Below are 564,756 nucleotides of genomic sequence, written 5' to 3' on the forward strand. Positions count from 1 at the left end.
TTTACCATGCAATCATACTAAAAAAAGCAACAAGACACATAACTACATAAAAGTTAACATTAAAATCCACCATAGCGGATTCCCCACATTCCTCACCGTGATGGAAGGCAATAAAGTATAATCTTCTTCACTCTTTATTCTCCTGCGGTCGGGGCAGCCAAACCATCCGCAGTTGTGGCGATCGAAGCTCGCGGAGCCCGCGATCGAAGCCCACGCTTCTATGGGGCGATCGAAGCTCCTGCGATCGGGGCGGTTAAAGCTCTTGTGGTTGGAGTTCCCGAAGTTGATCCCTAACCAAGGGACCGTGAGCTCTACGATGTTAAAGTCCGCAGGCTCCCGTTGTTGGAGCTCCAAGGTCGATCCCTGACACTGACCGCCAGCTCCACAATTGTAAGTCCTGCAGGCTCCCATGGTTGGAGCTCCCAAAGTCGATCCCCAGCAAGAGGCCACCAGCTCCTCGATGTTAGGTTGCAATGTGGACGGAGATATGATACGGAAAAAAATTGCATCTCCGTCGAGGTAAGAGATTAAAAAAAAAGTTTCCCCCAATCCCTCCCCCACCCCCACCCCCACATAAAACAAAGCTAAAGAACACTAAATCATACATTTAACACACTAAAAAACAGTAGAGAGAAAAGGGCGAGACAGACTGTTGGTGAGGCAGCCGTTACGGCGCCACCCGGTGGTCAGTTTGTGGTGTCTTCAGTAATTTTACTAAATTTGGTGTGACTATGTAAATTTCCAAATAGAGAGCAATAAATGTTGCTCACACTGCATGGGCAAATACTAATTTGATAGGGAAATACATAAAAGCTGGATTTTATGTGGCCATTTCTGATATTTCAGCCATGTTATTCAGTCATTATAACTGTTGGAATGCCATGGCTGAAATATCAGAGAGGGTATGAAAAGCACGAGAAAATACTTGGAGCAGCAAAGTAACCTCAGCAAATAATTGACAGAGTTTGCTGCATTATTCATCACTCAATGTTGTTTGAGAGACACATCAATATGCCTAGAGGTTAGGTTTGTGGGAAACCCCATCAGATCACTGAGGCATTGGAAACTTGGATAACTTCATATGCCACAATCAAAGATTATCACCATTTTGAAGAGGAAGAACTTTTTAACATCCGGTATGCTCATCTTAAATTGGCAGGTACTTATTCTTACCGACCACATAACCCTTTCATTTTACTTTTGAACATTGTTGATTAGTATTTTCTGCAGCAATATTCCTTACATATGTGATACTTTACATTAAAATCTTATAGATCACTACTACTTTGCAAGTTATATGATGAAAATGAGATGATGATTGTTGATAACGCTACTTAACATTGAACATTTTGAAATGTATGTTGACTTCAAAAATGGCACTTGCATGAGTTCTGCAAGTGAATCAGAAGGTGGCACAGCTGGTGAAGCTAGTGATCTCCCTGTAATCAATGGGTTTTCTCTAGATGCTCTGGCTTCCTCCCACTCTCAAAAAAAGTGCAGGTGGTAGTCAATTGGTCACGGCATTCACCTCTAATGCGTAATAAGTGGTAGAATCTCATTTGTACCTGTTGAGAATGTGGGAGAGTAAAATGGGCTAGGGTAGGAATAGTTTAAAAATTAATATTTAATGGTTGGTGTGGACTCACTGAGCCAAAGGACTTGTTTCTATATTGCATCTGTAGTGCTTCTTTGCCCTCTACATGAGCTGCGCCCCAGATTCATAAACTTTAATTCCCTTATAGGTGTTAGTTAACCCTTAATTTAAGTATTTATGCACTCTTTTAATTTGGACAATAGGGCACTTTTAATACAATATTAAATGGTATACCTTACTGTAGAAACAGTTAAAATAAATCAACTGACAACTATGTTCCAATGAATTACCTTCACATTTATTCTATTAATTTAAATAAATGATATGTTGGTCAGGGAAATACAAAATAAAATATCAATAACCAAAAATATGGTGTTTTACGGGTGTTTCTCACACAGATATTCAAACAACACCACTCAATAAATCAATCTTTTATAGTACCTTTAAGTACTAATTACTATGTGGGCCCACACACTCACTCACACAAGCCGGCAACATTAAAAACAAAACAAGAATAACCCCACGTTGCAGGCCTGGTCGAAGCTGGAGAGCGTCGCGGCCAAATACAGTGGAAGCCGACAAGTGCACAGTGCAGAAGCTCACAAGATGGCGGGGAGTTGGCTGACCAGAGAGGACCCCATGTGGCAGAAATCTTCCTTCTCCCTCGTTGTCTCCAGGGCTCAGCTAACCGCTGCTCTCACTCTCCTCGTAAGCACAAAGTCCAAACAGCGACAGTCTTTAATCCACACCTCCGAGCTGAAGGGGTAGCAGTTAGCCTAGGCTTCTTCTGTCTTCTTCTGGACTTCTTCTCTCTCTCTCCTGGACTTCGATTACCCACCATTCCCAGCTCCCGCCCCCAAACCAATCACCACACAGGAAAAATGATCTAACTCATTAACAACAAATCAAAATGCAGAACACATATTCACAGCAAAACTTATATAAATTTCTTAATAAGAAAAACTAATATGAAGTTACACAGGGCTACACATCTCTCTATGATTTTGTGATGGCTTATTAATGGTCACTCTGAGGGTAATGGCTATAACTTAGCAGTGCAGGTTGAATATCAGTGAAAGCACCTGGACCTGATGGTATACCCGGTCATGTTCTAAACACCTGTGCAGTTTTACAGACATTCTAAACACCTGTGCAGTTTTACGGACATTTTCAACCTCTCACTTCTGAGGTTCCCGCCTGCTTTAAAAGGGCATCAATTATATCAATGCCCAAGCAGAGCAAGGTGACGTGCCTCAATGACTATATCGACCAGTGGCACTAACATTGGTGGTGATGAAGTGCTTTGAGAGGTTGTTCATGAAGCAAATCAACTCCTACCTCGACCAAAACCTGGACCCACTGCAGTTCGCCTACCGCCACAACAGATCAACGGTGGATGCAATCTCGTTGGCTCTCAACTCTGCTCTGGACCACTTGGACAACAAAAACTCATATGTCAGGCTGTTATTCATTGATTACAGCTCAGCATTTAATACAATCATCCCCTCCAAGCTGGTTACCAAACTCGCAGAACTGGGTCTCTGTGCAGACATAGAAACATATAAAATTATAAAAGGACTGGACAAGCTAGATGCAGGAAAAATGTTCCCAATGTTGGGTGTCCAGAACCAGGGGCCACAGTCTTAGAATAAAGGGGAGGCCATTTTATGACTGAGATGAGAAAAAACTTTTTCACGCAGAGAGTTGTGAATTTGTGGAATTCCCTGGCACAAAGGGCAGTGGAGGCCAAATCACTGGATGGATTTAAGAGAGAGTTAGATAGAGCTCTAGGGGCTAGTGGAATCAAGGGATGTAGGGAGAAGGCAAGCACGGGTTATTGATTGGGGACGATCAGCCATGATTGCAATGAATGGCGGTGCTGGCTCGAAGGGCCGAATGGCCTCCTACACCTATTTTCTATGTTTCTATGTTCTATGACACTTCTGGATGTTCACATACATTTGCTGGGAATATGTAATTCATATGAATGGTCTAAAAACGTCTGGAGACCGAGAACCCCGATACCAAAATTGGTGAACTCTGTTCAAGGCACAGGTACCCTCATTATTAATGGACATGTAAATGTGGCAATAGTGATGTTTCATGTGCCAAAGGACAAAATAACTGGTCTAGAAGCTTCCTTCATTTCTAATACAATGGTGTGAAATAACTTAAGGTGAACATTTCTCGTTTGATGTAGGCCAATTAATATGCCCGATTGTCTTGCATCCAGCTGATCCATCCAAGAACGAGTCATGATCATGTGAGAAGACAGTCTGTACGTTTGCAAAGATGTCTTTTTAATTTCCAAATTGATTCCTGCTTTCAATGTAAAATAGAACAGATATTCTGAAGACTGGTGCTTGTTTTGAATTAATGGCTCCTACTTCCACATATAGTAAATAACTTCTGAATAATCCCTAACAGCCATCAACAGTGTCGTGGGCATTGAGTCTGGGGTCTTCAGCTCATTGATCTGAATTGTTCCTGCATCCCACCTAAAACCCCTGTCCCACGGTACGAGTTCATTCAAAGAGTTCTCCCGAGTTTTCCCCGATTCGAACTTGGAGATTTACGGTAATGGCCACTCGTCGGTACTCGGGGCTCTCGTGGACATTTTTCATCATGTTGAAAAATCTTCACGAGTCTTCCCGTGCTTACCTGCCGTTAGCGAGTCTTCCTGAGTACCTGCCGCTAGCGCTAAGAGACGTCCCCGAGCCCCGACGTACCCGCTTCATTCATTCTCCGTGCTTACCACGAGTTTGATTTTTTTTAAACTCGGGAGAGCTCTTGGAATGAACTCATACCGTGGGACAGGGCTTTAAAACCAAAAATCCACATCTTCAAATGGCCAAACCATTTTCGTAGAACAGATCTATAAGGCACAAGCATTTGCAATCTCACATTTGAAATGATTAATATATTCTTCTGCAAGAGAAATTATGGCTATGGACATCAGGTATTGTTTATATTTGGGCTACAGAGCAACTATTTGTCAGCTGTGAGGTTCTATTCATTCCTTCCCAGTATAATAACATGCCTCAGTTTTCAGCCATATCAATCTATTTAAAAAAACATGGTAAAGATTTATATTGCATTCATATGTATACTTTCTATATGTTTCCAGAAGCTTCCACAGCTCTTATCTTTTTTCTGGAAGTCTAAATATGAGTTATTCTTGATGATCAGGTGTATTCTTTACAAAAACAAATGTTTAAACATTCTGTTAACTTTAATCTGTGCACTGTATGAGTGAGGCACGATGAAGGATCCATTCCCCACCTTTAATCATTTTATACACACCTGCCAGGAAATTCAAATTTCTTCCTGCCAAAATTCCATTATTTTGTGGAAGGTGCTGATTGAATGTAAAAATAATGGTACTTATGTTGGAGCAGAAGTGTGCATGCTTCACTGGTTTAATTTAGCTAAATCTACATATTTTCCAACATATTCCATTTTCACAGCCATTATGTCAGCATTCTAATTTGACAATACATTATTAAAAATAGACTTTACAGAATAATGTATAGGCCGGTTGAATGTTTGAATGATGAATCTTAAGAAACAAATGGAAGAACAGTTTAAATCCTCTCAATCTCATTCACCTGCCTTCTCCCCTGACACCCTGGATGTTGAATTCTCCAATTTTAGGTAACAACAGAACCCTCCCCTTCTCCCCCCCCCCCCCATATAATCTCTATTATTACCCCCCCCCCCCCCCCCCCCTCCTCAAATGCTTTACCTGGACTTGCACCTATTTCTCCCCTCCCCTTGCCTTTCTATCTACATTCCCACCTCTAGCTTTACAACTCACAACTCTTCAATCCTTTTGTCTCACACCTTCTATTTTTGTCATCTCAGGTTTTTGTTTAACCATCAGTCTATCAAAACACCCTCCTAATCTGTATCAACCTATTACCTACCAGGGTTTGTTTTTCCAGCTTTCTACCCCTACCCCCCGTCCTTACAATCAGTCTGAAGAAGGATCCTGATCCGAAATGGTACCTATCCATATTCTCCAGAGATACTATCTGACCCACTGTGTTACTCCAGCACTTTGTGTCTTCCTGATTAATTCAGTGAAAGCCTTTCTTCACAGAATCGTGTTAAATTTTAGAGAGAGTTGTAGTTGAACTTGACATACATTTGCAAATGTTATAAATCAGGACATTGTGTGGATGTGACTTGTTCGTTAAAACTGTCCTTGGACAAGCTGCCATAGTTCTATGCTTTAATTCTCTGGGACTAAAGAAGAATCATCATCAGCAAATTATAGTGAGGTGATTTAATTGTAGCTTTTAGGGTTTGATAGAGGGAAAAAAAATTTCTGTTGGTGTGGTGGTGATAAAATTAAAGCCAGGGCATTCAGATGAGAAATTAGTAAAAACATGTTCTTATTTAAGGGGTGATAGATGTTTCCAGAAAAAATAGATACCAGCCTAATTAATAATTTTAAATGTGAGATCAATATTTTTTTGTTAATATGGCTAAAAAATGGAAATATACTCAAAGTGAGTGGAAAGAGCTTAGGATACACACAGGTCAGCCATAATCCACCATTGGCAGGACAGGTTCAAGTTGCCAAATGGCCAACAAAGAATGGGTCAACTGGGCTTATATTCACTGGAATTTAGAAGGATGAGAGGGTATCTTAAAAAAAACATATAACATTCTTAAGGGATTAGACAGGCTAGATGCAGGAAAAATGGTCCCCATGTTGGGGAAGTCTAGAACCAGGTGTCACAGTTTAAGAATAATGGATAGGCCATTTTGGACTGAGATAAGGAAAAACATTTTCTCCCAGATAGTTGTGAATCTGTGGAATTCTCTGCCACTGGGGGCCAGCAAATGCACTGGATGTATTCAAGAGTGGCAGTGGAAGCCAATTCACTGGATATATTCAAGAGAGTTAGATATAGCTCTTAGGGCTAACGGAATCAAGGGATATGGGGGAGAAAGCAGGTCTAGAGTACTGGTTCTGGATGATCAACCATGATCATATTGAATGGCAGTGCTGGCTCGAAGGGCCAATTGGCCTACTCCTGCACCTATTTTTTTATGTATGTTTCTATGTTTTCTCCAGTTCCTGACTCCCTATGTTTCTTGGTCCTGGTCCCTCCTGCACATAGAAACATAGAAAATAGGTGCAGGAGGAGGCCATTCAGCCCTTCAAGCCCATTCATTGTGGCCATGGCTGATCAATAACCCGTCCCTGCCTTCTCCCCATATCCCTTGACTCCATTAGCCCCTAGAGCTCTATCTAACCCTCTTAAATCCATCCAGTGACTTGGCCTCCACTGCCCTCTGTGGCAAGGAATTCCATAAATTCACAACTCTCTGGGTGAAAAAGTTTTTCTCACCTCAGTCTTAAATGACCTCCCCTTTATTCTAAGACTGTGGCCCCTGGTTCTGGACTTGCCCAACATTGGGAACATTTTTCCTGTATCTAGCTTGTCCAGTCCTTTTATAATTTTATATGTCTCTATAAGATCCCCCTCATCCTTCTAAACTCCAGTGAATACAAGCCTAGTCTTTTCAATCTTTCCTCATATGACAGTCCCACCATCCCAGGGATCAATCTCGTGAACATACGCTGCACTACCTCAATCACAAGGGTGTCCTTCCTTAAATTCGGAGACCAAAACTGTACACAATACTCCAGATGTTGTCTCACCAGAGCCCCATATAACTGCAGAAGAACCTCTTTACTCCTATACTGAAATCCTCTTGTTATGAAGACCAACATTTGATTAGCTTTCTTCACTGCCTGCTGTACCTGTAAGCCAACTTTCAGTGACTGATGTACAACGACGCCCAGGTCTCGCTGCACCTCCCCCTTACCTAACCTAACCCCATCGAGATAATAATCTACCCGCTTGTTTTTGCCGTCAAAATGGATAACCTCACATTTATCTTTATTATACTGCATCTGCCACGCATCTGCCCACTCACTCAACCGGTCCAGGTCAATCTGCAACCTTCACAAATGCATTCACACTGTCACCCGGCTTTGTGTCATCCGCAAACTTGCTAGTGTTGCTCCTAATTCCCTCTTCCAAATCATTAGTATATATGGTAAACAGTTGCGGCTCCAACACCGAGCCTTGCGGCACTCCACTCGCCACTGCCTACCATTCTGAAAGGACCCGTTCACTACTCTTTGCTTCTGGTCTGCCAACCAATTTTATATCTCTGTCAACACCCTACCCCCAATACCATGTGCTATCATTTTAGTCACAGTCTCCCGTGCGGGATCTTATCAAAGTATTTCTGAAAGTCTAGATACACTACATCCACTGGCACCCTTTCATCCATTTTACTTGTCACATCCTCAGAAAATTCCAGAAGATTAGTCAAGCATGATTTCCCTTTCATAAATCCATGTTGACTTGGACTAATCCGATTACTGCTATCCAAATGCCCCATTATTACCTCTTTAATAATTGACTCCAGCATCTTTCCCACCACCGAAGTCAGGCTAACTGGTCTGTAATTCCCCGTTTTCTCTCTCGCTCCTTTCGTGAAAAGTGGGATAACATTAGCTATCCTCCAATCCACAGGAGATAATCCTGAATCTATTGAACATTGGGAAATGATCACAAATGCGTCCACTATTTCTAGAGCCACCTCCCTGAGGACGCTGGGATGCAGACCATCAGGCCCAGGGGATTTATCATCCTTCAGTCTCATTAGCCTACCCAATACTATTTCTCGCCTAATGAAATAGGGTCACATAAGGAAGAATGGTCTGGTATGATATACATTGTCTATGATTCTAAATAAAAGATGTGACTAAATCTCTACCCACCATTTGAATTCTCTATTAAAAGTCAAGTTCACATGATTCATTTTGTATAACAACATTCACATGATATTAAAGAATGGACATTTTTTTCAGGAGATAACTTTCACAATATTTTAAATAAATATTATATGGCGACATTTTATTTTTATACATAGCAAACTCTGCAAATTAACATTTGTCCTTTTAATGTTTAATAGTGTTTAATTTCTCAGTGTTCAGCAATGTATTATAAATACATGGAATATGTGCTATGCTTTTCAGTTCAATAAACTGAGAATATATTTATTTCAGTTTTGTAGACTCGTACAACTTGGAAAGAGGCCCTTCAATCATCAAGCACCCATCTTACACTTATAGCATTTCATTCTCCCCACGTTCCTATCAACTCCCAAATTCTCACCCCAAATTCTACCACTCATTCGGGCAATTTACAGTGACCAATCAACTTAAGTAAGTAAGTAAGTTTATTGGCCAAGTATTCACATACAAGAAATTTGCCTTGGTGCTTCGCCCACAAGTAACAACATGACATACAGTGACAGTTACGAATGACTCAGAAAACACTAAACATTAATAATAATAAAACATTAATGATAAAACACCATTGATCATGCATGTGAACCAACAAAATTCCAGATCAAAGGGAGGCTACAGATTTGTGGCTGTTGAGTAGAGCAACTACCATTGGATGAAGAAGGGTTTCGGCCCGAAATGTTGCCTATTCCTTCGCTCCATAGATGCTGCTGCACCCACTGAGTTTCTCCAGCACTTTTGTCTACTCGTGGATAAAAACTGTTTTTATGTCTGGCTGTGCCAGCTTTGACAATCCGGAGTCGCCTTCCAGAGGGAAGTAATTCAAAGACTTTGTGGCCAGGGTGAGAGGGGTCAGAGATGATCTTGCCTGCTCGCTTCCTGGCCGTTGCAGTGTACTGATCAACATTTGTGTAGTTAGTGCATCTCCATTACACAGACAGTTTCCTCTGCGTACTCTAGTTTTTTTCTACTATCCCAAAGATGTGCAACTTACCAATATGCACATCTTTGGGATAGGAGAAAAAACTAGAGTACGCAGAGGAAACTGTCCGCGTAATGGAAATGCACTAACTACACAAATACAGCACCAGAGGACAGGATTGAAGCTAGGTTGCTCGAGCTGTGAGGCAACAAATCTACCAGCTCTGCCACAGGCACTGCTGGTCCTTATCTATGAACTGTTGCAGATTTGGTGAACAAAGTGCTACATCTATGTTTGGTTGGAATTTCAGAGTATTGACCCAATAAAAAGAGAGAACTTAAACCTTAAAGTCAAATCTGAATTGTTTCTGGATTCACAGAAATAATAGTTTTCCACTGCATTGCTCTTATCATCCACAATGGTAGAGACTGCGATGAAAGGTCCTGCGAGTAAACGTAATTCCACATCTGACATTGTCACCCCAACTCCAATTTAACGCAGTGTATTACTTGTTACCTTTGCACTGTGCCCACTTTACTCAACTACATTATTTATGTTGCTTTGTTAAATGTCATGGGCACAGACATGCCATTCCCATATTAACTAAGATAGAAGGGTTTTTCCTTACTTTCCAAGCTCACATCTTCCGATATAACAAGGAGCTTTGTTTTTCCATTGCTGGTCAGGTAAGTTGGTACTGAGCATTGAAACTCCTTTCAGAGTTTTCCTCAGATGTAGCTCCATCCTTAACGCTGCCTTCGGATCACGATACAATACTGTGCCAGTAGCTGTGTTGAAAGCATATCTGGAGTATGATACTACCGGTGCACTAGATTTAGACATGTATCATGCTGGATAGGCAAATCTTACTTTAAATGCCTGTCCTGATCTCAAGTGATGGTATCGGTGTACCTGGAGTATTGCCATTTCAGTCACAGAAAATATAATATTCATTACAAGTTTTGATGATTGTTTTTCATGTCTGTACAGAACTCTTTGGTTATATTGAACAAGGCAATTGCTGGATTTGTGGTGATGTCTGAAGAGGTAGAAAAGGTGTACAGCAGCTTCCTGAACAACCATGTTCCATCTTTGTGGTCTGATGCAGCTTATCCATCACTCAAGCCCTTGGCATCGTGGGTGAAAGACTTCATATTGAGAACAGAGTTTATAGCGGTGAGACATAATGTAATATCAAATTAGAGCTCATTTATTTGTAGTTGTGAAAATCTGATTTTTTTCTAGCTTGTTTTCCATGAGAATTGACTAATGTTATGGAATTTTATGGGTGAGGTAAGATCTGTGGAAGTAAGAGCATATTTTATCATTCTATGTGATCATTAAGCACTTGTTTCAACTTTATTTAGTATCAAATATGACTTACTGTGTAGCACAATTATTGAGTAATAGGCCTGTCCCACTTAGGCGATTTTTCAGGCGACTGCTGGCGACTGACAAGTTGCCGGCAGTAGCCTGAAAAACCGGCAACTAGAATGGCGACTGTCAGAGTGGAACACACACACATTGCTTCCTCCACCAACCTGTTATGCAGACGGGGGACAGGGCAAGCGGGGTGAGCGCTGTCTGAGTGAAATTCACACGGTGCAAAGCCTAGGTAATACAGACACACGCCGCGATGAACAGGAAGGTTGGCGCTGTAATTACGACGGCTAAAGCACGTTGTACGGTAAGTCCTTTAAAAGAGTGGGGGAGAGGGGGAGGAGAAGGGGGGAGAAGGAGTGGAGACAACATTTAAGAAGCCAGAGATACACGGCAGTGAAGTTCGGCGGACATTTAACATTACCGGTTATCCTTGGTTCTGAAAACTACTGCTTACGTTTTTTTTTCACAATGAGCGAATTCCACACATCTAATTACTATGATGATACAGCAGTGCTTGTTTAACAATTAGCTTCAAACCATATTTGATTGCGTTAGGCAAGTGACTGATTACTTTGAACATCACTGCACATTTTGTCAAATCTTCTGCACTTTTGGTAATTTCAGTTCTCCATTATTAAACAATTTTATTAAACAGTAATAAACCATTACCAATAAATCTCAAAATTTACTTATATTTTATCCACGGTATTTCACTGCCAAAAAATGACAGTCATTAATTTAAGTGAAGAGACAAAATAGTCTCTTAATTAATAGATGAGTTTGGTTCAGTTAAATATAATAGAAAGATTAAACGAGAACTTACCGTTTGAAGTTTGATCTTTATTTTATGAGAAGTTGAAGTGAGAGACTACGTGAAGAACCCGCCAGCCCGCATGCGCGCCAATCTTCAAAGGAACTGTATGAAACCACAGACCACTTGCACCAACTTAAACTATAGAAAGATTGATAACGCTTGACTTACCGAATGATCTTTATGGGATTCAGGGTTGGGAATGGAGGGCAGTCCTTGCCGAACACTTACTCTCACCTAGTCCCATCTACCAGCACTCAGACCATAACCCTCCATTCCTTTCCTGTCCATATACCTATCCAATTTATTTTTAAATTATAAAATCGAACCAGCCTCCACCACTTCCACTGGAAGCTCATTCCACACAGCCACCACTCTCTTGAGTAAAGAAGTTCCCCCTCATGTTACCCATAAACTTATGTCCCTTAATTCACAAATCAGACATCCAGACATGTTCAACAAAATTTTATAACTTCTGAAAGTGCGCTTATCTGAGCCTCCTGCTGTTGCAAGAAGATGATCAAAGGGGAAATCCATTCTATTGGCTGCTAACGAGCCAGCCACCCCCCCTCTGGTAGAGTGAGACTTGAAATTATTTGAATTCACTCCCACTTTTAGATTCTTACACTCTGTCCATATTGAAATTGTCTACACCAACAATTTCTTGTGAAACTATTAAATAACTATGAAGAAACTATCCTTCATCTCACAGGCACTTAGTAATCTCAGTGTACCTTTTTACAGCACCAATCTCCTATCTGGTGGGTATGCTGTCAAACTTGTACCCAACCATGCCCGATTTGCTTTATGAGTTAACTCCCATTCTGTCAGATATGAGTGAGAGATCCAGGCAGCGATTGTGTAAAGACTGTGCTCTTTGTGCTGAAATCAGTTGTCATAAGCATAACTAACTTAAAAGATACTGCTTCAGCATTAGGAATACAGTTGATGATAATCCGCATAATAATATATACTGTTACGTATTACACACTACTTTGTATCTAGGCTTTAGAGTGTTCATATAAAAGACCCATCCATAACCTTAGTCAACAGTGGGTGAATAACCAATCATTTATTGTCCCACTTATAGTACTAGATACAATGACAAAGCAGCACGAGCAGTATCAATTGCGCTATAACATAGTCGTGTCTCTTAACCCCAAACTGATAGAAGCCACAAACCTCTTCTACCTTTGTTTAAAAGAGACATGTGTCTCTTCACAAAACTTCCATACCACCATGCAGTGATAGATGCACGAGACATAGGCTGAACCGCTCATGTCTTCGAGCAATTATAGGAGCTTTCAGCAGACATATTTACAACGGAAGCCCTGGTTTAGTAGGCCAATTTGGCACTACTATAATCATGTTGCCTCATCTTGAATTATCGTAGGAGGCATCTACTGATAAAACCCCTGAGTCCTATCTGTGGGTAGGGTGCGAGTCAAAACCCCTAAATATGTAATAGATAATGCCAGATCCAGAATGGACTTCCTGAATGAATAACAAAACCTAGAAATTGTAGGAGAGCCTTGGTTGCTGAAACAGCTAACTCTGGGACACCTGATCTCCTTCCTACAATAATCATGTCGTCTATAAACTCCATAACAAAATGCCCTTTATATCTGAGTAGGGCAGCATTCACTCTCGTGTATTGATATGGAAAAGAATGCTTCTTCAAGATCAATTGAGGCCCTAAATCCTCTGTAATCAGCAGCATTGCTGAATGACAATTATCCATCTTAAACTGGTTAAACCAAGTACATGATCAGACTAGCTAAATCCTAGACTGATTTGGCATCCTCCACTTCCTTCAACTTTGAGAAAATATTAGAAATATACCCCTCTTGGGCAGACTGCTCATCCTTTGTGAGATGTCTCTGTTTCAACTTGGATAGCCATAGATTCCTCTTTTAACCATAAGTACGGAAATCTTGGCTTCTCCACCGCGGAGGAAATAATCAGCCAGAAACTGAGTCTTGTAACCGTTTACGATTTGTAAAATGGAAAAATTGGAGGTTATCTGTCCCCACCTGTTTGTTGAACCGTCTCACCTATCTCCGACTTGACTATCGACAGCACCTGTCATGCGACTGATGATAAACATTTGCATACCTCAACCGCCTCCACCTCATTGTCGCTTTGCTGTCCATGACGAGACAGACGGTGACTGTAGATGTGATCAAGGCAGTTTCTGAGAAAGCACTTGCTATAAATACCACCAAGGCTGCCAATATAATAATAGACAAAAGGTGATTATCACCCCCGCCACCAAGATGCAGCAATCGCTGAGACTGACACCACCACAAATGGCCTCAGATGGATGACTAATAGTCAACTGATCCTAGACTTGCTCTGTCCCCTTGCTCAGGCATCATGGCCAGCTGGGGACGATACTGAATATGTGGAGAGCGCTGCATCCATGTTGAGCGCTGAAACCTGCGATTAAAAAGCCCTCTGTCTTGGTTAATTGTGTAGGCCTGGTGCTCCAACCAGCCTCAGTGTAGCGGTATCTGCCACTCAATTGGTACAGATGATATGTATGCAGGTAAACGGGAGTCTTACCCACAAAGGGTGCATTTACCGCACCCACCGCATCCTTGAAATTCTCTTGTGAGTCTTAACTTACTAGCCCAAGTCTTTTCCCAAAAGATATTAGCAGACTGCACATGCTAACCTAGCACAAAACTAGCATAAATTGGGTTGACCTCAGGCCTATACCCTCCTAACACAATTGAGTTTAGGCTGCGCATAACACAAAAGTGCTAAGACGTCTACTGAAATTCAGACAACTGAATTCCCTCTACTGACCTTGCAAAGCCGAATCCTTCTCTTAGGATCTCTGACTTTCTGGGGGTTAAAGCCTTTTGACTTTGGTTTGCCCTTCATATAGCCTCAACTGGTAGCATTAACCTACGAACCTCCAGTGTCTGGCAGAATCAGAACATACATAGTATCCAGCAGTGTCCTGCATGATCTTTTCAATCAACTGATGAAAAGTCAAATAACCAATGCTACTTGCCAGTTTTATCTCTAACAATTCTCCTATCCCCGAAGGGATGGTAAATTTAGTCACAAGTGCCAGCAGATCCCTTATGGCGCTTTTGCTTTTATTATTTATATATATATATATATTTTTTTTTAAAAACTTTTTACAACCTGAACCTGCAAGTCAGGTAAAAAATGCTACATGCCCGATTGGCCTTTTGCTAGTTAGTTACCTATCCCCAGAGGATGGCAAATGATGTTCCAGCGAGCTGGCAAGTCTTTAGCCAATCTGAAAGAATAAGCATGTGTTGAGGGAATCCTCAAACTACCTCACTCTACTGAGCAGCCTGATAACCTCAATCATAGATGTTGAGCCAGTGCTTCCCTGGCCAATATGATCTAATGGACGGCTAGTTTCAAATTGGTCTACCTTGAACCAGGTCAGACAAGCTGTTCCTTCTTGGAACTTACAGAGATTGCTGTGCAAGGCACCCTGCCAGTGTCTCTGCATCAACCTGCTCTTCTCCAGAGGTAGTGAAGAGTATTAGACAGACTATGCTGCCAGTTTTTCCAAACCCGGGTCGACAGGGGACAGAGCTTTTACAGGGGTTAGTAAGGGGACCTTACCTGCCAGCGTCTCCAAGCCCAGGTCGACCTCCTTGTTGGAGCTTCAGCGAAGTTCCTTTTCAGGCCATGTCTGGCCACATCTTCAGCCCCACACTTGCCAAACAATGGAGACGGCATTAATGTTAAATTACATGTAAACTACTGTGATTTTTGACCTACTGCGATGCCAAATATATCTTTCCTTGAAGGAGTCCCATCAATCTTGAATTATTTATATTTAGAAAAAAATAATATTCAAAAGTTTATTATTTGTTGGCTTCAAGGATCAGGGTAAAAATTACACACAGCTTGCTCCTTTCATTTTGCCATCTCTCCGCAGAGTCATTAAACAGAGACTCAATTGACATCTCAGGTGGCTATAAAGAATCTTACAGCACTGCAGCAAAATCTGACGGTCCTCTCACTGTTTGGTGGGAATTGCTTTGTGCAAATTCATTGGAGAAATCCCTACAATTCAAATACATTTAATTGGCTGTAAAGTATTTTGAAAGAACTATGAAAGGGGTAGACATAAGGAACCGCAGATACTTAAAAAAACCCAACACAAGGTGCTGGAGTAATTGAATAGGTCAAGGCAGCATCTCTAGAGGACAAGGATAGTTGATAATTCTGGTTGTGACCCTTCTTCAGACTGAAATATGTTATATAAATGTTATCTATTCGTCATCTATTTCATTTAAAGCAGTTGCCCTCTATGGCATTTCCTATTCCATTCCAGCTTTTTCCCCCCAGATTTTTCCCCCAGATTCCCCCAGATGGAAGCACAGAGTGCTCCTGGATTGCAACTTTGTAAGGAAGTTTGATGTAAGCCTGGCAGCAACGATTTAACAGTGAAAATATTTTTAAAGTTGGCTTTTTTAAACCTATAACTATCAATAACTTGTGAAATATAACATCAAGTCTGAAGGAAACTTGATAAGGGCAACAACGGGAAAAAGCTGAGTAACGTTGTAAATTTTTTTAGCGCTACCATGCACCGTTTTGGCATAGATCCGATCACAATCACAGACACACACATAAATAGAAACAAGACAAGGCTTTTAATAATATACTAGACCAACTGCAGACCCGTTGGGTCTGTTCCCCGAACGTGCGGTTGAGAGGGGGGAGGGGAAGGAGGGGGGGAGAGGGGGGGGGGAGAGCGAGGGGGGAGGTGTGGAGAGGGAGGGGGGGGGGGGGGGAGAAGGAGGGGGGGAGGGAGGGAGGGAGGGAGGGAGAGGGGAGGAGGGGGGACAGGGAGGGGGGATGGTGTGGAGAGAGGGGGGGGGGCATGGAAGGGGAGAGGTGTGGGGAAGGGAGAGGAGAGGTGGGGGAAGGGAGGGTGAGAGGTGGGAGAGGGGGAGGCGGGGGGGGGAGAGGGAGGAGGGAGAGAGGGAAGGGGGACAGGGAGGGGGGACAGGGGGACAGAGAGGGGGGCATGGAAGGGGAGAGGTGGGGGGGGGAGGGGAGAGGTGGGGGGGGAAGGGAGGGTGAGAGGTGGGAGAGGGGGAGGGGGGGGTGAGAGGTGGGAGGGGGTGAGAGGGTTATGGGATGGGGGAGGGGAGGGGAAAGGGGGGGAGGGGAGAAGGGGGGGAGGGGGAGGGGGGGAAGGGAGCAGGGGGGGAAGAAGGGGATGGGGGGGGGGGGGTTGGGGTTGTTACCAAACTGAACTCACTGTGGAATGAATCCATTAACGGAGCCACTCTGCTGCTGGATTCGGTTGTCCCTGCCTTCCCTCTGGAAGCCTCGGGGGGGGGGGGGGGGGGGGGGGGGGGGGGGGGGGGTGGTGGCTTGGACAGAGGACGGCAAAAAGCAGCGGGGGGGAACAGCTGATCTTTGGCTTAAGCCAGCGTGATAGACACACACACACACACCCCCTCCTCCTAGCAGAGAAGGTCCAAAAGCATTAAGTACTAACTCAAAACAAAAGCAGAAAATGCAGGAAGAACTCAGCATCTCGCTACATCATAGAAACAGAAACATAGAAAATAGGTGCAGGAGTAGGCTATTTGGCCCTTCGAGCCTGCACCGCCATTCAATATGATCATGGCTGTGGAAAAAGAGACATTATTGCTCTGTGGCCCTTCAGCAAAACTGGGAAAGAGAGAGATGCAAGTTACTTTTCAGAAGGCGGAAGGTTGGGGAGGGATGTATTGAGTAAATGGAGTGTCTATAATAAAATTAATCAAAATGTCTTGATGGGGATGTTAAATTATGCATGTTAATGATAAGGTGGTAGTATTTGCACAGCAGGCTTGGTAACCTCCATAAAGGTAACTCACCTGTCTGCACTGGAAGCAAGGATTAGACCAAGTTACATAAAATGAAATAAAGAGTGATGATAAATAAATTTGATTTTCCTCTCCAGGGTAGAAAAATGCCTTTATGTTAAATGAAATAAAAAGAGCTGCAGTTTAAAATTGGAAACATCAATTGTCTTTATTAATTACAGTAATTTTATATGTGCAGCTTAATGATTTAATGTGAATTGCAATTTAATAGATTAAAGCAATTTCTTCATAAGCATATCCTTCTTTATTGTTTTTAGACTTGGATCAAAATTGGTGTACCGAAGTCCTTCTGGATTTCAGGATTCTTCTTCCCTCAGGGATTTTTGACAGGTACAACAGTTTCTGAAAACATTTTACTTAAATTATTTTGCAATAATCTTGATGTTTATTAGTCTGTGGCCTCTCACAGTCATAGTTCATAGTTATTTGATCTCAGGGTGATTTAAAGTAAGGGTATTTGCAGAAAGATTTTGAATTAAAGAATGAGTTATGATGAGTAATTTAAATTTAGAATGAAAAAATATTGAGTGCAGGCATTACTGATTTATTAAGAACATATAAAGATGTAATACAGCCTGCCCTCAAATCTGCAAGACAAAGAATAATTAAATTGGATATCACCCATTATTTATTTAAATACTGTTGGAATTTTCAGAGCCATATTGTGCTGTTGGAAGTGCAACAGATCTAAACTCATCAGGTAGCTCAAAGCAATTTTTATTCAGTCAGATGACTCCACCAAGGTAACAAATACAATATATACAGTATATGATTAGAATTTAAGCCAAAAAAAAACAACCTTCCATTAATTGTGTATGCTTTGTGTCTTGGGAGCCCTAGGCCTACACTTTTTTAAGATTTTAATTCCGAACCAGGTTGACATCTCCAATTCGTGCTGTAGCTACTTTCTGACCTCTACAAATGATACGGTAATGCCTTGAGAGATGTTTAAATTCTTTAAAAGCTTTCCTGCCTTTTTGTTTATATCTGAAAGAGAGGGTTCGATTTAGCTCATAGGACTAAAGGAATCAAGGGATATGGGGAAAAAGCAGGAACGGGGTACTGATTTTGGATGATCAGCCATGATCATATTGAATGCAGGTGTTGGCTCAAAGGACCGAATGGCCTACTCCTACAGCCATGTTTCTATGTTTCTATGAAATAAAATATTGTTAAGTATTTCTATCCAAATACGTTAAAATTTACACCCAAGATTTATCATTTTAGTATTGATTGCTTTCCGAATGTGCATCTAAAATTATGTCCCTCGATTATTACTCTTTAAATTTCATTATTGGTAAATTATCAGGCCAATCCATTCATGGAACATAATGTTTCCCAGCACAGCACGTTTTGAGAATTTAAATATGCTTCTCCAGAAATCAATGGTTTTCACTGGAATACCTTTACATAGTTAGCTGCAGGAATTTTATATGATGGCTTCATTTATACAAGGTGTATTTGCTTAAGTGTTTTTTTCCTGATGTTGTAAAGTTCTATCTCTAATTGTACTGCAATTAGTGGATAGTCTGACATGATTTATCCATCTTCATATGCATATTCACAATAGAAGTGCTTTTCATTTTTAAAAATTATAATCTGCGTGTGTATCTTACAACGCAATGGTATGAACATTGAACTCCAATTTCAAGTAATACCCTCCTACCTAATCTCTCTTCTCCCTGCACCCTCCCCTTTCCACCACAATGCGCACTAATTTCTTTCCCCACTCTTATCACCCAGCCCTTCTCCCCCACATCATGTGCTCATCTCCCATCTCCGTTTCCCGTATCCCATCCACTTTCTCCTTCCACCTATAACCCTTCCTCTGGCTTTACATTTCAATCCACCTCGTTTTTCCTTATATGACATCCTTTTCACCTCTAGCCTTTATCATTTTATCCATTGGACAAACACTCCCCCCTCACCTCGATCCATCAATCCTTTCCCATTTTCTCTCCCCTTCTCAAATCAGTGAAGAAGGGTCCCCACCCAAAATGCCATCTACCCATTCCCTCCACAGATGCCTGACCCACCAGCACTTTGTTTTATGCTTAAGATTCCTGCATCTGCAGTTTCATCTATCACCTCTTTATCATAGATTTTCTATTTGCATTTCAATCCCTGTGAAAATAAACCCAAAGTTTTGGTTTACATTTTTAGTTATCTTGCTAACCTACATCGCTACTATTAATATAAAACAAGAAAATGCTGGGACTACAATTCTTCATTATTTTTAGTGTTGTGTGTTTTTGCACTTTTATAATGCTATTGCTCTTCTGCTTCTTTTAAATCTTGATTTTCAAATGTTATTTAATAAAGATATGATGCCTCATTCTTATCTGTGTTAAGTTCATTTGTTAATTTTCTGCTTATTCTTCAAATTGTTATTAAAGTCTTGTAATTTGGTCTAGCCCTCAGTATTGAGTGCCCATTCTAATGTTATTAAATCCACCCATCATAAGTTTTAGAGTATTGCACAAAATGCACTCCAATCTTAGAATTAGATTCCTTTATTGTCATTCAGACCTTTCAGTCTGAACGAAATTATGTTGCCTGCAGTCATACACAGAATCAATAGTAACAAAACATACAATAAACACAAATTAAACATCCACCACAGTGAGTTCACCAAGCACATCCTCACTGTGATGGAGGCAAAGTCTTAGTCTCCGTCTCTTCCCTCCTTGTTCTCCCTCTGCGCTGAGGTGATTGATCCAGGCTGAAGATGCCGTCCTCCAGTCCAGCGGACCTCCGCGGTGATGTCGCCGCCGCCGAAAGTCGGAACGCCACCCCAGCTCCGGGTCCCGCAGTCCCCGCTCCGGGCCGCCGCCCCAGCTCCGGGTCCCGCAGTCGCCACTCCAGGTCCCGCAGTCTCCGCTCTGGGCCACCACCCCAGCTCCGGGCAGCCACCCCAGCTCCAGGCCGCTGCCCCAGCTCCAGTTCCCGCAGTCTCATCTCCGAGCCCCGCTGCATCAGCTCCAGGCCGCCGCCGAAAGCCAGAAAGCCGCACCAGCAAGTCGGGCCACCGCTGCCTTAGCCCCGAAGATGGCCAGCCTCTCGTTGGTAAGTCCTGACTGGCTCTGCCTCTGGAGCCTCAGGGTCGGTCGCAGGGTGGAGTGCGCCAGCTCCGCCATTAGGCCTCAGCGCAGACGGAGGCAGAGAAGGGGGATATGACATGAAAAAGTCGCATTCCCCCAAAGGAAGAGGCAGAGAACATGTTTCACCCCCTCAACACAACCCAACAAACTAAAACTCAACCAAAACAAGACAAAAAAAAACAACAGAAAAAAGTAAAGACAGACAGACTGCAGGCGAGCCGCAGCTGTTAACAGCGCCGCCACTTCCGGAATCTTCTTTCCTAATTCACATTTGCTATGTACTGCTGGTCATTGGCATGGAAAGGTATCTTTTTCTGCAATCTTTTCCAAGGTCAGTTTCTCAAGCCTGAGATAACTTGGTTGTTATGTGAAAACATTATATTTTACGTGGGCACTTCTGATATAACATAGTCTAAAAAAATAGCTCTTCTCTCACCTCCTTTCAAAGAACCACCTCAATTTATCTTGACTTCCAGTTACTTCAATAAGAATAGATTAAAAGCTAGCAAATGATGTTGTGCAGTAATTGGATATATATAAATTTCAGAAGTGAGGAAATTCAAAAATTTCCATGAGTGAAAACTGAAAGCATCATTAAACGGGTAGATACAGAGGTAAAATAAAATTACTTTAGGCATTTGATAGCCATCGCATTTGGAAGGGAAATCTTATATGCAGGCATATTATTTCTATACCTGATAGGTTAGAAATCTTGGCTTTAATCATTCGCTTCATACCCCACAAAGACAAATTAAATCTCTACTTGCTGTAAGAAGAGCTAAGATCTTTTAAGAAGTGATAAACCAAACAAGTTACATGTCTCATCCAACTCCTTCTCCCAATTGTTACAGCTTTTTTTTTTTTCAGGAACACTTCAGAACCATGCTAGGAAATATAACCTACCCATTGATGAACTTAGCTTTCGTTACAACATCATTCCTATTTATCGGGATGCAGTGGAAGTCGCAGAAGCTTCCCGAAATTTAAAATATGGAGAGATTCTTCAAATGGATGTTATGGTAATTTCAACATTTCAATTAAAAAATATTCCAACACTATAATATGTTTAATATTATTTGTCTATTTTCAGAGGATCTGGGCATTGCTGGTAAAACCAGCATTAATTGCCCATCTATAATGTCAGAGAAGGTGGTGGTGCACCCCTCCTTTATCCAATGCTGTTTTTGTGGTGAAGATGCATCTCCAAAGCCATTGGGAATGTTGAGGAACGAACACCATTTTTTATTCCCTCATTAAGATTGTGTGTTATATAACAGAAGCCAGGTGTGTCCATATGCCTATTGCCCTTGCCCTTCGTAGTGTAAAGGTTACATGTTTAGGAGGTGCTTTCAGAGTAGTTTGGCTGAATAACCAGGATGCTTATCACTCCATCTCTCGCCATCATTTTGGGAAATCTGACCACCTGGCTGTGCTCCTTCTTCCTGCGTATGAGGAGCACAGCCCCAGTGGTGAGGACTGCACAGAGAATGATTTCAGGCATGGCAAACTGGGCAATGTTCAAGGACGGGTGGCACAGTGGCGCAGCGGTAGTGTTACTGCATTACAGTGCCAGAGACCCGGGTTCGATCCTGATTACGGGGCTATCTCTGTGGCATTTAGATGTCAGTCCCTGTGACCCCACCATTCAATATGGTCAGCCCAGGCCACCAGTGGAAACATCTCAACATCTGCTCTGTTATGTCCCTTAAGGCTCATATATGTTTCAAAAAGTTCACCCCTCAAGAGTTAGCTGAGTGAATCTCTTCTGGACTGAGGCCAATTCTAATACATCACATCACAAATAAGGGAACCAAAGAAGCCAAGAACAAAATAAAATGGGGGCCTGAGTAGGCCAGCAGGTACTTCAGGCCTACTCCACCATTCATTATGATCATGGTTGATGAATGCTTGCCTCAACTCCTCTTCTGTACCAGTTCCCAGTCATTTCCAGCAGATGCAATCAACAGAAATGTATGCAATAATAATGATCTGAAATTGTCAAATTCTCTGTTGAGTCTAAAAGAACAAATCTGAGAGGGTGTTTTTGGAATATCTAGCTACATTAGAACAGTGTTGGAGGTTAAGCAGAGAGGTGTCAGAGAGGGAGTGAAACGGAGAATTAAAACCATTGGAAACAGGATGGGATCACATTCATGGATTGAACAGAAGCATCGTGCTATCCAATCAGCATCAGGCCTTCCCCAAAAAAGAGAAAACTTAAGAAGGGGGAAGTCAGTACTGTACAATTCCACAAAATACAATTTCTGTTTCAGGGTTATTTGGTAACCTGAAGGAAGCATAATTGCAGGCACTGCCTCTCCTGTGGTTGCACAGGAAGGTGCTGTGTGAAGGGAACTGGATATAGATCCAATGACAAATAGACCTAAATGTCAGGGATGGACTCCTAATAGAAGAAAAGACAGGAATAAATCTATTGATTTACACATAGTCTACGGTAAAAGATTGGGAAGATATCCCCAAATCTATAAATCCAATTTGTAAATTAAATGCACAAATCAGTTAAAAATACCCAATTTTGTGGCAAAACATCATAATTAAGTTAAAAGTAAATCTTGTATTTTAAAATGATGTTCAATCTGTTATCTGCATCTCTATTTTCTCTTTCCATTAGCTACCTTCCCCCAAAGATGGGGTCATAGTCCATGGAATGTTCATGGATGCTTTTCGCTGGGATGATAAACAAATGGTGATAGAAGATTCCTTTCCCAAGGTGATGAATTCTGTTTTGCCGGTTATACACTTTGAGCCTGTACAGAATTATGAACCAAGTCCATTACTGTACCAGGCACCGCTTTACAAGACAGCCACCAGAGCAGGAACTCTCTCAACAACAGGTAATGTACTCAAATTATTGCAGTTTGAATTTGGTGTCAGTTGTATATTTCATACCTAATTGCATAGTGGGTCAGTTCCTAAGTCTTCTACCTCTAAGGCATGTCTAAAACCAATCCAATAGCTCTTCTCCGGAAATTGTATTGGGGAAATATCAACCTACTGCACAGTGACTTCAAACCCTTTAAAACATTGATACCACGCTTGTTGGTTTGTTAAGCTGCCTCTGTCTTTGAAATCATTGCTTGCATGCACATTATTTAAAATGCACTAATGTGTGTTGATTATGACTGCATGCTTTATGGAAAATCACTATGGAAAATCAACAGGAAAAGAAAAAATGACTACATTTTGTTGAATATTACAGCATGCATAATCTAAATTCTCCATAATTGGAAATGTAAAAATGTATTCTTCCTTCCAACACTAGTTGCTATGTATAAAGTCATGTCCATCATAAATGCCATGCATTGCAGATTGTATAACACAGGTATCCATGCAGCATGGAGTTTGAAACATCAATCTGATATTTCTTAATCAGAAATAAGCACGACACAACAATATCACAAATGAAGAAGTAGGGCTGTATCATACAAATATAAGTAATTAACCTGAAAGAAAACTATCAATAAACTACCCCAAAGGTTTAACAATTGCATTTCCCCTCCAAATAACAATACCAAGATCATAAGATCATGTGATAGGAGCATAAGTGATCATAACTGATATTCCGCCACAGACCATGGCTGATCTATCTCTCCCTTCTAATCCCATTCTCCTGCCTTCTCCCGAACAAGGTGAGAAGAACACAAATGGCTAAATAAAATATGAAATTAGTTTGTTGGCATTTTTGCTTATGTTAATATTTATAACAAGGTCCAATGTTAAATGTAAATGGTTATTGTTATTAGCAATATTCTCTATGTAGTAATATGAAATTATGAAATTTTGTTTAAGGAAGGGAAGCCTTTTTTAAGCCTGAGATTCATTTTGGAGTTCTTGGCAAAAGTTTATCCTAATTATCAAACAGGACTTTCCTGGGCTTTATAACATGTGGGGTTATGTCACCTTCGCAAGAGCACTACCTAAACTCAGTGACCCAATAGATATGGTAGCTTGGTTAGTTGGACTATGTATAAATAGATGATCTGGAACCCATAATAATCAGTATTTTTAAAGTGTTAATCTGCCTCCTACATTTTTGGCTGGAAAAGATATGGTTTCAGGGAGAGATGGGTCAAGTGAGGTGGGATTGGCCAAAGGTTGTTGAACCACTTGATCAATATCTCAATGCAAGCAATTCCCAGCTGCTATGCTTCATAGAAACATGGAAATGCATTTCGTTGTCTCTGTACTGTACACTGACAATGACAATTAACATTGAATCTGAATTTGAATCTGAAAATATATGCAGGAGGAGGCCATTTTGCCCTTCGACCCTGCACCGCCATTCATTGTGACCATGGCTGATCATCCATAATCAGTAACCCGTGCCTGCCTGCTCCCCATATTCCTTGATTCCTCCAGCCCCTAGAGCTCTATCTAACTCTCTTTTCGTTTTCATCCAGTGAATTGGCCTCTGCTACATTCTGTGGCAGAGAATTCCACAAATTCACAACTCTGGGTGAATTTATTTTAAATTTATCTCAGTTTTAAATGGCCTCCCCTTTATTCTTGGACTGTGGCCCCTGGTTCTGGACTCCCCCCATCATTGGGAACATTTTTCCTGCATCTAGCTCATCCCTTTTATCATTTTATACGTTTCTATAAGATCCCCTCTCATCACTTCTTAGCATTTGAGTAATTAGTTGGTAGGTCAAGCAACTTTAATCAGCTTGAATATTTTCTGAACCATCTACTTTTCTTTAAATTATCTATTATCAGTACAAGAATAGCAGGGTGTTCAATAATTTACCTTTTTCTCCTGCCATATTCTACATCTTCCTGGGTTTTCCATGTTTTCTCTCTCTGTTATTTTACTTTAGAAAAAAACTGGTGGCACAGTGACAGCACAGTGGCAGAGCGGTAGAGCTGCTGCCTTAAACTCCTGTCCCACAGTACGAGTTCATTCCAAGAGCTCTCCCGGGTTTGCCCTGATTCGAACTGGGAGATTTACGGTAATGGCCACTCGTCGGTACTCGGGGCTCTCGTGGGCATTTTTCAACATGTTGAAAAATCTTCACGAGTCTTCCCGTGCTTACCTGCCATTAGCGATTCTTCCCGAGTGCCTGCTGTTAGCGTTACAAGCCGCTAAGAGACCTCCCCGAGCTCTGACGTGCTCGCTACATTAATTCTCCGTCCTTACCCCAAGTTTGATTTTTTTTTAAACTCGGGAGAGCTCTTGGAATGAACTCATACCGTGGGACAGGACTATTACAGTGCCAGAGACCTGGATTCAATCCTGACTATGAATGCTGTCCAAAAGGAGCGTATATTTTCTCTGTGGCCGCGTGGGTTTTCTCCGGGTGCACCACTTTCCTCTCAAACTCCAAAGACGTACAGATTTGTGGGTTAATTGGCTTTGGTAAAATCGTAAGTTGGCCCTAATGTGTGGAGGATAGTATCAGTGTACAAGGTGATCGCTGGTCTGCACAGACTCGGTGGGGTGAAGAGCATGTTTCTGCTCAGTACCTCCAAAGTCTAAAGTCTAAAATCATTAAAATAATGCCCTCTGTCAGCCTGTTATAACTTTTATTCTCTTATCTCTGCCATTGTTGCTTTGGGGTCTTGCAGGATTATTATTTCTGCCTTTAAATCATCAACAGGCCAACCTAAACGTTTCTTTTGTTTTTCCTCCTTCAGACCTATTTAACCTTAACATTTAGAGGTCTAAGTGAAGTCAAATAGCCCAGCCATCCCAAGTAGCTCTGATGTACCCCTCCTAAGTACTCTTTACTGATTTACTTTTCTTGGAAATAGGTGATGATGCAACCCTGGAATTATCAATCCAAATCTATTTGACATGAGTCTTAGTATAAAAACTGAGTTTTTACAATATTTTATATTTTTTTAGATTTTTGAGCATTCTCAGCAATTTCCTCAGATAATAGATATTTCATACCCTTTGCCATAAATGGTTTCAGTTATTGTCTAATTTCTGTTGACAGATTGAAAACTGTTGGTGGCTTGTAGCTGTTTCAGTTGATTGCGCTGTGGCAAAATTGCAGTGTCATGTTTTAGGATTTTAGTGTCTAACTCAACCAAGTGGGACCCATTGGGCCCTGTTCCCCCAATGCAATATTCCATCACTCACTCCTTCCCCCAATGCAACCTATTCCACCTCTCACCCATGCAGGCACAACTCATTTCCCCTCATCCTCCACCACTACCTCCCCCTCGTCTTCACACTCCCCCTTCTATCCCTCTCCTCTTCCCCTCCCCCACTCTTTTGCTCACCTTTCTCTCCCTCTCCTTTCCCCTACCATCAGTCACTCTCTCTCCCCTCCCTACCTCCTCCTCTCCCTCTATCTCCCTACTCCCCACTCCTCACCTCCCCTATCCCATTCCCCCACTAAACACAATGGCATTAAACAACAATCCTCCCTTCCCCCATTCCATCCCTCTGCGTACAGCAATGTAACACATCTCTATTTGCATTGGGAGTTCTGTCTCCCCTCCCCCATTCCATCCCTCTCCTTACAACAATATAACAAATCTCTCACTGGATTTCTGTCATTTGGTAACATTGTAACAGGCAGGGCAAGTTTTAAAGTGAAAAGTTGATTTTTTTAAAGTTTAAAATACAACATAAATCTGAGTGGAATGCTGCTGTGTTTTTTTTTAATATGAAATGTTTTTTTAATGTAAATGAGATCCCATTGTGATATCATTGTGGAGTGGGACTGCTGACGGGAAGTTTATGTAAATTAGATCCCCCTGTGACATCCTAGCTGCTAACTGCCAGTGCATGTTCAAGGGAGTTTTCTCAAACTGGATTTTGTAAAGTTTAAAATGTGAATAACTTGTAAAATATGTCATAAATCTGAACAAAACTTTGTACACCACACACCAGGACATTGGTGAGTAAGGTGGGCCAAATATTGTAGCGCTATCGTGTACCGTTTTGGCATAGTTCTGGGAGCACAGCTCGACAGACACAAAGACAGACATAATAACAAACATGATGTGAGTATTAGTAACATATAGATTATCATTATAAGAAAGCATACATTTCTCATACATATCTGTTTTGTGTGATTGCAGGTCACTCTACGAATTTTGTTGTAACTGTCCTATTGCCATCAAAAAAAGACAGTGACTATTGGATCTCAAAAGGATCCGCTTTGCTTTGTCAGCTGAGTGACTGAATCTGTGACATTTTGCAGATCAGGTTGTGTGTTTCTAACATATTTTTAACTATGTAAATAACTTTGGAATATGGCAAATTTGGAAAAATTACAAAACAATAAGATAATAGGGTAGAATTTTCATTGTGATTTGAACTGCATTATAATTTTGGATAGATTCTTAAATGCCTTCCATCTTATTTTACAGTTACTCTTTTACTCTGTGCCTATTTGAGTATTCATTTGTGATGGGTTTTCTTTTAGTTATATCATTATAGTGTTCCTTTGAGAACTAATTTCAGCTTATCTAAACTCTTAAATTGCATTGCTATAAAGATAAGCCATATCTCTTCATATTGATAATCTGTGCCAACATTTATTGGATAAAATATAGATAAACTGATTATTAATGTAATTTCAATATATTTCTTATAATTAAATACATTTGGTTTTCTGAATTTGTTAATTATATAATTGTTTGAAATCATTATTTATTTCCAGTTAGTTATTGTTCTGTTACCAAAGTATGTAATGGTAATTATCTTCCCTCTTTACAATTCATTTCATGATTCACAATAAAATTTGAAGATGATCCAGGTGGACTATTTTGAATGTCTCGCTGATGGAGCAATTTCTTTATCATTTTTATCATGACATATGTCTTCTGGAAAGCTGTTGAAAGCTGGAAAGCCACCTTGCAGGCTGTCACCCACAATTTTTAACTTGTCTCAGTGTGCTTTCACATTCCTAAAATTAGGTTGCTGTGTGAGAATCCCAAGATCCTTCATCCATTCACCTGCTACTGTATGCTTATAATGAAATCAATGAATATGAATGATGGGGAGATGCCACTTTAGGGTATTGCGGATGAAGGCATTTGACCCTAGCCGTAACAATGTATTATGCATTAAATGTCCTGCACCCATAATAACGTGCTTGCAGCTGGAGACATCAAACAATGAGAAAACACCACCAGGTAAGAGGGATTCATCTGGTTATCAGAGGTGAGTATCTATTAAGGATAGACACAAATGCTAGTGTAGCTTAGCAAATCAGGCAGCATCTCTGGAGGACATGGATAGATGACATTTTGGGTTGTGCTCTTTCTTCAGACTGTGTATTGGGGAGAGAAAGCTAGAATAAAGATTGGAATGGGTCAGAGCCAGACGAGTGATAGCTGGATACTGGGAAGGGAGGGCTTGATTGGCAGATAGGTGGACAAAGGCTTGGGATGAAAAGAAGACAAAAGGATGTATGATAAGAAGAGAAGTGGCTTGAAATGTGAATCCAAAGGAAGGAATATAAGGATCTGGGGATCCTCACACAACAACCTAATATAAGGAAGGTAGTGGGGAAAGGGGGAAAGCAGTTGGGGTTATAGGAGAAATGGGGGCACCTCTAAGAGGGACACAAGGGAAATGGGGTGAGTTGGGGGAAGGTGGGGTGGTTATTGGTCACTTATCTAAAATTGGCTAATTTAATGTTCACACCATTGGATTTAGATTAGTTTAGAGATACAATGTGAAACAGGCCCTTTAGCCCACCGAGTCCGCAACGACCAGCGATCTGCACACAGTAACACTACCCTACACACACTAGGGACAATTTTACATTTTTACCAAGCCAATTAACCTACAAACGTGTATTTATTTCTTTGGCGTGTGGGATAAAACTGAAGATATTGGAGAAAACCCACGCAGGTCACTGGGAGAAAGTACAAACTCTGTACAGAAGGCACCAGCAGTCAGGATCAAACACGGGTCTCGAACCCGGGTCTACCGCTATGCCCACACACCGCCCTGCCCGGGTTGTAAGCTACCCAAGCAAAATATGAGGTGCTGTTGCTTCAGAGTGTGTGTGGCCTCACTCTGACAATAGAGGAGACCCATTACAGAAAGGTTGGTTTGGGAATGGGAAGGGGATGGTTAGTAGCCAAGAGATCCAGCAGGCTTTGGTGGACTGGGTGCAAGTGTTTGGCGAAATGATTACCTATCATTACTTGGTGTCAGTGAGGTAAAGGAGGCCACGTAGGGAGCACTGAATGCAGTAAATGATGTTAGAGGAGGTGTATGTGACCCTCTATCTCAACTGGAAGGGCTGCTGGGGTCCCCAGATCAATGTGATGGAGGAGGTGTAGGAGCAGATGTTACAGCTCCTGTTGCTGAAGGGGAAAGTACCTAGGGAAGGGCTGGTTTGGGTGGGAAGGGATAAATGAACCAAAGGGTTGCAGAGGGATTTTTCTCTGTAGAAAGCTATCATTCTCCTTCACCACAGTTGGGACAAGAATAGAGTTCCCCTAGTCCTTATCTTTCTCCCCACTAGCTCTGCATCCAACACATCATTCTCTGACATCTTCATCACTTTCAACATGATCCGAGCACCAGTCACATCTTCCTATTTCCAACCCTTTCTGTTTTCCACAGAGACCACTCCCTTCAATACTCCTTGGTTCACTCATCCCTTCTCACCCAAAATATCTCCTCCCAAAGTACTTTCCCCTGCAACCACAGGAGATGTAACACTTGTCCCTATACCTCCTCCCTCACCTCCATCCTGGGTACCTGCAGCCCTTCCAGGTGAAATACAGGTTCACATGCACCTCCTCTAAATTCATCTACTTCATTCAGTGCCCACAATGTAGTCTCATTTACATTGGTGAGACCAGGTTTCGCCAAGCAGTTACACTGAGTCCACCAAGGCCTGTTGGATCTCTCAGTTGCACACCATTTTAACTCCGCTTCTCATTCCCACATCAACCTTTCTGTCCTGGGCCTCCTCCATTGCCAGAGTGAGGTCAGATGCATTGCAGAGCCCTGGTAAAACTGAAGTCAATGGGCTTCAAAAGAAAAACATCCTATGGTTGAAGTCATTCTTTGCTACAGAAAAATAATTGTGGTCCAGGACATTGTTCCAGGAGTTTTTCAGGCAGTGTCCTGACCCCAGCCTCGCTAGATTGTTCATTAATAAGCTTATATCATTTTTTTTAACTGGGTGATTTTTGCAATGCTTTATGCCAGACATGAATGTGCACCCTGTTGGTGTCATTTTAGAACTCTAAGTAGTTTGGTGGCACCAACAGGACCAATGTGTGATTTAGCAAATAAGAATCCAATAATCCAAGGATACCAATAATCATTGCTCACCAACTTACCAGATCCTTCAGCACCAAGTAAAATATAACTTGAGACATTTATTATACATGCTAACTGTTAATGAGACAGCGCGATTCCTGTTGAAATCAATATCTAATTTGCAGTTAGCTTAATTCATTTTAAATTCCAGTGGTCCAGAATTGACCGTTATTGTTATTATGCTTTCAGCATATTTTGTACTGATCAATTTTTGTCCAGGTTTATGCAATGGAACGTAGCTTCAGTCAATCCTACTTTAAATGGTTTCTGTCTGGACAGACTACCTCACACTGAGAAGCTTGAGTATTCACTTCAGATCCATTAATTTGAGCTGCGTTCAATCTTTCAATATTTGCAAAGCACCTTTACCTACAGGCATTGCAGCCCAATAGAGGAGAGCAAAGTAATTGGCCCGCAGTGTCTGATTCATCACACAAGGAAGAACGAGTGAAAGAACATGAGCATTTGAAATAAACAGATCATTTAAATCTCTTTCATTTTGCAATCAGAATGGATTTTTTTTGGACATATCCAGTTAATTTTAAACTAAATTACGGAAATTTCAGCTGGTAGTAAAGACACGAATAACTAGCAAAAATTGGTCGAGAATTTTGCCAATGGAATGTAGGTGAGGCAAATATGATTGGCAGGGGTATGAGTCTGATTGAATGTTTTACAATAAAGAAAGAAGAAAGAATAAGAAAAACTTCTGGTATCTTTAGTATTATTCTTCTAACATCCCAAAGTACCAAAACTAGATGAACTCTTTGTTCTTTCTGTTACTGTTTGAAGGTATTTAGTTTAGTTTAGTTTCAAGGTACAGCGCAGCCTATCGGCCCACCGAGTCCACACCGACCATCGATTCCCATACATTAACACTATCCTACACACACTAGGGACAATTTACAATTATACCAGGCCAATCAATCTACAAACCTGTATGCCTTTGGAGTGTGGGAGGAAACCGGAGGTCCCAGAGAAAACCCATACAGGTCACAGGGAGAACGTACAAACCATACTATTTGCAAAATAATTAAGAATTTTCAAATGCCCATGTGCACTTCAGTAATTTATTTCATGCAAACCTCTTCGAAATCTCTCTGGAAAAAAAGAGCATTGGTAAATATTAGGCTCTTTTGATCCAAATAGTGGGGGAAAGTAATGCAGACACAATAGGAAAGACAAAAGAAGGATAATGATTTTAATGTACTTCAGTTTTCTGTAAGCACATCCCACTCTAGGCTGTGATCAAAGTTGGAACTCTTTTGATGTATTTGAGTTTTAGATCCTCTGACAGATTAGTCATGAAAAGCAGGCAAATCGATAGATTTATCTCAGATCTGAAAATGAAGTGGTGAAGGTGAACAGAATAGCTTAGTTCAGTTTGATTTAGAGATACAGCGTGGAAACATGCCCTTTGGCCCACCGAGTCCGCGTCCAACATCAATCAGTCCACTAGGACTGTCTTACACACTATCCTTAGCATTTGTGGAAAGTGCTAATGACCTATTCAGGTCTCAAATTGTCACTGACAAAAAAACAGGGTGAGATGATACGTTATCAATAAGGTGGCACTGGTGGCCTATGTGTTTTTAATGATATTAATACAATCTATCTGCAATGGAGATAAATAAATAAGAAATGGAGAAGGAAAATCAGAGATGGACCAATGAAAAGTGAGAGGTTGGAGGAATTTAACAGGCAGCACGGTGGCCTTACAGTGACGTGGACCTTACTGCCTTACAGTGACGTGGACCTGGGTTCGATCCTGACTATGGGTACTGTCTGTACGGAGTTTGTACGTTCTCCCCGTGATCTGCGTGGGTTTTCTATGAGATCTTTGGTATCCTCCCACACTCCAAAGGCTTACAGGTCTGTAGGCTAATTGGCTTGGTATAAATGTTTTTAAAAATTGTCCCTAGTGTGTGTAGAATTGTGTTAATGTGCACGAATCGGCTAGTCGGCACTGACTCGGTGGGCCAAAGGGCCTGTTTCCATGCTGTATCCCCAAATTAAACTAAACTAAAAGAAAATAAACTAGAGCAAAGGTGATGAAACTTTTGTATTCTGTTTAAGAGGGGAAAAAACAGTCATGAATGCACTGGAAAAGAGGTGCATTTTTCTGCGTGTGTATGTGTGTGTAAGTGTGTGGGGGGTGCAGGGGTGCCTGAATAGGACTCAAAAGAATGTTGTGCCATGTATCCCACAATGAAAAAGGCAAAACTCGGACCCATCCAGGTTACTTTTGCCACACCTTTGATTTGGACGAAACAAGTGGCATTAGAAGCGAAGTTATCCTACACCTCTAATGGACACAAAATGCTGGAGTAACTCAGCGGGTCAAAATGGACAGGAAATCTTCGGGTCATGAACCTTCTTCAGACTCAGATTGTTCCGCACCTCCATTATCTCCATTATGTCTGCAGCTTCGCTGCTCCAAGTGAAGGAATGTGGAGATTGGGGAATAATGGAAATGTAGAGCAATTGGATGGTAATGGTAAACATGAGCTGGTTGGGACTAGGAATCTGAAAATTGTGAATGTGCTGGAGTACTTCAGACCATTTATTTCAAGACGGCTTGTGTTTAAAAACAGGGATGTAATGCTGAGGCTCAATAAGGCGCTGGTAAATCCGCATTTGGAATATTGTGAACAATTTTGGGCACCATATCTGTGCTGGCTCTGGAAAGGTTCCAGAGGAGGTTTACAAGAATGATCCCAGGAATGAGTATGGTTAACCAATGATGAGCATTTGTCAGCACTGGGCCTGTACCTGCTGGAGTTTAGAAGAATGTGGGAGGACCGCATTGAAACATACAGAATAAGGCAGTTGGATAGATTCTCGATTAGTACAGGTGTCAGAGGCTATGGCGAGAAGGCAAGAGAGTGGGGTTAGGAGGGAGAGATAGATCAGCCATGATTGAATGGCAGAGTATACTTGGTAGGCCAAATGGCCTAATTCTGCTCCTATCACTTATGATCTTATAACTAATTGGAAAGAGAATGTGCAAGGGAAGAAGGAAAAAAGGGTGAGACAACAACTATTCAGTGTACTCTTGCCTTTGGATCTTGGGGAAGAGGTAGTGAACAGTGTGTGTTTAAATTCTGTGGAGGACTAATCTCCCAAGGAAATGAGGCACATCAATGTACCTTTTTTCAGGCTCCCTAAGCCACGGACTGAATAATAATCTCAGTCACAGAGGCCAAGTCAGAATGTCCGTCTTCAAGGTGGAAGATTTGCAACTCTTCAATCATCTCACACCTTCTGCTTTTATCCCTAGCCTCTGTTCCAACTATCAGAACCCCCCTTATCTGTGTGCACCTATTACCTGTGACACTTTGTCCTGCCTCTCCTCTCTTTCAGCTTTCTTCTTCTCCCCCCAACAATCAGTCTGAAGTCTCGATTTGAAACATCACCTATCTATGTTCTCTAGAGAAGGATGAGATGGGATTATTGAAACATATAAGATTTTTAAGGGTTTGGACACGCTAGAAGCAGGAAAATGTTCCCGATGTTGAGGGAGTCCAGAACCAGGGGCCACAGTTTAAGAATAAGGGTAAGCCATTTAGAACGGAGATGAGGAAACACTTTTTCACACGGAGAGTTGTGAGTCTATGGAATTCTCTGCCTCAGAGACTGGTAAAGGCCGATTCTCTGGATACCTTCAAGAGAGAGCTAGATAGGGCTCTTAAAGATAGTGGAGTCAGGGGATATGGGGAAAAGGCTGGAACATGGTACTGATTGTGGATGATCAGCCATGATCACATTGAATGGTGGTGCTGGCTCAAAGGGCCGAATGGCCTACTCCTGCATCTATTGTCTATTGTCTATTGCCTGACCTGCTGAGTTACTCCAACACTTTGTGAGCTTTTGTTTATAAACCAGCATCTTCAGTTCCTTGTTTCTACATTAAATTCAGTCAACTGGGTCTCTGCTGGTCTCCATGCAATTGGATGCTCAATTTCCTCAGCGGCCAACCACAATAAATATGAATTGACAACAACACTTCCTCCACAATGACCATCAGCACAGGAACACCACTAGGCTACATGCTCAGTTCCCTGCCTACTTTCTTCCTACATATGACGGTTTAGCCAAACACTTTAAGTTGCAGAGGTGGGAAGAGATAGATAGGACAAAGGAGAATACCTCTGGTGCAATGAAGCCAAGGTTGCTGTGATAATTCCACTGTTTGTGGAGCAAGGTGGTTAATTGCTTATGCAGAAAGTTAGAGTGAGTAAAAACAAAAGAACATGTAAAACATGTCAGATTTGTTGGAGGAACCTAAAACCAAAAGGAAAGTGCTCTCATTTTTCAGCAGATCAGCTCTCAGTTATATGGAAAATTAGCTCCCTGATTTTGTTGAATTTGATATTGTGTCCCAGAGACTGCCATGTGGAAATGTAAATTTGCAGCAAATTAATTTAAATTCCATAATTACTGTTCACCATCACATTATTTTGACCACCCACTACATTAGCAGGGAAGGTACATGAAAATGGGAATAACTCTTGTAATTAAAAAAAAAAAAAAAATTGATTTTCTTTTGGAACTTGTTCTGGCTGGTGTCTTCATTTATCCAGTTGTGCCTGTTATTACCCTGTTTTTCATGTGTAAACTGGACGATCAATACTGCAAACTCATTGATGAATGTTCGTCAGTTAGTTACTGATCATCTATATTACTAAAAAGTAAGATCTTGACCACTTCCTGTTTTTCTGTTTCATGCATTTTGAAAAAACGCTGCCACTTACGGCTGTGATATTTGGCCAGCTTACTCTGAGTCCCCCTCTGCTGCGCAGGACAAGAAGATTTTTCTCATTGATTAAAAATAAAAGAGTTACTAATGTTTAAAGAATGTTGACATTCTTTCTGCTGCCCTTGCTGGTGCGAGGGACTATAAAACCCGGAAGTGTTGTGCCTCACTCAGTCTCTGCAAGATGGAGGAAGCGAGAGGCTCACGTCTCTCTGAGCTGTGAACAACACTGAACACATGTCTACTCAACTGTGAGTGCATTTAATGTGGTTTGAAAATGAAAATGTGGTTGCTTTGAAATGCTGCACTGCAAATGGTTGTTGGTGGTGGTAACTGCTTTGAAATGCTGCACTGCAAATGCTTGTTGGTCGTGGTAAATTGACAACTTCCTGTTCGCACTGTATATTGATTTTAGATAAAACATTACCACTTACGGCTGTGATTTTTGGCCATCTTACTCAGTCCCCCTCTGCTCATCAGGTGTAGAGGATTATTTCCATCAATGAAAAATATAGGTGTTATTAAAAAAATGTTTAAAAAAATGTTGATAATCTCTCTCCTCTCAATCATGCCATGAAGGCCACACCCCTTCCGGTGGGAGGGGGAAGGATTATAAAACCCAGAAGTGTGGGTGTGGCTCAGTCTCTGCAAGATGGGGGAGGGAGATGTCATGACTCTCTGAGCTGTGAATCAACTGGACACACTGAATGTCTACTGAACTGTGAGCGTGGTGATTATGTGGTGTGTTATGGTGGTTTCACCCTGCTTGAAATTGTATGAAACTGCATTTGAATGTGGTGGCCTTGCACTCTGCATTAAATGGTATGAAACTGCATTTGACTTTGGTGGCCTTGCACCCTGCATGAAATGGTATGAAACTGCACTTGAATTTGGTGGCCTTGCACCCTGCTTTAAATGGTATGAAACTGCACTTCAATTTGGTTGTCTTGCACCCTGCTTGAAATAACATTAAACAGCTCTAGCATTTGGTGGCCTTGCACCCTGCTTGAAGTGGTCAAAACTGCACTTGAGTTTGGTGGCCCTGCACCCTGCTTGAAGTGGTATGAAACTGCACTTGAATTCGGTGGCCTTGCACCCAGCTTGAAGTGGTCGGAAACTGCACTTGAATTTGGTGGCCTTGCACCCTGCTTGAAGTGGTAGGAAACTGCATCTGAATTTGGTGACCTTGCACCCTGCTTGAAGTGGTAAGAAACTGCACTTGAATTTGGTGGCCTTGCACCCTGCTTGAAATGGTAGAAAACTGCATTTGTATTTGGTGGCTTGCACCCTGCTTGAAATGGAATTTCAAGGAAAACCCGTGAGTCAACTGCTCGCCCACCAGCCGTGAGTGAGCTGTCACCCCAATAATCCATTTGGCCCACAATGTCCATACTAGCCCTCTGGAAACCAGCCCCTTCAGCCCACAATATACATACTAGCGCTCCAGAAAGCCCCCCCACTGGCCACCATTATTGGAATTGGTGGAGAGGTAGAATATTGCGTTGGGGGACCAGCCCTCCCATGTGAACATGGGACCCAACGGGTCCCACTTAGTCTAGTATTGTATATATCTAATACTGTATGGTTTCATATACAATGTTTCAAGTAAATAATAACAAAAATGTGCTGATATTTCACATCACAGTTCCATTGGTTGAATCAGTGTCAGAGCAGCAGCGGGAGATTTCTAAAGACAATAAATATATTAGTTAGGAAGGAACTGGAGATGCTGGTTTAAACCGAAGATAGACACAAAATGCTGCAGTAAGTTGGCGGGACATCAGCATCTCTGGAGAGAAGGAATGGATGAACTTCTTCAGATTGGTTCGAATAGATTGGTTAAGTGAGTCTATTTCAGTATCTGCCTTATCTTCTGAGTTGTTGGAGGCGGATTCCGGTTTTTGAACCTTTGGGATCTCTTCTGGCGCAGAGGTGACTTATACAAGAGGGATGGGTTGCACCTGAACTGGAGGAGAGCCAATACCCTGGCAGGAAGGTATAGGCAGGGGGCGGGATGTATTGCAAGACTGAGGCAGCTTAGAAGCTGGAAGCCGTTATGTCAAGTGATGAAAGAAAGTTCAGTCGACAGAATAGGCAGGAGCATGGCAGCATGCAAGGAGGGACTGTTTGATTTGACTATCTGAGATGATATTACTGATGGTTCATCCAGTGTGGCTATATGGTGGAGCTGAGAAATAAAAAGGGGGTGGTCACATAGTTGGGAGTGACTATAGGCCCCCAAATAGTCAACTGGAATTAGAAGAGCAAATATGCCAGGAGATTGCAGGCAACTGCAGAACTATTATGGTTATCAGAGTCGTGGATCTTAACTTTCCCAATATAGACTGGGACTAAAATGGTTTTCGAGGAGATACGTTTCACATGCAAAATAACACACACACATCCACACACACATACACACAGAGTTTTAAAAGTATATAGATATATATGATGGATACAGGCAGGGTGGGCTCACAAATTAAAATGCTGAATTGGCACAAGACCAACTTTGATGGTATTAGATACAAACTTGCTCTGGTTGAATGGAGTAGGTTTGCGGGCCAAGGAAATTCCGGAAAGTGGGATTTTTATTTAAGTGTGATTACAAGAGCTCAGAGCATGCATGTTCCTGTTAGAGTGAAGGCCAAGGCAGGTGGGAGTAAGGAAGCTTGGATGATGAGAGAAATTGAAGCTCTGACCAGAAAAAGAGGCATGGGACAGGTAGAGGCAGTTGGGATCAAGTGTATCTCTGGAGGAGTTCGAGAACTGAGAAGCATATTTAAGAAGGAAACAGGAGGGCTAAAAGGGGGCAAGAAATAGCTCTGGCAGGTAATATTAAGGGAAATCCAAAGAAATATCTACATTAAAGGGAAAGAGGGTGACAAGAGAGAGAATAGAGTCCCACAGAAACCAAAGTGGCCATCTCTATGTGGAGCCACAGGAGATGGGCAAGATCCTCAACGAGTATTTGTCTTCTGTTTTTACTGTGGAAAAAGACATGAAGACTGGGGAACTTGGGACACTTACTTAATAGGAATGTCTTGAGGAAAGCCTGCATCATGGTTGAGGAAGTGCGGAATTTCTTATGGCATGTGAAGGTAGATAAATCCCCTGGGCCTGATCAGATCTCTCCGAGGATACTGTGGGAAGCCAGTGTGTGAGAAGAGATTTCAGGCACTCTGCCTGATGTACATGAATCATCATTCGATATGAGTGAGGTGCCGAAAGATTGGAGGGTGGTTAACGTGTCTCTATTTAAAAAAGGCTGCAAGGAAATGCTTGGGAACTATAGATCAGTGAGCCTGACATATGTGGTAGGCAAGGTACTGGAGAGGACTCTGAGGGTTCAAGTATATATGCATTTGGATAGATAGGGGATGATTAGGAATAGTCAGCATGGTTTTGCATGTGGGTGATCATGTCTTAGGAATCTCTCTCTACAATAGGGTTCCCTAAACCTACTAGCCTTACCTTACACCCGATAAAGAACCCACTGCTTTTTGCAGGGTGAAAAATAAAATACTTACTTTTGAAAGTCACGCATCTGCCTCTCATCCCCTTACCTGCAAACAGAATTTCCCAGTTGACCTCTACAAGTTCCCACCTCATGCCTCTAAAATAGGCCTTGCCCCATTTTAGGATCTAACATGGGTCAGTCATATCTTTCTCCGTAATTACTTTAAAGCGAATAGAATTATGGCCACTTCTCCCAAAGTGCTCCCCACTGTCACCTCAGTCACTTGCCTAAGCTTGTTCCCCAAGAGGAGATTCGGTGTTGCACCCTCTCTAGCGGAGCCCTTTATATATTGATTTATGAAGCTTTCTTTGGCACATTTGTCAAATTCCATCATTTTCAAGTCCTTTGCACAATGGGAGACCACTATAGTGCATCTAATATTTTATATAATATTTTTCTTGTATTTTTCCAGATATAAATATCTAGCATTTTTCACATTCGCATTAATAAATTGGCAATAGAAGAAGTTCACAGAACAATGATAGATTTTCGTTATAGCTTGTGTTTCTCAATCTTATATTATAGTTGTAAAATAATTTGTCTTATAGTTCACACAAAGTTATTCCTATATTTGAGAAATCATTTTTACTTTTACTATCATGCTTTGAATGCTGCGGACATACAATTCTTCCAGGAGATGTACACAACCTGGGATTAAACAAGCAACAATTTGTCCGCTTGGAGGAATTGGCTTGATGGGATAAATCATATTTTGGCAATATATCGTTCATCAAATTAATGAAGCATCATTTCTCCATTATAAAGTCATGACCACCGGGTGGGTGGTGCCAGCAATGGCTGCCTCGCCACCAGTCTGTCTGTCCCTTCCTTCTTTGTTGTTTTATAGTACAGGTGCACAACCTTTTATCCGACGATCCAAATAACGAAAACCTCCGAATAGCGACATTTTTTCGGTCCTTGAAGAAAGGTCCTTGAAAACGTTCACCGAGGGCGGCCCGCAGAGGTGACAGCGGAACCTCCGGTCGGTCCTCGAAGAAAGGGGAACTAAATCCCCATTCATAAAAGAGAAGATGAGGGTATATTGCGCGGGAGGGTTAATAATTGACAATATGCTGCTACCTGCCAGCTGCGTTAAAAAGTTCCCACGGTAGACTCACGATACACAGTGTATCGTGAGTCTTGCGTGGTAACTTTTTAACTCAGCGTGCAGGCAGCAGTAGATTGTCGCTCCCTTCAGTTTCACCCCACCTACACCCCTCTGCTTCCCGGCCATGTGTGTGACCCCTTCCCTCCCCTCTCCAGCTCCCCGCTCATTGCACCGGCGCGGGGGCTTTGTACTGTCTTCACGTCGCGATGCTAGCAGCACAGTGCCAGTCACCGGAGACGTCAGGACCAACGGAACACCGACCCCCAGGCCCACTGCAAGCACGGAGATCCCAGATCAGCAACTCCAGCCCAGCCCCGTTCCAACTCCAGAAGAACACGCTCCCCGTATGGGCAGAAGCTGATGGTGTGCAAGAATAACGTCTTGTTCTTGGGTCGCGCAGCTCGGGCTGTGGGCGAACTGCCACTTGTCGCCATAGCGGCCCATCGGGGAGCGGATTCCTCTGGAGTTGGAGGGGGGTATTGTGCTGTTTGATCGCCCCCTACTATTCCAGGGACAGGGAGACAGGACGTTCACCGAGGGCGGCCCGCAGAGGTGACAGCGGAACCTCCGGTCGGTCCTCGAAGAAAGGGGAACTAAATCCCCATCCATAAAAGAGGTGAGGGTATATTGCGCGGGAGGGTTAATTGACAATATGCTGCTGTCTGCCCGCTGAGTTAAAAGTTCCCACGGTAGACACGATACACAGTGTAGGCAGCAGCAGATTGTCGCTCCCTTCAGTTTCACCCCACCTACACCCCTCTGCTCCCCGGCCATGTGTGTGACCCTTCCCTCCCCTCTCCAGCTCCCCGCTCATTGCACCGGCGCGGGGGCTTTGCACTGTCTTCAAGTCGGTGATGGCTGCAGGTCAGTGCAGTCACCGGAGACGTCAGGATCAATTGGACGTCGACCACCCGGCCCACCGCAAGCACGGAGATCCCAGAGACCCACAGCCAACAGCAGCCCAGCCCAGCCCCGCTCCAACTAGAGGGGAACCTGGGTTGCGGATGACGAGGCGCAGCTCGGGGCGTCGTAGGGGCCCATCGGGGAGCGGGTTCCTGTTGGTCCATTCCGAAGACCGACAAATTCTGAATTACAAAAAGTGTCTGATCCCAAGGCTTTCGGATAAAAGGTTGTGCACCTGTATGTGTTAAATGTATGTTTTTTGTATTTTTTAGCTTGTTTTATGTGGGGGGTGGGGTGGGGGGGTAGTTGGGGGAAACATTTTTTAATCTCTTTCCTCGACAGAGATGTGATTATTTTCCATATCGTGTCTCAGTCCACACTGCGGCCTAACATCGAGGATTTGGCGGTCTTTGCTGTAGACCGACTCCGGGAGCTCCAACTGTGGGAGCCTGCAGGACTTAACATCATGGAGCTTGCGATCCCTGTCGGGGGGAATCACCTTTGAGTTCCAACCGCGGGAGCCTGTGGAATTTAACATCATGGAGCTCGTGGTCCCTGGTTAGAGGCTGACTTCGGGAGCTCCAAGCCGCGGGAACTTCGATCTCCCCTACGCGGGAGGTTCGTTCGCCCTGACACGGGAGCTTCAATCGCCCCGACGCGGGAGCTTCAGTCACCCGCTGCGGGAGCTTCAATTGCGGCTGCGGGAGCTTCGATCACCCAGACTGCGGATGGTTCGACTGCCCCGACCGCGGGAGAATAAAGAGGAAGAAGAACATGCTTTATTACCTTCCATCACAGTGGGGGAATGTGCTGTGGTGGATGTTTATGTTAACTTTTAAGTAGTTGTGTGTCTTGTTCCTTTTTTTGTATGGCTGTATGGTAATTCGAGTTTCACTGTACCGTAATTGGTACGTGACAATAAACTGACCTTGAATCCTTGAAACCTTGCAACCTTGAAAAGCTGTGGGATATTACATGCACCGATGAACTCATTTATTATGGGACAGGTCCCCAGAGCTCTCAGATTTCATGTCCCGTGAGATTCCCAATGGTACATGTGACAATAAACTGCATCTTAATACCTACCTAAACTTTTCTTTGATGCCTGGACATTAAGCAACTAAAGTGGATTATTATTATTTTTTCATTTGCAAAGAAACTTCAGGCAGGCTATAAGTGCATACTCTTGTAAACTTTAATTAAATATTGGAACAATGACATACCAGATACAAATGAAATTTACAACTACTTTTAGCTTCTTACTTGACGGATGAGGCACTCATCAAATATTGGATATCCTTTGTCAGATACTACAGCCAGTCTTCTTTTTTAAAAGTCTACCTGAGACTAAGTGAAAACTTTAAGTGTTTTTTTAATTATACGCATAATACATGAACGTACATTTTTAAAGCCAAGTAATATGAATAGAAACAAAGACCAACAAGCATTAATTATGCACATATTTATAGTCAGCTAGTTTATCAAATATAGCCTTTGCATATACGGTCACGTTAATTGATAAAGTGGACAGAAGGACATCTCCAAGTACATGTAAACTCCAGTAGAATCACCAGAATTTCAAACAACACCAACGATTATGCAGTTCATTTTGAGTTAATCAACATAGTATACTGTAGAGGATAAGCATTGAAGTAAGTGAAATCTCACATTAAGGGTTAGGCTGGGGCCATGGACACAATGAGTAAAAATGTCTAAAGATAAGAAACGTGGATGACAACACAATTTCAGAAGCTACTGTGTGCTAAAGTCATCTTAGTTCCAGTGCAAGATTTACTATAAAATGAATGAACACCAAAGGATTCCCTAGTGCATTGTTTCTTTGGGCCATTTCATGGAATCAATGCACTTTGTGGGAGAACCCCATTTTAATACTTTGTAACAGTATGGATTTTGACAGGTGTGAGACTAAGCTAGATGAATTACTGAAGTAATAACAGGTTTATTGATCAGTGGCCTGAACAGGGAACATTAATCAACCTTTGAAATGCTCACTTGGCCCTCTCCATATATACTTACTTGTTTAGTGTATTATTTCATGAAAACACCAAAATATGAATTCATGTTCTTATCGAAGCATCATGGTTGCAGAAATGCACAAAATTGGTGTAATTGCACCACAAACTAGCTTCAAGATCAGTTACTATTAATCAGTTGAAAAATAAATTCTGCAACCAGAAAGGGGACAGCTGTGAAAACTAATATAATGTGCCTTACAAGTTGTGCCCATTTCTTTCATTCATCTGTAACAAAGGCACATTTTTTAAATTTAATGTTGCAATGTCTTAGAAAGACACAAAAGAACCAATTTGTCGGCTCAATGCAGAAATGGAAAAAGGAGAATAGGTGCATATAATTGTTCAAATTAAGCAGTATAACATTGTATGCAGAAGATATGTAGAATGTGGAATTTGCTATGCATGCACTCGTTAAGGTGAATAACACATACCTTGAGCATGAGGGAAAAGTAAAAGTGAGATATGCAATTAGGGATAAATGGAGTAAAATCTCATGTAGAGCAGAAACACCAACAAAGAGCAGTTCAGACAAATGGTCTGTTTTCATGCTATAAATTCTACGTAATGATAAAAAGTGAACAGGATGAATACTTTCATTTATATGGAGCCTCTCAGGACTCAGGATGCATGTATTAGTCAAAAAACTACCAATGCTGGAAATTTGAAATTATAATTAAAAAAAGCTGGAGACATTCAGCATGATGAAAGTTAATTTCATAACAGTTTATTCACCTGGAACGCTTACTTTCCACAGATACTGCCTGTCCCTGTGTAAATTGCCAGTACGTTCTGTTTTTATTTCAGGATTTATTAATATTTGTTACAGCAAAATTAGTTTTTTGTTTAAATGCAGCATTTCCTGCAACGTTGGAAGTATATATATATGAACAGCATTAAAATAGATTATCAACAAATGTTTTTGTGATTTGACTGTATCTTTACCTGTACCTAGTTATCAAGAGAAGCTATATTTTCCTCTTTGAAAACTGTTGTAATACACCTTGGGGTGGACATCTCATTATATGTACAAGAATTGAATGGATGTACAAATTACATTCTGATTCGATCATCAATTGATTTGACCTTCTTCTACAGATTATTTGCCAGTTTTTATAGATTCTTTCTCTGCAAGATTATTCTAATCTAGTCACTCAATTCAATAGCAACATTCTTAACAGTCACATTAACCTACCAATAGCTTAAACAGATCTGCAACTTTGTTACCCAGCTGATCCATATGCATAGGAAAGCTCTAATCTCTTTATGAATGATTGGTCATTAACAAAGGAAAGATATCTTGGGAATTTGGCTATATATATTAGAGAGCACCACATGCAATTATTGTACATCATAAGTGCTGACTTTTAAAAGAAATGCAAAATGCTTTGATGATCATATAAAAAAACAATATGACAGGTGAAAAAACAATATACTGTATGTTGGGTTTTGTGTTGAATGACTTTATATCCATTGATCAGTAAGGGTCACCCAGCTTTACATTTTTGTAAGTTTCACCTTAGCTGACCTGTGATAATTTGCTGAGAAACTCGTCTCACTGATATAAATCAAGTTTCATGCAAAATCTTTAGAAATAGCTTCTATGAAATTCGGAGCTGACATCAAAATGGCAAATGTACAAACTATAGAAAATACAGTAAAGGCTACCAGGCAGAGTCTGTCAACCACCGCGGCAGCAAACTTCCATTCACTGCAGATGGCTTCACCCTCATCATGGTCCCGGAAGCGCCTGGTGATGAACTGCAGCTCCTCCAGAATCTTGCTCATTTCAGGGGGGCTGCCTACCAGGAGCCCATTCTGTGCATTGTCCTCAGTGTGTGTGCAAGTGATCCGACCACACGTAACGCCCGAGTCATTGCATGGAGGGCAGCAGGGGTTCTCCATGGTGTGATAGCCAACGTAGATCACGCTACCATTGCTGGAACGCTGCCTGGGTATTCTGTTCATCTCCACACTGCTGATGATGTCTTGCCGCTGTTGATTGTACCTGTAAGGTATGCCAGTCTTTCCTTCCCCAGGCTTCTTCATTCGGAGAAACCATGCACACCAGTTCAACAGTACCACTCGCACCTGTCAGAAAGTTAGGAGAAATATATTTCAGAAGGAGAAACAAATTTACATTTAGATAGAGCCTTTTACAATCACACTAGAGGAAAACTCTGATTATGTGACACACTCAGTGCCTTGGTAGGCCAACATATGTTCTGTTGGATATTCTTTTAATATCTCACCTCACATTTAATTCATTTTTAGAACTTGTTACGCAGTGGTCTGAAGAAGGGTCCCGACCCGAAACGTCACCCATTCCTTCTCTCCAGAGATGCTGCCTATCCCGCTGAGTTACTCCAGCATTTCGTGTCGACACAGTGGTCTAATATTTTGGACACTCTACAGGCTGCTTTTCACACACTGAAATAGCTCCATTGATGAAGATGAGAACCCCGTTAACAATGCCTGTTGGCAATTTCCAAGTCCCTGGATGCAGAGTCGGGCTGCTTTCTGATTGATGAATTGGCTCATTTTGAAAAAGTAATGAATTATTAATTAATTGCTTTGTCACTGATTAAAAATTATTAAGTTTCAAAAAACGGATTTTTGTGATTTTCAAATTAAAACTCATTCTTTCACGGCAAATTTACCTTTATTTCACAAACGTAGACCAGGGATTCCCAACCTTTTTCGTCCCATTTACACCTAGCAACTTTAATAGCACATAACAATGTTATTTCACTTATTTATGAACAACTAATGATGAACAGATACCGGTGTACCATAACCAAACACTGTCAGTCAATGAGAAAAAATATGTACAAATACAGAATCAACAAATTTATCCCTTGTGGACAAAAATGCTGGAGGAACTCAGCAGATTAGGCAGCATCTATGGAGTAGAGGAAATAGGCAACGTTTCGGGTCGAAAGGGTTTCGACCCGAAACGTTGCCTATTTCCTCCGCTCCATAGATACTGCCTAACCCGCTGAGTTTCTCCAGCATTTTTGTCTACCTTCAATTTTCCAGCATCTGCAGTTCCTTCTTAAACATGTATCCCTTGGGTAGGCAAAATTTACCCCCTGGGGTAAATTTACCCCACGTTAGGAACCCTTGGTTTAGACTCTCTTTGGTGAGATCTTAAAAAACATGAGGTGGCAATGGTCTCATCACTCAATGACGTGTGCAATTTTGTATCAAAGAGACCAGCAGCACTAAAACATATTTCAAGTTCAACTGAGCTAGAAGAAATTGTCCTGACAGCTATGTACACTTTTTTCCAGTGTGTTTAGCCATTTCAACATGCTTTCCAGGACAATATCTTCAAAATGTCTTGCTGGTTTGAATATGACTCCATCGGCTTTGGCTTCTTGACATTCTTTGTGGAGAGAATGGCATTGAGCTTTTCTGAATTACTTTGCTTCGCAATGTGCTCAAATTAATCATTATGTTCTTGACCATTATCAAATAATTCATCATTGTGGTTTGTGAAAAGCCGCATGTAAACGTCTCTCACAATTTTGGCAAGATCATTTGTCGGTCGGAATGCAAGTTGGAAGTTCCAGGCAGAGTCATAATCTATTGTATCATCCAAGTATCTGAGGACTCCCGAAATGTGTTGGAAAGAGCTGCAGATGCTGGTTTAAATCGAAGGCAGACATAAAATGCTGGAGTAACCCAGCGGGACAGGCAGCATCTCTGGAGAGAAGGAATGGGTGACGTTTCAGGTCAAGTCTGAAGAAGGGTCTCGACCCGAAATGTCACCCATTCCTTCTCTCTAGAGATGCTGCCTGTCCCGCTGAGTTACTCCAGCATTTTGTGTCTACCTTCGATTTAAACCAGCATCCTGTCCTGCTGAGTCCTGAAATGCCTGGTTTCTTCTCTGCTCAATCCTGGAACAAACAGTTTCATACAGTCAGATAGGTCAGCATGAAATCAAATATTTTTTCAGCTTTTACTAAGTTGCAATCACATCATCCAAGAGCAAGGATGCTAATTTCAATCAAATGAAACTTTCAGCTAACTCAGATGCAGCTGAAATTAAATTTTAAATGGGAAAAATGTCTGGATGAAAGCTTACTATGACATCTTTCAGTTCCAAAAATCACCTCATTATAGGCAGCATTGAATTCCAATGATGTCGACACGTTTGGTGAAAGTTGCAAATGAAATTCTGTCTAAAGCTGTCAAACATGCAATAACAAGCAGGGACCTCTGAGGATTTCTTCTTGAAATGTGAAAGAATTGTCCCTATTTGTGCAGGATGAAATGCCAACTGACTTGTTTGAAGACACTGGGTCAAATTTGAAGCTATGTTTGTGTTCCAGATGATATTTGAATGACGACAGGGATGGCTGATATTTGAACATTCTTTTCACGATGATTGCACGTCTGTAAATTCCTATTGATTTTGATGATAAGAAAGTTGTGCCAAACGTCTAACTTTTTACCTTGAAAATTCAGTTATTCAACATGTTGCTGTTCAAAATGTTCTGAACGCATTTTACTGCATGATAATGTTTACGTTTTTGCTTAGCTTAAAGGCCTGTCCCACAAGCATGCGACTCCATGCGGCAAGCGCGACCGAAAGGGCCGGTCCCACCAGCATGCGACTCCATGCGGCAAGCGCGACCTAACGTGGTCGCTTGAGCTGTACGGCCTTGCGGGGCCAGTCCCACTTCGATCGCCGGAGCCGTATGGAATTGTGAGGACCTGGTCCCGACATTGCGCGGGGCTCTGAAAAACTGACCGGGTTCAAAAATTCTGTGTGGCAACGGCCTGCCGGCCCGCAGCCACCTCAACGCCGTACGCACCGTCTCGACGCCGTACGCCCGTCGGACTTCGCTCGAACTTCACGTCACTCACTCGACCTCTGTGCGTACAGCGTCAAGACGGCTGCGGGCTTTAGGTCGTGCTTGCCGCATGGAGTCGCATGCTCGTGGGACAGGCCCTTTACTGGATCGACTGGCTGAAAAGTTACCAAACATTTATTTACAAAACAAGGCACTCTCGAACCATCCTATTCTGACATTAGCTTTAGAAAAGAGAGTTTTGAAATGTTATTACATTGATCGATTAATCATAATTAATCATGGATGATTAATTGCTAATCTTTTTTTTCCAAAAAACTGCTTAATCAGTGCAGCGTTAGTGCAGAGCTGAAGAACCTTGAGTTGACTCCCATGAGATTTGCCTCTGCCATCTATCATCACCTGGTCTAGATTCCCCTCAAATATGCTTCCTGTTTCAATTGCAGGTTTTAAAACAATTATTAATAAAACACTGCACAGTGATGTATTGGGGAACTATGGTTGGCGTGGAATATTAATGCTCTGGTCAGGAAAAAAAGGGTCAGATATCAAGCACAGCCAGCTGGGATCATGGAAATTACGATATATATCCGGGATGTAGGAGCACATTTAAAAAGGAAATCAGCAGGAAAAAAGAAAAGGACATGATACACACTTAGCTGATGGAATCCTTGGAGAAAATCCTTAGCATTTTTAGAAGTATATTAAGAACAAAGGGTGAACTAGTGTGGCCATCTACATGTAGAGCCATTGGGCTTAAATGAATGTTTGAGTTTGAGTTTAGTTTATTGTCGCGTGTATCTAGTACAGTGAAAGGCTTTTGTTGTGTGTTAACCAGTCAGCATAAAAACAATACATTACTACAATCGAGCCATCCACAGTGTACAGTTACATGATAATAATAACAACTTTATTTTTATAGCTCTTTTCATACAGTTGAATGCAACCCAAAGTGCTTTCCACAAAACACAGATTTAAACAAAAATACAATTTAAAACAGTAAGGAAATAGGCAGTTAATAGCACAGATTTATATAATAATATAAACACAGATTTATATAAAGATATAAAATATAAAATTGAGAGTGTAAAAGGACAAAGGAAGTAAAGTCAGTTAAAAAGTTTAAAAATATGTTTTTAGCTGCCGTTAGAAAATGTCAACTGAGTGGGTGCCTCTCATAGCCCTGGTCATAGCCTTGGGGGCGTAATTGAAAAAGGCTGCTTCACCAATTTTCTTATTGCTGCGGCATTGAGATGCTAACAGGACAGCATCAGAAGACCTGTGCGCTCGAGTAGGGGCATAGGGAAGGAGGGAGTCTGTAAAATATGCTGTTCCTTAGCCATTTAGGGCTTTATAGACAAGAAGGAGGACTTTATAGTCTATCATGGATCTCACAGGGAGCCAATAATGGGAGTATAATACTGGGGTGATATGTTCCCTTTTCTTGGTATTTGTTAAAAGCCAGGCTGCAGCATTTTGAATGAGCTGTTACTCGTTGATGGATTTTGAAGGCATTACAATAGCAATGTTACAAAATTTTGAGATTTTAAAAATCAAGTCTGCAATTTATCCCATCAGATAAAGCATACCAATAAGTTTAATTTGACACCAAATTCACTTTCATATCTCAAGTATTAAAAAAGTTATGGCCATTTACATACTGGGAAATTAGCATATTGTTCCCTATTGATTTTCAATGGACATTACAAAAAGCTGTGATCTTGGATAGTCAAAAGCCCATTTCTTAAGGAAAGATTAACATTTTTAAATAGCCTAAGTGTCCAAAGATTATTCACAAATAATTCACAATATAACATGATTTTTATATCTAATTTACATTAATTTATAGGCCAAATGGAAGGAATTTAGTGTTCAATTGCTGTAAATAAATGCCCATTTAAATCGGCTTTCTAGTGGGTTCCTGTGAACGCGCTGGTTTAGAACGTTCACATCGCGCTGGATTAGTGCCCTCAACTGCCGAGAAAAATACTGCGGGATATAAAAAGCCCAAAATGAACTACTCGCTATAGGTAACTTTATATACAGGGTTATATACATGCCCCATTTAATGTAAAAATAAGGTACATACCTTTAATTGTTTGCTTTATAAAACCCTGGGGCTGCGAGAGGTTGCAGAGTGAGACAGTAATTTTAAAACTATTATAACTATTATTCGAGGCCTATAAAACTAATAATACCTTTTGCGACCGGGTCTTGCAGCGATTTTTCGTTAATGATTTACTAGGCTGAACATCTGCGATTGGAACAGCCTAATAAAAATCGCGTTTTAAACCCGCCCCCTCCAAACAGCGCCAAAATCGCGGACATGGCTTTGGGCAGATTCCCAATGACGATTCAGGTAGGTTTTGTAACATACCTAATTACAATAATCAAGTCTGCTTGATATGAAAGCATGTATGAGTTTTTTACAGTCATGTTGAGTTAAGAAAGGACGTGCTTAGCAATATTTCTGAGGTTATAGAAAGCACACTTTGTTACCTTATTTATGTAAAGTTTCCCAGTTTACCATAACATCTCTCTCTTGGGTTTTGATCCAAGAAATAAAATTTCTGTCTTGTCATCGTTGAGTTTAAGAAAGTTAGCATTCATTCATTTTGTAACAGGAAATAGGCAGGAGGTCAAAGAACTTAAGGCATTTGCATCAGTGGGTTCGACAGAGAGGTATAACCGAGTGTCATCGGCATAACTTAGAAAATTTACATTATGCTGTCTGATAACTCCTCCTAGTGGCAGCATATACAAGGAAAAGAGTAACGGGCCAAGGCAGCTACCTTGTGCTACACCAAAGGACATATCATGCAGCTGTGACACATAGTCCCCAAGGCGAACAAAGTACTTCCTTCCACTTATATATGATTGGAACCAATTTAGTACCTGATCTTACATGCGCTCTATAGGAATACTGTGATCTATGGTGACAAAAGTTCCTGTGAGGTCTAAGAGGATCAGCACTGAGACTTTGTCTCATCAGTACTAACTCTAAGGTCACTGACTATTTTTTATCAGGGTAGTCTCAGTGCTGTAATTTGCTCTGAAACCAGATTGAAATTTCTCTAAAATGGCATTTTGATTCAGAAAATGTTGTATTTGGTTGAATCCCGCTATCTCCAGTACCTTACAGATAAAGGGTAGATTTGATATGGGTCTGTAATTAGTCAATAGCCCACTGTCTAAATTTGGTTTCTTTAACAGAGGCTTTACGGCAGCAGTTTTATAAGTATCTGGGAAAATTCCAGTCACAAGGGAGATGTTTATCATTGTAAGAACAAAACTGGATAAACTGTTAAAAACATTTTTTTTTAAACTTTGTAGGAACCGCGTTGAAATGACAGGTAGTGGATTTACCCTCAGCCACAATTTTACAAAGTCCTGAGGTAGAAATACTTATGATTTTTGCTTTGCCTTGCTAGGTCGGCAGCAGAGGACTGTAGAATCTAAATGGATACCAGCTCTGATAGAATGAACCTTATCTTTAAAATAATCGGCAAACAGCTCACATTTTTCAGCAGAAGCTTGGTTTAAAAAATCATAATATATCTGCAAACGTGTGGAAATGTAAAATCCTTTTAAAGCGACGATTAAAAGTCGGAAATGGTCCTGAGACAAAATTACGTTTCTCTGAGTCCTTCAATGAGTTTAAGATGGAGAAGAAATTGCGTTTCAGTTGCTTGGATTGTTCCTGGGATGTGTCATTTGTGCTCACATGGATAATGCCAATTTTCACATCTGGATATTTATCAAGAAGACTTGGAATCTGCGCTAAGACGTCTGGGGAAAGAGTAAGTTAAGGGCCTGTCCCACTATATGAGTTTACCCAAGAGCTCTCCTGAGTTAAATAAAAAAATCAAACTCGTGGTACATACGTAGAATGTACGTAGCGGGTACGTCGGAGCTCAGGACGTCCATTAGCAGCTCGTAACGCTGACGGCAGATGCTCGGGAAACGCGGTAAGCTTGTGAAGTTTTTTCATCACATTGCAAAATGTCCACGAGAGCCCCGAGTACCTACGGGCGGCTATTACCGTAATTCTCCGAGTTTGAATCGGGGGAAATGCGGGAGAACTCTTGAATTATCTCGTACAGTGAGACAGGCCCTTTACAGCTGAATTCACCCTCACACTTTTCATAATGTAGTCACCTATTATAAGCGACATCGGAGGAGGATGCGAGGGACTCGGGCCCACTGCTGCTGAAATTGCCATTGGATAACCCCTCTTCATGGGGAGTGGTCGTCTCTTGAGTCCTGCTGGAACTGCAACCTGATAGGCACCCTGTGTGGGAGGGGGTGGACTCCTCTGGGCCTTTGCTGGAGCTACAACGTGGGAGGCTGAAGCCATGGCGCGGAAGAGACTACCCGGGACCGCCACTGAGGCTACAGGTTGGAATGCAGTAGACAGCTCCGGATGGGAAGGGCCAGTGAGAGGCACCGGAGCATAATCGGCAGGTGGTGATGCATGCCTGATCGCAGTTGACGGATTCAGGAGAGATGAGCTAGGAGAAACAGTATGGCGTAGCAGTGACGGGAATTAATGTTCATCCAGGATGTTAAATCTATCGCTTAGTCAGAGAGTTTGCGATGGTGGGAGGCGAGAGGGCCGTCAGCCATGTTGCTTTCCTCTATGGACTACAGACCATAGCTCTGATGAACAAAGTGTAGAGCTGGTCATAGCTCTGGGTCTGGCTCTATGCTGTGTCCAGGGACAAGGGGCTTTGTTCTGGGATGGTGCAATAGAATATGGGACAATAGAGTCTGACTCCTCAGCAACAGTAGTGGGTCCAGCAGGACCTAAGGCCACCAGGGAGTCGAGGAATTTTTCATCCACTTGGATTGTGTGTGACGGATAGTCTGCCTTCCAACTCCGCAAGGTTCGTACTCAGGCAGACACAGCTGTCACATCCAGATGTAGAGGTGAGGGAGGGCACGGTGAAGTGGAGTGATCCGTTGATATCTGGCTCGGCCTCCACACCTCTCCTGCTCACTCTCTGGATCCGCAGGTTCACCTTGGGCAACGGAGCCTCAACGAACGCCATCCTGCCGACGCTGGCTGCCCGTGGCTTCTCGGCGCCATCCCCGGCCTGCCCAGGCCCGGCGTCTGGCCCAGGCTATGCTGCCAGCCGGGGCTCGGTGTGCCGCCCTCACCAGCGGGGGCCGGCTTCCTCCACAAGTCCACTTCAGGCGGCGGCGCTGCCATCAGGCACTTGGTAGTGCCCTGCGTGTCAGTGGGCTCTGGGGCCGGACTGATGGCGTGGTGATGCGGCGGCAGACTCCACGCCTGCTGCACTTGTTGTCGAGAGCGGAGCTGCCCGAGGATGATGTCTGACATTTTTCTTAGAGATGCAGTGCAGAAACAGGGCTTTGGACCACTATGTCCGTGCCGACCCGTGATCACCCCACACACTGATAAAGCGAATAACGTGAATAAAATTTAGTGCAAGAAGTCCATTAAAGTCTGATCAAAAGTAGGCCGAGGGTCTCCACTGAGGTAGATAGTGGCTCAGGACTGCTCTCTAGTTGTTGGTAGGATGGTTCAGTAATCTGATAACAGCTGGGAAGAAACAGTCCCTGAACCTGGATGTGTGCGTTTTCACACTTCTATGTCTCTTGCCTTATGGGAGAGGGGAGAACTTGCCTTATGGGAGAGGGGAGAACTTGCCTTATGGCCGAGTTGCGACGTCCTTGATTATGCTGGGTGTACTGATATCCAAGGCAGTGGGAGGTTTAAATGGAGTCACATTTGTATTTACCACAGAGGAGGTCATGGAAGCCACGGGGTTCAGGGAGGAGAACAGTGAAATACTGAAACTTATCAACATTGTGAAACAGGTTGATGGTGGTTTTAAAGCACTTAACAATAGATACATTCCCAGGGCCTGATCACGTGTATCCCAGAATGTTGTGGGAAACTGGGGAAAAAAGTGCTGGAGCTCTGGCGGAGATTTTTACATCTTCCTTAGTAATAGGTGGGTAGTGCAGCTGAAGATTCGAGAGTGTCTCATGTTGTGCCTTTATTTAACAAGAGCTGCAAGGACCAACCAGTAGTCTACAGACCAGTGAGCATAAGATCAGTGGTGGGAAGATTATTGGAGAGGATTCAGTGAGACAGAATTTATTTGCATTTGGAAAGACAAAGAGTGATTAGAGAAAATTAGCATACGTTTCTGCTTGGGAATCTTATCTCACTAGATTGATTGAGTTTTTTTTGAAGATGTGAGGTGATCAGTGGATTTTATAGGGGTTGTAATATGATCTAGATCAACTGAGAACATGGGCAAAGGAATGGAAGATGGAATTTAACTTTGGCAATTGCGAGGTATTGCATATTGGTAGATTAAACCAGGGCAGGACTTAGACAGTAAATAGAAAGGACCTGGGGAGTGTTGTAGAACAGAGAGGGGTACAAATATTTGGTTCTCTAAAAGTAGCCACATAGGTAGACAGTTTGGTGAAGAAGACATATGGCATGCTTGTCTTCATTGGTCAGGGCACTGAGTACAAGACTTGTGCATTCATGTTGCATTTGTATAAGAGATTGGTGACACTGCAACTGGAGTATTGTGTGCACTTCTGGTCATCGTACCACAGGAAAGATACGATTAAACTGGAGAGACTGCAGAAAAGATTCACAAGGATGTTGCCAGGATTAGGGGGGCATGAATAGTAAGGTGGAACTGAATAGGCTAGGAATGTTTTCCCTGCAGTGAAGGCTGAGGAGTGAATTTGTAAAAGTATATAATATCATGAGGTGCATAGGTAAGGTGGGTGGATGATCATAGTATTTCCTTTACATTCTCAGTGCATGCAGGGACTCAGCCTGAAACATGATCCCTTTGCCTCCATAGATGCTGCTTAAACCATTGAGTTCCTCCAGCAGTTTATTTCTGCTGAGTTACTCCAGCATTTTATGTCCATCTTTGGTTTAAACCAGCAACTGCAGTTCCTTCCTACACAATATTATTTTTGCTCCAGGTTCCAGTACGTGCAATCACTTATGCTTCTTTATTGAAAGGCTTATTATTTTCTTGTTAGCAGTCTCTGGTGCCTTTCTTTTGACAAGAGCTGTCAAAGTGATATCAGTTTCCATTGCAAAAACTGAACCACTTAAAATGAAAACCAATGGGAATCATTTTGAAGAATCAGTCAATCAAGTTGATCCACTTATTTTGGTTTTGGTTATTTATGGTTCAGTAATAGGAAATGAACTGGCTGGATTAGCTATAATTTACAAACATTTACCCTGTGGTAATGCCTCCACAGGGTAATTCGTAGCCCACTGAACAATTCAATATTTAAGGCTGAAAATAGTTTGAGGCACATTATTTTATGAAAATAACTCAAATTGCATTATATGTGTGTAATCCGATTTAATGTATTTTACAGGGGGATCATTTTTTCACGTTACTTTTTTCCCTGTGGCAAATTTCTACACAGTATTTTCTGGTACAAATCCAGCTTTAATCTGCTGGCTTGCAAGTGTTCCATTATTTTCCCACCTACATTTGTGGTCTAAATATTGAAAAAGAACAAAAAGCATAACATTCATATCTGATGAACTGTGTTCAAATGCGTTACCGATGCAATCAAATATAAACATGACATTGTTTTTCAATTCAGTTCAGTTAACCCATGGCAGAATAATTAGGATTGAAATATCTCACCAGACAAATGTTAAATATGGAAATGAGAAAACAATGACAGATCATTTCTGTGAAATTCTATGATACATAGATTTGCAATGACATTGCAATGAAACTACCTCAAATTGAAGATGATGGAATTACACTCTGATAATATATAGAAAGGGCTAACTACAATGATATATTGAGAGGCTTAAAATTACTATGTAAAATTATATAGTTACAAGCCTAAATGATGAGAAAGCCTTGACATCCAAACCCCAAAACTATATACACAACAATCCAAATGTACAAAGATCGATTGAGCACTAATGGCAAAAACCTGTATTCATATAAATCAGGAACAGTATCAGGCTATTTTGCCTGTTTTGTCTGTTCTGCCACAGTAAGATAATGGCTGTTGTGATTGTAACCTCAATTCTACATTCCACCTTACTCTCACTTAGCAATCACCCTCTTGCTGATAAAGTATCTATTTATATCTGCTTTATAAATATATAAATAAATATTATATATATAATATATATATATATATATTTGAGGAGGAGGAGGAGGAGGAGGAGAAGAAGGCCTTGAGGTGTCAATGAGACTAGCAGCTCCTAGTGGGGGTGAGTTATAAAAGGAGTGCCAATGAGAGTGGGAGTGGCCATCTTGGAGCTGCCATTTTGAGAGGGGCTGTGAGGTTGAAATGCTGCTCTTGAAAGTGCTTTGAGGAGCATCAGGTTTCCATGAGGAAGATGAATAGTGATCAGATAAGTTATAGATAGTCATGCAGCGTGCAAACAGGCCCACCGGCCCAACTTGCAGAAACCAACCAACTAGTCCTATCTACACTAGTCCCACCTGCCTGCATTTGGCCCATATCCCTCTAAACCGATCCTATCCATGTACCTGTCTAAACATGTGTTAAACATTGTGATAGTACTACCTCCTCCGGCAGCATGTTCCATATACTCATCACCCTTTGTTTAATAAAAGTAACCCCTCAGATTCTTATTAAATCTTTTCCCCCTGACCTTAAACCTCAGGTTCTTGATTCCCCTGCTCTGCGCATCAGACTCTGTGTGTTTACCTGATCCATTCCGCTCATGATTTTGTACACTTCTATAAGACCATCCTCATCCTCCTGCACTTCAAGGAATAGAGTCCTCAACCGCTCCCTGTAGCTCAGGCCCTTGAGACCTGGCAACATTCTCATAAATCTCTGCACTCTTTCCAGCTTGACATCTTTCTTATAACATGGTGTCCAAAACTGAAAACAATGCTCTAAATGAGGCTTCACCAACGTCTTATATAACTGCAACATGACCTCCCAACCCCCCCCCCCCCCCCCCCATGTATGAATACTGCCTGATGAAGGCCAAAGTGCCAAAAGCCTTTTTGACCACCCTATCTACCTGAGACGCCACTTTCAAAGAAATATGTATCTGCACTCCTAGATCCGTCTCCTCTCTAATGCTCCCCTGAGCCCTACCATTCACTTTATAGGCCCTGCTCATGTTGGACTTACTAAAATGCAACGCCTCAAATTTCACTGTATTAAATTCCATCAGCCATTCCTCAGCCCAACTGTCCAAGTGACAGTTGCAATTTTTGATCCTGCTGCAATTTTTGACAATCATCTTCACTATCTACAATACCATCCATTTTGTGTTGTTTTTCTTTTCTCTCCTTAGCAGAGGGAACTGGGGAAAATGGATATGGAAGCTTGCCCTTTCTCCAAGATGTGGGAGGTCAAGGACTATACCTGTGGGACGTGTATCCAGCTGAAGCTCCTGGCAGACTGCACAGGGCAGATGGAGCCATGGACGGACTCACTATGGAGAATGCTGGGCATAGAATTTGGCTTGTTACAGGTACAAAAGGAGAATGTGGGTGAACATCAGGAAAGGTACTAAGGGCAGTTAGGTAGCGCAGGAGTCTCCTGTACTTCAGTATCAGTGAGGTGCTGTGTGAGGGAGCTTCATTTTGCAGGCTCCTTTAAATCTTCAGTGTTGATTATCACGTGGTATAGTTTCTGTAATTTTTGTTTTGGGGACAGGTAACTGAAGATAATATATTATAATATATACGCTGCAGTGAAAACAATCAAGACTGTTTAATTGTCATATGCACTGACTACAGAACAATGAAATTCTTACTTGCAGCTGTATAATTGGCCAGTAAACATGCTATTTTTCGTGAGCACTTTTTGTAATCTGCTTCACTTCGAGTCGCCAAACCAGGCTACGATATAACTAACAATATGCTCGCCACCGTACATCTTTCGAAGTTGAAGAAAGTATTTGAACTCTCTAAACCAATTCAAGTTTGGCCAAACAAACTCATTATACCTAATATTCTCCAATTCAGACAATAGACAATAGGTGTAGTAGGCCATTCAAGCCAGCACCGCCATTCAATGTGATCATGGCTGATCATCCACAATCAGTACCCCGTTCTTGCCTTATCACAATATCCCTTGACTCCGCTATCTTTAAGAGTTTTATCTAACTCTCTCTTGAAAACATCCAGAGAATTGGTCTCCACTGCCTTCTGAGGCAGAGAATTCCATAGATTCACAATTTTCTGGGTGAAAAGGTTTTTCCTCACCTCCATTCTAAATGGCCTTCCCTTTATTCTTGAACTGTGGCTCCTGGTTCTGGACTCCGCCAACATGTTTCCTGCCTCTAGCGTGTCCAATCCCTAATAATCTTATACGTTTCAATAAGATACCCTCTCATCCTTCTAAATTCCAGAGTATACAAGCCCAGTCACTCCAATCTATCAACATATGACAGTCCCGCCATTCCGGGAATTAACCTCGTGAACCTACTCCCTCATTTGATTCTAAACCTGAATATGCAACTGCCTTGAAGAGTTTAATGCAAAACAAGATTCAAATAACCTGATTAGAGCTGCAAGGGCAAGTTGAAGACTTCAGAAAACTGTGTCCTTGCCTACACCCCATACTAATATTTGCCCAGCTCTTGTTGACTTAGCAGGTCTGACAGCATCTATTGAAAGAGAAACAGAGTTATTGTTTCAGATCTAATACCTGAAATATTAGCTCTGTCTGTCTGTCTGCAGAGTCTGCCTGACCTACTGAGTATTTCCAGCATAAAAGCTTCTTCTTATGAAGGTATGTGGTCTCGTAACATGTGTGTCGTGATCAATGAACCAGAGTTTCTCTGTAAGCCAGGCAGAGAATGGTCAAAGCTTGAACTGGAATTTGAAATCTCTGCTAATGATCCGGCAATCAAGCAAAACATCGCAGTGAATGTCATTGTTAACGATTCGTCAAACCACACAAACAATTTAATTACCCATTTTTCATCATGGAATAAGTTGATGACTATGGTGGCTTGGTTTCTTAAAGCCAAAACACGATTAATGCTGTTTGCTCGAAAAAAGGAAAGAGATAGCTGAAAGTATTTCTGGAGAAGATCCTGAAAAACTAAAGGAAAAGGTTGAAAAGAATATGCAAGCCTTCAAGGCATCATACCACGTACAGGGATGACATCTTGAGGATCTTCTCAGAGCAGAAAACGCAATCATTTATTTCTGTCAAAGACAAAAATACAACGAAGAAATATTGACGTTAGAAGCTGGAGTACATGGTGTCAAAAGAGACAATCACTTGTGCAAGCTTGATCCGGTATTGGAAGAAGGACTTCAGAGAGTAGGTAGATAAGTATGTGAGAGAGTAGGTGGTCACCTGAATAGATTGGCAATGCCTGAAGAGGCTAAGCATCCTATCTCAAAGGACTTTCATATTTCAACATTATTGTTACAACATATCCATGAACAGATCGGACATGGAGGAAGAAATTATATGTTGTCAAAGCTTCGTAAGAAATATTAGATTATCAAAGCTGACTCTGCTGCATGAAAGATAATTTTAAAAATGGGTTGAATGTAAACGACAGCGTGGAAAAGTTGGAGAACAGAAGATGACGGATTTACCTCTGGAGAGGTTTCAACCTAATAATCCTTCATTTAAAGATGTAGGAGTAGATTACTGCGGTCCTATAGAGGTTAAGAGAAGACAAATCTTCACTTGCGTGGCAAGCAGAGCAGTGCATCTTGAAGTTGCATCTACACTTGACACCGATTCCTGTATTCATGCATTACGGAGATTTATCTGTCGATGAGGTCAAGTTTTATCGTTAAGATCAGATAATGGCACGAATTTTGTTGGAGCGGAAAGATAATTGAGAGAAGCACTTAAAAGCTTAAATCAGAAGAAAATCCAGAGTGTTAGGCATCAGGATGGGATAAAATGGAATTCCAATCCTCCTGCGGGTTCTCATCACGGCGGTGTTTGGGAACGGTTGATCTGCATGGTTAGAAATGTGCTACATTCTGTTCTTAAACAACAAGTTCTGGACGATGAAGGACTGCAATCTTTATTTTGTGAACTTGCAACAATTTTAAATGATCGACCCATTACTAAGAGTTCTGATGATCTGAATGACCTGGAAAACGCTTACACCAAATCATATCCTTCTGTTGAAGACCAATCCAATGCTACCACCTGGGCTCTTTGTGAAAGAAGATTTGTATATGAGACGCAGGTGGAAACAAGTGCAATATACGGCAGATCTTTTTTGGAAAAGGTGGACACAAGAATATTTGCCTCTAATCCAAGAACGACAACAATGGTTGAAAGTAAGAAGAAATTTTATTCCAGGTGATATTGTTTTAGTGGTTGATTCTATTGCACCATGAGGTTCTTGGTTGATGGGAAGGATACTGGAAATCATGCCGGATGTTAAAGGTTTGGTGCGTACAGTACGACTTCAGATTAAGAACAATGTCTTGGTAAGACCAATAACTAAGATATGTTTGCTTCTAAAAGGTGAAGGTGAAGATGGAAGAATTGCTAAGAAGTCTGAATGCTAATGTATAATGCATATTACTTTTGTTTTTGATATATGTTAAACTTTTATAGCTCCTTTTTTAATGCCTATTAGTAATTGCTTTGTTATATACTCAGAACAATTAGGGGCTGGTATGTAGGAGCCATTAGGCTTAAGTCAGTATTATTATCATGTCTGATATTTTTAGTTTTACCTATTTGCCTGTGCTTTTGTAGGTGGGATTTGATACGTAGTAGGGGTGTGTTCTTTTGTTAGAGGAGTCTCGCTCAGACTCGCAGATTAGAAGTTTTAGTTTTGTGTCGGAGTATGAGAGGAAATAGTTTTCTACCATGATCATGACACACATGTCTTTATAAGAAGAAGCTTTTATGTGATTTATATGACGTGAATGGAACAGCGATTAAGAACAGAAAGTTATGAGTTACTTCTTTGTTTTTTATTATTTCAATAAATGACTAATTAATCAAGAAACAATGTCTGGAAAATTCATCTTTGCTGTCTTCTGTGTGTCGTGAGTGCGTTAGGCTATACCTTCAAAACATCCCAGATGATTAATGGCTATCGAAATTGGATTTTGAGAAGGTTTTAAAAAACTGCTATTATAACATATTTATGAAGAGACTTTAAATGTACACGTATTGTAATACACATAGTTGATTTTTTGTATAGTGTACATGGCTTTTAACTCCACAACAGTTAACCATAATGGGGCGGGGTGGTGGGAGGAGAGGGGGGTTGAATTCAAATTAAATAATCTGTTTACACAGGATTTTGAACAGAATGACTTGTCTTTTCATGAGGTACTTATTGCTGTCAAAATACCAAGACAACCTTCTATTCTTTGTGATTGCATTGCGAATGAATGTACTTATTCCTTTTGGTTGATTAAATCCTCAACAAATTCCAGCTGCTACCTGCTTATTTGCAGAGAAGCATTATGATGCAGATGGAATTGTGGCTGCTTGTTATCAGAATTCTCTCTTCACGACAGCCAAGAGATTTAGAAATATTGGAAACCAGTTTTAGATTTAACATAAATAAGAATGTTTGCAGTAATCTCTGTGTCTCTCCCATATTCTGTATCACTGCCATACAGCCAGAATCCCAACACCAAATCTCTTACTGAGCCTAAACATAATACAAATCTTTGAGGCTACTAATCAATTCTACATTAATCTACTTTCAATTCAGAGACCCGTGGCCAGTTTAGCAATCCAAATGCAGCAAAAATACTAAAATTAGAATTTTATTTTTGTGATAATCAATAATCACTTTTATCCTAAAGGCTAGAATTTCACCGTATATCATACTGTGCAGAAGGCAGATTACTGATATGTCTCAACATAGATCACAGGACAGCACAGGACTGGAACAAACCCTTTGCCCCACAATATTTGTGCTCAACATGATGCAAAATTAAACAAATCTCATTGGCCTCTACATGATCCATATCCCTCTATTCCCTGCACTTCTATGTATCTATCTAAAAGCCTCTTGCCAGCCACTATCATATCTGCCTCCACCACCACCCTGGGCAATGTGATCCAGCCCCACTACTCTCTGTGCAAAAAAAAACATTTGCCCACGCATCTCCATTAAACGTTCTCCCTCTCACCTTAGAGCTATGCCCTCTAGTGTTGGACATTTCCATCCTGGGAAAAAGGTTCTAATTGTCTACCTTATCTATGCCTCTCATAATTTTATATGTTTCTACTGTTTCCCCTCAACCTCTGATATTCCAGCAGAAACAGACCCATATCTATCCAATACCCCATAGCTGAAACTCTCTAATCCAGGCAGCTTTCTGGTAAACCTCTTCTGCACCCACTCCAAAGCCTTCAATTCTTTCCTGGAATGGGGTGACCAAAACTGCACACATTAGTCCAAATGCGGCCTAACAGAATTCTATAGAGCTGCACCATGACTTCCTGACACTTATATTCGCTGTCCCTAGCAAAGAAGGCAAGCATTCCATACACCTTCTTCACCACTGCACTATGAACTTGAACTCTAAGATCTTTCTGCACGTCAATGCTGTTAATGGTCTTGCCATTAACTGTAAAATCTCCCCTTACATTTAATCACCCAAAGTGCAACACATCACACTTGCTCCATCTGCCATTTCAACACCCATTTCTGCAGCTGATCTATATCCCACTGTTTCTTCTTACAACATTCATTACTGTCTGCAACTCCTCCAATATTGGTGTTGTCAGCAAACTTACTCATCACCCATTTACATCCAGGTCATATATGTATGTATGTATATATATATATATATATATGTGTGTGTGTGTATATATATGTATGTGTGTGTGTATATGTATATATATGTATATGTGTGTGTGTGGGTATATATATATATATATATATATATATATATATATATATATATATATATATATATATATATATTACTGAAAATCCACGTGTACACCATCCACAGCCCAACCTTCATCAATCTCCTTTGTTAGCTCCTCAAAAACTCTATTAAGTTTAGTGAGGCAGGACCTGTCTCGTATAATTAGTGAGACAAGACTGCCGTGTACAAAGCTGTGCTGGCTGTCCCTATTTAATTTGACTTGTCTTTCTTTTAATTTGCATGGGAGTGTGCTGAGTTGGATCCTTCATGGTGTGGGAAGGCATGAAAATAATCCACACACAAACCTCTTGGAAAAAATCCTTTGAAAGCTACGGTCCACTTTTTCCAAAGGTTCAGTGAGGAATGTGGCAATTCTCACCAAGATATTGCCAGATCGATGATTCAAATGAGCTTGACAGAGAAACTCCAAGGATTTTTTTACAAGGTTTATATAATATCCAAGGTATTATATGGTTATATGGTTATATGGTTATTTTAAGTTAAAGTGGGATTAAAATAGACACTTCTAGATTGAAATTATTCCTTTTAGGCCTAAATATTTTTTGATATTAATATCAAGTATTAGTAAAGAAAATTCTGCTAAGCAAGAGATGACTGGACATTGTCTGGTGTGAAAAATGTGAAATAAAATCCTGGGATAAGATATTCATTGGAAGGAGCAAACAACAAGGCAGTGGTGAATAAAATCTGTGAATAAATACCAGTGTTATTTATTTAAGAGAGTTGAGCACAACTGCTGTTGCACAAATTCAGAGCCAAAAAAATTCATTCTGCATTTTAAATTCTGGGATTGCTACATTCTGTTAGCAGCAGAAAAAAATACTGACATTTTCAGACCAAATTTTGCAGGAAATATGGATTAATTATTCCGTTATAAAATGTAGAGATCTTGCTATAATATCTTTTAAATATATGTCTGAAGAAGGGGTGTAGGTCTTTCACGGGTGTACTACAAACCCCCAAATAGTCAACGGCAATTATAAGAACAAATATGCCATGAGATTGCAGACAGCTGCAGGTCAAATAAGGATGGTGTAGTTGAGGATTTTAACTATCCCAATATTGACTGGGAAAAGCATAGTGTGAAAGGTTTGGATGGGGTGCAATTTCTTAAAAGTGTTCAGGAGAGCTTTCTCCAGAATTATGTAGAGGGCCCCAAATATGAGAGGGCAACACTTAAACTAGTCAAAATCTAAATAAGGTTGGTGGGGGCGATGCAAGACGGCTCCTATGCCAGCAGCATGTTCGTCATTTCTACTTTTTTTGTTGTTTTTGTGCCCAAATGTGTGTTTTAATGTCTCTTGGTGTGTCTTGTGTGGGGGGTGGTGAGGGACGGTAAGGGGAGAACTGCTTTTGGTCGCCTCCTCCACGGAGAGGTGACTTTTCCATGTCGCCTCTCTCGCAGCCTAACACCATCGATAGGTGCGGCCTTTCCCGGAGTCGGGCCCGGAATGTCAGCAGCGGGCGCAGAGTGGACTTTTCTTCGGGGAGCGGGCGATCCCTTGCCGGGGTCGCCAGAAGGGAGTGCTCCGAACGCTGGCCCGCGGACTGTTACAGCCTGAAACCGCCGTCTGCGGAGCTTCTAGCCGCGGGTGCGGCATCCAGAGCCTGGGACCCCTTGCTAGGGATCACTGGAGAAGAGCTCAGACCGCTGGCCCACAGCTGATAACATCCTGAAGCTGCGGTCTCCGGTAGGGAAACGCCGATTTGGGACTTAACGTCCCGACGAGAAGGCCTGTACATCTGACCCCCGCAGCGGCGACTGTGGAGGTTTATGGCCACGACCCCGGGGGAGCAAAGGACTGACTGTACTTTGTGCCTTCCACCACAGTGAAGAATGCTGTGGTGGATGTTTGTGTTAAATTTGTATTGTGTATTGTGTGTTCCTTTTTGATTGTACCGACACTGGCAAATTTCATTTCACTGCACTTTATTGTTGTATGTTATGAATAAAACTGATTGATTGATTGATTGATTGATTGGTTGATTGATTGATTGATTGATTGATTGATTGATTGATTGATTGATTGATTGATTGATTGATTAAGCCTTGGGAAATTGAGAAGGGCAAGTGAATGAAGTGTTTGTGGAGAAGCCTATTGGGACCTGACCACTGTTTGATGGGGTTTAAGATCATTATGGATAGGGGCAGGGAGAACCCACGTGTTAAAATGCTAAATTGGGGTAAGGCCAAGTTTGAGGGAATGAGAGAAGGTCTCGCTCAAGTTGATTGGAACAGGTTGTTTGAGGAGAAAGGAACATCAGCCAAGTGGAACATGTTGGTCGTCGTGGGCACGTTGGGCAGAATGGCATGTTTCATGCTATATAACTCCATGACTATGACACAAAAATACCAGAAACCTGCCACTTGGAGCAGTTTAAGATCACTGAGCAGAGAGGTATCATTCATGAGCTGATTGCTGCTATCAATAGGGATGAGCAGCAGCAGAATCTGCTATGCCTCATCTGGAAAGGTTACTCATGAAACCCATTGAATTAATATTCCAGCAGCTAAATCTTGGGCAAGGACTCCCCAGTGTTTATAGCGTACTCTCTGGACTTTGGATGGTGAATAGAAAGTGCAATGGGTTTTTGAAGGTGACCAGTCAGATCCCCCAAGTGAATATATCAACAAAGAATTTTCTTTAAATAGTATGAATTGTGCAATGTATTGTAATGTGCTCCAAGTTGTACTAAGACAGTTAGTTCCATGTTGGTTGTATGTTCTGCCATCCAGTTGCAATTTAACTCAGAAAATGGGAATCCTGCAAATGGCATTGTACTGAGGTGTCTGTTTGTTGCTGGTCCATCATCTGGATTGTGCACAGTTGTGTCTGATCTAATTTCATAATGTGTACAGGTTCACAGGAAAATCATCACTAGTGAAACATTGAGCAAATTAAATTGATACTTGTAAATGTTGGAATAAATAATTGATCTGATTTCAAGGTTAATAGATTTGAAAAAGAAAATCCTGAAGGCAAGAGGTTGTTGAAACAGGGTTTTTCCTGAAACAAAAACAGAACGCTGGAAGAATTCATGGGTCAGATAGCATTTGTGAAAATAATAGGTGTGAGTTGATGCTTCAGATTGCAACCCTGCGCCAGGACTCTTCCCACACACACTCACCTTTCCACCTAGTTTATTCCTTCCTTTATTCATCCCACCCATCTCCTCCTCCCACCTGATTATATCACCCTACCATCTCATCCCCACCTGGCTTCACCTGTCCCCTACCAGTCTCCGTCCCAACACTCCCCCTCTCCATTAGGCTCTTACCCACTCCCTTTCATATGGATATTTACTGGGAATCTCCCTCAGTCCTGATGAACATCCAACACCTTGACTTGAATGTTTTGCCTGCACTGGTGCTGCTTGACCCACTGAGTTCTTAGAGTTTTCTGTTTCTGAAAATAGTACTGCTTTGACTTTTTAACAGACTTTACATCGTATCCCTATGTTCCGATCTTCAGATCTGTGTAAAGTACAAATGTGTTAGCTAAAATGTTTAAAACAGTAGCTGCAACAGAAACATTAGCTTTCTTCAAGGTCAGAAATAAGTGCCCTCACTTCATCACTGACAGTAAAATTTAGGCCTCTGTAATTATTTTGAAGAAGATAGTAGGAACCAAAGGGACGCTGATAAGAATGAAAGAGAATAAAAAGATTTCAAATGGAATTGAATGCCTGTGAATGCCATTATCTCCTGCATTGAAGCAAGTACTTATTATGGGATTTGCGATGAAGGGTTTACAGTCCATTAAAAGTAATTCTTCTAATCGATAAAGTTGTAAAATAAAGCTGATGGAATTCTAGGTTTTATTACAACAGTTATAGAATCTAAATCCACTTGCAATGGTAATCCCACCATTGCAGGGTGTTCCTAGTGCTTTGCAACCAAATAAGTATTTCAAGGCAAGAAGTTTAACTGGAAAAACAGATATTAAGGCTGATTCACAAAAATTAATATCATACTTTTATAATAATATATTAAATAGAGAATCACCCTCAACAGAAGCATTAAGGGAAGATTGGGAACAAGAGCTAATGATAAAGATCTCGAAGGATAGATGGGAAAAGTATTTGATGAATACACATAACTGTTCTATTAATGCAAGACATAATTTAATTCAATTCAAATTATTACATAGACTATATTATTCAAAAACGAGGTTGAATAAATTTTATCCAAACGTCTCTCCCAGATGCGATAAATGTTTGTTTCAAAACGCTAATATAACACACTCATTTGTTGGATGTACAAAGTTGAATAAATTTTGGAGTGATATATTTGATATATTTACAAAGATTTTCAAGTCAAGAATAGAACCCAAAACGGAATGGATTATATTTGGAATAATAGGAGAAGATACCAATTTAAATAAAGATCAAAATGTTTTTTTTAATTATGGGTTAATAATTGGAAAGAAATTGATACTTAAATTTTGGAAAAATACAACCACACCAACTGTTAAAATGTGGATTAGGAATATGATGGACATAGCACGCCTTGAAGAAATGAGACTCCGACTAATAGATAAATATGACCAATTCTTAAGGAGTTGGTCTCCTTTCATCGACTTTTTGGAATCATGTGATGCAGCGGTACCGTAAGGATTGCTGATTTCAGTTAATGACGCGGATAGAGCTACATCTCCGAATACAGATTTGAAAAATTCTCTTTTAAGGGGCCTTCTCTTCTATTTCTACTTTCCACTTTCTCTCTTCCTTTTTTTATTTTTTATATACACACTTCACGTTTTTCTACTCTCTACCATCTATTTTTCCACTTTTTCCCCTTTCTATTGTTTTCTTTTTCTTGTCCTGCTTACTTTCTTCTTATAACATAAAACTAGAGGTTGTACATGGAATGGATTACGGTATTACATAGTTGGCACCTAAAATTAGGTGCCACTGTACTGTTTTGTGCTGTATTCACTTCTAATAAAAAAAACAAAAAAAAAAAAACAAAAAAAAAAAAACTGGAAAAACAGATGAACTGGGCATAGATTTTTGCAGAGAACTTGAATGTTGTAGCCATAAATCAAATACAGATGAGAGAACGACAGCACTGGCAGATCAGTGTTCCATGGTATACAGGCGTCATGGAAATGCATGCAAGAGAGATGGGGGATTGTCTTTTTGATCAGGGAGAACATGGTGACAGTGCTTAAAGAGGCTATTCTTGGGGAATCATTGAGTGAGCCTTAAAAACAGGAAAGGAATGATCAAAAATCACAAAGTGCTGGAGTAACTCAGTGGGTCAGGCAGCATTTCTGGAGATCATGGATAGGTGACGGTTTGGGTGAGGACCCTACTTCTGACTAATTGTGGGGGGAGGGAGAATGCTGGAAGGGAGGAAAGGCCATCTGTACAGTGAATTCACCAATTTTATATAACTTCTAACAACCCCCCCCCCCCCTTACCTCTCTCCTTTCTCCCGCACACCCCCTTTTCCTTTTCCCAACCAAACCCCCATCCCATCCTGCCACTCCCCCATGCCCCAGCTAAACTTGCACCTATTTCTCTCCTTCCCCTCCTGCTTTCCTTCCTCTGGCTTCACAATTTGCATCTCTCCAAAACTTATTTTTCACACCTCTGGCCTTTCTTCCAAACATCTGCCTATCTTAAAAAACCCTCATACCTGTATCCACCTATTAGCTGCCACGCTTTGTCCTGCCTCTCTTTTCTTCAAGCTTTCTCCCACCTCCCCAAATTTATCTTACAAGGGGTCACGACCCAAAACATCACCTATCCATATTCCCCAGTGATGCTCCCTGACCCATTGAGTTACTCTAGCACTTGTGTGCCCTTTTGTGGAAACCAACATCTGCAGTTCATTGTTTCTATATAAAATGGACATTATTACAGTATATGGCAGCCACATAACATACTTGCAGCTACCACATAGAGGCACTGGGGTGCAAAGCATAGAAGCAGGTCATTTGGCCCACTGCATCTATGCTAATCATCATGCTTACCTATACTAATCCCACTTGCCTGCATCAATTCCACATCCATCTATGCCCTGCTTATTCAAATACCTATTAGGACGCATCTTGAATGTTATTTCTGTTCCTGCCTCCACCACCACCAACTTTCGCAGCTCATTCCAACAGAATGTGTGAAAAAAGCATCTCTCATATTTGCTTTAAACCTCCTCTCTGCCACCTTAAACCTTTGCCCTCTAGTATTAGACATGCCTACCCTGGGACACTGACACTGGCTATTCGCCACATCAATGCCTCTCACAATTTTATTTACCTCCGTCACCTTACTTCCTTTGCTCCAGACAATAAAGATCAAGCCAATCCAATCTCTCCTGATAACTTGAGTCACTCCAATCTAGGCAACGTCATTGTGAATCTTTCTGCACCCTCTCTAGTTTACTCACATTCTTCCAATGGTGTGATGACTATAATGCACATAATACTCCGTGCAGCCTAATGAACTTCTAGTGTAACTGTAACATGATATTCCAAGTATCCTGCCCAATGGATAAATAGTCAGCAGATGATGGAATCTGGAGCAACAACCAATCTGCTGGAGGAACTCATTGGGTTAAACAGCATCTGTGGGTGGAAAGGAATGTCAGGGTTTCGGGTTGAAATCCTGTATCTGGATTCATCTGAGGAAGATGATATAGGGTCTTGACCTGAAGCATCAACCCTTCCTCTCCACCCACAGATGCTGCTTGACCCTTACGTTCCTTGACCCTTATGCAGATTGTTTGTTGCTCTTGTAATCAATGGCTCAGTTGATGAAGCAAACATGCCATCTGCCATCCTCAACACCTTTTCTACCGGTGTGCTAATTTTCAGGGATCTATATATTGGTACCCCAAGGTAATTTGGTTCAACCACACCTCCTAAGACCCTGCCATTCACTATGGATACTACTTTGGTTTAACTTCCCAAAATACATTACTTGGTACTTGTTAATTTACATCTGCTATTCCCTTGCCCATTTTCCTATTGATCTAGATCTTGTTGTAATCTTAGACAACCTTTCTCACTGTCCACTGAACACCAATTGTTCACTGTCCACTGTCCACTATACACCATCCACAAAGTTACTAATCATACCACCTGCATTCTCTTCCAACTCATTAATATATATGTCAAATAATAACGAGCTCAAAACCATGAAGTGCACTGGCCTTGTCAAATCTCTTGGTCACCACTTCATAAGCTTCAGTACTGTCCAATTGACCTCTTCTCATCGTGGACATTGGACTTTGTATAAGGAACTGATGTGTTACAATTCTGATCTCTGCATCTTCTCTTTTGATCTACCTATTGTACTTAAGTTTGATTTGATTGTGTTTATGTATATTGCAGGTGCACAACCTTTTATCCGGTGTTCTGGAAACCGAAAAACTCCGAAAACTGGCCATTTTTTCCAGGATGTCGTCTGCACACCAAAGCTCGCGTTTGGCGCCAAACTTGACCCGAAATGACCCACGGTCAACCCAGGTCTGTACTACTGTAGTGGCTGCCTCCTCCCCGGAGACCGGGGAGACACTTAAACATCTGTAAATCATTGCTTAAATGTTAGTCAGTTAGTTTGGAGGACTTTTATGTGAAGGGGGGGGGGGGGGTTGAAGGGGTAAACTTTAATTCTTAGTCCCCTACCTGGTCGGAGAGGCGGGGAGCGGTCAATGCCTTACTGGGTCGCCGTGCAGTAAGCTCCGCAGCGCTGTGGCCGCCAATTCCCAGCTGGGGCTGCGGGCGGCGCCGGTTGTAGCTCCGAACCCGGCAACTCTACCCCTGGCTGCGTGGCGCTCCAAATCCAGCGCCGCCCGCGACCGGACGCCCGCAGCCCCAGCTCCGCAAATGTTGGGAGTTGGCGGCGTCGCAGCGCTGGGATACCTGCGGGAAGCGGGCAATGCCTTACCGGGTCACTGTGCGGTAAGCTCCAGGGCGCTGAGGCCGCCTTCTCCCAACGTTCGCGGAGCTGGGACTGCGGGCATCCGGCCGCGGGGGGCGCTGGATTTGGAGCGCCTCACAGCCAGGGGTCGAGTTGCCGGGGTCGGAGCTCCAACCGGCGCCGCCCGCGGCCGGACGGAGCCCCCAGCTCCGCGATGTTGGGAGTCACCGACCAGGTAGGGGACTAAGAATTAAAGTTTACCCCTTCACCCCCCACCACCACCACATAAAATCCCTCCAAACTAACTGACTAACATTTATGCAATGATTTACAATGATTCCCCGGTCTCCGGGGAGGAGGCAGTCGCTCCAGACTTTTCAAGCCGCCCGCGCTACCTACCTAATCTACGCTAAAAATCTTCCATTCGGAAATCCGAAAATGTCCGAAATCCGACAAGTGTCTGGTCCCAAGGCTTTCGGATAAAAGGTTGTGCACCATACTGTATATCTGATTTGTATGGATAGCATGTAAAACAAAGCTTTTCACTGTACCTCACTACAGATGACTAATAAACCTAAACCTACAAAAAACTCAGTCAAATTTATGATATGATTTCCCACGCACAAAGCCATACTGAACCTTAAATGTCCTTGCCTTTTCAAATGCAAATAAACTTGCCACTAAGAATCCCTTCCTGTAGTTCCCTGCTTCCCATCTAAAATAAATACACAATATCCACAACCTTACTAATCATGTCACCTACATTTTCATTCAAATCAATTATATTTTTGACAAATTATCCAGAATCAATCCACATGGCACAGCACTGGTCACAAGCCTCCAATCTGAAAAACCAGCCTCCACCACAGATGACGTATTCATTTAAGGCTATGCTCAGTTCTTGTTGTTATATGCATAGATCACCACACTGATCCTCAAGGAGACCTACTCTCTCCCTAGCTGTCCTTTTGTTTTGAATATACTTATTGAATCTCTTAGGATACCACTTTCTCTTGGTCTGCCAAGGATATCTCATGCCCCTTTGTGCCTTCCTAATATCTTGAATGTCTTGAATATGCTCGTCTTGAAAACTGTCCCTTTACCTGCACATAAGCTCATCTAATCAATTCTTGCAAATTTTCCTCTGATGCCTTCGAGAAAGAACATTATGGATGTTAAAAGCTAAAAGCACTTACTATTACAATATTATTCTTCCCTCCCCTCCTGTGATGGCATTGGGGGCCTTTAACATGAAAATGGTCCCCCGCTACTAATTTCAAAATTCTACCCTCATGACCTTTCCGGACATTCCCCCCGGGATATCCTCTCTAAGTACTGCCATGATGCTCTCTCTCGTCAAGAGTGTAACTTACCCCTACTCTCTTACCTCCACCTCTGTCATGCCAGTAAAACCGATACCCCAGAACATTGAGTAGCAAGTCCTGCCCATCCAATAGCAGTTATACTTCACTTTCACTAGGAAGAGGAGAGCTCTTCAGCGGGTCGTCCACAGAGCGCAGAGGATTATTGGGACACAACTACCAGCCTTGGAGGGCATCTACCACACACGGTGCCTCAGGAAGGCCGTCAGCATCCATAAAGTTTCCTCACACCCTTGTTAAGGACTGTTCGAACTACTTCCCTCCGGCAGACATTACAAGGCCTTCTACGCCCGAACCTCCAGACTCAGAAACAGCTTTATTCCAAGAGCAATAGCAGCTCTGAACCGGCCATGCTGAGTGCCCCCCATCCCCCCTGGACTGTCTCCCTCGGATGGTCACGTTGCACAGCTTATTTATTTAAGTTATTTAAGTTAAGTTATTTCAGTTGGAAGCTGCATACTAAATCTCGTTGCACTGATGTGCAATGACAATAAAATATATTATTATTATTATTATTATTATTATAAAACAATAATAACGAGATGACCATAGTGCAACTTGAGCAGTATCCATCGGTTCAGCACTGTTGATAATTCCTCTGCATTTCTTCATAGAATCATGGTACCTTTTAGGTCCACTGGAAATGGTAGATGAGACTTTGGCTTAACATCTCAATGAAAAGCCATCACAATGGGGCAGCACGGTGGCACAGTGGTAGTGTTGCTGCCTTACAGTGCTTGCAGTGCCAGAGACCCGGGTTCGATGCCGACTATGGGTGCTGGTTATATGGAGTTTATACGTTCTCCCTGTGACCGCGTGGGTTTTCTCCGAGATCTTTGGTTTCCTCCCACACTCCAAAGATGTAAAGGTTTGTAGGTTAATTGGCTTGGTATAAGTGCAAATTGTCCCTAGTGCATGAAGGATGGTGTTAATGTGTGGGGATCGCTGGTCGGTGCAGACTCGGTGGGCCGAACGAAGCACCTGTTTAAACTAAACTAAACTAAATCTCTAAACTAAACAACAGACAATGCAGCACTCATTAGTTTTTACCATGAATTTAAGCTTTGAAGTGGGGAATGGACCCACATATTTCAGTCGCCGAGACCAGAGCTGACACTGAGTGTAATTAAAACAAAGGAGTTGACTTTGGAAGTTGTTATGTCAGCATAGTGGAGTTTATTCTAAGGATGTGCCGACAGTGCTCGAAGCAATATTTAACAGTACAAGTACACTAAAATAGATTATCTGATTGCTTCATTGAGTGCGTCATGAAGGGATCTCTGATCATTAATATGCAGTTGATTGTCAGAAGATTTATGAGACCTCTGGTTTAAGCAGTCAATATTGTAATGGAGCTTAATGATTTTATCAAGTCTCACCTCATTTGTTGTGTCTCTAAAGTTACATCAGAAGATTAAGAAATTCATTAACATTTCAACCTCCACTTAATTAAATTTAAGAGCATAGGAATGTTCCCATGACAAGTCACGCGTATTCAACACACAATGAATGTCACCCAACATATGTTTTGGGCAACGACCTCTTGTTAGGAAAACATGCAGCGAGATCTGGAATCTAACGTGTAGTTAGCTGAAAGTGGGTCAGGTGGACAGGATGGTGAAGAAGGTGTGTGGCACATTTGTCTTCAATGGGATGGGAATTGAATATTAAAGTTGGGACATCATGCTACAGCTACACAAGTCACTGGTGAGATCACACGTGGTACCGTGTGCAATTCTGGCTGCCCAGCTGTAGGAAGAATGCCATTAATTTGGAAAGTAATTGGAAGAATTAATCAGAATATTACCTCGACACAGGCTTGAATTATAGAGAGAGGTTGGATATGCTGGGGCGCAGGAGGTTCGGGGGTGACCATATTGAGGTGTAGAAAATCCTGAGGGGCATAGATAAAGTGAATGCTCCTAGATTTCTTCACATGGTAGAGGATGCAAAAATGAGGAGACATGGGCTTAAGTTCAGAGGGGAGAGACTTAAGAGGGAACTCAGGGCCAACTTTATCACTAGGACAACAGCCCGTATTTGCAATGAGTACCAGACAAAGCTATAGATCGGATACAATTATCATTTACACAAGACATTTGGCCAGATATATGGACAGGCAGGGTTTGGAAGAATATGGGCCAAATGCAAATTATATGACTTGCCCAGAATGCCAGCTTAGTCGGCATGGACCAGTGGGCCGAAAGGCCTATTTCTTTGTTGTATAACGCCATGACTATGCATCCTGCATGATCAACCATGATTTGCATATTTAACATCCTTGCAACATTCCATTGTGGATCGCGTGGAGGAAATAGGTTGCGGGTCAGTCGGCAGATCTTTGAAGATCTGGACAACTGTGTACAATTGTGTAGAATGCAAGAGTGCTGAAGTAACTCATTGGATCAGGCAGAATCCCTAAAGGACATGGATATGTGTGCAAGATGCATGTGAGGATAGGTGAACAGGACTCCGAGGGTTGAGTTGGGGCAATCTTGCAGAGGGGGAATAAGGAGAGGAATATTAGGTGGGGTGAAGTAGGAAAAGGGTAAACTCATGGTGGGGGAGGGGGGGTGGGTGGTTGTTGTTGGGGTCACAGTCAAAGGATGGGTACTCAAGGACGAACAACAGTAGGGGTAACCTTTTATGCAATCTTTAAACACTGAAAGATAAACCTCCTGCAGTGAGTTTCTAGTGCTGGACTACAGCAAATGTAGTTCAGCCTCTGGGTGAGTGACCCAGGTAGCCTGCAGGTCATTCATTTGTTGTAAGATAGCCAGAAGCACCACCCAGCCTTCTAATGCATGCCATATTATGGTACAGCTCACATCTGGACAACTGTGTACAATTGTACAGAACACAAGAGTGCTGGAGTAACTCATCGGGTCTGGCAGAGTCCCCAAAGGACATGGATAGGTGACATTATCAGTCAGGACCCTTCTTCAGACTGTATTCTTGTGCGTTTGGAATACACAGCAGGAAAATCACAAACCTCGATAAATTATGTAATCATTCAACAAATGGTGTACAATAACATCTAACATAAGAACATTAATAATGGTTGTAGTAGGAGGTAATCCATGCCTTGAACCTGCTCTGCCATTCACTAGAATCATTGCTCATCCTTCCACCGCAAACATTTTCCTGTCTTACACCCATGTTCCTCGATTCATCCAATATCCAAAAATTTAGCAATCTCTGTTTTGAATGCGGTCATTAACCAGGCCTTCACTGCCTTCTAGGATGGCGGATTATGAAGATTCACCATCCTCTGCACAAAGAAATGTCTCCCCAGCTCAATCCTACACGAGTTGCCCCATATTTTCAGACTGAGCTCCATAACTGTGTGCTTCTCAGCAAGGGAGATGCCCTCCCTTTATCCACCCTCATTGAAGCCACTGAGAATTTTGTGCATCTCTGTGAGGTCACCTCTCATTCTTCTAATCTCAAGAGGACACTTGCCTGACATATGTGGGAGTTGTGAAATATAGACACATTTCTTGGTAACATGGTTAGAACATTCTGCCAACTGACAGTGGGCATTGTTGTTCATCGATTTTCACTTCTGAGCCTCACTTTATTCCAGCAAGATCATCCTTGAGAAGGAGCTATTGTGCCTCAAGTTATTTTGCACAATACAATACCGCACACATTTTAAAGGCAATCAAGCAGCCTTTGATAACTGCAGGTGTTCAGGATGAGGACCTCTGGGACCCTGCCAATGATCATGAACTATTGACTGATGTCAACTATTTGGCACAATAATAAATCAAAGTTACTGACTCCACTGTAGCAAACAGAACAGAATACAAATGCAGACAAGAGCTTTGCAGATTACACACAAGGTGCAACAGTTTAGCAATGAATTTTACTTTAGAATTCTGTTAAGAACAGTGGTAATAAACAGACCGCAGCACCGATCCTCGAAGAATATCAGCGTGGATATTCACAAAGCCCCAATCTGCTGTTTTTCACGTCATTATATTTATCATAACCGTATCAACACTGTCTTTGTGAGCCACAAAGCAGATAGTATATGTGCAATAGTGATAACTTGTATCATTTTATTACTGTGTATATACTATCCATTGCTATAGGACCCTTGGTGTATATGACAACAAAATAATCCAAATCCAAATCTACAAAAACCTTCACAGAGATGTACAACTTGGGAACAAGTCCTATTTGTCCACAGCATCCATGCCAACCTTGAACTACCGATGTCCAAATGCATATCCAATTTTATTCTTCGTACATCCCTTCAGCTCATTCCCCCCATCCCTCCAGGTATAACACTTACTCACACATGAGGGGCAATTTACATTGGCCAAATAACCTACCAACCTTTCCCACTTCACTTAAATTCCTGATGCTAAAACATCAATTATTTTTCCTGCAACATATGCTGTTCTGATCTGCCACATGTTTTTGGCATTTCCTGTTTATATTTCCATAATCTGCAGATTAAAAAAAAAAAATCATTTTACTAACTTATTTACATTTAAATTGTGTTTGCAATCCTAACCCTCTGCCGGTGAACCACAGTGTTGCCATGAGGAATTTCTCAGGAGGGGAAAGAGGAAGCAAAACAAATCAGGAGGTAAATAATTCCAACCTTAATTTGCCTCAGTGGAGAGCACTTGAGAGCCGAATGATCTGTCAGATCCCAACAATTTACAGCCAGAACATAGAACATAGAACAGCATAGGAATAGGCCCTTCGACCCATAATGTCCATGCTGAACATGATGCTGTTAAAATCATCTTCTCTGCCTGAAAACAATCCATATCCCTCCATTCCCTGTCTGTGATGTGGCCATCCAAAAGCCCCCAAAATGCCACTATCGTATCTGCCTCCACCACCACCCCAAGCAGCATGGTCAAAGCACGTGCAGTCTTTGCGTGAAAAGCTTTCCCTGCACTTTTCCTTGGACCTGCCCCTTAAAGCTATGCCCTCAAATGCAGGAACGCAGGACTAAGGTTTATGAGGCATCTTGTTTGGCATGGGCAAGTTTGGTCGAACGGCCTCCTTCCATGCTATATGGCTCCATGACTCTATTTCCACCCAGGGCAAAGGTTCTGACTATCTACCCTATCTATACCTCTAATCATTTTATATACTCCAATCAAGTCTCCCCTCAGCCCCCAATGCTCCAGAGAAAGCAATCCAAGTTTGTCCACCCTCTCCTTTTAGCTAATACACTCTAATCCAGGCAACAATCTGGCGAATCTCTTCTGCACTCTCTCCAAACCCCACACATCCATCATGTAATGGGACAACTAGAATACTCCATGATACTGCACACAATATTCCAAATGTGGCCTAACCAAAGTTGCAACCTTACTTTTATACTCAATGAAGACTGATGAAGGCAAGGTTACCATGTGCTTTATACACCATACTATGAACTGCCATTTGTCCGCCCATTTTTCCAGCTAATCTATATCCCGCTGTATACTTTGACAGCCTTGCTCACTCTTTGCAACTCCTCCAATTTAAGTGTCATCTGAAAACCTACCAACCAACCCATCTACATTTAAGTACAAGTTGTTTATATATCACAAACAAAACAGTTTGCAACCCAGATCCCTGCAGAATTTCACTGGTCATAGATCTCTGTGAGTATAGTACCCTTCCACCACAACTATCTGTTGTCTTTGAATAAACCAGTTATGAATCTAAATATCCAAATTCAAACAAGTCACCAAGGATCCCAGATATCTCATCTTCTGGATCAGCTACTGTGAAGGATTTTGTCATTTGTCTCTACAAAAATCCATGTTGACAACATCCAATGCCCGACACTTATCATTCACCTTCATCATCCCCTCAAATAACTCAGTCAAGTTTGTAAGACATGATCTGCCATGGACAAAGCCTAATTGGTCCATTATATTAATTGGTTGGACTAGGGTGCTGTTGTTGGGGAGTGCAAGAAGGCTGACAATTGATTAGCACCAACTTCTTTCATGTCAGTAAAAATCCTAATGAAACTTTTACAATGATTAGATTGGAGAAATCTTGAGGACTGAAAGAGTTCTCCTTCTCCATTCTTTCACATGATGTGTCTATCACTGTCAAGGCCACCATTAATGATCCTTTCGCAAACATCAATGAATTGAATCTCAAAGGCCATTCCAGAGGAGAATTGCAAGTGAAATGGATTGTTGTGTGGGCTACACTTGCATACAAGCCAGACTGGAACCTTCCCTAATGAATGTCAGTGAGTCCGATGGATATTTATGTCAGCTCCAGTACTAGTTCCTTTGAATTATATCTAACTCTAATGAGGTGGTGACACAGTGGCATAGCAGTAGAGTGCCAGAGATCCAGGATAGATCCTGACTATGGGCACTTGTCTATTCGGAGCTTGTACATTCTCCCCGTAACTAGCATGTGTTTTCTCAGGGTGCTCCAGTTTCCTCCCACAACCCAGACATACAGCTTTGTAGGTTAATTGGCATGGTATAACATGTTTTTTAAAAAATGTCCCTTGTGTGTGTAGGGTAGTGTTAATGTGCGGGGATCACTGGTTAGTGCGGACTCGGTGGGCCGAAGGGCTTGATTCCGAGCTGCATCAGAACTAAACTGAAAATTAAGGAACTAAGCTGTAAACTAAACTAAATGGAAACTTCTTTTGAACTTGCATTTCTATGTCACTACATCACTATGTCACTTTGTTAGGATTCACATTAACGGCAATTACTTCCCTATGTGGGGATAGTTTAAGCTTTGCTACATTTAAAGCATTGCTACATGTGATAAACAGAACCACTTCCTCTAGTACAGAACATCAAATCAGAGAAGTTGGGAGCAGGAGTAGGCCATTCAGCCTTTGAGACTGCTCCCCCATTAGATATGATCATGGATGATCATCCAAATTAATTTCCCTTTGCTTGTTTTAGCCCATTAGCTTTTGACCCCTTTAGCATTAAGAACATTTCCTAGTTCCTTCTCAAACATTTGGCTTTAATTGCTTACTATGGTAAAGAGTTCCATAGTTCATCATGTTTAAGAAGGAACTGCAGATGCTGGAAAATCGGTAGACTTCGAACTGCTCTACATCGGTGAGACTAAGTGTAGGTTTGGCGATCGCTTTGCCCAACACCTCCGCTCGGTTCGCAATAACAAACCTGATCTCCCGGTGGCTCAGCACTTCAACTCCCCCTCCCATTCCGAATCCGACCTTTCTGTCCTAGGCCTCCTCCATGGCCAGAGTGAGGTCCACCGTGAATTTTAGGACCAGCACCTCACATTTCACTTGGGCACTACACCTCAGTGGTATGAACACTGACTTCTCCAATTTCAGGTAGTCCCTGCTTTCTCCTCCCCTTCCCAGCTCTCCCGCAGCCCACTGTCTCCGCCTCTTCCTTTCTTCTTCCCGCCCCTCCACCCCCCCACCCTCACATCAGTCTGAAGAAGGGTCTCGAACCGAGACGTCGCCTATTTCCTTCGCTCCATAGATACTGCCCCACCCGCTGAGTTTCTCCAGCATTTTTCTCTATCATAATTCATCATCGTCAGGGTGAAGAAGTCTCTTCTTATCTCATCTCACTCCTATGTTGCTTACCGTTTAACCCTTTTGACCCCTGCTCCTGAACCGTCCCACCATAAGAAACACCCTTCCTGCATCTGGTCTGATTGGTACTGTTCGGATTTTATAGGTTTCTATGAGATCTCTCATTCTTCTGAACTCTAGTAACACAGGCCTAATCAGCTGGTCTCCTTTAATGCATTGGTCCTACCATCTCAGAAACCTTTGCTGTACTTTCTCCATTACAAGAACATCTTTTCTCCGGTGAAGAGGCAGTCAACGGTACTCAAGGTGTGGTCTCACCAAGGCCTTGTCAGATTTCTGGATGTCGTTTTTTTAAATACATTTTTATTTCCTAAATAAACATCACAGGACATTGCTGCTCCTCAACCTGAGTCCTCTCATTACAAAGGTCAACATGTGACTTCCCTTCTTAACTGTCTGCAGCATTTCTAATCTTACTTGCAGTGAATGGTTGATTTCCCCTCTTTCCCAATCTATCATCATTCAGACAATAATCTGTCTTCCTCTTTCTGCTTCTAAATTGGATAACCACATTCATCCACATTGTGGTGCATCTGCCATTTTTTTTCCAACACACTAACCTGTGTGTATCATAGTGGAGTTTCTCTGTATTCTCCACAAGGCTCACACCTCCACCCAGTCATGTGGCATCTGCAGACCTGAAAATATGACACCTAATTCTCTCATCCAAATCATTAGTATTGGGAGTGACTCACAATCATTGATCTTTGTGATGATGTTGTTAACTTACCCACTTGGGCATTTTTCCAGCATGAGGATCATGGTGATGAAACTGAAGAACCAGCACGGTGACGACCACAGACAGGCCCACGATGAACATTGTGCTCGCAAAGTACTGAGCTGAAACAATAATACAATGTATATCAGTGACACACTAGTTTAATTGCTTCACACTAGTGTAATTGTTCATTCCCCAACTCCTCACTCCCCTCCTGAAAGGTTTCCCTTGCAGTGTGGTTAAGGGTCTACTTACAACATCGATTCACTCAATGGTATCATGTGAGATGCTGAACAGATCTTTCAACATATAAACACAATTACAGCCAAGCCCAGGCCTATTCTTACTGAGTCAGGATTCCCAAAAGGCGTCATGAGATATAGATCCATGGGCTGAGCTCCAAAGGATGGTTTAGTTTAGTTTATTATTGTCATGTGCGCTGAAATACAGTGAAAAGCTTTTTTGTTGTGTGCTATACATTCAGCAAAATGACTATACATGTTTACAATCAAATTGTCCACAATGTACAGATACAGGATAAAGGGAATAATGTTTAGTGCAAGATAAAGTCCAGTAAAGTCCCATTAAACATAATTCAAAGTCTCAAAGAGGTAGAGGGTAGGCCAGGACCACTCTCTAGTAGTTGATAGGGTTGTTCAGTTGCCTGATAACAGCTGGGAAGAAACTGTTCCTGAATCTGGAGATATGTGTTTCAATCTTCTATACCTTGTGTCTGATGGGATAAGGGAGAAGAGGAAGTTGTCCTTTATTCTGCTGCTGCTGGCCTTGCCCCGGGAGAGTGAAGTGTAGATGGAGTCATAGGAAGAAAGGTTGGTCTGTGTGATGGTCTGGGCTACGTCCACACACTCTGTAATTTCTTGTGGTTTTCAATGGAGCTGTTCCCAAACCATGCTGTGATACATCCTCATAAAATGCTTTCTATGGCACATCTGTAGAAGTTATTGAGGGTTGTTGAGGACATGCTAAACTTCCAAAGCCTTCAAAGGAAGTTGAGGTGTTGGTGTGCTTTCCTGGCCATTGCTGGTCCAGGAGAAATTGCTGGTGATACTCCTATGAACTTGAAGCTTTCAATCATTTCTACTTCAGCCTATCAATGTATATAGGGATATATGTACCGTTTCACTTAATGAAGTCTCATTCTTAAGCCTTGGGTGAATATTGCTTTACCATCCAATCAATCTAATTGCAGCGGTAGAGTTGCTGCCTTTCAGCGAATGCAGCACCGGAGACCCAGGTTTGATCCCGACGACAGATCTGTACGGAGTTTGTAGGTTCTCCTCGTGGGTTTTCTCCAAGATCATTGGTTTCTCCCACACTCCAAAGACGTACAGTTTTGTAGGTTAATTGGCTTGGTAAATGTAAAAATTGTCCCTAATGGGTGTAGGATCGCGTTAATGTGCGGGGATCGCTGGTCGGCATGGACTCGGAGAGCTGAAGGGCCGGTTTCCTCACTGTATCTCTAAACTAAACTAAACTAAAGGCCAGCAACTGAATTGAAAAGTTTGTATGTCTGAGTATTATTCTCTGTGAAGCCATTACCAACTCACCAACATGAGGTGAAGTTAATCATTCTGGTCTTTGCTAAAATATACTTGCATCTCACTGAACTAGCATGCAAGCATGATCTTGATTATTAACTAGTGAGTATTGTACATTTATTCATTTCCAAAGCAATGATAATGAAAAAAACTTGTTTCCCCATTCCCCTTTAACACCGCTGCAGTGGAGAAATGAGTACTTAGTAAGAAGCAGCATGGGCACATTCAGCCAAGAACTGTGAAAACTCACTGCTCCCATAGCATTTATTTAGTGGATGTGTTCATTGCCTTATGGTTGGGTCTGATATAGACTAATTGGATAATCAGCAGACAACAACTGCATCCAGGTATGATCAATGAACAAGGCTGAGGTGGCCTTTTTCCTACTCGCAGTTCCTTTCCATTGCCTTTAGATTTGTAATGCAGCAGAAAATACAAGCTTTTGTGTTTTGGATTTTGGATCAAAAAGTCCTCGATCATCCTTATGGCATAATTATAGTTCAAAATATTTATGTATATGGCACCACAGCATGGTGACTCTTAGTGTGCTGGTCCCAGAGGAAGGTTAACTATCATCCGATACAACTGCCTGCTCTTTTAAATCTCCGTAAATCTATACAGTGCTGAGACCTATATTCTGCACTTTGTATCTTTCCCTTCACTATTTATTGCACTTGAGTTCAGTTTGATTGTATTTTATTGTATTATCTGATTTGATTTAATAGCATGCCAAAACAAAAGTTTTCACCGTATCTTGGTGTACATGACAATAATAAACCTAAATCTAAAATCCAGGTTTGCTTCAAGCATAATGGCTACTTAGTCCCACTCAATTAAGTATTGGCTTTGATTAGGAGAAAGCTACGTGTGGTTCTAAATTTTTTTGCCGTAACGGGCCATGCTTGTAGATCTCTTCATGCTGTGTGGGCCAGATCTATGTAACTCACTACCCACCCACCCAAAATACATTGTATAGAGATGTTCCATAGGCTGCAGCAGTGTGCTTCCCAGTGGCAATTAGTTCAAGGTCGTTGTTCTACATTATGCAGCTTTTCCATTAACATAGTTGACATCCCATACGAATGCATCCTCGTATAATTTGCTCATTTACATTACTTCAATAATTTTTTTCCATGGATTTGCATAAGTATGAAAGTGAAATTATTAAGTATTAATGTAAAAGTTAATAAAATATGTGATTTGCAATTATTTCAGGAAGTCTGTTCTTTCAAGGCTCTTGTCATCACAGCAGCTGAACAAACATTATAAGACTGTAATCATTTTTGAACAATGTACCTTTTTCAGAGGCCACAGGAGAAATTCTTCAATTAATGCCCTGGTAGATTCATTCATTTAAACATTGAATTACGATTAAAATAGACACTCAGCAGGGCAATTTACTATAAAATATGATGCAGTGAAACAGGTTGCTAGCCAATCCACAGGTGAAACATATGACTGTCAACGAGAGATCACTGCTGCTTGGGACTTTGTAAATAACCATAGGATTCAATGGCATTGTATATCAATTTGAACCCAAGTTATATTGCATTTCAGATTAAATAATCATGGTTGCTTTTTGTATTATCTCATGGGATGAGGAGTCCTTGACAAAGCCAGCATTTTTTTCCCTGCTCTAGTTTCCCTTGAGATTGGCACAGATTGTGACAGGTATATCCTACCAGGGAATGTCTGTTGACAGTCCCTGTCCCAAAAGTGGTTGCAGCCACATTTGGTGATGAGAATGGAGACAGCAACAGAGAGCAACATATATGCTACTGCTAAAACAAATACATTAAGCGTGAGCTACATCATTGTCAACATAAAACACATTTTGCAATTGGGCTTCCTGGTAGAAAAAATCTCTTCATATAGAATATGAATTTATCATGGGCTGCCAAGATTCATCACCATGGAAACAGAATAACTCAAATGTAAATGTTCTATTTAATTAGCATAGTGGAAACACAGGGACAATTAAAACAAGGCACTTCATATTCAAATATTCTCAAGGCACACATGTATGGAAAGGCTTTGAGTAAACGCTTATTTGTTTTCGAACATTGCTTATGTGTAAGTTGCATTCAGAAAGTATTCAGATCCCTTCACATTTTCCACATTTTGTTACGTTACAAACTTATTTTAAAATTCATTATTTTTATAATTAATCTATGCACAATACCCCAGAATGAAAAGAAAAAAACATGTGTTTAGAAATTTTCCCAAAGTAATTGAAAAGAAATAACTGAAATATCATATTTACATAAGTATTCAGACCCTTTGCTATGACACTCAAAATTGATTTAGGTTCATCCTGTTTCCATTGATTATTCTTGAGATGTTTCTATAACTTGATTGGAGTACCAGTGGTAAATTGAACTGATTGGACTTGATTTGGGAAAGACACACACCTGTCTATATAAGGTCCCACAGTTGACAGAGCATGTCAGAGCAAAAACAAAGCCACGAAGACGAAGGAATTGTCTGTAGACCTCCGAGACAAGATTTTGTCAAGACACAGATCTGGGGAAGAGTATAAAACAATTTCTGCAGCATTGCAGGTCTCGAAGAGCACAATGGCCTCCGTCATTCTTAAATGGAAGAACTTTGGAACCACCATGACTCTTCATAGAGCTGGCCGCCCGGCCAAACTGAGCAATCGGGGGAGAAGGGCCTTGGTCAGGGAGGTGACCAAGAACCTGATGGTCACTCTGACAGAGCTCCAGAGTTCCTCTGTGGAGATGGGAGAACTTTCCAGAAGGTCAACTATATCTGCAGCACTCGACCAATCAAACCTTTATGGTAGAGTGGCCAGATGGAAGCCACTCCTCAGTAAAATACACAGGACAGCGCACTTGGAGTTTGCCAAAAGGCACCTAAAGGACTCTCAGACCATGAGAAACAAGATTCTCTGTTCTGATGAAACCGAAATTGAACTATTTGGCCTGAATGCCAAATTTAATGTCTGGAAAAAACAGGCACCGCTCATCACCTGGCCAATGCCATACCTACAGTGAAGCATGGTGATGGCAGCTTCATGCTGTGGGGATGTTTTTCAGTGGCAGGAACTGGGAGACTAGTCAGGATTTAGGGAAAGTTGAACGGAGCAAAGCACAGTGAGATCCTTGATGAAAACCAGTTCAGACCTCAGACTGGGGCGGAGGTTCACCTTCCAACAGGTCAACGACCCTAAGCACACAGCCATGACAATGCAGGAGTGGCTTCGTGACAAGTCTGTGAATGTCCTTGAGTGACTCAGCCAGAGCCCGGCCTGGAACCCGAACGAACATCTCTGGACGGACCTGAAAATAACTGCATTGATGCTCCCCACCCAACCTGACAGAGCTTGAGAGGATCTGTAGAGAAGAACGGGGGACATTACCCAAATACAGGTGTGCCAAGCTTGTAGTCTCATACCCAATAAGACTTGAGGCTGTAATCGCTGCCAAAGGTTCCTCAATAAAGTACTAAGTAAAAGGTCTGAATACTTATGTCAATGTGATACTTCAGTTATTTATTTTTAATTACTTTGCAAAAATTTCTAAACACCTGTTTTCACTTTTTTTAATTATGTGGTATTGTGTGTAGATTGAAGATAAAAAAAAATGAATGTAATCTATTTTAGAATAAGGCTATAAAGTAACAAAATGTGGAGAAAGTGAAGGGGTCTGAATACTTTCTGAATGCACTGTAACAACCTGGAGCTGGAGAAACAATGTGTTCAGAAGAAATAAAGTGTTCTACTATAATTATGTGGAAAATTGTCTATCTCTCTTACATAGAAACATAGAAATTAAGTGCAGGAGTAGGCCATTCTGCCCTTCGAGCCTGCACCGCCATTCAATATGATCATGGCTGATCATCCAACTCAGTATCCTGTACCTGCCTTCTCTCCATACCACCTGATCCCTTTAGCCACAAGGACCACATCTAACTCCCTCTTAAATATAGTCAATGAACTGGCCTCAACTACCTTCTGCGGGAGAGAATTCCAGAGATTCACCACTCTCTGTGTGAAAAATGTTTTCCTCATCTCGGTCCTAAAAGATTTCCTCCTTATCCTTAAACTGTGACCCCTTGTTCTGGACTTTCCCAACATCGGGAACAATCTTCCCGCATCTAGCCTGTCCAACCCCTTAAGAATTTTGTAAGTTTTTATAAGATCCCTCCTCAATCTTCTAAATTCTAGCGAGTACAAACCGAGTCTATCCAGTCTTTCTTCATATGAAAGTCCTGACATCCCAGGAATCAGTCTGGTGAACCTTCTCTGTACTCCCTCTATGGCAAGAATGTCTTTCCTCAGATTAGGAGACCAAAACTGTACGCAATACTCCAAGTGTGGTCTCACCAAGACCCTGTACAGCTGCAGTAGAACCTCCCTGCTCCTATACTCAAATCCTTTTGCTATGAATGCCAACATACCATTCGCTTTCTTCACTGCCTGCTGCACCTGCATGCCTATTTTTAATGACTGGTGTAGCATGACACCCAGGTCTCGCTGCATCTCCCCCTTTCCTAATCGGCCACCATTTAGATAATAATCTACTTTCCTGTTTTTGCCACCAAAGTGGATAACCTCACATAAATGTAAGAGAACTGTAAGGGCGGCATGGTGGCATTGGGTTGCCACCAGTTGCTGACTTACGGTGCCCGATACCTGAGTTTGATCCTGACTGAATGCTTGTCTGTAAGGACTTTGTGTGTTCTTGCCATGACCAGCATGTCCGGGATCTCCGGTTTCCTCCCACACACCAAAGATGTACATGTTTATATGCTAATTGGCTTGGTATAATTGTAAATTATCTCTACTGTGCGTAAGATAATATAAGTGTGTAGGGATTACTCATCAGCGTGGACTTGGTGGGCTAAAAGGCCTGTTTCCACACTATATTAAACTATACTGCAACAAAATTGGAGATGCTTTATAAATGGACCAGACATTTCCTTCCATCCCTTTACATGCAGCCTTCAGGAAAGGCTTCTTTGCATTCTGCAGTCCCACAAACAGCTTCACGAAGTAATCAAACAAGCAGCAATGATCGCTCCAATGTTGTACACTGATGCCGTATTCGATCACAGGCTGAAGATTATTTGTAATATTTAATTAGTTATCGTGATGGTTACTATTCCTTTATACATCGATTGTCCAATAAAATTTGGTGAACCATTTTAAGCTCTTTTTAATAAATTTGTCATAAAGTCAAAACAAAACATTGCAGGTGAAATGCTGAATGGGTCAGGAAGCATCTGTGGACAGGACTAACGTTTCAGATCAAAGCTTGCATCATAAATATTGCAGCCACTTTACCAGTTCTGATGAAAAATCAACTAAATTGAAGCATTAATTGTTGCTCTCATGTCTGTCTACTCTGCTGAGTACTACTGTAAATGTCCATTTTCATGCATTTTTTAGGACTGGTGATAAAAGCTCTGGTCAAAGGATAACATTTAAGCAGAGCCTTCTAATAAGAGCTATATCAAAAAGAAGGGAGGTTTATGATTGGAATTCTGGAGCTCAGGGCCCTGACCTCAAAAGACAACAATGTGGTGATTGTTTTCTCATGAATGGTAGCCTTTCATATTGCTCAGCTAGTTTTACATAAGAAGACAATTGAGTTAAGAAAGTAGGTGACAATACATTCAGGTATTAAACATTTAGGGATTTTTGGATGGAAGGTTGACTAAGTGGAATTCTGCTCTGCTTGACAGCACTGAACATTTGTGAGTGTTGATTATTCTCACCTCTGTGCAGTCTGTTCAACAGAGTGAATTTAATTTTTCCTACTCCTTCCTGACCTTTTCTGTCCTAATTCATGGTGAAGCACATCCCCAGAGAGTGTTAGTAGGTTGACTGAGGGCATCTGTGTATTTTTGCCAGACTAATCCAGCCAACTCTGTCCCCTGAGACTTTGGATTAGTGAAAGGAGTCAATCTTATGTTTCTCTCGTCTTGTTCAAGAGAGGTCAGTCAGAGGTTGCTTGGACTTAGTTATTTTATGGATCTCCAAAACACATGAGACTGCAGTGGAAGAGGCTGGGGATACTGGGAAGGGAAGCCCACTGCTAGATTCCCACCCAGTTTAAACAGGATGACAGCAGAATGCATTCCTTTATTTCAGTGGCATACTTCAATGATCTTGCAATCTGCATGGTTGCCAGCACTAAAGTGTTCAGACTCAAAAACCATCATGGGAAAGGCAGTATCATTTAAGTAACAAACACAATGATAGTTATGCAATCATGCCCAGAACAATGCTAGGCAGCACCCATCGACCCATTATGATAACCAGTGTATTAGCTACCCCCACCTCCACCCTCTCTCCCTCCACCATTTACTCTAGCCTTAGTCACTTAAGGGCCTGTCCCACGACCATGCGACTCCATGCGGCAAGCGTGACCTAACGTGGTCGCTTGAGTCATACGGCTTCGCGGGGCTGGTCCCACTTCGATCGCCGGAGCTGTATTGAGTTGTGCGGAGGTGGTCCCGACATCACGCGGGGGTCCGAAAAATTGACCGTGTTCAAAAATTCCACGCAGCAACGGCCCGCCGGCCCACAGCCGCCTCGACGCCATATGCACCGCCTCGACGAGCATGCACAGCATCTTGACGCCGGACGAAGCATCTTGACGTCGTACGTCACGCGCAAACTTCTCGTGGACTTCGCTCGAATTTCATGTCACTCACTCGACCTCCGCGCGGCCCCCGCTTCCGGTTTGCTCACGCTTCTCGCATGCAGGTCGCATGCTGGTGGGACCGGCCCTGTACAGGGATCACTCAACCTCCGCGCGGCCCCCGCTTCTGGTTTGGTCGCGCTCGCCACATGCAGGTCGCATGCTGGTGGGACCGGCCCTGTACAGGGATCACTCAACCTCCGCGCGGCCCCCGCTTCCGGTTTGGTCACGCTTCTCGCATGCAGGTCGCATGCTCGTGGGACAGGCCCTTTACTATGGTTCAGTTTGCGATGTTTAGTGAAGGGAATAATCACTCTTCTGTGTGTTTGTCTCCCTTTGAACTGATCCTCCTCTCCTGCCACTTCATGTCAAGTCCAAGGAGTGGAAATCACAGTGAAGCTAAACTGACCTCACCATCTTATACTAGAGTCCTGCTTACTTCCCGACTTACTACTACCTCACTCAAACTTACCGACTGGATTACCACGTCCAGAGGTATCACCACATGCGGTCAGAAACACAGAAATATGAATATGAACTTTGGAGCAAGTAATGTGCGCACATTGATGGATAATGCAACCGGCAACAGACCAGAGAGGAGAACCGTGATCATCGCAAGAGAACTGAGAAGATTCCAGATTGATATAGCTGCCCTTTCTGAAACCCAGCGGGCAGACAAAGGACAATTGAAGGAGGAGAACGGTGGCTACACTTTCTTCTGGAAAGGAAAAGCTGCTGATGAGCCCAGGATCCATGGTGTTGGGTTTGCCATCAAGAACCAGCTCATCGGCCACATCTCTGAACTTCCTGTGGGAATCAGTGAGCGTCTCATGACCATCTGTCTGGTGGTTGCCAACAACCAGATGGCAACAGTTGTGAGTGTCTATGCCCCTAGTTTAGACTCTGAAGAGGAAGTAAAATAAACCTTCTTCGCCTGCTTGGATGAGACACTGTCTAAAATCTCCAAGGAGGATAAGACTATTCTCCTAGGAGACTTCAACGCCTGGGTCGGCCAGGACCAACACCTCTAGAAGGGTACCATAGGAAAGGAAGGCATTGGGAACATCAACTCCGATGGAGTTCTGCTTCTCAGCAAATGTGCTCAGCACCAGCTCATTATCACCAACACCCTCTTTCACTAGAAAAATTAATTTAAGGCATCTTGGAGACACCCACGCTCCAAACAGTGGCATCTCATTGACTATGTCATTGTACGAGCCAGGGATCGCCATGACGTGAACATCACAAGGGCCATGATCGATGCAGATGACTGCTGGACATATCATTGCCACATCTGCTCCATGAGGTCCATCAAACGCAAGAGGAAGAGGAGGATTCAAAGGAAGCAGATCCGGCCAAGGCTGAACCTTGAAAGCCTGGAGGAAACCGCCACCCAGCGGCGAATTCTGCCATCTCTTGGGGAAAGCCTCCAACAGGAATATCCTGATGATATTGAAGGGCACTGGAGCTGGTTCAAATCCACCATCCTTGATACCTGTAAAATCATCCTTGGGTGCAAGTTCAGAAAACACCAGGACTGGTTTGACGAGAACAACACAGAGATAGAACAGCTCATCTCCAAGAAAAGGAAAGCCTTTTGTGCCTAGAAAATGATGTAACCTGCAAGGCCAAAAGAGTGGCTGTGGAGGTACTTCCAGAATCACAGTGTGGCTTCCACCCATCCAGTGGTACAGCAGACATGATATTCACAGCACGCCAACTCCAGAAAAATGCCATGAACAAAGGCAGCCTTTGTACATGACCTTCATAGACCTGACAAAGGCTTTTGACTCGATAGACCGCCAGGCTCTTTGGAGCATACTATCAAGGTACGGTTGTCACGACAAGTACATCAGAATATTGAGGCTTCTACATGATGGCATGTTGGTCACAGTGCTCAGCAACTGCAGCTCCAAGTCCGAGCCCTTCACTGTGGAAATGAGGGTCAAACAGGGATGCATCATCACTGCCTTACCTCATCTCATTGGTGAAGAGCTGCCACAGGTGATCCCAATCCTCTACAGAATTGATGGTCGGCTCTTTAACCTTAATAGGTTGAAGGCCAAGAGCAAAGTCAATAACATTGCCATCATGAAGCTTCAGTACACTCTGTAGAAAACCTTCAGGGCATCCTGAATGCCTTTGCCAAGGCATACAGAACCATGGGCCTAGCCTTAAATATCAAGAAAACCCAGGTCTTACATCAACCTCCACCCAACCAGCTGTCTACCCAGCCCACTGTAAAAGTGGATGACACCACTCTTGAAAACGTTGATCGCTTCCCCTACCTTGGCAGCATTCTTTCCTCAAAAGCTGACACCGACTCTGAGGTCAACCATCGCCTGAGTTGTGCCAGAGGAGCCTTTGTCAGACTCAGGAAATTAGTCTTTGAAGGCCGAGACCTAAAGGCTCAAATAAAACTGCTGGTCTACAGAGCAGTTGTCCTCTGCACCCTGTTGTATGGAGCCGAGTCATGGACCACCTACACCAGGCACCTGAGAGCCCTGGAACAATACCATCAAAGATCCTTACAAAAGATTCTGAGGATCAGCTGGGAGGACAAATGCACCAACATCATTGTTTTGGAGGAAGCCAACATGACCAGCATCACCACCTCAATAATGCTGCACTAACTTCGATGGACTGGCCATGTCATCCACATGTCCAACACACATCTCCCTAAACAAATCCTGTACTCTCAATTGAAGGAAGGTCGGCGAGCCCCCGGCCGGCCAAAGAAACGCTTCAAAGACAACATCAAGAACAGTCTGAAGAAATTCCATATCACATCGAGCAACTGGGAGCACATTGCACTGGACAGGCGCTCCTGGAGGAAATCCATGCAGGAAGGAGCTGCACTTCACAAAATGGAACTACGCCGTGTCGGAGAGACAATGCGACAGCACCGTAAAGAGGGAGAGAAGGGGGCTCGACGACCACAAACCACCGCCAGTCTCCATTGCCCACGTTGCACCATGGTGTGTCGATCGCAAATCGGCCTCTGCAGACATCTGCAGACCCACAAGTAGACGACCCTATGGAGAGGAGAGGACAGTCATTCTCGTTTCGAGTGACCGCCGATGATGATGATGATGATGATACTAGAGCCTGCTCTCTGCACCAGCTCAATTCATTTCCCAACTTTGGAACACTCGACACATCATGAGAGGTTCCATTCATTGCCTTCACTTTCTACACTGTACATTTAGGACAGATTCGAATTGAGTTGTAGCTAAGACGCATAACAAATAAGTCGATGTACTTTCATTAGTACATTAGTTTCTCATTTACATGGCACCATGGGAGGTAATGAGCAGACTGCTGAAAGCACAAAACTATTCAGTGGATTACTAGACAATATTGACTATGGAAAATCACCCACAATAGCAATTGAGAGTGTTTGCAATGTGATGTCCACCATTTATTCTTTTTCATATGTTCTATGTAGCTTCAACTGTTAGAACCATTATAGTGCAAATACCAATCCCATGAAGTTGGATTTGGTTCATCACTACAGTATCTTCAGTTTAGAGGGATATGGGCCAAACACAGGCAAGTTGGATGAGTGTGAATGGGGCATGTTGGTCGGCCTTCAGCAAATTGGGCTGAAGGATCTGTTTCCATGCAATATGACTATGATTCTATATACCTGCTGCCCTTAGGTCCATCATTTTTATGTCAGTTCTCAGAGCAATCCTATCAATCACATTTCTCACTAATTTCTCTGTAACCTACGTATTCTCTCACACATGCCCATTAACACTCCACTCATTCAGCCATCATCCGTTTACACTAGGGGTAAACGTGACAAAACTTTTATCTCTATCCTTCACTAATCCTATATTGCCGGACTCACTTGATACTTAAGAATGTATCAAGCCCTTTCTTGAACATACTCAGTGACTGAGACTCCACAACCCTTTAGGTTAAAGAATTCCCAGGATTCACTACCCTCATTGAAGTATACCAGTGAAATGAAGGAATATATTCTGCTGTCATCCTGTGTGCCTCCCTTCCCACTTATCTCAGTCCTGAAAGGCCAACCTCTTACTTTGAATCAGTGACTCTTTGCTCTATAAACACCAGCCATGCGAAACATCAACTTAACACTGACCCTACCAACTTCACAAGAATGTTTTAAATTGTAATGTGGTCACTCGTATTCCTCTACCCTTCCAGGTTAACTATTTATTCTTCTCAGATTGTAAAGGACCTGGGATTTCTAATCCTCTTATTCCAGTTCATTGAGAACATTGGATAAATCAGCTCCAAATTATGTTTCTCTTGGCAGAAAAGAGACAGCATCCACCTTATATATCTACTTCCCACTGTACCCTTCAATTTCCTCTACTGAAATTTATCAAATGGACATGAAACCAATTCCATTAAATACCTCGGTGGTTTTTTGCTGTTACCTTATTCTGCCAGTGAAAGGTTCCATCAAATCTCTAAGGCCAATAGAAAAAGATTAATCAAAATCTAGGAAACCATTCAATCCCTTGCAGCTCTTTTGAACAGAAACATGGTAGCTCTCATCCTCACTTTTTTTTCCTTTAATTACATTTCTTTCCAACAATTATTTACTCAGGTCCTTTGGAATGTAATTGTCATTTAGGTGATCTTACTGTTTGTAAAAATGCTCGTGCTTGTGCAAGTGACAGGTACAAAATGCAATTTGCTTCAAATGGTTTCAAGTGGATTCCTTAATTATCTTTTAGCAGATGAATTAGTCAAAATAGTGTACCTTCATTGTTCTTTATCTTTTATCATTTACTAAATGGAAATTCCTGAAAATTCCTTCTTAAATAATTTAATATCACAGGATCCACAGTCTTACCTGCAGATGACATTAGTAAGAGCAGATCATTTTTTACTGTTGAATTTTTTAAAGTACAATTCCTTGATGGAAAATCTTTGCAAATAAATATGCACACGATCGATGTTTGGCATTTTAGAACATTCTTTTACTCTCCCCTCATCTGTAGCCAACTGTCCACAGACTGGCATTTCCAAGGGAAACTCCAGGAAGGATTCTATTAAAGCAGCCCATTTTATTCCATGAGGGAAAATCCACTGCTCCCATCTTCTCTATGGAAACTGTGCTTAAAGCTGGTGGGATTCTAGTATAACACACTCCTTTGAAGTCTGAGATTGGGAAATTTGCCCTTACAGTTTCAATTTATATCTCCATCTCTATCTACCCTCCGATCAAAGAAAATTGGAGTTTGAATAATGTTTTTGTTTTAATGGCATTGATGGCAATATTCGACCAAGCTGCCTCTTGGGAACTGAAGTTTCGTGATAGTACATGCTACATTTCCGTTGTAAATTATACCACAATCCCTGGTGAATTGCAAGCAAAGGGTGCCCTTTATCCAAGTCTTGAACCAATATTCATTATGTTAGTAGCCTGCTAATAGAAATATAGAAAATAGGTGCAGGAGTAGGCCATTCTGCCCTTTGAACCTGCACCGCCATTCAATATGATCATGGCTGCTCATCCAACTCAGTATCCTGTACCTGCCCTCTTTCCATACCTCCTGATCCCTTCAGCCACATGGGCCACATCTAACTCACTCTTAAATATAGCCAATGAACTGGCCTCAACTACCTTATGTGGCAGAGAATTCCAGAGATTCACCACTCTCTGTGTGAAAAATGTTCTTCTCATCTCGGTCCTAAAGGATTTCCCCTTTATCCTTAAACTGTGACTCCTTGTCCTGGACCTCCCCAACATCGGGAACAATCTTCCTGCATCTAGCCTGTCCAACCCCTTAAGAATTTTGTAAGTTTCTATAAAATCCCCCCTGAATCTTCTAAATTCTAGCGAGTACAAGCCGAGTCTATCCAGTCTTTCTTCATATGAAAGTCCTGACATCCAGTAATCAGTCTGGTGAACCTTCTCTGTACTCCCAATATGGCAAGAATGTCTTTCCTCAGATTTGGAGACAAAAACTGTACGCAATACTCCAGGTGTGGTCTCACCAAGACCCTGTACAACTGCAGTAGAACCTCCCTGCTCCTATACTCAAATCCTTTTGCTATGAATGCCAACATACCATTTGCTTTCTTCACTGCCTGCTGCACCTGCATGCCTACTTTCAATGACTGGTGTACCATGACACCCAGGTCTCGTTGCATCTCCCCTTTTCCTAATCGGCCACCATTCAGATAATAGTCTACTTTCCTGTTTTTGCCACCAATTTGTCACATTTATCCACATTACACTGCATCTGCCATGCATTTACCCACTCACCCAGCCTATCCAAGTCACCTTGCAGCCTCCTAGCATCCTCCTCACAGCTAACACTGCCCCCCAGCTTCGTGCCATCCGCAAATGTTTCACTTTGAATGGCCCGAGGATGCTCATACCCTCCAAGGAAACCCAAATCCCACTTTCATAAAATTGGGAAGTATTTACAGTAAACAACCATGCTTCCATTCATGAAACCACCAAATGCGCTCCCAACCTTTATCCAAACCCACACCTACTAGCCTGGCTACTAAACTACCTGGCAGCACTCCTGACCTGGCAACAATACTCATGGATACTGAGCTTCTCCTACCCGACCTCTCAATCATATTTTCGAATCTTGTGTCTTTTCTATTTGCCAATAATTCTCTCAGGCCTAATATTCCTATCTATGTCAACAATTGTGAGGACCCGAACCACATTATTTTTCTACCCTTTTCCCCTCTTCTACCCTCACGATTTGGTCCAGTGCTCTTCGTACTAGTGCTCACACCAGCGGCAATTTCTTATCTGACCTTTAAACATGTCACAAGACCCTCTTAAAATATTTCTTATTATAAAAGCCCACAACATTCTTATCTGTGTCTGCAATATGCTTAGAATCAGATGTAATAAATAAAAATGGTGATACTGGACCCTGTATATGAAGTGCATATGACTATATTTTGATTACCATTATTTCATGTGCTGGGCAAATATATTGCAGGAGAATCTGTTCATGTTTCTGAAATCTGTTCCAAATACTGGAAAGACTATGCAACAGCTGAACTGAAGGTGAAAAGTGACTGTGTCATCAATTTAAACTTAGAGTGCATAAACAGACCTCAACTAATGGTTGGATGAAGTGTTCTGAGCTGTGTGCATGCTTCATCTGTGATACTTGTTTTCTAGCTCAGTGAACATTTAAAACGTTCTTGTTCAATGAATGTTAAACATATCAACACGTCACTTTAATGTTCATAGAGGGGTGGAAGATTGCAACCTTCACGTGGTCCGCCTTGTTTCGATGAATGCAATCAACTTGGCGTGCACAATCGAATAAGATCAAATGGAACAAGTTGTCCTACACTTTAGGCTGTGCACGCTATACGCAAGAAGAAGAATGTTCATAGAGAGACTGTGAGAGTTGAGGTTAAGGGCTATAAGGACTACAAGGGCTCTGCACAATGTCCAACCATTTTATCTACTGCATTTTATAAGGATGTACAGAAAGTAATTGAATAAAACCACTGCTGCTCATGCCCTTAAATCATGCCAAGTCACGCACACACACTATTGCTGTGTCCTCTTGACCTGCACTGGATCCTGGAGCAGCACTGCCTCGATTTTAAAATTTTCATCCTTGCTCTCAATCTTCCATCATCTCATACGCCCACCCCCAGCTTTGCAACCTCCTTATAAACCTCTGAGAATTCTGCACTCTCACAATTCCTACTACTTCCTTAATCATCATTGTATTACTGCCAGCACCTGGTTGGATCCCAACTCTTGCTCTTTTCCAGTGCAAACAAATCTCCATAGTCATATATTGGTAAAAAAAAAAATACTCCTCTTAAATGCCCTGTCATATTTTTGGCACATTGAAGGCACTATGTATATGCAAGTTTTTATTGTCTTGGTCAACTAAATTGGGTTAATCCTGAATTCAATTAAATGCTGAAACTATTCCTAAAGGTACACTGATAAAATGATTCAAATATAGTCTAACAACCTCTCAATATTGCTGAAAACAATTGTAAACTGAGTTTAATTGAGTATCTTAAAAATTATCTTATGCTATTATCCACTCTCAATGTCAGTTCCTGGATGCTTCCCTCAATAAATTCCAGTTGTTTTTACTTAATTGGGGAGCCAAGTTTTAAAATGATACTACACATTTCAAGCATAGGCTGTTTTCACACTTTCATATACTTTTATTAATTTATAGATCTCCTATTTCACAAATCATATTGGCAACTGTGCCGCAATCGAAAGTTGTGGGTTTAAATTCCAAGATAGGGACTAAAACAAATAATCGGAGCTGCAATCCAGTGGAATGCCAATGGAGCATTTTGCTTTTAGTGGTATCATCTTTTGAATGCCATCTGACCTTTCAAATGAATGTAAAAGATCCTGTAATCTTGTGAATTTATTTTGAAGTACAGGCAGAATAGATGGTTAACCCCCGTGCTGTAAAGATACATTAATCAAACCACCTGCTATTCAATCAATATCACAAACAGACTATCTGGGCATTATCACATTGTGTTTTATGGCAGTCTGCCACATTTCCCACATTATGAAATTGACAATGCTTCAAGAAGTGGATTGATCTGTGCATATAAAAAAGCCATAGCATGGCCTGACCAGCCAGACATTTTATCCAGCACAACATTTCACTACCTTTATATTCCTTTCCAGAGGTATACGTGGAACTGTTCTTAGTGAATGGTGGATCGAACTCGAGGAGTCTAATGGCCTACTCTTGCTACAATTTTCTTGTGATTTCTTCTTGTATAAATTCGCTCTCTATCTGGGTACTTTTCTGGACTCAATGTTGAATTCAATGACTTCAAATAACTCACGTTCACTGTTTTCGTATGAAATGGCCAGTTCTGCTGAAGGCCATTCATTCATCTGTAATATTGGCTCATTCTCTTTCCACTAGCATAGCCTGACCTGCTGCGCATTTTTTTCTGAGATCTGTATGTTTTTGCTTGTTCATCTTTACTCTCTCAAATCTCCTTCATTAACCCCTCAAGCAAATCAATTCATATAAAACATATTACCATAGCAACACAGGTCTCACCCCATAAGAAATATCCCCTTTGTCCCAGCCATCTCTTCCCCCACCCTATTTGCAACTTGAAATAAATGTGTTTTCTTATTCCCAGTTCTCAGTGTAATCTTTGATCTGAAATGTTAATTATGTTTCTCTTTGCATGAGTGCTTCCAGTGTTTTCGAACATGATTCATATAAAAAAATGATGCAATTGTAAGTTATTTTTCCCTTTCATAGATTGAATCAAACATCATTGAAGATTGATCTCAAATCCTACTGCAGACGAAACACGTCAATAGTTTGTTCATTATCAAAATGCAGTAATTTAATTGAAATAAATGTATCTAGCAATGGACAGAAATTAAATGTAGTCCAGCAAAAGACACAGACTTCACAAATGGCATTTGAAATAATAATGCCCAAAAGATAATCGCTCAGTTGGGACTCAGATTATGGCCATCTAGCTTTCGATCTGATGTTTCACCCCAGAGGCTTAAGTACAAATTCTGCAGTCACCCTCCTTTATAATATTCAACAAACACAATCTTGTCAGTGCTGGTGTCCTGGAAGCTGTAAACTGTCCACAAAAATACAGGAAAGCAGGACTAACTGGCACACTTTTTAATTTTCAAAATGTTCAATTGTACAGTTCACCCAAACTTTGGGAAAGAAATAGCTTTTGGAGAGGATGCAATTGTTGGGAATTGAAGAAAAGTTATGAGGAGGCCGCTTGATTGATCACGTCTACATTGGTTAATGAAGAGCTCTGTTGGTCAAGTCTACCATAACCCTAAAGATTATAACTCTGCAAGTACACATCCAAATTATATCTGGGATTGGTGAAATTGTCAGTATCGCAGGCAACGAGTTCCAGAACCAATACAACTCTCCAGTGAAAATACATTCCTTGATGTTTGGATTGGATAAAATATGGTAAAGTGAGGGTATTAGAAAGATAAAGGTGGAATGCGTCCTACATAGCCGAGAGAAGTAAGGGAGACAATTACAGAGGTCTTGAATGCAATCTTCCAAACATCTGTAGATTACAGGGAATTACTGGTGGAAATGTTGCACTCTTGTTTGAAAAATCACATTGGTATAAATCCAATGTTAGTTTAACCCTGGTAGTGGGGAAGGTTCAAGAAGCAATTATCAGTCAGAATTATCAGTCAATTGAATGACTGTGGATGGATTATAGACACCAGAGTGGATTTGTTAAAGACGTCATTTCCATCCAAACTGATAGTGGTTTTGATGTGCAACAGAGGAAGTTGATAAGGAAATATGGTTAACACATTAAATTTGGATTTAGAAAGTAAGGAACCATGTAATAATGCTGATGTGTGATTAAAAGCATGGAACAAAAGATGCTGTAGCAGAATTAGCTACTGGAGGGAAGTCTACATTGGAGTTCCAGGCATTAATGCTAGGTCATAAGGAATAGGAGTAAAATTAGGCCTGTCGGACCATCAAGTCTACTCCACCATTCAATCATGGCTGATCTATTTCTCCTTCCTAACCCCATTCTCCTGCCTTCTCCTCATAACCTCTGACACCTGTACTAATCATGAATCTATCTATCTCTGCTTTAAAATTATCCACTGACTTGGACTCTATAGTCTTCTGTGGCAAAGAATTCCACAGATTCACCACCCTCTGACGAAATAAATTTCTCCTCATCTCCTTCCTAAAATAATATCCTTTAATTCTGATGCTATGACATGTAGTTCTCACCAATGGAAACATCCTCTCCACATCCACTCTATCCAAGCCATTCACTATTCGGTCTGTTTCAATGTGGTCCCCCCTCATTCTGCTAAACTCCAGTGAGTACATGCCCAGTGCCAACATACACTCATCATAGGTTAACCTACTCAGTCCTGGAATCATTCTTGTAAATCTTATCTGGACCCTCTGCAGTGCCAGCACGTCCTTCCTCAGATATGGTGCCCAAAATTGCTCACAATATTCCAAATGCAGCCTTACCAGCTCCTTATAACATTATAAGCTGCAACATTACATCCTTATTTTTGTACGCAAGCCCTCTTGAAATAAATGCTAGGACCACCACCTTTCTTCATATACAGTAGAACCATGATTTCAGTTTAGTTTATTGCTATGTATACCGAGGTCTAGTGAAAAGTTTTTGTTGCTTGCTATCCAGTCAGTGGAAAGACAATACATGATTACAATCAGACCATTTACAGTGTATAGATACATGATAAGGGAATAACGTTTAGTGCAAGGTAAAGCCAGCTAAGTCCGATCAATGATAGGCCGAGGGTCACCAATGAGGTAGATAGAAGTTCAGGACTGCTTTCTGGTTGTGGTAGGATGATTTACTGTAGTTGCCTGAAAACAGCTGGGAAATTACTATCCCTGAATCGGGAGGTGTGCGTTTTCACACATATACCTTTTGCCTGATAGAATAGAGGGGAAGAGGAAGTGGCCAGTTGCGACTCATCCTTGATTATGCTGCTGGCCTTGCTGAGGCAGTGCGAGCAATACATGGAGTCAGTTGAAGGGATGTTGGTTTATGTGATGGTCTGGGTTGCATCGGCAATTATGATTTGGGTAAACAGGATACAAATCAGGAGGTGATGCAAAACTTGAAAGGATAGTAAATATTCAGGATAGTAAAATACATCAAACAGATGTAAACAGGCTGTTGGAATAGGTTGCAAGTGAAATTTAATGTTGAGAAAAGTATTATGTTGTAGTGGCGCCTGCTAGCGCATGCAAATATCGAACCCGGCGTTTGGAAGCTGCGGTCACGTGACTCGGGTGGGGCTGCTGGTTTCACGCGGGTTTTCCCTTGCGCGTGTTAGTTCAGCGCTGACCACCATTGTGGGCAGACGTGTCTGAAAAGTCTGTATGCTGGTTATTGGACTTTCGAATAAAGATCTGTTGAAAACTCCAGTAGTCGTTTCTCAGACCACTAAAATGTTACATATTGATAACAGGAAAAAGGATGCACTATGAAGTACAGGGTGCAATTTTAAAAGCACCAGAGGAACGAAAATATCTGGGTGTATATGTACATTGTGCACTGAACATGGCAAGGCAGGTTGAGGACGTAGTTTGAAGAAACTGCATCTGGGGCTGTATGAAAAAAGGTATGTCATGCAAGAGCAAGGAAGTACTGAAGAACCATTGTAAAACATTGATTTGGCCTTAACTTTAGCATGTAGAGTTCCAGGCACCGCACTTTACGAAAGATGATAAGGTTCAAGGGAGGGTGCATAAATGTATTGAAATGATTCCAAAGAATGAGGGACTTTAGTTATACGGATAGACTGGAGAACCTAGAGTGACGATAATAGGATCAGATGTTTAAATATGATAGAGTAGGGAGTAATAGTTTCTGTTAATGGAAGTGCTGGTGAGGTTCTGGGTGGATGGGAATTTGGGGACATAGAATGCAGGTGATTGACTAAAGAGATGAATGGGACGTGAGAGAAAACATACAGAGAGTATTTAGTGTAATGGGATGTACCATCAGGGGTAACCATAGTGGCAAATTTAAGTGTACGATTGAAGAGGTCGGGGAGCTTGTGTGTCTCAGTGACCCCTAGAGCTATGCCAGTGGGAGATTCATCCCCTGTCAGGGTCTCCCATGCTGGACAGGTCGAAGGGTAGAGGCGAGACGAAGAGCGATCCACTGGTCCTCCAGGTTGGAGGTTGATCACAGGGCCCTGTCTCGTAAAACAAATATGTTATGGAAACAGCAACTGAAAGAATCAACACTACTGAGTGGAGGACCTTCGTTGCTGCCCTACATGCCAGGAGGAATAATAGGCAGTAAGTAAGTAATCGAAGCGAGCTGGATATATATTTGAAAGGAAGGGATTTGGCTGGCCGTGGGAGAGTGCAAGGAAGAGGGGAGAGCTGTTTTTCTCATACAAAGGACTGGTTTGGACTTGATGGACCAAATCTCTTCATTTACTACGTAGACAAAAGTGCTGGAGAAACTCAGCGGGTGCGGCAGCATCTGTGGAGCCAAGGAAATAGGCAAGGTTTCAGGCCAAAACCCTTCTTCAGACGGATGGGGGGGGGGGGGTGAAGAAAGGAAGAGGAGGAACCAGAGGGCTGAGGGAGAGCTGGGAAGGGGAGGTGACAGCAAGGGCTACTGGAAATTGGAGGTCAATGTTCAAGCCACTGGGGTGCAGCCTGCCCAAGCGGAATATGAGGTGCTGCTCCTCCAATTTGCGGTAGGATTCACTCGGGCCATAGAGGTGGCCCAGGACAGAAAGGTCAGATTCGGAATGGGAGTTGAAGTGCTGAGCCACTGGGAGATCAGGTTGTTAATGCTTCATTTACATCTTCATTTACTATGTGACTTTGATTTTTCCTTTATTCTTTCAACAAATTACTCAAAATTGTCATATCTAGTTAATTGACCCATTTCCTAATGGCTTTGTTCCTCATGGCACCTTATTTATTCAATGCAATAAGCCTACGTACTCTCCCTACATAAATCTTCCCCTCAGCAGCTCACTCCAAAGAAAAACATACAGTTTCCTTCCTGAATCTCGAGCCAATCTTTGACATATGGCAAATTGACACTGTATCTTTTCTATATCTACATCTTGGATGTGAAATCCTGGAGTCGTTTTTTTTAATCTAAGAAAAGCTACGCTATTCTCCTTAGAGCCCTGGTGAAAATTTAAATTCTCAGATGACACACAGAGAGTGGTGAATCTCTGGAATTCTCTGCCACAGAAGGTAGTTGAGGCCAGTTCATTGGCTATATTTAAGAGGTGGCCCTTGTGGCTAAAGGTATCGGGGGTATGGAGAGAAGGCAGGTACAGGATACTGAGTTGGATGATCAGCCATGATCATATTGAATGGCAGTGCAGGCTCAAAGGGCCGAATGGCCTACTCCTGCACCTATTTTCTATGTTTCTATGACCTCAGAGAAATAGTTCATTTAGTGTAGATCATGGTGCAGATTGTGTATCACATTTATTTCATTCCCACGCCTGCAATGTGCTTGTTGATTGTGAAATACATCAGGTTGTTCTGAGATTGGAAGAGTTTGGCTATAGAAATGTCATTCTTATTTTGCCCCTCGCTCATGTTTAGGTTTAGGATTATTATCAATACCTGCATCAAGATACAGTGAATAGCTTTTGTTTGTGTGCTATCCCTCAAACAGATAAAACTCTAGATGGATACAATCATGCCAAACACGTACAACAGGTAGAATTAAGAGAAAAATAGCAGAGCGCAGAGTATAGTTTCTCAGCAGTCTAGCGTAGCAGTCCCAGAGAAAATATCCAATGTCCGCAATGAGGTAAGTTGTAAAATAGGGACTGTACCCTAGCTTATTGAAAGACCATTCAGAATGATAACCAATTGAGAAAATACTAAGGCTCACCAGACTATTTGCTGGGTTGGCAGTAATGCTTTGGTTTTGAAGATCTCATTAAAATGCGAAGAACTCTGATGAGTGGTAGTGGTAACTCCTCTGCCTGGGCTAAGTCTAGAACCAGGGTCACCCTTTTGTGGATATAGGTGAGGAATTAAAATGAAAATAAATCTCTGTAAGCAGAATTACCCCACTGCTATAAAAGCACTAAATGTAGCCGCCAAGGAACGCAGGGGCGATACAGACTAAGGGACTGTGGTAACGGTGAAATCGACAGAAGGATGGAGGGTTGGGTGTGTATGCGTGCTTTGTCTGTGATATTTATTTATTTGCTTATCTTTATTATTTTACCGTGGTTGTTTCGTTAGCTTTAGAAATGTTTGAATGCTGCACTGACTGGCTGACATTTTAAATTTCGTTGTACATGGCCCATGTTACAATGACAATAAAGAAACTATTCTATTCTATTCTATGTGGAATTTGCTATCTCAGAGGGATATAGTGGCCACATAATTGCATATGTAAGAGATAGATCTTTCTTTAGATAAAAGTGCCTGAAGAGCAATTGGGAAAGATTGTGTCAATGAGATAGTTGCAGGTGTTAAAGTTGTTGCCTCACAGCTTCGATCCTGAGCTCCTGTTTTGTCCCACATCCCAAAAAACACGTGGTTTGGTCAGCCAATGCTAAATGTCCTCAGGTCCATGAGTAGGATAGGTGGACAGATGATGAGAATGTGTGGAGATATTGAAACAATGAACAGCAGATGCTGGTTTACACAAAAGGACATAAAGTGCTGGAGTAACTCAACAGGCCAAGCAGAATCCCTGGACAATATGGATAGGCAACATTTTGGGTCGGGACCCTTCTTCAGACTGAAAATATAATGATATTACTATTGTATTAGTGTGAATTGGTGCTTGATGGCTTGTGCAGACCTAATAGTCAGAAGGACCTGTTTCTGTGCTGTACGTCTCTCTGACTATGACTTTATGATCACCAATGATCATAATGAATAGCGCAGGCTCAAAGATCAATTGTCTCTGCATATTTAATTAATTATTCAGTATATTTTAAATTATTTTCCACACTGCCTGCACTATGTACATTTTATCTGCTCATATGTGACAAGATGTACCCTGAGAATTGTAGTTTCATATCAGCAAATTTAAAACACTCAGATTCTATGATGCATCTCCCTACCTACAGTACCTCCTTGCTCTGTCAGCCACTCTCACTCACAAGTACCAGACACACACGTAAGCACACAAACACACACAGATCTATTTTTACCATTGATGAGATATGCAAGGAAAATAATCATTACAAGTTTACTAGGAACCGCTCTATTGTATATCTGTTTTGGAGCTCTTTTACATTCACTGCGATTTGATTTCTAATCAAATAGATTTATACAAAGATAGACAAAAATGCTAGCGAAACTCAGCGGGTGAGGCAGCAAGTATGGAGCGAAGGAATAGGCAACGTTTCGGGTCGAGACCCTTCTCATTTATACATGTTATTCATTTTAAACTTCCACTACTTGTTGTGATTGTTTGTTTTATGGGTAACTCTGGCTTTCAAAATGCTGGCAATCTTGATAGACGTACATTAGCATCAGAAGACAAAGACCCTGCACAAACTTTTTCCCATGGGTGCAGAATCCCCTGAATTTCATGCATGGTCTTTATTTAGCCATAACTTATGTATAGGGACTATCTTCCGTTATCAGGGCATTGGTGAGTATGGGGCACTCACAATTTGCAACTACACATGCAGTCTATTATATCAAATGCACAAATTCCACTAGACACAAGTGAGGGCCCACTTACCAATCAATGGGACCGAGTCAGATGTTGCTGGCATTATCTCAGCCACTAGCAGCATGAATACAGTTAGGGACAACAGCACAGTGATCCCTGTAAGAGATAGAAAGAGACAAAATAGCACAAGGTATGAAAGTTACACACTACACTCTAAAACCCAGCATCAGCAGTGTTTGATTAAAATAACAACTGAAACAAAAACTTATTTGGTTATCCTTTTGTGCTAATTTGACGGGCCAATGGAATCTGAGGACTTTTCAAGGGGGCGCTGGGCTTCAGTACTTCCATGCTACTAGTGTTTTTTATGTGGTATTACTGGACTGGTGTTGGACTTCTCTGGGAGGACTGAGTTAGGCCAACTCTATACCAAATGATACAAACCAGGTTTTGCCTCAACTGCCGCAATGTAATCTCAATGTGCATCCATAAACTGATCATGCCCATCCTGGAACTATGTTTATACTCCATACATGTTCAATTTCACTCCTTGAACTGTGTTGACTCCAGTTCAAAAGTCAACATTGCAAACTGTAGGACAGAGTGTACAAAGGGAGAGATGTCTGGTGTTCAGTTCAAGGTAATGCTTTGGGGAGATTGATCATTCTGGCCGCTGAATAGGAAATTATTAAGATTGGATTAGCAGTCCAGTGTTGCACATCACTGGAATTCCATTTCCATTGTGCTCTGACTTTTCCTGATAGTTCTCTGAGGATCGGTTGAGCCAGTTAGGAGTTTGAAAGATTGAAATGTGATCTTTCTGAAACATATAAGACATTAAAAGGTTTAATAGGGTAGCGGGCTAAGAGAATGTTTTGTTTTCCCTTGAGGACGAATCGAGAACCTAGGGTGTAGTTTCAGGACAAGAGGTGACCCACTTGGACAGGGATTAGACAGATTTTCTTCACATGGAGTGCTTTGACTCAGTAATCTTGGAAGTTCTCTGTCGCAGAGTGCTATGGAAGTAGAATTAATTTTATATTGAAGACACAGACAGTAATTTGGTCCATGGGTGATTAAAATTGGTTGGAATCAGGCAGGAAATTGAGCCTCAACTTCTCATTGATGTTTAATCTTATAAATGGCAGTCCAAGCATCAAATGGTCTACTCAGATCCTTTTATTTTTAAATATTCTGGTGTGTTGGACCATTTAGAACCAGAGAATGATAGAGCAGAAAATAAAGCTATTTTGTCCATTATATCGATGCCGACTCTTTAAACTAGTTAGCTCAAGGTCCCTGATCTTTCCCGACTACCTTGCTATTTTCTTCCCCTCAAATATTTATGCTGTTTGGAGTGTGGCAATAGGCAGCAAGGGCATCGCTTGTTGCTCAGTTCCAATATAATCTGCACAGTTGGTGGTGTCCCTGTGTGTCTGCTGTCCATGGAAAGTTTGTCTTGAATCTGATTTCACTGCATGTTCATATAATACAACCAGCTCCAAGCCTGCTGTGTAATTGTTATATTATTTTCTATCTGTTTGTTTTGTCCATTAATTCTAATTGCCTACCTCCTGTGCAGGAAATGGTTTCCCTCTCCTTATTACCACCCCTCATAATTTTCAGCCCACTTGACCTTCTTCTGCTCCGAGGTGCATAATTTCACTTTCCCTCGAGTCACTGCATAGCTTTGGGAAGTTATTTACAGAAATTCATGCAAGGGCACTGATGTACATTGCCAATGTACATCATATTATATGTAAGCAGGAACTGGAGACGCTGGTTTACACCAAACACAGACACAAAATGCTGGAGTAACTCAGCGGGTCAGGCAGCTTCTCTGGAGAAAAGTAATAGGTAACGCTTTGGATCGAGATACCAGTATAGCATATTAACAAAGTGCAAGATGCAGGAGTTATAGGAAGCACACACCAAGTAGATGCTGGAAGTTTGTACATTGATAAGTATTAGTAATGCCGTAAGACACATGAGCAGAATTATGTCTTGGAGTCTACTGCACACAAAAGCTGCAACATAAATACTGCTCTACTGAATTAAATCATAAAATGGTTAGAATCCCAAACACGGCAACTAATATGATCTACTTTTGTTTACTATGCGAATTTAATACAGAAAGGATTTACAGAAAAGAATTGAACAAATATAAAATGTCGCGCAAATTCTTGCATGACCCATTTGATCATAGTCTGCCAATCCAAAATGAAGAAAGGTATCAACCTAAATCATCTTTTATCCATGTTTATCAGAGACGCTGGCTGGCCTGCTGATTTACTCCCGCAATTTGTGTCCTTTTGCATATTAACCAGCATCTGCAGTTCTTTGTTTCTACTGTGAGGTATTAAGTATAAAAGCAAGGACATAAAGTCCCTGTCCCACTTAGGAAACCTGAACGGAAACCTCTGGAGACCTGGCGCCCCACCCAAGGTTTCCGTGAGGTTCCCGGAGGTTTTGGTCACTCTCCCTAATGGTGAAAAGTGGTTTCCGCGTAGTCATAGAAACATAGAAAATAGGTGCAGGAGTAGGCCATTCAGCCCTTCGAGCCTGCACCGCCATACAATATGATCATGGCTGATCCTCCAACTCAGTATCCTGTACCTGCCTTCACCCCATACCCCCTGATCCCTTTAGCCACAAGGGCCACATCCAACTCCCTCTTAAATATAGCCAATGAACTGGCCTCAACTACCTTCGGTGGCAGAGAATTCCAGAGATTTACCACTCTGTGTGAATTTTTTGTTCTCATCTCGGTCCTAAAACTTATCCTTAAACTGTGACCCCTTGTTCTGGACTTCCCTAACATCAGGAACAATCTTCCTGCATCTAGCCTGTCCAACCCCTTAAGAATTTTGTAAGTTTTTATAAGATCCCCCCTCAATCTCCTAAATTCTAGCGAGTACAAGCTGAGTGTATCCAATCTTTTTTCGATGCTTCTTCTATTTCAAAAAAACAAAAAACGGCCTCGACTAAAAATAGGTTGCCATTTGGTCTAAGCCAGTGGAGTAGGGTTATTATTTGGTTACAGGCAGTTGAAGGAAATCTCCTTTGATGACCGGCTATTTTGATTGGCTTATTGGAGTTTTCAGCGAAGATCCTGTCGGATCTTTGGTTTTCAGGACCTACAAGATCCGCCGGAAGGTAAAATGCCCGCTAACTTTATTAAACTTCTTAAAACTGTCTCCACTCCTTCTCCCCCCCCCCTCCCCCTCCACTTCTCTCCCCTTCTCTCTCCACTTCTCCTTCTCTCTCCACTTCTCCTTCTCTCTCCACTTCTCTCTCCACTTCTCTCCCCCTTTCTCTACCCCCTGTACCTGCACGGCAACTTTCAGTGACCAGTGTACAAGGACACCCAGGTCTCGCTGCAACCTCCCCCTTACCTGACCTAACCCCATTGAGATAATAATCTGCCCCCTTGTTTTTGCCGCCGAAGTGGATAACCTCACATTTATCTACATTATACTGCATCTGCCACGCATCTGCCCACTCACTCAACCTGTCCAGGTCACCCTGCAACCTCCTAACATCCTCTTCACAGTTCACACTGCCACCCAGCTTTATGTCATCCGCAAACTTGCTAGTGTTGCTCCTATTTCCCTCTTCCAAATCATTAATATATATGGTAAACAGTTGCGGCCACAGCACCGAGCCTTGCGGCACTCCACTCGCCACTGCCTGCCATTCTGAAAAGGACCTGTTCACTCCTACTCTTTGCTTCCGGTCTGCCAACCAATTGTCTATCCATGTTAACACACTACCCCCAATACCATGTGCTCTAATTTTAGTCACCAGTCTCCCGTGCGGGACCTTATCAAAGGCTTTCTGAAAGTCTAGATACACAACATCCACTGGCACCCCTTCATCCATTTTACTTGTCACATCCTCAAAAAAATCCAGAAAATTAGTCAAGAATGATTTCCCTTTCATAAATCCATGTTGACTTGGAATAATCCTTTTACTGCTATCCAAATGCCCCATTATTACCTCTTTAATAATTGACTCCAGCATCTTTCCCACCACCGACGTCAGGCTAACTGGTCTGTAATTCCCCGTTTTCTCTCTCGATCCTTTCTTGAAAAGTGGGATAACATTAGCTATACTCTAATCCCCAGGAATTGATTCTGAATCTATTGAACATTGGGAAATGATCACCAATGCGTTCACTATTTCTAGAGCCACCTCCCCGAGGACCCTGGGATGCAGACCATCAGGTCCAGAGGGTTTATCATCCTTCAGTCCCATTAGCCTACCCAATACTATTTCTCGCCAATGAAAATTTCTTTCAGTTCCTCTACCCCCTTAGATCCTCTGTCCTCCAGTACAACTGGGAGATTGTTTGTGTCTTCCTTAGTGAAGATAGATCCGAAGTACCTATTCAACTCTTCTGCCATTTCCTTGTTGCCCATAATAATTTCACCCATGTCTGCCTTCAAGAGACCAACATTTGACTTTGCTGCTCTTTTTCCCTTAACATATCTAAAGAAGCTTTTACTGTCCTTCTTTATATTCCTGGCCAGCTTCCCCTCGTACTTCATCTTTTCAGCCTGTGTTGCCCGTTTTGTTTCCTTCTGTTGTCACATGAAAGTTTCCCAATCCTCTGGTTTTCGGATACTCTTTGCTGTGTTATACATCTTTTCTTTTAGTTTGATTCTAGCCCTAATGTCTCTTGTCAGCCACAGTTGCCTCCTACTCCCCTTAGAATCTTTCTTCCTTTTTGGAATGATATGATCTTGCGTCTCCCGGATTATGCCCAGAAATTCCTGCCATTGCTGTTCCACCATCTTTCCTGCTAAGATCCCTTTCCGGTCTATCTTGGCCAGCTCCCCTCTCATGCCTTCATAGTCCCCTTTGTTCAACTGCATCACTGACACTTCTGATTTAATCTTCTCCTTCTCAAATTGCAGATTAAAACTAATCATATTATGATCACTACCTCCAAGCGGTTCCTTTATCTCAAGTGCTTTTATCATATCTGGTTCATTGGACAACACTAAATCCAGAATTGCCTTTTCTCTGGTCGGCTCCATTACAAGCTGCTCTAAGAATCCATCTCAGAGGCATTCTACAAACTCTCTTTCTTGGGGTCCTGAACCAACCTGATTTTCCCAGTCTACCTGCATATTGAAATCCCCACATCACCACAGTGGCATTATTTTTGTTACATGCCAGTTTTAACTCCTGTAGGATGTTTGGTCAGTAGATGCAGGTCACGAGACTTTCCAGGCAAGTGACCAAAACCTCTGGCGATTCATGGAAACCTTGGGTGGGGTGCAAGATCACCAGAGGTTTCCGTTCAGGTTTCCTAAGTGGTACAGGGGCTTAATGATGCAGCTGTACAAATCATTGATGAGATCATACTTGAGTACAGTGTGCATGTTTAGTTGCCCAGCTACAGGAAGAATGTCATTCAGTTGGACAGGGTGAAGAAGAGATCCTTTATGTTGTTACCTGGGCTTGCAGTGCTTCAGTTCTCGGGATATGTTAGATAGGTTGGGTCTTTTTTGTTGGAGGGTTAGAGGCTGAGGGGTGACCTTACACGAGTTTTTAAGGTCATAAGGGGCATGGATAAAGTAAATGCTCACAGTCATTTCCCCAGGATAGAGGATTCAAAAGCTAGAGGGCAACAACTTAAGGTGAGGGAGAAGAGATTAAGAGGGACCTCAAGATCAACTTTTACTTTCAGTGGGTAGTCCCATATCTGAAATTAGCTGCCAGAGCGACCTGTACTAGCAGATACAATTATAACCTTTAAAATATATTATGACAGATATATGGATAGGAAGGGTTGAGAGGTTATGGGTCAAATGGAACTAACCCGATATATTAACTTGGTCAGCCTGGACAAGGTGGATCAAAGGGCCTGTTTCTATATTGTGTCACCTTATGATGCTGACTTACCAGAATTTCAAAGGTATCTGATGTAGAGCCATTAGTTTTATTCTAATAGCCCTATGGATAAATTCTCCAGATCTCCTTAAGGTGGAAAAAGGAGGGTAATACATTAAAATTCTAAAACAGTGCTGCACATACAGTAAAAATCTTGGCCTGTACAATCCTCTTTTGCAATTTTTTTGTACATTAAACATGTACAGTAAAAAAATAGGTTATACACAAAAGGAGACCCGAGATAATACGCAGGAGCGCTGAAACAGTGAAAATAAACTATTTCAAGACATTCTCCCCTTTATCCTGCATTTGCCTGCAATATTCGTTTGATTTGAATAAAACTCTGATTCCTTGCTTCCATTGTCTATGCTTCTTGAAGACTGTTCCCACTGATCAGATACACCCCTTGAGAGCTAATGTTAATCCTCCAGTCTATCACTTAGCTATTGAAATCGTGTGGACTTGAAAACAGCATCAATCAGGCACAGGAATATCTATTTTAAATAAGTTTTTTTAAACTTTTAGCATCTTAGAGATATATCAACCGGTGGGACGGCCCCTGACATCCGTGGACTCCCACTTCGCACGGATCTTGGCCGCGTTCCCAGACATTCTGACCCCACAGTTTCGATCATCGACCCCCAGCCACGGAGTGGTGCATTTTATCCAGACTACCGGCCCTCCATGCACGAGCACGCCGACTGCCGCCAGATAAACTGCGTCTGGCACGGCGGGAATTCCGCACAATGGAGACCTTGGGGATCGTCCGCCCTTCGAGCAGCCCTTGGGCGTCCCCACTCCACATGGTCCTTAAGTCGAGCGGGGGCTGGCGACCTTGTGGGGATTACCGACGGCTGAACGCCGCAACAACAGCGGATCGATACCCCGTACCCCACATCCAGGACTTCACTGCCCATTTGGCTGGGGCCACAATTTTTTCAAAAGTGGATCTGGTACGGGGTTATAATCAGATCCCGGTTCACCCGGATGATGTACCCAAGACGGCGATCATCACGCCATTCGGACTTTACGAGTTCACTCGGATGCCGTTCGGCCTCAAGAACGCTGCGCAGGCCTTTCAGCGCCTCATGGACGGGGTTTGTCGCGACCTCGATTTCGTGTTTGTGTATCTGGATGACATCCTGGTGGCCAGCCGCTCGCAGCAGGAGCACTGCGCCCACCTTTGGCAGCTCTGTCAGCGGCTCAGCGAGCATGGTTTGGCCATCAACCTAGACAAGTGCCGTTTTGGGGTCAACCGAGATTGACTTCCTCAGCCACCGCGTGACTGCGCAAGGCGCGGTTCCCATGCCTGACATGGTCGACGCCATCCATCGGTTTCCCCGCACACGCACGGTGCGTGGCCTGCAGGAGTTTGTTGGCATGGTGGCGTTTTATCATCGTTTCATGTCAGCCGCGGCCCACATCATGCGGCCTCTGCGCAGTATCAACTCCTGGCGGGTGGGCAGAACAAGAACGTTGAATGGACCCACGAGGCGGGGGCAGCTTTTGACGGCGCGAAGGATGCCCTTACTCGGGCCGTACTGCTGGTGCACCCGCGGGAAGATGCCCCGACTGCTCTCACGGTGGGCGCCTCGGAGTCGGCGGTTGGTGCTGTGCTGGAGCAACTGGCGGGCGGAGGTTGGCGGCCCCTGACCTTCTTCAGCCGGCACCTCAACCGTGCGCAGACAAAATTCAGCGCGTTCGATCGCGAGCGAGTTGGCAGGCTCGCACCCGTCCCGATGTCCCGCCATGGGGCATTTCGCCCACACGTGCCATCAGCCCCCAGGGACTGCCCTTACATCTTCCTGCACCGTGATGCCCACTGGACGCCACTCCAGAGGCCGTATGAGGGCCCGTTCCGAGTGCTGGAACACGGGCAGTCGACTTTTGTCCTGGACATGGGGGGCCGGCCGGAGGCCGTGTCGATTGACCGTTTGAAGCCGGCGCACCTGGACATTGACCAGCTGGTGCTGGTTGCCCAACCTCAGCCTCGAGGGCGCCCCCCCTCACGACTCCCTCCACCTGTCACTCCACCTGTCCTCCCACCGGTCCCTCGACCTGTCCCTCCACCTATGCCTCCGCAAGCCCCATGAGCGGCTGACCTCCGCACGCGGGCCGGCCGGGTCATGCACCCGCCGGTGCGTTTCATGCCTCTAGTTCTGGGGGTGGGGGGGGTCCTGTGGCGGCTCCCAAGGGTCGTGCCATCATAGTGTCGAACCCCTCAGCACAGGAGTGGTTCAGTCCGGAGACGGCCCTTAGCCAGAGGGTTGAAAGGCAGGGGTTTGGGTGCCACCTTGCTCTCGTTTGGTCTTCCCTACAACCGGGAGGAACATATTAAAAGGTGCCTCTCAAAACACTGGACGTCGTGCTTCCTTTTGAGTCATTGAGTATTTTTAAAGTGGAGATTGACAGATTTTTGATTAGTATAAGTGTCAAAGGTTTTGGGCAGATGGCAGCAAATTGAGGTTGAGAGAGAAAGATAGTTCAGCCATGACTGAATGGCAGAATAGTCTTGATGGGCCGAATGACCTAATTCTGCTCCTATGGCTTATGAACCGATATGATTTTTCCAAAAATAAAAATTGTGCCAAAAAAGGGAGTGTTAATGATGCCAAGGAATAGTAATGTGCAAATTAGTGAGTGGGTTTTGAATAGTTAAAGAACCATTTTGTAGTTCTGAATTTCTAGATCCTTAGGACTGAATACAACTGATATTGATTGATATTGATATTGATAGTGTCACTAATGCAATACCCTACATGTAACCTCTGTTTCTTCAAAAATAATCTGAACTGTTAATCAAATTAAAAATCCATAATTTATGGAGAGGACAATTATGAATCAAGTCTATTTTTGTAGACTTTTGTAAACAAAAATAAACTTGATTCATGTCACATGTAGATAATATTCAATAAAATCCACAAATGCCATAATGGGAAATCCATGTTATATTAAATAGGGAATTAGAAGGAATAACATTTTATATTTAAGTACCATGTGAGTCAAGATTAACTGGACTTTATTTCAGGTTACATCCAATAAAACGTTGAAATAAACTGAGATATTTTTTATCAGTGTATAGCATAATCATTCTTGGTGCACTTAGAGCATCTACAATCATCCTTTTAGGTATGTAATTACATTTCATAACTCTGTTAAAATTGTATTCATGAGTTGTTGTCATTAAATAGCACATCTATTCATGGCTATGATGTAGGAACATTTGCCTAAATCTATATTTCCTCGAGTCCCAGTGTGATACGATATACATTGAATGATTGCACAGTAAGGGTGAAGGATTCTTTTATTTAATGTATTTATTGATCATTCTCAATTGCTTTTAAAATGGGAGGACAATGATGAATTGTTGTAAATTCAAAGTCACATGTAGATAATATTCGATAAGGTTGTTTAAGCATGGGTTTCATATGAAAGTCAGAATTAGTAAATTAATTGTGTAGAAAGAAACTGCAGATGCTGATTTATACCGAAGGTGGACACAAAGTGCTGGAACAATTCAACGGGCCAGGCAACATCTCTGGAGTAATGGAACAGGTGACATTTCGGGTCAGAAACCTTCTTCAAAATTAACGTAGAATTGAGGGAACTGGAGGGAGGAAAAGGCCAGAACTAATCAGGGCCGGCAACAGCTGACCAAGCAAGGGTGGAGCCTATAATGGGCCATTGTTGGCTGGGGAAGAGGTGATAACAAAGGCGTACAGGGATGCGAATAGTGATACTGGTAGGATGACTAGGGTGAGGGGGGGAGGGAGAGAAAAGGAACGCAGGTGTTACTTGAAATTATATAAATCAATATTCATATAGCTGCCCAAGCAAAATATGAGGTGCTGTTCCTCCAATGTACGTGTGGCCTCACTCTGACAATAGAGGAGACCCAGAACAGAAAGGTTAGTGTGGGAAGGGGAATTAAAATGTTTGGTAAACAGGAGATTGCATAGACCAAGGCGGACTGAGTGTAAGTGTTCAGTGAAACGATCGTCCAGTCTGTGCTAGGTCTCGCCGATATATAGGAGCCCACACCAAGATCAACGGCATAGTAGATGTGGTTGGAGGAGGTGCAAGTGAACCTCTGCCTCACCTGAAAGAACTGTCAGGCTCCCTGGATGGACTCGAGGGAGGACGCATAAGTGCATGTTTTGCATATCCTGGGGTTGCAAGGGAATGTTCCTGGGGAGGGAGTAGTTTGTGTGAGAAGGGATGAGTGAACCAGAGAGTTGGGAAGGGAACTGGAGTCCCAGTGAGTAGACATGATGCACAGGAAGCTGGGTTCTGGTAAGTCAGAAAAAAACACAGGAACTGGGTTCCCAGGCATTGTGCATTGTCACCCTTGACCGCCAGACCCCGGTTTGCAGTCGGTTGAGACATGTTCAGTTCAGCCAGTGTTCATCAGCACCTGGTGGTAAACGCTCTGCTGCTAATATGCCCATCATGGTGGAAATAGGGACAGATTTACATTATGTCTCCTCCTGCACATACCTGCTCAGTTCATTCTGTAAAAAATGGTTAACGGTTTGAGAAATATACAAGGTGGAATTGTGGAGTGAGTGAGTGAATGTCTTGGAAGCTAGGACCAGAGTAATTTACTTGGTTGGAATATTGTCAGCTTCTTTCTGCATTGATCTGTGTTGTGACTGATGATATAGTTTAACTTAGACCATTGTATTGGAAATGGAAAGCATTGATGTGTCAATACAGATACAATTGCTTCGTGAAGTGCAAAAGTTCAAAAGAAAATGAAAAAGAGTGCACTGCACAGAATATCACAGTTGCTATTTATAAGACAATCTGTTGTATTTTCATTACTCTCACTGGTTTATGTCCAAATGCCTCAAAATATCAACAAATAATAGATGCATAGAACAAATAAAAGAATAAATATTAATTCACACTCTACCTAATGAAATTTTCTCTCCCGAATCTGCTGGCAATAAGAATACCAGAAGTGCCAGCCCAGAGATTAGGACACATGGAATCAGAAGGTTTAGTCCATAATATAGTGTACGTCTGCGCATCATCACCGTGTAGGTCACGTCAGGGTAGGGTTCATCACAGCACTCATAGTGGAGTTCATTCCTTTTCCCTGGTACTCCTGCAATAAAATAATAACAGGCATTTTGCTCTTCTAGTGAAAGCACAATTCATCACTTTACACAGAGCATTGTCTACACAAGCAGGCAGAGGAAATTTCATGTGTTGCCATGGGGCAGTGATGCTTAATTTCTATTTTTGATGGGACAACATGAGCATGTTTTTAAAATGCCTAGTTACTCCAAACCAATACAATAATTGGAGGGATGTATGATGTCCTATGGATTGTTGGAAGCCAGATTTACACTTTCAGAGAGTCGCATATTTCACATTTGAAATTGTGTCAAATTAATTGGTTACAACAGGGCAGAAATGTATCCATACAGTAAGTATTTGTCACAAGCAACTACAGATTGCCATACAGAAAGTACTTCCCTTTTGAATGTCTGCCTGAGTTTTCTTTGTGGCCAGTCATCTGGAGTTAAGACAGTAAAGTACATCCGTTCCACATTTAATGCCCATTCTTCCTCTAACCATCCAACAGCCACCAAAGAAGGAAAGTCTCTCACTATAATGCCACTTACAACCTTAGAATGCTCTTGTGACAATTAGATGTTTTGAAAGTCTCCTAAAATAGGAGATGAGAGAGTCGATTGCATATACAAAAATCCCATGAATTTCAAAGTGAAAATGATAGATAATTTATTTTAGCATTTTTGATCCTGGGATATATATAGTTGGCCAGGTGAAAACCCCTGATCATTTTGAGCTGGTTATTTCAGTAGACAGGTGGATCCTTGGTTTAAAGAATCAAAGATCTAAACAGCATCACCTCCACGTCTATAACATTTGCCCAGCACAGCAATGAATTTTGAGTCTAGACATTGTTCAATCTCTGGAGTGGGAATGCCTTATGTTGTATCACAATTAAACCACAACAGCTAGAGGGAACAAAATGATGTCCGTTTACTTCTCCTGCTCCAATTCTATTCCATGATCAAAAATGTAATAAAATAATCTTGGACCTATGGTTAGATTCCAAAGTTTTTAATTAGTGAACTTAAATCTTTGACACTTACAATATTGGTTATGCAGTTGCACTGACATCAAATGTCTTGACTTGTCTTGATCCTCAATTTTCCAGTCACCGGTACACCATTGTACACTCTTGTACATAACCAAATAAAATGTCTGATGTACAAATACTTGATCAAGGAAACCCTCATTGCTATAAATGATCTCATCAGATCAAATTCAATAATGTAGAATCGAAGAATCATAGATTTGTTATAACGCAGTCAACCATTGAGTCTATGCCAGCTCCTAATAGATCAATCTCATTAATCCCGTTCTCCCACTTTTTCACCACAATTGCCTTGATGTTGAAATCTCTTGACCCTGCAGCCATTCTAGTAAATCTCTCCTGCACCCTCTCTAGAACCTTTGTATCACTCTTGAAGTGCGGTGACCAAAATTGGATGTAATATTCCGATTGCAAAATAGGTTCAACTTAATTTTCCTGTTTTAAAACATAGTGACTTTATGAATCCCGGTCTTGTAAATATTTTCATCTCTGCTCTCCTAATATGTGCATCCACTATCAAGGATTTATAAACATTCACATTCTGATCTCACTTTACAAAAATGCCATTTAGTCCATATTGTCATATTTTTTCTGCCAAAGTGCACCACTTCACTGTTCTCTGAATTAAATTTCATTTGTTGAAACGATCCACTCACCCAGCCTTTCATATCTTCTTCCAGTTTATGACCATCCTCTTCACTGTCATCACACTTCTTATCCCTCTAAACCTATGCTACCCATGTACGTGTCTAAATATTTCTTAAATGTTGCGATAGTACTTGATTCAGCTACCTCCTGCGGTAGCTTGTTCGATACACCCACCACCCTTTCTGTATAAAATGTTACCACTCAGGTTCAATCTTTCTCCCCCTCACATTAAACGTATGTCTTCCGGTTCATGAACCCCCTGCTCTGGGCAAAAAGACTGTGCATTTACCCGATCTATTCCTTTAGTTATTTTGTACACCTCTATAAGGTCATCCATTATTCACCTTCCCACCAAGGAATAAAGCCCAAGTCTTCTCAGCCTCTCCCGATAGTGCAGTCCCTCAAGTCCTGACCATATTCTGGTAATTCTTCTCTGAACTGTTTCAAGGTTGACGACATCTTTCCTATAACAAGGTGACCAAAACTGAACACAATATTCTAAATATGGCCGCACTAACGTCTTATATAACTGTAACATTAATTTCCAACTCCTATACTCATTTATTTATTTATTTTTATCTCTTTCTGTCTGTCTGTCTGTCTGTCTGTCTGTCTGTCATGATACTTCACTCAGTTATTCATGTAGATTAAAAAACTTGGTCCCAGCTCTGACCTTGTGGTAACATCTCTTTACTTCCTCTGCTCTGAACAACAACTGTTTCCCACTTCTTAAATGTTGCGATAGTACTTGATTCAGCTACCTCCTGCAGTAGCTTGTTCCATACACCCACCACCCTTTCTGTAAAAAAAGTTACCACTCAGGTTCAATCTTTCTCCCCCTCACATTAAACGCATGTCCTCCGGCTGTTTCCCACTGCTCTCTCCCGTTAAGCATTTTTCCACCTCTGCTGCAACTGATGCTTTGGGTCCATGTCCACAGTTGTATTGCCAACTCTATTGTAAGAGATTTTATCAAATGTGTCCTGAGAATCTAGATAGATGGCATCCACTGCATTCTATTCAGCCATCTTCTCTGTAATCTCATCAACAATTATGGCAAGTTTGTCAATTATGATTTGCTGTTACCAAATGCCGACGGGTCTCTTTTACAAATCCAAACATTGCCATATGCCCATCAGCTTTTCACTGCTTGTGATTTCAAGAACCTGCTCCATATCTGAGGTTAAACAAATTCCTCTGTAGTTGCCAAGCATGTTCTTATGATGAATGAATGGATGAATTAATGAATTCATTAATAAGTTTATTGGCCAAGTATGTGCACATATAAGGAATTTGCCTTTAGTGCTTCGCTCGTAAGTAACAACACGACAAACAGTAAACAATTAAGAATAAAACATAAACCATTAAAACATTAAGAATAAAATATTATAGTTTAACATGTGAATGAAATAAAATACCAGAGCAAAAGGAGGCTACAGACTTTTGGTTATTAAGTAAAGCTACTGCTCGTGGATAAAAGCTGTTTTTATGTCTGGCTGTGGCAGCTTTGACAGTCTGGATTTGCCTTCCAGAGTGAAGTGCTTCAAAGAGTTTGTGGCCAGGGTGAGGGGGGTCAAAGATGATCTTACCCGCTCGCTTCCTGGCCCTTGCAGTGTACAGTTCGTCAATGGAGGGAAGGTTGCATTCAACAACCTTCTCGGCTTATGTTACGATTCGCTGCAGCCTCCGGATGTCACGCTTGCTGGCTGAGCCAAATTAGACCATGATGGAGAAAGTGAGGACAGACTCTACGATGGCTGTATAGAATTGGACCATCATTGCCTGTGGCAGATTGTGTTTCCTCAGCTACCGCAGGAAGGACACCCTCTGTTGGGCCTTTTTGACTGTGGAGTCGATGGTGGCCCCCCATTTAAGGTCCTTGGAGATGATGGTTCCCAGGAACTTAAAAGACTCCACAGATGTGACTGTGGTGTTGTTGATGGTGAGTGGGGGGAGGGAAGAGGCTCTCATAAAGTCTTCAATCAATTCCACTGTCTTAAGAGCAATGAGCTCCAGGTTGTTGTGATGGAACCAGGATGCCAGCTGTGACACTTCCTGTCTGCAGCCAGATTCCTCCGCATCCTGGATCAGTCTAATCAGGGTTGTGTCGTCCACAAACTTGAGAAGCTTGACAGAGGAGTCTGTGGAGGTCCAGTCGTGATGTAGAGAGAGTAAAGGAGAGGGGAGTGTACGCAGCCTTGCGGTGCTCCCATGCCGAGATGTGCTTTCCCAGCCTCGCATGCTGCTTCCTGTCTGTCAGGAAGTTGGTGATCCACTGACAGATGGGTTCAGGCACAAAATTCACAAACAAAATCCTTGCATAGGTCCCCTGGTGGTCCAGGTGCTGGAGGATGAAGTGCAGCTAGATGACTGCGTCATCCACTAATCTATTGGCCCAGTATGCAAACTGCTGAGGGTCCAGCAGGGGGTTTGTGATTTTTTTTTTCAGCTGGGCCAGCACAAGTCAGTGTGACAGGCCTGTAGTCATTAAGACCAGTAATTCTTGTCTTTTTGGGCACAGGGATAATAGTGGAGACTTTGAAGCAGACAGGGTCAGTACAGGTTTCCAGGGACTGGTTGAAAATAGCTTAGTATGACACCAGTGCCAGTTGTTCGGCACAGAGCTTGAGGGTAGAGGGGGAAACATTGTCCGGCCCTGAAAATTTCCAGCTTTTCTGTCTTCTGAATAGGCTCTCGACCTCCTCAAATTCTATTGTTGGTGCTGGAGAAGTGGACAGACTGATGTTGAGCAGCAAGGAAGGGGCGGGTAGTGGACAAGGGCCCAGTCTTTGCAAACTGGAGTCAGGCTGTAAGTGGGTGTTAAAATGGTGATTGGAGAGGGGTGAGTGGGAAAGGGCCCAGTCTTTGCAGACTGGAGTCAGGCTGTGAGCAGGTGTGAAGTGGTGATTGGGGAGGAGGTACCAGGGTGAACCAAGATAGTAACCTTTGTTATCTTCCAGTCTTCTTGCACCTTCCCCATTTATGGAGGACAGGAAGAGTATTGAAGCTTGCCTGCAACCTCCACGCTTCCCCCCTAAGAAACTGAGGATATGTTCATACTACGCTCTGTGATTTGTTTATCTGAAGCATAGTCAGGCTTTCCAGTACCTCCTGTTTATCAATTTTCACCACTCATAATCACTCCTATCTTTCCATTCAATGAGATTAAGATAACGTTCGTCCTCTTTGGCATATGCCAATACTAAGTACTCATTTAGTATTCCAGCCGACCTTCTGCCTTTGCAAAGGCACCACCTTTATCCTAATTTACTCCACATCTCTACAGTTTACTATTGAGAGCCTTTCTAAAACTATTAGGTTCTTACGTTAAAAATCTTTCTTTCTCTTTCTCTCTTCTGGCCTGAGTTTTCATAGCATCATAGAATTATAATGCAGCAAAATGAGTCCTATCAATCCACCTTGTCTCTGCTGACCCTGATGCCAATCTATGCTGAACGCATTTGCTCACAATAGGTCCTTATCCCTCTACACCATCTAAGTTCCTGTCCAGAAATATTTTAAATATAATTGTATCTGCTGTCCAAATGCAATATACACATTGCAATTGTTTTCTTCTTACTTATTATGTAAAAGAATATGTGTGTTATGATTGTGTTTATAATTTGTTTGGTTGTTTTGTTGTTCCGCGAGCATTGCCACTTTTATTTCACTGCACATCTCGTATGTGTATGTGACAAATAAACTTGACTTGACTTGACTTGACTTCTTGGCTCAGTTTACTATATTCAGAATGGTTCTCACTGAAATTATTAACTGGTACCTTGCACCATGATACTACTCGCATTTCTTGGCACTGATGTATTATTCTCATGTGTACCGAGATACAGTGAGAAACATTGGTTGCATGCTATCCGTTCAGATCAAATCATATGTATACAATCAAATCGTACACAAGTACAAAGACAAATACTAGTGTAGAATGTTGTCTTACAGCGTTACAACCTTACATTTGGAGAGAAAAGGTCAAACAGCTGCATGAGGTAGTTTGGAAGAGTGGGACTACACCCTATCTTATGGGAGAACCATTCAATAGGCTTATAACTTATAACTAAAGGGAAGGAGCTGTTCCTGAATCTGGTGGTATGTGTTTTCAACTTCTGCCTGAAGTGGGGAGAAGAGGGAATGAGTGGGATGAGGGAATGATCAAACTACATGTACAACTCTATGCAATTTATTGCAGTCTTGAGCAGGGCTGTTCCCAAACTAAATTTTCATACAACCCGATAGTATGCTTTCTACTGTGTTCTAAAGAAGTTGGCAAGAGTTGTATGAAATTTGGCAAAAGTTCATCTCCTGTAGTTATAGAGGCATTGGTGTGCTTTTTGGCTATAACTTCAACATGGTTGGTCCAGGACAAATATTTACACCACAGAACTTGAAACTCTCAAGCACTTCCACTTTGGCACCATTGACACTGATTGGGGCATGTACTCCATCATGCTTTCTGAAGTGAATAATTAGCTCTTTCAGCTTGCTGACATTGAAGAAGAGGTTGTTATCTTGACACCATGTTACTAAGTTCTCCATATCCTTCCTGTACTCTGTTACATCATTGTTCATGACCCAGCCCACTGCATGGATATAATCTGGAAACTTGTTGATGGAGTTAGCCTAAAATTTACACACAGTCGTGAGACCCTTGTCTTCCAGGATACTGTTGTGGATTCCTTTCCTTTTCATTCGTGGAATGTACCTGGACTGTACCTGATACAACTAGTCCTCATAGATGACTCATGTGCTCCCTGTATGGAGTTTGCATGTTCTTCTTGTAACTCTATGGGTTCCTACCATCTCATCACCTGGGGGTTTCAGTTTCTTTCAACATCCTGAAGGTCCATTTCTTGGTAATCCTTATCTATCTTTTCTATTACTGAACACTCTTGCCCCAAAAATGTGTGTTGGGCAGTGTTTAGCTGAATGATTAGATAATCATTCAGCTAAACACTGCCCAACACACATTTTTGAAGTAAAAATAAGTCTTGAGTTTATATAGCACTTGCCACAGCCTCAGGGCATCCCAAATGTCTTTTCTCTCAATGCAGTGCTTTTGAATTGTAGCCACTATAATGCAGTGAACAAGACAGCCAATCTGCCCATGGCAAGCTTCATGGAAAACATTGCAACAATTACCAGAACAACTGTTTCTGTGATGATACCTAGGAGTAAATATTAGCCAGCCCACTAACTGAGATTTGTGGAATGTTTTACATATGAACAACAAGGTAAATTGGGCCTCGTTAACATCTTATGCCAAGGAAGTCACCTCTGGTAATATCGTATACCCTAGTAATGGACAAACGTCGACCTGGAGTCTTGTGTGCAAGCCCTTAGAGTGGGATAGGAAGCTTTAGTACCCTGAGTCAAAGATCAACTGAACCATGGTTAACATTTATAAATCAAATGAAATTTTGTAAGGGTCAGAAAACTAAATTTGCAGCCAAAGGAAGAAAGTAATTAAAATCAAAATCTCAGTAATTTTCAACATTAAGCCAAATGGTCTTTTTGGATGATTGATTAAAGGGCCTGTCCCACTTTCACGCCCTAATTCACGACCTCTGATGAGTTTGCCCTTGACTCATACTCGCAGCATGGTCATCACGAGGTCGTAGGAGGTCATGCGTAGGTTGTGATGCTAGTCGTTGGTACTCGTGGCATCAACTAGGTTGAGGCATTTTTCTAGCGATGAAAAATGTCCAAGAGTAAAAATGTCGTGAATTCGGTCGTGAAAGTGGGACAGGCCCTTAAGCCTTCTGGGATACTAAGATCAGAAAATTAAGTTAATTATGTCCTTATCACTATCAGTTCATTATTGCAGGAGATGTTTAAAAATACATTAGGGATCAAAATGTATTCAAATTAGTTGTTGCGATGCAATTGAAATATCAGAGTACATTTTAACTTGCTCCATAGCTGTTAAACTGCTGCTGCAAATTGGCCACTTATTACAAAAACTACTGTAAACCCCTTATACTGAATTCTGCTGAATGACTCCTACTCCATGCTATGTCCCATTCACCCATGTGATTGCTAATTGACACCAACTGCCCTTTGGCAATGCCTCGAATATGAAACTTTCATTCTTCTCTTTGAATTACATTGTCACCTCTCCTCCCTCTCACGGAGCCTCATCTACTCTTAAAATCCACTGAGAGTTCTCTATTTTAATTCTAGTCTTTGGTGCATTGACTATTTTATTCATTTCACTAATGCTGGCTGTAGAGTTTCCAATGCCCATTCTCTATCTGACTTTTTTGTCTTTCTCCTTCATCGTCCTCTAGGATACCTAAATATTCACTTTGACCTGGTATTTGTCCTATTTTCTCTTTGTGTCAGATTTTGTCACGGCCCTCTTTTAAATTACTTCTGATATTTTTCCATGAGACAAATGCCATATCAATATTGTTGCTGAGATTAAGTCTTGAAGCTTTGTTCTTCTTTGTTCTTCTTTGTTCTTATTTGTTCTTATTTGTTCTAATTTTTGGGTTGCTTAATTTAGGATGGCAGCCAAGGCTAAGAGACTTTCACACTCGGCTCTTGGGACAGAGTACATATTGTGATGTGACTTTAATCCATATATTTACAGTACAAAGAGTTAAAGATTACTTTGACTAATGTGCACAGTTAAAACACAACCTCATGTGTTGCCACTGTGTGATACCTATTTTTGCAGGAGCACACCTCAGTGTACCTCTGCAATGATTGCATTGGTCACCAAGCTAGTCTCACACCCAATCAATGTGATCAGGATTGCTGTTCCCTCAGCCAGAGTATTTAGCTTGATAAGGCAACTTCACCACCACTGAAGTAAACCATTTTCGTGCAGTGTTTGAAAGGAAAACCAATTAATATTTTTTGCATATTGTTTTTTCATATCTTTCATTCATTGTTCTTTATCTCTCTACATCAGCGTCTATATCTCTCATTTCCCTTTTCCCTGACTGGTCTGAAGTAGGTTCTCGACCCAAAATATCACCCATCCCTTCGCTCCATAGATGCTGCCTGTCCCGTTGAGTTACTCCAGATTTTTGTGCCTATCTTTAATTTATATTTACTTGGGATCAAGCAGTTAGCATGTGGCAGCCTCCACTCAGCAGTTCAAAGGCATTAAAGTTCTGTGACTGGGATTACAGTGTAACTGAGATACCAACATCTGGTGATGTAGCTGCCATCATGGATTAGAATAAAGAAAAGTGCAGCACAGAAACAGGTACTTCGTGCCGCAATGTCTGTGCTAAGCATAATGCCAAACTAAACTAATCTCTTCTGCACTTTTAATCTCTTAAAGCTACTTAAACACACTCGCTCAATATATCTGCTTTTATCACCACCCCTGGCTGCATATTCCATGTAGCTATCACTCTCAGTGTAAACAACGTGGTCCGAACATCAGATTGTGGAGGAATTCAAAATAATAACTGAAATTCCTACCAAAAGTGAGTCCTGTATCTAAATGATAAATGATAAGAGACATTTTCTTCTCCGTTTCGGATGCTAGAATGGAAAAGTGATATATAATGGCATTATCTCACCTCCAGCACCATTAAGTCCAACGCACAGCCTCACGCTTGTTGAAATTGCCATTTTTCTTACTCGGGTGTGTGTGATAAACATGATTAATGTGGTTTTTGTTAACCTTCAAAAGTAGTAAAAGTCATCTTCTGATTAATCCTGATCTCACCAAATTCCATTTACTTTCAAATCACAGATAACAAAGCCAGCCGTGTGCAAATAGGCAGCTGACCTGACGCTTCTTCACAATTAATTGCAGCCATTCGATTCCATTGCCCTGTCAGATGTCTTTAGTCACACAAGCATTGTCTGATGTCTTGACCAATCTCCACAGTTTACATAAAATACCCCTTTCTCTCTTCTGTGCTTACACTAGGGAATAAACATGCCAACTATAACAAGGTATTACTTGCAAAGAGGATTTGTGACAAGCCACGAAATGTCTGACTTTTGGTCATGCTGCAATATTAACTCATAAATCTTCTGATACGTGCACCGGCTTCGTATTGTTTGTATTTAAAAAGATTCTCTAATGTGGGCTACAAATGTTTACCCTCCTCCTAATGTATGTTGTTGAAAATCCTCAGAAACATTCTTTGACAATAAATAAGAAGAGATTGCTGTTTTAGGACTTCTTCTGGTGCTGCATTTGTGGTGTGAACCTACAGAGGGAGTCCAAGTCTACCTCAAGTTGACTGCATGGAGCAATTGAACCTTTAAACTTGCGTCTACCACCAAATGGGCAACAGAACATCTCCTGGACCACCCATATTGATGTGATGACTAAGAAAGCATACCAATGCCTTCACTTACTGAGAAGGATTAGGAAGTTTGGCATGTCCATAACAACTCTCACCAGCTTCTACAGATGCGCCAAGAAATTACAACGAATTGTGGACTCGTTGAGCCCAGACCATCACACAAACCAACCTCCCTTCCATTGGCCCTATTTACAGTATACCTCACGCTGCCCTGACAAGGTCAGCAGCATAATCAAGGAGGAGTCGTACCCTGGACACACCCCTCAACTCCCCTCTACCATCGGGCAAAAAGTAAAGAAGTGTGAGAATGCACACCACCAGATTCAGGAACAGTCAAATGAACCATCCTACCAACAATTGGAGAACAGCCCTGGGCAGCTATCTATTTCATTGGAGACCCTCGGACTAACTTTAATTGGAATGTACTGGATTTGCACTAATTTCCTTTATCGTGTATCTGTACACTATGGATGGCTCAATTGTAATTATGCATTGTCTTTCCGCTGATTGGTTAGCACGCAACAAAAGCTTTTCACTGTACCTCAGTACACGTAACAATAAACTAAACTAAACTAAACCTCCTGACTGAATACATCAACAAAGCCACTAATTAGCAACGTCATCAACATTATAGGAAAGGGCCTCAAGTTAGATATACTTCTCAGTCCAGGCGAAGGCTTGGAACCCATGGGAAAGTTGTTGTGCAAGAACAGGTCTTTAGATTTGTTTAGATAACGAGAACAGAATCCACTGCAGCTCCATCCATTCGAGATCTTGTCATGGATTTCAACAATAAAATGAAGCTTGATTGGGGTGAATGCTTGTTAGAAATCTCTCTTCCTGACAGAGGGTCAGGACCTATTTATTGAGAATCCTTCAGTCATCTAAAACATGACCTAATAAGCTGTCAGTTGTTCCTTTGAGGGGCATTAATGACTCCGTGACAAACTGTGTCAATCATGTTCTGTGTCTTATGGAGCTAATTTGTAGGGAGAGACCAGAGAACTGCTTCTCTGTAACTAGACATTAGATTGTATGGCTGTACTGGAGTTCACCAGAATATGAATTTCTTTCATAATCTTGCAATTCCACAAGCTGTGAGATGCCATACAAGATTTATTTTCTATCAGTCTGATTATACCTGCCTGTTTTCATTCAAGCAAATTTATTGTTACATTTATGTTTGCCATGCTGCAAGCCAAGAATAAAATGTTTTATTTTTCTATCCAATTCTACTAGATGGGAAGTCTAACAGATCTACCTTAGGTGTGTGTGTAAAATGCAAAGTGCTGGAGTAACAATCAGGTCAGGTAGCATCATTGGAGGACATGATAGGCAATGGTTCCCTTTAAAATGGGAGTAGGGAGGTGAAAGCTGGAAAAAAGTTGGGGGCGGGCAAAGCATAGCAATTGATAGGTGGATATAGATGGGGGGGGGGTTTGATTGGCTGATGGGTGGACGAATGATGGTGGACCCGATGGTGTATCTGTTCTCAAAACCAATGCGGACCAACTGGCTGGAGTTTTTGTCGACATCTCCAACCTCTCATTACTGAGGTCAGTTCCCACTTGCTTCAAGAGGGCGTCAATTATACCATTGCCCAATAAGAGTAAGGTGACATGCCTCAATGACTACCAACCGGCACTAATACACATGGTCATGAAGTGATTTAAGAGGTTGGTTATGGAGCATCTCTATTCCTAGCTAAGCAAGAACCTGGACACATTCAATTTGCCCACTGCCACAATATATTAACGAAGGATTGAATCTCGCTGGCTCTCCACTCTGCACTGGACCACTTTGGCAATAAAAACACTAATGTCAGGCTGTTATTCATGGACTACAGCTCAGCATTCAACACCATCATTCCCTCCAACATGATTACCAAGCTCAGAGAATTGGACCTTTGTGCATCCCTCTGCAACTGGATCCCCAGCTTGCTCATCCACAGAACATAATTGGTTTTAATTGGTGGAAACACTTCCTTCTTGATAACTGTGAGCAGAGAGGAGCACTGCTCGACTCACTATATACGCACGACTGTGTAGCCAGGCATAGTTCCAACTCCATCTTTAAATTCACCAATGACTCCACCATTGTTGGACGAATTACGAATGATGATGAATCAGGGTATAGGTGGGAGATCGATCGTCTGGCTGCATGGTGCCAGACCAACAACCTTGTTCTCAACATCAGTAAATCCAAGGAACTGATTGTTAACTTTAGAAGAAGATCCACAAACCTATCTTCATTGATGGGTTGGTGGTGGAGAGAGTCAAAGACATACCTTCCTGGGTGTTCATATTCCGAAGATCTGTCCTGGACCCAGGACATTGATTCAGTCATAAGGAAAGCCTGACAGTGTCTCTACTTCCTTAGAAGGTTGAGTGGATTCGGGATGTTGACAAATACTCTCTTGAACTTCTACAGGTTTACAGAAGTGATCACATTAATTGGCTGTTTAAGAAAGAACTGCAGATGCTGGAAAAATCGAAGGTAGACAAATTACTGAAGAAGCTCATCGGGTGAGGCAGCATCGATGGAGCGAAGGAATAGGTGATGTTTCAGGTCGAGACCCTTCTTCAGACTGGCTGCATCGCGAATACCCAGGAATGAAGATGATTGCAAAAATTGGTGAACACTGTTCAGGGTGGCATTAAAGGAAGCCTTTTCTGGTCAGCTGCCAGTGACTGCCGCAGTTCCTGCTGGGGTTGCTGCTGGAGCCGATACTCTTCACGATGAGTATTGTTTTGTGTTTGGATTGTTTTGTTTTAAAAAATATATATTTTACTAGACTAAGTGGGACCCGTTGGGTCCCAGCATCACATGGGAGGGCTGGTCACCAACGCAATATTTCATCTCTCCACCAATTCCAATATTGCTCACCAGTGGGGGGTCTGTCTGTTGCGCTAGTGTGGGTGTTGCAGGCCAAAGGTACTGGTTTCCAGAGGGCTAGTATAGACATTGTGGGCCGAGTGGATTCTTGGGGTGGCATCCAACTGTTGCAATGATTTTAAAAGCCAAGCCGACGCAAACAATTGGGCTGCAGCCACCTGACAACCAAAATTCATTTTGTGAACACAAACTTGTTAAAAAGGCAAAGCATACAATTGGGCTACAGCCACCCGACAACCAAAATTCATTTTGTGAACACAAACTTGTTAAAAAGTCGAGGCACATTTATTTAACGTCAGTTAAATAAATCTTTTGGATTTTGGCAAGTGGAGAAGAAGTTGGACATTTTTTTAATTTTCCCTCCTCATTTTATGTTGTTGCATAGCATTTAGCTATTTTCAGGAATGTAAGCTTACCAATGAGGTCCCATTCTCCATTGGGTATATAAGTGGAAATATCAGCTTCCATCATCTGCAGATCTAATAGCCAGCCGTCATGTGTCCAAGAGCCAAACTTTAAATCACATCTCTGGACATCAAATGGGAACCAGCGGACATCAATGTAGCATGTGCTCTTCAGGATACCTACAGAGTTCAAAGATATTAAAATTAATTATTGAAATTGTTTTTTTTGCATAGCTCTGTTTTATTTTAAATTCTTAACATTGATTTGTTTGGAAAGGTAAGACTAATTGAGGCTCTGTTAGTCTCACTGGTCTGTAGTTCCCTGGTTTTTCTTTGCAGTCTTTCTTAAAAAGAGGCACACCTTTAGAAGGCCTCCAATTTTCCAGAACCTGGCTCGTGACTATCGGTGAAACAAATATCTCTGCTGCTGTCCCTCTATTTTCATTCCTAACTTCTCACTAGGTCCTGGGGAGATGGTGCAAGGTTGCATGTGACCTAACTTTGGTATAGGAGGAGGCTGAGCCTACAGATAAGAATAGGAATGGGAAGGGGAATTTAAGTGGTTAGTAACTGGAAGCTTCAGTTGTTCCTAGTGGTCTGAGTGACGTGCTGTGTGGGCTTGGTCTCCGGTTAATTGCAGCCCAAAGGCATAAACATAGAAGTCTCCAATTTCAGGTAACTGGCACCCCCTCCTCCACCCTTCCCCTGATCCATCTGGGTTGCCTCATGCACTCCTTTCTTCCCATTAACCTGCCCTCCCCCATCACCCAGATCCTTTCCCCTCCATCTCCTCCTCCACTCCTCTTTCTTCAAATCTAACCAACATCACTCCCTCTGGTTCTGCATTTGAAAACACACTGATGATTCCAATCAGAGATTTATAAAAATCTTCATGTATGGTTACTTCAATACCATCTATTATGAATTCCACCAGACAGCCGTATCTGGCCTTCATTCCTTTATCTTTCAGTCAGAACAGACAAAAAATCCCAAGTGTGCATTACATGCTTATATCGCATTGCGAATGCTTTTAGAAACTAAGCATTTGATTGTTCAAGTTCCTTCTTTCATGGGTTGGTGTCAAGCTGTGCTTCATGACACTCAGTGAGTAATCTTGGGACATTTTACTACAATAGTTACTATTTGTGTATGGATGATGGGTCCCGGCCCATAACATCACGAGATGAGAAAATCATTGTTTACTGAGTGGTGAATCTGTGGAACTCTCTGCCACAGAAGGTAGTTGAGGCCAGTTCATTGGCTATATTTAAGAGGGAGTTAGATGTGGCCCTTGTGGCTAAAGGGATCGGGGTATGGAGAAAAGGCAGGGATGGGATACTGAGTTGGATGATCAGCCATGATCATATCGAATGGCGGTGCAGGCTCGAAGGGCGAATGGCCTACTCCTGCACCTAATTTCTATGTTTCGATGTTTCTATCACCTCTCCATGTTCTCCAGAGATGCTGCTTGACCCTCTGAGTTATTCCAGTACTTAGTGTCTTTTTCCTACCTATAATTGCAATAGTAGACGATTGGGCAGCTGCCTTATTAAGCAGTTAAAATATATATTTAAGGAACAGTTGGCATGTGGAACAGGATGTTCTGTTTTTTTGTTTATATTTTGATGAAATAAAACTCCAGCGAATAACAAACTGGAAGGAACAAGACACATCTTAAAACACTTTCCAAACTGAACTGAATGAGGTTTACGTTATTGAAGGAATTACATTTCTCACTTTCATTTCTCTTTATTCTGGGTTTCCCTCAGCATTGCTGAAGCCATCAGGTGACTGACAGAGAACAGAAGTTATTTGTCGTATGTTTATTTTTTATTATTTGCTTCCCCTCTGCATACACCTGAACATCTTTGTTCATGTACTAACATTGTCCATGGTCCAGGACTGACACGTGCTAATCTGATTCCAGCAGTTCATGCCTCAATGAGTTGAAAAATCAACCCCTTGTATGACAACACCACTGGAAAAAACTATATTATGCAGAATTTACAGAGCATGGCCCTGCAGGCAATGGACTGACATAAAAATAGCTATAAAAATAGAATGTATATTAACTAAAGTGGATCCATTGGAAACTCTTACACAACAGTGTTCAAAGATAATTGAGAGGGGACATAATTGCAGAAGAGAGCAGGAAACAGGTGAGGGAAACAACCTAAGGACTACATAAGTCAATTTCATTGAGATGGGTCCATTACTGGTTACAGCATTGAGGATTGATCCCAAAAGAGATATTGTTATCATGTCCTTCAATTCATGCCTGCAAGTGCAATGCTATTTGTGGCAAATGATGCTCTGGACATTATTAGTTTTTATGATGATTACATTTGGAAGGGGACTACAATGCAGCATTTGTTTCAAGGCTGCTATGGCAGCTTCTCAGTGCTGTGAATATGTCCATCATGGAATGAGGAAAAAGTACAGCCAAACAAAGGGCAGATTAGCCCTTAAAGGAAACACATGTGACAAGATTCAATTTCTAATGACAGAAACAAACAATATGTCATTTGCTGAGTGAGTTGATCAGGGTCTGAGGGGGGGAAAGGAATAGTTGACATTTTTGGTCAAACACGTACATCAGGACCGAAAGTGAAGAGGGAAGATAACCGATATAAAGGCCAGGGTTGATAAGAGAACAAGTGTGAGATAAAGACTTAAGAATAGAGGAGGCATGAAATGTGAAGCCAGAGGAAGGAATGTAGGTGGAAGTGGACAGGGGGGGAGTGGAAAGGGAGAAATGGATGCACATGAAACTGGCGCACAAGGATGAGAGGGGGAAACCGAGGGCGAGAGCGTGTGTTTGTAGGTTAGTTACTTGGATAATCAGAAAATTGGATAATCGGAAGAATTTGATATTCATACCATTGGGTTATAAGCTACCCATGTAGAATATGAGGTGCTGTTCTCCTAGTTTGCATGTGGCCTCACTCTGGCAATGGAGAAGGCCCGGGACAGGAAGGTCAATATCAGTCTGAAGAATGATCTCGATCCGAAACGTCACCCATTCCTTCTATCCTGAGATGCTGCCTGACCCACTGAGTTACTCCAGAACTTTGTGCATTTTTGGTAAAATAACATCAGCAGTTCCTTGTGCCTAAATAGCTTAATTATTTGGTTGCTTAAGGTCCTGTCCCACTTGCATGCCAAACGGAAGTGGAGTTCACGCGAAGTTCGCGCTAAGTACGCGCTAGGTTCGCACGTGACGTCATTTGCGTCATGCTTACCAATCAGCTGGGCAGGAGGCGGGCCAACTGAATTTGGGCGTCGCACGGCGCAGGCAGTGACGTCATCACGCAAAGCCATGCCAGGCGGTGACGTCATCGCGCAACACCATGCGCCAGGCATATGCCGTCAAGACGCTGCGTACACCGTCAAGATGCTGCTACAACGTCAAGGCGCTGCGTACGACCGCAATGCGCCTGCGTGTCGACAGGCCATTGGCGCGCAAAGATTTAGGCCACTGCAAGAATTTCGGAGCCCCGAGCAATGTCGGGACCAGCTCCGCACAACTCCGCACTTCTAAGTGGGATCGGCCCCGCTCGGTCATATGCCTCAAGCGACCACGAGGTCGCGTAATTTGCGAGCCAAGGTCGCGTAAGTGGGACTGGTCCTTAACAACCCAATCGTATGCACATTGAATTCTCTAATTGTAGACAACTACATAACCCTCGCCCTCTCCCTACTTCCCCCATATAACCCTACCTCTTACCCCTCCCCCTTCCTCTGTGCCCCTCCTGTACATGCATCTATTTCTCCTCTCTCACCTACATTCATACACCCCTTCCTCTAGTTTCACAATTTGCAACTCTTCAACCCTTTTGTCTTTTCATCTCTGTCCAACCATCTGCCTATAAAATAATCCTCCTCACCTTTGTTGGCCTATCACCTGTCAGTTTGGCCTGCCTCTCCACTCTTCCAGCTTTCTTACCCCCCCCCCCCCCCCCCCCCCATGCACAATTAGACTGAAGAAGAGTCCTAAGCCGAAATGTCACCTATCCACGTTCTCCAGATATACTGCCTAACCCATTGAGTAAAGGGGCTGTCCCACTGCAGCAACCTAATCAGCGAAGGTTACACAAAAAAGCTGGAGAAACTCAGCGGGTGCAGCAGCATCTACGGAGCGAAGGAAATAGGCAACGTTTCGGGCCGAAACCCTTCTTCAGACTGATCGGGGGCGGGGGTGGGTGGGGACAAGAAAGGGAAAAGGAGGAGGAGCCCGAAGGCTGGGGGATGGGAGGAGACAGCAGGGGGGCTGAGGAAGGGGAGGAGACAGCAAGGACTAACAAAATTGGGAGAATTCGATGTTCATGCCCCCGGGGTGCAGACTCCCCAAACGGAATATGAGGTGCTGTTCCTCCAATTTCCGGTGCTGCTCGCTGTGGCCATGGAGGAGACCCAGGACAGAGAGGTCGGAGACGGAGTGGGAGGGGGAGTTGAAGTGCTGAGCCACCGGGAGGTCAGCTTGGTTATTGCGGACCGAGCGGAGGTGTTCGGCGAAACGATCGCCCAACCTCCGCTTGGTCTCACCGATATAGATCTGCTGACATCTAGAGCAGCGGACGCAATAGATGAGGTTGGACGAGATGCAGGTAAACCTCTGTCGCACCTGGAACGATTGCTTGGGTCCTTGAACGGAGTCGAGGGGGGAGGTAAAGGGACAAGTGTTGCATCTCTTGTGGTTGCAAGGGAAAGTGCCCGGGGAGGGGTGGGCCGAGAGGGATGGGAAGAATTGACAAGGGAGTTATGGAGGGAGCGGTCTTGGCGGATCTAATCTAATCTAACCTAATCAGCGAGTTCAGACGAGTTTGCCCTCGACTCCTAATCGCAGCATGGTCGACATGAGGGCCTAGGAAGTCTTTGTAACTCTCCTTCATGCTTGAGAGTAGTCCCTGCGTACTCGAGGCCTCAACTAGGTCGCTGCATATTTTTCAACGTTGAAAAATGCCCATGAGTAAAAAAATGTTGCCATGGAAAAAATCTAAATTTTTTCACTCGTAGGTTTAGTCGAAGTAGGTCCTAGTAGGTCAACATGTTATTCACAGGAAATCGAGGGTAGTCGAAGGTAATCGAAGGTTGTCGAAGGTAGTTGTAGATAGTCTTCATCATGGTCGAAGGGAGGTCGAAGGAGGTCGTTTTCCACTATTCGGTGTCCAATTTTCTCAAAGCTAGTCGAAGCTAGTCTTCAACATAGTCAAAGGAGGTCAAAGGAGGTCTTCAACATGACATTTTTTCAAACTCTCCTAAACTCTTCTAAACTCGCCAACTAGGTGACCGCAGTGGGACAGCCCCTTTACTCCAGCACATTGTGCTGTCTTTAACTGCCAGTCTGGTTGGAAGTCAATTTTAAACATGCTGTTGTCTACTAGTTGTTGTTTTGGGAAATCAATAATTCACCTGTTCCTGCTGATTTCTGCACTGCTATGTGACATTCCTCAAATGTGATGTTCATCTCACAAGTACTGATGATTTGCATAATAAATTGTTCCAAATTAACCTGAAGAAGTATGATCAGGGAAGTGAAGATATTAAGGATTAAAATATATTGAAAACATAAGTAGAACCTCCTACTATCAAATCCAGACCATATTTGAAAATAGCAGACGTATTGAAATTACATGAACCAGGCATATTAAAGATGCATATATGAATGAGAGCTCCGTACATTAAGTTTTAAACTTGCTTTATTAAGCTGTCTGCTATTGATCACTAAAATGAGGTAATGGTTATTAAATAATGAATGCCTTTGTTATAATAAATTGGACAGGGGATGGGAGGAAATTAAATTAATCCACCACCACACAATTTGCAGCATGCAGTATTATTTTAAACCTAAATTATTTAAATGGAGATGGGGGACAAGTTGATCCAGTGTGTTGGCCAGTTCTCTCCCTCAATAAAATCAATAACAGTGGTCACTTCCATTGATGAAGCATCTTTGATGTTATGACATATCCCACTTAATTTAACAAGGGCAATATAGAACAAAAATTAGCTTGTATCACAGGGAAAGTTATTAAGACGTATGACCAAAAGCTTGTTGGTGAGATAATTTTGCGCAGTCTCTTAAAGTAGTAGAGAGAGGTGGACGCAGAAGATAAACAGGAAATATTAATGGCACGGCTATTAAATCCATGGACGCCAATGGTGGAATGATTCATGTTAAAAGAGTGCAAGAATCAAAGTTGTAGAAACAGTGATCTAGAAGTTTGAATTACAATTGGAGATGGGTTGGGTGCGATTGGCAGTGGTGTAGCATATGCCTTTCAGTGCATCCTTAAAAATAGGACGAGGAATTTGAAATTAAGGCATGGGAGAGTCATAGTCTGAATGGAGTAAACAGCACAAGAAATGTTGGTGATTGTAATGGGCAAGCTGAGATCTCAACAAAGTGGGCGATTTGTTTATCCTTATGCTGTCCTGTGGATCAGTAAATCAGCTGTCACATTGCATGCTGTTTGTATTTTTGATGTTATTTATGCACTACATTGGGACTGAGCTAAATTGAAAACCATTTTTCAAATCAGTTGTATTTATTGAGTACCAGAAGGGTTTGGTCTTGCCTAAATTTAATGTTTATAACATATTTCAAGTGATGCCAATGAGGCAGCACACAAGTGTATCATGTACTATATTATGGAATGATTGACAAAACAAGTACCAGAAATTCCTAAAGTATCTTTTCCTTCAGATATATTTTTCTCTCCCCTTGTATTTCACCTTCTCACCCTCCCTTTTCTCCCTTTTTTGTATCTTCCTCTCTTTCCTCTCCCTCTTCCCTCTCCCTCCATATGTCAGGCATGCATTAAGGAGAAAATAAACAAATAAGATTTAAAACAATTAAAATTGGTAAGGGTTTTACGCTTTGGATTAAACAGCTTGACGAGATTTGTTATTAAGAACATTAAACAACACATACTGACAGTGTTCCAACAATATGAGCACACATGAATAATTTGCTAATCTTTATTAAGCATGGTACTGCTGAAAACAACTTTAATTCTCCACAGAAAATATTAACAGCAAAAATAATCTAACACAAGGTACAGATGGTTGTTTACTACTTCATGGCGATCTAAATGAAATATGTAACTGAACAGTTACTGATGTACGGAGATGCATAATTTTGCTGAAATTCATTTCTTATTACCAGAGATTCTGTAACTTTAATCATTAAGCTTCACACATTCTATTTTTTATTATCAAAGTTTTAAGGCTTGCCAGCAGCTGCAAATCAAAAGAAGTCTTTCTGAAATGTTACACATTTCATTTATATTGCTGGGCATGTTAGTGTTTATCAGCGACCCATATGAAAAACACACACATGGTGAAATCCAACTTTATACCATTAAGTAAACAGGAACCTTACAAACAGCCAGCTGCTCACATCTGGCTTCACTGACTAGTGTGCCTGAGTGAGAACGAGAGAGAGAGAGAGAGAGTCTGTGTAGTACCATAATACCATGTAAAGGGTGGCCTGCACATATATGTGGGGAAGGTTATGAATGGCATGAATTAATAAGGGTTAATCTACAATTAGTTTGTTCTTTAGCACTATTAACCTCCTCTATTAAGGGGAACAATTCTCTGGAATAGGATATTAATGACAACTTTTTGAGACAGAAGGAAAAAAGCTAAAAACTGAGGCATGTCTCAACAGTAACAAACTCTGTTCAGGGACAATGCTGTTTTGGGGCATAGATAGCTTCTGACGCAGCACTGATTTGGGCAGTAAAGGTGTTCAGAAATTATCAGTGTGTTGTGAGAATAGCCTCACACTAATTTCATACATTGAATGCTTTGATGATCAATTAACAGCACTCACCTGGTGGGATGTATTGACTATATCCATTTGATTTTACAAGAACATTGGTGTGAAACGTTGCATCAAATCTTTCATCAGCACTGCAAAATAAATGGGGTGAAAACATTATAACATTCCAATAACTACTTACACTTAGTTTATTCAAATTGAGTGGTACCAAGTTTTAAATAGTCACTAATAGATCTAATAAAGAGTTCACCAGAAATAGCTTTGCAAGTGTAAGCCATTTCAGGGTGGGTTGTCTTATTTACAAATAAACCATTTTTCAAAGAAGGAAGGTGGAGCAGGTACAGCGCCGAATATAGCCTGGACATAGAGTAGCAATGAAACCATGAAGCTAATCAGTTGATAACTTGAAAATAACCATTTCCTAAATTGAATGCCAATTATCCGCACCTTCAAATCAGACCCTTAAGAATTATAAAGTTGAATGTGGTGTTAGGTCCTTCACTTTGATTCTGGTTCATTACCATCCCATTTCTCAGCTTCTTTCATGTCTGATTAATGAATGAATAAGTTTATTGGCCAAGTATTCACATGCAAGGAGTTTGGCTTGAAATCCTCGTCATACGTTGACAATCCTATCACATTTCCTCAATCCCAAGACAGCTTTCCCGACCTTGTCTTGTAAAATGCAAGTACACACACATATTTCTGGGTAGAGTGGCACAGACAGACCCTTGCAAAAGACTGAAATAAATCAGGTTAATGGTGCTTAGACATGGGATATTAATTAGCCTGAACATCTCATCAAGAGGCAGACTGCACTGGATCCAGTCAGCTGCATAGCAATGTGAGCATAATTCCTGACTGAAATATTCTGAGAGCCACATCTGCTATAACCCCCATCCCTCCCTCCACCCCCAGCTGAAACATCTCAAAAATATGTAACTTCTGAACATTCAAAAACATCTTCTAAAAATTAGAAATATATACATAATTTTTAAGATTAAAAATGAAGTATTGAAGAGAAATCAAAAAGCATAGTTAAATTAACACAATTAAATCATAAATTATTTAACTTTTGTACTTAACCTCATGCTGACAAGTGGAAATGCCAGCTTTTATTTTAATTGCCACTGTTAACCTGGCTAAGTCGGCAGCTTTCCCAGCATATGTTCAGAGGTGTGAAACTTAGTAATGCAATTGGGAGCACCCTTGCAATCAGCTGTTTGTAGATTTGACACTTCCACATCTGCACATAATTCCTGAACTTCCCTCACATTACATAGCTAAATGCCACTACCTCCATGCAGAACCATGGTATTCAGCAGAGATGTGGGCCCTGTCACCTTTATGGTGCTCCTAATAATGGTAATTTTTGTATTCTTCTGTTATACCATTGGGAATGGATTGTCAAATAGAGAGTGATATTCCATTTGGTGACATTTGTAGTTAATCGATAAAGAGATGTGGGTGATAGCAGCTGTTCGGTAATAAAAAGCAGAATTGTCAACATGCACACTTACAGTGTGTAAGCACTAGTGGGCATAGATATGAACAATGGAAAGCATAGATACATCTTAGGCCAATTACAAAGAGCTCAGATGAAATTCCATACGTAATAGAATCTATAGAAGGAGTGGTGGTGGAAGTACCTCACAGGAATGAAGGGTTTGTTGTATGAAGGGACATTAAGCAAACTGAGCCTATACTCTCTTGCAAAATTTTGAAAGGGTTTACAAAGTTCATGTTGAGCTAATGCTTCCTCTGGCTAGGTTGTTTAGAATTAGGGGTCACAGTCTCAAAATAGGAGGCAGCCATTCAAATTTGTATCTAGGGAATAAACCTTTTGAAATATCTGCCCTAGTGGGCTGTGAAGGCACAGATAACAATGATATTTAAGTCATTAATCGACAGATTGTTGGTTATTCAGAGAGTGAATGAGAGTGGTCCTGAGGTACAGGTCAGTCATGGTCTTAATGGATGGCGAAGCAGGCACAGGGACCAAGTGGCCTATGCCAGCTTTTATTTATTATCTTCTTGTAATGTGCTGGTGACCAAATGTATACCGGTAGTAAGAGAAGAGCAGAAGATGCTTTTGAGATGCCCTCTAGATGCAAAGTCACAGAGTCATGGAGTGGTTCATTTTTCACTTTACAGTAATCTATGCCAAGACAAATTTATCAGTATTAAACAGGTATAGAATGGTCCGTATTTTCTTAATTTAAAACTGTGCATGAAATTCGGTTTGCACTATCGGTGAATCTATAACAATTTCCCTACGGGCAAAGAAGCTATCAGCTATTCCCAAATTCCTATTCTCTGCGTGACTGACAGGATTGAAGAAAACAATTTATGCACAGTCTCCAGGCTATAAGCTTTAGAGAAGGCTAGGATAAGTCCCAAGGCAGGTTTGCAACACCTGATTACAGAGTTCATTTCCAATCTGTCAGGCCAACAACCAAGTTCATTTTTCAACTTCTGAAATCAAGCCGCTATTGGAGCACAGCTCAGAGTCATCAGTCGGAAAATGAAGCCAAACTATTGACAAAAGTCAAAGTGTTGCACATAGACCAAGTTGCTGCACATGTTATTGGACGCAGATTTTATATTTCACTTTCTTGTGTTTGGCAACGATTAGGAATCGACAAATAATGAGAAATAGCAGCTTAGGAAGTGAAGCAGCCCAGTTCAAACCTTGTTCCTCCTCGGCAGTGATAAGAATTCACCATCACATTCCTGGCACAGAAAGGCTGAAGAAACCAGTGGAAGTCAGTAAAAGGTCAGATAAATAATTGTAACCACTAGAATAACCATTATAACCAGGAGGATAATCAGTAGAATAATTATCCATATTTGATGAATTAAGTCTGTTCTTGTATATTTCATTGTTGTGGCTCTTGTTTCATTGTGAAAGTGGAGTTGAAAAACAGGGTGCCATTCTAGTAAACCCAATGTTTTCATTTCACTGCCCGAACTTAATTACTTCTGCAGTTGGAAGCCTCTATATTGGTTTATTACAAATGGCTACTGTGGAATACTCTGCCACGGAAGGCAGAGGAGGCCAATTCACTGGATGTATTCAAGAGAGAGTTGGATATAGTTCTTAGGGCTAACGGAATCAAGGGATATGGGGAAAAAGCAGGAATAGGATACCAATTCTAGATGATCAGCCATGATCATATTGAACGTGCGGTGCTGGCTCGAAGGGCCGAATGGCCTACTCCTGCGCCTACTTTCTATGTTTCTATGTTTTACTCTTTAAATAAAAAGGGAATTTATTTCAAATATGATACATAATTCAAAGAAGATATATAAAAAGATAAGCAGAATATCAGGAAAATATTAGGAAAATGTTAGCAAATACAGACATAGATGGGCTGAATGTACTTCAGCTCAGATTCAGATTCAGATTCAATTTTAATTGTCATTGTCAGTGTACAGTACAGAGACAATGAAATGCATTTAGCATCTCCCTTGAAGAGCGACATAGCAAACGATTTGAATAAAAAAAAAATAATAAGTGTCCGGGGGGGGGGATGATTGGCAGTCACCGAGGTACGTTGTTTAGTAGAGTGACAGCCGCCGGAAAGAAGCTGTTCCTCGACCTGCTGGTTCGGCAACGGAGAGACCTGTAGCGCCTCCCGGATGGTAGGAGGGTAAACAGTCCATGGTTGGGGTGAGAGCAGTCCTTGGCGATGCTGAGCGCCCTCCGCAGACAGCGCTTGCTTTGGACAGACTCAATGGAGGGGAGCGTGGAACCGGCGATGCGTTGGGCAATTTTCACCACCCTCTGCAATGCCTTCCGGTCGGAGACAGAGCAGTTGCCATACCATACTGTGATGCAGTTGGTAAGGATGCTCTCGATGGTGCAGCGGTAGAAGTTCACCAGGATCTGAGGAGACAGATGGACCTTCTTCAGTCTCCTCAGGAAGAAGAGACGCTGATGAGCCTTCTTGATCAGAGTAGAGGTATTGTGGGTCCAAGAGAGGTCATCGGAGATGTTGATTCCCAGGAACCTGAAGCTAGAAACACGTTCCACCTCCGTCTGTTACAATTTATGTGATAATTAATTTTTTACTGTAGATAGAAGGATGACAAATCTTTTTAAGTTAAAATGTACTGAGCTCTGTCTTATTCGACAGCAAAAAGAATGTTCATGTCAAATTTAATGATAAATAATTTGACAAACTGTAATTCTGATTTACAGCTAATTTGGCCTTGTTCAAGGATACGGTTTTCTGCACAGTGCAATGTGCTTTGTGGTTTAACAGTTGGCCCTACAGCCGAATAACTTGTGAAAGGTGGAAATGCAAAGCAGAATTCCTTAGCTGTCACGTTCATGAGTGAACTATTTTAATATATGATAATATATGAACATCAAAGGATACAACAAAGGTGGCAATTAAACCCATCTATCTTCTATGATTGGGATCAGCCCTTTTAATAAACTGTTCAACCAATTCTCTATCCATTATGCCATTGACAACTCCTAAATATTGTAATTTTATTATTTTCAAGCAGCATATATGGACCATTGCCAAAAAAGGCCATTGGAAAAATGAATAATATCTATATAGTTATTTATTTATTATGATTATTGGTTTAATCATTTCCTCAAGGTTCAACTGATGAAATGAGACACATTCTGTACTTCTTAAACCCATGTTGAATAGCCACAACTATAGATTGCATACTGACAAAGTGTTCCCTGGTAGTTTCTTACTTTTCAGCACATTTCTCATATCTTGTTACAACATAGAAGGAGGGCAGCCCAATATCTATGGTGACTCCCAGACCAATTCCATCAACCTCTTGGCCTCACTTATTTCCACTCAATCTATTCTATTTCTTGTGACTTTCAACTCCAAGCTAATTCTCCAACATGAGTGGTAATGAGTGGTAATCCTTTGGGTTATGGGAGGAAACTGGAGCACCAGGGGAAACACAAGTGGTCACCAGGGAGTGTGCAAGTAACACAAAGGCAGCACTCAGTGTTAGGATTGAATCAGATTGCAGGAGCTGTGAAACAACATCAAAACCTGCTGAGGCTCTCCGCCACCTCATATCTTTCCCAAAGGTCTAGTTACGTTTTTTCACAGTTCCTGCCTGTGGACCAGCTTTATGTAGCAGAGCCATGACCAACTTCCAAAGCTTTGTAATAATCCAGACATGAACAAGCCTTGGGTGCAACCATAACCCACCCTCTTGCTTTCACTCTTCCGTTTTTACAAAACACCCTGGAATAAGGTGGACAGGGTTCTGCAGATCTATAGATCTTAGTTCTACTGAATTTGCTTCCAATTCTAATCATACCTAATTTAATAATTTTCCTAATCAGGTGTGATGTAAATTGAGTTCGAATCCAGGATGAATTCCGATATAGTAACCTGATTTCATTATACTGACTGTTCTTCATTGTCTCTATTTATATGCCAATCTTCCCGCTTGAATTTTCATACTTATTTCTTCACTCATCTAACAAAGCTGCAACTTAGTTCAATTTTCCCCCCAGTTCAAATAATTTTATGTGGTAGCCCAACTGAAATGTTAACTGTTTCTCTTTTCAAAGATGCTCTTTAGCTTCCTGAGTATATCAAGCATCTTTTATTTTGATACAATGTCCTTGCCTATCCTGGTAACTATTCCTGACCTTCATATACTGTACTATTTAACATTAATTTACCGATTTTCTTCATTTGTGTTTTCCAATGTAATTAATATGATAATGTTCATTGCTTTTACTGAAATCTACTATCCTTTATCCAATGTCATATTTCATATACATACTCCTGGCAATTTGACTCTTCAATTTTGGCACTTGTTTTATTTTAGAGGTTTAGTTTTTATTAGTTTAGAGATACAGCGTGGAATCAGGTCCGTCAGCCCACCAATGCCGGCTAACAATCACCCATACACTAGTTTTATATTATCACAGTTTTACATCCAACACAGTAGGGGCAATTTACAGAAGCTAATTAACCTATAAACTTGTATGGCTTTGGAATGTGGAAGGAAACCGGAGCACCCGGAGAAAACCCATGCGGTCACAGGGAGAACGTGCAAACTCCAAACAGACTGCACCCAGAGACAGAATCAAACCCTGCTCTCTGGTGCTGTAAGGCAGTAACTCTACCGTTGTGTCACTGTGCTGCCACACATTTTCTAACTCAGCAAATGACACTTTTACCTCACAACTTCATTATCTTCAGGTAATATATAAGAATACCTTACTCTCTCAAGAAACATGTTTTTAAAAACTGTTCTTTGCAACTATCTTGCAAGAATTTATAAAATTACAATGCAGTTACCTGTTCTTCACTCATCATGTCTTCAGATGTTATTCCGCTAACTAGGATATGCAATTCCCTACTATGATGAAGGTCATTGGTCATAAATTTAAACACAGTCCCACTCGCCACAGATCTTGCTTGAACAGTTGATTCCAGCATTATCCAAATTTATTCTGGAGTTACAGCGTATGCTAATTTTATTTTTGTGTTCTTTTGAAATAATAATTGAAATTTAATGATGCTTCTATAACCAAACCTAATCACATTAATTAGCGATATTACAATACTTACCTTCAGCGGTACTGCAGTTCTGCCACTGGCCGTGTGCGCCTTTGGGGGGGGGGGGGGGGGGGGGGTGGCGGGATTAAAATGGTACTGCCTGTCGGAGGCAAACTTCCTCGGGCTGCTAGCTGATGAAGAAAATTCGATCGGACTTCCTTCCCGGTAAATAAAAAAAAAAAATTTGCTGGACAATTTAATATTTGGATTAAAATAAAAAGCGACTTTGAATGCCCTCAACGCCTACAACGTGACAGATCGCAAGAATGGGACAAAACAAAGGGTAAATCATATATTTTACATATAATCTTGCTTCTTGGGATGGCTTTAATCTAATTTTACATTGCGAAAATGTTATTTGGGTCTCATACGAACCACCAGTGTTTTTCCTGCCGATATGAAGTTCAAATTCATCGCAAATGCAACGTTCCAATCAATTGCGTTCCAGAAAAACCCACTCGCAAGATGATTAAAATGCTAATTTTATTTGGACAATCATGTTCTAAGCAGTCTAGATTGTCTATATTTTGTGTTATTCTCTCTCCATGATCATTATTTTTAAACTAAATATTCACAACAGTTTGAGTCACATGTATTGTGCGAAAAACAATAATTTTGATTATATTTTGAGTGGATGTTTCTGGATTAATTTATGGGAATTAAACATTAAATTCCTTCCATCTGGCATATGTTCATGACAGTGAGATTTAAAAATCATGTTATATTGTGAATTCTTGTGTGAATGGGATTAGTTTGTTATTTGGATACTTAGGCTATTAAAAAAAAAAAAATCCTTTTCTTAAAAAATGGAATCTACAGGACATTCTTAATGGGAAAGTAGTGGGCAGAAAGGCATGTCATGCGTGGTTTGAAGAGCAAAAAACAGTAGTTTACAATGCCAAAATTGAAAAGTTGATGAAAAATAAGGTGTACTGAGTAGCTTATTGGTTACAATCTGAGGAGTATGATGATGCTACTGATTATGATATGCCAATGTACCAGCTAGCAACTGATCTTCTCCATAAGGACTTGGTCTATTGCTAGAAATTATAATTTATTTACCTATCTGTTACGGACATACAGCATATTATACAATAATATTAAAGTTATGATCTTGAGAATATCACATTTTTGAATTTTCAAGGCAGTCTGGGTGTTTATTACTATTTCCGTCACAACGGAAAATTTTGGAATTAGCTACAATTAGATAATTAACTAATTATATGCTTTAATTTCATTTCATCAAAGTAAGATGTTTTATATTTGTTTCAGAATGCTTCAATCTACAATAACTGAAAAATTTCATTCAGTTCCCTCAATTTTTAAGAAAGTTATGGGCTTTTGACTGTCCTCGATCACAGCTTTGGTGCTAAATCAATGGAAAAGCAATAAGGAACAAGATGCTAATTTCCGAATATGAAAATGGCCATAACTTTTTTAATACTGAAGATATGAATGTGAATTAGGTGTCAAATTAAACTTATTTTTGAGCCTTATCTGATGGGATGAATTGCAGACTTGATTTTTAAAATGCCAAAATGTTGTAACATTATCTATATGAATGCACTAAAAGTTATTCGCTTATCATGTGTCTAATCACTATAAATGGCTTGATTGTAATCATGTATTTTCTTTCTGCTGACTGGATAGCATGCAACTAAAGCTTATCACTGTACCTTGGTACACATGACAATAAACTAAACTAACTGTTAATATCTTGCCTCCATGCTGATTTCCATATGTAATACAGAAGCGCATTCCAAAAACAGCAGAAACTGCAGATGCTGGGGTCGTTAGCAAGAAGCAAACAGTTGGAGGAACTCTACGGTTCAGACAATGGACAGGCAATGTTTTTTGGTCTCACAATGTGGCCTTCTTTACGTTGTCGAAACCAAGAGTAGAATGAGTGACCGTGTCGATTAACACCTGCACTCACTCACCAAGACTTGTAGGATTTCTGGTTGCTAAACATTTTAACTTCCCTTCCCATTCCCATACTGACCTTCCTGTCCTTGGCCTCCTCCATTGCCACAGTGAGGCCACACAAACTGGAGGAACCGCACCTCATATTCCACTTCAGTCGCCTACAACCTTATGGTACAAATTGTAAATTCTCCCATTTCAACTGACCCCCCTACCCCATCACTCCTGCCAGTGGTCACCCCACACCAATTTATTTGACTATTTCCCACCCCATCAGCCATCCTGTTTCTTTCCCCTCTTTCTTACATTCATTTCCAATAGGGTGATTTCACTAAAGGTCACTGGAGCGTAGATCCGCACCCACGTGACCAAAATTCTCAAGTGGAGGACACTCGAGGGTTCGGTACATGTTAGTGGATGGGAAAAAACGCATTTTCCCACCCGTTAAAAACATAGAAAACGGCGAGGTTGTGAGCTGCAATTTACTGTGCCAGTCGGGGTGACCGTGAGGCACAGCTACCTAGATTTACAGGGGAAAAAAAAGATAGCAAGTAAGGTAAATTCAAGAGGGAACTGAAGGTGCCAAACCGGCGGAAATGAACAGCCGACATTTGCCGTGGATATTTACAGGTCCAAAATATCGGGAATTATCGCGTTTGCTCGCTGAATTTCATCAAAAGTAAGTTAATAATGCCTTACTTTTGATGAAATTCAGCGAGCAAACGCGATAATTCCCGATATTTTGGACCTGTAAATATCCACGGCAAATGTCGGCTGTTCATTTCCGCCGGTTTGGCACCTTCAGTTCCCTCTTGAATTTACCTTACTTGCTATCTTTTTTTTCCCCTGTAAATCTAGGTAGCTGTGCCTCACGGTCACCCTGACTGGCACAGTAAATTGCAGCTCACAACCTCGCCGTTTTCTATGTTTTTAACGGGTGGGAAAATGCGTTTTTTCCCATCCACTAACATGTACCGAACCCTCGAGTGTCCTCCACTTGAGAATTTTGGTCACGTGGGTGCGGATCTACGCTCCAGTGACCTTTAGTGAAATCACCCTATACCCGAGTTCCCCATTTCCCTTTAACCTGCCATTTTTCCCTCCCTCTGTCCGCTTCTACCCATATCCATCCTCCCTGCTTTACAATTCACTCATTTTCTCTACTTATCTAACACCCTTTTGTCTCCTTTTCACTTATTCCACTCATCTTCCAATCAACCCCCCCCCCCCCCCCCCCCCCATCTGCATCCACCTATCACTTGCAGGCTTTGTCCTGGCTCCATCTGTCTTTTCCAGCTTTCTTTCCTCTACACCAATCAGTTTAAAATAAGATCGTGACTCGAGACATCGCCTGTACATTTCTTCCACAAATGCTGCCTGACCTGCTGAGGTCTCCAGTATTTTTCACTCTACATTCCAAAAACCATCAGCAAACCATTGTCTGCAATTTCAGGACAAAATTGCTCATATTTTGCAGGGAAATGTTTGCACTTGGGTGTGAATAAACCAAGCAAAAGGCAGGGAGGAAATCCATTTCTGGTACATAGAATATAGAACAGTACAGGACCAAGCAGACTCCTTGGTCCACAATGTCTATTCGAGCATGATTCCAAGTTAAATTAACCAACTCTGCCTGCACACAATCTGTGATCAGTCTGAAGAAGGGTTTCTGCCCGAAACGTCGCCCATTTCCTTCGCTCCATAGATGCTGATGCACCCGCTGAGTTTCTCCAGCAATTTTGTGTACCTTCGATCTTCCAGCATCTGCAGTTCGTTCTTGAACATCTAAATTACTCAATTCAATGGCACTATAATGCCTGCTTCCACCACCACGCCATGCATGGCATTCCAGGCATCTGCAACACTCTGTGTATAAAAAAAAATTGCCCTGGACATCTCCTTTCAAATTTGACCTTTGTGCTTAAAGTTATGCTCTCTAGTCATTGACATTTCCACTCTGGGAAAAATACTCTGAGTGTCTATCCTTTCTGTGCCTTTCATAATTTTGTATATATCTATGAAGTCTCCTCTGAACCACTAACACACAAAAGAGAAAATAATCCAAGTTGGACCTCTCCTCACACCTGATATCTTCTAATCCAGGCATCATTCTGGTATACTGTACCTTTTCTTCATCCTCTAAAATACATTAGAATTTTGGTAGAATTTATTCCCTTCAGTGTGTTTACAAAGTTAATATCCTAAGGGAACTGTATGCAATAATGTGTTTTCATTTTAAGCAGCACCATGCTTCATCATACAGATAATTAAATTATTTTACACTGGGAACTACCAGCATGTTTTGCTGACACCAATGCATTGAAAGTCAAGTCAGCACTTAATGATGCAAATCTGTACAGCAATTCTGCTTCGGTGGTGCCATACCTATTTTTCCTGAATCAAGTTAATTCTTTCAATATCTGCTGCCTTACCTGTTAGATAGCCTCGGACCTATTTGATGCAAAAATAGAATTTCTCATAAAAGGAGACTATCACCTTCAGGGAATTTTAAACACATTTATATTGCTGCAACAAATTTTGACTAAAATTTGCATTTTTCCTGCATCTGAGTTATTTCTTTTCTCTGGCTTATTATTAATCTTGTTGATGGGAGACTGATTTTTCTAATTTTCTTTTTGTCAATATTCTTCTTCTGTTCTGATGGGGTAAAGATATATACTGCCACAGTTCCTCTAGCCAGATGTTGTTTAACATTGATGTTCCCTTGACATTTACACATTTTAAAGGAGGGTTTGTTTTGGAATTGCATGGAATGCTGTCACTACCCTCTTCAATGCCAACAACTAGCCGTGCTGATAAAATGGAACCGGTTTAAGATGCTGTCATGAATATTATCAGCAGATCGCTTAATAGAGCTATATTCACATACATAAGACTGAAAAGGGAAGGAAGGTTCCTTTCCCCATGTGATATTGCAGGACCAAGTATGTTTTTGTAATAAAATATAAGCATCCAAAGATCACACGGGCCTTTGTGTCACTACCAGCTATATGATCAAGCATCAAGGTGGTCTACCTGCCTAACCTTTCCCTCCAGTTCAACTATCAATCCAACATTGAAGGAATCTAGCAGCACCTATAGCAAGAGAACGTTATGATCCTTCATTCAAATATCCCATGCTATAATATTGTCATTACCACATTTTTTAATCACAACAGCAACAAAGGTCTCCCTCAGAGATATTCACTTTGTCTTATCCATCTCTCCCCCACCATCTCTGCAATTTAAAATCATCCTGTTTTCTCTCATTCTCAACTGTGATAAAAAGTATTTGATCAGAAATATTAGCACTCAGATGCTGTCTAACATGCTGAATATTTTCTGATTGTATCCCATTCGAAAAATGCTGTTTAATTTATTCGCATCCTTCAGTGAATCTATTTTTGATCATAACAACTGATAGCTAACAGAAATTCTCCTAATTAATTCATAAATTAAGTAATTTATGCAAGATAAATTAGTCAATAATAAGTTTGCTGTTGTAAGTATCAAGCATGCTATCACCCAGTTTATACTATTCATTATATCGCTGCTTTGGTCAAATCTACCATTTGTTCAACAGATAAAAATATATCTCGTGGATTTGTTTATATACTGTGCTTCATTTGTGCTGGTATGCAGAGCAAGACATTGGCACAGGGTTGTCCATTAACATGACTGCATAATATTGCAACATTGCTTGTCTCTGCACTGATGTGTCAACTTTTCCATGGGTTCCAAGAATTCGCCTGGAATGAGAAGTACGCCTAACTTGTGGTATTTTCCAATAATGTCACCGAGGTTGCTAATTATTGCCTTTGTTGATATATTCAGTCAGGACGTTCAGTTTAGTTTATTGTTAAGTGTACAGTGAAAAGCTTTTGTTGCAGCCAGTGGAAAAACAATGCACAATTATAATTGACCCATCCACAGTGCACAGATACATGATGAAGGGAATAATGTGTAGTGCACTACATGTCCAATAAATTCTGATTAAAGATAGTCTGAGGGTCTCCAATGAGGTAGATAGCAGCTCAGGACTGTTCTCTAGTTGTTGGTAGGATGGTTAAATTGCGTGATAACAGCTGGGAGGAACCTTTCTCTGAATCTGGAGGTGTACATTTCACACTTGCCTGATGGGAGAGGGGAGAAGAGAGAGTTGCTGAGCTGCCCATATCCCTGGGTTTAAAGAACATTGATTGATTACTGTTTGAGAAAAATCTTGACAACTGCAGATGCTACAGATCTCAAATAAAAACAGAAGGTTCTGGAAACACAGCGGGACCAAATGCCTGATTTATTTTGTGTTTCAAACAGCTTCTGTTCTAAGTTGAGATTTTCTAGTGACCTTCCTTCATCAATTTTGAGTTATCACCCTCTAAAGAAAATCAGATTTGTCTGACAGGATCTCCCCAGGTCAATCTCCTCCTAATAAATCCATTCCATCCCAAGTGAACAGAAATCCTACCCCTTTGAATCTTTTCCAACAACTTCCCTATCACTAATGCAAGGTCCATGAGCCTGGAGTTTTGAGGTTGTTTTTATCATCGTTTTTGAACGGATGACAATATTAGCTATGGCCCTATGTTCTGCCGCCTCACCCAGAACTAACAAAGATGCAAACATCTCTGACAGATACCACCATTCTCTTCCCTTGCTTCCTTTAACACCTTGGGATGAATCCCCTCAGTCCTTAATACGCCTATATTTCCAACACTTCCTCCTTCTACAGAATATCAGGATACCATCCCCTTAACTTTCCAAGCTCCACATCCTTCTCCCTGGTGAATACTTTAGTTTAGTTTAGTTTAGAGATACAGTGCAGAAACAGGCCCTTCGGTCTACGGAGCTCACGTCGACCAGCGATCCCCGCACATCAACATTACCCTACACACACTAGGGACAATTTACAATTTTACCAATCCAATTAACCTACAAACCTGCAAGTCTTTGGAGTGTGGGAGGAAACCAAAGATCTCGGAGAAAACCCACGCAGGTCATGGGGAGAACGTACAAACTCTGTAGTGACAAGCATCCCATAGTCAGGATCGAACCCGGGTCCCTGGCGCTGTAAGGCAGCAACTCTACCTCTGCACCACCATATAAAAGGTATAAAGTCATCAATACTGATGAGATGTATTCATATTCCCTGGCTGTACACAGGGATTTCCATTTTTATACCCGAGGGACCTCCCATATTCTTTGCTTTCCTCGTGCTTTTGATATACTTACGATAGGTTCAAGGATCCTCCAATGTAATTTCTTGCCCCCTTTAACTTGTCTTAATTATATTCTTAAGTTCTCTCATATTTCCCCTTCAACTGCAAATAACGTGCCTGATACTAATTTCCTATGCCACATACATTTCCTTATTTTTCCTGATCATAACTTTAGTATCCTTTGTTAACAGATATAAATTATTAAATTACTGTATGGAATGTCATTATACATAGTTTGCTACAACATTGTCATCTGTTCAAATGCATTCCACAAGGATATGCTTTACAATTCTCAAATGCATGATATAAATGCAAAACCATTCACTCTAAGTTATACTGGATTTGGTCCTATTTTTCCAGATATCAGAATTCCTGATTCAGATGTTTTCTGACACCGTACAAATGAAGGAACTGTTTCAGGATAATGTAATTCCCATGATGCAGTCTCTCGTATAGCTGGCCACAATGGGTTTGAATCATGCAGACATAAGAGACTGCAGATGGTATAATCTGGAGAGAGAGAAAAATAAAACTGCTGGAGGAACTCATCAGGCTGAATCGCATCTGTAGAGAGAAAGGAATTGGGTTGATGTCCTATATATTTGCTCCTCTAATTTCAGCTGACTATTGGGGGCCTATAATAGAAACCCATCAAAGTGATCATCCCCTTCTTATTTTGAAGTTCTACCCACATATACAGCTCACCCCCTTTACGGCACACTGGTCAACCTGAGGAGTACCCTCAGCAACAGACTGGTTCCACCAAGATGCATGACAGGACGCCACAGGAGATCCTTCTTCCCCGTGGCTATCAAACTTTAGAACTCCTCCCCCTTCTGTCGTGGGGTAGACTGAGACTGACTGGCTCCCCTCCCTCCCCCCCCCACCCTCCCAAATCTTGGCACATCCCCCAAGCCTTTCCACTCGTCACTTTAATTTAATGTTTCATGTATTTTGTGTTTTTTATGACTGTTGGCAGATCAACTTCGCTCATGGGATAATTAGAGTTCTATCGTATCATACATAACCTCACTGGACATTTCACTTGGAATGAATGCCCTCTCTAGTACTGCAGTTATGCTTTCCCCAGTCAATATAGCAACTCCCCTCCTCACTTACTCCACCTCTATTATGCCGGTGGCCACAGTACACTGAAATTTGGACTGATAATTCTGTTCATCCCTCAACTATTTTCTGCCATGGCTGTAATATCATAATCTCATGTGCCAATCTATGCCCTGAGTTAATCTGTTTAACTTATTAGGCTATTGCATTAAAATAAATGGTTAGTCTATCAGACCTTTCTCAATCCCTGTCCCTACCCTTGGTTGTCTTGCCTACAAGATTTACTCACTTTAACTATCTCATTTGATACACCAGCACTTTAGGTTACATCTCCTTGCCAGATTTATTTAATCCTCCTAAAGTAGTTCCAGCATGTCTCTCGATCAGAAAATTTAATCAGATAATCAGAGCATAGATTTTGTCTAACTTCAGAGACTATGTCAAGAAAAAGATGTTTTCTCAAAGACACTGAACAGGGCATGAAGTGAGAGCAAAAATAATTGAATGAAACCATAATTTTCTGTCAAAGCAGACTGTGCAAATTGGGGTAAGCATATTGCAATATGGATTTGATTCAGAATAGAAGTTACAACAAACATCGGAAAACATCTAGCTATATTTTTATGATGCAAAAAATTTCGCAATTTATCGACGAAGTGTCATCATACATCATGACAGTGTGTCCCAGAAAAAGGCTATGTAACACAACAGTACAATACTGCAGATGTTGAAATCTGCAATAAAAACAGTAGAAACACCCTATAGTTCAGGAACTATCAGTGAACAGAGTAACAGAGCACATATTTCAGAAGGATGACAGTTTAGAATATCAACAGTCGGATGTTGGATGATCAGCCATGATCATATTGAATGGTGGTGCAGGCTCGAAGGGCCGAATGGCCTACTCCTGCACCTATTTTCTATGTTTCTATGTTTCTATGTAACAGTCCTGAAATGTTAACCCTGTTTCGCACTCCATAGGTGCTGCACTTTCAACATTTTCTGTTCTTAATCTTGACAAGCACATTCATTGCCATGTTACCCTACATATTAACAATGAATAATGTGTTTTGTATTTTAAGAACATCTTAACTCTGACTGAAGAAATTCCTCCTCATCGCTTTCCTAAAGGAATGTCCTTTATTTCTGAAGCTATGACCTCTAGTCCTAATCTCTCCACAACCACTCTATCCAAGCCTTTCACTATTCGATAAGTTTCAATGAGGCCCCCCCTTATCCTTCCAAACTCTAGCGAGTACAGGCCCAGTGCCGACAAACGCTCACATTTATGTTATCCCACTCATTCCGATTTTCCCATCAACAGTACCGTGCATCAGTTACACTATGCAACAATTTATCTGTATTAATAGTAAATACATTTGTACATACGAGTACAACATACAAGATGCAGGATTTATTTTTTAGAATGCAATGCCCTGGATTTGTTAAGAACAACTTACAGACCATCCTCAATAAACACCACACAGTAACAGGTCAAATCCCTGCACTGTTGCCTTTGGGGATGAATTGCCAGGCAATATGCTGTTGAACATCCAGAGAGAGGTAATTATTACACTGGGCAAAGGTAAATCATCTCACCTGTTGTACAGGAGAATATCCGGGACCCACACATGATCTGAAGGAAAGCGTACTGTTCGAATGCCACCATATTCAGTAATATTCCACTTCAAATAGCAGTCTGTCCAATGCTAGATAATGTAATATACATGTTATAATATCTGTACACGTAACAAAATAAAAATAACATCTTGTAAAAACAGCTGTACAAATTCAATATTGCCAATTGTTATTCCTTTCCTTTCCACCCTTTTCTCTTTGTTTTCCATCTCAACTCTCTCTCAAGAGTCAAGAGTCAAGAGTATATTTAATTGTCATTTGGACCCCTGGAGGTCCAAATGAAATGCCGTTTCTGCAGCCATACATTACACACAAATAGACCCCAGACACAACATAATTACATTTTACATAAACATCCATCACATAGCTGTGATGGAAGGCCAAATAAACTTATCTCTCCACTGCACTCTCTCCCCCCCGATGTCAGAGTCAAAGTCAAAGCCCCCGGCTGGCGATGGCGATTGTCCCGCGGCCATTAAAGCCACGCCGGGTGGTGCGAGGTCGCACACCGGGTCTTGATGTTGGAGCCCCCGGTGTGCGCTCGCAAAGTCCCGCATTCCAAGCCGCGCGGGGCAGTGGTGCTAAGCCCCGCTCCAGGAGCTCTTCGACCCCGCAACTCGGGCGGGAGAAGTCGCCGTTGCAGGAGCCCCGAAAAGCGGTCTCCCCCCAGGGAGCCGCGGGCTCCCGGCGCCGCCGTCCGCAGACCCGCAGCAGCAGCCTCCGACTCAGCAGCAGCAGCAGCAGCGGCAGCGGCAACGCTCCTCCACCGCTCCACCCGCTCCGGTCTCGGCCAGCTCCGCGACGGTGAGGTGAGTCGGCACCTGAGTCCCCGGCTTCTTCCTGTTGGAGGCCGCTCCTCGTTGCGGCCCCAACGACAGCTGAGACCCGACGAGAAAAGGTCGGGTCTCCAGTGCAGGGAGAGATTCAAAAGTTTCCCACAAAAATGCTGGAGAAACTCAGCGGGTGCAGCAGCATCTATGGAGCGAAGGAAATAGGCAACGTTTCGGGCCAAAAACCTTCTTCAGACTGATCTTCTCTGTACCCTCTCCAGCTTGCCATCCTTTGATTATTTTGCAGGTTGGCTACTCACAGTAGTTAATTTATCTACCTGCCTTTGAGATAGGCAATAAACTAATACACCTAAACTAAAGGGGCTGCACGGTGGCACAGCGGTACAGCCTTACAGCACTTTCAGTGCCAGAGATGTGGGTTTGATCCAGACTACAGGTGCAGTCTGTATGAAGTTTGTATGTTCTCCCGTGACCCCGTGGGTTTTTCTCAGAGATATTCAGTTTCCTCTCACACGTCCAAAGATGTACAGGTTTGCAGATTAATTGGCTTGATATAAATGTAAAATTGTCCCTCGTGTGTGCATAGTAGTGTCAATGTAGGGTATCGCTGGGGATCGCTGGTTGGTGCGGACTCGGTGGGCCGAAGGGCCTGTTTCCACACGGTACCTCTAAACTAAACTAAACTAAACTAAACTAAATCTGGGGGAAACACACATTGTCATGATCAAATGCCACACAAAGAGCGTCCACGATCATGATAGATCCAGTTTGCCTATGAAAATGTGGCAGCAACTACTGCACCACCGCACCTGCTTCAAGGATGGTGACCTTTCAGCATAATAGGTTGAAGCACCAATGGAGTTTACTAAAGCATTATGTACATCATTGAAGACATACAGATTAATACAGAGTTGCACACTCAAACTAGAAGCTGGATTCATAGAGATATCTAGCACGGAAACAGGCCCTCAGTCCAACTTGCCCATGATGACCAAATTGCCCCATCTACAATAGTCCTTCCCGCCTGCATATGCCCCATGTCCCTTTAAACCTTTCCCATTCATGTACCTGTCCAAATGTTTTTTTTAATTTTATAATAGTACCTGTCTCAACTACCTCCACTGAGAGCTCATTCCATATACCCATACCCTGTGTATGAAAAAGTTGACCCTCAGGTTTCTATTAAATCTTTCCCCTCTCACCTTAAACCTATGTCTCCTTATTCTTGATTCCCCTATTCTGGGTAAAAGACTCTGTGCATTTATACTATCTGTTCCCCTATTGTGATCTTATCACCCCTCATCCTCTTGTGTTCCAATGAATATAGTCCAATGACACCATCTCTGTGACGTTCAGCTGCACATTCATTGCTGGCACTCGGTATGCGCTCATCGTGTGGAAGCAAGTCTTCATGACAGATGTGCCTTCTCAAGCCTCAAACTAAAGGAAAGCTGGCTGGGCAGTCCCTGGGCTATGGGCACTCATTTGAAGTAGAAATAGTCATCCAGTTAACATCTTAATTTGAATTATGGTTTCCTCTTGGGGCTCACAATACTCCATTAGCTCAATCCCAACACTCATTCACTACCACCCCAGCACCTGATTCAGATCGTAAACCAAACCCCATCCCAATTCCCACCAATATCTGGACTCATCCCTCCAGGATCATTCTGCCTGATTGATGAAAGGAACTCTGCAAAGGAGGGGACATATCAGAAGGAACTGCAGATGTGGGTTAAACTGAAGGTAAACACAAAATGTTGGAGTAACTCAGCAGGACGGACAGGTCTTGATCCAAAACGTTACCTATTCCTTTTCTACAGAGATGCTGTCTAACCCGGTGAGTTACTCCAGCTTTTTGTGTCTATCTAAGAAGAGGACTTTCCTTGCATCACGTGAATCACAGATTGAATTTTATTGTGGTTGGTGCTCGAGTAGGTAATTGTTAACCCATTGCACTCCTCCAAATGCTGAAAATAGTCTTTGCCCCTGTTATACTTTAGTATGAAGCTCCCACGAGGGCCACTCGGAATTGCTATAAAGTACTCATATTGTACTGCAACTAACCTTAGATTTGACATCTTAGAAATTACATCAATATGGTTAAAGGATGCAGAGGACATTTGCCAGGATATGTGGAGGCATTATAGAAATTGAGTTTGTTCTCTTTCCAGCAGTGAAAATTAAGAGTGGTTTTAATTATAGTTTTAACAGAGTAATGCGAGAGAAATAATTTCCACTGGAGAGAGGGTCAGCTAAAGATAATTGTCAATTGAAGCAGTGCGCAGAACATTTCAATGATGTAAAATGCAAGGGCTGAAATGTGAATTCATTGATAAATGAATCAGACATGGGGTTGAACAATGCTCATTTGTGGGGAAAAGTAGGTGACTGAGATGAACTGGGTAGCTCTTTTAAAAGAGACACAACACGGCAAATGATAGTTCTGTGAGATTCAACAATTTAATGACTTTTGTGTTCACAACAGCTGAGTGCATTCGGAGACAGGGTTGTCCACTATAAACTGTGGTCTATATTAGTCATGTGCATTGATTTTGAATACTCAAACATGGCAATTTTTTCTTCTAATGTGGTCTCAAACACTTCACATGTGAATATTCACACAATAAACACATTTCACTATGCAATAACTAAGGAGTTAAAATAAGTCACTAACTAGTTTCCACATTCTGCATTTATGTGCAGTTGTGCGGTTTGTTCCGATGTTTACTGATGATGTTTATTTCTTAAAGTATTATTTATTAAAAATACCTGTATTCAGCCTACCAGAAATTGCTAGTGACTGCACTTATGCCAATGTTGATTGTCACTATTAAAACAATATGGCTTTGCAGGATTTTTAATTTCTAATTTGCAATTTTGAGGCTAAATTGACCAGCAATTTCTGGAATCTGCAGCTCATACACCAGCATGGAAGATCATAACCTGTTCGCTGAAGGAGGGTTTAAAGTCATAGTAGGAAATCACAGAATAGTACAGCACGGAAGCGGACCCTTCGACCCAATTCATCCTTGTCTACCAAATCCATCTAAGCCATTTGCCTGTGTTTGACCCATATCCCTTGAAAATGTTCCTATCTGTGTACCTGTTCATTGCGGAGCCCACCAATTAGTTTATTAAAATGTTGATGAGATTGTGGGGTATGTCTGGTAACATCTATAATTGCAGCTTTCCATAAAGCATGTTGAATTTAGACTCAATATTAAATTAAACAATTTCAGGTAACTTACCTTTTCTGCTTTATTGGATTTGGCTAGAGCTGCTGCAAAGCTATCCATCTGTTATATTAGCTATTTTTTCTATCCCCAGATCTGCTGGGGACTTCCAACATGCTCCTTTTAATTTCAATTTCCATCAGTGTCTCTAACCCACATTTCACAACTTTAACCTCAGATTCAAGATTCAATTTTAATTGTCATTGTCAGTGTACAGTACAGAGACAACGAAATGCATTTAGCATCTCCTTTGAAGAGCGACATAGCAAACGATTTTGAATAAAAAAAATAAATAATAAGTGTCCGGGGGGGGGGGGCCTACTCCTGCACCTGTTTGAGGGAGGTGACACACACCCGGGGGGGGGTGATTGGCAGTCACCGAGGTACGTTGTTTAGTAGAGTGACAGCCGCCGGAAAGAAGCTGTTCCTCGACCTGCTGGTTCGGCAACGGAGAGACCTGTAGCGCCTCCCGGATGGTAGGAGGGTAAACAGTCCATGGTTGGGGTGAGAGCAGTCCTTGGCGATGCTGAGCGCCCTCCGCAGACAGCGCTTGCTTTGGACAGACTCAATGGAGGGGAGCGTGGAACCGGTGATGCGTTGGGCAATTTTCACCACCCTCTGCAATGCCTTCCGGTCGGAGACAGAGCAGTTGCCATACCATACTGTGATGCAGTTGGTAAGGATGCTCTCGATGGTGCAGCGGTAGAAGTTCACCAGGATCTGAGGAGACAGATGGACCTTCTTCAGTCTTCTCAGGAAGAAGAGACGCTGATGAGCCTTCTTGATCAGAGTAGAGGTATTGTGGGTCCAAGAGAGGTCATCGGAGATGTTGACTCCCAGGAACCTGAAGCTAGAAACACGTTCCACCTCCGTCCCGTTAATGTGGATGGGGGTGTGCGTGCCGCCTCTGGACTTCCTGAAGTCTACAATGAGCTCCTTGGTCTTCTTGGAGTTAAGGGCCAGGTTGTTGTCAGCGCACCATGCTGCTAAGTGCTGGACCTCCTCCCTGTAGGCCAGCTCATCATTGTTGCTGATGAGGCCAATCACCGTTGTATCATCTGCATACTTGATGATGGTGTTAGTACCATGTACAGGTGTGCAGTCATAGGTGAAGAGGGAGTAGAGGAGGGGGCTCAGCACACAGCCCTGAGGAACGCCGGTGTTCAGGGTGAGAGTTGAAGAGGTGTGCTTGTCTAACCTCACAGACTGGGGTCTGTTGGTTAGAAAGTCCAGTATCCAGTTGCAGAGGGAAGGGTCGATGCCCAGGTTACCGAGTTTGGTGATCAGTTTTGATGGAATAATGGTGTTGAATGCTGAGCTGTAATCGATGAACAGCATTCTTACATAAGTGTCTCTGTTGTCAAGGTGGGAGAGGGCGGAGTGAAGTGCCGTTGAGATGGCATCCTCCGTACTCCTGTTCTTGCGGTAGGCAAACTGATAGGGATCCAGTGTGGGGGGTAGGCAGCTTTTGAGGTGTGCCAGGACCAGCCTCTCGAAGCACTTGGTGATGATGGGGGGAAGTGCAACTGGGCGGAAGTCGTTGAGGCTTGCCGCAGTGGAGTGTTTTGGCACTGGCACGATGGAGGTGGCTTTAAGGCAAGTGGGGACAACTGCTTGGGCAAGTGACAGGTTGAAGATGTCAGTCCAGACGTCTGTCAGCTGCGCAGCACAGGCACTGAGCACGCGCCCGGGGATGCCGTCAGGGCCAACAGCCTTACGTGCATTAGTCCTACGCAGTGCCACGTACACGTCGTAGGGGGTGAGTGTGAGGGGTTGGTGATCGGCAGGTAGCACAGCCTTGATGGCTGTCTCTAGATTGTCCCTGTCGAAGCGGCCATAGAAGCGATTCAGCTCCTCAAGGAAGGAGGCGTCGCTGGATGTGGGGGTGATGTTGGAGGGTCTGTAGTCCGTGATGGCCTGGATGCCTTGCCACATGCGTCGGGGGTCGGAGTTGTTGTTGAAGTGCTCCTCAATCCTGAGCTTATGGCAGTGCTTGGCCTTCCTGATGCCCCTCTTCAGGTTAGCCCTGGATGAACTGTAGGCTCGAGCATCGCCTGACCTGAAAGCGGTGTCCCGTGCTTTCAGCAGTAGCCTGACCTCGCTGTTCATCCATGGCTTCTGATTCGGGTATATGGTCACCTGTTTGAGGGAGGTGACACTATTGATGGTGGAGTTTATAAAGTCCAGAACAGAGGATGTATAGGAATCAATGTCCGTGTGAGAGTCAAGGGTGGCCTGGGCTGCAAACGCCTTCCAGTCAGTGTTTCCAAAACACTGCTGAAGTGTGAAGTCCGCTTCCTCTGACCAGACTTTAACTGTCCTTACAGTTGGTTTAACCCGTCTGATGAGTGGGGAGTACTTAGGGAGCAGGAACAATGAGACGTGATCAGACTGACCAAGGTGGGGGAGGGGGATGGCTTTGTAAGCTTCAGCCATATTGGTGTAGACTTTGTCCAGTGTCTTGTCTACTCTAGTGGGGAAGGATACATGTTGGTGGAATTTGGGGAGTACAGTCTTCAGGTTGGAGTGATTGAAGTCACCCGCAACAATGAAGGCTGCCTCGGGGTTGTGCGTCTGTTGTTTGCTAATGGAACCTGTCCTCCTGTTTGGTTTCTCTCCCTCGAATCTCACTTATGAACCTATTAACCAGTTGGCTCTGTAAACATTGGGATCACCTGTCTAATCCTGGGCACACCCTATCCATTTTCATATCCATCCATCCCTCCTCCTTCTCCTAATACAATGTACAACTTATCTTCCCACCTTCGCGGTTTTGATGAAGGATCATCAACCTCAAATGTTATCTCAAGCTTCCTGTCGAACCGAAGTGTTTCCAGCACATTCTCTTTTTATTTCATGTATTTTTGCTTGCCTACACCACTGTAGTTTTAGTTCCTTAAGCAACATATGGGAAACCCACTGGAACTACATCCTTTGGAGAACATTGCGATGGAGCGACCGTGTTATTTACCTGAGTGATATCATTTAGTGATGCCTTGTGACTCCTGTATACAAGATGATAACAATTGTGGATATTGATAAAGGCAGGATGAGGTAGACATGGAGTTTAACAAAACTTCTAATAATGTCCTGCATGGTAGACTAGTCCTGAAGGTTACAGCGTATGGGGCCTAACACGTGTGAGCAAACTGAATCTAAAATTAACTTGGTGATGGAAGGCAGAGAATTGCTGTGGGGAGTTGTTCACTGACTGCAAGTCTATAATTAATGGTAATCTGAAGGGATTGGTGCAAGGACATTTGTTGTTTGTCAAGTATATAAATGATTTGCATGAAAATGCAAGTGGTCTGATGAATAAATTTGCTGATATCACGAAAATTGGTGGAGTTGTAAATAGTTAAGAAGATTGTGTAATTTACAAAGGGACATAAATCAGTTGGACAGCTGGGTGGAGCAGTGGCAAATGGAAATTAATCCAGCCAACTGTGAGGCAATGCATTTGCAGATATTCAAGGTAAATACAAAAAGCTGGAGTAACTCAGCACGTCCGGCAACATCTCAGAAAAGGAATAGGGTCTAGACCCTTCTTCAGACAGAGTCAGGGGAGAGGGAACTGAGAGATATGAAAAGGTACATGGAACAATTTGATGAAAGATATACAAAAAGACAGATCAAAACCAGCAATGATAATTTAGGAAAGGTGGAGCCCACAATGGTCCATTGTTGGCTGTGGGAAAGGTGGCTACGAGTAATACAAACAGTGAAGCTCAGCAGGATGACAGTGAAACTAGTACAATGACTAGGGTGGGGGAGGGCTGGAGAGAGAGGGGATGCAAGGGTTAGTTGAAATTAGAGAAATCAATATTCCTACCGCTGGGTTGTAAGCTGACCAAGCGAAATATAATGTGATGTTCCTCCAATTTGCGTGTGGCATCACTCTGACTGTGGAGGAGGCCCAGGATAGAAAGGTCAGTATGGGAATGGGAAGGGGAGTTAAAATGTTCGGCAACTGGGAGATTGGCCAAGGAGGACTGAGAGGAGGTAACAGCAGGCTTTAGTTACAAGGAGAGATTGGATAGACTGGATCTAGAGGAGACTGAGGGGTGACCTTATTGAGGTCTATAAATTCTGAGAGGCATAAATAAGATAGATCGTCATTTATTTTCCTGGGGGGGGGGGGGGGGGGGGGGGGGGGTAGGGGAGTAAGGGGGGGGAGTCTAAAAACTAAAGTCCACAGGTTGAAGTTGAGAGGGGAGGAATGTGATGGAGATCTGAAGGGGTCGTGTTTCACAATGAGGTTGTTGATTACATGGAGCCAGAGGAGATGGGAGAGGCAAAAACAATTGGAAAGTTGACGAGGCATTTAAATGGGTACATGGATGTGAAAGAAGTAGAGGTATTTAGGCCTAATGTGGGCAATGGGATTAGTATAGACAGACATTGTGGATGAGCTTGTTGGAAGAGGCTATTTCTGTGTTGTGCACCTCTGTGGCTCTGACCTGCTTCTTTCTGTTTATCCATCCAGTGAGATTCCAATCCTCACTTTCTCTTCCTTTGCAAAATCCAATTCTTTCTTTGCGAGTTCAAAGTGTTTCTCACTCCCTCGACCGTTTTAAGGTTTATACCTCGGATTGATTACTTTCCATGTTAAACAACACTTGCCGTTTATTCCATAAGTATCTTCAGATAGCTTTGAAACACTGTCTGATAGATCCTCCACCATTCGTATTTTAAGCAATTATTTAAATGAGTTAAGTTTGCACCTTGAGAAATAATGTACCACTGTAAGAATATTTCCCAGATGGCTTGTTTATTGGACTTTGGGTATCACTGGGGCTTACTCGTAACTTATTGGTAATTCTCTTCACAATTTCATACTATAGTCAGCACTGGAATGGGCTTACAGTTTAGTAAAACTGGATGTAGGTTCATATAAATGGTTGTGGTTTGATCTATACTTTCGCTCAGATCTATACTTTTTCTCTGATTTACTGCTTCAGCTATGTAGTTCAATATCCTGCTGGTAATCTTAATTGCTGCACCTTGCTGATTATTTAGGTATCCACTGTTTAAATAACCTTTGAATCTTTTAGATTGACCCATAACCATTTAGTTTAATTTAGTTTAGTTTAGAGATACAGCACAGAAACAGGTCCTTCAGCCCACCGAGTCCGCACTAGCCAGTGATACCTGCACATGTTAACACTATCCTACACACACTAGGGACAATTTTACACTTATACCAAGCCAATTAACCTACACTTCTTTGAAGTGTGGTAGGAAACCGAAGATTTCGGAGAAAACCCATGCGGTCTCAGGGAGAATGCATAAACTCTGTACAGACAGCACCTGTAGTTGTGTCGAACCCGGGTCTCCACTGCTGTACGACAGCAACTCTACCACTGAGCTGTCTCAAAGAGTTAAAGATTTCATTATATTATTTTCAAGTAATGCAGTGGCTATTTAGCTGCGTGGGATCTCTTAGTTTTATTCTTCCTCTCTTTAGTAAAACATCTGCATCAACCTCCATGGGGCAATAAAATGAAATGGATAATATTCTTACCATTTGCAGCCACACATTTGAGATCAACACCTGATTTTTTTCATCCTATAAAGAGAGAATAATAATTAACAGTAAACAGAAATGTTTTTGTCTTTGCAGTCACAAAGTGAAGAGATATCTCAGTTTTTTTTAAATATGCATCACAGCTGGAAGTCTACATTTACATGGGAGCATGTGGGGAAAACAAGGGAAAAATAGTAATTACAACGTAATGGATGGCACATAAAGATGCAGTAGCTGAGCAGACAACCATAAACATAATATAAAGGGTTAGTGCATCACCACAGGCAGTTCAGGCACTGACGCGAAATAAAAAAATGGATGATTAATTAAGCATAATAAGGAGGCACTGTGCATAAGTAAATAAGGCAGCTTATCAAAGATATTTATTATAATTTTTTTTAAACAAATCATGTCCTAATATTATGATGAAAAGTGACAATGTTTCCAACCAATGCCCAACCCTGTGACTTCCCCTTACCCGATCATACTTCTGGTGCGTTGCTGTCTTACAAACACTTATAGAGGACCACATTTGCAGAAATTTCAATATTCCAAATCAATTGATTTCATTAATGATCTGATGTTTAGTTTAGTTTATTATTGTCACGTGTACCAAGGTACAGTGGAAAGATTTTCTGTTGAATGCTATCCAGTCAAAGAAAATACTATATGTGATTCCAATCGAGCATTTCACTGTGTACAGATACAAGATAAAGGATATATTATTTAGTGCAAGTTAAAGTCAGATTAAAGATAGTTCAAATGTCTCCAATGAGGCACAGTAGATGGGAGGTCAGGGCTGCACTCTAGCTGGTGAGAGGAAGGTTCAATTGCCTGACAACAGCTGGGAATAAACTGTCCCTGAATCTGAAGGTATGCATTTTCAAACTTCAGTACCTGTAGCCTTATGGGAGAGGGGAGAAGAGGGAATGACTGGGGTGAGACTGGTCCTTGATTGTGCTGGTGACCTTGCCAATGCAGCGTGAAATGTTGATAAAGAGTCCATGGTTGCGAGTTTGGTCTGGGCTACTTCCACAACTCTGCAATTTCATGCAGTCTAGGATGAAGCTGCTCCCAAACCAAGCTGTGATGCATCCTGATAAACATGTTTTCTACGGTGCCTCTGTAGAAGTTGGTGACATACTGAACCTCTGAAGCCTTCTAAGGAAATAGAGGCATTGATGTGTTTCTTGTCCATTTCTTCAATATGGTTGGTCCAGGAACAATTGTGGGTGATATTTACTCCTATGAACTTGAAGCTGTCAACCATTTCTACTTCTGCGCCATCAGTATCTGTACTGCTTCGCTTCCTGAAATAAATCATTATCTCTTTTGTCTTGCGGAGGGAAAGGCTGTTGTTTAGGCACTAGGTTGCAAGGTTTTAATCTCCATCCTGTACTCCGTCTCATCATTATTTGATATCCGAAACACATCGGTGGTGTTGTCTGCGAACTTGTAAATTGAGTTGGGTTGGTAATTGGCTGCAGGATCATGAGTGTATAGGCATCGTAGTAGGGGGCTGAGAACACACCCTTGTGGTGCACCAGTGTTGAGGATTATCGTGGAGGATGATAATACGAGGGGGAACTTCTTTACTCAGAGAAGTAATACGAGGTAATACGTGGTAATACGAGGGGGAACTTCTTTACTCAGAGAGTGGTAGCTGTGTGGAATGAACTTCCAGTGGATGTGGTGGAGGTAGGTTCGATTTTATCATTTAAAAATAAATTGGATAGGTATATGGATGGGAAAGGAATGGAGGGTTATGGTCTGAGTGCAGGTAGATGGGACTAGGGGAAAATAAGTGTTCGGCACGTGTGAAGGGCTGAGATGGCCTGTTTCTGTGCTGTAATTATTATATGGTTATTGTTATATGGTTATAATGGTAATGTGAAAATATTTGCTTTTCCAAATTTGAATTTTCAGAATATTAGGTTCATTGGAAATTGACTTACTGTACACTTCAATACACCAGCCATTTCCTACCACATTAAATAAAGTTTGCAGGTTTAGATATTTAGAACACGTCATTTTCCAGTTCAAAAGACCTTTGTCAGATCTGTCTGTAGCATACGTGAGGGAAGTAACTGATTCTTCAAACACCCGACCAAAAACAGGAGAAAGATCTTTACTCCTTCAAAAGCTTTTTGAGATCAAACTAGGGAATCTTTGATCTGAGTTCCCTGCTGTTACATTTTAGGCTAAGCTCTATAAAAGAGGACACATGCCAACACTCTGCTGCTGGCTCATTAAAACCACCCACCAGCTAAGTGAACCAGCTGCCATCTCCTCCTGCACATTTCCACTGGATTGGTTTATTCTGAAAGAATACTGTTTCTAGATAAAATAAGGATTGTGAAAGAAAAATTGTGTCAAGTCAACTGTGTCATGGGAATCTCCTCCATTATTCTGAGTGCTGTTTTGTGATAAAAAACTGAAACCTTTATTATGTTTTGCTCAAGGGAACCAACTTGATGTGGAGAATGTGGGTACAGTTTTTTCTCAGTGAATTTGTTATTTCTTATCAACGTATCTGCTATTGAACATAGTATACTTGAAAATGATTTGAATATGGATCTTAGAAACAATTTTAAATAGGTAGATAAGTTTGTAGGTTGGTATGTAAGTAGGTAAATGTGGGTAAAAATGTAGGTAACTGAATTAAGTTTGGTTCTGGAAGTATAAAATAAAGCATAGCAGATCTATTAGTTTGGTATTGAGTTATGGAGTCATGGAGAGATATAACACCAAAAATTATGACCTTGAGCCCACAGAGTCCATGTCAACCATTTATCTATATTACTAAAAGTCTGATCTTGACCACTACCTGTGGTTCTGTATATTGATTTTAGAAAAATGGCTGCCACTTACGGCTGTGATTTTTGGCCATCTTACTCAGAGTCTCCCTCTGCTGTGCAGGACAAGAGGAGTTTTACCATCAATGAAAAATAAAAGAGTTATTAGTGTTTAAAAAATGTTGAGATTCTCTCTCCTGAAGACCACGCCCCTTACAGGCGGACTATAAAACCCAGAAGTGTTAAGTGCTTCAGTCAGTCTCAGCAAGATGGGCGAGCGAGAGGGTAACGTCTCAGTCTGAGCTTGAATAACACTGAACACATGTCTACTAAAATGTGATTGCGGCTTTACTGACCTTGAGTGCCCTTAATGTGGTTTGAAAATGAAAATGTGGTTGCTTTGAAATAAAGCTCAACAAATGGTTGTTGGTGGTGGTGGCTTTGAAATAAAGCTCAGCAAATGGTCGTTGGCGGTGGTTGATTTGATATAAAGCTCAGCAAATGGTTGTTGGTGGTGGTTGCTTTGAAATAAAGCTCAGCAAATGGTGTCTAAACTTCACAACTTCCTGTTTGCACTTTATATTGATGTTAGATAAAACGCTACCACTTACAACTGTGAATTATGGCCATCTTACTAAGTCCCTCTCCGCTCATCAGGTGCAGAGGATTTGTCCCATCAATGAAAAATAAAAGTGTTATTAATGTTTAAAAAATGTTGAGAACCTCGCTTCTGTCAATTACGCCATGAAGGCAACGCCCCTTCCGGTGGGAGGGGGGAGGGATTATAAAATCCGGAAGTGTGGGTGTGGCTCAGTCTCTGCAAGATGGGGGAGGGAGAGGTCACGACTCTGTCTGAGCTGTGAATCAACTGAACACACTGAATGTCTACTGAACTGTGAGTGTGGTGTTTTGTGTGGTTTTATGGTGGTTTCACTTTGCTTGAAATGGTATGAGTGCATTTGAATTTGTGGCCTTGTACCCTGCTTGAAATGTTATGAGACTGCTCTTGAATTTGGTGGCCTTGCACCCTGCTTGAAGTGGCATGAAACTGCACTTGAATTTGGTGGCCTTGCACCCTGCTTGAAGTGGTCGGAAACTGCACTTTAATTCGGTGGCCTTGCACCCTGTTTGAAGTGATAGGAAACTGCACCCGAATTCGGTGGCTTTGCATCCTGCTTGCAGTGGTAGGAAACTGCATTTGAATTTGGTGGCCTTGCGCACTGCTTGAAAAGGAATTTCAAGGATTAGCCGTGAGTCAACTGCCAGCCCACCAGCCGTAGTGCTTCACAGCAGTGTTCAAACACTGTAAATGATCATTGTAAAGTGAAACATTTTTTCTACCTGAGTTTGTGTTAATCTATTCAATTTACTTCACCTTCCATTCATTCCTTATAAATTCTAATTCAGGTCCTCCGAGTTTCATTCCTTGAGGTTTGTGAAGTTCATTATGATCCAATAGGTGCTACAAAATTGTTAGATTCCAGGAATAACTATTGAAGATGATTGTTGAATAGAACTAGTAAAGTGAATATGAGACCGTGCATTATTCATCAAGTTGTTCTGATCTGAAATCTGTTCCAGAAAGGAGTGCCTGAAGTGAATTCACAGATACTCTCACAGCAAATTGGGCAGAACAGGAAACATTTGCAGGATTATAGGGGAAAAGCAGAGCGGAGAAATAAGTTCACTCTTTCAATGAGGTGGTACTAGCACAAGAGGCTGTGGGCCCCCTGTCAGAGTCTGTAGTGTGTACACCACCTCGAAATGGTGCCTTAGGAATCACTCAGACATTTGAGTGTTTGCATCAATTTTGAACATATCTCAAGTTGCTGACAGATGCTTCAAACTTCCATATCATCACTGAAGGCTGAAGAATACACTCTGCCAGGAATGAGAAATGCAACAATTTATCACTTATCAATTATTTGTCAGGCATCCTGAATTATATTATTTTAATCCAGGAATGATTGAAAGTCAATGGCAGGAGGGCATGTCATAGTATTTCTATTTATTTAATCATATAGACTATCACCATTTAGTTCCCTGTCATTTAACATTAGTTTAGATGTCAATGAAAAATAGCTGGAAAAAAGGGAGCCTGGGAGCAAAAAAAATATATTTCAGAGCTGATGAGTAGTTTTACAAGAATTTTTGAACATATTGGTCATTTCATAAAACTGAATTTTGATTTTGGTGTAGTTAAAAGATTTCTGCAGATCCCATTTGCACCTTGTCACTCATGGAGAAGTATTCCCTCTAATTTCTGAAACCTAGTTTAAGAATGCCACTGGCAGAAAACTGTAAAGTCTGTGAAAGGTGGGTGAATTTCAGAGCAGCCCAGCGATGGAAGGGAGTGAGGGAAGAGGGAAACTACAATCTCTTTGACGAGTTTAGTATTTAAAGCTAAGCTAAGTTTAATTTCTTAGCTTTATTAAAGTCTAATTCATACTCATACTCATACTTACTTTATTAGCCAAGAATGTTTTACAACGCACGAGAAATTTGATTTGTCAATCAGTCATATTAATAAAAAGCACAAGAACACACAAAATCCATTTTAACATAAACATCCACCACAGTGACTCCTCCACATTCCTCACTGTGATGGAAGGCGATAAAAAGTTTAATCTCTTCCCTTCTTTGTCCTCCAGCGGTCGGGGGCCTCTAACCTTCCGTTGACGGGACAAACTTACTCCCGTAGCCGCCAGCGGGCCTCCTCGTCAGGGCAATCAAGCCTGCATCGGAGGGGGGGATCTCAGTTCCCCCCCCCCGCCGGGCGATCTACCTCGGGTTGGGTTAATCAAACCTTCTGCATCGTTGTAGTCTCCCAACGATGCGTGTTCTTGATGTTACAGTCCGCAGGCCGTGGTTGGAGCATCGATCCCTGGCAAGGAATCGGCTCCGATGGCAAGTCCACACCAGGTGGTGGGGCTCAAATTCAGTTCCAAGCAAGGACTCCAGCTCCATAATGTTAGACTGGAGATATGACCCAGAAAACAATTGCATCTCCGGCAAGGTAAGAAATTGAAAAAAAAGTTTCCCCCGAACTTGGAAAAAAGACCAAAAAGACAAATGCCAGAGATTAAAGTCATGAAAACTGAGAGATTTTTTTGAAAGTCAAAAGCATTTTAGAGTAGGTGCAAAATCTGAATTTAAGAAGAAAGTCAACATTTTTAGACTTTTTTTGGTGCGATAGTGTGGAGTCTTCACTGCAGGGTGTTCTGAATACTCATTCATATTAGGCTAACATGGATTGAGGAAATACTGTGTAAATTCTACAAGGAGGACAAGGGCCAAATACCTCTCAGATATTGATATCCCATCTTGTGTACTCCAAAGCCACGTAACACATTCTGAATTCAAAGACCTCCAACAACATTGCAGGTTTTGTGGGGAAAAATGACATTGAATGTCATTGATCGAGTTGCTACAGTTGAATCCAATTTCCATAATAATACAGCAAATCTGCAGCACAGCAGGTCGCTTCTCTTTCAGCGTGTCCTAATGTGCGTTGCATGTCTGATCACATCGATCACCTGGTGCGGAAGACAAGGATGAAAGAAGCATTCTTCCATGGGCAGAGGCAGAGCAGAAATGAAACAGCTCTTTGAGCCCTGCTGTTCCTATACACAACTCATGAACTTAGCATTAAAGATATGTTACTCTTGCACAGAACATTGGCTATATTACATGTGGAGTGCACTGGCAGTTTTGATCATATTTTCAGGAAAATTATGAGGCTTTAGAGAAAGAACAGAAAAGTTCACTGGTGCTACCAGAGCTGAACAATTCTACCTACTCAGAAAGGATTGAATAAAGTGAGCCTTTTTAAGTAAAGTGATCCAGTTTGATATATCGTTATGCAAGTGATATATTGTTTGATAGGATAAAATGTTTCTGTCTTCAGGGTAGATCAGAACTAGTCACCATACATGAAAGAAAGTGATTAATGATTTCAGAAGAACGTGTTGATGATGTTGCATAGAGACAGCGAGGAGGTGTGCTGTACAGAAGAACTGACATGAACCCAGAGGCACCAAGTGACTTGTATTATGCAGCTATGCATCAGATGGCCAACTTAATTTCATTTGTACAACAGCAATCCTGCCTATCAGCAAAACTGTTAAGTCTTGCTTGTCGGAGCTAAAATGGAACAGGAATATCAAAACAATTATGTTGATTAAGTTTTAACAAAATGATGGCAAGAGAGTTTTTTATTTCTATGCCTGCCAAATCATTGCTACAGTAGACAGGTAAGGTGATTAAAAATAATTGTTTTCTCTATTGCCACTGACTGGATTCCCACACTGGCTGAAGGTATTGCCAATTAGTCTGATCCTGAAAAATCAGCACCATTTCCAGACCATTTTGCACAACTTCCTACTCTTGTCACAGTCCAATTCTTGTTGGCCTGCTCACTGGTCTGAAATCCTTTAATGTACTGTCTTTTCAAAACTTTATATAGGAAATATCAGTTCAAAGTCATTAATGAACCTCAACCCCCTCCTTTTCCATGATAGCTGCCATTAATTAAACTTCATTTGAGTTAAATATGAATCAAGTGAGTCCTTTAATTTTCCTTTGCTTTTAATTTCCTTCCTAACCATAAATATAAGCTATCTATCAATGCAATAGGTGAAGATATATCTGGAAAGACCCAATGGTTCCGTTAACTTCATCTACTTACTGTACATAATTTCACTTGCACTGGTAATTTTAAACAATGATTGGATTGAATAGAGTTCCAACTCAATCATCTCCTGACCTTCCTCTTCATGAAGTAAATTAAAACTTGTCAGAAGTTGCTAGCAGCCTCTGCCTGCAGCATGCAGCCTGTCCGTTTTTTCTATTTTTTTTTTTTAATTTTCGTTTGTCTAGATAGTTTGATTAGGAGATTTCTTTAGTTTTTTATGTGGGGGAGGGGTGTAGGGTAAGGGGGAAACCGCTTCCCAGTCACTTCCTGGCGAGGATGCGACTATTTCTCTGAGTCGCGTCCTCGCCCCCCTCCTTGTGGCCTACCAACTGGTTCGGAGCGGCCTTTCCTATCTGAGACCGGGGACTGGACCAGAGCTGTGGCAGCGGCAGCGGCGGCACGGCGCTGGATTCACCACGGAGCGGGCGATACCTACCTGGATCGCCGATTGAAGCTCTGGAGGGTTGGGCCTGCAGTGTCGACATCGCGGAGCTGTAGTTCGCGGAGCTCCCAGCACAGGCGGCGCTGACCTCAACATCACGGAGTCCCTGGGGCCCTTTGCTGAGCCTGGGGATGTCAGGAACCGCGGACTGGGAAGTGGCGAGCGGGCCTGAGCGGTAGGCCGCACATAGCGGCGGCTGCGGAGGGCTCCGGAGGCCCCGTCCATAGGTGAACAGCAGGAACATCAGTGGAAGATGACTGACTTTGGTGTCTTCCCTCACAGTGGGAAACTTTTTGATTCTGCTGTGTGGGGATGTTTTATGTTGGACTCTATTGTGTGTTGTGTTCTTTATTTTATTGTATGGCTGCATGCAAAAACAAATTTCAGACCTCAGTGTCATTGTATCGTATCGTAAAACGACTCTGGGCTATGTTCAAATTAAATGAGCAGATTTCTGAATTCAAGTTCAAACAATATTAACTGTTGCCTTACATAAAGGACATTTTTGCCTGCTATATGAAAATGCATGTGAAGGTGTAAAAATAGTGTACCCAGTTTCATGTGCCTAATTCATAGATTCATAAGCATAGAAACATGCCCTTCACCGCACCAATTCTTCACCAACTTTCAAACACTCATGATTCCTTCTAGGCACAGAGTAACTCATACTTCCAGTTATTCTTCTCCACTAAAAAATTTAAGTGGCAAATAAAAATGGTAAACCCCACCCCCCCCATTTTTATTGCATCATTCAATGCTTTTATTTGGCCTGTAATGGGATTTCACTGAAAGGTCAATTGCTAACTATATTTCGCAATTGATTAGCGTTACTTGGAAAATCATAGGGATGTTCTAGCTGTAGTGCTTATGAATGTCAGCTGCTAGGTGTGCACAGTGACATCAACTGATATCCATTGCACAGTGGCAGGGTGGCGTAGCAGTAGAGCTACTGCCTTGCAGCGGCAGAGACCCGGGTTCGATCCTGACTACGGGTGCTTATCTGTAGGTAGTTTGTACGTTCTCCCTACGACCCTTGTGGTTTTTCTCCAAGATCTTCAGTTTCCTCCCACACTCCAAAGACATTGGCTTGGTATAAATGTGATTTGTCCCTAGTGTGTGTAGGATAGTGTAATTGTGCATGGATCGCTGGTAGGTACGGACTGGGTGGGCCGAAGGGCCTGTTTCCGCACTGCATCTCTAAACAAAACCAAATAAAAAAACTAAACCGTTGTCAGAATTGTAATGCTCAACTGTGCATTTTCTAAGGGCAGATAACATGGGTCTCGACCCTGGAGCTGACTTTACCACAGCCAGAAGCTGATGCTCAGCCAGTCCAATGGAGCACTGATTGAATAACAGATTTTATCTTCTTGATTCATGGGGAAGTCCCGATCTGCCTGGCAGCTTGGAGAAATGACGACAGTCCATGCAGAGATACTGGCATTTCCCAGGAAAAACAAACATGCAAACATACACTTGCATATCTTTCCAGAAGATATGAAATCTTTTGAAATTATAGACAAGAACAATTTGTTCTGTTTCACATTGCAGATGATGAAAGATGAATATGGATGAATCTCTGAAAGTCACAATATTGCTTTCCTGGCTCTGCATAATTTTAATCAGTGCTCTCTCTTTTATGTTCCATAATTAGAGATAAAAAATTAGGCAATATGTTCATTTCATGACCTAAAGCAATTATCCTATTCTACTAATAGATTAAAAAACAAACATAAGTCAGTTATGTGCTTATATTAGTGCATTAAAATATTCACTAGGAATATTTTTGATCATGTATGTAGAATATATAAATATTTTCCATATTCAATTTTGAACGATCAACACTAAATGTTAAACAAGTCAGTAATCCCTTTCTCCATGAATAAATTAAAATATAAATATCCAACTTTGCATATGGCTATTTAAGAATTTGTATTCAGTTTAGCGGGTCTTGGAACACATAATGGTATTGTTAAAGGTGACCGTGAAGCTGTCCAATGGTGAATATCTTTCAGGAAAGATGTCGTGCAGATTTACAGGTGGTGGAGTTTACGCATGTGTCCAGCCCATGTTTGCTCCATCTTACGAGCAGAGGCTTGGGAGTTATTATAGAAGCCTATGTGAGTCTCTGCATTAAGTTTCTTGATGATACAATACCACAATATCATTTGCTAATTTACTGCTCTGTTCTATAACCCCTGCCACATCTTGTTTATACCCTCGGAAGTAGCACTAAAAAACCTTCCTGTAAAAAAATACTGGTCTCCCTCCTGTTCAACCCATCCTTCTTGTACAGGTCACCTCTGCCACAGAAGAGAACTCAACGGTCTAAAAATCCGAATTCCTGCGTCAACCCCTGAGCCTCACATTCTTCAGTACTATCCTCCTATTCCTACCCTCAGTAGCAATGGCACTGTCAGTAGTCTGAAGATTACTACCATTACGACCCTGCATTTTAATCATGCCTATCTCCATATATTCACTCCTCAGGACCTCATCCCAATGCCATTTGTGCCAAGCTGCACAATAAAGTCTGCTATAATGTTCCAGCTGCTCCAAGACATTCAGGACCCTGGTATCAAGGAAGCAACGCACCATCCTGGAGTCTCATTTGTTGCCACAGAATCCTCTGAATCTGTAGCACTTCATTCACTAAGGAAATTAATATCCACAGATACATACTGATTTATTGAGAATCTCCAGTACTTTCAATTTATATTTCTGATTTTATGCATAGTTTTCTGCATCTGTAGTACTGTGCTTTTGTCCTGAATGTTGGATTTCTTTTGTGATGATATAATTGCCCACATTTCAACAAATGAAATCTATTCAATCATTTGTCCATAGCTGCAACACAAAGGCAGAGATGAAGTAACTGTGATTTCGTAATGATGTTGTTTTGATCATGTCGCTGAATTCCACACGGTACATGCATGCAATCCAGACTCAGACGGCTGCTATTTAAAACTAATCTCAATTTTCTGCCTTGAAAATGGAGGCTTGCATTCTGTACATTCTGAGCCAAAGGCTTCTTTGTGAGAAATAGATGAAGCTAAGAAACACTCAGGAGATTTCCAGATTAGTTATCAACCTGAAGATATCGGCCTTCACTGATGCTGCCAGACCTGCAAGGTGTGTGCATAATATTTTTTTCAGACCCAGTTTGATCAATTCACTGACTCCGGTTCTTTGCTTCCTAGGTGTCCTTCCCAATTCCTGCTATACTGAAACTATGTTCCACAGCTCAGAATTTTTGACGCAGAAGAGAAAGCTCTCTACCCTGTATATATTTATCAGTCTTACATATATTGGTGCTATGATGTCGATAGTCTTCAGTAATTTTGAGAAGCTACAAATGTTGATACAATGCCCTGGGTGAAAATTCATATCAAAATTGAAGAAAGGCATACTATGACATAAACACATATTCTTTAATCCTTGAAAGAGTACTGTATTTTATGCAAAAGTAACGATTTTTAACTTACTAATTAGTGTAAATCAGTATAATAATTTAACAATATATGACAATACTCATTACAGTTCAAAAATGTCCAGAAATCATTATATTTATTTTAGCAATTTAGTGTCCTGTCGGAGCAATAATAATGAACCTAAAGTGTTTTGATCATCAACAAAAATCACTATGCTTGTTAAAAAAAATCATCTGAAAGTAAAAATCTTGCACCAAGAAACCACTAAGTCATCATGAAATTCATCTGACTTAGCAGTAACATAACTTATTTTCTATTTGGTAATTCTTTAGGTAACAAATATTTTGGTGCTGGTATCCAAAAGGTTGTGCTTATTTTTTTAAACTCTAGAATTCAATTTTGGAGGAGCTTTGAGCAAAGCTTCATCCACCCTGAAAAGGGCTTGGTCACTCCTATGGAAAGCTGCAGGGTCAATTCTTGAGGTCTGTACAAAAGGTCCTGGAGATTCAAGTTGCAATTTTTTTTTTTTAACTCCAAATATTTAGTGCTAGTTACATGACATCATGGAAAACATAGAAACATCGAAAATAGGTGCAGGAGAAGGCCATTCTCCCCATATCCCTTGATTCCATTAGCCCTAAGAGCTATATCTAATTCTCTCTTAAAAACATCCTGTGTTTTGGCCTCCACTGTTGAAAAACGACTATTGAAAAAAACTAATGCAACCAAGTCCAAAGGCCAGCAAACAACTGTTATTGAACTTAGCATGTGTGAATAAAGCAGTGACGCGTATATACAATGCAGCAATTTATTGACCAACTGTCAGCCATGAGAATAATTTATGAAGCTCAGTGTATTTGCTGTTGTTTTCTTATTGGAACTTCTACCAACAAAAACATTCATCAATCATGGTGCTTTTATAAATGTCAAAATCACTCTTTAGCCTCAACATCAAATCCAATCATGCTTTATGTTTTGGCAGTGATGGCTTGGGGTTTCCTCCTACCTTCCAATGACGTGTGGGCTGTTAGGTTAATTGACTATTTTATATTGTCCCTCGGATGTAGGCGAAAGGGAGAATCAAAGGGAATTGATGGGACTGTGGTTGAATAGAATAGGATTAGTGTAGATCAGTGAAAATGGGTGCTTCATGATTAGTGTGGGCTTGTTGGACCAAAGGACATGTGTCTGTGCTGTGTGACTCTTTGACTCTCTGTATGACTCTATTTTCTGTCAGTGCAAATTACAACAGTAAGGATTGTTCAGTCATGGTGAATGACATTTAAACTGAGAAATCCTATTCTGACATATGACATCTTATTTGCTCAATTTAATATCTGACTCTTTGTTGGAATGAAACATGGCACAGAGCTCACTGCACAGAAACAAATCATTTGGCTGACTGGTCAATGTGGCATTGCTTGCTCCTCATTAACTTCCAAGTTCTGTAAGTGTATCTTTCTCTTCTCTTACCTATGTTTATCCAGCTTCTCCACAAATGTATCCATGCTATTTACTTCACCTACCCCTGTGGTAGTTAATTTCACATTCATGTCACGCTTTGGATACAGAAATTTCTTCACAAATAAAAAAAAGACAGGTGATGATGGGTGTTGGTTGATTGGCAGATGATTAGACAAAAGCCAGAGATAAGCAGACAAAACATTAGAGATAATGAGATAAGGATAGAAGATGCATGGATTGTAAAGCCTTTTGAAGAGATATAGGTGGAAGGGGATGGGGGAAGGGAGAAGGGGAGAAATGGGTGCACATCGAGGTAGGGCACACGGTGAAGGATAAAAGGTGATGGAAGGGGTGTTGCTTGTAGGTTAATTACCTAAAATTACCCCCCCCCCTCCCCCCACCCACCAACCCCTACCTGGTTGCACACCAATTTCTCTTCTTCCTCTTCCCTCTAACCCCTTCGACCCATATTCTTTCCTCTGGCTTCACAATTCATGCATCTTCTATCCTGAACTCCTTTCTCACACTTCTAGTCTTTTCATCTCTAGTCTTTGTCCAACAAATCTGCCAATCAAAACCCTTGCTCCCCTGTATCCGCCTATCACTTGCCAAACTTTGCCCTGCTTCCATCCTCTTCCAGCTTTCTCTCACCCCCTCCCTCCCCACCACAATCAGTCTGAAGTAGGGTCCTGACCCGAAAGGTCGCCTACTCATGTTCTGCAGATATGCTGCATAACCCGTTGAATTAATCCAGCACTTTGTGGCTTTTCTTTCTGTAAATGAGCATCAGCAGTTTCTTGTGTCTGTTTTCTTCACAATTCCAGAGTTATATTCATGCTCTCCGATTTTGGTCACATCCATGTCCTCTAACAATGCTCTTCATAATTTTAGAGATCCTGTATCAATTCACCTTTCAACCATCACTTTCCTAAAGCACTGAGTTTAAGCCTACTCAAGCATTTCTAATAAATTCTGGCAGAGCTGACTCTAAAGTTATAGATCAGTTTTCTTATATCATTAGATCACAGCACTGTTTGCTGCTATAATTTATTTTCTCTCCCAACAATCTGCCTGACACTACAATTTTAGATGATTAAATATAATGTTTCAGAGTAATGCAAGGAACAAACAAGGCAAAACAATGCATCAAATCAATATCAATTAAACCTCCGTTTTTTAAGCCCCACTTCATTAGTTCCAAGTTAAGGATTGCCTCAGAAACTTACATTAATGTGAAGCCGTGATCGATTTTCACATGACATTGCCGCTAAGGATTTTTTTTCATGTATAATGGAATTAGATCTCAGAGGAATTATTCTAAGAATTTTTGGAATTAGTTCAATATATCGACAGATTGCCAGTTCACATTGTCCAGTGGGACTGGGAAGGCTATCAAATGGCTAGCCTTCACGGAAGGAGCATAAATGATCTACTGAATTGTGCTGAAGATCACCAAATGTTCGCGGATGTGGCCAAGGTAATGTGAACCTTCGTGACCTCCACTGATGGAGAATATGTTGCTCTCCTGATGGAAGCAGGAGTCATGCCATGACTTCAAGGAAATTGGTAGAATTTAATTCTCAATCAATTGTGCTAAATATACAATATATTATTGGCCAATTGTTGTACTCCACTCTTGGAATTGGTAGAGGGGACTTTAGGAAGTCTAGTAGGCTGGTGCTAATGTCTTAAACAATTAGTACAAGTAACAAGTGACTTGAGAATTAAGGGACTGAAGTTTAGGGGTAACATGAGGGGGAACTTCTTTACTCAGAGAGTGGTGGCTGTGTGGAATGAGCTTCCAGTGAAGGTGGTGGAGGCAGGTTCGTTTTTATAATTTAAAAATAAATTGGATAGTTATATGGACAGGAAGGGAATGGAAGGTTATGGTCTGAGCGCAGGTATATGGGACTAGGGGAGAATATGTGTTCGGCACGGTCTAGAAGGGTCGAGATGGCCTGTTTCCGTGCTGTAATTGTTATATGTTATATGTTATATGTTAACCAAAGATGAACTTAAGTACAGGCAGCTACAGAAGTTGATTGGTCCTACTGCTCCAGTTAGGAACATTTTCAATGAAATCTTACTCAAGAGTTTCTTACCTAGAAATCTGATGTTCAAAGCCAAACACAGGGACAGCCATTTAATATTTGAAACCTATTCTAATATTCAAACAAAGGTTTCTTTATTCTGCTTCTCCTCCCTGTCACTTGCTTTCCACATGAAATAAACAATTTCAGATTGCAATCTTCTGAATAATAATTCATCACTGTTCACTGCCCTCTTGGAGGTTATCATTGTCCTCTTCATGGAGTAAGAATGGATATTTTCATTGCCAAGTTCATGCCTTGAATGTATAATAGCACTAGTAGAGTTGCATGAAATAAAATGTAGAAGTCCTGATCAAACCTCCAATTTACTCATGAGGTTGAGGTATAGGCAATATAGCAAAAGCCTTGCTGGTGTACTTGTTCTGCTGCTAACTGCTATCTCTCAGAAATGCAAGGAGCTTCATTACATGGGGACATGCTATATTTCTCACTAACACATAACATGGCAAACATGATAATGTCATCACATCACTTGCATATGTGAATGGTTTACATGTTTACAAATGTACCAGAGATATATAAGTATACACATATATCAAGGAGTGCTTCACATATATACATAAATTACTGGTTCAGTCTATTGGCAGGTTTCCTCAGGCATTTTGACTTTCTTAGCTGTTGTGGATCTAAAGAACATCTAACATCTTGACCCAACCTGCTTTTGATTTCTGTCTCCTCTTCACTAATTGGTTCTATATCCACTCTGATAATAAATTAAACATCATCAATATTGCCTCCACTTTCCCATGGGACAGATATATACCTTGCAGCAATTACTTACCTTCTGCTATGTCCCCAAACTACCATTATATGTCATTAAGTATTGCATACTAGCAGAGTATCACAAATAACTCATACTTGTTTAAAGGTCTTAACTCTTTCACTTACTCATATTGCTCGTGCTGCTTCTCTTTGCTTCTTCCCAATGAATTGTCAGGCCGTGGCTCATGATTTTTGCTTTCCTTTCAAAGAACACGAGGCATAGCTTTGTCAGAGGGGGAAAGTTTAAAGAAGATGTGTGGGACAAAGACGAGTGGGTGCCTGGAATGCGCTGTCAGGGGTGCTGATGCAAGTATATATCATAGTGACATTTAAGAGGCTTTTAGATAGGCACATATGCAGGGAATGGAGTGATATGGATCATATGCAGACAGGAGAGATTAGTTTAAATTGACAGAATGTTCAGCATGGACACAATGGGCAGAAGGGCCTGTTACTGTGCAGTACTGTTCTTTGCTCTATGTTATGTTGGTTCTATTCTTCTGCTATCCTTCACCTTTCCTTCAAAGTGTCTGTGGTAAATGTACGTATATTTGAAGTTTACAACACAGCAACAGCATTGCTGGGGTAATTTGTGGCATTGTAAAATACATGAATAACAGACAGCTGTTAAAATTGCTGTTAAAATGAACTGATGTCCTGACCTACCTCATAGCACATCATAGTATATTATATTATATTGTCTCCTGGGCCTGTGCAATTTACAATGCAATCGACACTTTTTATATAGGGTTTGTGTAATTTACAATGCTCTCACTTTCCCCTTTATATAGGGTTTTAGGCATTTTCTTTCTTTTTTAGTTCTAGAGAAGTATATGTTTTTATAGATTATGTGTCTTCTGTGTGTCTTTTTAACTTGACTTGACTTGACTCTCTGAACAACCGCACAAGAGTTCCTATGTGTGTAAGCACAAATGGCAAATAACGTTTTTGACCTTTGACCTTTGACAGCTAAACAATAATTTGTGAGACTCAAATTGCATTGGAAAGTCTGCCTCTTCATGTCCTCCTTCAAAATATAAACAGATATTTTAGTTGCATCATTAGAAGCAGCATAGTCTAGAGGAATTAATGAATGCCTGATACTGCTCATGAAACATTCAGAAATAACATGATATCTGTGGTTTGACACCAAGTCTTCAGGCATGTCACTGGATGCAAACATTATTCTCAACTTCGTGATTGTAAGTTCTCCTGCTTTGTAAACTCCTACATGTTGTTGCACTTCAATCGGTTGCTAATGCATGTCGGCAAGGATTTTGAAAGATGTCACAGACTTTCTGAAATGGTCACTTAGCCACCTATAAGATCTTATGGGAGTCTTTGCTGACTTCCTTCTACCATATTGATGGATTTTACATTCAATATTAAATCTTTTTGATTTTGTCAATACTCAGACAGTACAGGAAGCTTCTGCAAATAGCCTTCATATTAACGATGCTCTATGTCCTGAGTGCATTTCATCTAATATTCAATTTCTCGGGACATTGGGGCTTCAGTCCTACTTGAGACAACCTTGAATAGTGAACAATTCAAACTTTCTGTTGTGAAATGTTTTGCATGTGTACATCTGGAAATATACCTGACTTGCACCAACCTTTACAAATTTGGTCATAAATCATTTCAAAAGCATAGCTTTCTGTGTTGGGTCTGCTTGGTGTCATTGGAAATCTTCACTCTCCAGTTGTAATACACAATGTGCGTACGTGTTGTGCTCACATTGCCAGCATCAAAATCAGCATTCCTGATAAAGTATCTGTGTGAACACCTCTCCCCAGTCGATTTTATTAATCTGTCTTATTCCAATAATGATAATTCCAATAATGATAATTAGTTGTGTAGCCAACTGATCATCATAACACATGATGTATTACGTTTAACCATGTACCTATAAAAGGTTACTTAGGTATGTCTTGAAACTCTCTGTGCATTCTGTCAAATGTAAGTCACCGAATTTCCTGCAGAAGGTAACACTACTGATAGAACAATCTGATGCAGCATAGATATTCATTTCTACAATGGGGTATTTATCTTGAAAATGCACTGCTTTCTGCTATCTGCACTAGTTGTATAGATACTGTACATCAGGTTCTCCTCTAACTAATCAGCTTTTGCATTATGCAGACTCCTTCCCTTTAGTTTCTTGCTCAGCAAATGTCCTCTCAGTGCAGTGGGTAATATTGGCAGAGATGTTCTGGTTGGTTGCCCTGGATTTCGATTTGCACTATGTGGCAAATGTCTCATTTTCTAACACATACAATGCTCTTATTCTCAAAAAGGACAAATGCATAGTGAATGGCTGCCACTTCAAAAATGGGCAGCTCTCACAATTACATGGTGCTGACCTAATTTCCTGTATGGAGTTTTCACCCAAAAGCTACAGTCATTATTGTCTTGATTTTGGACAGAAGTTAGAATTTGCCAAGGCATGGTGGTGCAGCAGTCGAGTTGCTGTCTTACAGGCATGCAGCGCCGGAGACCCGGGTTCAATCCTGACTACGGGTGCTGTCTGTACGGTGTTTGGATGTTCTCCCCATGACCACATGAGTTTTCTCCAAGATCTTTGGTTTCCTCCCGCACTCCAAAGACGTACAGGTTTGTAGGTTAATTGACTTGCTACAAATGTAAATTGTCCCTAGTGTGTGTAGGGTAGTGTTAGTGCATGAGGATCGCTGGTCGGCGTGAACTCGGAAGGCCGAAGAGCCTGTTTCCGCGCTGTATTTCTAAACTAAACTAAACTAATTCGACTTTATGTGCTCAACAATTTGGATGGAATCTGTTGATCATTTAATCCATACATAAATCTCACCTAGATTACACATTATCAGAATTCATCAAATGTCAGCATAAATCCCTTATGCCATATAGTTACTGGCTATTTATCTTGTTCTTTGATCTGTCATGCCATGCTACCTATTTCAAATGGCTGTGGATTGAAATAATTCACCAATTTCTGTTTTTTTTTCAGTGAATGTCATTTTCTGTGGGGCTGCCTAATTAGTGAGCATATGAATGGTCTTGAAACCAACTCAAAAGTAGAAAACCTTTCTCACACTCTCAGCATTCATTGCTAATGCATTTGCTAATGCTAATGCAACTGAGTTGAATGATCAGCCATGATTATATTGAATGGCGGTGCAAGGGCCAAATGGCCTACTCCTGCATCTATTTTCTATGTTTCTATGTTTCTATTTCAATGTGATTATCTTCTCTGAGAAAAAAAGTACATCCTTTTGCCTAAATAGTGAGGGATTTCCAAATTATCCGGTCTTCACTGGAGCTGCAATTTTGTCAATTTCTTGCCTAATTAGTAATATCGTGACATTTGAGGTCTTGTTACACTCTGGGTGTTTAATTCTCCATGATCGGGTTCATGTTAAGGACTATGATCGTGTTTTTTTCACTGGCCGTTGCCTATGCAGGTTTAGAGTTAGGTGTGCACCAAGAACACTTTGATGCTAGAGCTCTTTTCTCTATCTGACAGAAAGTTGCAAGGTCCTGTTTAATGGTTGTTTCAAAACCTTTCCTGCACTGTTCTCTCTGGAGGCTATACTTAGCTGTGTGATGCTTATCCTCGTGACGTATTCTGTAAATTAGTCTTGCAGTGCTGGGAAGTTCTAACTATAATTATTTCTAGAAGACGGCAGCCACATCAAAATATTAATTGTATTTTATTGAAGATTAACAACAACTAAAATGTCAATTATCTGGTTTTGTTCCACATCCCAAAGACATGCTGGTTTGCAAATTACTTGGTAGCAATAGCAGCACTCAAAATGGCCCCTTGATGATCACTTTCTGATCAATCTTGGCTTACTTATAATATGACAAAATATATTTTGGGGACTATTGCAATGGAACTTCTTTTGAAGGAGTCATCTCAAAGAACCCTCAATTATTCCAATTTACAAATGAAATGTACCTAATTCATGTTTGCTGAATACAGACCATGTGAAGAACTTTTATGTCAGGAGAGATGTGAATGCAATGGGGAGAAACTAAAGAAGATACAGTAGGGACAAGTGGTCGCTTGCACCGTTTCAATGGAGGCCAATAGAACTCAGGGGAACAGAACTTATCAAAATGGCAAGGGACAAAGAATGAGATGACATAAGGCAGCTCGATGGAGCATTAGATAGCATTGCTGCCTCACAGCACCAGTGACATACCCGTATGATGCTGATCGCCGGTGCTTTCCATGTAGCGTTTGCATGTTCTTCTTTTCATTGTATGAATTTCCATTAGGTGCACCAGTTTCCTCCCATGTCACAAGGATGTCCTGGTAATTTAATTAGCTACTGTAAATTACCCAGTAGTGCCAAATGAATAATTGTGCAATTGATAGACCTGTGAGTGAGACTATGTTACAGGGGAATGAGAGATGAATGTGACTAATGGGATTTCTCTGCTCAGGGGAAATGATGGTCTTCTGTGACGTAATGTGTTAAGGTGTGATGGAGTCATTTAGTATGAGATACAGTGGCGAATGAAGGGATCAGCCTCGGAGATGGTCACAGCAATGTCCCGAGTTACTTAGGAAGGTTTGAAATCTACACCAAAAACAGACAGCTCTTCAAAGGAGGGTTTAACCCAGTATTGTGCAAAAGGATTTAAGATTTGGGGAATGAAGAAGTAATGACCACAAGTGCAAGTTGGAAGGGACTTAGAAACATAGAAAATAGGTGCAAGAGGAGGCCATTCAGCCCTTCGAGCCAGTACCGCCATTCATTGTGATCATGGCTGATCGTCCCCTATCAATAACCCGTGCCTGCCTTCTCCCCAAATCCCTTGACTCCAGGACAGAAAGAACGGATTCGGAATGGGAAGGGGAGTTAAAGTGCTGAGCCACCGGGAGATCAGGTTGATTATTGCGAACTGAGTGGAGGTGTTGTGCGAAGTGATAACCAAGCCTGTGCTTGGTCTTATTGAGGTTGATCATACGCTGAATAATCCAACCACATTTTTGTTTGGAAGTGGAAAGAAATAATAGAAATTGCATTAATTGCAGTGTGTAAAAAGAGTTGAGATACTGTATTATGATTTTGCTGCATGTCATTGTGGGATATATCATGTCTTGATTGGTGAATATGTTTAGTTTTTGACTTTATTTGCAGCAGAAATAATATGTGAATGCTTCATTGAGCATAATTCCGATTGGTAACTACGCACTTCGTCCGAGCACATTATCACACGCGTCATGCAAGCCGTTTTAAATGACCACCCCAACTGTCATTTGGCAACTTAAAAAGCTGCCAAGGTTGCCCGATTGACAACAGAGTAAAAAAATTAAGTGAGACCCCTGCAAGGTGTATAATATTTTTGACACTGCCTTTCTTACATATGCTGTCAAAACGCACTGTAGTCTCTAAACAACTCTTCAGTAATTTTCCTTGCCCTCGATTTCAGAATAATAATGTTTTAAGCCAATAACTCGACACTAACACTGGCAATAAATAAATTTAAATCACAGCTTTCCAGCCCCTTATCTCATTGGCCACGCTCGGCTGCAAATTGGTGTCAATCTGGTGTACCATCTTCCTTTAGTCGTGGGGGTGGGGGATTGGGAGGGGCCTCACAAGTGGAACAGCTTATGGCCTCTCTTCATCTAAATCCGGCCCTGGGGGTAGAGGGTTGTAGGGGAGCTGTGAAGAGGCAATAGGCAAGAAAGGTGCCAGAGCTGGAGACAAGGGTAGACACCGGAAAGGGTAGAAACTGGAAAGAGGCTGGAGGTTAGGGTGGGACAAAAATTGCCTGAGAATCCTGAAGAAAATGGGCTTGCATGTAAAAATTCATGCATTGCATCACTTTAATGGTTTATAACTTTAGTATTAAAAAGATCTACCCACATGCAAAAGAAAGTGCAGCTGGGGAAATTCAATGGGTCAGGCAGCATCTGTGGAGCAAAATAGGTAGTCAACATTTCAGGATAAGACCCTTCATCAAGTCTCGAGGACTCGACTCGATATGTCAATGATCTATTTCCCTCCACAGATAACGGCTGATCAGTTGTGTTCCTCCAGCTGCTCTGCTTTTTTCTGCTACAGATTCTAGCACATGCAATCTCTTGTTTCTCTGCCTATCCACATGCATGTGGTGGGAATCTCTTTGAAGGCATAAATTAGCACTGTTAATATAATTGTCGGCATGACAGCAGTGTGTGAGGGGCAAATGTCCTAAATCTCATACCTGACCCTCACCAACAGTCAGGTTTACAAAATGGTTGGAAGATTAGCTGGTGTGGAACGGGAGAGGAGACTTAAAATGAGCACCATCTTGGAAAAGAGGAATAAACTACTAATTGGTTTGGTGGTATCAATGTCCTTGTTGCTTTATTTGATTATGCAAATCAAAAGAACATTCCTTCCATGGATTATTTATAGTCAGCAATTTAAACATTCAAATTCTGTCATTAAGGGAGAGGAATTAGGAATAATATCCACTGAACTGTTGGAGCATGGAATTGCATCTAAAGGGAGTAGTTGGAGGCCATTAGACCTTAATAGGGGAAAAGTGCTTAAGTATTCAAAGCAGATATAGATTAGGAAGAGCAAGGACTAGTTTATGATTGCCCTGGTAATGAGGCTGCACAGGGACCACTTCATACTGAAAGCTTCTATGGATCATTGGAAGTGTTCTTGTCAAGATGATGCTTCCATAATTTCTCTGTTCAGGGCCAACAATAATGTCTGGTCTGAGATTTAAAAACAAACAGCTGACAAGACAACATTAGTTTGAACATTTGTACAATGTAGCTAAAATGATGTTGCTGCTTCTCGGTAGATGATTTCAGAATCCTTGTTAGCAAAGACATTTGAGCACAAATGCAAAGTTGGCTTTAACAATTTGATTCTATATATCAAATGATGAGGGAAGAAGTCGCTGTTCAAGGTTAGCAGTCAAGGGATTGCGATAATGTAATGCAATCATGTAAAGTAATGCCAATGAATCTCAGATGTGGATGATCGGTACGTGGATGTTCTGCCTTGGTTGGCACCAATCACAATTTGGATTCCGCGTCTCCCCTGCCATCTCCTCAACTGGTTGTATGGTGGCAAGGTTTTTCTTGAGAGGTTAAAGCCTTGGTTTCAGCCTATGGTGTTAGTGGTGATAAAATAAGTTGTTCTAGATGCGGTGCTGTCAATGGGTTGCGGGGTTTACAGTGTTCCAAATGGGACTCTGGAATGTCTGGTATCTGTGGGGAAGGATTTGAAGGTCCTTTGCAGTTTGAGTTCTTTATTGACTATCGGCTCCTGATGTTCAAGAAGGATATTTAGCTATGAATTTTAATGTGGACCAGCACATTTAGTGAAATTAAATGTGGACCAGCACATTATAGTGCTGGAAGCCGCAGTAATTATGTTGATCTCAGTGCTTCAGAAGTGACCCCTGAGTCAGGTTGAACTACAGGTAGTGCTGCTGGTTAGACAGGGTAAGTAAAGTATTGTGGGGTGTGCAGCCCCAGGAGACAGTTGTTAAGTTCTGAAAGAGATTTAATGCTGTCTTGACCTTATGGCAATGGCCTGGAGGTGTTGTCAGGGAATCTGCATTTGGCCAATAAGTTCAGATGGCCGCTACTCCTCTCCATCAACAATAGCAAGTTGGCCATCACAGATGACTACAGGGCATTAAATAACTGTGGCCTAACATGGTTTTACAGCTTCCAACCCCCTTGGCTTTTGCATAGGCCACTGGCCATGTCAGCATCACACATGGCAGTACCAAAACCACTGCCCCGCTTCAAGCAGATTGGCTTATCATACATATATCCTGAGATGCTTTAAGTGAGATGTCAATAACAGTCCCATGAAGGAAATATTGTTAATGTTCAATTGTAGTAAAAGCCTATGGTGAATGATTTGAATGTAACAATTTTCTCATATATTTTATGTCAGGTGGTGGATAGGGGTTGTCCTGTAATCACAGGGATCAGGAAGCCCCCAAAACACATGAACAATAGCTAACTGGGATGGATAGTTGGGTAGGCCAATGTCAAGAGATAAGCCCCCATTACTTGGATGTTGCAAGAAATTCATTGATACTGAAGAAATTGTCAAGGTCAATGAAGGATGGGAGATGAAACGTACTCCACAATAATTCTAACACTGATGTCCTGCAATGATCATTCTCTAGCCATCACCTATCCATGTTCTGCAGAGATGCTGCCTGACCTGCTGAGCTACTCCAGCACTTTCTGTCTTCTTTTGTAAATCACCATCCACAGTTTTTTACTCCTTCTCATGGACCTTTTCCCAGCAAACATTGGAGAGACAACATCTGCCATTTTATCTTACAAAGTGCTAGGGTAACTCAGCAAGTCAGGCAGCATCTCTGGAAAAGATGATTGGTGACATTTTAGGTCTCATCCTGAAACATCACCTATCCATGTTCTCCAGAGATACTGCCTGACTGCTGAGGTGACTTCAGCACGTTGTAAGCTTGTTGTATTAACCAGCATCTGCAGTTCTTTGTTTTTATCTGTCATTTTATCTCTTCTCACCATCAAGAGACTCAGACAATGCTTCAACTGAATCAGCAGTAACTTGCACATCTTTCCATTTCATGTATTGTATCTTGGAGCTCACAATGTGTATCTTCTACATCAGCAAAATCGACAGTGGGTCAGGTGACCAGTTTGTAGAAACCCTTCATTTAATATGCTAGGGTTATGGGCTTGTCCCACTGAGGTGACGTTTTAGGAGACTGTCAGAGACTTTGCAGTCACCACATGATCGCCACATGTTCGCGGGTAGATGCCGGGGAGTCACCTTCATGGTCGTGGGGAGTTCCTGCGTTCTGAGAACGAGTTGCAGCCTCATTATGGTTGCCGCAAATTTTTCAACATGCTGAAAAATTAGCAGCAACCAGAATGAATCTGCCATGGAGAATAGCGAGAATTCACGTGCTGTAGGCGGGTCGCCAGGATGTCCTAGTGGGCCACCAGGAGATCGAAGGTTCTAGCTGGTGATGACTGGTGAATTTCATTGGCTGATTGGGAAAAAAAACATAAGCAGTAGTTTTCAGACCAAGGATAACCGATGTTAATGTCCACCGAACTTCACAACCCTGTATCTCTGGCTTCTTTAAAGTTGTCTCCACACTTTCTCCCCCCTTCTCCCCCCCCCCCCCCCCCCCCCCCCCCCCCCCCCCCACTCTTCTCACCCTTCCCCCCCCCCCCCCCCCCCCTCACCCTCTTTTAAAGGTCTTACATGACCCTTCCTGAAAACACTGTGCTTTCACCGTCTTAATTACAGCGCCAACCTTCCTGTTCATTGTGGTGTGTGTCTGTATCACATTGGCTTTGCACCGTGTGAATTTCACTCAGACAGTGCTCCCCCCATTTGCCTTGTCACCCGCCTGCATAACGGGCTGGAGAAAGAAGCGATGTGTGTGTGTGTTCCACTCTGACAGTCGCCGGCAGTTGCTGGAAAAATTGCATAAGTGTGACAGGCCCATTACACTGAATTTTCCTAAAACTATAATTTTTACATTTCAAAGGGCTTTGGCTTGCATTATTTCAACAAAACCCAATGCAAGCTTAAATTACAGCACCTTTGCTTTCATCTAAACATTTTGCATTCCTGAGGACTCAATATGCAGCTGTTTTAGATAAACATCCTTTCCTAGCCAGTTGTAATCAATGTTCATCCATCTCAACCCGGTTCTCTCGCTTCACAAAAGCTACCCAATGTACTGGGCATTTCCAGCACTCCTTTTTTGCTTCAGATTCCCAGCAATTGTCAAGCTCTACCTCACAAATCTCCAGCATGTTATTTTTGTTGTCTCTTCTTTCACTAATTGACATTATTCGCCAACCAACCAGCAAATAAACACGGCGGCACGGTGGCGCAGCAGTAGAGTTGCTGCCATACAGTGCTTGCAGCACCCTTCGATCCCGACTATGGGTGCTGCCTGTACGGAGTTTGTACATTCTCCCCTGGACCACATGGGCTTTCTCCGATATCTTCTCTTTCCTCCCACACTCCAAAGACGTGCAAGTATGTAGGTTATTTGGCTTGCGTTTGTATACATGGTATAAGTGTAAATTAGTGTGTGTAGGCTTGTGTTAATGTGCAGGGATCGCTGCTCAGTGCAGACTCGGTGGGCTGAAGGTCCTGTTTCTGCGCTGTATCTTTAAACTAAACAAAAGAAATGAGCAGCAGGGGTGATTTATATGGGACTAGGGGAGAATACGTGTTCAGCACGGACTAGAAGGGTCGAGATGGCCTGTTTCCGTGCTGTAATTGTTATATGGTTATAATGTCTGCCTCTCATTATTTTATACACTTCTTTCAAGTCTCCCTCAACCTCCAGTGATCCAGAGAATACAATCCATGTCTATCCAACCTATCCCTGTAGCTGAAACACTCTAATTCAGGCAACATTCTGGTAAACCTCCCTTGCATCCTCTCCAAAGTTCCATATCTTTCCTGTAATGGGGTGACCAGAACTGTACACAACACTCCAAATGCGGCATAAGCAAAGAGCTGTATTACGACTTACTAATTCTTGTATTCAATGCCCCAGGCAATGAAGGAAGGCATGCCAAATGCCTTCTTTACCATGATATCTAATTGTGTTGCCACTTTGAGTGAACTTTGACCTTAGACTCCAAGATCCCTCAGTGCGTCAATGCTGTTAAGGGTCTTACCATTAAGGGTCTTACCATACAGAAAGAGATGTATCAGCAGAGCCATCTCCATCATCAAAGACCCCTACCACCCATCGCATCACATATTCTCCATCCTGCAAATCTGGGAAGAGGTACAGGAGCATTAGCTGCAAAACCAGCAGGATGCTCCTCAGCTTCTTCCCACAGGCTATAAGACTGATAAACGGACTTTGCCCCCTGCCAAAGTATCGCGCACCAACCACCAACCTGGACACACTGCAGCAGAGCCACTGTCGTGCCGTTGCCGATCGGAATGCCTGTTAACATAGAAACATAGAAATTAGGTGCAGGAGTAGGCCATTCGGCCCTTCGAGCCTGCAGCGCCATTCAATATGATCATGGCTGATCATCCAACTCAGTATCCTGTACCTGCCTTCTCTCCATACCCTCTGATCCCCTTAGCCACAAGGGCCACATCTAACTCCCTCTTAAATATAGCCAATGAACTGGCCTCGACTACCCTCTGCGGCAGAGAGTTCATGTTTAGTAGAGAGTAGAGTGTTCATTTGTTCATGATATATGTATTTTTATTTCTATTTATTTTTACTGCACACTGAATGGACACTGGTTGAGCAACGTTTTTTTGTTTCCTCTGGGTATGCGAATACTCAGGAAATGACAATAAAGATATACAATACAATTAACTATATAGCTTAGGGAATTTGGCAGAGCAAGTGACTAAAGTTTCTGTGGATGGTTCCTTTGTGACCAACAACGACAATTCTATTGTTTTCATGATATATTAGTTCATAAATACAGCATGGAAATTGGCCTCCGGCCCACCATGCCAACCATCAATCACATTAGTTCTAGATTATCCCACTTTTTCATCCACTCCCTACGCACAAGCTGCAATTTACAGAGGCCAATTAACATGCAAACTGCACGACTTTAAGATGTGGGAGGAAACTAACTCAGAGGAAACCCAGGCGGTCACAGGGAGAACATGCAAACGCCACACAGACAACATCCAAGGTCAGGATCGAACCCTAGACTATGGAGCTATGAGGGAGCAGCTCTATCAGCTGTGCCACTGTATCAACCTTATTATGGATAGAGGAGGTTACACAAAAAAGCTGGAGAAACTCAGCGGGTGCAGCAGCATCTATGGAGCGAAGGAAATAGGCAACGTTTCGGGCCGAAACCTTTCTTCAGACTGATCGGGGGCGGGGGTGGGTGGGGACAAGAAAGGGAAAAGGAGGAGTAGCCAGAAGGCTGGGGGATGGGAGGAGACAGCAGGGGGGCTGAGGAAGGGGAGGAGACAGCAAGGACTAACAAAATTGGGAGAATTCGATGTTCATGCCCCCGGGGTGCAGACTCCCCAAACGGAATATGAGGTGCTGTTCCTCCAATTTCCGGTGCTGCTCGCTGTGGCCATGGAGGAGACCCAGGACAGAGAGGTCGGAGCCATAGCTATGGATAAGGGAAGGTCTGGTCTACAATTTTAAGTTTGAAATTGAGGCATGGCCAACCTTGATGATATTAGCGAGGAGTTTGCAAAACGTTGATTGGAATAGGTTATTTACGGACAAGTGACCAACCGGAAAGTGCGATAGTGAGAATTCAGAGTATGCATGTTCCTATTAATATGAAGGGCAAGTTAGGTAGAAGTTAGGAAACCTGGATGATGAGAGAAAATGAGGCTGATCAGAAAAATAAAATGGCATAGTTCAGGCAGCTGGGATCACATCTCTGGTGAAGTATAGAGGATTGTGGAATATACATAAGAAGGAAATCAGGAGAGCAAAAAACAAGTACCATTGAATGAGTAAATGGATGAATACGTTTATTGTCATTGCATAATACTTGCAGCGAAATTGCATTACATCTCCTCCAGTTAAAAAATACAAACACGACAACCATTGACACATATGTACACTTATTAGTAAAATAATAAATAAGTATTTAAAAAGAATTAAAAAGAATTTGGCGGCATTTTGCTTCCCCAGTGTTCTCTGTTGGAATTAAGCTTTTTTATCGCACATGGGTAGAAACTATTTTTTAGTCTACCGGTGCGAGCCTTCAGAGACCTGAATCGCCTCCCAGAGGGTAGCAGTGAAAAGGTGGTTGGCAGGGTGGGATGTGTCCTGCTTGATATTTGTGGCCCAGCGCAAGCATATATATCATCCAGGGAGGGCAGTTGAGCATTTGTAATGCTCTGTGCAGTTTTTATAATTCCCTGCAGCGCCCTCCTCTCAGCCACAGTACAGCTAGCAAACAACACCAGGATTCCATAGGAGAGGATACTTTCCACGGCGCATCGGTAGAAGGACAGCAGCAGCGGCTGTGAGACGTTTGCTCTCCGCAGAGACCTCAGGAAATACAGCCGCTGATGTGACTTCTTCACGAGAGTGACGGTGTTCATTTGCCATTTGAGGTCCTGGGAGATGTTTATTCCCACATTGTATTATGAGAATATAAAAAGCTGTAGGTACTGTGAATCTTTGAAACACTTTGGGTTCTCTCTGAATGTTTTTAGTGCACACTGTTAAGGTCTTCTATAAACTGACTTGTTTGATAGATTCACCACTGATCTACGAGCTGTTTTATTTTGTATCTGTGCCTATCTAAATCCAGATACAGGATACGGGTGTAGCGCAAAATACCCTCCTATATGTTTAAAACCTCTCTAGGGATAATGTAACAGCTCTAGCAGATAAGATTAAGGTGTTTCCAAAGAGATTTTGTAAGTCTATTTAGGGGAAAAGCATAAATAGAGTAGGAATTGAGCTCTTCCCAAAACCAAATTGGTAATTTATGTGTAGAACCGCAAGAGATAGGCAAGAACCTCAATGAATATTCCTCCTCTAGTTTTCCCACAACTAGGAAGGAATTTTGTGTTCTATACTCGCACATTCCCATTGGGAGGGTCACTGTTAAATTTGTTTTGATTGAGAATGCATGGAAATCTAACATTGCTCCAAAATTTGCTGCATTGCTTTTTATGCCTTTTGAATTCTAACTCTTTGGGTATTTTAAAATATGCATTTCCTTCACTCTCTAGGAAAGTGATCAATTTCCTGCAATACCCAGCAACTGATTGCCATTCATCTCATCCTGGATCAGATATCTTGAGGCCTAGATTGCCTGGTCTCACTAAAGCCTGACACAATGAAGATTCAAGTCAATTCTTTTCCATGGAGTGGTTTCTCCCATTTGTGCATAGACTAAAAAATCACTTTAAATTGCCCTGTTAGGTTACTTTTTGGTTAATATTCACTTTGATGACTCACAAGCATTAAATCTTTCACAAGCAATTGCAACTTTCCCTTTCTTCTTCTGCTGTGTTTTCCACCAAAGTAATCGATCCTTTCTTGGGTGGGCACAGCGGCAATGATTTACTGGGTGCATGGTGACAGCAGTAATCGAACAGTGCAATAAGTGCACAATAGGCAGAGTGGTTTCTTCCCAGTAATACATGACCCGAGATATATTTGAGGGCGATGAGCAAATGCCATTATAATAATGCTGCAGGAAAGTGGGTTCACTATGCAAAATAAGCATTACAAATCCAGACTTCCACCTATGAGTCATCAGATACAAAATGACTTGATGATCCACTTAATTGTTTCAATGAATATCTTCAACTGACCACTTATAAATTCAATATTTTTGTGACGGGAATTATTAAATTTAAAAATACACCAGCTCTGCCAGAAATCCAAGAAAATGAACAAATTCTGTTTATTGACTGGAACTACAGAAGGGATGTATTTGGGGGGAAAAAACACAACCGTGGAACTGAGGGCCTGGCCAGCTTAAAGATGGGACCTGATTCAGGAGAATTGCATCTTGAGCTAATGTAAATGACATGAATGAATGATGTTCCAGATGTGCTCCCTTAGTTGAAAATTCCTCCATTTTGCTCAACTAATTATGCCAGTCTAATTGTGTAGAAAATCAACTCCACTCCTTTAGATCTGAAGACAGATATCAACTCACTAGATACATAAGAGGACATAGGTGAAGACCAGGCAATTGGTGAGAGTTGGTGAGATTGCCGGTGACTGTCAAGTTGCCGGCAGTCACCTGAAAAACCGGCAACTGGAACAGCGACTGTCAGAGTGGAACGAAAGAACACACACACACACACACACACACACACACACACACACACACACACACACACACACACACACACACACGCACACACACACCGCTCCCTTCACCAGCCCGTTATGCAGGCGGGGGACAGGGCAAGTGGGGGGAAACGTTATCTGAGTGAAATTCACACGGTGCAAAGCCAAGGTCATACAGACACACATCGATGAACAGGAAGGTTGGCGTTGTAATTAAGAAGTTAAAAAGCACAACGTACGGTAAGTCCTTTAAAAGAGGGGGGAGAGACAGGGGAAAAGGGGGAGAAGGAGTGGAAACAACTTTTAAGAAGCCAGAGATACAAGGCTATGAATCTCGGCGGACATTAACATTACCGGTCGGTTATCCGTGGTTCTGAAAACTACTGCTTACATTTTTTTTTCCCAATGAGCCAATGAAATTCACCGTTCAGCACCAGCTACAACCTACGAGAACTTAAGAGAATCTTCAACCTACTGGCAACTCACTCGGACCTCCTGGCGACCCACCTACGGCACGAGAATTCTCGCTACTCTCCATGGCGGCTTCATTCTAGTCGCCACTAATTTTGCAACATGTTGAAAAATTTGCGATGACCATAATGAGGCCGCGACCAGTTCCCAGAATGTGGAAACTCCTCACGACCCTGAAGGCGACTCCCCGTCAACTACCCGCGACCATGTGGCAACTCTGTGGCGACTGCAAGGTCTCCTGCAGTCGCCAAAAAGTCGCCTTAATGGGACAAGCCCATTAGTTATGTGGATAGTCTAATAAAGCAGAATGGTTTTCCATGGAATAGAGGGATTTTAAGGGATGGAGATTTTTTTTTAATCTCGAACCAAGAGAGATTAAAAAGTGTAGATTAAAAAAAAACGTCTTCCTGATGTTTGGGTTAAGAACTAGCATATTTAGCATAAAAGTGATTAGCAACAGAGCCAAAAATAAGGTGAGGATAAATATTTTCTCAACAACAAATATTTATCATTGGGAATGAACTGCCAAAGGCAGTGGATGCAGATTCAATAATAGTGTTCAAAAGGAAACTGTGTTAGTATGTCAAAGGAAGTAGAAATACAAGGGTATGCAGAGCAGGGAAGCAGGACCAGCTGGATTGCATTTGTATGGGACATAGGGGGCTCAGTGGGAAGAATATGGCAGTGTGCCTTAGTACACTGGCAGTGTACACCATCTGTAATATGGCAGTGTACACCATCTGGCGGCTCTGACATCCACTAACATGAAGTGGCTTTCTTGTGGCTGGTCATGGTACACATAGAAACATAGAAAAAAAAAATAGGTGCAGGAGTAGGCCATTTGGTACTTCGAACCAGCATCACCATTCAATATGATCATAGCTGATCTAAAATCAGTTAAGGTACCTCGTTCCTGCTTTTCCCCCCATATTCCTTCAAATCGAACTCCCTCTCAAATCTAACTCAAGCCTCCCAGATAGTCTTGATCCCCCGCAATTTGCCTACTGTTGCAACAAGTCCATGACAGAGGCTACCTCCATGGCCCTGCACTCATCCCCGGAACATCTGAATAATGAGGACATCTACGACAGACTTCAGTTTATTGCCGATAGCTCCAACTTCAAAACCCTAATTCCAACCAAAAGCATCCCCCTATTCCTGAATTTAGGACTCTGCACCATCCCGAATCCTTGACTTCCTGACCCTTAGACCACAATCAATAAGGATAGGTGATAAAACATCCTCCATGATAATTCTCAATTCCAATGTCCTGAAAGGCTGCATTCTCAGCCCTTCACTATACTCCTTATGCATTAATGACTGTGCGGCCTAAATTCTGCTTAAACTCCATTTATACGTTCACAGAGACCATAAGACATACTGTAGGAATAGAATTGAGCCATTCAGTCCATCATGTCTCCTCCACCATTTAATCATGGCTGATCTATTTTCCCTCTCAACGCTGTTCTCCTGCCTTCTTCCTGTAACCTTTGATGCCACTCCTAATTAACCCATGAATCTACTTTAAAAATACCCAATGTCTTGGCTTCTACAGCCATCTTTGGCAATGAATTCCACAGATTCACCACTCTCTGGCTAAATAAATTCCTCCTCATCTCCATTATAAAGTTATGTCCTTTTATTTTGAGGCCGTGTCCTTTGGTTCTAGACTCTCCCTTTACTGGAAGCACCGTTGCCATGTCTACTCTATCCCATAGAGGGAGTACAGAGAAGGTTGACCAGACTGATTCCTGGGATGTCAGGACTTTCGTATGAAGAAAGACTGGATAGACTCGGCTTGTACTCACTAGAATTTAGAAAATTGAGGGGGGATCTTATAGAAACTTACAAAATTCTTAAGGGGTTGGACAGGCTAGATGCAGGAAGATTGTTCCCTGATGTTGGGGAAGTCCAGGACAAGGGGTCACAGTTTAAGGATAAAGGGGAAATTCTTTAGGACCGAGATGAGAAAAACATTTTTCTCACAGAGAGTGGTGAATCTCTGGAACTCTCTGCCACAGAAGGTAGTTGAGGCCAGTTCATTGGCTATATTTAAGAGGGAGCTAGATGTGGCCCTTGTGGCTAAAGGGATCAGGGGGTTTGGAGAGAAGGCAGGTACAGGATACTGAGTTGGATGATCAGCCATGGTCATATTGAATGGCGGTGCAGGCTCGAAGGGCCGAATGACCTACTCCTGCACCTATTTTCTATGTTTCTATGTTTCTATGTATCTAGGCCTTTCATTATCCAGTAAGTTTCAATTAGATCTCCCTTCATCCTTCTACAACTGACAGAGGTGAGCTTTGCTCCTTTTGTTTCATTGCTGGTTCATGATAAATGCAAGGAAACTTAGAAATGTATAAAATATATGTCCGATTTGGCCATTTATTTCTTCAAGTCTCCTTTTCGCTTTAATATAATCATAGCTGATGCTCTATCTAAGAAATGCAAGTTTCCTTGCATTTATCATGAACCAGCAATGAAACAAAAAGAGCAAAGCTCACGGCTGTCAGTTGTAGAAGGATGAAGGGAGATCTAATTGAAACCTATTGGATAATGAAAGGCCTAGATACATAGAATAAAAATTGTCAATAAAAAACTCTTGTGGTGTTGAATTCACTCTCCCAACTCTATGTTCAGCAGGCACTTCGATGGGATGTCATGAAAGGTCTTCTGTAAATCCAAATGCACCATAAACACTGTTTTTTTCCTTATCAATTCTACCAATTACATGCTGAAAATTGATTTTTGTTAATGACAGCTCATGCCTTTATATGAACTGATGTATCTATTGTAGGCTACCTGTATGTAATTTGATTTTGCAGACATTTAAATATCTATTGGGCTGACCGGAAGGAAGTTAAATTTTTATGGTGTTCATATTAGCAGATGTGAGCCTTTCAGGTTATGTTCCCTACCTGTTGTAATCATATGAGAAATGCCAGAGCCAGTGGTGTTCTCTGTTTAGGAGATGCTATAGTTACTGATATTGGTACATAATCATCACATGTACCGAGATGATAAACTTTGTTTTGCATGTTATCCAGGCAAACTATACTACACAGAGTGCTTCAGGTAGAACAACAGAGAGAATGAACAGCATGCAGATTATAGAGATCCAGCTACAGAGAAAGTGCAGTTTAAAAAAGCACCAGGACTGCAATGAGGTAGATCGGATAATCGGGAAATTCATCACTAGCATATGGGAGGTCTGTTCACGAGTCTGATGACTGTAGGCAAGACACCTTTCTTGAATCTGGTGGCCATGTGCATTCCAGGTTTTGATTCGTCTGCCTGATAGGAGAAGGGAGAAGTGAAAATGACCAGTGTGAGTGGTCCTTCATTATGGCTCTGGAGAAGGGTTTTGACTTGAAACATTATTTGACCATTTCCTTCCATTGAGAGGAGAGAACAACTGCTGTGTACATGTCCCCTGTTTATATTGGCTGAGTTCCTGAGGTAGTGTGAGGTATAGATAGAGTTGATGTAGATTTTCTGCGATTTCTTGCTGTCTTGGATAGAGCAGTTGCCATACCAAGCTGTGATGCAGCTAGATAGAATGCTTTCGATTGTGCATCCATATAAATCAGTAAGAGTCATGAGTAGAGCCAGGGTTTTGCCAACTTTTAAAATCTTTCCCCTGCATGGACAACCCGACCTTTTCCCTGTCGGGTCTCCGTTGTCATTGGGGCTGCAACGTGGAGCGGCCTCCAACTGGAACGACCTGGGGCTCCAGTCGCGGAGCCTGCGGACTTACCCACCATCGTGGAGCTGTGGTGGTGCGCTGCTGTGACCCGACCTCCGGAAATTCGGGGGTTTCAACCGCAGGTCTGGTGGACGGTGTAGACTACACAAGCGAAATACCCAAGCTTGTCTCCTCACCATATACTGCTGGCTCGAGTCGCAAATCTAAGTTTTCGAGTGGTCTGTGCAAGGCAATCATTGATGCTGGAATTCCATTTGGAAATTTAGAAAACAAATCTCTCAGTTTTTTTTAGAGAAATACACAGAGGAACATATACCAAGTCAGTCATAATTACGGAAAAATTATGTTGACATCAACTTCAACATTGTTGTGCAGAAAATTAGAGTTGAAGTTGCATGCAACATAATATGGATCTCAATAGACGAAACAACTGATGTTGTGAGGAGATATGCTGCCAATGTGGTCATCGGTACACTGGAGGCAGGTCAACCATCAAAGGAGTATTTGTTGACATTGGAAGTATTGGAGAAGTCAAACAGCTCAACTATTACTCAGTTGTTTACATCATTTCACTTGCCAGAAGATATAAAACAGGAGAATGTTCTTCTGTTTGTGACTGATGCAGCTCCGAACATGAAAAAAGCTGCTCGTGCTCTTAAAGTTTTATTCCCCCAATATATTGCATTTGACATGCTTAACTCAAGGACTTCATAGAATTGTCAAGCACATACATGGTTGTTTCTAAATGTCGATCGCCTAGTTTCCAATGTCAAGAAAATCTTCCTCAAAGCATGTTCAAGGAAATGGCACCTTGAGATTCCACTACCTCCTCAGCCCGTTTTGACTAGGTGGGGTACATGGCTCTCTGCTGTACTCTACTATGCTGCAAATTTCGAAAACATAAAATAATTTGTCAACTGTTTTGAAGAAGAATCTGCTGCAGTCAGGATCGTCAGTGAAATCATGCAGAAAAAGTTCCTCCACCGCGATCTTGTGTTTATTGCTTCCAATTTTGTAAACTTCCCATAAGCTATCACTACCCTTGAGAAATGTGGCAAAACATTAGTGAATAACTTGCAGGTTTTCAACAAAGTAACTGACGATATGCGTATAATTCCTGATGATGTAGGTAAAGATATACAAGGAAAACGTGAGAGAGTGATTTTAGCTAACAAAGATCTTGAAGAAATACAAAACATAGCTAAAGTTCTCAAAGGTAGTTGTAATGCACAAGATGACATTGAATATAGAGTCTGTAGCTTGTTTTGGGTATGCACCAGTGACCTCAGCTGAGGTCGAAATGGGTTTTTCACAAGTGAAGCATATTCTGTCTGAGAGCCGGCATAATTTAACACCAGATAATTTGAAAAAATTGCTTGTAATTATGTGCAGCCAGGCAACTTTGGTAATTTAATGTAGAATACCTTTTCTTTAATCATTTTTAAACCATATTTTGGGGGTGCCTTTTTATGCCTTTTTTTGTTCATGTGCCTTTTTTATGCCTTTTTTGCAATTTTATTATGCCTTTTTGCCTGCCTATTTCAGAGTTTTTTAGCGCCTAAACATCCTGGCTCTAGTCATGAGAGTCATGCCAAATTTCCTTAGCCTACTGAGAAAGTTAAGGCGTTAGTGTGCTTTCTTGGCACATGTATTGTGAGACCAGGACAAATGATTGGGAATATTTACACCTAGAAACTTGAAGCTCTCAATGCTGAGCATGGCATCAAGTTGGACACTCAATTGGATAAATAACTAATGCTTAATAAAACAAAGTTATTTGTTTTAAGACAAACATTTTGTTTGGTTGAACAGTTGTTGCACTCATGGTGACTGGAACTAGCAGATACCTATTTTTGGTGAAGAAAACACACATCTGATAAGGAACTATTAAAGGGCAGGTAGTGGTTATTGAGGGTGGGGATAGGCACCTTATCAGGCAGTCCATTCCTTCTGCCACCTATGCAGGGCTGCTATGTGCTCCCAATGCATGCTTCCCCACCATGAATGGACAGGGGCCAGAGGTTCCCAGGGGACAGTGAGGATGTTGCATACATTCCAGGAGGCTTTGAGCCCATCCTTGAATCTTCTCTGTACAGCTGATCATCTCTTCCTGTGATGAGCTCAGGATAGAGTTTTTTGTGAGATTTGTGAGGACTACAGCTTGTCAGTTGTTAATTATCACTGGCTCCAGGGCTTTGTGGAGCATTTAGTCACAGAGCACACTTGGTTGCCCTGTAGTACCATTAGCAGCAGACCTTTTGGCAATGATTGCCCTCTTATTAAGGCTTGCATTAACTTTCATATTACTATCTAAATATTGAATTAATCCTGCAATATATATATTTATTTCCTCACCGGAGAAAATTCAATGAAGAAAAGCAGCTCATAATTCTGTAGATGTAATATTATTATGTATAAATTTCAGTGGGGAACTAAGACTGGGAGTTTGGTTTCAGCAGCCTTATGAAATTGCACAGATTCATTCTTTGGACTCTGGGGTTGAATGCATTGCTATTGGAGCATGACTAAAGAACACATCAGAGCGCAGCTGGAAAATTGCCAATGAGCCACTGGTTAAACGGCTAATGAGCTGAGCTCCACAAAACATAAACCATTGCTGCTGCATCTACAATATCTTTGGGGCAAAATGTTTCTTGCTGTGGTTATTATAGAATTAACAAAACAGTAGCACAGGAGTCTCAAAGCAATTTTGCCTACACTAATGTGAATGAAGTGATGAACTACACTCCCCAATGAGATTTAGCCTGACCAGTTTTAAGTTTCTAAGGACAATGATCTTGCATTCCACAAACAAATAGAATATTGCCTCAGAATTCTCCAAGATCATCTTTCAATCCAGAGTTCACTGAGACTCTGAGGAGTAGGATGAGATGTGCTCTTGCTTCTGCTTCCAAACGGTTCACAGGGAGAGCTCCGTGATCCACAGCCCGAAGGAATAAGATGGCTCATTAGCATCTTCGCAGACGGACATTTTCAGGATCTGCAGATCCTTTTATACTGATCTGTATGACAGAAAGGTCACAGACAGCACAGCCTCCCAGAACTTCCCGTCCTCTAGCAGGGAGATTTTGGAGGTCAGCAAGCGGGAGAGTCTGCATCAACCACTGACCTTGGAGATGCTGACTGACTCCACCCGTTCCTTTGATTTGAATAAAACTCCTAGAAGTGACTGTTTACTAGCTGAGTTGTACTCAACTCAGTGGGACTATGCCTGGACCTGGTGAAAATGTACAATACTAAACCTCTGACTGGCAGCATGTCAGACTCCACAAGGAAGGGCATCATCATCCTTATCCACAAAGCAGAGAAAAAGATGATATCAGAAATTAGAGAGCCATCTCCAACTGCTAAATGTGGACAATAAGATCCTGTCCAATGGGATGTCAGGACTTTCATATGAAGAAAGACTGGATAGACTCGGCTTGTACTCGCTAGAATTTAGAAGATTGAGGGGGTATCTTATAGAAACATACAAAATTCTTAAGTGGTTGGACAGGCTAGATGCAGGAAGATTGTTCCCGATGTTGGGGAAGTCCAGAACAAGGGGTCACAGTTTAAGGATAAGGGGGAAGTATTTTAGGACCGAGATGAGAAAAACATTTTTCACACAGAGAGTGGTGAATCTCTGGAATTCTCTGCCACAGAAGGTAGTTGAGGCCAGTTCATTGACTATATTTAAGAGGGATGTGGCCATTGTGGCTAAAGGGATCAGGGGGTATGAAGAGAAGGCAGGTACGGGATACTGAGTTGGATGATCAGCCATGATCATATTGAATGGCGGTGCAGGCTCGAAGGGCTGAATGGCCTACTCCTGCACCAATTTTCTATGTTTCTATGTTTCTATGCTGCAAACCAGGACAAGTTTCCTCTGGGACAAATGATCCACCAGGACCAAACCTGTACTGTACCTGGCAAGAAAATCTTGGGCAACCTCATGCTGCACAGTGATACCATTGCCTACATGCAGGACAGAGGCGTAGACACCTGCCTGGTGAGCTTGGACCAGGAGGAGGTCTTCAACGGGATATTCTACATGTACATGATGGACATGCTCTCCAAAATGGCCTTTGGGGAGAGAATCAGGAAAAGGATACAACTGCTCTACGCAAGTATCAGTCGAAAACAATGGGTGGAAATGGATAGCTTTGCCCACTCTCTTCTGTCTTGTTTTTTCTGTGTATAGGTCCTATTGCTGAATCAATCTGATCCTCCATCCCCTTCACCATTAGGTCTGACCCCTGTTGGCACTGGGGATTTGGTTCAAAGGGGCTGAGGGATGCAATGAGAATTGGGTGTAATGGAAAGATAAGGACAAACAAAAATTGGGACTGTGGATGCAGCGGTCCCTCTTGATAACCAGAAAACAATTGGTCATCAGGTGTGAGGTACTCTCAGAGCTGCTGTATTTAGAGCAGGTGTGGCCCATCCCCCGCTACTCTGCCTTGGCAATCACCCACACAGTTTCCCAGTTCCCCTGGGGATCAAAGATGGAGCAGGTCCGACAGATCACGATGCAAAAGTCCACAGACAAAGGAGATAAAGTGTGCTGGCTGCATTAGGCTTTGATTAGAGCCACACCACATGGGCACCAAATGTTATTACTTGCTGAGATTTTACCTGCCCCTGGTTTTGTGAAGGATGGGCCTGGCACCGATGTCACCCAATGTGCCATCCACATTAGCTGCACCACCTGTCATTTATGGAAAAGTTCTTCCAGACCAATAACTTTGACCACGTCCATCATGTAGTGGTCAGCAGGGAATATCCTGCAGGCTCTGCAGGGCAAGGGACCAGTGGATCTTGTGGCGTGGTTTCCAAATACAAATAGCGCCATTTGGAAATAATAACAAAACTATCAATTTACTAGGAATCCCGGTAATATAATGTTTCCTGATGGTATTTGGAATTATGAATATAAATGCTTTAAAACTGCTACTTTGGCATAACTGCACATATTAATTTCAATTGAGATATCTAATTTTCTGGCAAGCATTCATCATTGTTTCATCGAAGCCAATAGAAACACAGAAACAAGTTGCTCTGAAGGAGACAGCAGTGTCCTTCCAAAAAGCTGTCTTTAATGACTATTCAGCAGAAACATTGTATTTTTTTATACCTTGTTAATCAAACCTTGTGAGCAACTTTAAAACCTTGAAACAGGTTATTTTCCAGACCAACGTTAGCTATTCCAATCTCACCTCATGATGTATATCCCTCACCCACTGGGAAACATACTGGACAATATTTTAATAATCTTCCGTAAACCATTATTTCTTCCCAGAATTGTCCAAGTTCTGCAGTCGAGGCCAAATCAAAAATTCACACAGTTTGTACATGATCACTTTAATTTTTAAAAATCGAATCCCCTGTTGACAAAGCCACCAAGGAATAGTTCCTTCTGAAAATAGGGCAACAGAATTTTTTTAAATGTTCTTTTCATAGAGCAAATGAAGCCCTGGTCTAATGGCTGTTTTGAGAGATGGTATCTTCGCTAAAATCAGTAAATGGGAAAAATCTCCTTAAAGCAAAGCAGGTCCTGAATATCTAAGAACACAGCAGAAACACACAGAGATCAAGAAGGAACAAGTTATTGATGTGGTGAATATAAAAGAATGCTTGTAAAAAATGATGAAAGATCAGGACCAGTGCATGCATTATTCTCCAAAGAGAAGCACAGCATTGAAACATATAAACTTAGATTCTGGGGCTTCATTGCCTTTCAATCCAGTATTCTCCAATAATTATTATATATTGATGCTCATTATTCATGCCAGAACTGTGCTGTTCCATTTTGAGAGGTGATCTATGCCTTCTTCCATGAACCAAACACCAAATAATAGTTTAATTGTTCTGTTAATTCCTATTTCAACATAATATTCCCTGTTTCAGTCTAAATAATCTCACTAATGTTGACTAATCTTTACTTTCCATAAATCTATAGAAGCTTTTGCAAGCTTTCATCATTTTTTACAAGCATTCTTTTATATTCACCACATCAATAACTTGTTCCTACTTGATCTCTGAGGTATTACCTGTCTTTGGGCTTGCTGCTATTTTATCATAGCCTTTTGCTTTGATCTAATACTGTCTTTAACGATAAAAACAAACTATTACACGTTGGAAATACAAAATGAAAATTACTGGAAGTACGCAATATCTGTGAAAAAAAGAAGCAAAAATAATATTACTTTTTTTCCTCAGATACTGCTTGAAATGCTGACTATCTTTAACAGCAGATCCACACTTTGCCCTCAGTGTTTTATATCATATGAGAATATTTAGTCATGTTTAAGAGGTTAAACCAACGAACTTTCAATTTTACATAAAATGTTATCATGTTATATTCATTTTTCTTTAGAGTCCCCTTAACTACCAAATCATTAATTAAGGACACAAAGTGCTGGTGTAACTCAATGGATCAGGCAGCATCTCTAGAGAACATTTGGGTCAGGGCTTCCTCAGTTCCCCCCTCCCTTCCTCAGACTCATTAATGAACCCTTTTTCATTATAAAATAGAAATTCCCGAATAAATGTTCCTACAGTGGTTCCTCAATATACTGATCTAGATTCTTCTATCCACATTGTTACTGTAATATGTAGATTAAAGTACCCCATGATTAATACATTACCTCATTACATGTACCTCTAATCTCCTAATTTATACTGCGCGCTGTGTTACCATTACTTCTGAGGAGTCTGTGGAAAATTCCCACCAAATATTTCATGCTATTGTTTAACTCCATCCAAGCTGATTCGTCTTCTGTTCCTACTCTTCTCCCCCAGAGCAGGGGACTGAAGAACTAGAGGGCATAGATTTAAGGTGAAAGGGGAAAGATTTAATATGAACTTGAGGGGCAACTTTTTCGCACAGTGTGGATATATGTAATGAGCAGCCAGATGCTGGCTGCCAGTGTTTGAGGCAGGTACCATAATAACATTTAAAAGACATTTGGACAAATACATAGACAGGAAATGTTTAGTGGGATATGGACCAAATGCAGGCAGGTGGGAGTAGTTTAGATAGGGCATCTAGGTTGGCATGAACAAGTTGGGCTGAAGGGCCTGTTTCCCTGCTGTATGACTCTTTTTGGTGTGGCGAGGCATGTTCTGGTGAGGGACAATTTTTAAAAGATAATACGATACAATACAATATGATAGAACTTTATTTATCCCAGAAGGCATCATAAATCTGCTTGGCTTTCTGATTTCCTCAGGCAATTTGCTTTTTGCTCCAGATCCCAGATCTGCAGTCTTGTGTGTCACCTTGCTTCCCCTTCTTGGTTTTTGGAGTTATTATCCTTCTTCTTTACTGTTTACATTCCATTATTTAATATCAGGCCATCTAATAGTTTTTTTCCATTTTGTCAATCTCAATATTAAGTGTGCTGGAATATTTAATTCTCAAGATCAATTTCATTGCAATCATGCCTCTGTAATAGTTATTAGATGGCACACATTCATTTTCATTTGTACATTAATTCACCAACCTTGTCATGAATGCACTGCATTCGGACTATCCACCTTCAATTTAGTCACTGTACCATTTTTCCAATTCAAGGGATTATGGCTCTACACTCTGTTCCTTAGAGATAGACCCTGGTTATCATTGTCCATCTTGCTATCGCCACCACTGGTTTATTAACAAGCTCATCAGGAAGGCTGGCCCCATCCTGGGGGCAGAGTTGGATTCAAGAGAGGTGGTCTTGGAAGGGAGGATGCTCCTCAAACTGCGGAGCATCTTGAACAATGCAGCTCACCCCCTCTATGACACAATGGTCAACCTAAGGAGTATCTTCAGCACCAGACTGGTTCCACCAAGATGCAGAACAGAACGCCACAGGAGATCCTTTTCCCATGGGAAATGAAATTGTAAAACTCCTCCCCCTTCTGTCGTGAGGTAGACGGACTCCCCTTCCCCCTCCTCACCCCCTCCCCAATTTTTGCACGTCTGAAGAAGGATTTCAACCCAAAACTTTGCCTATTTCCTTCACTCCATAGATGCTGCCGCACCCGCTGAGTTTCTCCAGCACTTTTGTCTGGACTTTCCACTCATCACTTAATTTCAGGTTTCATGTATCTTGTTGCGTTAGATGACTGTTGACAGACCAATTCCCCTTCTGGGTTAAATAAAGTTCTATCATATTGTATCGTATCATATTATCTTTACGCTCAGCAGAACATGCCTTGCCCCACCACTCACCCCCACAATGTAGTTTAAAAGCTTTATCTGTAGCCAAAGTTATTCAAGTCTCAAGGACACTGGTCCAAGCTGGATCCAAATGATGTCTATCTGAGTTGAACAGCTACTGATTTTCCCTGCACTGGTGCCAGTGCCCCAAGAGTAACAGCCCCCTCACCCCACATTAGTCTTGAAACCATTCATTCAATTCTCTGATTTTATTGATCCTGTATCAATTTACGCGTGGTTCAGATGGCAATCCAAAGATTATTCTATATGTGATTTTGCTTTTTAGCTTAGACCTGAGCTTCGGTGGAACTTCATTCTGCGTCCTATCTATGTAATTGGTTCCAATATAAACCACTACCACTGTGGATCACAACCACTGGGCCTCTCGCCGCCCTCTCTCTGAGTTTCTCTCCAACCTTGAGGAGATGTTCTTAACTCTGACCATGGGCATGCAAAATAGCTTTCAAGTCCCATTCTCATGCCTACAGGGACCAATATCTATCCCCCTAATACACAAGTGACCAAATAGAATTACACTACTTATCACTCCCCCAACTTGAATAGCCCCTGTACCACCAATGCTATGGTCACTCACTCTGTTCATTCACCCTCCAACCTCTGCTCTGGTCCACATAGATTGCTAGAAACTTATACCTTTTGGAGTAATATTAGCAATATCACCAGTATTTCCTTTTGGATTCCCATGTCTGCCTCCACTGTAACCACATAGTATATAATCTGGGATGAGTGATTGCTCCACAGTATCCAGGTATCTTAGTCCTCCTTGATGCATCGTACAGCAGTGAATAAACTAATGCTTAAATCCTTCACCCATCAATTGTAAGGACTGTTTCAATGCAGTTTTAGCTTAGCCTTTAGAAACCTTGAGAATATATAAAAAATGCTTTTTGTAAGTAATGAGGCACTAAAATAAATCTAATAATATTCAATGCTATATTGGTCAGTTGCCAAAAGTTATATTACAGTCAAAGTGAGATAAATGTATTACTGCTAAGGACAATTTATAATATCACCAGACCACAGAGTAAGGGCCAAGAATTCCGTTAAAATAATGACATCTGAAGGACATGTTATAGTATAAATTATCCAGCAGCTTGTGTCTAGGATACAATGCCTTGTAAATTCTGAATAACCATAAGTTCCCAGGCATGTTGTGCCAACTCACCACTAGATTTACAGACCCAGCAAATCACCTTCACCTACATGTCCTTTCATAACATTGAAGCAGTTACGTTAATTGGATATTAATCTTAAAATAAAAATTAAGTCGAGCAATAAATCATCTAAGTAACCCTTTAACTATGTAATGTAAATGATTATCATTTATTTCCATCTAGCACAAAAAAATGACCATAATTTAGTTGAGTCATATTCCTTTGGGAAAATAGTTAAGATGTTATTTTTTTCCATTCTCTTTCCCATTGTTCCATTCAATGTGTTTCTTTTTTGTATAATCCATACTCTTTTAAAATATTTCCTTTCCTTTTTGTATTGAATTTGTGTGGTTTTGTTTATCTTCCCCTAATCACTACGATACGATATAATAGAACTTTATTCATCCCTGGAGGGAAATTGGTCTGCCACAGACATAACACACAACTCGTGGTAAGTACGGAGAATGAACGTAGTGGGTACGACGGAGTTCGGGGATGTCTCTTAGCGCTAACGGCAGGTACCCGGGAAGACTCGCTAATGGCAGGTAAGCACGGGAAGACTCGTGAAGATTTTTCAATATGATGAAAAATGTTCACGAGAGCCCCGAGTACCGACAAGTGGCCATTACCGTAAATCTCCCAGTTCGAATCAGGGCAAACTCGGGAGAACTCTTGGAATAAACTCGTACTGTGGGACAGGGCTTTTACCAGGGCACACGACAGGATACATTGCAAATTCTGACCCATTGCAGTATGCTCATCGTGAATATTAAACACTATGCTTCAATGGGTCCAGCTCTGGATAATGCCATTGCCAGCACCTGAAGCTGTTTTTTAAATATCACCAAACACTGAAAGGAATTCCACATTCATCCTGCAAGACGTAAACACATATCTGCCCTACTTTTCTGCTTGTGTGCTTGGCAGATGTTGTTTTATTCTGAATAAATGGAGAAAAAAAACTGTGTCCATTCAGTACACAGACTGACAACAATGGTCCAGTATTCCACACCAGCAGCAGCAGCCTCATTTACTACTGCCTCATCTGGTGAGTGTGAACTTGCTTTGTGCAGAGACACTGTTCATTTTGGTCGCTTAAGCCAGATAACCCTTAAAGGCAGCAATTCATTCCATGGATGATGATTGTCACTGGGGTGCCAGTGGGCAAAAGCACAGGAAAATAATCTTTCTCAGCCAGCTAAACCATTTTTCAAGTTGAAAACAGCTTTGAACTCTTCTAAAGCCTCTAAAATCCAGAGATATTCAAAACAATTGAACTATTAGGAATCAAGCAATTTAAAATGTTAAAATTATTGATTTTTAAAGAAGTGAATTCAAACAATTAAAATATGTAACTAAACACAATTTAGTTACGGTCGGCACGGTGGCACAGCGGTAGAGTTGCTGTATTACAGCGCTCACAGCACCACAGGCCCATGTCCCATCCCGGCTATGGGGGGTTTGCTGTATCGAGTTTGTACGTTTTCCCGTAACCGCAAAGGTTTTCTCCGAGATCTTCGGTTTCCTCCCACACTCCAAAGACATACAGGAATGTAGGTTGATAGCTCAGTGTAAGTATAAATTGTCCCTGGTGTTTGTAGGATAGTGTTAGTGTGCGAGGATCGCAGGTCAGTGCGGACTCGGTGGAGGAAAAATGGGAAGAAAGGGAATAGGAATGGGAAGAAGATGGGACTTTTTCATCCAATTTTTCAACATACATCCCCCAACACACATCACAATCAGCACAGTGGAATGACTTCAATTCAATAAACTTCAGAGGCAAACTATGGTGATTGATTGCCTTAATAAAGTGCATTTAGTGCCAGCAATCGTGGATGCATTTCTGGGTGGACAGTGTCCCATATTTTCTAGTGCTATCTGATTTCTTTCTTTCTTTACATTCCTCCAACATTGTCCATAGTGCACCTCCATCACTGTTATTGTGCTTTCATCCCCAACTATCTTGGTCTTAATCCATTAATTCCATCACTAACTTCTTTCCTCCTCTTCCTCGAGCCTTCCTATTTTACTCTTCGCCTCTCCCTCTTATTTTAAGCCTACCTTTTTGACAATAGATGTTTGAGAAATACAAATTATTAGATAAGAACAAATTATGTGGCACTTACAAAAGCAGCAAACATGTGAATGGCACAGGCAGCATCTCTGGGGAGAAGGAATGGGTGACGTTTCAGGTCGGGACCTTTCTTCAGACAAGTCGCCCATTCCTTCCCTCCTGAGAAGCTGCCTGTCACGCCGAGCAAGTCCAGCAATTTCTGTCTATCTTCAGTGTAAACCAGCAATTGCAGTTCCTTCCTACACAACAACTAAATGGGCTGGATTCTGCAGGGAAGTGAAATAACTCTATCAGAAACTGCTAGCATTTCTCAAAGTATCAAGTTCGGGAATCCTGAACTTGATGTTATCAAGTTCCCAAGTTCAGGATTCCTGCACAAGCATGATTACCCCGAATTTACCAGCCACCCTCTGCCTTGCTCATACTACGCCCTGATGCAGCAAATAGAGAGATATACTTGTAGGTAATATTTTGAATATTAAATTATACAAGCACAAATCAGTTGTCAGTAGAAGAATGTGAACATTTAAAATTTAAAATGCAAACATTTCATTTTTACTTCAGCCTCTTTCTCCTCTGTAGTTTTATGTTTTAGATTTTCCAGTGCTAGCTGTTTTTGTTCCAATTAATGTAAGAGTGTTGCTGCAGTCGATAGTGCAGACTCCTCTGATAGTTCATGACATAATCAAAGACGTGACAGGCATTATAATTGAAAAGAATCACCTTCACTGGGTTGAAAGGTTCACATTGCACAGACCTTAGTTGTCACTTAGCATCATTCTGATTTTGACCCGCATTTCTGCAGACTTCTTTCTTTATTTGGAACTTTTTATATGTATGAAAATAAATGAATGGGCTGGTTTCTACAAGGAGGTGAAGCAGACATTATTTGTTGTTGGGTGTAAAGGCTCCTGAGAATGGTAATCACACCATCAGATTCATTTCATGCACCATTTAAAAATATTGAACAATTAGGGGGAATTTTTCAAGGAACCATATTCCAAACTTCAGAAGTCAGCTTCTAAACTCCATCACCGACCTGCACAAGGCAACCTTTTCCCCTCCATTCACACACAATAGAAATTATATCTCAAATCATTAAGATATAACTAAGTAGAAATTTAAAAATTGTCTACTGAAATTTTAAGTCAAATTGCTATGAAGTATGAAAATTATTAACTGATTTAAGCCAGAGTGTGTACTTCATCTTATTTTCTGGTTGGAGTGTTCTGGCTTTTATTTTTATTTAAGTACTTAAATTATGGCTCACATTATTCAGGTTGACAGTGCATCTAGTGTTTGAACAGTGAACATATAACCATATAACCATAGAACAATTACAGCACGGAAACAGGCCATCTCGGTCCTACAAGTCCGTGCCGAACAATTATTTTCCCTTAGTCCCACCTGCCTGCACTCATACCATAACCCTCCATTCCCTTCTCATCCATATGCCTATCCAATTTATTTTTAAATTATACCAATGAACCTGCCTCCACCGCTTCCACTGGAAGCTCATTCCACACCGCTACCACTCTCTGAGTAAAGAAGTTCCCCCTCATGTTACCCCTAAACTTCTGTCCCTTAATTCTGAAGTCATGTCCTCTTGTTTGAATCTTCCCTATTCTCAAAGGGAAAAGCTTGTCCACATCAACTCTGTCTATCCCTCTCATCATTTTAAAGACCTCTATCAAGTCCCCCCTTAACCTTCTGCGCTCCAGAGAATAAGGACCTAACTTATTCAACCTATCGCTGTAACTTAGTTGTTGAAACCCAGGCAACATTCTAGTAAATCTAAATCTAGTACATCCAGAAACAAAACTTTGTTCCAGCTAAAATATATATTGTTAAAGTGATATATTGCTTGAGTGCAGAAAGATGCTCTTTGGGAGGATGCAGCAACACTTAAAACAAGGCCACAGGTGTTCATGGGTGACTTAATTGATTAAGATGGGGATAGACTGGTTGGAAGTAAAACACTTTACCAAACCAATGTCAGAACTAAGGTTAAAGAAAATACTAGTTAGATGTGGAGTAAACTCCCTACTACTCAGGACGAGCAACATTCATCAACCCAAATCTTTGAATCAGCACAATTTGTGGAAAAAATGGGAACTTTCCATGACTTGCGTATCAACCTTCCTGTTTTTTCTATTAGTGAATAACACAGGGCTGTTTGCATGAAATCTTAACAAAGCAATTGTTTATCTTCTCTCCATTGATTAATACAGCAAAAACATGTCATATAAACGTGAAATGCCTCAAGTATAAACATAGAACATAGAATATTGATTTCTCTAATTTCAAGTAACCCTTGCATTCCTTCTCTCTCCGACCCTCCCCCACCCTAGTCATCCTGTTAGTTTCACTGTTCGTATCCCCTCGTTATCACCTCGTCCATAGCCAACAATCATTGTGGGCTCCACCATTCCTGGGTCATCAGTGGGTCTGTATCTTTTCATATCTCTAGTTTCCCTCTCCCCGACTCCCAGTCTGAAGAAGTGTCTCAACCCGAAACATCACCTATTCCTTTTCTCCAGAGATGCTGCCTGACCCACTGCGTTACTCCAGCATTTTGTGTCTATTTAAACTGAGATGAGGAAAATCTTTTTCACACCGAGAGTTGTGAATTTGTGGCATTCTCTGCCTCAGAAGGCAGTGGAGGCCGATTCACTGGATGCATTCAAAAGGGAGTTAGATAGATCTCTTAGGGCTAGCGGAATCAAGGGGTATGGGGAGAAGGCAGGAACGGGGTACTGATTGTGGATGATCAGCCATCAGCCGAATGGCCTACTCCTGCAACTATTGTCTATGTTTCTATGTATCTATGTAACCCAGCATGTGTAGTTCCTTCCTACACATAGAACTGTACATCACACGAACAGGCTCTTCGGCCCACAATGTACGTGCTGAATATGATGCCAAGATAAACTAATCTCCTATGCCTGCATCCGATCCATATCCCTTTATTCCCTGCATAACAATGTGCCTATATCAAAGGCTCTTAAATACCACTATCATGTCTTCCTTCACCTTAAAGCAATACACTCTGGTCTTTGACATTTCTACCCCGAGGAAAAGGTTCTGAATGTCTATCCTATCTATGCCTCTCATAACCTTACATATTTCTACGAGGTCTTCCTCAGCCTCCGACACTCCAGAGAAAACAACTTAAGTTTGTCAAACCTCTCCTTATGGCTAATACCTTCCAATCCAGGCAGCATTCTGACTTTTTAAGTAAACTGACCACAGGTACATCAGAACACAGACATGCTTCAGTGCTCAGTATACTCTACCCCAACCCCTCATCTCTGTTCTCAGTCAGAGGGAATTCAGCCATTCTGATTGTGTAAATATGTGATCTTAAGGAGTCTGCACATAAGGGCATGAGTGTTGACCAGCTGTTCCCTTGGCAATGTATCAATCATAGTGGGAAAGAAAGTAAATATTTCTAGCAGAGACTGGTCAGATAATATTACTAGAATGGTATGATTGCATTATGTTGAAACTTAGAGCTTGAATACAATGTTCAATGGTTCTTTATTGTCACACACGCACATAGAGCAGTGACATTCTTTTGCACAGTCCACAAATGCACAGTTGCCATATTTAGGAACTGTTTACAAAGAAAAATCCCAAAGTCCAGTCCACATGGAGAAGTACTGGGGAAATATGAGTACATTGGGAAATATGAGGTGCTGCTCCTCCAATTTACGGTGGGTAAATTTACCACCGTGAATTGAGGAAGCAGCACCTCATATTTCGCTTGGGTAGTTTACACCCCAGCAGTATGAACATTGACTTCTCCAATTTCAGATAGTCCTTGCTTTCTCCCTCTTTCCCCTCCCCTTCCCAGCTCTCCCACAGCCCACTGTCTCTGCCTCTTCCTTTCTTCTTCTCGCCCCCCCCCCCTACATCAGTCTGAAGAAGGGCCTCAACCTTGTCAGCGATTGGTCCAGACCCCCGCGTCCATCACATCACTGGCCAGGGGAGATGGGAGGGTGGGGGCCATTATCCCACACAAGACCGCCCGGGGCTGGAGGGTGACTGGGCACTCTGAACCCGGGCACCAAGATGTAAGCAGCCGAAGGAACGCATCCCCCTGGACAGCCCCCACTCTCTCTCTCCCCTCCCCCCGGGGTCAGCGCTGTCCGGCCTCGGCTTCCCTCCGCCTCCTCTCCCCCATGAGGCCACACTGTGACAGGCTGTGGATCGACAGCGCACACACACACGTGGCCGGGTGGAGCGGGGCCGCAGACACACGGGGATGAAAACCCGGCAATGTCCCCGTCAGCTGCAGCAGAGTTGGGGACAGTCTGGTCCCTCCGCCCACCTAGAGTCACTGACCGCGATGTACCGCCACTGGGCCACGACCCCCACACCAGGGTGGTTCACCCCCCACGACACCTACACCGGGTGATTCACCTCCCCCATCCCTGCCGCGGGGACAGACGGCCCGGGGTGCTGGCAGCCATAGTAAATTTGTTGTCATGCACACTTGTCATCAGCCCATCAGGGAATTTGTGTGTTTCCCATGTTTCAAAAGCGATTTACTATGGCTGACACCGGCCCGGGCCATCTGGCCCCGCAGTCGGGGGGGCTAACTCACCTGGTGTGGGTTTTGGGGTGTGAATCACCCCGTGTGTGGGTCGGGGTCCGGGGGTCTGGGTCATGTGGTGGTGCATCGCGGTCAGTGACTCTGTGTGGGCAGAAGGGCCAGACTGTCCGCAACTCTGCTGCCGCTGATGGGGACGTTACCGGGTTTTTGTCCCCGTCTGTCCGCGTGGCCCTGCTCCACCCATGTGTCTGCGCACTGCCAGACCACAGCCTGTCACAGTGCGGCTGCATGGGGGAGACAAGGTGGAGGGCAGCTGTGCCGGGCAGCGCTGACCCCAGTGGGGAGAGTGGGGGCTGTCCCGAGGGATGCGCTCCTTCGGCCACTCGGGTTCAGAGCGCCCAGTCACCCTCCAGCCCCGGGTGGTCTTGTGTGGGAAAATGACCCCCAACCTCCCGTCTCTCCTGGTCAATGATGTGATGGAAGCAGGGGTCTGGACCATTGCTGTCAAGTCGCGCCCCCGGCGGCTTCATGTCCGTTATTAGGCTGTTCCGCTTTGCATCCGTTTGGTGAGTTGGCTTTTCGGCACTGCGCCCTTTCGGTTATTTGGCTTTTCGGCGCCGTACACTGTTCGGTTATTTGGCTTCCACTTCTTCGCTTCGGCTTCTCATTCTTCAACGCCACGTCCGCACACATCAGCCATGATCACATTGAATGGCAGTGCTGGATCCATTTAGCCACAAGGGCCACATCTAACTCCCTCTTAAATATAGCCGATTAACTGGCCTCAACTATCTTCTGTGGCAGAGAATTCCACAGATTCACCACTCTCTGCGTGAAAAAAGTTCTTCTCATCTCGGTCCTAAAAGACTTCCCCCTTATCCTTAAACTGTGACCCCTTGTTCTGGACTTCCCCAACATCCGGAACAATCTTCCTGCATCTAGCCTGTCCAACCCCTTAAGAATTTTGTACGTTTCTATAAGATCCCCCCTCAATCTTCTAAATTCTAGCGAGTACAAGCCGAGTCTATCCAATCTTTCTTCATATGAAAGTCCTGACATCCCAGGAATCAGTCTGGTGAACCTTCTCTGTACTCCCTCTATGGAAAGAATGCCTTTCCTCAGATTTGGAGACCAAAACTGTACGCAATACTCCAGGTGTGGTCTCACCAAGACCCTGTACAACTGCACTAGAACCTCCCTGCTCTTATACTCAAATCCTTTTGCTATGAATGCTAACATATCATTCGCTTTCTTCACTGCCTGCTGCACCTGCATGCCTACTTTCAATGACTGGTGTACCATGACATCCAGGTCTCGTTGCATCTCCCCCTTTCAGATTCAGATTCAGATTCAGATTCAGATTCAATTTTAATTGTCATTGTCAGTGTACAGTACAGAGACAACGAAATGCATTTAGCATCTCCCTTGAAGAGCGACATAGCAAACGATTTGAATTAAAAAAAATAATAAGTGTCCGGGGGGGGGGGGGGGGGGGGGGGGGGGGGGGGGTGGGTGATTGGCAGTCACCGAGGTACGTTGTTGAGTAGAGTGACAGCCGCCGGAAAGAAGCTGTTCCTCGACCTGCTGGTTTGGCAACGGAGAGACCTGTACAGCCTCCCGGATGGTAGGAGGGTAAACAGTCCATGGTTGGGGTGAGAGCAGTCCTTGGCGATGCTGAGCGCCCTCCGCAGACAGCGCTTGCTTTGGACAGACTCAATGGAGGGGAGCGTGGAACCGGTGATGCGTTGGGCAATTTTCACCACCCTCTGCAATGCCTTCCGGTCGGAGGCAGAGCAGTTGCCATACCATACTGTGATGCAGTTGGTAAGGATGCTCTCGATGGTGCAGCGGTAGAAGTTCACCAGGATCTGAGGAGACAGATGGACCTTCTTCAGTCTCCTCAGGAAGAAGAGACGCTGATGAGCCTTCTTGATCAGAGTAGAGGTATTGTGGGTCCAAGAGAGGTCATCGGAGATGTTGACTCCCAGGAACCTGAAGCTAGAAACACGTTCCACCTCTGTCCCGTTAATGTGGATGGGGGTGTGCGTGCCGCCTCTGGACTTCCTGAAGTCTACAATGAGCTCCTTGGTCTTCTTGGAGTTAAGGGCCAGGTTGTTGTCAGCGCACCATGCTGCTAAGTGCTGGACCTCCTCCCTGTAGGCCAGCTCATCGTTGTTGCTGATGAGGCCAATCACCGTTGTATCATCTGCATACTTGATGATGGTGTTAGTACCATGTACAGGTGTGCAGTCATAGCTGAAGAGGGAGTAGAGGAGGGGGCTCAGCACACAGCCCTGAGGAACGCCGGTGTTCAGGGTGAGGGTTGAAGAGGTGTGCTTGTCTAACCTCACAGACTGGGGTCTGTTGGTTAGAAAGTCCAGTATCCAGTTGCAGAGGGAGGGGTTGATGCCCAGGTTACCGAGTTTGGTGATCAGTTTTGATGGAATAATGGTGTTGAATGCTGAGCTGTAATCGATGAACAGCATTCCCTAATCGGCCACCATTCAGATAATAGTCTGCTTTCCTGTTTTTGCCACCAAAGTGGATAACCTCACATTTATCCACATTATACTGCATCTGCCATGCATTTGCCCACTCACCCAACCTATCCAAGTCACCTTATAGCCTCCTAGCATCCTCCTCACAGCTAACACTGCCCCCCAGCTTCGTGTCATCCGCAAACATGGTGATGTTGCATTCAATTCCCTCGTCCAGATCATTAATATATATTGTAAATAGCTGGGGTCCCAGCACTGAGCCTTGCGGTACCCCACTAGTCACTGCCTGCCATTGTGAAAAGGACCCGTTTACTCCTACTCTTTGCTCCCTGTTTGTCAGCCAGTTCTCTATCCACATCAATACTGAACCCCCAATGCCGTGTGCGTTACGTTTGCATGCTAATCTCTTATGTGGGACCTTTTCAAAAGTCTTCTGAAAGTCCAGATACACCACATCCACTGGTTCTCCTTCATCCACTCTACTAGTTACATCCTTGAAAAAGTCTATAAGATTTGTCAGACATGATTTACCTTTCATAAATCCATGCTGACTTTGTCCAATGATTTCATCACTTTCCAAATGTATTGTATTGTATTGTATATCTTTATTGTCATTTCCTGAGTATTCACATACCCAGAGGAAACAAAAAAACGTTGCTCAACCAGTGTCCATTCAGTGTGCATTAAAAATAAATAGAAATAAAAAATACATATATCATGAACAAATTTAACACTCTACTAAACATTCAACAGGCGATCCGATCGGCAGCGGCACAACAGTGGCTCTGCTGCAGTGTGTCCAGGTAGGGGGGTTTTGTGTGCGATACTTGGCAGGGGGCAAAGTCCATTTAGCAGTCTTATAGCCTGTGGGAAGAAGCTGAGGAGCATCCTGCTGGTTTTGCAGCTAATGCTCCTGTACCTCTTCCCAGATGGCAGGATGGAGAAAATGTCATGCGATGGGTGGTAGGGGTCTTTGATGATGGAGATGGCTCTGTTGATACATCTCTTCCTGTATATGTCCAGCAGGAAGGGGAGTGGAGCACCAATAATCCTGCTGGCGGTCTTCACTATCCTGTCTAGTTGGTGCCGTTCGTATGCCTTGCAGCTCCCGAACCAGGAAGTGATGCTGCAAAAAATGTGCTGCTATCCCATCTTTAATAACTGACTCAAGCATTTTCCCCACTACCGATGTTAGATTAACGGGTCTGTAATTCCCTGTTTTCTCTCTCCCTTTTTTAAAAAGTGGGGTTACATTGCGTCCATTGAGGCCATTCGGCCCTCGAAGAGCCGAATGGCCTACTCCTGCACCTAATTTCTATGTTTCTATGTTTCTATTAGCTACCTTCCAATCCTCAGGAACTGCTCCAGAATCTAAAGAGTTTTGAAAAATTATCACTAATGCTTCTACTATTTCTGGGGCTACTTCCTTAAGTACTCTGGGATGCAGCCTATCTGGCCCTGGGGATTTATCGGCCTTTAATCCATTCAATTTATCTAACACCACTTCCCGACTAACCTGGATTTCACTCAGTTCCTCCATCTCATTTGACCCCCGGTCCCCCTGCTATTTCCGGCAGATTATTTATGTCTTCCTTAGTGAAGACAGAACCAAAGTAGTTATTCAATTGGTCTGCCATGTCCTTGTTCCCCACGATAAATTCACCTGTTTCTGACTGCAAGGGACCTACATTTGTTTTAACTAATCTTTTTCTCTTCACATATCTATAAAAACATTTGCAGTCAGTTTTTATGGTCCCTGCCAGTTTTCTTTCATAATCTATTTTCCCTTTCCTAATTAAGCCCTTTGTCCTCCTCCGCTGGACTGGAATTTCTCCCAGTCCTCTGGTAGGCTGTTTTTTCTGGCTAATTTGTATGACAGCCTATTGGGCTTGTCCCACTTAGGCGACTGCAGGAGACCGTGCGGTCGCCACATTGTCGCCACAAGTTTGCGGGTGGTTGCCGGGTAGTCGCCTTCATGGTCGTGAGGAGTCCCGCATTCTGGGAACTAATTGCGGCCTCATTATGGTCGCCGCGAATATTTCAACATATTGAAAAATTAGCGACAACCAGAATGAAGCCGCCATGGAGAGCAGCAAGAATTCTCGTGCCGTAGGTGCAGTGGTAGTGGGTTGCCAGGAGGTCGAAGGTTGTCATAGGTTCTCGTAGGTTGTAGCCAGTGCTGACCAGTGAATTTCATTGGCTCATTGGGAAAAAAACGTAAGCTGTAGTTTTCAGAACCAAGGATAACCAACCGGTAATGTTAATGTCCGCCGAGCTTCACAGCCGTATATCTCTGGCTTCTTTAACGTTGTCTCTCCCCCCCTTCTCCCCCCTTCTTCCCCCCCCTTTTAAAGGATATACGTGACCCTTCCCGCACACTGTGCTTTCACCGTCATAATTACAGCGCCAATCTTCCTGTTCATCGCGGTGTGTGTCTGTATCACATTGGCTTTGCACTGTGTGAATATCACTCAGACAGCGTTCCCCCCGCTTGCCCTGTCCCTCGCCTGTATAATGGGCTGGTGAAGGAAATGATGTGTGTGTCTGTTCCACTCAGACAGTCGCTGCTCCAGTCGCCGGTTTTTCAGGCGACTGTTGGCGACTGCCTGAAAATTTGCCTAAGTGGGGCAGGCCCAAATCAATCCCTGTAAAAATAATGTTTAATTTAAATGAGTTCTGCTTATCTCCAGAGAAACCAAGTCATAAGTTCATAAGTCATCAGGTCAAAACGATAGGAGCAGAATTAGGCCATTTGGCCCATCAAGTCTACTCCACCATTCAATTATGGCTGACCTATCTCTCCCTCCGAATCCCATTGTCCTGCATTCTCCCCATAACCCTTGGCACCCGTACTAATCACGAATCTATCTATCTCTGCCTTAAAAATATCCATTGACTTGGCCTCCACAGCCTCCTGTGGCAAAGATTCCACAGATTCACCACTCTCTGACTAAAGAAATTCCTCCTCATCTCCTTCCTAGAGGAATGTCCTTTCATTCTAAGGCTATGACCTCTGGTCCTAGACTCTCCCACTAGTGGAAATATCCTTTCCACATCCACTCTATACAAGCCTTTCACTCCGGTAAGTTTCAATGAGATCCCCGTCATCCTTCTAAGCTCCAGCGAGTACAGGCTAGCCTACTCAACCTCTCTCTTATGGCAAACAATATCCAATGCTAAATCATGTTACAGACATGAAATTTATGCCTTTTTATCTGCTCATATAGCTATGGTAAACAAAAATTCAAAATGACACTATTTACTCTCAGGATGTCAATGTGGATGTTTTTTTGCTCTGTGGCTCAATGAATTTGTAAGATAGATAATGCAAGTGACATGTTGCATATTGTCATATTTATCAGATGTGAATGAATTTCTGGATTAAATAGAAGCTAACTTCACCATCACATCTCAGTGCAATGTGAAAAACGTCACCACTGATACACTTTAGATATTGTTGCCTGAGGGTAGCACTCGGCCAATGATAAAAGAAGACATTGCTGCTGTTCCTCAGCAGGCAGTGCTCAACGATCTACAACTCATGAACTAGACATGATACGACCCATGGATTTTAGAGCACACAAAGTACTTGAGGAAAGAACTGGAATATGATAACCAGACATGATGTACAGCCAAATGGAAACAGGAAGAAGGGAAACATAATCAGTTTGAAATAGCAAAAAACCATGGGGCAAAGGTGAAACAACGATAAAACCGAAGCCACGATGAAGTTATAAAGAACTGTAGATGGTTTATTTTTTTAAAAAGACACATAGTGCTGAACTAATTCAGCGTCTCAGGCAGCATCTCTGGAGAGAATGAATAGGTGATGCTTTGGGCTGCGACCCTTCCCTAGACTATTTGTAGTAAGGGGGAGAAAGCTGAAAGAAGTGGGGATGGAACTAAGCAAGTAATAGATGGATACAGGCGGGGGGGGGGGGGGGGGGGGGGGGGGGGGGGGGGGGGGGGGGGGGGGGGGGGGGGGGGGGGGGGGGGGGGGGGGGGGGACAAAGGTCAGAGATGAACAGACAAAAAAGTATGAGATAAGGAGATATGAAAAGAAAAGACGTGAAATGGGAAAAATGGGTGTGCACCCAGACGGTACGCAGGGAAGAGAGGGGGGAACATTTGGAAGAGAGGGCATCAAGAAGGGTGTTGTTAGTAGGTTAGTTGGAGACCCTGCATGCCGTGATGGACCAAATGCAAGTGTTTGGCAAAATGGTTGCTTAGTCTATGCTTGGTGTAGCAGATATAAAGGAGACCACATCGGGAGCACTGAAAGTAGCACATAAGGTAAAAGGAGGTACATGTGAACCTGGAAGTGCTGCTGGGGTTGATACGATGGATGGATACAGTGGAAGTGCAATAGGGCAGGTGTTACAGTCTTCTGCAATTGCAGGGTCACACTATGACCCCACCATTGCTACTATTTACCCAGATCACCAGAAGAAATACTCTGCAACCAAATCTCACTTGTTACCTGTGAATGTGGTTGGGGTATAAGTGAATCAATTATGGAAATGAGGTGCTATCAATGAGGTCAGCTGGATCTCCACATGCACAGATCTCTGGATTAGAGAAGTTATTTTAGCAGCAAACAGAAAAGGGTGGGGAATTGGGAAATGTGACTGCTGGTGGGATCAAACATTCTCATGTAACGTGCTTGATCTTTGCTTAAAATCAGTGAAAGAGTAGAGAGAGTGGGCCACAGACTTACCAGGTTAGACAAACTCAGTCTAGGTTTACGAGAGACCGATCATGCTTAACAAATCCAATGGAGTTTTTTTAAGGATCTAACTGGTAAAATAGATGAGGAAATCCATGAATATAGTGTATTGAGTACCTGGGGTGGTGTTGTTTAGGTGGGAAAGAATGAGTGAACCAAGGAGTTGCAGAAGGAGTGGTCTCTGCGGAAAGCAGAAAGCGGTGGGAAATTGGAAAATGTGATTGCTGGCAGGATCATGTTGAAGATGGCCTGAGAATGATTTGTTGGATGCAGAGGCAAAGAAATTAGTATATCATTGATTGGTTGCTTGGGGATTGGACCAACATGATGAACTACTATTGACTCACCTTCTTGAGAGAACCAGTGAACAATCAACAATATGTGGTCAAAACTGAGAGATACAGTAGTATGCCTCTCAAAAAAACAAATATTCAGGTTGGCAAAATATTGACGGGCTGTGCAACAATATGCGACATACTTATGACACCGGTCATTGGTCAGCTGACAGATCACTGAGAGCTGTACTGTATGTTGAGTAACAAGGACTATCCCTTAGGTTGTTGAGTAACAAGGACTATCCCTTAGGTTGCCTGTTCAAAGTGGAGTACAAGGAAAGATTGCCCAAAGTTGGTAGTTAGCTATCTAGGGAATGAAGTGGTCTGAAAAATCTACTTGGAGGTTGGAACAGAGAGAACGGATTATCCCATCCCATCTGATCCTCGGAATGATCCAAGCAATCAGGAACCCCAGACTTTGTGCATACATGAGTATAATGCTTGTGCTGTATCATGATAGAGTTCTTATTAAATTCGATAAATGTGTTTGCTTTGGACAAAATTTGTGATTTTGAGTTAATGATACTAAAAGTAACCTGTAGAATGGGGTAACTTACACGATATTCAATGGCTTTCCATTGCTCCACAAAAGTTGTTAAATCCATACTCAAATCCTCAAGCTGGGCTTGAACTCATAGTCTTCTGATTCAGAAGTACAAAGTGTACCAGGTAAGGCTAGTGACACCCACAAATATTTATGGTATTTTCAGTGCAACAACCAAGATGTGTTGACAGGTGATTGAAACAACAATGTAAGGACCAACCTTTGTTAATTTATGACTCACCACATCAATTATCTGTATAAACGTCATTCCAAGTTCAACAACCAAAGACTGTGAGTCGTTCAGTACAGGACGCTCCAAATGATTGTAGCCTTTCATCAAATCCCTGTAGAGTTTTCTTTGGTATTCGCTCTGCTGTGAATCTCAACATTAAAAAGAGCACTGTTAATTTCCATTCATTCATGAACACAACACACAGTAATGACTGCTGTCTCGGGACATTCAAAATTATTGGCCGAGATATCTTAGCAATTTCTGTCTATTTAACAATGTGTTGTGATAAAGGCTTTGCTGGTTGGCTACTAACTTACAAAAATGTAAAATATTGTTCATTTTCAAAATTCCTTATAGACTTGGGATCATAACATTTCTAAGAAATCAATATCATGTGTCATAAATCTCACAAGAGCTTTGTTAATTAATAAGAGATCATCGATTTAATCTAAAGTAATTCCTGCTTTCTGAGTTCAGCTTCCATAATGGCAATGTTTGGCAGGATGTGTAGGAAGGAACTGCAGATGCTGGTTTAAACTGAAAATAGACACAAAAAGCTGGAGTAACTCAACGGGACAGGCAGCATCTCTAGAGAGAAGGAATGGGTGACAAAGGACCCTTTTTCAGCGTCTCGACCTGAAACATCACCATTTTCTTCTCTCCAGAAATGCTGCCTGTCCTGCTGAGTTACTCCAGATTTTTGTGTCTATGTTTAGCAGCATTTTGATGCATAGATTTATGATTTATCATGTCACAATGGCAGAACTACTGTAGAGGAAATGCTTTATGATTGTGTAATAATCTTGATGGCAGAAATCTCTCATGAAAACATTAAGCTTACTGCAGACTCTTCCATCACCCAACTCTTCTTATTCAGTTTGGGTTTGAAGTACAGGAGGAATTCATCCAGCAATCACAAGGGTCAAGCTTCTCCCACTTTGTTTTCACCTGTTTCTTTGGTCACACTATGACACCACCATTGCTACTATTTACCCAGATCACCAGAAGAAATACTCTGCAACCAAATCTCACTTGTTACCCGTGAATGTCGTCGGGGTATAAGTGAATCAATTATGGAAATGAGGTGCTAACAATGAGGTCAGCTGGATCTCCACATGCACAGATCTCTGGATAGAGAAGTCATTTTAGCAGAAAGCAGAAAAGGGTGGGGAATTGGGAAATGTGGCTGCTGGTGGGATCAAACATTCTCATGTAACGTGCTTGATCTTTGCTTAAAATCAGTGAAAGGGTAGAGAGAATGGGCCACAGACTTACCAGGTTGGACAAACTCAGTCTAGGTTTACGAGAGACCGATCATGCTTAACAAATCCAATGGAGTTTTTTTTAAGGATCTAACTAGTACAATAGATGAGGAAATCCATGAATATAGTGTATTAAGACTTTCACAAGGCTTTTGATCAAATCTTGCTCTTAACATTAGCAAGACCAAAGAGCCGATTGTTGACCTGAGAAATGGAAAGCTAAGGGTCCATGAACCTGTCTTTATTGGAAGGATGGCAGTGGAAAGTACAAATGGTACTCACATATAGAATGGTGGGAGTATGGAACAAGCTGCCAGAGGAGGTAGTTGAGGCTGGGACTATCCCAACGTTTAATAAACAGTTAGACAGGTACATGGATAGGACAGGTTTGAAGAGATATGGACAAAACAGGTGGGACTAGTGTAGCTGTGACATGTTGGCTGGTGTGGGTAAGTTGGGCCAAAGGGTCTGTTTCCACGCTGTATCACTATGACTCTATGAGAGAGTCTACTGCTACAAATTCCTGGCCATGCACATCTCTAATGATCTACCCAAGGTCCAGCACAGGAATACAATCACAAAATCTACGTGACCTGGTGTCTGCCACTGTATTTAGCTCATCAACGATTCTACTTCTGAAATGCTTCATTGAACCTCTGCAGGTGTACCTTGAAGAGCACACTTACTGGTTATATCACACCGTAGTTTGGTGATTCAATCAACTAAAAAAAAAGGAGGCTGCAGAAAATGATAGATATTGCCGAGTCTATCACAGATATTGACCTCGTCCACCATCAAAAGGACTTACAGGAAGCTGCCTCAAGAAAGCAGCTAATATCATCAAAGTCTCCCACCACCCTGGCCACGCTTTAGCCTAGGGGCTGCCATCGGGAAGAAATGACAGGAGCTTGAGAACTGTTACTTCCAGATTCAAGAATAGTTCCTTCCCACCAACCATTATGCTCTTGAATCACACTGCACAACCCCAACCATAGACCTACCTCCGCACTGAACTTCTATGGATTTGTATAAGATTACAATACCTAATTTGGTTTGCACTATCATGGCCTGGTTACCCAGTAGAACAATATTTTTTTTAATTGATATTGATTTGATATGTTAATGGGCTTGTAAAGTTGCGGCAAGTAAGAATTTCATTGCTGCGGTTTCGATGCATATGATAATTAAACTTTCTTCATTCTCAACTCTCTTGAGACTAGTGAGTAAAATAGTAAGATTAAACGAGAACTTACCAGTTTGAATTTTGATCTGTATTTTATGAGGAGTTACGATGAGGGATTACGTGAAGAACCCGCTCAGCACGCATGCGCGGCATACTTCAAAGCAGCGGTGTGGAATCACAGATAGACACAGTTATTGAAGTAAACATAGTAAAGAAAAGGAGAAATCAGTTTAACATTTTGACCCATATTAATGAGGGTGGGAGCGGAGGGCACGTAATCCCTCATCGTAACTCCTCATACAATACAGATCAAACTTCAAACTGGTAAGTTCTCGTTTAATCTTACTATTTTACTTAGGAGTCACGTGAGTGACTACGTGAAGACTTCAAAGCTCTGTGACTTCAAACCGTGTAACAGGTATTACTACACGCACTGCCGACGTCCTTGAGGGAGGAAGTGTGTTATCGTAATCAACCAATGAATCTGTTTGTAGAAAAACACAATGGTATTTTTTAACAATAACAACAAAGAAATTAAATTGCTCCCCTGGGCTTAAATTAAATATTTGCAGTCTGTAAAATCTTTCCTGCAAATAAAACAGGTTTTGCCGACGGCTTATTGTAACATTTCTGAACGGTCTTTCCCCCCTCTATCATGCTGTAGCAAGGATGTGGTCTATAAGCATGTCCATTCTTTTAGCCGTCGACGTGGATGCTGCCCTGGATGGAATAAAATTTGTACATGTTAGTGTTTATCCCTGCAGTTTTTAGCACCTGCTTGAGCCATCTCACAATGGTTTGGCTCGTCACCCGACCATAAGGTTTTTTATGACTGACCCACAAGGCTTTTCATCTCCCTCGAATATTTTGGTTGTGTCTAGGTAGGATAATAGGTGGATCATGGCACATAACCGTTGTTCTGGCGGGTAAGCCCGGAATTCCACGACTGGATTAGATGTTCCTGGTCTGCTCTGATTGGTCCCCGGATAATGACAGAGATCTGGTCTGGAGCTGTGAGCATGCTGTCCAGTTGCAATAGGTGTAGTGACTGGACCCTCTGTGCAGATACAAGTGTCATCAACATAAATGTTTTGAGCATAGATTGTTCCAGGTTGAGGGATCTGGCTGGTGGCCATCCCCCGAGGTATGTCAGGACCACACTGACATCCCATATATGGGTGTACCTTGATCTAGGGGTTAGAGTTGTAAATACCCTTCATTAGTTTGACCACCAGCGGGTGGGACCCCATGGCCTGTTGTCCTGGAGCTGGTTTTAAATAGACAGGCAGGGCACTTCTAGCTGTGTTGATGGCTCTGTAGCTGAGTCCTTCATCGTGGTGAAGGTTCGCCAGGAATTCCAGTACATTGATAACTGTAGCGGTTGAGTAGGTGGTCCCTGTATCCAAGCAGTACTTCTCCTTTTTCTTGATGCTGGACAAGTGCTGTTTTTTAGTGGATGTTCGGAGGGATGCTGACATGGTGTTGATGGTTTGTTCTGATAATCCCAGTCCCAGAAGTGGTTTTGTGCAGAATCTGCAACCCAGGAGTTTTTTTTTGTTTTTGTTTTTTTTTCATGGCACGGGTGGCTTGTGCCTGACACTGGGTGTTATTAACTCTGGGTCACTGGGGAATACCATCGGAGTTTCAACAACCATGTCATGGAGTATTGGGAACCATGGCTGTGTAGGCCAGTCGGGTACTATCAAAATACCTGAAGCAGAGTCCATTTGTATTGTGCGCAGTCCCCAACTGATGAGGCAGAAGGGAGGAAATGCATAGAAGAAGAATTTCCCCAATCCAGCGCGAGCGCATCTACCGCTGCTGCCTCAGGGTCTGGTTCCCAAGCGACATACATAGGTACCTGGTGATTTAGCCTTAATGCAAATAAATCGATATCTGGCGTGCCATATTGCTTGATAACTTTTGCAAATTTTTAGGGGGTTTAACATCCATTCGATGTTGTCATTAAATATACGTGACCTGGTGTCTGCCACTGCATTTTGCTTACCTGGCAGGTAAGTTACTGATAGCCAAATATGTCTTTGGACACACCATTGCCAAATTGTGTTGACCAACTTGTCGCATGATACCGATTTTATGCCGCCCATATGGTTAATGTAGGCCACCACCGTAGTATTATCTATTTGTAACCGTACATGCAAGTGATGCATATTTGTGTATATGCTTTTAAACCATAAAAGTCACCCAACATCTCTAGATAATTAATGCCCAGTGCAAGTGGTAACGATGACTCTGGGTTAGTCCATCTACTACTTGTGCTGGATATAGAGTTAGTTGCTCCCCAGCCTTGAGCACTGGCATCTGTTTGGATAACTGACGTAGGGTTAGTGATGACAATAGGCTGAAACTATGCCAAACGTTTTTTGCTCATCACTGTAGTTCTGATATTGCTTCAGTGGGTAACTTCATGACATGATCATAATGACCTGCATGTCGTTTTGGTGCCTGTACCTTTGCTCTTTGTAAGTTTTGACAGTGCAAAGGTCCGAATTGTGTAGCCGGAAATGCTGCTACCATTTTCCCAATTACTCTGTTACTTGTCGAATAGTTGGGAGTACGTTAACCATTAAATTGTTGCATGATTGTGCCAATTCAACTGTTTTGTCTCTTGGCAATGTTACACTCACGTAGACTGAATTAATTGTGAAGCCCAAGTAGTCCATGATTGTGGATGGCTTCAACTTAGATTTATCTGGATGTAAGACAATCCCAGGGTTTCGAATAACTGTTTGGTAGCTGATACAGCTAACATAGTCAATTCCATGGTCTTGCCTATTTTTTAAGATATCATCAAGATATGCCATGACAATATGTTTTTGTCTTGTGAATATTGCCAGAGCTGGTTTTAGCATCTTGGTGAATAATCTTGGGCTGATGTGAACCCATTGGTTAACGCTTTAAACTGCCATAGCTGCCCCATCCAGGTAAATTTCAGGTATCTCAGATTCAGATTCAGATTCCTAGTGAATACAGAGACAACGAAATGCATATCTGCGATGATCCTAGTGAATGGTACTAAATAGTAAACATCTTTAAGATGAATGTTCGCCATGAAGTATCCTTTGGAAATTAGTTGTTTGGCAGTAACAACTATTTTGGAATGTATATACTTAACAAACATATTTAGTGAAGTTAAGTCAATGATGATGCGACACCCACCATCTTTTTGGGTTTAGTGACGAATATTTGATACGGATTTCAAGGGTTCAAGTTTCCCATGATACCCTTTGTAATTAGTCTCACCAGTTCAGCTTGTCACTCTCGTTTCTTTAACGTAGAGGGAAAATACCCTCTGGGGTGAATGTTGAACTGGTGGCAATTTTTCTAGTATGAATTGTATTTTGTATCCACTAAAGCCATTGAGTATATACTGATCACTCGTGATAGACTCCCGTGCTTCTTAAAACAGGTGTAATCTCCCCCCGGTTAGTATTAAGCCCCTATTTTCTATACGTTGGTAGGAACCAGACCCACCTACCTCCATGGTTATGGGTATTCTTCTGTTTCCTGCCGGTCCAATGAGTCTTGCACGTTGTCTGACGTGGCGGTGATGTTGGGGGGTGACGCATTTTCCATGGGGTCCGCTCTGGGCCCTGGTCTAAAGAAGACTTCCGGGGATAGAAGGCGGACCCCGAGCTTTCACCAGTCCCATATGGTAGACGTCGACTGATGGACGCGATGGGGTGCTGCTGCTTAGGAATTATTGTTTTTGGTTTGCTCGTCCTGGGGCCTGCCCTCATGAGACCGAAAGCTTGTTAAGGCCCCTCCATATCCTTGATATGCTTTGTGAGGTTTTTGCCAAAGAGCAGTGGGTCTGGCTCAGTGGCTGGGGTTTTGTACAACCTCGCAAATTTAGGATTTTATGGCAGGTCTTATGATTTGTTTGCGAAGGTTGTGGTCATCTCCGTATTTGTCCACACAATGAGCAAATGATGTGATGGCTGACGTCAGGAGCCTGAGGATCCGCTGCAGTTTTTAGCTCCTGGTTCCGAATGTTTGCCCCAACGTGCCTCCACTTTTGGCTGTTTACAGCTGGCCCTTTAAGGGACTCACCGTTCTCTGGAGCTGTATACGCCTCATTGACCACCTCTCCTGTAGGGCCTTTAACGGCCTCCTGCACATGGGGGTGCCACGTAGCAGTCCTCCACACCTAGCAGCTCTTCCTGTTCCTGCACCCTTTGCATACTCCCGACATCTGCAGCCAGCGTCCCCTCTTCTTGACCAGCCCATCCTGGTCACCAAAGCTACCCTCGGGTAAGGAGGAAGCAATGGACAGTGCACGAGACACTGTGGAGGGAGTGCCTGAAATCCCCGTGAGAGCGCCCCTCACAAGCGCGTCTCGCTGGAGCTCCTGCTCCAGGAACCGCTCCATATGACTCAGGCGGCTGTCTCCCCTCCCCGTGCGGGTGGAGAGACGTCCTCGTCTGACAAGTCGGAAGCCACCGGCCGGACTCCTCTTCCGTGGCTTTTCATCCAGCCCGCTGCTCAGGCGCTAGCGGGCTGGGCTCTGCACGGTGTTGGGGAATTAGCGGAGCGCCCGGTAAGCAGTCCTACCACCTTGTTGCTGCCCCCCCCCAGATGGAACGCTCCTCCGTGGAGTCGAGCAGGGGACATGTTTGTCCAACAGCCTTTCTTCGCTGCCTGGAAGGCAGAAGGCTCTCCTGTGAAAGAAAACCCGACCTCAGAGCTTACCTGACGGTCCGTTCTTTCACCTCCATAGCGGGAGCGCCTGATTCTCGACACGCCGCTGTTGCACTGCTGGCATTAATGCCGCACATGCGTGCTGAGCGGGTTCCTCACGTAGTCACACGTGACTCCAAAGTAAAATTAGAGGTCATGGGGTTTTACGGTATTGTAATGGCATGGATAGAGAATTGGTTGGCCAAGTAGAAGAAGAGTAGGAATAAATATGTAATTCTCAGTTAGGCACGAATATGGTGGTGGGGTGAAGCAGGGATTAGTGCCCAAATATTTATGATATGCATTAATGATTTGGAGCCAGTCGCTGAATTTAACATCTCTTTGGATCTTTGAGGATGACATAAATTTGGAAAGGGAGGTGGATGGGTAACCAGGCTAATTCCTGGCAGAAGGGGCTTTATCCATCAAGAGAAGCTGGACAATTTGTATTTGTAACCCATAGGGTATATAAAAATGAGGGGTGAGCTTCTTGAAAAATTAACAGGGTAGATATTAAAATCTTTCCAGTATTAGGTGACTCGCGAACAAGGCAAAATACAATATCTATAAAATAAGGGGCCATTTAGAACCTAGGTGGGTGGAGATTTCTTCTCTCAAAGGACATTGATTCTCCTCAAATCTCTTCCCACTGAGGGTTGTGAAGGCTAGATCATTATATATATATATTTATTTTTATGTTAGATATATATTTGGACATAAGTATTTGAAAGATCAATTAATTCAGGGTTATGGGGAAATGGCGTGGATGAGTAGTTGAGCCCGGTAAGTATCAGCCATGATCATACTGCATGGTGGAGTAGGCTTGAGGAGCCATGTGGCCAACTACTGCTCCTATATTCTTGTGTTCTTGTACTTGGGGTATGTGAACTGCGAAGAGATTAAAGAGAGAGAGACCACAATGTGACTTAGGCAAGTTATGTGAGTGGGCGAATGTAATGCAGGTGCAGTTATATGTGAACAAATGTGAAATTATCTACTTTGGTTCATAAAACAGAAAAAAAGATAATTATCTAAATGGTGATTGATTAAGAAAGGAGAAGTTCAATTGAGAGTGTCTTTGTACACCAGTTACTGAAATCAAGCATTCAGGTACAGCAAACGATTAAGACTGGCATATTGACCTTCTGTGCAAAATGATTGAGCACAAGAGCAAGAATGACTTATGTCAGCTGTACGGTACTTGGTGAGACCACATCTGAAGTTTTGCATGCAGTTCTATTCTTCTCACGTGGCGAAAGATGTTCTTAAATGGTGGGAGTGTAACAAAGGTTTCCTGGCATGGGAGCTCTGACTTTTGAGGGGAGATTATGTAGGATCGGCCACTACTCACTCAGAAATGGCTATTATTTAACAAATTAATTTAAAATAAAAATAAATCATGCAGTATGCTATTTGGTACCAGACAAGGCCTTGGTAATTCTGTAGATCTGACTATATCATTTAATGAAGGATCACCATTAGAACAAGTATTGAAATTCAAATATCTTGGTGTTTGGCTCGACCCAACGCTTTCATTTACGCAGCATAGTGAGACGATTACTAAAAAACTCAGCTGTAATCTAGCTATTCTTTACCGCCATATAAATTGTTTCACCTTTCAGATGAGAAAAAGAATTGTCTCTCAACTACTACTACCAACACTGGATTATGCTGATATTGTCTATCAGAATACATTTGATACACATCTTCAACCCCTTAATGTAGTTTATAATAGTCTTTGCAGATTTATTTTAAGGTGTCCATATATAACTCACCACTGTTCTATGTATGAAACTCTAAACTGGTTATCCCTCCACGCTCGAAGATGCTACCACTGGTTCCAGTTCATCTTTAAATGCATCCATCTCAATTACCCTTCTTATTTAAAACAAGACCTATTACCATACACACCCTCATATTCACTAAGACATATTCAGCAACCCTTCTTTTTCATTCCAAGAACTAACAAATAAATTGGGAGACGTGCATTTAAATTCAAAGCTCCTTCTGACTGGAACACTCTGCCTAGTACCATAAGAACTATTAGTTCATTTCGTCCATGTAAAAATACACTTTTACCCTTCCTTATAAAACCATGTACCTGTTTCTAGTACAGTATTAGAGTCTTCGAGCTCCTTTATCTAGCTTGCTCTGTGTGTGATCATTTGGCATAACTATTGTATATGCATGGCCATTACACTTATGTATTATTGTATTGCATAGTGTAACAAGGTCTTATATTGTATTATGTCACAATATCATGAAATAATATATCATGTAATAATGTTGATAGTATGTATTAACGTACGATGTATGATAGGTGGTATATGGTATTATGCCTTAACATTATGCTGTAACACATAACTATTGTTATTATTGGATATGTAAAGCCAATTAACAATTGTTATAAACTATAACAAATGGGGATGGAGGGGTTTTGTGATTGGTGTGTGGGTAGGTGGGTCAATGAGAGCCTCTATGTATGTTATGTCTTGTGCTGTATGTTCTATGTTGGACCCCCTCGAAAACGAGATGACTGTCCATCTCAAGGGGTTATCCATGAATAAACTTGTTTCAACTTGTTTCAAATGAGTGAGGTTCATATAAAACCCCTAAATTTCTGACAGGTCACGAAAGACTAGATGCAGTGAGACTGTTACAAATAACTGGAGACTCCAGAATCGGGGGTCACAGCCTCAGGATACAGTGATATCCATTAAGAACTAAGATCAGAAGAATTTTAACACCCTGTTGAATTGTCCACTATAAAACCCAATGGAGGACAAGTCATTAAATATATTCAAGGAGGAGGTAGATATATTTCCTTAATGCCAATGGGATCTGGGGAATGGAGACAAGGCAGGAAAAGAATAGATGACCTAAACTGTGAACCCTAGTTCTAGATTTTACCAGTCTCCTTGACAAATAGAGTCCTGGAGACGGATGACAGAAACAGCCTTTCAGCTCAGCATGTCAATGCAAACTACCAAATCCTGTGTATACTCATCCCATTTACCAGCATTCAGGCTCTTGTACTTTTCAAACATGAGATTGCTTGCACTTGTAAACGCCAGTGATACAACCCTAATCTGTCCAACCTTTCCTTATGAGACAATAAAGAGGTCCACTCCCTCGCATACTCTCTCGTAACCCTGCCATTCTAAAAAATACAGCTATGTATCTTTTTTTGCTATCATTTCCTTGGACACACCATGTTTAACTTCTCCCTATCTTTTCCCGCTAATCCTAATGGTGTTAGAGGTTGATGTTTGGTTTTTTTTTCTCTGTTGGAACTCAGGAGTTTCACACCAATGACGCGATGATCAGAAGAAACAAAAAGGACCTTGAAGCAAGTCCTGAGGCTGCTGCTGAGGATCAGAGCTGCGCATCAAAGCTAAAGGAAATGCTTCTGTTCACAGTCACAAAAGGTCTCAGATCAGCTGTAAACAGCAATGTTAAAGAAATTATTTTATTTTTAAGCTATTTATATAACGTTATTAATTTACTGATCTCAAAAAAAAGATATCAAAGATTTCTTGCCTCAATTAAAATAAAGTGAAAAGTGATATAAGGTTACACACCACTGCATCTCAAGGTTTGCACGTTAGAACCCAATCAATGAATTGGCTAAAGGTGAAGATAATTCTGTATATGATGTTTGTTTGACTTAAATGTTGGTCATCAGGTTTCATTAAATGGGATAACCATTTTGTTTATGAAGAGCTGTCAGTTCAGATTTCCACTTATATCCCAAGTTGTTCTACAGCTTTAATTAATGAGGTTATATGCCCATGTATGACATGTTAAACTCTCCTTAAATAGAAAGTCTTGCTAACTCATGCATGTTGTATTCTTTGATAAAATTCTGCATGGTATGTTGCTCTGGAAGGTTAGATCTCATAGGATCCAAGAACAATTATCTAACTGGATACAGAATTGGCTTAATGGTTGAAGCAAGGGTGGTGGAAGATAGTTTTTCTGACTGGAGGCCGGTGGCTAGTAGTGTGCCTCATCGATCGATACTGGGCCCATTGCTGTTTGTTATCTATATCAGAGATTTTGAGGAGTATGTTCAAGGCATGATAAGTAAATTACTGTAGGATCTTGATTAGCTGGGCAAGTATGGCGATGAAAGGCAAATAGAGTTTGATTCAAACAGGAAGCATTCAGTGTTTTATTTTGGGAAGTCAAACTAGGGCAAGACCGTCACAGTGAACAGTTGGTAGTGGGGAGTGTTGTAGAGCAGAGGGATCTAGGAGTACATGGTTACCTGAAAGTGGTATTGCAGCTAGGTAGGGTGACAAAGAAAGCTTTTGCCATAATGGCATTCAGCAGTTAGGGGACCAGGTACAGAAGTTGGGATGTTATGTTACAGTTGTACAAGATATTGGTGAGGCTGCACCTTGAGTATTGTGTTCAATTTCGGTCAACCTGCTAGTGTTCTCCTCCTCTCAATTGCTGCTGCTCAAGGTCCATGTCCTCCCTCTAGTTACATTTGCACCAGATTACTAACTAAGGTATTCTTGCTCACTGATAATTGCAACTCTGACCTCACGTTAGCACATTTACACTCCTCTGTCAGACTAGACACTGGTAACTGGAGGATACCTTTCCCATAAAACCACATTATAAAGACACAGGAGGAACTCCAAACCATTTCCTAATATATGAACTAACCAACCTCTCAACCCTTTCCACCTTAGATACTGGCACCTCATAAACTGTTAACGGCCATATCAAACTAGGGAATAACCCAAACTGCGAGCACCACAACCTCAATAGCCTGGAAGCCCCGACTTCTCTATCCTTTCTAACCCTATCAATAATATATTTTCTAAGTTGCTGAACCTGTTCAGTGTGATCTGACTTCCTGCTATACCGCCTACCCAAGCTTTTAACTGGTTTCTCCATTATAAAAGGAAATTTCTAACTCATCTACATAAAACCTTATCTCTATTTCCTTCCCCCTGTATTTTGTGCATTACTAGGCTTAATCTTCAATATAGCCCACTTTTGATAATCATTTAACTTTTCAAATAACCTTCTTCTACAAGCTACTGTTGTGATCACCAAGATCATATCATCCACATAGGTCCTGATTGGGGTTGTGAAGCTCACCCCACCGTCTCTTCCCATCTACGGCCCACTGTGATGGTCTAATCACTCACTCCATCACCATTGTAAAAGCTAATGAGGAAATAGTACACCCTGCCATAATGCCTATCTCTGGTCTCTGCCATGCTGTTATGAAGTCTACTGCTCTAAAACACTTTCTGATATATTGGAAATATGCTTTCACTAAAGTTTAGTATCTATCCTGAAACTCTAAAAAAACAAAAAAAAAACAAAAACAAAAGCAGTCCAAATGTGGTACAAAATATATAGGAATCTTTAAAAGGTGGAATTAACAAAACATCTCGAGATGCAGGACTCAATAAGGATAAATATTTTGAAAAGATCGTGTTTTGCTAACACAGCTGGATTATTTTATCAAATAATATAATTGGGACAAGTAGTATTCCACAGATTTCAACACATGTAGCCAAAGACCAGGAAATGTTGGAAATGCTCAGCAGATCAGGATAAATCTAAGGAAAGAAACAGTGCAAATGTTTCAGGTGAATGACTGTTCATTAAAATTGTGCACAGATTTACTGGGTAGCCCAATAAGTAGAAAAGTATCTTCTAACTAGAAATGTGGAAGATTGCCCACATTACTAAGTTGGATAAAAAGGCCCTTTATTCATTAAAAGTTATGAAACTACGCGTCCAATAGAGCAGAAAATACAGCTGAAATACCCAAAACATTCAATCACCCATTACTGCTGTTGACTTGTAAAGAAAAACAATTGCATTTACTTTAATAGTCTTGCTATGAGGAGCTACAGTAACCCTGTGCAGCAACTGGGCTTTTCGACATCATGTCCAGAAGAAATCTGAGAAAGATATTGACAGGTGACTAAGCTCAATTAACCAGACCCAGCCCATTGTCAAAGCTTATGAAGACTATAAATGTTTCTGAATGTTTCAGTCATTCATAATCCTTCAAAAACTAACAAAACTATTCAAGCTACTGAAAAGTTAAAATTTAATTGTTTTACCGAGAATATGGTTCAATGGTCCTTTATTGTCACGTGTACCGAGGACAGTGAAATTTGATTTGCCAGACAGTCATACAAAAAAAGCAACAAGATACATAACTACATAAAGATTAAACATAGACTTCAGCAGCCACCACAGTTCACGTTATTGGCAATTACTGTGATTATGCAATCAGCACTTTAGAATTCACAAAGGAAATTATACTCAGTGATGCAGATAAATAGCTCAAGCATTATGGAACAATTGTTCCCTGAATATCTAAATAACGTTGGGATTTTGTTACCTTATTGAGTTCAACAAAAAGTTAAATCCTTTGGGCTTCTGAGATGAGAAGTACATTTATTTTTCATCTGTTTGCAAATAAGCTCAAATCCTTCATGGGAACTGTCTTTTTGATGAGCAATTAAGAGCAGGTGATCAAGTGCAACAGAAGAAAGTTCAAAGCACAAAACATGATGGGAAAGCATAAAGATCAAAGGAATTTGCTGTGAATGTTTATGTATTCCTTAAAATTACTTGAAAATATGCTCCCATTTTATGAAGTCAATCATTTTTAGGGATAGACACAAAATGGTGGAGTAACTCGACGGGACATGCAGCATCTCATGAGATATAGAGATATGAAAGGGTAATGTGTGAAAATAAAAGATCAAAGGGGACGAGATCAAGGAAAATGTAGAATAGATCATTGTTAGCTGAGGGGAAGGTGACAACGAGGCATACAATCAATAAAGTACAATCAATCAATCAGGAAGACAGTGAAACTAATCAGAGAACTAGGATGGGGAAAGGTTGGAGTGAGAGGAAATGCAACGATTACTTGAAGTTAGAGAAGTTAATATTCATACCCAACAGGTTGCAGTACGACTGTTATGTAAGCTGAATATTAAGCTCTACAATTTTGATTTTGGTCACAATTGGCAGCTCCTACCTGTTGCTACATTAAAATGACCTACTTTCTATTCACTCCAATGTCAAACCCATACTGTTTTAATCCATGACTTTAAATAAAAGAAGGTTAAGTGGTTAATAATGTCTTTGGATATTAAGAGATATTTTTTACCATTTGACCTTATCCTTTATGATTGCATCAATCTTCCTGTTCCTGATCAGGGTCCATTGTTGTTATTTATTTTATTTTTATTTAACCTTTATTTAACCAGGAGAAGTCTCATTGAGATTAAAAATCTCTTTTACAAGAGAGTCCTGGCCAAGACAGGCAGCAGCACAGTTCCACAGTTACAGACAATAATTTAAAAACAACAGAGAACATATAAATAGAGTCACAGTCAAAACATCACCAAACAAAGCATGTACAGACAGAAGAGCCCGCTTCAACATCATTAAGAAGGGATTTAAATCTGTTTATAGAAACCAGCTCCTTAAGTTTCAGTTCATTCTGCAGCTTGTTCCATGCGAAGGGAGCAGCATAACTAAATGCCCTTTTCCCCAGTTCAGTACGGACTTTAGGTACAGTTAGTAAGAACAAGTCCTCAGAGTGGAGATGATAAGTTCCTGTGCTTTTTCGAATCACATACTTCTGCAGGTATGAAGGAAGAACACCGAGGGTAGTCTTATAAATAAGGATATGCCAATGATGGAGTCTGTGGGTGGACAGGGCAAACCATCCAACTTGAGCATACAAAAAGCAGTGGTGCGTGAGGGTTTTAAAATTAGTAACAAATCTCAGTGCTCCGTGGTGACCGTGTCCAAAGACTGTAGGCATTTTGAAGATGCATTCATATATAAAACATCACCATAGTCCAACACAGACATAAACGTTGCAGCAACAAGTCTTTTTTTGGCTTCAAAAGAAAAACAAGATTTGTTTCTAAAGTAAAAACCTAATTTTATCTTTAGTTTTTTCACGTTGCTGGATATGAGGTTTAAAAGAGAGAGAATCGCCAATTATAATTCCCAGATATTTATATTGAGACACAGATTCAATCACAGAGCCCTGCAAAGTGGTGATAGGAGGGAGGTTCGAGGGCTTTGATTTAACGTTAGTGAACAGCATGAGCTTTGTCTTGTCAGCATTTAAAACAAGTAATCACACAGGTTACGTTGCACAGTGTTAAAAGCAGTTTGGAGCTGACAGAGAGCCTGATTTGGGGTAGACGCAGAGCAATATATCACTGTGTCGTCAGCATAAAAGTGAAAATTTGCGTTCGGAGCTTTATGATCTAAACTATTAATATAAATAGTAAATAATAAAGGTCCTAAAACCGATCCCTGTGGCACACCCTTGGATACATTAAGAGAGCTAGAAGTAATACCTTCTGCTCGCACACACTGGGATCTGCCTGATAGATAGTTTTTAAACCAACAGACAGCTATATCAGACAAACCGATGCTGCATAGTCTTTGTAACAATAAGGCATGATCCACAGTATCAAAAGCCTTTGATAGGTCAAGGAAAAGGGCTGCACAGTGTTGCTTATTGTGTAAAAATTCAATAAAATCATTTACTACTTTTAAAGCAGCTGTTGACGTACTATATTTTTTCCTAAAACCAGATTGAAATTCAGATAAAATACTGTTAGTTGATAAAAAAAGTCCTTCAGTTGTTGGTTTACAATGGATTCCAGCACCTTAATTAAAACAGACAATTTGGAGATGGGCCTATAGTTGTTTAGCACAGTGGTGTCCCCCCCTTTTAACAGTGGGAGAACAAAGGCAGATTTCCAAATAAGGGGAATTTTGTTTGTCTCCAGGGATAGATTAAAAAGATAAGTCAGAGGCAATGCAATAAAATCAGCGGCTAACTTTAGGAAGTAAGGCTCAAGGTTGTCTGGACCTGCCGATTTTTTTGTGTCTAAACATCTCAGGGCCTTATGCACCTCTGAAAGTGTAACAGCGTCAAAAGTAAAGGCTTGTCCCTCAAAAAACAACTACTATCAGAGCAAGCACAGGAGCCTTGAGCTGTATATTGAGAGTTGAAAAGTGAACCAGAGGCAATGAAATGCTCATTAAAACAACCAAGCATGTCAGCCTTTTCATAAATTTGGGTAGAGTCTTTGACAATGCATGGAGGTAGCTCAATAACATTTTTATTTCCAGTTATTGATTTAATGGTTTTCCAGAATTTCAACGGATTGTTTAGGTTATTTGAAGTTTTAGTAAGGAAATGATCAGCTTTGGCTTTTCTAATTGCAACTGTGCTTGCATTTCGCAGCTGCCTAAAGAGCAACCAGTCTGAACCAAGACTAGTACTCCTGGCTTTAGACCATGCCACATTGCGCTCATGGAGTAAAATGGATAACTCTGACGTGAACCATGCATTATCCCTGCCCCTTATTCTATACTTCCTAAAAGGAGCGTGCTTGTTAACAATTTCAATAAAACCATCGTAAAAGAATTTCCAGGCATTTTCAACATCAGATTCAGATTCAGATTCAGATTCAATTTTAATTGTCATTGTCAGTGTACAGTACAGAGACAACGAAATGCATTTAGCATCTCCCTTGAAGAGCCACATAGCAAACGATTTTAATAAATAAATAAATAATAAGTGTCCGGGGGGGGGGGGGGGGGGGGGGGGGGGGGGGGTGGTGATTGGGCATCACCCGAGGTACGTTGTTGAGTAGAGTGACAGCCGCCGAAAAAGAAGCTGTTCCTCGACCTGCTGGTTCGGCAACGGAGAGACCTTTAGCGCCTCCCGGCTGGTAGGAGGGTAAACAGTCCATGGTTGGGGTGAGAGCAGTCCTTGGCGATGCTGAGCGCCCTCCGCAGACAGCGCTTGCTTTGGACAGACTCAATGGAGGGGAGCGAGGAAACGGTGATGCGTTGGGCAATTTTCACCACCCTCTGCAATGCCTTCCGGTCGGAGACAGAGCAGTTGCCATACCATACTGTGATGCAGTTGGTAAGGATGCTCTCGATGGTGCAGCGGTAGAAGTTCACCAGGATCTGAGGAGACAGATGGACCTTCTTCAGTCTCCTCAGGAAGAAGAGACGCTGATGAGCCTTCTTGAGCCATCAGGAATTACATTAATTTTCTCCCAGCCAAAGAGAAACAGGTCATGAAAAAATGTTTGCTCCACAAAATGTTTCATGTCCCGCTTTATGATGACACGCGGTTTGGTTTTAGGAACTTTCGTATTTCTTACTGTTGCAATGACACAGTGGTCACTGATGTGCAAAAACAGAAGCAGCAGAATATTTATGAGGAACATTAGTTAAGATAAGAGCAATTAAAGAAGATTTTTCCAGACATTTCAGATTAGCTCTAGTAGGACTGTCAACAATCTGAAAGAAATTAAATGAATCACAAAATGCTTTAAAATCATCTGATGCTGGTAGCAGCCAGTTCCAGTTTAGGTCACCAATAAGGACAATTTCATTAAAGTTCAACCCGGATAAAAGCTCCATTAATGATGGTAAGGTGCAGCTAATAGCTGAAGGTGGCCTATAGCAACTGACGACAGTGATGTGGAGAGTTTTTGAGATTTCCATGTCAAGAGCCAGAAGTTCAAATTGCTTACTCACTGATGTAGAGAGACGGATCTTCACATGAAACTTAGACTTGACATAGACTGCGACCCCTCCGCCCTTCTTGGGTCGGTCAGTCCTATACACATTGTATCCGTCAATGTTGATATCCTTGTTTAAAACTGCTTTGTTTAGCCAAGTTTCAGATATGACAATAACATCAGCATCAGTTGAATCAGCCCAGCAATCATACTGCGCACATTCAAATCCATTTTAACCAATCAGACCTGCGCGCATTCAGCAGGGGTGTTTAAATTAACAGCAAGTCAGCAGACCTTGGGTTAGGTTCAAATTCAAATCGCAGGGGTGTTAAAATATAACAGACATTCAATTATACACCTAGCAGAGCCTTCCATCACAGCGATGGGAGGGATGGTTATGGATATTATGTTGTGTCTTGGGTCTTTTTGTTTGTAATGTATGGCTGCAGAAACGGCATTTCTTTTGGACCTCAAGGGGTCCAAATGACAATTAAATTGAATCTTGAATCTTGAATCTTGAATCTTATAGATTTGCTTGAATGATCTTTTTTAATCTTTAAATATATAAAAAAAGTCACAAAGGGAATAATAAAGTTGTCTTGTAAGGACATCAAGCTGACCAGATGGGCCAAGTCCATAGATGCGGGGGGCAGAAGAGTCATAGGTGACAAACTAATGCCCAGCGGACTGCCAGAAGCACACGTCCCCCGGCATGGTAAAACCGGTGTAGAGTTGACTGGACAGGAGTTTTCAGTCCCGTGGGGGCTTCCCCCGGTGCCGCTCCAAATTAATAGGAAAAGAGCAGTCACGAGCAGCGACATTGCACGTTGAGATCCCGAAAATCGAGGAGAAAAGCAGCCAGACTATTTTGCCTCAACCAACGACGCCACACATTAGTGCAGGGAGAGTCCTATAAGAATTCCGTTCCGTGGTTTCATGGTTTCCCGACGGAATGATAATTCGAATGATAATGCTCGCAGATGACTTACAGAAAAATCACTCAGTCACTCAGTCATATTAGTCATATTAGTAAAACAAACAGACACAGTTAGAGACGCGAGGAGACGTGTGCTGCCATCTTGGAGGCGGGGCTTGTGTCTCGGCTCTCCAGTGTTCCTTGGCGAGCTGCAGACTCTAGCGCTGGTCTTTGCTGCTCCTGCAGCAACGGAAGGGATTTCTGCTGCCTGTTGGTCTTGTTGAGAGAAAGGAGGCTCCTTCAGCTCCAGGTTCCAAGGCTGCGGAAGGTAGAGATGGTGTAGAATTCCTCCCACACCACACAAACCCAGACCGGCCCGGTCAGTAATGACAGTAGTAAGAGATGGTTGTCCTGGACACAGCTGTCAAGATTGTGAAGATCTATATAGGATTGCGCACTTTGTACTCCTGTGTAAAAGCTTCATGATCATTGGGTGGGAAATAAGAAGATTTATTGCTTAAACTGTGAAAGAAACCAGCAGAACCGCCAGATTTTTTAGCCAAAACAAAATCATTTAGTGAAAACCAAATATAATAGACAAAGTCTGTGGAATTTCAAAACCATTAGACCCAGATATAAAATGCGAAAGCTATCAGCCATGTCAAGGAATGTGCTGTTTTTCAGTTATTAAATATTTGATATTATTTTGATTACCTTTTTTGATTAATTAATTTATGTTTTAATCATTTCTGCAGGATTCTAATTCCCTTTAAAGGTAATCATTCAGATATTAGGATGCAGATGTTAGGTTGCATTTTCTTTGAGAAGGTGAGGTCGAGGAGATGTGAGAGAAGTTTATTAAAGACTGGGAGATCTGAACAGGTGATGATAGTTTGTGCTGGAGAAAGTGTGTGGACTAGATGCCATGGGTGTAAAGTAAAGGGGAAGTGAATTAGGATTGATATGTGAAATAACTAACGTTCCTGCAGTTTGTGGACTGTATCTGAAACATGTTGCCTGCTGATCTGATGGAGAGAGATGCCATTATGACCTTCTTGAGGGAATATATTGTATGAAAAAAAATTTGCAGAGCTACGGAGAGAGGCCGGGGATCAGAACCAATGACAGAGATCCAGCACCAATATGACAGCGATATGATCTCCTTCTGTGCTGTTATCATTCTATGATTCCATGACTCTAAAAGAAGTTAAGAATTAGGAGCAGTGGGCCATTTGACCTTTTAGCCAAATCAACTGCTGTTCATCAAGGTCATGACTGATTCATGTGTGTTTCAATGTTTCTTTTTAAACAGAGCTATGAACTACAGAATTTACTCCCTAAGCTACAGTTTTACTGCAGGCACTCTTGCTCAGCGTCAAACGCTTCTGGATTCATGATGTCAAAACTATATAGTAAAACTCTAGTGTGCAATAAAATGATCTATAATGTTACCAACTTGAAAATGACTCATGAGCACGATGTTGGCCAATTTAAAAGCATGCTCATAATTATTTTTTGAATTATTTTTCACAAGGTGCTTCTCTGTGTTTATGTGCAAGTTGATGAGCCTTTGAAACATGGATACTCAGCATGCTTTAAATTCCCTAAGCTTGGAATTCGTCATCTAAATGCATTCAGATTTTGATGGAAACTGGATGAAATGCTAATGGAAACATCTCAATAGAGTTTAGCGTTTAGAGATACAGGACTGATTGCATTGTGGCCTGGTAACAATTCTGATGCACCTGAATGAAAGAGGATGCAGAATGTAGTAGACTCTGGCTCATCATGGGCACAGCCTATCCCACCATTGAAAGCATTGAACTGAGGTGCTGCCTCAAAAAGGTGGCATTAATCATCAAGACACCCTACTATCCAGGTCATGCTCCCTTCTCCCTGCTCCCACAGGACTAGAGGTACAGAAGCCAGAATTTGCACTGCACCAGGTTGAGGAACAAATATGCCCCTGTCCCACTTAGGAAACCTGAACAGAAACCTCTGGAGACTTTGCGCCCCACCCAAGGTTACCGTGCGGTTCCCGGAGGTTTTTGTTAGTCTCCCTAATGGTCGAAAGTGGTTTCTGCTTCTTCTATGTTTCGAGAAGAAGTGGAAACCACTTACGACCATTAGGGAGACTGAAAATAACCTCCAGGAACCGCACGGAAATCTTGGGTGGGGCACAAAGTCTCCAGAGGTTTCCGTGCAGGTTTCCTTAGTGGGACAGGGGCATTACTTTCCTCTAACTATCAAGATCTTGAACCAACCCTAATCCTATCTCGATAACAGAACACTATCTCTTTCATTAATGTCTTGTTTTGTTGCAATCTTTTTTCGCTTTACACCTTGGCAGAATTGTATATGCAATTTATATTTATTTATGTATAAATTATGTTATATGTGTTTGGCTGAGTTTACGAGTATGTGGTGCTGTTGCAAGCAGAATTTGCTGCAAGTACCACACCACACTTTGCAAACTCAACCTGTTCTATTCTTTGCAAATTCTGATTGCTTTTCTCTTTCCCACTTTGAAGAAGCTAAGATGATACTCACTGTCATTGATACATTTTCATGCCTCTGTACGTGAGGCTGTATGTAGCATCGATCAACGCACGCCACCTACATTAACCTGTGTCTCTGCCTTCCCTCTCAAATGCCTGAGATGTATTCCGATTTAATTTCATCAGCAAATATTGCACCATTTCTCCGGTGCTTAAGCCCAAATCATTTTATATAAATGGAAAACAGCAGAGGCCCCTGAGGCCCAACACTACTCTCAGTCTGAAATATATCCATTTAATGAGGCCTGTCTTTTTATGGCTCTCAGCAGATTAATAGTTAGCAAAGTGAAAGGTGATCAGTGCTGTGCAACGAGAAGCATTAAACCCAATGTAAAGTGTGATTTTTTCCAACACACTTTTAACTCTCTGATGCTAAAAATGTGCATTGCTTTGACCTTCCTTTTTCAAAAAGGTTGACATACACACATTATCCAGGCTGACAATCTAGCACAGAGCGGTATTCTTATTGGAGTCCACATTAAGAGAGGATGTGGAAATGAGATCCAGCAAACTACAAGAATGGTGTGAATTCAATGATCCAAACAATGATTGATAGAAAGTTTGCCTATTGCCCTGCTTGACATTTCTTCTTCAAAGATTCAGGCCAAAAGTAGATTACCAACTCATTCATCTCTTATATGGCATCTAGGGCTGGGCTGTCTGCAGAATGAATCCCATATTTGCCTGCAAGCCATAAGGGAGAGGACTGGATTTCTTTATTTCTGAAGGTCATTGAAGTTTTCACTTTTATAGTCTTATGGATCCACAGTTGTGATCACAGGTTGGTGCGGACTCGGTGGGCCGAAGGGCCTGTTTCCGCGCTCTTTAAACTAAAATAAAGTAAACTAAACTAAACTAAACTAAGCACATTTATTTTTACATTCTGATTACTTTTTCATATCTTTTGATGCATAATTGTTGGTGGTAAACTGGTAGCCATTCGATCTCTGTGGATCGCTATCATAGCGGCATCGAGTTATAGAGCTAAATAGCACAGATAACAGCAATTCAGCTCAGATGTTCATGCCAACCAAGTCTGCATGTTAGGCTAGCACCATTCTCTGAATTTGGACCCTATCCCTCTAACCCCTTCCTATCCATTTATCTTTTGAATCCTTTAGAAGAATGAGAGGTGATCTTACTGAAACATGTAAGATCCTAAGGGGGATATAACAGAGTAAATATTTAAATGTTTCCACAAGTGGAGAGTCTTGAAGAAGGGAATCAAAATCATAAAGAGATGTGGATTATATAAAAATGAGATACACTTGAAATTTCTTCTGACAAACGTTGGTGAATCTCCAGCATTGTCTTCTCCACATGGTTGTGGAGGCTGGAAGAATCAGAAGAAAATTGGCCAATTCATACTCATTAAGGTCTGCCAATGAGGAAGACAAGGATACAGTTACATATGGATAAGCAGATATCCAGTTCCCTGAATCTGATGATAAGTTTGGAGGGGATGATAGTGTTCAACACCATATTGTGGTCAATGAACAGCCTGACATATGTTTTTCTATTTTGCAAGTGGTCCAGTAGAGAGTCAGCAAGCTTGTATCCCTTGTTGATCTATTGTGGATGTAATGGAATTGTAGCGGGTTCAGTTCCTTCCAATGGTTGGAAATAGAAAGATTAAACAAGAACTTACCGATGAAGTTTGATCTTTATTTTATGAGAAGTTGAAGTGAGGGATTACGTGAAGAGCCTGCCAGCCCGCATGCGCGTCAATCTTCAGAGCAACTGTATGAAGCCACAGAATAGTTGTATGGATTTAAACTATAGAAAGATTAACGACCCTAGAGTTACCGGATGATCTTTATGAGAATCAGGGTTGGGAATGGAGGGCACGTAATCCCTCACTTCAACTTCTCATAAAATAAAGATCAAACTTCAAACAGTAAGTTCTCGTTTAATCTTTCTATTTTATATCAAAGTCACGTGAGTGACTACGTGGAGCCTTCAAAGCTCTGTGGTTTCATGCAGTAACCCAATCTGTGTGTGAAACACTTAAACAGATAAACCATAAATGGTAAAAAACATGGGTTAATAATACCATGATGCTAACTTGCATACGTGGCCATTGCTGTTAATCGGACCACAGTCCCAATTGGCTTTGAGTTAGACAATAACTGATGCAACACTGTTCAGAATTCTATCTGCAAACATCCAGGCATATTCAACCAAATTTGTATAACTTCTGAAACCACACTATGTAAGCCTCCTGCTGCATGATGAAACGGAAATATCCATTCTATTGGCTTCCATTCTACAGATAAACCCCTAAGTCTTATCAGCCGCAAATTCCGCCTGTCATCTAAAAGCTCGATGACCCAATGCCCTTTTGATCTGAGTAAGGCAGAATTAGCTTCCACCACTGGCTTTGTCATCAAAACACCAGATATATTTGTGCCGTGTATAGACATGGCAAAGTATGCATCTTCAAGATCGATTCTCTGAATCAGCTAAATTGCTGAAAGCCAATCATCCATCTCAACTGGGTAACCAAACACATGATCAGATTAGTCAAATCCTAACCTGATTTGGCATGCTCCATGTTACTGCAATCTTGAGAAATATCAGAAATACCCCTCTTATTCTTGGGCAGACTAGTCATCCTTTGTGAGATGTCACTGATTCCACTTGGAACCATCGTTTCCTCTATTGACTGTACGGACGGATATTTTTTGGCTTCTCTTGCCGCAGAAGATGCATTATCTATTTATTCATTTATTTCGCTGATAACATATAATCAAAACCTTATGGCTAGAGCTGAAATACAGCATCCACTTGATGTGGGAATACAAGTTCCTTGTCAACTCTAGACTGTCAGTAACCACGAATCCTCAACGCTTTTCCTCAGAGTGGAAATTAGCATAATGCAAGCCTGAACCAGGAATTGCTTCGCAGTCCTCTGACTACAGCCACCTGTCTGAGTCGCCAGTGTGTGCAACACAATCGCTTCGACTAGCCATTTAATCAGGAATACTGGTATGGAGAGCCTACAGGTTATTATATATACATTTTTGATTCACAACATTATCCTGCAGGTTAAATAAAAGTACTACATGCCAGACCGGCTTCCTGCTGGTAGCTACCTATCCCGGAGAGGATGGCAATGATGTTTCCAACGAACTGGCAACTCCACTAACTGAGCCGAAATTTAAACATGTGTAGAGGGAGACTTCAACTACTTCACTCTACTGAACAGCCCGATAACCTCAATCATAGATGTTGAGGCAATGCTTCCCTGGTCAATATGACCCATATGGCCAGCCAGTTCCAAGATGGTCTACCCTGAACCAGGGTAACCAAGCTGTTCCTACTTGGAATTTACAGAAGTTACTACACAAGGCACCCTGCCAATGTCTCTGCATCAACCTAATCTTCTCCAGAGACAGTGAAAAATATACTAGACAGCCCATGCTGCCAGTAAATCCAAACCTGGGCCGATAGACTGCTCCATTTTGGAGTTTTACGGAGGTAAATAAAGAGACCTTACCTGTCGGCGTCTCTGAACCTGGGTCGACCGGCTAGTTGGAGCTTCAACGAATTTCCATTGCAGACCCTGTCTGACCACATCTTCAGCCCCACGCTTGGGAACAACTCATTTCCAGAACTCAAAAGCGATATTGCTGTGCAAGGCACGCCTGCCAGCATTCCTGAGCCGAATGGGACAGACTACTTCTTCGACCTACTACCTCTTAGACCCTTGCTGGAGCTTTTATTGTGCAGGCCACGCTGTAAGTATATTCCCAGCATGGATAGACAGGCTGCTTCCTTGGCCAGTTGCTCCTTCGGAGCCTCAGCGGGGCTCGCTGGACAGGTCACGCCTGTCATTACTGCAAACCTGGTTCAACAAGCTGTTCTTTCGAGGCCAGCTAGTGACTCCCGACTGCTCCTCTCCGGAGTTTCAACGGCATTTCCTGCTCCTTGAATACAGGGTGGAAAACCCACCGGAATACTGGAGCTTTAACCACCTAGAAAGGTACTCCATCTCCACAGCCGTCTAAAATTCCCCCTGCTTGTCTTCAACTTGGTTCATAAGTCCTCTTGGAAGAGATACTACGCAGGCTGTAAGTTACTGGCCCTGTAAAAATGAGCCCTTTTGGGAATTATTTCATGCCTTATAGCATTATGCGGAGGCAATAGCCCCAACTGGGTATACAGGGAAGTGATAATGCAATTCCCTGCAAAAGGCCGAAATGATTCCAGAGCGGTTTTGGGCTTGATGACATAATTTTGTTGCCTACATATCCTCACTGGGATATCCCAACTGATGAAATTGGCGTATGGAAACATCCAAAAGTCTGGTAGTTATCTGGACTGGCATATTCCCTGGATACTTTTAGCCAGATCTTCTATCCCCAAAGAGATGGCAAATATGAGACAAGAGCCGGCAGCTCCTTCATATGATTAAAAATGCAGCATTTCCCCCATTAGTTCAGGAATTCACTTTCCTTAGTTATACCCACATAGTTGGAGTCACATATGTAAGAATCTCCAACACTCCACTCTTCTGAGCGGAAATATCATAACGCAACCCTGAGCCAGGTATTGATTCCATTCGTCTGAGTAGGAGATAGTATCACGCAACTCTGAACCAGGTGTTGCTGCCACAGGCATCTGACTGACACAGCCTGTAAATGTCTCCTGAGCTAGGAGCACATTTCCTTTCCTTTTAATTTGTTCATCCATTTATTTTATTTTTATTATTTTTATATTTGTTTGTTTGTTCATTCATTTATTTATTGTACTTACTAGACAGGTTGCGCCTGCTAGTGACTCCGAGTCCTTGCTCCCTACTGGAGCCTCAATGGAGTATATTAGGGGAGGAAAAAAATGTTCAACCCTGAACAAGGTGTTGCCTCCCCAGCCCTACGGCCCCCATCTGGCCCATAATCAGATTCACCTCTGCAATCTCCGATACTCCCCCCATCAGTGGGAGGAATACTGCAACCCTGAACCGAGGTGTTGCCACAGGCATTTGGCTGGAGCCGTCTGTTAATGCCTCCAGTGCACGGAACATATTTCTCGTTACAGAGCCTGCTCCCACGGAGTCTCTCATAGTTTTCCACTGGCCGCGCCAGACGCTGTTATTTTTAGAACATGAGCTTCCGCGGAGCCTTCATAGTATTCAGCAATCCCGGCCGCGCCGGTTGCTGCTATTTTTAAACCATGAGCTCCCGCGGAGCTTCCATAACATTCAGCAATCTTGCCGCTGCTATTTTTTATCTCGCCTCCACGGCGGCAGCTGCACAAATTGTGCCAGCTTCTCCTGGCCCGCTGCCCCTGTTCCCGAGCAGCGGCCCGTTTTTTTCCCCCCTTACCTGTCGGAGCAGTTTCGAACTGTATTGACACGTATGCGGGCGGGCTGGCGGGCTCTTCACGTAGTCACTCATGTGACTTTGATATAAAATTATGTATTATATTCAACCTCTCAAAGCACTTCATCACCATGGACGCCAATGCCACCGGTCAGTAGGCATTGAGGCACCTTATTTTGCTCTCTTTGGCAGTTGTATTATTGATGTATTTTAAAACTGGAAATCTCAGACCTTAGTAATGAGAGGTTAAAGATGTCTGCATAGTCTCCAGCCAGTTGGTTTGTGCAGGTTTTAAGAATGTGACCATTGGGGATGAACGCTTTCCAAGGTTCACCCTCATGAACTATCTTCTGATATTTGCTTTGGTGATTGAGATTAAAGTAGTTGACAGCTCTTGGGGGCTGAAAGGTGCATCAATGTTCTCCAGTTCAAAGCAAGCAGAGAAAGTATTGAGGCTTCAGGGCTTCAGGCACATAAAGCCATTATCTGAGCAATCAGTTGTTGTATTTTCTTTCGAATTTAAGAGTAATTTCCTGTTCAGAACCAAAGTCAACTGAAGTCTGGCATCAATGTTTCAGAGGTAAACATTTAAATGACTCTGCTATTTTTGAGATTCTGTGTATGATTCTCACATCTATTACACCAAAGAAATGGTGGGGACCTTGATGAAGTTTCCTATCAGAAACTCTAATAGAATTTAAACGTGTAGGCAACAAAGTAACTGATCAAAAGCACCGTCCAGATTAGTACCAGGGTCTGCTTCAATGTTGTATAACTCTGTGACTCGATAATTATTAGAGGCTGCATGTTGAAAATAATTTATGAGCAAGGTTTCCCTGGAACATTTTAGAAGACAGTGTTAATTCATGTTCTTAATGTACTGTATATAATAAGCATATTGTTGTTTATCATTCTTCAACATAACAGACAGATTTTCTTGTTTCATAATTCCCCTTTCTATTTTCTACAAGTATTACTATCATTCATGGCGGACAGGTTGATATGAAGCACTTGGCCAAAGCATGCATAATCAAAGCCATCATTTCCAAACACAAATGTATGTGTCTACGGATGCATTGATGGTTATCTTCCAAAATTCCAGAATGACTCAGATGGCAGCAAATGTAAGCTGACTATAAGGAGGAAGAGGGGAAGCAGGGAACTATAGCTATCTTAACAATATTAGTAGGGAATATATTGTTAAGTGGAAACACAAATCAAGGTTGTTTGTGGTGGGGTGGGGGGGGGGGGGGGGGGGGGGGGGGGGGGGGAGGGAGGGGGTTATAATCAGTGCAATACATAAATGAGAATAGTTGGATATGGTATATTTGATCGATCAGAAGGCTTTTCATAAGTTTAATAAGATGAATAACCAAAATTAAAGCATCTTCAACTGGGTGTTAATAGACTAGTATGGTTTGAACGTACAGTAAGATGTAGGAGCTGAAGTCAGCCAGTCAGTGGGTTGAATCTGCCTCAACATGCAATAATGAACGGATTTGTGAGTGGTCCCTCAACACCACTTTTCCACTCTACCCCTTGACTCCCTTACAGCTTACATTGGTATTGCTTAATTATTGTCACGTGTCCTAAATGCAAAAGCAGAAAAGGTACTGCAAACAAAACCTCGTGAATATGCTGTTACAGCTACTCAGTTACAGAGAGAGCGGAAATAAAAGAAAGTGCAAGGGACACAGCAAGCTAGATTTATATGAGATGTCTATTCAAGAGTTTGATAACAGCAGGGAAGAGACTGCTTTGAATGAGGAGCTGTATGTTTTCAAACTTTTGTATCCTCTGCTTGACATGAGAGAGGAAAAGAGAGAATGACCATGATGTGAGTGGGTCGTGAGTTGGCAGCTTCTCTGAGGCAATGTGGTGTCGATCGAGTCAGTGCTGTGGGGGTGGGGGGTGGAGATGCATGATGAACTGGCTGCCAAACTCTGCCTTGAGTATGTTTAATGACTACAGCTCAACAGCTCCCTGACAGAAATAATTCCAAAGTTTCACCAGACTCTGAGAGAAAAATAATCTTCTACACCTCCTTGTTTTGCATGCATGTCCCCTAGTTCTTGATATCCCCACCAGGGGCAACATCCTTATAGCACCCATTCTTTCAAAACTCCCTGGATAGCAATTTACTTCATTAAGATAAACTCTCATTCTTTTGAATTCTAATGAGTCAATGCTCAAACTGAGCACAGTACAATTCACTTCTACCCCATTGTTATATGGTTATCGCAAACATTGTACTTTGTTTAAGTACTTGGTCACTACAATGCTGGAAACTATATTCTGCACTCTTTATCTTTCCCATTGCTCTACCTGTTGTACTTGAGTTCGCTTGATTGCATATATGTGCAGTATTATCAGATTTGATTGGATAGCATGCAAAACAAAGCCTTTCACTGTACCTTGCTAGTTATCATCAGGTCAATTAAATTAGCATAAAAAATTGTACCTTTTACCATTAATTATACTTTTTATTCTGTTTTCAGGACCTAGGGGTAGGAGTGCACGAATCCAAATGGCTGGGCAATTTAAGAAAATAAGTTATTCATAATTCAGGGCTTTATGAATAGAGGCATCAACTATAAAATCAATGTAGAAACAAGGAACTGCAGAAGTTGGTTTACAAACTAATATACAAAGTGCCGGAGTACAAACTAATATACAAAGTGCTGGTGGCCGATTGGGAAAGGGGGAGATGCAGCGAGACCTGTATCTCTGGTACACCAGTCATTGAAGGCATGGAGGTCAGGTAAAGAAAGCGATTTCATTGCAAAAGGATTTGAGTATAGGAGCCTTCTTCAGACTACATTGTGATGGTGGGACCACACCTGGGGCGTACAGTTTTGGTCTGAGGAAGAATTATTGCCATAGAGGGAGTGCAGAGACGGTTCACCAGAGGGGATGTCAGGACAAAGCTGGATAGACTTGGTTTATACTCTCTAGAATTTAGATGATTGAGAGGGGATCTTATAGAAACTTACAAAATTCTTAAGGGGTTGGACAGGCTAGATGCAGGAAGATTGTTCCCGATGTTAGGGAAGTCCAGGACAAGGGGTCACAGCTTAAGGATAAGGGGGAAATCCTTTAAAACCGAGATGAGAAGAACTTTTTTCACACAGAGAGTGGTGAATCTCTGGAACTCTCTGCCATAGAGTGTAGTTGAGGCCAGTTCATTGATATTTAAGAGGGAGTTAGATGTGGCCCTTGTGGATAAGGGGATCAGGGGGTATGGAGACTTACGGGATACTGAGTTGGATGATCAGCCATGATCATATTGAAGCCAGGCTCGAAGGGCCGAAACTCCTGCAAATTTCTATGGAGGTTTCTATGTAACTCAGGGGCAGGTAGGAACCTGGATCAGGGGGATCCTTCTTCAGACTAATTGTGGGTGGGGTGTGAGAATCCAGAGAAGAGGGGCAGGACACAGGGATAGCAATGCAGAGGGCGGATTGGCAAAAAAAAGGCCAGAGATGAAAAGAAAAAGCTGGAAGGATAGAAGACTTATGAATTATGTTACCTAAAATAGGAAGGGGAGGTGGAGGGGAGAAATGGGTGTGAGTCCAGAATGACACAGGGCAAAGAGGGCGGATTTTAAAAAAGGGCGGAGATTAGGTGGAGTTAGTTACCTAAAATAGGAGCTTTAGAGATACAGCGTGGAAACAGTGTCTCAGTGTCTCAGAACGAAGGTGAGCTTCACAGTCACCTGCAGCCACTTTCTGACCAGCTAGGAGACCATGAAGAAAGTCAGTATCAGCCATGATTGACTAGTGGAGTAGGCTTGATGTGCCGAATGGCCTAAATCTGGTCCTATAATCTGGTCCTGGAATGTCTCAGTAAACCCTATTTGATTCATTGAGCTGCTTCACTCCACTCCCACCAACATGTATTCAGCAGAAAATGTTATTTTAATCATCCTCCAGCAATTTATCAGGCCTCATCTCTGTGAAGAACTATTTAAGTTTCAGTTCTTTTTCAGTGGAATTACATTTTCAACTACCAAACCTCCTAGGAAGTTCTTCATGACAGCTTTGTTATTCATTGAAAGGCTCAATCCCTCCCTCTTGAATCATAGCACAAGACTGCACACACTTTCAGACCGTCCATCATCAGCTCCCTTAATCACTGGCCTGAAATATCCTGGACCTATCCTGGACCTAATCACCAAACCTCATCCCTCTGATTCTCTGCACTACCAATCCTGCACTATTTGATCTCTGCAGTCACTGTGCCATGTAATCCCTGCCCACAACACCATCAATGTCAGTTACTTAGCAGTTTTTTAGTTAGGTTAGAATTAATGCTTTGAAGTCCATTCTCTGGGGAAACTGTGTGCATAACCATGTGCACAGTTTCTAGGTCCGAAGTAGAAAAAGATGGATTGAAGCTGCATAGTGAAAAATTGCTGCAGGTGCTCTATTCATGATATATACATGTCAACGCTGGGTATGGATCAAGATTAACAGCTAACAATCCAGGAACAATTTAACAATCCTGTTGCTGATGATTCAACCCATATAATACAACAGTGTATGAAAGCACTTGGCTATCTTAGACAGCTTTGGACAAAGACACTGTGGAAGGAATTGAATGTCACCTCCAAGGTGGCCCACAAAGCTGACTTTTCTTTCGATGAGATGGAACTAAAAATACTTTAATTACTTTAAAAAATGCTACTATTGCCATTCACGTATCCAGCTCTGTCTCAGTGGTATGGACCTGGTTAATGCCTTACATGTACGAGGCTATTTCATATAATTTATGGCCACGAGAAAGCTATTGTGTGTTAGCAATAAGACACAAAACTGTTTAGTATATTGAGCTATACAATTCATTATGTTTGACTGCCTTGGCTGCCATAGAGCTGGCAAGGGCAAAATGGCCATGAACAGAACAAGTCCAACTGTCTATTATTGTAATGACAGTTACTTTATTGCAGGTAGATAATCCTTCAACCCATTCTCAAAGAGCAGCTGAAGACAAATGCCAGGGCCACAATGGAAATAATGTGCAAATAGATTTGTGGCATGGTGATGTAGTAGATACTGTTGATATGTCATAGCCCCAGCTAACCACGATGATCATGCCATGAGTGCGATCTGTGGAGTTTACATGTTCTCCCTGCAATTGTGGAAGTTCCTCCAGTTCCTTTCTAATGATGGGCTGGTAGGTCAATTGGCTGTTGAGGGTATGTAGCAAAATAAGGTAAAGTGGGGTCTTGGGGAACAGAGAAATAAAGAGAGAGGGGGATTGTGTGGGAAGATACTGCAGATGCTAGTTTACAACAAAGATAGACACAAAATGCTGGAGTAACTCACCGGGACAGGCAGCATCTCTGGAGAGAATGAATGGGTGACGTTTCGGGTCGAGACCCTTCAGTCCGAAGAAGGGTTTCAACCTCAAACGTCACCCATTCCTTCTCTGCAGAGAAGATGCCTGTCCCGCTGATTTACTCCAGCATTTTGTGTCAATCTAAAGAGAGAGGGGGAATTGGGTTGGTGACATGTTCTGCTTGGGCCTGATAAGCTGAATGGCCTCTTTCTGTGTCATGGTAAATAAGTGAGTCAGATGTCAGGAAGCTCTGCACATAGGCTTCCTGCTCAGCACTGTGCACGTCTAGGCTGACGGTCCATATCTACACTTTCCTTCTGAAGTTCTTTCTTTAGGCACGTGAAGTGTAAAACCATGAGCCTTCTTGAAAGCTGTTAGAGAAATCAAGTTTATAACCTCTTGAACCTTAGTTCTCCATCGCAGCACGGGCATCCCCAGATGATTGACTTGAGATAACGATGTCATCTTTGACATGGTAACATAAATACAATCACAGAATGACACACTTAATGATTGTGAAAATGTGGAGCTCCTTTTAATTCTCAGATACGGATGTCAGTGACCAGGTCAACACATATCTCTAAAGGACCTGTCCCACTTGGCTATTTTTTTGGCGAATGCTGGCATCATATCAGTGTCGCCAAAAGATTTTGAACATTACAAAATCCAGCGGAGACAAACATTTTTTGTGATGCTTGAAAAAACACCGTGCGTCATACGTCATCACGCCGCGTCACTGCCGCATCACGCCACAAAATTTTCAGTGACTTGATACGTCAGTCAATGATGCCGGCAGTTGCCAAAAAAATCACCAAGTGGGACAGGCCCTTAATTGTCCTTGAGAGGGTGGCGTTGAAGTGATGGCAGCTTGCATTGGCATCTCGCCCTGAATTTGAAATAAGATCCAGGGACTAATTGTGATTATTCTTCTCCTAAGTCCTGAATTTATTCCTGTTACGAGTCAGTTCCAATTGTTTCAGGCAACATATTTTAATTAACAAATCAATGCTTTTACTTGATTTATAAATCATTGTCTGATGACATAATGATTGCTTTGTTGCGGTTTGGTAAGTAAACATTGAAATTCTACCCTACTTTGTTCCTCTCCCAATTGTATGAATTTATCCTGAAACTGAGCCCGATTCTAAATGTCAAAAGTAATTGAAATGCTAGCTCTTTAAAACACAAGCAGGGAAGTGTAAGTTTATTTCTTCCCCAGTTTAGATATTGTGACCGACAAGCAAAAAGGATGATTCAGGTGTCATCAGGTGGTGTATTCTGGCATGTTATCCAGTTCGGGTATCCCTAGAGCTCAACAGGGAGATTCAATCATGTGCTCCATTCTCTTCTCATCCATCTGTTTACACGATAAATGATGCCTCATCAATTACAGCTAAGTAGCAACATTATTGCCCTCATTGATTATTATTAGTTCCAGTAATTTGGCCACCATTAATTGAGACAGATTGCTGACCACACTTATTCTACTGGGAATAAGCACTGCAACTTCCTGAACATGTGTTCATGAACGGAAGGTGGAGATTCATCTCTGGGCTTATCAATGGAACAAACATGCCACCGGCAATCCAAAAGGCAGCCGAAGGAATGCCATTTCTGGAAAGAACAGTTCAATGGAGGAGGATGTTGTTGTCTATCTCAACAAGAGAAAAAAGGGAGCATGTAGCAAAAGTAATTGTAATTGTTGCGGAGAAAAAGTTTGCTAACTGTGTGAAACTTTTAATATGACATAAAATTTAATATTACATTAGCTACTACATAAAAGCTAACCATTTGCTAATTCCTGGTCTTGAAAGAGATGGAAAGTTACAAAGCAAAAAAAAAAAATGTATTTGTTCTCTCCAAGATCATGTTGGCATTGCACTTCCCTGAGCAGCAGAATCTTCCTAAAGTGGTAATTAAAATAGAATATCAGAATAAGGCCATTTGATCTTTTGACACTGATCTGTCATTCACTAAAAGATTACTGATCTTCTATCTCAACACACTACTTGATTCCATAACCACATAACCTTGAAGTATGTTGTGTCCAGAAGGAAATGGAAGTGAAGATCAATTTGTGCAGTTTCACATAATCACCATTTCTGTTAATTTTGACTTAATTACATTGTAAATGGAACATAATGTGGATCAAATTCAAAGAGCTAAATATATTTTTTATGTAGCACCACTGTAATACAACCTTGGGACTCCCCAAAGTGCTTCACAGTATTCTGAAGTATTTTAACTTGTAATATCAGAAATATGGAGAACTAACACAACAACAGCAAACCTGACCAGAGAGTATAGTTGGATTACTATGGGGAACTCCTTGACATCCTGATGAATAGTCCCTAATATTGACAGAACTTCTATTGAATTGATGGAGATGGTTGTTACCAGGTACCTACTGTAAGTGACATGAATGTAATTTGCCAAATATCAGTATGTGTCTAAATGATTACAGTATATGCATTTGGATTTTTATGCATTGCACTTCATTATCTGGGGAGTTGCAAATTGGATTAACTATTAAATAATATTTTCATATTTCATTACAACATCGAAAGAGGCAATTTGACCAAATGAGTCCATGGAAGAACATTCCCATTAATCACATCCTCCCACGTATTTCCTTGCAACTTACCCTGTCTTCCTACACAAAGGTTAATTTACAGTAGCCAATGAATTTGCCAACCAGTTCTGTTTGAGTAACTGCTTTACTGTCAGGAGTGCCATTGTTTTAATTAATATTGCTACTCACATGGGAAGAAGAGAATGGAAGACTTTTCCCCCACAACTCAGCAACTATCTTTGGCATAAACTGATCAGGACATTACAGATAATTCTCCTTAATCTTAATCTTTTACATTCACCCAAGAAACCATTTTCTAACATTTCATTTGAAATATGGTAACTCCTGGAGTGAAAATCTTCTTCAGGCACTCTCCGGTAGCATTAGCCTAGATTATTTTGCAAACATCTCAGGAACTGGAGTTGATGTCTCGGTTCATTGGGCTTTGAGCCCAGAACCTTCCAACTCATAGGAAGGAATGCTACCAATTGAACCTGACCTTACATGGATGTCAACATGGCCTGTGTACAGGTGAAACTTGATTCAGTATTTACTCCAGTAAAGACTTACAAGTCAAATGCCATATTGGCTCAAGAAACAGTATAGCTACATTCACGTAATAGATTTATGAATGGGCTGAGGTTTATGGAGAACAAGGAAGGAAGTCATTCAGGAATCAAGGGCTAGGAAGAAGAATGAAGCTAGTGGTAAAGGAATAGAATACATAGAGTCTGGATGGAATGCAAAGAATCATGTCTGGAATACCATTGAATATTCTCAACACAAAAGCATACACAATAAGGAGTCATAGCACTGATAAGGTATTGACATAGTAGGAGGAAGAGATTTGTTTGGGTGGCCTTTCAGACAAATTCTTATGATTAATTCCTGGATTGAAGGGATTATCCTGAGGAACTAATGAGAAAGAGAAATTCACATTTGAAGGCTGCGTATCTTTGGAGCTAACCTTCAAAACAATAACCTCCATGAACCATTTCAGTCCGGTTTTCGCCACAATCACAGCACTGAAACACTGATCACAAATGATCTCCTTCTCGCAGCTGAAACTGGTCACTTATCCATTCTGATCCTCCTCGACCTCACACCAGCCTTTGACACCATCTCCCACCCAATTCTTCTGGAATGTCTATCTGCCACCGGCATCAACAACAATGCACTACTTTGGTTCAGGTCCTATCTACACGACAGAAAACAGTTCATCCAGGGAAATAAAGTCACATCCACAACTGCCACAGTCGCCCATGGTGTTCCTCAGGGATCGGTGCTGGGGCCACTGCTTTTGATCATCTATATTCAACCTCTTGCCAATATTCTCCGTCATTTTGGAATCAATTTTCACTGCTACGCCAATGATACACAACTTTACCTCTCCACAAAACCAAACACCTCCCTTCCACCAACTGCCCTCACCACCTGTCTTCAAGCTATCAGCAACTGGATGTCACTCAACCTTCTAAAACTCAATGGAAATAAAATAGAAATCATGCTAATTGGCTCAAAGTCCACACTCTCCAAAACCCACCCGTTGATCATTTCAGTTGATGACTCACCCATACCCACCTCCTCCCATGTCAAAAGTCTTGGCGTCATTCTGGACAGTACACTTTCCTTTGGCCCCCACATCAGCAATATCACACGCTCTGCATACTTTCATCTCCGCAACGTCTCCAGACTCCGCCCCTCCCTCTCCAAAGACAATACAAAAGTCCTCATCCACGCTCTGGTCACATCCCGCATCGATCTGCAACGCCCTCCGCCCCCAATAAACCTTCATCTCCAATGCAAAACTCTGCAGCCCGGAATCACCCAACCAGATCTCATCCACGCTCCTGGCTCCACCTCCCTGGACACTAACTACGATTTTAATGCTGACAAAGCCCTACAACTCTCCCAATACCTCTCTGACCTGTTACCATACATTACACTTCGTTCTTCCTCAGCTGCAATTTTAACTGTCCCCACATTTAGACTCAGCACCATGGGTGCCAGAGCCTTCAGCTGCTCTGCCCCACATCTCTGGAACACTCTCCCACCTCCCATCCGACACCTGGACACTATCGATCAATTCAAATCACAACTCAAAACACACCTGTTTAGATTTGCATACCCAACATAACTTCCACCATGTTCACCCTGATTTTAATGACTTAAAATGTTTTGTGTATTTTTGTTTTTTGTTTTTAATCAACTTGATTTTAATATTGATAAATGTATTGTGATTTTGTCCTGTAAGGTGTCCTTGGGTGTCCAGAAAGGCGCCAGCAAATAAAATGCATTATTATTATTATTAATGTGTCATTGAAAGTATTCAAGCCTATGATTTGCAGAATTTTGATCTATAAAGATTTTGGGAGTTCTGATGAAGGGTCACTCTCCAAAGGTGCTGCTGACTATCTGATGATGGGTCTTTGAATGGAAACATTGGATCCATTTCTCTTCCTACAGATTGAACTGCTGAGGACTTTTAATGTTTTCTATTGTTTAGTCTTTTACTACTCGGTACACATGACAATAAACTATACTGTAACTGTACTCTTGTATCCAGTAACAGTCCTCCAAACCACATGCCATATTGACTCATGAAGCAGCAGCACAGTAACTACATCTATGCACTACCATCTACTTGTTTGGAATCATCTGTTTTCCCACTTTTCCTATGGAATGGGTGGCATAGCTCCAGCAGAGGAGCTGCTATCCCACAGCACCAGAGACCCAGGTTAAAACCTGAGTTTGGGTCCTGTCCGTGTGGAGTTTGCATGTTTTCCCTGTGATCGCCTAGTTTTCTTCCAGGTGTTCTGGTTTTCTCCCACATCCCAAAGACATGCGGGTTTGCAGGTTAATTGATCTGTTAATTGCACATAGTGTGTAGGGAATGGATGTAAAAATGGTGTAACATAGAACTAGTGTGAACAGGTGATTAATGGCCGACGTGGACTCAGTGGGCCAAAGGATTTACAGTATTTCCATAGTGTATCTTTCAATTACTTCAATGAAAAACATAAAACTCTCTCACATTCATCTACAATCTACTTGCCAACCCATCAATTTACACACATCTCTTATTAAGCTCTTTGTATCTGCACAGTTCACTTCTTAGTATTGCGACCAATCTTGTCATTGAGCAGTCTTTAATGGGCAATAACTACAATCTGTCAAGTTTAGAGATACCATCTTCTACTCCAAATAATAATTCTAATAGATTCAGTCTTATTTAAAGTTAATTTTGTTACCATATACATTGCATCAATAAATATCCTGCTGTTGATATGTTGTGTCTCTCTGTAAAATGAAATATGTAGTAAGCAAAAAATACACAGCATTGTCAATTGCAGCTGAACAATAAATAATATGTTTTACTGGGTCAAAATGCATTTGAGTTATTTATTGGCCGTGTTTAATTGAGTTGATGTTTCAATCCATCACCCTGTCTAATTCCATTTACATTTCAAGGCTTCATAAGGAATTTCCATTCATTATTCATGGTTCAAAACATCAAAAGGTACAGCATAGGAACAGGCACATTGTTTGAAAATGTCTGTGCGGAACAGGATGACAAGTGAACATAATCTCCTCTGCATGCACACGATCCACATCCCTCCATTCCCTGCATATCCTTGTGTGTAAAAGCCTTGTAAATGCTACTACCATATATCTGCATTCACCACTACCCATGGCAGAGCATTTCAGGCACCCACCACTCTCTGTGTAGGAAACTTGCCCCGCATGTCTCCTTTAAACTTTGTCCCTTTCACCTTAAAGTTATGCCATCAGTCTGACATTTCTCCTTGGGCAAAATGTTCAGACCGTCCACCCTATCTATGCCTCTCATAATTGTATATACTTCTCTCAGATCTCCTCTCAGCCTCCGATGCTCCAGAGAAAGCAAACCAAGTTTGCTTAATCTCTCTTTATAGCGAATGCCCTCTAATCCAGGGAATCACCCCGGGTGTCACCCCAGGTGTCTCCGGCCACCCTCGGCCAGGAATGGGGTGCTCGGGGAGGATGGGATGGGTACGGTCCAGTGGCGGTTTTGCGGTGCTTGCGGCACCGGAGACCCAGGTCCGATCCTGGCTGCGGATGGGCACGGGTCTGTGTGCTTGCAGCGGCACGGTTGCCGGGGTTGTTTATTGCAAGTGACCTTTTAACAAATCCCATGATTCCTTAGCGTTATTCGGAATACTGTCATGGTTTTAAGACTCAACGTTTGGATAAGACGACACAGACACGGAGAATTCTTCAAGAAGACGAAAAGCCTTTATTTGCAAATATTTAGCTTGGAACATTCAGAGATGACACCACCTGTCCGCTCTCTAATTGCTCTCCGATCCACAGAAACAAAGCTTTTTATTACAGTTTTCAGCCTTATCGTCTGCTACATTATCTTTCATGCTGTACTCATTTGCATTATTCTGTCTTTGATTCTAGTATTTACTGTCTCGCCACCATTACTTCCGACCTTGGTTCAATCTTATTAAACTTTACATTCTCCTCATTATCTCTCTCTTTGACTCGCCACCCTTAAATTTAACTTTAATCTCACAGCTATGTCCTGCCACCATTATGTTCCAGCTGAAGCAACTTGATGCCAAGGTTACACACACCAAACATATTGGTTTATAATATTGGTTTATGTGTTTACACACAAAGATACAAAAGGTGCAAAAGTAAAAATAAGAAGTAACTTCCATAATACCGAACTTGCTTATTGCACTCCGTGAATGATCAGTGTTTTATATCTCCAGCAAAGTTAAGTTGGACGCAGAACCAGTGCCTCCCCTCCATGGCGGCTGCAAGCCCAGACACCACCGCAGCAGGCCAGTGCCCCGCCAGCCCAGGACATCCCCAGCCGCCACCGGATAGGAGACAGGACACTAAGGAGGAGACGGGCCAGCAGCAAATCGACAGCACCTACAGCACTGGAGACCTGGGCCGATCTCGACCACAGACGAAACGCAGGTCTGCACCCATGCAGCAGCACAGCCACCGAGAATGTTTATCACGAGTGACCCATGACCTGGGCATGCACAGTCGAAATACCAAACTCGCTCATTCAGTTGTATGAACTGTTGAACTCAAATTATGCCAATAAAGCCCATACCAAAACTACTTAGGATAACACAGAAAATCTAGTTGAAATTTTGGATAATAAGTGGATAGAATATTTTCTGTATTCGAACTAGCAAGAATTTAAAAAAATCAGTTTTCTTCTCATGTCATGGTTAACAGCAATATGCAGTATACAAAATCAAAATTGCTTTCTCAACCTATAAATCATTGTTTCTACACAATAAAGTGAAAGGAATCCCTGCAAAAGGCACAAATGAGCTTTACAATTAATACCGGAAGGGCAACTTCCAATTAAAAGTAAACTCAATGAAAAACTTGCTCCGAAATACATCTTGCTCCCCTAACATGGAAACTTACATAGACAAACATTAACAAGATGGAGCAGTGGATGAAAATAAAATCAAAGGGCAAGAATGAATCCAGAAGATATATATCTGCAATGAGCCACATTGAAATAATGAGGCATTAAACATGTGGGAGGTGATGAAACATTCTCCCTCCAAATGCAAGTGGACAGCACAATGTATTTTTAAATTCAGTAGTGAACAACTATGATCTGACCACTGAGCCCAGCTGGAACACAACCACGATAAAACACATTAACAGCTTGAGCTGTCACTGAAGACAACAATGCTTAGTGAAAGCCTGCATGCTGATCAAACAGCTGCGTTGAAACTATGCCCAGAGAAATCTGCATAAAGGCAGCAAAAGTCTTCAATTTTTTCCCTCCTGGTTTTTGACCCATGAGGCAAGAATATCTCGAATAATACACTTCTCTATTGCAAAATAGTTTGTCATTATTTTGTGAAAGCTGAAAGTCTTGTGTGTCTGACAGATCAAATTGTATTGTTGGTTATATTTAGATTCAGATTTAAAGTTTAGATTAAAGTGTACTATTGTCACATGTACCGAGGTACAGTGAAAAACTGTTTTGCATGCTGTCCAAATAGATCAGATATACCAGACATAGATGCAATCAATTTAAACTTAAGTGCACTGGGTAGAGCAAAGGGGAAGATACAGATGGCAGAATATAGTTCTCTTTAAATGCGTAGAGCGATTGTATCAGATGGTAGTAGATCCTTCTTTGGGAGAATTTGCCACACTCCACCACCATCTTGACAACTATGAAGGATACCAAAGCACTCCAAAATTAACAACAAAATGGGGTGGGAGATTGCTTCACGTGGTCCGCCCCGTTTCAACGAATGCAATCATCCTGGTGTGCACAATCAAATATGATCAAATAGAACAAGTTGTCCTACAACTTTAAGCTGTGCATGTCATATGCAAGAAGAAGAACAACACAATGGTTTCCTTTCATAGAAACATAGACATAGAAACATTGAAATTAGGTGCAGGAGTAGGCCATTCGGCCCTTCGAGCCTGCACCGCCATTCAATATGATCATGGCTGATCATCCAACTCAGTATCCCGTACCTGCCTTCTCTCCATACCCCCTGATCCCCTTAGCCACAAGGGCCACATCTAACTCCCTCTTAAATATAGCCAATGAACTGGCCTCGACTACCCTCTGTGGCAGAGAGTTCCAGAGATTAACCACTCTCTGTGTGAAAAAACTTTAAATGTATGATGTTTCTGACAGGGATAATATTGCATAACTTTGAGAAAAATGGAAGTTTAACTTTAAGGCACTGAATCTCCAAATCCATTTCCAGCTATTTGATGTGCAGATATATGTTATATTTTGAAATAAAAAAACATTGGTGTGCATTGCCTCTTCCGAAATCCTCACTGGAAGTGTTGGGCGATGTTGAACACATTTTCTCAAATCTGGGCAAATATCTTAAATCTAGGAACTATTGACATAAAGGTACAATATGGCTATTTTGCATAATCGTGTAGATCATCAGCAACGTTTGCTGTTCCTAAAATTTATTTACTAAGAACATGGAAGGGATCTCAATATTGTTGAAATTCAATAGATTTCAATCGAAGGCTATTTGACTGAACGGGTGAATTTAAAAATAAACATCTATGTTTAAATCTTCTATCTGCCAGTGTCATCCCCCTCCAGTGTCCGAGTGTCATTGTCTTCATTTTGAGGATAAACACATCTGATTTCAAGCATATTATCTTTAAATTGTCTCTAGTATTGTCTGACATCAGGCAGCAGAAGGACAACAGAAATAGAAATGAAGATGATTCTACCACAATCATTAACTTTTTACTCTGTTTTCCTATTCATTTTCTCTCCGGTGTTTTTTGACAACCAATAAATATTATTAATATTTCCAACACGTGGCATCACTGGGAATTCAATTGTGATTTGTACCTAGAGGCAGAGCATGATCAGTGCGGCACAATAGGGCAGCAAGTAGATCCGCTGCCTCACAGCGCCAGAGATGCGGATTTAATCCTGAACTCAGGTGCTGTTTGCATGGAGTTTGTACGTTCACCCTGTAACCGTGTGGGGTCCCCCCACATCCCAAAGACGTGCAGGTTTGTAGGTTAATTGACCTGCAAAATTGCCCCTAATGTCTAGGTAGTGGATGAGAATAGAAGGTAACATATGAACTAATAGGAATGGGTGATCGATGGTCAGCGTGGACTCCGGGGACGTGCGGTCAGGGGAGGCAGGGGAGGCAGAGCCTCACCTGTCATACTCCCAATGAAAATAGCTGTGGCGTGTCTTGAGCCCAGTGAAGGAAGAGCGAGCGTCAATTGCGTAGGCTCAGCCCACGTAATTGACTTTACCTCACTCTCCCTCCGCGTTAGGTAGCTTCAGCAGCAGCGGCACAGCACTGGCGGCGCTGACCAAAGATCAGAGAGTGGAGCAAGATACGCCACTCTCTTTCCCTTCCCTTCTCTCTCTCTCACCCTCCCTTCCAGCCATGGCTCCACCCCTCTCTCTCCTCGGGGAGACGCAGAGATCAATACAGGGAGAGCCGGGCCACTGATACTAGCCCGTGCCTCCCCAGCTATTAAACTCACTGCACGTCACTGGTGGCCTGGGAGCGTAGTCGGCTCTGTTTCAATGCTGTATCTCTAAACCAGTGGTTCCCAACGTGGGGCGTACGCCCCACAGGGGGGCAATTTGATTTTTAAGGGGGGGCAATTGAGCGCGACTGAGGAGGTCTGGGTCCAAATTTTCGATTTTTATTTATTTTGATTTTCCATCAGGTAAACATATGTAGTTTATGTTTCAGATGTTATTTTGAGTAAATAATTTTTTGGGGGTAAAAAAGGTCTTTATTGTGTAGTTATTACATAATCACCGCGCCATCGCCTTCAGCTGAAACGGAGTTCACTTTTTAAATTATAAGAATTATATATCACCACATGGTGGGGGGGGTGGGGCATCAGGATTTTAGAGGTGATTAGGTGGGGCATGGCCAAAAAAAGGTTGGGAACCACTGCTCTAAACTAAATAAATCTAGAATTAAATGAATTTGCAGTGAAACGCCAGGTAAGTCAGGCAGCATCATAGATTGTAGCACAATGGGAACAACATGCTGCCATGTGCTGACAGATTACAGGCCTACACCATGCCAATGGAAGCTTCTCTTAGTAAAAGTAGGCACCAATAAATACCTCACAGTAGTACTGTGATATCTAAATGTTTTTAGCAGTGGCGGAGGACACCATGGCTAGGCATGGCCAGGCCGACAACACACCTTCATGGTCAGATCAAGATCCCTGCAACAACAGGGATTTGAAAATGATGCTCAACTGGCGATGCTGTATACTGTATTAGTGTACTACTGCTATACATTTGAACAGTATCTGAGATGCTTACCTAATATGTATCTATATTGATACCTATACTGAACTGTATAGAAAAATAAATATCACTGGACCTCGGTACATGTGACAAATAAAGTGCCATACCATAACAAAGGACTGAATGTTACTAATGCATAGAAAAATGATTATTTGTAGCTTGGTAGAATGCTGAAGAAACTCAGCGGGTTTTGCCGAGATCTTCGGTTTCCTCCCACACTCCAAAGGTGTACAGGTCAATTGGATTGGTAAATGTAAGAATTGTCCCTAGTGGTAATATGAGGGAATCGCTGGTTGGCGGGAACCCTGAACGGTCTGTTTCCGCACTGTATCTCTAAACTAAAAAAAAAGGCTCTAACATAGAGAACATTCAGAGAATGTGTCTGTAATGGAGGAATGACTGAAGAGAACATAGAGTTAATTGTTGTGCAGCAATTGAAGGGAGTGAATGAAAATAGGGGAAGGGAGGGTTGATTAGTGAACCTAAAGATGTAAACGAAGAGCAACGGAGCGTTGTCTGGTGAGCTCATGAAATATCTTCCAGCAGTACTGCTTGCTCCTTTGCGTTGAGCACTTGGCATTCATCAGATCGCGCGTCTCACTCTGTGGACTCTGTTGGTGTTGGTTTTATTGATTTCTGCCCACTCGAGGGAACATAGAATCACATAGTTGTAAAACACAGAAACAGGCCCTTTGGCCACCATTTTCATGCTGACTTCTTTGCCTATCTACCTTAATCCAATTTGTCCACATTAGGGCCACATCCTCATTTAAGTGTATGTAAATATGCCTCTTAAACATTGTAATTGTAATTGATTTCACCACCTCCTCTGGCAGCGGGTTCCATATATCAACCACTATTTGTGTAAACAAATCAATACCAACAATTTCCTAAATCTCTTACGTGTCACTTTAAAATTATGCCTTCTTGATTTTAATACCCCGACCAGGGGTACAACAAATTTGACTTCCTCCCCTTTGAATGCCTCTAACCATAGGCTCTGGTGACACCCACCTACTGTCCGTTGCTTGGAGCAGCGTGGCCATGATGGAGGGACTCATTCAGAGCTTTACTCATTCTGTTCTTTTTCTAAACCATTCCATCCCCTCTGGAAAGAGAGCACAGTTGCACAGGGCGGCACAGTTGAGCGATGGTAGTTGTTGCCTTAAAGCTCCAGAGACCTGTATTCGACCCTGTCTATGGGTGCAGTCCATACGGAGTTTGTACATTCTCCCTGTGATCATATGGGTTTTCCCCGGGTGCTCCGGTTTCTGGTTTCCTCCCACGCTCCAGACTTACAGACTTTTAGGTTAATTGTGTTCGGTAAAGACTGTAAATTATTCCTAGTATAGGATAGTGCTAGTGTATAGGGATCACTAATCGGTGCAGACTTGGTAGGCCGAAGGGCCTTTTACTGCGCGGTATCTCTAAACTAAACTAAACTTAAAGTTCCCTTTAAAGAGATGAAGTACAAGTAGCAGGAGATCAGTCTATTCAAACTCCAAAGCGGACTTGAATATTCCATTGTGTCGCTTATGCATCTTTAGTTCTTTTAGTTTTAGAGATCCAGCACAGAAACAGGCCCTCCAGTCCACCGGGTCCACGCTGACCAGCGAGCCCTGCACATTAACACTATCCTACACCCACTAAGGACAATTTTTACATTTATCAAGCAACTAACCAACAAACCTGTACGTCTTTGGAATGTGGGTGGAAACCGAAGATCGCATAGGAAACCCACGCAGGTCACGGGGAGAACGTACAAACTCCATACAGACAGCACCCATAATCGGGATCGAACCCGGGTCTCCGGCGCTGCATTCACTGTAAGGCAGCAACTCTACCGCTGCGCCACCGTGACTGCCAACCCAGGTCGTACAATCTTATCCCATCAACTTCTTAGGAGTTGTGGTGGGGTGGTGTGGACATGGAACAAGTGTTCCAAGAATAGTCAAACTTCCAGAGTATTCTTGCTCTGCTTTAATATGGAAATACTTCATGACAACTTTATGTGGGAAACTCCATTCTGCAATATAATTTGTTCAAATCCTAAATGACTAAATTCTATGTTTCTATGTTCTATGTTTCTATGACTCTCACAACCTCCTCCCGTAAACCTCAAGATGCTTTGACAACTCCACGTTACTGCACATTATATTTATAAATGTGACTTCTAATAGAGCTCTGGTCTGGGCAAACAAGTATTGTCATATAACAGGGTGTTCCTTTGTTAATTCACTGGGTTGGTTGAATGAATGCAGTCACTGAAAGAAGAACTCTTTGCAGCGGAATTAAAATGATTTAGCAGTTAGCTCTCGTGCTCTGAATATATGACAGGTTGGTCAGACAAGTCATTTATTCAGCATTATCTGATCTTATCTCCCAGGCCATTTATTACTCTCCAAGGTTATCACCATTAACTGAGCTCGCATAAATAATGATACCACAGGAATGCGACACATTTTTAACATATTTAACGTAATTTCATTGCATTACTGCAAAAAGCACTGTGATGCCGAAGCAACATTTGCAGCAAATTTAAAGGCTATTTTTAGCTTTGTGCCTCTTTGCCTCCTTTCAGACCCTTAATGTTACAAATGGAACATACTGGTTGTGAATTTCTCATTTTGATGAGGTGACAAGAGTATCTTTAGATTTATAATAAAAGCAAAAGCAGGAAACATTCAACAGGTCAAGCAGGTTCTGTGAAGAAGGAAATAGAGATACTGTTTCTGCTTGAAGACATCACCTGAGTTAAAAAAATTGGAAATATGTTTTTGTTGTAGTGAAAAGGAAGAAGTGGGAAGAATACAGGGATCACCCATTCCTTCTCTCCAGAGATGCTGCCTGTCCTGCTGAGTTACTCCTGCTTTTAATGTCTATCTTCGGTTCAAACCAGCATCTGCAGTTCCTTCCTACACAGAACAAAAGGAATGTCTAAGATGTTTGGGGATCAACTGAATGACGTATGTGATGGTGTGTTCCGAAAAGGGGGTGGTTGAGGCTTATTAATTGCAAATGAACTGTTTCTTTAGTGTAAATAGGAATTGATTTTTTTCTTGGAGATAATGAAGGACATTAAAATTAAGTCAATGCTAAGCCTACATTGAATATTAATTATATTTCCAGTAAATAGTTGAATAAGATTAATTAATGGCAGGTTTTAAAACATAGCAAACAATAGGCATGATGTAGAATTGTTTTTCAGAAGTAAGTTTTGGGAGATAATTTTAGAAATTAACTGGGTTTCATTAGCAAGCCTGTGATCTTTGATAAATGGAGAAATTATAACCTGTCCAGCAGTTAACCGGTTGCTAACGTTCCACTCATAACAAAAACAGTTGATGTATTCCCACCTACAGGTATCTCCAGACATGCACTAGTATTTGGTGGAGGTGGCAACCAAGTTAACTTCTGCTAGAATATTCCATATTAGTCTTTATATCTTCTCTTCCTTCTTGGGGAAAGGAATGGCAGCCCTTGGGAACGATTTATGTTCCTTCGGGCGACACAGAAAGAAAAAGCTTATGTGTTGCCATTCATAAACTCTGGTCATAAACTCCAGGTTGGCCTTGACAGGAGTAAAGCGTAGATTTGCTAGAATATCTGGACCCCAAGGGGGCATAAATAAAAATAAGATTGTATTCTTTGAGATGTAGCAGGATAGAGGATTATTTCATTCAATTTTTGAAAATATACCCTGCAACTGAAGGGAAATATTCCATGCACTGGTTGAGCAATCGAGAACTTGGGGGAAGTGTCAATGAATTAGAGGCAGCATTTCAGGAATTACCGTAAGTGAAGACACAAGCAGATAGTTGTGGGAAGTTGAAACTCTACTTGTGGTCACTTTGCCCTTTATCAGTCTCAGATTTAAAATTACCAATTTTCAGGACAATGTGTTCATTTAAAATCTGTGACTGATTAACCTTTGTTAAATAAATGCATCACGATTTGGGCAAGGGTAATGAGCCTGCCTTGGTTCACATGTCATTTTAATCACATTGAAAGGCAGAGCAGACTAAGAAAGGGTGTCTCTGTCTTCATTCTATAGTAAATTAAACACATCTAGGGAATTTGGGAAATACAGCCGCCAATTTACATGAGCATTTCAAACACGAATGATTAGTAAATTTCATCCCCTGATATGCGCTACACAAAATTAATACTGTACTCGAGCTAGAGAGGAAAAAAACAGAGCTCTGCCCAGCTGAGTAGGCGGCGCGGTAGGCGGCGCGACTCTGGTCAGCAGCGGCCTCTGCAGCCTGTCTGCGTTTTTATTATTTTTTGTCTGTGTTTTTATGTAGTTTTTGTTATTTTATGTTGGGGTGTGTGTGTGGGGGGGGGGGGGGGGTGGGGTGGGAAAAAAATCTCTCCCTGCACTGGAGACCCGACTTTTCTCGTCGGGTCTCAGGTGTCGTTGAGGCCGCAACGAGGAGCGGCCTCCAACAGGAAGAAGCCGGGGACTCAGGTGCTGACTCACCTCACCATCGCGGAGCTGGCCGAGACCGGAGCGGGTGGAGCGGTGGAGGAGCGTTGCCGCTGCCGCTGCTGCTGCTGCTGCTGAGTCGGAGGCTGCTGCTGCGGGTCTGCGGACGGCGGGAACCGGGAGCCCGCGGCTCCCTGGAGGGAGACCGCTTTTCGGGGCTCCTGCAACGGCGACTTCTCCCGCCCGAGTTGCGGGGTCGAAGAGCTCCTGGAGCGGGGCCTGACACCACTGCCCCGCGCGGCTTGGAATGCGCGGGACTTTGCGAGCGCACACCGGGGGCTCCAACACCAAGACCCGGTGTGCGACCTCGCACCACCCGGCGTGGCTTTAATGGCCGCGGGACAATCGCCATCGCCAGCCGGGGGCTTTGACTTTGACTCTGACATCGGGGGGAGAGAGTGCAGTGGAGAGATAAGTTTATTTGGCCTTCCATCACAGCGATGTGATGGATGTTTATGTAAAATGTAATTATGTTGTGTCTGGGGTCTATTTGTGTGTAATGTATGGCTGCAGAAACAGCATTTCATTTGGACCTCCAGGGGTCCAAATGACAATTAAATATACTCTTGATACTGATGCATCACTAATAAAAGAGATTACTGTTTGAACTGACGCATTACTGACTCCGATGGCTCTCTGGACTACACTTCTTCCCACCCTGCTTCCTGTAAGGACTCAATCCCTTACTCCCAATTCCTCCGTCTACGCCGCATCTGCACCCAGGATGAGGTGTTCCACACCAGGGCATCGGAGATGTCCTCATTCTTCAGGGTTAGGGTGTTTCCCTCTTCTACTATAGATGAGACTCGCACCAGGCTCTCTTATATACCCCATAACACTGCACTCACTCCCCATCCCACCACTCGTAACAAGGTCAGAGTCCCCCATGTCCTCACCTTCCACCCGACCAGCATACAACAAATAATCCTCTGACATTTTAGTCATCTCCAAAGGGCTCCCATCACTAGCCACATCTTCCCATCTCCTCCCCACTCCCTCAGTAACTCCCCGATCAATTTGTCCCTTCCAAACCAAACCACCCTCTCTTCTGGCACTTTCCCTTGCAACCGCAGGAAACCGCAGGATTTACCTCCCCTCTTGACTCCATTCAATGACCCAAGCAGTCTTTCCAGGTGTGGCAGAGGTTCACCTGCATGTCCTCCAACCTCATCTGTTGCATCTGCTGCTCCAGGTGTTAGCTGCTCTACATCGGTGAGACCAAGCGTAGGCTTGGCGATCGCTTCGCCCAACACCTCCGCTCGATTCGCAATAACCGACCTGATCTCCCAGTGGCTCAGCACTTCAACTCCTCCTCCCATTCCGAATCCGACCTTTCTGTCATGGGCCTCCTCCATGGCCAGAGTGAGACCCACCGTAAATTTGAGGAGCAGCACCTCATATTCCCTTAGAAGATTGAGGAGATTCAGCATGCTGATGAGTACACTATCAAACATCTACAGTGGTATGGTAGAGAGCATATTGACAGGTTGCATCATGGGCTAATCAAGGCACCAAACCAAGTTCCATTTCCACTGCTTTGTATTTCTATCCCTTAAGATAAAGGTCAAGGTTGCATTATACTTTTCTGCTGATTTTTGGACCAGAACACACACAAATCCATAATGCCAAGTCCCTCACATTGTTCTAATAAAAGGTCATTAATCTAAAACATTAATTCTGCTTCTCTCTCCACAGACGGTGCGTGTTTCCAACATTTTGAACTAAAGACTTGTATAGAGGGTATGGTACAGACTTGAAAGACATTCCATTCTTGATTCTTCGTCCTTAAAGAAGTGCACAAGGCTAAAAGGGGAGAAAGGCTCCGTGATCTGAAGAGGGGTAAGGACGATATAGTGCTGCCGAGTTTAGGCTCATTGCACACGCTCAGTGGTGATGGGGGGCAGTGAGATGCCTCTACTTCTGTAAGGTGAATCTGTCTCCATCGTCATGGAAAGCGGGCACTTGGGCCCATCAGCCAACCTGCAGGGAACCGGGAGATCACAATACCCCAACATCAGGCAGCATATGCAGACAGTTTCCTCTGAGGTTTCCTCGGAGAGGTCTAGGAATTCTCGGCTAGGATACAGGCCTAGGGCTGCTTGCTACTGAGAAGAGGATGTGTCCCAGGGTTGAAAAGCAAATGGCAATTGAGTAGAGGTCCTCAATAGATCAATGGGTATCACTCTGCAGAGAATAATCAGCTAGCAGTCGGTGAGCTTGATGAGGAGGGTAGGTTAGGCCAGGGTCAGGGAGAGGTGAATGGAGAGGGAAATGAAGGAGCAAAAGAGAAAGAGGGAAGTTCACTAGTGAAATTTAAGGGGAGCTGAAAGGGAAGATGAACAGGGAATGTTCAGTTTACTTTAATGTCACATGTACCGAGGTTCAGTGAAAAGCGATTTGTTGCGTGCTAACCAGTCAGCAGAAAGACAATACATGATTACAATCAATCCATTTACAGTGTGTAGATATATGATAAGAGAATAACATATAGTGAAAGGTAAAGCCAGCAAAGTCTGGTCAATGATAGTCTAAGGGACATCAAAGAGTTAGTTAGATAGTAGTTCAGCACTGCTCTCTGGTTGTGGTAGGATGATTCAGTGGCCTGATAACAACTGGAAAGCAACTGTTCCTGAATCTAGTGGTTTCCTTCCAGAAAGAGAGGTTGAGGGAGGCAACTCCTGAAAGGGGTTGGAGGTTGGGAGACTGAAGATCATGGTGAGGGACCATGAGGGAGAAGAAAACGAGCCAGGGCATGATCATAGGCTTGTGTACTTGTGTGCATGTAGTCCATCTCCTATTGTCTGGGGCTTTGTTGCTGTTGAATAAGGACCTCATTCTGTCCAGAATCAATGCCCTGGCATTTTCCACTCCTCATCACTGGAGATCTGACTTTGGTTCACGTACTTTCATTGCTGCAAAGAATCAGTTGTCCAAAACATTGCCAAATGCATTCTGGAACTTGGGCAGCCAAAGCCCATGTATTCTTAGGCACCCTTCTACAAATTTTACCAGTTTCTCTTTCAAAAACTGGAATTTTAGCCTATGCTTTGTCATCACCTGAGGCTCACGTACACGGCCATCCCAGGGATTCATGTAATTAACGTGTTAACTCCTAACTGATGGTAAAGTGGCATACCTACAGATCTTTGTTTCTTCTTTTGCAAACTGTGTTGTGACATTTGCAATTATAGAGTAGGAAGACTCAATGAACCTCATCAATCTTAAAAAAATGAATGTCTCATCTAAAATGAGAGACATACAGCATAGAAACAAGCCCTTCAACCCACTGCATCCATAGACACATCGAACACCCACTTACACTAATCCTATACCAATCTCAATTTTATTCTTCTCACCCATCACACACATGTACACACACACATGCAGACATGCACACACACACACATACAGAAACAGTAGTTGATGGGTGACGGGCCGACATAGATAAGGAGAGAAAAAAGGCAGTAGATGGGGCCAAAGGAGAGCAGAAGAGGGGTGGAGAAGGCAGAGGCTGAAAGGTGAAGGGTGGAAGTGGAGACTCTGTAAGCGACAGATGCTGGAATCATATGATGTGGAACCAGACAAGGGAGGAATGATGGGTAGATAGAACCAGGTAGGAGAGAAGAACAAAACTGGGTGATATGGATTAAGGGATGTGACTCTGGGGTGGGTTTTGGAAAAGTGGGGTGGGGGGTGAGGTGGGATTGATGAGAGAACCTGGGTGGATCAGAAGGAGAGAATGGGTAGGTTAACTGAATTTATAAAATTCTAATGTTCATATCATTGGGTTATAGTCTATTTTAGTGGGATATGAGGTGCTATTCTAGTTTGCATTTCATCTTTTTGACACAAGAGACTGCAGATTTTATATAATGTATTGGAAGACAACTGCTCCACGAGCTGTGCCTTTATAAGTTCTATTATAATAGAACATAGGACCGTACAGCATAGGCACAGGCTCTTTGGCGCATAATGTCTGTGTCAAACATGATGCCAAGACCAACTCTTATATGTCTGAACATAATCCGTATCCTTCCAGCACTTTACTGTTCAAGATCCCAGCGTCCACACTCAATTATATCTCCACCTTAAACATAAAACATAGAAGAGTATGATGCCAAGTTAAACTAATCCCCTCTGGCTAGGAGTGATCTCATTCACTGCAGATCCATGTGCTCATAAAAATGTCTCTTGTACCCCCTGTTTAAAAAAATGCCGCACACTTTTAACTTTGCCTCTCTCACCTTAAATCTATGCCCTCTAATATTTGTTATTTCCATCCTGAGAAAAAGGTCCGACTGACTACCCTATCTATGATTTTCTTAATTTTATACACTGCTATCAAATCTCCCCACAACCTCTGATGCACCTTCTTTACCATTCTATCTACTTGTGTGTCCACTTTCAGGGAGTTATGAACTTGGACCCCAAGTTCTCAGAAACTGTTCTTTATGCTTTAGTACAAAGTCTCTCCCATGACTCATTTTTAAACTTATTTTAATATTTCATTCTCCTCCTATGCAGATGCAAAAAAAAAAACGTATTACTCTCAGACCAAATTTAATTTCTTTACTGTACATTATTACCTCACCTTTAATGGTTGAGCCAAAAACATCAGCACTCTCTTGTGTCTCATGGTGTTTAATGGTTTGATATTTCCCTTCCAATTTCTTTTTCACTATATTTATGAAACGCTTCCATTGATATTCTTGATAAGCTTTACTTTCCTTATTTCTTTTGACCCTCATTACAATCCCGCTCTGCTTGGGCTCAGCTTTTTGGCTCCTCATACCATGAAATTACATGTTTTTGTGCAATTCAGCTGGAACTTTCACACAAGTCAATGCTGTCACCCATCACAGTTATTTACCATGGATACACAAGGACATACGTGAAACATTTCCCTTTTAGAATTAATACTGACTTCACAGTGAATGTAATAATTCTCACATTTTTCATTAGTAGCCCTGTAGAGTTTTCTTTGAGAATTCACAACTCAACCCATTGACACATTCCTTGCATTTATAGGCCTGGTTTCTGTTTCTTCCTTTTGTCGTCCAAACCTCATGTCATACTTTATCATATTATTCTCACTAATTGTAATATGTTACCTTGCTGTCATATTGTTGAATAATTCTCATTCATCACTCATCACTATATATTCTTGTTCGAAGAGAGAATAAAAATATCTCATTACATTGGTGCTGCCACATGCTTTGCTGATTAATATATTTATACATGATCCCATCACACTTCTATGTCCGGAGGTCCTTTGGCAGCCTCTGCTAAGTTATTGCATCTGTTGTATAACCTAGGTTGTTCCTACTGCTAAAGTTATTGGCATTATTAATTCTGTTTTTCTCCAATTTATGTCCATTCTAAAAAATCTGAGTTTTGGATAATTAGTTGTGCATCATCCCTAGGCTGAAATAGGGTTTCTGCAATTATAACTACATCATATTTTAAAAATAATTAATTATATTTGCGATTCTCCATCTGTTTTGTTTCTTTCTTTGCATTTATACATATCCCTGGTATTGTGATTAATTCTTCCCATATTGTCCATTTACCAGAACTGTGTTTTTCTTTCGTGTTTTGAATCAGTATCAGTATTTTTTCAAGTGTTAAGTAGGCAGTTTAATTTGTTCTCAACGGGCATTACATTTTTAACAGCTGTCTCATAATCATCAATAAATCATCCTACCACAACCAGAGAGCAGTCCTGAACTACTATCTGCCTCATTGGTGATCCTCTGACTCTCCATGATCGTACTTTGCTGGCTTTACCTTGCACAACGTTATTCCCTTATCATGTATCTGTACAGTGTGAATGGCTGGATTGTAATCATGTATTGTCTTTCCGCTGACTGGTTAGCACACAACAAAAGCTTTTCCACAGTACCCCGGTACATGTAACAATAAACTAATTAAACTAAATTGAATTATCACTGCATATAATCTTTCTGATTCCTGGTGTACTTACGTTATCATTATCATTCATGATCACCAAGCTCACTTTCTCTTTTGGTATCTTTAAATGCACACCAAAGTAGATCCCATTCGACATTTATTGTTTTGATCCATTTTGAAATCAATAGTAGATGCAGTTGTGAGCGCAAAATAACAAACCAACACTTTAATACCATTGTCCCTAACTGCAAAGCTTCGTTGAGCAGTAATTACTACTGCAATTTTTCTTTCCCGAGTTTTGAATTTAAACTTAGTGTCAAATTCTCCTTGTATGTTTACACATTCATCATTGTAGTTTCTAAAGTCTTAATTTATTCCATAATATAATTATATTGCGGGATTAATTATTCATCGATGGAACTGCTTAGAATGCAGTTAACCCAATGAGTGATCTAAAAGTAAATGCAGCATAATTGCAAGCCTTTCAGAGGGGAAAGGAATGTTGAGTTCATATTTTTACGCAGTTTGAGAATAATATAATGAAAATTAGAACAGAAATGCGTATTAATTTGCATAAATTCCCATAAACCCCCCCCCAAAAAAATCATTTTTTAAAGCAATTATTTACCAAGGACATGGCTGGCTAAGGTCAGTTCAGCCTTCCACGTACAGAACCAGTGACATTTTAGTTTAGTTTAGTTTAGAGACAGTGCGGAAACAGGCCCTTCAGCCCACTGAGTCCACACTGACCAGCAATTCCCACACACTATCCTACACACTCTAGGGATAATTTACACTTATACCAAGCCAATTAACCTACAAACGTACATATTTGGAGTGTGTTAGGAAACTGAAGATCTCGGAGAAAACCCACACAGCAAGCTTTTCCACCCTGCTGGGAACCCTTCTTGTACCAAGGAGAGCCATCCTTTTTCCCCAATTCTCAACCAATCCCTATTTCCCCCAGAGATACATTTTTTTTGCAGCATCTTACAGTATATTTAATAGAAGCAGCAATATTGAAAAGTAAGTCAAGTGCTTTGAGACGCTCCAGAAGATATCTGCACTCTTTCAGTTCTTGCCTCTCGTTCTAATTTTAATTCCTCTCACTATTTTGCGATCATTACTTCCATTATCAATGGTCATTGTTCAAAATCTCAGTCTTCCACTATTAGCATTCGTGTGGATTACCATCCCGCTGAGTTAACCCAGCATTTTGTGTGTATCTTCGGTGTAAACCAGTATCTGCAGTTCCTTCCTACATAACCCCTACCTAATATCGTCTAGTACAAGCAGCTTTGGGTAAACCTCTTCTGCGCCCTCGTCAAAGTCTCCACATCTTCCTGTAATGAGGTGACCAAAATTGTACACAATACTCCAGATGTAGACAAACCTTAGTCCTATAAATCTGCACCATGACTTCCTGACTGTTATATGTATACATTACCCCGACTAATGAAAGCAATTATACCAAATGCCTACTGTACGACCCTTATCTACTTGTGTGACCACTTTCAGGGACCTATGGATGTGGATGCTAAGATACCTCTGTACATTAAAGCAGATAAGGATCTTGTCATTGCCTGTATACTTTCTTTTTATGTTCAACTTTTAAAGTGCAACACCTCACACTTGTTCAGATTAAATTCCATTTGTCATTTCTCCACCCATTCTGTAACTGACCTATATCTCACTGTATACTTGATAGTCTTCCTCACAGTCTGCAACTCCAGCAGTCTTGGTGTCTTGAGGGACAAGAGTTTCAAACTCACAATAACAAAGTTATTTTTTCCTCAGGCTTTTCAGGTTAAAGTATTTTCAATGGCACCAGTTTTGTTTTGTAACTGCCAGCTAAAATACTGAAGGTTACATGTTGTACTTCCGGTTGCGCTGGTGTCAGCAGCCTCCACCTACAGCCCGGTATCTTTTTGTTTTTTTGTTTATTTAGTTATGAAAAAGTGTGTTTTTTTGTGTTTTTTTGGTGTTTTTATGTGGGGGAAGAGGGCACGGTGCGGGGGATACCGTCCTTCAGCCGCTTCCTGGTGAGGACGCGACTATTATTCGAGTCACGTCCTCGCCCCCCCCCTCCCCTTCCCCCCACAGCGGCCTACCTACCTGGATTGGCGCGGCCTTTCCTGCTGGGATCGACCGGAGCTCCAGCAGTGGCGGGACAGCGCTGGAACATCGCGGGGCTGGCGATTCCTTACCGGGGGTCGCCGTCTGGAGCCCGGAGTGCTGGACCTGCTGCACCGACATCCTAGAGCTGAATTCTCACAGAAAACTCTACAGGGCTGGACTATGGTGCCATCCTCACCTTGGTGCCATTTATGTTATGTTGTGTCATGGACTTTCTGTGTTTGTACTTTTTTTTTTTTTTTTAATTCAATTTCAATTTTATTTTTAATATGGTTTATTATTTATTTATTTATTTTTTAATGATTTTTTTTATGATACTGCCTGTAAGGGAAATTCATTTCGTTGTCTCAAATTGAGACAATGACAATAAATTTGAATACAATACAATACAATGTTACATTGTTCAATAGAGTATCATTGTACAAGTGTCAATAGCACGATTTAGGCACACACCACCCTCTGTGTAAATACAATATACTTAAATTAAATAATCATAAACAGAAGATTTGTTTTCCAAACAAATGAATCAAGTGATTGAAGAATTGATTAAAGTTAATCCCTGAAGTTTGATGATGAATTTATGATGCTATTAAAACACTTTAAGGCAGAAAACTTTGCAGTTCCATCTCCACATAAATCCAATCTGATGGTGAGATTAAATTGCTCATTGCATATGAAGTGTGTCGGAAACTAATCCTCAAAATATCAGTTATCCCTATTTGACTGTGCGAATGAGACTCACAATTTATGCATTATTGTATTTGAAAGAAAGGAAGAAGAAAATCTCTGTTAAATCGACATCAGAACTGCTGAACTTTCCTGAACTGCTGGTGAGACAAGTTTATTGTTAGACCGATGAGCTGACAGACATAATTTACAGTGACAGAATCCAGTCAGTTCCCTTCTTGTAAGTCAGGGGCATTGAGAAAGCTAAAGTGTAGTATTCTGACCATAGCTTCTTGAGGACAATAATAAAGTACCAACTCATTGATTTAGAGTCCAGATGGATTATTCAATCAGTTTAAAAACTAAAAGGAAAAATATGAATTAGTACCAACCAAGTAGAAACTCACCAATGTGAAAGAAGTTAAATTGCAGACAGAACCTGTGAAACAATCATTGCTACAGTAGGTTGCACTTGAGTCATCTTGTGGCAACTGACTTATCCCCTGATGCACATCTACAAAGCACAGGCTGAGAGAGCAACACAATACTCTGCAATCCCTGGGTAAATATAGCTGCCAAAACTTTCAAGAATAATGTTCAGTTGTACAAAACAATAGTAGACAAACTATACCCCCATGAGGGACATCATAGAAAGTGCATGGAAATACCACCACCTTCAGCTTCCCCTTTGAGTTGCACACCATTTGTTTGCTTGTCAATTTCAATGTCCACCAGAGATTTAATTAGTAGCTGTTTTCTTAAAAGACAGTGGTATCTGATTACTGTATGGTGGATGCATGGGAACACATTTTTATTCCCCTCATTTGATTTGGAAATTAACTGTGGTCCTTCATTGTTACTGGGTGTAAATGAGAGAATCCTCTACCCAGCAGTAATGTGGGAGCATTGTTTCCAGAAGGGCTGTAGTGGTTCACAAATGTGTTTCCCATCGGATTTTCCAGGACTTATATGGCTGTGCTGTAATTGCGGTCTTGCCAGCAACATCCACATCCTGCAAAATGTATAACGATAGATGTTATACCAATGTTTAATGTTCGGGATAATCTGAGGTTATGATAATCTTAGGTGACAATGCCATAGAAAGATGCCTCAGCTGCTTGATGTAGGCAGAAATTGCAGCCGTAATGAAAGGTGAAAATGCAATTCGTGATGAAGGTGATCAGAAGATTTCAGAAGGGTTGTACAATACTGCCATTACCAAATATCAGTACAGCTCAGTCAACTGAGAATGAATTCCTGGGCAAAACTGTGTAGGTTTTGTAGATGGTTCAGATGAGTGAGGAAAGGCAGAAGCAAATATTCAGCAACATTTGTCTATGTTCAGAAAAACAATGAAAGAGTCATTACCAACATGCATTTATGTCATCTTGGTGCATCTTCAAACTGATTTAAATGTTTAATAAAAATCTTATTATATTTTAAATAGTTCAGCATGGAATTGCTTTGACTGATGATTCAGGCTCAATGCACTCTCATTTTACATTAAGAATCATTTCAAGCCTCCACATGATGTTTAAATTATGCACCTTCATTATTTCAGAAGCGCCAGCAGGTATTTCAGTGAACTACAAAGTACAAATACCCTCCAGACCTGTTTTCAATTTATTTATCCAAATGGAGAATTACTTATTTATTCAAATGTATCACCATTTAAATCTATAAAATGAATACTTTTACAGCTTTTAAATGTTTGCATGCATTCTGTAACTAGATTGAGAGCTATCTTGAGATTTAAATTATGTTTTAACACTTAACTTTCATTGTATGAATATACAGCTTACATCTATCCATAAGATTAAATCAGGTTTTTAGTTTAATTTAGAGATACAGCGCGGAAACAGACTCTTCGGCCCACCAAATCCGCACACATTAACACTATCCTCCACGTGCTAGGGACAATTTTTACATTTATACCAAGCCTATTAATCATAATCATACTTTATTAGCCAAGTATGTTTTGCTACATACGAGGAATTTGATTTACCTTACAGTCATACTAACAAAAAGCAACAGAACACACAAAATACATTTTAACATAGCCATCCACCACAGTGTCTCCTCCACATTCCTCGCTGTGATGGAAGGTGAAAAAAAGTTAAATCTCTTCCCTTCTTTGTCCTCCAGTTGTCGGGGCCTCTAACCTTCCGTTGATGGGACGATCTTATTCCCGTAGTCGGCGGCGGGCCTCCCTGTTGGGGCGATCAAGCTCCTGCATTGCGGGGATGTCAATTCCCTGTGCCGGGCGATCTGATGCCGGGACGGGGCTTGTCGAAAGTCGTGCGGCTTTTCGAGCTCCCGAATCGGTCTCTTACCCGAGACTGCGAGCTCCTGATGTTAGAGTCCGCAGGCCGCCGTTGGAACGTCGATCCCAGGCAAGGAATTGGCTCCGATGTTAAGTCAATCCCCCGCAGTGGGGCTCAAAGTCAGTCCAGAGCAGGCATCCAGCTCCACGATATTAGGCCACAGAACGACCGGAGATACGACCCGGAAAACAATCACATCTCCGACAAGGTAAGAGATTGAAAAAAAGTTTCCACCTCCCCCCTCCCCCACCCCCCACATAAAACAAACCAGAGAACATTAACAAAAACATTTTAAAAACACTAAAAATAACAAAACAAAACGAAAGGACAGGCAGACTGTAGGTGAGGCTGCCATCGAGGCGCCACCCGGTGGTATTAACCGACAAATCTGTAGGTCTATGGATTGTGGGAGGAAACCAAAATTCTCGGAGAAAACAATTTATACAAACAAGTACCCTTAGCCAGGATCGAACCCGGGTCTCTGGCGCTATAAGCGCTATAAGGCAGCAACTCTACCGCTGTGCCTCTGTGCCGCACCATCTAAAACATTTTGAATCAGCTAGACATTCTGAAGAAAGGTTTCAACACGAAATGTCAACTATTCCTTTTCTCCAGAGATGCTGTCTGACTCGCTGAGTTATTCCAGCATTTGTGTCTATCTTTGGTGTAAACTAGCATCTGTAGTTCCTTTCTACACATTTAGAACTAGCTGGTAGTTTAAATGCATACAGCAGACACATTTGCCTTTGGCACCATTATTTATTCATAGGTGGGACCACAGGATCCCGCTCCAGTTCTGTGATTCTTGAGTACGCTGATGAAACCAATGTGGGAACCACAGACCCTCTCACATAAGGGGCAGAATGAATGGTGTACAGTGCAAGTTAGGATATAACCAGTGGCATTGTGTTTCTTGAGTGTAAAACCTGTAAAGATAGCCAGAGGAACACTGAATCTGAGTCTGAAGGTAACAAACCCATAGAGAATTGGTCCTTGTGTAAGAAAGAACTGCAGATGCTGGATAAAATTGGAGATAGACACAAAAGAAGGGACTCGCCCTTCAGAAGAAGGGACTCGACCCGAAACATCACCCATTCCTTCTCTCCATAGATGCTGCCTCACCCGCTGAGTTACTGCAGCATTTTGTGTGTACAGGGCCTGTCCCACTTGCATGCGATTGTGTGCCTTTGGCGTGACCAACCGGAAGTTCACGCTAAGTTCGCGCTAAGTACGCGTTAAGTTCACGCTAAGTTCACATGTGACGTCATTTACGTCAAGCTTTCCAATCAGCTGGGCAGGAGGCGGGCCGACTGAATTTGGGCGTCGCATGGTGTCGGGCGGTTACGTCATCACGTAATGCCACGCCGGGCGGTGACGTCATCACGCAACGCCACGCGCTAGTCGTACGCCATCAAGACGCTGCGTACGCCATAAAGACGCTGCGTACGACGTCAAGACCATAATGCGCCTGCGTGCCGACAGGCCGTTGGCGCGCGAAGATTTCGGTCACTGCAAGAATTTCGGAGCCCCGCGCGATGTCGTGATCAGCCCCGCACAACTTCGCGCTTCTATGTGGGACCGGCCCCGCACGGCCAAATGGTGCCCGTACGCCTCAAGCGACTACGAGGTCGCGTAATTTGCAAGCCAAGGTCGCATAAGTGGGACAGCCCTCACCTCCGAGAATTAGTTCTTACTGTTGGTGATACGACCGTACATCTCTAATGGACATTCAGCGTAATGTCGGTGCCTTTGTTTACCGCGGACATACTACACTGCCCCCGTTCCTCTTGGGAATCCAAACTCACCTGGAGTGGGTTTTAAGCCCGAGGAAGCGTCGCCGTCGCCGTCGCCGTGGCAAACGTAGCGGTCGACTGGTGAAGTCTAAACTGGGTGGGCCAGGAGGTGGGAATCTCCTCGAAAGCCTTGAGCGTCGGGAACACTTTGCTCAGGGACATCTCCGGGGCCTGCAGCCTTCAGCCTGGTGCTCACCAACTGTCAACTGTCAACTGTCAACGGACAATCTCCTCCCCAACGATCGGGAGCACTGTCCACCTGCTGCAGCACGGAGAACTGGCCTGGCTCACCGTCTCGGTAGGAGGAACGAAGGAGGTCACCTGGTACACCAACTCTTCCGGGTGGGTCCCTTCGCCCCCACCCCTTCCTATGCTCAGGAGCTGCGGCGAGACGGGCCACGCCCCCCATGCTCTCCTCGGCCCCGCCACCGCGGGGTGAATCCCCGGAACCTGAGGACTCTGCACCGGGCTCAGCGATCAGCTGATCTGGTGAGTCCATCCCACTCCAGGATCGGTTTAGTGAACGCCAGATCCCTGGCAAACAAGACTTTTATACTGAGGGATTTCTTCTGCTCACGTGGACTGGATTTCCTCTGTGTGACTGAGACTTGGATGGGTCCAGGTGAGTGCAGCGCTCTTGTTGAGCTATTACCGGCTGGCTGCTCTTATTTCAACTCACCGCGGATATCGGGCCGTGGAGGAGGAACAGCGGCTGTTTATAAAAATAACTTTAAGTGCAGGCAATGCCCTCTATCATCTTCTTTCTCCAGTTTCGAAGCAACTGTATTTGAAGTGGGCCGCTCCAAACCGGTGCTTTGTGCAGTCATCTACCGACCGCCCAAGTATAATAAGGACTTTGTAAATGAATTCTCTGATTTTCTGGCTGGGATCGTGCCCAACTATGATCGTGTCCTTTTGGTTGGGGACTTTAACATCCATGTGTGCTGTCCTGCTAAGCCGTTAGTGAAGGACTTTTTCACCCTTGTGGACTCTTTTGATTTTGTCCAGTGTGTGTCTGGTCCCACACACGAACATGGACATACACTGGACCTTGTTCTCTCTCATGGCTTGTCTGTGTTGAATTTGGAAATCTCTGATTGTGTGTTTTCAGATCATATGCCTGTATTGTTTGATGTCAATTTCTCCTGTGAAGCAATTTTGCCTGTGGTGTCTGCTCGGCGCTGTCGGTCTTTTAGCCCTTTTACTGCTGGCAAGTTCTCTGCTGCTTTCGATCAGCTCTGCGCCCCCTCTGCATCCACTCCTCTTGGTACGGAGGAGATTAGTTCGTGGTTTCATTCTTCATGCAGGACTATACTGGACTCTGTGGCTCCGTTAAGATCGTTGAAGCCGAGGGCTAAACCTGAACCCTGGTTCAGTGCAGTGACTCGTGCAGCACGACGGGAGTGTCGTAGAGCTGAGCGAAAGTGGAGGAAGGACAGGCTACAGGTTTCACTTCAAATTCTCAGGGACTGTTGGCGTCACTACCAAAACAGTGTTAAAAAGGCCAAGAGAGAGTACCTGTCTAAAATTATTGTGTCAAAGTGTAACAACCCTCGTGTGCTATTTGAAATCATTGACTCTGTTCTAAATGCCCCGCAGCCTGTCTGTCTGGAAGCTTCACCTGAAATGTGTAATGACTTCCTGCACTTTTTTGTTGATAAGGTTGTTTCCTTAAGGGCTAACATTTCAGCACCTGCCTCTGACCCTTCTATTTCGGTCCCTTGCCTGGTGGTATTCAACAAGTTTGAGCCTGTGACTATATCGTATTTAAAGGATGTGGTTTCCTATATTAAGCCATCGGGTTCTCCTTGTGATGCGGTCCCTCCACATCTTTTTAAGGAGGTTTTCTCTAGTATAGGGCAGTCGGTTCTTACCATTATTAACAGCAGCTTGTGTTCTGGGGTTGTCCCTGTGAGTTTTAAGCATGCGGTAGTGCAACCACTGCTTAAGAAACCTGGCCTGGATCAATCTGTTCTGGCCAATTTTAGACCCATCTCGAAATTGCCTTTTATTTCTAAATTACTGGAGAGAGTTGTTTATGCTCAGCTAAAACTATTCCTGGAGGAGCATGATATTCGGGAGATCTTCCAGTCTGGATTTAAAACCATGCACAGCACGGAGTCAGCATTGCTAAGGGTTTTTAACGATATCCTCCTGGCTAATGATTCTGGGGATTGTGTGGTTCTTGTCCTGCTGGACTTGTCTGCCGCCTTTGATACGGTGGACCATAATATCTTATTATCTCGGCTACAGCAGTTAGTGGGCATCTGCGACAGTGCCCTGGGATGGTTCAGGTCCTATGTGGCAGACAGAACCATGTGTGTTAGCCTTGCTGGGTTTGAATCCTCTTCCGCTCCCCTGTCATATGGGGTTCCACAGGGTTCGATTCTGGGGCCCCTGCTTTTCCCGCTGTACATACTTCCTCTGGGTTCCATCCTTAGAAAGCATGGCATCTCCTTCCACTGTTATGCAGATGATACCCAGCTTTATTTGCCGCTGAGGGGGGAAGATGCCTTTTCTGTAAAATCGCTTCTGTCTTGTTTTGATGACATTAAGTCCTGGTTGGCCCTAAACTTTCTTGGATTTAATGAAAAGAAGACAGAGGTGATTTTATTTGATCCCAATGGCTGCCGTGAACCTCCATTTGTTGATTTAGGTCCATTGTCAAGGTACGTGAAGCCAACAGTTGTGAACCTGGGTTTTAGGATGGACAGTGACTTTAAATTAGATCGCCAAATATGCGCGGTGGTTAAGTCCAGCTTCTTTCACCTAAGGAAGCTGGCGAAGGTGAAGCCCATTCTCGAGCGGCAGCATTTTGAGACAGTAATCCATGCCTTTATTACATCTAGGCTGGATTACTGTAACGCGCTCTATTTTGGTGTTGTGCTCGTTCTTCACTGGCTCGTCTCCAGTTGGTTCAGAATGCCGCTGCTCGCCTTTTAACAGGGACTCGAAAGAGGGAGCACATATCGCCAATTCTGGCCTCCCTACACTGGCTCCCGGTGCACTTTCGGGTTCATTTTAAGTTACTGTTATTTGTTTTTAAATCTCTGAATGGGCTCGCCCCGCCTTACCTCTCTGAGCTGCTCCACCCATACACTCCTGCCCGGTCCCTCAGGTCAGCTGGTCAGCTGCTCCTGGAGGTACCGAGGTCTAGTCGGAGGCTCAGAGGGGATAGAGCCTTCTCTGTTGCTGCTCCGGCACTCTGGAACACCCTGCCGCTGCACATCAGACAGGCCCCCTCACTGTCCATCTTCAAATCCAGTGTTAAAACGCATTTGTACTCCCTGGCTTTTGACCATGCCTGAGGCTTTGCTTCTGTTTTTGTGGTGTTTTTGATGTTTCTTTATTTTACATGTCTTTTCCTACTATTTCTTTTGATTGTTATTTTTGGTGTGTATTAACTTTTTTGTCAATGATTAGTGATGTACAGCACTTTGTTGCAGCTATGTTTGTTTTTAAAGTGCTCTATAAATAAAATTTATTATTATTATTATTATACCTTATCACATTGAACACACTGCTGGAACCAGTCTTTGCAATGGACGATTGAAATAACATTAAAGTGACATAATTTAAGCACATATTCTCTCATCTGTACCATGGCAACATTCAGCTGGAAAGGTTCTATTAATTTCAAATAGTCTACAAGTGAATGCACCAATGGTTAACACATTCAAAATTGTTTATCGTTGTTAATACTTTGTGCCAGATTGATGAGATGTGGAGACCGAAAAATCAATTAAAGTGACAAGTATTTTATGCACTTATTACATCAAAAATGCTCGCAACACTTAGGGGTCAAACTATTCTTAAATACTTAAAAGCTTTTTCCCCACAAAAAGGTTAAAATGAAATATTTATAAATTCTAGGACATTGACAAATACAACAGATTAAAGGTTTAGATGAGTAGATATGGAAAGTATTCTCCAGCAGCCAGCATTGCTGCCTATCTATCACTAATTGGTCAAATGCAAAGCTAAAGTCATTGTTGAGGGACACAGCTGTTGTGTGCGTTCTTTTATAAATTGGGAATACTGTTGCTTATTTGAACTACATCCAACCTAAAAAGCTGCATCCATTTATTTTAGGAATGGCAGTTCTGCCTGACCCAGGGACTGGACTTTTGATGCCTTCCCCCACATTGGGAACCATTGTGGGGGGATGTTTAAATGTTTACTGTGAAACTCTTGATGTTGTGTCTTATCTTTATTGTGTGCTGCAATGGCAAGTCAAATTTCACTACACCAATTGGTGTATGTGATAATAAATGTCCTTTGTCCCAGTCAATATACGATGCACAACATACTTATGAGTATTCAATCTAAAGGAACGATTTCAACCTCTACTGTTGGTGGATTTTCAGAAGCACTGTAATTCACCATGGGAATATTTCAGTACTCGTATAACAAACAGGAACGTTTCTGTATATATTGCTATATTGCTATAACCCCATTCTCCTGCATTCTCCCCATAACCTCTGACACCTGTACTATTTGAGAATCTATCTATCTCTGCCCTTGACTTGGCCTCCACAACCTTCTGTGGTAAACAAATCCATAGATTCACCACCCTCTGACTAACAGAATTCCTCCTCTTCTCTTTCCTAAATGAACATCCTTTAATTCTGAGGCTATGACCTCTAGTCCTAGACTCTCTCACTAGTGGAAACATCCTCTCCACATCCACTATATCCAAGCCTTTCACCATTCTGTATGTTTCAATGAGGTCCCCCTCATTCTATTATCCAGCGAGGACAGGCCCAATGTTGACATATGTTCATCACAGGTTACCCTACTCATTCCTGGATGATGTATTGACTTTAATAACATTTAAAATAGGATGCTGGTGGACAATCCTCTGAGTGGGTATAAATGTAGGCAGACCCTCCAGCAAGGTGTGAAAGAGTGCATCTCTGTCTTTCACAGATAATGTTAAACTAAGGCTTCACCTTGTCTTCTGGGTGAATACAGTAGATCCTGTGTGACATATCAAACCGAAGTATGGAAGTGTAGGAAGAAACTGCAGATGCTGGTTTATACTGACAAGATGCATAAAATGCTGGAATAATTCTTCTGGTCAGGCAGCATCTTTAGGGAGGGGATGGTTTGGCAGGGAAGGCATTAGGTGCAGAGGGAACAATCTGCGGAAAGCTGGAAGAGTTGGATATAGTGGTAGGATCCCGCTGGAGGTGATGAAAATGGTGGAGGATTATGTAGGTATTTTTCAAAACCTACCTTCAGCGTCGCTGCAGGTCTGTCGCTGCCCCTGTGTGCGTTTTTGGCTCCTTTGAGAGGGGGGCGGGTTTAAAACGCAACTTTCTCTCGACTATTCAAATCGAGGTTGTTCAGCCTACTTAGTTGCTGACGAAAAATCGCTGCGAGGTTCGTTCGCTGCAGGTATTTTTGAACTTAATTGGTTAATTTAATTGTTATAGTAAGTTAAAAAATCATCTTCTAAACCCGTGACCGCCGCCAACGGGACGGATCTCATGCAGGAGACAATGGAAGGTAGGTTGTTTATTTTTACATTAAAAAGTGCTTCTTAAGATCCCTTTATACAAAGTTTTATGTTGTGAGTAGCTAATTTGGGGCCCCATTAAATCCCGCAGTATTTTTCTGGGCATTTGGGGTACAAATCCACCGCAATGGGAATGTTCCAAATCAGCGCGTTCCACAGAGTTCCACAGGATCCCACTCAAAAGCTGATTTAAATGGCCATTAATTTACAGCAATTGAACACTAAATTCCTTCCATTTGGCCTATAAATTAATGTAAATGAGATTAAAAAATCATGTTTTGTTGTGAATTCTTTGTGAATGTTATTTGGACACTTAGGCAATTTAAAAATGTTAATCTTTTCTTAAGAAATGGATAGATCTAGTAATTGAAGTTTGAAATTGGCTACAATTGGGTAACTAACTAATTATATGCTTTAATTTCAGGTCATCCAAGTAAGATTGTTTCATATTTGTTTCAGAATGCTTCGATCTATAATAACTGAACATTTCTTTCAGTTCTCTTAATTTTTAATAAAGTTATGGCCATTTCATTGTCCTCGATCACAGCTTTTGTGTTAAGTCAATGGATAATCAATAGGGAACAAGATGCTAATTTCCGATTATGAAAATGTCCATAACCTTTTTAATACTGAAGATATGAAAGTGAATTAGGTGTCAAATTAAACTTATGTTTGTGCTTTATCTGATGGGACGAATTGCAGACTTGATTTTTAAAATCTCAAATTTTTGTAACATTGCTAGATTATGTGTTTTACTTCGGAGTCACGTGAGTGACTTCGTGAAGAACCCGCTTACAACGCATGCGTGTCATTACGCTAACGCATTGCAACTCGTCATTGTCGGGAGGAAGGACGTTCCTCCCAAACGGCGGGGTTTTCGAACCTGCAACAGTAAGGTAAGTGAACATCGTTCTTTACTTACCTTTTTTCTACAGAAGGCTGTTGGAAGCTGGCGGGGGAGAAGTCTGCAAGCGCCGACAAGGACAGCAGGCAGCCAGCAACGGCCGGTGGCACGACAGTCTCCCTTAGCGGGAGTTCGTGCGACTTCAGCTCCGGGAAGAAAATACCGACAAGGGAGCACTCCGGAGCCGACACAGCCCCAAAGACTGACGCTACATGGGCCTGGGGCTGTGGAACAGGTAAGAAAATTCCTTACCTTTTCTTATTCTTTCCAGGAAGGCTGACGAGCTGCCGTTTCGACAGCAGCAGTCAGCCAGCAACGGAAGTCGGCACCACTGTCTCCCATAACGGGAGCGAGTGCCAACTTCACCCCATACGGGGTGGAGGGAAAAAACAGAGCCAACAACCCACAAAACAGTGGGTTGTATTAGAGCTCTGGCATTTTTTTAAATTAGCGGGTCCCTAGGAACAGAAGGACCAGCCCCGTGAACACCGGGGTCGGTCCTAGCGGCTCGAACCCGACACGGAGGGAACGACGTTCACCAGGGGAAAAAATTAAAAGTCGGGAACAGCAGGTAAGAGACTCTGCGTTTTTCCTTCCACTTACCCTTTAGGGGCAGACATGGACCGGGTCCATGTAAGCTGCAGAAAGACCGCGGAGTGCAGGCAGCCGGCAGGAGAACAGCAACGGCAGCCAGCAGCGGCAGGAGCAGCGGCAGCGGCAGGTGCAGCAGCGGCAGCCGACAACGGCAGGAGCAGCAAAGGCACTTCGACTCCCGGAGGGGAAAACACCTGTGCCCGACTTCGCTCCTGCAACAGGGGGCAAATTCATTGCTGGGGCAGTATGCCAGTCTCGCTTTGGAAGCGAGTCTGGCTTGAAGCAGCGCTAACGGCCAGCGCCGAGGCCAAGGACATTGCAGTGCAGTTGACTGGCTGCAATCCACCGTGAGGGACCAGTAATGTGAGTACCGGGGTCGGTCCCAGCGGGTTTTTTAGTTAGAGTGATCGCTTCATGGCCTTTTGGCTAAGATCAACTATAGTAGCTGTTTATTATCAGTTTTAAATCTGATACGTCCCTTATCTAAGGACCATCTAAGCAGGAGTCCCCAGAACTGAGGGCATTAGAGTGGAGTTGACCGGCTGAAACGACCGCGAGGGACCAGTACCGTGAGTACCGGGGTCTGTCCCAGCGGTCTGAGATAAACGAGCAGCCAGGAGCGCTGAGAGCGTTGGAGCCGGGTTAAAGGAATAGACTAGGTGGAATCAGCTGTGCCAGATGTCCTCCACACCGGCCATATCCACTCCACGGAAGAAAGGACAAAGCTGGAGAAGGAGGACCGTGGAGCAGCAGGCAGCCAACAGCAGCCAGCGGCACTTGAATCAACCGTAGTGGGATCAGCTGTACCCAATGTCGGGCCTGCACCGACCAGAGCCATGCGGCCGAGCGGTAAGGCTAGACACAAATCAAACAAGGTAGTGGACTCACAAGGGTCCGACTTTGCATAACCGCCGGCGACCAGTGCCCGAGAGCGCTGGAGGAGGTAGAAGTGGTGTATGGAGCCTTCCTCCAACGTGATAAACCCGCAGCAGTACCTTTTTTGAGGGCTGCACAGTGCTTCTACCCCATCAGAGGGGAGCACTGTGGGTCAGTTCTGGGCTGACCTGCAAGAGGGGTCCGCAGAACAAAAGACAAGTGGGCAGGAGGTAAGCCCCACATGGGTACCCCGTGCGGGACCCTAGAGATCTCTAACACTATAAAAAAGAGTAGGCAGGACCCTGATGGGCCAGAGCCTGGTAAAACAACGTCCCATGATCCTCAGATTCAGATTCAGATCAGATTCAATTTTAATTGTCATTGTCAGTGTACAGTACAGAGACAACGCAGGGCTAACACAGCAGGGACTCTGCTGGACATGGTGGCTGATTACTTTAACCAAGTCAAACATGGGTAGACTTGGATCCAGGATGGCAATAGTATTACTATATGTCTGGCCACAAACGCCAACAAGAAATGTTTACAGAGACTGGCCAGACATCTGCCACCTGGCAACGGTGAGGCATTACAGGTGCCCAGTGTAAACCAATGCATTTGGCAGCATATGGGGACGAACATCAGGAACCAGGTCCTCGAGATCCAGAGAACCTTAAAGGGATTGACGGAAGGCATCATAGCATACACCCGCACCCTGGACTAAACGTAGGTAACCAAAGACCATCAAGACGCACTAGCTCTGTTTTGCAGTGTGCAATATGACCTGAACTACATATGGAAGGCTGCCATTCAGCCAGCACTGGGACCCCAAAAATGCTACCATTTGCAAACAAAGAACCGTGTGTGGACGAAGCCAAGACACTGGGGCTCATCAAGGCCAGCGCAAGGGCCTATTTTGGAGCACGATACCAGCCACAGGCAAGGCCATAAAAAATGTGGCTCATACCAGTGGTAGTGCCAGAAATCAATATAACCCGCAGGATCCTTTTTTAGGGTATGGCCAGGGCGGCCACCCTGGAAGATGCGGAAGCCTCAACCTCCCACACAACCCCGAACAAGAGATATCAAACCAGAACTTCCTTTTCAAAAAACCAAGGAAATAACACAACCACCGGTAACCATGGAGGTAGGTGGGTGTGGTTTCTTCTGTTAAAAAGGGACCTACGATGGTGGGGAAGGGGAGGTTGCAACACTACAGTTATGTATGGTATATAATCACTACAGATTCATATAATCTCAGCAGTATTCAGGGTTATCTGATAGGATTTACTCATCCCAATAACCCCAGTACAACATACACCAGAATGGCATTTTGTACTTACATAAACCAAACAATTTAAAAACCCACATGGTGCTACAAAAATTGTACACAAAAGGTGTGATTGAGCGTACTTTTCATGGAACATTAGAATTTGTATCAAACATATTTATTAAAAATAAAATAGAGTGGGGTTGCAGGATTATCATTGATTTTTCAACCCTAAACACATTCGTTCAAGATATTCATTTTAAGATGGATACTCTTATTACTGATAAAGACTTGGTGTCAGCTGGGTTTTTCTATATGGCAGGCATTGACTTAAAAGAGGGGCAAACATCAGCCCCAATATTATTTACTAAAATTCTAAAACCAGCTTGGCATTGTTATGTAAACAAAGCCATAGGGTGATGTATTTCCCCCGTTCTGCCCCATCAATGGGGTTCTAGGGAAAATTCAACTAGACTCGGCATCTGCAATTCTCAGAGTACCCGACTGGCCTACTAAATCATGGTATTCGGTCATACAGGGGATGGTGTTAGAACCATGTTCCCTCATGAACATAGCCAAATTTATTAATTCATCCAGTGACTGGGGCAGTCATCCATGCCATAAGACTATGGATTTATTGATTTGTAGAGTCTAAAAGACCCACTACACGGCATGGGGCTGTCAGACAGGACGATGAATCTCATCTCATCTGCACTAAGACTGTCAACACGGAAGCAGTACCTTGGACACATCAAGAAATGGGGCATATACTGCTTGGACAACAACCTCGACCAAAAGGCCAAGAACATTCTGGCCGTATTGGAATTTTAACAAGCCTCCATTATGATAATCGATGGAGCTACAGGGCCATCAATAGTGCCAGAAGTGCACTCTCCAATTACCTATCACAAGGAACGGAGCGGCACACGGTGGGAACGCACCCCCTGGTAAGAAAACCAGGCACTCCGAAATCTGGGAAGTGGGTGTTGTTCTACACATGCTGACGAGCTGGTAGCCCATAACAGCATTGTCACTTCAGTAAAGGACCATGAAGATGGTTATGCTCATGGTGTTAGTTAACGCACAACGAGTCCAGCCATTAAGCAAACTGAGCCTGGACTCCCTGATCATCTCACCCGAGAAACTGGTGTTTGTCATACAGGATTTAATAAAAGAAAACAGACCAGGTTCATCGGGTCAAGTGTTTGAATTTATGGTATGCCCATATGACGAACGACTGTGTATAGCAAGACACATCCAACTATACATAGAATATACTAAGAGCATTCGAGGTCAGGGAATGGCGTTGTTTATCTCTTACAAGAAACCGCATGAAAGGGTCACGACCCAAACTATATCAAGGTGGCTCAAATATGTTCTAAAGTTGGCAGGGATAGACACTAATGTTTTTTAACTCTCATTCCACCAGGGCTGCAGCAACATCCGCAGCAAAAATTCTAGAGGTACCCACAGACCAAATCCTCAGAATGGCAGGATGGTCATCCAAAAGGTTTTTCCAAAGGTTTTATAATAAACCAGTTATTTTTTGGAACCATCATTGTATTCAGAAACCATTTTACGTTCAACAATATAATTTGCCCGAAAGGTTACAGGGCTATGATTCTCCATGTAAAAAATTTATATAATTTTTTGTTATACCACACAATTTTTTGTATAAGTGTGCTTTAAACTTACTAATGATGCTCTCTCCCAATACCCAAGGCAGTTGTGAAGCATGGACTCGTTCCACGGCATGAGGTCATAGAGCTTTGAAATCTTCACGAAGTCACTCACGTGACTCCGAAGTAAAATAGTAAGATTAAACGAGAACTTACCAGTTTGAAGTTTGATCTGTATTTTATGAGGAGTTACGATGAGGGATTACGTGCCCTCCGCTCCCACCCTCTTATGATCATATCACAAACTGGTATATCTTTGATAATCTTACTATGTTAGATCATTATAGGTTCCTGTGACCTCACACCGCTGCTTTGAAGAATGACACGCATGCGTTGTAAGCGGGTTCTTCACGTAATCCCTCATCGTAACTCCTCATAAAATACAGATCAAACTTCAAACTGGTAAGTTCTCGTTTAATCTTACTATTTTATGTGACAACTGATGGGGCAAAAGGTGAGGATTAGGGGGACTCTAGTTATGACTGGGGAAAGGGGGAGCAGGAGAGGAACTATGGAATACAGAAGAGACATGGGTGAGGGCCTCTTCTATAATAGATGGGGGGGGGGGGGGGGTCCTCAAATTCTTTAAAGAATGAAGGCATCTCAGATGTCTTTTTTTCACACAGAGAGTGTGTGAATCTCTGGAACTCTCCACCACAGAGGGTAGTTGAGGCCAGTTCATTGGCTATATTTAAGAGGGAGTTAGATGTGGCCCTTGTGGCCAAGGGGATCAGAGGGTATGGAGAGAAGGCAGGTACGGGATACTGAGTTGGATGATCAGCCATGATCATATTGAATGGCGGTGCAGGCTCGAAGGGCCGAATGGCCTACTCCTGCACCTAATTTCTATGTTTCTATGTCCTAGTATGGAACATCTTATCTTTGAAGCAGATGCGGCAGAGACAAAGGAGTTGTGATTAGGGGATTAGCAAGAGGCAGGGTGGGAAGAAGTATACCAGATAAATGTGGTAGTCAATGGGTTAGAATATGGATGCACTCCCTGCTATCCTGATCAATACTCTTTTATCAGTAAACACCACTAAAAAAGCAGATTATTTGATCAATAATACATTTCTGCGCATAGGAATTTGATGTGCTTTCATTGACTTCTGCATTTCTGCAATTACAACTGTAGCAATACATTAAAAGCACTTTGAAATCAATTTGCTGGAAAGTGGTAGGACATGGAAAGGCAGTTTAAAGAGCCATTTCCTTTTTTCTTATATTCTTGTCTTCTTGCCAAGGTTTTATAATATGACTAAGTACGGACCCATTGAGTCCGCTCCCCCAATATTCCACCAAACTGTGCATGCGTGGTTGCCGCGTTCAAAGTTGTGCCGTTGTTGGCTGAAAATTAAGTTAAAGTTAAATGAGACTTTGATACACCACATGACAGGACAATGTGAGAAAGGTGAGCCAAAAATTGCAGAGCTATCATGTACCGTTTTGCCGTAATTTCAGGATCACACTATCACAGAATCACAGACATATGGACATCCAGACATAATAACAATCAAGATGAGAGTTTTAGTAGTAAATACTAGTCCAAGTGGGACCCATTGTGTCCCTGTAACACGGGAGGCCTCGTTCCCCAATGCAACCAATTCCCCAACGCAATTATCGACCACTCACCCACAGCCACCACGGGAGGCCTGGTCCCCCAGCACAACCCGTTCTCCAACACAATATTCCACCACTCACCTGTTCCCTCAATGCAATCCGTTCCCCCAATGCAATATTCCACCACTCACCCATAGCCCCAACTATGCAGGGGCGGCTCATTTCCCCTTATTCACCGTCCCTCATTTTAAACTTTTAAAAAAATGCAATTGCACTTGCTAGGCCTGGCAAGACTCAGTGTCCTGGGATTGCAACATTGTAGCTGGCTGGGCTACAATCCCATTGTGATACCATAGCTGTAACTGCCTGTGCAGATGGAAGACATTTTTCTCAAAGTGGGATTTTGTAAAGTTAAAAATGTGAATAATTTGTAAAATATAACATCAGTCTGAATGAAACTTGATACACCACACCACAAGACAATTGTGAGTAAGGTGGTCCAAGAATTGTAGCGATAGTGTGTACAGTTTTGGCACCATTCGGGGATCACATAGGCAGACAGGCACACACACACACACACACACACACACACACACACACATAGAAACAAACAAGATGAGAGTTTTCGAGATAGATGGATGGAGGATGGATGGATGGATGGATGGATAGGCGGACAGACAGACAGACTGAGAGACAGACAGACAGACAGACAGACAGACAGACAGACAGACAGACAGACATATATGGGTTGATCTGAAACCTTTTATGCTGGTGAGAATTAAGAATTCAATTATGTATTCCAGGTTGAAATATTATCTGAATTTATTTCAGATGCATGGAGTAGAATGGATGTGAAAATACGAATCTCGTCGTTGGTCGTTATTTCAAACTCAAAAACAAGGAGAAAGGAAGTAGTTTTTACTGAGATGAAACTGCAGATGCTGGTTTATACCGAAGATCAGCATAAAATGCTGGAGAAACTCAGTCGGTCAGGCAGACATGGAACACATTTGCACTCAGCATTTGTATGCAAAGCATGCATATTAATCAGTTTGCATGTATTTTTGTATGCTTGCACCATTCCTGGTTGAGGTTGGGAAATTCACAGTCTGTGCAGATAAGACACAGCTGAGAGTGCGAGAATGTGACTATTGAAGAGCAAAGGTTGCAATGACCTCTTAAAGGCAAATTTCAATATTTTTTTAATGTTTATAGGTCTAAACACAGTACCCATTTAGCACACAACCCGGGTTCCAGGCTTTAATCATAATCATACTTTATTAGCCAAGCATGTTTTGCAACATATGAGGAATTTGATTTACCATACAGTCATACCAATAAAAAGCAACAAGACACACAAAATACATTTTAACACAAACATCTTCAACATTCCTCACTGTGATGAAAGGCTAAAAAAAAGTTAAATCTCTTCCCTTTTATGTTCTCCCACGGTCGGGGGACTCAAGCATTCCGTTGATGGGATGATCATGGTTCCCATAGCCGGTGGTCGGGCCCTCCGCATTGGGGCAATCAAGCTCCCGCATTGGGGGGGATCTCAGCTCCCTGCGCCAGGTGATCTGACCCTGGGTCGGGGCTAGTCGAACCTCGTGTGACTTTGGAACTTCCTGACATCAGTCTCTACCCAAGACTAGGAGCTCCTCGATGTTGAAATCCGCAGCCCGCGCGCGGTTGGAGCGTCAATCCCAAGCAAGGGATCGCAGGCTTCAATGGTAAGTCTACAGCCCCGCGGTGGGGCTCAAAGTCAGTCTTGAGCAAGGCCACCAGTTCCATGATGTTAGGCCGCAGAGCGACCAGAGATATGATCCGGAAAACAATCACATCTCTGGCAAGGTAAGAGATTGAAAAAAAAAATTCTTCTCCCGACCCCCTCCCCCCCCCCCCCCCCCCCCCCCCCCCCCCCCCCCCCACATAAAACAAACCAGAGAACATTAACACAAACTTTTAAAACACACACAAAAATAACAAAAAAGATATAAAGACAGAAAAAACATTTGCGAGGCTGCCATCACTGACGGTGCCACCTAGTATTGCTAGTGTCCCTTGCTTTGAACATAAGGAATAGGAGCTGGAGTACATCAAAAGCCTCCTTCAACCACAATCGTAGTTCCCTGTCCTATTGCCACATCGTTTGACCTACCTACCCTGGTCCCAACATTCAAACAATTGGGGTGGCAGGGTGGTAGAGTTGCTGCCTTTCAGTGCCAGGTACCCGGGTTCAATCCTGTCTGCGGGTGCTGTCTGTATGGAGTTTGTACATTCTCCCTATGACCACGTGGGTTTTCTCCGGATGTTCCAATTTCCTTCCACATTCCAAAGCAGTGCATGTTTATAGGCTAATTGGCTTCAGGTAATTGTCCCCGGTGTGTAGGATAGAACTAGTGTTTGAGTGTTCGTTGGTAGGCATGGGTCTGATGAGCAGAAGGGCCTGTTTCCACATCGTATCTCTAAACTAAACTAAACTAATCTGTTACGGTGTCAGGGAAAGTAGGTCACCATGAGGCTCATTGCTCAGAGTTCAACATCACAGCGTCATGTCAGGGATGATTCATTACAAATCCCAAACCACCAGAACATCTCCAACTGGAGGTTGGAGGATATAACATCTTGTAAGAAGAATCAACTGAGATTATGCTCCAATTCTGCCCACCATTCTTTACAATAAAATTAAATATTACATTATTACTGTAAATATTACAAATGTTAGATTTGAAAGATGTTTATTTTTAATTGGAAGGCAAGAAATGACCGGATTTCTGCATTGCTTTCAGTGAAGCAGAATGCAGTAACATTCCACCACCCAGGCCAGGTATAGAAGTGACCTCAGCTGCCTGTTCCAGCTAATTTTACTCAAAAGAAGACTGCGCTTCAGGCTCTTCAAGCAATCTGCAGGTTAACATCAATAGATTTTTCGCTTGAACCACCAACTGCCACCATTAGAGTAGTGGGAGCAGGGTATCCCACACACATTTGAAGCCTTAATGCCAAGTATTTCATTTCAAATGGGTCAGCAATGTATGAGACGTGTTTCAGACAGCCTTTGTTCGATTTGGTCTCATTTGTTTTTAATGCTTGATATCCTTCATTTCTTCTTCTCAGATATTAAATTGCAGCCACATTTTTTCTTCAATAATAGCCATGCATTTGAGGGGAGGGAGGAATGTGTTACATTTTATACACCTTGAGCATTTAATACCCAAATTCCAAATAAGATGCACACTTTAGTAATATCCCTAAAGTCAAATTATAAAATGTTTACATTTTCTTTCTAAGCATTTTAACATGCCAATCATCTATGTACAAATAACCACATGGCGATAATCCACAGCCAGGGTTCAGAGGAAGGGTGTAGGTCATTTATGCTTAGATTAGTCACTGTTAGTATTTCTGTATCTTTTTCATAGCTTGTGGGAGGGATTATATACGCAGATGGGCGTATCTACATCTGAGGAGGCTAGCACAGACTCATAGATTGGGAGTTTTTTAGTTTGCCTCGAGGGATGGTGAGGTCAACAGTTTTTACCACATTCACGTTCGTGTTCACGAGACGCCACATGGAAGAAACATTTAGTAAGAACGAAAAGTTATGAATTATTTCTTTGTTTTGTATTACTTCAATAAAAGACGAATTAATCAAGGAATAACGACTGGAAGATTCGTTTTTGCTATCTGTTAGTGCGTCAACTATATCTCCACCACATTCCCGAGCAGTAACGGTAATTAAAAGTTGGACATTGAAAAGTTTTGAAATTGCTGTTACAAAGGGTGTTAGGGGGTTTGGAAAGTAAGGAGGAAGGGGTTGGTGGGAGAGGGGAGGAGGGGAGGGGGTGGGGGGCAAGAAGAGGTGTGGAAGGGAGGTGTTTGTAGAAATTACCTACAATTGGAAAATTCTATGTTCATACCATTGGGTTGTAAGCTACCCAAGCAGATATGAGGTGTTGTTCCTCTAGTTTGCATATGGCCTCACTCTGGCAATGGAGGAGGCCCAGGACAGATGTGTCAGTATGGGAATGGGAAGGGGAAGGGGAGTTAAAAAAACAGTGGAATGTTTTCCAATGTATATAGTTACTTGTAATCCCATCAGTAGCAAAAGGTGGCTGTACATTTTAGCTCAATCTCCACAAAACAATTGTTTGGTTGTCATTCATTTTGAGATCTGGAATTGACTGGCAAAGACAAGTCTTTTCCCATTCCTAATTGTCCTTGAAAAGGTGGTGGTGGTGTTGACTCACCTTTTAAACCCACTGCAATCCAAACACAATGTTTAAGGTAACTTTGTTGTGAATTTGTTTTTATGAATAAATGTTATGAATAAGTTTATTGGCCAAGTATTCACATACAAGCAATTTGCCTTGGTGCTCCGCTCGCAAGTGACAACATGACAGACATTGACAGTTTGGAATGACACATAAAATATTAAACATTAATAATAAAACATTATTGATTAAACATGTGAATTAAATAAAATGCCAGAACAAAAGGAGGGTACAGATTTTTGGTTATTTAGTAGAGCTACTACTCGTGGGAAAAAAGCTGTTTTTATGTCTGGCTCTGGCAGCTTTAACAATCTGGAGTCGCCTTCCAGAGGGAAGCGATTCAAATACTTTGTGGCCAGGGTGAGAGGGGTCAGAGATGATTTGTTTATGGATGCAGTGAGTTCAGAACAGACACTGGCCCACCGAGTTTACACCGACCAGTGATCGTAGACTAGTTCCATGTCCTACATATTAGAGGCAATTTTTATAGAAGGCAATTAAACAAACCTGCACGTCTTTGGAATGTGGAAGGGCACCGGAGTATACCCATGTAGTCACGGATAAAACGTAGAAACTCTGCACAGAGAGCACTCCTAGTTGGGATCGAACCTGGAACTCGGACACTGTGAGGCAGCAACTCTACCACTGAGCCACCGTGCTGCCACTTGCTAGGCCATTTTAGAGTCAAGAACAGAGATGAGTCACATACGAGCCAAACCAGATTAGGATGATTGATTTCCTCTGAAGGATAATAATAGATCAGATGAGCTTTTGTAGGTCATTATTACGAATACGTAATTTGTTTTTAACTGATTATTGACAAATTTTGAATTTCATATCAGCTATAGTGTGAATTGAACTCAGGAACTCTGGATTGTTTGCCAATGTACCTGGGTTACAACTTTCACTGGTGCTCTGTCACCACCACTATACCATCACATAATTCAATACAAGGATTCAACAGCAGATTTTCTTGTTGAACAACGCACAAGAGGGTTGGAAGTTCATGCTTTGATGAAACCCTGATACAACTTGACCTTAAGGTCTAGTCTAACTCTCGTTAATGTTCTACAGTCAGGACTCCGACAAGTGATAAAGTTGATGGCAAAGAATGGAGTTTAACAATCCGGTGACGGGTTCTGATAAAAAGCCATCGGCTTGAAACATTTAACTCTGTTTTATTCTCTCTGCTGAGTTGCCTGATGCAGTCAATATTTTTCAGCATTTTATATTAGTGTTCACATTCTAGATGTCAGATTTAACCCCCAAAGCAAGACAATAAACAAACAGCAATTGCTTGTGTTTACTTAACAGCCTGCACACAGAAAAATGATTCAGATTAATTCAAAATTGAACAAAAAGCTTATGGTGAATGACAAGCTATGCAAGCGATAATGAGCTTTGAAAGAGCATTGAAGGGCTGGGATAGAGTTGATTACAAAGTGAGGAGAAGGGTTTTGAGGTGATTTTGGAAAAAGGAAATAGCAGGTAAAAGGAACCAGACAGAGTTTCAGAAGTAGGTTTGTGAGGCGTGTGTACTCACGATAATACTTTAGTAAAAGTGTGGGGTAAAACGTTAGAGGAGTGGAATTTGTTGCAATGCAAGGTCAAAGGTGATCACCAATTGGGATGTATCTTTGGAGAGAAAAAAGCATTAAATTGAACTTGTGAGCAGTGGGAGTTGGTGCAACTGGGTCTCTATGGGGTGAAACTAGCATGGTGATGTTCGCTAGGGCATGGTAAGAATGTTGAGATGACATGGATTGCTAGAAAGAACAGAAGAATATAAACCTGGAGGTGAGGAAGGTAATGAATATAACTTCCTCCACAAAGGGGAAGAGCTAAAATAGTAGTGGAGCATATTTGGAAGAAAGAGGTCTGGTATTGATGAAAAGAAAGCCAGCCCAATATTGTGCATAACATGAGTATAAAATACCAATAACCTGAATGTGAGAAATGTGAATTCTTACAATCTCATAAGGCCATAGGACCATAAGACATAGGAGCAGATTTAGGCCTGTCAGCCCATTGCGTCTACTCTCCCATACGATCATGGCTGATCTATTTTTCCTTCTCAACCCCATTTTTCTGACTTCTTCCCTGTAACATTTGATGACCTTACTAATCAAGAATCCCTCAAATTCCACTTTAAAAATATGCAATGTCTTGGCCTCCAAAGCTATCTGTGGTATGAAATCCACAGATTCACCACCCTCTGGCTAAAGAAATTCTTCCTCATCACTAATATAAAGGTACGTCAATTTATTCGGAGACTGGGCGCTATCGTTCTAGACTCTCCCACTAGTGGAAATATCCTCTCTACATCCACTCTATAAAAGTATTTCAGTATTTGGTAAGTTTCAATGTGATCCCCCCTCAACCTCCTAAACTCCAGCAAGTACAGACCCAGAGCTATCATACACTCCTCATACATTAACCCAATCAACACCAGGATCATTCTCTTAAACTTCCTCTCGACCCACTCCAGCACCAGCATATCCTTCCTTAGCTATGGAGTCCAAAACTGCTCACTATATTCCTAAAATGCCTCACCAGCACCTTATAATGCCTCAGCATTGCATCCTTTCTTTTATATTCTAGTGCCCTCAAAATAATTGCTAACATTGCATTTTCCTTCCTTACCACAGACTTAACCTGCAAATTAACCTTCTGGGAATCCTACACCAGCATTCCCAAGTCCCTATGCACCTCTGATTTCTGAATCCTCTCCCCGTTTAGAAAGGAGTCTATGCCTTTATTCCTTCTACCATAGTGCATGACCATACACTTTAACCATATAACCATATAACCATATAACAATTACAGCACGGAAACAGGCCATCTCGGCCCTACAAGTCCATGCCGAACAACTTTTTTTCCCCTTAGTCCCACCTGCCTGCACTCATACCATAACCCTCCATTCCCTTCTCATCCATATGCCTATCTAATTTATTTTTAAATGATACCAATGAACCTGCCTCCACCACTTCCACTGGAAGCTCATTCCACACCACTACCACTCTCTGAGTAAAGAAGTTCCCCCTAATATTACCCCTAAACATCTGTCCCTTAATTCTGAAGTCATGTCAGTATTCCGTTTGCCACTTCTTTGTCCACTCTTTCTGCAGGCTCCCTGCTTCCTCAATACAACTTGCCCCTCCGCCTATCTTTGATCCTTTTGCAAACATGGCCATAAAGCCATAAACGTTACCCATTTCTTCCCTCCAGAGATGCTGTCTGTCCCGCTGAGTTACTCCGGCTTTTTGTGTGTATCTTCAGTTTAAACCAGCATCTGCAGTTCCTTTTTGCACAAATTCCATTACCCAGATCATTAACATATAATGTGAAAAATAGTGGGCCCAACACTAAGTCCTGTGGATCACCACTAGTCATCTGCTGCTACCCAGAAAAGGGTCCCACTCTTTATCTCCTGCAAGTCAACCAGCTTTCTATTCATGTTAGTACCATGCCTCTGATACCATTGTATCCTATCTTGTTTAGCAGCATCATGTGCGGCACCTTATCAAAGGCCTGAAAATGCAAGTAAACGACTTCCACTGACTCTCTTTTGTCTATCCTGCTTGTTACTTCCACAAAAAATTCCAACACATTTGTCGGGCAAGATTTCCGCTTAACAAAATCATGTTGACTTCGGCCTATTTTAGAATGTGCTTCCAAGTACACCGAAACGTCATGCTCAATAATGGACTTTAAAATATTACCAACCACTGAAGTCAGACTAACTGGCCTATAATTTCCTTTCCAATGTCTCACTCCCTTCTCAAGCAGTGCAGTTACATTTCCAAAATTTCCAGTTCTTTTGAATCATTCCTAACTCCAGTGATTTTTGAAAGATCACTGCTAATGCCTTCACAATCTCTACAGTTACCTCTTTTAAAACTCTGGGGGGCAGGCCATCTGGTCCAGGTGACATATCCAATTTCAGACCTTTCAGCTTTCCAACCCCTTTCCCCTCAGTAATTGTAACTGCACTTACTTCTGCCCCATTTCTCTCTTGAATTTCTAGCACATTGCTGGTGTCTTCTACTGAGAAGACAGTTCATCTGCCATTTCTTTGTACCCCATTACTACTTCTTCAGTATTTAAAACAAAAATTGGTATCCTCTTTTATACTATTGGCAAATTTCCTATTTCATCTTTTCTCTCTTTATGGCTTTTTTGTTGCCTTCTGTTGATTTTTAAAAGCTTCCCAATCCTCTAGTTTCCCACTAATGTTGCCATGTTATATCTTCTCTTTTGCTTATATGCTACCTCTAACTTCCTTTGTCTGCCACAGTGGCCTCATGCTCCCTTTGGTATGTGTCTTCCTCTTTGGGATGAAATGATCCTGCATCCTCTGAATTACTCCAGAAACTACTGTTACGGCCGGTTCAGCATCATTCCTGCTAGGGTCCCCTTCCAATTGACTTTAGTCAGATCCTTCCTCATGTCTCTGTAGTTACTTTTACTCAACAGTAATAATGATACATCTGATTTCAGCCCCATCTCAAACTGCAGGTTGAATTCTATCATTTTATATCACTGCCTGCTAGGGGTTCCTTCACCTTAAACTCCCTAATCAAGTTTGCTTCATTACACAGCACCATTCACAATTGACTTTTCCCTAGTGGGCTCCACTTCGAGCTGCTCTAAGAAATTATCTTGCAGGCCTACACATTCCTTCTCTTGGGATCCAGAATCAACCTGATTTTGCAAGTCCGCTTGCCTATTGAAGCCCCCTTTGACTACTGTACATTGTCTTTCTTATATGTCTTTTCTATTTCCTGATATAATTTGTGCATATAAAGATGACATCAAAGGATTTTTACCCTTATAGTTTCTTAACTCAACCCACAGGGATTCTACATCCTCTGATTCTATGATCTGCACTGTAGTGTACTGTAGGCACTGTAGTGTGCCCTTTACTTAAGTGTAGAAACCCTGATTTATTACCTCCAGGTAAATTGATATCCTTCTCATACTTCTTATTTGGTTTTTATGCTTCGCACCACCACATTTTGAAACTTAATTAAATTTGGCATGAAGGGTATATATTTATGCACTTACAGCACCCAAGATAATATAAAATAAAGACACAAAAAGCTGAAGTAACGCAGCGGGACAGGCAGCATCTCTGGAGAAAAGGAATGGGTGACGTTTCGGGTCGAGACCCTTCTTCAGGCTGATATTCAGTTTAAACCAGCAACTGCAGTTCCTTCTTACACGTAATACAAAATATGCTGTGAAATAAAATCACACCATATAATCATTACATAAATTAAGGGTTCCCATAGGCAAAAAATTGTGGATTTAAAAAAATAATAATAGGAATGTACTGTGAAATGCACAAAAATCAGATTTCCACTGAAAAACTTAAATCTAAATACCAGAATCAACAGAAATGTTGGGGTCAAGGAAAGAGCATTTGCGTTGCGGCCCTGTTTCCACCAATCTTTCTACCACTACATACAAGAAGTACAAGAAGCGCAAGACGCCATTGTATGCGGATGCCGAGAAGTGTACTCAGCTCTGGCTGAACAATTTTTAAACTTGTGACTTGATAAGAAGAAAAATAGAGATGTTATTGACTAAGAGGCAGTTTGAAGTACACCGATTCTGGAGAAAATTGGTCGGATAGCTTTACACTTTCTCAAGGGCATCAGGCCTTGCCTTTTGTACAATAATGTTACTTGAAACCTCAGAATTCAAGCCTGAAGGATATTTGGAATTTAGATTAACTACCAGCGCAGACCAAATACAATTGAATTAGTATGCCCTGGGTTACTTCTCAATTTATCACAATACGCCCTCGAGATAACACAATGGTTTCCCTCCAGAGTAGATCATACAATATATGGCATATGCACCCAAAACATAAATCTAAATTTTCCATGTATCTCATGCAGGTCTCAAATTCTTCCAGAATAAACAAGAAGCAACTGTTAAATGCTGTCACCTTAATCCAAGGAAAGATTCCGGATTCAGGCAAATACAGGGAACATCTTTACAATCCAATAAAATTCAGGGTTAAATAAATTAAACTTTATTGCCAAGCTCAAACAAAATTAAAATCATCACTTTTTTTCAATAATTTCCAGCTTGAAATAAATCAATTGTACCTTTATTTCCAAAGGTTGACATGGTGACAGCTCCACCTCCCTTGCATGCAGCTCTGAACCCTATCACTGGCTGATAGGCCAAGAGAGGCCAATCCCCAGCATCATTGGTAACAGCAGGGTATAATTAGCTGACATTGGATTGGCTACCTCAACCTTCTCAGCTCACTGCCTCTGAAACTCAGACATTCTAGCCAGAGGGAGAAGTACAAGAAAGAAGAAGAAAGAGGGATACATCCCTACTACCTGTTCTCCTGTTGCAGCGTCATGAAAGACTGAACCACTGGAGCAAACCCAAGACCACCAGCGCCACTGTATGGTCAAGGCTGGGACAAAGTCCTCGACAGCCAGCATTTCTACCTGAGGCTAAGACTGAGTGGCCAAGGCAAGCCTGAGATGCCAGTGCCTCATGGACAATGAGGACTGTGCCCACAGAGGCAAAGACTGAGCCACCAGGATAATTCTGAGAAAACAGCATTGCCTCTTCATACCCAAAGACAAGCTGTCAGGATAAACCTGGGATCACCTGGATGAACCAGAGACTGTCAGTGCCTCCTCTTGAGGCAAGGGTAAGCTGCAGCTTGAGATTGCCATGCCCCCTCCTTTTGAAGACCGGGACTGAGCTGCCAGGACAACCCTGAGATCACCAGCGCCTCATGCAGTCCAGGACTTTCTTTCCATTGTAAATAAAATATATCATGTGAGTTCACCTTACTGCGAGTGTCAGTGTGGTCACTGTCAAACCTGGCATCATTCCCCAACGCCACAATACAATAAAATATACACTGATGTAAATATGTACATTTGATGCCACTTTCTATTCATTGTGGATATGTGGTTGATAGACTTAATATCACAGTAAAGAGAGATAAGCGGAAATAGACAATATGTTTTTTCTGTTACTAATCTTTACTTAAGGAAAGAAAGGAATGCATTTCTATAGGACAGTACGTGACCTTGAGATAGCTCAAAGCCATTTACAGTTAATCTCTTTTGTATTAAAATTAGAAAATGCTTGAAATATTCAGTATCTGTGGTCAAAAATGTAGTTAACATTTGAAGTCGATGACCTTTCATCTGAACTGGGAAAGTTAGAAGGAGTAAATGCTCTAAGTTGCAGTGAAGGGGAAAGGGCGGAGAGAGGTAAAGGTATGTCTGTGATAGGATGAAGAGCAAGAAAGACTGAATAATGTCAGTAGTGGTGTTGCCACCTGAGAGAGGGTGAAGGCTTCTTAATCACAGCTGATCTGCCAGATGGATTGGCAAATATGAAAAATAGTGAATACAGAGGAGAGAGAAAAACTTTAATGTCGAAGTACTGCATTTTCAATGCAGCAAGGTGTACACACCATGATAATAATTTGTTCTTAAATTTACTGTCAGTGTAGTTGAGAGAGAGTTAAGTATCAGCCAGAACACCCAAGCATGCATCAGTGAGAACGTGTTGTTGATCTTTTACTTCTACTGGAAAGAACAAACGCAAACTGCCTATAACATCTTGTTTAAAAAATGGTTCCACCAGCCATGCAAAACTCTCGCTAGCATTTTTTTAGTGCTCAACTGTATATCAATACTGTTGCCACTCCCCAACCTTAATAGATATTCTATTGTTCCAACCATTGAACAGGTACTTTGGATTCGTGTTCACTAACAAGGACACAAATAATCTTCCTGATGTACTAGTGGCCAGAGGATCTGGGGTGACAGAGGGACTGAAGGAAATCAACATGAGGCAGGAAACGGTGTTGGGTAGACTGATGGGACTGGAGGCTGATAAATCCCCAGGGCCTACTAATCTGCATCCCAGAGTACTTAAGGAAGTGGCTCTAGAAATCGTGGAGGCATTGGTGATCATTTTCCAATGTTCTATAGATTCAGGATCAGTTCCTGTGGATAGGAGGGTAGCTAATGTTATCCCACTTTTTAAGAAAGGCGGGAGAGAGAAAACAGGGAATTATACACCAGTTAGCCTGACATCGGTGGTGGGGAAGATGCTGGAGTCAATCATAAAATATGAAATAGCGGCACATTTGGATAGCAATAACAGGGTCGGTCCGAGTCAGCATGGATTTACGAAGGGGAAATCATGCTTGACTAATCTTCTGGAATTTTTTGAGGATGTAACTAGGAAAATGGACAAGGGAGAGCCAGTGGATGTAGTGTACCTGGACTTTCAGAAAGCATTTGATAAGGTCCCACATAGGAGATTAGTGGGCAACATTAGGGCACATTGTATTGGGAGTAGAGTGCTGACATGGATAGAAAATTGATGGATATTTAACAACATACATCAATGATTTAGATGAACGGATACAAAGTAACATTAGCAAATTTGCAGATGACACAAAGCTGGGTGGCAGTGTGAACTGTGAGGAGGATGCTGTGAGAATGCAGGGTGACTTGGACAGGCTGGGTGAGTGGGCAGATGCAGTTTAATGTGGATGAATGTGAGGTTAACCACCTTGGTAGCAAAAACAGAAAGGCAGATTATTATCTAAATGGTGTGAAGTTGGGAAAAGTACAATGGGATCAGGGGGTCTTTGTTCATCAGTCAATTAAAGTTATCATGCAGGTACAGCAGGCAGTGAAGAAAGCAAATGGCATGTTGGCCTTCATAACACGAGGAGTTGAGTATAGGAGCAAAAAGGTTCTTCTGCAGTTGTACAGGGCCCCAGTGAGACCACACGGAGCACTGTGTGCAGTTTTGGTTCCCTAATTTAAGGAAGGCCATTCTTGCTATTGAGGGAGTGCAGCGTAGGTTTACAAGGTTAATTCCCCGGATGGCGGGACTGTCATATGCTGAGAGAATGGAGAAGCTGGGCTTGTATACTCTGGAATTTAGAAGGATGAGAGGATATCTTATTGAAACATATAAGATTATAAAGGGTTGGACACACTAGAGGCAGGAAACATGTTCGCGATGTTGGCGGAGTCCAGAACCAGGTGCCCAGTTTAAGAATAAGGGTAAGCCATTTAGAAAGGAGATGAGGAAACACTTTTTCACACAGGGAGTTGTGAGTCTGTGGAATCCTCTGCATCAGAGGGCAGTGGAGGCCAATTCTCTGGATGCTTTCAAGAGAGAGCTAGATAGGGCTCTTAAACATAGCAGAGTCAGGGGATATGGGGAGAAGGCAGGAACGGGGTACTGATTGGGGATGATCAGCCATGATCACATTGGATGGTGGTGCTGGCTCGAAGGGCCGAATGGCCTACTCCTGCACCTATTGTCTATTGTCTAACACCATCCTCTTTCTTCATAGTAGTAACAGGTACTGAAATTGGAACGGTGTTGGTGAACGTGCTGATAAAGAGAGTAGGTTTCTATCAATTCTAACAGTGCATTTAAATCTACACAATTTTACACAACATTTTGAATGAGAACTTGAACATTTAGAATGAACACCAAGCTACAAATGTTTAAGAAGGAACTGCAGATGCTGAAAAAAATCAAAGGTAGAAACTACTCCAATGTCATCGTCCCCCGGCCCCGCACGGCCCGATTTTACCTTCTCCCCAAAATCCACAAACCTGACTGTCTTATTTAAATTATCTGCTGCTCTAGGTGGCTGCTCTACATCGGTGAGACTAAGTGGAGGCTTTGCGATCGCTTCGCCCCACACCTCCACTCAGTTCGCAATAACCAACCTAATCTCCCAGTGGCTCAGCACTTCAACTCCCCTTCCCATCCGACCTTCATGGAAATTTTTACTATAAACCATTCAAGAATCAAACCATTTCAATTATTTCATTTAGAAAGTAGATGGTAGATTGAAAAAGAGTCTTTAAAGATTACCAATCTGCAATGCCTATGTGACTTACTGAGTATCTCCAACATTCTCTGTTTTTATTGCAGTGTTTTTGTCTCTCTCTGGTCATGAGAGTAAATGGGAAGAAAAGATTTAAGGGCCTTTCCCACTTGGGCGATTTTTCAGCGGACTGCCGGTGGCTGTCAAGTTCGTGGCACTCGTTGAAAAACCGGAACTGGAACGGCGAGTGTCAGAGTGGAACACAAACACATCGCAAAGGCGGGCGCCAGGGAACACAGGGAAGCGCTGTCTGAAATTCACACGGTGGAAAGCCAAGGTGATACAGACACACACCGCGATGAACTTGAAGGTTAAGACGGCTAGCACAGTGTAAGTCCTTTAAAAGAGTAGGGGGGAGGGGAGAAGGGGGGAAGGGGGGGAGAAGGGGAAGGTGGGAGAAGGGGGCAGAAGGAGTGGAGACACTTTTAAGAAGCCAGGCAACATTTAATAAGCCAGAAATACACACCTGTGAAGTTGGGCGGACATTTAACATTACCGATTGGTTCTCCTTGGTCCTGAAAACTCGAGCTTACAGTTTTTTTCACCGAATAAGCCAATGAAAATGCCCGGTCAGCAAAAGCGATTAACTAAAACTACCTACGACTAGCTTGGCTACCTATAACTACATGGCGACCCCACTACAACTGCACCTACGACTACTTTCTTCATTGCGACCAGATTTTGGTCACAGAAATTTTTAAACACGTTGAAAAATTTGTGGCAACGACACTGAGGCGACGACACTGAGGCCACGACCATGAAGGAGACTCACCAGAGAACTCCAGCGACCATGTGGCGATCATATGACGAGCGCAGAGTCCCCTGCACTAGCCTGAAAAGCCGCCTAAGTGGAACAGGCCCTTTAGAATTGATGGCGCACATGGGAGGAAGCAATGGTGGAATTCTATATGGTTTTCCTAACGTTTTAGCAATTAAGAGTTTTTTAAACTTTTTTATTACATCCTTAAATTACATCTCACTGTTAATTCTCATTTCCAGCTTTCCAGCTTCTGGCCAAACTGATAGTTTTAAAATGTAGGCATTGTCCAAAAAATAAAATGTCTGACATGAATTCTATTTCCAGTCTTGCTCTCAATGCGTTAACTTAATCTTACTAATCTAATTTTACCACTTGATCTTTGTAGATGTACTATTTCCACCCAAGAGTAGCTGTTCTACCCATGCTACCCCCCTCCCCATCCTCAGTATCAGCTCATTTCCAACACTAATTGTTTAAGAGTATAAGCTGATAGCAGTTAGTTACTCTATCCACCAGAAGACTGAAGTTTCAAGTCTTGCTCAAATATTTTGGCTGTTGTACAGTGCTGAGTGAGTATTAGAGTGTTAACTGACCTACTGAGGATGAGGGGTGATCTTATTGAGGTGAATACAATCATGAGAGGAATAAATCAGATAGATGCACGGTGTCTCTTGCCCAGAGTAGAATTGTGGACCAGAGGACATAGGTTTAAGGTGAAGGGGAAACGATTTCATAGGAATCCGAGGGAATTTTTTTTCACACAAAAGGTGATGGGTGTATGGAACAAGCAGCCAGTGGAGGTAGTTGAGGCTGGGACTATCCCAACATTTAAGAAACTGTAGGACAGGTTTGGAGGGATATTGACCAAATGCACGCAGATGGGACTCGTTTAACTGGGACATGTTGGCCGGTGTGGGCAGGATGGGCCGAAGGGCCTGTTACCACACTGTATCACTCTACAACTCTATAAATGAAAACTGCTTCAAATTTTGGAATAAAGGATATAAAGAACATTTACAAGTTAGAGCACTGGGGTTCTGCCAAGCATCCTGGACAATATTCACTCTCAGCCAACAAAAGCATTTTAGGATGGGTTTCACCAATGGTTTTTAGTTTTGTTCCCCTTTGACTGCAAAGTGTAGGCCATTGACAAACTGTCTTTGGTGAGAATCCATCAGGTAGAATTTGACAATTGAAATACTGACTGTACTGTATAAATATGTTTTGGCTGAAAATTGCTTTTTCTGATGTGAGTCCATGAAAGCAACATCAAAATGGACAATAATATTTTCCTCGGATGTCACCATGAACAAAAACATAGTTTTAAATGACTGCAGTGTCCAATACAAAAAAGCAGAGTACTTTTTAATTGGTGACTGATTGGATAGTATTAATATTCATAGGGAGCTGGGTACACAAATCACTGAATGCGAAGTACATGTGCTGTAAGCAATTAGAAAGACAAGTGGATTATTGGCCTTGATTGTGAGAGTATTTGAGTGCGCAACCATAAATGATCCTGCAACTGTGCCGGACTTTGGTGAGACTACTCTGTACAGCTTGTGTCTCCTTATATAAAAATGGGAATATTTGTCATGGAGTGAGTGCATCAAAAGATTACGAGATTGGTTCGATAGGTGATAACTTTGCCAGATGAGGAGAGACTGAGCAGACATTACCTGTATTCTGTGCAGTCTCATAAATTGAAAGCCAATGGAGACACAAATAAACTGTAGCTGCTGGAATCTTGAAAAAAACACAAAGTGCTGGAGGTGCTCAGCGGATCAGGTCGCTTCTGTGATGGAATGGACAAATGATGTGTTTGGGTCAGTATCCTTCAGACTGATAAGTGTAGGGAAGGGAAAGGTGGAAAAAGATAGGGACGGGGCCAGGCCTGCAAGTGATGTGTGGATGCAAGAGACCTGGGTATTTAACTGGTGGAGGGATAGAGGACGGGGAAATGATTGAGGTGAAAAGGAGACAAAAGGGTGTTAGATAAAGGGCAAAGTGGAGTGAAATGCAAATCTAGAGGGAATGGTATAGGTGGAAAGGGATGGGAAGAGATAAGGGAGAGGAGTCTTGGGAATAGGGGATAAGTGTACAAAGGAAAGGAAAGGAAAGGAATAGGATGACTGGGGTTTGTTGGGAGATGGTACGAGAAATGGGTGCACCATGGGCGAAGGGGACATTATTTAAAATTGGAGGATTCAGTGTTCATACCAGTGGCAACGGTTGGCAACTGGGAGCTCCAGGAGTCCTTGGCGGATGGAGTGCAAGTGTTTGGCGAAACGGTTGCCTAATCTACACTTGGTCTCACTGATGCAAAGGTCACATTAGGAGCACCAAATGCTGTAGATGAGCTATTATGAGGTGCATGTGAACCTCTGTCTAACCTGGAATGGCTGCTGGGGTCCCCAGATGTAGGCAAGAGAGGAGGTGAAGGGCCAAGTGTTACATCTGCTGGTTTGCAAGGGAAAGTACCTAGGGACAGGGCGAGTTTGGTTATAATTGTTAAGCGAACTATGGAGATGCGGAGGAAGTGGTCTTTGTGGAAAGGTTTGAGAATGGGACCACGTCGAAGATGGATAGAATATCAGAAAATGATGTTGATGTGGAGGCTGTTGGGTGAAGAGTGAGGACCAGGGGAACTCTATTCTTGTTCCATCTGAGGGAGGGAAAGTAGGAACAGAACTGCAGAATGAGGGGCAATCACATTGAAACACAATATTCTTACAGGCTGGATCCAGGAAGGATATTTTCCTGGTCTTTGGGGTCAAAAACTAGTGGACTGTCACAAAATAAGGGATATGCCATTAGGTTTCAGATGAAAAGGGAGATTTTCACTCAGAGGATTGTGGCCCTTTGGAATGTTCTACAATTTCAAAACCAAGATTGTTAAATTTCTGAAAATGCAGTATGGGCGATAAAGTACAGGCTTAGGAGGGTAGTGCTGGTAAATGATGTGATCAGTATGAATGGGGGGACAGGCTTGAAGCGTCGATGGCTTGTTCCAGATCCTAGTTTATGTGTTCTGAGCAGATTTACCCTTTGAACAAATCTGGCTCGCACTCAATTCCCTTACCTGTCACGTTTTGCTCTATCTGTTAATAGGTTTCTGTAGTGTTACGTGTCGGAGAGAACATCTTTGGAGAGAAGGAATGTGGGACGTTTCGGGTCGAGACCCTTCTTCAGTGGACACATGTAAGCTGGTTACCATAGGACCATGTGATAGGAGCAGAATTAGGCCATTCAGCCCATCAAGTCTCCCCCGCCATTCAATCATGGCTGATCTATGTCTCCCTCCTAACCCCATTCTGCCTAAGGGTTCGAACGGCAATATTAATCGCAGACCTTTGATGTGATCACCGTGCATTTCGCTGCGTGTTGTCCGCCGGCTCTTGCTGAGAGAAGGTATCCCGCAATGATGTATAAAGTGGTCCAGTTCTCTCTCGCCGGATACATTGGTCAAACACGCTGTGTCATTTTATTGCCACGCGGCTGAGGTTATTCAGAAAACTCAAACGAAAATAGTATTAAGCTTAATCAATCCGCTGATTTTTATTTTGTTCAGGAAGGAACTACATATACTGGTTTACACCGAAGGTAGGCACAAAATGCTGGAGTAACTCAGCGGGACAGGCATCATCTCTGGAGAGAAGGAATGGGCGACCCTTCTTCAGACTTCAGGTCTCGACCCGAAACGATACCCATTCCAGTCCTTCTCTCCAGAGAAGCTGCCTGTCCCGCTGAGTTACTACAGTATTTTGTGTCGATCTTCGCTGATTTTATTTCTCTTTACTTTTTTTTTGCAGGTTTAAGACTCCCTTGATAAAACTGGGAGAGCATCCATTTCCCAAGTAGAAATAATACACTCAGTCAACAATGGCTATGAACATGGATTTTGTTTTTCAGGAAATACTGGGAAATTCGGTGAAATATTGAAATGCATCTGCACTGATGCTGTCGGCGTTGTCGCGATGCTGGCTGCAACGCCGCCTCTGTTAAACTAGTTGCAAGCGCTAGACTGCCTCTGCAGCTCGGAGTGCGTCCGTTCTGGGTTATCTTCCTGGATCCTTGTGCTTGTCCCCATCTTCGCACCTCTTTTTTAGTTACTTTGGGGAACCACCGTATTAGGGGGGAGCTGGGAGAGCAGATTTGGTCAGAATCGGTCCATCTTTTCAGACGCTCCGGTACGAGAAACAGTGGTTCCCCGTCCCCTCGGTACTTATATTATCCTCGCCAGTTGCAGGTCCAGACTCGGAACGGCGCAAGAGCCAGCAGAAACCTCCACAAGTGGGACAGTCAGTGTTTCAAACAACATTGGCCCCAAAAGTAAGGCGAACTGAAGACAATCGGAGAATACATAGCCACTGTCTTTATTTCACTCAGATATTCCAATCTGCACTTTGTCATCACCCATTGGAGTAACCGGGAGTGTGGTGTGTTAAGCGTGCGTGTGCGTGAGTGTATATAAACACATAGAAAGGCAGAGATAATCTCTGTAGGAATGCAAGCGACTTTAAATCACAATTGCCTTGCGATTGGCAAACAACGCATAACATTAATCCGTAAATGCATCTCCGAACAGAAGGAAGGGACTGGGAATAGGTGCTTACCTTTCACGAAATACAAAGCGATAGTTATCCAAACATAATCCAGCCACTTTGGCGCCCGCATTTTTAACGCTGCTCTGGAAGCCAGCAGCCCTTTAAAGCATGGGACGAGATTGGCTGTGTACCCGCCTTCCGCCCGATCAACTGGATCTGAAGATGGCAAACATGACTTTTGTGATTCGGCTCTGAACTGACCGAATGACTTCACCCGACGAGGACAGATGTGATTCACACTCTTCTCCCACCCAAACTGGCAACAACTCAGCAAAAGCGCACTTATGGGGAGAGAGACTGCGGCAAAGGAGGAAGTTCGGCCCGTCGTGCCTCTGCCGCTTCCACCATAATGTCACAAAGCCCGTTTAGTTCTCAGCCGCGATCCCAATATTTCTCTTTCCGACTTTTACTATCCCCTGTTTTAAGTTGCTACAGTGTCCCTTTTAGACAATGCGTGGGGGGTCGTGCTGCACCCACTTAATGTCAAAAATATTTGGGTCCAAAGTCCAAGGGAACTTTAAAATCAATAATATTTCTAACTCGAACTGATACCTGTGCACTGAGCTTTCATCACTCAGGTCCCATTGCAGCCTGATGATACAGGTATTGATGTTAAATGTCAATCTTCACATTTAAAGGTAATTTGTGTTACAGTAATCCACCCGCTCGCCGCAGGCTAATGGCTCTAATGGCCGCTACTCTGGTCAGATGCTTCATGAGTTGCCCCACATCTGCCCCTTTCCTCGCATCTTCCACTGTCAAAATCACCATGGATTTTAATATTCCCGGGAGCCCCCAAAATATTTATTATACACACTCAATGGAATGAAGTTCCCAGCTTCGTGTGTTTTCATAGACACCGGATACCAACCGGAACAGCCTGCCTGCCGATTTACAGTCTTACTCTACCTGTTGTGGAGACGAGGAAGGTGATCCATGAGGATAGGGTGGTGGAAGTTGTCTACGTGGATTTTTGTAAGTCTTTTGATAAAGTCACATATGGTAGGCAGTTCCAGAAAATTAAGATGCATTGTATTCAGTGTGATGTGGTTATATGAATTTAGAACTGGCTAACTCATAGAAGACAGGAGGTTGTGGTGGAAGGGCTTTATTCTGGCTGGAGGTCTGTGACCAGTGGATTCCGCAGGGTTCTGTGCTGAAACCTCTGTCATTTGTGATGTACATGAATTATTGGGATGTTAATGTAGATAGGTGGGTTTGTTAGTAAGTTTGCAGATGACAACAACATTGTGGCAATGCGGAAGGTGAGGAAGACTATCATAGTATGTGGCAGGATAGAGTTCAACCATAGAAATGTGCAGAACAATTAGAAATGGATTGTAATCCATACAAATGTGGGATGTTGAACATTGATAGGTCAAATATTAGGGGAAGGTATATATTTTATGGCAAGACCATTAATAGCTTTGGTGTGCAAATGGATCTTAGGGTCAGGTTCCATATCTCCCTGAAAGTGGCAACATAATTCGATAGAGGAGTAAAGAAGGCATATGGTATGCTTGTCTTTATAGGTTAGGGGGGCATTGAGTAAACGAGTCAGGAAGTCATGATACAGCTTTATAGGGCTTTGGTTAGGCCGCACATTTGGAGTACTATGTCACCCCGTTAAAGGATGGATGCATGGTCATGCAACAGGTTGCAGACAATATTTACTAGAATGATTCCTGGATTAGGGAGTATTAGCTACAGGGCCAGAGATTGCAGAGAGACCTGATAGAAATAGAAGAATCATGAGAAGCATAGAGAGGATAAGACAATCAGAACCATTTTCCCAGGATAGAAAAATCAAATACTAGAGAGTATAACTTTAAAGTAAGAGCGGTAAAGTTTAAAAAAGATATGCGAGGCAAGTTTTTTTATATAGAGATTGGTTGGTGCCTGAAACTCACTGCTTGTGGTCGTGTGGAGGTCGATATGACAGTGGTGTTAAGATGTTTTTAGATAGGCATATGAATATGCAGGGAATAGATAGATCCATATCATATGGATCATGTGCAGGCAGAAGCAATTAGTTCATCTTAGCATTAAGCTTGGCACAGACATTGTGGGTTGAAGGACCTGTTCCTGTGCTGTACCTTCCTATGTTCTATGCACAATAAATTATCAATTATTCTAAGTAAACCAAACCATGATGCTGCAAAAAACTAAAGTTCCTTGAGCAATCATAGTAATGCAAAGTTTGTCCTATTTCAGTGCTAATGTAGGGTTATGGCCAGAGTTGTAGAAGGTGGTTCAAGAACCTGTTTGTTGAAAGGAAAAAAGCGGTTCTTGATCATGGCGTTAATGGGCTCAGGCTCCTGTACATTCTTCGCGATGGTAGCAGTGAGAACAGAGCATGGCCTTGGTGATGTGGGTTTTTTATGATATTAGTTGCCACTTTGAGGCAGTGCCTCCTGTAGATGCCTTGGATGGTGGGGAGGTCAATACATGTGCGGGGCCTTGGAACGTCCACCACTTTCTGCAGCCTTCTTTGTTCTTGAGCTGTCTCCTTACTGAACCATGTCATGATGCAACCAGTCAGCATGTTCTCCATCATATGCCTGTGGATGTTCAATGGAGTATTCAACGAAAAAAGCATTATCTGCACCTTCTCTGTAATTGTAATGCTACAATGTTGCAACACGATATTCTTCATTCATGCTTTTTCTTTCCACCACTTGTGCTTGCGTAATAGCTGGATGGTACACATGTAGCATTTGATTTAACTGGATGGAATGTCACAAAGTAAACCAATACCAATACTGATATGTTGAATCTCCTCAAACGTCTGAGGAAGTAGAACCATTGTTATACTTTTGTTGTGTTTGCATCAGTGTGCTATGCCCATCACAGATCATCAGAGGTGTGTTCACCAGGTTATTGATTCTTTTCTCTTTGATGGATATCTTGCTTTAAAAATAAGAAAATGCTGGAGAGTGAAGAATAATTACAATTCTGACCTTTCACCCTCTCCTGTGCCTGGCATTCACTCTGTGTTTGCCATCGCTCCTGTAACACCTGGAGATCAGAACAGTGTTCTCTCAATGATAAAGTGATGTTTGAAAATGGGATGAAAGGATTTTGGGATTATTATTGTTTGCGCTGATTTGCTACTTTTGTATTGTGGAAGGCATTTCAGCAGACTCTGTTGTTTACATCTGGTGGGATCTCATATTTATTCACCTCATCATATTTTTTCTCCATTTATACACTTGTAATCTCCTTTCTCACACATGACCATCAACTCCACCCTGATTCTCCTACCACTGACTTACACTAAAGCGTAATCTACATTTTCCAATAACCTACCAACCAGTGCTTCTCTGGGTTGTGGGTGGAAATCAAAGCATCCAAGGGAATTCACATGGTCACTGAAAAGACATGCAACTCCCTGCAGAGTGCACTAGAGCTCAGGATTTACAAATAAATCATCTCTCACAGTCCACCTTGAAGTTTACAAACTCCACCTCACTGAGTACAAAGTTGCTCTCATTGCTGCAAAATCTGCCTACCTCTCCTCCATATTCACTGATCCCTGCCTAAACCACAGAACCCTCTTCTCCACAATGGGCAACCTCCTCAAGCCTCGAGCCAACACTCTCCCTACCTCTACTCCAGATCTCTGCAACTCATTCCTCCACTTTTTTGCTGATAAAATCAGCACCATCTATCAATCTTTATCCTCTGTACCTGACTCCACAGCATCTACTCCACCACCTACCAAGGCCCCTCCTTTCAACATTTCCACTGACCCCCCTGCCCCTCCTCCACACTGCTTCCTCTCCCAGTTTGACCTGGTCACCCCTATTGAAATCTCCAAATTCATCAGCTCTTCCAAACTCACTACCTGCTCCCTCTCCCCACTCCCCTGTTGAAGTCCTGCCTTCCCGTTCCCTGCCCCTACCTCACTAATCTCTTCAACTCCTCATTGTCCCAAGGAATTGTCCCCTCCGCTTTCAAAACTGCTGCTGTTACACCAATCTTAAAGAAACCTGGTCTTGATCCCTCCTCTCTCATTAACTACCGCCCAATCTCAAACCTCCCCTTTCTTTCAAAAACCCTGGAGCGTATCGTTGCGTCGCAACTTCATTCCCACCTCCTTGCGTATAACCTACTTGAATCCCTTCAATCTGGCTTTCGCCCCCTCCATAGCACAGAAACTGCTCTCCTCAAAGTCCTCAATGACGTCCTCACCTCTGCTGACACTGGTTCCCTCAACATCCTCATCTTCCTCGACCTGAGCGCAGCCTTCGATACAGTGAACAATAACATCCTGCTCACCAGACTCAAAGACCTCGGCATTGAAGGCTCTGCACTCCGCTGGCTCTGTTCCTACCTTTCCAACAGAACCCACTTCATCTCTCTCCACAACCACACCTCTGCTACAGCCACAGTCACTCAAGGCGTTTCCCAAGGCTCCGAACTCAGCCCCCTCCTCTTCAACATCTACATCCTTCCCCTTGGTCAGATACTCCGCCACTTGAACCTGGACTTCCACTGTTACGCTGATGACACCCCAGATCTACCTCGGCACCAAATCCCCCCATTGAAATCTCCAAATTCACCCCCCAAACCCCCCCCCTCTCCCTCCCCCTCCCCTGTCAACTCCTGCTTGTCAGCTATAAAAATCCTGCATGCAACAGAATTTCCTCAAACTCAACAGCGATAAGACAGAATTCCTCCTCATAGGCTCCAAAGCCGTACTCAGCAAAATCAATAACCCCACTCTCACCATCGACGGCACCACTGTCTCCCCATCTCCCCATCCGCCATGTCATTAAAACCTCCTACTTTCATCTCCGCAACATCGCCAAACTCAGACCCTCTCTCACACCGCCCGCTGCTGAAAGACTCATCCATGCCTTCATCTCCTCCCGACTGGACTATTGCAACTCACTTCTCCTTGGCATCAGCTCCACCTACATCAACCGACTCCAACTGGTCCAGAACGCAGCCGCCCGACTCATCACCCACACCCAAATCCTGGCATCACATCACTCCAGTCCTCAAACAACTTCACTGGCTTCCCATCTCCCACTGGATCACCTACAAAATCCTGATCCTCACCTACAAAGCCTTCCACCATCTGGCCCCCCCATATCTCACTGACCTCCTCTCCCCCTACGAACCCTCACGGTCCCTCAGATCCACATCAGCCGGTCTCCTCTCCATCCACAAGTCCAACCTCCGCAGTTTTGGGGACAGAGCCTTCTTCAGGGCAGCTCCCAGGCTCTGGAACTCCCTCCCCCAACTGATCCACAAATCCATGTCCCTCACCATCTTCCAGTCCCGCCTCCAGACCCATCTCTTCACCTCTGCCTACCCTTAGCCCCACGTGCCATCCCTTTTCATCTGCGCATTAATTGCCTCATACTGTGTTTTGTATTGAATTCTGTATTTACTTTGTGTACTAGTCATGTCTCTACTATTTATTTCATTCCCCTTACATCTTTTTCCCCTACCTGCTAAATTTTTGTAAGGTGTTCTTGAGACTCTTGAAACGCGCCCATAAATAAAATGTATTATTATTATTATTATTAGGATTAAACCTGGGTCACTGCAACCTGCTTCATCTCACTGCCACCCTGAGGCTAGTGCATGGTTGTTTTATGTTGGCACTGTTTACTTAGTGAACTCTGCCTTACGTCACCACACCGGGGCACTCACTGATGGATGATGGGTCCTGTGAACTCCATCCCCTCTCAGTTGCTTCTGCTCACCTTCTGCTTCACCTGTCCCCACATTGTGAGCCTGACTCAAATGTTATCCAGCAGTCTATCAGACCAGAGTCAACAATGCCTCATGTTTTTACAAGAGATATGTCCTATCATGTGCTTGAAGAGATGTTTTATGAATCAACTGTGATGATTGAGTGATATACATTGTACGAGTTATATTTTATAGATATTTCCCCTTATTCTGGATAGTCTAGCAGAGGAAATATGTTTTGGGTGTCCAAACCATTGAATCATGTAAGCCTTTTTAAACAGCTTCCCTGGATGCATTGACATGTCACATTTACACAACCTGCCCTGATAATGTATTCCATCAAATGCACCCCTTATCCACTCAAAAGCCATTATGACCTTCCTGAGATGCTGTGCTCCAAACTGAGCAAATTTCACCAGATAACATCTGATCAAGGCACCAAACCAAGGTTCATTTCCACTGTTTTGCATTCCTACCCCTTGATATAAAAGTTAAGTTTGCATTATTATTTTATGCTGAGCTTTGAACAATGTATGCACCAGAACATACAACTCTGTAATGCCAACCACACCAGAAGATGCATTAAAAATTAATGTAGGGCTGATAAAACAAAGCAGGGTTCGGTGATCCATAGATCAATTGGAAACAGATCAACGTCAAATATGGAGATCACCTTCATAAGGAGGAATCATCACCTCATTCCCAGTCCATTGCTCTTTGGCCTTGGTCCTACATCTACAGCACTTACAGCCAGAGAGAGTATAGAAGCAGTGGTTAAATTTTAAATGATCTCTGAAAGATGCCTAGCCTCATGACTTCTAGAATGATTCCTCACTCTCTTGCCCTCAAAGCTATATGGTACCTTTTGGCAATATGTATTTCTAGGAGCAGATTATTTATCTCCTAATTCATTGTTTAGTTTGGAGATTTTAGTTTAGAGATACAGTGCGGAAACAAGTCCTTTGGCCCACCGGGTTCGCACCAACCAGCGATTCCTGCGCGTTAACACTATCCTACACACTAGGGATAATTTACATTTATACCAAGCTAATTAACCTACAAGCCTGCATGTCTTTGGAGTGTGGAAGGAAACCGAAGATCTTGGAGAAAACCCACCCAGGTCACAGGAAGAACATACAAAGTCCATACATGGAGCACCAGTATTCAGGATCGCACCCGGATCTTTGGCATAGTAAGGTAGTAGCCTCCCACTATGCCACTGTGCCACCAATTGTGGATTATTCGTCTAGATTTCTTACATCGTGGGCAATAAGACCACTCGTTATGCTGGCTTTTGGTCCTGACAGATGTTGGATAAATGCAGCAAAACCTCACTGCTCTTGTTAGAAACCCTTCCATCACGAACACCTGAAAAATCTGCTTGGAAATATTGGCCCGCAGTATGTCCAGTCTGAAGGTTCAGATTGATTATCAAGCCTCCATTCTATCATCTCCACCATTAGAAAGAGTGCCATGGGATGTTTAAGAAAGAAAGTAGGAGGGTAAAGAGGGGCTACAAAATATTCTTGGTAGATAAGATTAAAGGAATACCAATTCCAAATGGATGTGGATCTGTAACAGAGTTCATTTTACTGTGCTGTTAGTACGTTATGCACTGCCAGTATCTAATATCCAATGTTCTTGGCTTTCCCCGTGATCAGCTTATAATTTTTATAAAAGCATAGTATTTATTTAGCTTGTTTGATCCCTTAGTTTTATTGGGCGATGATATCCTTTTCTCTGTGCGTCAATTTCACTACATTCTGACCAATTTCAAATCTGAGCTAATTTCTCACTCTCCCTCTCAATCTTAAATGTCATTACATTACATTTACTTTACATTATTCACAGTGCCTGTTTAAATATAACATAATTTTGATCTCAATCTGATTCCACGAAACATCAGTTTAATGCAACTGGTCATTAGCAGGCATAACTCATCCAAAATAAAATTGAAAATACTGGAAATAATCAGTGAACCTACCATCCCCCTCGGAAGGAGAAGGAGAATTCATGTTTTTAGCCAATATTCAGCCTGATAAAAGTTCATCAATCAGAAACATTTAAGGGCCTGCCCCACTTAGGCGATTTATTAGGCGACTACGAGGAACTGCCGTAAAATTTTGAACATGTTGAAAATTTTTTGCTGACAGTGGCGACAATTTGGGCTGTCGTAGGTTGTCGTAGGTGTTGTCGTAGGTTGTCGTAGGTTGTCGCCTGTGCTGACTTCGGTGAATTCCATTTTCACAGTCGCTGGCAGTCGCCTAAGTGGGACATGCCCTTTACTCTGTTTCCATCTCCATGGATGCTTCCTGACTTGTTGAATAATTCAAGTATATTCTGTTTGTATTTCAGCTTTCCAGCATTTATAGTATTTGTTTCGCGATATTGCTCGCACGTTTCATGTTCATTTTAAATTTCCTTATACCATAGAAGGAGGCCATTTTGTCCTTTGGGTCTTTGCTGGTTTATAAAGATATTCTATCTTTTACTTATTTCTCTGTAACCTATTTTCTACATGTCATTGGACACAAATGTTCTTCATGGTGCTCACCACACCCTCATAGCTGCAACAGTTAAATGGTCCCACAAAAGAAACAATGCTTAATTATGGAAACATTGCCTAGAAATTTTATCCCTTAGTAATGTGTTAAATATGAGCTGCACAAATGCACACAATGTCAGATCCCCCATAAAGAATTGTGAAATGTAGTAAAAATATGTAAATTTTGATGGTTTATACCTGGAATTTTGTGAGCTGCATGAAAGCTTGAACTACTTCTATAAAGGCATCAGATCTTGATTCTTTGTGCAATACAGTCAAATCCTGACTTCAGGTTGGTCGGGGAAGAGAAATACAAAGACAATTCCTTCAAATCTTTCCTTCACCAGATTACATGTTCTTGCCCTCATAGAAGTAAATAATCCTAACAGCAGTATATAACCTGATTGAAGTATATAAAGCTAGGAGAAGCATAAATAGGGTAGAGAGTTAGAACATTTTCCCACGATAGAAAGGTCAAAGACCAGAGGGTACGTGGGGGCAAAGTTTAAAGGAGATGGTCATAAGTGGTCGGAGTAGTATTAGGCTATTCGCCCATCAAGTCTACAGAGCCATTCAATCATGGTTGATCTATCTCTCCCTCCTAACCCCATTCTCCTGCCTTCTCCCCATAACGTCTGACTTCTCACATAACGTCCCCATAAAATCTCTCTATCTATCTCTATTTAGAAGGCGGTGGGTGCCTGGAACGCACTTCCAGGAGTGATGGTGGAGGCTGACACGATAGTGGGATTTAAGAGGCTTTTAGATAGGCACATGAATATGCAGAGAATTGAGTAATACGGATCATGTGCAGACAGAAGAGATTTGTTTATCATGACATCGTGTTCAACATTGGCATTGTGGGTTAAAGGACCCGTTCTTGTGCTATGTTTTATTTTCTATAATCATTCAGAAGCAGAAGAACAGAAACTTAATTGTGATTAAATTATTGAGACAAATTCCTCTGATCTGGTTTCATTGTAGCAAAACCAAACAATGGAAGTACCATTTCACTTGTCACTGCGCTTGGTTATTAGTTAATGGTTTGCAATCTTTTTCGTCAGGAATAATTGACTTGCTTTGTAACAGTGGCAGTCGTGCCTTTATTAGTCAAGTGAGTCTCCCAATTGTAGGTCACACTTAAATTGATTTGGATTTGTTCTAGGAGCAGTTTTGGCAGAGGTATGGTTCAAATCACAGCATACTGTAGCATCAAGTACAAAAGTGCAGCATAAAAGGGTGAGTACATTCATTTTTGCTGATCAGGATTTTATGGTTACCTTACAAGCCACTTAAATCTACAGTCATTAATCTGGAGACTATGTCACCCAAAGACAACCCTATTTCATATATATTGTGCACGTGCAGAGACAATCATGCACTGGATTCCAGTGATGTACTACAAATGAGCTGCAATTCCCATCACTCTACTGACTATTTTCTGCTCTTGGTCGAATACAGATTCAAAGTCTGACATCATTTGATCAATGGACTTTGTATAATTAGAAGACTGGAAAGTCAATTGCAACATGGAAGGTATTATGTAAATAAAAGAAGATAGTCACAAAAAGCAGGAGGTAACTCAGCAGGTCAGAGAGCATCTCTGGAGGAAAGGAATAGGTGACTTTCAGGTTGAGCCAAAACGTCACCTATTCCTTTTCTCCAGAGATGCTGCCTGACCAGATGAGTTGCTCCAGCTTTTTGGGTCTATCTTTGGTTCAGGCCAGCATCTGCAGTTCCTTCCTACACATGCAAATACAAGAGGTGATTGTCGCAAAAGAAAAACTATTAGTCCAGAAATTTGGGGAATTCAGGAAATTAGGAATGAACATTGTTCCAAATGTACTCAAAACCTTTTTGGCTTGCAAATGATATGAAGGTTTTGATGAAACAGGAGAAACGTCACTTGCAACTTTACTACTTTTCTTGTAGCCACAATATCTCAATTCAGCTTTCAGTTGGTGTTGACCCCAATGAAGTTGATAGTGGAGGATAGATGCAAAATGTTGGAGTAACTCAGCAAGACAGGCAGCATCTCTAGATATTGAATTGAATTGAATTGAACACTTTATTGTCACATGTGACAAATCACAGTGAAATGCTTTGCTTGCATAGCATTTGGTCTGCAAATAGTCACCCATAAAGGGTGCTTGCAAAGTTTCAAAGTCCCCGTTTGTTCTCCCCCATCCTTCATGGCGGTGCTCCCATGCGGGGTCCTCCATTGTCTATTGTTCTTCCTCCTTCCTTATGGGAGTCCTCACACGCTGGGTCTTCCTTTGTTCCTTCTCCCGTCCTCAATTCAACGTGTCTGTCCTCCTCCATTGGTTGGCGCCATCATCGACCGCCACACCGACCTCTCCACTATCGCCGCCGGATCCTCTCTGGACGCCTCCATGGCACCGAACCAGGCCCCAGCCGCAGGGTCCGCAGACCCAGGCACCATTGGCTGCGGGCTTCGAATGGTGAGGCTCATAGAAGGAATGGGTGACGTTTTGGGTTGAGACCCTTCTTCAGGGGATCTAGGAATTATATTGCATTAAATGTCAAGTACATTAGATTAGATTTTCACTTGTTGGAAATGGTTGAGATGTTTTTTATCTGGTTCTTGCAATTTTTACTGTTTGATTTCTGCACTTAATATAAAATAGTTACTACAACTATTTGATTCATGGTATAATGAATGGGTTTCTTTGACAGAAATATTAACAATATTTATACAGAAAGTGTGACACTGAGCTATGTAAAGAGACATTAAGATAAATGATCGAATGGTTGGACAAAGACATTGGTTTGAAGGAGTAACAGAAAATATTTAGGGAGTGAGTTCTAAAATCTAAGGAAAAAGAAAGCGAAGCTGTGCATGATTATTGTTTCTTGGTGCAGAGCTCTCAGGCAATTGTAGGGCTAGAGATAAGGAATGTCAACAACATGAATGGAATTAAACAACTGAAGAAGTATGTTCAACAATTTAGAGCCAAGTATGCACATGCTGAAGCCAAATCTAAAGCAGTTGCAACATGTTCAGCTGAAGTACTGAGTGGATGATCCATCTCAGCTCCCTCCTGATATCCTCACCAATGCAGAAGCCAGTCTACAACCATTTCAGTTCACTCCATGCGCTGTCAAGCAACAACCGAGAGCATTGGATACAGCAAAGACTATGGGGCCGGACTACTTGGCTACAGTGCTGAAAGCATGTGTGCCATAGGTGGTTGAGCCCTCAACCAAGCTGTAGAAGATTGGCATCTACCCAGTGACATGGAAATTGTCCAGTTGTGTCCCTTTTAAAAAATGAACATGATTAGTCCAAACTGATGGCCTAGTCTGTAAAAAATTTTAATTAAATAGATGGAAGATGTCACGGGCGGTGCAATCAAGTGGCACTCACTCACCGCCAACCTCCTTACCAGATTAGTTTGGTTTAGTTTAGTTTATTGTCATTTGTACCAAGGTACATTGAAAAGCTTTTGTTGCGTGCTACCAGTCAGCAGAAAGACAATACATGATCACAATTGATCCATTTACAATATATAGATACATGACAAGGGAATAAAATTGAGTGCAAGATAAAGTCAGCAAAGTCCGATCAAGGATGGTCCAACGGTCACCAATGAGGTTGATAGTAGTTCAGCACTGCTCTCTGGTTATGGTAGGAAGATTCATTTGCCTGATAACAACCTCTGTCCCTGAATCTGGTGGTGTACCTTTTCACACTTCAAAACCTTTTGCCTGATGGGAGAGGGCGGAAGAGGCAGTGGCCAGCTTGCGATTCGTCCTTGATTATGCTGCTGGCCTTGCCAAGGCTGCGTGAGTTATAAATGTCTAGTTGTACCAATGTCCACTTCAGGTTGCACTGGTCCATTCTGCTCCAGACCCCCTCACTGTCTTGGTTCATACATGAACATGGAGGCATGTTGAGTGTGAGTCCTCTTGACATCAAAACAGCTTTTGACTGCATGTGACATCCTGGTAAAACTAAAGTTAATGGGAAAACTGGAAACTTGCCTCACATAAGGGATAGTTGTTGAAGAACATCATCCAACCCAAGGACGTCACGATAGGTTCTTGCTGTCACTCCAAAGCCAATCCATCATCTACAAAGCGCAAATCAGGACTGTGATGGAATACTCTACATTGGACTGAATGAGTTCAGCTTCAACATCTTTGAGGAAGCTTGACACAGTCAAGTCAAAGCAACCCATGATTAGTACTCCACTCATCACTTCAAACCTTTATTCCCTCCACCATGAACCAGAGCAGAACTGTTGCATAAACCATCTAGAAACGGAACTGTAATTAATCATCAAGAATATTCTGGCAATAACCTGCATGTCCATAACCTCGATCACCATTGAAGGCCGATGGGAGTAGATGCACCTGCAAATTCCTCTCTGCATCATATACCGTCACGATATGGATACATATCACCATTCACCATCACTAGGAACAGGAAATTCCTGGGAACTGCTTTCCCTGCAGCGTTGAAGGAAGACATCCACCAGATTGGTAACTGCAATTCAAGTATGGGTCTCAGGTCCTCAAGGAAAATTAGTGCCGGTTTAGCCAGTGGGGCCTCAGTGTGTAATCTGATACAAAGATAGGCTGAGGGGCAGGTAGTGTAGAGGAGGCAAGGAGTCTGCAGAAGGAATTGGACGGGTTGGGAGAGTGGGCAAAAAGTGGCAAAAGGAAGACAGTGTAGCAAAGTGTGTGGTCAATCACTTTGGTGGAAGGGTTAAAGACATAGACTATTTTCTAAATAGGAAGAGATTCAGAAATCAGAGGTGAAAAGTGACTTGGGAGTGCTGTTGCTGGATTTCCAAAAGGTTAATTTGCAGGTTGAGTCGATAGTTATGAAGGCAAATGCAATGTTAGCATTCATTTTGAGAGGACTAGAATGAAAAAAACAGGGATGTAATGCTGAGGCTTTATAAGGCACTGGTCAGACCACATTTGGAGTATTGGCAGCAGGTTTGGGCTTCATATCAGAGGAGGGATTTGCTGGCGTTGGAGAGGGTCCTGAGGAAGTTTATGCCAATAATAACAGGGATGATTGGGTTAATGTACAATGAGCATTTGAGGGCTCTGGGCCTGTACTCACATGTGTTTAGAAGGATGATCTCATTTAGAAGGGGATCTCATTGAAACTCACCGAATACTGATAGGCTTTGATAGAGTGGTTGTGGAGAGGATATTTCCACTAGTGAGAGTGTCTAGGATCATAGGGCACAGTCTCGGAATAAATGGATGTACCTTTAGAAAGGAGATGAAGAGGAATTTCTTTAGCCAGAGGGTGATGAATGTATGGAATTAATTGCCTCACTTCAAGAGTTCAGAGTCTTTCCTTTGAACATCACAGAGGACACTATCAAGGTGTCCTATTTTAGGCCAACATAAACATTACAATTCGTCAGTATAAAAACAGCTGAGGCCAAGGCATTGGGTATTGTTAAAGCGGAGTTTGCCAAGTGCTTGATTAGTAAGGGTGTCAAAGGTTATTAGGAGAAGGCAGGAAATGGGGTTGAAAAGGAAAGGTAGATCAGACATGATTGAATGGCCAAGCAGACTTGATAGAATGAATGGCCTAACTTTGCTCCTATGACATGAACATCTTGACTGATATTTTCAAGAGTAACTAAGAGTGGTGTTACAGTGTCAGAAATATTTCATTTTGATGTAAAATATAACATAAATTATGTTGAGGACTGTTACGATTGTTACTCTGGTACCTAACCACCATTTGTTAATCACTCTACATCATTAAATTGTTATCCCGTCATTATCACATTACATTTGCTGTTTGAAGGAGTTCACCGTGTCCAATTGGATAGTAATCACTGTTGTCTTCTCTGGTCTCTTCTTATTCCTTTCCGTTTTCATTGGCTGTCCTTTAGTATTGAGGATGATCTGCTTCCACTGTGGGCTCTAATGTGGCTGATGTGGGCAATAGTCGGCCTGACAATTCCTCCACAGATGGGGCAGGAGGGGAAGGTGGGTGTTTAGTTTGTGAAATGATGCTCCAGTAGTGCATTTCATATATTACTGGAATGGTAAATTTTAAAAGAAAGGTCCTTCATTGGCCATAAGAAACATAGAAAGGACCCTGGAACATGGTGAGGACTTGAAATGCACTATAGAAATGCAGGTCTTGCTTTCTTTCTTGGAAATGCAACATACAAAGGTGATTCCGGCTGGTTGGGATACAGAAATGGTCTGCTTTGCCACCGACAACTAAACATTTTTGTCTTGTTTCTGTAACTTCTGAGATTGTAAACTGGACGTGGTCTTGGAGCAGCTGCACATGTTCTGCAGTGTTGGTGGGGGTAGATTTCGTCCTGAATTATCACTCTATCCCCCAACAATACTTTTTCTGCTCAGGCTGTTGGAGATCATTGGAAGTACTATCAGGTAAATATGCCTACTTCAATTAACAGCAAAATATTTTGTCATTGAATGTAATGTACTGCTTATACAGAAGGGCCCATACTACTGCTCAAACACACTCAACTGAGGACACTGGCACCAGTCACTCTTCTCAGTCACAAGGAAAACAAAATGATTTGTTAATCACAGTACACCACTCATACAATGAGACTCGTGCTGATCTTAGTGAAAACCTTGGCCAATACATTCCTGGATTATATTATAGCTATTAATGACTATGATATAGTTGGGATCACGGAGACATTGCTCCAGGGTGACCAAGGCTGGGAGCTGAACATCCAGGGATATTCAATATTCAGGAGGGATAGACAGAAAGGAAAAGGAGGTGGGGTAGCGTTACTGATTAGAGAGGGGATTAATGCAATGGAAAGGAAGGACATTAGTTTGGAGGATGTGGAATCGGTATGGGTAGAGCTGCAAAACACTAACGGGCAGAAAACGCTGGTGGGTGTTGTGTACAGGCCACCTAACAGTAGTAGTGAAGTTGGAGATGGTATCAAACAGGAAATTAGAAATGCGTGCGACAAACGCAAAACGGTTATAATGGGTGACTTCAATCTACATATAGATTGGGTGAATCAAATTGGCAGGGGTGCTGAGGAAGAGGATTTCTTGGAATGTATGCGGGATAGTTATCTAAATCAACATGTAGAGGAACCAACGAGAGAGCAGGCTATTTTAGACTGGACTGTATTGAGTAAAGAGGAAGGGTTAGTTAGCAATCTTGTTGTACGTGCCCCCTTGGGCAAGAGTGACCATAATATGGTTGAGTTCTTCATTAGGATGGAGAGTGACATTGTTAATTCAGAAACAATGGTTCTGAACTTAAAGAAAGGTAACTTTGAGGGTATGAGACGTGAATTGGCCAAGATTGACTGGCAATTAATTCTAAAAGGGTTGACGGTGGATATGCAATGGAAGACATTTAAAGACTGCATGGATGAACTACAAAAATTGTTCATCCCAGTTTGGCAAAAGAATAAATCAGGGAAGGTAGTACATCCATGGATAACAAGGGAAATCAGGGATAGTATCAAAGCGAAGGATGATGCGTACAAATTAGCCAGAAAAAGCTGGGAGAAATTCAAAGACCCGCAGAGGAGGACAAAGGGCTTAATTAGGTAAGGAAAAATAGATTATGAAAGAAAACTGGCAGGGAACATAAAAACTGACTGCAAAAGTTTTTATAGATATGTGAAAAGAAAGAGATTAGTTAAAACAAATGTAGGTCCCTTGCAGTCGGAAACAGGTGAGTTGATCATGGGGAACAAGGATATGGCGGACCAATTGAATAACTACTTTGGTTCCGTCTTCACTAAGGAAGACATAAATAATTTGCCGGAAATAGCAGGGGACCGCGGGTCAAAGGAGTTGGAGGAATTGAGTGAAATCCAGGTTAGCCGGGAAGTGGTGTTGGGTAAATTGAATGGATTAAAGGCCGATAAATCCCCAGGGCCAGATAGGCTGCATCCCAGAGTACTTAAGGAAGTAGCTCCAGAAATAGTGGATGCATTAGTAGTAATCTTTCTAAACTCTTTAGATTCTGGAGTAGTTCCTGAAGATTGGCGGGTAGCAAACGTAACCCCACTTTTTAAGCAGGGAGGGAGAGAGAAAATGGGGAATTACAGACCAGTTAGTCTAACATCGGTAGTGGGGAAACTGCTAGAGTCAGTTATTAAAGATGGGATAGCAGCACATTTGGAAAGTGGTGAAATCATTGGACAAAGTCAGCATGGATTTACGAAAGGTAAATCATGTCTGACGAATCTTATAGAATTTTTCGAGGATGTAACTAGTAGCGTGGATAGAGGAGAACCAGTGGATATGGTGTATCTGGACTTCCAGAAGGCTTTCGACAAGGTCCCACATAAGAGATTAGTATACAAACTTAAAGCACAAGGCATTGGGGGTTCAGTATTGATGTGGATAGAGAACTGGCTGGCAAACAGGAAGCAAAGAGTAGGAGTAAACGGGTCCTTTTCACAATGGCAGGCAGTGACTAGTGGGGTACCCCAAGGCTCAGTACTGGGACCCCAGCTATTTACAATATATATTAATGATCTGGATGAGGGAATTGAAGGCAATATCTCCAAGTTTGCGGATGACACTAAGCTGGGGGGCAGTGTTAGCTGTGAGGAGGATGCTAGGAGACTGCAGGGCGACTTGGATAGGCTGGGTGAGTGGGCAAATGTTTGGCAGATGCAGTATAATGTGGATAAATGTGAGGTTATCCATTTTGGTGGCAAAAACAGGAAAGCAGACTATTATCTAAATGGTGGCCGATTGGGAAAGGGGGAGATGCAGCGAGACCTGGGTGTCATGGTACACCAGTCATTGAAGGTAGGCATGCAGGTGCAGCAGGCAGTAAAGAAAGCGAATGGTATGTTAGCTTTCATTGCAAAAGGATTTGAGTATTGGAGCAGAGAGGTTCTACTGCAGTTGTACAGGGTCTTGGTGAGACCACACCTGGAGTATTGCGTACAGTTTTGGTCTCCAAATCTGAGGAAGGACATTATTGCCATAGAGGGAGTGCAGAGACGGTTCACCAGACTGATTCCTGGGATGTCAGGACTGTCTTATGAAGAAAGACTGGATAGACTTGGTTTATACTCTCTAGAATTTAGAAGATTGAGAGGGGATCTTATAGAAACTTACAAAATTCTTAAGGGGTTGGACAGGCTAGATGCAGGTAGATTGTTCCCGATGTTAGGGAAGTCCAGGACAAGGGGTCACAGCTTAAGGATAAAGGGGAAATCCTTTAAAACCGAGATGAGAAGAACTTTTTTCACGCAGAGAGTGGTGAATCTCTGGAACTCTCTGCCACAGAGGGTAGTTGAGGCCAGTTCATTGGCTATATTTAAGAGGGAGTTAGATGTGGCCCTTGTGGCTAAGGGGATCAGGGGGTATGGAGAGAAGGCAGGTACGGGATACTGAGTTGGATGATCAGCCATGATCATATTGAATGGCGGTGCAGGCTCGAAGGGCCGAATGGCCTACTCCTGCACCTAATTTCTATGTTTCTATGTTTCTATTATCAGAACAAAGTGGACAATTTAGATTCAGTTTTCTGCTGAACGTAATTTAATCTTGCATGTTTTCCACAATAAGTGACCATCCCGGTGGTTAACATTAAATTAATATATACCTCCAAATGACTTCATCACAAACACAACAATCATTTGTTGAAGCTTTGTAATAACTTCTGTGCTATTGTACATCCTCCTGATAACTTCTCCAGAAAGAACACACTCATCAGTGTTATACTGCCATCTACTGCCTCTTGATAGTTTGAAATCATTGGTACAAACCATGAAGAAACTGTCCAGGGCTGCTAATGCATTTCAATCAACTGCATTATATCGGGAAGATCAACTGTGTAATCAGGCCAAAATTCCAAAAATAATTATAGTGAAACATTGCATTGATATGCCAATAATTATCTTCCCTTTAAAACTGTATATATTAAGTCTATTATTCTTAAGAGCCTATTCGTACCTTTCAATATTGACACTGCAATAAACTAAATATTTATGAGGCTGCTGATGATTTCATTGAACAGTATAGTATTAAGAAAGTTGAATGAATAAATAGATCAGAATTACTGAAATAACTGTAGCAATCCGGATGCCAGTGGTATTCCTATAAAATCCCAAATACTTCAGAATTATAATCTAAATCTTTGGTGATGGTGTGCAGTTTTCAACTAATGTTGTGCCATATAGGATGATTAAATATGCCTCTATCTGAAATTATATAGGATGTACAATACAATAACTGACTATTCAGATTAATGAATCTCTGATGGTGTTTATGCTGCACGTGAACCTCCTAATGCCCTCCTGGCATAACCTCTAATCCCTTCTTCCTCATTATCTGTTCAACATTCCCTCAAATATGTCCATACTATATACACCCTTGTCCATGTTAATTGAATCATGGGCTGATTTTTCATGTTTCTATGTCCACCATATTATACTGAAACACTATAAACCTTTGTGAAAATATTCTTCTGGTCATTCTTCCATGTATTCATTTCCAGTGATTTCTGTGAAATTTGTCTTCAGTGGATGGAGATTCAGCTGTATGCAGATTTACGCTTCATAAAAACAGACTCTTCAGCAGATCACACGGGTTGTTTGCTTTTGGAACCTGAGACTGACATCAGGAGCTGAATTGGAGCATGGTGAACGTCTTCCCAGTGTGGAGTACAAAAAAAAAGTGTAGTGCAGCAACACGTCAGAACACAGGGAATGGAAAAATCCAACAGAAATAGACAAATAGAAATAGGAAAAGTTGATCTAGGTGAGCCAAGGATGTATCTAGGATTGTCAAGCAAGGGTCGGAAACTGGATCAGCATTGCCCAAGAGGACAGGCAGGTACAGCTGCAAAAGGGAGATGACAACAGAAGCTGAGGTCTTGCAGTTTCAGGAATGTAAGAAGGATCTGAGAAAGACACGTGATGCCCTGAAGAAACATTTGGAGGCAGCAGGAGTCTCAATAAGCTCAAACACTGTGTACTGATGCATCATTAAGGTCAGTCGGAAAGTCAGAAGACCTATGAAAAAGCAACTTATAACTGCTGCAAAGAAGAAGAAATGATACCAGTGGGCCTTAAAATATAAATATTGGACATGTGAGTACTGGAGAAAGTGGTATTTAGTGACAACCCCCATTTGCTGGTTCAGGGCCAATGCAGCCAACATGTTCGGAGATCAGCCGGTGAGAGAAATGCCACATCGACCCATTTGTCATACATCCTGAAAAGATGTTCTGGGGTTATTTCAGCTCCTATCATGTTGATCAGCTGCACCCAATTGATGGAGTGATGAGATCGCCACAATACATTGATGTTTTGCAGTGAAGTGGGGTACTCGAGATTGTAAACCTTTTCCAGATGGATCTGGGATATTCCATAAAGACCTTGCACCATGCCACACATCAAAGATGGTGATCCAATTTTTCCAGCAGGAAGGGATACATGTCTTAGACTGGCCTGGTAACTCGCATGACCTGATTTGAGAAATCATGGACAGTTATCAAGGAGTCAATGATGGAATGGACTGTGCCACAAGACAACAGCTAACCGAGTTCATAATTCAGCTGTGGTATCAAAAGGAAAAATTGTCAGAATCAGGTCAAAGACCTGTTAAAGAACCATGGCGGGTGTATAATGTACTAAAGACATAATGGTTTGATGATAATGAATAAAGGGTAGCCCTGTGACATGTATATTGACTTTTATATCCAAACATATGATTGATTCAATTAATTTGCACAAGGATGTACCTCAATCAATCCCTTTGGCAGTGATATCTATATTCTCTCCAAACTTTGGGTTTCCTAGTCACTACTCTATACTGACAGCCTTGTCACGTGTGGAAATATTCTCTCCAGATCCACTCTATTAAAACATTCTTCAATTTATCCCCCCTTAGCATTCTGTTCATGCTCCTGAATTTAATGCGGAATATTATAAAAGAGGAAAAAAAGACTGATGTGGCAAATACTTCATCTGCACCATGAACAAATGTATTAGTTTGGTCTTTTGAAGGTTCATAGAATTATGAAACAATTATCAAATAGCATCTGATAAGAAGGGCTTTGAAACTGCAGCAAAGTGTATGTATCCAGTTCAAAGGGAAGTCTTTTGCATTTTATTATGCAAAATGCAGAAGTGTAACACTCCCCTTAGGGAATGGATAGCACTTTCCTGATGGATGCTTATGTAATCAGAAGAGACACTTACACTGGATGGCTGCTTTGTGAAGGGCAGCTCAGCTGAAACCATTGCTTGGTCACAAATCGATTTCCATGGTGTGACTCAGGAATCACTGTATAATTACAACTGAGTTGGTGGCAGTCTGTCATTGTGATTGAGACTCATTTCTGGCTGGTATGACCTGAAACAAACCTAATAAATCATACATTTAATCCAGGACTCACATCAGTCTATAATTAGGGATGGATGTCACATTATTAACTGGGCAACAGAATAAATTCAGCCTATTTTACATGAGGCCAATTTTTAGTTTGCATTATAATGCTAAATGAATGTCAACAATTGACTTCAATTGGAGAAAAGTTAGGGCACCTTATAACAGACAATTCATTCCATGTTGCTCAAGACTAAACCCTCCCCTGAAGAACAGAGAATAGTTTTAAATCACTCTTGTATCATAGGCCTGGATTGAGTGAATGTGGAGAGAATGGTTCCACTAGTGGGAGAGTCTAGGACCAGAGGCCATAGCCTCAGAATAAAATGACGTATCTTTAGAAAGGAGATGAGGAGGAATTTCTTTAGTCAGAGGGTGATGAATCTGTGAAATTCATTGCCACGGAAGGCTATGGAGGTCAAGTCAATCGATATTTTTCAGGCAAAGATTGGCAGATTCTTGATTAGGAAGTGTATCAGGGGGCATGGGGCAAAGGCAGGAAAATGGAGTTGAGGCAAGACTTGATGGGCCGAATGACCTATTTCTGCTACTAGAACATAAACTTATGAACTATGAGATACAGATGTGAGTTCATTTTTTTGTTTCTGTGCTCAAATGATAAAGGGCAGTAGCAATAACAAATGATAGTGTAGCAGGGCATGCCCACAGCTGATATGACCTCTGCAATTTCCAATCTGCACTCATCTGATCCAGGGGATTGCATCAGTGAACTGGTACCCGACAAGGATGTGTTCTTAGTCCCTTATTATACTCCCAATACACTCATAATTGTGCAGCCAAACTTGGCTCTAAACCTATCGTAGACAAAATATATCTACAGTTTGCAGGTGATGCCACTGTGGTGGGGCAAATCACAAATAAAGATGAGACGGAGTAGAGGAAGGAGATAGGGAACTTAGTAAAATGTTGTCACAACAACAACTTCTCCTACAGTGTCACCAACATAAAGAAGATAATTATTGACTTCAGGAAGAATGATGGAGTACATGCCCCCATCAGCATCATAGGTGTTACTGGGCATTAATTAATATTACCAACAATATGTCGTAGACCAACCATATTGATGTGACAGCAAGAAAGCACACCAACGCATCTACATTTTTAGGAGACTGAGGAGATTTGGCAGAGTTTTGACATGGTGCAGAGGAGGTTTACCAGAATGATGCCTGGATTAGGGGGTATTAGCGACAGGGAGAGGTTGGACAGACTTGGGTTGTTTTCTCTGGAGTTCCGTAGGTTGCTGGGAAACCTGATAGAAGTGTATAAAACTATGAGAGCCATTGGCCGCGTAGACAGTCAGAACCATTTTCCTAGGATGGAAAATCAAACACTAGAGGGCATAGCTGTAAGGTGAGAGGAGCAATATCTAAAGGAGATGAGCGTGGCAAGGTTTTTACACAGAGCATGCTGCCAGGGGCTAAAGCATATACAATAGTGGCATCTAAGAGACCTTTGGATACGCATATGAAAGGAATGGAGGGATATATATATATAAAATTTATTTTATTAGAAGCAATTGTACAAGAGTAAAGCAATCGGCATGATAGTTATACAATTTTCGTACAGCTTCATTTTTAACATTTTATAAATTGATACATAAATCAAAAAAAAAGAGAGAAAAGGAAAGAATGAAGAAGAAAGATGCAAAAGATAGAGAAGAAAAGATCCCTGAACTACCAAAGAAGTGCGAGAAGAAAAAAGAGAAAGGAGAGAAAAAACAAAAACGGAGATATACCCCACTGTCAATAATATACCTAGGCCTAAACCTAATGGTCCTGTCCCACTTAAGCAACTATTTAGGCGAGTACAGGAGACTCTGCGCTCGCCACATGGTTGCCAAATGTTCACTGATGGTCGCTGGTGAGTCCCCTTCATGGTCGTGAGGAGTTCCCGCATTCTGGGAACTAGTCGTGGCCTCAGTATGGTCGCCGCAAATTTTTCAACACATTAAAAAAATTTCTGCAACCAAAAGTTGGTTGCCTTGGAGATAATCGATAATCCTGCAGTCGTAGGTGCAGTTGTAGTGGGGTGGCCATGTAGTTATGGGTAGTCGAGGTAGTCGTAGGGTCACCTGGTCCGCCGTTGACCTACCGTTTCGGAAGCAGCCTGTTCTTTAGGCATTTGGGGGTCGATCACTGGATTGAGACGTGTGTGGAGGAGACATTGCAGGAGCTTGTATGGAACACACAGCAGTGAGATGGGTCGGTATCCCTTGGGGTCATCGCTAGACTTGTTTGTCTTCGGCAGGGCGATCACCTTGGCACGGCACCAGTTCTTTGGCTGCTTCAGGCAGCGGAAACACATGGAGAGGAAGGAGCACAGCCAGTCAGTCGCCTTCTTGCCTTGGTGTTTTATGTATTCTGGGTGGATGCCGTCGGTGCCTGGTGCTTTACCGGTTTTCAGCCGTCAGATGGCCTGTTCGATTTCTTGTGTTGTGAAATCATGGGATAGGTTGGAGTCACAGCTCGGGGCCCTATATAGCTCGTGGACTCTCGCCGATGTTGTTCTGGTGAAGTCCTTGTCTGCGTTGGGGAAGCGGCCGTTGCTCAGCAGTAGCGACGTGATGGAATTTGCAGTGATGGGACACTGTGCTGGGGTTGTCAACCTGCCCATCAGCTTATTCATGGTCTGCCATGCCTGACGGCTGGAGTGTGTGAAATCAATTGATTCCACTGTCTCCATCCATCTTTGCCTGCGTTTCTCATTTTGTCTGCAGATGAGGTAGTTTGCTGCTTTGTCCCTGTCTTCGCTGGTTTGTGACACCACGGGGGATGTTCTTCTTGGTGGCGGCCAGCAGCATTTTGCAGTATGGCGTTGGCGTTGGCGTTGTTCATGTTGGTGGGGCGTGGGTATGGGAGGCCAATGCTGCCTTATTCACTTGTTGTGTGAAGCCTACCCAGTTTGCTTTCCGGAAGTTCCACCTCTTGATGTTTTTTCCTTCCACGGGCTGGACCAGAGATGGAATGGTTATGAGTGATGGTCGATGGTGTTCGGGAAAACCTGTCCAGTATGCGTCTTACTGGGAGCGGTTCGTTGTTGCGACATTTTGCGAAGGCCAGGTCCAGGTTGGTGGTGCCGTTCCAGCGTGCAGAGTAGAAAGTGCGTGACTCCTTTGGGTCGTATAGGAGTGCTGCATCGGCGATCGAGGCCCATTCTACCAGGAAGTCGTTGTCAGCGTTAGAGCTGCTGTATGCCCAGTCTGTATGATGGCTGTTGAAGTCACCAGCATACATGGCAGGGGCTGGGACATCTGGTAGAGGTGTTGGGACCAACCTCCTCGAAGGCGGCTTGTAAATGTTGACGATGGTAATGTCTTGCATTTGGTTGTGATCCATTCAACCTCTGCATCCTCTGCGGAATGTGCTATGGCTGACCAGGCCATGTCATTATGAATGAACGTAGCTATGTCGTGATGTTAGTCGGTGGTGTGACCGGCTAAGGTATATAGAGGAAGTTTCAGGAAGTTCTTGTTTTCGGTTTTAGTCTCCTGCCGTAGAACTATAATCGCCTTGTTTTTGATGGCCACCTGCTCGATGACATTGAGCTTGGCGGTAGTAAGGACTTCAACATTGAGCTGCAGTAGCACTAAACCTCAACAGTTGGTGGCATTTAGCAGTGCCGCCTGGCCTGGGGAGGCATGCATGGCTGTTAGCGGTCTGCAGACGCGGTAAATACATTGGTTTCGCTTTGTGGGTTTGTGAGCCTGTAAGCTACTCGTGGAGGAGGCCGACGAAGACACTGCACATGTCCACAGTGGCCCTGGTGTTCTCAGCCGCCGAGTACTGCGCACCGGTCTGGTGCCATAGCCCTCATGCCAAGAAGCTGGATCCTGCCCTCAACAGCGCCCTGCGGACTGTCTCCAGAGTGCAGGCCACCAAATTCAATCTCATAGCATTTCAAGCAGAGTGCAGTCCACCAGCTTCAATTTCATAGCATTTCGAGCAGAGTGCAGGCCACCAAATTCAATTTCATAGCTTTTCATCAGAGTGCAGGCTTCCAAGATATGCCATTTATTGTCACTATACATGTACAGTGAAACTGAAAGCTGCTCGTACTCAGTGCATACATACAATTTAGCACAAAAAACAAGAAACAGAAAAAACAAAAAACAGAAGCAATAAACAATAATTTAAATCAATATACAGTGCAGACAGGAAGTAGTCAGGATGAGACTTTTAGTTACATAGATATATGTTCTATGGTCTATCGACACACTGAACCTTAATCTTCCATTTTGTATTATGTTTACATATTCTGTTTCCAAATTCAATTTCATAGCATTTCAAGCAGAGTGCAGGCCACCAAATTGCCAAACAACTCATTGCATTGTCATTAAGGGCTAACAAATCATTTATTGCAAGTGCATTGCAGACTCACAGCTCAGTTGATTCACAGCTTAGAATTACAATTGTGGTCTCTCCCTCGTGATCTTCCAGAGTGACTGACTCACGTCCAGGCATCTGGGGTTTTATAGTCCTACCCCACCCTCCCCCAGAAGGGGCATTACCTTCATTGTGGTGATTGACAGGCGAGAGGACCAATCAGCTGATCTCAAGAATTTTTAAACACTCATAATTTTTTATTTTTTTCATCGATCGAAAAATCCTCTGGGCTTCCTCAGTGGAGGAGGACTGTGAATAAGATGGCCAAAAATCATAGCGATATATGGTAGTTTTTTAAATCAATATACAGCGCAGACAGGAAGTAGTCAGGATGAGACTTTTAGTTACATAGATATATGGTCTATGGTCTATCGACACACTGAACTTTAATCTTCCATTTTGTATTATGTTTACATATTCTGTTGTGCTGCAACAAGTAAGAATATCATTGTCCTATCTGGGACACATGACAATAAAACTCTCTTGATTTGGGAGGTTTCAGGGTTTTTCAATTAGCAAAGGCTTCCTTTGCAACACTAATTTCTTATGTTTTTTTGCTGCTGTTTCTTGGAGACTTCATATGAATAATGCAGTTCTGCTTTCAGCTTGCATGTCATTAACAAGAGTGATTTGGTTATGTTTATGCAGGCATTGACTATTATTCGTTCAACACAGATTATTCTTATTTCATTAAGAGAAGGATGGAGTAAATGAAAGACTGTCCAACAATCAGCCTGAGTGCTTGACTTACAGAATAATGTTTTAAGATAGTGTTGAAAAAATGTTTTAGTTGAACAACGTCCATGTCAGTCATTTAATTTCAGTAACAGAAGTTAATTTTATTTCTTTGTTATTTATTCATGGGATGTCAGAATTGTGCGCAAGTCCAGAATTCATTGCTTATCCCTAATTGCCTCTGACAGAGCCATAGTGAGCCAACTTCTTGTTGCACTGTGGTCATTCTGCTAAATATAATCTTACTGGGCTTTTTGGAAGAAAGGGTCAATGAAGGAATGGCAATATATTTCAAAGTCAGGATGGCATATGACTTGGAAGGAAACTTGCAGGCTCTTCCACTGCAATCATTACTTCCCCCTTGTTCCTGGCAATGAAGGTCATGCATTTGGAAGTTCCTATCGTGCTTTATTTTGGATGATACACTGTTGATGTTTAGGTTGAAAATTAGACAGAGTGGATGTTTTGGTTGAAGATTAGATGATAATTAATAAATGGGAACATACAGCACGGAAACAGGACCTTTGTCCCAACTTGTCCATGAAGACCAAGTTGTCTTATCTATGCTTGTTCCACCTGCCCATGTTTTGAAACATAGAAACATAGAAAATTGGTGTAGGAGTAGGCCATTCGGCCCTTCGAGCCTGCACCGCCATTCAATATGATCATGGCTGATCATCCAACTCAGTATCCTGTACCTGCCTTCTCTCCATACCCCCTGAGCCCTTTTGCCACAAGGGCCACATCTAACTCCCTCTTAAATATAGCCAATGAACTGGCCTCAACTACCTTCTGTACAGAGAATTCAACTGATTCACCACTCTCTGTGCGCAAATTTTTTTTTTCTCATTTCGGTCCTAAAAGACTTTCCCCTTATCCTGAAACTGTGACCCCTTGTTCTGGACTTCCACAACACCAGGAACAATCTTCCTGCATCTAGCCTGTCCAACCCCTTAAGAATTTTGTAAGTTTCAATAAGATCCCCCCTCAATCTTCTAAATTCTAGCGAGTACAAGCCGAGTCTATCCAATCTTTCTTCATATGAAAGTCCTGCCATCCCAGGAATCAGTCTGGTGAACCTTCTCTGTACTCCCTCTATGGCAAGAATGTCTTTCCTCAGATTAGGAGACCAAAACTGTACACAATACTCTGGGTGTGGTCTCACCAAGGCCCTGTACAACTGCAGTAGAACCTCCCTGCCCCTGTACTCAAATCCTTTTGCTATGAATGCTAACATACCATTTGCTTTCTTCACTGCTTGCTGCACCTGCATGCCTACTTTTAATGACTGGTGCACCATGACACCCAGGTCTCGTTGCATCTCCCCCTTTCCTAATCAGCCACCATTCAGATAATAGTCTACTTTCCTGTTCTTGTCACCAAAGTGGATAACCTCACATTTATCCACATTATACTGCATCTGCCATGCATTTTCCCACTCAACCAACCTATCCAAGTCACCTTCCAGCATCCTAGCATCCTCCTCACAGCTAACACTGCCCCCCAGCTTTGTGTCATCCGCAAACTTGGAGATTTTGCATTCAATTCCCTCATCCAAATCATTAATATATATTGTAAATAGCTGGGGTCCCAGCACTGAGCCTTGCGGTACCCTACTAGTCACTGCCTGCCATTCTGAAAAGTACCCGTTCACTCCTACTCTTTGCTTCCTGTCTGCCAGCCAGTTCTCTATCCACATCAATACTGAACCCCCAATACCGTGTGCTTTAAGTTTGCATGCTAATCTCTTATGTGGGACCTTGTCGGATGCCTTCTGAAAGTCCAGATATAACACATCCATTGGTTCTCCCTTATCCACTCTACTAGTTACACCCTCGAAAAATTCTATAAGATTTGTCAGACATGATTTACCTTTCATAAATCTATGCTGACTTTGTCCAATGATTTCACCACTTTCCAAATGTGCTGCTATCCCATCTTTAATTACTGACTCTAGCATTTTCCCCACTACTGATGTTAGATTAACGGGTCTGTAATTCCCTGTTTTCTCTCTCCCTCCCTTTTTTAAAAAGTGGGGTTACATTATCTACCTTCCAATCCTCAGGAACTGCTCCAGAATCTAATGAGTTTTGAAAAATTATCGCTAATGCTTCCACTATTTCTAGGGCTACCTCTTTAAGTACTCTGGGATGCAGCCTATCTGGCCCTGGGGATTTATCGGACTTTAATCCATTCAATTTACCTAGCACCACTTCCAGAATAACCTGGATTTCACTCAGTTCCTCCATCTCATTTGACCCCGGGTCCCCCTGCTATTTCTGGCAGATTATTTATGTCTTCCTTAGTGAAGACAGAACCAAAGTAGTTATTCAATTGGTCTGCCATGTGCTTGGTCCCCATGATCAATTCAACTGTTTCTGACTGCAAGGGACCTACATTTGATTTAACTAATCTTTTTCTCTTCACATATCTGTAAAAGCTTTTGCAGTCAGTTTTTATGTTCCCTGCCAGTTTTCTTTCATAATCTATTTTCCCTTTCCTAATTAAGCCTTTTGTCCTCCTCTGCTGGACTCTGAATTTCTCTCAGTCCTCTGGTAGGCTGCTTTATCTGGCTAATTTGTATGCTTCATCTTTTGTTTTGGTACTATCCCTGATTTTCCTTGTTATACATGGATGCACTACCTTCCCTGATTTATTCTTTTGCCAAACTGGGATGAATAATTGTTGTAGTTCATCCATGCAGTATTTAAATGCCTTCCATTGCATATCCACCGCCAACCCTTTAAGAATCAATTGCCAGTCTATCTTGGCCAATTCACGTCTCATACCCTCAAAGTTTCCTTTCTTTAAGTTCAGAACCCTTGTTTCTGAATTAACAATGTAATTCTCCATCCGAATGAAGAACTCAACCATATCCCTTGGTTGGTCCATATCCCTCTGAACCTTTCCTATACACACACTTGTCAAATGTCTTCTAAATGTTGTTATAGTACCTGGCTCAACTACCTGCTCTGCACCTTGTTTCATATATGCACCACCTTCTGTGAAACAGCTGCCCCTCAGATTCCTATCACATTTTTCCCCTCAGCGTATGTCCACTGGTTCTTGATTCCCCTACTCTGTTCATTCACCCTATCTATTCCCCTCATGATTTTATATACACCTATAAAAATCACCATTCCTGTGCTCCACGGAATAAAGTCCTAATCTGCCCAACCTCTCCCTCTAGCTCAAGACATTCAAATCCTGGCAAATCTGTGTAAATCCTCTCGATTCTTTACAGCTTAGTGACATCCCCCCTGTATCAGGGTGACCAAAACTCTGCACAATAATACAAATACAGCCTCACCAATGTCTGTACAGATTTGAGGGTCAAGACTCACAAAGATGTTAAGAGACAGGAGCAAGAGTTAGCTACACAGTTTCTTAAACCTCTCCACCCTTCATATAATAACGCCAAGCTTACAACTCCACTACTCTCCAGCCTAGTCCCCATATCCCAAACATTTATTCATCACAATCATGTTTATACAAAATGATTGAGCTTGTGCAATCCTCTGCAGTAGAACATTCTGAGTATAGAAGTTGGGAGGTCATGTTGCAGTTGTATAAGACGTTGGAGAAGCCGCGTTTGTAGTATTGTGTTCTGTTCTGGGCACCGTGTTATAGGAAAGATGTTGTCAAGTTAGAAAGGGTTCAGTTCAAGAGTTCAAGAGTTCAAGAAGATTTACAAAGATGCTGCCAGGAGTAGAGGGTCTGAGCTATAGGGAGAGGTTGAGTAGGCCGGGACTCTATTTTTTGGGGCGCAGGAGGATGAGGGGTGATCTTATTGAGGTGTATAAAATCATGAGAGGAATAGATCGGGTAGATGCACAGGATCTTTTGCCCAGAGTAGGTGAATCGAGGACCAGAGGACATAGGTTTAAGATGAAGGGGAAAAGATTTAAGGGGAATCTGAGGGGTAACATTTTCACACAAAGGGTGGTGGGTGTATGGAACAAGCTGCCAAAGGAGGTAATTGAGGCAGGGACTATCCTGACATTTAAGAGAAAGTTAAACAGGTACATGGGTAGGACAGGTTTGAAGGGATATGGACCAAACGCAGGCAGGTGGGACTAGTGTAGCTGGGACATGTTGGCCGGTGTGGACAAGTGGGTCTGAAGTGCTTGCTTCCACATTGTATCTCTATATGACTCTTATTTCAAAGACTTAAATTCCTATGAGAACTGAAATTTCTCGATATCTCAGTTCCAAACATAGGCTCTCTTATCCTGAAACCACATTCCTAGTTGTTGACTCTTCAGTTTAGAGAAACCTCTTCTCAGCACCTACCTGGTACATCCCTCAAAGAATCTTTGAAAAATACAGAGATATCACCACCCAGCATCAGCAAACATAGGTTAATCTTAAACAATCTCCTCACTTCCAACACTGGAGAGGGAGAGACGAAAGAAGGAGATGTCAAGCAAGCCCATTCAGTGCGATGCTTGCAGTATGTGGGAGGTCAAGGACACTGCTGATGCCTCTGGCTGTTACAAATGTGAGAAGTGCATCCAGGTACAGCTCCTGAAAGACCGTGTTGGGGAACTGGAGAAGCAAGTGAATCACCTCAGGTTCGTCCGAGAAACTGAGTCGTTCCTCGACAAGTGCTACAGTACGATTGTTACACCTAAGGTACTGGAAGGGAGAAAGTGGGTGACGGTGAGAAAGGGAGGGAAACTTGGAATGCAAACGTCCCCGGGTGTTGTACCTCTTGTGAACAGGTTCACCCACTTAGAAGCCGTCGGGACAGAAGACGTTATCACACTGAGCGGCGGACTGGTTTGTGAAGCAAAAAGGGCTGTTGAGCCAAAACCAAAGAGGCCAACGTCAGGCAACGCCATTGGAGTTGGAGACTCCATTGTGAGAGGTACGGACAGGGGTTTCTGCGGCAACAGACGGGATTCGAGGATGGTGTGTTGCCTTCCTGGTGCCAGGATCCAGGATGTCACAGAGTGCAGAAAATCCTCAAGGGTGAAGGTGAACAGCAGGAAGTGGTAGTGCATGTCGGCACAAACAATGTCGGAAAGAAGGGGATGAATATTCTGCAGCGTGACTTTAGAGAGCTCGGAAAAATGCTGAAAAGCAGGACCTCCAGGGTTGTTATCTCTGGTTTGCTTCCAGTTCCTCGTGCTGGTGAGAGCAGGAACAGGGAGATATGGTACCTGAATGTGTGGCTGAGGAATTGGTGCAGGGGGCAGGGATTTAGATTCTTAGATCACTGGGATCTGTTTTGGAGAAAGGGGCAACTGTACAAAAACTGTACTAAATTGCATCTTAACAGTTGGGGGACCAGCATTCTGGCAGGCAGTTTTGCCACTGCCACACGGGTGGGTTTAAACTGAATAAAGGGGGGGGGGGATATCAAATGGGATACTCATCAAGGATGGAGTTAAAGGGAACGAGAGTAAAGGGATGGTTAATTACCCCAGAATTAATGGGAAAGGAAGCTCAAAAAGGGATAGGATAGTATGGCCAAGTGTAATAGGGATCGATGTTAAGGTGAGGTGCGTAAGGAATTAAAGTATTGTATATGAATGCGCAAAGTATAAGAAGTAAAGTAGATGAGCTTGAGGCTCAGTTAGAGGTTGGTAGATATGACATTGTGGGGATTACTGAGACGTGGCTGCAGGAGGATCGGGCCTGGGAGCATAATATTTGGGGTTATGCATCCTATAGAAAGGACAGGCAGGTGGGTAGAGGAGGGGGGGGTAGCTCTGCTGGTGAGGGATGGAATTCAGTCCCTTGCGAGGGAAGACATAGGGACTGATGAGGTAGAGTCACTGTGGATTGAGTTGAGGAATTGTAAAGGCAAGAAGACATTAATTGGTGTTTATGGTGTAAGTGGCAGCAGGTTAAAAATGACATGTAACAAAGGTGGTGATGGGGGATTTCAATATGCTGGTAGACTGGGAAAATCAGATTGGTTCAGGACCCCAAGAAAGAAAGTTTGTAGATTGCCTCCGAGATGGATTCTTAGAGCAGCTTGTAATGGAGCCGACCAGAGAAAAGGCAATTCTGGATTTAGTGTTGTCCAATGAACCAGATATGATAAGAGAACTCGAGGTAAAGGAACCGCTTGGAGGTAGTGATCATAATATGATTAGTTTTAATCTGCAAATCGAGAAGGAGAACGTTAAATTGAAAGTGTCAGTGATGCAGTTGAACAAAGGTGATTATGAAGGCATGAGAGGGGAGCTGGCCAAAGTAGACTGGAAAGGGATCCTAGCAGGAATGATGGTGGAACAGCAATGGCAGGAATTTCTAGGCATAATCCAGGAGACGTAGGATCATATCATTCCAAAAAGGAAGAAAGATTCTTAGGGGAGTAGGAGGCAACCGTGGCTGACAAGAGAAGTTAGGGATAGAATAAAACTAAAAGAAAAGATTTAAGCAAAGAGTAGCCGGCAGCCAGAGGATTGGGAAACTTTCATAGGACAACAGAAGGAAACAAAACGGGCAATACGGGCTGAAAAGATGAAGTACGAGGGGAAGCTGGCCAAGAATATTGAAGGACAGTAAAAGCTTCTTTAGATATGTTAAGGGAAGAAGAGTAGCAAAGTTAAATGTGGGTCCCTTGAAGGCAGACACGGGTGAAATTATTAAGGGCAACAAGGAAATTGCTGAAGAGTTGAATAGGTACTTTGGATCTGTCTTTAATAAGGAAGACACAAACAATCTCTCAGATGTACTGGAGGACAGAGGTTCTAAGGGGGTAGAGGAACTGAAATAAATTTTCATTTGGCGAGAAATAGTATTGGGCAGGCTAATGGGACTGAAGGATGAAAAATCCTCGGGGCCTGATGGGCTGCATCCCAGGGTCCTCAGGAAGGTGGCTCTCGAAATAGTGGACGCATTGGTGATCATTTTCTAATGTTCAATAGATTCAGGATCAGTTCCTGTGGATTGGAGGATAGCTAATATTATCCCACTTTTCAAGAAAGGAGCGAGAGAGAAAACGGGGAATTACAGACCGGTTAGCCTGACTTCGGTTGTGGGAAAGATGCTGGAGTCAATTATTAAAGAGGTAATAATGGGGCGTTTGGATAGCAGTAAAAAGATTAGTCAACATGGATTTATGAAAGGGAAATCATGCTTCTGGAATTTTTTGAGGATGTGACAAGTAAAATGGATGAAGGGGGTGCCAGTGGATGTAGTGTATCTTGACTTTCAGAAAGCCTTTGATAAGGTCCCGCACGGGAGACTGGTGACTAAAATTAGAGCACATGGTAATGGAGGTAGGGTGTTGACATGGTTAGAAAATTGGTTGGCAGACCGGAAGCAAAGAGTAGGAGTGAACGGGTCCTTTTCAGAATGGCAGGCAGTGGCAAATGGAGTGCCGTAAGGCGCGGTGTTAGGGCCGCAAATGTTTACCATACATATTAATGATTTGGAAGAGGGAATTAGGAGCAACACAATCAAGTTTGCGGATGACAAAAAGCTGGGTGGCAGTGTGAACTGTGAAGAGGATGTTAGGATGTTGCAGGGTGACCTGGACAGGTTGAGTGAGTGGGCAGATGCGTGGCAGATGCAGTATAATATAGATAAATGTGAGGTTATCCACTTTGGCGGCAAAAAACAAGGGGGCAGATTATTATCTCAATAGGATTAGGTTAGGTAAGGGGGAGGTACAGCGAGACCTGGGTTTTATTGTACACCGGTCACTGAAATGTTGGCGTGCAGGTACAGCAGGCAGTGAAGAAAGCTAATGGAATGTTGGCCTTCATAACAAGAGGAATTTCAGTATATGATTAAAGAGGTTCTTCTGCAGTTGTACAGGGCTCTGGTGAGACCACATCTGGAGTATTGTGTACAGTTTTGGTCTCCTATTTTGAGGAAGGACATCCTTGTGATTGAGGCAGTGCAGCGTAGGTTCATGAGATTGATCCCTGGGATGGCGGGACTGTCATATGAGGAAAGATTGAAAAGACTAGGCTTGTATTCACTGGAGTTTAGAAGAATGAGGGGGATCTTATAGAAACATATAAAATTATAAAAGGACTGGACAAGCTAGATGCAGGAAAAATGTTCCCAATGTTGGGCGAGTCCAGAACCAGGGGCCACAATCTTGGAATAAAGGGGAGGTCATTTAAGACTGAGGCGAGAAAAAACTTTTTCAATCAGATAGTTGTGAATTTATGGAATTATTATCCCACTTTTCAAGAAAGGAGCAGAGGGGCAGTGGAGGCCAAATCACTGGATGGATTTAAGAGAGAGTTAGATAGAGCTCTAGGGGCTAGTGAAGTCAAGGGATATGGGGAGAAGGCAGGCACGTGTTATTGATAGGGGGCGATCAGCCATGATCACAATGAATGGCGGTGCTGGCTCGAAGGGCCGAATAGCCTCCTCCTGCACCTATTTTCTATGTTTCTATGGTTTTATGTTTCAGGCAACAGTCTATTAACTCAATACAGCACTGCGTGCAAGGCAGACATGTCGTTCCCTAGATCAGAGTGCTGAACTCATCCAGGTGTGGTCTCACCAAAGCCACCTATAACCAAAGCAGATTTTCATTATAATTGTATTCCATCTGCTGCATTAAAGGTCTTGATAGTGTTTGCCTGCTGAATACAATTACAGTAATTTCATGTAAACTTTCTGCATTCGTGAACCAACACACCCAGAACCTACAATACAAATGGAAGACAAAAAAAACCCCAAGTCTTGAGGTCATGTTAAGTTCAGTTCAGTTTCCGTTTATTGTCACGTGTACTGAGATACCATGAAAAGCTTAACGAAGGAGTGTAATGTTCTGTTCTCCTCAGTGGGACAGCATAGTGAAGTAACAGAATTGTGGAATCTTACAAGACAGGAAGATTTCAGGTGACTGATAATATCAGTACCAGCTTAGAAATGTGTATAAAATCATGAGAGGGATAGATCGGGTAGATGCACAGAATCTCGTGCCCAGAGTAGGGGAATCGAGGACCAGAGGACATAGGTTCAAGGTGAAGGGGAAAAGAATTGATAGGAATCTGAGGGGTAGCTTTTGCACATAAAGGGAGCTGGGTGTATGGAACAAGCTGCCAGAGGAGGTAGTTGAGGCTGGGACCATCCCAAAATTTAAGAAACAGTTAGACAGGTACATGAATAGGACAAGTTTGGAGGGATATGGACCAAATGCAGGCAGTTGGGACTAGTGTAGCTGGGATATGTTGGCCAGTGTGGGCAATTGGGCTGAAGAGCCTGTTTCCACACTGTATGACTAAATAATTCCAACCTTGGGCAATCCTATGTTAAGGATCCATGTTATGTTAAAAATAATAGTTCATAGTCCCTGTTATTTTATGTGGAGGATAGAGACGAGAGACTAAAGGTTATTCATGACAGGAGAATCATTTATTTTACTAAAGCACATAGATGTACAAATTAACAGTAAGTTTGCAACACTGATAGGCGAATGCAGCTATAAGGAATAAAGTCAATACTCAATAAACCACAATTCGTATGCATTTCAAGACATTGAAATCCGCTTGTGATTCATGGTCTGAAGAAGGGTCTCGACCCGAAACTGCACCCATACCGTCTCTCCAAAGATGCTGCTTGTCTCGCTGTTATTCCAGAATTTTGTGTCTATCCGCTGAACGTATGATGGTATGAATGAATATATAACAATAGACCTACAGCTCCTCAATTTTATTCTCTAAAGATAAACTATTAATAAACAGAGTAACAGAATAGCTGGCATAATTGACGTCACCAACATCTACTTGCTGGTACTTTTTAATAAAGTGACTGTTGTCAGTGACTCCTCAATCAAACTGTGGCATGGTGTCTTATGATAAATGTTCTTGCTTTATAAAATCATCTTTTTTCCAAAAATGTATGATGTTATAGTACATCTGTGCAAGTGATCATTGACAGTGACAGACACGATTTCCACCTTCATGCTAGAGATTTTTTCTTTCACAAATCAAAGCATAGAACATTAAGAGTAGCTAATGTAACCCCACCTTTTAAAAATGGAGGGAGAGAGAAAACGGGGAATTACAGACAAGTTAGTCTAACATCGGTAGTGGGGGAACTGCTAGAATCAGTTATTAAAGATGGGATAGCAGCACATTTGGAAAGTGGTGAAATCATTGGAGAAAGTCAGCATGGATTTATGAAAGGTAAATCATGTCTGACGAATCTTATAGAATCTTTCGAGGATGTAACTAGTAGAGTGGATAAGGGAGAACCAGTGGATGTGTTATATCTGGACGTTAAGAAGGCTTTCGACAAGGTCCCACACAAGAGATTAGTACACAAACTTAAAGCACACGGTATTGGGGGTTCAGTATTTATGTGGATAAAGAACTGGCTGGCAGACAGGAAGCAAAGAGTAGGAGTGAACGGGTCCTTTTCACAATGGCAGGCAGTGACTAGTGGGGTACCGCAAGGCTCAGTGCTGGGACCCCAGCTATTTACAATATATATGAATGATTTGGACGAGGGAATTGAATGTAACATCTCCAAGTTTGCGGATGACACGAAGCTGGGGGGCAGTGTTAGCTGTGAGGAGGATGCTAGGAGGCTGCAAGGTGACTTGGATAGGCTGTGTGAGTGGGCAAATGCATGGCAGATGCAGTATAATGTGGATAAATGTGAGGTTATCCACTTTGGTGGCAAAAACAGGATAGCAGACTATTATCTGAATGGTGGCCGATTAGGAAAGGGGGAGATGCAACGAGACCTGGATGTCATGCTACACCAGACATTGAAAGTAGGCATGCAGGTGCAGCAGACAGTGAAGAAAGCAAATGGTATGTTAGCATTCATAGCAAAAGGATTTGAGTATAGGAGCAGGGAGGTTCTACTGCAGTTGTACATGGTCTTGGTGAGACCACACCTGGAGTATTGCATACAGTTTTGGTCTCCTAATCTGAGGAAAGACATTCTTGTCATGGAGGGAGTACAGAGAAGGCTCCCCAGACTGATTCCTGGGATGTCAGGACTTTCATATGAAGAAAGACTGGATAGACTCGGCTTGTACTCGCTAGAATTTAGAAGATTGAGGGGGGATCTTACAGAAACTTACAAAATTCTTAAGGGGTTGGACAGGCTAGATGCAGGAAGATTGTTCCCGATGTTGGGGAAGTCCAGAACAAGGGGGTCACAGTTTAAGGATAAGGGGGAAATCTTTTAGGACCGAGATGAGGAAAACATTTTTCACACAGAGAGTGGTGAATCCCTGGAATTCTCTGCCACAGAAGGTAGTTGAGGCCAGTTAATTGGTTATATTTAAGAGTTAGATGTAGCCCTTGTGGCAAAATAGATCAGGGGGTATGGAGAGAAGGTAGGCACAGGATACTGAGTTGGATGATCAGCCATGATCATATTGAATGGCGGTGCAGGCTCGAAGGGTCGAATGGCCTACTCCTGCACCTATTTTCTATGTTTCTAAATGTAATGAAAACAAACATAATTTAGTCTTGCTTTGAGGAGGTGAAATAAATCACACGCTGACAAATGTATATTATTTTGTTCAAAGAGAGATATGCATGTGCACAAATACAATTGGCTGAGAGTTCTTTGTAATTGGTAATCTGGGTGCAGATTATTCTCAGCAAAGAGTTAATCGGCAGAATGGTTTTTCTTTCTAAAATTTCTTTTCAAATTTATTTGCCTCCCAATGAATGGAAAATCTTCCATGGAACGGTGCATCCTGATCACATTTTTGAACAGAACTTTCAACAATTGCATTACAACTGTCCTTTGTTACATTTAATAGGAATGCAGTTTGATGAATGTAACTTAAATTAGAGGAAATCACAAAATAATAACACCCATCACAGACATGTCTGATCTTACTGCAATTGATGTCAGATACATACACAGAATCATTTACCAGTCAGGACACTGAAGGATGGCCAATTTATCTATCAATGAAAAAGAATAATCCTTACTTTTATAATAAAACTGGCATCTTAGGAACACTAGGTTTACAAGCAGGAACATGGCATTTAACTGGAGTATTGTATTGAATGGGGTAGCAGGCTTGAAGGGTTAAAGGGTTCATTTTTGTTCGTATTTTTCCATGTTTCCACTCAAAGGCAGGAATTAGCGAGAAACATCGTTGCAAGAATTTATTTGACCTAAGAGTGCAGTCACTCTGACAAGTTCAACATCCAATTCAATACTTTTTAGTTATTTGCCAAAATACACAGAAATCTGAATTGCCCTGTACATAATTTACCCCTTTTATTAATTTGATTAAAGATTTTGGTATTTCCGTAGAAATCTAGTGAAAACCCTGTCCATTATCTATGAACATGTATGTCCCCATGCCTTTTAAATAACTATTTATCAAATCATTTTCCAACAAAATATAATTCTTTTGTCTAGAATCTTGTAACAAGCAATATATTTGCAAACCAGCTCCAAAATATCAATGGGCTACATCTTTGATTAGTTAGTATAGTTTCAATTGGGCATTATGACAATGCTCTCCCACATTCGAAGCGCTGGTGCAAATATCAATATTGATCCAAGAATGGCCACCAGCAAAAATATCCATAAGAAAATCCGGTCGAGAACTTGAGCTACAAATTTCCAGTCTTCCACAACCTGAACAGAGAGAAAGAACAATTAGAACAATAATCTGAGCATCATTAGCACATCCCATAAAAACCTATGATTTTTGGATGGAAGATAGAACGTGAACTGCTCTGTTTGAAGAGATGGCGAAATAGGCATCTACCAAACTATTATTTTCTTTATGCATCTAATGCATAAATAGATAAACAATTTTATGAACAGTGGATTAGATGCATCAAATATTGGTAATATGGAAAAACAGATTAATGAATTGCACTCCTATTGAGCAAACATTAAAGATGCATTGTCAGACTCCTAGAGAAAGAAAACATGAATGAACGAATAGAGTCATAGAGTCACAGGGTGATACAGTGTGGAAACAGGCCCTTCGGCCCAACTTTCCCACACCGGCCAACATGTCCCAGCTACACGAGTCTCACCTACCCGTGTTTGGTCCATATCCCTCCAAACCTGTCCTATCCATGTACCTGTCTGACTGTTTCTTAAATGTTGGGATTGTCCCTGCCTCAACTACATCCTCTGGCAGCTTGTTCCATACGCCCACCACCCTTTGTGTGAAAAAGCTACCTCTCAGATTCCTATTAAATCTTTTCCCCTTCACCTTAAAACTACGTCCTCTGGTCCTCATTTCGCCTACTCTAGGCAAGAGACTCTGTGCATCTACCTGATCTATTCCTCTCATTATCCTATATAGCACTATAAGGTCACCACTCATCCTCCTGTTCTCCAAGGAATAGAGACCCAACTTACTCAAACTCAGTTTATAGCTCAGACTCTCTAGTCCTGGCAACATGAATTAATGAACATAAGATGCTACTTTACAAATCCTGGTTATTTCTCTATTTATTCCTATCTGATGCTATGTATGATAGGCAATGCATTGTATATTAGTGAGTTTAATATAAATACCTCAGCTATTTTTCTTTTCAAACCAAAAAGCCACCTGATATCAGTTAAACTCAATCCATTGGATGGGCCACTTTGAGAAACTATTCTGGTTAATACTGAAATTGGCAAACTCAGAAGACAAGCTTGAATTTGGATTGTTAAATGGTAAATTGTAAACAATGCATAGTCTTTACACCTCAAGGCCAACTTTTTTGCTTGGAAGCAAACAGCAGGACAAACCTACTGGGTAAGGAAGTGTCTGTGGAGGGAATGGACAGACAACCTTTCAGGTTGGGACCTTTCTTCAGAATAGAAGAGCAGAAAGCTGGAAAAGAGAGATGGGTGTGGAGCAAAGCCTGGCAAGTGAAAGGTGGATACAGGAGAAGGGGGGGGGGGGGGGGGGGGGGGGGGAGAGGGGGGATGATTGGCAGATGAGTGCAGTCAGTGATAAAGGCTAGAAGTGAAGATAAATGGGTACCAGACAAGGTAAGAAGAGGTGTTGGAGAGATGTAAAACCGGAGGGAAGGATATGGGTGGAATGGGACAGGGGAAAGAGGGGGTTAAAAAGGGAGTATGGGACTTGGGATGGATATAATCATTAGGAGGAGGGGAAGGGAGCAAGGTAATAAGGTTTCTACCTAGATAAAGATAGATTCAGAATATGATGAGAATATTTTCAAATGTGAACAAATTAAACCAAAGTTAAGTTAAAGCCGGGATGCACAGATACACCAAGTTGCAGAGACTAAATCATTACATTTTAAGTTTCCTTTGCTGCCCTCTCACAAAAAAATCAATACTGCAGCACATAAAAGAGTAACATTTTGAAATGGCAGATTGAAAAGGAAATTGAGGAAGACTGTTCCTAAGAGATCTCAAGTGATCACAATTACACTATTTTTGCTGTAAATTGTATCCAGTGATTGAATGAAGTGGCAATTAAAGCATTTTAGTGGTATTACTCTGTTCTGATAAAAACCAATGTATTTTTTTTCACTCCCAATGTCTTTACCTCTCGAATGGAATGCTCCTTCTTTATGTGGCTTGAGATGTATCTCACCGACTCAGCAGCCTTTTCTAGGATGGTCACCATTGCTGCATGTTCTTCACTCCTTGTCGAAGAGGTATGACGATGCTTCTCATTGGCTTTTTGCTTTCCCTTTGGACTATTTGGAGCACTTCCTGGACAGTGGTGGTAGCGATCAGTGTGGCCCCTCATGCACAAAAGTCTGGGAAGGGTTTGAAGAAACAGCTTCTTGACCCATGGGGCCATGGGGTGGTAAGTGGTTGAGGATCGGTGATGAACGTTTATAACAAAGACAGTGACAATGATCGAGAGGGTGACATAGATCATAATGAATAATAAGTACTCGCCAATCAAAGGGATAACCCTTGAAGAGGAAGGGATTATTTCTTCAATGAGCAAGAGGAACACAGTCAAGGAGACTAGAACTGAAGTGGACAATGATAGCTTCTCCCCTTCATCTGACGGTGAGTAAAATACCAGAACAGTTAGAAGAGATAAGCCTAGGCAAGGGACAATCAGGAACAATGTGTAGAACAAAGGCAAGCGCCTCAATATAAAAGAATAGGTGATAAATGGATAAGAATAATAATCATCGCTTCTCGTCCCTTTCATCCCAGTGGCATTTAAGATTTCCCACTCTCCATTGTCAAAAACATCCTTCTGGTCCACATCTTGGTCTACGAGAATGAGGTCAACCAATCCACCATCATAGGTCCACGATCCAAATTTCATTGAGCAGTTCTGTTTGTCGAATGGAAAAAAAGTGACATCTATTGTACAAGAGCTCTTGTAGCTCGCAGGAGGTGTCCACCTCACGGTCCCGTTGTATTTTACAATAGCCTTTGTCATGATGGAGGACTCAAAATGTCCATCTGCACTGAAGGTAATAAAACATAAAGGAGAACATGAGAGCAGAAAGCAGCAATATGATATTGGGCTGGTTCATGGTGGACACTTTCCATTGACAAGATTGAATGGTCAAGGCCCCCATCTGTTAACACTTACCTGGCCTGGATGCAGATACCCAATCCATGGGTCTAAAGACGAGGTCTGAACTGTGATTAGACTGCATTTGTAAAACACAGAATTCCTGCCCTAACAAGATGTCCTGCACAGAAGTCCTGCCCTTCTTGACAGAAGGCAAAGTTGAAGCTGGAGCTTTGCCTTCTGTTAAAGCAGACACTGATTAATGGTTTTTAAATGCAAAAGTCAAAGCCATTGTAGAATTGTTAGAAAATTTAAGTAAATCTTATTGTAAATGATGAAAGGGCTAAAAATATTCTTTAAATACTTTAAAACTCGTAGAAATAATTAACAACATGAAACTGAATCATAGAAACATAGAAACATAGAAAATAGGTGCAGGAGGAGGCCATTTGGCCCTTCGAGCCAGCACCGCCATTCATTGTGATCATGGCTGATCGTCCCCTATCAATAACCCGTGCCTGCCTTCTCCCCATATCGCTTGACTCCACTAGCCCCTAGAGCTCTATCCAACTCTCTCTTAAATCCAAGAATCAAGCTAATTACTTTCCGTTAGTCCATAAGACCAGAATCTTCAGTGAAATCATTTGTTTTATTCCCTGCACCAGGCGGGTGCAGGATCCAAGGTTCTTCCTCAGACAGAACTATGTTTGGATTCCATGTGACTTCAGTAACAGAGTGTATTGTTATTCCATTATTCTGTCAGTCCATTATTCCATTTTATTTGCACCTCTTCAGATTGCACTGTTGCAATTTACTGCAACTCCTTTTATTGTTAAATGTATTATTACTATATGTATACTATATATACATTACTCTTTTAGCTTCATCTGAACATGATAGTTCATTGCACCCTGTTGTATACGACAATAAATTAAGCTGGTCTGATCTGATCTAGTGATTGATTCCACACACTGTATCCCAGACGGTGGTGGGAATAGCTAAAAGCTACAGTTTCTAGTCTAATCGACTGGTCACAGTAAGGACAATTTGACCTCATGGACTGCTAGCCATTAAAAGTAATTTTACTTCGGAGTCACGTGAGTGACTACGTGAAGAAGCCCGCCCCAGCACGCATTGCGGCATTACGTTTCAGCAGGCAACAGCGGCAGGCGGGAGACAGGGCTCCCGCAGAAACGAGAAAAACTAAGTTTAGGTAAGTACTTACCTTTATTTTTACAGCCCCTTTGCGTCGGCTTGTTCCCCGCAGGGCATGCAAGCGGCCCCCTTGGACTCCGGGAGGAGTTTTTTCCGTTGTCGGGAGGGGAGGAAAGACGCTACCAGGACCGCACTCACCGGCGGACCATGGATGGGAGCTGTGCCGGTGCCGGTAACTCTCCACAGGGGCGACATCAAGAGAGCGCAGGAAGACGGCGCTAGCACTGCGTGGAGGTTCCTCTCAGTCCTCGCTCGCTCTCGAGTACTGTCCAGGTGAGGCAGGCAGGCGGGCGGGAGGAGGCTTCCGACTTTTGCGGAGCCGCTAAGGGGACCCACTGTGCAGTGCTGGCGTGAGTGCGCTGCAGCCCGAGTGCAGGTGAGCAGCAGCCCGAGTGCAGAGAGAGAGAGAGCAAGGACCGCTAATCAGCGGGCCGCTCCCGACACTGCACCAAGCCCGTCAGCATCAGCTGCGGGCTGGGGAAAATGCTGCACCTGCCCGCTCGACGGAGGAAACGTCATTGGGCAGCAACAGGCGGTAGGACCCGCTTAGCGGGCGGTCCGCAACCCGACCCCGACACCGCGACCGAACCAGCCCGCTAGTGCCTGAGCAGCGGGCTGGATGTGTGTAAAACCGGGCGGTGGAGCCGACATCGGACTGGGACGTCTCTCCACCCAGGAGGGGGAGAGACAGCCGCCTGAGCTGCAGGAGCGGCTCTTGGGCATTGCAAAGGTGAGTTTGCAGTTGTGTTTTATTACAGATTTCAGGAACACAACGCAAAAACTCGCAAAGAGAAACTGCCCCGCTCCAACTCTACCAGCGGGGCAGCAACCGGCGGCAGCGTCGCTCGCAGAGCGTTTTTCGCTATCCCTGAGACCGAGCCAAGCCAGTCTCGCCAGAGCCTGCACGGCGGACTGGGAAAGCGGCCAGGAAGCCAAACGGCCGGTCGTCTCCGACTCGTCGGAGGGGGACATGTCTCTACCAAAGCAGAGAGAGACAGCCGCCTGAGCTGCACTTAGCAGCTCCTGGAGGAGAAGGTCCACCGGGAACAGCAGCGCTCCCGGCAAGACAGGACAGGCACCTCCTCCATAGTGTCGTGTAAGGCACTGCCCTTTGCTACCCTCATACCACGGGTTGGAGCAGGAGGCTAGCATTGGTGACCAGGGCAGGGCTGGTCTGCAAATGGGGCAGGCGGACAACATCGGGAGTATGCATGAGGTGCAGGATCAGGAACAGCTGTTGGGTATGGTGGACCGCTTCGTAGCAACCCCACGGGCTGGAGCACCGCCGGAGCCAAAACAATGGCAGCCAGCACAAAACTCTACTAAAAAAGGTGCTCGCCGAGGAGCTGCAAGAATATACAGCACCAGAGAACTGTGAGGCCCTTAAGGGGAATAAGCCTCAAACAGCAAAATCTGCGATTGTGGGGGCCCTTATGCGGGCATAAAAACTCAAGCTACAGCGGATCCGAAGGCTCCTGACGTCAGCTATCACAGTCTATGCTCGTTTTGTGGAGATAACGAGATGAACACATACCACCAGAAAGTGCTGGTATTAAGGTGTACCACACAATTCGAACTAAACAATCTCCGAAGGGAAATATAACACCTGCCCTCAATCTCAAAATTTGCAGGCTTGAGCAAAGCCCCAGCTGCGGAGGCAGACTCACTGCTATTTGGGAGAGATCGGAACAAAAAGCTGAAGGAGATGGAAGAGGCATCAAAAACCTTCGGCATCATGAGGGCAGGCCCCGGGACGAGCAAACCACGACTTCCGATACCCAAGCAGCAGCACCTCACGGCATCCACCAGTCGATGTCTAGAATATGGGACTGGTGAACGCTTGGGGCCGCACTATCCCCAAAGATCTTTTAGATCAGGGCCCGCCGCGGACCCCCTGGAAAATACGCCTCCCCCCAACATCGCCAGCACGTCCTCAGAACAAAAGCACTCAGAAAACAAAAAAAACACAAACCGCCAATAACCATGGAGGTAGGTGGGTCTGGTTCCTACCAGCATATAGAGCGCTTTTTTGGACTATCTTGGCTTTCATATTAATTCAGTCCACGTAACTATAATGTTGCCAAGAGACAACATAGTTGAATTGGCACAAACAAGCATCAAATTAATGGTCAAACTACCAACTACTCGACAAATAACAGAGTAATTGGGAAAAAATTGTACCATTTCTGTCTACATGATTCAGATGTTAGTATCAAAAACAACATATAGGTTGTCATTGAGCATCTCATGAAGTTACCCACTGAAGTAATATCAGAAAGACAGTGGTGGGGTTACCACTTATACTGGGCATTAATTATCTAAAAAATGTTCGGGTGAAATTTATGAGTTTTTAAGCACTTGCATGTATGGGTATAAATAGACTACACTATGGAGGTGGCCTATATTAACCATATGGCAGCATAAAGTCGGTATCATATGACAAGTTGGTCAAAACAATTTGGCAATGGTATATCCATAGAGGTATTGGACTATCAACAACTTACCTGCCCGGTAAGCAAAATACAGTGACAGACACCAGGTCACATAATATTAAGGACAACATCAATTAGATGTTTTCATATAAAGTCTTAACAAAACTATCAAGCTATATGGTGCAACAGATATTAATGCATTTCATTGTCTCTGTACTGCACACTGACAATGACAATTAAAATGGAATGTGAATCTGATATCGATTATTTGCATCAATGCTATATCACCAGGTGTTCGGGGATGTCCTATGTATGTCGCGGGGGATACCAGACCCTGGGGCAGTGGAATCCTCATTAAAAAAAATTCTCTGGGACAGATAGTTCCAGCAGAAAGCTCGTCAGCTATATATATTAACTTTTCTGACCTATAGGTCATGTTGTCATTCAACAATGTATTTATAATATTGATAGACAAATGCGTTCACGCTGCATTGGTGAAATTAATTCTATGTATTTTTTCCCTTCTGCCTCACCAATCGAGAACAACGCACAGTACAAAAGGATTCTGCTTCAGGTATTTGACAGTACCTGACGGACTTACGCAGCCATTGTTTCACTTATGCCATGACATGGTTGTTGGAACTTGGATGGTATTTCCCAGTACCCAGACGGAGCCGGGCACAAGTCAACTGTGCCATGGGAAAAAATAAGCTCCTGAGCTGCAGATTCTGCGCAAGCCTCTGGGACTGGGATTGTTATACTGAACAATCGACACCATGTCAGCATCCTTTTGAACATCCACTGGACTACGACACTTGTCCAGCATCAAGAGAAGTACTGCAAGGACGAACTGGAATTCCTGGAGAACCTTCATCACGATGAAGGATTCGGCTACAGTACCATCAACACAGCTAGAATTACCCTGCCTGTTGTTTCAAAACAGCCACAGGACAACAGGCCATGGGGTCACTGGCTGGTGGTAAATTTGAAGGGTATTAAAACTCTAAACCCCTAGACCAGGTACACCCATATATGGGATGTCACAGTGGTTAACCATACTTCAGGGGATACCCACCAGCCAGAGCCCTAAACCTGAACCTTCTACGCACTAAACACATTGTTGAAGGTACACGGAGCAGCACAGAGGGTCCAGTCACTACTCCTATTTACTACTGGACACCATGCTCATAGCTTCTGACCAGATCTCTATCATTGTCCAGGGAATGGTCAAACCAAACCAGGAACACCTTATCCAGTCATAAAACCCGGGCTTACCCGCCAAGAAACACGGTAATGTGCCATGACCCTATTACCTTACATAGACACAACCTAATTATTCGAGGGAGATGAAAAGCCTTGTGGGTTGGTCACAAAAAACCTTGTGGTCGGGTAACAAGCCTTTTTTGAGATGGCTCAAGCAGGTATTAAAGCTCCTGGGATAAAACTAACATGTACAAAGTTTTCATTCCAGGACAAGCTTCCACGTCAATGGCAAAAGAATGGACGTGCCTGTAAACCACATCCTGACTACAGCAGAATGGTGGGGGTAAACGTTCAGAGAAATAATTTATTATAAACTGTTGACAAAACCTGTTTTATTTGCAGGGAAGATTCCGATCTGCAAATATTTTAAATTAGCCAAGGGGAGCATTTAAATTTCTTCAGTGTTATTGTAAAAATACCATTGTTTTTCTATAAACAGATTCATTGGTTCATTATGATAACACGCTTCCTCCCTCAAAGGCTTCGGCAGCGAGTGATATAAAGCTGTTACACGGTTTGAAATCACAGAAGCTTTGAAATCTTCACGTAGTCACTCACGTGACTCCGAAGTAAAATAGTAAGATTAAACGAGAACTTACCAGTTTGAAGTTTGATCTGTATTTTATGAGGAGTTACGATGAGGGATTACGTGCCCTCCGCTCCCACCCTCATTACATGGATCAAACTGATAATTGATGTCTCTGTATTCTTTACTATGTTACTTCAAATCTTGTGTCTATCTGTGATTCCACACCGCTGCTTTGAAGTATGCCGCAATGCGTGCTGGGGCGGGCTTCTTCACATAATCCCTCATCGTAACTCCTCATAAAATACAGATCAAACTTCAAACTGGTAAGTTCTCGTTTAATCTTACTATTAAGCCATATAGCCCACCTTGTCCATGCAAACATAGAAACATAGAAAATAGGTGCAGGAGTAGGCCATTCGGCCCTTCGAGCCTGCACCGCCATTCAATATGATCACGGCTGATCATCCAACTCAGTATCCTGTACCTGCCTTCTCTCCATACCCCCTGATCCCTTTAGCCACAAGGGCCACATCTAACTCCCTCTTAAATATAGCCAATGAACTGGCCTCAACTACCTTCTGCAGGAGAGAGTTCCAGAGATTCACCACTCTCTGTGTGAAAAATGTTTTCCTCATCTCGGTCCTAAAAGATTTCCCCCTTATCCTCAAACTGTGACCCCTTGTTCTGGAGACAAGTCAGCATAGTGGGCTAATCCCATTTGCCTGCATTTTGCTCATAGCCCTCTAAATCCTTCTTATCTATATATCTGTCCGTGTCTTTTAATAATTGTATCGTAATTGTAATTGTGTCGCCTTCTATAATTTCCTCTTGGAGTTCTGTCAAGACATGGACTAGCCTCTGGGTGAAAAGGTTGCCCCTGAGGTCCCTCTTAAATCTCTCCCTTTTCACTTTAAGCCGATGTCATATAATGTTAGAATCTTCTACACTGGGAAAAAGACTGAGTGTTCATTTTATTCATGCCCTTCATGATCATGTACACCTCAATGACCAGGCCATCTACAACAGACAATAGACAAGAGAATATTGTCTATTGTCTATTGCCATATACAAAAAAGAAACAGGCAATGTTTCGGGTTTGTAACCTTCTTGAGTTTGAAAACACATTCTTGATATTTTATTACTTAAAATAATAAAGAAAGGACTTGCATCTCTGTAACGCCCTTCAGGAATTCAAGATCTCTAAAGGTTATTTGTGTCAATTCCCCAGGCACAATCATTGTGTTAATGTTGTGAATTGTGTTCAGGATGAGATGTATCAATCATAATGATATTCCCAAGGACAACCAGCTGGCAGAGTGGTTAGCAGGTGTCATGGAGTATTTTCTATCCCATTGGTAATGGCAAATATACCCTAAGGTTTCGCCTTCGCTCAGTCCACCTGGGACAACGTGATCTCCCAGTTGCCAAATACTTTAATTCCCCTTCCCATTCCCACACCGACCTGTTTGTCCCAGACCTCCTCCATTGCCAAACATAAATTGCAGGAATAGCATCTCATATTTCACTTTGGCAGCTTACAGCCCAGTGGTATGAATATTGATTTCTCCAACATCAAGTAACCATTGCATTCTCTTTCTCTCTCTTTTCCACACCCTAGCCATCGTACTAGTTTTATTTTCATCCTGTTGAGTTCCTCTATCTGTATACTCATTGTCACCTATCCTAGAGTCAACAATGGACTAATGTGTGCCCCTTATTTCCTTGCCTATCGTTGCTTTTTACATATCTCCCATTCATTTTTCCTAAGTACCATTTATATCACTCTCAGTCTGAGGAAGAGTCTTGACTTGACAAAGGAAGAGGAGATCAGATTAGTCATCTGCTAGAATGCTGGAGCAGGCTTCAGGGCTGTGCAGCTTATTCTTGCTCCTATTTCAGACTCTGCCCGAGGGCAAGATCACACCAGCACCAAGTAGTCCCATGCCTCTTTAGGCAGGTAACAGGTTCAAACAAGAACCTGTGAATGCTGAACATCCATCTGAAGACTCTGGCGGAGAATTTCATCCTCGGTTGCTTTTGGTCAATGCACAAAGCTGCCATTTTAATTCTCCATCTTACTCCTACTCTTACCTCTCTTACGAAAGTAAGTTTGAGGAACAGCATTTCATCTGAAAGATTATCAACGTAATTATTGCAGTAGGACACAAAATGCTGGCATAACAGGTCAGGCAGCACTCCTGGAGAACCTATAAAGGTAATGTTTCAGGTCGAGACCTTTTTCTGGCTAACTATTGCATCAGCCTGCACTGTCTACAGATGCTATCTGGGCATGTCTCGCATTCCCTTATATGTCAGCAACTTCAGTGTTTTTCTCAATTTTCTCTCTCCCCAGACTCTTCTCGTCTCCTATTTAAATCATATCCTGACAGACTGAAGCACCTTCAACACCCTCTCTGAGCCAGCCCCACTGCATTTGGCATCATTCAGTCTCTCTTGATCTCCACTCCATCACAGACAATACTTTCTATCCTTTCACACCTCCTCCTTCTCTGCAATTTAAAGCATGTTTGATTTCTATTTCTAATGAAAGGTCACTGTCGTGGGTTGTTATTTCTGTTTCTCTTTGCAAAGACCTGCTGAATATTTTTTTCTCACAGACTTCCCACGTCTGCAATGCATGTGCTCTTTCAAAGTAGCAATACCCGTGTGTTACCCTATTTTTGAAATTCCTGGATAGAATATTAGAAACAAAATATAATGTGAAGCCTCAATTACATTGTGCGCTTAGCAACTATTACCAAGAATGACCTTCTACCCTATGTACTTTATAACAGGGAACCAAATTCCTTCGTTATTTAAGCATAATTTATATAGATATATTTGAAACAAATCTGTATTTGAATAAACATGCAAGAACAGAATATTTCCTCCTGCTTTGCTTTGAAATTTTAGCCAGCTCGTCATTTTCTAGATGAATAACGATGTAACTTAACATTGCTTGCTGGATGTGTGTCAATCATATCCGGATACCATATTATCAAAAGTCAGAGGAATTCAGCATTCTGATGTTATTTTACCATCAATTCAGTCCAATTGATTGTGCTTTACAAAGAAGGGTCTCGATCCGAAACGTCACCCTTTCCATCTCTTCAGAGACGCTGCATGTCCCGATGAGTTACTCCAGCTTTTCGTGCCTATCTTCGTGCTGTATTCATACTTCTGTTATGTTCACATTGCCTATGCATGATGCTGTCTGAGAGACACTTCTCAGTATCAGCAAAGTGTTGACATTTACCAGACAAATATATTCTGCAATCACCAAACCACTGAGTGATGTCAGCCATTCTGAAGGCTGCTGAACACACATTGTCTCATCCACTTATTCTCCCATCTTTCATCATCGGCCATGTAACACTCCAATCTTTAGTTTCTGCCAATCACCGTCACTTAAGCAATTACTCCCATTGTCAAAGTGGACAAACATCTTGGAGCAGCTTAAAAGTCCTGCCAGGACATGGCAGAGCAAGGAAAAGTATTAAAAAATATAAATAATAGAATGCAGTTTTAATACATTGTCCCACTCTAGAGGAGATAGCTGAACCATAACAGTGAAGATATACATATATAATGATAGAGAGGAACGATAGAGAGGAACATTGGTGAGGTAAATAGTCAGATATTTGGCTTCTGAGGCTGAGATACCTGCATTCAGCCATGAACCTGCCCTTCTTCCATCTGAAGATAGACCCAAAATGCTGGAGTAACAGTGGGACAGGCAGCATCTCTGGAGAGAAGGAATGGGTGACATTCCAGGTTGAGACTCTTCTTCAGACTGATATGTCCATACTCCCTCTGGATAATGAACAATTAATGAACAAACATTCATAATTCATTGTTCATATGTCAGAACATACGCAAAAAGTAACGATATGTAAGCATACTACGGTAGTGCATTGAATTACATAAAAACACATAAGATGGATAACAAAAAATGATTGCTGAAAGTGGAAAGAGTGAAAATTAGTTCTGTGTTCGACAGAACAAACTTATGTATGCACCTATGCCCAACTTCTGAATTTAAGAATGTTACAGAAACATCTTCATTTGTTGGATTAGGTAGGTTGGTTTGTAACCCAGGGAGAGCCTGTATTGAAAATTACCTTCAATTACTAAAACTTAACCAAAAACATAAAATAAAATAAAGAAAAATAAACAAACCTCATTATACTTACCTTTTTAATCAAGGTCAATGGCTTCATGAGAAACTGCAGATGCTAAAATCTTAGGGCAAAAAACAAATGCTGGAGGAACTCAGCAGGTCAGGCAGCATCCGTGGAGGTCTGATGAACGTGAGCCAGTGGGATGGGTGAATAGAAATGTCTATGGCCCTTAGGAACTGCACTGAAAAGTCATAGTCCATATGGAGATACCCACAAACTGATGACAACCTTTACTCCTAAATGGGTTTTGGATTTTGCTGTAAATAACAAGGTGCGAGTGGGTTGTGTGGTACGGGGGAAGAATGTTTGTGTGGAATATAAGCACTAATGGAGCAGGTGATCTGAATGATCTGTTTCGCTGCCAGACAAAGGCTCAGAGATGTACATGTTATGTAAGTCTACACTGATAATGTCCTTCAGCTGCTGGACTGCTCTCAGGTGGTGAGGACCGTCCTGCAGCCAGATGCACTGTCAACTACAATTCTCTTTCCATGTGCAAGTTGTCATTTGGTCCAAAGGCAAATTGTGAAGGGCAAGCTGACAAACATACAGCAATGTCACCAGGAAAATTGCAAATATTACAGAAATGAAAGAGGTCATCTTTATCCGTTCAGTAAAATGTTTTGTTTAATGCCTTTATTTTTAGAGATGGAGATGTAAATGTCATCACTTTGCAAGGATTCATTTATAGTCAGGACGTGCACTGAAAGATTAATGATGTTGTTAATTAGATGAAACTGATGATATTGCTCTTTTATGTCATTCTACCTTTATGAAAATAAGACAACTCAAAGAAAGACATGGCTTTGAAGCAGAGATCAAAGTTATTTTCTGATTGTTCTTCCACTGCAGTAATAATTATGCATGTTATATATGAACACGTCAATATGATGCTTCTCTGCCTATCAGTACGATAGTTAATTTGTATCCACCTTTTCCCCCTTATCACTCTGAATGCACTTGCCCACTATTCATTCCTCTCCCAATGAGCAGATACAAAAGCTTCAAAGAAAATACTGCCAGATTTAGTCAGTTCTTCCCATCAGTTATTAGTCCTCTGAACAAATCTCTCATAAACTAAGGATATATTCCAGTGCCTCCAATCAACCGCATTGCAGCCTTTGCATTTTTTAATCTGCAATTTCTCACCAGCACTATATTCTGCACTATTTATTTTCTGTTTTAAAGTACCTTATGGAGGCACAGTGGTGTAGCTGGTAGAGCTGCTGCCTCACAGCACCAGAGACCCAAGTTCAACCCTGATCTTGGAGCTGTCTGTGTTGAGTTTGCTCATTCTCCCTGTGACCAATGGGTTTCCCCCGGGTCTTTCACTTTCCTCCCACATCCCAAATATGTGTGTTTGTAGTTTAACTGGCCTCTGTAAATTGCCCTTATTGTGTAGTGATAGTGGGGTAACATAGAATGAGGGTGATGGATGGTCTATGTGGACTCAATGGGCCGAAGGGCCTATTTCCAAGCTGTATCTCCAAACTGGACTAAATTCAAGTATTGATGTATGGTATGATTTGCATGGATAACAAGGTTCAGCACTCTATCTCGGACATACCTCAATTAAAAACTAATACCAATACATTGGTACTGACCACAGGAAATGCCCCAAAAGGTTCAGCTGAGATATGTTACAGTAAGCACCAGGTTGCCAAAAAAGATTCCATTAAAGTGTTTAAAATTATCAGGTTATGACTGAATGCACTGAGCTATTTCTCTTGATGGACCAGTTGATCAATAAGGGGCATTAATTTAAATAATTGGTGGAAGGAGTTTAGGAATGAAACTCCTCGACCCAAAGTTAACCTGCTGAGTAAGTTCAGCACTTTTTGCTTTTTATTTCATATTTCGAACAGCTGCAGTTTTTTTTGCTCATAAATTCAATTGCTATTTATACATTACCTTCAACAACCAGGATGCAATGAAAACTGCCGACCTTAGTATTCTAGTTATCATCTGATCACGCTACTACCAAACCTCAAAACTTTCTGGGGAGCTAGATCCATGTTTTAATAAGTTCTTGTGTGAAGAAAAGTTCCCTGACATAGATAATTCATAATGGGCCAGCTCTAATTTTGCATCTGTATCTCCTAATAGGTGAACTGCTCTCTTTCAATATATCAACTTCTTCACTAATTTTTAGTCCTGAACTCGATATGCCCTTAATCATCTGTGCCTGAGAGAATACAATACCAATTTAAATAATTTGTCCTCATTATGTACCACATTTAGCACAAGCGTCATTTTGATGAATTGGTCCTTCATCACCTTCATAGTCAATATGACCCTAGACGTGCCTCCCAGAACTGAATGCAATGTGCTACGCAGGCCTAGACATTAGATCTTGTACCATCATTGACTGCACCACTGAGTGATTGAAAATGAACTCTTCCCAGAGCAAAATGCAAGGTTTCATTTCTGTTTTCCATCACTACCGAACCTGACTCAGGCACTTCCTGTTGTCAGTTTCCCTTGTGCATTCAAATTCAGCAATAATTATGCATCAAATAACGTTGTTCCTTATATAATGTCCCTTTAGAACATAGCTTGCAAATTAGTTGATGCTGTCTGAATGCACCTGCATTGACCATTCCTCGTCAAGGGCGGCATGATGGCATAGCGAGAGAGTGATGCCTTATAATATGTGTAGGATAGTGTTAATGTGTGGAGATCGCTGGTCGACATGGATTCAATGGACCAAAAGTCCTGTTTCTGCATTGTATCTCTATGTTCAATTAAACTAAACTTTAGAACCCGAGGTTGGAGTTTGCACATGGTTTATGCAATGATTTTCATATCGATTAACCTATTGCTGATGGGCCGAATGGCCTAATTCTACTTATGACCTTATTGTGGAGGCCAAGTCAGTGGATATTTTTAAGGCAGAGAAAGATAGATTCTTGATTAGTACAGGTGTCAGAGGTCATGGGGAGAAGGCAGAATGGAGATAGGAGGGAGAGATAGATCAGACATGATTGAATGGGGGAGTAGACTTGTTGGGCCGAATAGCCTGATTCTACTCCTATCACTTATGACGTGCCTTCATTGTGCAACATTGGCCATTGAAACCTACCGGCCCTCCACCCTACACAGCCACTCCAGCACTCTTGACCCTTTAATCGTAAATATTGCTGCTTGTGTATTAGCATTCATGCACAATGCTAATTCAACTGTGCTTTAGGCACCATTGCAGGTTGCAGCCATATAGCAGAGACCAAACATGACACTGTTTGACTCTGCTTCCATCATGTTACAATACCCAGTTTATTGCGCATATACAAGTCTGGCATTGCCAGGAAAAGTGGACACACAGCGGAAATAAAACAAAATGTAATGATGTCATTACTATGGTTTCAACATCTCGAACAAGGAAGTATAAAGAATAATGTTCCGACACCAATCTTTTCTACATCAAATTCAAAACTTGGTACATTCTGCTGAGTTAAAATAGTCATCACTAAAGTGATTATTTGATTATACAGGAGCATGCAGCAGCCATTGATAGATCAATGAGTAAGAAGGAACTGCAGATGTGGATTTAAACTGAAGACAGGCACAACAAAAATCAATTCCTTTTCTTCAGAGGTGCTTCCTGACCTGCTGAGTTACTCCAGCTTTTTGTATCCATCTTTGATAGATTAATGACATTTTGTTTTCATTGTTGATCTATTAATAGCATATACCAAATTCAAAATTTACTTCAAATGAAATTTTGAGAGTAAGTAAATTATGCCCCCCTTATTGATTTATCATCAGCAAGCAAGGATATGAGTCCATCCTGTGGTGCCACTACTTAGCACTACCAGAATGGATTTGGCTACCAGTACTTTATCTATCCTGGCCACTTCCAAGTCCCATTCAACACTATCTCATCAAAACTTGCTGGTATAACAGTATTTTTTTTTAAAGGGTTATTTTCATGGAAGATGGACAAACATAAAACACCTACTTTTCATACAAGACAATGTCGGGCAGCCATATGGACTCAGAAGGAACTCTGACTATGCTAATGCCACCATAATCATCTGGATTCCAGCTCAGCTTATAGTCATTCCATTCCTACAATGCAAAAGAGTAATTTTGTTACAAGAAACAATTCTGGAAGCAACGATAGAGCAATTTAAACAGGTTGTATTACAGGGATAATTGGTGCAAATTAACATTTAAAATTCATTAAATAGCATTGAACATCCAAGTTAAAAGGAATGTTCAGCAGATAGAAGTGGTATTTTCTTAAAGGTAATGATCCAAGTAATGATGCTGGAGGATTATTCAGCAACGGTCCAGCACATTTCACCACAGCACCCGCGATTTTTCAGGTAATAAAAATTATACTGTCAAACACGTATAATGCATGCATGATTTTTTTTAATGAGCTTCTTATTACAATTGCTAACCTTTATTACTCTGACCAGGTTGTGACTGCCATCATTAATCAAAAATTAAATCTGACCTTGTGCTTATGATTTCAAATATGCAGCTGTCAATTAGAAACTAGGTATTTTCCCACAGAAGAAAACTATAGAGCATAATGGAAATATTGAAACTGAAGCTCTTTTGGTTGTGATCAAATCCTTCCACTGTCAATGTTTTTCTTCTAAATTAAACATACTAACTTCCATTGGATCAGTACAGAAAGGGATCACTGGTAACATACATTTGTTTGTCAAACAAAGGAATGCAGTGTCTTATGATTATGAGGAAAACTATGGTTTTAAATGGTTTTAAAAACCTTACAGGGTTTTAAATCCATTACTTGCCATCATTGGAACACATGATGGAATATTTCCCTTTTTTGTTGAACTGAAGCTCCTAATGGTCCAACCTGTCAATGAGGGTGAAATATGCCACATAATCTTACCTAATCATGATTTGTGTTGATGTTAATGTACTTAGGGACCACAAAATGATGTATTTACCTGCTTTAACCAAACATTTGTTGCCATCAGTTGATTCTTCTCATCCTGTAACAAATGAAATGGACAAGCAAATGCAGCACAATCTTAAACTTATTTTCCTAATTATGCAATCTGAGCAAAAGTTCTAGAGTTGAACATTTTCCTTTTAATATTGGATCCATTGCAATTTGGGTATAGCATTGTCTAAAGTCGGTGTTAGTCCAAGGACAAAGATCTAATTTCCAATGTTGACTGTATTCTTTCTCTTCGTGGCTAGTCTTTTTCACTTACAGCCAAGCTATCCATGACACTCTCAACACTTGAAGAGTTTCCAGGTTCGAACCAACGCATCTCATTGATGGATATCTAATTCCTCAACATGTGCATGCATGAGAATGGTGTGAGGGTCCTTTATCTCCTCTTTCAATTGAATCACATCTATTCTCCATCCCCCATTAGCAAGCTGAACTAATGTTCACATTGAGCAATCACTCCTTTAATTCTATTCACTTTGTGAAAATCAAAGCTGCAGCTAAGGTAACCCGTGTGGGTCCAGGTTATTTCAGACTCTTTATGACAAACATGAAGTAGATCGATTTCAATCCTCCTCTATACTCCACACTCACCTCTATTTCTTTTTATTCTTGCTTGTGTACTTAACCAAAGTCTTTGTCATGTTTGCTGTTAATTTCCAACTTGCTCTCACTTTCACCTAGTCCATCTCTGACTCTCGTCTCCCCTTCCTTGACATCTTTACAACCACCCTAAGAGATAATTTAGCCGGCAATACCTATTGCAAGTCTAAGGACTCTCACAGCTATTCTGATGACAGCTCTCTCTGTTTATATAATTCTCCAGCTCTGCTTTATTTGTTCTGGTGATAAGTCTTTCCACACCAACACTTCTGTTATATTCCCCTTTTTACTTAACCAAGATCTCTCCTCAGCCACAATTGCCAGAGCTCTCAAATGCTTCTACTCCATTTCCTACACTTTTGTTCTTACCTGCTCTCTCCCATCTAGGACAATAATAAGGATCCCTTGACCTCACCTACCACCTCTGCATACAACGGATCATCCTTTCTAATTTCTGTCACCTTCAACATGATACCATCACCAGTATCTTTCCCCTGTTATGCATCCCCCTCTCTCCATCCCTCCCCCACCCAAGCTGTTGTACTAGTTTTGTCTTGTTAAGTCTCATTGTCTGTAACTCGTTTTCACCTAGCCCACTGCTGAAATTGCCTGTTTCCTTTATCATTGTTACTTTTTTGCATATCTTTCATTCATTTGTTCTATATCTCCCTATATCATCATTGATATCTCTCAAATCCCTTTCCCCTTACTCAGTCTGAAGAAGGGTCTCGACTGGAAACATCACCTATTCCTTTTCTCTGGATATGCTGTCTGACCCGCTGAGTTACTCCAGCTTTTTGTGTCTTCAGTTTAAACCAGCATCTCCAGTTCCTTTTTGCACTATCTTTCCCCCAATATTCCAATTGATATCTCCCTTCGCGATTCTAGTGTTCACTCCTGCATCTCCACCAGCAACCACTTTGCTTTTCACTGCACAGGAGAAACAATACCTGCCTTTCTATCTTTCCCCTTCCCATCATCTCAGAAACCTTGCAAATGAAAGTGTAATTCATTTGTAATTGTTCCAATTTAGTGCTCATGATGCATTGATAAGGCATTGATAAGAATAGGGGGAAAACAGGAATATGGTGTTTGGGGAAATAAGGATCATTCCTGATTATATTGATGGTTTGAATGGCCTACATCATAAAAACAGAAACATAGAAATTAGGTGCAGGAGTAGGCCATTCAGCCCTTCGAGCCTGCACCGCAATTCAATATGATCATGGCTGATCATCCAACTCAGTATCCCGTACCTGCCTTCTCTCCATACCCTCTGATCCCCTTAGCCATAAGGGCCACATCTAACTCCCTCTTAAATCATCAGTTCCTATTTTCCATGCTTCTGTGCTTAACTATACTTATAGAGCTGTATTGTTGGTTTAAACTCCAGAGTCCTGACCAATTGATCTGGACATGCAAGTTTAAATCACACCAACATAACAATACAATTTAAATCATATAATTTAGAATGTAAACATGGTATTAGGGCGGCACAGTGTTGCTGCTACAAAGCGCCAGAGACCTGTGTTCGATCCTGATGCCTGGTGTTGTCTGTGTGGAGTTTGCAGGGAATTCTCCCTGTAAGCATGTGAGTTTCCTCCAGGTGCTCCTGTTTCATCCCACATTCCAAAAACATGCAGATTTGTAGATTAATTGGCTTCTATAAACTGTCCATGCGAAACTGGGATAACATAGAACTAGTGTACAGGTATTGGTCGGCGCGGACTTGGTGGGCTGAAGGGCCTGTTTCCATGGTGTATCTCTAAACTAAACTAGACTAGACTAAATTAGTGACATTGAACCTACTGGATTGTTATTTTTTTTAAAGTATCAGATTGACTAATATCCTTGAGGGAAAGGAATATACTGTATATCTGATTGACTCCTTATTGACTGTCTTATGAAATAACCCAGCAAGATACTCAGATCCAGGGGTATTTATGATGTGCATAAATGTTGACCTGACCAGTGACATTCGCTTCCAATTAATGAGTAGAGACAAGTCCAATTAATGAGTAGATCTTGGGGCTAAAGGAATCATGGGAAATGGGGTAAAAAGCAAGAATGGGGTACTGATTTTGGATGATCAGCCATGATCATCTTGAATGGTCTGAAGGGCCGAATGGCCTACGCCTGCACCTATTTTCTATGTAAGTAAATTTAATTTTAAAATACTTGGGCTGGACTGCCAGTTTAAGATGCATTTTGCACAGATACCAACTCACAAACCTGCTTACCACATCAACGAGCTGGGAGATTTCAAGTCCAAACTTTACTCTTATTGTATCATTGCGGTTTCTCACTGGCCTCACCCACTTCTGATATCCTAGAAACAAGTTCTTCAAGAGAGTATCCTCCATCTCCGCAAGGAACTTCATCGTTCTTGCAGCTGGAACAGAGCAGGATGGAGGAGAACATCAATCACGATGATCAGACAGCAAAAATCAAAAGCAGACTGATAAAAGCAAAACAGAAGGCATTTATTTTTGGCAATTGCCACATTGAAACATAGACATCTTCCAAGCACAAAGATCTGGGGAAAATGTACAGAGGGAAGCATTGCTATATCTCAGCCCCAATAATCCATTCTGTAGTTTTAGGGTTAGGATAGGGAAAAACAAAGTTTGCAAATGTAACAATTTTTTTTTTGCAGTGCTCAGAGAATAGTATTAAGACTTTTTTTTGAGGATCAGAGGGTTTCAATCTTGGAATATCAGAAATAGAAGCAGTAGTAGGTCCCATCGTTTGATGTATCAGATTTATGAACTTTTTTTCATAATATGGTTTGCCAGACTATCCCTCTCCCCTGACTCTCAGTTTGAAGAAGGGTCTCAACCCGGAACATCACCCATCCCTTCTCTCCAGACATGATGCCTGTCCCGCTGAGTTACTCCAGCATTTTGTGTCTATCATCTCTATTTAATTATATTGGATCAAATCCAGATACACAATATCTTTGGCAGAATAATATTCACCATGTTTTTTTCCCCCAAATTACCTTAAATTGCTCTTTCCGTAATCTTGATTCTGCAGCTTGCTCAAGACACTTGACATACTCCTTTTGTAACAACTTCTGGGAGTGATAACTAATTGATGCAAGACAAGAGTAATTGCTTACAAGATCCTCAGAAAGGATGTGATTCCTCCAAACCAGGAGATGCTACTATTTTCAATCTGTTCTTGCTCATCAACCTGCAATCTAAAAACTACGCAGATCAAATTGTATCAATCTTGCCTTGAACACAACTCAAGATGCCAGACCTAATTCACCTATTTTGATAAACAACTATACCACAGTCTAAACTACCCTTACAAATCAAGTCCAATGGCATCCTGGGAATGAGCAACTTTATTAAATTAAAGGAACTGATCACGAGGTTAAATTTAATCCAAATCCGACAACTGCTAGAAAAGTGAATCTGTCTGGCATGCTTCTGAATTTACCTGTTAAGTTTCAAACCACGTAATGTATCCACGTGAAAGATATGGCATCGCCTCCCAAACTGGGATTGACATTTGTTTTGGTGCAGGAAGGAAATTTGTTTCAGCTATTAAGGATGCTGAAGGTAAAGAAATCAGAATGGAAAGTGGATGGATAAATAAAATAATAGACAATCAGAAGATCATCTGGCTTTTTAGTGAAGTGTGCTTTTATTTTCTATCTCCTGTATTTTCTTTGTCCATGATGCTGATTGAAAATTAGCTGTTTAGTTTAAATAAACCAGTCTATCTACAAAATCAATAGCAGTTATCAAATAGGGTTTCCTCTTTTAATATTTCAGCTAAAGGGGGCGTCATCCTTATTCATTGCCATCAATTCCATTACTTTGCATGTTTTTTTATAACAGACTAGTAGGAATATAACTCATGGATACTGTTTGAATACTACACTCAAAATTAGGTACAATATTAAAATTAATAGTTTATTATTTCTAAGACCATCTAACGTGATAATACTTCACATTTATATTTGCTCATTTATTAATCTAAGAATCATCTACCGTGATAATATTTCACATTTATTCTTGCTCTTTCCAGCCGGAAGCATTTTATAACCAGTTTGCATATTTTCAATGACATCTTAACCAATTAAAGTGAGGATGTTCGTAGCCTGTGGCAGGTTGGTATCATGAAAATAAGCACAACTGTGAGATTTACAAAATGTGTTTACATAGGAACCACAATATGGATATAAATAGAATTCACAAGAAGCAATATTCTTTAGTTAGTAAATATATTGTAGATAGTTTTTATGCAAAGAAGATAATTCTGATGTCATCATCAATTATTGATGAAATGTAGCAGTAATCACCAATCATCATATGAGCCTTGGGCACATTATATAATTCAACACATTTGTTGTGATCAGTTTTCATTAAGTTAACAAAATTAATATTTGGGCCAGATACAGTTTTCACAAAGAACGTCAATGGCAAAGATGCTTTGTACTTTTGATCCATGTATGGCTCCTGTACAATCAGGATTATTTCGTCCAGTAATTAGCCACATTTCTTTAGCTAAAGAACCACGAGTCAATATAAAATGAATGTAATAATTACTTAAGATTGCAGTGGTCATCAATGAGAGGCAAATATGTTTACAGAAATTAGCACAGAATGATGTAGCACGGTAGAGGTCAATTTGGCCTGTTGTATTCATGCCAGGAGTTTGAGTGTGTCAATTAAATACTCTTTTCCCCCAGCCACTTCATACAACCCTGCAAATGTTTCCCACTATCCAGTGCCTCCTGAATATTAGTGCAGAATCGGCATCCTCCATCTTTCCAGATAGTGCATCCCAGATCATAAGAGTGGTCAAAGAGACACAATAATCTGCAGATGCTGGAATCTGGAGCAACAAACAATCTGCTGGAGGAACTCAACGATCAAGCAGCATCTGTAAGGGAAAGGAATTGTTGACATTTCTGGCCAATTGCCTGCAGCAGGTCTATTTTAATGCAGGTTCTTAATCTGAAACATTGACAACTCCTCCCCCCTCCCTTCACCCCTCAGAGACATTGCTTAGTCTGTTGAATTCCTCCAGCAGATGTTAATTGCTAGGGAATAATTTTTAGTCTTCGTGCCACATTTCCTTCATTTGTTGATCAGTTTAAATTATCGGCTTTTTTTCATGACCCTCTTACCACTGGAAACAGTTTACCCGTAAGTATAATAATAACACCTTGCTTTCTGAAGTGAATATTTTTACACAATAAAATATACAATGTATTTTATAATCTTCTTCTTATCGAGTCCACATCACAAGATTAGAAATTGTTCAGCCAGAGCTGAACACACATTTCGGCATCTGCATACAATGGTGTCCCTCTTGCACTTCTTGTGCGTGGTGGTGGAAAGGTTGGTGGAAACAGGGCTGCGACATGAACGCTCTTTACTTGACCCCGACTTTTATAATGCAAAAGGTGCTACATAGGCATACGGATAAAATACGGTAAAGGATAAAGATGAGGACCAGGAGAGTGATAATATTAAGTTTCAGAAACAGAGAGGTCAGCATCAAATCTATTTGATCAGCAAGTCACTGTCTCATGATACAATCCAATATTCTTGAAGTGACATTTGTCCAAGGTAACTTTAAAATATGATGAAAGACAGTTTATAATATCAGCTTTCAGTTCTGCACTGAGCTGCTACCATCTCCAGGGTGATCGTGGGTCTAGATATGATAATAATAATAATAATAAATTTTATTTATGGGCTCCTTTCAAGAGTCTCAAGGACACCTTACAAAAATTTAGCAGGTAGAGGAAAAACATGCAAGGGGAATGAAATAAATAGTAGAGACATGACTAGTACACAAAGTAAATACAGAATTCAATACAAAACACAGTATGAGGCAATTAATGCACAGATGAAAAGGGACGGCACGTGGGGCTAAGGATAGGCAGAGGTGAAGAGATGGGTCTGGAGGCGGGACTGGAAGATGGTGAGGGACACGGAATTGCGGATCAGTTGGGGGAGGGAGTTCCAGAGCCTGGGAGCTGCCCTGGAGAAGGCTCTGTCCCCAAAACTGCGGAGGTTGGACTTGTGGGTAGAGAGGAGACCAGCTGATGTGGATCTGAGGGACCGTGAGGGTTGGTAGGGGGAGAGGAGGTCAGTGAGATATGGGGGGGGCCAGCTGGTGGAGGGCTTTGTAGGTGAGGATCAGGATTTTGTAGGTGATCCGGTGGGAGATGGGAAGCCAGTGAAGTTGTTTGAGGACTGGAGTGATGTGATGCCAGGATTTGGTATGGGTGATGAGTCGGGCGGCTGCGTTCTGGACCAGTTGGAGTCGGTTGATGGAGGTGGAGCTGATGCCAAGGAGAAGTGAGTTGCAATAGTCCAGTCGGGAGGAGATGAAGGCATGGATGAGTCTTTCAGCAGCGGGCGGTGTGAGAGAGGGTCTGAGTTTGGCGATGTTGCGGAGATGAAAGAAGGAGGTTTTAATGACATGGCGGATGTGAGGCTCAAGGGAGAGGGTGGAATCAAAGATCACGCCAAGGTTGCGGGCCTGGGGAGATGGGGAGACAGTGGTGCCGTCGATGGTGAGAGTGGGGTTATTGATTTTGCTGAGTGTGGCTTTGGAGCCTATGAGGAGGAATTCTGTCTTATCGCTGTTGAGTTTGAGGAAATTATGTTGCATCCATGTTTTTATAGCTAACAAACAGGAGTTGATATGGGAGAGGGGAGGGGTTGTGGGGGGATTTGATGCCAAGGTAGATCTGGGTGTCATCAGCGTAACAGTGGAAGTCCAGGTTGAAGTGGCGGAGTATCTGACCAAGGGGGAGGATGTAGATGATGAAGAGGAGGGGGCCGAGTACGGAGCCTTGGGGAACGCCTTGAGTGACTGTGGCTGTAGCTGTAGCATGATAAGGTGTTTGCAGATGACTTGAGGAAATGGAAACCCTGTTATATACTTCGATCTGCCTGATTACATCATGTATTCACCATATCTTGGATATCAATTGACTGTATTAAGACTACTGAAACAACCCGAGTGTACAAGGGCAATTTTCATATGTCCTTATTCATTCAAAGAAAAAGCCTCACGGCTCTCAAACTAACAGTTATGCTGGAAATGCTCCTGGAGCTTTATTGTAAAGTGCTTCCCAACAATAACAAAGACATGAAACAGTTCTCTGGTAAATTAGAATTTGGCAATTTAGTAATAATGGGTTTCAATTAATAACCTACTAATGTATTTTGTTTCTTTCCTGATATCCCCAATAGTAATTCTTATTACATCTTGTCAGGGAAGATTAGGTTATATGTGCTGAAATTAAACCAAGAATCAATGATTCTCATGTTTAAATTATAATGCCTGCATATGAAAAAAATATGTTAAATGAGTAGTTGGATACAGTAAATGAAAAGTTATCAATTCAATTCAATGCATTAAGGAGAAAATAATAGAATAACCTATTGTAAAGGCAAGATGAAGTAATAAGCAGAGGAAAAAACAATCAGAATTAGCCAATTGAGGCAAATGGCCCATGCTGCATAATTCAGTTTAAAAATAAGAATTATCAACTATTTGGGGACAAAAATGGATATATGCAAAATAAGATTTTTCCAAAATATTAATATTCTGAAAATATTTTATCAGGTTGCATATATTTAATATTAATATCATTTTATGTTAATTACACTTTTCAAGTAGTGCAAGATGCATTTTTGATCGCTGTCAATGGCTTTGATAGAGTTAGTGCAGTCAGGCAATGAATCATGTGCCAACAAATTATACATAGTCTGCTGCCGTACAAAGCAAGATGCAACATATTTAAACTGTTAGAGAGGAATGAGAAGGAATGATACCATATATCAAGGAAATAGGTTTGTATCTATTTCTTAAGCTAAGGAACTCACATAGTAGGGAAAGTTCAAAGAGAGAAAATAATAAAATAAAATGAAACATTTTAGTCAACTCGTCATATCACACAATTGTTTCAAGTCATAGATGAAGAACTCTAAAAAGTGTTGTACTCGTCTTTGTTTAAATCTGCATTAATAAATTAAATCAAATTGCTAAAATGTTGAAATTTGAAATTTTGTTTTCATTTTAATATTAAATGTACATATAAATAGATCTAATCTATAACTATGTACACTTTATCCATCCTATACAATGTTAGTTCATTTATTTTTGTATTGTGTAATTACATTTGTGTAATTACATTACTCCTTGAGACCACAATTCTGAATGCTTCAATATATTTCAAATAGGATTAAAACATCAGACTTATCTTTATCCTAATTAAAATAAAGGCTAAACAGTTTGTGTCTGTTTTCCATGGAGTTTAGAGGAATGTGGGGTGACCTAATTCAAACTTATAATATCCAAAGGGGACTTGACAAAGTAGATATTAAAATATTTCCACAAGTGGGAGACTCTTGAATAAGAGACCATAGTTACAAGATAAGGGGATGGTTATTTAAAACTGTTATGCAGAAATCGCTTGGCTCAATGAACAGCAGACAACCCTGGAACTCTCTGCTCCAGAGAGTGGCGGGGACTAAATCATTAAATGGATATAATGTGCAGATAGATAAATCTTTGGAAGATTGACAAATTAAGCGTATGGAGAATTAGTACAGAATATGAGATGAGGCCAGCTGAGATCAGCCGTGATCATACTGTGATCTGTCGTGATGGCCAATCTTGACCGACTTGGTGGCCTAATTCCTGCTAATTTATTGAGATCCTGTGTTTTGTGGTATAAGGTTGCAATTAAACTAGACACGACAAGCTGACCCACTGTGCTGATTTAAAACAATATATATATTTCAGTTACCAGAATCTGAAACAAAGGAGTTTTATTCCAGATAATATCGGGTACCGTATTAATCAGGGTACCGTATTTTGTTGCTTTCATAATGATTCAGTTTGTATTCTTCTGTAAAAGTGTGTTCTGAACAACATGCTGAATGCTTCTGAATGCAAGCCAGTCGTTTTTGTTGACGAATACATTTCAAACATCATCAGATTAAGATCCATCCAGATGGTGGAGTGCAGAATCGTTTGAAATATTCATCTCCGCAGTCCCTGAGACCTTGCCGAGTTTAGTTACATAATCTACTTTACCTTATGTTTAAAAAAGCGTGCACATTCTCTGTAACATTAATCCCTTTCTAGATAAGCCGTGCATTGTATGTGCTATCTGGGCCGAACTGAATAATGTCTAAAAGTAATATGTATCTGCACCAAATCCTTTAATTTTTATCTACATCAGAAATCTAGCATTATGCATGGGCAAACCGGCCTGCCATCAAATCCTGCCCTAATTATTAACTTGGCCGTTCAAAGATTGGGTAGTAAACAAAACAATGATGTAAACATATGCCATTAAACTAAGTATGTCAGCGCCAGTGAAGTCACTGGAAATATTTCCTAAACCACTGACATTATTCTCCATCTTTTACAGCTGGTCCCCACTCATCGCTGAGTCCAACAAGATAAACCAGTCTCATAAATCAGCCTGCTATCCACCCAAGCCTCATTCATCTTTTAACTGCGAGCGATTACGAGGACAGAAACACATAAAACCCTTTTTTTCTCATATGACTTATTTGCAAATTGGACACTAAGCAGCAGAGATGCAAGCACTTACCTGTGGTGTCTGTCAGCAACAGCACGCACATAATCTGGGCTATTAACAACTGCATGTCACCTCTTCAAAGGGGTGCCGTTGCAAACTGCCAGCCTTTGCCATCCGCAGCCCGAAACTGCAGCTCAACTTCTCTAAGCCCCTTGTGGATAAGTGGAACAGAAAGCAAATGGATCTAAGAAAATCTCATGATGCGGGAGGTGGAGTGTGTATGTTCGCGTTAGCGCCAGCACAGCCCATTCTCCGGGAGAGAGAGAGGGAGAGAGAGAAACATCAGGAGCAACGCCCTGGGTCCTAATTGCCGTCGAGTTCCATTGCCTCTGACTCGGTACAACACCATTCATCGAACGAGCATGAAATAGACCGCTTCTTTTAATGTTTTTTTGGGGATAATACATGCGACTCAGTGGACCACATAATTAACCAGTCAAGCATCATGTCAGAGGAAGGCTTTCTAGGTTAATGAGGTGGAAACCTTAACTGTGCTGATCTACACAATAAATTGCATTCTATTCTATTCTATATCCTGCTGTATACTTTGACAGCTTTCCTCACTGTCCACAGTCCCAGCAATCTGGTCTCATCTGCAAACTTACTATCCAGTCCGTCTCCCTTTGTGTCCAAGTCATGTGTGTATATCATAAACAGCAGTGATCCCGGCATAGATCCCTGCAGAGCTCCACTGGTCACAGACCTCCATCACGAATATTGTCCTTCCACCACAACCCTTTCTCTTCAATCAGTAAACCAATTCCAAATCCATATGGCCAAGTCACTGTTAATCCCACACATTTTAATCTATGGGATCATCCTAATATGGGGAGCTTTATTAAATGCCTTACTAAAATCCAACATCGACCATCATGCTTTCATCATCTCCTCAAAATACTCATTCAAGTTAGTAAGACATGACCTCATAGAAACATAGAAACATAGAAATTAGGTGCAGGGGTAGGCCATTCGGCCCTTCGAGCCTGCACCGCCATTCAATATGATCATGGCTGATCATCCAACTCAGTATCCCGTACCTGCCTTCTCTCCATACCCCCTGATCCCCTTAGCCACAAGGGCCACATCTAACTCCCTCTTAAATATAGCCAATGAACTGGCCTCAACTACCCTCTGTGGCAGAGAGTTCCAGAGATTTACCACTCTCTGCGTGAAAAAAAGTTCTTCTCATCTCGGTTTTAAAAGATTTCCCCATTATCCTTAAGCTGTGACCCCTTGTCCTGGACTTCCCTAACATCGGGAACAATCTTCCTGCATCTAGCCTGTCCAACCCCTTAAGAATTTTGTAAGTTTCTATAAGATCCCCTCTCAATCTTCTAAATTCTAGAGAGTATAAACCAAGTCTATCCAGTCTTTCTTCATAAGACAGTCCTGACATCCCAGGAATCAGTCTGGTGAACCGTCTCTGCACTCCCTCTATGGCAATAATGTCCTTCCTCAGATTTGGAGACCAAAACTGTACGCAATACTCCAGGTGTGGTCTCACCAAGACCCTGTACAACTGCAGTAGAACCTCTCTGCTCCTATACTCAAATCCTTTTGCAATGAAAGCTAACATACCATTCGCTTTCTTTACTGCCTGCTGCACCTGCATGCCTACCTTCAATGACTGGTGTACCATGACACCCAGGTCTCGCTGCATCTCCCCCTTTTCCAATCGGCCACCATTTAGATAATAGTCTGCTTTCCTGTTTTTGCCACCAAAATGGATAACCTCACATTTATCCACATTATACTGCATCTGCCAAACATTTGCCACTCACCCAGCCTATCCAAGTCACCCTGCAGTCTCCTAGCATCCTCCTCACAGCTAACACTGCCCCCCAGCTTAGTGTCATCCGCAAACTTGGAGATATTGCCTTCAATTCCCTCATCCAGACCATTAATATATATTGTAAATAGCTGGGGTCCCAGTACTGAGCCTTGGGGTACCCCACTAGTCACTGCCTGCCATTGTGAAAAGGACCCGTTTACTCCTACTCTTTGCTTCCTGTTTGCCAGCCAGTTCTCTATCCACATCAATACTGTACCCCCAATGCCTTGTGCTTTAAGTTTGTATACTAATCCCTTATGTGGGACCTTGTCGAAAGCCTTCTGGAAGTCCAGATACACCACATCCACTGGTTCTCCCCTATCCACGCTACTAGTTACATCCTCGAAAAATTCTATAAGATTCGTCAGACATGATTTACCTTTCGTAAATCCATGCTGACTTTGTCCAATGATTTCACCACTTTCCAAATGTGCTGCTATCCCATCTTTAATAACTGACTCTAGCAGTTTCCCACTACCGATGTTAGACTAACTGGTCTGTAATTCCCCATTTTCTCTCTCCCTCCCTTCTTAAAAAGTGGGGTTATGTTTGCTACCCGCCAATCTTCAGGAACTACTCCAGAATCTAAAGAGTTTTGAAAGATTATTACTAATGCATCCACTGTTTCTGGAGCTACTTCCTTAAGTACTCTGGGATGCAGCCTATCTGGCCCTGGGGATTTATCGGCCTTTAATCCATTCAATTTACCCAACACCACTTCCCGGCTAACCTGGATTTCACTCAATTCCTCCAACTCCTTTGACCCGCGGTCCCCTGCTATTTCCGGCAAATTATTTATGTCTTCCTTAGTGAAGACGGAACCAAAGTAGTTATTCAATTGGTCCGCCATATCCTTGTTCCCCATGATCAACTCACCTGTTTCTGACTGCAAGGGACCTACATTTGTTTTAACTAATCTCTTTCTTTTCACATATCTATAAAAACTTTTGCAGTCAGTTTTTTATGTTCCCTGCCAGTTTTCTTTCATAATCTATTTTTCCTTTCCTAATTAAGCCCTTTGTCCTCCTCTGCTGGTCTTTGAATTTCTCCCAGTCCTCCGGTATGCTGCTTTTTCTGGCTAATTTGTACGCATCATCCTTCGCTTTGATACTATCCCTGATTTCCCTTGTTATCCATGGATGTACTACCTTCCCTGATTTATTCTTTTGCCAAACTGGGATGAACAATTTTTGTAGTTCATCCATGCAGTCTTTAAATGTCTTCCATTGCATATCCACCGTCAACCCTTTTAGAATTAATTGCCAGTCAATCTTGGCCAATTCACGTCTCATACCCTCAAAGTTACCTTTCTTTAAGTTCAGAACCATTGTTTCTGAATTAACAATGTCACACTCCATCCTAATGAAGAACTCAACCATATTATGGTCACTCTTGCCCAAGGGGGCACGTACAACAAGATTGCTAACTAACCCTTCCTCATTACTCAATACCCAGTCTAAAATAGCCTGCTCTCTCGTTGGTTCCTCTACATGTTGATTTAGATAACTATCCCGCATACATTCCAAGAAATCCTCTTCCTCAGCACCCCTGCCAATTTGATTCACCCAATCTATATGTAGATTGAAGTCACCCATTATAACCGTTTTGCCTTTGTCGCACGCATTTCTAATGACCTCGCATGTTGATTGTCCCATTCTCTTCCAAATTTGAGTAATTCCTACTCCAAATAATGCTCTTCAATAATTTCTTTACCACTGACGAGAGGCTTGCTGACCTATAATTCCCTGGATTTTTCCCCATGACTTCTCTTAAATAAATGAACAACATTAGCTGCTCCTCAGTCCTCCAGGACCTCACCTGCAGTGAGACAGGAGGCAAAGATCTTCGTCAAGGCTCCCACAACCTCCTCTCTTGCCTCTCTCAATAACCTGGGATAAATCCCATCAGGTCCTGGGGATTTATCCACCTTATTGCTCTTCAAGAGCCCTTACACCTCCTCCTTCTTAATCTCAAATTGCCCTTGCATATTAATATTCTCCACACTGATCTCACTGTCCTCCTTGTCCTTCTCCTTGGTGAAAATGGATGCAAAGTATTCATTTAGAACCTTGCCTACATCCCCAGATTCCAAGCACAAATTCCCTCCTTATCCTTCAGTGGTCTTACCTTCTACCTGGTTATCCTCTAGTTTTTAATATGGATATGAAGAGCTTTGTGATTTTATTTAATCCAAATCACCAAAACCATTTTGTGACCCCTTTTGACCCTTCCACTCACCTGTTTAAGTTCTTTCCTCCTTTCTTTATATTCCTCAAAGGCCCTGCATGATCCCAACCTCCTAAACCTTGCATGCACTTCCTTTTCCTTTTTGACCAAATTTACATCCTCTTTAGTCATCCAAGGTTCACTTACTTTACCATCCTTATCCCACCTCCCCACTTGAACATGCCGGTTCTGAATATTGATCAACTGGCCTTTAAACAGCTTCCACATGTCAGATATGGATTTACCCAACAACAATTGTCCCAGTGTACCCTCCCGAGCACCTAATAACATTGTAGTTTGCCTTACTCCGATTCCCACAACGTCCATTCTTCTCGCTATTCAAAATAATTTCCAAACTTATGGATCTGTGATCACTATCCCCATAGTGCTCTTTCACTGAAACACCAGTTACCTGGCCAAATTCATTTCCCAACACATCCCGTATATTCTCTTCTCAAGTTAGTATCCACATATTGTTTCAAGAAACCCTCTTCACAAATTCTGCTCCATCTAAGAAAGTGGCACTGAATAAGTCCTAGTCATTAAGACCACTCACTTAGTCAGCCCTGTTGCTTTGGCATCTTTCGGTAATCTGTCTACATATTTGTTCCTCTATCTCCCGCTAGCTATTGGGGAATCCAGAGCATAATGTCATTAGAGTGCTTGCACCTTTCGTATTTTAACTCCACCCATACTGCCACAGTGGACAAATCCTCCAATATGTCCTCTCTGAATGGTGCCATGATAGTCTCCCTGATCAGTAGCATAAACCCTCCATCTCTTTTGCCTCCTTTTGGATCATGTCTGAAATATCGAACCTCCAGAACATTGAGCAGTCAGTCATGTCCCTCTTGCAACCATGTTTGCACAGTGGCCACAACATCATAGTCTCAAGCATCAATCCAGGATTAAGTTAATCTGCTTACTCCACAATACTTCTTGTATTGAAATTAAACACACTTCAGCCCATCAGCATCACCATATTACTTCACCCCACCCTGCCTGTCCTTCATTTGAGACTTACTTGCCCTAACCTACACCCAAGCTGTATCTTTCAACTGGATTAAATGAAAGATACAGCATGGAAACAGGCCCTTTGGCCCATCGAGTCCACGCCAAGCATCAATCATTTATTCCCTCCAGTTCTATGGGTTGAAGAAGGGTCCTAACCCAAACCACCGCCTGTCAATTCCCTCTACACATGCCACGTGATCCGCTGACTTCATCCTGCACGTTGTTATTTGCTTAGGAATATTAACTGATTGTCACATTCAACTCCGTTCTTTTCACCCTTCAGGTAGACGAACAGTCTGGCTGCAGATAGTCATAGTTGGTCCATATTCAGGTTTTTGGATCCTGGTAATAAGGAACATTTGTGACACAATATTAGGTAACATCCATGTCCCGCAAAAGGGAATCAGGCATTCAATATGTGGTGGACAAAGCCAAATCTTACACCTTCTCTGTTCAGAACTGTAAAGTTAATGACAGAATTTTGTTTCTCCTCACCACTCCCTCTCTATTTTTCATACTGGATATCTTCCCTCTCCATGTTCAGTCCTGATACAGGGTTTTGACGATACATTAACCATTCATTTCCATCCAAAGATGCTGTCCGACGCTTTGGGTTCATCCTTCATATTGTTTGGAGATTTAATGAATATTCCTTAAATGGGTAACCTTCATTTTCTTGACAAACAGCCTTGGAACCCAAGGCTCACCAGCGTCTCTTCTTCCTGAGGAGACTAAAGAAGGTCCATCTGCCTCCTCAGCTTCTGGTGAACTTCTACCGCTGCGCCATCGAGAGCATCTTTACTATCACAGTATGGTACGGCAACTGCTCTGTCTCCAACCGGAAAGCACTGCAGACGGTGGTGAAAACTGCCCAACGCATCACCGGTTCCTTGCTCCCCTCCATTGAGAGTGTCCAGAGCAAGCGATGTCTGCGAAGGGCGCGCAGCATCGTCAAGGACTGCTCTCACCCCAGCCACAGTCTGTTTACCCTCCTCCCATATGGGAGGTGCTACAGGTCTCTCTTTTGCCAGACCAGCAGGTTCAGGAACAGTTTCTTCCCTGCGGCTGTTACCCTACTTAACTCTGCACCTTGGTGATTGCCAGTCACCCCCTCCCCCCGACACTCCTTCCCCCAGTGACTGGTCTCCCCCCCAAAAAAATTTGCACTACTGCTACTGTATGTACATATATATATATATATATATATATTTTACTGTTGCATTATTCTGTGCTCACAATTCTGGGTGAGATGCTAACTGCATTTCGTTGTCTCTGTACTTGTACACTGCACAATGACAGTAAAGTTTCAATCTGAATCTGCGAATCTCACTCATTTGAAGACTCTGCCAAAGTAGTTTAACGAAGACCAGGAAATGCAAAGCAGACTTGGGCATTAATGCCAAGAACATGAATGCAATGAGGCCTAAATGGACAGGTTTGTGTGGGAAAGGGAAGGGGTTGAATGCCAAGAATGTCTCTTGTAATAATATCAGCAGGATTACAATCTGAATTTCTAACTGAAAGCTAAAAGATAAATGAACTTATTCATAAGCATTTCCATTTCCATAAAAAAATAATCTGAATAGCATTCAATCATTCAGCATTTATCTTTTCTGAGATGTTCTGCTGATTATTTCTGCCTTCCCACCTTCCTATCTTTCAAAGTGACCTCAATCTCTCATCTTTGACTGTGCCACACATTCTCTGTCATGGGTTCCTCATGGCTTTCACTTTACCCTGGTGAACGTTTATCATATATTTTATCTTTATTTGGTAGGTGCTCAAAGATGCCCTCTGCATAAGTGGAAAACCTTATCAAAATGAGCTGTAATTACTTGACCACAGTGGCAAGACTGCTGCCCTTTGTAACTCAGATTGTGCTGATTTATATTCAGTCGTAGTAAAGATTTATATACCCTGCATCAACATGAAAGGTGCTTCCTACTACTTGCTTCTCTGATAAATTGCACATCTCCTATCATTAAATTATTTTATTGTCATAAATGACTAAGAGTAATGTGTGGAGTAGTTAATATATAGTTTGTATGAAATAATAATAATTAGTGGATTATATGCCATAATTCAGTCTAACCACAGATGTTGGATTTTAGTTAATTCGCAGCTGAAACTGAAAAGCTCCGTTCTTTAAGAAATTGTTCTCTGGCTCAGTCTCCATTGATAATATTTAAGCCTGACCAGTATGCTTTGTGCAACTGCTGCCATTTGCAAGACAGGCAGATGGAATGTTATTTGTGGAGATCTGCACTTTGGGAGGGAGGTCTCCATGCCGCATGAGGGCAGTTGGATGGGTGTTTGGGTCATCTCTGAAAATCATCTGAATGGGAGGTTGTGCAGGAGAGTCTGGATGAGAAGATCCCCCAACCAGAGTGCAGGTCGATTGCACTCTGTAATCGTGAATAGCCCCAAAAATATATAATTGGTGATAGTACCAAGTCCACAATAGAGTGTGGGTTGCAGTTATCAATTCATAGACACATCAGTATTTGGAGAAGGACCAGTTTTTAAATTACACACATAAAATACACATTAAAAATGATGTGTCAGGAAATCGGGTGGTGGGGGTTGGGGTCACATTAATCACAAACATTTCACTGCTTTCGACATGGAGTACGACTCAATTTGTTGAGAGTTATTTATCAAGGTTGTTCATCATAACCAAAGTATAGGCATCGGCAACAATTTGACCTGGGCCAACAACATCAGCGCTACAGCCACCAAAGCACACAAATGTCACCACTTCTTCAGAAGATTAAGGAAATTCAGCATGCCTCCAATGACTCTAACCAATATCCACAGATGCAGCATACAAAGCATACTATCGGGATGCATCACAACTTGGTATGGCACCTGCTCTACTCAAGAGCACCAGAAATTGCAGGAAGTTGTGGACGCAGCCCAATGTATCATGCATATGAGCGTCTACTCTATCTACACTATGCTGCCTTGGAAAGCACCGAATATTCTGGGTCCAGGATAGATCTTAAAAGATATATGCACACTGAGGAATTTGAAGTTTTCGATCTCTCCACCGCCCTCCCGTCGATGAAGACAGGCTTGTGGATCCTCAGCTTTCCTCTTCTAAAGTCACCAATCAATTTGTTGGTTTTCCTTGTTGTTCTGGCATCGTTTTGTCTGTTGATCGATTATCGATTTCTCCCCTATACCCTGACACGTCATCACCCATAATCTATCCAACAAAAGTGCTATCATCGGCAACTTTAGAGATGGAGTTGGAACTGTGTTCGACTACACTGTCATGGGTATAGAGTGAGTACAGTAGCGGGTTGAGCACACAGCCTTAAGCTGTTCCTATGCTGATTGTTATCTAGAAGGATATAGTGTAAAAGAAGTAAAAATATATAGTGACTATAGTGCTATCACTGCAGACAAAGTACATATAATAATATGTGCAAGGTCTGCAAAAATGTAGGTTATAAGGTTGGGAATATATTCTTAGCATATGAGAGGTTCATTCAAGAGTCTGATAATAGTGGGAAAGAAGCTGTCCTTGAATCTGGTGGTACACAATTTCAAGTTTTTGTACCTTTGGCCAATCTGCGAGAGGAAAAAGGAGCGTGGGAGTGATCCTTGGTTATGTGGGGAAAGTATTCCTCTGTTTCGTGTTACGCAGGAGTTTTTTAAAAGACGGAAGCTAATGACTTCTATTATCAGGAGCCAAAGTAACAATGAAGAATCCCAAATAAGGAAAGATCAAAGTTAATGCTGCACATCAATGATTTCTGCATGAGTTTTCTTCAGTAAGATTATACTGGATAGATTGGATAGATTTTTCTGTCTCAATCCAAAGTCTATTTTGGGCTTATATCCAGAATGCCCGCCAAAAGCATTTTTTGCCTTTTGAAAGGCAGGCACTGCACAGGCAATCTTGGACTCATCACTTTTGCTTAAAGTATGTAATCTTCTGTCCCGTGTGTTCTATTTAGTCTGCTCTATTCTTTCCTTTGCCCTTGGCTTGTTCTTGAACAAGTGTCCTTAATGAATCAGCCTTTACCATGACAGTATCTCAATCTCCATCCACGTTGAGCTGGTTTTGGAGTCAGTGCATCACATAGAAGGATTGAGCAAGGGTACACCCCAAGCATAGGTAATATCTCCAGTATATTTGTCTGGACCTAGAAAATAGAGAAGAATAATGGTTAATGTGTAGCAGCAAGGTAGCAGAGGAGTTGATCATTGGCAGCTAAATTTCTGACCAGATTGTCAGACTGACACTGTTGAGTTTGTGATTGAGAGATTTAAATCAGAAGGGAAAAGAGAAGGTGGGTGGCCAAGCACCCAAATGTGCCTGGTTGTCAGCCAGAATATCTCCAGTGTTGTCTGTCCTTTATATGCCTTTGTTAGCTGCAACCTCTTCCTCTTATTGTGAGTATAAAATAAATATAAAAGCTATGAATAGACAGTTAAAACCTCTTATCCAGGGTGAAAATGTAAAAGACTTGGGGGCATGGGTTTAAGATGAGATGGACAAAGTTTAAAGGAGATGTATGGTGCAAGTTTTCTTTACACAGGTGGTTGCAGGCAGATACAATATTGGTGTTTAGGAGGCTTTTAGATAGGCACATGAATATGCAGGGAATGGAATGATATGGATTATGTGCAGGCAGAGAAGGTTAGTTTAACTTGGCATCATGTTTAATACGGACATTGTGGGCTGAAGGGCCAGATCCTTCAGATTCCTCCTTCAGATTCCTTCAGATTCCTCCTGTGGCCCTTGTGGCCAAGGGGATCAGAGGGTATGGAGAGAAGGCAGGTACGGGATACTGAGTTGGATGATCAGCCATGATCATATTGAATGGCGGTGCAGGCTCGAAGGGCCGAATGGCCTACTCCTGCACCTAATTTCTATGTTTCTATCCTGAATAATATAAGGCATAGATATAGTGGATGTGAATGGTTTCCACTGGTGGGAGAGTCTAGGATCTGAGGTCATGGCCTCAGAATTAAAGGGCACTCTTTAGTTGGAGGGTAGTTAATCTGTGGAACTCATTGCCACAGAGGGTTGTGGATGCCAATCAGTGGATATTTTTAAGGCAGAGATAGACAGAATCTTGATTAGAATGGGTGTCAAGGGTTATGTGGAGAAGGCAGGATAATGGGATTAGGCAGAGATCAGCCATGATTGAATGACAGAGATGACTTGATGGACCACATGGCCTAATTCTACTCCTATAACTTGTGAACATGTGACTGTACTGCTCTTTGAATCTCTGCAATGTGCCCGGACCTTCCCCTTTACTCTGATTCCTCCTGTTGTTTGGTGAACTTTACTGCAAGTTGAGTGAAAAAATATTATGAAATGCCTGGGTCCTGAATTTATTAAGACTGTTTACCATAGTATGGATGATAACAAACAGAAGTAGCAAGAGTAATGATGTGGGAAGATAAGTTATTATTCCCTTTCAGCTTTGTGAGTGGGAATATAAGCATAAAATAAATGCAGTGAAGTGTTCTTTGATGTTCAGTTCATGGTAGTTGGTTCCACACAAGGCAATTTAGGATGAACAAGTTCCCATCTGTCATGTTGATCGTAGAAACATAAAAATATAGAAAATAGGTGCAGGAGCAGGCCATTCGGCCATTCGAGCCATCCAATATTATCATGGCTGATCATCATCCTAAATCAGTACCCCGTTCCTGCTTTTTCGCCATATCCCTTGATTCCGTTAGCCCAAGGAGCTTTACCTAACTCTCTCTTGAAACCATCCAGTGAAGTGGCCTCCACTGCCTTCTGTGGCAGAGAATTCCACTGTGCCAGAGCATTCCGCGAATTCTCTTGAATTCTCACAAATTCATTCCACGAGAGATCAGCTCCACCCCAGATATTGTAGGTGAGGTGCAGCATTGTAGTGAGGAAGATTGAACAAAACTTTGGTGTAATGATGCTACCTTGTTTGACAACCACCTGCACTGAGATTGGGTCTTATGTGGACCTAGCAGTTACAATCATGGCCTTAATTATATCATGCAACAGACATAAAGATGGAAACACAGTCAAGGGTCAAGAATGTTTTATTGTCATATGTCCCGTAACGGAACAATACATTTCTTACTTGCAGCAACACAACAGATATGTAATTATAGCACTCTGCTATCACTATAACGAACAACATGAAGTGTAGTACACAGAAACTCCCCAACATACATGAGGTTTATGTTCCATGGACCCTTATGTAAGTCAGATGTTGCATGTCAGAAAAGGAAGTGCTACTGTACATGTGTAAGTTATTATTCAACGTGGAGACCAGGTGGGAGTTCCAACATGGAGACCAGATGGGGAGCTCCGAAAGGGAGACGAGGGGAGAACTCTGTTGTAGAGAACAGGTGGGAACTCCCACCTGGAGACCGTGTGGGAGCTCTGACATGGAGATCACATGGGCATCAGTGGGCTTAAAGAATTGCTTCTGGAAGTGCGAGTTTACGTAAGTTACCTATTACACAAGTCGGGGAGAGACTGTGTATATATCTAAAAAATAAGCAATAATAGTGCAGAGACAAGATTGATGACCTGGCAAGTTTATGTAGTTCAGAGCTAGTTGGAGGTTGCAGTGATTAATAGCCTGATGGTTGTTTGGAAGATGCTGTTGCTGAACCCAGAGGTTACACATTTCTGGCTCCTGTACCTTCATCAGGAGGATCCTGATGATAATGATATTACTCATTTTTTTTTCAATTTAGAATCTAACTGGTGACTAAAATATTTTAAATACTTTGTTTCAAATTGTTTTTTTGTAAAGAATTCCATATTCTTTTATGTAAAAGTAATTATACTAATTCCCTCATTAAATCTTTGAGTTAGTGTTTCGGGTCTAAGACCCTTCATCAGAACTGGGAGAGAGAGAAAACAAGTTGGTTTTAATAAAAGACCAGGGTTGCTGTGGGGATTAGCTGTGAATAAGATCACTGAGTTGATGGATTAATGGAGACAAAGAGAAAATCTGAACAAAGGAATGTAAAAGCAATGAATTGAGAGCTAGAGAGTGAGAGGACTAATAAAGGTTGTGAATTGTAGAGCCTTAATCCATATCCACCGGTCAGGCAGTGATAATTGACAGAGATTTGCTGGGTGATGGCTGCGATATTCAGGTTTTTAACTAAAAAAACAATTCTCAGCAGAAATCCTTTAACGAAGACAGTCAGAGCTCAAGGAAATGGTTCTGATTTCCATTTTCTATGATTCCTTTGCAAATGTTGAATTATCAATGGTAGAATCTAGCTTCTCCCATTTTTCTCGGTGTTGAAATTGCCATTGTATGTAAAGACCATTTTGCCAGCTCACACATTTGGCTGACGGTACCGGCTGCAGCAAAAATAAATAAAAAGCTGGGCCTTAACAGTAATTAGACAAGGATTAAGAGTATTGTGTTCAGTTCTGGGCACCATGTTATAGGAAAGATGTATTCAAGTTGGAAAGGGTACAATGAAGATATTCAAGGGTGTTGCCAGGACTAGGGTCTGAGCTAAAGAGAGAGTAGGCTGGGACTATTCCTTGGAATGCAGGAAGATGAGGGGTGATCTTATAGAGGTGTGCAAAATCATGAGAGGAATAGATAGGGTAGATGCACAGAGTCTCTTGCCCAGAGTAGGTGAATCGAAGACCAGAGGACCAGAGGTTTAAGGATCGTTTAAGGAATGGACATGCATTTAGGGTCAGAAGTCTTCTTCAGATTCATTCAAATAGGGAAAAGATAACTCAAAAAGAGAAATGGGAGGCAGGACAAAGCCTGGCAAGTGATAGGTGAAGGAATGTGGTTGGTACATGGGTGGAGTACGTAACAAAAGCTAGAAATAAAAAGGAGACAAAAGAATGTCAGATAAGGATGAGGGAAATAGAAGGAGTGAAAATATGAAGGAGATTGGTGGAGAGGACAGAGGAGGGAAAAGTGGGGGGTAACAGGGATTTGTAGGATTTGGGGTTGGGATATGAGCGTATGAAGGAGGGGATAGCAGCAGGTGAATAATGGGTGGGAGGTGATGGCACAGATGTGTTCGAACTGGGGCTGGGTGGGTGGGGGAATTATTATTTCAAAATGGAAGAATTCACCATTCATACCATTGTGTTGCAAGCTACCCAAGTGAAACGTGAGTTGTTGTTCCTTCATTTTGCGTCTGGCAATGAAGGAAGCCAAGGACAGAAAGGTCCATATAGGAATGGGAAGAAGAGTTAAAATGGACAGCAACCAGCAGATCCAGTAGGTCTTGGTAGACTCAGTGCAAATGTTTAACGAAACAGTCGCCTCGTCTATGTTTGGTCTCACTGATGCAAAGGAGGCCACGTCGAGAGCACTGAATGTAGTAGATGAAGTTTGCAGAAGTTCATGTGAACCTCTGTCTCACCTGCAAAAGCTGCTGGGGACCCTGGATGGAAATGAGAGGGGCGATGGAAGGACATATGTTACATCTCCTGCGGTTGCAAGGGAAAGTACACGGAGAAGGATGGCTTGGGGAAGAAGGGTTGTGGAATTACATTGAAGGAAGCAGAAATGTGAGAGAATGTTGTATTGGAGCTGAGGCTCATCAGGTGAAAGGTGAGGACAAGCTCTATTCTTGTTCCATCTGAGGGGAAGGGGACCGACAGAGAGGAGATGCTGGTAAGGGTTCCATCCACAACAGCAGGGGGGAAACCACTTTTATTGAAGAAAGAGGACATCTCAGAAGAAAACAAGGAGACAGTGCTCACTAGGGTTCTGTTTAACTTGGTCTGGTAATTTGTTTGTCAGTTATAGATTGTGCTTCACAATTATTATGGTCATCTGCTTACCAATAAAATTAAAGTCAAAATCGACCTGAATTGGGTACAGGTCAATGATTTACAATTGAACAATGGAAACACTTTAACCATTGAGTACCTTTTGGTCAATTAGTAGTTATTTAACTATACCTAATGTCCAATATATAGTCACTGCTGTAATCTAGAGTTGGACAATATGGAAACAGGTCAGTCGGCTCAACACATGAAAACCTAGCTACCATCAAGCACCCACCTATAGTAATGCAATGGTAATCCAATAATATTCCCCCCACATTCCCAATAATTATTTACTTCTACACCACTGGCAATTTACAGGGGGCCAATTAACCTACCAATCGCACATTTTTAGGATTATGGATATAAACTGAAGCGCCTCAAGGAATCTCATGACAAACATATTATCTTTACTTGTTCAAAATTCTGGAATTTGTTGTGATATGGCTTGCAACTATTCAAAGGAAGATCCACAATTAACATCGCAGGGCAACAAGGAAAGGGCAATAAACCATGATGTGCATTGTATCATCTTTTATTTAGGGCAGTTGTACTATACACTGCTTTGTTTAAATGTGTTTTATTTTAAATTGAGCTTACCTGAGGTATGGTTATGACGTAGTGACAAGGTAAAGAAAAATCAGAGCAAAGTTTATCTGGTTTTGGACAATACATGAATATCCCTATTTACCTTGCTGACAGCCTTTATGAATGTCTATTCACCTTTTTGAACTAATATGAAAGGGCATGGAAGAGGAATTTTGAATAAGCATCAAACCTGGGTCAATTGCAATGTTTTCAGGAGACAAAGCAAAATAAGAAGCTTCCATCTGGATAGGGGTTTCTGAGTATCCACCGGAAAGCACTTAATATGTGCAAATGGTTCAGTGAGGCAAATACCCAAACTACATTCTGCAGCAGTTTTTAACTAAATGCTATGTTAACCTGAAAATCCATTCTGCCCTTTCAACCAACATTTACCTCAAAGCTTTTCCAAAGCAAGGGTGGTATTTTTAGGTCTGGGCTTGTCTTTGAGAATTAGCCTTTGGATTTCACTTTCTGTTGGTCACCCCTTGGCAACAACCAGCTCCCCGTGTTAAATCTCAGGTCACCCAGCTCGCCAGCTGTGGACTTCAAATGGGAGACATGAATGGGAACCGGAATGGACAATGAGAATAATAAGTATACTTAAGGAATCTGGGTATCAGTTATAACTTTTTTGCCTTCCATCACAGTGAGGAATGTAGAAAATCCACTGTGGTGGATGTTTATGTTAACTTTTATGTAGTTGTGTGCCTTGTTGCTTTTTATTTTCATATGGCTATTTGGTAATTCACATATCAGTGTACCTTAATTGGTACATGTGACAATAAAAGACCTTTGAAACTTTTCTGGATTTACGAAACATTTTTTTGCGATACAATCTTTTGACTTACATTTCGCTATATTGGTCAAACTGCATTAATCTCAAAGATTCTACTCCAAAGCCTGTCTCTCAGGAACACTCTACAGAAATGAAAGAGGAGAACAATTTTAGAAGTTCCAGTTTCTTGTGTCTCAATGGATCCCAGGCAAAGCCGTCATGATTAATCACCTGCTTCTTCAGTCTCCCAAAAAGTGTGCTTTAATTGCTGTATTTTGTTAATGGAATATTATGGAAACAAAAAAAACATTGGTTTGATAAATTCACAAGGAAATACTTGAAATACTATATTATACATAGCTATATATTTTATAATCTGTATTATTAAATTGTTAAAACTTTATCTTTTGTTATATAATCTACAAAATTCCATTGAGAATGTTCAAGAATTACATCTACAAATTCTGTAGACATTGTTTAGCATGTAACATTAGCCCTACACAACATTTCTGTGACATTTTATCCATTCCTGCAGGAAATTACTTAAATTAGTAATGTGTTGTATTGCTGATTGGTACTCTGCTATGCCTCAGTTGCAGTAAAATATGTTTTGGTGGATAGTGTAAAAGCTTTTAGTTTCGGAAAGAGCTGCAAATGCTAGTTTAAACCGAAGATAGACCCAAAATGCTGGAGAAACTCAGCTGGACAAGCAGCATCTCTGGAGAGAAAGAATGGGTGACATTACAGGTCGAGACTGAAGAAAGGTCTCAACCCGAAACATCATCCATTCCTTCTCTCCAGAGATGCTGCAAAAGCTTTTAGTGTTCAACAGGGTTCATGAAATATTAAAGCTCTACGTTTAATGTGTTTGAACATTCACTAAGGGAACAAAAAGGAGAGAGATACAAGACAGACTGATTTGCTATTATTTATTTTACACTCTGTAAAATGCATTTTATCTCAAAATAATTTCTGTTTCTGGCTGCAAAAAGATGAATGCAATAGAGTTTTACTTTAATATAGTTGTTTGCATGTTCAAAATGAAACTAGTGATAGAAAGGGCTCCAATGGAATGGAATGGAATGTGAGCCATGCCCATTTAAGGCAATCCATTGATGTTTAAAAGCTTTTAAAACGTTAATATTTTGATTGATTTACGTTGAAATACTAACCTTGAGTGATTTGATCTGTAAAATGTGGTTCACAAAGTCATCAAGCCTATTGGAGGGAAAAGTCTGCACCAGATTCCAATAGATAAATGCCATGTCCCTTTAAGGTCTCGATAGGTTCACTAAATGTGGCCTTTCAACCACATTCTTATCTATGTGCCTTTAAACTTGCTCCACTCAATATCCAGAGGAAGTTGTGCTGTGCCGTTTTCTGAGGCAGAAACAACATGTAGGGCCCACTTTGTTATTAAAGGGTAGATTATTTGACTGCAGAGTTCACTACATTAGAAGTTGGGTATGGGTTTGACATCCTACTTTTGTTAAACTTTTTCTGCAACTGAAAGGCATTTTCCATGTATCCACAGCTCCCTGCACGATTGGAGCATATTTTAAAGGGAATTGCACTACATCTGGGGCAGTCTCACATTGATGGATTTTAGTATTATCTTGGCACAAATTGCCAATGTAGCAAGATCCAGAGAGTTGGCTCTGAGTTAATCATGTTAGAACTATGTATATTGATCAATACAAATTTGACTGGTCATTTCTGTAAATAATTTCTGCACAAGTTATAAACAACTGTTTGTCATAGAGCTGGCAGGTGTTCCCAGTGAGTTGGCACAATGACATTAGGTGCCATCTGCCCCTGTTATATAAACCATTAAGGCAAGATCATAAGTACAAATATTCTTGCGGCATTTGGGGCTGTGCAATTTCACAGGAATGCCTGACAATGCCATTTTGCCAACAGACCGATGTTAAAATATTCCCACGTAGGGAGTAATCTTTCATCACACCTAACCAATGAGTTAGATCATTATTACCTTTATTGTATCCAATAAAATAATTTAACTGTAACCCTGTGGCATGAGTGGAATATTGTATGGGAATACACAAAGGAATTTCACAGCCACTTGATCCAAACCAATAAATAATGAAACCTGATGTTAAACCCATATAGACACCTTTTGAGGCTTACCAACAGACACACAAGAATTATTTCAGATAGGTGTGGAAGCTCTCGTAATTTCAATGCGTTGATTGAAAGATGAATGACTGGCTGCACCAAGTAATGATCCACATGAAATTTTACTTCGGAGTCACGTGAGCAGCAGCTCCCCAACCCAGTAAGTTTAAACTCCAGGTAAGCTGATTTTTTACATGTTTTATTCCCTGCAGGAACCTCTTGTTCCAGAGGCTTCCTGCCGGAGGATTCGCGAGGCCGACGAGGGAACCAGCTATGGGCTGTGGGGAAACCCCGATTCTTGCCGCCAGGCGCGGGTAGCTGGAGAATGTCGGGTGTCACGAAGTGGGTCGCTGATGGGTGGTCAGTGGCTTACAGGCGCTCCGGGTGCCGGGAGGGTTCCCTCTGATAGGCACAGAAACGCTGGGGTTCCCAGGGAAGGGACCTCCAGTAGGCCGGGTGCGAGAGGGCATTTCCCTCTATAAGACTATTTATTCTGGGACCGCGAGAAGAGCGGGAGTCGGGAGGGGGTTCCCCTACAACAATATGAATATTTATGCTGGGGTTCCCATGGAGGGGACCACCAGTTGAATGGGAGTCGGGAGGGGGTTTTCCCTCCGATATGAATGTTAATGCTGGGGTTCCCGTGGAGGGGACCTCCAGCAGGCTGGGTGCCGGGAGTGGTGTTCCCTCCAAGATATGTATGTTAATGCTGGGGTTCCTGTGGAGGGGACCTCTAGTAGACCAGGGGTCTGGAGGGGTTTTCTCTCCAAGATAAATATTTATGCTGGGGTTCCCGTGGAGGGGACCTCCAGGAGACGGGAGTAAATATATATGCCGGGTGTTGGGAGGATTTCCCCGATATCCATATAGAGGCTAGGGTTCCCGGGTAGGGAAATCGAGTAATTATACAGCTTGCAGACCGCAGGGGTCCCCAGGTAAGGGGTTAAACAGACCGGAACGGTCAGCCCTAGTGCCGGTAGGGGTTTTCCCACCGGTAATATATAAGGGTGCTGGGATTCCCAGGGGAGGGGAATCTACCAGCAATGCGGTACCCAGACCGCAGAGGTCCCCAAGATATGGGGTAAATCGACCCAAGTGGTCAGTCCTGGTGCCGGGATGGTTCCTTTCTGGTAAATATAAATAACGTGGAAGTTGGCCAGAATGGAGCCTTATTGAGAGGAGGCTCAAGATAGATACACCCTAACATTGGGAGATATGGCAGTGTTGGGCAGATGGGAGAGCCTTGCCAGCAGCGCCATGTAGTAGGGCTGCTTAATGTCTCCCTTATGGAAGAGGAGAACATGCCGGGTCAGTGTAATCTGATGCCGAGGCTGAGGGTATAGCGTGGAGCATACCTCAAGGAATGAAGGGCACATGTCAGAGGTACGATTTCTGGCAGCAAGGTTGCCATTACAACAATGCAGGGAACACCGCTCTCAGGGGAGTTAGAGCCACCCACCGAATATTCTATTCAGGTGAGACGTATTCCACAGGCAAAACCTGAAGGGCGAAGCACATAGTTTAGTGGGAAAACGCACCCCACGGCTTCATCGGCAGGAAGCGGTTCACTGAAGCTGGTAGCAGCATTAAGCTGACCAGAGTTACTCTTCAACTAAGTGAGCACGACCAAGTTGGTAAGATTTACAATTGGTTGTGCAATACACAAATAATTGAGACATTGTCATCTACTCAGAGGCATTTTAACCAGGTAACTGGACAATACTAGTATTCCAAGAAGTTGGAATTTGGCCAAAAGAGTGTTGAGCCAGGTCCAGTATTTTAGCCAGGTTGCCTTCGAGACAGGCTCGGAGATATGGGGAATTGTCTTTCAAAGCAAGGTCAGAATTATGGCAAGAGTTGTCTTGGGACATGTGAGAATGATCAGAACTGGGCCAGAGTTGTCGCCAGGGCAGACTCGAAATGATGGCAGGTGTGGCCTGTTCATTATGAAAAAAGGGTGATCAAACTGATTTCATAGGGTTTTCCATGTACAATAATCATCATAGATGTTTGAAGGCACTGTTATTATGAGGCAAGTTAAACAGTATGATAACAATGAATCATTCAAAGGACTACTCGGAGTTCAAAAACAATTGTGATGTATTGTCTGGATTATATTTTGATGCTGTAATTGACCAAAATCCACTCAGTTTCAAGCTAATTGAGGAATTTCTCCTATCCAGTGAATTAGGTTGTTATCAAATGTCTAGTTGCCATCTGCCCTGGGCAACAAATTGCAATCAATAGAAACCTGGATCTGCTTTGTGGTTATAAAGGAGTTCCTATTCATTAAACTAACTGGCAATGTAATAGATGTGATGCAGCTGTGTATTTGGGAGAACTGACAGCATGCTTAATGACAAACAATAAGGGTCATGAAGGTCATTGATAATACAACTTGCTATTGCCAGCTGAAGCTAATAAAGCCACTATGATGGACAAACAGTATTCAGCATTGCTCCAGTAGTTGATCAATAAATATGTCATTATATTGCAAAAAAGATGCTATGGCTTAAGTTGGGAACATGCAAATGTCATCTCTAGTTGGAGGTGCAGGAGATTTGCAATGAGTTATTAACTCTTCAGTATTGGTATCAACTATTTATAGACCCTAAGTGCACTATGGGTTAAAGAGTGATTGAGTGAATATGCATAGATGCATGCTCAACTTCACGTTGATACACTAAGATGTGGCATATGATAAGCATGAGGGTGCAATCAGGGAAAAGATCCTGTAAAAGGTCCAAAATCTAATTTGCCACTGGAGTATCATTAAGTACAGATCAATGACAACACAGAATGGGTGTTGGACCACGCAGTAGTTATGAAATTCTGATTTTATGCAACACCGAATATAGATATATTGTTTTCATGCTAATTAAAGGTTGCAAAAAATATGTGGCATCACAGTGGCGAAAGATACATTCTCGCTACAAGCATGAGGAATGGTCTTTTATGTCTTCCTCCAATTTACTTGATGAGTTGGGTCTTGAAATAAAGTCATCAAGAGTCGCTTTAGGTTCCAGCTGTGGAATTGGCATATGCAGTTTGATTTCCGATTTGTCGGGAATAATAATAATGCAACATTATATGGTTATTTAAACGTAACTTGCTGGTTCAGCCTGTGGCTTGAGAGATCAGCTGTTGCATGATAAAATCAATATATGTTCTACAGATTCTCAATAGACTGCTTACGGCTTGGGTTTGTCATGCCTATTTTTGTATGTATTCACATGGAATGGTACCAAAAAGGCGGTACTTTGCTGTTTCAGGCGATGGGAAGCGCTTGTGTTATATTTAAAATGGTACAGATTCTGAGTTATTGCAGTTCATTTAAATGGTCTTTGACAATATTGAATTATAGGATCATTAACTGTGCCAAGGGGCTTTCCATCAGACTTACTGCAGCTAACGAGGGCCAAGTGTTTGGGTTCATCTCGGATATCGAGTTAGTAAAGGATATCTGTTACACAGGTTTCCCAGGACAAGTACAATGCAGTATGGGAGATTGACATTGTGTAACACCATTTGAACCATTCTTAGCTTTGATCGGACCTCATTAGGTAGTTATCCTCCTGGCACTGGTTAGTGCAACAGGTCACTCGCTACATTATTGTGACGGGAGAGGATGATTACATCTGCAAATATATGCATAGTATTTCATGCTATCATTAATTTAAGCAGAGCAGTAGGGGTGTCAGGTCTCAAAATAGCTCAAGACATACCCAGGGATTTCTCGTTATGTGGGGGCACACATAGACAACAATACGTCAAGGTCACCAAGAGTCTTTGAGACTCTGAGCTAACTATGATTGTTAATTACAAAAGATGTTATAAGAACCTATCTGCTCAGATCTCGTCAGGTGTTAACGGAGTTGTGGTATGCAGGAGTAGATACTGATCTGGATCTCGCTCCACCTGGGCTGCTATAACAGCGGCAGCAAGGGTTAATTACGTTCCGCTGGACCACAAATTAACGGCTGTCGTGTGGTCAAACGAACAACATTTCAAACATGTTATAATAACTCGTTGCAAGACCAGAGGTATTCTCAATTAATTTTATGTTCTGATATAGGTTCCATCCGGATGAGAGATGTGACTATTGTTATTGCTTATTTAACAGCATCAGCATGTTTAAATGTATGTCATGACTGTATGCATTATGAATGTTTTCCCTCATATTGTCAATGAGGCAGTTGTGGTTGTGTAGACTTGTTTCTCACGGCATGAAATCACAGAGCTTTGAAATCGTCACGTAGTCACTCACATGACTCCGAAGTAAAATAGTAAGATTAAACGAGAACTTACCAGTTTGAAGTTTGGTCTTTACTTTATGAGGAATTACGATGAGGGAATACGTGCCCTCCGCTCCCAGCCCTCGATAAGCTCATCTGGTAGTTCTAGTCTTCTTTCATCTTACTATCATACTTCAGTCACTGTTATTATTATCTGTGATTTCACACCGCTGCTTTGAAGATTGACGCACGTGCGGCTGAATGGGCCTTCTTCACATATTCCCTCATCGTAACTCCTCATAAAATTAAGATCAAACTTCAAACTGGTAAGTTCTCGTTTAATCTTACTATTATTGAGATTTTTGCTGAAGGAATAATTTCCTGATGCACCCTTTTATGACTTTGATACAATTCTGAACATCTCACAATAGTTGCATTGGTAGTATAAATGCATTGAGGGTCTGGAAACAGCACAATAATAACCTTATGTGTTCAAGATGTACGGGTGTCAGAGGTTATGGGAAGAAGGCAGGAGAATGGAGTTAGGAGGGAGTTAGGAGGGAGAGATAGATCAGCCATGCTTGAATGACGAAGTGGACGATGGGCCGACAGGCCTAATTCTACTAACTTATGATCTTATGTGATTAATGACTAATTTCTTGTTGATATTTTGCAATCATTGCCTAAGCTCCTGCCACTTTTCACTGGTCTGAGCAAGGCATTGGACCAGACCAGTATATAACTCCCAGAGTAGCTCTCTGTATTTGTATTATCTTCACAAATGCACAGAATTATAGCTCAATAATATCTGAACAAAAAGTAATTTTTGCAAGTTTGTATGCTTAAAATTTTGTACATATTTAGACAGTAAATGGAAAACTGTATATTTTGATTTGGTCTATTAGTATTGCCACGTGTATCAAGATAGGGTGAGAAACTATGTATTGCATGCTACCCAGGCAAATCATGCCTTTCATGAGTCCATTAGGTAAATGCAAAATGAGATATGCAACAGAATGCAGATTATAGCATGACAGCTACAGAGAAAGTGCATTAAAAAGTGTAAGGGCCAGATGAGGTAGACTGTGAGATTGGAAATACATCCTTACCATGTGAAAGATACATTGAAGAGTCTGATAACAACAGGGAAGAATCTGTTCTTGAATCCGGTGGAACATGCTTTCAAGCTTTTGTATCGTCTGCATGACAGGAGAGGAAAGAAGAGGACAATCTTAAATATATTGTGATGTAGGCTCACTACATGTTTCGTTTGTCTCATTAGGTTCACAGTATGAACACACAAATGGATATAGAGAATTTAATGCACTCGTGCTTGAAGAGACACTATAATATGGCTGAAATGAACATTGGGGACAACTGTCTGGAAATTTATTCCTGCAAAATTAAATTTTGACCACTTAAAATTCACCATACCACTGATTTATTCAATACAGTGCTGAGGTGTGGGAAAAGCATAGCAATACTCAAAAGGTTTATCTTTCATAAAATATAAAAAGGTTCATTCCCTGTAACAATGTAGGAAACTGAATTATCTTTGAGGAACAAGAATTTGTATTATTTATTGCACATTTATTACTTTTCAAAGAGCCATAGGCAATGAAGGCCTATTGAGAGTGAGAGACCTGGTGGCACACAGTTGCTGAACATTCTATCTCAAAGAATTGTCATGCTGGAAATCATAATAAACATGGAAAATGTGTGATAGCAGCAGACAAGAATCTGTTCCTGAATCTTGCTGTTCAGCATGGCGAACAACATCTGCTGAAGGAGAAACGGAGTCAATGTTTCAGGTTGACACTTTGTGTCAGAATTCAGAATAATTAGTGATATGGAGAATGTGGCATTTGTGTATAAGTAGGGAAACAAAAAAATAAATAAAGGGGAGGTCTGTTGTAGGGGGCGAAAATGCAAAGATTAAATGATGGTACATATAACAAAAGTCTCAACAGTTATTTGTAATTGAAGAAAAATATTTAAATGGAGTTCAGAAATCAGGAATAAAACTTCTGAAAAAATTGCTTATTATCTGAAATAATTGAACTCTGCATCGGCCCAGGATTATGTAATAAGTGAAATGAAGTGCTGCTCCTTCATTGCATGATATTGGAGGCAAATAATAGTAAGGTCAGAAGGGTGCGAGTTGGAGAAGTAAAGCGACAGGTCACTGAAGCACGGATTCAAGCTTATGGATGAAAGATAGTCCGCAAAATGGCCATGCAGTGTGTGTTTGAAAGAGATCACATCACCAGCAGTGGATGGAGTGCACTGAGCTTAAAGATCTCAGTCTCAGTGCTTAAAGATCTCAGTTCAGTTTCAGTTTAGTGTATTGTCACATGTACCGAGGTACAGTGAAAAGCTTTTGCTGGGTGCTAACCAGTCAGCAGAAAGACAATACATGATTACAATCAAGCCATTTACAGTGTATAGATACATAATGCATGATTTTATCTTTCTAAGATGAATGAGCTTCCACTTCGCCAACTAACAGACATAGTTGTTTAAACTGTATGATGGACAATGATCAGTGTAATAAACAATAAGCCAAATGTGAATTCAATACAACACGATGAATCCACTTTTCATGCAATCATCTGGGCCACATTTTTGCATGGACAGCAAAACCAGTACTGTGCATGCTGAGAGTTCAGATTACACTTCCATCCCATTCTACTCATCAGAAAGTACGGATTCTACTCTCATTCAACCACTGGCTGGTTTAATGGTGGGCATTACTGAAGCTGATCATGAAGCGTCTCTGTTAGCTCCCTGCTGAATTAAAGCACTTAGAAAGTGATTGACCAATTTAGTCATTTTCTTGAGAAGATGCAAATGTTAGCAGGCTTATGCACACTGTTAAAAACAAGTAGGCATTTTTTTTAACTGTTGTTGCAATATGGAGTAAGTATCCGCAGGGAAATGGAAAATACTGTCTCCTTTTTGGGCAAAATATGGGGACTCCTGTTGGAAATATTGTATCAAAGGTCATAATCGTATTGAATTGGAGATCCTTCAATGAAGTGGCAGCACAAGCAAAGAGTAACTTTGTTACTGCATGTAATGTTTATAGTTTGTTGGGAAATTGAACTGGGCTTGTGAGTCCCAACCACTGAGGGTGAATCTAGTATCACAGCTGTCACCAGTTGTCTTTTTTCAGGCTATCATTCAGTGTACAAGAAACATTATCACTCCATATACTACTGATGAACAAGTGGGGACAGTTAAACTATGTAAGATTAACAGAAATGAGAAATTGTGGACAGTTTGAAGTTTTTGATCTTTATTTTTCATGAGGTAGATTTACTACAGCCTCATAAATGAGGGATTACGTGAAGATTCCTTTCCCTCAAAGGCTGTTAAAAGGATCGTTTATACTTTCCCCCAGCACTTTACACAAGATACCAGCACTGCAGTTTCGTGACATTCTCCTCTGTTTTTAAAGCAGCGGTGTGGAATCACAGAAAAAGTAATTAAAATAAATATAGTAAAGATAAGAAGAACTAGGATACCAGTTGACATTTATAATTGAGGGCGGGAGCGGAGGGCACGTAATCCCTCATCGTAACTCCTCATAACATAAAGATCAAACTTCAAACTGGTAAGTTCTCCTTTAATCTTATTATTTTACTTTGGAGTCATGTGAGTGACTACGTGAAGATTTTAAAGCTCTGTGATTTCAAGCCGTGTAACAGTACATGCTTCACTCACTGCCGAAGTCATCCAAGGGAAGAAGTATGTTATCGTAATTAAACATGAATCCATTTTTTAAAAACAATAACAATATTTATTTTTAAACAAAGAAAATAACACTCCCCTGGGCATAAATTATATATTTGCAGAACTTAAAATCCTTTCTGCAAACAATGCAGGTTTGGCAATCGGCTTGTTATAAAATATTTGGAAAGTCCTTTCCATGGACCATCCCGCTGTTGCCAGGAGATGGTCCATTGGTACCTCCATATTCCTGGCTGTCGATGTTGCTGCTGCCCTGGTGGAGTGAGATTTTAAAATGTCAGTATCCACCCCAGCAGCTCCCAATACCTGTCTGAGCCATCTTGAGATGGTTTGTACCGACACCCGACCATGTGGCTTGTTGAAGCTGACCCATAGTGCCTTTTCGCTCCCTCTGAATGCTTTAGTTGTGCTAAGGTATAGCAGCAGATGTGACATGACACCTAAACGAGGGGTCAGGTTGGTACGCCTGGAATTCCATCGTCAGTCTTGAAGTTTCCGGTCTGCTCTGTTTGACCAGCTCCCAGATTTTGAATGGAATTTGGTCAGTTAATGTGACCATATTGTCCAGTCTTAGATAGTGTAGGGACTGGACCCTTTGGGCTGAGACCAAAGCCATCAGCATTACAGTTTTCAGAGTGAGCTGTTCCAGTCAGGGATCTGGCTGGTGACCAACCCCTTAGTTATGACAAGATGACACTGATGTCCCAGATCTGGGTGTGTCTTGGTCTAGGGGGATTGGTATTAAAAATAGCTTTCATAAGTTTGGCCACCAGTGGATGTGATCCTATGGACTGCTGTCCTGGTGCCTGCCATAGATACTGACAGAGCACTCCTAGCACTATTAATTGTGCTGTAACTCAGCCCTTCATCGAAGTGAAGGTCGGATAGGAACTCCAGGACGTTCATTATTGTAGCTGTTCTATATGTTACCCCAGTCCTCGAGAAGTACGCTTCCCACTTCCGGATGTTGGAGAGGTACTGTTTCTTGGTTGATTGGTGGCAAGCTGCTGTCATCAAGCCCATGGTCCTGTTTGATAGTCCCAGATCCAATAGTGGCCTTTTTAAATTCTGCAACCCAACAGATTTATCCTGTCATGGCATGGATGACTTTCACCCATAACAGGGTGGACCAACAGATCTGGTCTTCTGGGAATGGTCATGAGTGGTTCAGTGACCATGTCAAGGACCAAAGGGAACCATGGCTGTGTAGGCCAGTCGGGTACTACCAAAATACCTGAAGCAGAGTCCAGTTGTATTTTGCGAAGGACCCGACTGATGAGGCAGAAGGGGGGAGAGGCATAGAAAAACAAATTTCCCGAATTCAGCGAGAACGCATCCATCGCTGCTGCCTCAGGGTCTTGTTCCCAAGCAACATATGTTGATAACTGGTGATTCAGTCGGGATGCGAAGAGATCGATATCAGGTGTTCCATATCTATTTGTAATTTCAGCAAATACTTTGGGGTTCAACATCCATTCGGTGTTGTCATTGAATTTTCGTGACCTGGTGTCTGCCACTGTATTAAGCTTACCTGGTAGGTAAGTTGCTGATAGCCAAATATGTCTGTCGACCCACCATTGCCAGATTGTGTTGACCAGATTGTCATATGGTATCGATTTTATTCCGCCCATATGGTCAATATAAGCCACCACTGTGGTATTGTCAATTTGTAGGCAGACATGCAAATGGTGCATAGCTGAACAGTAAGCTTTTAGCCCATAAAACGCACCCAACCTTTTGTAAATAATTTATACCCAGTGTCTGTAGTAGTAATGATTCTTGTATGTTCCATCTACCACCAGTACTAGATATAGTGTTAGTTGTTCCCCAGCCTTGAGCACTGGCATCTGTTTGTATCGTGATTGCTGGGTTACTGATAATGATGGGGCTGGAACTATGCCAAATGTTTACTCTCCACTATTGTAACTCTGAAATTGCTTTTGCTGGTAATTTCATGGGTCGATCAAAATGACCTGCATGTTGGTTTAGTGCTTGCACCTTTGCTCTTTGTAAGTTTTGGTAATGCAAAGGTCCAAGCTGAGTAACTGGAAATGCTGCTACTAATTTCCCAATTACTCTTGCCACCTGTCGAATAGTTGGTTGATTGGTAACCATCAATTTGTTGCAGGCTTGCACCAATTCTGCTGCTTTTTCTTTTGGCAACATAACAGACATGTTGACTGAGTTTATTGTGAATCCCAGATAGTCCATAGTTGTGGATGGTGTCAACTTAGATTTATCTGGATGTATAACAAACCCCAGAGTTTCAAACAAATGTTTGGTAGCTAATACTGCTGATTTAGTTAATTCCAGGGTTTTGCCCACTATCAAAATATCATCAAGATATGCCATGACAATATGTTATTGTTTTTTGGTATTGCAAAGGCCGGTTTTAATATCTTGGTAAATAGTCTTGGGATTGATGTTAGCCCATTTGGCAACGCTTTATACTGCCATTGTTGCCCCATCCAGTTAAACTTTAGGTATCTATGATGATCCTTATGAATACTGAATAGTATGCATCTTTTAAATCGATGCATGCCATGAAGTATCCTCTGAAAATCAATTGTTTGGCAGTAACAAAAGTTTCCATCATCGTCAAGTCAATGATGATGCGACATCCGCCGTCTTTCTTGGTTTTTGTAAAGATATTTGATACAAATTCCAAAGAGTCATGTTTTGTTTTTTCTATGACTCCTTTTGTATGTAATCTCACCAGTTCTGCCTGTCCCTCATATTTTTCTTTTTGTGAGAGTGTAAACTCCCTGTGTGGTACATGTTGAACTGGTGGCATACTTTTTTGGATGAATTCAAATTTGTATCCCTGAATACTTTGTAGTATATAATTATCAAGAGTGATAGTCCTCCATGCTTCCAAAAACAGGTGTAACCTTCCCCCTGTTAGTACAGGCCCTGCACCTTTTATGTTCTGGAAGGAACCAGACCCACCTACCTCCATGGTTACCGGTAGAGTGTTCATTTCCTGGGTTTATGTTTCTTTGTCGGTCGAGGTGTTGCTGTGTGGGGTTAGCGCATCTTCCATGGGGTCCGCTCTGGGCCCTGGCCTAAAAAAGACCTCCGGGCATGATATGCGGGTCCCATGCTTTCACCAGCACCCTGATGTTGACGCCTGCTGGTGGATGCAGACGGGTGTTGACGCCTGGGTTGTGGGGCTTTGCTCGTTCCTAAGCCTGCCCGCATGAGTCCAAGCGCTTTCAACTCTTCATCCAGATCTTTAACCGGTTTCGACAGGTCCTTTCCAAATAGCAGGATTTGAGGTTTTGAGGTCGCAGATTTGTACAACCCTGCAAATTTGGGATTGAGGGCAGGTCTGATGGCATCCTTCCGCAGGCTATTTATCTCATACTGTGTGTTGCACAGTAGAGCCAGAGTGTCCTGCTGGTTGTTGGTCATTTCGACCCCATCCACGGAACGAGCATAAGATGTGATAGCTGACGTCAGGAGCTTCAGGATTTTCTTAGAGCTTCACCTCCTGGGTTCGTATGGCCAACCCAATGTACCCCCAGATTTGGCTGTTAACGGCCGGTACATTGAGTGAGATGCAGTTCACCCGGGGCGTGTATCTGTCCAAAGCCTCATTTACTACCTGTTCTTGTAGTGGGTTGAAGGATAGGTAGTCAATACTGGCCGCCAATTTTGATTGCAACGGCTGTCCTGCTCGTGGTGTTACCGCGTAGCGGTTGACCACTCCCAGCAGCTCTTCCTGCACCCCCAGCATACTGCTGTTGTCTTCAGCCACGGACCCCTCTTCTTGACCAGCCCAGCCCTGGCCACCAACGCTCCCCTCTGTCGAGGGAGATGCGATGAACAGTGCCGGGTATTGCACTGTTGTGGGTGTGCATGCACTCCCTTGGCGGGCTTGCCCCATCTCCCGGAGCAAGTCCCGCTGGAGCATCTGCTCCATCAACCGCTCCATGCGGGACAAATGGTCACCTTTGCCACTCTCGGGCAGCGTGTCTTCCAGACCGGACTCATCGGAGTCTACTGGCCCGTCCGACTTCTCCTTTGCCTTGCCTCCAATCCGCTGCAGTGGTTCGAGCTGAGCAGCTTGCGGCGTTGGGCTTGGCTCAGCAGAAATTGCGTCGGTGACTGTGGACCGCAGCGAGTGCGGTCCAGGTGCCGCCGGTCGCCCCCCACTGCTGGAACCCTCCTGGGCCATCACAGTCGGATGGGGTGCGACCTTCTTTGGTTTTCTGCCCTTGTCCATTTGTTCTCTATAACACAGAGCACAACATGGGTTTTGACGAAAAACGACCTCAGAATAAGTTTTACTTACCTGGAGGTCCCGTTTTAAACTCTATTGCGGGAGAGCTCGTTCCCCCGCCCGTTGCTGTTGCACTGCGTGAGACGCTATATCGCGCATGCGTGCTGTCAGGATCTTCACGTAGCCACTCACGTGACTCCGAAGTAAAATAGAAGTATCTTCTGTGGACAATCCATATTATGGTCAAGGTTATGCTGAACGTCCTAAGGCATATGAAAGCAAACAAATATTCCAGGCCTGATCAGATATGTTCGAGAAACACTGTGGGAGGCGAGAGAAGAAATTGCAGGCACCCTGGCTGAGATATATGAAACATAATTTGACATGGAAGAGGTACCAGAAGGTTGTTTAACGTATGCCTTTATTTGAGAAGGGCTACAAGGAAAAACTTGGGAATTATAGACCAGTGAGCCTGCATATATGGAGGTAACTTTACAGAATGTTCAAATCTAAGGGTTCAGCAAGAATGGGGGCAATGCACCAGCTAAGCAAAGCTGGGCAGAATTTTCATAATCTTAGTTATAGGCTCACTGCTTACCACAATCACCAATCCGGATATGAAACGCTACGGACTTCTTTGGTCCACACGATAATATGCTGTACAAATTCAGCACTCTGTAAATGATGTGCCCAATCAGAGCCTGAGGGCAATGTTTTCACACAGAGGGTGGTGAGTATATGAAACAACTGTCAGAGGAGGTAGTTGAGGTAATGGGCTGCATCTTTTTGCAATCTGCATCCATCACCATAATCCACCACATTACTGACTGTCATGTAATCAATGGTTTTCCTTAATCTTCCCTTTCAGAATAACATGTTCATTTGCAGCATCAGGCATTCTGTGGTTAACAGAGCATATTGTCAGTCTAAAGCCATTTTGTGCATTATGCTAAATCAATGTTATATTGTGAATCGGTACTGTAGTTAAAGTTGTTAGTAGGCCAGCCAGTAAGTTTTGTAATAGACTCTTTGAAGTATACCTGCCTGATTTATGTTAACCAATCTCTTTGTGACCATAATAGGTCATAAGTCATACTGTAGTAATGAAACATGGCATCACTGAATTTGCTCAGTCTGCTTAGCCAGCCATTCACCTTTGTGAACGCAAGTAAGAAAAGAGGCGTTTATACAACTGGTTTCATTTGTCTTTCAAGATGTTCCACAATAATCAATAGAGCATTAACACTGCCCATTTGTCCTCACCCCCTTTCAGCACCCCCCTTCATTGTGTCTCACCTGGACACATCCATTTCTCCCCTTCTCTTTCCCCATCGACTGATATTCCTTCTCTGACTTCACGACTTGTACTTCTTCTCTCCTTATCTCATACCGGGCCTTTGCCGAACCATCTGGTTATTAATCCCCGCCCACCTATCACTTGCCAGGTTTTGAAAATCTCAAGCGCAAAATAATGGTCATGAATACAATTGGAAATTTGATAGCGAGATGTTTAATGTCAGATAGATGTTTTATTATGCATAAAGCAAAATAACAAAAATGTTAATGACAGCAAACTGGTTAATTTGTGAACTTAAAACAAGGATACTGGATAAAGATGGTACAATCACAGAAGGCAAGGGTTTAAAAATCCTTTGTGTGAATGCAAGGTCATCCTATGTGATCAACTACAAAAGTGAACATAAACTATCAAGATGGAGACATACGAGTCTGCAAATGCTGGAATATTAAACATAAAACAATGTGCTGGAGGATCTCAGCAGGTCAGGCAGTATCTGTGAAGGGAATGAATAGACCACCATATTTAGACTGATGGAAAAGAGAGGAGAAAGCTAGAAAAGAGAGGCAAAGTGGCAAAGCCTGGGAAGTGATAGGTGGATACAAAGGAGGGGGAGATGGGTACAGTAAGGGACAATGGCTAAGGAGTTAAAATTGAGACAAGAGAAAGCGCAATGTAGATCTGGAGGAAGGGATTTAGGTGCAATGGAATATGGGAGATGAAAAAGGGGGAGAACAAAATAGAAATATAGGACTGAGGATAGGATATGAGGAGGAGGGGATAGATTGACTGGAATGGTGGTAGATGGTGGAGTAATGGGTATGCATTGGGGTGGGATAGAGCAGGAGGAGAGGGATGGGTTAGTGGGATATTACTTGAAATTGGAGAATTGCCTGTTCATACATTTGGGTTGTAAACTAGCCAAGCTATCCAAGTGCATTATGAGCTGCTATTACTCTGGCAATTGAGAAGAACCAGGCCACAAAGATTGTAAAAAGGGAAGTTAAAATGATTAGCAATCTGGAGATTCTGCAGCCTTTGGCAACAGAGCACAAGTTATTCGATGAAATGGTTCCCCAGTCTATGCTTGGTCTCACCATGCACAAATTGGAAATACAGCACATCATATTCCACTCACGTAGCCTGCATCTTGAAACGAATTACTAAATGTTGACTCTTTTATTGAAAGCTGTCTGCTTAATTCAACACTCTGAATATGCACAGTTATGCACGTTACTTAGAGGGTAAGGGTATTGCAGATTGAGCCATTGAGCTCAAAAGAGTGCAGATTAGATATATGGGGATATTATCGAGGGCCAGAGCTGTAGGAAGAGGCTGAGCATGCTAGGACTTTATTTCTTAGCATGCAGGAGGTTGAGGAGTGATGTTGTAGAGGCAAATAAAATCACAAAGGGAATAAATAGGGTGAATGAACAGAGTATTTTTCCCAAGGTAGGGGAATAAGAAACTAGAGAGCCTCGGTTTAAAGTGAGCGGAGAAAAATGTAATAGGAATCTGAAGGACAACATTCACACAGAGTCTAATGGAATGAGCTGCCAGTGTTTCCTCGGTGTCATGCAGTTCTGCTCTTGCTCCTTCTACCCCCAGGCAGAACAAGGATCGAGTTCCCCTGGTCCCCACTTTTCATCCCACCAGCCTTCGCATCCCACACACCATCCTCCAACATGTCTGCAACCTTCAATGTGATTCCATCACCAGTTACACCTTCCCAACCCAACCTCTTTCCACTTTCTGTGGAGACTACTCCCTCTGCACATCTTAGTTCACTCATCCCCCCCCCCCCACCCAACTGCACCTTTCCCAAGTACTTTCTGCTGCAACCACAGGAGATGAAACATTAGTCTCCACATCTCCTCCCTCATCTCCATCCAGGGAACTCAGGAGCCTTTCCAGGTGAGTTTGAGGTTCATGTGCACATAGTCAAACTTCATCTAGTGCATTTGGTGCTCCTAATGTGGCCTCCTTGCCATTAGTAAGACCAAGCATGTACTAACCAACCATTTCGCTGAACATTTGCACTCCATCCACCAATGGTACGAACATTGAATACTTCAATGTCAAGAAATGCCAACCTATTTGTCTCTCTTTCCCTTGTCCCACTTCCACCCACTCTAGTGAACACATATTTATCCCATTCTTCTTCCCCACCAATCACTGTACTGCTTTGCCCTCCTTCATACACTCATCTCCCATCCCCGAGTCTCCCATTTCCCTTTTATCGCCCCTCTTTGTCCTCCCTCCTGTCTCCCTTCACCCATTTCTCACCCTCTGGCTTTTCAGTCCTGCAAGGATGGCATTTGTACACATGCATACTGATCATGGGAGTTTCGATCGCCAGCTACGAGAGCTTTGATCGTCCCAACTGCGGATGGTTTGACTGCTCCGACTGCGGGAGAAAAGGAGGGAAGAAGATAATTTGTTATTGCTTTCCATCACAGTGTGCTGTGGTGGATTTTTATGTAAATGTTTATGTTGTTGTGTGTCTTGTTGCTTTTTTGGTATGACTGTATGGCAAATCAAATTCTTTGTATATTTTTACATACTTGGTTAATAAATTAATTACAATTACAATTACAATTTAATATCTTGCCCAATATATCACTTTCGGTGCTGCATTTGAGGGTTAGTTCTAGATCATTCATTCAGGACAGTTAAATGGGATCTGGTTCCATTCCCAGGACTCAACGAGGAGTTAATAGTTAAACTAAAATCACTTCTGGAATCTAAGCAATTATTTGGATAGAATGGCAACTGACAGGGGGGCTTGTGGGGGGGAGGTTTGTGTGGGCAGGCGGGGTTGTGTGGGCAGTGGGGAGGGGTGTGTGGGCGGTTAGTTCGGAGAAAAAAATGGGGAAGAGCCTTAGGGGAGAGGGGGGTATCACGGGGAAGGGGGGAGGAGCCAGTGAGGTGGATCAGAGGGTAGTGGCTGGAATTGGCGGTACGATGGGGACTCACAGCGGGGCTCTGGTCGCTGGTCGCTCTTCGTTCTCTGCTTTCCATTTGGCGACATCTCCAACTCTGGGCTGGGCTGGGTCTCCGACTCTGGGCTGGGCTGGGTCTCTGGCTCTGGGCTGCGCCTCCCACACTGGGCTGGGCTGGGCAGGGTCTCTGACGCTGGGCTACTCGGGGCTGGGCTGCTTCGGGTCGCTCTGCAAATTGTGTCTGGTTGGAAACCTCCAGTGGCCATCCTCAGCTCCAGTAAAGACACAATGGCACAGGAAGGGGCGGACCGTCCTGGGGAGTGACAGGGGATTAGACTAATCCACGCGGCGCTGACTGGCAGGAAAATGATCGATCTGCGTACTCGTTTTGTGATTTTTAAGATTTTTAAGATTTTTAAACCTCACTAACTTTTATGCCATTCAACTGATCGGAACGAAACTTGGTGCACTTGCAGCACATGAGAACGGTGAGTGAACTGGTGAAAAATCGTAGTGCTATCACAAACCATTTTTGTGCAAATAGAAAGGCTGGAGTTTTAGTTATGTATATGTAATGTATTAGTTATGTATATGTATGTATATGTAATGTATGTATGTATATATGTATGTAAAATAATGTAATATGTATGTATGAATAGGATGGATAGATAGATAGATAGATAGCTCGACTCCATCTAATACCCCCCCCCCCCCCCGGTTAAATCCCTCCCTACCTATGTTCAAGACACCTCAGACACTCTCCGTCATCTCCGGGCATTCCATTCTCTAAGCCCCCATCCCCTCATCTTCACCATGGACATCCAGTCACTCTACACCTCCATCCCCCACCAGGAGGGTCTCAAAGGCCTCTGGTTCTTCCTCAACCGGAGAACCAACCAATCCCCGTCTACAGATACTGTCCTCCGCTTAGCAGAGCTGGTCCTTACCCTTAATAACTTCTCGTTTGACTCCTCCCATTTCCTCCAAATACAATGTGTAGCTATGGGCACACGCATGGGCCCCAGCTATGCCTGCCTCTTTGTAGGGTACGTCGAACAATCCTTGTTCGAGACGAACCCGGGCCCCATCCCCGACCTCTACCTCCGCTACATCGATGATTGTATTGGTGCTACCTCCTGCACCCACACACAACTCACTGACTTCATCCACTTCACCTCAAACTTCAATCCGGCACTCAAATACACCTGGGCCATTTACAACACTTCCCTACCATTTCTTGACCTCACTATTTCCATCGCAGGTGATAGACCTCTGACCGACATCCACTATAAACCCACTGAGTTCCATGGCTATCTAGACTACACTTCTTCCCACCCTGCTTCCTGTAAAGACTCCATCCCCTATTCCCAATTCCTCACTCTACGCCGCATCTGCTCCCACGATGAGGTGTCCACACCAGGGCATCGGAAATATCCTCATTCTTCAGGAAACGGGTGTTCCCCTCACCTTCTGTAGATGAGGCTCTCACCAGGGTCTCTTCAATACCCCGTAACACTGCTCTCTCTCCCCATACCCCCACTTGTAACATGGGCAGAGTCCCCCTTGTCCTCACCTTTCACCCCACTAGCCGTCACATGCAACAAATAGTCCTCCGTCATTTTCGCCATCTCCAACGTGACCCCACCACTCGCCACATCTTCCCATCTCCCCCCCCCCCTGTCTTTTTCCGCAAAGACCGCTCCCTCCGTAATTCCATGGTCAATTCTTCCCTTCCCACTCGCACCACCCCCTCCCCGGGCACTTTCCCTTGCAACTGCAAGAGATGCTACACTTGTCGCTTTACCTCCCCCCTCGACTCCATTCAAGGACCCAAGCAGTCGTTCCAGGTGTGGCAGAGGTTGACCTGCACCTCCTCCAACCTCATCTATTGCATCCACTGCTCTAGATGTCAGCTGATCTACATCGGTGAGATCAAGCGTAGGCTTGGCAATTGTTTCGCCGAACACCTCCGCTCGGTCCGCAATAACCAACCTGATCTCCCTGTGGCTCAGCACTTCAACTCCCCCTCCCATTCCAAATCCGACCTTTATGTCCTGGGCCTCCTCCATGGCCAGAGTGAGCACCACCGGAAATTGGAGGAGCAGCACCTCGTGTTCCGCTTGGGCAGTTCTCCAATTTCCGGTAGCCCTTGCTGTCTCCTCCCCTTCTCAGCTCTCCCTCAGTACTCTGGCTCCTCCTGTTTCCTTTCTGCTTCTTGCCCCCACCCTACATCAGTCTGAAGAAGGTTTTTGGCTCGAAACTTTGCCTATTTCCTTCGCTCCATAGATGCTGCCGCACCCGCTGAGTTTCTCCAGCACTTTTGTCTGAGAGATAGATAGATAGATAGATAGATAGATAGATAGATAGATAGATTAGTAATCTCCGTGCAGAGCTCACCTAAAGGTTTGCAATTGACTTCACATGAACAGATGGAAAACTTCCACCAACCAATTATTCAGTTTATCATTCACTTCCTATATCAAGGTGATAAATCTCTCTGCTATGGACAATTAATTGCTGTGCACTGTATCTTAACTCGCTGATGCTGATAAATTGGGAGCTCTTCAGTAGGCTGCAGATATTAAATTCTACCAGCAGTTCTGTCGGTGTTAACTCAGCCATACTAAATTTTAGAAACATTTTTGGGTTTCCTGATGAATTGGATAGAGTAGGTATGTTACAAAACTTACCTTCAGCGGCACTGCAGTTCTGCCACTGGCCGTGTGCACGACTTTGGCGCCTTTAAAAGGGGGGCGGGTTTGAAATGCCGTTTTCTCCAGCCTGTTGAAGTCGATCTTTGTCAGGCTGTTTAGCAGCTGCACAGAAATCGATCAGACTTGCGTTTTATCAAGTTTTTTAAAAACATCGCTGGATAATTTAATATCAGGAGTAAAATAAAAAGTGACTTCTAAAGCCTTCAACGCCGACAACGGGACGGATCACACGTACGGGGCATAGTAAGGTAAGACGTTTATTTTTACATATAAACGTGCTTCTTAGGATGCCTTTAATCAAAATTTCAAGTTGCGAAAAGGTGATTTAGGCCCCATACGAACTGGCAGTGTTTTTCCTGCCAATATGAGGTTTAAATTCACTGCAACCGCAACGTTCCAAACGATCGTGTTCCACAAAATCTCACTCGCAAGATGATTTAAATGGCCATTAACATGGGAATTAAACATTAAATTCCTTCCATTTGGCCTATAAATTCATGACAATAAGATTTTAAAATCATGTTATATTGTGAATTCTTGTGTGAATGTTATTTGGACACAGGCTATTTAAAAATGTTAACCTTTTCTTAAGAAATGGATAGAAGTTTAGATCTAGTAATTGAATTTTGTAATTAGCTACAATTATGTAACTAACTAATTATATGCTTTAATTTCAGGTCATCTAAGTATGATTGTTTCATATTTGTTTCAGAATGCTTCAATCTATAACTGAAAATGTCATTCAGTTCTCTTAATTTTTAAAAAAGTTAAGGGCTTTTGACTGTCCTCGATCACAGCTTTTGAGTTAAGTCAATGAAAAAGCAATAGGGAACAAGATGCTAATTTCCGAGTATGAAAATGGCCATAACCTTTTTAATACTGAAGATATGAAAGTGAATTAGGTGTCAAATTAAACTTCTTTTTATGCTTTATCTGATGGGATAAATTGCCGACTTGAATTTTAAAATCTCATAATTTCGTAACATTGCTAGATAAAATGGATGCAATTTCAGCTTTCTGATCTGAAAATACATTCCTGGACACATTTAATGGACCCTTAAACTGCCCAGATACAAAGTACATGCAAGGTAATAGTTGCTAAGGTTAGTGTTGTGTAGTGTTCAAGAGCCTGATGGCTTCTGTTATTCTTGAACCTGGTAGTCATGGTTTTCTGGCTCTTGTACCTTCTTCCTGGTGGTAGGAGCAACATGAAAGCAAAGTGAACCAAATGGATAGCTCACACCTCACTCCTGATCCTAGATTCACTGACCCTATGCTAGATGCTATCCTGGGGACTGCAATGGGAGATAAAGTCATCATAGTCTTTGCCTGATGGAGGGGGGAGGTACCCGCAGCTGGCACTAAATGCACATTACTGGAGAAGCCCACAGTTGGCAACAGTTGGATAGTGATCTTTCCCTCCTGGATCAGAAGCTGTAAGACATTCATTGTCCTCATTGGATCAGAATGCATGACCAAAGAGGCATGTTTTATTTTATCTTCATGGTATTAATCTGACCAACCCTCTCTCCTCCCTTTAGTCCTTAACCCTATTCTCTTCACTGCACTTTTCTTTTACGTATTAACTTTTCAATATCTGGGAATTCCTGGCAAAGCGATTGTTAATTACCCCAAGAGAATGGTGGTGAGCAGGTGCCTTGAATCATTGCACTCCTTTGTTGTGAAGTTATATTGTTATCATAGTTCTGGTGTGGAGGGAGCTCCAAGATGTAGACAATGAACAACCTGGGTTTATTTCCATGCCACGATGTTGTATAACTTTGTGTGAAACCTAATAGTTCTATTGGCCTGTTCTTCTTTCCCCTCCGAGGGTATTTCATGGGATTGGGAGATGTTGTTGGAGTGCTATGATTGAGTAATTGAAATGCATTTTATAAATGGCATACATTGGAGCCATAATGCATGAGAGGAGAAGGGATGCTTGGGGTAATACATGAGGCACCAATCAATTGGGCTGCTTTGGTCAAAAGTGTTCAGAGACTTGGAAATGCACGTTCAGGCAAATGGAGAGTATATAGAGATGAGAGGGGAAAGATGTAATAGGAACCTGAGGGGCAGCTATTTCAGTTATTTCATACAGAGAATAGGGAATGAGCTGTCCAAGGAGGTAGTTGAGGCAGGTACTAAGACAACATTTAAAAGACATTTTGGGCAGGTACATAGATTGGGAAGGTTAGGGGCGGCACAGTAACGCAGCAGTAGAATTGCTGCCTTAAGGGCCTGTCCCACTTGGGCATCATTTGCGCATCACGCAAATGGCGTGCGAAGATTTTGTACATCCCAAATTCCTGGGGCGTCACGCGCGGCCGCATGTCACTGCCTATGTCACCATGCACCATGTGTGCGTAATGCGTACCATGCGCGCATCACGTGCGTCGTGATGCGTGAATTGTCACGTAAATTACGCGCAAATGATGCCCAAGTGGGACAGGCCCTTTACAGTGCTAAAGACCCAGGTTCGATCCTGACTATGGGTGCTGTCTGTGCAGAGGTTGTACATTCTCCTTCTGACCATGTAGGTTTTCTCTGAGTGCTCCGGTTTCCTCCCACACTCCAAAGACATCCAGGTTTGCAGGTTAATTGGCTTCTGTAAAAAAATTGTACATTGTCCCTAGTGTGTAGGCTAGTGCTAGTGAAGGGGATGATCGCTGGTCGTACGGACTTGGTAGGTTTCCGTGCTGTATCTCTAAAATCTAAAGTAAAGAATAAAGTTTAGAGGGTTATGGGTCAAACACAGGCAGATGGAAACAGAGTAGATGCGGCTTCTAACCTGGGGAAGTTGAGCCAATGGCCTGTTTCTGCCACTTCTCAGCCCATGCTTGAATATTGTTCAGTTGTTAGTGGAATTGAACAGCGTGCGATTATCAGTGAACACCCCACCTGATCTTATGATAGAAAAAGAGGTAATTAATGAAGCAGCTGAAGATAGTTGGGCCTAGGACACTATCCTGAACAACCCCTGCTGTGATGCCTAAGTACTGGGACATTCAATCTTTGACAGCCACAGCCATCTTCCTTTTTGTCAAGCCATCCATGTGTTAGGTGCCCTTGATTTCAGTTTGACCTAGCCTCCGTTATGACAACTCCAGATGAATGCTGGCTGGGTAGTAAGGCCAGTAACTCACTTCATTTCTTAAAATCAGCTATATGGTCCATGTTTTATTCAGGGCTGTGTTGAGATGTGGAACCCAGTGGTGCTGAAGATATGAAAGTTAGGCCTGGGTGAGTAGATTATTGTGTAGGAAGGAACTGCAGATGTCTTTAAACCAAAGTAGACACAAAAAGCTGTAGTAACTCAGCGGGTCAGACAGCATCTCTGGAGAATAGGAATAGGTGACATTTCTGGTCAAGAGTCTTCTTCAGACTGAGAATTAGGGGAAAGAGAAATGAGAGATATGGATGGTGATATAGTATAGAGAGATATAGAACAAATGAATGAAAGATATGCAAAAAAGTAATGATGAAAAAGGAAACAGCCCATTGTTAGCTGTGAGCTGGGTGAAAACAAATTACAGACAATGAGACTCAACAAGATGACTTTGAAAGTAATACAATGACTTGGGTGGGGGTGGAATGGAGAGAGAGGGGATGCAAGGGCTACTTGCAGTTAGAGAAATTAAGGTTCATACGCTCGGTTGTAAGCTGCCTAAGCAAAATTATTGGCAGGTTAGTGCCACTTGAAAGGACAATAGCCAAAATCTTCTATTAGTTTAATTAGATGATGAAAGTAGACAGGTTGTGCGGTAATTAACTAGCCTGCTTTTTATGGACAGGTCACATCTGGCAGTATTCCATACTGCGTGAAGATGCCAGTGTTGTAACTTTACTGCAATAGTTTGGCTGTACTACATAGGTACAAGAAACGGCAAATGCTGGAGACCTGATCAAAATACACAGTGCTGGAGGAACTCAACGGTTCAGAAGGAATGGACAGGTGAGGTTTCAAGTCAGGACACTTGTTCAGACTGGTAGAAATGGTAGGAGATGAGATTGATTTAGGACAAAGCCTGGCGAGTAATAGGTGATTACAGGTGAGGGGGGTTTGATTGGCAGATGGGTGGAATAAGTAACAAAGGTTAGGGGGGGAAAGGGGACAAAAGTATATCGGAAAATAAGAGAGGATGAGTGAAATTTAAAGCAGGAATAAAGGATGTGAATGGAAGGGGATAGCGCAAGATGGAAAGATGGGGGTTACAAGAGAATTGGGGACGGGGGATAAATCTCTTCTTCATCCTCTCTCACATTTTTCCGAAAGTGTAATGCCCAGAATGGACACAACCTTCTTTGTGCCCCAAACAATATCTTAATAAAGGGTCATTGTAACTTCCTTGTTCTTATACCCCATGTCTCTATTGAAAATCCCTGGACTCCAGATGCTTTTTATTCACTTTTTCAGCCTGATTTCAATTAACCATGAACAACCTGTTTCTAATGAACCATGCACATGGCCCCCCCAGGTCTCTCTATTCTTGTAGCACTTGTATAATTGTACACCCTAGTTCATATTATCTCTTTTTATTGCATGCTTTATATTTCCCAACATTATATTTTATCTGTTACCTATCCATCATTCCACCAGCATGTCTATATCTCCTTGAAGCCTATTATTAATATCCTCACAGTTCACTACTTCTGTACATTTTGTGTCATTTCCAAATTTGGAAATTATGTGCTATACATCCATGTTCAATCCATCTATCTATTATATATTAAAAGTCTGTGGCTGCCGCCGTCCGTCCGTCCGGCTGCCTTTCTGCCTTTTGATTTGTTCCATCGTGTGATGTCACAATGTCCAATGCTCGCAGATGTCCTATCGGAATGGATCCATTTACATATGCCTTTGAACCTGCCCCAGCCCCTGCCCAATGCCCAAAGACATTCTTACCATAGAGGGAGTACAGAGAAGGTTAACCAGACTGATTCCTGGGATGTCAGGACTTTCATATGGAGAAAGACTGCATAGACTCAGTTTGTACTCGCTAGAATTTAGAAGATTGAGGGGGGATCTTATAGAATCTTACATTTCTATGTTTCCCTCTCCTCACCCCTCTCTCCCCCACCCCCCCTTCACTATCTACCCCACCCCACCCCCTCCCCCTCTCCCCACCCCACCCTCCCCCTACCCCTCTGTCCTTCCACCCTCTCCCCTACCCCCTCCCTCCCCACTACCACTTCTCTCCCCCCTTCCCTTCTCCCCCCCTCTTTCCCCTCTCTCTCCCCCCCCCCCCTCTCTCCCCCCTCCCTCCCTCCTCACCTCCCTTCCCATCCCCCCCCCCCCCCACATCTCTCTGCCCATCCCCCTCTCACCCCCTACCCTGCTCTCCTTTCCCTCCGAAATCTGTCTCGTTTCCTCCTCAATCTCTCCCCTCCCTCCCCTCTTCTCACCCCCCCTCCCCCCACCTGTGTGTTACGGGGGTGGTTAATGTGAGTGTGATGCCGCAGCCCCCCCCCCCCTCCGCAAACGCCGTTGGGTAAACAGACCCAATGGGTCTGCACTTGGTCTAGTTATTATTATTATATAAAACTGTGCCTGCCGCGGTCCGTCCGTCCGGCTGCCTTTCTGCCTTCTGATTTGTTCCATCGTGTGATGTCACAATGCCCATTCTCGCAGATGTCCAATCGGAATGGATCCATTTACATATGCCTTTGCACCAGCCCCAGCCCCTGGTGAATGTTCCATCGTGTGATGTCACAATGCCCAATGCTCAAAGACATTGTTGCCATAGAGGGAGTACAGAGAAGGTTCACCAGACTGATTCCTGGGATGTCAGGACTTTCATATGAAGAAAGACTGGATAGACTCGGCTTGTACTCGCTAGAATTTAGAAGATTGAGGGGGGATCTTATATAATCTTATGTTTCTATGTTTCCCTCTCCTCACCCCTCTCCCTCTCCCACCCATCCCTCTCTATAACCCCTTGGGGGGTTAATGTGAGTGTGATGCCGCAGCCCCCCCCCCCACAAACGCACGTTGGGGAAACAGATCGAACGGTTCTGCACTTGGTCTAGTTAATATATATTAAGAAAAAAACAGACACAATCCATGAGATGATTTCATGGTTAATTTAGCTTGCAATGTTAAAGGGGTGCATTTTCATGAAATATTCATCACATCTCTCGCAATATATTCTGGTCATGTTCTCCGAGTCTTAAATATGGTAATATGAACAGTAATATAGATGATTTGTGGTTTCATACATAAATGGCCACATGAACAGTGATTTGTTAACAGTCAATCTCTCCACGGTATTATAGATGGAGATTTCAGTGAAGTAATTTTTTAATTTTTGTAATGTTGTCATGCAATATAGGTTTTGGTGTGACATATGAAACTGGTATTGCACATACTGGACCTTAATACCAATAACTTTTATAGGTATCAAATGTTACACAATCATTCTGTAGCCATCAATGGCTGGAGAAACAACCCTGCAGTTCCCAGAACACAAACTAACGAGAAAATCCATAGGAATATCCTGTCGATTACCAGAGCCACATATTTCCAATCATCTTCCACCTGCAAGGCATAAAATAGGATGAACTATTACCTACCCAGTACTTAAACAGAATTTGTAGAGCAAAAAAATGGGATAGGAAAAAATGATGATGCACTTAAACTGACACATTCGTAATCTGTAACATTTTCCATGATGTGATGTAATCTCAGTTCTCATATTCTGTATTAAACAGACGTAACAAGCAAATCAAGGAAATCAAAATCAATATTGCCGACGAAGGAACTGCGGATGCTGGAATCTTGGGCAAAACACAAAGTGCTGGAGGATCTCTGTAGGTCAGGCAGCATCTGTGGTGGCAATGCACAAGTTTGAATGAACTGAATCAGTCTGAAGAAGAGTCCTGAACTGAAACATCACTTGTCCATTCCCTTCACAGATATTGCTTGACCTTTTGAGTTCCTCCAGCAGTTTGTGTTTAGCATCAGTACTGCATTTTGTAATTATTGTGATGTAGGCAAAGGTGACAGAAGCAGCAATCAGATCTTTGTTTGTTGACAATGATTGGGAGATTATTGTGTAGGAAGAAACTGCAGATGCTGGTTTTAACCGAAGATAGACACAAAATGCTGGAGTAACTCAGCTGTACAGGCAGCATCTCTGGAGAGAAGGAATGGGTGATATTTCAGTCGGAAGATGGGTCTCAACCCAAAACGTCACCCATTCCTCTCCAGTGATACTGTCTGTCCTGCTGAGTTACTCCAGCATTTTGTGTCTATTGAGAGATTATTATTGGCTAGATGACTGCGAGAATAATGCAGATCTTCCCGGAATAATTTCATGAGATCTCTCCTTTACCTGGTAGATGAAGTATTATATCAGTCTTCTCTAAACTAGCATCTCTGCAAGCATAGCACAAATGTGAGTGAATGTTTTTAACTCAACCAATGCTACCTAAAGCTGAATATTCTGGATCTTATGTTTAAGTCTGCAAGCATCTTTTGATAATAGTGTGGCTTAAATGTGGCAGCTGGTTTGGGTCATGATTCCAGAGATTCTGATCTTTAGAAAAATGGAAGAATGGAATTCTGAAAATGACCCCCTATTTGGGTCACATGCAGGCTGAAACCAGTAAATAAAACTCCGATAATCCACTATGCAATTGTGTAGCAACTGGCTCACTGGCCGATGATTTCTGCCCTCACTTTAAGACGCTGGTGGCCCAAATTGCCCACATCCCCTCTAAACACACATGGCCCTTACTTCCTGTGCTCCCTTGAAATTCACCTAATTTTTTTACCATTGAATCTCACTTGGACCCAGTTTCCTGTGCTATCTTTAAACTTATTGGGTTTGCTGTAAAACTTATTTTAGAGGGAATGCATGGTTTACTTGAAATTGGAGAAATCAATATTCATACTCTAATTTCAAGTAACCCATGCATTCCCTCTTACTCTGTCCCTTTCCCAACCTAGTCATCTTGCTAGTTTCATTGTTTGTATCCCTTTGTTATCACCTCTTCCACAGCCAACAATGGATCATTGTGGGCTCCTCTTTTCCTGGGTCATCGGTGCCGGCTCAGATTTGTTCTGTACCTCTAGTTTCCCTCTCCCCAGGCTTATTCTGAAGGTGGGTCCCGACCCAAAAAAGCCACCTATTCCAGCATTGTGTGTCTATCTACGATGCTGCTTCCTCTTTTGCGGAAGAACAAGATTAATGCCCATATGACAATCACTAATAACACTAAGGGGCAATTCAGGATTACTGCCTTATCCAGTAAGTGCCAAGAATGTGGAAATCATTGCCACATACAGTGATGAAGACACATATGATAGATATATTTATATGAAGCAAGAGTGGCATGTGAGAGAGAAAAAAGTGGAATGTTATGATGACAGGGTCTGATGCAGTTGAATGGTAGTGGGCACAAGTAATGGCAAACCCATGGTAGTGACTAATTGGGCTGAACATTCTGATTTATTGTGAATTAGGATATAATTTACATCAAAACAATAAAGCAATGGGGTGGTAGGTGTGCACTGCCTTAATCTTACTCAAATAATGGAGACATACACAACAGATTTACTCACGTCTTTGGCTTCATTCTGACTCCTTGTGTTTTCCGCAATATATTTGATACTTTCTATTGCCTGTTGAATCTCAAAAGAAGGAACTGAGACATGTGTCTGCCTTTGCATGTTAGAGGTCACATTGCCCATGGGTTCCTTGCAATATTGGCAGTGGGATTTTGCCTGATCTTTGGCTGCCTTAAAGTCATCATATTCCAGGTGGTTGGAGCATTCGTTCCAGGTACACTTGGCCTTCCTTTGGCAGCTCCCTACACTCTCAGTTTTATTTTCCTCTACAGGCCTCTTCATCAACATAACTTTAGGTAGAACTTCCAAAAATACCTTTTGCACCCACCCTGGCATGACGTGGGTGGTTGGCGTCCGGTAGTGGATGTTCAGGACAAAGACTGTTATGATGATCGACAGAGTTACAAAGATCATTGTGAATAAGAGGTACTCGCCAATCAGAGGAATCACTAGTGAGGTGGAAGGGATGGTTTCAGTGATAACCAGCAGAAACACTGTCAAGGAGAGAAGGACAGATATACAGAGAGTGATCTTTTCTCCACAGTCAGAGGGTAGATAAAAAACTAGAACCGTGAGGAAAGAGATTAACAGGCAGGGAATGATCAGGTTGACAGTGTAAAACAAAGGTAGTCTACGAATGTAGAAATAATAAGTAATGTCTACATAAATCTCTTCACAACAATTATACTTAAGTTCATGTTTATATCCAGGGGCATCTATGATCTCCCATTCGCCACTCTCCCAGAAGTCTTTCAGATTTACTTTGGACCCTATGATTGCGAGGTCAATCTTAGCTTTATCATAGGTCCATGAACCAAATTTCATGGAGCAATTCTGATAGTCAAAAGGAAAATAGGTGATGTCCATTGGACAGGAGCTTTTGAAAATAGCAGGAGGCATCCAGGTAACAGTGCCGTCATACTTGAGAAGAGCCTTGTTTTTATCTTCAACTTGGAAATCTCCAACTGCGCTGCAAAGGAGAAGAAGCCAAAAGTAATCAGTTCAACCTACAACACGTGCAGATGTAATTATAATTCCTCTCATCAAACTGATGCACTGACTTCCATCTACTGATCTTGTGAAACTTACTTGTTATACAGAACAATGTCTGGTTTCCAAATCTTGTCTGATGGAACTCGGATGTACTTGATCCCATCATAGTCAACTGGATTCCATTGGAATTTGTAATCATTCCAGATCTGTCAGAAGTACTCAGAAAAGAACGATTCAGTGCATTCAGTGTAAGGATCTGTATTACTTTATCAACAATGTATTTATTGATGGGCTATAATGCTCTATTTGTTTATTGATATGGTTTTATGACTTGTTCACTCAACTCATAATCTTGTTCTTCAAAAATGGCACATTACAAAGAAAATGAAACTCATAACCTAGCATTACAGATCATTTCAATTTTAATTTAACATTATTAAAGAGATGATGATAATAATTAGTAAAATAAGGAAGGAAATCAGATTTCCTATTGCTGCCACCAACCCACAACTTAAGAAGGGTCTCGACCCGAAACATCACCCATTCCTTCTCTCCAGAGATGCTGCCTGTCCCGCTGAGTTACTCCTGCTTTTTGTGTCTGTCTTCTATTACAATGAAGTCAGCTGTGGTTGCAAAGATATTGGTAAGTATTTATTAAACAATAACATCCCACAGGGTCCTGAGCACTGAGCAAGGAAACATATATGATTTTGTTACTAAATAATGTCACTTAGCAGCTCTCCTAGAATGAAGTTGCAGAAGGCCTCTTGAGTTCTGGGATATAGGTTTCTTCTTCTCTAATATCACTCACTGTGAAATATCAGTTCCACAGTCTCACTGGCATCCAGCTACTGTGATGGCCTGAAGCTTGCTAACCAACCAATTATATTGAAAACACTAAACCGCATTTGAATGGCACAATTTATGACTAATGTTTTAAACACTGTTGTGAAACATAAAATAATGATAGGAAATTGCACAAAAGATGGAGTGAGAAACTGCTATGATAATGAACCGATTAAAAGTTAAGGAAAATTCTTATTATTTGAACATCTATTCTTGTTTTAAATCTTTATCTGAAAGTATTGTATTCTACATACACAGTATTAAACAATATAGGTCTCCTTAAGTTTACAAAATGGTAACAATGTCCTTAGATGTATATCATTGAAAACTTACTCCTCAAATGACAAAGCAAAACATTTTCAAGTATATCATAGTTGGACTGACAATTCACAGACTTCCTCGGCTTTTATTTAACACCTGATATTTTACAATTGCGGTGGGTCTCGGATTTGCAATGCCAACACGTCAGTTGAACTGCACCTCCAATCATAACTAGTTGCTGTTGAGCAAAATGATTCAAGTTTCTCAGCAGTTCCTGCCTTGCATTTCTGATCACATCGAATGGTGGGTAGCACAATCCTATACTTATTTAGGTTCCCTGCTAATTACTTTGCTGATTAATAGCAGAAATCGTAAATGGCTACATCTGCATTGCTGAAGTTCTAGATTTCTTCTAGTGTGGGAAGAGTGAACTGAAACAACTCGTGAGCGTGCTTTCCTGGTGATAAATATTACTGTGGAACGATCCATGCATATTTGTTCTGAACATCTTTCCACGAAACCAAGTGCACGCTGATACATCTGCTGCTAATATTTCAGTGCACATCTCACAATGCATCGCTTGCTGTTGATAATGAAATTAAATGTGATGAAAATAAGCCCGGCAGACTCACAGAGCCTGGAAGTAAATAGAGAACAGAAACTGCACCCGGTTCTGCTTCCCACATCTGAGAAACGTGATTCGTGGACCATGTATCGGCCTAACGCAACAGCTGTTACACTAGGAGTACATCTGTACAATGTACCTGATACAACTTACATGTCGCAGCCATAGATTTGTCTCCATTATTTGGTTGACTTCATCCTGCCAAAGAGGTGATTGAGATGAAACGAATTAAACTTTAAACGGTAACAGGCCAGTCCATTCAAGTACACACGCACAATAAGTTGGCTACATGTATAGGCGCACTTACCACTTTGACCAGCTGGGACATGGAGACTTCGAACTGCACTGTCACCGGGTCAGACACATTCTCTACCGGTCTGATGTATTGATTATATCGGCGGAATATCCTCCGGAAAAGACGGTCCTCTGCTTTGGAGCCAGAGCAATCTGTACACACACACACACACACATATTTAAACATCACGCATAATGGGCACAACATTTTAATAATAACATATCTCATTACATTCCACAAACATTCCACAAACATCAGAAATCCCATTATCTGCAACAATCCGACTTTCGACCTATAATCAACTCCTTATGTTCGCAAATATATAGATATATATCTTTTTAATTGAGGTTAAAACGACCCCCTTACCGTTCATAAGTAAAAGCAAAATTATGAGCATTAATAGATGCGTCTTCCTCAGAGTTGTCATTTGTTCCCTTTGAGGGCAGACTCGCTGCTTTTGGTCGGAGTTGAGGTACCAAAGGCAGTTCTGGTTGGAAAGGACTTTCACCCGGACAGCAGAGTCGGGACAATGCTGATGACAAACAAGCCCCAGGCTCTGCTCTCTCCTTCGGATCTCGGGCTGCTGGCAGCTCGACTGCTCTTCTCCTGCCAGTCATGCTCAAGATACCCCGCCAGCGCTCCTCCCCCAGCGTATGCAGACTGCGGGCTGAGAGCAACGCGGGCAATCGCCCAAAGGGAATAGGTCCTTCCCTCTCACACACACACACCGCCGCCCTTCGGCTCAGCAGGTTGCCACTCTCAAGTCTGGACAAGGTGGTGTGGAGTTTCCTTTTATGGTTTAATGCACATTTCCTTAGAAAGTGGGAATCATGCCACGTCTGCCGCGCTGTTCGAATCCAAAAGTTGTATCCGAAATATGGCCATACAAAGGATGCTGCAGAGATTATTCTTCAACCATCTCTTGATGTGTGGTGTGTGTGTGGATGGAGGAGGCAGATGCACTGTGGCCAGATCCTTCCTGTCCGGGAGAGCTGTGCCTCCTGAAACTCATTGAGGGAACTAGAACAGGATAGGCAAGGCCGCCTACCCTTCATCCCCATCCACCATGCTCACTACATTCATATATGTATTAGGTGATCAGGGACTATTTCGAAAAAGCCTTCAGAGAAATGCAAAGTAGTCTACCCTCAATTGTTCCTCATACAACCACTAGACTTCCTCTATTCCCGAACCAATAATAAGTTTGGTTGACTTCATCCTGCCAAAGAGGTGATTGAGATGAAACGAATTAAACTTTAAAATTGGTGATGTTGTTGATACCGAGGATAGTCAGATGCTACAGGATAGCATTGATCAGTCAGCAAAACGGGCAGAGCAACAGAATATGGAATTTATTCCCAATTGCTCCCAATTTACTTCAAATTCTTGATTAGTACAGGTGTCAGAGGTTATGGGGAGAAGGCAGGAGAAACAGGTTAGGAGAGAGAGATAAACTAGCCATGATTGGGGTAGACTTGATAGACTAAATGGCCTAATTCTGCTCCTATTCCTTATGATCTTATGACTGAATAATGGGTGCCTCAGTGGCGCAGCTGGTAGAACTGCTGCCTTACAGTGCCAGACACCCAGGTTCAATCCTGATCTTGGGCGGAGTTGATTTGTGTGAAGTTACCTATGCCTGGGTGAGTTTCCTCCAGGTGCTCCAGACGTACAGGTTTGTTGGGCAATTCGGCCTCTGTACATTAGGTTTTGAGGAAGATATAACGAGTTTAAAGGAGATCAGAGGATGATTTTCATCCTGAGGCTGTTTGAATCTAGAAGTTATTGGCCGATGGGTTGGCGGAAATAGAGACTCAGAACAAATGTATCAAGCACATGAGTAGAAGGCTTAGGCATACTGACTAAGTATTGCAAAATTAATTAATATAAATTGAAAAATGATGGTCAATATGGACATTGTAGGCTGAAGACCCATTTTATGACCTGTGATATAACACCATGAATCTATGAAGAGAAGATGGTGACATGGTGGCCAAGAAATGGGAAGCTTAGTGTTTCTTGGAAGAGGACAAAATCATGAAAGGAATAGATTGGGTAGATGCACAGAGTATCTTGCCCAAAGTAGAGTAATCAAGGCCCAGAGGACATAGGTTCGTGAAGGGGAAAATATTTAATAGGAATCCAAGACTTTTTCACACAAAGGGCGGTGGGTGAATGGAACAAGCTGCCAGAGGAGGTCGTTTTCGGCTGGAACTATTCATTGTTTAAGAAACAGTTAGAAAGATACATGGTTAGGACAGGTTTGGAGGGATATGGACCAAGCACAGGCAGGTGGGACTAATGTAGCTGGGACATGTTGGCCGGTGTGGGCAAGTTGGGCCATAGGGCCTGTTTCCACACTGTATCACTCTATGACTATGATTTGGGTGGAGCTGAAAAAGTTCACTTAAAGGATAGACAAAGTACAAATTCTTAAGGCCATACAAAGCTCTAATTTAACGTCTGACGGGTGTGGACTAAGAGACTCAGAGGCAACAGTTTCACGTCTGAATCTCCAGCAGCACACACAAAGAAATACCAGCCCAAGCAATCGTTCCAGGTGCGACAGAGGTTTACCTGCATCTCTTCCAACCTCATCTATTGCGTCCGCTGCTCTAGATGTCAGCAGATCTATATCGGTGAGACCAAGCGGAGGTTGGGAGATCGTTTCACCGAACACCTCCGCTCGGTCCACAATAACCAAGCTGACCTCCCGGTGGCTCAGCATTTCAACTCCCCCTCCCACTCCGTCTCCGACCTCTCTGTTCTGGGTCTCCTCCATGGCCACAGCAAGCAGCACCGGAAATTGGAGGAACAGCACCTCATATTCCGTTTGGGGAGTCTGCATCCTGGGGGCATGAACATCGAATTCTCCCAATTTTGTTAGTCCTTGCTGTCTCCTCCCCTTCCTCAGTCCCCCTGCTGTCTCCTCCCATCCCCCAGCCTTCGGGCCCCTCCTTCCTTTCTTGTCCCCGCCCAATCAGTCTGAAGAAGGGTTTCGGCCTGAAAAGTTGCCCATTTCCTTTGCTCCATAGATGCTGCTGCACCTGCTGAGTTTCTCCAGCTTTTTTGTGTAACCAAAGAAATACCAGAACATGCGAGTTTATATATGTACTGAAACAAAATCAAATGCATGATGTAATGTACAAAAACCATCATCCACCTCCAAAGATGGAGTTGTTTTTCACTCTTTGCCAAAAGCCAGTCACCCCAATGGAATCCTCTGGACCCCTTCTTATCTGATTAACCTCTTCAACTTACATAAAAAACCTTGCAAGAGAGTTGCAAACTTTTCACCTTAAGTTAAAAAAAAACCATTGTCACAATGGAAGTTGTCCAAATCCCATCATGCATTAAAATTGGCCTTTTACAACAGGAAAGCTTAAATATGACAACAATCAATTAATAACTAACTCTTTCAGAGCGACCTAGGTGGCATGGCTCTGTGGCCTAGTTTCACTGGAGTGCCTAAAATAAAACGGAAGATTCTCAGCTGCTCAAACTGTATCTGTGGTAAAGTTCAGATCAAAAACAAAAGGTTTTAAGTTTTGGAAAATATCTGTTTGACCTGAAATGCTAAGTATGTGTCTTTCTCTACAGATGCTGCCAGACCTGCTCAGATTTTCAACCATTTTCTGTTTTTATTTTAGGTTTTCAACATCTGCACTTTGTTTGATTTTTATTCGCAGCACTTGGAAACTCTCATTTCCTTGGTTTTATGAATAGAAATATAGTTAGGAAATGGCAGGCAACCCTTATGTCCAAGATAACCCCTCTGGGCTGTACTGGCCATTATATCTATTCACCAGTGCTGATCTCCTCAGAAAGGAGATATGAGTTCTTCCCAGAAATATGATCTTTACCATGTGGAAGTTCTTCTTGGAATCCACAGTAAAACGCAAATTGATGGAGTTTAGTTTAGTTTAATTTAATTTAGTTCAGTTTAGTATATTGTGTACTGAGGTACAGTGTACTGAGGTACAGTGAAAAGATTTTGTTGAGTGCTGTCCAGTCAGCGGAAAGACAATACATGATTACAATCATGCCATTTACAGTGTATGGATACATGATAAGGGAATAACGTTGAGAAAATAGGTGCAGGAGGAGGCCATTCGAGCCAGCACTGAAGTGCAAGATAAGTCAGTATGATCTGAACAAGGATAGTCCAAGTGTCACCAATGAGATAGATAATAGTTCAGGACTGCTCTCTGGAAGTGGTAGGAAGATTCAGTTACCTGATAACAACTGAGTGGAAACACTTCCATTTGATGAACAAGACTGGGCTTATTGACATCTTATTCAGTAGATGCCTGAAGTCTTGGAAAGCCAGCTGGAAAAAAAAATCTAGTTCTGCACCAGAATCAAAACATGTGGTAATTTCTTCCTCAACAAAGAACAGTTGATCTCCCTGATGCGGCGAGGAGCAGTGAAATGGAGGAAACTATGTGATGAATACATTGTTAATCAGAGAGGTCCAGGTAGGATGTGAGATGCTGCAGGCTTTGTGTTTCCTTGCCTCTTGCCCATCCTGCACTGAGTGGCCAGTTAAATGCATTGCATTAAGATAAAGTTGGCAGGAAAAATGCTAAGGAAAACATTCACTGCCAGCTGAAGCACATTCTGCAAACTTTGGAAGGTGCCAAAGTAGTTTGAAGTTACTTCTGATGGTGCCTGGTTCAGGTTTTCTGAACTCTAGGTAACTTATAACTATAAGTAATGGAAAAAGTAACAAACATTCACTATGAATCTATCATCTATTCAATGACAATCACTGTGTCTTTAGTTAGTTATTGTAGGAACAGGCAGAACCATGCAGTGCTCAGCAATCAAGCATGGTAGATGCATGACTGCCACCAGGAGAAATTTGGGCAAATTGACATGTAACATATGGAGGAGTGTATATTTCAACTTCACAACTGATGTGTTTTCATTTGGAAATAATTTCCTGTCTCATCTACACCAGGCAAAATGGAAAATGAAATGTAGCATCAAATAACAATGCAGTGTAATTTATAAGCCTCGATTCTTATGTAGATACTTTGAAACTTCATGTTTAGACATTCTGTGTAATTAATTGTGTAGGAAGGAACTGCAGATGCTGGTTTAAACCAAAGATAGACACAAAAAAGCTGGAGTAACTCAGCAGGACAAGCAGCATCTCTGGAGAGATGGAATGGTAGATATTTCGGGTCTGAAGAAGGGTCTTAACCCGAAGTGTCACCCATTCCTTCTCTCCAGAGATGCTGCCTGTGCTGCTGAGTTCCTCCAGCTTTTTGTGTCTATCTTCTGTGTAATTAATTCTCTTTCTGGGATAAAAATAATGCATGGAAGGCTGGGGTCCTAAGCGAACTTCAGTGAAGGAAGTGTTCAACTTTATACCCTGATACTTTGCAATCAATTCACACATGAAACTGCAACTCAGTAGCAGGGACATGAGCAATTGACAATGAAGAAAACAAGGAGGCTTCAGCCTATCGTTCTCACTAGTTCTCTATTACTTGGAAGAGCAGTATACTGCACATTAAATATCATGGTACATAAGCACTCAATTTTTGAGTGTTCAAAATATGCAAGTAATCTACAGAATGTAGAGGAAATACTGTAGATCTGCACAATTTGACAATGCAATTACTTCAATCTATTTTGCAACCTATTGTGTGAATTTCAAATCAACTGCTTAAAATGATAGTTTTTAATGTATCATGAGAAACATGGGAATATACAGCACAAGAAACTGTTCTATTACTAAATACTATTTAATTTGAATTGAAATGTAAAGAATTCTTCCTTGGTATTTGGTCACGATTGCACAACTCTTTTGGCCTCTTGTTTTGGAGCATTTCCGACAAAGATTCATGTTCTAAGCTCATGCTCCTGGTTTAAACAAGATGATAACATCGACTGGAGGACATAGATATTGTCACAGATCTGAAATCTGTCTTGTTTCAAATGTCAAAATACTGTAGCTTTATTACGCTGTTCTTGGTGGATGGCCAGATCGTATCCAATTATATTTGATTATTTCTAGCTGGAGAAAGTCTGTATATATTAGGATTTTTTGTCCCTTGTGCCAAAGCGTGAGTGAATCAGCTAATCCATGTGAGTCGTCTAGCTAGACATAAATGGTAAAATTATTTCCGGTGTTAAAAATAGTTTTTGGGCTGGGAATAGCAGATGGAGCTTATCATTTAGGAATCAGTAACTGTCCCAATCATCTCAAAAACTGTTACATTTTCCCTGAGTAACATTTTGTTTCCAGTTGTAAATATAGCAGTTCAGTCTGTCAGACTAACCAGGTTATGCCTTTAGCATGGATTGTCAACTGTTAAGAAAAAAAGAGTACAATATTCATTCATTGAGAATAAGTCAAAGATCGATTAAGTGAATGAACAAAAGTAGGGATATGATGGAGAAGTGTTGGGGACACTTTTGAACTTTTGAATGATGACACAAAGTGAATGTAAATTTGTACATGTTTGTATCTCTATTGCATGTATATCCTTCCATTACGTCACCTTTTGAGCATCAAAGCAATGTCGGCATATCCATTATCCTGTTATTAGATTTCTTTATTCTAGCAGCAACAACAGATTCTGATTAGAATCTTTTGATGTTACAAAAATATTGGCCAGGACTCTACGGAAGGCATTTGAAAACAAATCAACATCTTTAATAGAATTAGTGCAAACATTGATATATACTTCTTGATTATTTGAAGGATCCATTTAAAATACAATAAAACAGGGTCTTCATTGCTGTGATCTTGTGAAATCAGCTGTGAATATTCCTGTTTCCTTTTAACGTTCATTTTTAATCTCTCTAATTCAAACCTTATAGATTCAGTGATTTTTATATTTTAAAAGTGTGCATGAAATATCCAGCTGGGCTGTAGCTAGGATGCCCTAGCAGGGATCAAACCCAAACCAGGAAAACATTTGGGTCATTTTACTTTAGTTTAGACACCATGGAAACAGGCCCTTTGGGCCACCGAGTCTGTGCCAACCAGCGATCACCTGTACACGGGTTCTATCCTACACAGTGGACAATTTACAGAAGCCAATTAAGACAAACCTGCACATTTTTGCAATGTGGGAGTAAACCGGAGACCTATGTGATCATAGGGAGAATGTACAAACTCCATATAGACAGGATTTAATCTGGTCCACTGGTGCAGTAAGACCGCAACTGTACTGCTGTGTCATTGTACCATCATGTTTTATGTGCAACTCCACTTACCTTCTCCAGGACGCTACATCTCTGCCCAGTCAAAAACAGGGCCAGCAGGTCCCTGAGAGGATTCAGAATGAGCAACCACACAAATACTGGTTGTGTATTCCAGAGGTTTACTACTCTCTTAGAAATAGACGATTTTCCAAACATCTTGTTGCAGATGAGCAAAAAACAACCTGTTAATCGAAATAAAAGGCTTCTAGAAAATCTAGCAAGGAGATATAGAGACAGATATTGCATCACCTACATTGCAAGTGGAAATACCTGGGGAGGAGGTGGGTTGGGTGGGAAAGAATGAACAAACCAAAGAATTTCAGAGGGAATGGTGATAAATAGCCAGGATTTCGCCATAAATGCCATTTACCCTTTCATGCCTTTTTTGATGATTTCACCAGGATAATGCCTTTTTCACGAGTGCCTAAATCAGCCTTTTTTTGCCGTTTTGGTAAAAGGTCATGCTATTTTCTCTAGTTGTACTGTGATTACAATGACATTTTCTATGTTAACACGTTAATATTAATATAATTATTAACGTGTTAACATAGTATAACTTACAAGAAAACTTCCACCACTGGGGTGAAACCAGGGGCTCCACAGTCGGCCATTCATTTGTTTGTGCTGCTGCCCGCTGGTTCAGTCTTCTCCAAGATCTATTTAAGAAAGAACTGCAGATGCTGGAAAAATCGAAGGTAGACAAAAAATGCTGGAGAAACTCAGCGGGTGAGGCAACATCTATGGAGGGAAGGAATAGGCAACGTTTTGGGTCGAGACCCTTCTTCAGACTGATGTGGGGGGGGGGGGGAGAAAGTAGGAGGTGGAGACAGCAGGACTAGAAGGAGAACTGGGGAGGGGGAGGAGGGAGAAAACAAAGGCTATCTAAAATTAGAAAAGTCAATGTTGGGGTGTAGACTACCCAAGCGAAATACCCAAGCTTGTCCCCTCACTACATTTACTGCTGGCTCCAGTCACAAATCTGAGTGTTCGAGTGATCTGTGCAAGGCATTCATTGATGCTGGGATTCCACTGTGGAAATTGAAAACCATATCTCTCAGAGGTCTGTTAGAGAAATACACAGAGGAACATATACCAAGTGAGTCATCATTACAGAAACATTATGTTGACAGCAATATCAACATTGTTGTGCAGAAAATTAGAGATGAAGTTGCATGCAACAAAATATGGATCTCAATAGACGAGACAACCGATGCTGTGGGGTGATATGTTGCCAATGTGGTCATCGGTATACTGGAGGCAGGTCAACCATCAAAGGAGTATTTGTTGCCATTGGAAGTATTGGAGAAGTCAAACAGCTCAACTATTGCTCAGTTGTTTAGATCTTCACTTGCTGTACTTGGGTAAGAAGGAATAAAACATGAGAATGTTCTTCTGTTTGTGAGTTAAAGTTTTACTCCCCAAAATGTTGCATTTGACATGCTCAGCTCAAGGACTTCATAGAATTGCCAAGCACATACATAGCTTGTTTCCAAGGGTCGATCGCCTAGTTTTCAATGTCAAGTAAATCTTCCTCAAAACATCATCACATGTGCAGTTGCTCAAGGAAATGGCACCCAAGATTCCGCAACCTCCTCAGCCCGGTTTAACTAGGTGGGGTACATGAATCTCTACTATGCTGCAAATTTTGAAAAGATAAAAGAAATTGTCAACTGTTTTTCAGAAGAAGAATCTGCTGCAGTCAGGATGGTCTGTGAAATCATGCAGAAAAAGCCTCCACCGCGATCTTGTGTTTATTGCTTCCAATTTTGCAAACTTCCCACAAGCTATCACTTCCCTTAAGGAACGTGGCGAAACATTAGTGAATAACAGATTTTCAACAAAGTAACTGCCGATATTCGTAAAGTTCCTGGTGATGTAGGTAAAGACGTAGAAGGAAAATGTGAGAGAGTGATTTTAGCAAACAAAGATCTTGAAAAAATACAAAACATAGCTACGGTTCTCAAAGGTAGTTGTAATGCACAAGATATCGACATGGATATAGAGTATGTAGCTTGTTTCAGGTATGCACCAGTGACCTCATCTGAGGTAGACAGAAGTTTTTCACAACTGAAGCATATTCTGTCTGACAGACGGCATCGTTTAACACCAATAATTTGAAAAAAATGCTAGTAATTAGGTAACTTTGGTCATTTAATGTAGTATACCTTTATAATATCACTTTAAACCATATTTTGGTGGTGGAAATAAATGCCTTTTTATGCCTTTTTTTGTCAATAGATGCTTTTTTCGTGCATTTTTGTAATTTTATTTTGCATTTTTGCCTGCCTATTTCAATGTTTTTTAGTACCTAAACATCCTGGCTGTAGTGATCAACAATTGATAATAGGAGAATCATAATTTAAAAAAACTGGGTGAATGGCATTGAAAATTGCCAAAGTAAAAACAGATGTGTTGGTTATCCGAGTTATTACCATTTCTCTAGAGGTATGCATTCTGCACAAATGAATGCATTTTTAAAGTATATAAGATGTGATCCTGCTGCTTTAAATTTTTTTTTATGTTTTTTTTTATAGCCACATCATAATTCCAAAAGTTCTATTCTTTGGATGTGTTGACATTGGAAGTATTGGAGAAGTCAAACAGCTCAACTATTGCTCAGTTGTTTAGATCTTCACTTGCTGTACTTGGGTAAGAAGGAATAAAACATGAGAATGTTCTTCTGTTTGTGAGTTAAAGTTTTACTCCCCAAAATGTTGCATTTGACATGCTCAGCTCAAGGACTTCATAGAATTGCCAAGCACATACATAGCTTGTTTCCAAGGGTCGATCGCCTAGTTTTCAATGTCAAGTAAATCTTCCTCAAAACACCATCACAAAAGTTCTATTCTTTGGAAATTCCTAAAACAATTTAAATGTTTGCATTATTACACATAAAAAAAATAACAATACGGCTCTCGACCTGTTAGATATAATCTTAGTCTTCAGATATTTTCAAAAAACATTATTTTCAATAAAACTTAATATCAGTAATACATCTGCATAACTGCTGCTCAGCTGCATCTCATGTCACAAGTATCAGTGAGAAAAATAGTGCAAGGACATTGGAAGGATTTTGATAAAGATTTCTGAGAAAAAAATCTCTCAAAGAAAAAGAGTCAGATATGTTTGAACAGAAAAGATGCACAAATTAGGATTGCATGTTTTCATCATTTCTATTGAAATGCCATCAACGTTTTTACATTAACACTGGACATTTATGGTCTGATCAGCTGGGTACCATGCACATGTTGCTTTACTTTTAAATATTCAGAGTTTCCATCGGTCATTGAGACTCATGTATGAAAACAGGAGTGGATTTGAACCAGATGCAGCAGTACTGTCACAGAGGGTAACTTTGCCACAGAGGGTAGTTGAGGCCAGTTCATTGGCTATATTTAAGAGGGAGTTAGATGTGGCCCTTGTGGCTAAGGGGATCAGGGGGTATGGAGAGAAGGCAGGTACGGGATACTGAGTTGGATGATCAGCCATGATCATTTTGAATGGCGGTGCAGGCTCAAAGGGCCGAATGGCCTACTCCTGCACCTAATTTCTATGTTTCTATGTTTCTATGTACTTCATATTGATGTTTAAAAGACCTTAATCTTTTAGTACGATGGCAGCCTCGCCAACAGTCTATCTCGTCCTTTTTTTCTTTTGTTGTTTTTAGTCTGTTGTTAAATGTATGTTTTATGTAACTTTTGTTTTTTTATTATGTGCGGGTTGTGAGGGATCGACTTTGGGAGCTCCAACCATGGGAGCCTGCGGACTTAACATCGTGGAGCTCACAGTCCCTTGGTTAGGGATCGACTTCGGGAGCTCCAACTGCATGAGCTTCGACTGCCCTGATGGGAGCTTCATTTGCCCCGACGCGGGAGCTTAGATCGCCGACTGCGGGATCTTCGATCGCTCCGACTGCGGATGGTTCAACTGTTCCGACCGCGAGAGAAAAGGAGGGAAGGAGATAATATGTCATTGCTTTCCATCACAGTGCTCTCTTGTGGATGTTTATGTTAATTTTTATGTTGTTGTGTGTCTTGTTGCTTTTTTGGTATGACTGTATGGCAAATCAAATTCCATGTATGTTTTTACAAACTTGGCTAATAAATTAATTGCAATTACAATCAATCTAGCCTGTATCAGTCTCAGAAACGTCATGCCTGCAACTAGTTTTCCTGAAATACCATTTCCAGAAAAACAAGTAAATAGATACAAAATGGATCAATTAACAAATAGAAAACTCGTGGAAAGCTCCAGTAACTTGACATGTAGTAGGTTTTATCTGAGCTGCCCATTCCCCCTTTTCACTCAATCAAAGAATAGAGATGGTACATTGGTGCAGCTGAGAAAGATGCCTCACAGATACAGTGACCTGTGTTACATCTTTACCTCCTGCGCTGTGTGTGAAGTTTGCAATTTCTCCCTGCTCCGGTTTTCTCCTATATCCCAAGAATGTGCGGGGTGGTAGGTTAAATAGCCTTTCTAAATTGCCTCTAGTGTGCAGGGACATGATATATTCTGAATGCGTAGAATAAAATAGAATTAGTATAAGTGGATATTTGATGTGGACTCATGCACTGAAGAACTTTTACCTATATTGTATGAATCTATGACTAACGTAATCGTTATTAATTCAGTGCAGATGGTTTTGCTGCACTGTTTTGGTTGCTTAGCTTTAAACAAGTACTACCCTTTAAGTCATCACAGCAGGTCCCTTATGTTGCTGCTGCAACATGTCGGCTCCTGCTTCTACCATGCTTGAGCTCCCAGCAGCAGGCCAACAGCTTGCATGGGAACAATCTTGGCCCTTCGACATGAACATGCCGATTAGGAAAAGGGGAGATGCAACGAGACCTGGGTGTCATGGTACACCAGTCATTGAAAGTAGGAATGCAGGTGCAGCAGGCAGTGAAGAAAGCAAATGGTATGTTAGCAATCATAGCAAAAGGATTTGAGTATAAGAGCAGGGAGATTCTATTGCAGTTGTACAGGGTCTTGGTGAGACCACACCTGGAGTATTGCGTACAATTTTGGTCTCCTAATCTGAGGAAAGACATTCTTGCCATAGAGGGAGTACAGAGAAGGTTCACCAGACTGATTCCTGGGATGGCAGGACTTTCATATGAAGAAAGATTGGATAGATTCGGCTTGTACTCGCTAGAATTTAGAAGATTGAGGGGGGATCTTATAGAAACTTACAAAATTCTTAAGGGGTTGGACAGGCTAGATGCAGGAAGATTGTTCCCAATGTTGGGGAAGTCCAGAACAAGGGGGTCACAGTTTAAGGATAAGAGGGAAGTCTTTTAGGACCGAGATGAGAAAATCATTTTTTACACAGAGAATGGTGAATCTGTGGAATTCTCTGCCACAGAAGGTAGTTGAGGCCAGTTCATTGGCTATATTTAAGAGGGAGTTAGATGCGGCCCTTGTGGCTAAAGGAATCAGGGGCTATGGAGAGAAGGCAGGGATTGGATACTGAGTTGGATGATCAACCATGATCATATCGAATGACGGTGCAGGCTCGAAGGGCCGAATGGCCTACTCCTGCATCTATTTTCTATGTTTCTATGTTTCTATGCTAATGAATAGAGGTGAATGTAAAGCCCAGTTTCTAGTTCCTAGATAAATGCCATCTTTTTCAGATTGTACTTCATTTTCCTACAATGCTCAATGTTGAAATCATTCTGACAATGATTTTTAGTGGTCGAACATTTAAAATCTCATCTTGTATGTGTGGTTATATATGTGTCTCTTTATATTTTTGCAAAAACATTACGTGGTAACAATAAGATTTTTATATTTTCTGACACATTTTCCCCTTTAAGCAGTGAAGAGCTTCACTTAATATTTTATGATTTATTTCACGACTTATTGCCGTTTAAAAAAAATAAATAAATAAAATGACCAGCTTCCACAATGAGGTGGGGAAGGCATGATGGCTCGGCTCAGAGTCCGTTTCACACACATATTCCATGAGCTTGAAGTGACGTCAGGGGGAGGGCTACATTTCCAGAAACTTCCTCAAATGCTTCACCACCTCCCCAACGGTCGACCTGTTTCATTCTCACTCCCTGATGCTTCATTCTGACTTCGCCTTTAAAGATGTGATGTCACAATGAGGTGGGCGGGCACCATGGCTCAGGTCGGTGCCCATTTGACCCTTGCCCGACCGTGGCCTCGCTTGGGTCCTCGAGTCCATGCCCGCCCACAGCTTCGCTTGGGTTCTTGAGTCCAGGCCCGCACGCACCTCGCTCGGGGTCCTCGCGTCCATGCCCTCACGCGGCCCTGTGCCTGGTGGGGAGGCTGCAGCCGCGGGCTGAGCACGGCAACTGGGCATGGGGTGGAGCCGAGCCTGGAGCGAGGTGGAGGGCTGAGCCCGGGGCCGTGAAAGAAGCCGTAGGCGGAACGAAGGATGAGCCAGGGTCAGGGACGAGCCGAGCCCGGAGATGAAGTCGTGGCCTGCCTGGAAATGAAGTCAGGGTCTGGACTGGAGCCCATGCGGCATCTGAGCTGATGGCTGCAGCCTACTGCCAGGGCCGGGCTGAGTATGAGAACCAGGCCGAGTTTCAGGCCCTGGCGCTGCCCTATGACCTGGATAGGTGCTGCACCAGGGAATGGGAGCGAGGGGAGGAGGATGAGGGAAATAAGGAGGAGGGAGATGAGGTGGGGTCTCTACCCCATCCCTCTCTTGCCCCGCTCCCACTCTACACCCCTCCCCCTCCCTCTACCCTCCATCTCTACTCCCTTCCCTCTCCCTCTCCTCTGTACCCACTCCCCCTTAATCTCCACCCACTCCCCTTCCTCTCTACCCCCTTCATCTCTGCCCCCTTCCCCTCCCTCTCTTCCCCTCCCCTCCCTTTTTACCCCCCCCCCCCCTCCCTCTCTAACTCCTCCCCCCCCCCCCTCTCTACCCCCCTGTCCCTCTTCAACCCTCTCTACCTCTTCTCCTCCTCCCTTTCAACCCCCTTCCACTCTCCCCCCTCCCTCTCTGCCCCCCTCCCTCTCTGCCCCCCTTCCTCACTGCCCTCGCCTCTCTACCCCCCCCCCCCCCCCCCCCCCCTCTCCCCCTCTCCTCCTCTCTACCCCCCCCCCACTCTAGGGAGTGCTGAGTATTGGGATCTATGCAGAGGGACCAGCCCTCCCCTGTGATGCCTTGGGGGATGGGACCCAATGGGTCCCACTTGATCTAGTAGCCATTAAATATGTACAATTTCCTAATAAATAAAGTAATGCCCTGAGTATTTGATTAAGAAAGATGACAGCAGTACTGATCAATATTTAATTGATGAGAACTTAGTTAATGTTTCAGGTCACTGACATTTCCACTCTCTCTCCTCACTTACCAAATGTTTTGGGTATATTTGGTTTTATATTGTAGCCCGGAATGTTTTAAGTTATGCTTCTTCTACAGTCGATAAGAATTTCAGTTCCGTTTTGGTATATTTGACAATAAAATACTCTTGACTTGTCATTTGTACTATCCATACTTAAAACACACTTAATTTGTAGTTAAGTGTAGAAACAAAGAACTGCAGATGCTGGTTTAAAAAAAAAAGAACATAAAGTGCTGGAGTAATTCAGCAGGTTAGACAGCATCTCTGGAGAAATGGATAGGTAGCATCTTGGGTCAAGCCTCTTCTTCAGACTGTCAGTCTGTACACAGGTTCTGACCTGACCTGAGAATTCTCCAGAGATGCTGCCTGACCCGCTGAGTTACTCCAGCACTTTGTTTGCTAATTTGTAGTCAGTTGCTCTTTCTTCCTTCACGGTTGTGCTTTACTGTAACCTTTCAATTCTAATATTTAAAACCTGGTCTTTATTCCCTCTAGATATAGCGAAGTTAGAAGGCTGGAGCAAAATAATAAAAACACAATGTTCTCATTAAACATTCACAATCAGAGTGGAAAACATGAGGGAGGAGTTGGAGCCAAGGAGAAACATATCTCTCTGAAATGGGATGAATCAAGATTATGACAATAACCTCTGTTCCGAGTTAAAAATAGACAAGATCAGGATGAATCCAACTAGCATTCCCAAATCATATCCTTTGGTTGTGTTGCTAAAATAGGCTCAGTGATATGTCCTAATATTCAGCTACAATATAACAACTTCAGTTTATTTTTCTAGTGCAATCATCTGCAGTTCTCCAGGGGATCCAATTCCAACCAAGAAATGAATTGCGTTTCCTTTCATTTTCATTCTCTACTGTTCTTGAATTTTTCCTTGACTGTCCTAAGTGGGGCTGTCCCACTGCGGCAACCTAATTCGCGAGTTTAGGAGAGTTTGAAAAAATGTGTTGTTGAAGACCTCCTTTGACTATGTACAAGAGCTCCTTCGACCTCCTTCGACTATGTTGAAGAGTAAGCTTCGACTAGCTTCGACTAGCTTCGGGAAAATTGGACTCCGAATAGTGGAGAGTGAAGACAACCTCCTTCGACCTCCCTTCAACCATTCAACCTCCCTTCGACTATGTTGAAGACTATCTACGACTACCTTTGACTACCTTCGATTGCCTTTGACTACCCTCGATTACCTTCGAACAACATGCCAACCTACTACGACCTACATCGACTAAACCTACGAGTAAAAAATATATCGATTTTTTCCATGGCGACCTTTTTTTACTTGCGGGTATTTTGCAATGTTGAAAAATACTCCGCGACCTAGCTGAGGCCTCGTGTACGCGGGGACTACCCTCAAGCATGAAGGAGAGTTACAAAGACCTCCAAGGACCTCGTGTTGACCATGCTGCGAGTATGAGTCGAGGGCAAACCCGCCAGAACTTGCGGATTAGGTCGCCGCAGTGGGACAGCCCCTTTATTCTGAGTTCATTTTGTGAAATGTTTCACCGAGGGTGGCAATGCTGCTGATAGTGCACAGTGTTTATTAAGTTTCTAAGCATTTGTTTTCTCAGCATCCGTCCTGTCCATAATGTGAGCAAATAACTGTAAAACAAACTAACATCAGGCTTAGCACTGAATAAGCTTCCTGCAGGATCATGCTTTTCATGAGATGGTGTCAACATGTAAATCCTTACTGGATATATAAAATAGAGACACAAGAAAGGGCAGCTGCTGGAATCTTGAGCAATAAAAAGCACCGTAAGAACTCAGAGGGTCAGGCAGCATCTGTGAAGGGAAAGGAACAATGGGTCTAAAGCAGGTATTTGTTAGGTTATTGTCCACAGATATAGAAAGCTTCATATTTATGTAAGCAGTATATAAATAAATAAAAAATGCACCAGACTGAAACTGGCCTAAAATAATCTGTGTCCTCTCTCCACCTCTGATTTACACCTCCTCGTTGTAGAACTTGTCGAACCCTATCATTTTATTTGTTCTTTTATTACCTGAGTGGTGGGAGAAGTTGGGGAAGTGTAAAAATTGGTCTATCAACCCCTCTGCTACCCAAGGAGCTTCTATTTCATCTGATCACTTCCCCTACCCTTCAACTCTATCTCTAAATTGAGCCGCTACATTTAATGATGTCAATTCTTTCAAACCACAACTGTGATTGTCTATTGAAAGTATTCAGACCAAAGTAATGATTGCACTTTTTCTAAACATATTCTGGACCGCAGATTCAGAAGCTACATAATAGCTCTCAAATGATTCACCAACATTGCTAATCCCATCTGCGATTAAATTAAATTGAATGAATGCAAATATATCATTTCAGTGCCACATCTATCCATGCTATTTCTGCAGAAATTATTTGAAGTAAAACTAGTTAATAAATATTTTTGCCAATAACGCTTTTAGAAGAAGAACAGCCTGTGTTTCCCAAATAAAACAATGAATAGAAATTTCCAGATTATTGGAATCTAGAAATACAGTACCTGTCAGGAAAGATTATGGTTGGTTTCTTTAAACAGAAAAAGCTAAGGGGAGACTTAATTAGAGTAATCGATCTACAAACACTGAAACAGGCCTTTCAGCTCAACTCGCTCATGCCGACCAAGTTGCTTAACCAAACTATTTTACATGCATGCACCTGACCCATGTTCCTCCAAACCTTTCCCATCCATGTATCTATCTTAAGTACCTTTTAAATGCAGTAATTGTACCCACTTCTACCACTTCATCCGACAGTTCATTCCATGTATACACCATGCTCTCTGTGAAAAAGCTGCCCCTTAGGTGTCTTTCAAATCTTTGCCCTCTCACCTTAAATGGATGCTTTCTAGTTTTTGACTCCTCAGCCCTGAGGAAAAGACCGTGGTTTTTCACCTTTTCAAGCCTTTTCATAACTGTATATATCTCTGAAGCTCACCCATTAGCCTCTTACATTTCAGGGAAAAGAGACCCAACCTATCCAACGTCTCTTTATAACACAAACCCTCTAGACCCAGTAACATTCTTGTAAATCTTTTCTTCCTCAGGCACTACCGTTTACCATGTAAGCCCTGCCCTAGTTTGACTTACCGAAGTGCAACACCTTGCAAATATCTGGACTAAATCTGTCATTCCTCGGCCCATTGAAACAGCTGGTGAAAATCCCATTTTAATCGTAGATAATCTTCTTCAATGTCCACTACATTACCAATTCTATTATCACCTGCTAACATATATGTACCTGTAACCATGTCATCAATCTTCATATCTGTTAATAGAAATAGTGAACTACAGTGGACCCAGCTTGTGCCACGCCACTTGTTACAGGCACTTGTTTGAAAAACAACCCTCTCTCGACTGGGAACATTGCTTATCCATTCCCTCCAGAGATGCTGACTGACCCACTGGGTTACTGCAGCACTTTCTGTTTTACCCAAGATTCTAGCATCTGCATTTCCTTGTGTCTCCTCTACCACCACTCTTTGTTTCTTACCTTCAAGCCAATTTTCTATCCAGTTGGACATCTCACCCTGGATCCCATATGATCTGGCCTTCCAGCCAAATCTATAGTAGTACGTTATCAAAGAACTTGCGAAAGACCATGTAGACAACATAAACCTCACTGTTCTCATAGATCACCTTGGTTACCTCTTCAAAAAATTCACTCGTCAAATTGAGATGGATAACATTAATGATGGGCCCAAATAGAATGAGGCTGATGGATCTAAATCAGAGCTGAAAGTAATTGCTGGAAGCATTAGAAGAAAAATGAGGAAAAATGCTTTCCTAAAACTGTAAAACTCTGGAACTCACTGATGTGAAGGACAGAAATCCATGCCACATTTAAGCATGATTAGATGTTTTTCTAGAGAAATGAAACCAATTGATTCTCCAGAGTGTCTTCAGTGTTGGAGTCAGAAAGGATGCAGCTCTCTGGTAAGGTGTGATCAGCAAAGTAAGAGTTGTGAAGGTTAACTCCAATAAGATTTTTCAGAGGAAATGATTGGGGAATGTCATAAAGAACTGAAGAAGGGTTTCAGCCTGAAAAGTTTCTTATTTCCTTCGCTCCGTAGATGCTGCCGCACCCGCTGAGTTTCTCCAGCACTTTTGTCTACCGTTATAAAGAACATCCTGTTTTATCAGGGAAACGGCCACAGCAGGCAGAAGGAGATTGGAAATCTGATTGCACTACACCAGTACAACAATCTTCCTCTCAATGTCATCAAGTCAAATAAATTATCGTTGACTTTAGAAAGGGAAAGCCAAGAAGGGGAAAGCCAAGAACCTATCTTTATCGATGGGTTGGTGGTCGAGAGTCAATGACTTCAGCTTTCTGGGCATGCATATCTCTGAAGATTTTTTCTTAAGCCCAGCATATTGATGCAATCATAAAGAAAGCCCATCACTGTCTTGACTTCCTTAGCAGATTAAGGAGATTTTGGATATGTATGAACAGTTTCTTGAACTTCTACAGGTGTATGGCAGAAAGCATATTGATTAGTTGTATCACACCTGGTTCAGCCACTTGAACATCCAGGAATAAAGTAGACTATCGAGAGTGGCAGACACGGTCTGGTCCATCATGGCTACTGACCGCCCCACCAGCAAAGGAATCAATAGGAGGCACTGCCTCAAAAAGGAAGCCTGTATCAAAGATCCACATCACCCTGGCCACATTCTCATTTTACTTGTACCATGTGGAAGAACATATAGGAAGCTAAAAACCTTGACCACCAAGAAGGTTCAATAATAGTTTCTTCCAAAACAATCATCAGGCTCTTGAACATCACACAGCACTAGCCTCAACTATGAACTATGGACTGTCTGGTTGCACTAAGGATTATTTTTTCTGCACTAGTATTGGAGTTATTAATTTATTATTGTTTTGTTTATTATATATTATCAATGTGTATTATGTTTACAATCCAATTATTCTGTTGCAAGTAAGAATTAAATTGTTTCACTGTTGGTTTCTTAGAATAGTTAAACACTTTATTCTTGACTTGACATTTGATTCCCCGAGTGAGAGACCGTAAGGATAGCCACATCATTGATGCTATGGCAGATACCAAAGACTTTTGGACAGAACACTGTCTAATCTGTTACCCCAAATCAAAGCGGCCAAATACATGCCAATAGAACTGTTCCTGTAAGAAGATCAATGTCATTAGTCTCAAGGACCAAACAAAGAAAGCCCTTCTCCGACAGAACCTTATGGATCCTCATCAACACCAACACCACCCACCTCAGTGTGCACACATTTCTCCCACCATGTACCACCCTTCCGGTCACCTGGTCCCAGTCCCTAGGGCCTAAATTCCATATCTTAGTCCCTAGGGCCTAAATTCCATTTTATCACCTCTCTTTTCCCTCTCTCGTGCCCCCTTTCACCCATTTCTCTGCCTCAGAAGCCAATTCGCTGGATGCATTCAAAAGAGAGTTAGATAGAGCTCTTACGGCTAGCGGAATCAAGGGGTGTGGGGAGAAGGCAGGAACGGGCTACTGATTGTGGATGATCAGCCATAATCACATTGAATGGTGGTGCTGGCTCGAAGGGCTGAATGGCCTACTCCTGCACCTATTTTCTATGTATCTATGTGTATCCCTCCCTCAGCTTTACATTTCACTCTTCACTATCTTCTTATTTGATATTCTTTTGTCTTCTTTTTTTACCTGTAGACTCACCAGAGTGAGACCAACCACAGCGGTATAAACATTGACTTCTCCAATTTCAGGTAGTCCTTGCTTTCTCCCTCGTTCCCCTCCCCTTCCCAGCTCTCCCACAGCCTACTGTCTCCTCCTCTTCCTTTCTTCTTCCTGCCCCCCTCATCCCCACATCAGTCTGAAGAAGGGTCTTGACCCAAAACGCTACCTATTCCTTCGCTCCATAGATGCTGCCTCACCCGCTGAGTTTCTCCAGCATTTTTGTCTACCTGTAGACTTCGTTACTAACTCCACCCATCTGTCAATCGAACCCACCCTTCACCTGCATCGACAGATCACTCTTTTTCCTGCTTTCTCCCCTCTAATCCAAACAGTCTGAAGAAGGATCCCAATCCGAAATGATGTCAGTCTATTCCATTCTCTTCACAGGTGCAACCTGACCTGTTGAATTTCTCTAGCACTTTGTGATTTTCTCACGGACAACCTGATGCCCTCCCACCAACAGACACTGCAGAATGACCTTGTTTTCCGGACACTCAGTATATCCACTATAATTAGAAACTGATCAGAGACTACCAGGAAACACTAGGTGATGTGAATGACCACGGAAGCCAAGAGTAATAACCACAAAAAAAGTTTTTCTTGGATTGGAAAGTCCATGATTGGTTTTCTTACCTAGTTGCTGGATTAGACAAATTCTACCATAGTAAGATAGACAGAGGAAATTATTCAAGGTTGTTCTCTCTGTCTCCTTGGAAAACCATGTAATTCCCCACAGAATCATGAAAGATGGTGCTCACAATTCAAAACGTAAACAGAGAATTTGCGATAGAACTGAAAACCTAATGTTCCTTCTGTACGCATACAGTAGCACAATGTGTATAACAAAAGAAATGTGCTACCTTCGGAGTTATCTTTTTGTGCCTGCTCCAATTTAGTGGAATCAGCAGTTGCCTCATCAGTCACCCCAAAACCCACAGAAACTATATACATCAAACCATCCTTGACCTCAAGGAACGAGGAAGATTTCCATTGTTTACCTTGCTTTGTCTCATTAACACATTTATACCATTGCAAACTAGTTCAGATCTGTCTGAAACCTCACCCATTCCTTCTCTCCAGAGCTGCTGCCGGTCTCGCTGAGTTACTCCAGCATTTAGTATCTAACTTCAGATATGTCTATTCTTGGTTAACCTGTTTCTATTGTTTGGTCTCATTTAATATCATTTCCTGATTTTTGCTCCTGTGAGTAACAATCGGTTGCTCAGTCTGACTCACAGGTGGCACTGTGGCATAGCTGGTAGACCTTCTGCCTGCCCTTGGATGCTGTCTGTGTGGAGTTTGCACGTTCTCCCTGTGACCATGTGGGGTTCCTCTGGATGCTCCAGTTTCCTCCCACATCTCAAAGACTTGCTGGTTTGTAGGTTATTTAGCTTCTGTAAACTTCCCCCAGTGTGGATGAGAAAGTGAGATAACATAGAGCTAGTGTGAACCAATGGTCAATGGTCAGCATGGAATCAGTGGGCCAAAGGGCCTGTTCTATGCTGTATCTCTAAAGAAAACTAAACATTGCAATGCCAATGCCCTAGCACACCAATGCCCCAGCTCAGCTGCCTATTTTGTTCCAAGAACTACCTTTTTTGTTTGGCTGCAACTTAATTCACAATGGAGTTTGGCTAATTTTCAATTAATTTCGGAAGCTCCCAGTGTGTTCCTTCTTACCTCATGGATCATCAATTCCTGGCATGACATCAAAGATTTTGTTGAAACAGATATTTCCTTTGCACTTCATTAGTAGGCTTCTTTTAATTGAATTCTGGAGATGTGTTAGACTCTGCAAATCCTTGTGAAATAAGGTGCATTTTTTAAGAAGAGATGAGATCATGTCATTTGGACTCTTCCAAACATCTCCCATGGGTTGTCCAAATGAACAGACTATATTTGTTCCAGGCCAAGAAACAGACTGATTGCAATTTTTGTCTTTCGATTATAGAAATAGTCAGCCATGTGCAAACCGAATCAACGTTCACTGCTGTTGAAATTTCAGCAGCATGCAACAAACGAAGCGCAGGAATCCGAAAAAAGATTTTTAAACAATAATCAAATTATCTATCTATGATCATATCACATCATTTAAGTATTTAAACTCTGATCTTGTACATTTATTTGTGTGTGTGTGTGTGTGTGTGTGTAGGTGTTTGTGTATAATCACATCTTCACAAAAAATGACGTGGTAACGGTAAAATATTTACATATTCCGGTAGACATTTTTCCAGTGAAGTCAAAATTCGCCTTATCTGAAAATGTCATGCTTTTTTTCCACGTTATTACTGAAAATGTTCAAAAATCTGACAAAACTGAATTTAAAAACGCCTGTCTTTCGCTGATGACGTCACAATGGCTCTGCTTGCTGCCATCTTGCTCGCACTGCGAGTGACGTCACCCCTCCCACCTCCCCTCCTCCCCCCCCGTTATTCAAAAGATGCTGCCAGAGATGGACCCGCTAGCCGAGCCGATGCCGCTCCCTCTGTGCCCCTCTCCTTCTCCCTCACTCTCTCGCCCCCCCCCTCTCCTCCCCCCCCCTCCCCCTCTGCCCCTCCCCCCACTTTCCCCCCCTCCCCGGCCTCTCTCTCCTCCCCTCTCTTCCCTTTCCTTCCTCTCTCCCTCTCCTCCCCCTCCCTCTCCCCCCTCCACTTTTCTACCCCCCCCCCCGCCCTCCCCTCATCCCTCCCCCCTCTCTCCCCCCCCCCCCCTCCTCCCCCCCTCATGTGTATATGTATGTGTGTGTATATGTGTGTGTGTATGTGGTTGCCTTTAAATCTTTTCAAAAAGACTACGCGGTAATGGTTACATTTTTACGTATTCTGATTTACATTTTTCCCATCGAGGCCGAGTTCTCCTTATCTGAACATTTTATGCTTTATTTCTCGACTTATTCTCGACATTACTGATTAAAAGTTTTAAAAAAATCAAAAGACTTTGAATTTAAAATGACCAGCTTCAACTGATGACGTCACAATGGCTCGGCTAGCAGTGATCAGCTTCACTGAAGTTTTCATCCTATATTTGACGTTATTCGTGATTGACGCTTTAAAAATGCACAAGATATTTACATATTCTGATTCACATTATTCCCATCTAGGCAGAGAACACCTTCATTGAACATTTTATGCTTTATTTCTCGTCTTATTACTGATTAAAGTTTAAAAAAATCAAAAGACTTTGAATTTAAAAAGACCAGCTTCAATTGATGATGATGAACTCATGAACTCACAATGGCTCGGCAAGCAGTGATCAGCTTCACCTACGTTCGGGAATGGCTTGAGTTAGTGGACCACGCCTCCTGTGAGGACTACGGGTAGGGAATGGGTGTGTTGGGGGAGCAGGCCCAACGGGAGCTTTTACCCAGTGGCCAGCTTTGACCACTGCACGGATACTGTGATTTACTGGCAAAATCAGCCACACGCGCATAAAAGGAGATTTTCTGTAATTAGGCTTCTGATGGCTCTTCAATGATACTGCTGCCGGAAGACAGGAAACAGTTTAGCTGATTTATTTCTTTATCATCCAGCAAGCTCCAAAGGACATTATCTGAGGATTTGGCAACCCATTAAGCTGTAAAAAGTGCACACAATGAGAATATTAGTTTATGGTGCAGACAACATTATAGAAGGCTGCACCTAGCATTAATTTTGTCCCAGTGTTTTCCTCTATATTAGTTATGTCCTCTGTAAGTGTTTTCATGTTCTTTAGCAAGCAACTATGAATTATTCTAAGGTTTGTTCGGGGGAAATCCATAGATCTTAATGGCCTAGTTGCAACATTATAGATGTTTGAATAGTGAGTATTGTGACTGAGCTGGGAATGTAGTTGGTAGTACGAGGCAGCAGGCGTTCCAGAGCAGCTCTAATGCAGACACTGCACTAACATTTCACAACAAAGGGTGACCCGCAGTGGAGGGGGGGGGGGGGGGGGGGGGGGGAATGCCATCTAGAGGAGAGCTTCAAATTAGACAAATCATTCATTGCGGCTAGACATAAAATGCTGGAGAAACTCAATGGGAGGTGGAGCAGGTGAATGGGGAGGGGGGCATCAAGAGCAAAGGGGGAATGGGGGTGCTGCCACTGTACGACGTGCCACGCAGGCGGTAGATAGGAATGTTCAGCACTTTGTAACTTTGTCGGTAACTCTGTAGCTTGTTATCAGTACCTTGATGCTGGGGATGTTGGTCTGGGAATGGACATTGACATTAATTGGATAATTCTGCTGGATTAGGAGGATTCTGGTTCAAATGACAATAAGGTATTTTTCATTAATTCATTGAAATCAAGGACTTCTCACAATTAGCCTGAGTGGTATATGACTATTTTCAAGTCACACTGGCAACAGAGTACTTGATGGATCCTGACACTGCCTACACAACCAAGCCAACTGACAGGGCAAAGCCTGACCCAAAAGTTGCCTCCTCCTTGCTGAATCTCATAGTGAGGGTTAGCTGAGCCACAGTGGCTTCCTGTCCCCTGCTGATGGGAAGAAGAAATCAACAGCTAACATAAAAATGGTGTACCTGGAGGCAACGAGAATGCAATCTAGAACTTAGTCCAGTTACAGTTCCCGTCAGATAGAACAAATTAGACAAATCATTCATTGACGCTAGACATAAAATGCTGGAGAAACTCAGCTGGACAGGCAGCATCTCTGGAGAGAAGGAATGGGTGGCGTTCCATAGTTACCTTCTCTCCAGAGATGCTGCCTGACTTGCCAAGGTACTCCAGTATTTTGTGTCTATATTCGGAGTAAACCAGCATCTGCAGTTTCTTCCTGCACAAATCATTAATTGACAATCTCATGAGCCTACAATTCTCCAGTCCTTCTGAGTCAAGTTGAGGGCTGTGGTTCTGAAGTGATTGATGTAGCCAAGGTGGGAGCTGCAGATGAAGCCAAAGATGGAGCAAGAGGTATATGATGGCACGGAAGATTTTATGCTCCTTGCACCTTTTTAGCTTGGCTTCCCAAGGTGTTCAATGGCGTTCTGGATGCAGCCTATCTGGCCCTGGGGATTTATCGGCCTTTAATCCATTCAATTTATGATACTTCCCCTCTACCTGTTGACCTTCTTAAAAAGTGGGGTTACCCCGCAATCTTCAGGAATCTAAAGAGTCCTTTTTGATTTACAACAAATTCAGTTATTAGGGATTCCTATGAGTCAGTGAGGATTTACTTATCCTCTGTTTTCTGGCCTCCTGGAATGTGTGTCTATTTCAAGAGTATGTGGTGGGTGTACAGACCCTGTGATCCAACTTTTGGAACATGCTGAATGTTATCAGTACCTTGATGCTGGGGATGTTGGTTTGGGAATAGACATTGACATTAATTGGAGTATTCTGCTGGATCAGAGGATTCAGGTTCATTAGCAAGCAAGAATAAAAATTATGTAATTATAATGGAAACATTTTCTGCTGCCTTGTTTCCAAATGTTAATGAGGGCAATATATAAATAATGATGTACTTTTGCAGCTACACCTAACAGGACTGTTTTATAGGCAGGAAACATAACAGAGTTTAAGAACAGGTTTTAATTATCTTAATAAAACGTTGATGATTACTTAACAAATATCTTGTCGGTCAATGGCATTTCATTTCTGGAAACAGTATAAAACTTCAGCTCATTGCTGACTGCAAATTGGTGTTTGAAAGATGCAGTATAAATACTTTTGAAATATAGTTGAAGAACAAACTGAGGACATTTGTCTATGAAAGATTTGCATCTCTAAAGTTTTTTTCAAGATCTCAGCATGTCCAAAAGCACAAAGATGATGTGATGTAGAATATGTGAAGCCAATTTTACACAAAGCAAACTCCAAAAGACAGTAATGTGATAAAGAGCAGACTGAGGAACAATTTGCCGCTGGCCACTAGTACTGACTGCATCAAGAATACTGGTGGCCTTGGTACTCAACTCTTCACATATTGTTCTTTTGATTTAAATATAATTACGTCAAATATAAACAAAGGTCATAATAGCCAGGGACTTCAATCAAGAGTAGGTCAGCACTGGTCAGCACCGATTTGGTGGCCGAAGGATCTGTTTATGAACTGCATCTTTAAAGTCTAAAGTCAGTGAGGCAAGATAGTGAAGCTGAGAAATAAGATGGGGATGATCACTTTGTTGAAAAGTACTATAGGCCCCCAAATAGGCAACGGGAATTAGAAGAGCTGGGATCAAGTGTATCCCTGGAGGAGTTTAGGGAACTGAGGAGCACTGTGTTAAATTGAATTGAATTAAAGAACTATGAACATTGAAGGGACTGAGGCAGGTTCGATATCGTGAAAAGGACTGGTGTAGTGCTCCAAATCTTTTTTCTCTGCTCACATTCAATAATTCACACTCAAATACAATACTACATTCCATCATATTTCACAGCTTATTGCTATGCCTATATCCAAGGAAGGATTGTAATCCATACAAAGTTTCATCATATTGAACTTGCTCCCCTTCCACTGGCCATTCGCCAGCAACTGCCCACATGTACTTACTATTTGCCTCCTGATAATTTTAGACAGAGCTCTCAAAATATGGAACAATTCTGACTGCAGCTTCTTTCAAGCTTTTTTATAATCTTCCAAAAATCACACCTCCTATCCTTCCATGGACACTACCTTCCTATTTGACTACAGCATCCAGTCTGGGTGGTGCCAGCAATGGCTGCCTCGCCAATAGTCTGTCTATCCCTTCGTTCTTTGTTGTCTGTTTGTATGTGTTAAATGTATGTTTTTAGTGTTCTTTAGCATGTTTTATGTGGGGAATGAGGGGGGGGGGGGGGGGGGGGTGGCTTTGAGGGAAATTTTTTCTAATCTATTACCTCGATGGAGATGTGATTTTTTTCCGTATCGTATCTCCGTCCGCACGGCGGCCTAACATCAAGTTGGCAGCCAATGCTGGATACCGATTTTTGGGAGCTCCACCGCGGGAGCCTGTGGGACTTTAACATCGCGGAGCTCGCAGTCTCTGGTCAGAGACCAACTTCGGGAACTCCAAGCCGCAGGAGCTTCAACGATCCCGAAGCAGGAGCTTCGATCGCCCTGACGTGAGGTCTTCAACCGCCGGCAGAGGGAACTTCTATCACCCCGACTGCAGATGGCTCGACTGCCTCGACCGTGGGAGAATAAAGAGGAAGATTGAACTTTATTGCCTTTATTCACAGTGAGGAATGTGGGGAATCCGCTGTGGCACTATGTTAACTTTTATGTAGTTGTGTGTCTTGTTGCTTTTTTTTAGGATGGCTGTATGGTAATTCAAATTTCACTGTACCTTAATTGGTACACGTGACAATAAACTGACCTTGACCTTGTTATCTGCTAAAAATCAGATGTCTGCTATAAAATAACCTGATGTTCTATAACAGCACAATAAAGATGCTTTCATGAAGAAAACAATTAATTTTACTTGCAGTGTAAAAATTGTTTAAAAGTTTTTTGACTAAGAACCTGCTAGTGATGTTCAATTTGGCTTTTGTTATTAGGACAAAGTAACCTGCTTCATAGGCTTTTCACACTTCAATGCAAATGTTAATTCCTTGCCCTACCAAGCACCCAATTCTGTAATAGAAAATAGACAATAGGTGCAGGAGTAGGCCATTCGGCCCTTCGAGCCAGCACCGCCATTCGAGGTGATCATGGCTGATCATCCACGATCGGTACCCCTTTATTGCCTTCTCCCCATATCCCTTGACTCAGCTATATTTAAGAACTCTAACTCTCTCTTGAAAGCATCCAGAGAACCGGCCTCCACTGCCCTCTGAGGCAGAGAATTCCACGGACTCACAACTCTCTGTGTGAAAAAGTATTTCCTCATCTCCGTTCTAAATGGCTTACCCCTTATTCTTAAACTGTGGCCCCTGGTCTGGACCCCCCAACATCGGGAACATGTTTCCTGCCTCTAGTGTGTCCAAACACTTAATAATCTTATATGTTTCAATACGATCCCCTCTCATCCTTCTAAATTCTAGAGTATACAAGCTCAGCCGCTCCATTCTATCAACATATGACAGTCCCGCCATCCTGGGATTAACCTTGTGAACCTATGCTGTACTCCCTCAATAGCAAGAATGTCCTTCCTCAAACCTGGAGACCAAAACTGCACACAATACTCCAGGTGTGGTTTCACTGGGGACCTGTACAACTGTAGAAGGATCTATTTGTTCCTATACTAAACTCTTCTTGTAATGAAGGCCAACATGCCATTCACTTTCTTCACTGCCTGCTGTACCTGCATGCTTACTTTCAGTGACTGTGTCTGCTGTCTATTAAATGCACTGCGGGAACATTCCCAAATCTCACAAAAGCTTCCAGCTCTGCCACTGAGGACAACAGTTATAAATATACACCACTATCTGCAAATCATAAGTATCCCGACTTTGAAATAAATTAATGTTACGTCAATTGTTACCGGATCTAAATCCTAGAATTCCCTTCAATGGAATGAAGATTGTAGCAGCTCAAGAAGATGATCACCACCTTCATCGAGTGGTAGGCAATAAATACTGGCTTAATCAGCAGCATGTTCACACACTGTGGATGAAATATAATCTGAGGAAAGAGATGCATACATCAATCCACATGTTTGTAGGAAAAGGTTTTTATTGGTGTTCAATGACTTGGTCCATTTGTTTTCATGGTTTACTTCCTCTAAATTTTTTTTACACAAAATATCCATTACATTACCATAGCCCAGAACTGCAAATACAATTCATGGATTGGACCTGACCAACCTCTGCGAAAATTTGCTTGGATTAATTGAAAAATATCTCATGTTCAGATAAAATGTTCCCAAACATGCAATGACACGCCACCAAAACACAAAGCTTTACAGCATGAGTTATGTTTCATGTACAGATCCAGGTGATGACAAGTATCGCACCTTGCTTTGCTCCCAGAGCCCTATCAATCATTAAGACCATGTCTATTAGGAGTGCAAGTCATTAAATAATTAGCAGTTCCAATGGAAATTCCTGGGCTAGAACATACAATAAATCAAGGGTGGATCATTTTGTTTTTTTGACAGAAGAATTCTGTTGTCTTTTCATATCTTTCCAGTTATTCCATTTTAATGATATTTGAATCAAATGTAACACTCAACCTACAGAGCATTACTTTTCAAAACTTTTCAAATGTGGCAGCTCCTATGCAACAGTGTATTTTTACAGTACATTTTTGTTTAAACTAAGACCAAATGGGAGGGAGGAATAGGAGATGACAAGATTTCTCTATTGGATGATGATACTGCATTGTTTGTCTTAACATGATCAGTGTCATACATACTCATACGGTTCAGTAAACAACACATGCTAGTTTGGTGTCTAGCATTAATTTTCATTCAATTCTGGATGAATCACACGGGGAAGAGCATCACTCTGCATCGGAAAACGTGTGCGGTACGGCGTAGTTTTGAAAGAAAGGTTGAAGATAGAGACCCAAAGTGCCAACCAGGCACACAACCACAAATATCCATAGAAACAGACGGTCGATGACCATAGCGACATACTTCCAGTCTTCACTGATCTGAAAATCAGATATTAATGCAAGTGAGAATATGATTTGCTAAATGGGTTACAAAAAAATGTTGCAAATAATTTATTAGTGTACACATTTTTTTTCTTGGCCTATCTGTGTGATGATGTTCTCAGGATCATCTGGATATATCCATTCCTTTGCTAACAATTTCATTCTGCATTAATTTATTTTCTTTATATTGTATTAATTAAACAGCAGGGGTCATTCTTAATTTGGACAAAGAAAACTAGAGGATATTTGCGAGGTGCGCAAATCCTTTTGGAGCTGTGATGGGACAGAGGAGCTGGTAAATGGCCACAATTGTAAGGGCTGGCCGTGAAGGCACATGAGAAGGAGAAAAGAGGTGCACGAACAAGCGGAGAGATTAGCTTGTGACCAGAGGGCGTACCACCTGGAAGGCATAGATGAAGGCAGGCCTGTAATCAGAAGAAGCCCTGCAATCATTGGGAGGATCCATGAAGGATGCAGTGCCGGAGAGAAGTTGGGATTAGGATGGGTGGTGGGGAATGGGTGATACCTGTTCATCCTCTTCCACAGGGGAGCTCATTCCTGCGTCCCTTTCATTCTCTACTGATTGCTACATTTAACCTCAGGTTCCAACAGATTGACTGGTCTGCTGGTCAGTCACTAGAGATGATGTTTACTGTTTGAAAAAGGCAACTCGGGACTAGTTGGTTGATTTGATTGCATTTCCCATTTTGATTCCTTAACTGCTCACCTGACTCTTTCCCAATTGTGATGAGTCAGTTTATGCCTTCTCATATATTATCTTATGAAAAAAGCCATTTGGTTCATTAAATCTATGAAGACTGTTGGAACAAACCTATCAACCCTATGTTTATTTTTCTGTTATCTATTCCATCCTCCAGACCCATTAACTCCACCTTCATTATTATTGAGGCCATAGTTTTCTCAGAACACCAGAGAGCAAGCCAAATTAACTGTTGCAGATGATCTGAAACTGATCATTGTTTATGAACTCCAGACACAAGTAGGATGTGAGGAAGAGAGGATAATAGAAGAGGCATGGTTATCATTGGCAGCTTGCCACTTCCTCGCTTTGTTTGTGCTTTGTATCATCGTTGGTGAATAGTGCCTTCCTCAAAGTGAGTTCTTCGATGAGCTTTACTAATCTTTGCTCCACTTTTTGATCGATTTAACAAGGATTGCTGGGCTTTAGTCAAATGACCATTGGATGATTGCATTGTTCAAGACAGCATGTGCTTTACCATGTCCCATCAAATCACCAAAGTAAAAGGCAAACTTTAGTATTGGGGGAATTGCTTACAGATTAAGTGAAGAATAGTTCGTAGGAGGTTTTTCATAATTTAGTAAATGGAGAAATATGAAAGGTCTGGTGCAAGGGATCACAAAAAAAGCAGTGATCACTTTGCAGCACTCTGTGTGAATAACTAAGAATATTATACAATGGAAGAATTGCTGACATATTAAGTGAAGGATAGAACTCATAGGAAGCATTTTCCTAAATTAATAAATGGAAAAATATCAAAGTGCAATGCTCAGAGCATGAGCTGAAAAATTAAATGAACTGATTTAATGAATCTGTTTAGTGGAAACTTACTGATATTTCTAGCCTAAAATTAAACCAGAAGTTTACTTTAATAGAGCAGACAATCCTTTTAGTTAGCTCTTCCTGATTGTTCCAGCTATTATTTCCTGGGCTGTTATGGAAATTATGTTTTATGTAACAAAGTTCACAGGTTCTAAGAGCAGAATTAGGCCAATCGGCCCATCAAGTCTACCCCACCATTAAATTATGGCTGGGGTAGCATTTTCCTCTCAATCCCTCTATCTTTCCCTCTCAACCATTCTCCTGCCTTCTCCCCATTACCCCTGACTAATCAAGAATTTGTCAATCACTGTCTTAAAAACATCCATTGATTTTGCCTCTACAGGTGTCTGTGGCAAAAAAATCCAGATTGACCATCCTCTGTCTATAGTTACCTTGCTTCAGTCAAAGGGCATTTGATGGGAGTTGTTTCAACGCTGATTGCTAGTAGCTACTTAATGATTAATGTGAGTCCAAACATATATCACACGCTACTGTTCACCTCCATCTCAGTTCCATTTTGGCCCCACACAGTATATGAAATGTTGTCAGAAATATTTGTGCAGGAATAATGGGATGTCCTTAGCATTGATGGATTTTCAGATCTCACTACCAACACTAAGCCTCATCTCCAACTATGATTGCGGCAACTTTGGTTCTGTTCTGACTCCACCAGGATAGCCAGGACATTGCTCAAAAGGTAGTAAGGAGACCCGGAAAGACCTCAACACAATTAGGTTTCCTCACCACCATGCCGCGCTCAGGATATTGATCGGCACAGACCTGATGAGGTGTAGAATTATTTTACAGACTATCAGCAGTTACATAGATACATAGACAATAGGTGCAGGAGTAGGTCATTCGGCCAAGCCAGCACCGCCATTCAATGGGATCATGGCTGATCATCCACAATCAGTACCCCATTCCTGCTTTCTCCCTATACCCCTTGATTCCGCTAGCCCTAAGAGCTCTATCTAATTCTTTTTTGAATGTATCCAGTGAATCGGCCTCCACTTCCATCTGAGGCAGAGCTGACAGGAACTGATCCAGAATCTATAGATCATTGGAAAATGATCACCAATGTGTCCACGATTTTTAGTCATCTCCTTGAGTACCCTGGGATGCAGACCATCAGGCCCTGAGGATTTATCAGCCTTCAGTCTCATCAGTCTACCCAACATAATTTCTTGACAAATGTGAATTTCTTTCATTTCCTCCGTCACCCAAGGTCACCTAGTGCATCTGGGAGATTGTTTGCGTCTTCCTTAGTGAAGACAGAACCAAACTACCTGTTTAACTCGTCTGCCATTTCCTTGTTCCCCATAATAAATTCACCTGTTTCTGTCATCAAGGGACCCACATTTGTCTTAACTATTTTTTTTCTCTTCATATACCTAAATAGGGTTTTACTGTCCTCCTTTATATTCCTGGTGAGCTTACCTTCATACTTCATCTTTTCTCCCAGTATTACCTTTTTAGTTACCTTGTGTTGAACTTTAAAAGTTGTTCAATCCTCTGGCTTCCCGCTCATCTTTGCTATGTTATACGTATTCTCTTTTATTTTTATACTGTCCTTGACTTCCCTTGTCAGCCATGGTCACCTCTTAGTCCCCTTAGAATCTTTCTTCCTCTTTGGAATGAAACGACCCTGCATATTCCGGATTATTCCCAGAAACACCTGCCATTGCTGTTCCACCGTCATCCCTGCTCGGGTCCCTTTCCAGTCAACTTTGGCCAGCACCTCCCTTGTGCCAACATAGTCCCCTTTGTTCAACTGCAATACTGACACTTCCAATTTTCCCTTCTCCCTCTCAAATTGCAGGTTAAATCTTATTATGTTATGGTCACTACCTCCTTTACCATGTGTTCTCTTATCAAATCTGGTTATTACACAACACTAAATCCAGAATTGTTTTCTCCCTGGTAGGCTCCGGTACAAGCTGCTCTATGAATCCACCTCAGAGGCACTCTACAAACTCCCTTTCTTGGGGTCCAGTACCAACCTGATTTTCCCAGTCTACCTGCATGTTTAAATCTCCCATAACCACCCCAACCATGGACTGTTTGCCCTCCTCCCATCAGGGAGGTGGTACAGGAGCCTCAGGTCACGTACTAGTAGGATGCGGAAAAGCTTCTACAACAACACAATCACACTGCTGAACTCGGAGTCCCGACGATAGATTTCTCTGGTCCCTCCGTCCCCTTTGTTGAATTATTCTGTATTTCCTGACTATTCTGTATCTTCCCTCTTTCTATTTTTTTTTGTTTTTTTTATGTACAACTACTACGGACTGACGCAAAACTGCATTTCGTTGTACTGATACTTGTATTTGTGCGATGACATTAAAGTTGAATTGAATTGAATTGAATTGAATTACCTTTGTTACATGCTAATTTTAACTCCTGGTGCAATGAGCACCCTATCTCCAAGATGACATGCAGCTGCCTGCCAAGCCTGGAGATTTATTCATAAACATTTTCTGGACATGCAAAGGGGCAGGGAATGAGATATGCCAGACATTAACGTTCAGTATCTTCAAAAGCCTCCTTTGGCTGAATAAGGAGAAACCCCACAAAGGATATCCATTCTCCATCCTTTCCACAGCCTATCACTCTTGATCTGTAAGACCAATGTGTGACCAGTCTAGCGCATTGTGGTTGATTTAATATGACTGCAACTCCTGCTAAGCACCTGATAAATAATGAAATAGCTAAAAAAGGCACGGAGATCATGTAAATCCTCCTTCTCGGCTCCACTGAAGGGGATATAGGGCAAATCATTTTACATCAGCATTAAGGACATACTGCTTTGAGGTACCTCAAAGAAAAAATGGAGGGGACCTTAAAGGAGCCAATGAAATATTAATGCTTTACTTTTGGAGGGTTGGTAGAAATTTGCATCATAAGCTTGTTCAAACTGGAAGAGCTGTAGTATTATTTGTATCGGCAAATTAACCCCTTATAGTGTCAGCACCGTCAGGCAAACTATTCTGAATGAGCTGGCTGCAGGATGCACCTCTTGCACACTGCATTTGAGAAGAGTAATCTCTTATTCCAAACAACCAAGGGCCACTGTAGGCAAAGGCTTAACTTGGGAGGAATTTAAACAAAAACTGCCACCGTTTAAATCAAAAATTGATCTGGCCATTAGCCAAGTGGATAAAAATTATAAGAAATGTCAATAGAACAAAAAAGACAAAAAATGATCCAAGTCACCAAAAAATATATATTATCTAGCTTGTTCATTAAAGGAGTTGGCAATGAGTAAATTGGTTGTCACGTTTCCCAGGTGACAGCTAATATGCATACTCAAGCATCCATAAACTTAAGACAAGGAAGCGCAGATGCTAAAATCTTGAGCAAAACACTAGGTGTTGCAGGAACCCAGAAGGTCAAGCAGTAACTGTGGAAGGAACGTTTCCAGTTAGGAGCCTTCTTCGGACTATTGATTCTGACAAAAGATCCAGACCCAAAAAATCATGTCCATCCCCTCCACAGATGCTGCCTGAATGGAATTAGCACTAGTATTATTTTCTTATTATGTCTTACATGGAGAAGATGAAGAAGGCAGAGGAGAATTCCACTTCATTCCAGTGCACGCGACAGGGCTTCCCCCTGACTTTCACCTGTTCTCTTCACCCCTACTTGTCCTCTTCCTTGCCAAATCCCCAACTGTCAAGCTGGGGAGCCGAAGGCCCAAGATTCCTCGTTATGAGTTGGGGCCAACATTTACTTTAATTCTATTTCACGTTCGATATATTGTCAAAGCTCAAACTCTTTGTTTTTGAATTTTTTTCTGAATCTCTTTAAATATATTTAGTCATACTTTGTTCCAATAAAATTCATATAGCTTTGTTTTTTTTCCCCCAAAGGGGAGAAAACACAAACATCTTCACAGCATGTACCGCCGGATTCAGGAGTAGTTTATTTCCTGCTCTTCCAACTACGATTGAAACATCGCTTATCAATTCATTCCACAGATGCTGTCAGACTTGCTTAGTTACTTCATCAGTTTGTGCATTTTCATTAGATTTATTGTGTTGGGTATAGTCTGGGTGACAAGAGATTAAGCTTGGCATCTGGACTGCTGTCACCAGCTAGTGCCAATTGACCTGTGATCGGCTGTGGAATAATGGAATACATTTCTAAAGAAATAACGGTACTTCCCTATTTAAAGATGAAGTGCTTTCTGTTCCACATATCTTTTGGAGTGCTGTTAATTTTTAGAACTTGCCAACAGATGTTGAGTAGGAAAGAACAATGAATTAGCATTTATAAAGTGTTTTCCACATCCTCAGAGCATTGTTAAATGCATTAGTCAATAAATTGCACTTCTAGTGCAATTACTACATCGGAAGGAAATATAACTACCAGATTTACAGATGAAATGAAGAGAAATGAAATGGAACACTTTATATTTTATCTGGATGATGTGGCCAGGTTTGCTGTGAATGCAGGTGACTGCTTTAAACACGAGTGGTAACCTTTAAAGGCACAGTGCTCTGGGCAATGTTCCTCCAAAGAATTCATCATGACGCAATCGGTAAATTGGAGGGAGAAAGCTTTAGCTTCATTTTGTAATATTTAGTATTTACAACAATACCTTCACAAAACATTTTTATATTTTTACCAGTATATATTGTTTTACAAAATACCTGGGGCCAGAATTCCCACATATGGGCTATGCAATCATACCCCATGCCTCAATTATATCCATGAAAATGGCAATTTGGAGAAAATAACTGCAGTTTTCATCTGTGTGGTCTTTCTACCAAGTGTTTTTGGTGTGATAAACTTACACATCAGTGGCTAAGTCTGGATTTAGATAAGGAAAAAATAAGTGCATTGATTCATATGTAAATCTAGCCTGAAACACTTTTTCTGGAGAGATTATCCTTTTTTTTTTGCAGTGACCTCAAACTCCGTCAAGTGCAGAAGTAAATGCTTACCCCAGCTGCAAAGTGTATTGAATTAGGAAGTTTAAAATGTCACACAAATGAATAAAGAAACCTTGCAGCCTTAACCATAAACAAAAGTTCCACCAGAGGCCACAACCGCGAGGAGCCTAAATGTCATTGCACATCAGCTAATGCAGCAAGGCTTGCTTTCCGGAAGATAGAAATAGAATATTATTGAACCTTGTCACTGATAGAGAAATGTGTCCAATTAACCTCAAAGTGAAAACAATTTATATTTTGCATTAGGATCTAACTATACAAAGGCAAAAATGTTAAATCAAAGGGGAATCCTATTGATTCCCGGGATGGCGGGACTGTCAATGCTAAGAGAATGGAACGGCTCGGCTTGTACACTCTGGAGTTTAGAAGGATGCGAGGGAATCTTATTGAAACATATGATTGTTAAGGGTTTGGACAGGCTAGAGGCAGGAAACATGTTCCCGGTGTTGGGGGGGCCACAGTTTAAGAATAAGGGGTAAGCCATTTAGGACGGAGACGAGGAAACACTTTTTCTCACAGAGAGTTGTGAGTCTGTGGAATTCTCTGCCTCAGAGGGCAGTGGAGGCCAGTTCTCTGGATACTTTCAAGAGAGAGCTAGCTCTTAAAGATAGCGGAGTTAGGGGATATGGGGAGAAGGCAGGAATGGGGTACTGATTGGGGATGATCAGCCATGATCACATTGAAAGGTGATGCTGGCTGTAAGGGCCAAATGGCCTAGTCCTGCACCCATTGTCTATTGTTTATTGTCTATTGCCTATAAACCTGTTCTTGAGTGTGGAACCAGCGTTGCAGATAAAGGAAAACCAACAGATGTAGTTTGTTGGGAGGATGATCAAAATCGCCATATTCATTATATTGTCCCCACACTCTCCACAACCCCTCTGCAGACCTACATATGTGCATTAGCGGCAGTTTGCATGACCAATTAACCTAACAATCCACATATCCTTGCAATGTGAGAGCATACAGAGGCAACCCATGAGATTTCAGCGAAAAATATCAAGCACATTCAGCACCAGAGGTGAGGATCAGTGGAGTCAAAGAAAGCTGACCTCTATGGAAACTACAAGACTCTGAGCAATATAGACTAAACAGTAACCACAGTTGAATGGAGGAAGGGTTTAATAGTGTGGGTTGGAAGTGGATATTTCTTCATTGTGATTCCGCAGTGCTTTTGAGTTAGGATGCACAGATGTGTTCTGATTTGGTAGCAAATGTTTGTGGTTGAATCCTGATTTTTGATTGCCCTACAGAGACAGTGGCTGGTTATGGGTTTTCATCTCAATACCATGAGTGCCTTTAGTCCAATTACTGTTAAGGTTAAACAATCCTTTTTTGTTTTTTTTGATGAGGTTTTAGTTAAATTGTGTTGATTGTTCAGTGCTGAAAGAAATTACTTCAAGTATCATAAGACAACATTACACACAGTGGCAGCTCAGTGGCACAGCTGATAAAGCTGCTACCTCGCAGCACCAGAAACTCGGGTTCGATTCTATCCTCAGGGGCTGCCTGTGTGTCGCGTTTGCATTCTCCCTGTGACCATGTGAGTTTCCTCCAGGTGTCCCGGTTTCCTCCCACATCCCAAAAACATGAGGGTTTGTAAGTTACGTTTCTTCTGCAAAATTGCCCCTAATGTGTAGGGAAAATGCGGTAACATTGAACGGATGTAAACAGTATAACCATCGACATGGACTGAGTGAGATGCAGGGCATGTTTCTATGCTGCATTCCTAAACCAAGCTCAATACACTGGAGAAACACAGTTCCACTGAAAATGATGTTAAGTTCCTTTCTTTCCTCATGATGAACTAATATCATTCACTCATCCCCAAATAATAGTGTTTCACTAAACATATCATATTGTATTGTTCGTGTTGCCACCATTTAACAAACAAGCATAAATTATGCCCAGGAAAGAGTGATAGATGGAATACATTTCTGTTCCTATAATTCTGAAGTGTTTAAGTACAATGAATTGGAAAAAAATATTATTGGCTAATAGGGAGTCAATTTAAAATTGTCACAAAGAGTGGGAAGAGATGTGCAACGGACATTTTGTGGACAGAGGGTGATAGCAACATGAAGGATGCTGCAATGATCAGATGTTGCTAGAGATCAACGTATTTATGAAGGGAATATATTGGAAGCAGAGATGTGGATAGTGACTATACTATGGCCTTAGTTTATGATTGCCCCATGATAGAGCTGGTGTAAGCCTAATGGGCCTGTCCCAGTTAAGCGATTTTTCAACGGACTGCCGGCGACTGTCAAGTTGGCAGCAGTCGCCTGAAAAAACGGTAACTGGAACGGCGACTGTCGGAGTGGAACACACACACACACAAACACATCACAAAGGGGGGGGGGCAGGAAAAGCGGAGGAGCGCTGTCTAAAAATTCCCACTCTGCAAAGCCAAGGTGATACAAACACATTTTTAGACAGCGCTCCTCCGCTTGTCCAGGAAGGTTGGCATTTCAATTAAGACAGCTAAAGCACAGTGTACGGTAATTCATTTAAAAGAGGGGGGGAGAAGGAGGGAGAAGGAGTAGTGCCAACTTTTAAGAAGCCAGAGATACACGGCTATGAAGTTCAGCGGACATTAACATTATTGGTCGGTTCCTTTGTTCTGAAAACTACTGCTTACCTTTATTTTCCCCCAATGAGCCAATGAAATTCACCAGTCAGCACCGGCTCCAACCTACGAGAACCTCCGACCTCCTGGCAACCCACTAGGACCTCCTCGTGACCCATCTACGGCTCGAGAATCCTCGTCAATCTCCATGGCGACTTCATTCTAGTCAGCGCTAATTTTTCAACATGTTGAAAAATTCTCGGCGACCATAATGAGGCCGCGATTAGTTCCCAAAATGTGGGGATTCCTCACGACCATGAAGACAACTCTCCGGCAACCACCCGCGAACATGTGGCAAACATGTGGCGACCACGTGGCAACTAAAATGTCTCCTCCAGTCACCTAAAATGGCAGGCCCATAATAGTCTGAATAAGCATCTTCTGCACTATAAACTTCATGGCTATATTTGTACCAAACCACAAGACAAAGAGAACCATGTATAGCCTGGGACTGGATGTCAAGTATCCCGGCAGACTTTGGGAGGATGCTACCAGCTGGAGACACAGAGCGAAACCCTGGGAACAGAAGAATAAAGAAACACTGTGAAAATGGTCATGTGATGGACATCTGATGAGAACAGAGCTGCGAGTGACTTTATGGCAAGGCAGTACAGCCTTGAGAAGATAAGGTGTCTGGGAACGGCCATTTAGCAAAGGAACTGTATTATGAGAATGGAAATATGAACAAGCAACATAATTAAGAACTCCCTAAGGAACGAAGAAGTGTTTTGTTTATCCAGCACTTGGATGAGTGACAGCTCAAAATGATTGACTTTCGAATTGTGAGAGCCTTGTGTCAGAACAAAGGCTTCCTTTAGGAAATTGAAGGAAAATTTGTATAAAAGGGCTATCCGATACATTGGCAGCAAACAACCATCCCAAAAAGGAGGGTTCGAAGCTCAGAGAAGACTACCCCCTACCAACAGAGTGAATCTGGTCATGAGTCATGAGTCATGAGTTTTGTGATTTAGTTGAAGAAGTGATAAATTGAAATAATAAAGTAAATTAGAAATTATTAAAAGCCAATTGTTTGCATGTTTAAAGTTACTTGAGTGTTAAAAAAGATTAAGTTGTACTGAACTAAACTAAACCTTGATTTAGAGTCTTTTCTTCGACACATCAGTTGATACCCTATAGCTAAATTCTACTTGATCACGATGCTAAAACTTAATCTTTAATCAAAGGTCACATAATTAACCCATGAATTTTGATACTTTTTTTTTACTGCTTATTAACTAAAGATGAAGTAAGAGGAAGGAAAGGAGAAGCTCACACTCTGATCTTCATCTTCACATTTCATGTGCTCCGCTATGAATTTGACGCCATCCACTGCCTCTTGTATGTTGGACTGAGCCTTTGTTGAACTCTTCCTCCTTGAATCCTGCTGATCGGACATGTCTCCCAACCTCCAGCCACAGTTCCCTGCTGACTCCTTGTTCACATAGCATGTTTGTACTTCGGCTTGCTCTGCCTCACTGTCAATAAATGCTGCCAACTGCTTCTTTCTGATTCGATCCTTTATGCTTCGATTTTCTGGCCGTTTCATTAGCAGAAGAGCCGGCAGCTTCTTGAGAAATACTTGCTTCACCCAGTCGGGCATGGTGTGAGTGGTAGGTGACCGATGGTGGACATTCAATACGCAGACACTGGTGACGATGGAAAAGGTTACCAGGACCATGGTAAACATTAGGTACTTGCCAATTAGAGGAACATCCAAAGAAGTTGGCGGAACAATCTTTGAAATGAGCAGTAAAAAGACCGTTAATGCCAGCAGAACTGAAATGCACAGTGTTATTTTTTCCCCAGAATCAGAGGGCAAGTAGAACACCAATATTGCTAGAGAAGTAATCAGCACACAGGGGATGATAAGGTTGATGGTGTAAAACAACGGCTTTCTCCTGATGATAAAATCATAGGTGATATCAACATACGTGGGGTCCGTTGGAATCTCATTCCTTCTCCCTGGAAGAGCGACAATGTCCCATTCACCGCTGGGCTTGAAGTCGTCCCTGCTTGCAACATCACTGCTTAAAACTAAGTCAATTTCAGTTCGATCGTATGTCCATGATCGAAATTTCAGAGTACAGTTTTGCTGGTCAAAGGGGAAATGTTTCACTTTGATTCTGCAGGCGCTCTTATAGATGGCCGGAGGCAGCCAGAAGATATCACCAGTGCTGTATACGAGAGCGTTAGTGTAGAGGGACACCTCATAGGTCCCATCAGCACTGGAAGGAAAGAGATAAAAGAGCCATTTAGTGATTTTCAGTTTGGGAAGTATAATTATATCTTCATTACAGTTTATGTGACTTTCCATTGTTATTTTACATGCAGATAGCACTAAGTGTCAAAGGAATCACATCACAGGTCTTGTTAAGAATAGTGTGGCTGAGCTAATGTCTTATATATCGGTGTCCTCTCCCAGGCCAATCATCCCCGGAATCCTTCTTGTAAACCCTCCTCTGGCAATCTGATGCTCTGACATGTGGAGCATTGCCAAGCATTCACTGACCATTTCTCACCATAAACTCCCAGGAAGTGCAGCCCCACAGAGACTGAAGTATCATGTTTGATAGCTCAACTCAGAAACATATGATAATCTGAAATTACTCTTTTATAATTTTTGTATGGCAAATCAAAACTGCTTCATCCAAAAAGGACAAGGTAGACACATATATCCATAAAATTACAAGGTTCTATCAAATTAAAAATAAATAATTTTGTAAATAGTCGACCTACTTGTTATATAACACTATGTCAGGGAGCCAAATATGCCTGGAAGATATTCTAAGTGTGTGAATGCCTTCGTATTTTCCTGGATCCCACTTTAGGCGATAGTCGTTCCATTCCTAGTTGAAAAATCAATCAAATCATAGACCATGGATGATTAATAATAAATCTTTTTTTTTGGTTCATGACACAATAGGAGATACATGTGTTAGATTCTTTGTAGAATTCTTTGTTTTCCTGGTCAAAGGAGGACCTGTCAACAAAAGGTCCACAATTGCACTTCCTGCGGGTAACATTGAATCATCGAACTTTGTCCTTTTATTTTCCATTGAGAGCATCAGATTATCATTACACCAGACAAACTCAAAGGATATTAAGGGCCATTCAACGATTGACCTAGGACCTCATTCCCGCTGCACCAAAAAAAATAATAAAGGACTTTCCCTGTTTGAACTGTAAGACTACACCACAAGGACAAGGACAAATAGGTTTTTACCCCCTGCTGCACTAAATTGGCCGCCAAGGGCAGGGGCGATACAGACTAAGGGACTTGGTCTTGAAATTCGAGAGGGTAGATTCATCTGTGATTTTTTTTATTTGCTTATCTTTAAACCGAGCGTTAGCTTTAGAAATGTTTGAATGCTCCACTCATTGTTGCATGGCCCATGTTACAATGACAATGAAACTCTTCTGCCAGCCTTCTGCAGCCAACTTTAGCGAACAATGGCCAATGCACTTACAATGACAACTTAATTCAAAGATCTATTCCTAAGGTCTGGAATTATCATTACCAGACCCAAAACAATTCTGTCTCTCTCTACCTCTTTCTCCTCCTTCAAGATTGAACCTACAGTATCTGCTTAAGCAGGTCTTTAGTCATCAGAGTCCTTTCTTCTTAACTGCTTTGTATCAAATACACTCCTACTGTCTTGGATGTTTTACATATTGAAATAAATTATTTGACTATTTCCTTGTTTTCATTTATCTATTAATCATCTAATAATGATCCTGGGTAAATGCAGCAAATCATGCACTTGAACCAATTCTCATTCACAATATTCCATATTTCATCGTTTCATCTAAGCTTGCATCTGCAACCTTGTCACAAATCCTGATTATCTGTGGTTTTATACAAGGATAATTAATTAGTTATCATCAAACTTACCAAAAAAAGACACAAGGTGTTGCAACTCAGTGGGTCAGACAGCATCTCTGGAAGACGTGGATGTGACATTTTGGATCAAGACCCTTCTTCAAATTTATTTAGTTAGTTAGATTTAAATCCCACAGATGCCTTAGAGGGATTTGAACAACTTTTTTCCTGGTTCAACTATGAAGCATATAGTTTACTGATCAGGAACATTGACCTGTGGAGTAAATATGACAATTCCAATTTGGAAAACATCCAATGTTGAAATGTTGTAGTAAATTAGTGGCTATAGCACAAAGTGACCATGGGGCACTTGGAACCCTCAGCGTCAACGGTGGATGGTGCTGCAAGGTTTGTAGTTCCCCATCTGCTTGCTTCCATTCACATTCTGGAACCTGGTCTACGGTTCTCTTCAAAATGATTTTCCATTGTTTGTTTTATAACCATGATACAAATCCAAATTGTGGTCTGCAGACTGTTCATCTAAATATATTAAACCTGGGAGCTTTGTCTAACAGCTCTGGGACCTTTACAAATGTAGTGTTGATGTCAAATGTATTATAACAGAGCAGGTTAATGAACCAACTCCCCTTCCCATTCTAAAATCAACCGTTTTGTCCAAGGCCTGCTCCACAGTCCATGTGAGGCCAAACACAAATTAGAGGAACAGCACTTTTTATTTATTTTGGGCAGCTTACAAGCCAGGATTTGAACGTTGATTTATTTAATTTCTAGTAACGCTTTCATTCGCTCCTTTCCCCCCATCCCCTGCCCTAGCCACTCACGTATAGCCCCTGACTGCACAGGCGTGGCTAGAGAGGGAGAGGGTGAGGGGAGTAGAGAGGGAGGATAGAGGGATAGAGAGGGGAGAGGGGCAGAGAGGGAGGGAGAGGGGCAAAGAGGGAGGGGAGGGGTAGAGAGGGAGAGGAGAGAGGGGAGGGGTTAGAGAGAGAGGGAGGAGAGAGAGAGAGAGAGAGAGAGAGAGAGAGAGAGAGAGAGAGAGAGAGAGAGAGAGAGAGAGAGAGAGAGAGAGAGAGAGAGAGAGAGAGAGAGAGAGAGAGAGAGAGAGAGAGAGAGAGAGAGAGAGAGAGATGTATTATCATGGGACAGGGACAGGTTTATTATAGTTCCATTGTTTTACACCTCTCATCAATATATTGTGGATAAATTATACAAACCTGAGTGAGCCAAGCATTTGTGGTCATAATCTGTTCCCTTTCATTCTGGAGAAACAACAAAAAAAAAATCCCATACATTTATTTCTAAGCAAATTTGTTCTAAATATGTTCATGCATATGATCCAAACAAATTGAGAACACCACATAATTAATTAAATTAATGAGCAGAACGTGTTAATCCAAACTATCTCATCCAGATAATTGGTCAAGATGCGAGATCTTGGAGTTTAACAGTTTTTGCCATCATCATCTGACTAGCACCATTGATTACAGATCATTCAACCCCATTTGCATTCCATTGGATGAAGTGAGTCTAAACTAATAATGGGGAGCACCAAGGTTTAATCTAAATTATTATTTTATTATTATTATTATTTTGAGAAAATTATTTTACAGTTTAAATAAAATTATTGTTTTGGCTAAAGTATTGTGTACTCACCACACTTATTAACTGTGAAAGAGAAACCTTTATTGCGATGGTTACTATGTCAGTGCTATTCTTTGCTGGTCTGATGAGCCTATTATAGCGATCAGCATGTAAGAGGTAGTTTGCTAAGCATTCCTCTGTATTCGGGGGAAAAGCACCTGGAAAGAGGAAAACAAGATAGGGTTAATAAATGTTAACTTGTTTCATTCATTTTGTATTTATGATGGAAGTATGGTGCAATTAAAGATTAGATCATTTTAGGTTTTAGTTACTAGAATTTTATTTTGTAGCCGGAGTTGGCTGATTAATTATGGCTTCTCAGTTTTCCCGAGCAATTCCCACCATGCCCTTGCAAGGTTCAGTAAGATCCTCAAAGTGTTATATGACATGCATAGCTCACATCTTTCATCTTAACATTCACACTGAATCAGACATTCAGGGTATGATCCATGCACACAATTCACTAGGTTAAAAATGCCCAAATTTATTCCACATAAAATCTCAGGGTCCAAATAAATTCCTTGTTCATATGAAGCTCACAGAGAAACAGTGGGTGAGTAAAAATATTGTAGTACAATCTGAAATAGTGCAAAAATGGGTTTGAAAATTAGATCCCACTGAGAGCACAAACGTTCCGTGCACCACCTGCTCATGTGCAGACTTTTATATTTAGAAGGAATGAACAATAAGTTAATGCCTTGAGTTGAAAGAAGCAGAAAGCAACTTTTCCCGGAGGACCTCTGCCGAGCTTAGAGTAGACGTTTCCGCTCTTTATGAAATCCCTGGAGTCCAAGGTAAATAGCTCCAAACTTGGTTCTGAAATGACTGATGAGGCTATTGTGGGAATTGCAGACTTCCTCAGATGAATGCAGACAGTGGCTGAAAGGGTGAGTGGTTTGTCAGTTTATGAAGCAGTGGATTCTTTCCCCCTCTCACACAGGGCTTCTGTGTAATCTTGATGCATAATTTCAAGCATCGAACCGTGATGTGCGGGGCAGTGGGAATGTTTCTCTTCTTTAAGGAAACTTTGAGCACATCCTTGAATCTTCAGTCTGAAGAATGGTCTTGATGCGAAACGTCACCCATTCCTTTTCTCCAAAGATACTGCCTGTCCTGCTGAGTTACCCCAGCATTTTGTGTCGTTAACATGACTGTTAAGATTGTTGTAGCCGAGATCCAGAATGATCCCGAAGGCATGCCAGCAGATGTAGCTTGTCCACAGAAATGAGCCATTTATTCCAGCTCTCTGTTTTCTCTTTGTTAGCTAATCCTCTGTCTGTCGATTACCCTTGTTGACTGTAACATCTTACTTTGCGTAGTAACCTTACATGAAGCAGAACACCGAGTTCAGTTTAGAAAATACACTACAACTTCCAGTTTGCCAGTTAGCCTTTTACTAGCTTGCTTTTGATAAGAGATCTCGAGGTAAAGGAACAGCTTGGAGGTAGTGATCATAATATGATTAGGATCAATCTGCAATTTGAGAAGGAGAAGATTAAATCGGAAGTGTCAGTGATGCAGTTGAACATAGAGGACTATGAAGGCATGAAAGAGGAGCTGGCCAAGGTAGGCTGGAAAGGGATGCTAGCAGGAATGATGGTGGAACAGCAATGGCAGGAATTTATGGGCATAATCCGGAAGACACAGGATCATTTCATTCCAAAAAGGAAGAAAGATTCTAGGAGGCAACTGAGGCTGACAAGAGAAGTTAAGGATAGAATAAAACTAAAAGAAAAGATGTCTAACACAGCAAAGAGTAGCCAGAAGCCAGAGGATTGGGAAACTTTCATAGGACAACAGAAGGAAACAAACCGGTCAATATGGGCTGAAAAGATGAAGTACAAGGGGCTGGCCAGGAATGTAAAGAAGGAGAGTAAAAGCTTCTTTAGATATGTTAAGGAAAAAAGAATAGCAAAGTCATATGTCGGTCCCTTGCAGGCACGTGCCGTCAGGGTAGGCAAGGTAGGCAGTGCCTACCCTGACTAAAATTATAAAATGGTAATTATTTTATATATCTATATATTACTAAAACTCTGATCTTGACCGCTTTTGGCCCACTGTGCTGCGATTTCTGACAGAATGCCGCCACCTATGGTCAGAGCCCCCCTCCACCTTACGGGTGCGGAGGATTTTTCCCATCAATGATAAATCAGAGAGATATTAATGTTTTTAAAAAATTCACCATTCTCTCTGCTGCCCCTGCTGGAGGGAGGGGGAGGGACTATAAAACAAGGAAGTGGTGTGCCTTACTCACTCTCTGCAAGATGGATGAAGCCAAGGGTCACGTCTCTCTGAGCTCTGAATAACATTGAACAAATGTCTACACAATTGAATTGAAAATGAAAATATGGTTTGTTTTAAGTAAAAAGGCGCTGCCTGCAAATGGTTGCTTGGATGCTTTGGCTTGAAGTTGAAAGGCACTACTTACTGCAAATGGTGGCATGAAGTTGAAAGGCACTACTTACTGCAAATGGTGGCTTGGGTGCTTTGCTTAAAGTTGAAAGGCACTACTTACTGCAAATGGTGGCTTGGGTGCTTTGGCTTGAGGTTGAAAGGCACTACTTACTGCAAATGGTTGCTTGGGTGCTTTGGCTTGAAGTTGAAAGCCACTACTTACTGCAAATGGTGGCTGCATGAAGTTGAAAGGCACTACTTACTGCAAATGGTGGCTTGGGTGCTTTGGCTTGAGGTTGAAAGGCACTACTTAATGCAAATGGTGGCATGAAGTTGAAAGGCACTACTTACTGCAAATGGTGGCTTGGGTGCTTTGGCTTGAGGTTGAGGGGGCGGGATTATAAAACCAGGAAGTGGTGTGCCTCACTCAGTCTCTGCAAGATGGATGAAGCCAAGGGTCACGTCTCTCTGAGCTCTGAATAACACAGAACAAATGTCTACACAACTGTGTGCACCCTTAATGTGGCTTGAAAATATGGTTTGTTTGAAGTAAAAAGGCACTGCCTGCAAATGGTTGTTTGGGTGCTTTGGCTTGAAGTTGAAAGGCACTACTTACTGCAAATGGTGGCGTGGGTGCTTTGGCTTGAAGTTGAAGGGCGCTACTTACTGCAAATGGTGGCATGAAGTTGAAAGGCACTATTTACTGCAAATGGCGGCTTGGGTGCTTTTTAGCTTGAAGTTAAAAGGCACTTCTGCAAATGCACTTCCTGTTTGCACTGTATATTGATTTTAGATAAAACGCTACACTTACGGCTGTGATTTTTGGCCATCTTACTCAGTCCCCAGTCCGCTGAGCAGGTGCAGAGAATTCTTCCCATCAATGAAAAATAAAAGGGAGAGGTCATGACTCTGTCTGGGCTGTGAATCAACTGAACACACTGAATGTCTACTGAACTGTGAGTTTGATGTTTTGTGTGGTTTTATGGTGGTTTCACCCTGCATGAAATGGTATGAAGCTGCATTTGAATTTGGTGGCCTTGGACCCTGCTTGAAGTGGAATAAAACTGCACTGAATTTGGTGGCCTTGCACCCTGCAGAAAGTGGTATGAAACTGCACTTGTATTTGGTGGCCTTGGATCCAGCTTGAAGTGGTATGAAACTGCACAAATTTGGTGGCCTTGCACCCTGCTTGAAGTGGTTGGAAACTGAGTTTGAATTCGGTGGCCTTGCACCCTGCTCATAGTGGTAAGAAACTGCACTTGAATTTGGTGGCTTTGAACCCTGCTTGAAATGGTAGGAACATGGATGTGAATTTGGTGGACTTGCACCCTGCTTGAAATGGAATTTCAAGGAATAGTCATGAGTCAACTGCCAGCCCACTAGCCGTGAGTGAGCTACCAGCAGATCAGGCTTGAGGGACTGAGCTGCCACCCCAAGAACCCATACCAGCACTCCAGAAAGCCCCCCCCCCCCCCCTCACTGGCCACCAATATTGGAATCGGTGGAGAGGTGGAATATTGCGTCGGGGGACCAGCCCTCCCATGTGAACATGGGACCCAACGGGTCCCACTTAGTCTAGTATAAAATATATCTAAACCATATATAAAATGGTCATAAATAGTAAAGGCACGGGATAAATATACCCCCCTAAGAGATCGATCTCTTAGGGAGGCATAATTCTCCCGTGCCTTTCATCAGCAGTACGTTTTAAATGCGGAAGTATGTGCTACTCACTTGCTGTCGATGCTGCTTCAAGCCATCAGTAGGAATGGTCTGTAAAGGCAGCTGAAATTCTGCCTTTACACTGTGGATTGCGTGCATGTGCTGCGTTGCGCACTGCGCATGCGCATGCGCACGTTTCTTGGCGGGATTTTCAAAGATGGATAGTGATTACCTGAAGAGTTTCTCGAAGCAAACTTACAAGGAAAAGACCAAAATAATTAAAAATGGCAGACCAACGCCGGACCTTAAAGAACTTCAACAGCGCAAAGGAACAAAAACAATTAGAACATTTAAAACAGCTTGGTACAACAGGAAAGAGTGGCTATGTGGTTGTATTTCAACACATAGATTGTTTTGTTTCCCGTGCCTGTTATTTTCTGTATCTAGTGGAACTGTATGGGTAGCAGGTGGATACAGTGATTTAAATAACTTGCCTAATGGTTTAAACAAGCACGAGAGATCTGCTGCGCATTATGAAAGCCAAATAGCATTGAAGACATTTGGGTCTACACGGATCGACTTGCTCATAGATAAGCAGAAGCAACTTAGCATCGATATTCATAATTGAAAAAGTTAAGGAGAACAGAGAGATACTAAATAAGTTAATATGTACTACTTGCTTTTTGATCAGCCAAGAACTTTCTTTTCGCGGTGATAATGAAAACAAAGAATCGCTAAATCATGGAAACTATATTGAGTTACTGAAATATACAGCAAAATTTGATGAAAAATCGGCATCATTTACAGAGTTCATCCATTTTTTCTGGCATTTCTAACAAGATACAAAATGACTTGATTGAAGCAGTAGGCACAGTTGTAGAAATAATATTAAAGAAGAGATCGCAAAAGCCCTATTCATTGCCATAGAAGTGGATGAATCCATGTTATATATATATTTCAAATACAGCCCAATGCTCTACAGTATTCTGGTATGTATTGGACTCTGAAATTAAAGAAGCATTTATAGGCTTTGACAAACTTAAGGACAGAACTGCTACTAGTGTAACAGAATGCATATTCAATAACTTACACAAATATACTTGTGCTGAGAAACTTGTGGCACTGACATACGATGGAGCAATGGTAATGGCATCAAACTTAATTGGTGTTCAAGCTAAAGTAAGATAAAAGGCACCGTCAGCTTTATTTACCCACTGCTATGCTCATAAGTTGAATCTTGTTCTGTCTCAGTCAGCTAAATTCATACCTGAATGTACCGGCCTTTTCAAGACCATTGACGCTTTTGCCTCATTTTTTAGTCATTCTACAAAACAAACACAATTTCTTGATGAAATAGTGCAGAAACGCATTCCAAAGGCAGCACCAACCAAATGGACTTCATACTCAAAGCAAATTCAAACAATTTTGCAATATCATGGAGACCTCTGTAAATTTTTTGACAGCATTAACAGCAATCCTTTATTGTGGGATCCTGAAACTTTGGTGAGGAGCAATGGGTTTTATGCTTGGCTAACAAAAGATTCTACATACTTTCCTCTTATGGTTTATAATGAAATATTCAATAAAACTGACACTCTCTACAACATTTTGCAAACTAAAAAGATAGATATTCCTTATTGCATTGAAAGAATCAATGAAACAATACATTCGCTTAAGGATCTGCACCAATATTTTGATGACATTCATGAAAAGTTTAAAGAATATTGCAAGGAAAGTTACCTGACTGACTCAAAATCTCATTCAAAACGTCCAATTAAAGAAGCATGAATATTTGATCTGATATTGGTTGAAATATTGAAGCATATGGAAGCAAGATACAGAGACTTCAAAAATTTACAATTCATTTCCTTCCTTGATGGAAACAAGTTTCAAGAACTTGCTTGTCAAATTGATCAGGAGTCAATGGAAAGTTTGGAAAGAAACTACGGTAACTTCTTTGATGTCATAAGACTGAAAGCGGATCTAGCTGGAATTTATAATGCACAAGTGTTTTGGGATAAATCATTTAAAGATTTACTTGTTTTTATATTTCAAAATGGACTGGAACAAACGTTCCCTGAAGCCATGAAGCTGCTACAATTAATATTAACAATTTCTGCTACAGCAGTTTTTGTTGAGATATCATTTTCAGCTTTGAAAATAATTAAAACCTTCACCAGGAATAGAATGTCCAATTAACGGCTTTCATCACTTGCTTTAATTTCTATTGAAAAGGAAAGATTTACTCAGATGGAGCAAAGTCCCACTGCTAATTTCTATGAAAAAGTTATGGATATTTTAGCTGCAAACAAAGAGAAGAATTGCTTTTGTGTACAAATAATATGGTATGTAAATTTATATGGGCTTTATGTTTTTAAATTTTTCAACATGTTAATCCTGGCCAGATTGAAGAAGCTAGGACTAAAATTGAGTATAGTCTTCTGGGCTGCTGGGCCATTTGGTCAATTTGAAAGTGCTCTCTGTGGAAATGGGACAAGCTGCAGTGGTGCCAATTTGTCTCGAGCTCAGATCTAAGCTGCAGGAAGAGAATGGGAACATCTGCTGACCCTGGTAATTAGGTGCAAAATGCACAGAATGGATTGGATGACTGCAAACCAGACATACACCTTGTAAATAATTGTAAATAATGTTGCAAAGCTTTATGTTGCTGAATGTTGATTGGATGAGGTATTGAGCCTTGTCTGGTTTTCTTGCATATCAGTATAAATGTTGCGAGCTTCGCTTCCTCTGAGAAACACTGTTTGAATACAATGTATTAGCCACTGTATTATTGGGTTAGGGAGATGCCTGTCGTGTACGGGGTTAATCGATATCTGTAATTGGATTGTAAAGAGACCCCAATGTGATTCAGCCCCTTGAGATCCAGGGACCTATAAAAGTCCGCTGCCACGATGTCCTGCATCAACCTTCTGGAAAAGTGCTTGGGACTGCGTGACCTTCTGGAGTGTCTCTGTTTGAGCGAGGCCTAGAGGGCTTGATCAGACAGATACGAGGTTCGAACCCATGGTGGTTAGGTATAGTACTAGAAGTGTAATTGTGTTTTGTCAAAATAAAGATTAGTAGCGCAAGTGCTTGATTCACTGGTTTTTGACTGAAACTAGGCTGGGGGGAAGCTAAGAACGAACAATTTACACCGCCATGGAGAGTAACGAGAATTCTATGCCGTAGTTGTGTCGCCAGGATGTCCTAGTGTGTTGCCAGGAGATCAAAGGTTCTCGTAGGTTGTAGCCGGTGCTGACCGGTGAATTTCATTGACTCATTGGGGGGAAAAAAACGTAAGCAGTAGTTTTCAGAACCAAGGATACTGACCAGTAATGTTAATGTCCGCCGAGCTTCACAACCGTATATCTCTTCTTAAAAGTTGTCTCCACTCCGTCTGCCCCCAGTCTCCCCCTCCCCCCCCCCCCCCCCCCCCCCTCTCTTTTAAAGGACTTACCATACAATGTGATTTTTAGCGTCCTTTAGTTTCCTCCCATCTGTGTCAGGCAACAGAACCATCCTACCAACAACTGGAGAGCCGTCCTGAACTACAATCTACCGCATTTTAGACCCTTAGACTATATTTGATTTAGCACTAAACATTATTCCCATTATTCCCTTTATCATGTATTTGTACACTGTGGGTTGCTCGAATGTAATCATGTATTGTCATTCCGCTGACTGGTTAGCACGCAACAAAAGATGTTCACTGTACCTCTGTACACGTGGCAATAAACTAAACTCAAACATGATTTTTCATAAAGCTTGGATCCCAGAGGTTACAACTGGCTTCTCAACATGCTGACATCTTTTTCAACTTTGATGTCCCAATCACACCCTAACCAGTACACTCCCTCATGCTAAAATATCCCATGTTGCACCTGAATCAGACTACAATTACAATCTTCAGTAGAGATTCATCTTCACCATTCTAAAACTTAATTATATCATTGGATTCATGCAAACAACTCCCAGCACAAGAGTTAGTGACCCAGGGATATTTCCATAACCCTGGATCCTTTCAAGGCTGGGTAGGAAAGAACTGCAGATGCTGGTTTAAATCAAAGGTAGACACAAAATGCTGGAGCAACTCAGCCGGATCAGGCAGCATCTCCGGAGAGAAGGAATGGGTGACCTTTCGTGTTGAGACCCTTCTTCAGACTGATGTCAGTGGAGTGGGCAGGACAGAGATAAAATGTAGTCGGAGACAGTACGACTGGTGGGAGAACTGGGATGGGGGTGGGGATGGAGAGGGAGGGAAAGCAAGGGTTATTTGAAGCTAGAGCAGTCAATGTTTATACCGCTGGGTGTAAGCTACCCAAGTGAAATATGAAGTGCTGTTCCTCCAATTTGCGCTGGGCCTCACTCTGACAATGGAGGAGGCCCAGGACAGAAAGATCATATTGGGAATGGGAGGGGGTTAAGGTGCTGAGCAACCCGGAGATTAGGTAGGTTAAGGCGGACTGAGGGGAGGTGTTCAGCAAAACAATCGCCGAGCCTGCGTTTGGTCTCGCCGATATGCAGGAGTTAACACCTGGAAAAGCGGATAGAGTAGATGAGGTTGGAGGAGGTGCAAGTGAACCTCTGCCTCACCTGAAAAGACTGTTGGGGTCCTTGGATGGAGTCAAGGGGGGAAAGAGGCAGGTGTTGCATCTCCTGCGGTTGCAGGAGAAAGTACCTGGGGAGGGGGTAGTTTGGGTGAGAAGGGACCAGTGGACCAGGGAGTTGCAGAGGGGACAGTCTCTGCGGAAAGCCGAAAGGGGTGGAGATGAGAAGATGTGGCCTGTAGTGGGATCCCGTTGGAGGTGGCAAAAATGTTGGAGGATGATATGCTGTATGCGATGGTTGATGAGGTGGAAGGTGAAGACAATGGGGACTCTGTCCTTATTACGAATGGGGAGAGGGGGAGCAAGAGCGGATCTGTGGGATATTGAGGAGACCCTAGTGAGAGCATCATCTATAATGGAAGAGGGGAACCTCTGTTCCCTAAAGAATGAGGACATCTCTGATGACCTGGTATGCAAAACCTCATCCTGGGTGCAGAATCAGCATAGACGGAGGAATTGGGAGTAGGGGATAGAGTCTTTACAGGAGGCAGGTGGGAAGATGTGTAGTCTAGATAGCTATGGGAGTCAGTGGGTTTGTAATGGATGTCAGTCAATTTCAGATGTCTGTTTTAAGACTTATCTGAAACCAATGCTAACCCACCTTACTGATGCTGCAGGTGAATAAAGTAGAGAAAGTTGTGGTGTTTGCAAAGATTATTTCCCATGGGAATGAAGTCAGTGGTTGTTCAAGACAGAGAAGAGTGAAGTCGCCGTGTTTATCGTCACATGCACAAATACGTTGAGGTACAGCTATAATGAAAATCTTGCTTGGCAGCATTACAGGAATACATTCAGACAACACACAAAAACATAAATTATACATGAATGACATAGATATTTTATAAGACATTACAAAGAAAAGGATTGCAAAAACAAGGCTTTGGTACAAAACACAATTGAAGAGAGCAAATCTATGGTAGTGCAGGAGGCGATGCATGACATCTTTTCGTTTTTGTAGGTTTTGGGTTGTGCAGCTTGTTTCAAGAAACTGGTGGCTGTAGGAAAGTAGCCGTTCCTGAACCGGGTGGTGCATGACTCCAGGTTTCTGTGCCTCATTCCCCATGGGAGCAGTGAGAAGGGATCGTATCGTGGATGACGGGGACCTTGTTTATACTGTAATTGCTTCATTAAGCCATCACGCAACTCGTCAGGATACGTTCTACAGCGGATTTTGTTGGGTTATTCAATAACATGCCAAATCTCTTTAAGCATCTAAGAAAGTAGAGGTACTGGTGTGCTTTTCTCACGATTACATCTCTAAGCTGGACCCAGGATAGGTCATCCATGATATGAACACCCAGGAATTTGAAGCTGCTACCTCTCTGTGGAGCCAACACAACAATGAAAAATGGTGCGTGGTCTCATAGGTGAGAGGAGGAGAATTAGCCCATTTGGCCAATCAAGTCTACTCCGTCATTCAATCGTGCCTGATCTATCTTTCCCTCTCATCCTCATTCTCCTGCCTTCTCCCCATAACCCCTGACACCCATACTAATCAAGAATCTATCTATCTCTGCCTTAAAAATACCCCTTTCAGAAGTCACCAATTAGTTCCTCAGTTTTATTAATGTTGAGTGAGAGGTTGTGTTGGACACCACTCAACCAGGTCAGTGGAGCTCTGAAGGAGCAGCTCTACATGCATTGCGGTGGCTATAGAGGCTCAGTTACTATAATCAAGACAGAGATGGACATGTTTGAAGGCAGTAAGAGTGTAAAGGAATGCAGGATTAGTGCAAGAAACTGTTGTTTCGCTATAAGATCAACCTGGATTTAATTGAATGAAGGACCTAGCACAAAGGGCCAAAATGTATATTCCTCTTTCTATTTTACATTGTACTGTCATAATTCTGTGTATTTATTTATTTTTGGTTTATAGTGCTCAACAAGTATAAGGGTACTGAGTACCTAATGTTCTGAGTGTCGGCTTCTCATTCTACTGAGAGAAGGAGTCATACTTAGGGTGGTAACCTTACACTTATTAACAAACCATTGTGCCTTAGAAAGAGGGACAGGGCATTCGAACATGTCCTGCCATTTGTGCACAGTTTACTTTAAACATCCTTTTCCCACTCTATCCTCGCATCCTATGATTCCTTGAATAACGAGAAATCTATTGATCTTCGTTTTGTCTGAACTCAATGATTGAACCTTTACAGTCCTTTGGGATTTTAATACCAGTGATTTGTCTCTTCTTTTCAGACCTACTGTATCAGCTTTCCCTGAATTCCAATACTTTGACCTCCAGTTCTGGACCTTGTAGTTGACGGAAACATCCTCGTCATAACTATATCAGAATTTGTTATGCTTCAATTACATCACCTTATTCCAGTAAACTCTAGTGAATTAGAAATCTGCTCTCCTCAATATTTCTCATTTTATAAACTTGCTATACAGGAAATATTCTGATGAAGCTTCACTACATTATCTTCATAGCAAGTATTGCATGTCCTTTTTTAGAATATGAGGTCAAAACTGTACGTAATATGCCAGGTATGGTCTCATCAAGGCTCTGTGTAATTGTTGTGAAACATCATTAATCCTATACTCAAATTCCACTAGGGGTGCTGCACTGGCAGCAGCCTCTGCCTACAGCCTGTCTGTTATTTCTGTCTTTTTTATTATTTTTAGTTAGTACAAAGTGTTGTGTTGGGGGAAACTTTTACTTTTCTATGTGGGGGAGGGGGGCAGGGTAAGCGGGAAACTGTTTCTAAGTCTCTTCCTGGCGGGGATGCGACTATTTCTCCGAGTCGCGTCCTCGCCCCCCACCTCGCGGCCTACCAGCTGGATCGGAGCGGCCTTTCCTGCCGGGGACCGGACCAGGGCTGCTACAGCGCAGCGCTGGAGTCACCGCGGAGCGGGCGATGCCTACCTGGGTCGCCGTTGGAGCTCTAGAGCGTTGGGCCGTTGCTCCAACATCGAAGGTGTTGCTCTGGTGCGGAGAGCTTCCAACGCGGGCGGCGCTGACCGTCATCGTGGAGTCCTGGGACACCTTGCAGAGGGTCTCCAGCAGCAGTCTCCACCCGGCGCGGCCTGCGGACTTTGGAAGCCGCCGACTCCAGTAGGAGGGGGCCAACTCTGGTGTCCACGCCGCTGAGGACGTCCCGCAGCCCCGACATCGGACTTACAACACCCCGGCGAGCAGTCCTGGACATCGGGCCGCCCGTAGCGGCAACTGCGGAGGGCACGGGGAGGCCCTGACCACGGGGAATAGTGGAGGAAGAGACTGACTCTGACTTTGGTGCCTTCCCACACAGTGGGGAACTTTGATTCTGCTGTGTGGGGATGTTTTATGTCAAACCCTATAGTGTGTTGTGTCCTGTTGATTTTTATTGTATGGCTGTATGGCAATTCGTTTCACTGTGCCATCAGGCACATGTGACAATTAAATCTATCTTGAATCTTGTAATAAAAGCTGTCATCCCATTTACCTTCCTAATCTGCCCACCTACATATCGGCTTTCTGTGATTTCGTCACTGTTGGGGAATAAGTCTTGTATTGTCTATCTTTTTGCTCCCTTTCCTACATTCTACCCAATGAGACTAATCGATTCAAATGTCAGCATAGGCTGTGGGCCAAGCATCGAAAATGTGTCCAGAATTTAACTTTTTGGGAACTACTTGAAATTTTGCACAGATTTAGATAAAATATGATTGAGAAGGAAGTCATAACTCGTCATTGCCAAAAATTGCACATTAATCAATTAAGATAATTAGAAAATGAGATCAAAAAAGTAAGCGCCATCTAGTGTTCAATACTCATATTACTCCCTGATGGACATCTACACCTCCCGCTGCCTTAGCAGGGCAAAGAAGATCATCAAAGACAGCTCCCATCCTGCGTTTGGACTGTTCGACCTGCTGCCCTCTGGAAGGCGCTATAGGTGCATCAAATCCAGGACAAACAGACTCAGGAATAGTTGCTTTCCGAGAATTATATCTACCATAAATTCAAATTCACACATGCACTGACTACACCGCCCAATACGGACTTCCATCTGTATATATGTATATATGATATATGTATATATGTCCCCCCCCCCCATCTCCCTTCTGTTTTTTTTTTGTTTTTTTTCTGTTTCTTGTTTTTTGTGCTAAATTGTATGTATGCACTGAGTACGAGCAGCTTTCAGTTTCACTGTACATGTATAGTGACAATAAATGGCATATCTAATCTACTCCATGGGGAGCCTAATTCCCTGCGGCAGTCTATTTAAACCATATTATTGTATATTAACCATGACGTGAATATGACTGTAATTATATATAATTATATTATATAAAAATAATACAATGAATATAATTGTGAGTGTGCATGTTGAGTGAGACTGCCACAGAGGTCCCGGGTTTCACCGGCTCCTGAAATCCACCTAATTAATGGGTGAGGGCAGATCCAGTGCTTTCCCCCGTTTACTGAACCCCACTGACTGCCAGTAGGTAGAGTGGGGGTCACGGCCATAGTGAGACTGGGGCAGTGCCAGGCTGGGGAAAGGCTAAGGCATCTTCCACCATGAGGAAAATGCCAAACCCTAACCCTAACTCGCATCCCCCCTTCCAGAGCTGCCCACGGCTGGAGCTGAAGCTGGAGCTGCTTTGGGACCGGCTGCGGGCTCCGTAGGTGTGGCTGCTCAGCGTGTATTCCTCGGCCAGCATGCCCTTATGGATCATCATGCTGATGATGGTGAGTAGCAGCACTGCCCTGCACGCCGCCCGGGTCACCTTCAGCACTCCCATAGCGCCAGCTCCGTCGGTCCGCCTGCTCGCTCGCTGCAAGACAGGCCGGCCGACAACCCGACCGACCCCTCGCAGCACTCACCGGCCTACTGACAGCCCAACTGACCCCTTGCAGCATCCACCTGCCTACCGACAGCTCGATCGACACCTCGCAGCATCCACCAGCCGGCCGACAGCCCGATCAACCGACTGACTGACTGACCGATCGACTGACCGACCAACTGGCCGACTGAATGACCGACTGAATGACTGACCCTAATCCTAACCCTAGCTCTACATTTTGATTTATCATTTTTATTTAACAGTTCACATCATAACTTTACAAAGATAAATCAATTGTAAAACATATTTATCAGCAGGGTTAGCATTACCTTTATTCCTTCCAAACCTTGCCATTGTTTTGATGTAATTAGGAGGCAGCCATGATCCCAAAGTGCTCGCTGCCTTGCTACCAAGAAACCAAGCGCGTGATTGGTCAATTGGCGTCAGACGCAATGTCAAACGAGCATTGATTGGACAATAACTACTCAGAAAATTGGAGGTTTTTCTCATATTTTAAAAATATGTGCAGGTTTTGTTCTTGACTAGTTTCAGGTATAATATTTTTTAAATTCAGGTAGTTATGTGATTTGGGTCATGAACTTAAACGAAAAAGTACCTCGGCCCACAGCCTAGCGGTGGAGTTCGACAAATGGCCAATATTCTATATCCTCTTTTCTACCATGAAGGACAGTGAGACAGTGAGATCAGTATGGAGAACACTTATAAGCTAAGGCAGAAATGTTTTGATGTCTCTCATGTTTACATAGCACTTCATTAAGATTTCAACATATTTGGCTGTGTCTGTCCAATGGATTATTGCAGAAGTTCACTCTCTATTATTACAAGCACACAAACAGATATGTGGGCAGATTACCACAGGAACAGATGTGTAGAAAGGTTACCGAAAGATGCAAAATAGTAAGATTAAACGAGAACTTACCAGTTTGAAGTTTGATCTGTATTTTATGAGGAGTTACGATGAGGGATTTCGTGAAGAACCCCGCTTCCACGCATGCGTGTCATTCTTCAAAGCAGCGGTGTGAGGTCACAGAAACCTATAATGATCTAACATAGTAAGATTATCAAAGAGATACCAGTTTTTGATATGATCATAAGAGGGTGGGAGCGGAGGGCACGAAATCCCTCATCGTAACTCCTCATAAAATACAGATCAAACTTCAAACTGGTAAGTTCTCGTTTAATCTTACTATTTTACTTCGGAGTCACGTGAGTGACTTCGTGAAGATTTCAAAGCTCTGTGACCTCATGCCGTGGAACGAGTCCATGCTTCACAACTGCCTTGGGTATTGGGAGAGAGCATCATTAGTAGTTTTAAAACACAATTATACAAAGAGTTGTGTGGTATAACGAAAAAAAATATATAACATTTTTTAAAATTTGAGAATCATAACCCTGTAACCTATCGGCCAAATTATTTTGTTGAACCTAAAATGTTTTCTTAATACAATGATGGCTCCAAATTAACTGGTTTATTATACAACCTGTGGAAAAACCCTTTTTTAAAATGACCCTCCTGCCATTCTGAGGATTTGGTCTGTGGGTACCTGTATAATATTGCTGCGGAGGTTGCTGCAGTCCTGGTGGAATGAGAGTTGAAACATCAGTGTCTATTCCTGCCATTTTTAGGACCTATTTGAGCCACCTTGAAATAGTTTGAGTCGTGACCCTATCATGCAGTTTCTTGTAAGAGATAAACAACTCCATACTCTGACCTCGAATGTTCTGAGTATATGCTATGTATTGTTAGATGTGTCTTGTTATACACAGTCGTTTGCCATATGGGTGTACCATAAAATCAAACCCTAGACCCGAGGAACCCGATCTGTTTTCTTTTATTAAATCCTGTATGACAACACCAGTTTCTCGGTGAGATGATCAGGGAGTCCAGGCTCAGTTTGCTTAATGGCTGGACTTGTTGTGCGGTAAATAACACCATGAGCATAACCATCTTCCTGGTCTGTTACTGAGGTGACAACGCTGTTATGAGCTACAAGCTCCTCAGCATGTTGAGAAAACGACACCCATGTCCCAGATTTCGGAGTACCTGGTTAGCTTACCAGGGGTGCGTTCCCACCGCGTGCCGTTCCGATCCTTGTGATAGGTAATTGGAGAGTGCACTTGGGGCACTATTGATGGCACTGTAGCTCCATCGATTATCCTAATGGAGGCTTGTTAAAATTCCAATACGGCCAGAATGTTCTTGGCCTTTTGGTCGAGATTGTTGTCCAAGCAGTATATGCCCCATTTCTTGATGTGTCCAAGGTACTGCTTCCGTGTTGACAGTCTTAGTGCAGATGAGATGAGATTCATCGTCCTGTCTGACAGTGTAGTGGGTCTGTTAGACTCTACAAATCAATAAATCCAAAGTGTTATGGCATGGATGACTGCCTCCAGTCACTGGATAAATCAATAATTTTTTGGCAATGTTCATAGGGAACATGGTTCTAACACCATCCCCTGTAAGACTGAAATACCATGATTGAGAAGGTCAGTCGGGTACTCTGAAAATTCCAGATGCCGAGTGTGGTTGAATTTTCCCTAGTACCCCAATGATGGGTCCGAACGGGGGAAAACCTCACCCTATGGCTTATTTACATAACAATGCCAAGCTGGTTTACGAATTTTAGTACATAATATTGGGGCTAATGATTGCCCCTTTTGTAAGCTCTATATTGCCAAAGTTCCTCTATTGAGTCAATGCCTGCCATATAGAAACCCGCAACTGACACCAAGTCTTTATGAATAATAAGAGCATCCATCCTAAAATGAATATCTAGAACAAATGTGTTTAGGGTTAAAATCAATGATAATCCTGCAACCCTACTCTATCTTATTTTTAATAAATATGTTCAATCCCATCTTTTGTGTACAATTCTTGTAGCACCATGTGGGTTTTAGATTGTTTGGTTTATGTAAGGACAAAATGCCCTTCTGGTGTATGATGTACTGTGGTTAATGGGATGAGAAAAACCCTATCAGATAACCCTGAATACTGCTGAGATTATATGAATCTGTAGTGATTATATACCATACATAACTATAGTGTTGCAACCTCCCCTACCCTCGTAGGTCCCTATTTAACAGAAGAAACCCCACCCACCTACCTCCATGGTTACCGGTGGTTTTGTTATTTCCTTGGTTTTTTTTTTTTTTTTGAAAATAAGGTTCTGGTTTAATATTTCTTGTTCGGGGTTGTGTGGGAGGTTGAGGCTTCCGCATCTTCCAGGGTGGCCGCCCTGGCCATACCCTAAAACGGATCCTGCAGGTTATATTGATTTCTGACACTGCTACTGGTATGAGCCACATTTTTTATGGCCTTGCCTGTGGCTGGTATCATGCTCCAAAATAGGCCCTTGCGCTGGCCTTGATGAGCCCCAGTGTCTTAGCTTAGTCCACACACGGTTCTTTATTTGCAAATGGTAGCATTTTTGGGGTCCTAGTGCTGGCTGAATGGCCGCCTTCCACGTGTAGTTCAGGTCATATTGCATATTATTAAACAGATCTAGTGCGTCTTGATGGTCTTTGGTTACCTACGTTTAGTCCAGGGTGCTGGTGTATGCTATGATGCCTTCCGTCAATCCCTTGAAGGTTCTCTGGATCTTGAGGTCCTGGTTCCTGATGCTGCCAAATGCATTGGATTACACTGGGCACCTGTAATGCCTCACCGTTGCCAGGTGGCAGATGTCTGGCCAGTGTTTGTAAATTTTTCTTGTTGGCGTATGTGGCCAGACATATAGTAATACTATTGCCATCCTGGATCCAAGTCTACCCATGTTTGACTTGGCTAAAGTAATCGGCCACCATGTCCAGCAGAGTCCCTGCTGTGTTAGGATCATGGGACGCTGTATTACCAGGCTCTGGCCCATCAGGGTCCTGCCTACTCTTTTTTATAGAGTTAGAGATCTCTAGGGTCCCACACGGGGTACCCATGTGGGGCTTAACTGCTGCCCACTTGTCTTTTGTTCTGCGGACCCCTCTTGCAAGTCAACCCAGAACTGACCCACAGTGCTCCCCTCTGATGGGGTAGAAGCATTGTGCAGCCCTCAAAGAGGTACTGCTGTGGTTTTATCACGTTGGAGCAAGGCTCCATACACCGCTTCTTCCCGCTCCAGCCCTCTCGGGCACTGGTTGCCGGCGGTTTTATGCAAAGTCGGACCCTTCTGAGTCCACTACCTTGTTTGATTTGTGTCTAGCCTACCGCTCGGTCACATGGATCTGGCCGGTGCGGGGCCGACATCGGGCACAGCTGATCCCACTACGGTTGATCCAAGTGCCGCTGGCTGCTGCTGGCTGCCCGCTGTTCCATGGTCCTCCTTCTCCAGTTTTGTCCTTCCTTCCGTGAAGTGGATATGGCCGGTGTGGAGGATAACTGGCACAGCTGCTTCCATCTATTCCTTTAACCTGGCTTCAACGCTCTCAGCACTCCTGGCTGCTCCTTTATCTAAGACCCCTGGGACCCACCCCCGTACTGACGGTACTGGTCCCTTATGGTCGTTGCAGCCGGTCAACCCCACTCTAATGCCCTCAATTCTGGGCACTCCTACTTATATGGTCCTTAGATAAGGGACATATAAGACATTAAAACTGATGATAACAGCTACTATAGTTTTTATATAATATATAGTCCCTAGATAAGGGGTGTATCAGATATTAAACTGATAAGAACAGATACTACATTTGATCTTAGCCAAAAAAACCGAGAAGCGATTATTGTAACTAAAACCCCGCTGGGACCGACCCTGGTACTCACATACTGGTCCCTTGTAGTAGATTGCAGCCAGTCAACTGCAAAGTCCTTTGCTGCCGAGAAATGAACTTTCTCACCATGCTGGAGCGAAGTTGGGCACAGGTGTTTTTCCCTCTCCGGGAACCGATGTGCCCATGCTGCTCCTGCCGTTGCCAGCTCCTCACGAAGTGCCAGCTGCCACTGCTGCTGCCTGTGCTCCTGCCGCTGTCTGTGCTCCTGCAGCTGCCTGTGCTCCTGCAGCTGTTAGTGCTCCTGCAGCTGCCGGCTGCCACTGCTGCTGCCGCTGCCGCTGCTGCTGCTACTGCTGCTGCTGCCGCTCCACCGCGGTTCTCCCGCCGGCCTTCTGCACCTTACATGGACCTAGTCCATGTCTGCACCTAGAAAGGTAAGTTGAAGGAAAACGCAGGGTCTCTTACCTGCTGTTCCCGACTTTCCTTCTCCAGCCGGTGACCGTCGTTCCCTGTGTCGGGTTCGAGCCGCTTGGACCGACCCCGGTGTTCACGGCCTGGTCCTTCGCGGCAGTTCCGCAGCCGGTAACCCCGGCTGTTCCTATGGATCCCCTGGCCCTTACCTTGTGAAGAAGGTTTTCAGCCCGAACGTCCCGTTCCGACTCCATAAGTGCCGCTGCACTCGCTGAGCTTTTCGAGCCCCGGTACCGCTGGTCCGAGCTGTCTGTCCCGCAGCCTCTGTGCTGGCTGCTACCGACTGCTCCCAAGCCAGTCTCGTTTGAGACTGGCATAGGGACCTTTTTTACTTTGCTTCCCGCCCGGCCGAGAGGTGAATTTTGCCGGTGCGGGAGCAAAGTCGGGCTCAGGTTGTTCCCCCCCCCCCAGGGAAACTCGTGCTGTTGCTGCTGCTGGCTGCTCGCCCTCCACGGGTCTCCCCGCCGGCTTTCCGCAGCCACCTAAAAGTAAGTAGAAAAAAGGAACGCAGAGTCGCTTACCTGCTGTTCCCGACTTTCAAATCTCCCGCTTGGGGAACGCCGTTCCCCGCTGTGTGACTCGTTGCAATACGTGTTGCGATATGCCACGCATGCGTGGAAGCGGGGTTCTTCACGAAGTCACTCACGTGACTCCGAAGTAAAACAATAGGGTTGTTGGAGTTGGTGACTTTAACTTCCACAATATTGACTGGGAGCTACTTAGTGAAAAAGGCTTAGACGCAACATTTGTTAGGTGTAGCCAAAAGGGCTTCCTAAAACAGTACTTGGATAGCCCAACTCAAAGTGAGACCATACTGGGTCTTTATTGGGAAACAAGTTAATGTGTGAGGTGTTGCACTTTGGGAGATCAAATGTAAGAAGTAACCATACAGTTAATGACAAGACCCTTAACAGTATTAATGTACAGAGTCATCTTGGGCTCCAAGTTTATCACTGTTTGAAAGTGGCAACATAAGTAGAATGAACAAAAGCGTCAAGAAGTTACCATGTACCTTTGTAGGATATTAGGTAGGCCACAGTTGGAGTACTGCATACTATTCTGATCTACCCCATTACAGGAAGGATGTGGAGGCTTTGGAGTGAGTGCAGAAGAGATTTACCACAATGACTTTAGACTTTAGAGATGCAATGTGGAAACAGATAATTTAGCCCATCGATTCCACATTGACCAGTGACCACGCTGATAATGCAATAGCTGACAGCTATACTGTCAACCAACACTCAGACCATAGAGTGTTCCAGGTGTTTGTCTCGAAGATTTGACCATAATTGTTTTGAGTTACAGTCAAACACTGTTTCCTTACAGTTAGAAACATGTTCAATAGTCAATAAGTCTGTACAAAACTGAAAGCAAATTACTGCATAATTAAAAACATTGTTACTTCTAAAGATGTTAAGTGCCTCAAATTTTAATGAATGAAAATTAAGATGCTGAAATGAACCTTTTTTTCCACTTGAATCAAGTCAAAGTATTTAAAATGTGGCTTGGGGTAGTATGAGGAAAACACACATTACGTTTTACTGATGTCAATATTTTCTCCAGAGGTATAAATACACTTAAATTCATGTACCAGTTTTCATTCAGCAGCTCCATCGTTCATGTGAATTTTTAATGTTCAAAGTAACAGTTCATATAACCCCCTCCACCCTGGTGCTTTGATATCCCACATTAAACCACCCAAACCACATTAAACCACACACAAATCAATGGTTGGATTCATTTCAATCAGACATCCAAATAAACCTTAAATTTTACAAACTTGGCAAGAGAACAAACTGCTTTAGGTTGGATTGACAACAGAAAACAAAATAATATTCTGTGACTTCTGGATGTTTCTCCAAAAACAGAGCTGAGCATGTTTGAGCAATTTGTACTTAAACTTATGGAAAAAAGTGAACATTTTACATACAAAAAAAAATAAATGTGTTCCTGAAGTTATACATGAAAATGTTAACAAACATCTGGAAATACTGCACTGAATTATGATAAAGGGTCTGGATGAACCATTTGAGTTCTGGACTATGGATGGAAATGTATTATCAAATCCCACCCTGATAGCTGAACAATTTCTATTTAAAGAATAAGTAAAATGTTAAAAGAAGGCTGGGTTAAAGTAACTACTGTCATTCATGAGGTTCGTCTATTACTTTACAGGGCAAGAGCCCTGAGTTTCATCCTCATAAGGTCATGTGATAGGAGCAGAATTAGGCCATTCGGCCCATCAAGTCTACTCTGCCAATCAAACATGGCTGATCTATATCTCCCTCTGAACCCCATTCTCCTGCCTTCTCCCCATAACCCCTGACACCCGTACTAATCAATAATCCATTTATCTCTGCCTTAACTAGAGCTAATAGGACTTGATGTTTCAATCCCTGTAATAAGTCGGCACTCTTGCTATTTGCAGTGGAATTGGAGTGGTGAAAGGTAGGGTAGGTACGTCATCGGGGTCATCAGTTGGGCACCCTCCTTCTTTGACGTTTCATGGATAAGCCCACAACATCTCCGGAGGGCTCAACAGTGATACCTGGCATCCCAGTTTCACCCCCCTCAATTCCATACCCTCCTGTCTTCATCTTGCAGCCCAATTGTTGTCTCTCCTTTTGATCCAAATCCAATTGCTGCTTTTTTCTGCAGAATTTGATAATGATTTGATTGCTTGTTGGAGGGAGCGAACCCTCACTCCCTCTGAACCTCATTCTCCTGCCTTCTCCCCATAACCCCTGACACCCGTACTAATCAAGAATCTATTTATCTCTGCCTTAAAAATATTTATTGAAGTCCTCCACAGCCTTTTGTGGCAACGAATTCCATAGATTCACCACCCTCTGACGAAATAAATTCCTTCTCCTAAAGGAATATCCTTTCAGATTCAATTTTTAATTGTCATTGTCAGTGTACAGTACAGAGACAACGAAATGCCTTTAATTCTGAGGCTACGACCTCTGCTCCTAGACTCCCTCACTAGTCGAAAACATCCTCTCCACATCCACTCTATCCATGCCTTTCACTATTCGGTTAGATCCTGACCTCAGGTGCTGTCTTCGTGGAGTTTGTACGTTCTTCCTGTGTCCATGTCGGAAACCTCAGAGTGCTTAGGTTTCTTCCCGCATCCCCAAAACGTATGAGTCTGTAGGTTAATTTAGCTCAGTAAATTTAGCTCAGTAAATTGCCCCTAGTGTGTAGGGAGTGGATGAGAAAGTGGAAAAATATAGAATAATCTGCATGGATGATTGTGTAGGAAAGAACTGCAGATGCTGGTTTAAATCGAAGCTAGACACAAAATGCTGGAGTAACTCAGCAGGATGTCTACCTGCATGGGTGATTGATGGTCTGTGTGGACTTGATGGGCTGAAGGGCACGTTCCCATGCTGTATGTCTAAACTAAAACTAAACTAATGTCCTTACATGCCGGTCAATGCCATACCCTCCACCTTCACTGCCTCATCGGTCCCAGCGCAATTAAGGGCAATGGGCAATAAATTGTGGCTCCAACAGCGATGTCCTTGCCCCTTGAATGAATGAATTGTCTTTCTGCTGACTGGTTGGCTGTCTTTCTGCTGACAGGATGTGAGCACGCAACAAAAAAGCTTTTCACTGTACCTCGGTGCACGAGACCATAAACTAAACTGAAAACTGAACTACACTGAAATGCGAATGTCGTATTGCTGTATCAGGGGGGGGTCACGATGACCCGAACTAAAGAAGTGTAGAAGGGGCAGGAGCTTTGTCAGTACTTTGAGTCAGGAATTGTCTGCAGACTAATTATAACATCCTTGCATTTATACGTCTTCACGTTTTCTAGAAATTCACTGAAATGGCCAGTCGGGAAATATGAAGAATATGCCTGCCAAAGATTGCTACAACAGGCAGCGTGCAGCTAAATAAGATCCAGTGTGTAAACCATTCAGCGGCGGAGCCGGGCTCGGAACAAACACTCACATCTGCAATGAACAGCTGACAGAACAGATTCCGCACAACTATCATGGCCACTGCAAAACGGCCCAGAAATAACACATGACGATCGGCGTGAATTGTACAACTATAAACCAGTGGAAGGAACCATTCCCGGAGCTCTGCTCCTGCGGCTCCCAGCCCTGTTTCTTCTGGGATAAGATTTCTCCCGGATCTAGTTAAATTCATGCCGACGCAGAACAGACGAAAAGGGAGGATTGGACTTACTTTCGCAGACGAGGAATAGCAGGGAGGCTGTTAACGCACGAAGCATGGTGTTGGCGCTCGGACCCCCCTCTCGCCCGCCCAGACGAGGACTGGAGACGGGGCGAGTGTGTGGCTGTGGACCAAAGATGCTGTGGACAAACAGCGCGCTGCTCTCGCCGCCTCTGATCCGCACGCAGCCCCGCTCCGCACACAGCGAGAGATCGCATCAGCGCCAATGAGAAGGGACAGATGGAGAGGGAGATTGTGGCGAGGGGGAGGAGTGGAAGGAAAAGACAGTGAGACGGAGGGGGAGGAACTTGGAAGGCAACTCCTAGTGGAATGGTTGACGCTTAGAGTCTGAGGACAGGTTATCTGACCCATGCTCGACACAAAATGCTGAAGTAACTCGGCGGGACAGGTATCATCTCTGGAGAGAAGGAATGGGTGATGTTACGGGTTGAGACCCTTCTTCAGACCTTCTTCTTGTCTGCAAAAGAGTCTCGACCCGAAACGCCACCCATCCCTTCTCCCCAGAGATGCCTCCTGTCCCGCTGAGTTACTCCAGCATTTTGGATCTATCTTCGGTGTAAATCAGCATCTGCAGTTCCTTTCTACACATTTTATCTGACAGATGGATGGACGAAAACACTGGCCACCTATCACCTGCAGTTATGAATAGCTGCAGACTGCACACTGGGCTCAGTAACGCCCTGATTCTCTGGATCTACACATCAGGAGTTGAACCCTCACCGTCCCCCCTGTTATCTCTGCAGTATCCCAAATGCTCTCCTTGCTGACTCCCATAAAGTTTTGTTTATCCAAAACCACAAAAAAATTACCATAAATACACCTGTCCTATATTCACAGAGGGACACGGGCTCCTGGTCCAACAATAACACGTCTTAAAAGTTAGTGTAGAAATTAAAACAAAAGACCCAACTGAATCTGGAAATCTGAATCAAAACTAGGAAATGCTGGAAAATCTCAATAGGTTCAGTGACATCTGTGGAGTGAGGAAGAGTCTTGTTTTGGGTGTGTGACCCTTCATCATAACTGGAAAAGATGTGTGGGTTAATTTTCAGTCAGACAGAGGTTGTCGTGGTTACTGATACTCAAAATTAACTCGGGCGAAGCGGAGAATTCTTCAAGAAGTTCAAACCTTTATTTGCAAATCGAGGCTAGAACACTCAAAGAGTAAATCACTTGAGAGTTCACTCCAAACAAAGAGCTGCCCCTTTTTATGGCATGTTTAATTCTGTATGTCCCATCCCCGGTACATATCCATACCCAATCACTTGCAGATATTCCCTTATCGCTAACCAATCACTTGCAAACATTCCCTTAGCATTAATCAATCACTTGCATTAACTTTTCTCCTCATTCCCAGTTATTTTCCATTCCGTGATCCACCCCTTTAAACTACACTTCTTCCAATTCTTGGGCTCCTTATTTCTCTTATTACAGATACAGAGTTACAAGGGTCATATAACTTTCACAACTGATTTATGCTAATGGCTGCAAGAGGATCTTGGGCTTTCCTTATCTCTTACAAAGACAATCAAACCAGAATACAAGGGACAAAGGCCTTCACATAGAGCACAAACATGGAGAGTTTCCAAAGTTTTAAAATACGAAGTATAAAAGTTAAATATCTCAAGTATTACAAACATCAAGAATATAAAATATAAAGATACTACACTAAAATATAAAGATACTACACTTCTATAAGGTGAGGGAGGCACGGGTAGAACAAAGGGAATGTCTCATTTCGGATGAGTGAAAATGGCATCACAAGAAACTGAAGATGCTGGAATCTTGAGCAAAAACACAAAGTGCTGAAGAAACTCAACAGGACAAAAGCATCTGGGGAAGGAATGAACAGGTGACATTTCGGGTCGGGATACTTCTACTGACAGGATCAATTAATGACATGTCTGACCTATTGTGTACAAAGTTCCTCTGCCTAATCCCAATTTCCAACACCGGATCTGTGACTGCAGGTCACTGCTCGTCCAGATCAACCAAGTCCTGTTTGAAAGTGATGAGGGTTTTTCAGTCCTTTCAACCTTTTCAGTCAGTGGGTTCAATTTTTGTCATCTCTTGTTAATCCTTTTAGCAATAGTTTTATATCTATGTCCCCTGGTCTTCACACTTCTTACTCTATTGAGGCTCCTCAAAATGTTGTACTTTTCACTCCAGTCTTCCCTAAGATTCCTTTATTTCAAAGAAAGTAACTTCAGTTCATGGTCTTTCCTCAAAGTTACACTTGTTTTGTCCTGGCACATCCTTGTTAATCTCCTCTGCACCCTCTCCAGTCCAGTCACACCTTTCCTGTAATTTGATGACCATTACTGATCACATTACTCAAGCCGTGGCCTAATGGGTTTTATAAGGAGTTCTAGCATAGTTTCCCTGTTCTTATATTCTATACCTCAATGAATAAAGGAAAACACCCATACATTTGATGTGTCAGAAAGAACATCAGATGCTGGTTTAAATCGAAGGTAGACACAAATGCTGGAATAGGGGTAGCGGGACAGGCAGCATCTCTGGATAGAAGGAATGGGTTACCCCAGTATTTTGTGTCTACCCATATATTTTATTCTTACTCACTTTTCCTTTAACTTTTAAGGGGCAGTGGATGAACACTCCAAGGTTTCTCTGTTTCTCTATGCCATTCAATATCGTCCCATTTACTGTAATCATTACCATTTGAGTTACTAATTATATATCAAATATAAACACATAGAATTCTTGAGGCTTGTGACACATCTGGCAACCAATTACCATAAATCTGATGATCAAATAAGAAAAAATGAGAGAACTTGCATCCAATATCCTCACAATTGCTTCTGTCAACTAAACACCTACTGACTGCATCTGTAAAACTATTCACTAGATCGACACAAGCTGAAAGCAAAGTGTTATTCTACCGTAAAAGTTTAAGACCAATAAAGTAATGAAGCATTAAGGCAAATGTTGCTAATACTGCAGGATTAAGTAGTCATGCATATTCTGTCATTTCTCATTACTCAAAACATTCAGTTCCAATGCTCTCTGTTGTAAGCTATCCTTCAGTGTCAGAGTATGCTTCCACATTCATTGTGTTATTGATTGGACACAGAGAACATAGAATAGAACAGCTCAGGAACAGGCCCTACAGCTCCTAATGCCCATGCCAACTATGATACCAAGTTAAACTAATCTCCTCTGCCGGCATGTGATCTATATCCCTCCATTCACTACACATCCATGCCCCAATCTAAAAGCCTCTTAAATGCAACCAACCCATCTGCCTCTACCACAGATCCTTCTAAAAAAACTTGCCCCACACATCTTTAAATTTCTTCCTTCTGACCTTAAAGCTTAGAGTCCTTGTCCTCTAGTGTTTGACATTTCCACGCTGAGAAAAAGGTTCTGACTGTCTATCCTATGAATACCTCTCTTCATTTATATACTTCTATCAGGTCTCTGTTCAACCTCCAACCTTCCAGAGAAAATAATCCAAGTTTGTCCAAACTCTCATAGCTATTACCTCTTTTCCAGGCAGTATTCTGGTAAATCTGTTCTGCACGCTTTCCAAAGCCTCTGCATCCTTCCTGTAATAGTGTGTCCAGAATTGCGCACAATGCTCCATATGTAGCCTAATCAGTTTTATAAAGCTGCAACATGACTTCATGACTCAAACTCAATGCCTCGACCAATGAAGGCAAGCATATCAAATGCCCTCTTATCACTCTCTCTATTTATGGAGTCACAGTCATACAGCATGGAAACTGGCCCAACTTTTCCATGCCGACTAAGATGCCCCATCTACACTAGTCCCACCTGCCTCCATTTGGCACATATCCCTAAACACTTCCTATGCTATCCATGTTGCCACTTTCAGAGAGTGGTGAACTTGGAACCCAAGGTCCCTTTGTAGATCAATGCTATTAGGAGTCTTGCCTTTAACTATATACTTACATTGACCTTACATTTGACCATCCAAAGTGCATCACCTCACATTGGCTTGGTTGAAACTTTGTCTGACATTTTTCAGCCCATTTCTGTAACTGATCTATATCCCGCTCTGTCATTTGACAGCCTTCCTCACACCACGCAACTCCACCAATTTTGTTGCTGCCTGTAAAGTAACTAAATAACCCATCTATAGTTATGTCCAAGTCATTTATATATATCACAAACAGCAGATATCCCTGGACAAATCCCTGTAGGACAGCATCTTCAGCAGGAATGACACCCTTCCACTGCCATCCTCTGTCTATTGTAGGCAAGCCATTTCTGAATCCAAATTATCATGTCGCCTTGAATCCTATGTATCTTAGTATTTTGGATTAGCCTACCAATTGGGACTTTATCAAATGTCTTTCTAAAATCAATCAATTAATCACCTTTGCCACCTCCTCATAAAACTCAATCAAGTTAGTAAGACATGCCCTGCCATGATCAAAGCCATGCTAACAGTCCCTAATTACCCCATGAGACTCACTAGCCAATAATTTCCTGGAATCTCTCTACTCCACTTCTTACAACTGCCCCAATTTATGGTCCTTATCTACTGTTTAACAATGTTGTAATCTTCCTTACTCCAATTTAGGACTTTCTGCCCCCCCCCCACGAGGTCCAGACTTATCCTTGTCCATAACTACCTTAAAATCTATGGAGCTGTGATCAGTGTTCCCAAAATGCGTGTACTGGAACTAGTCGTCTGGCCAGGCTTGGTTCTCAATATAAGGTCTAGTATGGTAGCACCTCAAGTTGGATATCCACATTCTATTTCAAGAAATCATGTGGGATACACTGAACAAATTCTGCCTTTGCACTAAGGAAATTCTAGTTAATTATGGGGAAATTAATGTCACCCACTACCACAATACTTTTACACCTTTCTGTAATCTACATATCTGCTCCTCTATCTCCTGCTGGCTTTTTGGAGGCCTACAGTGTAATTCCATTATTGCATCTTTCTTATTTTTGAACTCTACCATATCTCCTCAGTGGATTAAACCTTCATTATGTCCTTATAATTGGACACTTTCTTATTTCTTTTTATGCCTTTGCAAAGATTCCACTAGTGGGCAGAATCCACCAAGGAAGTATTTCCTCAAGATTCTCCAAGTCTTTCCCAAGGTGTTAAAACAACACCTTTCCCACATGGATGGTAATTTGGAACAGTAATACACATGTGCACTATGATCTCACTTGCAAATCATCCCTTCAAATGGTGATTAACTCAGCATGGCTACTACAAAAGATAATGAAGCAATAGTTCTCATCACGTAATGCACATTTAACCTTCCCATGTCGAAAAGAACCTAATGGAGATGTTTTTGACATGTCAATAAGAAACCATTTCATTGATCATTCAGTTTGAGTTGGTAATTAATCATGATCAGGCCCCATTATTCTGTTTATTTCAAAAACTCTATTCATAATAAAATATATGTACAATGTAAAAGAACCATGCAAAACTTTATCAAATGTCTTTCTAAAATCAATCAATTAATCATCTTTGCCATACATATAAAAACTCAATCAAGTTAGTGTTAGTGCCATGATCAAGTGTTATGCTAAGTAGTGTTAGCACCCCATCCTTTTTGAAAGTGAGTTACACCATGCAACAGTCACAAAGATCATCTCAATTGATTATTTGACCTCCTGGAGTGACTTTGAGCCGATAATTTCCTGGAATCACCACACCCACCCCTTCTGTCCAATAGCCCAATTTATGGAGAAAGTGGTCCTTTAACAACAGAGCCTTCCGGTGGTCCAATCAAGTCCCTTTGCAGTATGGAATGAGCCAGTTGGAAACATTCCCTCTCGGACAAAACACTGTGCTGGAAGACCAACAAGTTATCCGCAGAACAAAAAGAACACCTTGCATCGAACTGAAGGTCTTCAAGCAGCATCTAATATCTATCTTGGCATGTGGCTACAGGGAGCAGCCCACAAATCAGAGAGCCGTTTGTTATGTTGTTGCCCTGTATGTACCGAGTCAAGAACCTTTATATCTTTTGACGGACCCACTAAGCAAATTCACACTCTGCTAAGGGGTGATCAACCATCTCCTTTTCATAAATTCTTAGTAAATCAATTTAATTAGTTGTTCATAGAAATACTACAGCTTATTGCAAAGTTGCCTTGTGCTATCACTTCAATATCAGTATGCACATTTTGACACAAATCAGGATGTGAATATACAATTAAGTTCATTCTGCTGGAAGAGTGTCACACTATTGGATGCATTGAGCAAATAAAACAATAAACTGTGTTTTGCTTGTTATAATCAATCTTGAAGTTGCAGTGGGTAGTGGGTTAGATTCATATTTCAGAAACATTTTTATCATTGAAACTTCCATTGTGAAAATCTAAGATTTAGCAGTCACGCCCTGGCATTCAACCCATCAGGTCCATGCCAGCTCCCTGCAAAGCAATCCCATCAGCCCTGCTCCCATGTAACCATGCAACTTATTCTCCTTTTATTATCCTTTTATCTATTTGCCAGATAAAACTAAGTGACAATTTACGATGGCCATTTAACCAACAGCACACTTTACTGTTCGTTAGACTTTAGAGTTGGTAATTAATCATGTGCAGGAAACAGGGCCATCAGTCCACCGAATCCTCTATTCATAATAAAATATATGTACAATGTAAAAGAACCATGCAAAACTATTAATACACACTAGGGACGATTCACAATTTTACTGAAGCCAATTAACCTAAAACCTGTACATCTTTGGAGTGTGGGAGGAAACTGGAACACCCGGAGAAAACCCACATGGTCACAAGGAGAACATACAAACTACAGCTTATTGCAAAGTTGCCTTGCACCCGTAGTCAGGATTGAACCCGGGTCTCAGGAATTGTTAGACAGCGACTCTACTGCTGTGCCACTGTGTCACCCACACCTTTGGATTTGGGAGGAAACTCCTGTGGTCATAGGGAAAAATACATAAATTCCACACAGGGAATACATGAGGTGAGAATCGAACCAGGACAGCCGGAGCTGGGAGCCAGCAGCACTAACTGCTGAGTTACCAAGTTGCTGGCAGTGCAGTCTTCTGCACTTCATAGCAGTGCAAAGCTAAATCCAGATCAATACTATTTTTTAGTGAATTTGGTCATGCCCTGGGTACTGGGACTTTTACCAATTGCTGCATGCACCTCAGAGCTAAGTTATCTTCTCTGCAAAGATGTCAAAAGAAAATATTACAACAATTTCAAAGGTGCCATTTTATGCCAACACTGTTGAAGGTAAACCAACTTCCACTTACATCCTATCTCTTTCTGCTTTGGCTGGAAGCTCTGGATGGTAGTTAGACCTGGCGAATGGCTGGGTCCTATGCTTGTTTGAGATCCTTTTTAACCCTGAATAAGTTGTGCTGAGCAAGCAGTTTGGGCACCAACATTGCACATTTATAGAAAGCTACAGATGTAGCATCAAAGATGAAATCTTAACACGGAAAATGTTGAGCATTGTGGGATTTTTTTTGCCAATGAAATTAAGGATCAGACAAAAAGTATGTTGTTGTTTTTAAAACATCCCTCTTTGCAAAGGGTATGAATATGTGTTTTCAATTTCAATCATAAAGCAGAGAGACTCTTACGTTTGAATGCCTTTTGCATTTCACATACCAATTGATCTGCTTGTCAACGTCACAGAGTAAACTGCGTACACAGGGATTAAAATTACAGTTTCAACATACCTTTGGGTCAAGGCACTGACCTTGTCACAAATTGTAGCTAAATCATTTAGAGAAACAAGAGCTATTTGGGCTGTGTAAATGTAATGCATCAGACAAGTGCAGGTGTTGATGAAGGGTTGGGAAGGGTGATAGAAAATATCATGTGGGCAAGAGATCAGCTTCAAATGTGGTTTTTCTCATTTTTAATTCTCAAATAGAAGACAACAATTGCAACACCGGGATGCATTACCCAGCTTTCAAATATATTTAGGAAGGTAGTGGTGAGCTGCCTTCTTAAATTACTGCAGTGCGTACGGTAAAAGTGTGGCCGTAATGATGCTAAGTAGAAGATTTCAGTATTGCCGTCATGAAGTGCCAATGATACGGGTCTAAGTGAGGATGGCGTGTGACTCGTGACTAAGTGATGATGTTGCCAAGCACCAGGAATACCTGCCCTTCTAATGTGGTGATCATGTATTTGCCTGGTGCTTCTGAAAATGCCTTGGCAACTTGCTTCAGTACACCTTCTGCATATATCACAAGGAGTTATTAGTGGAGAGGAGTATGTTTGGGTTAGTGGAATAGCAGCAAATCCAGGAGTGGGGAGGTGGGTGGAATTAAAAGCTGGAAGATTTGAAGATGGAGTGACCATTATTGACCTGAGAAATAAGTCCTAATGTGGCAGCAGGATAAAACATCTGCTTGCTGAACGCAGGACTTGCAATTCATGTAGCCAGTCCCTCTTCCTATTCCCCAGGTCAGTTGGCTAATAATTTCACCGGAACAGTCAAGGCAAGCTATGTTTTTCTAATTGTGGCATGCATACACTTTTCATCGTCTAAGCCAATATATTAAAAAAACAAAATAAAAGTGTAATATAATGGTGGATATATGAGATTCTACAGGGCTAATTTCTGTGATTGAGATCATTGTGATCTTGGTTACAAACTTGTGTGTTGCTTTATATAAATGTAGATGCTGGTTAGAATCATATTGATGCAGAGGCAATGAGGATCACCGTGGAGGAACTGAGATGGATGTTAGGTGCCAGTGCAAAGTCTAAAGCCATCTCCTGTGTCAGCCTTGAGATAGATTCAGTATGGCATATGCGATGCAGACTGTTATACACCCCACACCCCACCCCAAAGACGTGGGCTAGCTCTCTGCTAAGCGGCTGGAAATACCTAGCATGAATGTCATTAGTTTCCCCGCAAGTTTATGTCATGCATAACAACACCAGTGAAGATAAGGTGTTAAATGAGGGCATTTGCTCACTTGTCATGTGTACATATATGCTATATAAATGTTGTGTCTTGTTTGTATATTTCCAAGGAATATTTGTTAGGTACATTTAGAAGAGATGGTTCTTAATTGACCTATTGCTTTGTATCCCACACCAGAACCACTTCTGAGGTATCACAAAGGGAGTGAAGTGATCTGTTAGAAAGTTCTGGTTCTAATTAAATGCATTATTGTTTGATATTGCCTCTATTGAACTTCTCTAATTTTATTCTATTCACTGCAAAGACTCAGGGACAGAATCTGGATCATTTATATATTGTCCAGCCAGGCACTGTTGAAAGGGAGCCTACATAATCCACCTTGAATAATACCGTGAGAGATGAGTGTGAGATCGATTTATCTTCAAGGGAACTTACCAGCTTTTATTAAATCAAATCAATATTTAACCCACTGCTTTATTGAATTAGAAAAAAATATATTTAGGCTGTTTGATAACTGATGCGGTTTTGTAAAATGCTGGCTGAATTAATCTTTTCATGTAATGTCATCAATTTAAGACGCCATAGAAGCCTGTTGCTGATAAGTGTAGAGGTGTGTGTGAAGACTAGGGTCTGAAGAAGGGTTTCGGCCTGAAACGTTACCTATTTCCTTTGCTCCATAGATGCTGCTGCACCCGCTGAGTTTCTCCAGCAGGTGTGTGAAGACAACTGGCTGGCTCCACATATCCATGACTGGGAGCTGCAGCACAGAAGTATGGAATACGCTTGAGGTCAGATGTTAATGCATTGGATATATGATACGATACGATCAAACTTTATTTATCCCAGGAGGTAAATTGGTCTGCCAACAGTCATAAAACTCAACAAGAGACATGAAGCGTGAAGTTAAAGTGACAAGTGGAAATTCCAGGATTGGGGATGTGCAAAGATTTGGGGGGGGGGGGGGGGGGGGGGGGGGGGGGGGGGGGGTTTGGGGGGGGGGGGGGGAGGGGTAGTTTGATAGCCACAGGGAAAAAGGATCTCCTGTGGTGTTCTGTGCTGTATCTTGGTGGAACCAGTCTGTTGCTGAAGGTACTCCATCTTTGGGCTCACCACTGATTCTGATGGAATTCCACAACAATTTGTACCTGACCCTTCAGCTTTATTCCAATCACCCACACATTTAGTGTGACATTTTTAATGATTTATTAATGTTTTTCAATGTTTTAATTCCTTAAATGTTTTTCAACTGTTTATAAAGGTGTCTGATTGTCAGAGGCATCTAGAAACAATGAATAGACCTCTCTCATTGGGCAACCATGGTCTGCAGGTGAGACTGAAACATCACGGTTTCAAGTCCCCCTTACACAGCTCACTCCTGGCAAATGTCCAAGATACTGAAAACAACTGGATGAACTTCAAGCTCGACTTGCCTAACTGAGGGAACTGAGATTGCTATGTGCTGTTTCACAGAGACAGGACTCACACCTGCTTCACCTCATGTGCAATACAACCTAGAGAGCTTGTCAATTTACCAGATGGACCTTATGGCAAGGTAAGAGGCAGAGGGGTATACATCCTAATCAACACTTCCTGGTGCTCAGTCATGGCGGTCCTGGTTTGTCCCTGCTCCTCAGACCTGCGATATCTAATGATAAACTTCCATCCCTAATACCTGCTGTGAGAATTCACTTTGGCTATCCTGGCTGCAATTTACATCCCACTTCATGCGGAATGAAGCTTGCTCTGGATGTACTTTACACTGCCACGAATAACCTGAAAGTACCTCAATGGCTTGTTGCAGGAGACTTCAACCGGGCCAACCTTGTTGTGCTACCTAAATACTATCAACACATCTCCAGTCCAACCAGAGTTGCAAGCACACTTGACTACTGTAACACTATTATTAAAGACACCTACCGCCCCATCCCCCACCCAACCTGACCTTCCTGTTGTAATCCTGAACCCTGCTTACAAACAGGAATTGAAGTGTCAGGATCTAGCATAGAAAGTCATGCAGCACTGGTCTGAGGAAACAAGCAAGCTCCTATTTCACTGATTTGAGTTGGTGGATTGGTCCATATTCCATACTCAGTGAGCAACCTGAATGAGTACACCACTGCTATCAAAGATTTCATCAGTAAGTGTGTAGAGTGGGCTGCGTTCCAAAGATGTCAATTCGAGTATTCCTCAACCCTAATCTATAGAGGAACTGTGAGATGCACTCTTCATCAAAGTTCAACTAGGTATTCATGTCAGGTGACACCGACTGGTACAAGAAATCCAGGTCCCCCTTTTGCATCGCCTGACGTAATCATGTATGGTATGATTTGCCTGGATAACATCAAATCAAATTTTCATTTTATCGCAGTACATGTAAATTTTCACTGTATCTCGGTACAACAAACTAATAATACCATTGGGTGGGAAGAAGAAAGGAAGAGGAGGAGCCAGAGGGCTGAGGGAGAGCTGAGAAGGGGAGGAGACAATCAGGGCTACTGGAAATTGGAGAAGTCAATGTTCATGCCGCTGGGGTATAAACTGCCCAAGCGAAATATGAGGTGCTGCTCCTCCAGTTTCCGGTGGTGCTCACTCAGGCCATGGAGGGGGCCCAGGACAGAAAGGTCAGATTCGGAATGGGAGGGGGTGTTGAAGTGCTGAGCCACCGGGAGATCAGGTTGGTTATTGCGGACCGAGCGGAGGTGTTCGGCGGAACAATCGCTTAGCCTACGCTTGGTCTCACCGATGTAGATCAGCTGACATCTTCTTGGTTCTTGGTTTCATGGTCCTCCAAAATATTCCAACTGGAATTTAAACTGGAGGTGGTGAAGGTGAACCTCTGTTGTACCTGGAACAACTGCTTGGGTCCTTGAATGGAGTCGAGGGGGGAGGTAAAGCAGATGGTTTGGTTTGGAGGGTTATGGATCAGGCATAAGCAATTTAGACTAGCTCAGTTAGGGAACTTAGTCAACATGGATGAGTAGGGCAAACGGGATGCTTTGGTGCTATATAGCTCAATTTGTTTACTGAGGATATGTTTTGTTTAGAGATACAATTTGTATCATTGATCACCTGTTCACACTACATAGTTCTATGTTATTCCACTTTCTCGTGCACTCACTATGCAATAGGGGCAAGTTCACAGAGTTGGCAAATTATACTACACACGTGCATGCCTCTAGAGTGTGGGAGGAAACTGGAGCACCGGGAGAAAACTCACACTGTCACAGGGAGAAGGTACAAACTATAAATAGATAGTATCCAAAGTTAGTATTGAACCCAGGTCTGTGGTGCTGTGAGGCAGCAACTCTACCAGCTGTGCACTGTGCTGTCAATGTAAGATTCCAATTTTTTGCAGGAAATCAAATTAAATTGAAGAATGGATTCATCCAAGATGTAAATATAAATTCTGAAAATATATAAACAAAACATTGTGTTTATTTGCCTCAGTGACCTTAGTTGGACATCTTTAACTGAGAATTTCTCTTCAGTGGGAATATATGCCAGAGGTACTTTCTCACTCTGATCTTTCTGTATTGTATGCAGAGACCTGATTTGGTAGATGCACATTGCATCAGTTTCACTTGAATGAGCCATCTTGGATGAATAACGAAATAGTAAACAGTCTATAATTTATGTTTATACTTCAGCTATTTTATTAGTTTGAGTGCAGTTTAATAATTTTTTTCTGTTCATGGAGCTTTGAATAATACTTTGGATACTGCTTTCAAAATGCTTTGGTTATAAGAATAAAAACATGTTATATTGTGAATTTTACCAAGAAAATAAACAGTTGGATTTTAGTTTAATACATTTTAATTTCAAGCAAGCTGTCAATATCAATTTATTAATTTACAGTGACAAGGTTACCTAAGAGTATGCACTTTAATAACCTAATCAAAAAAATCTGATTGCTCAGTGGTGAAATGGTTTGAATCAATTGGAAACCCCAGATTTACTTCATGTCAATGTATGTTACTGACATCATTCTACATGCGACAAGAGGCATAGCAGGTAGAGCTGCTGCCTCACAGCACCAGAGACGTGGGTTCAATCCTGACCTGTGTACTGTATGTGTGGAGTTTGCATTTCTCCCTGTGATTGCGTGGGTATCCTTTTGGTGCTTTGCTTTCCACCCACATCTGATAGGTCAGCATGTTTGAAGGTCAATTGCCTCTGTAAATTGCTTATATTATGTAGGTAGTGGATATGAAAGTGGGATTATATCGAACTATTGTGTGAACAGGTCAGCATGGACTTGAAGGAGCCGAAGGGCCTGTTTCCATGCTTTATACTTCAATCAGTGGAAAACTCTTTGAGAGCATTTCTGGGAATATTCGACCACAATGACTATCATCGCCACTTTCCAGACAATTTGGTTTAATTAATAATATGCTGGAAAAAACTCATGATATTAAGTCCTAGTGTATACAATATTTTCTTTAGGAACAGAATATTCCATCCCCATTAACTCCACCCCACATTAGGTCACTGTGCACTTGAACACCAGATCCCTGAAGCCCAAACTAGCATTCACCAACCCACAATAGTTACATTCGGGGACCAGATGTCCACCAGTTTTAATAATCACCAATCTTCAATCAGCTGAAACACCACCACTCCAATACTTCTTTCTTCTCCAGTATCTGATACAGCATCCGACCACCGGCTGCGGGAGCTTCGATCGCCCCGATTGTGGATGGTTCTACTGCCCCGACCGCAGGAGAGAATGAGAGGGAAAAAGATTAGACGTTATTACAGTGAGGAATGTCGGGAATCTGCTGTGGTGGATGATTACGTTAACTTTTATGTAGTTGCGTGTCATGTTCAGTATGGCTGTATGGTAATTTGCATATCACTGTACCTTTATTGGTACACGTGACAATAAAAGTCCTCTGCAACCTTCCCTTATCCCAGAGTGAAATGGCCTTTGGAATACTGCCTCAGTGGGTGCTGACTCTGTATTCCTTGAAGAGGGAGCTGGTGTGAATAGTTTACTGCATCTGAGACGGCATCAAACATGAGGTTTACAAGAATAAGTCGATGCATATGATATGATCCCTTGCATTGATTATCAACTGGAATCAGATGGAAATGTTACCAACATATTTTTTTCCAGTGACCATTTTAGGTTTCTCTTTCCAAGGGATACATGGTCACAGAAGGTTTTTAAGGTTGGGTGGGGTGGGGGTTGAGGGATGTGATGAAAATTGCCTGTCATTTGTGATGCCTGGGGTGGGTTGATCGATTATCTGGTCTCTTCCTTCTTGCCATTTTCCATTTTGTGCATTTAATGCCACATTCGTCCTTCAGTTCATCTTCAGGTGGTACGGTTGGAAAGCAATTTGATAGAGAGGTTCATCGCAGCCGTCCTCGTAGTACATGGTGATTGAATGTAAGAGATGCGCTAAGAAAGAAAGTCAAAATGGCATGAGTAACAAACTAACTATAAGCCGAAAATAGACACAAAATGCTGGAGTAACTCAACGGGTCAAGCAGCATTTCTGAAGAGAAGAAATGGGTGACTTTTTGGGTCTAGAGCCTTTTTCAGACTGAGAGTCAGGGGAGAGGGAGACATAGAGATATGGAAGGGTAAGGTGTGAAAATAAGAGATGAATGGAGATGATAATCAAGGAAAATGGATCATTGTTAGCTGAGAGGAAGGTGACAACGAGGCATGCAATTGGTAAAATTTAATCATAGGACAGTGAAACTAGTCGGGGAACTAGGATGGTGGAGGGATGGAGAGGGAGGGAAAGCAAGGATTACTTGAAGTTAGAAACTATTAGTCATTCTGCAAGACAAATGAAACTTTTAAAGGGACATTGACCTAAAATGTTAACTTTGCTTCACTCTCCACTAATTCTGATTGCTTCCAGAATTGCATGGCTTTATTTCAGATTTCCAGCATTTGCTGGTTACTGCTTTTTGGAAAAGCCTGGTTGTCCTGTAGTCCAGAAGTGCATGGAAAGCCTAGCTCTAGTTAACAGAAGCCAGATCTGCCTTTTCAGACACACCATCCTATTTTGGTGAAAACCCTTCATCCGGAATTAAATCACCATCATGTGAAATTGATACAGAGACCTCATTAATGCAGCTGAGACGCATCCAGTTCAATTGACAACATCTGTCCCACGCCTACAGCTAAGTGCATTTGGATGAAGGAAATAAACAAACTTAAATTCCAGCGCAGAGAAGTAATCTGAAAGCACATTTGAAGCGTGAGTGCGACATGACCTTATCTGTATAACTGCATCAGGTAACATTGCATAGAAATCAACTTAATATGCCACATCAGCTTTCTATGGATTGCTGGGGGTGGGAGGACCAGAGGGAGAGAGATTCTGATTCAGCAAACCTGAATTGTTTCCTGTAAATGTACTCTGTTAACAAGGTCTCCTTCAATTCGGAAAGAGCTGCTAACGCAACATGAGGTGAAACAGCAGCTACAGTGAAAATGTGTCAATTGAGCAGTGGCATCAGATGAAACTGCATTTACCTACACATGTGACCTTCAATGTCAGCACAAAATTGACTCACAGATCCCAGTCATTGAGTACAAAATGAAACTTTGCAGTTGCTGTGAGGCATGTACAATGTCTAAGCTGCAGCATTTGTAAAATAAGTGCATTTTATCCCAAAGGGAAGCACGTTTGTTATTTAGTGCACTCCATTTGCTACTGTACATTATTTCCCTTTATTTTTAAATTTACTCCCAGTCCTACGAAGGATTAATTTTATAATCTTCACTGATTCCTGGTATAATAAAAACAGAAAAGATTCAGTGGTACAGACAGCCCACTTGGAGATAGAAACATCCAGCCCACTTGGCAATGTAGCTCAATGATCTATTAGGTCAATGACCTTCACTGTAACCGCTGTTTACAACCCTCTGTTCTTCTTTCTTTGGCTTCAGTCACATTCCTGATTTTTATTGCGTCGTCACTGGTTCATGATCTGAATCTGATCCCTGGAACAAAATCTTTCTACCCCTCACTTTAAGAGCCCACCTTGCTTGTCTATGTTACTTAGTCTTGTATCTTATTATCTGGCTCAGCCACAAAATTAAATAATCTTACACACAATAACTTGTGTAAGATGTGTGGATTTAAGAGCTGTCGGTTTAAGAGGTTTCAGGATTCAGACACAAGGAATTGACAAAACAAGTCAAATACATAGGAGATAAAAATCTGGTTTGTTTAAAATCAATTGCAGAGAGGGAGACTGCAAAGGAATTTGCTGGGACTGTGAGAGGTGGTAAACAACAGTTACTGGAACTCTGAAACAAACAAAAACGTTGCCGAGCAGATCAATCAGCATTTCAGGAGAAAAAACAACTGGGTGTAAATGGATTACCAAAATGTTGCCATTTTTGAGGCAAATAGGAAAGGCTGGTTATCTGAAATTAGATATAGAGTTTATAGGTATAGAGCAATATTTATGGATGGAAGATGAGGTGTCATTCCAGGAGATTAGCTTGGGTTTCATTGAAAGAATGCAGGTGACCTGAGCCAGAGAGGTCGGAGTGGGAGTGGATGGATGATTTAAATTGAAAGACCACTGGAACTGGGGCAACTTTGTGAACTGAACAGAAAAGTTCTGCAAAGCAGATGCTGCAAGGTGCAGGAAGGCACTGCAGATGCTGGTTTACACAGAAGATAGACACAAAATGTTTGAGTAACTCAGTGGGATAGGCAGCATCTCTGGATAGAAGGAATGCGTGATGTTTAGGTCATAAGATCATAGGTGATAAGAGCAGAGTTAGGCCATTTGGTCCATCAAGTCTACTCCGCCATTCAATCATGGCTGATCTATCTCCCTCCTCACCGCATTCTCCTGCCTTCTCCCCATAATCCCTAACACCCGTACTATTCACGAATCTAGTTATCTCTGCCTTAAAAATATCCATTGACGGCCTCCACATCCTTCTGTGGCAAAGAATTCCACAGTTTCACCAACCTCTGACTAAAGAAATTCCTCCTCATCTCCTTCTTAAAGGAACGTCCTTTAATTCTAAGGCTATGACCTCTAGTCCTAGACTCTCTTACTAGTGGAAACATCCTCTCCACATCCATTCTATACAAGTCTTTCACTATTCGGTACATTTCAATGAGGTCCCCTCTCATTCTTCTAAACTCCAACGAGTAGAGGCCGAGTGCTGTCAAACTCTCATCACATGTTAACCCACTCATTCCTGGGATCATTTTTGTAAACCTCCTATGGACCCTCTCCAGGGCCAGCATATCCTTCCTCAGTTATGGTGCCCAAAATTCCCAAGACCCTGACTCCCAGTCTGATGAAGGGTCTTGACCAGAAACCCCATTCCTTCTATCCAGAGGTGTGGCCTGTCCCATTGCTTCTATCCAGAGATGCTGCCTGTCCCATTCCTTCTATCCAGAAATGTTGCCTGTTCCATTCCTTCTATCCAGAGATGCTGCCTGTCCCATTCCTTCTATCCAGAAATGTTACCTGTCCCATTCCTTCCCATCTAGAGATGCTGCCTGTCCCATTCCTTCCCATCTAGAGATGTCCCACTGAGTTACTCTAGCATTTTGTTACTTTCTATAAATACTGCATTTGGTTTCTCCAAAATAGAGATCACCCAATGAACACCAGATGTAGGGGACTGTAGTGGAATAACTGCCAGTAAATCAATGCTCCAGCTGGAATAACTAGTTAGTGGGAAGGAAAGGGGTAAAAGGACAGGTATGGTACCACCTGTTTTAGCATGGAAAAAAACCATGAGAAGGACAGTATTTGGTGAAGATGGAAGAGTGGATCAGGGCATTATGGAAGTAACAGCTTCTTTAGATTGTTAAAAGTGGAGGGGAGGAGAATGATATGGATATTGATACTAGTTTATTATTGTCATGTGTACCGAGATACAGTGGAAAAACATGGTTTTGCATGCTATCCAGGCAGATTATATCATCTTTAATATATACATCAGGTGATGTGAAATGGAAAATAAGCAGCGTGCAGAATATAGTGTTACAGTTACAAAGAAAGAGCAAATTTTAAAACAGCACAAGGGCTGCACCATTGTAGTTTGGAAAATCATGGAATTCATCTTTAGTGTATGTGAGATTTGCTCAAGCATCTGATAACAGTGACGAAGAAGCTGTTCTCAAATCTAGTGGTATGTTAATTCAATCTTTTGTATATTCTGTCCTGACAGGAAAGGGCTAAATGATGCGAAAATCTGAAACAGAAATAAAAATGCCGGAAGCAATTAGCAGGTCAGGTAACACCTGTGGAAAGAGAAAAAGTCAGTTAACATTTTGTGTCCCAGACCTTTCGTTGGAATGTTTAAAGACAGAAGATAGGCACAAGGAATTGCAGATGCTGTACTCTTGAATGAAACACAAAATGCTTGAGTTTTTGGTCGGTATGGGTAAGTTGGGCCATAGTACCTGTTCCCGTGTGGTATGACTCTATATAACTGGGGAGAGACCAGACCAGGAGAGAAAGGATGATGTCAAGATAGGAAGAATCTCATATCATCCTCTATCCCACATCAAGAGGGTCCAATGACCTTCTGCTTCTTCCTGAGGTTTTTGGAAAATTAACTCCGCTTGTCTCTTCACAGATGCTACTGAGAGCTTTCAACATTTCCAACATTTGCTGATTATGTGTGAACTTGTTCTATGATTTTCTGTTTAACTGTATGATGTTTCCTGAGACCGGGGGGTGGCAAATCAGAAAGAGGAAGCCATTTGTAATCTCAGACAAAAAGTAATGCTGCCAAAACATTAATTCTAATTTGTTTTGGAAATATGCGATTCATTTGACATTGAGCAATCCTTGTTTGCATGCTATTTGGTGAATTAACTGGTGTTGCAACATTTTTCATGGATTATACTCATAATTGGAGATATCGAGTTGAATTAGTTTGATGGTACAATGTTGACAATGTGAATTATATTGATGAAGGGGGAACTGAAGACCAGAAACCTGAAGAATGTAGAGGAGGCATGAACTGAGGAAGTTAATTGCAAAATAATAATTCAGGGTACTCCCCATCCTGTGTCAAAAATGCATTCATCCACCATCAGAAATTGATTCTGATGTATCATTGTCGTATTCTTTTCATCTCACTCCGCTATTGTGTGGTCAGCAAGGGTAAGGTGATAAATTTAGTGTTAACTTATTTTGAAACTGGACTGGCTCCATGTTGGAAATTGTTGACCAATTTTAATTATAGTAAGACTGTTCAAATTCTCTTTACTTAAGGGCCTGTCCCACTTACGTGATTTTCAGCAAATTGTCTGCGACCCTTCAAGCTCGGGGGCACTCGCCTGAAAAACCGTGAGCTGGATCGACCGTCAGCGCTGAACACGCACCCAAACACATCGCAAAGGCAGGGGGCCAGTGAAAGCGGGGGAGCGCTGTCTGAAATTCACACTGTGCAAAGCCAAGGTGATACACGCGATGAACAGGAAGGTGAAAGACGGCTGGCACAGGTTACGGCACGTCCTTTAAAAGGGGGGGGGGGGGAGGGGAGAGGAGAGGGGGGGGGGAGGGAGAAGAGGGGGGGGGGGGGAGGGAGAAGGTGGGAGAGAAGGGGGGGAGAGAAGGGGGAGAGGGGGGGGGGGGGGGGAGAGAAGGAGTGGAGACACTTTTAAGAAGCCAGACAACTTTTAATAAGCCAGAGATACCCAGTTGTGAACTTTAGCAGGCATTTAACATTACCGGTCGGTCTTCCTTGGTTCTGAAAAATTGTGCTTCCTTTTTTTCCCCCCAATGAGCCAATTAAAATGCCCAGTCAGCAAAAGAGATTATTTATGGCTACCTCGACTACCTACAACGACATGGCGACCCCATTACCACTGCACTACGAGTTCAAAAGTATTGATTTTCGAAGTATCGACCAAACTGAGGCCGCGAGTAGTAACCACTATGCGGGAATTTCTCTCGACCATGAAGGAGGCTTACCAGAGACCACCTACGACCATGTGTCGACCATGCTGTGAGCTTGTGGCGAGCGCACTCTCCTAAACTCGACAATAAGGTTGCCATAGTGGGACAGGCCCTTAACTAACACACAGAATCTTTATTTATGTTACCTAACAGTGCTCCATATTATATAAGGCCAAAAATAGTTTTGCTGAAGGGTGATTAATTTTGTGTGGCATTGTTTTGTAAAACAATAATAAAATTGGCATTTATTTTGCACTTGTTATGGCCTAAGGACATCTTAATGCATATTACAGCCAATTATATACTTTTGAAGGTATTCTCAGATGAAAGGTAGGAAATGGAGCGACCTCTTGGGACACAATATATTGTCACATCAGATTATCTATATTTTATAATACTAGCTATTTCTATCTACATGTAACTAATACTCTCATCGTCTGTCTGTCTGTCTGTCTGTCTGTCTGTCCGTCTGTCTGTCTGTCTGTCTGTCTGTCTGGCCAAAGCTGTACATGATAGCACTACAATGTTTACACCACCTTACTCACAATTGTCCTGTGGTGGTTTGTGTCAAGTTTCGTTCAGATTGATGTTATATTTCACCAGTTATTAACATTTTTAGATTTACAAAACCCCAATTTGAGAAAAAATTCTTCCCTATGCTTACAGCTATGAAGACGTCACAATGGGATTGTAGCCCTGCTTGCAACATTGTTGCTATCCAAGTACACTGAGTCCTGCAAGCCCTAACACGTGCAAATGCATTTTTTTTTAAAAGTCACAGTACACTGACTTCTGCTAGCTAGCAAGTGCAATTCGATTTTTTTTTAACGTTTTAAAATGAGGGAGGGTGAATAAGGTGAAATAAGCAGCCCCTGAGCAGTTGGGTGCGATGGGTGAGTGGTGGAATATTGCATTAGGGGAACGGGTGCGTGGTGGAATATTGCATTGGGGGAATGGGTTCCATTGGGGGACCATGCCTCCCATGTGACAGAGACCCAATGGGTCCCACTTGGTCTAGTATATTACTAATACTCTCATCTTATCTGTGATCTTGTTTGTTTGCCAGCTTTTCATTTTCTGAACTATGCCAAAACGGTACACAATACCGCTAAAATATTTGCACCACCTCACTCACAATTGTCTTGCTGTGTAGGGTATCAAGTTTCGTTCAGATTGATGTTATATTTTACAAGTTATTAACATTTTTACCTTTACAAAATCCCACTTTGAGAAGGATTTCTTCAAATCTGCACTGGCAGTTCCCAGCTATGATGTCACAATGGGATTGTAGTCCTACCAGCTACAATGCTACTATCCCAGGACACTGAGTCATTGGCAGCAAATGACCTTCAGGGGAAGAATCTGCCAGCCTAACCCAGCACATATGTGATTGCAAAGCCTTTTAATTGCTCTCTAAATTGAAAGTTTAATGTTGGCCTTGTCGGTGGCACCTACATCAAATTAAAGTTTAAAATGAGGGAGGGTGAAAAAAGGAACCAATCTGCACAGTTGGGGGCTATGGGTGAGTGGTGGAATATTGCGTTGGGGGAACGGGCAGCATTGGGTGACCAGGCCTCCTGTGTGACACTTGGTCTCGTATTTTATAATACTAACTGCGGAAAAAGTGTTGTTCAGATGCTACAAGTAACTCTGGTTCTTCTTCATAGTAGTTCCATGGGGTCTTTTAAATTCACCAATTAGGGCAGGTAGAGACATGTTATCAGAATCACAAAGAATTTGTCTGCCTTTTTTGTATTGGCTTTGAATCAGTTCTGACAATTCCCTGAACAATATATTCAAAAAGATCTAAAATTGTTTTCAAAAGCATGGTTATCCTGGCATAACACTAACAGTACATTTCATAACCAAGGGCATTTGGTATAAATTGAGTCAGAAAAACTTTTTTACAGAATAAAATGAAGAGAAAGAAGCAGGGAACAGAGTTTAATTGCACTTGCATTGTAAACTGCTGTAGTCATACTATGTGGGCTCCCAGTTTCGTATTACCTGTTTTAAGTTACCATGCAGATTAAGATACTTAATGAAATATGTAGTCAGAGGTCTTGACATAATGTGGGGAACAGTGCTAAGTACATTTTTCATTTTGTTTAGGCATTGGATACTAGTCTAATGATTGCTAAACTTTGAATGCATTCATGCTTTTTTTGGTTATAAACATTACATCTGAAAAATATTCACTATAGCCTGATGCTTTTTCCAAGTGTTTTCAGTTCTTAGTTTGTTATACATTTGAACTCGTTTTTGTATTTCATATTTGTGCCTCACCAATCCACTCTCCCACCTCAACCCTCTTTCCATCCATCATCAACCAGTCTGAAAATGAAGAGACAGTGCTGAATGGAAAATTAATTGCTCATTGCTTCAACATTGCTCATTCAGTTGGTTGAAATTAATGAAAAATTGAAAAGAAAGGCTTTTCTATTTTGGCAAAAAGCTTCAAGTAATTAATCTCCTGTTCCTCTTTATGAATGTGTGATCTCTGTCCCAGTGGTAAATGAAACAATGTGTGAGAAATGTCCCGAGTGCCAACTGAACTGAGGACATTTAATTGATTGATGATTTTTCTCCAGTGATCACGTGAGCTTATAACTCTTAGTAGAATGGTAATATTTACACTGGCACTGAAATACAATGAAGCAAAATATGGTCCATTCACAATTGGCTGGTCATTTCTTGGGTACTTGATGAACCTGAAATGAACATGAAATAAATAGAAACTCATTTTTATGTTAATGCAACACCTGTCCCTTTACCTCCCCCCTCGACTCCATTCAAGGACCCAAGCAGTTTTGCAATCCTGAGCATGCCCCATGCACTGGGTATTTGCAAAGTGTGAAACTTTAGTCCATTCTCCCACCTCAGTGATAACACAATGATGCCAAAATCACCATAACATCTTTGCATTGGTGACAAATGTGTAGAAGTGGTTAGTATTACAATAAATACTTGATGAGCATAAGGTTATGTTGCATTTAATTCCCTGACATGAAATGAAATGAAATGAAATGCCTTTATTTGTCATTGTAAGCACTGCATACAATGAAATTGTTATTGCCACTCCATTGGTGCATAATATACAAACATAAAAACACAGGAGACAATTTAAAAACAATGTTAAAAACTAGGTATCAAGATAAGTAAGTAATCAGTACTGCACATGGTGATAGTAAAGTTCTAGGTGGGTAGCAGCGAATAATACTGTTATTTTTTCATATTGAATGTGAAGATTGCTTTGGGGAAGAAACTGTCTCTGAGTCTGGAGGTGCGTGTTTTGGCTGACCTGTAATGCCTGCCAGAGGGCAACTTCAAAAAGGTGGTGGAGTCTTTGATGATTTTAGTGGCTCTGCTGAGGTAGCGTGATGTGGCAATATCCTCCAGAGAGGGCAGTGGGCAGCCGGTGATTCTCTCTGCTGTTTTTACCACTCTCTGGAGCGCTTTCTTATCAGCAGCAGAGCAGCCTGCATACCACACTGACATGCAATATGTCAGTAGACTCTCAATGGTCGCCCGGTAGAAGGCCACCAGCAGCTTCTTCTTGGTGTTGTGCCTCCTGAGCACTCTCAGGAAGTGTAGTCTCTGTTGTGCTCTCTTGACGATTGCAGTGGTGTTGGCCGACCAGGAGAGGTCCTCGGATATGAGGGCTCCTAGGAATTTGAAAGTCTGCACCCTCTCCACACATGCCTCATTTATGCAGAGCGGGGCCAGGTCTGCGTCCCATTTCCTCCTGAAGTCCAGTATTAGCTCCTTTGTCTTTGTGGTGTTCAGTGTCAGGTTATTTACTGAACACCACTCTGGCAGTCACTGTATCTCGTCCCTGTATGCTGACTCGTCCCCCCCTGAGATCAGCCCGAAGACAGTTGTGTCGTCAGCAAATTTAATAATTGTGTTGGAAGGGTGGGCATGCGTACAGTCATGGGTGTATAAGGAATAAAGGAGTGGACTCAATACTCAGCCTTGGGGTGTGCCAGTGCTTAGTGTGATGGAGGAGGAGATGTGGGGGCTGGTTTTAACTCTCTGAGGGCTGTTTGTGAGAATGTTTGTGATCCATGTGCAGATGGGGGAGTAGAGGCCTAGGTCAAGCAGTTGAGTGATGTCCGGAATGATAGTATTGAATGCTGAGCGATAATTAATGAATAGCATCCTCACGTAGCTTTCCCGGTGTTCCAAGTGGGTCAGTGCGCTGTGAGTTGCTATGGCGATGGCGTCCTCAATGGATCTGTTATCTCTGTGGGCAAACTGATTTTCGTGTTCGTCTTCGAAGTCTGAACAAGTACTTGAGAGTCTTGAAGGTACAAACAGAAAGCTTTATTACATTATTTCAAAGCTGGCAGGAAGACAACTAAAATTGCTGCAACTCACTGTTCACAGACAAGATAACTATATGCAAGACATCACGTTCAAGAAGGAACTGCAGATGCTGGAAAATCGAAGGTACACAAAAAAGCTGGAGAAACTCAGTGGGTGCAGCAGCATCTATGGAGCGAAGGAAATAGGCAACGTTTCGGGCCGAAACCCTTCAACAGTAACAGTAACCCCGAAGAAGGGTTTCGGCCTGAAACGTTGCCTATTTCCTTCGCTCCATAGATGCTGCTGCACCCGCTGAGTTTCTCCAACTTTTTTGTGTACAAGACATCTCCCTTTGTCCTGTGCAGCCCCACCTACTGCACGGGTGGAACAACAGGTCCTCCCACCCCACACAGTCCACCAAACATCACATTCCTCCTAGGTACACAAAAATGCTGGAGAAACTCAGCGGGTGCAGCAGCATCTATGGTGCGAAGGAAATGGGTAACGTTTTGGGCTGAAACCCTTCTTCAGACTGATAGGGGGTGGCGGGGAGAAGGAATGAAAAAGGGAGGAGGAGGAGCCCGGGGGCTGGGGGATGGGAGAAGACAGCGCGAGGGCTAAGGAAGGGGACTCCCATGTCTATCTGGACTACACTTCTTCCCACCCTGCCTCCTGTAAGGACTCCATCCCCTTCTCCCAATTCCTCCGCCTACGCCACATCTGCTCCCAGGATGTGGCGTTCCACACCAGGACGTCTGAAATGTCCTCATTCTTCAGGGAACGGGGATTTCCCTCCCCCACCATAGATGAGGATCGCACCAGGGTCTCTTCCATACCCCGCAACACTGCTCTCTCTCCCCATCCCCGCACTCGCAACAAGGGCAGAGTCCCCCTAGTCCTCACCTTTCACCCCACCAGCCGTCACATACAACAAATAATCCTACGTCATTTTCGCCACCTCCAACATGACCCCACCACTCGCCACATCTTCCCATCTCCCCCAATGTCTGCCTTCCGCAAAGATCGCTCCCTCCGCAACTCCCTTGTCAATTCTTCCCTTCCCTCCTGTACCACCCCCTCCCCGGGCACTTTCCGTTGGAACCGCAAGAAATGCAACACCTGTCCCTTTACCTCCCCCCTCGACTACATTCAAGGACCCAAGCAGTCGTTCCAGATGCGACAGAGGTTCACCTGTATCTCCTCCAACCTCATCTACTGCATCTGCTGCTCTAGATGTCAGCTAATCTACATCGGTGAAACTAAGCGGAGGTTGGGCGATCATTTCGCCAAACACCTCCGCTCGGTCCGCAAGAACCTACCTGATCTCCCGGTGGCTCAGCACTTCAACTCCTCCTCCCATTCCCAATCCGACTTCTCTGTCCTGGGTCTCCTCCACTGCCAGAGTGAGCAACACCGGAAATTGGAGGAACAGCACCTCATATTCCGCATGGGGAGCTTGCATCCGTCGGGCATGATCATTGAATTCTTCCAAATTTGTTAGCCCTTGCTGTCTCCTCCCCTTCCTTAGCCCTCAAGCTGTCTCCTCCCATCCCCCAGCCCCCGGGCTCCTCCTCCTCCCTTTTTCCTTCCTTCTCCCCGCCACCCCCTATCAGTCTGAAGAAGGGTTTTGGCCCGAAACGTTACCCATTTCCTTCGCTCCATAGATGCTGCTGCACCCGCTGAGCTTCTCCAGCATTTTTGTGTACCTTCGATTTTCCAGCATCTGCAGTTCCTTCTTGAACACATCACATTCCTCCTTTCCAGTTTGGACGTCTCCATTTGGCTGGACCTCGCGTCACTCTTTTTTTCCAGCCTTTTTTGCATTTCACAACTCTTGCTAAAGGCTCAGAATCAACAGCGTTTTCCTCAGTGTTCTCTTTTGAAGAGATATCAGTATTTACTTTATCTGTACGCTGTTCTTTCAGCAGTTGGCTGTAGTTTTTCTAGGCGGTCATCCGCGTTTTGGATGCGAACGCGATTGATCTTCCTTGCCGTTCAGCGCCGTTTGTGAGATTACAGCTCCGTGACCATATGGCGATGCATCCGCGGCCAGCGAGATCGGCTTTGGTGGGTCATAGAGAACAAAACGCACCTTCTAGGCGAGCATCCCCTTCAACCTGGTGAATGCATGGTCACACTCTTTGGACCAGTGCCATTCAATGTCCTGTTTTCGCAGGTTATTCTCGCACTTGCTGACCATGTTACAATCCGTGGTCGATGACAATGCCATAGTTGATCCATTGTAGATCAAGGCGTTCATGTCAAGCCTGAAAGCATGGACCCAGTCGATGGCGCACAGGGATGTACCTTCTTTACCAACGACGATCAGCGGCAACATCTGTGTCACACCATTACAGGAAACGACAAGAGTGCATTTGCCTTTCGTGGGAATGGGCTGTCGTCCATATCCGAAAAGATAGATTTGGCCGGTTTGGCGATCCGATCCTCTCCCAGATGTCCTGACCCACTAGCGATACAGCCGCACCAATGTCCACCTGGAACTGTAGATTGACGGTCGAGACCTGCAGCAAAATCCTCGTCTTGTCGGTGATCGTAGACACACCGAGCACTTCAATAGAAATGATCTCCGCGATTTGGTTGACTGCGCTTTGGTTTTGCGCTTTCTTGTCCTTTCTCCGCTGTCCTACAGATTGACACACTGCCTGGAGATGACCTTTTCGGTAATAGGCATAACAAATGGACTTGATATACGGGCACACACAGAGATGATGAGCAGTCGAGCCACACCGGTAGCAGGGTTTTGATCCTCCCCCCACGGGGGGACGGCTCTTCTGAAACTATCCCACCTTCTCCGGATTTGCTCTGGGTCGATCAACTGGTTTCTAGCATTGCAGACGAGTTTGACAAACTGTATGCACCTCCTGAGGGAGCTTTGATGCTGTTTTGCCAGCCATTTTGTGCAGTTCTTTACTCAGCAGCGCGGCCATCTTAGCACACTGCAGCACATTCTTCAATGAGGCATCCGATTCCTTGAAAATTGCCTGATGGATGCATGAGTGCTTGCAACCCATGACCAGTCTATCCTGCAACGAATTGTCTTGGCACTTTTCGCAGCATTGAGTTTTAAAATCACATGCCTTGGTGCGAAGTTCGGCAAAAAATTTGGTAATCGATTGCCCTTCCTGTTGCACTGTCCTGTAGAAATCAAGGCGAGCTGCGAGGAAATTTCAACTTTCTTCGAAATACAGCTGCAAAACCGTTGTGATTTCAGCATATGAGGCTTCAGTTACTTCTTCTGTAAGTAAATTTTGAAGCAGCGCAAATGTTTCTGGAGACATCGACGGACACAAGAGATCCTTCTTGCTCTGGTCAGTCGTGATTGCCATACTTTCAAAATAAAACTCAGCTCGCCTTAAATACGACAACGACCTTTCTTGCTCGGGATCAAAATGATCGAATTGCCGGGACATGTTAGTTTGAGCACTAGGAACAGCAATCAAAAAAATATTTTTTTAAAAAAGACTCTTATCTGAGTCTTTGGACGCATTCTGAAGAATCCCACTTCTGACACCACTTTTGTGTTTGTCTTCTAAGTCTGCACATGTACTTGAGAGTCTTCAAGGTACAACAGAAAGCTTTATTACATTACTTCAATGCTGGCAGCAAGACAGCTCTAAAATGGCTCCAACTCACAGTTCACAGACAGGATAACCAAAGACTCCTCTAGTATCTTTGAGGATAACTATGTTCAAGACATCTCCCTTTGTCTTGTGCAGCGCCACCTACTGCACGGGGGGAGCAATGGGTCTTCCCACCCCGCACAGTCCACCAAACATCACTGATGTTGGTTGAAGGAGGGAGGTAGGCTGGTTCTGATGTGAGGCAGGACTAGTTACTAGAAGCACTTCATAATCACTGGTGTAAGTGCAATCGGTCTGTAGTCATTCATGTCCTCAGGGACTGGCTTTTTGGGAATAGGAATGATAGTGGCTGACTTTAAGCAGGATGGTATGATAGCTTGTGACAGGGAGATGTTAAAAATCTTTGTGAAGACCCCAGCGAGTTGGTCAGCACATGCCTGGAGTACTTTACTCGGTATTCCATCAGGCCCAGCAGCCTTACTTGGATTCACTGACCTCAACACACGCCTCACATCCAGTTCCTGTAGTGTGAGTATGTGGGTGTTAGAGGTGGATGGAGGCAGTGAGTCTGTAGCAGGCCTGTCAACCTCAAACTGGGCAAATAAATGGCTAAGCTCCTCAGTGTCAGCATTTACAGTGCTGTTGGTACTGCCTTTATAGTTGATTATGTGCTGTAACCCATGCCACACTCTCTGTGGGTCGTTGTGTGACAGGTGGCCCTCGATCCTCCTCTTGTAGGCCACCATGGCCTCCTTTATACATCTCTTCAGGTCGGCTCTCACGGTGCTGTCCCGGCGCGGTCACCTGACCTGAAGGCGGTGTTGCGGTTTTGAGGAGTGTTTGGACCTCACTCGTCATCCAGGGTTTCTGGTTGGGAAACACCCGGATGCGTTTATTGACTGTGACGTTGTCAGTGCAGCTTTTAAAGTAAAAAAGCACAGTGTCTGTGTATTCCTCCAGGTCCCCTTGATCGAATAAATCCCATTCTGTGTGATCAAAGCAGTCCTGCAGCTGAGATAGAGCCACCTCGGGCCGAGTTGTGATGGTTTTGTTACTTGGCTTTGTTGTTCTTCTGAGGGGGGCGTATGCAGGAAACATGAGCAGTGAGAGGTGGTCTGACTGGCCGAGGTGAGGGAGAGTTGCAGTTCTGTAAGCATGTTTGATGTTTGAGTAAACATGGTCTAAAGTATTTTCCCCCCTTGTTACACAGTTAACATGCTGGTGGAAGTTGGGAAGTACTGTTTTCAAACTTGCTTGGTTAAAATCCCCTGCGTGTGCACCGTCAGGATGAGCTCGCTGTTGTTTGTTTACAATGGCTAGTAAGTAGCCGAGGGCAATGTGGCTTAATGACATGGGGCTTAATGACTACGTGTGGTTCCAAAGCGAGGACAGCAATGTGACTGAAACATTATCGATGGAAACTATTTTCTACCATTCTGTTCACAACTCAATGCACCAGTTAGTTGGAATTCAGTGCAGGGGGTGAACATTTAGCAAGATGAACTGATGGCCATTGTGATAATGAGTGTCATTAACACAAGCAAATATTTTAAAGAGATACTTTGATCTATCTTTTTAGCAATAACCTGTCATGAGAAATTACTTTTGCACAGACATTTATCAGGATACATGGCTCTGAAGGTTATAATTTAATATAATAGATTGGAATCCCAAAGGTTACTTATGGTGATTGCTGAGCCTTATAAAACAATTCTTCCTTGTCGAATGGCACTAACCACCTCAGAGGTGATTTAATCATTTAAAGTAATCTTTGAAGATGAAGTGCATACTCTTTCATCAGAGATCTGACTGCATTTGCCTTTGAAGAGTTGGATTGGAATTGACATATAGTGGTGATGTCATTGATTGTAATCTCTCTGACAATCATGTAGTTTCTGTGATGTTGTTAAATGTTTATCCTCTAACCATATTGCAATATTTCATCTGTTTGAATATCTAACTCTACCAAAAGCAATGATAGCCACTTCAGAGTGATGATGTTTTGCCATGTCCCCTTATCCATTGACATTAAATGGCAACAGTAAGTTTCTTCCAGACTGGTGCATTTGTCATAGTTTGGGATGGAACTGTGGAGTATTCTGCTCTGGAGAATTGCCGAGCAATTTACTTGTCCCTGAGTACTTGGTCCAGAGCATGGCACCAGCATTGTGCGCTAATGCTCTTCATAGACTGCCCCTGGCACTCGCTATTCCTGACAGGGATTTTCCTCAGTGCCATCCTCTTTCCTCTGGGCTTCTTCCCTTGCTGCAATCCCTCAGGCACAGCTGAGATTTCCTGGTGGCTCTGTCATGCAAGATCAGCTGATGATGGGGGTGAAATCATGTTACCGAGTGGTAGATACTGATATATGTTACTACATCTTACTGACCATCTGGAGTGGAGCAGTTTGTAGGATCTAATGTCATTCTCTAATAGAATCCTAATGGTGACATGAGTTTCATTTTACCAATGCTCTCCTGAAGTAGATGACACAAAGAGTAATCAGAAAGCATGGAAAAGGAGATAGTCTTGATCTACCAAAATCCAGCTTTCACTGGACTCCCTATTAACAAACAGATCATGTGCACTTCCTGGCTATTTAGCATTGACCATAAAAAATGTTTTGCATGGTCAACTACAACTTGAACTGTGAGGGAACAGTAAGCTTGTGATTCCAAATGGAATTATTGCAGGTTGTTCTTGACTGTGAGATGGAGTGTGTGAACATGTCCTCAACTAGGCCTCTCCTAATGGCCTCTCCTATATCAGCATCACCTGGTGAGTAAGACAATTTGATTAATTCTTTGAAATATTAAAGTTGTCAATTATCCTGTATCCAGAATAGGTCTTACCTTTGCAGTGCCACTGAAGAATGGTTTATGATATAGTGGACAATTTGGGGTCTTAAGGCATTTGTACTTCTGTTGTCCGTGTCCTTCCAAGGCAGGCATGGAAGCAATTGCTGCCAAAGAAGCCCTGATACTTTTCTAAGCTGCTAAGCTATTTGCAATTAGTGCCAGTTGTACAACACTGCAAGTTCAAAAATAGTTGTTCTTAATACTGCTGTAATGAATTTACCATTTCTTAAAGGTGGAGAAAAAAAATCACAAGAAACGGAAGCAGGAGAATATCATTCAACCCGTTGTGTCTGTTCTGCCATTTAATGAGATGCAGTTGATCTTTTATCTCAGTGCCATTTTCTGCATTTTTCTCTTGATTTCCTTCATATCAAAAAAGTACATCTTTGTCTAAATTGCTGACCCTTGTTTGATGACTGTGATCCCTAGTTATCAACACTCATGTCACCAGAAGCAATAACTCCCCATTTACTTTATTGGGCTTCTTAAGAATTTTGTATGTTTCAAATAAATCACATCTCATTCTCCCAAATTCTACTGAGTGGAACATAACATGCTTAATCTCTTCTTAATCAAAGCCTTTGGAGGGATAGAAAAGCCTTTTTCTGCACTGTACGATTCTATCAATTTTTAATACCATTAAATCAAAATGAGCCTGGAATTGCAACATTATGGCAAGTTGGTTTAATTGACAGAAAATAGTAGCAACGTGAACTGGTCTGATTACTGAGGTGTTTTCGAGTTCAGATTTATTTAATAATTTTGTTCAATAAATTTGCTGAAATTTACTTTTAGTTGCCTTATTCTTTAGGTATGGACTATTGAAACAAGAAAACAAGTTGATGAATTACTACCCAGTTTACAGTTAAAATTGGCCTTCAACCTGAAACCAGACTTGATATTGATAAATGAATCAATGGCTCAGAAAATATTCTTATACCATGTCCATATTTCACATTAAGACACTAAATGGTAAAATAGAGAAACTATATTTAAATCAGAAATGCATGGAAGGAGGTTATTGAATGGCAGTTGGTTTTATATATGTTCAAGTTTCAAGGAAGGTCGAAGACATAGGAAATGTGATTAGTAAAATGTAAAATGTAAAAGGCTTTTTAATGTTAATTACACTTAAAAAATAATTATTTACCATTATTTTTGGCATAATCAATTAAAATATAATAACATAGATTTACAGGAAATTCTGTCTTTTTTTCCCATTGAATTTTAATAAAAGGTGAGTCATGCAATTTGATGAATTCTTTGAAATGTTTAAATAGTAATGGTTATGAGATTAAGATTTGAATTACTGAATGCTCCTTCCATGAAAGTACATAGAACAGTAAAGTACAGGAACAGGCCCTTCAGCTCACCATGTCTGTGCCGAACATAATGCTAAGGCCTAATCTTGTTTGCCATCATTGCCTGTGGCAGATTGTGCTTCCTCAGCTGCTGCAGGAAGTACATCCTCTGTTGTGGCTTTTTGAATGTGGAGTCGATGGTGGTTCCCCCCCCAGCCGCCTCATTTAAGGTCCTTGAAGATGATGGTTCCTAGGAACTTAAGAGACTCCACAGATGTGACTGTGGTGCTGTTGATGGTGAGTGGGGTGAGGGGAGGGGGAGCTCTCCTGAAGTCGACTTTAGCTCAAAGAAGCTCAACGGTCAGATTGTACTGGTATTCCACACCTCAGAGTCTAGAAAAATGCATTCAATCAATCTTTGATAACAGCGTAATGATGCCTTGACTCCAGCATTGACCCGAGCTCGCAGCAACAACAACCCCTATTCTCCCACTTCAACTTTGCCAAATCTAATTAAATGTTATAAATACCTCTGTTTTATGCTGATCCCAGGTGATTACTGATGAATTAGCAATTCACAGACAACCCTCTATTTTTTGTATTTGATTAAAAAATGACTGAGTTCCTAGAAGTGAAATCAACATTTTAAAATTCCTGGTAAAATGTGATATCTTTCTTGGCATACTGTTCCCTGGCCATTCCCTTATAAACCAAGTATTCAAAATCACCTTTCATACATTGAGTGGTATTCCAGTTCACAACCTCGAATGCAGACTCGGTTGTACTACCCCAAAGCCAACTTTCTGCCTCAGATTGACTATTATGTGGTCAGACACTAAAATTAAGTAAAAACTGAAAATATACCTGCAGATCTTGGAAATTTGAAAAAAAAAACTGAAAATGCTGGGAACACTCAGCAGCTCATACAGCAGATCTGTATTTCCACGATAGTTTAGCATTTGATTTAACTTTATCCAGCATTATCCTGTATCCTATGCCAAAACCCTTGATAATTGCAGAATCATTTTGGAAAACAAAGAACACTTGTGATTTTACTTCGGAGTCACGTGAGTGACTTCGTGAAGAACCCCGCTTCCACGCATGCGTGCCATATCGCTACACGCATTGCAACGAGTCACACAGAGGGGAACGGTGTTCCCCAAGCGGGAGAATTTGAAAGTCGGGAACAGCAGGTAAGAGACTCTGCGTTCCTTTTTTCTACTTACCTTTTAGGTGGCTGCGGAAAGCTGGCGGGGGAGACCCGTGGAGTGCGAGCAGCCGGCAGCAGCAACGGCACGAGTTTCCCTGGAGGGGAACAACCTGTGCCCGACTTTGCTCCCGCACCGGCAAAATTCACTTCTCGGCCGGGCGGGAAGCAAGCAAAGAGGTCCCGTATGCCAGTCTCAAGCGAGACTGGCTTGGAGCAGTCGCTAGCGGCCAGCGTGGAGGCAGCAGGACAGAGAGCAGAGACCAGCGCTGTAAGTACCTGGGGTACACAGCAGGGCTGGAAACGCTCAGCGAGTGCAGCGGCACTAATGGAGCTAGGAACTGGACGTCCGGGCCGAAAACCTTCTTCAAAAGGTAAGCACCGGGGTTGGTCCAAGGGGTCCCTAGGTACAGCCGGGTTTTACCGGCTGCGGAACTGCCGCGAAGGACCAGGGCCGTGAACTCCGGGGTCGGTCCGAGCGGCTCAAACCCAACACACAGGGAACGACGTGGGAGCACTCCGGAGCCGACACAGCCCCAAAGACCGACGCTACATGGGCCTGGGGCTGTGGAACAGGTAGGAGAATTCCTTACCTTTCTTATTCTTTCCAGGAAGGCTGACGAGCTGCCGTTTCTACAGCAGCAGTCAGCCAGCAACGGAAGTCGGCACCACTGTCTCCCAGAACGGGAGCGAGTGCCAACTTCACCCCATACGGGGTGAAGGGAAAAACAGAGCCAACAACCCACAAAACAGTGGGTTGTATTAGGGCTCTGGCACTTTTAAAATTAACGGAGAAGGACCAGCCCCTTAAACACCGGGGTCGGTCCGAGCGGTTCAAACCCGACACGCAGGGAACAACGGAGAATGAAAAGTCGGGAACAGCAGGTAGGAGACTCTGCGTTTCCTTCCACTTACCTTTAGGTGCAGACATGGACTGGGTCCATGTAAGGTGCTGGCAGCGGCAGGAGCACTGGCAGCGGCAGGAGCAGCAGCGGCAGCCGGCAGCGGTAGGAGCAACATGGGCACATCGATTCCCGGAGGGGGAAAACATCTGTGCCCAACTTCGCTCCAGCACGGTGAGAAAATTCATTTCTCAGCAGCAGCAGTAACGGCCAGCGCCGAGGCCAAGGACTTTGCAGTGCAGTTGACTGGCTGCAATCTACCACAAGGGACCAGTAATGTGAGTACCAGGGTCGGTCCCAGTGGGGTTTTAGTTACAGTAATCGCTTCTCGGCCTTTTGGCTAAGATCAAGTGTAGTATCTGTTCTTATCAGTTTAATATCTGATACGTCCCTTATCTAGGGACCATATATTAAATAAAAACTATAGTAGCTGTTATTATCAGTTTAATGTCTTATATGTCCCTTATCTAAGGACCTTATAAGTAAGAGTGCCTAGAATTGAGGGCATTAGAGTGGGGTTGACCGGCTGCAACGACCACAAGGGGCCAGTACCGTCAGTACGGGGGTCGGTCCCAGGGGTCTAAGATAAAGGAGCAGCCAGGAGTGCTGAGAGCGTTGAAGCCAGGTTAAAGAAATAGATGGAATCAGCTGTGCCAGTTATCCTCCACACCGGCCATATCCACTCCACGGAAGGAAGGACAAAGCTGGAGAAGGAGGACCGTGGAACAACGGGCAGCCAGCAGCAGCCAGCGGCACTTGGATCATCCATAGTGGGATCAGCTGTGCCCGATGTCGGCCCCGCACCGGCCAGATCCAGGCGGCCGAACGGTAAGGCTAGACACAAATCAAGCAAGGTAGTGGACTCAGGGGGTCCGACTTTGCATAAAACCGCCGGCAACCAGCGCCCGAGAGGGCTGGAGCGGGAAGAAGCGGTGTATGGAGCCTTGCTCCAACGTGATAAACCCACAGCAGTACCTCTTTGAGGGCTGCACAATGCTTCTACCCCATCAGAGGGGAGCACTGTGGGTCAGTTCTGGGTTGACTTGCAAGAGGGGTCCGCAGAACAAAAGACAAGTGGGCAGCAGTTAAGCCCCACATGGGTACCCCGTGCGGGACCCTAGAGATCTCTAACTCTAAAAAAGAGTAGGCAGGACCCTGATGGGCCAGAGCCTGGTAATACAGCATCCCATGATCCTAACACAGCAGGGACTCTGCTGGACATGGTGGCTGATTACTTTAACCAAGTCAAACATGGGTAGACTTGGATCCAGGATGGCAATAGTATTACTATATGTCTGGCCACAAACGCCAACAAGGAAAATTTACAGACACTGGCCAGACATCTGCCACCTGGCAACGGTGAGGCATTACAGGTGCCCAGTGTAAACCAATGCATTTGGCAGCAGATGGGGACGAACATCAGGAACCAGGACCTTAAGATCCACAGAACCTTAAAGGGATTGATGGAAGGCATCGTAGCATACACCCGCACCCTGGACTAAACGTAGGTAACCAAAAGACCATCAAGACGCACCAGCTCTGTTTAGTAATATGCAATATGACCTGAACTACACGTGGAAGGCGGCCATTCAGCCAGCACTGGGACCCCAAAATATGCTACCATTTGCAAATAAAGAACCGTGTGTGGACAAAGCCAAGACACTGGGGCTCATCAAGGCCAGCGCAAGGGCCTATTTTGGAGCATGATGCCAGCCACAGGCAAGGCCATAAAAAATGTGGCTCATACCAGTGGCAGTGCCAGAAATCAATATTACCCTGGAAGATGCGGAAGACTCAACCTCCCACATAACTCCGAACAAGAGATATCAAACCAGAACCTCCTTTTCAAAAAACCAAGGAAATAACACAACCACCGGTAACCATGGAGGTAGGTGGGTGGGGTTTTTTCTTCTGTTAAAATAGGGACCTACGATGGTAGGGGAGGTTGCAACACTACAGTTATGTATGGTATATAATCACTACAGATTCATATAATCTCAGCAGTATTCAGGGTTATCTGATAGGATTTACTCATCCCAATAACCACAGTACAACATACACCAGAAGGGCATTTTGTCCTTACCTAAACCAAACAATTCTAAAACTAGCTTCGCATTGTTATGTAAACAAAGCCATAGGGTGATGTATTTCCCCCGTTCGGCCCCATCAATGGGGTACTAGGGAAAATTCAACTACACTCGGCATCTGGAATTCTCAGAGTACCCGACTGACCTTCAAAATCATGGTATTCGGTCATACAGGGGATGGTGTTACAACCATGTTCCCTAATGAACATAGAAATAAAAAAAAAATATATATATATATATATATATATATATATATGGATTTATCCAGTGACTGGAGGCAGTCATCCATGCCATAAGACTATGGATTTATTGATTTGTAGAGTCTAAAAGACCCACTACACGGCTTTCGGCTGTCAGACAGGACGATGAATCTCATCTCATCTGCACTAAGACTGTCAACACGGAAGCAGTACCTTGGACACATCAAGTAATGGGGCATATACTGCTTGGACAACAACCTCGACCAAAGGCCAAGAACTTTCTGGCCGTATTGGAATTTTAACAAGCCTCCATTATGATAATCGATGGAGCTACAGTGCCATCAATAGTGCCACAAGTGCACTCTCCAATTACCTATCACAAGGAACGGAGCGGCACGAGGTGGGAACGCACCCCTGGTAAGAAAACCAGGTACTCCGAAATCTGGGACGTGGGTGTCGTTTCTCAATATGCTGAGGAGCTTGTAGCTCATAACAGCGTTGTCACTTCAGTAACAGACCAGGAAGATGGTTATGCTCATGGTGTTATTTACCGCACAACAAGTCCAGCCATTAAGCAAACTGCGCCTGGACTCCCTGATCATCTCACCGAGAAACTGGTGTTGTCATACAGGATTTAATAAAAGAAAACAGATCGGTTTCCTTGGGTCAAGTGTTTGAATTTATGGTACACCCATATGGCAAACGACTGTGTATAGCAAGACACATCTAACAATACATAGAATATACTAAGAACATTCGAGGTCAGGAAATGGAGTTGTTTATCTCTTACAAGAAACCGCATGAAAGGGTTACGACTCAAACTATATTAAGGTGGCTCAAATAGGTCCTAAAAATGACACTAATGTTTTAACTCTCATTCCACCAGGGCTGCAGCAACATCCGCAGCAAAAATTGTACAGGTACCCACAGACCAAATCCTCAGAATGACAGGATGGTCATTCAAAAAGGGTTTTCCACAGGTTTTATAATAAACCAGTTATTTTTTGGAGCCATCATTTGTATTAAGAAAACATTTTATGTCCAACAAAATAATTGCCCGAAAGGTTACAGGGCTATGATTCTCAAATCTTAAAAAATGTTATATAATTTTTTCATTATACCACACAACTCTTTGTATAATTGTGTTTTAAAATTACTAATGATGCTCTCTCCCAATACCCAAGGCAGTTGTGAAGCATGGACTCGTTCCACGGCATGAGGTCACAGAGCTTTGAAATCTTCACGAAGTCACTCACGTGACTCCGAAGTAAAATAGTAAGATTAAACGAGAACTTACCAGTTTGAAGTTTGATCTGTATTTTATGAGGAGTTACGATGAGGGATTTCGTGCCCTCCGCTCCCACCCTCTTATGATCATATCAAAAACTGGTATCTCTTTGATAATCTTACTATGTTAGATCATTATAGGTTCCTGTGACCTCACACCGCTGCTTTGAAGAATGACACGCATGCGTGGAAGCGGGGTTCTTCACGAAATCCCTCATCGTAACTCCTCATAAAATACAGATCAAACTTCAAACTGGTAAGTTCTCGTTTAATCTTACTATTTTTCTTCACTGTCTTATCTCCCCCAATCTCACCATCAGCAGCAAGGAAGGAATAGGTTAAGGTCCTGTCAGATCCCACTGTTTTTCTTTCCCACCATGTTGCACGGCAAGCAAAACATCTCTCAGCCTTCTAGAGGTTCTGTCTCCCATCATGGCATGACATCCACTGCTACTCTCTTGAACTTTCCTTTCTGGCACTCAACTTTTGCTGATATTGTTCATTAACCAGTTACCTTTAAATCTGCCATTATTGCAATGCCCATCCTTGATTTCTCCATCCCCGTAACCATGGCCCTGTTTCCAACATGCCTCCCTTTCAAATTCTGTGATGCATCATCTCGCATATCTCAGTGCAGTCAACCCATCAACTCCAATCCAGAATGAACTATAATTTTCAGTTGAATATGGAGAAGTCATTCCCTTTGGGCCATTCACAAACATTACTTCTGGTCCAGTAAATCCAGCTGCCTCCTGACTGCTGTCTCAGACTGTACATCTATACACGGTCTTGACATTCTGTGTGATCCTCAGCTAGGTGGCCAATCTCTTATCTGCCAACATGCACCTCTGTAACATTACCATTCTCCACTCCTACTCCAGATCACCTGTGCCAAGCTCAGAACCATTTGTTTCTTTGACTCAGCTACTCAACAGCTTACAACTAACCCCTAATCGTCCAACAGAACCCTGAACTTATCAAAACCAAGATGCTGTTATCGTAATTGTAATCAAATCCAATTTATCCATCGCCCCAAACCATTTTCCTAAATTGGCTCCGAACATACTGTACGCTCACTTGAAGCTCACATTCTCATATTCCAATCCTTCCAGAATCTGGTCTCTTCCCATTTCTATAATTTCCAGTGCTTGAACTATTTAATAACTCTGCTCTCCACCAACCATTGCATCTCAAGAGTCAAGACAAGTGAGTTTTATTGCCATATGTTCCGAAAATGAACATTGACATTCTTACTTGCAACAGCACATATGTAAACACAATATTCAGGAGGGACCATAATAAACAACAACAAAACGTTCAATAATAAAAAACGATATAGTGCAAAAACCAAAAACAAAGCCCAGAGTCCCTGGTGGAATCATAGCAGTTCATAGTTTGGAGTTAAGTTAGAGTTTGTAGATATTCCCTACTCCCTCTGCCCAAACATGAACACTCATGCTTTTGGCTTTCTTGGTTCGCTCTGGATTTCCTTCACTTCCTCTTCACCTCTTAACATTTCTCGTTTAACAGCCTCATTACCTTTGACAAATTAATTAGTCCTTGTGCCTACCTGATCCAGCTTAGGAATAAGGAAGCAAATGGGTGATTCCAGAGCCTTCAGCATGAAACCTACACAACCACTGCTGGTTTGGCAGATCAATGCATAATCGGAGAAAGTGTCCTTCCATTTATTTAAGTGTTATAGTGGGTGAAGATGGAAACAAGATGTGAAGGGATGTTGTGCTTCATGAAGGTTTGCAATCTTACTGTGGGTGTACAAGGCTGGTCCAAACATATCTCCCCTTCCCATTGCTGGAGTTACGTCAATTGGTTCAGGGCAATTTCAGTGCAACATCCAGACCCTTACGTGAAGCATTTAAACTATCAAAACTCTAGGCTTGCTCTGAATTCTTCAGGATTTAACTTTGATTCTCGTGGGCTCTGTTCGCCTTCTACTGATTAGACCACATTTGAAGTTTCCTGTGCAGTTCACGTTGCCTCATGAAGATGGATGTGTTTAGACTGGAGGGGAAGCAGAAAAGATTTGTCAAGATGTGGTCTGAATTGGAGGAATTTCATTATGGGGATAGTTTAGATAGGCAGGGTGGCTGCATTCACTGGAGCAAAGGAGGCTGTGGGTGACCCGATAGAGGTATGCAAAATTATAAGAGGCATAAATATGGTGGATGATCAGAATCATTTTCCATAGTAAGGGCAACAAAAACAAGTGGGCATAATGTTTATGGTGAGAGTAAGGAGTTTTACGGAGGAATCGAAGGGAAATAATTTTACACCGTGAGTGGTTGATATCGGGATGCTGCCAAAGAGATCATGCACACTACACATTGGCATAAAACCATAACCACTGCTTTCGATGCTCTCGGTGTGGCCACATGTACATCCTTAATTGCCAGACTGAGTCCATAGGCAAATTGGAGGAGCAGCATCTTATATTCCGCTTGATATTTTAGGTAGCTAACCCACAAACAACCCCCTGCCCCCTCGTTTTCCCCAACTCTCTTCCCTGTTCTCCATCTGGATGCACAGACATTACCTACAAACCTGCCCCCCTTTCCCCTTCTCTCTGTCCCCTAGTCCCCTTCTACCCATATCCCTTCTGTGGCTTCATGCTTCATGCCTCCTGACTTCATCCCCATACCTCACAGCCTTTTGTCTTTTCATCCCTGGCCTTTGATCAACCATCTACGAACCAAATTCCCCTTACCTGTATCCATATATCACTTGCCTGGCTTTTCCTATCCCCACTTCTCTTCCAACTTTCTTCCCCGCAACTACAATCAGTCTGAAGAAGGGTCCAAACTTGAAATGTTGCCCAGCCATGTCCTCCAGAGATGCTCCCTTTCCCACTGAGCTACTCCAGCACTTTGAGTCTTTGTTAAATGTAAACCAGCATCTATTGTCCTTGTATCTACACCACACACTGGGGCACCTAATACAGCCACTGCCATACAGTGCCATAGACCTGGGTTTCAATATTGACCCGTCTGTGGGGAGTTTGCATGTTCTCCTTATGACTAGGTGGCACTCCAATTTTCTCATACATCTCAAAAACAAAGATGTTGGTAGGTTTAATGGCTACTGAACCTTAGTCAAAAGGTGATTAGTGGGATTTGGGAGGATTTGAGAACCTGATGAAACTAAAATGAGATTGATGTAAATGGGTGGTTGATATTCAACGTGGACTCGGTATTCCATTGGGGTTGTTTTCATAATGTACTTCTCTCAAATCAGTGAATCTACATTTAACAGAAATTTAGTGAAGGATATAAATAGGCAAAACGCAGAAGATCACTGACCTAATGCAGGCAAAAAGATTAGTGTAGATGAGTGAAAAGGTCAGCATGGACGGTGCATCGAAGGATCACTTTCTGTATTGTACAAATCCATGACTATGGCTCAATGAAAAAAAAAAAGAATTGGGTCAAAAATAAAAATATAAATTTCCAATGCAGCTCTGGTGAAATGTTATAGAACTATTTTATGAAGCAGATCCTTTTTATGGGCAGGATGGCTGGAGGCAGAAGGTCATGCAATAAATCCTCCAGAACTGTCCAATTAGAGTTGGCAATCTAATATGTACCATGGCATTTCCAGTTGTAAAATCAGTAAATCATCCAACTTGCAGTCAGCGGTGTGACAGGTTAGTGTAAATTACAGGAGGCTGAATGATACTTTCCAACCTGCTAATATGATTGTCAGGAACTTCAAGTGCCACCTCAACCTACGTGACACCATTAACACTTCCGAAGTTGTATTTCAAATCCCTTGACTTCATAAATCAAATGTGCAGCTTCGAGTACCGATAATGAAAATGTGTAATTTCACGGGAACCTGGCTCTGTTGAGGGAAACATTCACTCTTCACATAATAAGGTAGCTGAGGTGTGAAGGTTTTTTTTAAATTAAAAATGGTAAGAATCAATGTATTTCTCTGCTTGAAATATCTGCAGCTATAAATCATCTTTAAGACCAACGTCTGAAATGTAAAGACATTACACTGAAGAGTTCATTACAATAATTCTTGGCAATCAAAGAAATAACGAGGAAACTAAGGGCTAGGAAAGGAGGGACAAATTATGGTTGCATTCTTCCCAAATTCTACAAACGCAACTGCCAGGACAGACCAATTGTTTCTGCCTGTTCCTGCGCCACATAAGTCATCTCCAAATGCCTCAATTCTATCTTGTAGCCCCTTCCTACCTACATCTGAGATACTGCACATGCTCTTCAACACTTCAATAACTTTCAATTCCTAGGACCCCGATGCTTCATCTTTACCCTGGATATCCAGTAATTTTGCACCTTCATTCCCCATCAGCAAGGTCTCAGGGCCTAGGTCCTCCTTGAACAGAAACACAATCAGTTCCCCTCTGCTAACCCACTCCTCTTCCTGGAGTTTCTCATCCTCAACAACTTCTCTATTTACATATCCCACTTTCTCCGTTCAAGTTCACATTTATTGTCACATGCACCAATTGGAACAGTGAAATTTGAGTTACCGTACAGCCATACGAATAAAAAGAGCACAATATACAATAGTGTTTAATATAAACATCAACCACAGTGGAATCAACATTTCTCACTGTGATGGAAGGCAATAAAGTTCAGTCATCTTCCTTTTTGTTCACCCATGTTCAGGGTCTTTGTATGGGCCCCAACTTTTATGGCTGCCTTTATCGTGGTTATGTCAAATAGTCCATGTTCCAAATATACACTGGCAGCATCTCCTAATTCTTTCTCCACTACATTGATGATTGCATCTGGTCTGCCTCCTGCACCTGGGAAGAACTTGGTGATTTAATTAACTTTAAACCACTAACTTCCATCATGTCTTCAAACTTATTTGAACTCTGACACCTCTCTCCCTTTTCTTGATCTCTTTGTCTTCAGGACAGAAGACAGACAATCAATTGACGTCCACTATAAACCCACAGACTCCCAGTTATCTGGACTACATCTTCCATACTGTCTCTTGCAAAGATGCTATACCTTACTCTCAAGTTTTCCGCCTCCACCACATCTGCTCCGAAGATGAGGCTTTCCACTCTAGAACATTGAGATGTCCTCTTTCAGCAGTAATCACAATGTCCTTGCCTGCTGTTGTAGATGGATCCCTCACCTATGTTGCCACTGTACCCTGTGGTTCTGCGTTTGCTCCCCCTCGACTCAGACAGAATAAGGATAGAGTTTTCCTGGTCCTTATCTATCACCCCACCAGCTACCGTATCCAATACATCATTCTCTGACATTTCTGTCACCTTCAACATGATCCCACCACCAGTCATATCTTCTCATCCCCACCCCTTTCTGCTTTCCACCCTTCCTCAACTTCTTGGTTCACTCATCCCTTCCCACCTAAACCATCCCCATCACAGATAGTTTTCCCTGAAACCGCAGTAGACGAAACATCTGGCCCAATACCTCCTCCCACACCTCCATCCCGGGACCCCAGCCGTCTTTCCAGGTGAGACATGCATCTCCTGTAACCACATCTACTGGATTTGGTGCTCCCATGGAGCCTAAGGATCTGGTCTGGTCCAAGGAGGTGCAGAAGGCGTTCGAGGGGGTTAAGACTGCATTGGCCAACGCTACTATGCTAGAACACCCTTGGGCGTCAGCCCAAACGGCCCTCACTGTGGAAGCTTCCAACGTTGTGGTAGGCGCTGTCCTTGAGCAACGTATAGGTAGTCGCTGGGTGCCACTGGCATTTTTCAGCAGGCAGCTACGAGCCCCCGAAGTTAAGTATAGCGCTTTCGACCGGGAGCTTCTCACACTCTACCTAGAGATCCGCCATTTTCGTTATTTCCTGGAGGGGCGCGCTTTCACCGCATTCACAGACCACAAGCCACTCACGTTTGCCTTGATCAAGGTATCTGACCCCTGGTCTGCCAGACAGCAACGGCACCTCGCCTACATTTCCGAATGCACGTCCGATATTCGGCATGTAGCAGGGAAGCTGAACATTGTGGGTGACACGTTGTCCCATCCAGCGCTGCCCGAAGTTTCAGCACTAAGTCTAGGCGTAAATTATGAGGAGCTGGCTGCTGCCCAACAGGCAGATGCCGGTATGGAGATTTACTGCAATGCTGAATCACGTCTCAAGCTGGCTAAGGTACCTTGCGGCGCCGCTGGCATGCAAGTCCTTTGCGATATCTCCACGGGCAAAGCTCGTCCCATTGTCCCGGTTGTTTGGTGGCGTCGGATTTTCAACACTCCACAGCCTAGCGCACGCGTCCATTCGCACCACCTCTGCCTTAGTCGCGGCAAAGTTTGTCTGACATGGGCTAAGGAAGCAGGTCACCGCATGGGCCCGTTCCTGCATCCCATGCCAGACTTCCAAGGTGCAGAGACATGTGCGCCCGCCGGTATAGGATTTTGCCGTCCCGGACGGCAGGTTCCTGCACATCCATGTCGACCTGGTGGGTCCCTTGCCTTCTTCGCGCAGGGCTACTCACCTACTGACTATCGTAGACAGGTTTACCAGGTGGGCGGAGGCGATACCGTTAACGGATACCTCTGCCGAGGCATGCATGAGTGTTATTGTTTCGAATTGGATCGCTCGTTTCGGGGTTCCCTCCGATATCACTACCGATCGTGGGGCCCAGTTCACGTCCTCCCTGTGGTGTGGTATGGTGCAGCTGTATGGCGTAAAGCTGCATCAGACCACCAACTATCACCCAGAGTCCAACGGTTTGGTTGAGCGTTTCCACAGGCACCTCAAGTCGCTAAAGTCACGCACTGCCAGACTCAAGAACAGCTTTTACCCATCAGCAATCTTGGAACTGAACTCTGTCTCGGGAGCGGGTTATGGGGAAGGAGGGGGGGTGGGAGACACTGTTAATTTATGTTAATTTATATAAATGTGAATCCATGGGTGGGTTTGGGGAGGGAGAGAGTGTAAAAAGTATATGTGAATGAAATTCTTTTAAATGGAGAGACACAGTAATCTCGTTGTATGTGACACAGGCAATGACAATAAAGCATTGTGATTCTGAAGTCAGCATTGAAAGCTCGACTCACCGGCCCAGATTGGGTCGACCAGTTGCCTTGGGTCCTCCTAGGTATCAGAACCAAGCCTAAGGAGGACCTCAAAGTCTACTCGGCCAAGTTGGTTAACGGCTCGATTTTGCAAGTTCCTGGGGATTTCCTGTCTGTCCCCCGGGATCAAGAGGTCCCGGTTTCGGCATGGTTCGTCTGCGGTGCATATTCCTACGATGTTACGTGATTGTGCGCTTTGGTTTTTCTCCGTGGAGATACCACTACTCGCCGTTACAGCGGGTGTACGAGGATCCGTACAGGGTGCTGAGTACTGGTGCCTCAACGTTTACGTTGCACATGGGTGGCAAAGGAGGAGTTCGTCTCCATGAATCGCCTTAAGCCAGCACACGTCGACGAGGATAGCCCAGTGACAGTGGCTACTCCGTGGCGTAGAGGTCGTCCACCAGCCGTTTTACCGCCCTCTGCACCTGTTACCCCCAGTCATGTTTCTCCGGTCCCTTTTGTTACGCCCGTCCCTCGTTTGCGTTCTTCGCGTCCCTCCGGTTCTGTTTTTCCAGCCCCTACAGTTACGCTCGCCCCGCGACCTCGCACTACGCGTTCTGGTCGAACCGTCCGGTTACCCATGCGTTTCCGTACCGCGGATTCTGGGGGAGGTCATGTAGCGGTGCCTGCTGGCGCACGCAGGTATCGAACCCGGCGTTCAGAAGCCACGGTTACGTGACTCAGGAGGGGCTGCTTGTTTTCGCGTGGTTTTGCTTTAGCGCATTATTTCAGCACTGACCACAGATGTGGCCAGCGTGTCTAGAGAACCTGTGTACTGAAAACCGAACTTTCGATTAAAGATCCGTTTGAAACTTCAGTTGTAGTTCTTGAGACCGCCAAAATATCATGCAGATTGTATCTGAAAGCAAAGAGTAAAACATCACTAAAACAAAACTATAGAATTTAGATCAAAGGTGGAATATTGTTATTGACTTCATAGAAGTCCATTTAATCCAAAATGTAAAGAAAAATGTCACAGATCCAATTTTGCATTTTAAATAATCAGATACATTCTATTCCAGAAATACATCTTCGGAATGTTTTTGAAAAAGCATCATGGGTCAATGGACAAAGGAAGAATATCAAACATAAGGACTTGAAATGCAAATCGGTAGTAAGGAATACAAATACAATATTAGCATTTATTTTGTGAGGCCGAGAATATTAAAACAGGAATGTAATGCTGAGGCTTTATAAGGCACTGGTCATACCGCATTTGGAGTATTGTGAGCATATCTAAGGAAGGATGTGCTGGAGTTGGAGAGGGTCCAGAGCAGATTTACAAAAATGATCCTGGAGATGATTCGGTTAATGTATGATGAGTGTTTGACAGCATTATGCCTGTACTCGCTGGAGTTTAGGAGTAGTGGGACCACATTGATAGTTACCAAATAGTGAAAAGTCTGGATAGTGGATGCAGAGAGGATGTTTCCACTACTGGGAGAGTCTAGGAACAGAGGGCATAGCCTCTGAATATAAGGACACAGCTTTAGAAAGGAGATGAAGATGAATTTCTTTAGTCATTGTCTCAGATGGCTGTGGAGGCCAAGTCAATGGGTATATTTAAGGCAGGGAGTGATAGATTCTTGGTTAGTATGTGAGGATATGGGGGATGGCAGGAGAGTGGGGTTGAAAGAGAAAGATAGATCAGCCATGATCGAATGGCGGAATAATCTTGATTGGTCGAATGGCCTAATTCTGCACCTTTGAATTATGAACTTATGAAATGCATTTTCATTTCACTGCAGGCTTCCTCAATCAACTAACCCGCCTTCTCTCTAACCAATTCAGAGGCAGTAGACAACTTGCTGACATTACACCTATGTTGCATGTTTAGAACAATTACATGGATGAACCCTATGCCAATTGATTAAAAAAAAACATTTGTTAATTTATCTCTGGGTTAAATGAACTTCAGACCATTATGGCTTAGCAGTCACTTTCCATAGTCCAGTACTGAGAAACAAGTCCATGGTCACAAAATTTATCTAAACCTTGCACAGTATCTGAGTACCTATCCCACAATGGAATTCACAACGTGAATTGTGGAAATTAATCTAATTTAAAGTCCTGGAATTTGGAACAACAGCTTATTATTGAGTGAGCGTAGCATCAACAGCTCTAAATAAGTTTGACATAATCTAGGACAAGGCAAGCCGATTGAAAGGTACACCATCTCGAACATTAATTCCCACCATTACTATGACTGCCACGTAAACCATGTACAAAAGCTCCCCTGCGGCTCACCAAGATTCCTCTGACAGCACTTCCCTAGACCTCTAGTACTGTAGGCCAAAGGCAGCAGGCACATGGGATGCTGCCCACCAAGTTACACACCATTCTGACCTGGATATATTTAATTATCCCTGCATTCAAATTGGTCATCACTGCAGGAGAACCGTTACCAAAAGAAGTGCAACAATCCAAGATGGTAATTCATAAGCATCAGCTCAAGGCAACTGAAGATGAGCAATAAATTATGGCCTTGCTAGTAACACCAAGATCCTGCAATTAAAATATTTGTGAAATAAATAATTTTATAGGTCCCAGTAATTTATGAACTTTTGTTTACTTTGTACCATTCTTAGTATATTGGATTATGTTGTTTGCAATAAATGGTCATGGTAAAATCAGCTTGTTGTATTTTATGGTCATTTTTTAACAGCACAGTAAATAAAAAAACATTCAATTCACGAGGCATAGCTGTTTTATTTGTATACAGTATATTGTATAGCACGGACATTTGTGAATAATAAATAATATTTTTGGCTATTTAATAATGTATCTTGGTGCTAGACTACAATAAAGGGTAGGTTGGCAAAACCCTTTAAAATGTTTCAAGTAATGATGTGCCTTGATTTCTAATCTGAGTTGACATGCACAATGCCAAATCAATTAAACAGTCCATTATAACAGTATGTTAAGAGTTCATTTCTATGTCTTCGGAGGCATTGGATGTGACTTTTGATGACAGATGTCAAATACTGTTTAAAATAAACTGAGTGAGCAGCGATCATTTGACCATCCAGTTTTCACCTGCCAGCTGCCTCAGGAAATGCAATCTAAATTAACCTGACAGCGTGGCCTGAAAATCAATCTAAGGAGACCATCCTTGGTCAACGAATAACAGAATAACAGAATGAGAAAAAGGTTTTGCAAAGGAAATTAGTATATTGTTTCTAAATGCGATGCAGCAGAAAGTATGATTGGTACATGTTTTTTTAATCATATAATTATAGACTTGGATAATGTCAAGATTTGTGCTGAAAAATGGAAGGTAACATTAAAAAAAGGCCAGATAATAGCCATCCCTATGAATAGTCCAACTACCTCCTCTAGATTTTCAATGCATTGCCATCAGAAACTTAAGTAGACCAACCACATGAAAACTGTGATCACAAAAGCTTCAAGGGTACATGCTGATAAAGGGTCATTAACTCAAAATGTCAACTGTTGCTCTCTCTACATGAATATGGCCTGACCTGTGAAGTGTTTCCAGCATTTCTATTTTTATTTTAGATTTCCAGCATGTGCTGTTTTTTTCCCCAGTTTTAGAGCAAGAACATAAAGGAGGTACATCTCCAAGGCCCTGAGAAGAAGAACTTTTGGATGACTCTTTCAATATGGACCCAGGAGCTTCTTTGCTCCATCATTTTGATTGAAAGCACTGACATGTAGTGTAACGTGTATGGGTTCCATTGAAAGGTTCTGAGATGTTGACACCTTTCTCTCTCCCTGGATGCTGCCTGATCTGTTCATTATTTTCAGTACAGGGTACTTTCTAATTTATTTCACATTTCCACGATCTGAAGTTTTTCGCTAATGAGATCTAGGGTATTGCCTATCCTTGCCATTTTGAGCATAGTGTTTTACAATCGGGCACAAATAAGTCATTTTTATTCCTAATTAATTATTAATTACTTACTCTAGTCAGATCCCCCTGGGCTTTGTCTATAATTAAGCTTTCGTTGGCAAGTAATGGAAAAGCGGTTCATCCAGGAAAATGGCAAGGTCAATCCAATGACACTTTGATGTAAAAATATAAAGTTGTTTTTCATTTTATTTTACTACGTTTTCTGAAGCAATGATTTTATTCAAATTAATGTATTTCTAATATTGTCTCAAAAGACATTTAGAAAGAATACAAAGAAGGGTGATTCTTCAGTAAGTGTCTACTGTGAGGTTTCTGGAAACCTGATTATAAACTTAAATTTTTACAACTTTGAATGTTGGTTCACATAAATGAACATGTCTACTATGAGAAAAATATGTTTGGCATAATTTTTTAGAGGATTTAATTTAATTTTTCCTCTTCTTTTTCCCAGTTGCCCATTGCATTCAGTCATATCCGTTGCATTTTTATGATGAACAACACTGTAAAATATAACTGATTTAAGAATATAAAATGAAATTTATTCATTTTGGGTTTAATCTTTATTCATGAGGATTATGTTTATTAACAATAAAGAAAAAGAAGAAATGGGATAGAATTACAGGTTTTCCTTATATATAGCATCAAAGAAGTGGGACACCAAAGTAGACACATTGAAGAATCACCCATAACAGAAAGTTGTACCTTTTGTATAATGAATAGGTTAATAAATAAATGGACAAATATATAGTGTTATTATTAAATGGGGATATACAATATGTACTAAATAAGGTAATGGGCATAAAGAATCAATTTTTGCTTGAAAATCCACAAATGCCATAATCGTATATTTGTTTGAAATATTGTGTTTTCAAGATTTAGTGATTTTTTAAAAATATGTCTATTGTAATTTTGGCTACATAAATTAGCAATGTTACAACATTTTGAGATTTTAAAAAACAAGTATGCAATTTATCCCATCAGATAAAACATAAAAAGAAGTTTAATTTGACACCTAATTCACTTTCATATCTTCAGTATTTAAAAAGTTATGGCCATTTTCATACTCGGAAATTAGCATCTTGTTCCCTATTGCTTTTCCATTGACTTAACTCAAAAGCTGTGATCGAGGACAGTCAAAAGCCCATAACTTTCTTAAAAATTAAGAGAACTGAATGTTTTCAGTTATTATAGATTGAAGCATTCTGAAACAAATATGAAACAATCTTACTTGGATGACCTGAAATTAAAGCATATAATTAGTTAGTTACCTAATTGTAGCTAATTACAAAACTCAACTAGATCTAAACATCTATCCATTTCTTAAGAAAAGGTTAACATTTTTAAATAGCATGTGTCCAAATAACATTCACACAAGAATTCACAATATAGCATGATTTTTAAATCTCATTGTCATGAATTTATAGGCTAAATGGAAGGAATTTAGTGTTTAATTCCTGTAAATTAAAGCCATTTTAATCATCTTACGAGTGGGATTTTGTGGAACGGGATCGATTGGAACGTTGCGGTTTGCGGTGAATTTAAACCCCATATTGGCAGGAAAAACACTGCCGGTTCCTATGGGGCCTAAATCACCTTTTTGCTATGTAAAATTTGGATTAAAGTAATCCTAAGAAGCAAGTTTATATGTAAATTAAACGGCTTACCTTTATCTGTCCCGTACGGGAGATCCGTCCCGTTGTCGGGGTTGACGGCGTTGATGGCGTTAGAAGTCGATTTTTATTTTGCTCCAGCAATTAAATTATCCAGCGATGTTTTTAAAAAACTTGAAAGAACGGATGTTGGAGCGATTTCTCTGCAGCAACTAAACAGTCTAAGAAAATCGGTCGACAGGCAGGAGAAAACGGCATTTTGATCACGCCCCCCTCTCAAAGGCGCCAAAGTCGCGCACACGGCCAGTGGCAGAACTGCAGCGTCGCTGAAGGTAAGTTTTGTAACATACCTACATAAATAAGGTAATGGACATAAAGAATCCATATATGCCTGAAAATCCACAAATGCCTTTAAGAATCGCATATCTGTTTGAAAATTTCTGTTTTCAAGACTTCCTGGTTTTTAAAAAATATGTCTGTGCTTATGGCTACAATTAATATTTAATTTCTGTTCCATTTGTGGTTCAGTACACTCCTTAACTAAATGAAAGCAAACTATGTAATATTTATACCAGCTTGCACTCTACTATTACAAATCCATTCATGCACCACAGATTTCAGATTTGTACTTCAGAGATAACTGGAGAACTAATGGGCTGAAGAAGGTGGGAACACAACCAACCAGCTTGCTCCTACCCTGAGCAGTTGGATGAGCTGACCCTGCACACCTGAGGGATATCTCATGAGGTGCCGTTACTTTTAGGAACAAGTTGGCCTAAGGCACTGTAGCACGGAGGCCTCAGCACCAGTATCTTGTTGTTTTAAATGCCTTTGATAGTCAGATATGGTTCAAAGTAACTTAAATTATTTTAAAATATAATATAAGATATAAGAATTGATTTGTGCAAACCTGCCACTGCACCCCACATGTCTGGACTTTCGTGAGGACCAAGACAACTTGAGGCAATATTGCTTGGCCTGACACCACATTAGTAACCAAATATTCTGTTCCTCTTTATTTAGGGAGATACAAAGGACAAAAATGAACTTGCTGAAAATTTGTTCTGGAACTTTGTAATGGCTACATTTACTTTAGTTTACAACATTATGCATGTAAGATATTACAATAGTGGCATATAGGGTTCTAAAAGCTAAGCACATGTTCTCAGACAAGCCTTTGCCAGCGTAGGACTTCTTTATTTTTTTATTAATTTACACTGAGCATGCTCACACATATTCACGAGACTGATAAGATAATTAATATATCACAATCACACCATTCTGGTACTCAGTTCTTAAAGATACAGCCACCATTATATACACTAGAAGGGTCTCGACCCAGAAACCATATAACCATATAACATATAACCATATAACAATTACAGCACGGAAACAGGCCATCTCGGCCCTACAAGTCCATGCCGAACAATTTTTTTCCCCTTAGTCCCACCTGCCTGCACTCGTACCATAACCCTCCATTCCCTTCTCATCCATATGCCTATCCAATTTATTTTTAAATTATACCAATGAACCTGCCTCCACCACTTCCACTGGGAGCTCATTCCACACCGCCACCACTCTCTGCGTAAAGAAGTTCCCCCTTATATTACCCCTAAACTTCTGTCCCTTAATTCTGAAGTCATGTCCTCTTGTTTGAATCTTCCCTATTCTCAAAGGGAAAAGCTTGTCCACATCAACTCTGTCTATCCCTCTCATCATTTTAAAGACCTCTATCAGGTCCCCCCTTAACCTTCTGCGCTCCAGAGAATAAAGACCTAACTTATTCAACCTATCTCTGTAACTTAGTTGTTGAAACCCAGGCAACATTCTAGTAAATCTCCTCTGTACTCTCTCTATTTTGTTGACATCCTTCCTATAATTTGGCGACCAAAATTGTACCCCATACTCCAGATTTGGTCTCACCAATGCCTTGTACAATTTTAACATTACATCCCAGCTTCTATACTCAATGCTCTGATTTATAAAGGCTAGCATACCAAAAGCTTTCTTTACCACCCTATCTATATGAGATTCCACCTTCAAGGAACTATGCACGGTTATACCCAGATCCCTCTGTTCAACTGTATTCTTCAATTCCCTACCATTTACCATGTACGTCCTATTTTGATTTGTCCTGCCAAGGTGTAGCACCTCACATTTATCAGCATTAAACTCCATCTGCCATCTTTCAGCCCATTTTTCCAAATGGCCTAAATCACTCGGTAGACATTGGAAATCCTCTTCATTATCCACAACACCCCCTATCTTGGTATCATCTGCATACTTACTAATCCAATTTACCACACCTTCATCCAGATCATTGATGTACATGACAAACAACAAAGGACCCAACACAGATCCCTGAGGCACCCCACTAGTCACCTGCCTCCAACCCGATAAACAGCCATCCACCATTACCCTCTGGCTTCTCCCATTCAGCCACTGTTGAATCCATCTTGCTATTCCTGCATTTATACCCAACAGTTGAACCTTCTTAACCAACCTTCCATGAGGAACCTTGTCAAAGGCCTTACTAAAGTCCATATAGACAACATCCACTGCTTTACCCTCGTCAATTTCCCTAGTAACCTCTTCAAAAAATTCAAGAAGATTAGTCAAACATGACCTTCCAGGCACAAATCCATGTTGACTGTTCCTAATCAGACCCTGTTTATCTAGATGCTTATATATATTGTCTCTAAGTATCTTTTCCATTAATTTGCCCACCACTGAAGTCAAACTAACAGGTCTATAATTGCTAGGTTTACTCTTAGAACCCTTTTTAAACAATGGAACAACATGCGCAGTACGCCAATCCTCGGGGACTATTCCCGTTTCTAATGACATTTGAAATATTTCTGTCATAGCCCCGGCTATTTCTACACTAACTTCCCTCAATGTCCTAGGGAATATCCTGTCAGGACCTGGAGACATCCACTTTTATATTTTTCAAAAGTGTCAGTACTTCTTTTACTTTGAACCTCATAGTATCCATAGCTACTCTACTAGTTTCCCTTACCTCACATAATTCAATATCCTTCTCCTTGGTGAATACCGAAGAAAATAAATTGTTCAATATCTCCCCCATCTCTTTTGGCTCTGCAGATAGCTGTCCACTCTGTCTCTCCAATGGACCAATTTTATCCCTCGTTATCCTTTTGCTATTAATATAGCTGTAGAAACCCTTTGGATTGACTTTCACCTTACTTGCCAAAGCAACCTCATATCTTCTTTTAGCTTTTCTAATTTCTTTCTTAAGATTCTTTTTACATTCCTTATACTCCTCAAGCACCTCATTTACTTCATGCTGCCTATAATTATTGTAGATCTCCCTCTTTTTCCGAACAAGATGTCCAATTTCCCTTGAAAACCAGGGCTCTTTCCAATTTTTACTGTTTCCTTTCAACCGAACAGGAACATAAAGATTCTGTACTCTTAAAATTTCCCCTTTAAATGTCCTCCATTTCTCTTCTACATCTTTCCCATAAAACAAAATGTCCCAGTTCACTCCTTTTAAATCATCTCGCATCGCATCAAAGTTAGCCTTTCTCCAATCAAAAATCTCAACCCTAGGTCCAGTTCTGACCCTCTCCATAATTACCTTGAAACTAATGGTATTGTGATCACTGGACCCGAAGTGCTCCCCAACGCATACCTCCGCCACCTGTCCCATCTCATTTCCTAACAGGAGGTCCAGCACTGCCCCTCCTCTAGTAGGTACCTCTATGTATTGCTGCAAAAAACTATCCTGCACACATTTTACAAACTCCAACCCATCCAGCCCATTTACAGAATGTGTTTCCCAGTCTATGTGTGGAAAGTTGAAATCTCCCACAATCACTACCTTGTGCTTACTACTAATATCTGCTATCTCCTTACATATTTGCTCTTCCAATTCTCGTTCCCCGTTTGGCGGTCTATAATACACCCCTATAAGAGTTGCTACACCTTTCCCACTTCTCAATTCCACCCAAATAGCCTCCCTAGATGAGCCTTCCAATCTATCCTGCCAAAGCACTGCTGTAATATCTTCCCTGACTAGCAATGCAACACCTCCACCTCTTGCCCCTCCAATTCTATCACACCTGAAGCAGCGAAATCCTGGAATATTTAGTTTCCAATCACAGCCCTCCTGCAACCACGTTTCACTGATCGCCACAACATCATACTTCCATGTGTCTATCCAGACTCTAAGCTCATCAACCTTTCTTACAATGCTCCTAGCATTAAAATATGCACATTTAAGAAAACCCCCGTCTCTTATTCTCTGTTTATTTCCTTTGTTTTCTTTCTCCTCTTGTGTCCGAGTGCTTCCCATTTCTGCTTCCTGCCTCCCATTCTGTCTACTACCTTTCGCTATTTGAGTCCCTCGCCCAACGAAACGTTGCCTATTTCCTTCGCTCCATAGATGCTGCCTCACCCGCTGAGTTTCTACAGCATTTTTGTCTACCTTCGATTTTCCAGCATCTGCAGTTCCTTCTTAAACATTATATATACTACAATGCCTTTCAATATTTTTATTTCCTTGGAAGGCTTTGGTTGCTCAGCATTAATAATAGTGAAGGATGAGGTTGATAGGGTTTTTTTGTAAGCAAAATATTGTCAAGCTGGAAAGGGTACAGAGAACATTTACGAGGATGTTGCCAGGACTGAGATATAGGGAGAGATTGAGTAGGCTGTGATTCTGTTCCTTGGTTTAAAGTGAAGGAGAAAAGATTTAATAGGAATCTGAGGGGTAACTTTTTCAGACAAAGGGTGGTGGGGGTTTGGAGCAAGCTGCCAGATGAGGCATTTGAGGCAGGGACTATCCCAAAGTTTAAGAAACATTTAGACATGTACATGGATAGGACAGGTTTGGTGGGATATGGGCCGAGCGCAGGTACGTGGGAGGTAGCTGGAACATGTTGGCTGGTTTGGGCAAGTTGGGCCGAAGGGCATGTTGCCATGCTGTATCACTCCAACTCTATGGCTCATCGGGGATCACAAGGGGAAAAGGAACAAAGCAGACACCTGGCCTAACAGAATGGCACAGCAGTCCCTTGCTACTATTTCTGCTGCATAATTTGACAGTTGAATAGTTTATCCTGGGTGACTCAAGGTGCCCCTGCAAGTGAATTAACAAATCTGCTCTCTCATCAACCATCCCCCCTCATAGAATGAAAAGCTTTGCCAGGTTATCTGTTCTCCATTATGTCTGATACCATCTTCAACCTGACATGCACAGGCCATCCTCTTGAAGTATGCACTGTCAATAGAGTAGGCCTTGTGGCCCTTTGAAATGTTCCTGCCATTCAATGAGATTTTGGTTTATCTTTTTGTCAGAGTAAGCAGTATTACCGCTTAATAAACCTCCACAAACAATGTGGGGCTAAAGAATGTGGGGCTCGCGATTTACAAATCAAGAGACTGGGGATCCCTTGTGGAAAACATTGTCACACATTGGAATTATCCCAAATGGTGATGTGTCAGAATCTATATCATTTATCAAAGATGAGATTTTTTCAACTTCTTTTGTTCTTTTGGATTTGTGCATCAAAACATTTTGATTATTGTAGCTCAGATGATGATTTCAGTGCAAAATATCACAGGCTGCCATGCATCCTTATTAATTAGACAACCCCTGTTAATTATATCCCTGGGGCAAAATATGTCCACTTATAAGTTATAACTGATTTAGTTTTCTACAGTAAGTTCTACAGCACGCATTTAAAACAGCTGCGTCTGCTGGAAGGAAAACTAAATCATTATTTTTCCTTGACATTAAATATTTCTAGCTTGTTTACACAATTGATTTCATGCTGAAATTCATATTAGTGAAGCAATACAAAATCTTAAACTGTTATGTATTGTATATCAGGCAGTTGTTTCCTGCGGTATCTGAGAGCACAGTGCACACTCTCATCATAGTACTGCAGTTTATGAGTCCTATACTTCTACTCTTTTACCGCAGGCCTGCAAACTCCTCCATGTATTTAACTGATCCCCCACCTGCCTTTCAGTCAGTGTTATGCAGAAAAAAATCTATCCATTATGTAAAAAAATAATTATCTCACTTTAAGTTCTTTTAACAAACATTTTAAGTCTGTGTCCTCTGATTATAATTTCTCACTACTGCAGAAAGTTTCTTCGTTATCTATCTATACTATTACTAAAACTCTCATCTGCGTTGTTTTTAAATTTGCGCAAAAACGGTGCCATATATCGCTAGGATTTTTAAGCCACCTTACTCACTGTTCTCCTCTAAACGCACCAAGTTTTGATCCGATCGGTGAAATATTAGAAAAGTTATTGGTCTGTTTTTCGCCAGGAGGGTGAAGCCCCTTCCAGCACCCGCTATCAAGCACCCGTAAGAATAAAGCTGAAGGAGCGTAGTGAGTCTGTGTTCTGTGAGTGGGGGCTGTGTCCTGCGGGCGGGTGCTGTGCTCTGTGTTCTGTGAGTGGGGGCTGTGTTCTGCGAACGGGGTCTGTGTTCTGTGAGCGGGGGCTGTGCTCTGTGTTCCACGAGCAGGGACCCACACCACCCCCCCCCCCCTCCCACACGCCCCCTCCCCTACCCCCAAACCTTCCCTCCCCTACACACCGCCCACCCTCCCTCCCCTACAACCCTCTACACCCCCACACCCCCCTCCACTACAGCTCCCCCTCGCCTACACCGCCCCTCCTCCCCTACATCCCCCCTCCCCTGCAAACACACCCTCCCCTACAACCACCATCCCCTACCCCCCTCCCCTCCCTCATCCACCCCCTCCCCACTACCCCACTCCCCCTACCACACACGCATCCCCCCACACACACACACCCATCCCCCCCAACCAAACACACACGCACCCCCCCCCTACCCCAACAACCCCCCCCCTCCCCTACCCCCACATCCCCCCCTACCCCCTCAACCCCCCCTACCCCCTCCACCCCCCCTAACCCCACCATCCCCCTTACCCCCACCAACACTCCCTACCCCCATCATCGCCCCCCATTACATGATTGTAAATTGATCAAGGTTCCAGTTAGTCAGCTGCCTCTTCGTCCAATCTGAACACACCATGTTAATAAACTTTTCAACATTTCAACTGTAGTATTTTTATTGGGATAATGATGTATTTTAATGAGATTTGCCATCATGTTCTACATTCAGTGGAATCATGGCTGTGATTTTTAGCTCAGTGCAACTCTATATCCCTTGATTCTGTTAATACCTAAAAATCTATTCTATGAATGATTGTTTGTTCTGTTGAATATTGTTTAAAAATGACTGTGAATGAGTGTCCATAATCCTTGTGGATAGAGAATTCCAAAGCCTCACCATCACCTGGGTGAAGACATTTATTCTCATCTCTGTTTGGAATTCCTGGCCCTTTAATTTTGAGTCTGTTACCCAGATTCTGGAGAGTCCATCAGGGGAAACATCACCCAACACCTTATTCTATAAAGCCTTGTAAGAATTTTGTACATTTCAATAAGATTACCTCATTTTGAAACTCTGAGAGTGTATAGGCTCAATATAGCCATAGTGGGCACTGTTAGTGTAGACTGCATACAAAAATTATGTTTCTCTTAAATTTTTAACAAATTTATTAATAACTATCTTGGATGATATGTTTTGTAACAGTAGTACTAACATAGTTTCTCACCAGGCATTGTTCCAAAAGGCAATGGGTTGGCATTCTAACCTACATGAGCAATTATTCACCCAGAATCTGCACAGTCGATAAGACGTTGAACTGAATGAGAGAATAATAATAATAATAATAATAATAATAATAATAATAATAATAATAATAATAATAATAATAATAATAATAATAATAATAATAATAATAATAATAATAATAATAATAATATAACTTTAATTGTCATTCAGGTATACACATAGACACAGTGCACATTGAAAAAAATGTTGTTGCATTGACTCTTCAAAGTAACAGCAGAATATTATGTTCTGAGTGATTTTCTTTCAAATTAAATGAATACCAAGGTACCATTTCCATCGTCCAACAGTAGATAACTGTAACCATAAAGCCATAAGATATGGGAACAGAATAAGGTCATTCAGCACATTGAGTCTGCTCCACCATTCGATCATGGTTAATCTATTTTTCCCTCTGAACCCTATTCTCCTGCTTTCTCCCTGTAACCTTTGACTTCCTTATTAATCAAGAAACTATCAACCTCCACTTTAAAAATATCCAATAACTTGGCTTCCACAGCTGTCAGTGGCAATGAATGCCAAAGATTCACCACCCCCTGGCAAAAGAAATTCCTCCTCATCAATCCCTTGGGTTTCGATGTCTGATTGAATGAAAACTTCCTGTAATTTGGGAATATGAGTGAAACTTGGTTAAATGTTTATTACGTCAGTGACCAATTAGTCTACCAATCAGGGTTCGTATTCTTTCGATCGCTGTGTTGGGGGAGGAGTCATTCCGTTGACCGTGCCAACCACGAGGAGGGATTGAGAATACTGCGATTTAATTTTGAGACTGTATAGTTGACAAATGCTCTATTAGACGAGTGCCTATGGTTTATACAGCAATGTGGTTAGGCATATTTATAATGTACAGTAATTTATTTTCTGTATTCAATTTTGTTTGTGTGTTTAGAGCTTATTTGCATGTGCTTAGATTAAGGTTGGAGATAGGAAACGGGTTGCAGGAATGTGTGTGATTGTGGTTGGTTGTTTCCTGGAGCACCTTAATTTTTGAATATTGTTTATTCAGTAGGCGGCGCGACTCTCGTCAGCAGCGGCCTCTGCAGCCCGTCTGCGTTTTTAAATTATTTTTTGTCTATGTTTTTATGTAGTTTTTGTTATTTTTTGTTGGGGTGTGTGTGTGTGGGGGTGGGGTGGGAGGGAGGGGGTAACTTTTAATCTCTCCCTGCACGGGAGACCCGACCTTTTCTTTGTCGGGTCTCCGTTGTCGTTGGGGCTGCAACGAGGAGCGGCCTCCAACAGGAGAAGACCGGGGGCTCTGGTGCCGACAACTCACCTCACCGTCGCGGAGCTGGCCGAGTCCAGAGCGGGTAGAGCGGTGGTGGAGCGCTGCTGCGGCCCGACCTCCGGAGATTCGGAGGCTGCAACTGCGGGTCTGGCGGACGGCGGCACCGGGAGCCCGCGGGTCACTGGAGGAAGACCGCTTTTCAGGGCTCCCACAACGCCACTTCTCCCGCCCGAGTTGCGGGGTCGAAGAGCTCCTGGAGCGGGGCCTTACAGCACCGCCCCGCGCGGCTTGGAATGGCCGCGGGACTCTGCGAGCGCCCGCCGGGGGCTCCAACATCAAGAACCCGGTGTGCGACCTTGCACCACCCGGCGTGGCTTTAATGGCCGCGGGACAATCGCCATCACCAGCCGGGGGCTTTGACTTTGACTCTGACATCGGGGGCGGAGAGTGCAGTGGAGAGAGTGGAGAGATAAGTTTTTTTGGCCTTCCATCACAGCGATGTGATGGATGTTTATGTAAATTATGTTGTGTCTCGGGTCTATTTGTTTGTAATGTATGGCTGCAGAAACGTCATTTCGTTTGGACCTCAAGGGGTCCAAATGACAAATAAATTGAATTGAATTGAATTGAAAAACGACTAAATTCGAAATTAGAAAGGGGAAGATTGTTAAGAAGTGCAAGTAGCTTGAGAGTTGCTTCCATATCCAATAGAATGGGGAACCACGTAAATAAAGATATGACTGCTGACTCGGAAAGTCCCTTACAAGAAATATGCAGTGAAATTCCACAAAAAGCTGACCAATTGAGAATACTTTCCGGAGTATTAAATAGAGAATTAGGGAGCGAATTATGGCCCAAAGGGGGCATAGATACAGTAAAGGGATTGAAATACATTGAGCAGATTGTCTGCCAATGCAGCGGTAGTGCAGAGGTAAAATAATTAATTGAATTGGGGAAAAATTATAATGAGGAACAGAAAGCGAGTAGAGCGGTGGAAACAATGGCAAGTTGGAAGGAAGCAACTCTAAAGCGGGGGATAACATTAGAGGATAATGAAGCATTTGAACCTCCAGGTAGCCTAATGGAGGAGCCTGAGAGTATTAAAGATAAGGGGAAAAGAAAATCTTCCACAGAGAAACTGGCTTCCATAAGTTTAAAGCGTGAGGATCTGATGGTTGGCACTGGTTACAAGAGGGATGACAATGATTATTTAGAAGATTGGGAAGGTGTTAAAATTAGGAATTCACATTCCCCACCTTATTCACCTTACAATCCCAATACCTCGGATGCACACTGTGGAACTTGTGAACGGAATAGACAATTAGATTCCATGGCACAGACTTCCTTAAACCCCACCGCTCCATTGATTACAGATAGTCCTAGAGTACATGCTACCAGAAGCCAATCTTGAAAAATAACTCAATTAGTTAAGGAGAAAGAAGAGCGTACCCCTAGACAAATTGGACGAGCAATTAGAGAAGGAAAGACATCATTTAGAAGGTACCGGTGAAGGGGAAGATACATCTGGGGGTGAGACAACAATTGAAGAAGCCAAGGTAGATCTTGGAACTAAACAAAAAACCCTTAGACTGTTCCCTGTAAGGGAAATGCCTATTGTTTCTTTTGATCCAACCAACGCAGTGTGCAAATAATCCCCGTACAAATAGAGTCTATTCCCCATGGAAGCCTAACGAGATGATGGCTATTTTAAGTCAGATACCCGATCATAGAAAGTCACCCGCTTCTTTGTGGATCACTTAGAACTACAATGCGTGTTTATACGCAGATTCCCGAGATTTATGGGCGGTGATCCAGTAAATAATTACCCCAAGTGAGCACACCCGATTCCTAACGAATTTACGGCATCCGTCACATGAAGCTCTCGCAAATATAATAGCGGACAATGGTGCAAGGGAAGAGGTTGTTTTAACAACCCTTGCAAACACCTTTCAAAAACCAATCGATTTGGCCAGAATACTTGATGTAAGACCAAAAAGGGGAGAAGGAGCGGATTAATTTTTAGAGCGTTTCTCTGAATTATATATTGACTAATCGGGTGACTTAAATTACAGAAATGGAGTAAATTCCCCTCAATATTGTGCCATCTTATTAAATTGCCTTCCCACCAACTCATTAGCCGTATGCACTATGCACACTATTGCGATGCAAGGGCAGTAGGGGGCACTATATTGGCTACTTGGTGGCATCCAAAATTACAATATTTTGCTCAGAAGGTAAGCAGTAATTGTCTGGTCTGCCAGAAATACAATCCAGTGAAAGGAGTAGGGTGTGAAGGAGGGAAAACCCCATTGCCTAAGGGTCCTTTTGCGACATTGCTAATGGACTATATTGAACTAGGAAAATGCCAAGGATATAAATACATTCTTGTGATAGTCAATGTATTCAGCCAGTGCATCGAAACATGCCTGACCCTTGACAATAAAGCTGCTACTGTTGTCAAGGTGCTAATGAGAGAAATTGTCCCTAGATTCAGCATTCCCATTCGACTTAGCTCAGATAATGGTCCACACTTTATTGGACAAATCAATAAAGAGTTTTGTGAGCAGCTGAGGATCCAGCAGCAATTACACTGTGCTTTTCGACCACAGGCTGATGGACTCGTAGAAAGGGCAAACCCTTGAAACTAAATTAGCCAAATTAAAGGTGGAGACTGGACTCGGATGGATTAAATTACTCCCAATAGCACTATTTCAGATGAGTCATGCTTGCAGGGAAATCAAGATTAAACACAGCTGAAATTATTTACGGCAGGCCGTTAAAAACCCCTTGGAACCAGAATGCAATGAAAATAGTTAATTTCCACCATATGACTGCAGAGATGACCGACTACATCTCAGCCTTGACCAGAGCCTTAAGGGATTTACATTGTGGAGTGAGAGCAGCCTATGATGATATGCCTTCATTAGTAACTCCCATTAAAATAAAACCTGGAGACTATGTCTTAGTGAAGACTTGGGTAAGGAAAGGATCAGAAGTTGAGCCTTGGTGAAACTGCGTGAATCTCAGGGCACGTGTTTCAATGTTTATTCTTGTTTGCTTCCTTCCAGAAACTCTGTTAGAATACAATGTGTTAATTACTGTATTATTGGGTTATGGAAATGTGTAATATGTATTGTGTTAATCGATATCTGTTATTGGATTTTAAAGAGACCACCCCCATGTGGTTTGGCCCCTCAAGGTTCGGGGACTTATAAAAGGCTGCTCCAACGAGGTTCTGTGTCGATCTTCTGGGAGAATTCTTAGGACTGCGTGAACTTCTGGAGTGTCTGCTTGAACGAGGCTAGGAGGACTTGGCCAGGCAGATACGAGGATCGAACCCGTGGTGGTTAGGTATAGTAGTGGGAACTGTTATTGTGTTTTTCCAAAATAAAGATTAGTTGCGCAAGTGCGTGACTCAGTATTTTATTGACTGAAACTAGACTAGGGGGGAAGCTTAGAACGAGCTATTTACATACTCTATATATACTAAATTTACATTGAGCTGATTAACGTTAACAATGAATGAAAAGAAAGCTTTCATTTTATTCCATTATGAAGAGAATAAGATAGAGAATAGATTATCAGTAAATATCTTTACCTGAAGGCTAATACTCTTCTCTCTAACCCTGCTTGCGGCTTAATATCACATACATTTACGTATAACTACATCTCCTCATTTTCAAATTATTTTAACCACCATAGACGTGCAAATCACTTGACAGGTATCACATAACTATAATTGTTTTGTTTGTAGTTATTTTATTATGTTGTCAGGTTAATAATGGTCTGATTCTACCATAATTGTATTCAAACCACTGATTGTCACCTCTGGAATGTTCAGCATGTTACAGGAAAGATGTTGTCAAGCTGGAAAGGGTACAGAGAAGATTTACAAGAATGTTGCCATGGTTAGAAGGTATGAGCTATAGGGAGAGGTTGTATAGGCTGGGACTCTATTCCTTGGAGTGCAGGAGGATGAGGAATGATCTTATTGAAGTATATTAAATGATGAGAGGAATAGATTCGGTGGATGCACAGAATCTCTTGGCCGTAGTAGGTGAATCAAGGACCAGAGGACATAAGTTAAAGGTAAAGGGGAAAAGATTGAATACAAATCTGAGGGGTAACTTTTTCACACAAAGGATGGTGGGTGTATGGAACATGCTGCCAGAGGCGGTAGTTGAGGCAGGGATTATCCCAACATTTAGGAAACCATAAGATAGGTACACAGATAAGACAGCTTTGGAGGGATATGGACCAAACTCAGGCAGGTGGGACTAGTATAGCTGAGACCTTTTGGCCGGTGTGGGTAAGTTGGGACAAAGGGCCTGTTTCCACACAGTATCACTCTATGACTATGAATCAGCATTATTTCAGAAAGTACAAGTTGGATACAATAAGGAATGAGTGCACCACTTTCATTATGATAACATAGATAGCTACTTAATGAAAGAAGACGCACATAGGTTTCTGGTGATGCAGATAAGAAATGATTAACAAATGATGCAAACAGCAGGATAATACATTTCCAAACAAATGCCAGGGTGTCGTATAGTGAATTACTCTGATATAATACCTGAATCTGCTATATTAAAATAGCTATATAAATAAAAGTTGTTGTAGCCGTGTTTTGTAGTTGGTTTCAAGCTTATGTCGAGCAATTTTTAGATGTTAAACAAGAAGCTATTTAGCAATGCTTTTTATATCACAACAGTATCTAAATTAATGTAATTCTAACCTTGTGGTAATAAGATTATTCGGTATAACAACTGTCATCAAATTATTTATGATAATAGAAAGAAAGTTACAGCAGCACATGGTCAAACTTTGCACAGGACTGACAATGCTATTTCTGACACATTGTGATTATTGCACAGCAATGTAATTAACGCACACAATATCTGACGTATGCCTGATAGGGCCAGTTATCTATCCCCTGAGAGTTTTATCAGCATTAGCTAATGGATAAGGTAATTGGTGTCATTTTTGACCATTGGGATTTAGTTAGCAATTGAGGAAAGTTTAGTTAGCACAATCATTCAGAATGCCAGTTTCCACCTTGTTAATGTTTATTTCATGTTTATTTGTTGCTGAAACCCTCTTAGTTGCCTTTGTTACTGTACTTCCAGACAATTCCAGAGAGATGCAGTTTGCTGCCCAGATTCAGAGCAATGGCATTATGCTCAGTCAAAACCAATTTGAACTACATCTAAAAGTATTCACAAATAAATGGCAATCTGATGGAGTGAAAGTTAAAAGATAGTCCATTTTATTTGCTTGAACTACATTAGTTTATCTGTTGGGCATTTAATATATAATATTCCAAGGCTAAGGAAGAAATTATGCGATACCCTGACAAGTAGAGTGAACTGAAAAGTGCTTAAATAATAAAAACTGGGCACAGTTGAATGGCAACAATACACCTCATATATTAGAGATGACAAACAAGAAATGATAAAAAAAAAAGATATATATATTTGATGAATGGGTAAAAATATTTAAAATATTAGGTGAAAGAGAAGGAACGCTCACATGGAAGTAGTGATTTAAGGCTTGCAGGAAGCACCATTACCCAAAAGGATGCAATGATATTTTTGCAAAATTCAGATAGAAAGAGCTAAACTAATCCAAGTCAGGATAGAAACAACACCGCCCAGTCACAAGGGACTGCAGATGCCGGAATCTTGAGCAAAAACAAAATGCTGGAGGAACTCAGCGGGTCAGGCCACATCTGTGAACAGAAATGTCCAGTTCATCTAGCTATTTACTTTTTGGTCCAAATCAAACACATCTTTTTGTACTTCAGAAGCTACTGCACCTGGATGCTAATCTTAATGCAATTACAGTTGAAATACTTTTGCCAGAGATTAAGAACTGTTTCAAAGAAACTGAAGGCAATTCATCATGCAGTATAAAGGATGTGTTAAGGCTTTGTTAAAGCTCCTGGACTACACGTTCCCCGCTTTGACACTGATTGTCGGGATCAAGCTGAATGTGAGCTGGCTGTTCCAGAGTACATCTGTTAGCATTTCCTGACATTCAGCCATGCCAGGACAGCTGATCCCGTGCTCCACCCTGGATTCACCATGAACTCTCTGGTGGTTCCCAGTCAGCCAAAGAAAAGACTGGATAAGCTGGTTATCCAATCCCTCGTCATTATGCCATTGCATCTGGCAACGTCTCATTCATTGCAATGGGGTCACCAACCCCATCTTGCTATTGAGGGAAATGCAGCAAGTTTACGGTTTTGCAGCAACCATGCAGTTCAACAACCATGTTGTATGCAACTTAAATTTTGAAGGAACATAGGTCCATATTAATAAAAAGTCATGGACTCTCCATGTTGTTTACAAAGCAATCATTGGGTGTCTGACTGACCTCCCCTTATGCAAGGAAAACTGATTATCATCAACTTTCACCAGGTTAATTCCCAGGATGGCGGGACTGGCATATGATGAAAGAATGGGTCGACAGAGCTTGTATTCACTGGAAATTTGAAGGATGAGAGGATATATTAAAGAAACATATAAAATTCTTAAGAGATTCGACAGGCTAGATGTAGGAAAAATGTTCCCAATGTTGGGCGAGTCCAGAACCAGGGGTCACAGTTTAAGAATAAGGACTGAGATGAGGACAAACTTATTCACCCAGAGAGTTGTGAATCTGTGGAATTCTCCGCCACAGAAGGCAGTGGAGGCCAATTCAATTAATGTTTTCAAGAGATAGTTAGATTTAGCTCTTAGGGCTAACGGAATCAAGGGATATGGGGAAAAAGCAGGAACAGGGTACGGATTTTGGATGATCAGCCATGACTATATTGACTGGCAGTGCTGACTCAAAGGGCTGAATGGCCTACTACTGCACTTATTTTCTATGTTTCTACAGTTAACTCTGAATAAGAGACACACATACATCAGACTTCTATTCATAGACTACAGCTCTGCTTTCAATGCCATTATCCTTACTAAGCTCATCTCCAAACTCAGCGATTTTGGAGTAAGCACTCACCTCTGCAGCGGTCCTTGACTTTTTGACCAATAGACCACACTTAGTGAAGACTGGTGACAAATCATCATCTACGATAATCCTCAACACTGGTGCCCTGTAGGGATGTGCTCTCCACCCCTATCTATACCCCATTATACATTCATGACTATGTCGTAAAAAAATTCAAAACCAATTTACAATTTGCAGACACCACCATAATGGGTTGGATATCCAATAATGATGAGATGGACTACAAGAAGGATATTTAGAACCTATTAACCAGTTGCCTTCTTCTTTTTGCGTTTGAGGCAGCAGAAGTCCCCAGCAAGGTGATGCCATCCGGTTCGACATCCTTGGGAGCCCGCCCTAAAAAGGGCGCATGCTCTGGGTTGACGCCAAGCTGCAGCGCTGCTGCTGCCTCTGTTTGTTGTCATTCGCCTGACTGAGGTCCGTTGACAGGGCTCACCACGGGGAGGTCGACAACATGAGCCCCAACTAGTTGCCAAAACAACCACTCCCTCAAGTCAGCACGACAAAGAAGATTGCAATAGACTTCAGGAAGCAAAGCGGTATTACTTACCCCGGTATACATTGATGGCGCCGAAGCAGAGATGGTTGAAAGCTTCAAGTTCTTAGGAGTAAATTATCACCAGCACCTTGTCCTGGACCAACCATATCAAAGCAATGGCCAAGAAAGCACACCAATGGCCCAACTTCCTAAGAAGGCTTAGGAAGTTTGACATGTCCCCAAAAACTCTCACCAACTTCTACAGATGCACCTTAGAAAGCGTTTTATCAGAATGCATCACAGCATGGTATGGTAACAGCTCCATCCAAGACCACAAGATATTGCAGATAGTTGTGGATGTAGCCCAGAGAATCATGCAAACCATCCTCCCTTCCATTTACTCCATCTACACCTCACGCTGCCTCTGCAAGCCCACCAGCTTAATCAAGGACAAGTCTCACCGTAGTCTCCTCTTCTTCCCTCTCCCATCCCAAGAGGTACAGAAGTTTGAAAATGCACACCTCCAGATTCAAGGACAGTTTCTTCCCAGCTGTTATTAGACAACTGATTCATCCTGTCACCATCCAGAGGGCGGTCCTGATCTACCATCTACCTGTGTAGGAAGGAACTGCAGATGCTGGTTTAAACTAAAGAAACAAGCTGGATTAACTCAGGGACAGGCAGCATCTCTGGAGAGAAGGAATCAGTCTGAAGAAGGGCTCGACCCAAAGTGTCACCCCTACCATCTACCTCATTGGAGACCTTCGGACTATCTTTATTTGGACTTTACTGGCTTTATCTTGTATTAAACATTGTTCCCTTTATCCTGTATCAGTACACTGTGGAGGGCTTGATTGTAGTCATCATCGCTGATGGATAGCACACAACAAAAAAGCTTTTCACTGCAGCTTGGTACATGTGACAATAATAAACTAAACTCTAAACTCCAGTTGTCAGAGGTCCAAGAACTAATCACCAGATGCCACCTGCTGACGTTCTAAGAAACTGCAAAGTGGTGTGAAATGTCTTCCTTTTATTCTGAAGCTCCTTATTCTGACCAAATTATTTAATGTTCACTCCAGACATTTCCTTCATCAACAATGATCTGCCAATTTTCACTGAAATTAATTTAATAAAAAATGATAATTATTGAATAAGGGAACAACATAACCCTCTTGAGCTGATCTGCTGTTCAATGAGATTATGGAAAATTGTGACCTAAATTAATATAGCTGCTGTGTTTTCCATGAACCCTGGTAACTTCCAGTGGACAAAATCTATCAGTCTCAAAACAGCCTCGGATCAATTGCCGTTTTCAAAAGGGTTTTCCAAATTTCGACCATCAGTTCAGTTGTAGAGTCATGCTGTGTGCAAACAGGTCATTTAGTGCATTACATTCACCCCACCGGTAGGAACCTATTCATATTAATCCCATTTCCAGCACTTGGCATCTTAACCTTCAATAACTAGGCAATTCAAATGGTTGTCGAGACACTTTTTAAATATTCCCGTGACTCTACTTTTACCACGTATTCACCTCTGATACAGAGAAATGTTTTCTAAGGTCTACTTTATCTATATCGCTCATATTTTCATATATCTCAATAGACAATGGATGCAGGAGTGGGCCATTCAGCCCTTCGAGCCATTCAATGTGATCATGGCTGATCATCCCCAATCAGTACCCCGTTCCTGCTTTCTCCCCATATCCTCTGACTCCGCTATTTTTAAAAGCCCTATCTATCTCCCTCTTGAAAGTATCCAGAGAACTTGCCTCCACCGCCCTCTGAGGCAGAGAATTCCACACTCACCACTCTCTGTGAGAAAAAGTGTTTCTTCGTCTCCATTCTAAATTGCTTACTCCTTATTCTTAAAACTGTGGCCCCTGGTCCTGGACTCCCCCAACATCGGGAACATGTTTCCTGCCTCTAACGTGTCCAAACCCTTAACAATCTTATATGTTTCAATGGGATCTCCTCTCATCCTTCTAAACTCCAGAGTGTACAAGCCCAGCTGCTCCATTCTCTCAGCATATGACAATCCCGCCATCCCGGGAATTAACCTTATAACCTACGCTGCACTCCCTCAATAGCAAGAATGTCCTTCCTCAAATTAGGGGACCAAAACGGCACACAATACTCCAGGTGTAGTCTCATTAAAGCTCTGTACAACTGCAGAAGGACCTCTTTGCTCCTATATTCGATTCTTTGTCAACTGAACTCTTACTCTGAATCCTTTCTCTCCATCTGGAATTTTACATTTTCTCAAACATTTGTCAGAACTGATCATTAACCGTGATTTTCTCTCCGCAGAGTCCGTTTGGGCTTCCCGGTGCTTTCTGCATCAAGTGCAGACTTCTGGCAGGGTTTAAAATGCTGAGCTTCAAGCCTGGGATTGCTCTAGCAGCGTGAACCGGACCCTCGCAGGGCAGGGCAGGGCTCGGAAAGGCAAAGCAGTGAGTCGGGTCTGGGTCTGAAGAAGGGTCTCGACCCGAAACGTCGCCCATTCCTTCTCTCTAAAGATGTTGCCTATCCCGCTGAGTTACTCCAGCATTTTGTGTCAACCTGGGAAAGGCAGAGCTGGAAAGGACTGGGTAGGGCTAAGCTGG

At 42.2% G+C, this 564,756-nt stretch overlaps 5 protein-coding genes and 3 pseudogenes across 5 annotated transcripts in view; 3 read left to right on the forward strand and 5 right to left on the reverse strand.

The window, feature by feature from the left end:
• Positions 1 to 28,284, forward strand: part of LOC129695437 (dynein axonemal heavy chain 6-like) — a 283,604-nt gene extending 255,320 nt beyond the window's left edge. The window contains 5 exon segments of the mRNA XM_055632390.1: positions 10,348 to 10,533; positions 17,694 to 17,766; positions 21,405 to 21,556; positions 23,170 to 23,392; positions 27,594 to 28,284. Of these exon segments, the coding sequence (XP_055488365.1) occupies positions 10,348 to 10,533; positions 17,694 to 17,766; positions 21,405 to 21,556; positions 23,170 to 23,392; positions 27,594 to 27,697 (738 nt within the window). The 3' untranslated portion in view covers positions 27,698 to 28,284.
• Positions 28,285 to 42,265: 13,981 nt separating this feature from the next.
• chrna8 (cholinergic receptor, nicotinic, alpha 8) lies at positions 42,266 to 314,697 on the reverse strand. Its single transcript, XM_055632392.1, has 10 exons — positions 314,341 to 314,697; positions 221,796 to 221,935; positions 162,792 to 162,836; positions 153,202 to 153,311; positions 136,881 to 136,960; positions 129,053 to 129,220; positions 115,585 to 115,779; positions 104,838 to 104,924; positions 80,405 to 80,514; positions 42,266 to 45,215 (listed from the first exon to the last, which is right to left on the reverse strand). Exons 1-10 carry the CDS (start codon positions 314,399 to 314,401, stop codon positions 44,700 to 44,702), a joined length of 1,512 nt encoding a protein of 503 aa, XP_055488367.1. The 5' UTR covers positions 314,402 to 314,697; the 3' UTR covers positions 42,266 to 44,699.
• Positions 289,793 to 289,896, forward strand: LOC129695961 (U2 spliceosomal RNA; annotated as a pseudogene).
• A 35,901-nt stretch (positions 314,698 to 350,598) lies between the features above and the next one.
• On the reverse strand, positions 350,599 to 386,094 carry LOC129695439 (neuronal acetylcholine receptor subunit beta-3-like). Its single transcript, XM_055632393.1, has 7 exons — positions 383,706 to 386,094; positions 380,253 to 381,162; positions 372,883 to 373,034; positions 370,029 to 370,073; positions 369,059 to 369,168; positions 354,539 to 355,430; positions 350,599 to 352,647 (listed from the first exon to the last, which is right to left on the reverse strand). Exons 2-7 carry the CDS (start codon positions 380,305 to 380,307, stop codon positions 352,504 to 352,506), a joined length of 1,398 nt encoding a protein of 465 aa, XP_055488368.1. The 5' UTR covers positions 380,308 to 381,162; positions 383,706 to 386,094; the 3' UTR covers positions 350,599 to 352,503.
• Positions 386,095 to 422,818: 36,724 nt separating this feature from the next.
• On the reverse strand, positions 422,819 to 428,975 carry chrna6 (cholinergic receptor, nicotinic, alpha 6). Its single transcript, XM_055632394.1, has 6 exons — positions 428,720 to 428,975; positions 428,366 to 428,505; positions 428,212 to 428,256; positions 426,423 to 426,532; positions 425,328 to 426,303; positions 422,819 to 423,299 (listed from the first exon to the last, which is right to left on the reverse strand). Exons 1-6 carry the CDS (start codon positions 428,778 to 428,780, stop codon positions 423,177 to 423,179), a joined length of 1,455 nt encoding a protein of 484 aa, XP_055488369.1. The 5' UTR covers positions 428,781 to 428,975; the 3' UTR covers positions 422,819 to 423,176.
• A 28,219-nt stretch (positions 428,976 to 457,194) lies between these two features.
• On the reverse strand, positions 457,195 to 495,839 carry chrnb5a (cholinergic receptor, nicotinic, beta 5a). Its single transcript, XM_055632395.1, has 6 exons — positions 495,614 to 495,839; positions 472,797 to 472,942; positions 472,358 to 472,402; positions 470,039 to 470,148; positions 468,576 to 469,527; positions 457,195 to 458,133 (listed from the first exon to the last, which is right to left on the reverse strand). Exons 1-6 carry the CDS (start codon positions 495,657 to 495,659, stop codon positions 457,981 to 457,983), a joined length of 1,452 nt encoding a protein of 483 aa, XP_055488370.1. The 5' UTR covers positions 495,660 to 495,839; the 3' UTR covers positions 457,195 to 457,980.
• LOC129695953 (U2 spliceosomal RNA) lies at positions 490,843 to 490,949 on the reverse strand (annotated as a pseudogene).
• Positions 495,840 to 529,921: 34,082 nt separating the features above from the next.
• On the forward strand, positions 529,922 to 530,027 carry LOC129695937 (U2 spliceosomal RNA; annotated as a pseudogene).
• The last annotated feature ends 34,729 nt before the right edge of the window (positions 530,028 to 564,756 follow it).

The sequence above is a fragment of the Leucoraja erinacea genome, chromosome 3, assembly GCF_028641065.1.
Source record: "Leucoraja erinacea ecotype New England chromosome 3, Leri_hhj_1, whole genome shotgun sequence".
NCBI lineage: Eukaryota > Metazoa > Chordata > Chondrichthyes > Rajiformes > Rajidae > Leucoraja > Leucoraja erinaceus.

Bases quoted from the DNA above. Each gene is read 5' to 3' on its own strand.
- chrna8 (XM_055632392.1), bottom strand. From the start codon at position 314,401: ATGCGGGCGCCAAAGTGGCTGGATTATGTTTGGATAACTATCGCTTTG. The intron at 153,312-162,791 runs GTAAGAATATTA...TACATTATCTAG, and splicing joins CAAATGTGTGGCTGCAAATG to CATTGGACAGACTGCTATTT. The intron at 129,221-136,880 runs GTGAGTGCTGTT...TGAACTCTGTAG, and splicing joins TAGTCAATACATCCCACCAG to GTATCCTGAAGAGCACATGC.
- LOC129695439 (XM_055632393.1), bottom strand. From the start codon at position 380,307: ATGCAGTTGTTAATAGCCCAGATTATGTGCGTGCTGTTGCTGACAGAC. The intron at 373,035-380,252 runs GTAAGTGCTTGC...GCTCTGTTCCAG, and splicing joins GTTGCTGACAGACACCACAG to CTGCAAGAACGATGAAGTTC. The intron at 369,169-370,028 runs GTAAATACATCA...TTTGCATTGTAG, and splicing joins CAAATGTTTGGTTAAAGCAG to GAATGGAATGACTATAAGCT.
- chrna6 (XM_055632394.1), bottom strand. From the start codon at position 428,780: ATGACAACTCTGAGGAAGACGCATCTATTAATGCTCATAATTTTGCTT. The intron at 428,257-428,365 runs GTAAGTGCGCCT...CCTCTTTGGCAG, and splicing joins TGTCCCAGCTGGTCAAAGTG to GATGAAGTCAACCAAATAAT. The intron at 426,304-426,422 runs GTAAGTTTCACA...TCTCCTTTGCAG, and splicing joins GACATTGTTCTGTATAACAA to CGCAGTTGGAGATTTCCAAG.
- chrnb5a (XM_055632395.1), bottom strand. From the start codon at position 495,659: ATGCTTCGTGCGTTAACAGCCTCCCTGCTATTCCTCGTCTGCGAAA. The intron at 470,149-472,357 runs GTTTGTATAATT...TTTTTCAACTAG, and splicing joins CAAATGCTTGGCTCACTCAG to GAATGGAACGACTATCGCCT. The intron at 469,528-470,038 runs GTAGGTCGACTA...CTTTCCTTCCAG, and splicing joins GACATAGTGTTATATAACAA to TGCTGATGGGACCTATGAGG.